This window comes from Balaenoptera physalus (assembly GCF_965194825.1).
Source record: "Balaenoptera physalus genome assembly, chromosome: X".
Taxonomy (NCBI): Eukaryota; Metazoa; Chordata; class Mammalia; order Artiodactyla; family Balaenopteridae; genus Balaenoptera; species Balaenoptera physalus.
The window spans coordinates 8,708,202-9,284,917 of NC_138903.1; the positions used below are offsets into that span (position 1 = coordinate 8,708,202).

Sequence of the window (576,716 nt, forward strand, 5' to 3'; positions counted from 1 at the left end):
GAAAAAAAATTTTTTTTTGGCTTTGCTTGAAGGTGGGGTGATGGATTGGGGGACCTTTATGCTTGTTGTTTTATTCTAATTCTGTTTCTCCTTTATGGCTCCAAAGCAGAAACGTTTGTTCCTTTTTCTAATATTAAGTTAATAGGAATTAACTGAGCATCTACGGACTCATCGTCATTGGTTATTTTCTCTTGCTGTCAGTTTTTATTCCGCTATATCCATTGTATCACCTTAAACCAGCACATCATTTCCTTTTGTTCTGCGTGAGATGCTGGATCCTGGAAGCACCACCAATCTCTTTGTTATATGGCAAAAAATGAGAGTGAGTTAGGCCAACCATCACTTGAATAAATTCTTTAGCACTCATAACAAATTTGAATTGTGTACTGCATGAATCTAGCATTGATGTCCTCCTTTTCTTTTTTCCTTTACTTATTTCCCTTTCTCCCTCTCTCTCTCCCCTTTTCTCCCCTGATCTCCTTCTCTCTCCCTTCTTCTCTCCCTTCCCTTCTTCCTGCTCCTTCTCTCCCTCCCTCAATCTGTCCTTTCCTTCCTCCTTCCTTCCTTCCCTTTTTTTTTTTCTTTTTTTAGTAAATATCCTTAACTGTGTTAGGTACCAGAGATATTAAAAAGTAATGATTAAGCACAACCCCTCCCTTGAGGGAGCTTACACTCCAACAGAGGAAAAAATCCTTCGGAGGAGGGGGAAAAAAAGGGAGGGGGAGGGGTGAGAAAAAAAATCCCTCAGGGGAAAGCAGAAATTTGTGGATTCTTCTGAGCTGTGGAAGGAAGGAAGGACAGAAAGAAAAGATATGATAGCTATACTTTTTTTTAAATTGAAGTACAGTTGATTTACAATGTTGTGTTAGTTTCAGGTGTACAGCAAAGCGATTGTTATATGTCTATATTTATTCTTTTTCAGATTATTTTCCTTTATAGGTTATTACAAAATATTGAGTATAGCTCCCTGTGCTATACAGTAGGTCCTTGTTGTTGATCTATTTTATATATAGTAGTGTGTATGTTAATCCCAAACTCCTAATTTATCCCTCCTCCCTCTTTTCCAAAGTATATAATAGCTATACTTTGGAGCAACCGTATCCTTTCCAAAAGCAGTCTCCCCACATTATTCTATGCAGAATATGTCTCCAGGTTTATGTCCCATTTGTTTATTTTTGCTTTTATTTCCTTTGCTTTAGGAGATGGATCCAAAAAAATATTGCTATGGTTTATGTCAAAGAGTGTTCTCCTTATGTTTTCCTCTGGGCATACTCAAAATGGATCAAAGACCCAAACGTAAGATCAGAAACGATAAAGCTTTGGGAGTTTTATCGTTTCTGGTCTTACGTTTGGGTCTTTGATCCATTTTGAGTTTATTTATTCTTTATGAATTTATTTTATTTATTTTTGGCCGCATGGGTCTTTGTTGCTGCACGTGGGCTTTCTCTAGTTGCGGCGAGCGGGGCTACTCTTCGTTGATGTGCGCGGGCTTCTCATTGCGGTGGCTTCTCTTGTTGCAGACCACAGGCTCTAGGTGCACAGGCTTCAGTAGTTGTGGCACACAGGCTCAGTAGTTGTGGCACACAGGCTCAGTAGTTGTGGCACACAGGCTCAGTAGTTGTGGCTCACGGGCTCTAGAGCACAGGCTCAGTAGTTGTGCCTCAAGGGCTTAGTTGCTCTGTGGCATGTGGGATCTTCCCAGACCAGGGCTTGAACCTGTGCCCTCTGCATTGGCAGGCGGATTCTTAACCACTGTGCTGCCAGGGAAGCCCTGAGTTTATTTTTGTATATGGCGTTAGAGAATGTTCTAGTTTCATTCTTTTACATGTAGCTGTCCAGTTTTCCCAGCACCACTTATTGAAGAGACTGTCTTTTCTCCATTGTATATCTTTGCCTCCTTTGTCATAGATTAATTGACTGTGTGTGAGTTTATTTCTGGGCTCTCTATTCTGTTCCATTGATCTATGAGTCTGTTTTTGTGCCAGTACCATGCTGTTTTGATGACTGTAGCTTTGTAGTATAGTCTGAAGACAGGGCGTGTGATTCCTCTAGCTCTATTCTTCTTTCTCAAGTTTGCTTTGACTATTTAGGGTCTTTTATGTTTCCATACAAATTTAAAAAAATGCCTGTTCTAGTTCTGTGAAAAATGCCATTGGTATTTTGATAGGGATGGCATTGAATCTGTAGATTGCCTTGGGTAGTATGGTCGTTTTAACAATATTCTTTCAATCCAAGAACACGGTATATCTTTCCATCTGTGTGTGTCGTCTTCAATTTCTTTCATCAGTGTCTCATACTTTTTGGAGTATAGGTCTTTTGCCTCATTAGGTAGGTTTATTCTTAGGTATTTTATTCTTTTTGATGTGATGGTAAGTTGGATCATTTCCTTAATTTCTCTTTCTTGATAGTTCATTGTTAGTGTATAGAAATGCAACAGATTTCTGTATATTAATCCTCTATCCTGCAACTTTACCAAATTCATTGATGAGCTCTAGTGGTTTTCTGGTGGCAACTTTAGGGTTTTCTATGTATAGTATCATGTCATTTGCAAACAGTGACAGTTTTACTTCTTCCTTTTCAATTTGTATTCTTTTTATTTCTTTTTCTTGTCTGATTGCTATGGCTAGGACTTCCAGTACTATGTTGAATAAAAGTGGTGAGAGTGGTCATCATAGTCTTGTTCCTGATCTTAGAGGAAATGCTTTCAGCTTTTCACTGTTCAGTATGATGTTAGCTGTGGGCTTGTCATTTATGGCCTTTCTTATGTTGTGGTATGTTCCCTCTATGCCCACTTTCTGGAGAGGTTTTATCATAAATGAATGTTGAATTTTGTCAAAAGCTTTTTCTGCATCTATTGAGATGATCATATTTTTTAGGTTTTATTGAAGTATAGTTAATTCACAGTGTTGTGTTAATTTCTTCTGTACAGCACAGAAATTCAGTGTTATATATATATTCTTTTTCATATACTTTTCCATTATGGTTTGCCACAGGATATTGAATGTAGTTCCCTGTGCTATACAGTAGAACCTTGTTGTTTATCCATCCTATGTATAATAGTTTGCCTCTGCTAATCCCAAGCTCCCATTCCTACCCTCCCCTCCCCCCCCAGCCCCCTTGGCAACCACAAGTTTGTTCTCCATATCTGAGTCTGTTTTTGTTTCATAGATATGTTGATTTGTATTGTATTTTAGATTCTACAAATAAGTGATACCATATGGTATTTGTCTTTCTCTTTCTGACTTCTCTTTAGTATGATAATCTCTAGGTCCATTCATGTTGCTGCAAATGGCAAAATTTCATTCTTTTTGATAGCTGAGTCATATTCCATTGTGTGTGTGTGTGTGTGTGTGTATATATATATATATATATATATACCACATCTTCTTTATCCATTCTTCTTTCGATGGACATTTAGGTTGTTTCCATGTCTTGGCTATGGTGAATAGTACTGCTGTGAACATAGGGGTGCATGTACCTTTTGAATTATAGTTGTGTCCAAATATATGCCCAGGAGTGGGATTGCTGGATCGTATGGCAATTGTATTTTTAGTTTTTTGAGAAGCCTACATACTGTTTTCCACAGTGGCTGCACCAATTTACATTCCTGCCAACAGTGTAAAAGGGTTTCCTTTTCTCCACACCCTCTCCAGCACTGTTTGTAGACTTTTTAATGATGGCCATTCTGACTGGTGTGAGGTGGTACCTCCTTGTAGTTTTGATTTGCATTTCTCTAACAATTAGCAATGTTGAGCATCTTTTCATGTGCCTATTGGCCATCTGTGTGTCTCCTTTGGAGAAATGTCTATTTAGGTCTTTTGCCCATTTTTGGGGTTGTTTGTTTTTTTGTTGTTGAGTTGTATGAGCTGTTTGTATACTTTGGAAATTAATGCCTTAAGTCGCATTATTTGCAAATATTTGGAAATTAATGCCTTAAATCGCGTTATTTGCAAATATTTGCAAATATTTGCTCCCATTCCATGGGTTGTCTTTTCATTTTGTTTATGGTTTCCTTTGCTGTGCAAAAGCTTGTAAATTTGATTAGGTCCCATTTGTTTATTTTTGTTTTTATTTCTATTGCCTTGAGAGACTGACCTAAGAAAACATTGGAACAATTTATGTCAGAGAATGTTTTGTCTATGATCTCTTCTAGGAGTTTTATGGTGTCATATCTTATGTTTAAGCCTTTAAGTCATTTTGAGTTTATTGTTGTGCATGGTGTGAGGGTGTGTTCTAACTTAATTGATTTACATGTGGCTGTCCAACTTTCCCAGCACCACTTGCTGAAGACTTTTTCCCATTGTATATTCTTGCCTCCTTTGTTGAACATTGATTGACTGTAGGTGTGTGGGTTTTTTTTTTTTTAACATCTTTATTGGAGTATAATTGCTTTACAATGGTGTGTTAGTTTCTGCTTTATAACAAAGTGAATCAGTTATACATATACATATGTTCCCATATCTCTTCCCTCTTGCGTCTCCCTCCCTCCCTCCCTATCCCACCCGTCTAGATGGTCACATAGCACCGAGCTGATCTCCCTGTGCTATGCGGCTGCTTCCCACTAGCTATCTATTTTACATTTGATAGTGTATATATGTCCATGCCACTCTCTCACCCTGTCACATCTTACCCCTCCCCCTATCCTCAAGTCCATTCTCTAGTAGGTCTGTGTCTTTATTTGCGTCTTGCCACTAGGTTCTTCATGACCTTTTTTTCCCCTTAGATTCCATATATATGTGTTAGCATACTGTATTTGTTTTTCTCTTTCTGACTTACTTCACTCTGTATGACAGACTGTAACTCCATCCACCTCACTACAAATACCTCCATTTCGTTTCTTTTTATGGCTGAGTAATATTCCATTGTATATATGTGCCACATCTTCTTTATCCATTCATCCGATGATGGACACTTAGGTTGCTTCCATGTCCTGGCTATTGTAAATAGAGCTGCAATGAACATTTTGGTACATGACTCTTTTTGAATTTTGGTTTCCTCAGGGTATATGCCCAGTAGTGGGATTGCTGGGTCGTATGGTAGTTCTATTTTTAGTTTTTTAAGGAACCTCCATACTGTTCTCCATAGTGGCTGTATCAATTTACATTCCCACCAACAGTGCAAGAGTGTTCCCTTTTCTCCACACCCTCTCCAGCATTTATTGTTTCTAGATTTTTTGATGATGGCCATTTTGACTGGTGTGAGATGATATCTCATTGTAGTTTTTTTTTTTTTTTTTTTTTTTTTTTTTGCTGTGTTGGGTCTTCGTTTCTGTGTGAGGGCTTTCTCCAGTTGCGGCGAGTGGGGGCCACTCTTCATCGCGGCGCGCGGGCCTCTCACTATCGCGGCCTCTCTTGTTGCGGAGCCGGGGCTCCAGACGCTCAGGCTCAGTAGTTGAGGCTCACAGGCCCAGCCGCTCCGCGGCATGTGGGATCCTCCCAGACCAGGGCTCAAACCCGTGTCCCCCGCATTGGCAGGCAGACCCTCAACCACTGCGCCACAAGGGAAGCCCCTCATTTTAGTTTTGATTTGCATTTCTCTAATGATTAATGATGTTGAGCATTCTTTCATGTGTCTGTTGGCAATCTGTATATCTTCTTTGAAGAAATGTCTATTTAGGTCTTCTGCCCATTTTTGGATTGGGTTGTTTGTTTTTTTATTATTGAGCTGCATGAGCTGCTTGTAAATCTTGGAGATTAATCCTTTGTCAGTTGCTTCATTTGCTAATATTTTCTCCCATTCTGAGGGTTGTCTTTTGGTCTTGTTTATGGTTTCCTTTGCTGTGCAAAAGCTTTGAAGTTTCATTAGGTCCCATTTGTTTGTGTTTTTATTTCCATTTCTCTAGGAGTTGGGTCAAAAAGGATCTTGCTGTGATTTATGTCATAGAGAGTTCTGCCTATGTTTTCCTCTAAGAGTTTGATAGTGTCTGGCCTTACATTTAGGTCTTTAATCCATTTTGAGTTTATTTTTGTGTATGGTGTTAGGGAGTGTTCTAATTTTATACTTTTACATGTACCTGTCCAGTTTTCCCAGCAACACTTATTGAAGAGGCTGTCTTTTCTCCACTGTGTATGCTTGCCTCCTTTATCAAAGATAAGGTGACCATATGTGCATGGGTTTATTTCTGGGCTTTCTATCCTGTTCCATTGATCTATGTTTCTGTTTTTGTGCCGGTACCAAACTGTCTTGATTACTGTAGCTTTGTAATATAGTCTGAAGTCAGGGAGCCTGATTCCTCCAGCTCCATTTTTCTTTCTCAAGATTGCTTTGGCTATTCGGGGTCTTTTGTGTTTCCATACAAATTGTGAAATTTTTTGTTCTAGTTCTGTGAAGACTGCCAGTGGTAGTTTGATAGGGATTGCATTGAATCTGTAGATTGCTTTGGGCAGTAGAGTCATTTTCACAGTGTTGATTCTTCCAATCCAAGAACATGGTATATCTCTCCATCTATTTGTATCATCTTTAATTTCTTTCATCAGTGTCTTATAGTTTTCTGCATACAGGTCTTTTGTCTCCTTAGGTAGGTTTATTCTTAGATATTTTATTCTTTTTGTTGCAATGGTAAATGGGAATGTTTTCTTAATTTCACTTTCAGATTTTTCATCATTAGTGTATAGGAATGCAAGAGATTTCTGTGCATTAATTTTGTATCCTGCTACTTTACCAAATTCATTGATTAGCTCTAGTAGTTTTCTGGTAGCATCTTTAGGATTCTCTATGTATAGTATCATGTCATCTGCAAACAGTGACAGCTTTACTTCTTCTTTTCCGGTTTGGATTCCTTTTATTTCTTTTTCTTCTCTGATTGCTGTGGCTAACACTTCCAAAACTATGTTGAATAATAGTGGTGAGAGTGGGCAACCTTGTCTTGTTCCTGATCTTAGTGGAAATGGTTTCAGTTTTTCACCATTGAGGACAATGTTGGCTGTGGGTTTGTCATATATGGCCTTTATTATGTTGAGGAAAGTTCCCTCTATGCCTACTTTCTGCGGGGCTTTTATCATAAATGGGTGTTGAATTTTGTCGAAAGCTTTCTCTGCATCTATTGAGATGATCATATGGTTTTTCTCCTTCAATTTGTTAATATGATGTATCACGTTGATTGATTTGCGTATATTGAAGAATCCTTGCATTCCTGGAATAAACCCCACTTGATCGTGGTGTATAATCCTTTTAATGTGCTGTTGGATTCTGTTTGCTAGTATTTTGTTGAGGATTTTTGCATTTATGTTCATCAGTGATATTGGCCTGTAGTTTTCTTTCTTTGTGACATCTTTGTCTGGTTTTGGTATCAGGGTGATGGTGGCCTCGTAGAATGAGTTGGGGAGTGTTCCTCCCTCTGCAATATTTTGGAAGAGTTTGAGAAGGATAGGTGTTAGCTCTTCTCTAAATGTTTGATAGAATTCGCCTGTGAAGCCATCTGGTCCTGGGCTTTTGTTTGTTGGAAGATTTTTAATCAGTTTCAATTTCAGTGCTTGTGATTGGTCTGTTCATATTTTCTATTTCTTCCTGGTTCAGTCTCGGCAGGTTGTGCATTTCTAAGAATTTGTCCATTTCTTCCAGGTTGTCCATTTTATTGGCATAGAGTTGCTTGTAGTAATCTCTCATGATCGTTTGTATTTCTGCAGTGTCAGTTGTTACTTCTCCTTTTTCATTTCTAATTCTATTGATTTGAGTCTTCTCCCTTTTTCTCTTGATGAGTCTGGCTAATGGTTTATCAATTTTGTTTATCTTCTCAAAGAACCATCTTTTAGTTTTATTGATCTTTGCTATTGTCTCCTTCATTTCTTTTTCATTTATTTCTGATCTGATCTTTATGATTTCTTTCCTTCTGCTAGCTTTGGGGTTTTTTTTGTTCTTCTTTCTCTAATTGCTTTAGGTGCAAGGTTAGGTTGTTTATTCGAGATGTTTCCTGTTTCTTGATGTAGGCTTGTATTGCTATAAACTTCCCTCTTAGAACTGCTTTTGCTGCATCCCATAGGTTTTGGGTCGTCGTGTCTCCATTGTCATTTGTTTCTAGGTATTTTTTGATTTCCTCTTTGATTTCTTCAGTGATCACTTCGTTATTAAGTAGTGTATTGTGTAGCCTCCATGTGTTTGTATTTTTTACAGATCTTTTCCTGTAATTGACATCTAGTCTCATAGCGTTGTGGTTGGAAAAGATACTTGATAACGATTTCAATTTTCTTAAATTTACCAAGGCTTGATTTGTGACCCAAGATATGATCTATCCTGGAGAATGTTCCATGAGCACTTGAGAAAAATGTGTATTCTGTTGTTTTTGGGTGGAATGTCCTATAAATATCAATTAAGTCCATCTTGTTTAATGTATCATTTAAAGATTGTGTTTCCTTATTTATTTTCATTTTGGATGATCTGTCCATTGGTGAAAGTGGGGTGTTAAAGTCCCCTACTATGATTGTGTTACTGTCGATTTCCCCTTTTATGGCTGTTAGTATTTGCCTTATGTATTGAGGTGCTCCTATGTTGGGTGCATAAATATTTACAGTTGTTATACCTTCTTCTTGGATCGACCCCTTGATCATTATATAGTGTCCTTCTTTGTCTCTTGTAATAGTCTTTATTTTAAAGTCTATTTTGTCTGATATGAGAATTGCTACTCCAGCTTTCTTTTGATTTCCATTTGCATGGAATATCTTTTTCCATCCCCTCACTTTCAGTCTGTATGTGTCCCTAGGTCTGAAGTGGGTCTCTTGTAGACAACATATATACGGGTCTTGTTTTCATATCCATTCAGCCAGTCTGTGTCTTTTGGTGGGAGCATTTAATCCATTTACATTTAAGGTAATTATTGATATGTATGTTCCTATTCTCATTTTCTTAAATGTTTTGGGTTTGTTATTGTAGGTGTTTTCCTTCTCTTGTGTTTCTTGCCTAGAGAAATTCCTTTAGCATTTGTTGTAAAGCTGGTTTGGTGGTGCTGAACTCTCTCAGCTTTTGCTTGTCTGTAAAGGTTTTAATTTCTCCATCAAATCTGAATGAGATCCTTGCTGGGTAGAGTAATCTTGGTTGTAGGTTTTTCTCCTTCATCACTTTAAGTATATCCTGCCACTCCCTTCTGGCTTGTAGAGTTTCTGCTGAAAGATCAGCTGTTAACCTTATGGGGATTCCCTTGTGTGTTATTTGTTGTTTTTCCCTTGCTGCTTTTAATATGTTTTCTTTATATTTAATTTTTGATAGTTTGATTAATATGTGTCTTGGTGTGTTTCTCCTTGGATTTATCCTGTATGGGACTCTCTGTGTTTCCAGGACTTGATTAACTATTTCCTTTCCCATATTAGGGAAGTTTTCAACTATGATCTCTTCAAATATTTTCTCAGTCCCTTTCTTTTTCTCTTCTTCTTCTGGGACCCCTATAATTCGAATGTTGGTGCGTTTAATGTTGTCCCATAGGTCTCTGAGACTGTCCTCAGTTCTTTTCATTCTTTTTTCTTTATTCTGCTCTGCAGTAGTTATTTCCACTATTTTATCTTCCAGGTCACTTATCCGTTCTTCTGCCTCCGTTATTCTGCTATTGATCCCTTCTAGAGTATTTTTAATTTCATTTATTGTGTTTTTCATCGTTGCTTGGTTCCTCTTTAGTTCTTCTACGTCCTTGTTAAATGTTTCTTGCATTTTGTCTATTCTATTTCCAAGATTTTGGATCATCTTTACTATCATTATTCTGAATTCTTTTTCAGGTAGACTGCCTATTTCCTCTTCATTTGTTAGGTCTGGTGTGTTTTGACCCTGCTCCTTCATCTGCTGTGTGTTTTTCTGTTTTCTCATTTTGCTTATCTTACTGTGTTTGGGGTCTCCTTTTCACAGGCTGCAGGTTCGTAATTCTCGTTGTTTTTGGTATCTGTCCCCTGTGGCTAAGGTTGGTTCAGTGGGTTGTGTAGGCTTCCTGGTGGAGGGGACTAGTGTCTGTGTTCTGGTGGATGAGGCTGGATCTTGTCTTTCTGGTGGGCACGTCCACGTCTGGTGGTGTATTTTGGGGTGTCTGTGAGCTTATTATCATTTTAGGCAGCCTCTCTGCTAATGGGTGGGGTTGTGTTCCTGTCTTGCTAGTTGTTTGGCATAGGGTGTCCAGCACTGTAGCTTGCTGGTCGTTGAGTGAAGCTGGGTCTTGATGTTGAGATGGAGATCTCTGAGAGGTTTTCACCGTTTGGTATTACGTGGAGCTGGGAGGTCTCTTGTGGACCAGTGTCCTGAAGTTGGCTCTCCCACCTCAGAGGCACAGCCCTGATGCCTGGCTGGAGCACCAAGAGCCTTTCATCCACACGGCTCAGAATAAAAGGGAGAAAAAATAGAGAGAAAGAAAGAGGATAAAATAAAATAAAGCTATTATAATAAAAAATAAGAAAAAAATTATTTAAAAATTTATTAAGAAAAATTTTTTTTTAATTTTTAAAAATAAATTTATTAATTTTTTATAATAAAAAATAAGAAAAAATTAAGAAAAATGTATTAAGAAAATTTTTTAATTTTTTAAAATAAAAATTAAGAAAAAAATTAAGAAAAAAAATTTTTTAATTTTTTAAAATAAAAAATAAGGAAAAAATTATCAAGAAAAAATTTATTAAGAAAGAAAATTTTTTAAGTAAAAAACAAAACAAAACAAAACAAAACAAAAACCGGATGGACCGAACCCTAGGACAAATGGTGAAAACAAAGCTATACAGACAAAATCTCACCCAGAAGCATACACATATACATTCACAAAAAAAGGAAAAGGGGAAAAATTAATATATCCTGCTCCCAAAGTCCACCTCCTGAATTTGGGATGATTCGTTGTCTATTCAGGTATTCAACAGATGCAGGTACATCAAGTTGTTTGTGGAGCTTTAATCTGCTGCTTCTGAGGCTGCTGGGAGAGATTTCCCTTTCTCTTCTTTGTTTGTACAGCTCCTGGGGTTCAGCTTTGGATTTGGACCTGCCTCTGCATGTAGGTCACCTGAGGGCGTCTGTTCTTCGCTCACACAGGACGGGGTTAAAGGAGCAGCCGATTCAGGGGCTCTGGCTCACTCAGGCGGGCGGGGGGAGGGATACGGATGCGGATGCGGGGCGAGCCTGCGGCGGCAGAGGCTGGCGTGATGTTGCAGCAGCCTGAGGTGCGCCGTGCGTTCTCCCGGGGAAGTTGTCCCTGGATCACGGGAGCCTGGCCGTGGCAGGCTGCACAGGCTCCCGGGAGGGGCGGTGTGGAGAGTGACCTGTGCTCGCACACAGGCCTCTTGGTGGCAGCAGCAGCAGCCTTAGCATCTCATGCCCATCTCTGGGGTCCGCTATGATAGCCGCGGCTCGTGCCCATCTCTGGAGCTCCTTTAAGCGGCGCTCTGAATCCCCTCTCCTTGCGGGCCGTGAAACAAAGAGGCAAGAAAAAGTCTCTGGCCTCCTCGGCAGCTCCAGACCTTTTCCCGGACTCCTTCCCGGCTAGCTGTGGTGCACTAGCCCCCTTCAGGCTGTGTTCACACCGCCAACCCCAGTCCTCTCCCTGCGATCCGACCGAAGCCCGAGCCTCAGCTCCCAGCCCCGCCCACCCCGGTGGGGGAGCAGACAAGCCTCTCAGGCTGATGAGTGCTGCTCGGCGCCGATCCTCTGTGCGGGAACCTCTCCGCTTTGCCCTCCGCACCCCTGTGGCTGCGCTCTCCTCCGTGGCTCCAAAGCTTCCCCCCTCTGCCACCCACAGTCTCCGCCCGCAAAGGGGCTTCCTAGTGTGTGGAAACCTTTCCTCCTTCACCGCTCCCTCCCACTGGTGCAGGTCCCGTCCCTATTCTTTTGTCTCTGTTATTTCTTTTTTCTTTTGCCCTACCCAAGTACGTGGGGAGTTTCTTGCCTTTTGGGAGGTCTGACGTCTTCTGCCAGCGTTCAGTGGGTGTTCTGTAGGAGCAGTTCCACGTGTAGATGTATTTCTAATGTATCTGTGGGAAGGAAGGTGATCTCCACGTCTTACTCTTTGGCCATCTTGCGCAGACCTCCGGTGTGTGGGTTTATTTCTGCACTGTATTCTGTTCCATTGATCCGTATGTCTGTTTTTGTGCCAATACCACACTGTTTTGATTACTGTAGCTTTGTAGTATTGTCTGAAGTCTGGGAGGGTTATGCCTCTTGCTTTGTTCTTTTTCCTTAGGATTGCTTTGGCTATTCTGGGTCTTTTATGGCTTCACATAAATTTTAGGATTATTTGTTCTAGTTCTGTTAAAAAAAAAAAAGTCATGGGTAATTTGATAGGGATTGCATTAAATCCATAGATTGCTTTGGGTAATATGGCCATTTTAACAATATTAATTCTTGCAATCCAAGAGCATGGGATATCTTTCCATTTCTTTGAATCATCTTTAATTTCCTTTATTAATGTTTTGTAGTTCTCAGCATGTAAGTCTTTTACCTCCTTGGTGAGGTTTATTCCTAAGTATTTTATTTTTTGATATGGTTTTATTTTTATTTATTTATTTATTTATTTGGCTGCACTGTGCAGCTTGCGGGATCTCAGTTCCCCCACCAGGTGTTGAACCCAGGCCACAGCACTGAAAGTGCTGAGTCCTAACCACTAGACCACCAGGGAACTCCCTTGATGTGATTTTAAAAGGAATTGTTTGTTTACATTCCCTTTCTGATATTTCATTATTATTGTAAAGAAACGCAACTGATTTCTGTACATTAATCTCATATCCTGCTACCTTGCTGAATTCGTTGATCAGTTCTAGTAGTTTTTGTGTGGAGTCTTTAGGGTTTTCCTCATATAATATTATGCCATCTTTGTATAATGACAATCTTACCGCTTCCCATCAATTTGAGTACATATTTCTGTGGTATCAGTTGTGATTTCTCCTCTTTCATTTCTTATTTTGTTTATTTGGGTCTTCTCTCTTTTCTTCTTGGTGAGCCGGTCAAAGGTTTGTCAATTTTGTTTACCCTTTCAAAGAATGAGCTCTTGGTTTTACTGATTTTTTTCTATTGGTGTTTTAATCTCTGTTTTATTTATTTCCTCTGATCTTTATTATCTCCTTCCTTCTGCTGACTTTAGGTTTTGTTTGTTTGAGGTTTTTCTTATTTCCAGAAGAAGGCCTGTATCACTATGAACTTCCCTCTAAGAATTGCTCTTGCTGCATCTCATAGATTTTGTATGGTTGTGTTTTTATTGTCATTTGCCTCTAGGTATTTTTAAATTTTTTCTTTGGTTTCATCATTGACCCATTGGTTTTTTAGGAGCATGTTGTTTAGATGTAATTGGTTTTTTTTCTCATTTCTTTTTCTGTGGTTGATTTCTAGTTTCATGCCATTGTGGTCAGAAAAGATGCCTGAAGTAATTTCTATACTCTTAAATTCGGTGAGGCTTGTTTTGGACCCTAGTATGTCGTCAATCCTAGAGAATATTCCATGTGCACTTGAAATGTGTATTCTGCTTTTTTTGGATGTAATGTCCTGAAGATAACAAGTGTAACTGTTCTATTGTATTATTTAGGATCTCTGTTGCCTTATTGATTTTCTGTCTCAAAGATATGTCCATTGATGTGAGTGGGGTGTTAAAGTCTCCTACAATTATTGTATTCCTGTCAATTTCTCCTTTTATGTCTGTTAGTATTTGTTTTATGTATGTGGGTGCTTCTATATTGGGTGCATATATGTTAATGAGTATAATATCCTCACCTTGTATTGATCCTTTTATCATTATATAGTGTCCTTCTTTATCTTTCTTTATAACCTTTGTTTTGAAGTCTATTTTGTCTGATATGAGTATTGTGACCCCTGCTTTCTTGTCATTTCCCTTTGCATGAAATATCTTTTTTCCATCTCTTATGTGTGTCCTTTGCCCTAAAGTGGGTCTCTTGTAGGCAGCATATTGTAGGCTCTTGTTTTTTTAATTCAATCTGCCACTCTGTGTCTTTTGATTGGAGCCTTTAGTCCATTGACATTTAAGGTAATTATTGATAGATATCTATTTATTGCCATTTTAAACCTTATTTTCCCATTGATCTTATTTCTCTTTGTCCCTTTCTTTTTGTTTTTCCTTTTGTGGCTTGATGATTTTTTTTGTATTATGCTTTTGTTCTCTTCTTTTTGTTTTTTGTGAATCTACTGTATGTTCTTGATTTATGGTTGCCCTATTTTTTAAGTATGTTAACCCCTCTATATCTACTTGCTTTAGACTGGTAGTCATATAGGCTCAAACACATTCTAGAAAAAAATATCTACGTTTTCTTACTCTCCCCCCTGACATTTTATGACTTTGACGTCCCCTTTTGCATCTTCATGTTTGTCCTTTTGCTATTCATTGTGGTTATCATTGCTTTCACAGAAATTTTTTGATTTTTTCAAAAAAATCTGTGTACTGGCTTATTTAAGTGATTTACTTTCCAATTGTGATCTTCCCTTTCCTCTGTATTCTTACTTCTTTTCTATTTAGAGAAGACCTTTTAATATTTCCTTTAGGATAGGTTTAGTACTGCTGTATTCTTTTAGTTTTTGCTTGTCTGAGAAATTCTTTGTCTCTCCTTTCATTCTAAATGATAATCTTTCTGGGTAGAGTATCCTAGGTTGCAGATTTTTTCCCTTTCAGGACTTTGAATATCTCTTGCCACTCCCTTCTGGCCTGCAACGTTTCTGTAGAGAAATCAGCTGAGAGCCTTATGGGGGTTCCCTTGTAATTAACTCTTTGTTTTTCTCTTGCTGCCTTTAGAATCCTCTCTTTATCTTTAACTTTTGCCATTTTTATTATAATATGTCTTGGTGTAGGTCTGTTTGGGTTTATCTTGTTCAGAACCCTCTGTGCTTCCTGTATCTGGATATGTGTTTCCTTCTTTAGGTTTGAGAAGTTTTCAGCCATAATTTCTTCAAATACATTTTCAATCCTCTTTTCTCTTTCTTTTCCTCTTGGGACCCCTATTATGCATACATTGGCACACTTTATATTATCCCATAGGTCTCTTATATTGCTTTCATTTTTTTTTTTCATTTGGGTTTCTGCTGTTGTTCTAATTGGGTGATTTCCATTATTTTATCTTCCAGATCACTTATTCATCCTGCTATTCATAGCCTTTATTTTTTATTTTAAAAATATTTATTTATTTGGCTGTGCTGGGTCTTAGTTGTGGCACATGGGATCTTCATTGCTGCGTGTGGGATCTTCATTACCACGTGCTGGATCTTTAGTTGTGGCATGCAGAATCTTTAGTTGCAGCATGTGGAATCTTTAGTTGTGGCTGTGGAATCTTTAGTGGCAGCATGTGGGATCTAGTTCCCTGACCAGGGATTGAACCCGGGCCCCCTGCATTGGGAGCGTGGAGTCTTGACTGCTGGACCACCAGGGAGGTCCCTATTCATAGCCTTTAATTCAGCTTTCTTCTCTTCAAATGAATTCACTAATTTTTCTTGGCTCTTCCTTATAGTTTCTAGTTCTTTTTACAGTAGTCTGCATTTATGTCAATAGCCCTTCTTAATTCCTTCAGTATTTTCATTATCTCCTTTTTGAACTCAGTGTCTATTAGACTGAAGAGGTCCGTTTCATTGTTTGTTCTTTGAGGGGAATTCTCTTGATCTTTTATTTGGATGTGGTTCCTCTGCTTTTTCATTTTACTTATATTTCTCTTGCTCTATGAGTTTAGAAGAAATAATTATATACTGTGGTCTTGGAGGGCTATTTTTATGTGGGAATGTTCCTGTGTAGCCTGCGCGGATTTAATATTTTTTGGTGCAAGGGCTGTTTTCAGTATGGATACCTGCCACCTCTTTCCTCAGTGTGTGCTGGCCACTAACCTCTTGATAGGAGGTGTGACTGGTGTTATGGATATTGAGTGGGGCCTCCTCTTTGCTCTGTGGTTGTCACTGCCCTGTCAGGGGCAGGGTCTGCTCCCTAGTTGTTGGAGTGGAAGCCCCCAGGTCTGTTTCTGAGCTTCATTTCTGATCTGCAGTGTGAGGCAGGCGGGATTGGAGGGCTCCCACTGGGAGAGGAGCCACTGAGTATTCGTCTGCTGGAGCTGTTCACCTGTGAGCGTGCTCTGTTGTGTCACTTTTCACCCGTTGTGCGGGCTCACAAAGTACACTGTTGTTGGCATTGCCCTCGGCCCCACCTCATTCGTGGGTGTGCTGGCAATTGGCCCTGGTGTCTCTCAGGCACTGTTTTCACCAGGCCACCAGGACAGATCCACTGAAGTCAGGTCCAAGGACTGCAGTAATCATGCACCTGGACCTGCTGTGGGAGCTATGGAGGCAGCTCAGACTCTGGCCCAGCCCAGCCCCAATGTGTACGCACCCACAAAGCCCACAGCTGCTAAGGTCAGACCTGTCCCAGCCACAGGAGCACCTGTTGTCCATTTGGATGTTCCACAGGTGCTGAATTTGCAAAGCCATCAGTGGAGGTATAAATCAGTGGTTCACACAGCCCTGGAGAGAGATTTCAGCTCTGCTTCCTAAGTTGCACAGCCCCTGGGGCTCAGCTGTAATTTCAGCCCCACCACTGCATGTGGGCAACCCACCAGCGTCTGCTCCTGGGACTGCCAAGGAGGTGGCCGGGGCATGAGAGCCTGCCCAGGCGGGAGCCTCTCCTGGAGCCTGCAGAGGCAGGGATTGGCACGTGGGGAAAGAGGCTGGTCGCCCCGCCCCTCCCTTTGCATGCCACTTAACAATGGCGCTCCGTTTCTATGGCGGCCTGGGCTGCTTCTGAGAACACTCCCCACTGTGGTGCCCCACACTCCAGCCCCTTCAGGCTGTCTCCATGCAGCCAACAGCAGTCCTCTTCCCAGGTCTGTCCTCTAAACCCCAAGTTCCAGCACTCAGCCCCCACCCATACCAGAGGACATGCGTCTCAGGCTGGGGTGCGCAGGATGGTGGCACAGACCTTCTGTGTAGGTCTCTCTCTGTCCTGCCTGCCACAAACCAGTTGTTGTGCTCCTCCTCTAAGCCTCAGAAGCTCCTTTTCTGTCCCAGCTGATCTCCCCACTGGTGAGGGGGCTTCCCAGGGTGCGGGAACCTCTCCTCTCCTTTAGCTCCCTCCCAGGGGTGCAGATTCCATCCCACTTCCTCTTTTTTTTTTTTCCTTTCTCACAGCCGGGTATGTGGAGATCTTTCTTGTCCTTTCAGGTGTTTGAAGTCTTCTGCTTTTGTTCAGTAGGTGTTCTGTGAGAATCTGTAGATACATTTGTAGATATATTCTTGATGTATTTGTGGAAAGAGGTGAGTCCCACTTCCTACTACTCTGCCATCTTGATTTCTCTGCTGATCATATGGTTTTTATTCTTCAATTTGTTAATGTGGTGTATCACATTGATTGATTTATGGATATTGAAAATTCTTGCCTCCCTGGGATAAATCCCATTTGATCATGGTGTATGATCCCTTTAACGTCTTGTATTTGGTTTGCTAATATTTTGTTGAGGATTTTTACATCTATGTTTATCAGTGATATTGGCCTGTAATTACCTTTTTTGTGATACCTTTGTCTGGTTTTGGTATCAGGGTGATGCTGGCCTCATAGAATGAGTTCAGAAGTGTTCCTTTCTCTTTACTTTTTTGGAATAGTCTGAGAAGGCTAGGTGTTAACTCTTCTCTAAATGTTTGGTGGAACTCACCTGTGAAGCCATCTGGTCCTGCACTTTTTTGTTGGGAGTTTTAAAATTACTGATTCAGTTTCATTCACGTTAGTTGGCCTGTTCATATTTTCTATTCCTTCTTGGTTCAGTCTTGGGAGGTTGTACCTTTCTAAGAATTTGTCCATTTCTTCAAGGTTGTCCATTTTATTGGCATATAGTTGTTCGTAGTAGTCTCTTAAGGTCCTTTGTATTTCAGTGGGGTCAGTTGTGACTTCTCCTTTTTCATTTCCGATATTATAGATGTGGTCCATCTCCCTTTTTTCTTGATGACTCTGGCTAAAGGTTTATCAATTTTGTTTATCTTTTCAAAGAACCAGCTCTTAGTTTTATTGATCTTTTCTATTGTTTTTTTAGTCTCTGTTCCATTTATTTCTGCTCTGATCTTTATGATTTCTTTCCTTCTAGTAACTTTGGGTTTTGTTTGTTCTTCTTTCTCTAGTTCCTTTAGATGTAAGGTTAGATTATTTGAGATTTTTCTTGTTTCCTGAGGTAGGCTTGTATCACTATAAACTTCCTTCTTAGAAGTGCTATTGCTGCGTTCCATAGGTTTTAGATCATCATGCTTTCATTTTCATTTGTCTCTAGGTATTTTTAAATGTCTTCTTTGATTTCTTCAGTGATACATTGGTTGTTTAGTAGCATATTGTTTAGCTTCGATGTGTTTGTGTTTTTTGCATTTTTTTCTTATAGTTGATTTCTAGTCTCATAGCATTGTTGGTCAGAAAAGATGGTTGATATGATTTCAGTTTTCTTAAATTTACCGCGGCTTGTTTTGTGGCCTTGCATGTGATCTATCCTGGAGCATGTTCCTTGTGCGCTTGAAAAAATGTGTGTTCTGCTACTTTTGGATGAATGGAGAAGTGGCCTTCTTTAGGAGACGTCCTATGCATCCCAGTAGTGCACTCCCCTCTCATCACCCAAGCTGTATGCTTTAGGGGTTCCCCCTATGAGGGCTGATGAGTCCTTCTGTTGTGGTGGGCTATGTGGGTGACCTGGTAGGCTTGGTTAGCTCCTAATCCAGTTGGTTGCCAGACCCTGCCTTGTGTGGAGGCTGCCGGGTCAGGAGGGAGCTGACTGTAGAAACCCAGGGGACTCCAGGGCTAGTGCTGGCTCACTGGTGGGTGAAGCCAGATCCTGGAGTTATTGCTGGAGTACTTGCAGGCAGAGCTGAGTCCTGGAGTTTGGCTGCAGGGCCCAGGTGATCCCAGAGCTGGTGTCAGATCACTGGTGGTGAGGGGGCGATTCCTGAGACAGTTGTGTACAGGCTCCAGGGTGTCCTGAAGCTTATGTTGGCCTGCTGCTAGGCAGGGACAGGTCTTAGCTGGTCCCTGGGCAGGGTCTGGCCTATGGTGGGCAGGCTGGGTCTGTAGGCTGCAGCATTGTAGTCTTGCTGCATCTGGTATGTGCACCCTGGCGGGTGAGGCTGGTCTGGAGGCTAATGCAAGCTTCCTAGAGGGCAGAGCTGGTGCCTGCCCGTTGGTGGGGGGAGCTGGGTCCTGGCCCTCTGGTGGGCAGGGCTGTGTTTAAGGGCTATGTCTAGAGGCGGCTGTGGGCTCAGAAAGTCTTTAGGCAGCATGTCTGCTGATGAGTGGGGCTGTGTCCCTACTCAGTTAGTTGCTTGGCCTGAGGTGTCGTAGCACTGGTGCCTACCAGCTGTTGGGTGGTACCAGGTCTTGGTGCTAATGAACTAGAGGGAGGATCCCACCATGGTGCCCTCCTGCACCAGTGTCCACGTGGTAGAAGCTCCCCAGAACGGCTGCCATCAGGGTCTCTGTCCCCAGGGTTATCTGCAGGCACCCCCCCACACACTCTGCCTCTCCAGGAGACTCTCTAAGACCAGCAGGTGGGTCTGGCCCAGGCTCCTATCAAAATAGTGCTTTTGCCCTGGGTCCTGGTGCATTTGAGATTTTGTGTTCCCCCTTGAAGAGTGAAGTCTCTATTTCCTCCAGTCGTTTGGGACTCCTGAAATTAAGCCCTGCTGGCCTTCAGAGCCAAATGCTCTGGGGGCTCATCTTCCTGGTGCAGGACCCCAGGCTGGGGAGCCTGACATGGGGCTCAGAACTCTCACTCCTGGGGACTTCCCTGGTGGCGCAGTGGTTAAGAATCCGCCTGCCAATGCAAGGGACACAGGTTCGAGCCCTGGTCCAGGAAGATCCCACATGCCGCGGAGCAACTAAGCCCGTGTGCCACAACTACTGAGCCTGTGCTCTAGAGTCCACGAGCCACAACTACTGAAGCCCACGTGCCTAGGGCCCGTGCTCCGTGACAAGAGAAGCCATTGCAATATGAAGCCCACGCACCACAACGAAGAGTAGCCCCCAGTTGCCGCGACTAGAGAAAGCCCGTGCGCAGCAAAGAAGACCCAACACAGCCAATAAATAAACAAACAAACAAACTCTCCTGTGGGAGAACCTCTGCACTATAATTATTCTCCAGTTTGTGGGTCACCCACCTGGGTGTATGGGACTTGATTATATCGTGAGTCTGCTCCTCCTAGCCATCTTGGTGTGGTTCCTTCTTTTTGTAGAAGTTCTTTCCTGGTAGTTTCCAGTCTTTTTTGTCGATGGTTGTTCTGCAAATCGTTCTGATTTTAGTGTGCTCATGAGAGGAGGTGAGCTCTGGATCTTTCTACTCCGCCATCTTGGCCAATTTCTGTATTTGTATTTTTTGCGGGCTCCATCCAGTTCCAGGAGGAAGAGGGCTTCTGACATTCCTGCCTCCCTCTCTGCTGACGTAACCTACAGCACACTGGGCGGGCCTGGGGTGTTGAGCCAGTGAGCTGGACAATGCCTGCGTTATCAACGCAGTCCTCACAAGTGACCCAGCGGCCTGGGAGCGGAGGAGGGAATAGGAAATTGGTAGGAAGGTGATGTGGGAAGATTCTGTGGACAGAAGGGATGTCATCATGATATAGGATGGATGTCACCACTGAAGTGTTCATTAGGTCACTGGTCCTCAAAGAGGAGTGACTGTGCCCCCATCCCCCACCCCGCAGGGGACATTTGGCAGTTGTCTGGAGACATAGTTGGTTGTCACAACTGGGTCGGGGGTGCTTTTGGTATCTCGTGGTCAGAGGCCAGGGATGTTGCTATACATCCTACAGTGCACGGGAGAGCCCCATAACAAGGAACTTTTCAACCCCAGATGTCCATGGTGCCAAGGCAGAGAACTCCTGCTTTAGAGACGGGACAGCTAGAGAAAGGACTGAACAGAGTCGAAACTGGGCATCAGAAGACTTTGTCCAAAGGGACTTCCCTGGCGGTCCAGGGGTTAAGACTTCAAGCTTCCACTGCAGGGCACGTGGGTTCAATCCCTAGTTGGGGAACTAAGATCCCACATGCTGCTCGGCCCCCCGAAAAAAGAAGACGACGACTTCATCCATGGAACAAGTGAGATGAGGAAGAAAGAGTATATCCGGAAATATACTCAAAAGATACCGGCTTTCCCATCCTGTGTGTCCATGAGGGTAGAAGAGTGTACTTGGCAATCTCATTAGACCCTCAGTACATAAGCACACAAAGTTCGTAATATCCTGCCTAAATTGAAAATGAAAACTTGACACCCAGACTGTAATTAGCGAGAATGAACAACTTCCTCATTTTTCCCCAATTCGCCAGGGCATTGTAACACTCAGTCATCTCATTTCCTTCCAGAGCTGTAAAGGTGTCATGATTTCAGTCTCCCTGCAGTGGAATTTGTCTGCAACACGGAGCCTGGTCATTGCACTTTGGGGATGTTTTGGACGGCTGGGTCTGACAGCATGAAGGGAAATTGTTCACATTTGCGTCTCGGATGCTGTCTTGAGCTGTGTTGATTTTCCTCCAGTCAGGGCTGTCCCCGAGGACTTCCTGGTTTTCAGCGCAAAAACCTCAGGAAAGAGTGAGCTGCCTTTAAAGGTCAGCTGCCCCAGCATGTGCGGTCACTCTGTGAAATCGTGCAGACGGCAGCCCAGAGCACTGCTTCTGTGCTGATCCAGGAGTATCTCTTTGGCCTGGCTCCCTGCAGGGAGTGGGAGGCCTGTGGCATTTCTCTGGGCTGTCCTCCATGCCCGGGATGTCTCCCCGTGGCCATCTGTGAGAATGATTGGACTCTCATCTCTTGCTCGATAAATGTTCGCATTGTTCAAGCACCTCCACCAAGAAAAGATGGATTGCCTTGGAAATTTTAGAGAAATACATGTATTTCAGAGCCTAGAAATGAAGCCCAGGAGGGAGCAGTTGGCCTTATGTTTTTGGCACTGAGTCCAGCGGCATTGCTTAATGAGAACTGCCTGTCTAGCAGGATCAAGGGCTCGGGCTCTGCAGGCTGGTTGGCCCCGTGAACTCTGGGGTTGAGGGTTCACGCCCTGGCACTTCTGCTTCCAGTCAATCATTTGAAAGTTGCAAACATCCTCCTACCAGCAACCTTCTCCATTTCAGGACGTCCTGAGTGCCAGGTCCGGAATGCGGGGAGAGAGCAAGAGGCAACCGATAACAGATGCTGCGATTTGGACGCCCTCCCCTCCTTTCTCTGTGTGTACCAAGTCCCCAGGGGCTGAAGGGCAGAGGCCTTGATTGCGCTCATAGGTCCATGATGAGGGCTAGACATTTATTCTTGTTTGTGTCTCTTGCTGCTTCTGAACCTGGCCTCGTCAAGAGGGATTTGCCCCAAGGCCTGACGTACGGATTTAAACCAGGAATAGTCATCTCTGTCATCGTCTACAGTAACTTATCTATTGGAGTAACAGCCTCCAAAATGCAGTAGGCCTGAGCAAAATACATAGCCAACTTCCTTTGGATAGGTTTGCCCCAAATTTTCCAATTCCAGACCCTGTATTCCTCAACTAACCCTGTCTTCACTCCCACTTTCATTCTTCTGGGCGGGGGGGGGGGGGTGGTGAAAGAAAAGGGGAAGAAGAGGGAATCATGCTTTCCTTGTTAAGTGAATTGGCTCCTAGGAAATGTTCCTTGTTTGGAAGTCTCCTTGGTCTGCTGTTAATACAGGTACCCCAGCTTTCTTTGGGTGAGTGCTTGTGTGCTGTGTCTTTTACCATCTGTACTGGAGGAACTTCAACACAGCTCAGCAGTAGCTGGGTTCTCTGTCCTTGAACTCCTTGCGACTTGACCTTCAACATGGACTCTGAACTTCCCAGGCAGTGGAAGTTCTCCACTTGGAATGCCACCCAATGGCTGTGTTGCCTGCTTGCTCACCTTGATCTTAGGTCACCAACTTGGGTGCTCCTGCTCAGAAATGAGAAAGGAGGCTGGGAGTTCCCTGGTGGGCCAGTGATTAGGACTTGGAGCTTGCACTGGACGGGGTTTGGGGGGGCCTGGGTTTGATCCCTGGTTGGGGAACTAAGATCTTGCAAGCTAAGCGGTGTGGCCAAAAAAAACAAAAAACAAAAAACAAAAAAAACTAGAAAGGAGGCTGGGACTCTGTGATACTGTCGTGAAGAATAGGGAGTCTGGTTTCTAAGAAAATGAGTAGACCTTCCGTGAAGGTGGGACACCAAGGTCAGAGGGGACCTTCTCCAAGACCAAGGTTGACTGTGATACCCTAGAGCTCATTTTATTTGCACCTGGATTGTCTTAGAGTGTGGGATGAGCTGAGCCATTAAGAATTATATAAGCACAACTTCAGACTTCGAATTCAGGGATGGGAGCCAGGCGGGAGATGATAAAAGACACTGATGGGCAGATTTACTTGCCCAATTTTGAGGGTTTCTTTTCTGTTGGATGACCTGAAGCCACTATGAAGACAGGATGGAATTTGCTAGCAGGTAGATTTTCTAGCTTTTATTTTGATATTATTTTTCATCCTGTAGGTATATGTGGTTTCTGCCAATATGAAGCACTTATTCATTTATTTAGTTTTAACACAAGTCTTTTAAAGAGAAGAGTTGAAGTCATGGGGGGGGGGTGGTTTAAGAGAAAGTTGCAAGTAGAACACATTCATGAGACGTTGGAATTCTACTCTAAATATTTCTTGAGCACATACTATGTGGCACGCGTTGAGCCAAGTCAATCCTGGTCTCAGCCTTCAGTAATATTACAGTCTAGTGGTGGCAAAGAAACAAGTAGTAAACAAAATTTACAGAAAGAAATGCTAAGCTGCAATTGTGAACAGAGGCAGAGTGCTTTGTGAATCAGTTCTAGGGGAACTTGGCTCAGGCAGATGAGAACACTTTACAGGAAATGGTGGTCGAGAAGTAATCAAAAATATTAGCAGTAGGTAAGGAGGTGAGGGAAGGGTGGTCCCAGGAGAGGTCTGTGGCAGAGCAGAGCATCGCTACAGCAGCCAGTGTAGCCGGAGCGCAGGGAATAAGGCGAGAATGATCCAAGATGATGCTTGGGAAATATTCAGGGAGAAGGCCATGGAGGATCTCATAGGAACAGTGGAGGAGTTTCACGGAAAGTATCAAGAGACGGAACACTGAAAAAGTTTAAGTCAGTGTGTGTGGGTCAGAAGCGGGGATAAGAATGGTGGGAGAAGCATGTTGGGGTATGTGTGACATGATCCCACTTAGAGATGACCTTGGCTGCTCTGGGGGATGAGTTGAAAGAGAAGATGCAGTGTGGATTACAGGTAGACCGGTTAGCAGGTTATGTCAGCTGTAGAGTGAGATGTGAAAGCTTGGAGTTTTTGTGCAGACGTAGAGAGGAGGTCAGTTAGAGCTCTTTAAGAGAGAAAATCAACAGGACTTGGTGACAGACTGGACACGGAGGGTGAGGAAGACATCAAACATGAACCTTTCATTTTTGGTTCATGAAACTGGCTGGAGACGGCAAGGTTGGGGGGAAGAGACCCCGAGTGCCTTTTTGGACACATTGCATTTGAGGTGCCCTTTAGGCATCCAGAAGCGATGATCAAGTAAGCGGGTCAATATATGGGGCTGAGCTCAGCAGGGAAATGAGAGCTGGAGATAGAGATTTGGGAGGCGTCTGCCCAGAGTGGCGAAGGAGGAGATGGTGTGGATGGCGCGTTGTCTAGGGAGGGATTAAGAAAGAACCGAAGCGGGTTAACATCTCAAAAGCTGCTGTGTGCCAAGATGAGGCCAGACATTCATGGGAATATGTATTGATGCAGATGACATTGCTGACATCACTGAACACTGTTTGGTGGAGTGAAGACACTGAATGCCTGATGCGAGTGAGGGGGGAGGTATGATGAGAAGCGAGGAAACAGAAGCAGAACATCTGAACTGCCCTTTGAGAAGCTTGACGGAAAAGAGGAGGTGAGAGAGAGGGCAGAAGCTGAAGGGAGAATAAGACTGGGGAAGGGGTGAGATAAGCTTTATTACCTGAAATATTTTACTAAACAACTTTTAATGACCATCATCAAAAATTGAGCTTTGAGGATAAATAGACCATGCTAAAGAACCAATGTTCATTAAATCATTTTTCTATGTCTCTCCTTAATTGGTAATTGGTTTTTGGCCATGACAGATTTGCTTGTTAATTGCCATACTTCCTATTTAATCATGCCTTTATAATTCTCTTAGAGAACATGGCTGAAAAAGATTCAGAGGGAGACCTGAATTCCTTTCCATAAATCACCTATATTAAGACAGGACAACTACAAGAGAGGTTTTTCCATAAGCCCTTGACCCCATTTTAATTTTACACTCTTGAAAGTACATCCCACAGTGAGAATGGTACTCCAGGGAAAGGGATCTTGCAAGTTCCACATGTCTCTTTTTATGCTCCTATTATAATCACAAGCAGCTCTCTTCTTCAACCTATTTTGCTTCTCTAATTTACAAAATAATCATTTGTAAAAGAGGGGAATGGGGGCTGCTCTCTGGAGTGTGTGACATGCCCTTCAGGTTGACTTTGAAAGGTGATTAATTACAGCAGCGTCTGTTTCAAAAGTTCAAATTAAATGTACTTCAAAACTCTTGCTAAAGGGAATATATTTTACACCTGTCACTTGTGAGAAGGGCTGATTTCAGTCAAAATTATGAAGGAGGTAAAGCTAATCACTAGGACGGGCACACCCTACTCTGTTGAACGAAAGAATCTTTTAATAGCCCTTGAGTGGCCCCGTCTTAAGCACTCGGTAACGAATTCTCCATGAGTTCTGTGATTGCAGAATTGATGTAATTCAGTGTTGGAAAGGACTTGTGAGCTCAGAGGCCCAGAGCCATGAGGGGACATGGCTGAGTCCCCAGCGAGTGAGGGATAGTTAAGACAATGCACTGGAGGTTTCAGGCCGCTGGTCCAGCACTGTATCTGCTGTGGCCAATCACAGCGTGGGACAAATGTGCCCCGTGCTTGTTGTTGTAAATAAAGTTTTATTGGAACAGAGCCACACCCATTTGTTTACACATCCTCTCTGGCTGCTTTCCCTCTCCAGCTGCAGAGCTGAGTAGGTGTCAGACAGTATGGCCTGCAAACCCTAGAAGAGTCCCTCTCTGACGCTGACAGAAAAGGGGCCGAGACCTGTGCTGCTAGATAGCATTGGCTGCCAATCCTGGCTGCACTCGAGAATCACTTCAAAGAAAAGCACAGGGTGCTGGGCCGCACTCTGGACTTCCTCATCCCATCTTTCAGGATGGGATCCAGAAATTGGCATTTGTTAAAAAAAAAAAAAAAAGATTTTCATGCTCAGCCAGGTTGAGTCACTGCATTACATCATGCTGCCTCTAAAGCACATGACCTTGAAAAGACATTTCAGGCTATAAGTGCGTGTTTATATGGGATATGAGCCTGGAGAACGCCCTCTAGAGCGGTGCTTCACGCACGTCCGCTAGTATCAGAATCCCCTGGAGGGCTGATTGGAACTCTGATCGCTGGGTCCCAGCCCCGCAGATTCTGCCCAGTAGGTCTTGGGTTACAAGTGCCAGAGAGCTGGCACGTGTAACAAGCGTGCAGGTGCCACTCATGCCGCAGACCCATGACCACAGTCTGCAGAGCGCTGACTTAGGTCAAAAAGGCTTGCATCTCTAATGAAAGTCAAGTCCCGTTAGCCAGGGGAGGGGGCTGGCGATAGATTCATGGACCAACTGCTGGGATGGTTCCGGACCACGCTGTGAAGGCCGCCACCCACCTGCTCACATCCTCCTTGCCCTCCCCTCCTCCACCCCAGCCGGAAGCCTGGAAACCAAGCCATTCTTCTTCCAATCTCCGCTCCTGTATAGGTTTTCTCTTACTGCGTCTTTACATTCTCCGGGGACTATTTTGTGTCTTGTACAGTAACTGTATTTTGATTAGAGAGAGGCCGGATGGTGGAGGCGGGAAAGTTTCAAGCATAAAAGAAAATGGATATGTTGCGAAGTAGTATACAAATTAGCAGAAGTTGAATCAGTATTTGTGGAAATCGTGGATGTGAACACACACACTGGCAAAAAAGGCAACAGAGACAGGCAGAGACAGAGGGCGTGGGAACCACAAAAATGATTTTATTTTCAACCAGAAAGCAACAGCAATGGAGAGTCTGGGCTGAGGGCCTGGCAGCGTGACTCAAGTACCAGGGATTGAATTTGTTCGGGTGCAAGGAGCAGCATACAGAGACCTTTCATTTCCAAACTAAGCAAATCACATCCAAATCTCTGTGACGCTTGTCAGTGGATTTCTATCTACACAGGCTTGGGCTTGCTTTTCAGATTTTTCAAGCAATTTTGTAAATATTTTTTTTAAAGGGAAGGAGCCACTGCAGTGAAGGTTTTGGTGCCCCCCTTTCTTTTCTTTCTGATATACCAGGCATTGAATCAATTACAGGAAAAGTTAAAAAAAAAAATTTGTGAGGGTTCTGATTTAAAAAACCGAACCAAACCAAAATAAGAGTTTCTCATCTGCGGCACGATTGATATTTTGGGCCGGATAATTCCTTGTCGTAGCATCCTACAAAGCGTAGCACAGCCTCTGAGCAGCAGCCCTGGTCTCTACCCGCTAGATGCCAGTAGCACTTCCCCCAAGTTGGGCCAACCAAAGATGACTCCAGACATTACCATATCGCCCCTTGGTTCAGAAGCGCTATTTTAGAAACATTCTCCCGCCCCCATTACCGTCTCTGTATCCTTTTTAAACCAGACCATCAGGTTCCCAACACCGAAAGCACATGTATGCTCCCAGACATGTGGGTCTCTCTGCAGGCACTGCATTTGTGCCTGGAGCCGAAATGGAATGCCGTGTCCACTGGGGGGCGCTGGTTCGGTTCCTCAGGAAGTCTCTAGATCTCAGTACCATGATAAAATGCCTCTTTGTCCTCAGGCCTTTTCCTCTTCTCCAGCAGAAACTCTCATCCATATGTGCAGTCAGTTTTTGAAGTCATTTTCTTTTAAAGCTGGAAAGAAAATCTTCACCCAAGCCCACTCTCATCTTAATCCACCTAGATTCCTACTTGAATTATATGGCCAGCCACTTGTGACATGGGATCCAGGGTTCTTCATTTGTATCCGCCAGAAAGAGAGGTACCATGTTTCTGAGTTCTGTTATGAGGACTGGCTACATAATTTGCAAGGCCCAGAGCAAAATGAAAATGCAGGCCCCCTTGTCCAAACATTATTAAGCATTTCAAGATAGTTCCAGCACTGTTCACACACCCATGACGTCGGACCTGGTAGCCTTGGTTGACGCTGTATCACTTTTGTGTATTAATGTAATTGGCATTGCCAGCTCTTTCTCCCCCATATTGCGGTGCCTCCTGTGAAGTAAGAACCTCAAAAACAAAATGCCGTGCCCCCAATCCGTTTAAAGAATTGTACTGCAGCAAATGTTTATAGCATATATTTTTCTGGCTTTCAAAGAAAATCCACATGGAAATCTTTCTACATCATTACAGTAATGAAAGTAAACACTGTGGCCTTTCATCATATACATATTTTCCTGTAAATATGACAACATGGAAATAGTAATTGCTATTATCCACAATGTTTTTAAGTTAGCAAAGAGTGAGACTTCCACAACAAAATGATACATAATCCCTCTTGTCCTTATAAAAATAGCCAAAACATAACCTAAATGGCTTTCAGTGAAAGTTGGAGTAGTAACTTCTTTATATTGAAAAGCATTATAATTCATGGAAATATTGTCCTCGTAAATGCTTTAGATTAACATCATAAGGCAAACTGGAGCATTTATTGTACCTGGAGACCATGATTTTAAGAACCTCAGAAGCTGAGTTTTAGACCCTTTTATTTAAAACCTGTTAGTGTACAAAGTGCACGAAAATATCCATTATTCAGCTACCAAAAAAGTATGTAAAAATTACTAAGCCAACCCTTTTGGTTTATTCAGGGAAGGCCAATGCACATTGTTTTTATAGTGTAAGAAGAAAAAAATCCCATTAAGTTTCCAGACAATGATTAATGTTTTTTTTTCTATTGAGGCGTCCATCTTTTAGATGTGAAATTGTCCTAAGTCGCTGTCAAAATATTCATCTGGGTATAAATAATATAGTAAATATATAGAATCTGTTAAGAAAAAGGAGCGCATCTGCCAGTGAAGAGGCAGGAGCACCGGGGAAGCCACCCATGAAGTCCAGATTCGTCGTCACGTAACACGATGCTCAAACAGTGGGTCTATGGACCAATTTCAAAGAAACACTTGGTTGATTTGCTCAAAAACAAAATCAGTAAAAACAATGTCTAAATCCCCCAGTCTGTTCAGTCAAAACGGCCAACCCAGTAGCCCAGATAAATATTTTAGCAAATGCAATGGTTGATAGATGTCACGCCCTTCGTCAAGGTAGAACCAATGCCAGATTCCTGGCCCAAGTCCAAGGACGGCTTAAAAAAGTCTTAATTCACGGACTGCTCCAACGTGTCAGGTCAGCATGCCAAGCATCCCATCTGACATGGCGTTAGCAGGTTCTACTAGCAGGTTCAGGAGTGGGAATAGTGGGTTTGATTTTTTTTTGTTTTTTCTTACAGCTCTATGGTAAACTACGCTAGAATATAGAGGGACTTCTACATCTTTCAAGATGTGTTCAATAAAAGTCTGTTTATAATAACTTGAGGCACGTATACTGGAGAACAGTACTTTATGCAATGTCCCTTGTCATTACCAACTCATATATATTAAGTGTTTTTCGGGTGACTTACAGTTGGATGTGGTAGTGGCAGTTGGGACCACGTGTTGATGTCCTGGAGAGCAAAATCGATCCAAAGTGGGGTGTTGCCATTTGTGACAGAAAATGTTTATTTCCTCAGCCCCAGAGACAAAAATTATTCGGGGGAGGGGGGACACAGGACAGCTATTAAACATAGTGAAGAAATTTCACAGGCCTAAAGAAACTATTAAAAGGAAATAGATTTCTATCATGTCACAGAATCCCACTTCCGAGAAAACGCAAATCAGCCTGAATTTTGGAATAATCAGTAGGGTTCAAGGAGACTTTTTTCAACTGCAATCTCATTCTTCATGTTCTCCCAGCATCCTTAATCCTGGGAAAAACAGGGCAATATGTGGCCAAAGGTTTCAGAACCTTTCTTTCCAGCATCATCCCACCAGCCATCGGAGGGTAATTACAGATTTCACTATGGCAGATTCCAAGCTCCCAAGTCAAGTCTTTCCATTCTCTCTCGTGCTCTCTCCATCCTACTTGAACCCAATACATTTTTCTGACATCACAGTTAGAACACTTCAAGATAAACCAGAGTAAGGAAGCCTGTTTACTTCCCTACTAGATTCAAAACTATTTTTTATTTTGAAAATAGTTGCATACTGTTATGCAGTGTTGGGGTGACAGGACCTCCCACGGGATCCGTAGGAAGTAGGATGTGAGAAGGTAGATAAGCACACAGAACGTTTTTCTCGAGCCCAGAGACTGTGCTGAAATAAAGGTGGTCAAGAGCTGGTAAACTTACGGGCCTCCTAATGTGCAAAACCAGAGAATTCCTAAGAGTTGTAATCCTGGTTATGTTCCTTTTATAAATAATCTATAAATTTTCCTGTAAATACAAAAAAAAAAAAAGGTGAAGAAATTATTAAAGCCTGTACTTGATACAAAACACAGTGAAAGGGAGGAATCGCCCATTTGGAGTCCTATCTTAGCGGATTTCTGGATACTTTCTGGTGAGATTTAATCACATTCTGGAAGCCTGTGTTTTCTGTGTCCCCGAAATGGTGGCCACCACCCTTTCTATTCCCCGGAAGACAGCTCCGCGGGGCCACGTGCTCACGGCAGCTGCTCTGTGCAATCCAGATGGTCTGGGATGGGGAGGCCGGTTATGATGGTCAGACATTTGTTCCACACAGTGAAGGTGGGGCACACAGGCTGCGAGAATGTGATGTCGAAAGTGTAGAGGTGGATGGAGTTCAAGGCATCGTAGAAAGCGATGGAGCCGTTATCGTAGTCCAGCAGGATGCCGACGCGCCGGAGGTGGGGGGCTGGCTCGATGGGGATCTCCTTGCTGTTGTGTCTCACCACCCAGGTATTGTGGCAGCGGCACAGCGCCCATGAAGCAGAGTTCTTGCCAATCCACTCATGCTTCGGGGCTGATTTGTAAGCGAGGCCAATGGCATACCTGCAGACACAAAACAGCAATGACAAAAACCATGAGCCATGTTGCACACACGCGTGAAATCCTTTCTGTGGTCCTCAGGGGTCAGGAAAACGCGATCCTCTGTCGTCCCTGTTCATTCTTCAGTGAAAGCTGGCAAGAACCCTGGACCCACGTTCCTCATCTTTTTCCCTTCCGAACATAGAGTGGGCAGAAAGGGGCCACTGTATTGACCCACATTCCCGTTTTCAGTTCAGGCGTTACAAGAGAATTGAAACTTTGTGTTCTGCTGTCTTTTTTTTTTTTTTTTTTTTTTTAACGTTCATGAAGACCCACGCGACGAATTCTCTAGACCAGTGCCGTCCAGTAGAACCTTCTGCAATGATGGACATGTTCTGCTCTGTTCAGTATGGTAGCCACGAGCCGCATGTGGCTATTGGGCACTTGAACTGTGGCTGGTGTGCGTGAGGAACTGAATTTTAAATTTATTCAATTTTAATGAAATTAAACTATTTAAAGAGCTACCAAATTGGACAGCACAACTCTAGACTTCTCCTTTTGACCTTCTTTGAATTGTTCAACTGACAACTTGTCTGTCATTTTCCATGATTTCAAAAGGCAAGCATGGAGAATGATTTTCATTTATGGGGATTAGTTCTTTGTCCTCTCCCAGCCTCAGTTTCCTCATCTGGAACACAGGGACAATGACCGTCATTGTGTCTCAGGGTTATTTTGAGGAGTTAAGGAAAGAATACGTGTACAACCCCAGGCACAAGGCCTGGCATATAATATCCACTAATTGTTATTAGTTTTGCCCAGTGACACACGACTAATAACTACCAGAATCAGAATTTGAATGTAGAATGATTCAAAAGGCCACAAACTTAAATAACACTCTCTAATGCCTTTCCTCACCAGAAGAGCCCTTTTGGTTTTATTTCCTACTATATTTTTTAAAAATCTGACTGTCTCTGAGAAGATGGATATCCTACTTATTCTAAATGTCCTCTCACTGCTCAAAAAAAAAAAAAGTTAAGAATTCTCTCTACAGTGTTCTAAGCTGCTTAATCTGTTTTCACCCTGCTGAAGTTTGCCTCCATAATATTTGTAGTATTTCATAGTTACTGAGATAAGCAAACCCCATCATTCTTAATAAATAGTGAGTGATTCAGAGTTCCATTCTTACAGTAGAAACTAGTCTAGCTGGATACTGACATATGGTACCTTACCCATTGCAGAGAGAAAGACTTCATTGGTCTTTGATAAAACAGACATTCTTTCGAAAATCATGTGCTGGATTTAAAATACAATCACTTAAAGAGTGGTGTGTTTAAAAAAGAAAATAAGATAACACACCATGACTGAATTAAAAGAGGATGGACTTCGTCATCTGTTCAGCCCAGGGTACCAGCCTGTGTGCCGTCAAACCGGCCTTTTCTCTTCCCTCTTGTCAGTCCTGCTCTGCATCTCAGGGACAATCCTGGGGCTGCATTTCCCAGAGTCCTCCTTCCAATAAGAGTCTGCGTCAGATTCAGCCACTGACACCCTTGCACAAGATCCAGAAGTTCTAACAGGAGGGGAAACACTGTTTTCAAGATAGTAGACAGCGGAGGTGAGGTCTGTGGAAGCTTCCAGGCAAACTCCTGGGTATAAGTTGTCTCTGGGCTGTGGGTAGCTTTCCAGCTTCATGGACTGGAGCCGTGGGCTCCCTGACCTGCGCTCCCAGCCCTTCCAGGGCCCCTGGAAGCCTCTGGCTCTCTTCCTCCTTGGTGTACCTAGAATGACTTCTGTTTTTCTCAGAACCCTAACAGACACTCGGGAAAGGTTTTCGTTTTGCAATTTTACGTATTCTCCCTCAAGACGTTCTCTCCGTCCTGGCAGGTGCCATTTCCCTTTTCAGATAATTTGGAACTTGCCTTTGCATCACAAAATAGCTGCATGTCTGTACTGTTTCCTTCTTGTTGCTACACACTGTTTTCATTTTTTGTTAAAGAACTTTGACGTTTCTTTTCCATATGAACCTTAACTGAACCCCCTACGAAGCAGCTGTGGCAGGTATGACTGACTTCATGTAGCAAGTGGGAAAACCAAGAGGTTAAAATAAGGAGCAAAATCCAGACTCTCGCCTCCCCTACCCCGCCCCGCCGCTTAACTCGGGGCCCAGTAATCTTCGCGTGAACCCACGTTAACACCATTTCCTAAAACACCAAGAGCACATTAACAGCCTCAGAGTAAGAAAATAACTCCGTGTATAGTCCATTAAGCAAAGGAAAACACCATTATATTATCATTAATCTGTAAAACTATGTACATCTTTCCACCGAGCTTGAAAGGTGCAGGCAGAAGGCAGTGTTCCATTAAGGTGCGCAGTGAGACTCGGAGAATTCAAAAAGTATAAAAATCATGTTTCTCAGCAGTGTTAACATGCCCCAGGGCACGGATCATAACGTACGTGTTAATTTCAAGTCAGGACTCTATGTCACGAGAAAATATCTGTGTCATTAGCTGTTGCAAATCAAGGTACTACAGGCATTTTTGATCGTAAGCGTCACCCTTTCCTCCCAGGAAATGTTCAGCTACTTTCTACATGAGAATTTTCTGCAGTGGACACAAGTTTGTAAAGATCCGAAAGTGTGGTGATTAATTTGAGAACCTTTTTCCCTCCTCGTGAGTTGGTTTTGACATCTGGTGTTTTCAAGGCAGTGCTGATCTGTGTTTGTATAACTGAAGTGGTCTGGTGGAATTCCCCACACCATTCATCAGTGGGAATGAGGTCATAATGGTCAGGTATCATTTATCATAAGTAATTATTAATGGGGTTGTAATTATTTAGACACTGGATTCCATCCCAGATTAACAGAGTCTGTTAATTAACTAGAAATGTTTGCTCTTCTGCACCTGCAAAAATTCACTGTATTTTCCTTTGGGCTTTTATCTTGCCCCAGTGCAGCTACAAACTATAAATGCCAGTCTGGCCCAGAGTGGGGGAAGGATTTGCCCTCTACCCTCCAGTGGAATGTTGGAACAGGAATGTTCTGGGCAAAGAGAACCGTGTAGGTGGCAAGAGAAAAGAAACCTACTTGCTTGGCTAATACAGGGACCGTTGTTGGGAGAAATAAGACACCCAAGTTTATGATTTGACTTCTTGGATTTTGCACGACTTGTACCAACACTGTAAAGGACTTAGACACACTGCATTGTCTGCCTAGATTTGAATTGAAAGTTTTTTTTTTTTTTTTAATAAATAAGTGTTTTAGCATTCTGATCTCAAAAGTAACACTGTTAATAATACTCATCATCTTCAAGTTAGGCAGTTGTTTTTTTTTAGGCAAAGATTAAACTATCACTCATGAAGTACACCACAGTTAGCCCTAAAGCATATTTTTTTTCATTTCCTTTATGGTTTATTACAGGATACATATTTTTAAAATTTTTCCTGGAGGATAGTTGATTTACAATGTTGTGTTAGGTTCAGGTGTACAGCAAAGTGAATCAGTTATACATATACATATATCCACTCTTTTTTAGATTCTTTTCCCATATAGGTCATGACAGAGTATTGAGTAGAGTTCCCTGTGCTATACAGTAGGTCCTTACTAGTTATCTGTTTTATACAGTAGTGTGTATCTGTCAATCCCAATCTTTTCCTCCCCCCACCCCATAACCATAAGTTTGTTTTCTACATTTGTGACTCTATTTCTGTTTTGTAAGTTCATTTGTATCATTTTTATTAGATTCCACATAGAAGTGATATTATATGGTATTTGTCTTTCTCTTTCTGACTTACTTCACTTAGTATGATCACCTCTAGGTCCATCCATGTTGCTGCAAATGGCATTATTTTGTTCTTTTTTATGACTAATTATTACAGGATAGTGAATACAGTTCCCTGTGCTATATACAGTAGGACCTTGTTGTTTATCCATTCTATATGTATTAGTTTGCATCTGCTAATCCCAAACTCCCAATCCATCCCTACCCCGCCTCCACCCCTACTTGGCAACCACAAGTCTGTTCTCTACGTGAGTCTGTTTCTGCTTCTTAGAGAATTTCATTTGTGTCATATTTTAGATTCCACATATAAGTGATATCATATGGTATTTCTTTTTCTGACTTACTTCACTTAGTATGATCATCTCGAGGTCCAGCCATGTTGCTGCAAATGGCATTATTTCGTTCTTTTTTTTATGGCTGAGTAATATTCCATTGTATATATGTACCACATCTTCTTTATCCATTCCTCTGCCCATGTACATTTAGGCTGCTTCCATGTCCTGGCTATTGTAAATAGTGCTGTTGTGAACATAGGGGTGCATGTATCTTTTCGAATTAGAGTTTTGTCTGGGTATATGCCCAGGAGTGGGATTGCAGGATGATATGGTAGCTCTATTTTTAGTTTTTGGAGGAACCTCCATACTGTTCTCCATAGTGGCTGCACCAGTTTACATTCCCACCAATGGTGTAGGAGGGTTGCCTTTTCTCCACACCCTCTCCAGGATTTGTTATTTGTAGACTTTTTGATGATGGCCAGTCTGACCGGTGAGAGGTGGTACCTCATTGTAGTTTTGATTTGCATTTCTCTAATAAGTAGCAATGTTGAACATCTTTTCATGTGCCTGTTTGGCCATCTGCATGTCTTCTTTGGAAAAAGTCTGTTTAGGTCTTTTGCCCATTTTTTGATTGGGTTGTTTGTTTTTTTTGTTGTTGAGTTGTAGGAGCTGTTTGTATATTTTGGAAATTAAGCCCTTGTCAGTTGCATCATTTGTGAATATTTTCTCCCCGTCCGTAGGTTATCTTTTTGTTTTGTACAGGTTTCCTTTGCTGTGCAAAAGCTTGTAAGTTTGATTAGGTCCCATTTGTTTATTTTTGCCTTTATTTCTATTGCTTTGGATTTCTATTGCTTCGGTAGACTGACCTAAGAAACCATTGGTACGATTTGTGTCAGAGAACGTTTTGCCTATGTTCTCTTCCAGGAGTTTTATGGTGTCATGCCTTATGTTTAAGTCCTTAAGCCATTTTGAGTTTATCTTTGTGTATGGTGAGAGGGTGTGTTCTAACTTCATTGATTTACATGTGGCTGTCCAACTTTCCCAACACCACTTGCTGAAGAGACTGGCTTTTTCCCATTGTATATTCTTGCCTCCTTTGTCGAAGATTAATTGACCGTAGGTGTGTGGGTTAATTTTGGGGTTCTCTATTCTGTTCCATTGATCCATGCTTGTTTTTGTGCCAGTACCATGCTGTTTGATTACTATAGCTTTGTAGTATTATTGTCTGAAGTCTGGGAGGATTATGCCTCCTGCCTAAATTGTAATTATAATGTTTCAAAAATACAGCATGGTGGTTAAGAGCGGGGGTTAGCAAACTACAACCCATGGGCCAAATCTGGCCCTCTGCTTGTTTTCATAAATGAAGTTGTATTGGCACCCAGCCACACCCATGCATGGATGTGTGGTCTATGGCTGCTTTCCCACCACCACAGTAGAGGTGAGCAGTTGAGACAAAATCATCATCTGGCCTGCAAACCTAGAAATACTGGCTCTCTGGCCCTTTACAGACAATGTTTGTGGACCCTTGGTTAACAGCTTGTACCCTGATTACAGACTCCCCAACTCTGTCACTATGAGCTTTGTGCCCTTGGGCCTCAGTCATCTCATCTGTAAAATGGGATATTAGCACCTACCTTTGTGGGGCTGTTAGGATGAATAAATGAGTTACCATTCGTAAAATGCTTAGATCAGTGCCTGACATAGCTGTGCTAGATAAGGGCTGGCTAAATAAAAATTATAATTGCTCACAAAGGGAGCTCGTTAAGTGGGCATTTGTGAGACAGATGGCCAGGGTGAGAGGTGCAGTTTATGGCTGTGGAATAGGCAAGGTCAGCTTTGTACGGTGAACTTGGTAGGGTTAACTAATTCCCATGTAGACTGCCCTGACCTCCACCCCTTAGGCTCAGAGAACTCAATGGGCTCAAAACACGGGGCTGGATCCAAGGGACCCTCTGAAATGAGTCCTGGCCAAGGATCACTGCTTCACCCCCAGCCTCAGCTCTCAGCTGTTTGCACTGATGGGCCCAGTCTAGAATCACAAAATGTACAAGGCGACAGAAATTAGTTTAAGTGATGACGAGTAGGAATTGGAGAACTTATTCTGTAAAGGGCCAGAGAGCTAATAATTTTGGCTTCATGGACCACAGGATTCCGTTTTACCTCCTCAACTCTGCTGTGTGGCTCAAAGGCAGCCATAGACACTGGAAAAGAGTGGGCCTGGCTGTGTTCCCATAAATAGTTTATTTACAAAAGCAGACAGTGGGCTGGGTTTGGCCCAAGGGCTGTAGTCTGCTGACCCATGCTTTAAGGCATGAAAGAGCAGTGTTAGCATACTAGCTAGCTCTCCCTGGGACCAGGACTCAATTCTTGCTGTAAATAAAAAATGGATGGAGTTAAAACGAGTAATTTTTCTTATTGGCCGAATGGTAGATTAGATGATTGCTTGGTATATTTCCACTCCCTCCTCTCAACTCCATGCGAAGAAAATATACTTCCCTGCACCACTAGCCTTGGGCTTGGCCATGTGACTGGCTTTGGCCAATAAGAAGTTAGCAGACATGATGCAAGCAGAGCTTTGAAATGTGCTTGCATAGTTGGGCTTGCGCTCTTGGGCTCCTTGAGAAGGACATGGCCTGGGTAGCCCATATGTCCAAAGAGGATGAAGAAACCCATAGAACAGACCTAGATCCAACCTACAGCTTAAAGCAAGGCCCAGTTAAGATTAGCCTTGAGCAGCTAACCCACAGATGTGGGTGTCGGTGAGCAATAGTAAATTATTGTTGGTTGAAGCCACTGAATTTTGGGGTGTTTGTTATGCAGCATTACTGTAGCAACAGCTGACTGATCAAGATTTTCTGCATATTATTATTCAAGATGGACCCTGCTATGTGTTGATGGTCTGACAAAGTCCAGAATAAGATGTGCCTTTTTATAACTGTAGGACAACATCCATCAACAGATGAATGGATAAAGAAGATGTGGTGTGTGTGTGTATACATATATATATATATATATATATATATATATATATATATATACACACACACACATATATATATGTGTACACACACACACACACACACACACACACAATGGAATACTACTCAGCCATAAAAAAGAATGAAATAATGCCACTTGCAGAAACATGGATGGACCTAGAGATGATCATACTAAGTGAAGCAAGTCAAACAAAGACAAATATCATATGATATCACTTATGTACGGAATCTAAAATATGATAGAAAAGAATTTATTGACAAAACAGAAACAGACTCACAGACATAGAAAACAAACTTTCGGTTACCAAAGGGGAAAGGGGAGAGGGATAAATTAAGAGTTTGGGATTAGCAGGCACAAACTACTATGTGTAAAAGAGATGGGGGACAAGGTCCTGCTGTGTGGCGCAGGGAGCTATGTTCAATACCTTGTAATAATCCGTGGTGGAGGAGAATGTGAAAGAATATATTTAGATAAAATTGCCTACCATGTGCTTCCGCTTATGACCACTTCCCAGTAATGCCGGCCACTGTCAATGAACACGTTTCCAGCTACGCCATAGCTGCCCTGGCTGGTGAAGCGTTCAGGCGTGTGGCTCTTTTTGGATGATGACTCGTCACGTTCTACTGTCAAGTTATCGTGGGACACCTTTAGCTTGCGATGTGCAGATTTGGGGTCCAGTTTAAATGGTTGGCCTGGAAACGGTTACAAAACAGAAAGCAGAAGATGAAAAGAACTGTTGATTTTAACATGAGCGAGAACGTATTTTCAGAATCAGCTTTAAAAAGTACAGGAAAATAGTAAGAACAAGCATGTCCCTGCCATCATGAGCTCGCAGTCAGTCAGTTCTAAGATGCGGACGCAGGGGTGCTACGCTCACAATTCGACCACGGCATGGGCGAGGATCAACCAGAACATGTGGTATAAGCTATCCTGGGGGCATCCCAGCTGTACCCCAGCGGCACAGGTACATACTGGCTGAACAGCATCCGGGAAGGGAGGAGAAAATGAAGGCTTCGTTTTCAACCATTCCCATGTTCAATCAGCTTAAAATGGGTTCATGCTCAACAGACTACAGACCAGAAACCAAACAAATCAAGACTGCAGGTTTTCATGTATAGAATATTCTAAAGGCTTATATTATTTTGAGATTGTTCCAAATTAAGCATTACTCTCATGAGCTTCGAATGACTATAAAGTTGTCTATTTTTCAGCCCACAAGATCAGGCAAGCAATGTGATGGTGACAGACACCTGGGTTTTGCCTCGTGAGTTCATCTGTCTGTATAAGAAGGTCCTCTCTCTCTCACATTTGTGTTTTGAAAATCGAACCATTATAAAATCTTGGGAGAATCGCACCTGAACATCTTGTTGTTAACTGTTACTTCTTTGAGAATTCACCACTGGTGTGGAGGCCACCCTGTCACTCAACACGACGTCGGTACAAGGCACTTAAAGGCAGGAAGTGAGTTACAACGTGATGCAAACACCATGATGTTCAAACTCCACAGCCACTGGTGCAGCTGGGAGGCTGCTTCCGTGCAGTGCACGGGTCTCAGACAATCACAGGAAAAAGTCTGGTAAATCTGACTGTGGCAATACACGATGGCTGAGAAACTGAGGCAGCGAGCCTGGAGCAGTGTGTGTGACATCACATGCAGGTAGGCCAAAGGATTTCTAGTCGCTGCTTGGATACAGACATGACACCAGCACTTCTAAAATCCTTTCTTTTAGGTCGGGGACCAGCATACTTTTTCTGCAAGAGGCCAGATAGGAAGTATTTTCAGCTATGTCGGCCCTGTGGTTTCTTCTGGGGCTATTTAACACTACTGTCCTTGCGTGGAGACAGCCAGAGACATAGGTAAACAGATGGGCGTGGCTCTGTGCCAGTAAAAGTCTATTTACAAAAACAGGCAGCTGAATCTGGCCCACGGGCTGTAGTTTGCTGACCCATTTTAGATTTCTGTTCATATCAAAGAAAAGCTTAAAGGGGAGCTGAGAAAATCCTCAAGTGCTCAGCAGGCAGTGGGTATTCTCAAAGGCTGTAAGACCGGCTGGATTCCATGTGTAGTTTAAATTTTGGCTTGGCTTGTTTAAAAAAAAAAAAAATTGTCCTCAGGAATGATCACACCAGCAACTATTAGGGATAAAGTATGAAGTAAGACAAGAAGAGTCTGAAGATAGTTTGGCTTAAAAGGTGTGATAAACCATAATGGAAAAGGACATGAAAAAGAATGTGTATATAACTGAATCACTTTGCTGTACAGCAGAAATTAACACAACATTGTAAATCAACTATACTTCAATAAAATTGGAAAAAAAGAAAAAAAAAAGGTGGAAGATAGGACGTGCGTAAAAATAACTGGACCCTAATGGGCGGATTAGGAAGGCACTCCCTAAAGGCGCACACCCATCATTGAAAATGAAGGCCGTGTTCTGCTTGCCCTTCTTCCAGGCAGGAAGATCAGAACGTTACAGCCATTGAAAAGACTGGCCTTATAACGGTGAGCTACATCGTGTTGGCTTCAGCTCCCAGCCTCACCCGCACATGCACGGAGCAGGGTCATGCCACCTGATGTCAGGCCCAACCCCCTGCCTTCTCGGAACAAATTCCACTTGCGCCTCGGATGTGTTTCTCAAGGAAACTATGACCTACTCTGTCTAGGTTCAAGGCTTTTGCTTCGATGAGGACAAATTAGCGCAGGGAACAAATTAATCATTGACTTGGCTAAAGAATTCAATGCACTGTAGGACTTGTACACCTAAGAGTTTGGCAAACTATAGCCCGCAGGCCAGATTCAGCCCACTGCACGTGTCTGTCAGTAAAGTTTAGATGAAGCGTGGCCATGCCGTGCTTTTTGCACGACAGAGTTGAATACCTGTGACCAAGACCATCTGACCTGCACAGCCCCAAACAGTTACTATTTGGCACATTACAGAAAAAGTTTACCAACCTCTTGTACGTAACTTAATAACATCTGGTCAGTGATTGCCTGTCTAGATGTAGAAGATGACATTACCTGTCTATATGAAATGAATACATTATCTTTGGTAAAACCGGTGAAGCACAAACAAGATGTCTCTTAGATCTACTCTATAGAATTAACCTCAGTGTATGTATATATTCATTTGTTTTCTTAGTTACTCTCTGAGGACGTTTTTCTTCTTTACCAGCAGGCACATGGAGAGGAGAAATTAGCTTATGTTTAAGAGTATGTATCTTAAACACACATACCTGGAATAAAGTTACTTGACTACTGAAATCAAGGATTTGGGTTAAATGAGGGTTCCTCTTAAAAAGTAGTTCCTGTTGACTGGCTGGCAACCCTAGAACGTGCTGTGATATTGACACACTCCAAGTGACTGTCTCTTGGGAGGTCTTATGCAAAGGAGTACCATATTATACAGCATAATATTTCTAGATCAAAAAGATGTAAAGAAAGATGAGCACAAAATAAAACCCAGGTGGGCAGAGAGGGGGAGATGACAGTGTTACAGGACGCACGTACCGCCTGGCTCGCCCTGTGTCGTAGGGGCCATCCTGAGGACTGGGGGGCGTTTCCCGTCATCCCTGGCCTCTAACCACTAGACACCAGTGACATCCATCCCAGCTGTGACAACCAAAAATGACCCCAGACGTGGCTCAGTGTTCCTCGGGGGACCAGAATCACCTCTGACTGAGAACCCCAGACCTGGACAGCTATCTGGGGTAAGAGAATTCCTGAAGAAAGACTTAGTAATTTGCTATTCTGCTATGGAAAAGAATACTATCTGCCAGTTCCAGCGCCCCGACTCTGTGTCTGTCAGGCTTGGAACCGAGAGGAATCTGATGCAAAACCCACGATTGCACACTGGCTCTTTGCTTGCTTTCTGAGGCTGTCAGCGACACCCGAGACAGAGAAGAGGAAAAGAAGCGGCGCTAGAGGCAGCTGAAAGGAGAGCAGATGAGAGACGACAGCTCTGCTGAGCTGGCGGCACGTACTGTTCGTCTTCAACTTCCCAGGCTCACTGCTGCGGCTGCCCGCCTGGTTGATGGCCTTGACAATGAAGATGTACTTGGTGCCGCTCTGCAGACCGTGGACGGTGTAGTGGTTCTGCTTGATGTTGGGCACGATCATCCAGCTATCGGCCGAGTTACACAGACCTGCAAAGCCAAGCAGACGTGATGGGTTCTTTGGTGCCAGCATGGGGTAGATCTGCATAATGTTAAGGTCGCAGGATTTTCGGTTATTTGAACCAGAAGTGGAGAGCTTTGTCCCTTCTCAGGGAGACCACCAATCAACTCGAGTGCCCAGTGTCCTGCCTATAACTAGGATGGCAACCTGTATTTATTATTATATATTCGGGCTGTGTGCTCTAAGTGGAAAGACCAACTAAGATGATTATATTGCAAACCCTGTTCAGTGTGGCTAGGAGCAGCGAGGATGGTTCTGTCCAGGATCTTAAGCACCGTCTACGGGCATGATGTGTTACTAGGTGCCGTGGGATGAAAAGCAAGCAAGTAACCACGGATCCCTCCCCCAGTTCTCATTATGATGAGCATTCAGTTTTTGATCTCATCAATTTTGAGACTCACAGAAGGTGAGGAGAGACCCGGGTCACGTATGAGAAATTGACTTCACTAACGTAGATGTAGTAGGTTGCATTTTTTGCCTCTCATCCCTCACCCTGCCCTGGATCCATGTCTAGGTGACTTTGCAGTTGCTCCTTCTAAAGACATGGGGTCTATTCTCTTATCTCGTAGCTTTGGATTTGGCCATGTGACCTGCTTTGGCCACTAGAATGAGGCTGAAATGATAACGTGCCAGTGGCAAGAGGAGGCATTACAAGGCCTTGAGGGTTTGCTGCCCCCTCGTGCCACTGCCATAGGGACGGCCATAGGGAGAACGTTCCCGATAGTCTCCTCCTCTCACCGACTGCCCAGCCGATTCGGGAGTGAGACCAGCAGAGGCTGGCCAGCACCAGCGCAACTTCTGACAGGGGACCTACGAGAATGCTCACTGGGGTTGTGTGTGACCCAGTACTATCCTGGTCGTACTTCAGTGATTCAGGACATGTGTCCCTAAGAGAACCCTGGAGTGGCAGCACCTGAGGGCAGCTCAGGGCCCAGGGCAGCTCTGAGAAAAGCATCCACAGGAATTGGGACCAGCTGCACCCCTAGCATGGCTGGTTCCAGAGACGAGCAGGGCTGCCCCTCTGGCGGCATGCTGCAGGATGTGGTTTGAGAAGCAGCCTGCAGATTTAGGAGGCTTTGGAAGAACATGTAGGAGAGAGGAAGCCGTCTTGTTTTTCAGCTGGCTGATGCTGAAAACATTTCTTTGGTCCTGGGCCCGACTCTCCTCTCCGCCCATCATCAATCTCCACGCTAATCGAACCTTTTCCCAGCCCCCTGGTGACTGGGCTGTCATGGCGTTTCCTGACTCTGGTGAATTTCCTTCATCGATTCTCGGTAGAGGGCTGGGCCCCTCCACTTCCTGAGGGGCGCTCAACTTGCCTCCCCTCCTTCCCTTTCAGGGGATTTGCAAGTCAAAGGTTAGTTCTTTTGATCTTGAGGCAACTTACACCTTAACCATACGCCCAAGAAGCAGTCCCTTCATCTTTCTTTGGTCTTACCTCTTTGAGACTCTAATAAAACATTGCTGTAGAAGGAAACTCACAAACGCATATCCCTACTAACCCACAAATACCTGCATAGCATTTCAAGATGTTCACAGCCCCGTGACAGCTGACTCTGAATCCTACTAAATACCGTCTCCGACTTTTTAGTTCAACATTGTTCATGGTAGTCTCACAGTTGAGACGAACGTGAAAATATTTTGTTACTTGTGAAAATTCACCTCCTACGATTTGTATCTTGGGTGCACAGTATTTGCAGGTGCACTTCAGTGAGTCTTAAAATAAGCAAACATGTATATAGTCATATACGTGAAAAATCCTGTGAATTTTCTCTCACCTCTTTTCACTTCCACCTGTAAACATTTAAACCAGGAGGACTGCAAGACTTGACAGAGCCACCATAAAGCAAGGAAATGATGTGAGGCTCACAGAAGGGGTTGAGTGTGGTGTGCTTGTTTTTGGAGACATAATAGAGCAACTAAGGCACCATCCCCCCACCCCCAATTTCCCCCTGTTTCTCCAACCAGTTCTCACTTGTATTAGACCCAGGTGAACATCCACAAATAGCTTAGTAACATGGGACTCTCCCAATTACATATCTCTTTTGATACTTTCTCACCTTCCCTTTTCCTTGAACACAGCAGTGACAAACTCAACGCGTCCAGATAGTGCCACAACCAAATAGTAGATTTTGATCCACCCAAAATTGGATCTCAGCTCTGGGCCCCAAGAAGCCTGTAACTCACTTTATTATTATTTTTTGAATTTTATTTATTTATTTTTATACTGCAGGTTCTTATTAGTTATCTATTTCATACGTATTAGTGTATCCATGTCAATCCCAATCTCCTGATTCATCCCACCACCACCCCCACCCTCCTGCGCTTTCCCCCCTTGGTGTCCATACGTTTGTTCTCTACATCTGTGTCTCTATTTCTGCCCTGCAAACGGGTTGACCTGTACCATTTTTCTAGATGCCACATGTAAGCGTTAATATGATATTTTTCTCTTTCTGACTTACTTCACTCTGTATGACAGTCTCTAGGTCCATCCATGTCTCTGTAAATGACTCAATTTCGTTTCTTTTTATGGCTGAGTAATATTCCATTGTATATATGTACCACCTCTTCTTTATCCATTCGTCTGTCGATGGGCATTTAGGTTGCTTCCATGTCCTGGCTTTTGTAAATAGTGCTGCAGTGAACACTGGGGTGCATGTGTCTTTTTGAATTATGGTTTTCTCAGGGTATATGCCCAGTAGTGGAATTGCTGGGTCATATGGTAATTCTATTTTTAGTTTTCTAAGGAACCTCCATACTGTTCTTCAAAGTGGCTGTATCAATTTACATTCCCACCAACAGTGCAAGAGGGTTCCCTTCTCTCCACACCCTCTCCAGCATTTGTTGTTTGTAGATTTTCTGATGATGCCCATTCTAACTGGTGTGAGGTGTGATACCTCATTGTAGTTTTGATTTGCACTTCTTTAATAATTAGTGATGTTGAGCTGCTTTTCATGTGCCTCCTGGCCATCTGTATGTTCTTTGGAGAATAAGGTCCGTTTAGGTCTTCTGCCCATTTTTGGATTGGGTTGTTTGTTTTTTTTGACACTGAGCTGCATGAGCTGTTTATATACTTTGGAGATTAATCCTTTGTCCGTTGATTCGTTTGCAAATATTGTCTCCCATTCTGAGGGTTGTCTTTTTGTCTTGTTTATAGTTTCCTTTGCTGTGCAAAAGCTTTTAAGTTTCAGTAGGTCCCATTTGTTTATTTTTGGTTTTATTTCCATTACTCTAGGAGGTGGGTCAAAAAAGATCTTGCTGTGATTTATGTCAGAGTGTTCTGCCTATGCTTTCCTCTAAGAGTTTTATTGTGTCTGGTCTTATATTTAGGTCTTGAATCATTTTTGAGTTTACTTATGGTGTTAGGGAGTGTTTTAATTTCATTCTTATACATGTAGCTGTCTAGTTTTCCCAGCACCACTTATTGAAGAGACTGTCTTTTCTCCATTGTATATTCTTGCCTCCTTTATCAAAGATAAGGTGACCATATGTGTGTAGGTTTATCTCTGGGCTTTCTATCCTGTTGCATTGATCTATATTTCTGTTTTTGTGCCAGTATCATACTGTCTTGATTACTATAGCTCTGTAATATAGTCTGAAGTCAGGGAGCCTGATTGTTCAAGCTCCGTTTTTTCCCCTCAAAATTGTTTTGGCTATTTGGGGTCTTTGGTGTCTCCACACAAATTTTAAGATTTTTTTGTTCTAGTTCTGTTAAAAAAAAAATGCCATTGGTAATAGGGATTTCACTGAATCTGTAGATTGCTTTGGGAAGTACAGTCATTTTCACAATATTGATTCTTCCAATCCAAGAGCAGATGGTATCTCTCTCCATCTGTTTGTGTCATCTTTGATTTCTTTCATCAGTGTTTTCTGAGTACAGGTCTTTTACCTCCTTTGGTAGGTTTCTTCCTAGGTATTTAATTTTTTTTTTTTTTTTTTGGTATTTATTTTTGTTGCAGTGGTGAATGGGATTGTTTCCTTAATTTCTTTCTGATCTTTTGTTGTTGGTGTATAGGAATGCCAGAGATTTCTGTGCATTAATTTTGTATCCTGCAACCATACAAAAGTCATTCATTAGTTCTAGTAGTTTTCTGGTGGCATCTTTAGGATTGTCTATGTATAGTAACATGTCACCTGCAAACAGTGACAGTTTTACTTCTTCTTTTCTGATTTGGATTCCTTTTATTTCTTTTTTCCCTCTGATTGCTATGGCTAAAACTTCCAAAACTATGTTGAATAATAGTGGTGAGAGTGGACAGACTTGTCTTGTTCTCTTTGATTTCTTCAGTGATCTCTTGGTTATTTAGTAATGTAGTGTTTAGCCTCCATGTGTTTGTGGTTTTTATGTTTTTTTGCCTGTAATTTATTTCTAATCTCATAGTGTTGTGGTTGGAAAAGATGCTTGATATGATTTCAATTTTCTTAAATTTACTGAGGCTTGATTTGTGACCCAAGATGTGATCTGTCCTGGAGAATGTTCCATGTGCACTTGAGAATAATGTGTATTCTGCTACTTTGGGTGAAATGTTCTAAAAATATCAATTAAATCTATCTGGTCTATTGTGTCATTTAGAGCTTGTGTTTCCTTGTTAATTTTCTGTCTCCATGATCTGTCCATTGGTGTAAATGAGGTGTTAAAGCCCCCCACTATTATTGTGTTACTGTCGATTTCCTCTTTTACAGCTGTTAGCATTTGCCTTCTGTATTGAGGTGCTCCTATGTTGGGTGCATATATATTTATAATTGTTATATCTTCTTCTTGGATTGATCCCTTGATCATTATGTAGTGTCCTTCTTTGTCTCTTGTAACATTCTTTATTTTAAAGTCTATTTTATGTGATATGAGAATTGCTGCTCCAGCTTTTTTTTGATTTCCATTTGCATGGAATATCTTTTTCCATCCCCTCACTTTCTGTATGTGTTCCTAGGTCTGAAGTGGGTCTCTTGTAGGCAGCATATATAAATGTGGGTCTTGTTTTTGTATCCATTCAGTGAGCCTCTGTGTTTTGGCTGGAGCATTTAATCCATTCACATTTAAGGTAATTACCAACATGTATGTTCCTATTACCATTTTCTTAATTGTTTTTGTGTTTGTTTTTGTAGGTCCTTTTCTTCTCTTGTGTTTCCCACTTAGAGAAGTTCCTTTAGCATTTGTTGTAGAGCTGGTTTGGTGGAGCTGAATTCTCTTAGCTTTTGCTTGTCTGTAAAGCTTTTGATTTCTCCATTGAATCTGAATGAGATCCTTGCCAGGTAGAGTAATCTTGGTTCTAAGTTCTTCCCTTTCATCACTTAAAACATGGTGTGCCACTCCTTTCTGGCTTGTAGAGTTTCTGCTGAGAAATCAGCTGTTAACCTTATGGGAGTTCCCTTGTACGTTGTTTGTTTGTCGTTTTTTCCCTTGTTGCTTTAAATAATTTTTGTCTTTAATTTTTGTCAGTTTGATTACTGTGTGTCTTGGCGTGTTTCTCCTTGGGTTTATCCTGCCTGGGACTCTCTGTGCTTCCTGGACTTGGGTGGCTATTTCCTTTCCCATGTTAGGGAAGTTTTTTGACTATAATCTCTTCAAGTATTTTCTCTGGTCCTTTCTCTCTCTCTTCTCCTTCTGGAGCCCTTATAATGCGAATGTTGTTGCGTTTAATGTTGTCCCAGAGGTCTCTTAGGCAGTCTTCATTTCTTTTCATTCCTTTTTCTTTATTCTGTTTTGTGGCAGTGATTTCCACCATTCTGTCCAGGTCACTTATCTGTTCTTCTGCCTCAGTTATTCTGCTATTGATTCCTTCTAGTATAGTTTTCATTTCAGTTATTGTTCATCTCTGTTCTTTAATTCTTCTAGGTCTTTGTTAAATATTTCTTGCATCGTCACGATCTTTGCCTCTGTTCTTTTTCTGGAAGGTTGCCTATCTCCACTTCATTTAGTTGTTTTTCTGGGGTTTTAGCTTGTTCCTTCATCTGGTACATAACCGTCTGCCTTTTCATTTTGTCTGTCTTTCTGTGAATGTGGTTTGCCTTCCACAGGCTGCAGGATTGTAGTTCTTCTTGCTTCTGCTGTCTGCCCTCTGGTGGATGAGGCTATCTAAGAGGCTTGTGCAAGCTTCCTGATGGGAGGGACTGGTGGTGGGTAGAGCTGGGTGTTGCTGCAGTGGGCAGAGAGCAGTAAAACTTTAATCCACTTGTCTGCTGATGCGTGGGGCTGAGTTCACTCCCTGTTCATTGTTTGGCCTGAGGCGACCCAGCACTGGAGGCCACAGGCTCTTTGGTGGGGCTAATGGTGGACTCCAGGAGGGCTCATGCCAAGGAGTACTTCCCAGAACTTCTGCTGCCAGGGTCCCTGTCCCTGCAGTGAGCCACAGCCACCCCCTGCCTCTGCAGGAGACCCTCCAACACCAGCAGGTAGGTCTGCTTCAGTCTCCTATGGGGTCACTGCTCCCTCCTCCTGGGTCTGGAATGTGCACACTACCCTGTGTGTGCCCTCCAAGAGTGGAGTCTCTGTTTCCCCCAGTCCTGTAGAAGTCCTGCAATCAAATCCCGCTAGCCTTCAAAGTCTGATTCTCTGGGGATTCCTCCTCCCACTGCCAGACCTCCAGGTTGGGAAGCCTGACGTGGGGCTCAGAACCTTCACTCCAGTGGGTGGACTTCTGTGGTATAAGTGTTCGCCAGTCTGTGAGCCACCCACCCAGTGGTTATGGGATTTGATTTTATTGTGATTGCGCCCCTCCTACCGTCTCATTGTGGCTTCTCCTTTGTCTTTGGATGTGGGGTATATTTTCTGGTGAGTTCCAGTGTCTTCCCGTTGATGACTGTCCAGCAGTTAGTTGTGATTCAGGTGCTCTCGCAAGAGGGAGTGAGAGCATGTCCTTCTACTCTGCCATCTTCTCACCAAATCCAAATGTTTTTAAAACAAGCTTGGTGTGTGTGTATGGATGGAGTGGGTGGGATATATGTGTTGTCAAGCAAGTCTTAACCCCAGACTTAATTTCTTTCCAATTTCTGTTTTCCCCCTTGCTTTAGCCAATATTCATTTTCCATCCCTTGATGATCCCTCAGAATTATTTCACAACTTCCCAGTTACTTTCAAACTCAACGCACATGGCACCTGTTCCCCTTTCCCCAGCACAGGCTTGACCTGTGCTTTGGGGAGCTCCAGTGGGCCAGACGGTTTTCCACTCTTAGGCTCTTTGTCCCACTCTAAGCACTCGAAATCGAGACAAGTGGCCTTGCCTGACTCTCGGACATCTTCTCCCACTTCTAAGCTATAGATTCTCCACTCGCTGCAGTGACCTTCTTCTTTGACTCAGGGTTTCTCTGCTACCTCATGCCAACTTTGGGGTCCCCTGTGGCGTTGACTTTCTCTGTGCAGTATGGTGTGCTCACGCCCGTGCCGAATCCTCTCATCTACAGCCTCATTAAAGTTGGTCTGAGCGTGGTTTTTCTTACCCTCCTTGTCACTGCCCTCCCCCAAGTGAAGCCTCTTCTTAATTGCCTGGCTGGCCAGTGGTTAAGACTCTGTGCTTCTACTGCAGGGGGGGCGCAGGTTCGATCCCTGGTCGGGGAACTTTTACTCCCAGCGGCACCTCCCTGGGCAGATCCTGAGCAAACCCAGGTCCTGTCAGCATGGACACAGCCCCAGGTTCTCCTGAAGCCCAAATCCCAGCGAGTACTATGGGGACTGAACTCTTGTTGCACAGAAGCTACCCCTCCTAGTCCCAAAGCAGAAGCCCTGGCAGTGCTTGTAACTCACTGTAGATATTTAATAAGAGCGTCACAATAGTAATATTTAATAAGAGCGTCACAATAGTAATAAAACAACAGCCACAGAAAACAAACTTACAGTTACCAAAGGGGAAGGGACAAATTAGGAGTTTGGGATTAACATATGCACACTACTCTATATAAAACAGATAATCAACAAGCTCCTACTATATAGCACAGGGAACTCTACTCAATAGTCTGTGATAACCTATAAGGGAAAAGAATCTGAAAAAATACATATATGTATAACTGAATCACTGTGCTGTGTACACCTGAAACTAACAACATTGTAAATCAACTATACTCCAATAAAAAATTAATTAAAAAACAGAACAAAACGATGAGCTTTTCCATTGCCTAGGACAATCCACTCATATTCCTAGACCTCTGTCAACAGCAGTCCGGCACAAATGCAAACAATAACAGCAGTCAGCAGAATCAAATGAGAATCCTATCAGTGTTCCTATAGGAACAGTGTTTACACTGTTCCTATTTAATTGCATATGTTACAGCGAAATGAGTATTGTGGTCAAAGAAAGCAAATGTAAAAATGTTTCAATAAACTTTACATCACTGTACAACCCCAAAGCTGGGTTGAATGTGGTGGCGGAATGCTTTCAGCAACATCATAAAGCAGATGTCTGAAATTGCTGCAAACTGCAACTTGGCTTACAATCCAAAGTCTTAACCCAACAAAAAAAGATTTAATGTTTCAGAAAACTTTTCCAAACCAAAAAAGGGACCCTGACCATCCTGATTAGCTTGTGAACAAGTCACTAATTATTTTACTTGAATATTAAAAGAACAAAATGTTTATGGAGTAGTAAAATTTGATTGGATAACTTTACCCTGGGACAATCTGCTTTGATGAATGCTAACTCTAACTATTTAGGCGTACCTTTATATTATTACTACGGCCAAGGTCATAACTGAGAGGTTGATTACAAATGCCAAGAAAGCAACATCGACTGTTCTCTTTTGGGGGCTGCAGTTAGTGGGATGCCTCGGAGTACACCATTATTGCATTGCTAGTGTTGGTCTAGTGCCAGCACCACTTAACTTCTTGCATATGGTGCCAAGCGCCAGACTTCTCTGCCTTGATACCCCACTGTGTTGAGACCGTTGACCAGGTTTTATTCATCACTTTATGAAACAAACATCCATATAACTGTCCTGACTGAAACTTCTACTTTTCTCTAAATTCGTTTCCAATCATCTTTGAGGGGATGCCAACATTCACCTTCTCCAATTCAGCTTGAAGTATTAAAGCAACAATGGAACTTGGAAGATGATTAGTTCATAATACAATAATTGAGTAGTTCTTAATACAATAATTGAGTTTTGTGATTTTTGTACTTTTTTTCTCTCATTCACAGTGGGTCAGAAGCATCTCCCTACATAATGCTGCTCCTTACAAGCTCCTAATTACATTTGGGACTTCAGAGCCTTGTACAGTAACTAACTGCCTGTCATCTTACAGTAAAACATCATTATGTATAAAACATTATGCAACACGGACACCCTTCAGAGAGGCTGCACACCAGCTTCTAACACCCTTTGTTTCTTTGAACAGATTGGACATAAGTGAACATTCTTTTCCTTCTTCTCAATACAAATAGTATATGTTTAATAACTTTCATGAATGTTTTCAAAATAATGACTAAAATAAATTAAATACAGATAACTACTACTTTGCCACGAAGGCTTGAAGACACAGATCTTTTGACTTTTGCCAATAATAAAAATAATAGGCTGCTGGGAGAAGGCTCCAATTGAAGATTTTCAATGATGCATTAAAAGTAGTTTTGGAAAAAACTGTAAAATTGAATACATATCTATTTCTCAATAAGCAATTCATTAACATCTGTAGTCATAAGCCTGTTCATAAAAATGAAAAATAAAAAATTAACTGTCATTAATTTTGCATTTGAGTGCATGAATTTGATTGATTAGAGAGAGTCTTTTTATAAGATTAAAAAGCTCCATAGATAGTATCTAAGTTCTCCTTCACTGAAGTCGCTTGAGGGCAATTAACTAGAATTTATTATGACAAGTGAAGGAACTGTGACCTAGGGACGGTAAAAGACTGCCCAGTGGCACAAGGAGCTACAGCCTGCTTTGGAGTATTCTTTCTCCTTCTTTCCAGTAGAGTTTGTACTCTTAGATCTTATCATTCAATAGAACATCTGCAAAGGATAGTCCTTTCAAATGGTAGGATAGAAGAACAAACAACATGCAAGGAAGACCTTTCACAGGAAGACTGTGTAAAATGCCAGCATGTAGATAATCCTGGCAAATTGCACGACTGACCTTTATCATATGACAAAAAATATAATGACGGGTGAGTCTAGGCTATATTTTTGTAGGAACAGTAACTTTGAATAGCTAAGTGCTAACACTGGCAAACACAGGGCTAAGACCTTTACTTTTAGTATCTCAGCCATGTGAAGTTAAAACATTACCTCTTCTTACAGATGAAGAAACAGAGGATGTTCAATAATTTGCCCCAAATTATAGAGCTAGTGACGTCCAAAGCTGGGATTCAAATCCAGAGCTCCCTCAATCACTACAACTATGCATAATAGTTAAGAAAAAAATTATCTCTGGCCAAAAAGCACATGAAAAGATGCTCAACCTCACTAATTATTAGAGTAATGCAAATCAAAACTACAAAGAGGTACCACCTCACACTGATCAGAATGGCCATCATCAAAAAATCTACAAATAACAAGTGCTGGAGAGGGTGTGGAGAAAAGGGAACCCTCCTACACTGTTGGTGGGAATGTAAATTGGTGCAGCCACTATGGAGAAAAGTATGGAGGTTCCTTAAAAAACTAAAAATAGAACTATCATATGACCCAGCAATCCCACTCCTGGGCATAGATCAGGAGAAAATCATAACTTGAAAAAAAACACGCACCCCAGTGTTCACTGCAGCACTATTTACAACAGCCTGGACATGGAAGCAACCTAAATGCCCATCAACAGAGGAATGAATAAAGAAGATGTGGTACATATATACAATGGAATATTACTCAGCCATAAAAAAAGAATGAAATAATGCCATTTGCAGCAACATGGATGGACCTAGAGATTATCATACTAAGTGAAGTAAATCAAAGAGAAAGACAAGTACCATGTGATATCACTTCTATGTGGAATCTAAAAAAAAATGATACAAATGAACTTACGTACAAAACAGAAACAGACTCACAGACTTCAAAAACAAACTTGTGGTTACCAAAGGGGAGAGGTCAGGAGAGGGATAGATTAGGAGTTTGGGATTAACATCTACACACTACTATATATACAACAGATAACCAACAAGGACCTACTGCACAGCACAGGGAACTCTAGTCACTAGTCTCTAAAAACCTATGAGAAAAGACTCTGTAAAGTAATGGATATATGAATCTGTAAAGTAATGGATATATGTATCTGTATAACTGAATCACTTTGCTGTACACCTGAAACTAACACTGCATTGTAAATCAACTATACTCCAAGATAAAATAAAGATTAAATTACAAAAGAAGAAATAATCTGAGAATGTTTACATCTCAGTTACCTTTAATCTAAATTTATTCTTGCATTGTTGCAATTTGATCCTGTAGGCATTGGGACTTCACTATACTGCTTTAATGGACATTAAAGAGACAAACAAATGCTGATACTAACAAGCTGACTAGAGTACCCCAGTTAGATGAACAACTGCAGTTTCACTGGTTTCCATCTGTCCTGGGAGAACAGGCCTTTTCAGCATCTACGTTTTAAATAAGGCAGATCTTGCACTGTATAGCACAGAGAACTCTACTCAATATTCTCTAACAACCTATATGGGAAAAGAATCTGAAAAAGAATGGATATATGTATAACTGAATCACTTTGCTGTACACCTGAAACTAACACAACATTGTAGATCAACTATACTCCAATATAAAAAAAAATTAAAAATACTAGATAAACAAGGACCTACTGTATAGCACAGGAAACTAAATTATCTTGTAAGAACCTATAATGGAAAATAATCTGAAAAAATAACTGAAACTTTGCTGTACACCTGCAACTAACACAATATTGTAAATCAACTACACTTCAATAAAAAAAATTATAAGAACAACAACAACAAAAGGCAGGTCTGTAATCTTCGTTAAGCCATGTGCATTTATTTTCTTGTGGCAACTGCTTTCTGGGAACAAATCCCCTTCTCTGGAATCACCCAACATAAAGCTCTAATTTCAGTAGTATTGTTGTTGGATTTCTACAGGTGTGGCCTTTTCTCATCTATTCCATTCATGTGTCTTATTTTGGTATTCTTTTCCATGCCAACAGCATGGAAGTCAAGTTAGTTTAGTTACCGGGGAAACCCTAAGTTTCAAGCAACAGGTATCCTGCTTTCATTTTGGGGATGGAGTGAAGCACTGGTATCGAGCTAAGGTTCTACAATAGATGGTCCTCTGGCTCCACTCCCCTCCTTCTTGCTGTATCCACGCATTTTGTTTGCTATGTAACCTTGCAGGCCTCTCATTCTGACTCCAGGCTCACTCGTGGGAATGGGTCTGGCCAATGACATGTCAGCTAACATGACAAAGACAGACAGAGGCTTGAAAAGCATGTGGGCAACTGGGCCCACCCTTCTGCCTTCACCTCTGCCATCCCCTGGAGAACATGCTTGCGCTAGACTGCAGGAGAGAGCTGTCCAGCCGTGGAGATGCCCCAGTTGTCAGCCTGACCTGCGAGGGAGCCTGACCAAGTTCAGCAGGTTAGCTGACCCCCAGCTGACTCCAGATGCACAAACAGGAAGAACTACACCTGTAAGGGTTTGAGTCCTGGTTCTATTTCTCTATCTTCATGTCTCACCGTCTCCCCTTCCTCACTCAACTCTCTAGCCAGGCTTAATTAGACGAGATCTCCCACTACACCCTGCCACCTTCTGTCTCTATAGGTTTGCTTAACATGGCTGTCTGGTATGCCTTTACTGTACTGATAGGTACCCACTCTCTTTCAAGACTTAGTGATCACTTGCCCCAAGACCTTTTGGTTGTACCACTTCTGCCCTCTCTATGCTTTCTACCTACTCAGGCAGCTTGCCAAAGCCATTCTCAACGTTTCATGATTTTCCCTTTCACTCCAAAATTATACATTCTTACAAGATTTTAATAAAAGCTAAGTAAGATTTTAAGAAAAGCTTCCAAGGCAGGCTGATTAAGGAGTGAAAGCTCAGAGGGGTCAGGAGGGGAAGCTGGGAAAAGGGGATCTAGGGAGGGGGAGCCATTTGTTGGTATGAGTCACTTCTACTTTAGCCCCTTAGAAGTGTGGGTCTTTCTACATCACTCTTTTAATTACTCCTAAATCAAATTTCTATTTTAAGCATCATGTGCCTCAGAATTACTTGTGCTAGGAAAGAACAGTGTAGTTAAAGAAAGGTTTATATAATAAAAGCAAGGTTGATATGGATTTATTCAGAACATTTCTTTGTTGAAAAGTGACTGCTATTCTATCCTATTCTACTTTGACATATTCTATTTTTATTTGCTAAAGAAGCTTTCAAACTCGCTCCCCTAAAAATACATTTCTTCTCGTCCTTTGCCATTTACTTAATTCAATTTAAATAACTGTGGGGTGAGAGGGAGTGCTTCCTCTATTATCATCTCTCTGACCAGCTACTTTGCTGCTATTCAAGATCATCAAATTGTCTCCGATACTATCTCATGGGCCCCAGTGAGAGAGGGGTTTCTCTGTGTTTCAAATAAGGTCTAAAATTCTTCCTAGGTGGGGGCCAATTGTTAATATTTCAGATGATGGCCCTGCTCGCCTCTGAATGAGACCAGGTATTTGGTATTCTTTGGCTATTCATATTATTAAATCCTTTTAAAAAAATGTGAAACAGATTCCAGAGACAAGATGGCAGAGTAGAACTTGAGCTCACCTCCTCTCATGATAACACCCAAATCAAAACTGCTGAACAACTATTGACAAAAAAGACTACGACCTACCAAAAAAGATATTCTACATCCAAAGACAGAAGAAGCCACAACAAGACAGTAGGAGGGGTGTTTCTGCGATATAATCAAATCCCATGCCTGCCAGATGGGTGACCCACAACATGGAAAATAATTATATTGCAGAGGTTCTCTTACAGAAGTAAGAGTTCTGAGCCCCACTTCAGGCTCCCCAGCCTGGGGGTCTAGCATCAGGAGGAGGAGCCCCCAGAGCATTTGGCTTTGAAGGCCAGCGGGGCTTGAGTGCAGGAGCTCCACAGGACAGGTGGAAACAGAGACTCCACTCTTGGAGGGCGCACATAAGGTTTCCTGTGAACTGGGACCCAGGGCAAAGCAGCAACTCCATAGGAGCCTGGGTCAGACCTACCTGTGGGTCTTGGAGGGTCTCCTAGGGAGTTGGGGGTTGGCTGGGGCTCACCGTAGGGGCAAGGGCCAGAGGCCCCAGGAAATATTCATCGGCGTGAGCTCTCCCGGAGATCGCCATTTTGGCACCGAGACCTTGCCCCACCCCACTGCCCGGTTCCAGTGCTGGTACACGTCAGGCCAAACAATGAACAGGGTGGGAACACAGCCCCACCCATCAGCAGACAGTCTGCCTAAAGTCTTCCTGAGCACAAAGTCTCCTCTAAATGCACCTCTTGACATGGCCCTGCCCACCAGAGGGACAAGACCCAGCTCCACCCACCAGGGGGCAGGCAACAGTCCCTCCCACCAGGAAGCCTGCACAAGCCTCTGGACCAATCTCACCCACCAGGGTGCAGACACCAGAAGAAAGAGGAACTACAAACGTGCAGCCTGAGAAACAGAGACCACAAACACAGACAGTTACACAAAATGAGACAGCAGAGAAATATATTCCAGACAAAGGAACAAGATAAAACCCCAGGAGAACTAAGTGAAGTGGAGATAGGTAATCTACCTGAAAAAGAATTCAGAGTAATGAATTAAAAAAGAAAAAGCAATGCAAACACAACACTAAAGACAGTCATCAAATCACAAGAGAAGCGAACAAAAGAGGAAGGGAAGAAAAAAGACCTACAAAAACAAATCCAAAACAATGAACAAGATGGCAATAAGAACATACATATTGATAATTACCTGAAATGTAAAAGGATGAAATACTCCAACCAAAAGACATAAACTGGCTGAATGGATACAAAAATAAATCCCGTATATATGCTGTCTACACGAGACCCACTTCAGATCTAGGGACACATACAGACTGAAAGTGAGACGACGGAAAAAGGTATTCTACGCAAGTGGAAATCAAAAGAAAGCTAGAGTAGCAATACTCATGCCAGACAAAATAGACTTTAAAATCAAGACTGTTACAAGAGACAAAGAAAGACACTATATATATACAATGATCAAAGGATCAAGTCATGAAGAGGATAAAACAATTGTAAATGTATATGCACCCAACAAAGGAGCACCTCAGTATATAAGGCAAATGCTAACAGCCATAAAAGGAGAAATCAACAGTAACACAATAATAGCGGGGGACTTTAACACCCCACTTACATCAATGGACAGATCATCCAGACAGAAAATCAATAAGGAAACACAGGCCTTAAATGACACATTAGACCAGATGAACTTAATTGATATTTATAGAATATTCCATTTGAAAGCAGCAGAATACACATTCTTCTCAAAGGCACATATAACATTCTCCAGGAGAGATCACAATGCTGAGCCACAAAGTGAGCCTCAGTAAATTTAAGAAAATTGAACTCATATCAAGCATCTTCTCCGACTACAAAGCTATTAGATTAGAAATCAACTACAAAAAAACCCCAAAAAACTGTAAAAAACACAAACACGTGGAGGTGAAACAATATGCTACTAATCAACCAATGGATCACTGAAGAAATCAAAGAAGAAATGAAAAAATACCTAGAGACAAACGAAAACAAAAGCCTGATGATCCAAGACCTACGGGACACAGCAAAAGCAATTTTAAGAGGGACGTTTATAGCAATATTATCTCACCTCAGGAAACAAGAAAAATCTCAAATAAACAACTTAACCTTATGCCTAAAGCAACTAGAGAAAGAAGAAGAGACAAAACCCAAAGTTAGTAGAAACCATAAAGATCAGAGCAGAAATAAATGAAATAGAGACAAAGAACACATCAACAAAATTGATAAACCTTTAGCCAGACTCATCAAGAAAAAAAGGGAGAAGGCTCTAATCCATAAAATTAGAAATGAAAAAGTTGAAGTTACAACAGGCACCACAGAAATACAAAGGATCATAAGAGATCCTACTATTGGCAACTCTATGCCAATAAAATGGACAATCTAGAAGAAATGGACAAATTCATAGAAAGGTACAATCTCCCAAGACTGAACCAAGCAGAAATAGAAAATGTGAACAGACCAATCACAAGTACTGAAATTGAAAATGTGATTAAAAAACTCCCAACAAACAAAAGTCCAAGAGCAGATGGCTTCACAGGCGAATTCTATCAAGCATTTAGAGAAGAGTTAACACCTATCATTCTGAAACTATTCCAAAAAAATTGCAGAGTAGGGAACACTCCCAAACTCATTCTACGAGGCCACCATCACCCTGATACCAAAACCAGGCAAAGATAGCACAAAAAAAGAAAATTACAGGCCAATATCACTGATGAATATAGATGTAAAATTCCTCAACATAATACTAGCAAACCAAACCCGACAATACAGTAAAAGGATCATATACCATGATCAAGTGGGATTCATCCCAGGGATGCAAGGATTCTTCAATATCCGCAAATCAACCAATGTGATACACCACATTAACAAATTGAAGAATAAAAACCATATGATCATCTCAATAGATGCAGAAAAAGCTTCTGACAAAATTCAACATTCATGTATGATAAAAACTCTCCAGAAAGTGGGCACAGAGCCTCAATATAATAAAGACCATATATGACAAACCCACAGCTAACACGATACTCAACAGTGAAAAGCTGAAAGCGTTTCCTCTAATATCAGAAACAAGACAAGGATGCCCACTCCCACCACTTTTATTCAACATAGCTTTGGAAGTCCTAGCCACGGCAATCAGAGAAGAAAAAGAAATAAAAGGAATACAAATTGGAAAAGAAGAAGTAAAACTGCCACTGTTTACAGATGACATGATACTATACATAGAAAATCCTAAAGATGCTACCAGAAAACTACTCGAGCTCATCAATGAATTTGGTAAAGTTGCAGCTTACAGAATTAATACACAGAAATCTCTTGCATTTCTACATGTTAACGATGACAGATCAGAAAGAGAAATTAAGGAAACGATCCCATTTACCATCATATCAAAAAGAATAAAATTCCTAAGAATAAACCTACCCAAGGAGCCAAAATACCTGTACTCGAAAACTGTAAGATGCTGATGAAAGAAACTGAAGATGACACACACAGATGGAAAGGAATTGGAAAAATCAATATTGTTCTTGAATTAGAAGAATCAATATTGTCAAAATGAGTATACTACCTAAGGCAATCTACAGATTCAATGCAATCCCTATTAAATTACCAATGGCATTTTTCACAGAACTAGAACAAAAAATTTTTTAATTTGTATGGAAACACGAAAAACCCCGAATAGCCAAAGCAATCCTGAGAAAGGAAAACAGAGCTGGAGGAATCAGGCTCCTTGACTACAAAGCTACAGTCATCAAAACAGTATGGTATTGGCAGAGAAACAGAAATATAGATCAATGGGACAGGATAGAAAGTCCAGAAATAAACCCACGCACCTATGGTCAACTAATCTATGTCAAAGGAGGCAGGAATATATAATGGAGAAAAGACAGCCTCTTCAATAAGTGTTGCTGGGAAAACTGGACAGCTACATGTTAAAGAATGAAACAAGAACATTCTCTAACACCATACACAAAAATAAACTCAAAATGGATTAAAGACCTAAATGTAAGACCAGATACTATAAAACTCTTAGAGGAAAACATAGGCAGAACAATCTTTGCATAAATTGCAGCAATATCTTTTTGGATCCACCTCCTGGAGCAATGAAAATAAAAACAAAAATAAACAAATGGGACTTAATTAAACTTAAAAGCTTTTGCACAGCAAAGGAAACCATAATAAGCAAAACAAAAGGACAACCCACAAAATGGGAGAAAATATTTGCAAACAAAGCAACTGACAAAGGATTAATCTCCAAAATATACAAGCAGCTCATGCAGATCAATATCAAAAAAACAACCCAGTGAACAAATGGGCAGAAGATCTAAAGAGCCATTTCTCCAAAGAAGACATACAGATGGCCAAAAAGCACATGAAAAGATGCTCAACATCACTAATTATTAGAGAAATGCAAATCAAAACTACCATGAGGTATCAGCTCACACGGCTCAGAATGGCCATCATTACAAAGTCTACAAACCATAAATGCTGGAGAGGGTGTGGAGAGAAGAGAACCCTCCTAGGCTGTTGGTGGGAATGTAAATTGGTACAACCATTATGGAGAACAGTATGGAGGTTCCTGAAAAGAACTAAGAATAGAACTATACCATATGATCCAGCAATCCCACTCCTGGGCATATATCCAGAGAAAACAATAATTTGAAAAGATACATGCACCCCAGTGTTCACAGCAGCACTATTTACAATAGCCAAGGCGTGGAAGCAACCTAAATGTCCATCGACAGAGGAGTGAATAATGAAGATTTGGTACATATACACAATGGAATAGTACTCAGCCATAAAAAAGAATGAAATAATGCCATTTGCAGCAACATGGATGGACCTCGAGATGATCATACTAAGCAAAGTAAGTCAGAAAGAGAAAGACAAATACCATGTGATATCACTTATATGTGGAATCTAAAATATGACACAAATGAACTTCTCTAAGAATCAGAAACAGACTCACATAGAGAACAGACTTGTGGTTGCCAAGTGGGGGTGGGGGTGGGGGCAGGGTAGGGATGGAGTGGGAGTTTGGGATTAGCAGATGCAAACTAGTACATACAGAATGGATAAACAACAAGGTCCTATTGTATAGCACAGGGGACTGTATTCACGATCCTGTAATAATCAGTCATAAAAAAGAACGAAATAATGCCATTTGCAGCAACATGGATGGACCTAGAGATTATCATACTAAGTAAAGTAAGAAAGAGAAAGACAAGTACCATGTGATATCACCTCCATGTGGAATCTTAAAAAAAATGATACAAATGAACTTGTGTACAAAACAGAAACAGACTCACAGACTTCAAAAACAAACTTAGGGTTACCAAAGGGGAGAGGTCGGGGGAGGGATAGATTAGGAGTTTGGGATTAACATCTACACACTACTATATATACAACAGATAACCAACAAGGACCTACTGCACAGCACAGGGAACTCTACTCACTATTCTCTAATAACCTATATGAGAAAAGAATCTGTAAAGTAATGGATATATGTATCTGTATAACTGAATCACTTTGCTGTACACCTGACACTAACACAACACTGTAAATCAACTGTAATATAAAATAAAAATTAAAATAAAAAATAAAGTGACATAGACCCAAAGTCAGTAACAAAAAAGATTCTGAAATAACCCTCAGAAAAGAAAACTAAATGTATGATATAATGACTAAACCATATAACTCCCACCCAGAAAGTGCTGTTAACCCCATGATCTCCCCATGTTTTTCCAATGGTGCTACTCCCCTCCCATCCAAGAGGTAACCATCATCCTGACTTTTATTTATAGTTTTTACACCTATGTATACATCTCTAAACACAAGAGCTTTTTATCTTTAACTTATGTATGTACAAATAGACTCACAGTGCATTCATCCTTTGGTTTCCTGATTCCTTTAACAATATGTTTGTAAGATTCATCCATGTGGTTTGCTAGAGATCAATAATTTTCAATGCTATTTGGCCTGTTATTTTTCCTAGCACAGTACGAGTGAGTGCTACCATCTTCTTGGTTAGGAAAGACAAGCCAATAAATATTGTGTACTCTTTCCGTCCTTGTCTTCCCTTGATATTTAAATTCAGAAATGCAATTGATCTGAAAACAGTCACCAAACAGAGAAGTCAATAGGGTGTGCGATACTCACTCACAACATTGGCTTGTCCGGTGAATATGGTGTACTGGAGCTCGTAGGAAACCACACTGAACTCGTCATCGGAGGTCCAGTGAACGGTGATGGTGTCATAGGAAGCCGTGCAGAGCTCTTCTCTAATTGTGGGAGGGTTGGGAGCTGTGGGGAGCAAGATGGTCATCAGCAGAGAAGCAGACACCTCTGGGATACATTTCAAAGGAGATGTTTGACAGTCAAAGCAGGCCTTTTAAAATATATCCATCAGAACTACTAAACTAGAGATGGTGATCCCAATCCAAAGAACATTTGGTTGGCTGGTTATCACTGTGATTTTTCCCAGGTAGTGTGACTTCAGCCAGCCAGTATCTTATCTCTATTTATCATGAAAGCACGTTTAGAAGGGTAAGCAAACAAGACTCTCTTATTCATGAAAGAAAACATGTTAAACAAAAAGTAAACAAGATGAACTCTTGTCATTTCATCCCCATTGTGGGGATGGCAAACTTTTTCGGTAAAGAGCTAGATGGTAAATATTTTAGGCTTTGTGGGTCATCTGGTCTCGGTTGCAACTACTCAACTCTGCCTTTGTACCATGAAAGTGGCCAGAGACAAACTGTACTCAAATAGACCTGGCCAGGTTCCAGTAGAACTTTATTTACAAAAACAAGTGAGGACCAGATTTGGCACGTGAGCCAAAGTTAGTCAACCTCTGAGCTACAAGATGCCACGTATTTTTATATTCAGGCACCCAACTGAAAAAATACTGATGTTTGTTATCCCATAACATATCAGTCAGATAATTGTTTGAAAATTTTCTTTCATTACATGTTTTGATGCCTTATAAAAATGTATTAGTGTGATTCTGTTTTCTTCTCATTTTTTCAGCTGATAGGTGAGATTTCAAATTAAGAACATGATTGCCAATCAATCATATCTAAGAAGTACACTTTCCTTCCTCAAGAAAAACAGGATTCCTTGGCATTTGATTAACTTATCGTTGGGGAAGGCTGCTGTTTTATGTCTTGAACACATTCTGGAGCAGAGAAGTCTAAATCCTACCCAAATGATGATTTTAAGTTGACTTCTACTGGATTGATTTCAATAACTGGTTTTATGAGACGAGTTTGTGAGCAAGAAAAAGCCTAGGCAGTGAGTGCTTTGCACTGGCAATAATATTTTAGAGCAGGAGCTGGCAAGCTATGGCTATGGGCCAAATCTGGCCCACTGCCTGTTTTTGTAAATAAAGTTTTATTGGAACACAGCCAGGCTCATTCATTTATATACTGTCTCTGGCTGCCTTTGTGCAATAGCAGAATTGAGTAGTTGCAACCATATGTCCTGCAAAGACTAAAATATTTACCATCTGGCCCTTTACAGTCAGAGTTTGCCGAGCCCTGGTTTAAAGCGTCGATCCAGGCCTTTTTTCCCATTCTTCTGTACACCAGAACCTAACTTCAAAAGGAGAAATATATCTGCATCCGACAGATGAGGAGCAATGTTTGCTTACACTATTAGAGAACTCTTTCCTGCTTGAAACTTTGATTAGGATGGATGAGTCCTAAAGAAACCCGAAGGAGGAGGAAAGTTTATGAAAATGGTAAAATTTAAAACTTTAATTGTTTTAGTACTCTGCACTTTGCCACTTGACGATATATGCAGGACAAACATCGTACGAAGCAAGTAACTTTTATATCTGTGGCATAAAGTCAGTTAGCCCAGCTTAGTCTATTGATTATTGAATTCCACAAACATTATTGCGGCAGGCACTGCATTACGGTATGCATTAAGGGATACTACTCAGCCATAAAATGAAATAATGCCATGTGCCATGGACTTAGAGATGATCATATTAAGTGAAGTAAGTCAGGCAGAGAAAGACATATACCATATGATATCACTTACATGTAGAATCTAAAGTATGACACAAATGAACTTATCTCTGAAACAGAAAGAGACTCAAAGACATAGAGAACAGACTTGTGGTTGTCAAGGGGGAGGAGAGGTGGGGGAGGGATGGATTGGGAGTTTGGGATTAGCAGATGCAAACTATTATATATAGAATGGATAAACAGCAAGGTGCTACTGTACAGCACAGGGAACATATTCAATATCCTGTGATAAACCATAATGGAAAAGAATATGAGAAAGAATATATTGGGCTGGCCAAAAAGTTCGTTCGGGTTTTGCCGTAAGCTTGTGTATACTATCTCTATATGTATAACTGAATCACTTTGCTGTACACCTGAAACTAACACAACATTGTAAATCTACTATACTTCAACAAAGTAAATTAAAAAAAAGCGATAACTTGAAAAAAGAAAGATGTGCATTAAGATAGAAGGGCTCTACAGAGCCCTTAAAACATTCTTTCTGGAATATGACTTTATACATCTGTCTCCTGAAGTATCCACATGCAAGATTTAGTGTCATCAAAAACAGAAATATAGATCAATGGAACAGGATAGAAAGCCCAGAGATAAACCCATGCATATATGGTCACCATATCTTTGATGAAGGAGACAAGAATATATAATGGAGAAAAGACAGCCTCTTCAGTAAGTGGTGCTGGGAAAACTGGACAGCTACACGTAAAAGAATGAAATTAGAACACTCCCTAACACCATACACAAAAATAAACTCAAAGTGGATAAAAGACCTAAATGTAAGGCCAGACACTATCAAACTCTTAGAGAAAAACACAGGCAGAACACTCTATGACATAAATCACAGCAAGATCCTTTTTGACCCACCTCCTAGAGAAATGGAAATTAAAAACAAAAATAAACAAATGGGACCTAATGAAATTTAAAAGCTTTTGCACAGCAAAGGAAACCATAAACAAGACGAAAAGACAACCCTCAGAATGGGAGAAAATATTTGCAAATGAAGCAAAGAATTAATCTCCAAAATATACAAGCAGCTCATGCAGCTCAATATCAAAAGAACCACCCAATCCAAAAGTAGGCAGAAGACCTAAATAGACATTTCTCCAAAGAAGATATACAGCTTGCCAACAAACACATGAAAGAATGCTCAGCATTGCTAATCATTAGAGAAATGCAAATCAAAACTACAATGAGGTATCACCTCACACCAGTCAGAATGGCCATCATCAAAAAATCTAGAAACGATAAATGCTGGAGAGGGTGTGGAGAAAAGGGAACCCTCTTGCACTGTTGGTGGGAATGTAAATTGATACAGCCACTATGGAGAAACGGTATGGAGGTTCCTTAAAGAACTAAAAATAGAATTACCATACGACCCAGCAATCCCACTACTGGGCATATGCCCAGAGAAAACCATAATTCAAAAAGAGTCATGTACCACAATGTTCACTGCAGCTCTATTTACAACAGCCAGGACATGGAAGCAACCTAAAGTGTCCATCGACAGATGAATGGATAAAGAAGATGTGGCACATATATACAATGGAATATTACTCAGCCATAAAAAGAAATGAAATTGAGTTATTTGTAGTGAGGTGGATGGACCTAGAGTCTGTCATTCAGAGTGAAGTAAGTCAGAAGGAGAAAAACAAATACCATATGCTAACACATATATATGGAATCCAAAAAAAAAAAAGTTCTGAAGAACCTAGGGGCAGGACAGGAATAAAGATGCAGGCATAGAGAATGGACTTGAGGACACAGGGAGGGGGAAGGGTAAGCTGGGGCAAAGTGAGAGAGTGGCATGGACATATATACACTACCAGATGTAAAATAGGTAGCTAGTGGGAAGCAGCCGCATAGCACAGTGAGATCACCTTGGTGCTTTGTGACCACCTAGAGGGGTGGGATAGGGAGGGTGGGAGGGAGCCGCAAGAGGGAGGGGATATGGGGACATATGTATACCTATAACTGATTCACTTTGTTATACAGCAGAAGCTAACACAACATTGTAAAGCAATTATACTCCAATAAAGATGTTAAAAAAAAAAAGAACAGATAGAAAGCTTGGAAATAGACCCATGATACATAGAACTTGACGTACAAAAAAGGCAGCACCACCAAGGTGGCAAAGCCATCTTCATGAGGAAAGAATAGATTGCTTAGAAATTATGTTGATAAAACTGGTTTACAATATGAAGAAAAATTCAGTTAAATCCCTACCTTACACTAAATACAAAGGTAAACTTCAGATAGCTCAAAGATATAAATGGAAAAGTAAAACAATGAGGCTAATGGAAGAAGCAGAATATCTTTGTGACTTAGGATGGGGAAAGGTTTCTTAAACAAGATCCAAAAATACAAAACTTAAATCACTAAGATGTATACTTTAAATATCTTGCAATTTTATTTGTCAATTATACCTCAATAAAGCTGAAATTTTTTAAAAAATAAAAAAAATGGTAGAATTTATTAGTGGAAAAAAAAAAAGATTTAGTGCCATGTGCTGTGACTTGGATGAATAAGTGATACCGATCGAGAGATGCCTTCCATGGAGGAGGCCCAGCTGCATCGTAAAACATGCTTATTACTGTCTGTGTGGTCCCTGTTAGTGTGGGGTCACCCTGCATGGATCAGTGGAGAAATATTTATTCTCCCATCATCTAAATAGTTCATTGAATTATTTCTCCATCAACCATCGTAGAAAGATTTGGTTCTTTCTGCACTGCAATATATGATTAAATATAAAGAACACTGTGTTTGAAATAGGCAGGTAGCTGGGAGATACATGGCAGGGGCTGTAATCAGGGAGGGAATGTCACCTCTCTGGGTTATTCACTTGACATACCATTTAGAGGCATGTCAGAGGCGAAAAAAAAAAAATCTTGTTTTCACAGCCAGGCAGACTAACCCTGTTTTGATTATAAACCCAATGGGTCTGTCCTGAAAAGTCAATATCCAATTTACAGTAAACGAGAACAGCAGCATGCTGCCAATTTCAATATTCATGCAATTGGTATACCAGAACTGTTATTTTCTTGCCTCTGTCATAAACAGGACACAAGAAATGGTGGGCTAATACTCCACAAACACTTCATTTCCTGCTTACGAATGTCTGATAAACTATTTGGACTTGGCAATATCAGCCAAGCATTGTATGTTATGGCCAGGATCGATGTTATGTCTAGAAACGGTCCAAATTTGTATTGGAGGGTGACAGCTAAGAAGGCATAATAGCAGGTACCCCATATGGTCTTTAGTTTGGCATAAACAGCCATCGGGATGATATATGGTGTACACTCTACAAGTCAGTGCAAACTACTTTCACAATTTCCCCTGCAGTCAGTACTCTGGCATTCACGTAGAGATTAGAATGGGCATACGTTATTGAAATGCTGCTATTCAACAATTTTGGGGAAATGGGGAGGGCATTCTTGACAATAAGACACTGATTTTGTGCAGAATGGCCACGTGCCCGGCCAAACATTTTTCAGTCTTCTCTGCCCTTGGGCGTGACCTTATGACATGGATCTAGCCCACAAGACACAAGTGGAAGTCTGCTAGATGGATCTTCTGAGCAAGCTTTTGGTTTTCCTCATAAACAGACTTGGCTGACAGAGCTTTTGGTCATCATTTCCCATCTGTCCCTCTCTTTTTGTCTGTAACTTGGGCATAACGCTTGGAGGTGGAATAGTTAGGCAGTCACGTGGCAAGACAGTGAAGATGGCAGAGCACAAAAAGAGGAAGAGCCTGGGGTCCGAAGTCATCACTGAACCGCTGCCCAGCCCTGGACGGCAACAGAAGCCTCTGTCCTCCTGTTTCTCTGATAGGAACACTGTCTGATGGGTTTAGTCACTGCTAACTGGATTTTCTGTTGCTGTGACCACACTCATTCCCAAATGATATAAGAAAACAGGAGATTTTTAATAGGATGCCATCATAAAAAGCAGCTCAGCCCGAGAAAGGCTCACCTGCAGGGTCCAACACAGTAGCCACGAGCTCCGTGTGGCTCTTTACATTTCACTTTAATTAAAGTGAGACAAAAGTAAAAACTCACTAACCACATTTCAGATTTTCAACACAGCCCCACGTGGCTAGCAGGTACCCTACTGGACAGTGCAGTGTGTTTCTATCATCCTAGAAAGTTCTGTGGCATAGTGTTAGTTGAGGTAAATCTCAGAGTGAAAAGCTACATTCATAAATAGTTGAAATCGAGTTTGGTTTCTTACTGGACGTGCTTTTTGAGTCAACTTCTTTCTTCCTTCATAGGCATGGTATGGTGTGAAAGAATTACCTAAGATAAGAAGATGTTTCCGGGGTGACTCGCTTCCCTTGCAAATGCACAAAGGCTAAAACCGGCACCTCGGGTCCAGGCAAAGAAAAAAAAACTGATCTGGGTACAGTGCTCCTTGAACATAGAAATCCTTTGCTTTCTAGCCACAGACTGTAAAAATAAACATCACCCAATGCTCCGTCTCTCCTGCTTCCCCTTTCCCAACTGCTCTCCCACAAACACACATACACAATGAGAGTGGAGACACTGGTGCCGCGCTAAGTTAGGGATGTGGTCTCTTGAAGGTGGCACATCCTAAATTCAGGGCACAGCTGGCTTCACTGTATACGCGGAGCTTCTCTGAAGTCCCCGCGGCACCCGCGGCTTTGGATAACACAAATAAAAGTCATCTAAACAGTCCACATTCTATGAGCGAATGTGGTCAGTTCTTGCCTTAGCGGTCGACGGCTAAGAAAAATTTGGAAGCATGGTTAGGAATAGGAGTAGCCAGAGATTCCTTTTATTATGGCTGCTTTTGTTTTTTCAGCTTGACCTCACCCCCCGCCACAAAAAAAAATGCCTATCAGAAAGCACAGAACTGAAACATGGCACCAGGAATACAAGTGTGATTTTTGGGACATCTGCCATGGTGACCTTTGCCAAGATGAAATTCAGTCTTTTACTAGAAAGTATGGAGGTCTTTGGAGTCTGTACAGACCTGAGCTAAATCCTAATTCTGCCTCTCCCTAGCTATCTGACCTCCAGCAAGATGGATGACCTCTGTCGTCTGCAAAATGAGGATTATAATACTTTACCTCAATTCGATGTTGGGAAGATTAAACAAAAACAAAGAGCCAGAGCAGGGTAGATACCCCATTAGAGTTAGCCGCTAAGTTTTTCTCTGCCAAGGCACTGTGAGAGTCATCTGCCTTGCTGACATGAAATGGAAAACAGCCACGCGGGCTCATGCACCTCTCTGATGGCCAACAGACGTATCATGTGTGGTACCCACACGCCGAGAGTGCAGGAAATGGTGGTAAGTATGCTTTCAATGACCGAGATTCTCTTTTTGCCTCTGTCCCCAGTTTAGTTTTGGACTGTATTATTTTGCTTGAAAAAAAAAAACAAAAACCAAAGGAATACCACAAATGTTTTACGGGAATATTAGACTTCATTCCTAAATCAGAAGCCCACACCTCTGGTTTTAGGACACTGATCAAGTGTCAAAGTTTGTATCACTGAACATACCCAGTATTAAAGAAAACACAAAAGACAATACCTGTAAGGTAATCCAGACATTCTAGCAATTTCTTCTCTCGTGAAAAATCTAAGGCAAAGGTGTCAAATGTGTCGTTGAGGTTGATTTCAGGAATTAGCACCTGGGATGATGCCGTTGCCATGGAGACTCTATAATTGAAACAAAACAACTTTTTAGAAATGTCAAGCTGGCTTTTACCATCACTGCATCAGAGTGAAAAAATAAAACAAAAAGAAATATCATTGGGCTTCCCTGGTGGCGCAGTGGTTGAGAATCTGCCTGCCAATGCAGGGGACACGGGTTCGAGCCCTGGTCTGGGAAGTTCCCACATGCCGCGGAGCGGCTGGGCCCGTGAGCCAAAACTACTGAGCCTGCGCGTCTGGAGCCTGTGCTCCGCAACAAGAGAGGCCGCGATAGTGAGAGGCCCGCGCACCGCGATGAAGAGTGGCCCCCACTTGCCGCAACTAGAGAAAGCCCTCACGCAGAAACGAAGACCCAACACAGCCATAAATAATTAAATAAATAAATAAATAAAAATTAAAAAAAAAAAGAAATATCATTAAAAAATCGTGCTGTTTTTTTTAAATTAATTAATTTTTGGCTGTGTTGGGTCTTCATCGCTGCGTGCAGGTTTTCTCTAGTTGCGGCAAGTGGGGGCTACTCTTTGTTGCAGTGCGCGGGCTTCTCATTGTGATGGCTTCTCTTGCTGCAGAGCACAGGCTCAGTAGTTGTGGCGCATGGGCTTAGTTGCTCCGCGGCATGTGGGATCTTCCCGGACCAGGGCTCGAATCCGTGTCCCCTGCCTTGGCAGGTGGATTCTTAACCACTGCGCCACCAGGGGAGTCCAAAATAGTGCTGTTTTTGATGTAAGCTATTATATATAGGATGGATAAACAACAAGGTCCTACCGTATAGCACAGGGAACTATATTCAATATCCTGTGATAAACCATAATGGAAAAGAATATTTAAAAAATAATGTATATATAACTGAATCACTTTGCTGTACAGCAAAAATTAACACATTGTAAATCAACTACAGTTCAATTAAAAAAAATAAATTTAAAAAATGTCAAAAAATAAAACCAGTGCTCTTTTTACACGTGAGCCTTAAGAAAAATCTCAGAATGGCACAACAGGCAACACAATGCAAATGAGTATAAGCTACGAGAGAAGGCAGAGGAAGTGGGAAAACAGCGGAACGGCTTCCTCCCTTCCTTTTTACTATCGGAAAAAAATTCCCCATGGAGGCGAAAGAATATTCATACTTCACATTGCTGTATATTTAACTCTCTGGCCCCCGCACATCTAACCCCAGCGAGAAGCACATAGCTCCAGGCATTTCTTCACACATCTGTCTGGGAAACTGTTTGTTCCTTTCAGACTCGACCCTGCTCCACTTCAAAGAAGAGTCTCCCAAATTTCAAGCTGCATAAAAGGCAAAGTGAAGATTAAAAAAGAATGTTTCCAGATATTGGATTAGTTTAATCAATGACTAGCCTCTCCCTAAAATAAACATTAAAAAAGGAGTTTTTGTCAGGCTCGTTTTCATTCTCCTTGTCTTCATGTTCTTGCACCATATTCCCAGCAGATGCCATGGAAAATATACATGAGCTTTCTCACAAATTCCCCCGATGGGTCCACCGTTTCTCCTCTTCATTAAGGTTGTTAGTTAGACTTCTCGTTTATAATCTATAAAGCAAGCTATTGGTATGTACAGTCTCCTGCAACGGACTCTCACGTTGATTGGGAAAGTTATTATTAATAGCAGAACATTTTGACTAATTAACAATGCAAGTGATTCTTCTAAGAACAAGATAATTATGGGATGATGTAAACCACTTCTGAGCACATCAAACTATGCTAGACTCATAATCTTGATTTTGGTATTTCAGGAAGTTCAATAAACACCACCAAGGACCTACTATGTGTAGGATACTGTGTAGGGTACTGGGAATTTTTGAGCAAAGAAACAACCTCTAAATGATTTAGCCATAACCTAGTTACTTATTTTCTAATGAGAAGGGCATTGATGCTCATTTATACAAGACCATAGAGCTAGCTGGCAGCAGCCAGGAAGAGAATTCTAGGTCTGTACTCTTCCATTTAATCTAGAAACATTTCAACCTGGTTACACTAAAAGATAGATCTCCTCTTGCATCTCTTAATGGCTCTTAAAGTTTTGGATTTTATAAAGAAATATATCTTGGCTATAAAAATTACATCTGTGGGCACATCTATACAATGGAATATTTTTCAGCCATAAAAAGGAATGAAATACTGATATATGCTATGACATGGATGAACCCTGAAAGTATTATGATAAGTGAAAGAAGCCAGACACAAAAGGCCACATATTGTATGAGGCACTTGTATGAAATGTCCAGAATAGGCAAATGCATAGAGACAGAAGGTAAATCAGTGCTTGCCAGGGGCTGGGGGCAGGGGACAATGGAGAGTGATTACATAATGGGTGTGGGGTTTTCTTTTGGGGTGATGAAAATAATTCGGAACTTGATAGAGGCAGGAATTGTACAACACTGTGAATGTACTAAATACCAATGAATTGGTCACTTTAAAATGGTTAATTTTATGTTATGCAAATTTCACCTCAATAAAAAAGTTACACCTATGAAATGTTCGAAATCCTTAGAGATAAAGTTTCTATAATTGTACTTCTGGTGCATATTCAGTGCTATATAGGGAGGGAAGTAGAGAAGATAATCAACAAAGTAATAATTGGAATGATACTGAGATCCATACATTGAAAGTTTGAAGAGGAATAAACTCTGGAAAGAAAAGTTTCAAGTGTTTGAATGAGGGTAGAGAATCTAAATTCACCACCTGATCCTTTCACCAAGAAACAGTGACGAGCAGAGTTGTGTGATTTTATTAGCTAATTATTGCACCCAAGAGAATTGGACTAATTATTATGACAAACAACTGCTAATTCAGACTGATGGATAAAGGGATGGTTGCTAGGCAATTTTCACAGATGGTCAAACTGGACTTAAAAAACGCTTTCCTTATGACCGATAATCACAAAAACTCCTTCAAACTCAGAGATCTTAGGATTAGTCACCAAATACTCAACGAATACTGACTAAGCCCTTCAAATATGTCATTTACTGACGAGCCCAAAATATTTGCATCAATGCAGAAAGGTTCAAAGAAATGCTACAGTGCCATTTGAACTCCTCGAATAAAAATTTCAAAGTGAAACCCCAGTTATTTCTGTTTCATGATGTCCAACAGGGAGAACTGCACCAAGCTATCATGAAACAAGCACCGAACTTTCTATTGTGTTTCTCTGCTGTTTCCGCGTGGCATAGATCTTGTGCTCACCAGGTTAGGAGATCTCAAATGCTCTGAACAGATAATCTCAAGCTGGTACTTCCCCTGTCCAGTGGCACAAGCTTCTGTTCAGGTTCATCCAAAATAGATTTCATTCCCAAGTTTCTCCTGGTTCTATGGTCCACAAACAATTAACTAAACCATGCTTTAGTCAAGGGACACTGTTGACAATGCCTGACATCTTGATGGTGGGAACTTTGTAGAGTGGGAACAGAAAGGCTGAAAGTTCCTAAGCCTGGGAGGCAAAGACTGACAGCAAGACTCTTTGGAGACGACTGCAGCTTTTAACACCTACACATTTTTTCTGATAGAAGGAAAGACATTTATCTTTGGCTACAATTTCAAATTCTTAATTGGACTGACAGGCGAGCGGAGATCTGCCAAATTCAACATTTTAGGCTATGTTTTTCTTCCCCAAATCCTTGTTGCCCATCTCTTGGCCTTTCAGATAAATTGCCAAAATCCACCAGGGCCATCAGCACATGCCACTTTCTCAATTCTGTGCTTTTAGAGTCATGAGTGTGTGTGTGTGTGTGTGTGTGTGTGTGTACGGGAATATGTGTGCACATGCTTGTGGGTGTGTGTGTGTCAAGCTCGTAACACACTGGAGCAAATAAGGGCATTGTGTCCTACCTTGACACTTAATGGGGTGGGCTGCACGTTACTTCCCCTTTCTATTTTGACTTCGATGCCCCTAATCTCCATGACACTCAGTTGCTAGCAGCCACATGGGGCCAGTTTTCTGGAAGGAAGACATGTCTAGAGCTAGAGTGCTTCCAAGATTTCTGCCAAACAGTCAACACCAGGGGAAGATGCTCTACCCTTCCCCCTTATTATTCCCCCATGCCCGACCGCCTGACAATGGCACTTAAATGGGTCTCTCTCGGGCAGGTGGGCTACGACGCACATCACCATGGTTAAAACCCGGTGAGTTCTCACAGTAACAAAATGTGGTTTACTTTAGTCAGCTCAGGAATTCCCAAACGCGTTTGACCCTGGAACCTTGTTGTTTTAACACCAATTAACACCCTGTAGAACACATTTCAAAAATCACTCATCAGATGCACTCCAGTTGGTAACTGGAGTTCTCGGTTTTGTATTCTGGGGAAGTCTGTTGGATCCTTGAATTGCCTGTGGCCGTGAGGGACAGAGGAGCCATCCAGTGGAGTCCGAGTCCCTCCTAGGAACTCTGAAAAACGGTACTGTTCAGAGGGAATTTTCTTTTTATCATCCTCTTGATACAGATAATTTGCTGCTAAAAATGATTTCAATTTTAGATGTCTCATAAGTAGTAGACCAACTTTCTTATGCTTGGATTGAGTGAAGAGTTTTGCTTATTTAACATCATCTTAGAAAAGCGCACATTGAATCACACCAAGAACTATATATGTTAGCGAGGCTTGAGCATATAGTACGTTATACAACCCATTTGCATCTATTTAGTGAGTGCGAAGGAAGGAAATTAGCATTTGTTGGAAGTTCACCTTGAGACAGGAACTCAGCTAATATCTTTACTACATTATTTCATTTTATCCCTACAGCAACCATATTAGGTAGGAATAATCGGCCCTGTTTTATAGATTTGTTCACACATTCATTCAGATCAGGCAGTTTGCTATGTGCTGGGGCCATAATGGTGAAAACAAGATGGCTAGGGGTCCTGCCCGCTGGGAGCACATGAGCAAAATGAGACTCACAAGTATTAGGGAGCAGCCCCAGTGCTACCCGTAATTACTCCCGAGCAATTAGCACAGAGCCAAGCGCTTGATTCCAAAGCATATGCATCTCCTACAATGTAAAACTTGAGGCTCTCTCTCTGCTTGGGGTTTTCTGATGTTTCTGAATTGAAAAACTTGTTGTGGTCTGATTCAGCTTGTGGGCGAACATATCCACTTTAAGTGGTTTAACGATGCAGAAAAATCACATCCAACTCTCACTTTAGGAAGGCCTGCAGGATTAAAAGCTTGTTCTGGGCATTCCACCCTTGAATAGAAGAATAAAGATGGTTTAGAAATACACAGGCGCCAAAGCCCAAGGCAGACACAACAGGAAACACAACTATGAAGTCACGTTCTAGAGAAGAATGTTAAGTAATATGAAAACATACATCCAACAAACATTATGGACTGTCTACAACACTTAAGGCCTGTTTATAGGAGTCGCCAGCAATGTTATCGCAACTACTGATAGAGGTAGCTAGTATGAGTCCAGTTTTCTAAGTCAAAAATAGCTCTTGGGGACCTCCCTGGTGGTCCAGTGGTTAAGAATCCATCTTGCAATGCAGGGGACGCCGGTTCAATCCCTAGTCGGGGAACTAAGATCCCACGTGCTGCGGGGCAACTAAGCCTGCATGCCACAACTACAGAGCCCGCACTCTGGAGCCCATGCGCCACAACTAGAGAGAAGCCTGCATGCTGCAATGAAGAGCCCATGCGCCACAACGAAAGATCCTGCGTGGGACTTCCCTGGTGGCATGGTGGTTAAGAATGCGCCTGCCAATGCAGGGGACAGGGGTTCAAGCCCTGGTCAGGGAAGATCGCACATGCTGCGGAGCAACTAAGCCCGTGTGCCACAACTACTGAGCCTGTGAGCCACAACTACTGAGCCTGCGTGCCACAACTACTGAAGCCCGCATGCCTAGAGCCCATGCTCCACAACAAGAGAAGCCACCGCAATGAGAAGCCCGCGCACCGCAACGAAGACTAGCCCCCGCTCGCAGCAACAAAAGACCCAACGCAGCCAAAGATAAATAATATATAAATAAATAAATTTATAAAAAAAAAAAAAGATCCCGCGTGCTGCAAACTAAGACCCAACGCAGCCAAAAAATAAATTTAAAAAAAAAACGTTTTTTTTTTTTTTTAAATAGCTCTTGGAGAAACCCAAAGAACCACAGTCAAAAAGTGACAGTTCTAGGATTTGAACCCAGGATTCCAAATTCCAAGTCCAAGCCCAGTGCCTTTTTACTATATTCTAATTGTTGGAAAGGGAAAAGGGCTCGGGAATTGACCAAGAGGATTGACAAATAGAGACAGAAAGAGATAGGATGCAGAAACAGAGGGACAAGGGCTCCTAGCAAAATTTTACAGGCACTACGTATTCAAACTTGATGGAAGGTTAGACTTCTCATAAGCAGTGGGCCAACTTACTTATGCCTGGATTTAGTGAAGAGTTTTGCTAATTTAACATCATTTTAGAAAAGTGTACATACAATCACACGAAGAACTGTATATTGGTGAGGCTTGAGAATACAGTATATGATACAACTCATTTGTAGAAAGAGCAATCAGTCATGTTTCTGTTCTTGATGAGATGGGCTTGTGAGAGGTAGAGCTGAATGGATCCAGGTATGACCTGCTGGGTCTGAGGGAGATCACATGTGGGCATCCATGCGCTTGTGTTAGACTTCAAATGCAGGTCTTAACTTCCAGTTAAGTTCTCTCTTGACTGTTATGGGGCCACATTCTCCCCCCGTCTAGGTGAGAATTTATTCGTGTGAGACTGGATCGGATTTTTAGGGATTGCTGAGACATGCAGCTCACACTAGCCATTTCATCTGGACATCTCACAATTTATAGCTGGAGAAAAGTACTATTGGATCCCAGTTGGAAACAATGACGTAAGTGTAAACGCTGTCTAGTAGAGTGTCCTGGGTACACTGGAGTATTAGCGCTGTTTGCAGTTTTTAACTTTAGCATGAATATTTCAGGCAACTGGAGGCAGTTGAGAGCAGCGTAGACAATTAAATACTTGGAACCTACGAGTCATGAGGAAAGAAGCTGGCCGCTCTTGGAGAAGGGAGGAGATCATTTTAAGGATATAAAAGGTATGATAACCAGCTGTTATCCACGTGCTTTGGAAGAGATAAGTATCTAACCAGTCTCAGAGGAAATTCTCTCAAATAGAAGAAGTAACACAAAGAAGCCGGTTGGATCCTCGACCAGAGTTGTAAAGATACTCTACCCTCCTCCCATTGAAGGAACAGTGAAAATGGAAATACCACTGCCTACCTCTATGCGGTATTTTGAGAATTAGCAAGTGTGCAACACAAGCAAGCCCTCCATAAGCATTAGTTTTCTTTCTCCTTCCTCGAAGAAATTCAAGTCAGAAGATGGTATTTTTTGCCCTAGGCCAAAGGTTGGCAAAGTACCACCCGAGGGCCAAATCTGGCCTGCCGCCTGTTTTTTGTCAATGGTCTTATTGGAACACACCCTCGCCCATTCATTTCCATCTACGCTAGGCTGCTGGAGACCTACCCAGAGTTGAGTAGTTGTGATGGGGACCTGATAACCTGCAAAGCTGAACATATTTACTCTCTGGTCCTTTACAGGCAAAGTTTGCAGACTCCTGCTCTAGGATAATAGACCAGCATGAAGGAGCTGTCCGGCGGTCTTCTAGGGATAGTCTTCTATTATGGCTTTGGAAAAGGATCAGTTGACTCTGAAACTTTGAACGAATGAAGAGTCAAGGCCACTGGCATTGGTTGGAGATGTCATTTAGGTGGCGTTAGGTGCTTTTCCTGGGCTCCACAAGAATTGCTATAGGTGTTTGCATCCGTGAAGGTGAGTAATTTTATGCCCATCAAGTACGAGTACTGAAGGCACACTGACCCCTGTCGGTTTCACTGCTGACCTGCCCATTCAAATCATGTCATTTTTATGTCCCCCTACCACAGAATAAAGAATATTTTAAAAGAAGGAGGTATGAAGCTGACAGTTTTGTCCTTTCTTTCTCTCCCACATGAGTCGGCCTTGACCTTTCAGGAGAGGCAAAGCTTCTCAACCAAATAAAAACAGGCCTAACAGAGAATAACACCTGGGCGATTTTTAAAACTAGATAAGCCCTGAGATGGAAGAAAAGACTCCCTTTTATGTTTTGGTCTTCATTTTGATGCTTTGTTATCAAGTATACGATAAGATCAGGTCTGAGAGTCACAGTAAATGCTGTTTTGTGCCATCATAAGCTTTCTTCCTCCACTAAAAGCAGGCTGATTTTATTCTTTCTAACTGGCGGACTCTTGTTTCAAAGGCCTTGAACTCTAGGTTGATACTGAAAAGGCTTTGACATGTCAAAGGGAAGCATCTTTAGCTGGAACAAAGCACCTCAAAGCCTCTATTCTCTGTGGTACTCAGCCTTGAAAATGCAAACAAAGGCAAGGCAGGGCAAGGCCAACCAATCACACCCCAGACACGGGAGCCCAGGCGCCGAGAATTTCCCAGCAGCCCCCGCACTCACCTCTCAGTGATATTCTTCGCGGTCTGGAGGAAACGCGCGTGATCGTTCTCCTTCAGAGAGTGTTCCGCTTGGGAGATGAGTGACGCCGACCGCTCAATGCACTGTTTGCACTTTGCAATCTGCTGAGCCAGTTTGCGAAGCCTCATCACCTTGAACAAAAGAGGCACGGAGATGGTTACACGGGTGGGCTCGCTTAGTGAAAATGTGTCGGGCTGGACCCTCCCGGTGTGTGCGTTTTATTGTATGCGAGCCATCCTTCAGTAAACGTTCAAAAAGGAGGCAGAGAAAGACGGAAATCCCAGCTATGGCGCTCTTGTCTTAGCTATTCTTTATCTCCTTGGAGAAGTGTTGCTAATTTGTTTTAAGAGGAAACTCTGAATTGCGAATTGCTTCCCTGTTGATGGGGGGGAAAAGGTGTTGCCCAGTGTGCGTTACAGAGGGTCACCAGACCCCTTCCCTCACACAATTACCGTAAGATCATAGGGAACCCTGAAACTTTCCCTAGTTCAATTTTTCAGCTGGGCCATTGAGAAAATAAAACACCTCCATAGGTACAAATGTGTGCCTTAAGTCAAAACCATTTTCTAAAAAGTTCTTTGCCATCCATGTAATAAAATCGCGATGTAAAAACATTAGGTATCACTATTTCCCACACTATCTCAAACTCATGTGTTAAATTAACAGAAAGGGAGCATTTTTTTCCATTGATTAATATTTTTCCTGTTGAACAGATGAGAGAAAGCCAAAAAAAGCACAGCTGGGCCATTTCCCCTCACCGGGAACGTCATTTCCAGGCACTTTGTGCTTACTTGATAACTAAAACTATTTTGATAAGCATTTCCCAGTCGGGATAAAAACGCACGTTTGGTTCCAACCTCCATTCCAACTCCTGATTCCGTCTTGCTTGCAAACGACCCTCAAACGTAATTGACCATAACCTCTGGGGCAGGCCAAGATAAGTCCACGGTAACCCACTTGACCATTCGCTCTGGTGTTTGAAATGTGCTCAGAGATGAAGCCCTCTGGCCAGAAGCCAAGTTCAAATGAGACGGCTAATTGGAATTGCCGTGCGCCTGGTGCCCCGGTGCACACAGCCTGGGACAGGTCTTGGCCGGCTTTATGATCATTCCGGAACGGAAAACAGCCCTGGGTGAAAGGGTAGGGAGGAGGCCAGTTCATCTGTTTTACAGACAAGGCTGGCTCAGGCTCCCTCCAGAATTCCTGCTAACTCCAAGAAATTCCTCCTTTCTCCAAGTCATCATTATCGTCCCCGTGCAAGTCTAATCGAAGAAAAGGAAGGAAGGAGATGTCAGGACTTGAGGCCTCTGAGGGCTGTCCAATTTCAGCTCTGTCCTACTACAGCAAACAAAGGAAATGAACGCTGAATCGTGAGGTATCAGCCACAAGACTGCAGGCAAGGGTGAGAAAGATTCTTGAAAGTAAAGGCTTAGAGAAATGAAGTGTCAAAACTCTGGGGCAAAGAGTATGTTATCTTAAGCCCGGTAAAAGATTTACCTCATTGTATATAATTATAGTGACCATCACCGCAGATTAACTGTGTTCATTAGTTGAATAAAATAACACTTATTTTACACCAAATAGAATTCAGCTGCTAACATCATTATATCCAGAGGTAAAGCTAAGAAAGGCACAGAGTCCAATTCAAGATATCAGAACGCATCCATAAGAAATTGTCAGAGGAAGAAATATTTAATCACATAACATAAAGAATGCTTTCAATTACATAGCAGAATTGAAGATATTTAATACAGTTCTAACAGCAACAACAAAATAAGGACCAAATATTCCTTTTGAATAACTTCATGTCCTTTTGGTATACCTAATAATAGTGACCACACAGACGACAAATGGAAAAATGCTTGAACTCCATTTTCTTCTTTTTAAAAAAATTTCTATCATGATACTGGAAATTAAAAGCGACATAAGAGGAAAAGGAAGAAGCAAAAAAAAAAAAAAAAAAAAAGCCCTAAATCATGCATAAGTTGAAGCAAGCCAAAATGAGAGCCTCCTTTGAAAATATAGGAATTTTTTACAGAAAACTGTTGGCGTAATTTTAATTTTAGTTCAGTGTACAATTCCATCTGATATACCAGATTGGAGCTTTTCAAACCTGGTGTGCACAAGAATCAGCTAGGGACCTTTGTTAAAGAAAAACTGTAGATGTTTGGGCCGGCCCTCACATATCCTAGGTGAGGAGTTGTAATTGGCAGGGTGGCAGGAATCTGCATTTTAACAAGCAATGAATGTTTTTTGATCTGCAGGTGATGAATCGTCCGTATGGACAGGATTAGCATTGAAAAAACTAAATGAAAGAGGAGAGGAGAAAAGAAGGTAGCAGAAAGCATTCCTGGTAGAAAGGGCAAGATAAGTTTTGTAAAACTTATTTCTCTGTGTGTGTGTGTGTGTTGTTTATGTGTGTGTGTGTGTGTGTGTGTGTGTGTGTGTGTGTGTGTGTGTGTGTCAGTGCTGGGTTTGATGTTATATGTATTTTTTACTGTGGGTTTCAGTAAAAAGAAAAAAGAAAAGAAAAACTTTTCTAAGTTAGTTCACAAACTATGGTCTGTGGGCCATATCCAGCACACTACCTGTTTGTGCAAATAAAGTTTTAATGGCACACTGCCACGTGCATCTGTTTCTGAATCATCTGTGGCTGCTTTCACACTACACCGTCGGGCAGCAGCGACCTGTTACGATAGAGACCGAAGGGCAAAACCTAAAATATTCATTATCTGGCCCTTTACAGAAAAAGTTTGCTGACTTAAACGATTCTGGTCAGATGGCCCTGCATTTGAACACACTCTGTGAAACACTGTCCTATGTGGTACCACACTTCAGAATCAGACACTGAGTGTTTAGCAATATACGGATTTCTTCATTAGAAAACACTTTTTTAATATATTACTCAAAAGTTTTTCCACGTTGGCACTGTTCTTTTTTTCCTTTGGGAAGTGCGACGGCACGTTATAATTTGTGGAATTCACTCCACACTCATCATGGAAATACTCTGCCTCCTTTTGGGGACATAGGCCTATTTAAATCAATCTATTTGCTGTTTATTTTACCCTACAAATGCTTTTTAAAAGTGGCCCTTTATTTTTCTTTAAATGTATTTTAAATGCTTTTATATATACGTAGGGTTCCCATGCCAAAGTTGTTAGGTCCAAACCATTGGTCCTCAATTAAAACAAGTATCTGAATCAACAAGGACTGTCCTCAGTGTTTCTATCAGGCTATACAAAAGCCCTGACATGTAGTCCAGGGTAATTATCTTACATTTTGGAGATCCAGAGTACATAAAAGCAGTGACGAGAAGGGACCCTTTTTCTCTTTAGCTGCAGCCTTCTACCAAAGGTATGTGTCTGAACAAAGACACATAATTGGCTTAATCTGGAGTTTGCTGTCAGCTTTTCCTGTGTTGGCGTGAAATTTATCCCCTATTACTGAAGAAATAAGCCAGTTCTTTCCCGGGGAGTCTCAGAGCTTCAGACTCTTCAATCAGTCTAAGTATAAAGGCTGTTGAGCTATTTATTTCAAAGAAGGTGCAATGGTCTGAGAGCAGGAATTACCAGCATGTGCTCATGTGTAACATCGTCTGATTGGCAACCTCCCCAGTTGGAGGATTTGCGGTGCGCTTGTTTCCTCCAGATCGAATGGCATTGCGATTGGCGCCAGACACAGATGAGGGCAAAGTCACTAGCCCTTCTCTGGACTGAGTGTCTTCAGACTTCCCAACCACCAGCCTGGGCACCCAGACTGGGCACCAAGTCCATACTTGCCCTCCCTGCCCAGCCTCTCTGATTTCCAGGGTGTCGGCACCCATGCTCTTTTCTTTAAAACGTATCTCTGACACCCAATGCCCTGGCCAGGGACTTAGTCACTCTGAATTCCCAGGTCTGGGATGAATCAGTCCTCGGTCGTGTACCAAAGTAGTAACTCAATGGAAAGCTGAACGGGGCCTTCGTCTCTTCATCTTTCCCAAGTAACACTGCCTTCTGAGGTTATATCCCTGAGCAAACGTGCACTTTAAAAAAGTGACACATCTCAAACATACGGACCGTTTTTAAAGTCATATGATCAACTTTCCCATACACAGTACTGGCTTTAGCAAATCTCAGTGTTTTCATCATACTAGCGTCTGATTTTTCAAAAGGAAGTAAAATATTATCGATGGCATTGAAGCCTTTGTGCGTCCCTCCCTAATTTAATTCATGTCCCTCTCCAGAGAACAGCCTCTTGATGACTGCCAAGCATGTTGATGTATATGTGCCTAAACATTATATGGGATTTTTTTGTAGTTCATCAAACTTTATATAATATTTCTCATTCCCTAAGAATCATCATAAAACTTGCTTCTATTTTTGTGATTTGTCCATATGAATACGTATCACCCTAGTTTGTTACTTTTAATTTCTGAAGACTGTTCCATTGTATAAATGTACAATTTACTTGTCTTACAAACAGCTTTCCTGAGATATAATTAATATGTAAGAAACTGCACATATTTCAAGTACAAATCTGATTAGTTTTCAAATATGTGTAAACCCATTAAACAGTCCTCACATTCAAGATAATGAACATATATATCACCCCCCCATTCTCCTCCTGTCCCTTTGTAATTCATCCCGCCCACCCCTCTGTCACTCATCGCTAAGCGTCCACTGATTTGTTTTCTGTCACTGTAGATGATTAGAAAGTGTTATTTCTAGAATTTTGTATGAATATACTCATGCAGTATATACTATTTTCTGTCTGGCTTCTTTCACTCACAATAATTATATTGAGATTCATGTTGTTGCATGTGTGAAGAGTTCACTCCTTGCTGGATAGTACTGCACTGTATGGAAATGCCACAAACCGTTCATCTATTCATCTGTTGATAGACTTCGGGTCATTTCCAGTCAGGAAATTACCCTTAATATTACCCTTAATATTAACGTGAAGATTCACATACCAGTTTTATATAAACATCCGCTTTCATTTTTCTTGGTAAACACCTAGAATGGCTGGATCGAATGGTAAGTGTATGTTTAACTACTTAAGAACCTGCCAAACAGTTTTCTAAAATATACCGTCTCCATTCTTAGAAACAGTGTGTGAGCTATAGTTCCTCCACATTCTCACCAACACTTGGCATGGTCCATCTTTTTAATTTAACTATCCTAGTAGGTAAGTAGTGGTATCTCATTGAGGTTTTAATTTGCATTTCCTTAATTATTAATGACTTTGAACATCTTTTCATGTGCTTACTTGCCAGCCTTATACCTTCTTTGGTAAAGTATCTATTCAAATCTTTTATCCATTTTGGTGAAGGGGTCATCTATTTCCTTATTAATGAGTTTTGAGAACTTGTTATATATTCTGGATACGATTACTTTATTAAATAAATAATTTATAAGTATTTTCTCCTAATATGTGGCTTGTCTTTACATTCTCTTAAGAGTGCCTTTTGAGGAGAAGTTTTTACTTTTGGTGAAATACAATATATAATTATCTCTATAGTTTGTAAATATTTCTTTTATGTTTCTGCCAGTGTATATAATCTTTGGCCAACCAAAGCTCACCAAGATTTCCTCCCACGTTTTCTTTCTTCTAGAATTTTCAGAGTTTTTACCTTTTACATTGAGGTATATGATCCATTGACATTTAATTTTTGTATGTGGTGTGAAGTATGCATCAAGTTTCCTATCCTTATATGTAGACAGCCTCCCCTATGTGGAGGCTAAAACTCAGCTTCCAAAATTCCCTTCCCACTGAGTTTTCTTTGCCATTTCAGTGCATACGTTTTTCCCTCCGAAACTTCTAATTTGTTATTTTTATATCTATTTTTTTTCTTATTTCACATCCTTCTTTTGTGGTTTCACAATTTTTTGCTCTTTGAAGATAGAAGTCATTCCTTCATGTATCTCTTTGAACATCTTCTTAACATTTTCACATAAAATTAATTTCAACTGAGTTGAGAAAATGTCTTTGATTTTGTTGGCTGTATTTTTAGAAATTCAAGATCTCTTTATTTGCTTTGGAATTGTGGTCTGAGTTTCTGTTTTCAAGGGCTGAAGTCATTCATAATGTTTTTTCTCCCTCCCCCACCTTGCTTAGCCTATCCTGTCTGTTTTACAGTCTCCTTCACCTCATCCTTGGGGGTCCTCATTCCAGAATCTTGTATTATCTCTGCATTTCTGAGGCTCCCATTTTGTGGAGGTATCAGAAACAGCGCAGAGCCAGGCTCCAACCCAGCTGACTTACTCTAGACTCCCAGGCCTGAAGTTTGCTAACAGCTATGACCCTAGGTGAAGGCTGGCGATAATCTGTTTTCGGTCCCTTTGAATGAGCTGAGAAGCCTTACACAGCCCATGGCATTAACCAATGAGCCTGAGTTCACTTTCCCATACCATCTGGAGCATTTCTAGCCCTTTTACCCCAACATTTCCAAAACTATTTAGCCATAGGAGTTGAAGGTGTAGCTGCTTTAGTCTCTTCCAGACCAAGTCCCAGGAGCCTGTGTCTTAAAGAGCCACCATCATGGCTTTGTAGTTTTCCTCTATTTCTGGCCCATGGAGATGTTTATCTGGTTTTGGGCCCAGCTATGTGTCTCTTTGCTCTTCTATTTTACTATGTTCTCTATCACGGACATGTGTCCAGGGTAGAGTGGGTGCACCAGAGCATGAAGCCCATGCATCACCATGGCTGGAACTGGGGACACACACCCCTTCGCTACTTTGCTCTAGCTCATGAGAGGAACCCTCATGCTGGGAAGTTACGTAAGGGGAAGGAAGACCTGCTGGCCAGGAAGTTGTGGCGGAGAGTCACTGCAGGCTGAATAAGGGCCCCCAAAGATGCCCACATCCTAATCCCAGGAGTTTTAAAAATATGTTACCTTACATGACAAAAGGGACTTTGCAGGTGTGATTAAAGCAGGATCTGGAGATGGGGGATATCCTAGATTATCTGGTTGACCCCAATGTAATTATAAGGGTCCCTATGAGAGAGAACCAGGAGAGTCTGTGCCAGACAAAGAGATTTCAGGATGGGTGCAATGCTCAGAGTGATATGATGAAGAAACCACAAGCCAAGGACTGTGGGTGGCTTCTAAAAGCCAGAAAAGAAATGGATTCTGCCCTAGAGCCTCCAGAAAGAAACAGCACTGCTGAAATCTTGACTTTAGCCCAGTTGTGACTGATTTTAGACTTCTGACCTCCAAAAGGTCAGGTATCAATAAATCTGTGTTGTTTGAAGCCACCAAGTTTGGGGTAATCTGTTCCAGCAGCGATAAGGAAGTAATCTTCATACTGAGAGCTGATCCCTGCACACGACCACGTAAGGGCAACAAATTACCTTCCACATGTACGTTAATAATTAATTACAGCTGTTTTCAGGCTCTCATGTGCCTGAGAACCTGAAAGACGTCAGGTATTAAGAGAAATACACATGGTGCGTGATGACAGAAGAGGAAGTAGATCCTGTACAGATTCCAGGCTGACATTCAGGATAATTTGTATGTGGGGGAAAGTAGCTGTTCAACACATCTGAGTCCGTCCCTGGCCAGGGAATAATTGTGTATTAATTTGATAATCTACTGGAACAGCTTCCAGAACTATTTGATTTGACTTCAACTTTTCTGATCACCATCACAATGTACATGTATACATATTTTTCAATCTATACAGACAAAGCAGTCTAAAACATTCTTCAATATTAGAAGCACCTTTCAAAGTTTGAAGAAAACAGGGCTTCCCTGGTGGCGCAGTGGTTGAGAATCTGCCTGCCAATGCAGGGGACACGGGTTCGAGCCCTGGTCTGGGAAGATCCCACATGCCGCGGAGCAACTGGGCCCGTGAGCCACAACTACTGAGCCTGCGCGCCTGGAGCCTGTGCTCCGCAACAAGAGAGGCCGCGATAGTGAGAGGCCCGCGCACCGCGATGAAGAGTGGCCCCCACTCGCCGCAACTAGAGAAAGCCCTCGCACAGAAACGAAGACGCAACACAGTCAAAAATTTTTTAAAATAAATAAATAAATTAATTAATTAATTAAAAAATAAAAATAAAATAATTAATTTAAAAAAAGTTTGAAGAAAACAGAGAAGAGCACGTACATTAGCTGTTGTAATCTCTGTGTACTACTTAATTAATACTTGCCAACTGGATTTAATTATACATGTCATTATAGTTATGAGCAGTAATAATAGAAATTCATGAATTGACTGGATCTGGAAGGAATGTTTCTATTTTTAGATATTTACAAAATTGTCTTGTGAGGGTGGCAGAGAAATGGGGAAAATAAAGTAGATCGTAAGTATTTCAATAAAAATATGACTAATTTAAAAATAGAATAAAGTGATGGATTCTTAAGTTATCAACATTTCTGAATGAATTTTGAATAAATAAGAAGATGGCCATAAAGAATATAACCTAAATTTGTGAATTGCTTTTTGAATACAGTTTACTATAAAACCATAGGAATTTTAAACATACAAACATTAGCCAAGAAGTACTATTAATACTGTATATCCACAAAGGGGTATAAGATATAGTGAAACTACAGGAGTTTTGCCACGATGAAATGACACCTGTCTAAATTCCCTCAAGAGCATGAGAAAGCACTTCATAATTTCTGTATATAAAGTCTGATTCATTTAAACATTTAATTAATACTGTTTTGATTGCTAGGATATAGCAATAAATATGAAATGAACTTTTCCTCTATGGAACCCACCTTCTCATAGAGAAGAGAGATGGAAAACAGTGGCTATAATAGACCAGAGCTCCATGCTGTGCCCTGGAATTGGGTAATGGAGCAGCCTTTGTATTACAGGTGTGCATAGGAGACCATAACACAAAGAAAGGGTGGAGGAAAAAATGGCCAACCAAGAGGCTTTGAACTACGTCTTAAAGACTTAGGACGAGATGACAGACAATATAGAAAAAGGGGTCATTCAATATTTCCTAAGCTATTGAAGTGCATGGGAGTATATTTTCTCTAGGTAGAGAATACAAGACCTTCAGCCCTAGAAATCGTACCTTCCCTTCTTTGATCTTGGTTCCAATAATTTGTCGTCTTTGCTGAATGATCTCAATAAGAAGATCACACTCCTCCATCAATTTGGCTTCCTGACGTGATGCATTGACCTATGGGATAGATAAAATGGTGAGCATTAATTTGGTGTTTGTTTTAGTTAAATGCTCTTTTTTAAATGTAGACTAGTATATTTCTGGTAATTGCTGAAAAAATATTTTATTAAAGAATTTATTGAGATATAGTTGCTATACAATATTATATAAGTTTCAGGTGTACAACATAGTGATTCACAATTTTTAAAGGTTATATTCCATTTATAGTTGTTATTAAATATTGGCTATATTCCCTGTGTTGTACAATATATCCTTGTAGCTTATCTATTTTATACATAGTAGTTTGTACCTCTTATTCCCCTACCCCATCTTGCCCCTCCCCTCTTCCCTCTCCCCACTGGTAACCACTAGTTTGTTCTCTATATCTGTCATGAAAAGATATTTTATTTTTTTATTTGTCTACTGTTTTCTTTTTTTTAACATCTTTATTGGAGTATAATTGCTTTACAATGTTCTGTTAGTTTCTGCTGTACAACAAAGTGAATCAGCTGTACATATACATATATCCCAATGTCCCCTCCCTCTTGCGTCTCCCTCCCACCCTCCCTATCCCACCCCTGTAGGTGGTCACAAAGCACTGAGCTGACCTCCCTGTGCTATGCGGCTGCTTCCCACCAGCTATCTGTTTTACATCTGGTAGTGTATATATGTCAATGCCGCTCTCTCACTTTGTCCCAGCTTACCCTTCCCCCTCCCCGTATCCTCAAGTCCATTCTCTACGTCTGCATCTTTATTCCTTTCCTGCCCCTAGGTTCTTCAGAACCTTTTTTTTTTTTTAGATTCCATATATATGTGTTAGCATACCATATTTATTTTTCTTTCTGACTTACTTCACTCTGTATGACAGACTCTAGGTCCATCCACCTCACTACACATAGTTCAGTTTCGTTTCTTTTTATGGCTGAGTAATATTCCATTGTATATATGTGCCACATCTTCTTTATCCATTCATCTGTCGATGGACACTTAGGTTGCTTCCATGTCCTGGCTATTGTAAACAGTGCTGCAATGAACATTGTGGTACATGTCTCTTTTTGAATAATGGTTTTCTCGGGGTATATGCCCAGTAGTGGGATTGCTGGGTCATACAGTAGTTCTATTTTTAGTTTTTTAAGGAACCTCCATACTGTTCTCCATAGTGGCTGTATCAATTTTCATTCCTACCAACAGTGCAAGAGTGTTCCCTATGAAAAGATATTTTAAATGTTAACTCTTCTTCCAAATATGCAGGGATGGCAAATATAGGACTTACATGTCCACTCCCTATCTTCTTGCACCTCTGGAAAACATTTATTATCCAATGATAGCAGTCTTTTTTGCTAAGCCATACTGAACCTCAGGATCTTTCTTTTTTTAAAAAAATATTTATTTATTTGGCCGTGCTGGGTCTTAGTTGCAGCATGTGGGATCTTCGTTGCCATGTGCGGGATCTTTAGTTGTGGCATGCAGGATCTAGCTCCCTGACCAGGGGTCGAACCCAGGCCCCCTGCACTGGGAGCACAGAGTCTTAACCACTGGACCACCAGGGAAGTCCCTCAGGATCTTTCTTAACACACCATGTACATAGCTATTACCAATTGATTGAAAATTGACACTTGAAATATATTTGCAATTCCTGCTTTTATATTTTGAAGGAAAGTGCAATTTTAGCCTGTTAAACATAAAAAGTTAGAAAAAACTAATCTTATTCTTTTATCGAGGATAGATTATGATCAGTATCTTTGGACAAATTTTCCAAAAGCAAGACAGCAAGGTTACATTACATTTAACTTTTCTTTTATATACAGACATGAACTTTGTATTTAATCACTATAAAAACATCAAAAAGGAAAAGGATGGTTGAATATCTTATTAATCTTATGACATAATTTTAAATCTTACTTCTGGTATATTTCAGGAAGACCGGGGTTCTACAGTGAAAGCCTGCCATTCTCCTGGAAAGGTAGATCATTGTAGAATGGCTTGTATTTGAAGTTTTTAAGGCTCACTGTATGCAAGGGAGGGTTAAAATTAGCTCATTCTTGGCAACTGGGCTTGGGAAATACTCTGCACGTGCTATTTCCTCCATCTCATGACAATTCTGAAATGCTTATTCACAGACAGAGACCCAGAAATCACAGCTGTGGGAAATGGAGATAGCATGCATGAGTTTTATGATTTTAACACAGTGCAGGAGAAGCTGCAGTGTTACAAAGAACGACAATAGCATTGATTACTCCAGTATAACTCAGGGAGGAGACATGGCCCAGTCATTAAGCCCTTTTGATTAGGGATACTTTCTTTAACTGGAGTAATTTCAATCTCTATGAATGACACAAACCGGAAGTGGGGTCAGGAGTTCAGAATAAAAATTCACTGATGGCTGTTCAGAGGAATCATGTCCTGTTTCCAGAGACCAGGATTCCTTGAGTTTTATTCCTGATCACTGTAAGACAGGGCAGAGAGACAACTCAAGATACCATCTTATTGAGAAGATGATGGTCACTGGCCGTTTGCAGCGAACTATGAGATCATGTCCTATGTCAGATTAGCACACAGACATATTTGCTAAATGTTTAATAAACAAAAGAAAGAATTAAGAATGCATTGACGGACAAGCACAGAACGTGGAACTCAGGCTAATATTTCAAGGAAGTTAATCACTGGGCTCAATTTCTCTTACCATTACTTTTCTGTCATCATTTCTAGTTCCCTTGAGGCTTCTCAAATAAGTTGAGCTATCTATGGAAATATTTACTTGAAACCCCACTACTCTCAAGAAATTTCTTGTCATTTCTTTTGACTTCAAACTGAATTTAATAACTGACTACAACCGAGCTGTGAAAAGGATGGGATCATATTGAAACCATGGGCCCATTATAATGGAGAAAGTGAAATTTCTGGAAAATAGCACCTTACACTTGAAAAGTATCTCCTAGAATGAGCCCTCAGAGCTAAGTTGTACTTGAACATACAATCAAGGTAAATCCAATTGGATGCAAGCTCCATAAAGGGAGGGATCTCTGGCTGTTGTATGAAATGAGACATCTATCCCAAGCATCTGGCACCATATTTGGCACAAAACAGGCATTCAAAAACTATTTGTTGAATGAAGAGATAGTGAAAATGATCTTCCAACAAGAGACAAGGTAAAATGTAATGAAGCAAGTAGCTCTCATGATATATTACAAGCACTCAATATGCAGGTATTGGATTTATTGGTTTTCTAGGACTGTATAGACACAAAAATATGTCTTAAGTTGTTTTTTTAGGGGGAAGGGTGTTGTTTTTTTTTTACAGCCTTACTGAAATATACTTCACATATCATAAAATTCACCCATTTAAAGTGTACGGTTTGTGGGTTTGAGTGTATTCAGAGTTCTATAATCATCATCACAATCTAATTTTAGAAAACTTTCAATACCCCCTAAAGAATTCCCATACCCATTTGCAGTAACTCCACATTCTTGCTACCCACCCCATTTCGAGGCTTAGGTAACCACTAATCTATGTTCTGTCTCTTTATGGATTTGCCTGTTCTGGACATTTCATAAAAATGGAATCAAACAATATGCGATCCTTTTTGTCTGGCTTATTTCACTTAGCATAATGTTTTCAAGATTTCTCCAAGTCATAGCATGTGTCAGTACTTCATTCCTTTTTATGCCAAATATTATTCCATTTAAGCAATATACCACATTTTGTTTATCCATTCTCTAGTAGATGGACATGTGGAGTGCTTCTACTTTTTAGTTACTATAAACAATATTGCTATGAACATTCATGTATAAATTTTTGTGTGCACATATGTATTCATTCTTCTTGAGTATAGGAGTAGAATTGCCGGGTCACATGTTAATTCTGTGTTTAACTTTTTGAGGAACTGCCAAACTGTTTTCCAAAGGGGCCGCATCATTTTATATTCCAACAAGAAGTATGTGAGGCTTCCAATTTCTCCACATCCTTGTCAACACTTGATACTGTCTGTCTTTTTTGTTTTATTCATCCTAGTGGGTGTGGAGTGGCATCTCATTGTGGTTTTGATTTGCATTTCCCTGATGGCTAATGATGTTGAGCATCTTTTCATGTGCTTCTTGGCCATATGTGTACCTAATTTAGAGATAAGACTATTCAGATCCTTTGCTCATTATGTAATTGGGCCATTTGTCTTATATAGTTGAATTGTATGATTTCTTTATATATTCTGGATACAAGTCCCTTATTAGCTATGTGATTTGCAAATCTTTTCTCCCATTCTGTGGGTTGTCTTTTCATTTTCGTGATGGTGACTTTTGAAGCACAAAAGTTCTTAATTTTGATGGAGTCTAATTTATCTATTGTTCTGCTGTCACTTGTGCTTTTGGTGTTGTAGCTAAGAAACCTAATCCAAGGTCATGAAGATTTATACCTCAGTTTTCCTCTAGAAGTTTTATCTCTTACACTTATGTCTACAAACCATTTTAAATTAAGTTTTGTGTATTATTATGAGAAGTAGGGGTCCAACCTCATCCTTATATTTATGGATATCCAGTTGCCTAAGCACTATTTATTGAAAAGACTATTCTTTCTTCCATTGAAGTGTCTTAGCACTTGGTCAAAACTCAATTGACCATATTGTGAGGTCCTTAGGTTTTGATGTGGCTGCTAACATATTCTCTGCTTAAAGATATTCTGGTTTTCGTAACTCAAAAAGACACATGCACCCCAATGTTCATCGCAGCACTATTTACAATAGCCAGGTCATGGAAGCAACCTAAATGCCCATCGACAGACGAATGGATAAAGAAGATGTGGTACATATATACAATGGAATATTACTCAGCCATAAAAAGGAACGAAATTGGGTCATTTGTTGAGACATGGATGGATCTAGAGACTGTCATACAGAGTGAAGTAAGTCAGAAAGAGAAAAACAAATATTGTATATTAATTCATGTATGTGGAACCTAGAAAAATGGTACAGATGAACCAGTTTTCAGGGCAGAAGTTGAGACACAGATGTAGAGAACAAACGTATGGACACCAAGGGGGGGGGAAAGGGGAGGTGGGATAAATTGGGAGATTGGGATTGACATATATATACTAACTAATATGTATAAAATAGATAACTAACAAAACCTGCTGTATAGCACAGGGAACTCCACTTCGCTGTACAGTAGAAACTAACACAACATTGTAAAACAACTATACCCCCCCCTCAAAAAAAGATATTCTGGTTTTGACTGAACCTAGTGAGACCCTGCTAGTAACTCTAAAGTAGGTGCCATGAAATGTGGTATGGAGTACGAGCTCTGCTCGTAGGATGATACTGAGAAAGGCAAGGAGTATGTCCATTTCTAAGTTGTCCTATTTTGTAAAATGAGGTGAATATTATCTGCTCTCTCAGTCAAGTGGGATTTTTGTGGTAAATACAATACCACAATATATGAGGAATAATATATGGGGAAATGACTTACATTATGAAGCCATAGACAAATCTGCATTGGGAAGTAGTTTTGTTAAGAGACTATGATTTAGTTTGGGATCTATTTCACTCTCAAACTCATTGCAATTTGGGTTACTCTATGGTAGGAAAAGTGTCTCAGTCGCCATCATAACGTGGGGTTCAATTTAATCCAAATTCTGACTAATCGATATTTACAATGAATAGGTTTGTTTTACCAACAAAGTGGACTGAAGTCTACTTTGCTGAGCCAAATATGTTTTGAGAAAGCTGATACTGCAACCACCATCGTCCCAAAATATAAATTCCCAGAAATTGGGGAATATCATCTGATCATTTTAGGCCAAGTATTATCCTGAGATCTTTCAAAGAATACAGATGTGACTCCTTTGAAACTGGGAAAGTTGAATCTCTTTTTCCACTTTGATGAAGCTTCCAAATATTTGTAACCCTACCATTCTTATATTCCAAAAGGTACAATAAAATGAGTTGAATGCTATCCTATATTTCTAAAATCCTTCCAGTACAAAGAAGTTTTCCACAGTTGTGCTGTTTCATTTGTCACTTAAAAAAAAAAAGTTAATGATTTCATTGGACTTCATTTCTTATACGGGCTATTAATTAAAATATGGCAGGGTTTACTGGTTACTTGCAGTGTGTTCAGGTGTTTCCAGTTCCCAGTTTTGGTTTGGAAGCTGGCAGCTCCTGGTTATGATTTTAGCTTTTATTTCTGATTCACATCTTTTGATTCAGAAACCACGAACGCTGATGGAAGTGCTCTGAGTAGGGCCAATCTAAGGATTCAAGAAACAACCCCCAAACCTTCTTTTACAGACCTACACTTCTACCTTTGTGTCATAAGTCTCCTTCTTGGTCCTTAACCTAAAGACAAGGGGGATGGAGAGAATTAGGAATGATGGCCAGTGGTAGCAACTGCTGTATACCACCTCTGGACCACATGGAAATGGGGTGCTTATCCTATAGAGCCCTTCACATCGCAGGACAAAATATAGCTTAAAACTGAGCCCTCTTCCCATTTCAGGCTCCTCACTGCTACTTTTTTCTCACCTTCATTGCACTCATGAGTAAATATCACATCAGCCCCTCATGAGGAGAAATTCGGTCACTCCCACCTCATCTCTGTGTTGGCCTCAGCCATGTGCTACCACGTATCTTCTCTACATCTGGAGTTACAGCTTCCTTTCTTTTCTTTTTTGGCCGCGCCATACGGCTTGTGGGATCTTAGCTCCCCGACCAGGGATCGAACCCGGGCCCTCGGCAGTGACAGCACGGAGTCCTAACCACTGGACCACCAGGGAAGTCCCCACAGCTTCCTTTCTTGCCGTGAAATGCGCCATCCTCCCCACCGTTGTCTCCTAGTCTTTAGTACTAACTTTGTCTCTTTGCAAAATACTCTAAGTTAAATTCTTCTAAAGTGAGATCTAATCCCAATTCTTTCAGAACTTATTTCTTCTTTCCCGAGTTATCACCCTATCTTTTTTAAGGCCCTAATGAACACCTTTTTCGGAGACTGGAAGTACCATAGCCGATGTCACACAAACTCAAGCCATGACTGCTCTCAGAATACACTTGCAGCCTTCACTTTGAAAGAGCTACATACCACCGTTGATCCATTCACCTTTCCATTCACTTATTCATTCAAATAACAGCAACTGGGTTCCCACAGTGTATCAGCCAGCATTCCAAGTGCTGGGCATACATTGGGACCCAAGAGAGACAAAGTTCCCATTATCACAGAGTTTACACGTAAGCGAAGGGCAACAGGCTGAACAAGCCAAGAAATAAATAAAACTTTCAGATCGTGACGTGTGTAAAGGAAATCACAGAGGGTAATGTGATCGAACACGGCTGAGAGGAGGGTCTTTCTTAATAGTGGTCATGATCAGACAAGAATTCTCTGACAAGTCTCTCGAGGGATGAAAAGGAACCAGCCAAAAGATGTGGAAAGGGTGTCTGCAGGCACTCCTGGTGCTGCTTTTTTGTTTGTTTTTGTATTTAGCAATGTCTTTTTATTTATTTTTTTAAACATCTTTATTGGAGTATGATGGATTTAACAGACCTCCTTGCAAACATTTAAAAATTCGTTTGTGACCTCCACATCAATACTTGGGGCCTTTTCACATCCATTTGCAGACAGGCTCAGAGCGTGAAAAAAAATGAGCCAGCACCCAGCTGCGGTTGAACAAGACACGTTCCGCCTTCTTGTGGCAGCTCTCATAGAACCACAGGATGGGGACAACAGAAGAGGCAGAGCATTGAGCAAGCAGCGCCGGCTCTGCAGCGAGTTAGACTGGGTCTGAGTCCCCGCTCTAGCATCTGTTAGTGGGGCCACCTCAGCCAAGTCACTTAACACTTCGAAACCTCCTTTTCTTGTTTATAAAATAAAGAAAATACAATCAACCAGGATGACTTGTTTTTAGGATTTAAGATTATAATCTGGGCTTCCCTGGTGGTGCAGTGGCTGCGAGTCCGCCTGCCAATGCAGGGGACACGGGTTCGAGCCCTGGTCCCAGAAGATCCCACATGCCGCAGAGCGACTAGGCCCATGAGCCACAATTACTGAGCCTGCGCGTCTGGAGCCTGTGCTCCGCAACAAGAGAGGCCGCGATAGTGAGAGGCCCACGCACCGCGATGAAGAGTGGCCCCCGCTCGCCGCAACTGGAGAAAGCCCTCGCACAGAAACGAAGACCCAACACAGCCATAAATAAATAAATAAATAAAATTAAAAAAAAAAAAAGATTATAATCTATGTGTGGGGTGTGTGTGTGTGTATTTCCTTGAAGAGCAATGGTTCATTATTAGCCAGTGTTCCTGGTGACTTTATGGAATTTAAGTACTGTGAATAACGAGAATGCATTGTATTTATCTTCGATCTAGTGTGTTCGCAATTGTCCTAAACTAACTTTTTTGGGGGCAGGAAGGGTAAAATGGGAAGGGAAATTTGTAAGCTACAGAAGAAGAGAGTCTTGCTTGTAGGGAGTTGCTAACCCACTGTCTCCTATTCCTAGGGTAATTCTGCAGCTTCTCTTTGACAGACTCTGACTTTCTGATCCATTAGAGCCCAGTGAAAGAGAAACTGGCAAGTTGAATAATGAAGTGAGGCCATTGCTCCTGTCTTACCCTAGCAGTAGCCCTGAGAGCTAATTCAGCACAGGGCCACCGGCCGCATTCATGCTTGGATCAGCTACCAAGAATCAGCCACAGTCCCGTGTAAGTTGCCACTGGGTGCACAGTTTATCTGCCTTTTTTAGAAATGCAGTTACATGTACACATTCCCCAGATTAGTTAATGATCACATAAATGGGTTGGCTATTTTCTCCAGAGCACTTGGTTAGCCAGGCCCAGTAAAAAGTACCCCCGCTAAATTTTATGGTGTAATAGTGTTACAGTATTTCACAGAAGGGGTGGGGTGAAATGGACAATTTATTATTTTGTTCTTGTCATATGTATATAAACATTAAAGGGATTTAATTACATCCACACACTAAAAATTGCACTACGTGTCTGTGAAATGTTCCTTAGAAGTCTGTAAAGTTTCTAAGTATTTCTAAAAACTTGCTCTTTTAATTTTTTTAAAAAAATATATTTATTTATTTTTGGCTGCGTTGGGTCTTTGTTGCTGTGCATGGGCTTTCTCTCATTGCGGTGCCCGGGCTTCTCATTGTGGTGGCTTCTCTTGTTGCGGAGCACGGGCTCTAGGCGCGCAGGCTTCAGTAGTTGTGCCACACGGGCTCAGTAGTTGTGGCTCGCGGGCTTAGTTGCTCCACGGCATGTGGGATCTTCCCGGACCAGGGCTTGAACCCGTGTCGCCTGCATTGGCAGGCGGATTCTTAACCACTGCGCCACCAGAGAAGTCCCTGCTCTTTTCATTTGACTTGTATTCCACCGAGATGTTCAGTGCAGGGTATAACGTCATCAGATTTCAGATATGTGTGGCCTTCACATCTTTAGAAATATTTTATGGAACTCTTATAAGGAAACGTCAATGGGGAAAAATATCTGGCCACTTTGCACAGGTGGAATTGGACTAATATGCATGTTAAAAACCTCTAGATTTTCAGAGTAAAACCTTTCAATTCCTCTTGTGAAAAGGATATGCTGACTTGATAGATCACTTCCTATTCATACCCACTGCAAACAATGAAGTAAGCTTAGGAGAGGATGACCCCGATGTGCTAGGGAAAGGAAACTTTATTCCAGGGTGTTGAGGAAAGAAGGGTGCTGGCATCGCACAGTTCTACAGGCCACCATTCACTTTTTTTTTTTTTGATGTGGACCATTTTTAAAGTCTTTATTGAACTTGTTACAATATTGCTTCGGTTTTATGTTTTGCTTTTTTGGCCATGAGGCATGTGGGATCTTAGCTCCCTGACCAGGTATCGAACCCGCACCCCCTGCATCGGAGGGCAAAGTCTTAACCACTGGACCTCCAGGGAAGTCCCCACCATTCACTTTGAAAGCACGAGAATGGTGCCCCCGCCAACCTGTGCGGCCCAGGAGAGCCCCCTACCACGCTGGCCCACCATTAGTGTACTCTTGATATTGTACCCCTTTGGTTTAAGACTCTAAACCTTGATCCCCTGAAATCACTACCAACGAGATTGGGGGTTTAGAAGACAAATGTCTACTTTACAAATTTGCCTAGAATTGGTCCTCCTGGCAAAAGCAAAGCTGCACCGTGATTCAAATGACGGTGACCTTGAGAAAGGTCAAAACTCTTTTTTGGATGCTCAACATTGCTAATTATTAGAGAAATGCAAATCAAAACTACAATGAGGTATCACCTCACACCAGTCAGAATGGCCATCATTAAAAAAATCAACAAATAAGAAATGCTGGAGAGGATGTGGAGAAAAGGGAACCCTCCTACACTGTTGGTGGGAATGTAACTTGGTGCAGCCACTGTGGAGAACAGTATGCAGGTTCCTTAAAAAACTAAAAATAGAGTTGCCATATTATCCAGCAATCCCACTCCTGGGCATATATCCAGACAGAACTATAATTCAAAAAGGTACATGCACCCCTGTGTTCACAGCAGCAGTATTTATAATAGCCAATACATGGAAACAACCTAAATGTCCATCAACAGATGAATGGATAAAGAAGATGTGGTATAGGGACTTCCCTGGTGGTCCAGTGGTAAAGAATCCACCTTGCAATGCAGGGGACGTGGGTTCGATCCCTGGTCGGCGAACTAAGATCCCACATGCCGCAGGGCAACTAAGCCTGCGTGCCACAACTACAGAGCCCACATGCCCTGGAGCCTGCGCGCCACAACTAGAGAAGAGAAAACCCACACGCCACAATGAAGATCCTGCATGCCACAACTAAGACCCGAGGCAGCCAAAATTAAATAAAATAAATCTTTTAAAAAAAGAAGATGTGGTATATACCTATAATGGAATATTACTCAGCCATAAAAAAGAATGAAATAATGCCGTTTGCAGCAACATGGACCTAGAGATTATCATATTAAGTTAAATGAGAAAGAGAAAGACAAATACCATATGATGTCACTTATATGTGGAATCTAAAATATGACACAAATGAACTTACCTACAAAACAGAAACAGACTCACAGACCTAGAGAACAGGCCTGTGGTCACCAAGGGGGAGGAATGGATTGGGAGTTTGCGGTCAGCAGATGCAAACTAGTATACATAGAATGGATAAACAACAAGGTCCTACTGTAGAGCACAGGGGACTATATTCAATATCCTGTGATAAACCATAATGGAAAAGAATATGAACAAGAATGTATATATATGTATAACTGAATTACTTTGCTGTGCAGCAGAAATTAACACAACATTGTAAGTCAACTATACTTCAATAAAATAAATTAAAAAAAAAACCCTTTATGGTTTGCTGCTATGTTGATATTGTTGCTATTGTTTAAACTCAATAGCACTTTTCTCTATTACGAAGAATACGGAATTTTGAGTCTGCATCCAAACTTAAAGGGATTAGTGTTATTGTATCTTAATAACACTACTATTTCACACTGTTATATGTCACAATGTCCCCAACAATCCTGTCTCGTTCAAAAAGAAAAACACCGGAGGAGTGAATTCCAATACGCCCAGGGCTGGAGCAACTAAAGCACCACTGAGCAGCAGAGGAGCTAATGATGTGGCCGGGAAGACGAGGGTACCGGGAAATCTGTGTGCAAGTAGGCTCTACGTCCCACTGCAGACTGCTGACCAGGTGCAAAGAAAAATGTGAGGATCTGAGGGTGCTTTGGGTTTTATTGTCCAAGGCAGCTGTAATGAACATTCCAGATCCTGGGGCAGAAGTTAGACAGAGCTGCCAGAAGGAACAATGAAAGGGATTCTAATATTTGAGTTTGTATATAAAACTGAGCCAAGGAGAGCTGAGAAAAGAGCAGACTGTATTACTGTAATTCATCTATCAATAATATGTTTATATGTAATCTCCATCCTGAAATTCTCTCACACTGAAGTCAAATATTTGTGGACCGAGCTGAAGGAGATGAGAGAGAGGAAAAACTGGCCACGTTCCCAGGGTCCCTGTTTTTGGAGGAGAAACTAGAGTACAGGATAACCTTTTTAAATATAATATTTAGCATGTTAACTTAATATTGAACACTTTTCACTAAGACTTTTAAAAGTCCAAGAAAGGCTTTTCAAAAAAAAAATGGAATTCCTTCATCAAGTGCTTTTGGTGAGAAGTAAAAGTAGTGATGGCATGGATAGAAGGTCACATGTAATCCAACCTTTACTGTAGAGTGACGTGGTGGAAAACGATTTGGCCCAGAGGAGACCAATTATACATATTGATTAACTATCCAGATGGGATTTTGTTTTATTTCCACTATGGGATCAAAAAAAAAGCTCCCAGGAACCTCATGATAAATCCTCTTTTCTTGAGGTTTCTAAAATTATGATGCTTGAATGTTGGATAACGAATCGAGATGCCATTAAAAACAGCAACACACTGTGGTGAGCTAAGCAATAAAAGCCTTCCTATAAATGAAACATAATGGTAACGATACATTAAAACTGTCCGGCAAGAACGCCACTGCTAATGCCTAAAACTTGGAAACGTCACCACAAAAGAATTTTTCTCCCAAGAGTAGCACACGCAACATGACCATCCAAGATGTTGTTGATGTTGGTCATTCTGCAGTAAAGCAAAATCGTCAAACGAGGTGAAATTATTTATTTATTTGTTTGTTTAAATTTATTTATTTTATTTATCTATTTTTGGCTGCGTTGGGTCTTCGTTGCGCACGGGCTTTCTCTAGTTGTGGCGAGTGAGGGCTCCTCTTCGTCGCAGTGTGCGGACTTCTCATTGCGGTGGCTTCTCTTGTTGCAGAGCATGGGCTCTAGGCACACGGGCTTCAGTAGTTGTGGCACGAGGGCTCAGTAGTTGTGGCGCACGGGCTTAGTTGCTCCGCCACATGTGCGATCTTCCCGGACCAGGGCTCGAATCCGTGTCCCCCTCATTGGCAGCAGATGCTTAACCACTGCGCCACCAGGGAAGTCCTGAGGTGAAATGATTTAGAGTGAACAAGGGCTAGAGGAGGCAGGAGTTCAGAACTCAGGGTCCTGAGGAAGTCTTCCCGGGATTGAACACCAGGTCTTGCTTCCTTACTAGTTGTATGTTCTCGGCCACTTGCTTCAACTATCCATTTCTCAAGTTCCTCATCTGCATAATGAAGAAAATACCAACTTCTACCTGGTTGACCAGATGTTCCCCCGGGGGACAATGGCAATGTCTGGAGACATTTTCCGTTGTCAAAACTGGGGGCAGGGGAGAGGGTGTGTGAGTGCTACTGGCATCTAGAGGGTAGAGGTCAGAGTTGCTGCTAATTACACATCCTACGATGCTCAGGACAGCCCCCACTAGAAAAGAGAATTATCCAAGCCTCAAATGTCACCAGTGTCGTGGTAGAAACCCCAGGGTTGGACTGTGGTGAGAGCTAAATGAATTAGTACATGAAAAGCCACTGAGAAGTGCTTGGCACATTATAATTACTCAATAAATGTTAACTACCACTACGGTTAAGAAGCTCTGTTTATCTGGAATGTCCATATAGAATCAACACTTGATGTTCTAGGACCATTTGGCCTGTGCCAATTACCTGGGGACTTTCTAGCATGAATCAAAACTTGTATCCTTCATCATCTTTCACCAAAACAATAGCTTTGGAAGCTATAACAGGAGGACTAATTCCGGAATTTTCGAGTTACTTTCAAATCCCGAATGTATTTCGTATCCTTCTTGATGCAACGGGAGGTGAGGGTTGGAGATGAGTCTTCCATGATGTGGCGCAAGAGTTGGGAAACTTTGCTGTAAAGGGCTAGACGGTAAATATTTTAGCTCTGTGGACCAGGTCTCTGTTGTAACTCCTCGATGCCCTCGTTGTCATATGCAAGCAGCCGCTGATGATATGTAACCAAATGGGTGTGGCCGCGTCCCAATAAAACTTTACTTACAAACACAGGTGACAAATCAGATTTGGCCCTGGGGGCATAGTTTGCCAACCTCTAGCACAGAGGAAAAGAGTCTATGGGGTTTGGAGCCTTTGGGCTTTGGAGTGAAAGAGTTGCAGGTGTGAAAAATGTGTTGAGTTTCTGTGAGAATGTTTTCTCATTTGCATACTTCCAGTGAAAATATCTGTAAACTCTCTGGCACTTAATAGGTGCTTGATAAATAATAGTTTTCTTCCTTCAGGGCATGAACGGATCCAAAGACTGAATTCATAGGATTTCAATTTGAAAATGAAAACATAACTTGCAGTACGATTTTTACTTTGCCCACCATGTCCTGCCAACTTCTGTCCCAGTTATACCAAATGCCGCTCTTCCCCTGAGGTGTTTCTCGGACTACACTCAAGTAACTTCAATCTTAACATTCTTGGCATGAATGCCACTGACTTCTCTTTTTGTGTTTCATGGTAACTCTGTTCAAAGCTGTTCCAAAATGAAGAAGCAGAATGGAAGGTGTTGCTCGTAATTCATTCAAAAACAATAAACTCCTCCCTTCCTTTCTCTTATTAATTACACACTTTATAACACAAGGGCTCTACACCCTTCCGTTTGGGTTGGGCACACAGAATGGAAAAAAAAAAACTGTTAATCTGTCATGGGCACTTGTCTCTATCGAGTCTTTTCATCAAATTTCTGGAAAGTGCTACTTTCTATGAAGTGATTCTGAACCAATGTATTTGGCAAAAATCAGCTTTTAGACGTTGTGGTCAGAGCTAAAAAGTAACTTCTGGAAGAGGACGGTTGAATGCCGGGGAGGATGGAGGTGATATGTTTCAGGGAAGGGAAGTCATTTCTGATGGAAAGAGGAAGCTTCTATCCCATGACCTTCCATTACTCATTTTCAATCTTACATGTCATTTCTCATTAAGTGGCATTCTTTTTAGTTGTTGTGCCATGATTCCTGAATAGCAATGGACTGGAAAAATACAAAGTTGGACTCGTATTCAGGCTTGAGTTACTCAAGGGTGGGTGATCTCTGCTCTCCTGCAGAGTTATGGAGAACAAGGGTTGGATGCCGGCTCTTTGGTCTTCCTGACCGTGAGTGAAACAGACTTGATTATGTCACTGATTAGACTTGCACTTGGAAGTATAACTGGAAAATGTCAAGCTTCGTTCTGGCTTTCTGATGTATCCACAAGCACTATCTACGAACCATCTTGCCTGGCTGTTGTCACTCTAGAATAAGCAGCAGAAGCTGGGAGGTTGATTTCTAAATATTTTTTTGATGCCCAGTGTTTAATATTCATATTTATTCAAATACAGTGAAAGGGAGAGTTTAGAGAAAACGAACAACTGAGCTACGGTCACAATGGGGAAAATGGATTTGGTGCTATCATTCCGTTTGAAGGGAGGTCTGTGGCTCTGTTCCCCTTGGAGCGGAGCATGAGACCGGGCTGAAGTACTAGTTGTCACCAGGAAATACCAGTAGGGGTGTGGGGAAGTGAGATAGGAGGAAACGTATGAAGCCAGTCAAGTGTGCTTTTACCAAGGCCACTGTGGTCAAATGGAGATGAATCCCAATGGGTAACTTTGGGAAACGGTGCAGAACACCGTTTCCAGCTGATGGGGAAGAAGAGGGGTATTTATCTACTATCTCCCATCAGTGGCTGGTTGAAGCCTGTTGGGGGTGGGTGGGCATGAACTCCTCTCCGGAATTAACTGGGGTGGGGTGGGAAAAGCCCCCAGGCAGAGTCTTAGCCCCTTGCAGCTGGAAGCTCTCAGGCCGGCGGACACGGGACTGGTGAGCGCGTTAACGGGACTGGCACTGACAGTTAGAAAGGGGTGCTAGAGCGTTACGGGGGACTGCCATCTGGATGTTTCTTCAAGAAGAGCTGTCACGGAGGTCAGAGGACACTTGGTGTCACAGTCGTCCAGTCTGTCCTATATGTAGCTCCAGTGACTTAGGACTAATTGCAGAGCTACACAGAGTTTGCATCCGACAGCACTTTCTATCTTAACCTTGATCAGTCCTAACCTTGGGGCCACAATCCACCTACAAACTTCCATTTGCAACTGACCGTGAATGGGTCTAAATCTGAGCAATGGGTCTAAATTCCAGCAACAAAGTTGCCTGGAAAAGAAATCGCATGAAATCTAATGAGTCAGACTAAAATACATATATTTCTTTATCTAGAGACCCGTCACTTTTCCATCATTTCAACTCACTGTGAAATTATTACTGGCTTTACAGCTTTAAGGCTCAATATGTAATCTTCTGCAGTAAAACTGAATTGTAAACACTTGAGTTAGGGATCACACGAAGAAGTGCTTCTCTCTCTCTCCCTCTTCCCCCCCCACCCCATTATCTGAAAGGTCAGCTGTATTTCTATACACAAACCTGACAGATGTTGCCTTCTCACCTTCCTACCTGGGCAACAGAAGGCTCTGTTTATGTTTGTCAGGATCAGGGGGTGGCAAGGAGGTGGCATCCTGCCAGGTAATGGAAACACTGCTTGCTTTAATTTTATTACCAAGAACAAAGCCCTCTTATTGTTTAATAGAACACTTAAAGGCAGGCCTCATGAGCATAGTTGTCATTTTTTTGAGACCACAAATATGAGGAATTCTTTAAGGCCATGTCATGAAAAACAGAAGGAAAAAAGTACTTTATTCTGCCAAAATTAAAGCAACCCTTTGTTGAAGTAGTCAGGGCCCGACTCCAGGTTAGCACGTGTGTGCACTCACTGTCTACGGGCATTTGTTTCCATTGTTCACTGAGGCAGCCATGCTTTCGTTAAGGTTAGATAGAGGCTATGTCAGAGATACAAAAGAAACCACCTTCCTCTAGGAGATCATCTCTTTGCCGTCATCATTTCCAGATAACACACTACAAGAAGGAACATTTTGCACCAAAAATAAACAAGCCGACACTCTCCCCTTGCAAACTCTATTTATAAAACTGGGAACCACACAAATCTTAATGCAGTGATTATTCTGATTCTGCCAGCAAACTCCACTTTTGATGCAGTCCCTGCTTCTCAGTTCTGAGTTTTAGAGTACACGTGGCGAAAGCTACTGGTCTCCAGAGATCTTTGCAATAGTCTTAGTAGCTAAGGAACCAAAGTAAGAGGAAACGCGCGTGCCCTTATCCCTCCCTGAATGAGAAGGATGTCACCGTTGTACAAGTGATAATACACGAAGCAATCCTATGGACTTGTTGAGCGCCTGCCACGCTAGAAAGGGAACTTTGCCTTTTCGAGAAAATGACTGCACTAGAAAACAATTAGCAAACATGCCACGTGCACACATAATTAACCATGGCTAAACCGTGGGCTACAGAAGTTCTAGCACCGTGGGGTCCAGTATGACAGCCACTAGCCACTTGCGGTTTCTGAGCACTTGACATGTGGCTAGTGTGAGCTGAGATGGGCCGTGAGGATGAAACACGTACATTAATCACTCTTGTACTGATCACATGCTGAAATGATGTTTTGAATATATCAGGTCCAATACACTGTCTAGTAAAATTAATTTTAACTATTTGGTTTTACTTATTAAAAACTGTGTTTACTTGGAAATTTAAAATTACATATGTGGCTCCCATTATATCTCGACTGAACAGTGAATTGGGAGGCTTAACTCTGGCGGGGTTGGGGGTGTGGTCTTTCCTAGACCTCATGTTCTTCTAACTGACTTCCTTTGCGTCTTTCACCTAGTGGGTCTGCACCATCTCTCTTTGAAGCTAGCCAGGCTTACTTACTTTCCCAGGGTTCTCTTCTGAAACTGTGGTGGCAGTCAAAGTTATGAAGTGAGGAGGAGGGGAGATGGGAGGGAAACTGGAGAGCACTGTTGCTGTTCAAGATGGGCTTTGCCAAAAGGACAGTGAAAAGTGAATCTAATCTGGTTTGAAAGAGAAGAGGAAAGACCGTAGAATTCAGATGTCTGTCAGTTTCTGATTCTGAGGCTGCAGTGTGTGTGTGTGTGTGAGTGTGTGTGTGTGTGTCATGAGAGTCTGATATCGAAAATGTCACCATCTTCAGACCTAGGTTGATTATCCATACTACATCTGTGGAGGTGTTTAAAAGTGTTTCCCTCCACTTAATTCCAAGTGGCTATCTGGTCATTTTCTAAGGAAGAGAAAGATACTGTCCTGCTTCCCAACGAGTCCAACCAACTAGGAGAGGGAAGAGACATGCACTTAAAAATCATGAGGATTCTTGCCCAAGGACTGTACCTATATCAACAAATTACTATGCAGTTCTCCTTAAGCTTTTAAGTTGAAATTATGGATCTCATTATTCTATTCATAAATTCAAGAAATTTTATGAAACCAAGGATAATCACTCTCAGGGGTCCCTGAATCAATGTTTGATTAACTCAAGTTGAACAGACTCAACTCCATTAAACAGTCACTTCCATCTATATATTAGTTGATTAAGTTCCAGTACACGTTTTAAGAATTGAGGTCAAACTTACATACAGGGAAATGCGTAAATAAATCTTAAGGGACAATTCAACGGGTTTTGATAACCAACCTAACCAACAGCTTAATCAAGATATGTTTCCATCGCCCCAGAAAGTATCCTCAAGCCCCTCTTCCAGTCAATTTTCACCCCCTCAGGTAATCATTGTTCAGATTTTTATCACCAAATTCCTGTAACATTTTAAGTTGTGTTTATAAATGTAACATATGCAATTTATTTTATAACCACTTTAAATGCTTAACGGGACAAAATTAAAACCCTAACAAGGTAAACCTTCTCAAGTCCTTATGTAGCTCTTAGAAATCTAATAAAAACTTACAAATGTAGTGAAACTCAAGTTCTAGCGAACATTCTAACATTGGCTTGAAACAAACGATTTTACGCTTTCACCTTAAAATCAGAAGTCTAAAATAAATTACATGTTTCAGATTAGAATCTCAAAGCTAACCTGTCGGATTTCTGGAGTATGGCCTATTCTCTTTAATGCTACAAACCCTTAAAATACAAACGTATGTTTTAGTCCTAAACCGTAACCCAAAATATTGATTCTATGGCTATTATTTAGGTTTTCATTTTTTTTGTTTTTTGTTTTAACATCATTCTCAAACTTCCAGGGGAGGAGGGAAAAAAGAACTTTATTTACTTAAGGAAGTAAGCTGGTCATCTCAAAGAAGTTGAGGTTACCAGGTCAAGGATTAACAGTCAAAGATTTGAGGATAATTCACAAGACCCGAAAGGCTCACTGGTTCTACTGGTACCACTGATGTATACCCATTGGGCCCTCGTTATCACGGGTTGGACAAGGTTTCCAATTCCCCAGCAGATGGGAATGTTTCTGGTCATGAGAATTCCCCCTAGGAATTTTTAATCATGTCTTTCAACTCTACCACCTGGTTTGGGTAGCTGAGGCCGGGTAACCACTCCAGTTGCTTTACTACTTGATTGGATTCAACCCATTTCTTTACTGGCTGATTCTTGTTCTGTCTGGCTTCAAGTCACATTTCTGTGGTGCCATTTACCTCAAAGGGCCATTAGGATGTTGAAGTCAGGAAGTTACAGTAGGAGTTTGTCAAGTGGTCGTTATCGTTTTTCATATACATTTGCATAAGTCCTACCATTTCTGCTTTCCCTACACCACAGTCTACACCTTGCTGTGGAACTGTACCCACTTGATACAGTAATCATCTCTAACACCTGCAAGAACGGACAAGGCACCATCTTCCTAACCTGGGTAAATAGATGGAAGGTATCCTTGAACTTAGCACAGCCTAATGCCAAGCTTGCCAAGTCAGAGAATTAGGCTACTATGATAGTTTTCATCACCTCATATATATGAACCTGCTGTTATATCTAGTGAAAATACTTTTAAAAGCATAGTAAAAGCTCTATCATAAATTCCTAGGCCAGGAAGTTACCCCACTTGGTTGTAAAAATCTTTGTGTTGGTCCTCACTGAAAGCCTTGTACATTCAGGGGTAGCCTCAGGCTCTTTAAATAGCTGAATTTAAATTTTCATATTTCTGTTTCAAACAAAAATAGCCAGTGCTACAATTGCGCTCTTGTTAACAAACATTTGATATGCATGACTCATCTATTTTGCTGGGGAGTTTCAAAATTAGAACAAAGCTTTTCAGTTTTCCCTACAACATTTAGCAATTAAAAACAGAAGTCAATTGAATAAAGGTAAAAGATGATGTGTCCTGTTTTTCTCATGATCTTATATACAGAGATAATTTCAGCTTGATTATCACAAAAAGCAATTTTATATTGAGAAAAATAATTTCAACTAGATATTTTTTTAAAACTTTTATTGATGTATAGTTGATTTACAATGTTGTGTTAGTTTCTGGTGTACAGCAAAGTAATTCAGTTTTATCTATCTATATTCTTTTTCATATTCTTTTCCATTATGGTTTATTACAAGATATTGAATATAGTTCCCTGTGCTATACAGTAGGACCTTGTTGGGTTTTTTTCTTCTTTTTAAAAAAAATTTATTGGAGTATAGCTGATTTATAAACTAGATATTAAGACCCAGAAACAAAAGAGGCTGGTTCAGTAACAAAATGATGGACTGATGGGTGGGATCACACTTGTCTCTGGATGGCAGGCACAGGAGCAATAATGGGACTCAGTCTTCTACCATACAGTCACCTTCTCATCTGGGATCATTCCTTTCACACCTCTGACTCTCTCACCTGGATCCATCCAACTACCACCATCTCAAGTGAAAGCTGAGTTAGAACTATGATGGCAATTTAAAAAATTTTCATGGCCTGTTCTTATTATTCTTTATATCACACCAGAAACAACTCTGCTGCTCTAATCAAGCATCTAAATATTTCAAGGCAAGAAGGTTGTGTGTGGAATAGGGTAGAGGAGACATGATAAAGAATTCCTGTGTTATGGGGAGAAACTACATTAAGATATGTCAGTAAAACCATGTCTTCGCTCTTCATTCCTACTGCTCAACCATTTGGCCTCCCCAATTAAGGCAGATTATTTCATATCTAAGTATTAGCCTTGGAAATCTGCATTGCTAAATTCAAATATGTTAAGAGGGATTGTCTTCAGAGGCACGTACACGTGATCATGCTCCAATACAAACCACCTGGTAGGATTCTGAATCTGACACAATAGTTCATTCCATCCAATTGGAAAGACTATAGATGATAAAAGGTTTGGATCATGTTTTAGAAAAAGTTTCAAAGCTGAAATTTGGGAACATAATACCAAACTAATTAAGCCTTATATTCATTCATTCATAAGATTCATCTCTTATTCCAAAATATTGGAAGCCGTTCTACTGATGTCTTCTCATTATTCTTCATGAATATAACTAAGAAGGAAACAGGATCCAATGCCCTTTATGAATCAATTTTTTTTTAAGGCAAGAGCACTGAATCTAAGGGGAGACATTCAAGTATGTGTTACATACTACCTTAATAAACAGTTAAATTTAATCTCCACTGAGAAAAGCTAAATTTGCTTCATGAGTTGTCAATTTTAGCAACCTTGGTTGAGTAAACTGGATACAAAGCCATTAAACACATGCAGTAGTCAAAAATGAATCTTCTCATGATTCAAAGAAATGGAAAGATATCCCATGCTCTTGGATTGGAGGAATATTGTTAAAATGGCCATACTACCCAAAGCAATCTACAGATTTAATATGATCCCTATCAAATTACCCATGACATTTTTTCACAGGACTAGAAAAAATAATCCTAAAATTCATATGGAACTATAGAAGACCCAGAATCGCCAAAGCAATGCTGAAGAAAAAGAACAAAGTAGGAGGCATAACCCTCCCAGACTTCAGACAATAATACTACAAAGCTACAGTAATCAAAACAGAATGGTATTGGCACAAAAACAGACATATGGATCAATGGAACAGAATAGAGAACCCAGAAATAAACCCACACACCTACGGTCAATTAATCTTCGACAAAGGAGGCAAGAATATACAACGGGAAAAAGGCAGTCTCTTCAGCAAGTGGTGTTGGGAAAGTTGGACAGCCACATGTAAATCAATGAAGTTAGAACACACCCTCTTACCATACACAAAAGTAAGCTCAAAATGCCTTAAAGACTTAAACGTAAGACATGACACCATAAAACTCCTAGAAAACATAGGCAAAACATTCTCTGAAATAAACTGTACCAATGTTTTCTTAGGTCAGTTTCCCAAGGCAATAGAAATAAAAACAAAAATAAACAAATGGGACCTAATCAAACTTACAAGCTTTTGCACAGCAAAGGAAACCACAAACAAAACGAGAAAACCTACAGAATAGGAGAAAATATTTGCAAATGATGTGACCAACAAGGGCTTAATTTCCAAAATATACAACAGTTCATATAACTCAACAACAAAAAAACAAACAACACTATCCAAAAGTTGGCAGAAGACTTAAATAGACATTTCTCCAAAGAGGACATACAGATGGCCAATAGGCACATGAAAAGATGTTCAACATTGCTAATTATTAGAGAAACGCAAATCAAAACTACAATGAGGTACCACCTCACGCCAGTCAGAACGGCCATCATTAAAAAGTCTACAAAGAACAAATGCTGGACAGGATGTGGAGAAAAGTGAACCCTCCTACACTGTTGGTGGGAATGTAAGTTGTTGCAAGTATGGAGGTTCCTCAGAAAACTGAAAATAGAATTACCAGATGATCCAGCAATCCCACTCCTGGGCATATATTCCGACAAAACTGTAATTCAAAAAGATACGTGCACCCCTATGTCCATAGCAGCACTATTCACAATAGCCAAGACTTGAAACAACCTAAATGTCCATCAAAAGATGAATGGATAAAGAAGATGTGGTAGATATATACAAGGGAACACTACTTAGCCATAAAAAAGAATGAAATCATGCCATTTGCAGCAACATGGATGCAACTAGAGATAATCCTACTAAGTGAAGTAAGTCAGAAAGAGAAAGACAAATACCATACGATATCACTTACATGTGGAATCTAAAATACGACACAAATGAACCTATCTATGAAACAGAATCACGGACATAAAGAACAGACTGGTGCTTGCCAAGGGGGAGGGGGTTGGGGGAGGGGTGGAGTGGGAGGTTGGGGTTAGCAGATGTGAGCTTTTATATATAGGATGGATAAACAACAAGGTCCTACTGTATAGCACAGAGAACTATATTCAGTATCCTGTGATAAACCATAATGGCAAAGAATATGTTTAAAAAAAGAATGTATATATATACATAACCGAATCACTTTGCTGTACAGCAGCAATTAACACAACATTGTCAATCAACAATACTTGAATTTAAAAAAAAAAAGAATCCTCTCCAGAGTAGATGAAGTTCTGTGTAGTCCAAGAGTTCCTTTTCTCCTTTGTCCTGAGAATCGTAAGACTTAAACTTAAGAGACCAATCTTTACCACAGTGGCTTCTCATAATCCAGTTCCTGAATGCCACCATATTTGCAGTATCACATTGTCCTTATTCCAGAGCTGTTTAACGAAGAGCCATGAATGACTGTGGGTTGTCTGATGTGGTTCCAGAATCTGACTCTAAATATACCTTGAGAACATTCTCACAACGGCTCATATGTGGGGTGGGAATCTAACCCTCATCTGCAAGTGACAGTGGATCACGACTTTGGACATTCAAGTTGGTCCCTAGCAGGATACACGTCATCCAAGATCAGACATCTGTCCACAAGATACAAACAGCAGCACCTTTGGTGTTCGGATGGTGGTCTTAATCCAGTGGCTCTAGATGGAGCAACTGCCAAGGTTTCCATAGACAGAGAATGCTTTGACATAAAACTACACAACAAAATGAATTTAAACATAAAGGTTCATCTTTCTTTTAACCCAGCAATTTTTTCCTGATTTCAAAGTTTACATATGAATGCTTTTTAGAGCTTGGTGAATGGCTGAAAAATTCTTTTACAGACCCTCATCTGTTTTCCCAAATCAGTTTTTACCATTTCTTAAGCTATTTTATTAAAAGAAAAGAAAAAAAATAACTTAAAGACTTGGTGTGAAAATCAACGGCAAAAGGACACAAAAAAAGTGATTATAAACAAGGCAAGATAAGCCAAAGGAGCTAAAAGGCCAGGACTTTGACAGGATGCTGGCTTAGAGAATGGCCTGCTAGGATGAGCTTGGGCAAGGACGGTGAAGTCAGCTGAGCCTTTATCTCCTCCAAAATGCTATGGCAATTAGACATCCTTTCATAGTTTTTCTCTACCATCTCACTGTGGATTTAGTCACTGGTTACCTGTAATTCCCAAAATGAGTATCTATTGCATATCCGGGTACTGTATTCCCTGTGAAAGAATTTGATTCTCAGAATGTGTGGAGAATATGATATCCGTCATTGATCCTAAGTATTTGCTTAGCTAATAAACTAGGTCCTCTGATTTTTAAAAGAAAATGGGGAGGAAGACGAGATGATGAAGAGAAATAGTACATATATGATCTAAAAATGTGAAGTGCTGCAGCTGATCCAAATTTTGACCACTTTTCATGGACTCGTTCTACACCCCACAACTAACTCCAAACTCAACCCAAGGCAATTTTCTATTGCATTCTTCTCTTGCAGAAAACAAAACTCTGCCTAAAACCCACTAATTTTTAGAATCCCACCAAATTACACAAACATTGCGTGGGAGTTGACCTGATGTTGCCTTTTGTTGCCTTTTCAATGCTTCTATCTCTGAGTCCTAGACTGCCTTGGCCTCATACCCTCTGTCCTCTAGTTTTAAAAAAATTTGGTACTTACTATCAAAAAGCTATTTCACTTGCTTGTTTAAAAACAAGCTATGAAAACAATGGGGATGGGGGTGGGAGACCTTCAGACTCTTTTCATTCTAAAGAAAAGCAGAAGTGAATCCCAGGAAGGAGGTGTGGACTTATAAGGATGTGGCATTTCCTCAGGATTTGGTGGGAATTCATTGATTTCATTTACAACAATTGAGAGTTGCCTCTGGGCTTTGAGTGTTTTTAGCTCCAGCTGGCACAGGGATTATTTTCCCCTGGAATGCTCATACCCGAACACAAGGACACCTTCAGGAAGAGGAAAAGGAAGAAATAAGGTCTAGGAACCTAGGATGTGAACCAGGAAATTCTTTTCCACTGCACTGATTTAAAAGACTGTCATGCTGGTGCCGAACAAATCCCACCACCTTTTTTGGAGTTTACTAGTGCTGGGACATTTTCCCTTGGATGTGTGATCGTTTTGCATCAAGATGTCCATACTATTTTCCCAATAACCAAAAATATCATTTCCTGAAAAGAGTTAGGGATGCTAATTGTAACTGTGAAATTTACACAGCGTTCCTCAAGCCCTCACTAAAACCTTCAAAACCAAATAAAGTTCAAACTCAGATGCAATGTTAAAGTCCACTGAACCCTCATCTCTCCAAAGCCAGTTCCTACTTATCCACCCTCAAACACTTTCTATTCCTATAGAATGAACTCCTGGCTTTGTGTACATACATTTTTCCATCCCCATGCCTTGGTTTGCCCTGCAAGCAGAGCCTCTCCCGTGTCTCCACAGGCCCGAATGTTACATACCCTTGAAGGCAGCCTCAGATCGTGTACTACCTCCCCCAGCTGGAAGAAATTTCTCACTTCTCTGAAATTCCAAAGTATATAATCCCCACCTCTCTCATGGCAATTCGTTTTTCTATTTGGTCTTGCTCTTTCATCTTAGTTGAGATAGTAAGCTCCGTGTGGGCAGGGTCCTTTCTACCTAGCACAGGGCAACACACACACGGAGGCCACTCCCCACGCATTAATGGAATGAACTAGTGCGACCACTTACCAAACCAAAGTAACTGACCTCAGGCAAAAGTTGACACCCTCACCCAGAAATATGTGTTTAGTGGACACAGCTCAGAGATCAACAGTGTCCAGAACAGGAAGAGCAGAAAGTCAGCTTAAGCTAAATTATCCACATCTTGGAAATAAGGCAAAAAGAAGACTGAGTCCTTCTGGTGTCATACTAGGGCAGACTCCATGAAGCCAGCCTAAGGAAGGGTCATCTGACTCTCCAGGCTGGGGTGTAACGGAGTTTGACTTTCTATTTACTATTGATGAGGGCTTAGTCTCTGCAAAGTTAAATGTTAACTTAGAGAAAACTGATGGTATGCAACTTATTTTGCTCAAATGTAATGATTTTATTGCCCCTTAGGTCACCAACCAGTTTTGCATTGAATTTAGCTATCTTACTCCAGCATTCTTTTCTCCCTACTACCTCCCAACCCCCATGTTTGTACGTATCAGTTTCTGATACGAATCCTCCTTTAAGCCAGCTTTATCATCTTGCTTATTCCTTCATCAAAGATTAAATCAATTTCGAGGCAGACTCATTCGATTATTATATGAGATTTAGATGCTCAATTTTAAAAAATTATACTTTGAGAATATGAATAACTATGAATAAGGGAACACGTAAAAATAGGTACTGCTGGTATCATTATTTTTCTACTTATAATTTTCTTTGACTTTTACCTAGAATCAATTTCCTAAATACCAAGTTTATTCACCCACACACATTTCTTTCCATTCCAAAGGATTTATACAGAAATAATAACACTGAATGGAATGAATATTCTTTACTCTTTGTCTAGAATAACTTCTAATGGCATGTACGTGTCTATTTGAAAGTCTGCTGCAATCAATTCAGTAATAGCTTTATTTTAAAAGCCTGTATGTCAACTAAATACCTAATCTTTTGAAATAAAAATAGAATCTGCTTGTAAATTTTGTGAATGACACATCTATCTACCATTTGAAATTATTGAACATTACAGAATGTAATTTTACATGTTAGGATGAACAGCATTTTTGTAAGCTCAAGCCATACTAATATTGCATTAGGAGCAAGACAGTTGTTCTGAAATCACTAAAGGCCATAATAGAAACCAGACACTAATGCTTTAAGAACTAACTGGCTGAAACTGAATGAAATAATCACCTAATCCATAATGCATTTGTAAGATTTTGCCATACAACACAGGTAATTTTTTCTTTTCTTTCTTTCTTTTTTTTTTTAACTGAAGAGAAGTAATTCTTTCTTATGGTCCTAAACATCAAATGCTATCACATCATAAAAATGAAATATAGCACATGGATCATTTTTTTTGTTCATCCGTTTAATTCTATAATACATATTCACTTCGCCCTATAATGAAAACATTATGCTTGTTCACTATTATTTACAATGTTGTTAAATCAGCAAGGCTCCAAATGCTCCCTCGAAGGATCACTGCCAAAAGCGAATCTGTTCTAAGCGGAGGGTTAGAAAGATCTGGGTTCTGCAACTCGCCCTTGCTGTCAGTGCTGCCTGCACGCTCTTGACTTAATCCCAACATGCTGCAGTTGTGGTCAGTTTCATGGCAACGTATCTGACAGCCAAGATGTATTTAATACACACCTGTAGTGGGATGAATTGTATCCCCCCCCCCAAGAAAAGGCATGTCCAAGTCCTAACCCCTGGTATCTGTAAATATGACCTTATTTGGAAATGGGGTCTTTGCAGATGGAATCAAGTTAAAGTGAGTTCATACCAGAGTAGGGTGGAGCGTAATCCAATGGCAGGCGTCCTTGTAAGAAGGAGATTTGGACACAGACACAGAGACACACAGGGAGGAGGCCACGTGACGACAGAGGCCGAGATTAGAGTGATGCAGCCACAAGCCAAGGAACACCAAGGATTGCCTGCATCCACTAGGAGGTGGGAAGAGGCATGAGAGGACACGCCCAAGAGCCTTCAGAACGAGCAAGGCCTTGCCAACACCTTGATTTTGGACTTCCGGCCTTCAGAATGGCGAGAGAATCAATGTCTGTGTTTTATGCCATCCAAGTTTGTGGTGATTGGTTACAGCAGCCCTCAGAAACTAATACAACACCTTTTAAACAGTGCTTTTTTGGGCTGTTCTTTGTAAGAGTGATTCAAATCTACAAGATTAGGAATGCTAAGGAAAGCTGGATTAGGGAGAGCTGTGACAGGAGCAGGGGCAGAGCAAAGCAGTGGATGGGGAGAGATTCTCGAAGGTTCTAGTTCCTTCTAATTTCATCCATGTTAGATATCTGGCTTCTGCAAAAACTCTGACTTTAAGAAGATTCCCATTGGAGAAATATAAAGGGTGAGGGTATAAAAACCGTGATCAAGCAGTTTTCATATGAAAAATAGCACGCAGAGATACTCACCTCCACATGTTGACATGTTTGGATGAGTTTAGCCAAGAGCGTCTCCAGTTCCGTGTTCCTCTTAATAAGGTTGGTGAGGTTACTCTCTAAGTTTTGCTGGTGAAAAAAAAGAGAGGAAAGTATTATTCTGCATACTTTTAATACTTTAGTATATACAAAATTACTCATACTCAGGAAAATGGATACATTTTTAAAGAAATCTCAATGAAATTTATGCAGTTTCAAGTACTTATAGATTTAAACTGGATTTTGAAAAGTTACAGTGTAAAAGATTATTTTCAAAATGTTCAGATCTCACTTTTTGTTCCTGCTTCCTGTACGAACTCAGGCATATTTCACTGAATAATTAGTCATAGGTTATTTCCAGGTTGTGAACGAGGGAGAAAAGAGGTAATTGGATTTCTCATTCCTTTACCTGAATCAGAAATGGCAATAATAGAAGGAATATATTCCCACATCAAATCAACTACTGTTGGATTTTTAGAATTTACCATCTTATGGGCAGGCTGAGGTCAATCCGTTGGAAGAAGGTCTGAACTGTCCAGCTATTGATGACACTATGGTCATTTATAGGCATTGATAAGAAGTCCTCATCATACACGTTTACTCATAGTACGTTTCACTGTACCTGCTTCTATTCTTTGCCTATCAACCTATCAATGCCAGATCAAATTTCCTCGAATGCTACATTTTTCATATCACGGTCCTCCTTAAGAATCTAGAACTATTCCCTGTTCCTTTAGAACATCAAAATTTTTTGAAATTTCGTTTATTGAAGTCTAGTTGATTTACAATGTTGTGTTAATTTCTGCTGCCACATGCGGGATATATTCCACCATGTTTCCCCTCAGGTCCCCACTGCCCCCTCGCTCTTCACCCCTCTCATGTCTGCATTTCCTTTCATTTCTGATCCTCGGAGACTTTCCACTTATGTTTAAGCTTGGTTATTATTCTTTAAAATCCATTTAAAAATATTTTATCTGTAATTCTCATGTGTTCAGAATTCAGAGGGAGGTTTGGGGCGTTATTTCATCTGAACCGGAAGATCAACAGGAAATCTTCCATTTCGACTTCGAGACACTCAAAGGGTCTCAAATATAAATATTTTAAGGGAGAAAAAGAATCGTTTCTCCCTTGAAGGGTGGGATACCACAAAAAGTCAGAGAATGAACCAGACAGAGTGATTTAGGTGCAACTTAATGACCTCATGTTTGCATCAACGAAAAACTTGCTTTCAAAGCTCTTTACCACCTGCACAAAAGCCAAATGTTTTTCTACTGTTTGAATTAAACAAAGTGCAACCACTTTATGGTCCGAAACTAGAGAATAATTTCGACGCCTTCCATTATTCAGTGTCTTTGACTTAGATATGACCACTTTACGGTATATGTGTCAACTTCTTTTTGTATGTTCGTCTTAGGGAATCCTTTTACTTTTCTTTTTGGCTGACCCTTCAGAGCAGGAAATTACCAGGGAAATACATCATGAAAACTGTTTAAAGTTCAATTGTCATAGGTATGACTTAAGCTAGTCAGCAAGAGATCCAAATAAATATAATCTACCACATTTAGACTTTACAAACATCTGCTTGCTTTTCTCTCCTTTTATTAAGGATACATCATGTATAAAATCTGTTTTTAATCAACTAATATGCAGACTAAAGCCTGTGGTTTAAACACATTGACCTATCTAGATCCTTTGGGGTTATTCAAATTTAAATAGTACAAGTGTTACCGAAGTCCGCAAAGAATTACCAAGTCACTTAGAAGTATAATAAAGGGAAATGAAGCTGAGAGAGAGACTTGTTTCCAAGAGGTACCAAAGGGACTAACAACACTTTTCAAGAGAGCCCGGGTAACGGGCAGGTAACCAAATCCAGTCCTCAATGAACCACGCACCCATAAGCTGCCACTACGGGGACTTCTGTGGAGTTTTCTCGAATTTAACTGTATCACTAACATCCTGTGTGGTGATCGGCAGGTCCTATAACCCCTTGATTTTGACTGTGCCTTGTGCAAACGAGAGATAACATTTTTTGGCATCAGAGTCTTGGGACTAAAGTGGATATAAGTATCTACTTCCCTATGGATATCTAAGGAATTCTACAGAGTACCCCCCCAAAAAGTTCTAGTTTCCTGTTCTCACCTCAAAAACATCAATACATTTCCATCTCCTTATGGAGCTGAACTTTGTAGAAGTCCAAGGAGTCAGGCATGAGTGGCCACACATGTAGAGTGAGGAGCCCGGGGCCACGACCCCAGCTGAATTCTCCTGGACAAATGACGCTTGGGCTCAGTTTTCCCATCCATGATGTGTAGCAACAACAAATGTACCCATTTATGCTATTGTTCAGTTCAGAGGAGAAAAGGAACACACACCAGGAACTATACAAATGCTTGTGGAAGAAATCATGAATTCTAGGGTGAAACATTGTTTGGTGTCAGTACCAGACACTATGGGGGCCAACCCCATGCCTCAGGCAGTCACCATTCTCAAGCTTGCTGGTGGCTTTTTGCTGCAAGCACCTGTTCCTTCAGGCTCCAGGGCTTTTTCTGGCCCCAGGCAGGGCAGGCGGGGGTGCTGGGGAGGAGAAGGGAGGTTGATGCCCCTAGGAGCAGCCCTCAGCCAGCAACTATTGGCAGTCGGTGGATGAACTGCCCAGCTTCCTCACCTCCAGGTGGGACCACTCTGAGTCGTGTTTCAGAAAATCTCCCGAGCGCCCGCACTTGTAGGAGCCCGATGCCCACAGCAATCACCTGCCCCTGACCATGCCCTCTTTCCGCTTCCTCTCCTTCTCGGTTCCACCTCTCCTCTCCCTTCCAGATGCTTCCGGGATCACCTCCCAATTCGAATTCTGAGTTAGGGTCTTCTGGGAGAATTCAACTAAAACTTTTCCCATAGACATCCTAATCTGTTAGTTTTGAGTATTCCTTCTTATGAGGAATAGCCAAAGTAACAGAAGATTGTATTGCTTTTGAAAGATATTTGCTAATACAAAGGTTTGTTTTCTCTTCCCTCTTTCTAACCTTTTGTACAGATCACATAGCCTCCAAATTCCAGGCTCTAAACCAGCAGTGTCATTAGAAATACAATGTGAGCCACAAATGGGAGTCACATTTAAAATTTTCTAATAGTCATATTTTTTTAAAAAAAATTAAAAAGAAACAGGTAAAATTAATTTTAACAATATATTTGACTTAACTCAATTTCCAAAATAGTATTATTTCAACACGTAATCAATATTTTAAAACTGATGAGCTCTTTTACATTCTTTTTCTTTCTTTTTACTAAGTCTTTGGCATCTGGTGTGTGTTTTACACATATAACATATCTTGATTCACAACGGCCACATTTCAAACACTCAGCTGCCACATGTGGCTTGTGGCTACATTACTGGACAGCACAGCGTCAGAGTCTAGAACAGGGGTCAGCAAAGCTTTTCTGCAAAGGGCCAGGTAGTAGTTTAGGCTTTGTTGGCCATATGTTCTCTGTCGCAGCTACTCGATTCTCCTGTTTTAGTAAGAAAGTGGCCATAGACAATATGTCAGCAAGTGGGCAGGGCTGTGTGCCAATAAAACTTTATTTACAAAAACAGGTGGTGAGGGAGATTTGGCCCTTAGGCCAAGCTCCTTCCTGGGCCCGGGCACATGCTCTTGCCTCTGGAATGCATCTGCATGGCAGGAAATAATTCTACTACCAAGGAGAGAGCGTAACAAAACCACAGTATGTATTGAGTACCTGCTGTATACCCATCATGGCTTAGTCCCTTCCCATTATAAATCCTCAAATATTCACTGTGGGAACAATTAGCATGGAAAACTGAATATTCATCGGAGAACACTTCTGAAATTGAATGTAGTAAATCAACTAACTAGTAAGTTCATTTAGCAACTACTATATATTGTTAAAACAACGACTTCTACCCTTTAAGGCTTTTCTCATTGGTAGTGTTGAGTCTGAACCCAAGAAGAGGGACTTGACAGTTTAGAAGCATTCTGAAGGGATGCTATACGACTCCATTAGATCACAAGATCTCAGGGAAGGCAAATACTACATTGTTGAATAAACAAGCGTTTACGTGACTAGACAGTCTAGCAATTATCACTGACACATCTATTTCAAATTCTACCTAAAATCAAGTTGTTCCTAGCCTTAATTCATTATCTCTCTCCCGGGTTTTTTTTTTTTTTTTTTTTTTTTACAGCACTCCTCTTACTCTATGAAGGGAAAGGAAGTCTTTGTTGAGAAAGATGAGGCTTTTTTAAGTGTGCGACTATTTGTTGCAATTCAACACGCCCCCCTCCTGCCATGCCATCGCCACCAAAGAAGAGGAATATAAATAATTCAAAATGGTCCTTCTAAAGGTAAAGATGCAACGAGTCAGATTTCGTTTCCTCATATTAAGCAAAAGATTGGGTACAAGTCAAACTTGTGAAAGACAACCTTGTAAAACATGTGTTGCTTCAAGAATGAGGCTCCCCTGCATACTTTCTCCGGAAAGGATGACTAATTTTTCCTGTAATGTTTGTTTTAACACATACAATTCTAATGCATTTTCATGGAGCCAGACTCAACCTCCTGAGTTGATCATTGAACAATCATGGCAGGATAGCTGATTTTACAACCCATCTCAATACAAGCCTTTAGGCACGGATATGGACACCAGCTGAGAATAGTAAATCCAACTTAACAGATGAGCTTTGTACTTCTACATACACTGAGACCCAATCAAATAGCAAGGTAAGCAGACAAAAATACCCCTCATTTTAGCCTTTGGAGACCTGCACCTAAGAGTCAGATTACAGGGAATGAATGACTTGTCATTGAGCACTACTATGAAAATGTATGCCTGAAACAGGAGATTTCAGTAATTCCTTTCGGGTTTGTCCAGGCCTAAAGAATGTTTGCTCTTATTCTGAAGTCAACGCTTCAGAATGTCTTTAAAGTATAATATTAAGTCTGGATACCTTTCAAGGCAAACACAGATCTGGCTTGTTCCATTCCATAATATTCAGAGTGACACTCAGGAACTGTGTTCATAGCCCTGACACCCAACACCGCCCCTCCAGCACAACCAGGATATGAACACGTCGAGTGCCACCATCCGTATATTTTTTCCTAACAAACTTTAATCACAATCCTTAATACAAAAACACACCCGTAATAACACATGCCACCTGCATAAAAGCATAAATTCTTAACATGTAACTAAACTCTTAAGATGTTTTAATTACGTTGCAGGAATTTAAGGCTATCTTCAGGTTCAACTCATGACAGACCGCAAATCTGTGTGATTTATGCTGGTTTCATTTTTTAATGCCTTTTTTTCATTGGTTATGATAGTTAACATTTCCAAATGCCCTGGCAAGACAGGTCGCCAGGGAGCTTCAAAAACATAATAAAACCCAATCTGCATACAAATTTAAGTCTAGTGTTCCATGGACGACAATTTAAGCCATTTTGACATGCAATACTGTATTTACCTTGTCAGGTTTTATTTGATATTTCTATATTAACACCACAGAATCTGCACCATATATTTATAAATTCCATCGTCAGGAGTTCAGTGTTCATTACTGTAATCTGGTAGTCAATAATATACAGAGAACAATTTTTAAATACCGTTTACGGCCTAGAAGAACTTTCAGATGTTAACGGAGATAAATAAATCTCTTAGTATAATTATATTCATTTAGTTGTAATTTTAGCAGATCCAACGATGACTACTTATTTCCAGGTATTAGAGATGTGAGTGGCCTTTCTTGTTCATTCCTCATCCCTCGGCCCTATTTCTGCCTGTAGTAAGAGAGCTGAGCAACTGACCAATAACACATCTGTCAGTTTTGAGAATCAATATTGAGTGAAGGGAGCTGGACTCCTAGGAAGCTTTGAAAGTCTCTGAACTTAAAAATAATGATCTCCTACAAACTAGTGGTTACCAGAGGAGAGAGGGAAGGGGAGAAGAACAATATAGGGGTAGCGGGGGAAAAGGGTTATTATGGGATTATGTGAAATCATGTGTGTGAAACTTTTGAAAACTGTAAAGCACTCTAGATTTAAAGAATCTTTCATTCAATAAAAAAGGAAAATCTCGATTATTAAAAAAAAAAAATTGATCTCCTAAGAGAAATGTTTTAGAGAAAATGACTATGACTTTTATCATTGGAACATACGGGAAGCATTTTGTAAGATGACAGCATAGGGGTAAGAGCCATGAAGGTCCAATATGGCAGCCGTCCTGCTGTCTTCTCTGGCACTCTGGGCTACCATAGCGGATGCATGGGGTCGTCTCAAGAGAGGTGACCAATTTGTCAGTCAAGAGTTAGATGGTGAAAAGATTATGGGACTGTTGGAAAACAGACTAATAGTAGTTAGTTATTTTGATCAAGTGAGAGCTTTCAAGTTGGGGAGATATTTAATCTCCTAAACCAGGGGTCGGCAAACTACAGCCCACAGGCCAAATCCTGCCCGCTGTCTGTTTTTCTATGGCTTGCCAGGTAGAAATGGTTTTTACGTTTTTGAATGATTTTTTTAAATCAGAAGAAGGATAAAATTTTGTGACACATGAGAAGTATATGAAATTCAAATTTCTTTGTCCATAAAGTTTCGTGGGAGCACAGGTACTCCCATTTGTTGATGGTTTCTCTCTGCTTTTGTGCTACAATGACAAAAACTGAGTACTGGCCCTTTACAGAAAATTGCTGTCTCCTTGAAAAAAAAATCTTAAAAAAATAATCCACGGCCCTCCTATTAATTAATACAGAGTATTTTCTCTGTTGGTCCAAACCACATAAAAATTTCAATGTAACTCAATTTGCTTAACATGAGAGTGTAGGAGTACGGCTAAAATTTCAATCATTCAGGTACTCAAAATTCTAAAGGAGAAGATCTTTCTGTTGGATACCCAAATAATTTTTAACTCACAAAAGAAAAAAAATAGCATTAAATCACCGGTAAAATGCAATGTCTGAATAAATTCCTCTGCAACCTTTGTTCAGAGAAGCAGAAGATTCAGACCAGGAAAGAGTAAGAAAGGATCTTCAGTTGGATCAAGGTTGCTATAGCAAGAACATGGTCAAAAGTGAGTAAAGAAGACAATGGGCATACATCTGGAGAAAACTCTAATTTGAAAAGATACATGCACCCCAATGTTCATGGCAGTGCTACTCACAATAGCCAAGAAGTGGAAACAACTTAGATGTCCATCGACAGATGAATGGATAAAGAAGATGCGGTACATATATACAATGGAATACTACTCAGTCATAAAAAAAGAATGGAATAATGCCATTTGCAGCAACATGGATAGACCTAGAGGTTAGCATACTAAGTGAAGTAAGCCAGACAGAGAAAGACAAATATCATATGATATCACTTATATGTGGAATCTAAAATATGATACAAATGAACTTATTTACAAAACAGACACAGATTCACAGACACAGAAAACAAACTTATGATTACCAAAGGGAAACATGGTTGGGGGGATTAATTAGGAGTTTGGGATTGGCAGATGTATAAAACAGATAAACAACAAGGACCTACTCTATAGCACAGGGAACTATATTCAATATCTTGTAATAAACTATAATGGAAAAGAATACACACACACACACACACACACACATATATAACAATCGCTCTGCTGTACACCAGAAACTAACACAACATTGTAAACTGACTATACTTCAATTTAAAAAAAAGGAACCGCACAAGGATTAGTCAGTTCTTTCCATTCTGCAAATAAGTGTAAAGTGTTGGGTTGTGAGTACACCTCCAATGCGGAATTACTCATCGATTGCTGTTCCCATCAGTTTTCTTTTCCTCAGTATCTTTTTTCTTAATCATAAAATACACCTCAAAGGAGAGCTTAGAGCACTGGATAATTAATGTCTTTAAAATCTCCTGACGTTGATGGATGTCATACACGTTGTTTGTATATGTCACTTCAAGCTTTACTTCCTCCATCACTCAGAGGTTGAATAATTTTGATTTTATCCCCTTTTCTCTGTCTTAAGTAGATGATGACATTGCTAGATACTCATTAACAAACATGTTCTGGCCTTTCTACTTAAGTAGGGTTTTAACTGATACCATCAAACATTTTTACCAGACCAGAATGTCTCACGGTGGATGCTTAGCCTTCGATGAATGGAAACATTTTTTTTTACATTTTTATTCTTAAGATACTGTGGGAAGACCAAACCTTTTTCTAAGCCAGTACCTATACTTCATGCTGACTGAAGTGAATATATCGAATGTATTTCAAACTAAAACAGTTGAGTCTTTGATCTAATAATTTTGCATAGGTAACTATGATTTGCTTTGTTTCTACAGCAATTTTTATTTCCTCAAATTTTTAGGTTTTTCCATAATTCAAAAAGATACAGGTACCACAATGTTCATTGCAGCACTATTTACAATAGCCAGGACATGAAAGCAACCTAAATGTCCATCGACAGATGAATGGATAAAGAAGATGTGGCACATATATACAATGGAACATTACACAGCCATAAAAAGGAATGAAATTGAATTATCTGTAGTGAGGTGGATGGACCTAGAGTCTGTCATACAGAGTGAAGTAAGTCAGAAAGAGAAAAACAAATACCGTATGCTAACGCACATATATGGAATCTAAAAAAATGGTACTGATGAACCTAGTGGCAGGGCAGGAATAAAGACGCAGATGTAGAGAACAGACTTGAAGACCCGGTGGGGGGTGCGGGGGGGAGCTGGGACGAAGTGAGAGAGTAGCACTGACATATATACACTACCGAATGTAAACTGGATGGCTAGTGGGAAGCAGCCGCATAGCACAGGGAGATCAGCTCGGTGCTTTGTGACGACCTAGAGGGGTGGGATAGGGAGGGTGGGACAGAGGCTCAAGAGGGAGGGGACATGGGGATATATGTATACATATAGCTGATTCACTTTGTTATGCAGCAGAAACTAATACAACATTGTAAAGCAATTATACTCCAATAAAGATATAAAAAATAATTTTAAGTTTTAGAGGAATATGCCTTTTCTGGACCAGCTGCTGAAAATGAATTAAAATTCAATACATGGTCAGCTTTGCTCTTGAATTTGTGGCATTCCCAAAAAGGGTTCATGATGTTCACAACAGTCATATCCCCATCTGGGTAGTGGGAAAAGTATTAAAGTCAAGGGAGGTTACAATCTTCGACTGAAAAAATATATAGATTAAAATTCCATTCCATCCAAAGTGGGTCTGGTCTGTTAAGAACTGACAAAATCAGTGTTGTGTAAGACAATTCCCCATTTGGGACAGCCTAGAGAATCAAAGAAGAATATGAAAGCATGGCATTGTTTCTCAGCCCTGAGTAACCTTCAAAGACAGAACCTTCCTTGGGTTTCAGGCGTTTGAATCTCAAATTCCTTGAATTCATTGCATCCTTCATCCCTGACTTCACCACCTTTACTTAGCCATTTCCTCTGCTTTTAGTAGGACTGAGGCTGTCTTTGTCCAATCAAAGTGAGTTGACTGAGTCCAAATTAAAGCAACATGAAAGTTATGGAAGGAAGGAAGCAAGATGACAACCATGCACTGGGTGAGTGGCTCCCACCCTGGCCTGCACTCTGCCCTCGCTTGGGGGGCTACACAAATACCATGCTTGGTCTACACCCCCTTCCCAACCGGAGAGCATGAATTACTTAGATTGGGGTGAGGTCCAGGGATTGGGATCTTTAAAACTCCTCAGGAGATTCTAACGTGCAACCAAGTGTGAGAACTCTTGCTCAAAACCAGGTTGCCAAGTCGCTGGATTGTGATATAGTGTACAAAAATTAATCATGTCCTCAATTTACTAGTTTTACACTTTAAGAGTTATTCAAAATAAAAGGAATATTTTTGTAATGTAGCATATGTACATAATAAGTGCAGGAATAAAATTATATATAGCTACACTAGAACTGTGAATTTATGTGACTGTATCATAGGAAATCCCAGGAACTTTACTGAAACAGTGCTCTGCAGGGAACACTAACTATTACTGTTAAGAAATTTAGAGGGGGACTTCCCTGGTGGCGCAGTGGTTAAGAATCCGCCTGTCAATGCAGGGTACATGGGTTCGAGCCCTGGTCCGGGAAGATCCCACATGCCGAGGAGCAACTAAGCCCGTGCGCCACAACTACTGAGCCTGCACTCTAGAGCCCGTGAGCCACAACTACTGAGCCCACGTGCCACAACTACTGAAGCCCGCGCGCCTAGAGCCCATGCTCTGCAACAAGAGAAGCCACCGCAATGAGAAGCCCGCGCACTGCAACGAGGAGTAGCCCCCGCTCACCACAACTAGAGAAAGTCCGCACACAGCAACAAAGACCCACGCAGCCAAAAATAAATTAAATAAATAAATAAATAAATAAAAGTAAAACAAGAAACTTAGAGGGCTTTTTTGACTTGAAAATATAGGGGAATGCTTTGTTGAATCATTCAAGTATTCCTAATGTCTAAAAATAATTCCTGAGTGGTTACCTCCGTTTATACTTTGAACAGTATTAGTAGCATACAAATTTGGTTTGTTGATTTTAACAGTCATTACTTCCCCAGAAATATAAGAGAAGCAGACTGTAGATGTTTATAATTAAACAAGATTTTTTATATGGTAAATTAAACATTTAGCGAAAAAAATTTAAGGACTCTGATGACAAAAGAATAGATTCATTCGCCTACCCAGATTCTTTTAAAGGTCAACAGAGGCAATACAACTGCTCTGAGGACTAGAAACTCCTCTGTGGTTTAAAAGGTAAAATGCAAATGTCTGAAACGATGGAAACCACAGGGCTAACATTTAATTCCTTCCATCTTTGCTTTAGTATTGTTTCTTTGATGGATGGCCACCTGTCTGCTAGTTAAAACAACAACAAAAACAATCTGGAGAGTTAATTATTTAATTTGCAGTGCTTTACAACAAATTATTAAGCCATTTTCCCAGAGTTGGTTTGTATACATATGACTAAAGACAATTTAAGGGTCATTGTATTTAAAAAATGAACTAACTCTCATTTCCCTGGAATATATTTTAATTTACATTTACAGTGTTTTGCTAAGAGGAAAGACAAAGAATGAATGTCACTTAAAAAATGTTTTTAAAGTCAGTTGCTTTTAACCCAGTGGGAGAAAACGGTCCAATATTCAGAGAACTTGGAGGAGACTTACCGGTTATAAGAATCGTGAATTACAAAGTCTCATCTTGTCCTATCTGTAGAGTCTAGAACAGAGACCAGGAATTCCTGGGTCAACAGCAACAGCTTCCCCAGGGAGCTGGTTGGAAAGGCAAATTCTTAGCCCTGCTGAATTAGAAACTCTAGAGGTGGGGTTCCAGCAACCTGTGGTTTAATAAACCCTTCAGGGGATTCTGTGATTGCTAATGTTTGAGAACCACTTACACGAATGTTGTAACATCCTTCAGTGTGTGCGGCTGGGCGGGGAGGTGGTTAAACATTTTAAAGACAGGAAAAGCTACAGGTAAGTGACTCCCATACTGCTCTTTCCACCTTGCCTTTCTCATGGACACCTTTGGATCTTAGTACTCAGTCTCTGTCATCAGGCCCTATTCTTGGACTTTCCCCGGGTTCCTTGGTCTCCACTGGAAGAGGGTGCCAGCCAAAACATAGGGACAAAGGAGGGCTGGAGAATTTGGGAGGTGGGGCAAGATGACCCAACGTCATGGCAGGGGGAAGGTTTGGGAATGGATGTGCACCTCACTCATTCATGCTTTTTACCCCTTCACCATTGGCCATTCCAAACTGCTTTTTCTAATAAAAACATACACAGAACTCAGATGTTCAGAATGTGCCAGGAAAAAAAAAAAAAACAGTCTTGGTGAAGTTGCCCTAGTGTATTCTCGATTACTTATAAATGCTGTTTAAAAAAAAATTTTTTTTGAGTGGTGTTGAAAGGGGGAGAGGGCACTCAGCCAGCTGAGGACCCAAACTCATTTGTTTTTGACGAAAATACAATGTCCCCCCCCCCCCCCCCACTGGCTGGAGTAAGTGCACCTCCTGAAGATTTCGTTTGACACTAAATGTATAAAGCTGAAAGCCAACATGTTAAACTTTGCCCTCAGGATTTTTTAGTGTGACCTTTGTCATTTGATTTTCAAATGTCTGTGACTTGGTCAACCACTGTGATAGGACATACGACATCAGAGACTGCTCAATAATTAAGTGGCGGTAGTAAATCACATGTAGTGGCCTTCCCCTAACCACTGTCTTCCTCCAACGTCTTTTATTGGAATGACGTGTCACTTAATATGGCTAATGAATACATTTTCGAATCAAAGGTATTTACTATAAAGGCAGGCTTTCACACCATGTATTTTTGACTGCAAGCAAGTTTTTCAGCAGAACGTGTTCTTTCCATCTCCAAACAATTATGACACACAGCAGTGACTTCAAATATACACATTCCCTCAGTAAATGCATTCTCTTTTACAGCTTTGATTCTCTCCTCTGTCCTGATAATATTCAAATTTTGATCTCAGATCTCAAATCTGACCGACTCTTAGCTATGATGATCCCTTGTTATTTTAAACTCACCATTCTTAACTGCATCATGTGCCCCTTTGAAATTTCTTCCTACTTTCTACTTTCTAGTCTTTACAGAGGATATAAAGGATATTACCATTCCCCAGGTGAGCACCGGAACATCACCTGAGACTCGGACCTCTCATTCGTGCCTTCTCTTAATCACTCTCTAAGGCTGTTTGGTTGCTCATTAAAAGACCCTTTGGCTTCAGCCTTCCCTTTTCTTCCAAGCTTACTACTCTAACCATCTTCCTCCATGAATTGCTGGTTTTCATTCCTCTAATTTTTGCCCAGCCAGTCGGGTCCATGCATGGCCACCAAAGTCATCATCCCAGTAAGCTTGTATTTTACTGCACCATCACATTCTCAAAAGTTCAAAAAGCTGTCCATTCTTAAAGGATTAAGCTCAAACTCCCGAGCTGGGATGCAAAGTCCTCAAAACTAGAGCAGGTTTAATAATTCTAAACGATACATGCACCCCAGTGTTCACTGCAGCACTATTCACAATAGCCAAGACATGGAAGCAAACCTAAATGTCCACGGACAGATGAATGGATAAAGAAGATGTGGTATATTTATACAGTGGAATATTACTCAGCCATAAAAAAGAATGAAATAATGCCATTTGCAGCAACATGAATGGACCTAGAGATTATCATACTAAAGAGAAGTCAGACAGAGAAAGACAAATACCATATGATACCACTTACATGTGGAATCTAAAAAAAAAACAAAAAAAACCACAAAGATACAAATGAACTTATCTACAAAACAGAAACAGACTCACAGACTTCGAAAACAAACTTATGGTTACTAAAGGGGAAACGTGGTGGGGAGGGATAAATTAGAAGTTTCGGATTAACAGATACACACTACTATATATAACATAGATAATCAACAAGGACCTACTGTATAGCGCAGGGAACTCTACTCAATATTCTGTAATAGCCTACATGGGAAAAGAATCTGAAAAAGAACGGATATATGTATATGTATAACAATCATTTTGCTGTACACCTAAAACTAATACAACATTGTAAACCAACTATACTCCAATATAAAATAAAAAATTAAAAGAAAAACTGTAGTAGGTTTAGAATTTCCCCAGGAGAAGCCAGCTATAACTACCACCGCCCTGCACAAGGAACATTCAACTTCAGTTACAATGGATTCCTTATTGGTCAAGAACTGCAACATCCGTTGCTCCTTCTGAGCCCCTGGCTGCATCTTTCCACCAATCTAGAATCTTTTCATTCCCCCCATGGCAGCTCAGAATCTAGCAGAGGGCTAGAGGCACCAATAAATGCTTATTCAATAAAGGAGGACGTGAGTAATATCCATGCAACTAAAGATTTTCTATCTGTAACAGACATCACATCAAGCCAAATCTTCATTCTATTTCAAAATTGGATAGGATTAAATCATACCTTTCCGAAGACATCAATACATATTTGAGACATCAAGCCAGAGTTCACTAAATCATAAAAACACTTTGATTAAATTAGTTTCAGAAATTGCTCTCCGGCCAAGGAACTATCTACTACGCAATGGATCAGGCAATAAATCTTAGACTCTATGTGCTGACAGGTGTAAGATGATTTATTGAATTGTAAGACAAGGAATTGTGAAGCATTACTAAGAAAATACACACTCTCTTCCAACACAACATGATTTTACTTAACAAAAGCAATTTAGGAGGAAACTGTACTATTAAAATAATAGCAAACGTTTCCCATACAGCTCTAATTCTATGCATTAAAAATAATCCAGGAATGAAATCATTAGATCGTGCTGCTGGCTGGAGATCAGACGGATGACTTAATAATGATCCACCTCCGTCAAATAAAGCTCATCTCTGTCTGGTAATAATCAGAGAATTTACACTACCAGTAACCTCCAATACTTCTTCACCCACATGTTAGCACTGTGATTTTTCTCTTGTATCCAATTTTTCTTTGCAGTATTATTCTATTTTATATAATGACAACTAAAGAAACTTAGCTGCATATTTAACTTTCTCTTCCTGATTAAAGTTGATTACAGTGGTTTCCTGAATTTTAACATTTCATCAGTTTTCTTGAAAATTAATACTATTTACAGCTATAGTTTCCCCAACAACCAACCAATCAGACATTTTAAATTTTTTTAAAAATGAAGGGCGGGGGAGGGATAAATTAGGAGTTTGGGATTAATAGATACAGACTATTATATATAAAATAAACAACAAGGTCCTACTGTATAGCACAGGGAACTATACTCAATATTTTGTAATAATCTGTAAGGGAACAGAATGTGAAAAAAATAGATATTTATGTATGTATAATGGAATCACTTTGCTGTACACCTGAAACTAACACAACACTGTAGATCAACTATACTTCAATAAAAATAAATTTTAAAAAATAAATAAAAGTAAGCTGGTACAAAACTAGAAAAAAAATTGTTTTGATGTATCTAAGGGGAACTGCATGTAGGTTTAATGAAACGTGGCATCTTTGGTGCTCAGGATACAAAGGTAAACCGGAGTGTCATGGGAGGGATTGATATGATTATGCCACAGCATATATGCAGAACAGCTTGGAGGTGGACCAATCAGAAAGGCATGTTTTGTGTTGTCAGGATGGAATGATATTGCTAGAGCATTTGATAGTCCTGCTATTGGTCTCTAGCTCCCCAAGTGTATTCCACACCAAAATCCTAGATCCAGAAAACAGGGCCCCTTAGGAGCCCACTCTAGGATGGTATGCCAAAGAGATTTGATTCTGGCTACAGCCAGCCCTTGCGATCAGAGGGAGGCTAAAAGATAGCAGGTAAGTGGGTTCCTGGCTCCTTGTGGAATCTAGATTTGTTGGCATGAATCTTAATGACAATTTAGTTCCTGAGACTTCACAGAGGAAATCAGGGCCAGCGGTTGGTTATTGGACATGCAACACCACAAGGGGGTCTATTACACTCCTGATATATGGACAACAGAGTGATTGGGCCTATGTTCACCACCACTGTACAAGTGCTTTATGAGATGGGAATGGAAGCTCGGATAGAGGCAGACCCCTGCATGCTGCCTGCAGAACTTTAGAAAGTAGACCCCTTTAGAGGGCCTTTGCAAGGTTCCAAGATCTGGGAAGTTCCCAGATCCTTCAGAGCACCAAGTACTTATGAAATCAATCCAGAGAGTTCTGCCTGTGATCTTAGTCTGTCTCCTGCGCTGTCAGTATTCCACGCCAATGGTTCTAGCTGTTGCCTGCAGAATGCTCAGTGGGTCATAGAAAGAGGTTCAGAAAGAAACTAGCTCAATGATAGAATCTGATGCATTGCTTCAAGGTATGAGAGTCAGTTTGTCCTTGATCATCTGAGACAGAGTATCTCACCCTTGGAGTCATGGGCCGTGAAGTTGAATATATGGTGCGGGTAATGAGAATTCCACCCAAATAGTCGATTTGGTGCACATTAAATCTACCAGTGCCAACGTCCTCTAGTAACACATACTGACACTCTCCCTGCCTCTTCTCATAGTTAGAGGACTTCAGGTGGAAAAGATGTAAACTCCCTTGAAGGAAAGCCTCATTAGAACAGGACTCCTGTCTCTCTTTTTCCCCACTGGATTCAAAGTACCTAACGCCATGTTTGTTGCACAGTAGATTCTCAACAAATATTTGCTTTAAAAAATGGGTGGATGGGTGGGTGAGTGGGCAGATAGATGGCAGGGTAGGTGGAGGAGGGTTCCTACAGAGTTTGGGAAAATAATTCGACACATTAGTCCCAAATCCTGAGAATGAATTTAGGGGGTACAGAAAGTTCTCCGATCACAGAGCTACGCTGGTGCTGCCTGGGAGTTGGAAGTTTTTCCAGTTCCCTCAAATGGGCACTTCTGATTCTATTGAGAGCTTTCTGGAAGGATCCATTCTGACACTCTATGGAAGATACCAAAGGCAGTAGGCCTGTCTCCTTCTCTGTCAAAAACCTTAATTCCTTCCTGTACTTGTGCTGAAAAGAAAGGCCTCGCTCCCAGGGCTCCATCTCCTCCTCTTTGCCTAAAAGTTGCTGTTGCAACTTAGCAGATGAAAACCAGCAGACACTAGTTTGGGGATTACAGACAAACAGAAAACATGGAGTTCAGGTGCTAGTAACACGTTTTCCCTCCAGTCATTCACAGCTGGTTATTCCAACTTCTCAATATCTAAAATCACTAACTTTAAAACTTGAATCTGAAGAAAACATTCTTCAAGGTACTCTGAAGTGGGCTACGTGCAGGCCATCCCTTTTGATAACCAATTACATGCATCGAGATGGAAAAACAGGAAGAAGTTGTCACTTGACAAGCATTTTCCTTCCTTTAGTCCTAAAGTACAACGAGGGTTTAAAAACGAGGACACGAAAGTCATTTTACATGATTTGCATTTTGTAGTATAGCTAAGTATCTCCTCAACACATCAGCCTGAAATTGTAGTTTAGTGTCTGTTACAAGAAGTTTCTAAGAAGTGTAAGAGGAAATTGCAGAAATGAGTTCAAATCACAAAATAAAAACCCTAAGGGTGAATTTTCTGAGCACAGGTAGGCAAATCAAGGGATGGATAGAGGAATGTGGGAGGGTAGGGGCTGTAAGGGAGAAAACCTTACTTCAAAGACTTCTGGAACCTTCCAGAGCTAGGTATTTCCACTGGATTTTTCAGGCCTAATCAGACTCCCTAGGACTCTGGTTTGTTTATTTCCAGGCAGCCATTTTACCATTTGACTTAAGAATCAAATCTATCTGGGGAGTTTTTTCACCACTAATGGAACCTAGTGTGGATTATGTTCTTATGGCATAAGATGGAATTTGGCAAAATCATTGGCCATTTGACATGGTTAACACACTTCTGGATCATATCAATTAAAGCCTTCATAGAATTTTCACCTAAATTAAACATTACAAATGTACAGCTGGAAGGCAGGTTCAAAAAAATCTCAACTGTATACATTACAACCATTAATGTGTTTTGCAGATTTTTTTTTTTAAGTTGGGATGAATCCAAATTGACCATGTGCATGCTGTCTTTGGCAATCATATGGTTTTTCCAAAACAATTATAAAAATAAAAGAAACATTTGCTCCTTGCTACTAGTGTATACAATGTCTCCATAGGGTACTTTGTGCTCTTAGAATAAGTGCTCAAGACCTTAAAAAAAAGTTGTAGCCCATTATTTACCAACGTCTGCCAGTTTTAAGAAATGAAAGGGCTACAATGAGGGCTTCTGGGGTGGGAAATTTAAGACTTAATGTGGTGATTAACATCAGAAATAGTATCTAGGACTTCCCTGGTGGCACAGTGGTTAAGAATCTGCCTGCCAATGCAAGGGGCACGGGTTTGAGCCCTGGTCTGGGAAGATCCCACATGCTGTGGAGCAACTGAGCCCATGCGCCACAACTACTGAGCCCGCGTGCTGCAACTACTGAGCCCATGCTCCGCAACAAGAGAAGCCACCGCAATGAGAAGCCTGTGCACCGCAACGAAGAGTAGCCCCCGTTCGCCGCAACTAGAGAAAGCCTGCACGCAACAACAAAGACCCAACCCAGCCAAAAATAAATAAATAAATAAAATATTTTTTTAAAAAAAGAAAGTGTCTAAACCAAACACTGAAGAATAAAAGGGTTGAATCGAACCCTTGCTGCTCTAAATACATTCTTTCCTTCAACGAATATGACTTTATAATGAAAATGAAAAAAATTTTAAATGATCATAGATTAAACAGAGCAGCCAGGTTTACTAGACAGTAACATCCTTAATGACAAAAGTACCTTTGTGCTAATCTTAGTGTCCTCCCCTCTGAACACTGAGTAGGATCAATAAATATCTAAATTGCAATGGAACATAAATGGACCTTGGTGCTGGGAGTAACTGAAGTACTCCATTCCATTCTATTTCAAATGCAACAGATTTCAAAGATACTCCAACCATGCCACATTGGTAGGAGCCACCATAATTACAGTTGAGTTTACTTTTCTTAAACAGTTTTTAGGGCAACTCAATTCCAGTTCATTAAGTCGAAGTCTTAGTTCAACTAACATGTACCAAACATATAATAATCCTCCCTCTATGACACACTCACTGGTCTAGAAATGCTCATGATAAAACCCACACAACAAAGTCTACAAACTTCTAATCCAGTTCGAAGTATGTTACGTACTGATGAGCTTTGAAAGATCAAATACTGACCACGAGATAAATCTCAACACCTCTGACAATATGTGATTTCAGATAAACAATGTTCACAGCCATGCAAACAGCATTAGGAACGTACTCAAGTTCTCACAGCCTCTATGGTCCTATCATTCTTCGTAAGTTACTCTTGACTTTATCTGATTCCAAAGCACTTGATCATTCTCCTATTGCAGTAGAAAGGTGGGCTAGGATGAGGTAATGACTGATTTGTTTAGAGCTAGAGGAGGTAATTCCTCTTTCCACACAGCTCTCCTCATGCAATAGGAGTCATAATAGCAATAATAATAGTAGTAGTAGATTAGTAGTAGCAGCAGCCCTAATAGCAGCAATAGGAGTAGTAGTAGTACTAGTAGTAGCAATGATAATAGCAGCTACCATTTATTGAACATATACTATGAGCCAAGTATTTTGCATATTTTATCCCTAGTCCCCTTACTAATGCTATAAGGAATGTATTATTACCCTGATCTTTATTGATGGAGAAACATACTCAGATAGACTTACTTTCCCAAGTTCACACAGCTAATGAACGCTGGAGCTGGACCTCCGAGCCCAGTTCCATTTGATTCCAAAGCCTGTTCTCCTCCTACACCATCCAACTTCTGGAGTAGATTTATGTCTTGATCCTTATGGCATCATTCTCTAAAAAAGTCAACTTATTTCATTCTTTTTTGTTGTTGTTCTTGCTCCCCTGTAACATCTTGTAACATTGGCCTCCTTGTAACAGGAAAATGCCTGTTATGAGCACGTGTTGCACTGGCTTTACAAATTGAGATGCCAAAGGGAAAGTCAGTACTTCAAAGGGAAGGTAGGGATTTCCAAGGTTACACTTAAGGGGGAAGAGCCAATAAGCAAGGTTCCTCATCTAAGTGACACTGGTTAGAACCAAGAGGATTTGAAATCTCATCAACATTAGCTGCACCATGTGGAAAGACCTCTTCTGGGAAAAGGCATGCTTAGAACTGCTTACCAGGACTTAATGAAAAGACCTTAGTTTGGGAAAAGCTTTTCTACCATGAACTGAAATCTTTATCAGAAGACTTTTCAGAAGAAGGGAAATATTGTTTCATTTTCATATCCAACTCACTCTAAATAAAACAAACTCTGGGTCATTGACCCAATTTAGCATTTCATAAACAATAACAGGACTGAATCCAACTTAAGAGTAGAAATATATATAGTATTCTATGTCATCATTCCTTCTTTAACACCACAGGTGTCTCCCAAACTTTTTTTTTTGATTTATTTATTATTTATTTATTTTTGGCTGCGTTGGGTCTTCGCTGCTGCACGTGGGCTTTCTCTAGTTGCGGCGAGCGGGGGCTACTCTTCGTTGCGGTGCGCGGGCTTCTCATTGTGGCGGCTTCTCTTGTTGCGGAACGTGAGCTTCAGTAGTTGCGGCGTGTGGGCTCAGCAGTGGCGGCGCATGGGCTTAGTTGCTCCACGGCACGTGGGATCTTCCCAGACCAGGGATCGAAACTGTGTCCCCTGCATTGGCAGGCGGATTCTTAACTACTGTGCCACCAGGGAAGTCCCTCTCCCAAACTTTTATTAGGATTTCATTCTTATTTAGATCTGTATCAATTATAGGGAGATCTATCAATATTCATCCTGATGAAAGTTTGGGTTCAAAGTTGTAAGGAAAGGCTAATAGACGAATTCAGACTAGGTAAAAAATGGTGCTGTCCCATAGAGTAAAAATGCAACATAATTATAAACTCTAATTTGTGAAAATATAGGCTATCTCCTTTCAAAGATAAATTTTAGATCATTACGTATGTACACCTTGACTTACTTCAGGATTTTCATAAGAAAAAATATCTGGCTGTAAGCGTGTTTGTGAAACCTAAGGTAGAGAACGTTACGGAAAGTTTCAGCCCTTCTTTCTTGAAAAATGTGGAATCTTGAGCCCAGATGAATGAAGTTTTCAGCACCTAGTAGGCTATCATGATACCGTTTGACAAACTCAGAAGGTAATTTTGGGAGCCTGGGTCTGTTGTGAAATAAGAAATAAAATATTGTTCTCCACCCTTTGCTCAGTCTACAATCACGGAAAGGCTCTTATCTTCCTTCAGTACATCTAGTAATCCCTTTGCTTGCCAAAAGGATGAAAGTCACACCAATATTCAGGTCACAAAATTAAAAGAGAGGAAAAGGCCCCAGGTAAATGTCTTCAAAATGGGATGTATCCCCGTAGTGATAAGATGATTATTTCTGAATGACGGAGGAGGCGGGGCGGGGATTGGGAGAAAGAAACCCATCCTAGATAACGCTACTTTAAAGCCCCCAAACAAGACTGTGCTCGATCTGTTGCTCTTTAAAAACTTTTGTTTATCAGTTTATAGTAGTCATGATTCTCATATTTATATTATCTTTATTTTTTCCTTCTTTAGTTCTGTTTGGCAGCGCTGGCTGCTGGAAGAAACAAATAACACGTCTGAATAAGCTTATAGTGTAGATTTCCAGAACTTTAGAAAAATATGGAATATTGCTAATGTATTTTAAATGGAACTGCCAAACAACAGCATGTCCTCTAGGGGCTTCCCATGGTAGTTTGAGACTTTTACAAGATAAATGGCCAGGCTCCATGAGGCTGCTTCCTGGATCCATCCTGCTGTGGAGTTTCAGGCACGCCTGGAATGTTCTGGCATGACGCTCTCTGCTTATTGTCTTATTGCATGGAATTTATGACTTAGGAAAAAAAATTTTTTAATACTTTAAGGTAATAATTATTCTTTAAGCAGTAACAGCAAAACCCCCAAAACAAACCAATATTTAGAAAGAGTGAAAGGAAGAACAATTTTGTCTCAATTTGGGGAAAAAAAAAAAAGTTCTGAAATGTTTTGGTTTTGCTTCACGAAAATTATTTGTCAAGGGTTCAGTGGCATTTAATGACCACGCTCTGTCTCCTTTAGAGCTGTTTTCGCAATGATAGTGTGAAACAAACAGAACTTATTTCTTCGAACATTTTCCATCCTACAAAGACAACCTCAAGTGCAGAGCTTACCTGGGAAGGATCAGTGGAACCTTCACCTGGTGTCTTAGCACCTAACACTTTCTTGTCCGAAGACACGCTTGGTATTAACTCCTATCACTGATCTTCTAGAACACTCCTTTGGAACACTTTATTTCATAAAATCACCTAGGGCTATATAACTCTCAACTGCAGGGGGAAAATGACTCTCCTTCAGCCTCCAGAATCAAAGATTAAGGCAGCAGTGAAACTTCACTATGAGGGAGTGAGCAGAGTGAAGAAAGCAAACTTAGAGCCATCCTCACATCTGTGGGGCATCAAAGAGGGGGACATGGGGGGAGGAGGGCATCCAAAACAGGGGGATCAGAGAGATGGATGAGGGATACTTCCTGTGGGAAACAAATTTGGTTTTGTTTCACCATCTCTAGTGTTTATCCATTCAGAGAAATCTTTGCCAGAAAGTCACTTTCTCATTGTAAATATGATGTTGATTTTTTTCAGGACAGGAGCACTTTTACTGAGCATATTGTTTAGACAGAAAATGGAAGAGATCGAGTCACTTTCGCTGAAAAATACAGGTATGTAGTAGGTAACTACCAAATAGAGGTAAATCAATTTCCAAGGAAAAAGACCAGATTCAATGGCTTTTGAACCTTCCAAGAAACCTGTTTTATGAGTGCATTTTGGAGGAAGGGCTACACAAACAGTGAAAAAGACCAAAATTGTCATTAAGAACCAAACACGTGGGCTTCCCTGGTGGCGCAGTGGTTGAGAATCTGCCTGCCAATGCAGGGGACATGGGTTCGAGCCCTGGTCTGGGAAGATCCCACATGCCGCGGAGCAACTGGGCCCGTGAGCCACAACTACTGAGCCTGAGCGTCGTCTGGAGCCTCTGCTCCGCAACAAGAGAGGCCGCGATAGTGAGAGGCCCGCGCACTGCGATGAAGAGTGGCCCCCACTCGCCGCAACTGGAGAAAGCCCTCACACAGAAACGAAGACCCAACACAGCCAAAAATAAACATAATAAATAAATAATAAATAAAAATTAAAAAAAAAAAAAAAAAAAAAAAAAAAGAACCAAACACGTAACTCTCCGGATTAATTGTGATGGCTTCATTCCCACCCCCGTGGCCTTATTCCATGGTCACTCCTGAGGACTCCTGGGAGGCATCTGTAGCTCTCAGATATAATATTCAAGTTTGCTCAGATTTATTCAAAAGAAATCTGAATAAAATATCCCCTCACAGATCATCAGAACAGTGATAAAGAATTAGAGATTTACAACTGATTTCTTCACTGGTTGAAAAGAAAAATCACAACCCGTTTTCCTTAGCAGAATTTTTTTTTCTTCTTGCATTGATGGTCTGATCATATTGTCTTATTTTCTGCCTTTCCAGTTGAAAAAAATCCCTTGGACAGAAATACTACTGACTGGCTTATTACTTCAGTAGAACTGAGACATTGTGATTATTATTATTATCATCTTAAATTTGATAGGTATCTTCAAAATGAAGACCTCTCATAAGAACACAGATAATGAAAATTTCTGTGCTCTAGACTAAAAGCATCTACATTAAGATACTTGTTGTAACTTACATAAAGGTGTTTATTCAACTTCTACAGAAATTGGGTATGTTGTAGACACTGCCTCAAACAGAAAGACGACATCAAGTGGAACAACATTTATTGAAGGTTGGTATATTTGTGGTCTGGTGTATGGGTTTCCACTAACCAGTTGTGAGGCCTAAACCAGGGGTTGGCAAGCTATAGCCCTCGGGTCAAATTGGCCAGCCACCTGTGTTTATACAGTTTCATTGGCACACAGCCACGCCCATTTTACATCCTGTCTACTACTGTCTAGGGCTGCTTTCAGAGCGGTCCCGACTGAAACCATATGACAATATTTAGTAGCTGGCTCCTCCAGTGTTTGCTGACTCCTGCCTTTAGAAACTCATCTGGGCCTCAGTCTCCCCATAAGTAATTGAGAGGTTGGGCAAGACTGACGTTTTTCAACCAAGTTTGCACCTTAGAATAACTGAATCACTTTGCTGTACACCTGAAACTAACACAACATTGTACATCAACTATACTTCAATATAAATGAATGAATGAATGAATGATTCACTTGGGGGAGTTTGGGGAAAATCTCAGTGCCTGAGCTGCACCCCAGAGGGTCTTGTTCCATCCGGCTGGGCCCCTGTTCAAGGTGACCTCTGTGCAGCCAGGGCGAGAACCACTGGACTAGACGACAGCAAAGGCCCTTCCAGCTTGGGGCTTGCAAGACGTGTACTTCTTGTGAAATAAATAGTATCTGCCGGCAGGAACAAACACTTGGAAACGATGCCTAAATAACTTCAGCCTCAGCACTGAAGACTCACATCTGATTTATGCCATTCCAAGTCTCCGACTTGAGTTGCTGAGAATCTACGGCTCTGCACAGATACACATGCAGAGCTATATACATATAAACAGTTCCTTTGGAAGTCAGCTACCCCTGGAAGGTAGTCCTGAACGTGAACTGCCACAGCTAGGAAACTGGGGGGGATAGGAGATAATATCAAGTGCGCCTAAATCACATTTGGGGAAGGGATTAAAGAATATTTAAGAAGGCTTTGGAGGTTGAGATATTGCTGAAACAGCCTGGAGGACGGCATGGGCGGGCCCAGACTGCTCAAGACAGGGCGGGGCCTGGGGTGCAGGAAGCCTGCCGTGCACAGCCTTGGGGCGGCCGCCAGCCTGCCGCTCAGGGCGTCCGCAGATGGTGGGAGGGGATTCTGCAAGGGCTGAGCTTTCTAGTCTCAAAACAGATTTGGTTTTGGAGGTCACACAAACAAGTCAACGCCTCTGAGAGTGAAACTGAGCTTTCCCCCTTTGCACTGCCGGCAAAGATGCTTTGGTTAATTACAGGTATCCCAGCCTTGGCACCACTGACATCTGGAGCCGCATGATTCTCTGCCACGGGGGCTGTCTTGTGCATTCAGGATGTTGAGCAGCATTACGGCCTTGATCCACTAGATACCCCTCGCCCTTCAGGTTGTCATAATAAGGCAATTGTGTGCTGCTAAGTTTACCCCCTAAGGTCTTCATGATTTCTTACCATCCTGCCTCAAAGGGGAATTAAAGATAACTGTTCTGAGGCAGCAGGGAACAAACTAATATACATAAAAAAATATGCATACTATATATACACACACATATATATATATGTGTGTGTGTATATATAGTATTATTTTATCCTGCCCCTTGTGAATGACAAATATTTCATCACCTCTGTCTGAACTAAAGTCTTTAAAAATCGAACGGTCTCTCTATAATACTTTCTCAAAAGAACTCACTGGGGAGCAATTTGTCGATTCAGAAATGAATGCAGAGACCTGAAAGGCAATATTTTGCTTGCTTATGTATTCAGAGTTCAAAAGAATGGCTGGGGCCTACGATTTTCCTTTTTTACCTGATGGGCAAATTGTACTGTATCATCTGATTAAATTATTACGGGCTGTTCCATTTGTTTCTACAAGTATTTACTACTGATAAAACACCTTGTAGCTTTTAGAAATGCTCTAGTCACCGAAAAATGCATAATCAGATACCAAAGAACTATGAGATACAGGCGCTGAGCTTGAGAAATGAACACATGGTTGGGGCTGGAAGGCTTGAACCCAGAAATGTTTATAAAATAACACGGAATGCAGTGTAAATCTGAAGGGGTAGTAAAGACAACATGGCATGTCTGAGATTAGAGAACTTTATGAAAAGCAAACCTAGAGTAGTCCTCGGTTAGCCTAGAGTTAGTCCTTTAAGAATCAACTGCAGTTAGTAGAGGAAGAGGTAGAAGGCTTGACGAGGAAGACTACCCGCTTTGATTTATATCAACTTTACATTGTCTTAACTTCTTAGAAGAATCTAGAATGTTTTTATAACTACAGAGAAGGCTTAAAATTTGCAAATAAGTTGGGGGGTGGGGTGAAAGCCTTCAGGGGAGAATAGCAATGGAGAGAGGAACCTTGGGCTTCCTAAGGGTCAAGCATTACCGGGTTTAATCCTCAATTATACCTCTGTTGCACCGATGAACACCTAAGTCTTGGAGAAGTTAGTTGTGGTTTTTTTTCCTTAACCTAAGTTCACACAAATTTAAAATGGCAAGGCCAGGGCACAAGTTGAAATCAGACTCCAAGCCTGTCTCAGACCGGCTGAATCAGAACCTGCATTTTAATAAGACCCCCAAGTACTTCCTGTGTACATTTATATTTGAGACGTTCTGGTCTAAGAAACTAATGTAAACCTACAATTCTGACTGATAAGCAATCCTAGAGAGGGGAATGGATAACAGACCCCAAACCTTTTTATTGACTAACACGTGGTGACCATTTTCACTTGTGTACATGCTTTGCCAAAAATAACTAAATATGAATAAGAATTCATTTAGGTCTCTTAAGAGATTTGAAATGTCAAACTCATAGACCAAGATGCTAAATTTACATTTTTAACCACGGCAAATAAATCATCACATTTCAAGTGATGGCATGAATTTAGGGATCATCAGATATTCATTCATTCCTTCATTTAACACTAACGTATAGAGTAGCCAGTGAATATTGAATAATTCAACATTACTGTAAGTAAATAAAAATTATTCCACATGGATTTCCGTATTTCATTTTTGTATTTTTACTCCATTATTTATATTAGAATGGAAAATAGATCAGCTTCAAACTTTAAAGGAAATTTCTTTGCTTAGTCCAGGGAGCCCTTGTGTCAGAAGTTAAGGCAAAAGCACTTTGTCTCTCCATCACCCAAGCTCTTTTTCCTTCTCATTACTTTTTTGAAGTGTGGCATGTTTGGGCCATAGTTCTTTCTGCCTTAATCATAGGTGATGATTAGTTCGGGGCAGGATGGGGTCCCTGGGTCTGAACCCCCAAACTCGGATTTCTCTAACCATAGTTAATGCTATTTAATTTCCATGACCTCACGTTCCAAGTGATTAAGGAGGTTCCTATTTACCCAGCTTCCCCCACCCACTAGACACTGAGCTAGACACTTAGACCTATATTATCTCATTTAATCCTCCCAAGATCCCTAATGAGCAGGTATTATCATTCCTATATTTTTGCAGGGGATACATGGTTGTTCCAAGGATCAAATAATACTTGAAAGTGCTTTGCAAACTGTCAATCTGGAGATTTACAAATGCTAGTTATTCCTCTCGGTAATAGCTGGTTCTCAGTGTTGAATAAGCAAATACCCTTGAACCACATCTGAAAACAACTTCAAGCAGCATCTTGAAAGAGAAATCTCCCTCCCTTACCACCCCACAGCCCTGACCTACAGGACTGTTTTCTAGAGGTACAAAGGCAGCGTGATGGCCTTGCCTAATACGTTTCGAGATGAATTTCTAGAATAAAAGAGAAACTGGAACCACTTTATTTGACGAGCTGAACACTATAAATGGGTGAGATCCTGGTCGGCCGGGACTCTCCAGTGCTTTATTCAGCAATCCAGGGGCAAGAAAAGCACTTCCCTCCTGGGTGGAGTTTGTACGGGGACCTTGGGTCTCCTCGATCTTCCAGAAGCGATAGGCCACACTGAGCATGAGCCGGAAAGCCTGCCCGTTTCACTCCTCTCGGCCTTAAATCTGACGCCACCAACGAAGAGCAGCTGAGCTCTGGACAGCCACAGAAAGGGTCAGAGGACCGAGAAATAAACCTCTCTACCAGGCCAGGATGTTCATCCTAACACCTAAGTTCGTAAAAATTCCCTAACAGATAAAGCCAGCTCCCCAGCTGGCTTGGTCACACAGCAGCTTTTCCTCCAGTGGCCTCTCACGGCGTCTTCCTAGAGATGGGTCCTTCCACAGTGGAAATGACATAAACTGCTCCCTTGCCTGGATATGGACCCGACCTATGAGCCCCGGTCAGGAAGGAAACGGAGACCTCTGAGGAAAGCACGTGAGAACCGCTGGCAGTTCAGCCCGTGATCAGAGGACCTTTAATAAGAAAGGGTCTGGCCCAGATTTTTTCACGGACTGGAGTCCTCCTATGTTGCCCTGACCGCCACTCCAAAGGGATGCGTGGTGCAAATGTCACTGTTGTCAAGGAAAAGTAGTGTTCAGAGAGGACATGTGTTTTCCCTTCAGCTTTTGGAATTAGGCAATTTCCAGAGAGCAACACCTCAGTCAGCAATTTTGGACTATAAGTCATATTAAAAACTATCTCATGGATTGAGTTTCATGGACTCTTTTCATAGCCCTTTTCTATACTCTTATCACATGTTATAATTATGTGTAGACCATGAAAGCAACGACATGTCTTTGTGACTCATTTCTGCATTCCCAGAGTTTATCCAGGGCTTATCTCATTACCTAAACACAAATATCCTTCAGGTGAATAAATATGGGTCCTTTTCTTTTCTTTTTATAAATTTATTTATTTATTTATATTTATTTTTGGCTGCGTTGGGTCTTCGTTGCTGCGTGCGGGGTTTTCTCTAGTTGTGGCGAGCGGGGGGTCACGCTTCATTGCCGTGCGCCGGCTTCTCATTGCGGTGGCTTCTCTTGTTGCGGAGCACGGGCTCTAGGCACGTGGGCTTCAGTAGTTGTGGCATGCGGGCTCAGTAGCTGTGGCTCACGGGCTCTAGCGCGCAGGCTCAGTAGTTGTGGCGCACGGGCTTAGTTGCTCCACCGCATGTGGGATCTTCCCGGACCAGGGCTCGAACCCGTGTCCCCTGCATTGGCAGGCGGATTCTTAACCACTGCGCCATCAGGGAAGCCCCTCTTTTCTTTTCTTTTTTCTTTTCTTCTCTCCTCTCCTCTCTCTCTCTCTCTCTTTCTTTCAAAGCAGGATTTGACAAAGCAGATGGGGAAGAAGATCATTTATAAAGACACAAAGGGGGTAGAAGATTTTCAGGCTTTCCATATCGTTTCAGTAATAAGAAGCCAATCTACCCCCATGAATAAAACCTGTTATTTGCCTGACTGTTCTCCCCAACAAGCAGTAAAGGAGATACAAGGGAGGAGGGAGATGATGGCCACGTTGCTCTATCCATTCTGCGGCAATGGCACAGGACACCCAGGGCCGCTACAGTGGAGGGGCTGAAGGCCTCCCCCTCCGTCTGCAAGCTCCGTCGCTTCAGAGCTTTCCTCCTCCCCCAGCCCCATCCAATACTGAAACCCCTCCTTCTTCCTATTCTAAGGGAGACAGCTGCTAATGCAGAGCCCAGGGCCGCCTTGCTCCATCCTTCGTTCACACACCCAAGGCAATCTACAACAAAAAGGAAAGCTGGCCAACTGAGCTTGTGATTGGTCCAGGCTGCCCGCCTGTCATGTCACCTATATTTGTCTCATCTGTCTTATCCGTGTCGAAATGTGACAGTCATGGCATAAACCCGAATGCCAGCTTCTTTTTCCTCGGAAACAGCTGGAGGTCCTCTGTCAACACCTGGGGTGCTGATTCCATCCGATAAACCAGGAACATGAAAGACTAGCTCGTCCCCCTGGACTTCAAAATGGTGCTTGTTTTTAAAGCCATTTCTTTCAGTCCACCGCTCACTGCTTCTTAAAAGTCCATTTTACTACTTAGCTTGGTTTAAAAAGAAGGACAAATCAAAGTTTCCACCCAATTATAATTCCCCAGAGGGTTGTTCAAAATTTCCCATGTCAGCCAGAAACACAAATAGACCCTATAACCACTGAGTAATTTATGATACTGTCAGGAAATCCACAATTGGATTACACCAATGAAGCCTTTATTGTAACAGTAAATGCCCAGATATAATAATACCTCATGTTCATGGAACGCTTACTATGTGCCAATCACAAGGCTAGGCACTTTACAAGCATTTTCTTTTTTGATGAGAAATGCAAAATGTATTCTCCTCTGTCAGCTTAAAAGCTATCCTCATGGGTAGGCAAAGTCCTTAAGTATCCTGCCCAAAAGTCTAAAACATAAAGTGAATTAAGTTTTAAGTGGATTTTGTAAGTGTATTGATAGTTTTATCAGATTTTTCCAGAATGTCACATACTGAGAATATATCCAATCTTTAGCTACATTCACTTCCTCAGGCCACTTGTGTCCTCTTTATTATTTTACCTATCCAGTGTCAAAAAATTTGCCAGCCTTTCTAAAAAGAACCTAATTTATGATTTGTCAATGATAGGGAATGAAAGAGAATTCTGAATATCACAGCCTTAAAAAATGAAATATTAAAAAAAAAAGAAATATTTAATGTAATTTCAGCAAATCCTGCTAGCTTTAACTTTGTAACTGATCAAGACGAATCGTGTTCTTTCAAAACTTTTCAACTTAAATTCAAACACCATGCACAAATAGATGCTCCTCACTTAACATTTACCCACTTTATATATTTAAATAAAATTAAGCAGTTAACTATATATTAAGACATTCAGGAAAAAATTACCCTATGAGGGAAATCGGTGAGCCCATGGAAGCTGCAAGGACAATTCATTAGTTTCCACACGAGTATCTCCTTTCCTCTGAGATGTCCCCAAGGTCATCTGGGGGCCATCTGTGTGAACTCAGCTCCTGGCATGAGATCTGGCCCTTCAAGACAACCCAGTCTACGCTGGCTCAACTGGAGAAAATGTTGGCATGGAGATATCTTAAGGCAGCTTTTTTGGTGACCCTAGAGGCATCAACCACCATCCATGATGGTGGCCTACAGCCCGGCCAGCTGTGTGTGTAAAATCACTGAGTTAAGTCTCCAAACCTCAAAGGAACCACTTGAAAGGCAATGCACTGTTAGCTGGAGAAGAAGTAGCCGAAGAGACACAGAACAACTGGGCAGCAGGGGAACTGTGTTCTAGTCCTAGTTCAAAGTCCTCTCCCCAGGTGATGTGGGGTCACCCCTCTTACCACTGTCAGCCCCAATTTCCTCATCTGCACAATGGAGATGAAAGAATATGACCTTCAAGGTTGCATCTGGCTCTAAAACATTCCTGAAGTCTGTGGTAGGCATTCAGAGGCTTGAACAGCAAACTCCTTATAAGTGGATCAAAAAGCCAGAAGAAATAAGCACACGTGGTCACCAGTATGTCGCTGCACTAGGGAAGCAGGAAAAGAATCACATTTATGTCTGGACCCAAGAGCCACTCATCGATGACCACTCCTATTTATCCTTGGTCTTCAAGGACAAGATACTGACTCACCTATTTGCATGTTTCTGTTGAGTGTGGGAGGTTTTGACCTATGACACTACTTGACTTTGCATATTAAAAAAGAGACCACAAAATCTAAAGTAATGTGAACATCTTTTCCCCCTTCTGTTTCTTCTGTGGACACAATGACCCTAATCTTTCTGATATCCTCATTTGACCTTGCCTTCAGAAAATCTACATGACATCAGCCTCTCTCACAAAAACAAAACTCCTTCAGTGTTATGCTATAAAGAAGAGGAAAAATGCCCCAAACCCTTAACCTGGCACTCAAAGACTCAAACTCCTCCCCCAACAAGACTCTTCCGACATCCTCCCTCCTGGCCGCTCCATCGGCACCCTGGGCTCTAGCCAGCATTGTCTAGAATCCCTAAGCTGTCTTGCGGATTCCTGCCAACAGGTCTCTGCTGGCCTCACTCCTGAGGAACGCCTTGCTCTTCTTCTTTGATGCATAATCCACCCATCTGTCAAGGTGGCTTAAAGCCCACCACCCTGAAGCACAGTTTCTTGTCTACTCAAACCCAGAGTTGGCTTTTCCTCCTCCGAATCCCAAAACACGCCTCTAACCCATCAATCCCGCACCTGTCCATCAACAAGCATTTACTCACTGTCATGCCCCCGCCCTTCGCCAGGTGCTTGAGACACAGAACTACAAAGCCCATGAAAGCAACAACATGGACTCTTACCTCACACGCAAGTAAGACAAGCACTGGTTAAAAAATAATTGGCAGGGCTTCCCTGGTGGCACAGTGGTTAAGAATCCACCTGCCAATGCAGGGGACACGGGTTCGAGCCCTGGTCCGGGAAGATCCCGCATGCCGCGGAGCAACTAAGTCCGTGCGCCACAACTACTGAGCCCGTGTGCCACAACTACTGAGCCCGTGCCACAACTACTGAGCCCGTATGCCACAACTACTGAAGCCCGCACACCTAGAGCCTGTGCTCCACAACAAGAGAAGCCACCGCAATGAGAAGCCCGCTCAGCGCAACGAAGAGTAGCTCCCACTCGCCACCACTAGAGAAAGCCCACGCACAGCAACAAAGACCCAACACAGCCAAAAGTAAATAAATAAAAATTTAAAAAGAAAAAAGAAAAAATAATAATTGGCAGGTGGTCTGCCTCCAAATTCCACACCTTAACCATCATGCCATTCTAACCCCCTGGTTTCTTACAGTATTTTTACGTTATAATATATCGCCAGGCGCAAGGCTGAGGGTTTACGTGAAACATTTTATCTTGTTTTTCCATGATTCTACGCAAGTAAGTACATTATTAGCCCTGTTTTACAGAGGAACTTAAGCTAAGCAACACGTTCAAAAACTACATTTGTTTCCACAGCCATGTGACTAAAAGGTACCTTGCGTACTTGTCTGTGCATATCCCAGAACTCTCTGAGCTTCTCAAAAATGATTCCAATAACAATAAATCATCAGGCAATAAGACATTCCTATCCGCAGTTGAAGGAGGGAGAGGGGACTCCTCAGGGGGAATAGGCAGATGAGAAGGAGAGAGGAGAAAGATGGAGCCTTAAACTTACTGTTAAGAACATATCCTTAGAGATGTTTTCTTTTGCTCCATATATCATAAATAGTTTTTGTACCCAACTAAGAAAATTAAAATATAGGTTTAACATATTTGACAAATATTTGGAAACTGTATTTCGTCACATGGGAAGTTTTAAAAAATATATTGCAGACTAAAGAAATGTTCCCATGAAATAAATACAAGCAGAATCACAATTTGAAGGGGCCAGTTGGAACTGGTGAGACCTCATATAACCAAAACATTTTGGAAGACATGTGTCTGACGTTCACATATCCCCAGTGGCATCGTGTGACAAAATGTCATAAGGTATATCTACATGTTAGATTAAAATCTAGCCTAGAATTACTGTGAACTAGTCTGAAAAAAGATACAGGGGTTGCACAAGGGATGTGGTAAGTGGGAAAAATAAAAAAGAATGACTGATACCAAACAATCTATGGTAAGTGGGAAAAATAAAAAAAGAATGATACCAAACAATCTACGGACATCTAGTAAATTCAACATTGTTTTCTAATAAACAGCTTGGCGATGGTAGGTGTAATGGCCCTTATTCCAGGAAGCCTTTCTCCATCTCTCAGGTCTGGGGTTGGTGTCGTCCCTGCTTTGGGCAGCGTGCCTCCTTCCACCACCACCAGAGAAAATGTTTACCCACCGGCACTCTCTGCTAAACTTTAAGCTCTGTGAAGGAGAGAGACTGTTTCTGTTCATATTGCCTTCATTTATGCAGCATACATTAACTTACTTCTGCGTGACCTCTCAAAAAACCCCATATGTCAGGGCTTCCCTGGTGGTGCAGTGGTTAAGAATCCGCCTGCCAATGCAGGGGACATGGGTTCAAGCCCTGGTCCGGGAAGATCCCACATGCCGCGGAGCAACTAAGCCCATGCGCCACAACTACTGAGCCTGCGCTCTAGAGCCCACAAGCCACAGCTACTGAGCCCGCGTGCCACAACTACTGAAGCCCGCGTGCCACAATTACTGAAGCCCGCGTGCCTAGAGCCCATGCTCTACAACAAGAGAAGCCACCGCAATGAGAAGCCCGCACACCACAACGAAGAGTAGACCCCGCTCGCCGCAACTAGAGAAAGCCCGCGTGCAGCAACGAACACCCAACGCAGCCATAAGTAAGTAAGTAAGTAAGTAAGTAAGTAAGTAAATAAATAAATAAATAAAAACCCATATGTCAGATACGGTTAATGGGAGGATAAAGGAAATGGTAGGTATAATGGGTCTATCAAGTGTCCATCACATAGGAGCATAAAACAAAGGTGAGCTTTCTACAAGTATTTGAGATCTAGTTTATCAAAATTCACACCATTAAATTTAAACCAATGAAATGCAATACAGACCAAAATAATCATTCACATCCAGCTGGATAAAACATAATGTAATATCTGGCTGTGCTCTTATTTAGAGATTATCTTATAGAATTCTTTATCGGGTTTACGGATGAATATCTGCAATATTATTAGGAATGGAATTTAAGATTTCATGTAGTGTTAACAGTTGATCATCAGTGAAGCAGCTGACAAGTACTTATTGGGAATTCATTACCCGCAAGACCCTGTGGTCAGTCTTAGGTGGGTGATGGGGCAGTGGGAGCCAAAGGTCTCTGCCTAACTTAGGGTGATGAAATCCTTGAGGGGGACCTACCGTGTGTTCACCTGACTGGATAACTAGGTATACACTGGAGTGATTGTTACGGGTTGGATCGTGGCCCCTAAAATTTCATATGTTGAAGTCCTAATCCCGAATACTTCAGAATGGGACCTTATTTAGGAATAAGGTCATCATTGCAGCTCTAATTGGCTGTGATGAGGTCATACTGTAGTAAAGTGGGCCCTTAATCCAATATGACTGGTGTCCTTTTAAGAAGGGGAAATTTGGGACTTCCCTGGCGGTCCAGCGGTTAAGACTCTGTGCTTCCACTTCAGGGGGCCTGGGTTCCATCCCTGGTCGGGGAACTAAGATCCCGCATGCCTCGTGGCACGTCCAGAAAAAAAAAAAATTACGCCAAGAAGGGGAAATCTGAACACAAAGACAAGCACGCCGGGAGAATGCCATGTGAAGAGACACAGGGAGAAGATAGCCACCTACAACCCAAGGAGAGACGCCTGGAATCCATTCTTCCCTCACAGCCCTCAAAAGGAATCAACTCTGCTGACACCTTGATTTAGCACCTCTGGACCCCAGAACTGTAAGACAATACATTTCTTTCCTTTAGGCCACCTAGTTTGTGGTCCCTTGTTGTGGCAGTCGTGGCAAATTCATACGGTGACAAACACTAAATTCTCACAGATGAAGGTTTCTCAACCTGGGCACTATTGAGATTTGGGACCAGACAACTCTATGTGGGAGCGCCCATCCTGCACCCTGTAGGATGTAGCAACCCTGGCCTCTATCCACATATGTACGCAACACACACACACACACACACACACACACACACACACACACACACACACACACACCCTTTCACTGGAACCTGCACTAAACTGGCTACTATCTTCAGAGAAGAAACAAGCTATAGAAGCTCTAAGGAGAAAGGAAAAAGTCTAGCTCAGTTTCTACTTACAACTTCCCCAATGGCAAATAAAGTACAAGACTTTAAAAAATATAGACCCTTATGATCTATAAATGAAGCTGAAGAGTGAAATCCCATGTCTTCACCTCCAGATGAGAAGGGCTACAGAGGAAGGCTGAGATTTAATTGGAAGCTTTATCAAACTATTATAAAATTATAACGGGATGGATCCATTGAAAGGGGTATTTTACAAATAAACTCCCTCGGCCAACAGAAGGCCAGTTAGAGTCAGAAAAGCAAAACAATGATTTGGAACTTCAGCTTCAGCTGACTTGAAGTCGGACTATGCTGAAATTGAAGGGCAAGGAAAGGTCAATTTTTCTTGGTTTGTGTATTTTTATAGGTGTAACTAGAGGAAAGAAACAAGAGCTGCAACACTGTATGCTGGAACAGAGGAAAAGAAATTACTGCATCGTAATTCCTTGAAAACTCCGGAATGCGTTCTATTAAATTCTCTTACATGTTATGTGGTTCGCAAATCAAACTTTTGATCCAAGTTTGGAGGACTGAGAGGCTTCTTAAAATTCAATCAAAACGATGTGAAAAGGTGCACATTATGATATGCTCCATTTAGAGACTTATGCATTTGTCAGGAAGACTTTTCTCTTTTTATCTTAAAACAGAGTTCAGGAAGTGCTGGTTTAATTTTCTCTTTGCTTCAATATTTTAAGAGTACTTCCCAATGCATAGTCTCTGAAAGCATTAGATTCCTGATGCTATTTCAAATGATGTGAAAGATTTTGCTTGCATGAATTCTACATGCTGGAATTTTAAAATGTTTTTTTCCTTTTGTGTCTAGAAAAAAAGGTGTAATGTACAAAAGTATATTCCAATCCTCTATATCAACACACGTATACTGAGAGCTCATGTGAGTAAAAAATGTCCCTCAAAGTTGAGTGTTATTGCAAGAAATAATTATTCTTCATAATCACTGCAGAATTCCCCCTCTTCAAATAATGGACTTTTTACTAACAGAAGTAAAAAAAAAACATTTTCAAACAGCAGACACCTGAATCCTTACATATTCAAATAAGTGAAACAAATCTATCATTTTATCAATGAAAGCATCCTCAAATTCCTACATGCTTTGTGTTTCCACATCATCACAAATCCATTTCTGTACGAGATGCTAAAGCCTCAGGAAAATACACTAAAAGAACACATTTACCTGATGAACCTAGGGGCAGGACAGGAATAAAGAGGCAGACGTAGAGAATGGACTTGAGGACACGGGGAGGGGGAAGGGTAAGCTGGGACGAAGTGAGAGAGTGGCATGGACATATAAACACTACCAGCTGTAAAATAGATAGCTAGTGGGAAGCAGCCGCATAGCACAGGGAGGTCAGCTCGGTGCTCTGTGACCACCTAGAGGGGTGGGATAGGGAGGGTGGGAGGGAGACGCAAGAGGGAGGAGATATGAGGACATATGTATACATATAACTGATTCACTCTGTTATACAGCAGAAACTAACACAACATTGTAAAGCAATTATACTCCAATAAAGACATTAAAAAAATGGTTAATAAACCAAAAGGGAAAAAAAAACACATTTACTTTTTTCAGATCAAAGTAATTAACAAAAATACCCTTTCTTGGTTTTGGTCCTTTCAGTATGCTATTACTTTCTTCAAAAATTCAATGTTTATATTGTACTTAGGGTTTGAAGTGCCAGACACCCAAATGTCATCTATTCTATGATTTTTTAAAAATTCTAACCTAAGTGGCATGTTTTAGAACAAACAGGCTATGCTAGCATGTTATTTGTTTAAATGTTCATAAGCACATTTTGTGAAATGGCTGTAAATAAATGCTTATAAGCATATTTTGTTGAGCGGCTATAAATGTGTTTTGGTGCACTGGGTGCTGTTTATATGCTTATATTTCTGGAATTAGAAGATAAAATCCACTAGATCATTAATTCTCAGGCCCTCCCGGTGACAGTATAAATGACCGCTAACCCACTGGCTTGATTAGACAAGTGTGCAGGGCTCATAATTGAAGAGTTTCATTTTCATCACAAAAAGGGCTAGGGCATGTAAGTGTCACCTCTTAAATCTGGAGATGTAAATAACTAAGAACTCCTCTGTGACGGTACACAAGTCATGAGAAGAACTCAAGGATCAGGTTTAAATATCAAGTCTGGGAGCTGCTGAATATGGAACCTCATTGTGGTGCTTTGACAAATGGTCATTACACGCAGTGTCAAGCCAGTTAAAGGAACATTTTTTGAAAAAAATACCGATCTGGCAGCTTTACGTTTCGGCAAGCAAAAACACCTAGGTCCTTGAAAACCAACTTATGGTTACCAAAGGGGAAAGGTGGTCATGGGGGGGTGATAAATGAGGAGTTCAGGATTAACATATACACACTACAATATATAAAATAGGTAACCAACAAGGGCGTACTGTATAGCACCAGGAACTCTACTCAATATTCTGTATTAACCTAAAAGGGAAAAGTATCTGAAAAAGAATATATATCACTGAATCACTCTGCTGTGCATCTGAAACTAACCCAACATTGTAAATCAACTATACTTCAATTTTTTAAAAAAGGAAAAAAAACACCTATGTTCAATCATCCTAAACATTCTGTCCCCCCACCAAAAAAGGATGGAGGGATCACCTTGGTTTCTAAACTTTGATAGCCACAGCAATTTCTGAAGAATTTGTTTTAGCAGCACAATTCACACACGCACTGCCTTTGCTATTAAGAACTCTGGAGGTGTGTTTTTGGCTACCTTCGTGCACGACACTAGAAAACCAGTCAGCGTCTGTCTTCCCTTGTCTGTATCACCTCGATCCTCTGGCTCAGCTCCCTAAAGATGGTTTTATACTAGTCACCTCACTTTGAGTGAGGCATGCTGCCCAGGTGATGCTTTTGTTCCCCAAGTGACGTTTGGAAGCAAGGATTCACTTCGGCATGCCCAACTCCCTCAGCGTACCAAGAAGTAGCCAAACCAAATCACAGATGTGGTCCGTTCATCCCAGCATCCCCCAAATAAACGACGCGGTCCTGGTAAACACAAGCCCCCATCAGCGCCGAGGAGAAGTGATAGGAACCATTTGTGAGACGTGATGATGAGCTCTGAGCGGTAATACCTTTGATCATGTGATTCATTTTGTTTGCTCAACAACACAGTGTGTGTTTGTCCTGAGAGGAAGGACTTCAATATATATTTACGCAAAGCTCTTAATTTATACTTCCTTTCCTTTTAATTGGCATCTTGTTATCTAAAATTAGCTGGTGAACAGAGTAGACAGAGCGTCTCATGATCAGAGCAAACTCTCTCGGCTGAGTTTGCAATAATTAGACCCACCGTCACCCGCAGATGAACAGACACCTGGAGGCCTGGCTTATTTCTTCCCTGGTGCCTTCTCTCCATATTTAGAGAGTGATTTTTAAAATCTGATGTATAGTCATATTAATTATCATTCCCTGAGGTGGAGTTTGGTTCCTAATTCATGTTAAAAGTGAAGTTCAAACATTCTTGCCTGTAACCTTATGGCATAAAAAGCCTCCACGAAAAGGAATTCTTTCGTGAAACCCGAGACGATCGGGACACTCTAGCTCACCAATACGCTGGATATCATTTACGCAAGGAATAAAAGGTCACATGTCCTCTAAAGTCCCACGTTTGCTATAGGCATTCCTCCTTCTATTCTTCTGTTTGGGCAGTAACTAGATACAGGTACGATGCAAGTGAAATGAGTTTTCCCTGATGAGTAAGGAAAATAAATGCCCCCAAAATGCCCAAACCCAGATTTCATCTGCCATTCCTTCTCACGCGCGCACGCTCTCTCTCTCTCTCCCTCTCTCTCTCTCTCTCTCACTCTCTCTCAACTGCAAGGATTGAAAATGATCCAGATTTTTCCGAATTCGCCCTCACCTTGACAACGCTAACATTACAAGCAGCAGTCAACTTTTCCAAGATACCCTTATTGTGTAACATGGCTAGGCTGCCAAAAGGACGTGCTATAACGAATCAGATAACAAAGGCGAAGAGAAAACCTTCACCTGCCACGTAGCTAGCAGTGAATACACTTTTTCTTTCCATGACATTTGCTGGCAGAAAGGGGTTTGGCTTAAGGCGGATCGGACTAACCTTCAATTTGTCATAGCGCTCACTCAAAGCTGCCACCTGATGGTCTCGGTGCCGCCCGACCAGTTTACACAAGGCACAGATTAACTGGTCATCGGTCACGCAGTACATATTCACCTTCTCGACCTCGTGCTCCAGGCACATCAGCCCCCGGATGTGCGAGTCCGGGATGGGCTCAATCAGACGGTGGCCTGTGAAGGGCTTCTTGTTCGGATGAGTGGCTTTCAGGCACTCGTCACAGTAGGACACTTCACAAGTGACACAGGTCTTCACGGCGTCTTGGGCAGGATCCTGGTCACAGAACTGGCAGAGGACTTTCTCGGCCGAAGTCATGCTGTTGGCGTCGAACGGCCGCTCCCGGCGGGTCTCGCTGGGGGAATTGGGCCCGCTCACCGAAGCTTTCTGGAACCTGTCGATGATGTTCTGCAGGGTGACGTTGCGCTTGAGCCCGTCTAGACCTCGCTGGCTGAGTGTGATGACATGTCGGCAGGTGGGGCACTGGAAGGCAGTGACGGACTCCACGGACTCGTTGGTGGCGCAGTGTGACACCAGGATGCGGTGGGCGCAGCTGAAGCAGAGGCTGTGTGCGCAGGGGAGCAGGAGAGGGTCCTCAAAGAGCTCCAGACAAATAGGGCAGGTCAGCTCCGACTCCAGTGTTTCCATCTTCAGGCAAAGCTCTCCTGGGTCATCAGCAAAATCCAAGGAAGCTGATCAGCTATCTGGAAACAGAACGTAAGATTTGATTAGGCGCGAGGGGGTCAGCCATGGGGGGCTGTCAGCTTTGAACACATCTCAGAATAATTCCCAACACAGGTCACGGAAGGGTAAATGTGTATACATTCCAAATAATTCTCTCTCTATTCACTGGGGAAATGCGGGGTGTGGGGAAACACCCTAAGCCAGCAGACCAGCTAACATTTCCTCAAGGTTCCCGTCACTGAAAGCAGCATTTTTTTTTTTTTTTTTTTTTTGCAATTTTGTTCTTTAAAGGATCTCACTCCAAACTGGCAAGTTCTTGAAACTGTAATTTCCATATCTAATCACAATAATCCTACTGTGTCACGGCCAAGTTTTCCTTGCGTTGAAAATGAAAATGTAGAAACATTAATTAATGAACTATGGAGTCTTTCATAACTTTGAATTTATGAACTTACAGGTTAAGTATATGTGTTTTAAGGGCCTCTACTCTGCGATACCGAACCAGGCTTCAGAGAAGGAGAAAGGCACTTACTGTAGAAATGGGCATGAAATGTGTATGAAATCAAACACGTGATTTCAGGGGTAATGATAAGGCTTCAGCAGGGGATGTCAGTTTCCAAAATACATTCCCGAGAAAAAACAGTGACTTTCACAAAGATGACTCTGATAGAGGCAACGTTTCTGGCAGGCGTTTGTTACTCTTCTGAATAATTCTATTGTTTAATCCAGCGGTGGGACGTGGGTGGGCAGAGGGAAGCAAAGAAAAATATCTGGGGACCTTTTCAGCGGCTGCGGTGAGCTTGGGAACCAATGACTAATAACGACATAGTTCATTAGAACAAGGATTTTCGTGGCTACAATATTCATTTGCTAAGCTGTAACAGTGGGGACGATTACAGTTGAGAAAGCAGTTGAAGGTAGCCGCACTCGTCCGAGGAGATTTACAAGGGCTGCCGACGGACCCTGCACAGCCCTCCCGGCCTGAAATCTCCCATCAAGGGCTTGTCACTGTCGCCAGCGACAGGCCAGGCTAGCAGGAGGTCCAGCCTCACACTCAGAGCCACGTTGGCCCGGGCACGACCTCCGGCAGCTTTGTTGCTCCAGGCGGCCTTCGGGTGGCCCAGCTGCACGCTCCCCTTGCCGGGAAGACTTGCTGCTTTTGTGAACTCTCGCCTGCCTCCCCTTCCAAAACGGGAGGGCGAAGAATCCCACATAAACCCCTGCTCATTAAGAGGGAAGAGGCCTTATGCTCATTAGCAGGCCTGGGAACCAAGCCTCTTTGAACCTTCTCCCTTTCAAGGCCATTAGCAGAGGTCTGCGCAACGGTGACGGGCATATTAGATGCAGCCCACTGCGGGCTGTGGGAGAATCGTGCAGTTCACCCAGTAGATGCAAGGTTCAAATCACACTCCGGGGGGCGGTTTCTCAGCCTGATTCATAGGAAGGCTTCACATCCAAAACTATGCTTAGTGATTCTGACAATCAGCCTTTCTGTATTCACACCTCCATTTATTTACAAAATTCGCAATTTCTAGAATGCCCTGACCCTCTCTGAAATAGCATCCCTCAGAAATACCATGGGGTGCTTTGGTTAAACTAATGCTCATCTTGCTATCAACTGAACGGTAACTGATCATTAAAGTGTAAAGTATGTGCTAAGCTTGTTAAAAATTAAAGAGCTGCTGGCTTCATAGAAGCCTGGCATCTTAAAGACCTCTCCAGCCATCCGCTAATGTTAACTACATAAGAAAGGATAAATGGGCAGCTGAGATTTGAAATATTAAAGCTTTCTCATCTTTCCACAACCTACAATGGAAACCCCAGGGCTGCTGTTGTGAGAAACTTACCATCCCCGCTTGTTCCCGGCCAACCCTTCCTACAGATAGCTTGGAAGAAATGGAAAGGTTTTACCCATTAATCATCATTTTGGTTCATCATGGAAAAACAGAATTCTCTCTACATCAAATTTCTTCTCACTTCCCATCAGAAGCATGTAAAGGAAAAAGGTAGCCCCTGTGGTCTGCTTCGTTCTCAGGTGAAACAAAAACACCTACCGATGGATCTCAACAGGGGGCTGAGCCTCAACTATGTCTGGAGAGTTTTGACGATTGTATTTTTCGGCAGGTGCCAGAATTCCATCCCGGAGCGGTGCAATCAGAATTTCTAGAGGCGATTACACTGCCGACCCCGATGGAGATGCTGACATTTTCTTCAAGAGACATTTACCGAATGCCAGGCACTGAGCTGGCTCAAGAAGCCAGATTCTGGCCTCCTCCTCATCCCCTTTCTATGATCATGGACCAAGCCAACAAACGTCCTCTCCTACCTGGATGATCGCAGTATTTTTTTCTAAATGGTCTCCTGGCTTCTGCTCACTCTTGCCACCCCCCACCCCCCCGCCCATAGCCTATCCTCCATTCAGAAGCCAGAGCCTGTTAAAACACGACAGAGCCTGCCTCGCCTCTGCCCTACCCTCCAGGGGTTTCCCATCTCACTCAGGGAGAAATTCACCAGAATAAAACCAGCCCCAGAAAACACAGACTCAGACAGTGACCTCATTTCCTCCCATGCTACCCCTTGTTCTGCTCTGGGCACACGGTCTCCTTGTGATTCCTCAAGCACGCCACGCACGTCCTGTCTCCCCTTGGCAAGGTCGTTGGAGTGACTCTCCGCTCCGATGTCACCTTCTCTGTGAACCCACATGAAAGCAATTCCCCTAAGACCACCACGACCACCCACCCACCCACCCATCGCGGCAACCCTTCTTCCCCCATCTCGGTTTGTTTTCTTCTATGACGTTCATCGCCAACATAGTCTATTAGTTTGTTCACTGCTCCGTCTCTCCCCATGGCCCCAGCATTAGAATATCAGCTCTACGAGAGCAGAGACTTGACTTTGCTCTTTGAAGAATGTACAGCCAGCCCCGGGAACACCGCCTCGCACACAGTAAGACTCGGACATTTGTTGGTTGAGTTAATACAAAGTACTGATGTTGGGGACGAAACCAAAAAGAATAAAACATAACCCTTGCTTTCAAGAATCTCTCAAAAATATGAGAACAGAGGTCGGCAAAGTTTTTCTACCAAGGCCAAGACAGTAAATATTTTTGGCGTTGCAGGCCAGACAGTCTCTGTTGCAACTACCCAATTTTGCCACTGCAGCACGCAAAAGCAGTCATACACACTACAGAAATGAAAGATAGTGGCTGTCCGATGGAACTGTATTTACAAAAGCAGGTAGCAAGCTGGATTTGGCGTGCGGATCTTATTCTGCTGACCCATGTTTCAGAAGAGAGGAACATGTCCAGCCAGCCAAAAAGAGAAATGAAAAGCACTCTCAAAGAAGTATGAATAAAATGCTGCGCAGGCAACAATGGCCACACTGGGAGAGTAAGACTTCGACAAGCATGTACAAGTTTCGAGTGCTAACGGGAAATGCCATGCGATGGGATTTCACCCTGACATCAATGGACACGATGTGAGTCAAGTGCTCAGGGGCAATTTACGTAAGAATGATTTAATAGCAGCTGCTCAGAACTGGACCTTTTTTCTTTTATTGCCCTAGCACTTGGCGTGGCGCTTTATGCAAGTGTCTATGCTGTAAATGTTGGTTAATTATATTAAGTGATGACAAAATATCGAGATGCAAAGTGAGGTTCAGCCAATTTTCTGAACCTTTGGCCTCTGTGCTGCCAGAAAGGAAGGGATTTTGATGTGATATCTACAGCGGATCTCATTTTTACTACTTTTATCCAGATTTTGCCATGGTAGCGATATTCTTGTTAAACTACTCAACGATAAATTACTACCAAGCGTGCATGCCATTCTCCCACCTTAAAAAAAAAATAGCATGGTTTATTTTCTAGCTTTAAAATCTTTTTTTGAGAAATGAAAATGGCATTCATTCTTTCACCAAATACTGAAGTCCCTCTAGGTGCTGAGTCCTGGGACAAGCAATGGTAACACCTGCCCCGCCTCCTCACAGCGACCTTATGGTCTATCAGGGGAGAGAACATACAAACAAATGGTTTTCCAACATGACAAAAGACCCGCGCCAAAGACTGGGGGAGAAGAGAATGGGGAAGCTTCCTGAAGGAGGGCAACATGCAAGTGGGTTTTAAAGATGAACAGGGGTTTCACCAAGCACATAGAGGTGTGAGAGTAGGGGCAGATTGTGTGCCAAATGTTATCTTTTTCTTTTCTGAACTCCTGTAATTTAATTTCCAGGCCTCCGATTAAGAGACAGAGAGAGAGAGAGAGAGAGGGAGAGAGAGAGAGATTCTTAGCTTTCACTACAGTGGAAGGAAATCACACGTGCATATCATTGTCAGGAAATGCTATAGCTCAACATTTTTCTGAATGGGCTGATTGGTTCTCATTCAGAGGAGGATGTCGGTCATCATGGGAAGCCTTGCAACAAACTGGGGACGGAAACAATTCGCAGCTCACACCTCTACTCATCCACCGTTTGAGGTTCAGAACAGGGCACAGAACAGTGAATGAAAGGAGAGAGTTGCGTGGGGGGCCAGATAATGCAGGATGATCTGCAGCTCTGCTATTAGCTGTGTGTCCCTGGGTGAGTGTCCGCAGATGTTCCCTCCAATTCACTCCAATCGCATCCCTCAGCAGCAAAGTCTTTGGGCACAGGATGCAGTTAAGCTCTGGATCCTGGAAAGCACTGGGCACCAGACACCTTTTCAAGAAACTTTCTTATAGATTCAAGACTTCGAAGGAAAGCACTTCTTTAAAATGGGAACTGGGGCTTCCCTGGTGGCGCAGTGGTTGAGAATCTGCCTGCCAATGCAGGGGACACGGGTTCGAGCCCTGGTCCGGGAAGATCCCACATGCCGCGGAGCGGCTGGGCCCGTGAGCCACAACTGCTGAGCCTGCGCGTCTGGAGCCTGTGCTCCGCAACGGGAGAGGCCGCGAAGGTGAGAGGCCCGCGCACCGCGATGAAGAGTGGCCCCCGCTCGCCGCAACTAGAGAAAGCCCTCGCACAGAAACGAAGACCCAACACGGCTAAAAATAAACATAATAAATAAATAATAAATTTTAAAAAAAGGGAACTGAGTAAATGGATATTTATTTTCCACACCTCTCCCTTGCTCCTTTACCTCCACTCCCACCCCTCATTCTGTGTAGCACTGAGATCGGGCTTTTCTGATTTTCCTCTCTCTCCTCCAGCTAAGCAAAGCCTAGGTGTTTTCGAAAGGGCCAGCCAGCCTTCCATCAAATAGCCATCCAGGCTGATCCACGTACTGCCTTCTCTGACACCTAGGCTCATGTCTTGCAGCGCCATCTCTTTTCAGAATCCCAGTTCAGCACTGACCGTACTTTGCTTCGTTCACCGTAAGCCCTTCAACTCAGAGCGTGCATCTCATGGGACTCATCCGCTTCCCTCCCAAACCCATCTGCCTTCCAGGCCTCCTGGTGCTTCCATTCTCCTGATCGGCACAAGTCAGAGACCCGCCTCATTTTCTACTCCTCCCTTTCTGGGGCAGGCAGAATAACGCCCCGCCCCCCCCCCCCCCCCCCCGCAAGGCCGGCCACATCCTAATACCTGACACCTGTGGATGTTTTACGTTCCAAGGCAAAGGGGAGTTCAGGTTGCAGATGGATTTAAGGTTGTCAAGCAGCTGACCTTGAGACAAGGGGATTAGCCTTGATCTTCCAGGTGGACTCAATGTAATCACGAGGGTCTTTAAATATGGAAATGGGAGGCGAAAGAGTAGTCAGATGATGCCATGTGAAAAAGACTTGACAAGCTACTGCTGGCTTTGAATATAGAAGGAGGCCACAAGCCAAGGAATGTGAGAAGCCTCCAGAAGCTAGAGAAGGTAGACAAACAGATTATCCTCTAGAGTCTCCAAAAGGAATACAGCCCTGCAGATACCTTGATGATAGCCCAGTGAGACCAGTGTCAGACTGATGACCCCCAGTGCTGTTTAAAGCCATCAAGTTTGTGGTAATTTGTTACAGAATCAATTGGAAACGGTACACTCTCCTTCCCCCAAATCCAAACCATTAGCCAAGACACGTAAATGTCAAACCTTAGTAGCTCTTTGACTGGTTTCTCTGTTCTCACCGCCTCTGTGTTGATCTAGATCTTTACTGCATTCCAAGACTACTGCCAAAAACAAATGAACAAACAAAAACCAAAAAAAAACCCACACAAAAATATCCCCTAATTTGATTTATTACCTCCAATCTTTCGTCTTTCAGTTTCATCTTTGCAACATGCTTCCGGCATCATAACTTTTTCTGGTCACTTCTCTTAAAGGCTCAAAACACTGAGCAGCTCCCTGCTGCCCAAAGTATGAGTCCTGACATCTGATCTCCTTTTTCAAAGCCTTGCCCAACTTTCTCCCAAACTGCTTCTTTAACCTTACTCCCTATCACTCACCTCCTGTACCAGAGACCCAGTAAATGGGACCATTTTCTGCTCTTAGCAATTGCCCTTGCTTTTCTTCCTAGCACAAATCATTTTCACCCTTGTGAGTTTTTTTTTTTTTTTTTGGTTTCATGTTCATTTTCTTGTTTTTTTAAAATGACAGCCGAACCGCCTAGAAGCCCAAAGAGCCCTGGCCACTATTGTATTTGGGGATTTCATACTAAACAAAGAAGAAATGTTTTAAAAGATGGCTCTAAATAGTGTGACATGTCTGACATGTTTACCATTAGCCAAGTAAAGCTTTTAGCTGAAAAACACAAAACAAAATAACTACCCTATTCACAAAATAACTAAAATATTTATTTGAAAATAGTATTTCTTAGTACACAACAGAGTGATCAGTAATGAGACTCAGGTTTAAAGTTATATGAGTCATTTTCTTTCATCATTCACTCAATAGAATCAGATTAGCTCTGGGACCGATACAGGCAGGCATGTGTGAGCACAAACACGAAATCTCATATGGAGGTAACATTCATAGTCAAAACTTGAGACCAACAGAAAGACTGCGGGAGAGCTAGCGGTGAGGGCTGGAGGGGTGACAGCACCTTGGCACCCAGGTGATGGTGAAGGAGATCTGGCTGATCCAGCTGCCTGGGCAGATGCCCCCTTGCTCCCTCTGGGCTCTAGGTACCATCATCCTGAGCTAGCACTCATCCCAGGAGGAGGACTTTCCCGGAGGGAGAAGGGCTTTCTTTTGTCCAAGGTACAGGATACGGAAGGAAACAAATTGGAGGAGAAAGTTCCCAGTGGAAAAGGAAGGACACTGGGACTTAAAGAGTTCAGATGTAGGGTTTAGGCTAGAGAAGGGAGATGGCTGAACTCAGGATGGGTGCCGTTATGGATCACTGTGATAGGCCAGGGAGATGGCAGTTAAGAGGGTTCATATCTGTGTTCATATCTCTTGGATTCATCTTTTTTGCCCCCTCCTTTGAAGTAAAAGGCAAAACTATTCACCTGACAAGTCAATGCAGAGAAAACATTTAACCCCCTGCCTATGCTGTCACAACCCTTGCCATCATCCTGCTCGGTAGCTCATTTTAGAATTGCACAACTTTATTGCTTGGAGTCTCTCCTGACTTCTGCTATGACTTAATGAAGATAACCTGCATCTTGAAGAAACACCTAGGACCCCTGTGAGGATGGCATGCATTGCAAGGTTTAATCCATGGTCAAAGTCAGTGAGCAGACTTTCCAGTTCAAAACCCCAGTAGCATGGAAATTTTACCCATATAATCAAGAAGTGACCAAGGATTACAAATCTCCAGACCAAGTGCATTCTATGAATTCAATCACCCAACTAGGATAAGGAGATATTCAATTGTCAGCAGGTCATCCCTGCGTTTTTTTATTCCAAATTTCTCTTAATGGAGACGTTGACGTTTTAATCATAAGGTAAATCCATCTCTCACTGCTTCCCTACAATGTATTCTATGTCATGTCTGCATACTCCATCAACAATATTAATTTTTCTAATTGGGAGTATATGAAAAAGAACATGCATTCTAGCCACCTATAATTTTACTTTCAGTCCCTCACTTTGTAAGCTCTGGAAACCATCGTTATGAGGGAAATTAATGTCACTGGACCAAGGAATAAACTTGGATACCGACACTGGGTGGCCTGTGGTCAACTGTCGATATCAGGTGGCTCTCAGCCGCTGCCCGGGTGATTCCCAAGGACTTCCTCCCTTCCCCCCCCCCACCCACATCCTCTGGAGTATGGAAACTAAGCTGGATGTTAACCAAAACATACGTTTTACCAAAACATAACTGAGATTGCAAACACCGTCAAAACTGCACGTTACACCAAGCCCCATAAAAATGGTTTGGTAAAAGCAATTCCTAAAAGTGTTGTGAAAATGAGACAGCGTCAGAAATGCTATGCATACATTTAATTCTTTAAGAATTCTTTTAAATTTCAGAAACAGGATCAAGTCAATTTCCTACCCTCTCTCCTCACATGAGTAATTAAGGTTGAGTGGACTTAACTGCCGTCTGGATTTTTGCTATGAGATTATCTCTATTACAGAGCCACAGGTGGAGTATTTTTTTTTAAGGACTGTGGAACAATGTTTTTGTCTTGGATCGGCAGAAATACAGACTGTCAGAGGACTAAATACTTGGGAACTGGGAAACACTGGAATTGAACCTCAGTTGGTGAGGCAGGGTTTGCAACAGAGACTAAACTCAGAAAGGACGTGGTCTCATCTCAGAAAAATATAATCTCCAAACCCCAAACATGACCTAACAGAAACTCAGTAAAAACTGGGTGCTACACCCCAGATGAATTCACCAGAAATCGAGTATTTTAAAAAACAGAATAGGGCTTCCCTGGTGGCACAGTGGCTAAGAATCCACCTGCCAATACAGGGGACACGGGTTCAAGCCCTGGCCGGGGAAGATCCCACATGCCGCGGAGCAACTAAGCCCGTGCGCCACAACTACTGAGCCTGCGCTCTAGAGCCCACGAGCCACAACTACTGAGCCCACGTGCCACAACTACTGAAGCCCGCGCGCCTAGAACCCGTGCTCCGCAACAAGAGAAGCCACCACAATGAGAAGTCCGCGCACTACAACGAAGAGTAGCTCCCCGCTCGCCGCAACTATAGAAAGCCCGCGCGCAGCAACGAAGACCCAACACAGCCCAAAACAAAAAGAAATAAATAAATAAATTTATTTTTAAAAAAACAACATAATACAAGCACTCAATGTCTGCACATTCAACCCTGGTTTAGTATTTAACTTTGAGTTATAAAAACCACACAATAAAAATACTACCAGAATGCTAACTTTACTGATTAGTATCCTGGCTGATTTGAGAAGCAGGTGAGTCAGTAAATGCACAATAAAACAGAGCCATGGGATGATGGAAAGAGGGGCAAGGGAGATTCAATTAAATTTAATGGCATTCTGAAAGACTAGAAATTGAAACCACCACATAGGCTATATCCCACCCCAAATTACGGCAGAGAACAGTCAAAATGCAAAAGGGCTCTTAAAGCAACAGTATAAATAACACATGGAATAGGAACAGGTGAAAAAAGAAGTGATCCCGTAACATTCTATAGGTAATGCCTCTGAAATATCACTGTTGTTGACCTCCGACCATCAGCACACTCAAATTCATTCACTTCATTATGAGAGACGAGTAATAAATTTCTGCCAACCAAGTTGTAAGAGACCAGAGGGACTGATGGGGAAAAAAAGGGACAAGCATATAAGCACGGAGGCACTAGCCTCAAGTTTGAAAATAACTAATGAGTACAAGAGATATTTTTAATCGCTTGTCATTTCATCTGTATTCTAAGGAGTGCTGAAGTTCAAATGTTTTACCTGATACCTGAACTGAGAACCAGGAAAGACTTTTAATTTCACCCAACACCCACCTGGTGGAATTCATGCAAATTGAATTAAACTGTTCACAAACCCTTTCCTGTCCTTCCACATCTGTCTGGAACATGCTCATTTTTTAATAATTGGATCTCTAGGACATTCTTTAAAATAATCACATACTCTCTTGCCCATGCAACCTGATTAATAATGAATGAACATTCCTGAAAAGAATCACTTGGAAGCCTGGCAGATGTCTTTAGGGATATGAAACCTTTAATGATAAGAATTAAGGAGAAATGGGAGCTAGGTCACACTGTCTGGTTATTTTAATTGAAACCCCCAGTCTTCCAAATTTACTTAACAGAATGCTTAAATACACCTTCTGGAGTTCATTTATACCAGCAGACAAGCAAAAAGACACAAATGACGACGGAAAAAAGCAATCCTGATTTCTGGAGGAACAGCTGCCCGATTCTGCCCTGTCTTAACAGTGAAGAAACCCCTTCAACAGTCTCAGAGACGCAATTTGTTCTACTGAAAGACGGATAAACAGGTTAAAAACAGGAAACAGAACATTTGTCCTTAAGACTTCTTTTAGCATCTCTCCAGATTCTTACAAAAAGATTGCCTTGAATACCCACCAATGGACTGCACCCTAGTTCTTTTTGAAGAAACATCGCCGTAGGCAGAGGATGGGGACCCACGAAAGGACAGACAGGCCACCGAGACCAGATGGTGGGTGGCAGGCAGTGCTGGAGCGGTCCTGTGTGTCTGTGAGAGCGTCAACAGTGAAACACAACAGGAAAATCGACGCGACAATTCCAGGAAGGCCAGCTCCACCTCATCCACCCTGCCAGGGTTGCTGAGTTGAAGAATCAAAACTCCCTCTTGCTTTCTAACTGCCTTTTCCTCGGACCCTGCCGTGGCTTCCCTGGGCCCCGGCCCACTCAGTGCTCATGTGAACCAAATGAAAAGGCAGCTCGGGTCAGGTCAACACCCACTGCCTCGTCTCCCCCTCCCCGAAATCATGACTTGGCACCAGGACCTCTACCCTCACTGCTCACAGGGACCAGCAGCGGGTCAGTGTCCTACAGCTGAGCGCCGGATGCCAGCTTTCCACACTGCCAACGGGAGCCGTCCCACCCCAGCTCCCGGGGTCACCAACGGGCACTGGCTTCCCTTGCGTTTTGATCCTTTCGGCCTCCTCCTGAGCACATGATCACATTATGCTCTGGAGGCTGCTTTGTTTTTTTTTTAAATACTATACTTATTATTTTGCATCTATCTTCGGAATTAAAATATACCATCTAGGAGAAGTTTTTTTTAACGCTACGTCAGGAAGCATGATCTCTTGTAGAGACACAATAAAGCAGAGTCATTGTTTCTTTGAGAAAGAGAGATCTAAATTGCAATCTATCTTCCTGAGAAACAACTGAAAATATACATATGAAATATACATGCATGTCTATACACCCACAAGCAAGCTTTACATATATACACTACATATATAGACATATCATATGTATATATATACATATAATACAAGCATAAACACACACAAACACACAAAGCAAATCTGTGATGGGTGTCCCAAATTTGTCTCCAGAATGGCAAAGAAAGAGTGAATCGAGAATGGAAAGTAATCTTTTAAGAACTGATTGTCTGAAGGAAGAAAGGGAAGTAGTCTTCCTCAAAGCAAAAAAAAAAAAAAAACCTGCCCTGCGCTGCAGTTCTTTCAAGGATGTTGCTTATCACACTGCACAAGGCAAAAAATTGCAACTAAAGTAAATCATCAGAAAAGTGTAAAAAAAACAAAAAACCAAAAACATTTAAAAACCCACACTGCTTGCGAACCTGCACAATTCGATTTGTAAACCAGACATTTGGACTCCACCAAAGGTGTTTAAAGAACATTTTTTTTTTTTAACTTTAAAGAACATTCTTGATACAGGGCCAGCAGGAGGCAAGAACAGCTTCCCCGTGTCACCTGGTTCGCATGTTGTGACACCTACTTTCATGCCACTGCAACCCCTCATGGTAAGCCAAAGCACGCCTCTCGTGTTTGGACATAAAAATGCAAACATACATTTTCTTGACTTGTGTCTCTACTAATCATAATTTCATTTGTCTTTTAACAATAAAAAACGGGGTTACTCAATTTCACCGACAGATGACCTCCCTAAGAAGTTCTTACTGTCCATGGAAGGGACACACGTACATCATCCAATAGAACAAAAGAACTGTTCATCAAGAGATCTGAAAGCACCGCTTTTGTTAAAACAACGTTAAAATTGTCAAGACTTCTCCAAGACATTTTGGCGTTGTTGTGGGAAAATTAGCCCGAAACATCAGGAAACATTTACTCTGCCCCTCAAAAGCCAAAGAAAATGATAAACAACAACAAACTCTATCATCTTCTAGAGAGCATAATCTGACCACCTCAACAGGAAATTTCCCACTGTCAGGGGGTCTCCGACATTTCATAGCTTTTAGAATTTATGTTAAGAAAGAAAGCATCCGGTTTTGAAGACAAATGGAACCTATTTTACACTAAATTGAAAATGACTGATGTTTTCCAGGTCTATGCTGTACCAGGTGTCAGGCAAGAATTTGGTTCTGAAGGCCGTGAGAGCAGACTTGAAAGAGAAGGAAGGGAGTGAGAATGTGTCACATCTAGTCTCCTGACAAAAATCTACATCGAACCTTCTGGAAGAGCAGGCCCAACAGCATGGTGGTGGCAGAAATGGAAGCCACTGAGTCCTGTGAAACCACCCACAGAGGAAAAGTGCTCCAACACTGCCTTCCCTGAATGCTTTTCCAAGTGTATATTCATAGTTCAGTAGGCACTTCCACATACATTAACAGAACTATTTCTATGTCTATATAAAATCCTATGTATGTCTACAGTGTAATTAGTTCTTGGAGCCATATATAAACATGCATGTGGATACATCTGCACACACCCACACACATACATGTACAAAAGCACCTTTGCAAAATTCCTTGGGACTTGCTAGTATTCACTCTTCACAAACCTCTGGGTTATAGCATCCCTCCTGCATGAGAAAAACTTTCCTTCCTCTGTGCAAAAACAGAAACCTGTAAATAATTTATACATATTTATATAAATTTATATATGAAAAACCAAAACAAACAAATGACCAAAAAAATCTGCCACTCATATCTGAAAAGGGTGACCTGGAAATCAGCAAAACCACACAAGAGGTCTAGTCTCTGAAGGACAAGACCAGTGGAGCTGGATTTTGACAGGAAGAAAATCCCACCTGGAAAACTGCTTGCCTCTTGGGGAAATGTTTTCTTACTTCATTCCTCCAACACTCCTCTGGAAGGCAGAGAAAATGCACATTCTCCCCTTCCCATTTCTTATCACCAGGAGGACAACGTATCAGTAAATAGGTGCTGATGATGGCCAATGTGGCACTGCACAATTTTTCTCTTAAGTTCAATGACACGACACGCACAAACTATGCACTCAGGTAATGACAATGTTACATACGAACTACTTCTTATTGTAAGAAGAAGTAGTTCTTCTTGGGAAGAACTACAAGATTGGGAAATTCTCTCAAATATGAGAGCTCCTTTTCTCAAAGGAAATCGCTTTTCCTCTCCGTTTCAAAGTTAGCCACACACAAAACCCTAGCGCTCACAAGACCCTGAAGCTACTTTGCGATCTTAAAAAATAAAGTAACCCTGCTTCACAACTCCTGGTTAACTTTTATGAAGAACACGTTTTAAACATTTCCCGTGATCACTCAAGCCCTACAGTCAGGGGATGCAGTCTTTTTTTTTTTTTTTTTAAGGCAACAGAAAGAGGAGGGACTCTTTTGTTCTGAGTTGTTATTGTAAAGCACCACACGAGGGATGGGGAACACGGGAACAGGGCAATGAAAAGGACAAGAGTGCTGACAAACGAAAACAGGATATTAAGAACAGTGTCGGAACTGGGTGTCCCCACAGAACAAAGGCAGGAGGCTTCTTGGGAGAAATTTGAGCAAAAATACCTTGAACTGATTTCAATGCTAATGGATGAACTCGTTTTCCTGGCAGCAAGAGATCTTTAAAGTCTGGGGCAGTAAAATTAGGTTATCATTAACACACACACACACACACACACACACACACACAAAGTATCATAAAATTAAAACTGCTTTCAAATCACACTAAATCACCCACTTTTCAACTTGTGATCCACTTCTTGAAAATTCTACATCTATGTTTTGCCCCATCTAAAATAAAATACTCTTTTTTGTTAGATAACTGAGCTAACTTAGTATGTATTCCTAAGGAAATCAATTTTTTTGATTAGCATACTCTAACATACATTTTAAAGATAACCTTTAAATAGAGCTTTCCAGAACTCCCAGAGAAGCTAAGGAACGGGTTCTACATTGAGAAACAATCGCTGCAACTAACTTGCTAACATTAACATAACAGCCAGGTTTTGTCAAGTCATGCTTTTATCATCTTATACTTTTCTTCTGACGCAAATTCTGCCAAAGCTGCTAGTAGGACGATGCACTTAAGATCATCGGAGTTTATCTAGTTTGTTGGATTTATCACACAACAAGAATTATTATTATTATTTGCAGTCTCTAAGCTAAAGGGGTTTAGAACAGTAAATAATATACCCTATCTTGCATTGCATCTAAAATTGCAAGCTTTTTCCCTCTTCTCTATGTTCTACTATTCTTTTTACCTTTCCCCATCCTTTCCTTCTATTGTGAGATGAGAGATGAACCGATAGGCTTTCGTCTTTCAGATCATGCATTTCATCCGCCTTTCTCTTTGACGTGTTGTCAGAAAACTCAGGGTTAAGCCCTGAGCTCAGTTGGCCCAACCGTTCTCGGTCTAGTTTTGGGGTGAGGCCATCGGTGCGGTGTCGTGCAAAGAAACGTGTACCTCAAAACCAGATAAACCTGAGTTCAAACCCTGGCTGTGCCATTTCCTAGCAAAGGCGGGCAGGAGCCAGCTATGTAATGTATCTTACACTCACAGATCCGCTTCCTATCTTCTACAGCTTCCTTATCTGTAAACTGTGACAATGAGAGCCATCTCGAAGGGTCCTTTGAGGATTAAGTTGTGAAGCAAAGTCTTAAAATTGCCTGGCAAAACTGTAGCTCTCACATCCTTCTTCGCCTCTTGTCCTGAATCACCTCTTCCCACTCTTCTTTCACTAAGTTCATTATCTGTAATTTTTTTAATTGGAAATCTCTTCAAACCACGTTCGGAAGCAGAAGGGTTACAAATCCATTTATTCATTCAATAACGTTCATTGAGTGTCTTATGTGAAGGAAGAGTATGAGTAATAATTCCTATTATTAATGTTAATGACTCTTTAATAATGGTCTTCACAAAGGCAATCTCATCGATTTCCTAGACTTGGATGTACCTCTATTCATTACCACTGGATCGCCTATCGTGATCTTGAGGCTTCAGTTCTCTGCTCCCCAGTGAAGGTCTCCCTTTCCCATATGCATCCTTTGCTAGAATTTGTGATTTTGCAGGAATTAAGGGACCCTGGCATGGGGTGGGGCATGTGAGACCATCAAGAACAGTGAAGGGTTTCAGATTTCTCCTACTTGCAAGCTAATCAGTTAGCCTCCTGGTTTCAGGGGTGCTGGCAGGAGACACGAGACTCCTGAATCAGAGACAAAGAATGTTTTGAGTCAGGGCACGGCAAGCAGCGCGTGTTTCCTGTTCATGTCGGTTCCCCTTGTCCCCAGGTCCCATGGAGCAAATGTCCCGGGTGCATGCCGCACACACAGGGGTTTGTATCACAGCTGAGCAACCCCAAGCTTAGGAAACCTGAATCTTTGATGATGGATTGCAAGCAAACAAGCCCAACATTTGCCCTGGAGAGAGTCGTGATCTTTATTATAACGGACAATAAACCTGCTTTCTACCCTGGAGGGAGATGCCCTGTCTCTATCTTCCAAGGCTGTTCGCTGTACAAACATCCTTGAAAAGATAAGTCTGGAACAAAGGCAGTCAGTACCTCAGCTGACCAGGGGTACAGAAACGTGAGAGATCCATGGAGAATCATTCCCCAAGACACAGCCCCCGTCCCCTCCTGGAGAGCTGGCCAGTAGTGGTCCCTAGCATTCAGATCACCACCGGGCTTTCTAGCATTGATGGCAGAGGCAGCTAACTTGACATGAATGACCTCTGCACCATGGAAGACCACAGGTAAGAGGAGCTCATAAGAAAGTGTTCCGGGGAATTCCCTGGCAGTCCAGTGGTTAGGACTCGGCGCTCTTACTGCCGAGGGCCCGGGTTCAATCCCTGGTTGGGGAACTAAGATCCTCTAAGGTCAGCTGACGATGCACCAGGAAAACTGGCAGAGAGCAGGTACGCCCTACCCATAGGTTTTGCCCAAATACACAGAGCCCTTAATAACTTCCTTATTCGTCCCAAATCAGCCTGTATCTGGTCTGGAACTTCAACTCTTCGCTACTCTTAACCTAAACTCATTTTAAGAGTTTGGAAGAGTAAGCCAGTTTTGTTACTTTTATGACATTAGAAATCCTATACGTACATTATTTTTGGCTTTCTTTAAGCATTAAAAAATTCTTTTAGAATTACTTTTGGAGTATAACCAGAGAGAAAGTCACTTCTCTGATTATTTTTTCATTCAGCGGGTATTTCTGAGGTTTTGCTGTGTGCCAGGCACTGATGGAGGCCTCAGGGATGCACTGGTGAATATGACAGCAAAGGTCTGCCCTGAGAGAGCTTACATTTTAACGAGAGAAACATAAAATGGACCAGAAAATGGATGAGAAAATATGGTAATTTCAAAGAACCATACATAAAATGAAAGAAACAAAAAGGATGACTTGATAGAGGGCAGAGGGGTGAGTGCAGGTCTGCTTTAGCTAGGAAGATATTTCTGCTCTGACCTGTGTAGGCTTTGCTGATATTTTGGCTTTTTCCTCTGCCCATAAACAAGCAAAGAGCATCTTAATTTCAGGATAAAACTTTCCAGCATTTGAGCAGAGACTTGTGATTTAATTTCCCAAGTTGTTAAATATTTAGTTTCAGATTTCCTTAAGGAATGATTTCTTTTTCAAGGACATTAAAATCCAACTTTGACTATTTCTAACATGAAAAACACAAAGTGATGAATCATTGGAAATCAGTGACCTCTTTGTTTACTTGATCCATGCAGTTTGAGAGAGAAAAGCCACAATCACACTGTGGACCCAAAAAAATAGGAATTATGTAGGGTAATTAGAATTCCCTGAATGTCTGAGTGTTTGGCGGCAGGAAGTTAAACCAAAGTTGAAAGGAACCATGGACCTGCAGTTAAGGTTACAGGGAAGGGTGTGAAGGAAATTAATTGGGGCACTTCAAGAGTCATTGCTTTTCTCTGGACTTACCTGTTTTTGGTCTCTCTAGGAGAAGAAATTTCAGAAGGGAAAGGGAAAGAAGTGAGGAAACAGCACAGAGGAAATGAAGAACCAGGGCTTCACAACTGCAGGATCAAAGATGAGCTAATACTAGAACGGTCCCAATGCCTAAGAGCCCTGTTGGGGTCTCACTGACAATAACAGCATTAACAAAAGGTATCTCAGCAGAAAGAAATCCACTGGCTAGGTAGAGCTGGAATAGTCATGATCGTTAGAGCCCATCTCTTCAAGAAGAGGCTAGAAGGCTAGAGACACCACAGAGGGAACTGTCATGGAAGAATAAAGAGTTGCTACTGTAGCTACAGCAGAGGCCAAGGCAAGGGTTTGGGGAAGTCTCAGTGGAGACTGTCAACCACTCCACACGGAAACACACAAGAAGGTTTAGGAGAGGATGGAGTGGCGAGTTATAAAGCAAACAATTCTCAGAGAGTGACGTATCCCCAAGCCAAAGGCTTTCTGGCCTAAAAGCCAAGATTTAAACTGTTTCTCTGAAGTCTTGATAATTCTGCAAAAAGGAATATGTAAAACATATACATATTTCTGATCCATATGAAAACAAATCCCATAAATGTTATAAGCCTTCTAATGACTTTAAAAAAAAATTCTCTCAAGGCAGGCTAAACTCTGAGATTCTTCTTGCATTATCAAAATATGTTTCCTTGTTATATTCTTGAGGTATTATAAATGTAATTATAAACGTAATTTATAAAACAGGAAGTCACAATATTACCTTGGAATTAATGTCCAATGGTATGATCTTAGGGTCTTGTTTGTTTGTGGTTTAGGATTATGTGAATCTTAAAGAAAAAAAGGTTCATTGTAAGCTAATAAGTGTGCATTTCATCTTGTACATTTCATCCTTTCATTGGATCAAATTCTGTAAGAAGCTGGCTTTTTGAATATAAGAAAAGGCGACATTCAAAGGACTCAGTACTTGAGATAGCAATCTAGGGCTTAAAAATTCACTTATGAAAAAAATGTCTAGCTTTGAGAACAGTGACCTTCCCAGGTAGCTAAGCTATCTTCAAGTGGAAATATATTTATTTTGATAATAAATCAAAAACAAGTTTTAACGTCTGATTTATCATCTTTACGGTAAGGATTGCTGGGTCATCCCTTGTTACGTAGTTTCTTTAGCTTGTCCTTATTTAAATCAACATCCTCTAGATTCAGGGCTTGACTCCAAACAATTCTGCCCGTTGTCTACATCTATTCTTTCCACTACAGATTCCTCCAAGTGACTCTCCCTCATAAATGGATGCAAATATTCCGTCTCACAACTCTATTCATTTTCTTCCTTAGAATACAGATTGGGAAATCGCTCACTCCTGGGGTGCTGGGCAAAAGGTGTAAGACAAGGGTAGTGTGACTTCCCAGAAGGGAGCTTTGTTGTGTCTGAGCCACTGCCAGGCAACCTCTGCCCAACATCAACGGCCCAAACACCAGGGCCCAGAGGGGTGTTCTGCTCCCCGTGCCCGCCCCAGCCTATCAGCATCCAGAAGCAATTCTTTGCATGGGTGCTTCTTCATCAAGATCCTGACTGGCAGCTCCGAGGATTAAACTCGGGTCCTTTATGCACATTAGCCCCCTGGAGTGTTGAACTCCAAAACCTCTATTTTCTCCCCTGAGTCTACCCTGTAGCTCACAAAACCCTACTTAGCCACTGTGTTACACAGCTTTTCTCATTCTGGGTTAGTAAAAGAACACAAAACAAAACACCAGACCCTACAACAATCTGATGGACATGGTAATGATGGAGCGTTTGGGGCGGAGTGGGCAGATTCCAAGTTCTTTCAGAGCTGAGGCTTGGGAACCCATTTCCCTTCTTTATCATTAAGACTTCGCATTCTCATCAGCAGAATCTTGTCGACAATGGCACAAACGATCAACTGGCTGAATGAAAACCGTGTGTTTTGTATGTGTATACGTATACCCATTAAAAAAAAAAAAAAAAGACCTCAAAACTAGTGAATGAAAAATCAAGACCAGCGTCCTCTTAATCAAGCAGAATTTCCTGCTTAGTGACTGCATTAAAAAAAAAAAAAAAAAAAAAAAAAAGACCATCTGGCCTCTCTGCTACTTGAGGGTTTTTGCTCCTCACTTCCTGGTTATCTTTAGCAGAACATTATAATTTCACTTCTAAATTCTTTTTACCACGATGCCGTTTCCTTCTGTGCACTACTTTAAGAAACAGAGAAGAAAACATTGTTCTGTCTCTAGGAAAATAACTCTTCAGTTCTAAATGGCAGGTTTGAACGGGGAAAAGTATACTTGAGAGAGAAAGATGGAAGTCAAATCATAGTGAAAGCATTATCTACTCATATTTCTTTAAACCTAAACGGCACTGCCAGGGAGCTCTATTTCTCTATATATGTATAGATGTATAGATATGTATCAATGTAGATGGATATATAGTAATAATTAAAGTCCAAAACCAAAAAGCCACCACTGCCCTGCTCATTTGAGGTATTCACTGCCCTTAAGCACTCCTCAAGAAATAAGTCAGAAAATGGAAGATGCAGACTATTATATATAGAATGGATAAACAACAAGGTCCTACCGTATAGCACTGGGAACTATATTCAATATTCTGTGATAAACCATAGCGGAAAAAAATACGAAAAAGAATGTATATATACATGTATAACAATTGTTGTACAGCAGAAATTAACACAACACTGTAAATCAACTATACTTCAATAAGATAAATTAAAAGAAAAAGAAAATGGAATTCACTTCTGCGTGGGAACTAAGACTACAATAAAAGTACAGTCAAACTTCAATTAATTGAAATTCTCTGGAAATAGAAGAGTTCTGGTTAATTTAATTTTCTGGTTAACTGAACTCCAAATAGAAACCTTTTTTTAAAATAAATCCCTGTTGAAGCATTCCTAAAATGCTTGAGTCCACTTTAGTTGCATAACTACCAACCATATACTAGATCTAATTGAAAGATTCTTAGGCAATTCCACATTTTATTGTTCCTTGAGATCATCATTATAAAAAGATCTTTTTTTCCCTTTAATCATAAATAGAGAAGATTTAAGAGATCGAGTTGAATGTATATTTTGTATCCATGAAAATCGATTTTCACATTAATCCAAAATATCACCTTTTTTCCTTGGATCTCTTGGAAAAGTATAACATAGAAAACTGTGGTTAATAGACAGGTTTAATTATTTTGGCAAAATTCAGGTAAGCTGAGGTTTCTGCGTGCTTTCGTGCTAAAGGAAACTGACAAAAACTCCTTCTCTACCTGATGTCCAATAAGTATAAAAAATAATTTTTTTTTAATTTTTAAAAAAATTTTATTGGAATATAGTTGATTGACAATGTTGTGTTAAAGTGTACAGCAAAGTGAATCAGTTATACATATACACATATCCACTCTTCTTTAAAAAAATAATTTTAGGGACCTCCCTGGTGGTCCAGTGGTTAAGACTCCACACTCCCAATGCAGGGGGCCCAGGTTTGATCCCTGGTCAGGGAACTAGATCCCGCATGTCACAACTAAAGATCCCACATGCTGCAACTAAAAGATCCTGCATGCCGCAACTAAGACCCAGAGTGGCCAAATAGATAAATAAATATTTTTAAAAATAATTTTAATATAGTACTTCCAAACAATTTTATTAACACAAATTAAAGACCATGTAAATTCCTTTGATGTATATATTTAACCTCACTGAGAAAGCTCTAGGATTTAGGTTTCATAATGGAACATAACGGCGGCTCAAAACTGGTCCCAAATGGCCTTCCACAATGTGGTCACCACCAGCCCAGGCCTCACTTGGGCTCCACGGTCCAATTTCCCTCAGAACTTTACACCGTGCCACCTCAAGCTACAAATAATGACACCATATTGAACCAAATCACTGCCCAACAGAAAGAGACCTCTACTCTTACAGCAGGCTTGCTGCCCTTTGGTGAAGATTATCGTAGAAGGAACTCCTGCATTGGGTAGGAGACTGGAAAATGTCAGCTAAGATCATTTCCAATTGCAAATACCTTACACTGTGTGTGGGTGGATAAGACTGGGGCTCCAGCTCCTCCCTCCCTTCCTCCCCCTCCCCTCTCCTTCTCTCTCGCCCCCCTCACACCGCTTTTTTGGGGGGAAGGGAGGGGTGTTACCATGCGCTCATCCTCCAAGCAGCACTATCTAAAGGCAAAATCTAAAGTGTACTGACATCCTATTATTTGTCAGGAACTCTGTTAGCTACTGGGCACACAGAAGGATTTTTATAAAGATTTCCATAAAGGACCGAATGAAGCTGAAGGGTTCAGCCATATCTCACTTATGGACCTACAAAACATCTCCTTATAGGTATTGATAGATCAATGATGCCAAAATTTAGCGGCAGTATTTCGAAAATGGTACAGTCGTTATACGCTAAAAATAGGAATTTATTGTAAGGCACAAATATACCCATTTATGTATTAATTTTACCAACTAATACATCTTTGGCACAAATATATTGAGTATACACTGAGGATATGTGTATTGAGTATATATATTTTATCAATAGATCTTAATCTAAAACTCAGTGGGGACCTTGCCCATGATCAATGGAGTTCTCTTCTTGCTCATTTTGCCTTCTATGTATACTGTCTTCTCTCAGTATCTTTTCACAAAGTCTTGCCTTGAAGAAGGGTAACAACGCCCAAAACATAGGCACTTTTTTTTTCCTAAGGGCCCCTCAAGGAATACAATAGACCTAAAACCTTGGAGAGTTCTGCAGAGACTTTCTAAACTGGGAGACTCAAAAGCAGTGTTAAGGGACCCGAGGGCAATTCGGCTCTAACATCAGTCACCACAGAGATTTCCAGGTTGACTGGGTTGATATGACGTCCAAGGGTCTGGGCACGTAGCCCCATCGCACTGAGAACCAACAAACACTCTTCCAGGTCATTTTTAGAAGCAGCATCAGGAAGTCCTGTAGACTGTTACCAACTAACTCGATGCGAAGTTGCTCTTTCATTAAATACTTAAATGGCTTCCTTAGAAAGGGGCAAAAAGGTCTCATGCTGCATTACTTAGTTAACTATTATACCCTAAGAGACAGGGTCCTTGTATTTGATTCTTCACTGCACAAAACAAAGAATATCTGTAAAAGGAATTAACTTAATGGAAATAATATTTATTTGGGGGAGCTGGAGACTTCCAGACAATAATAAAGAATGCATTAATATACCTAACACCCAAATGGTTGACAGGTAATGCAATTTACGTAAGGTTTCCTTTGAGTTTCCTCTTTTCAACCATTCCTTCATATACCCATTGCTGACATTTTTTTTTTAAATACCAGCAATTTGTGGAATACTTTATATAAATTGTCTCTAATCCCTACCCGATCCCTAAATAGTCGGTATCATTTCCCCCATTCTGCAGATGGTGAAACTGAGGCTCAGAATTAAGGCATCTTGCCCCGGGCCACACGGCTGGCACAGGGCAGAGTCCGGTTTAGAATCTGCGTTTTTCTGACTCTTAAAGATCACTTTCCTCAGGAACATGTTGCTGCTATGTCCGCAAGGAGTCCGAAGTTTCTGATGTACAAATGTAAAGAAAATTTGGATGCTGTAAATTCGGGTAGGGCTTCAACTACTTCTGAACTTTAATAAAAGACGACTAATACTTAAGCACTGGTCGTGCGTCTTCACCAGGAGCCAGTCAGGAATTTCACAAGCTCAGCACTCCCCAGTCGCCCTTAGAAGGACTGACATCTGGATCGTATTGGCAAGTCGGTGCTTTAAACATGAGAGAAAATTAGGACAAAAACCTAACACTGAATTACTTCCACGAGTTCACGCACCAGTATCTCCCCAAGTACTTTCTTTTTTAATATATAACCAGCTTGTCATCCATCCTTCCTACGCAGTGAACAATGGCTGTGACCTCCCAGTTAGCAAGTTCACAGGAGAAATATATCAGTTATAATTAATGTTTACTAGAATCAATGTAAATATTTAAAAACACACAACTGTTCTAAGCACATGTGATTTCCATTTTATTTTATGAAACACTAAAAATCCACTTGTCCGTCCCATTAATTATAACCTGCTCTCAGCCCTGACCTGTACATAACTCCCTCTGACGTAAACTGGGACCAGGCGCTCAGGATGGAAGCAGCCTATACCCCAACTGGGCTACAAAATGTCAAGTTCCCAAAGCTCTCGAAAGTGGAACCTGACGTTTTTCTAAGATTAGAGGCAGTTGATGAATTTAAGAAGAGGGCTTAAAAACTCACCACAGTTAAATCCTACAGTAAGTCCTGAAATATCCAAAATAAACAGGACTAAGGGGGCTCCGGGGACACCAAAACCTCACGAAAAGAGAAGAAACACTCTCTAGTAGGTGGTATTTCTTTGCAGAAAATAATGTACATGCGTTCAAGCAGCATTAAGAAGAATGCAACAGTAAACTTGGAGGCATGAGGCCCTCTTGAGATCTAAAGGAGTCATGAATGGACCATGCAAAAAATTTCTCCTTCTGCTACATGTGAATGATTGCGTTTACACTGCCTATTCATCCTAAATGTTGAAGGCAAAAAAAAGAGAATGGGGCTTCCCTGGTGGCGCAGTGGTTGAGAATCTGCCTGCCAATGCAGGGGACACGGGTTCGAGCCCTGGTCTGGGAAGATCCCACATGCCGTGGAGCAGCTGGGCCCGTGAGCCACAATTACTGAGCCTGCGCGTCTGGAGCCTGTGCTCCGCAACAAGAGAGGCCGCGATAGTGAGAGGCCCGCGCACCGCGATGAAGAGTGACCCCCGCTTGCCGCAACTGGAGAAAGACCTCGCACAGAAACGAAGACCCAACACAGTCATAAATAAACAAAAATAAATAAATAAATTAAAAAAAAAAAAAAAGAGAATGGATTACCCTTCTAATAGTACCTTTCTTGACACAATTATAACATGGATTCATTTATAAAATTCCCCCAAAGCAAAATGCCTGGAAGAGAATCTAACCCCTAAGAAGCAACATTTGGTAGATCGATCTTCCCAGCCATCTTTCTATACATCTTATCCGCAAAAATGGGATCAGACTTCACATTTGATTTTGCAAGTTGGTACATTAAATATAAAAGATTGGGTGATTTTTCATGTTCAGAGACCCTTCTGATTCCTCAACACTAATCTTAAGTACCTTTTAGTACAACTGAAGTATTACTGCCACTTGCCAAATCAAACAGACCGTGTAAACTGAAGATTTAACAATATTAAAATGTGAGCAATTTCTTTCTTCCCATTACAACATGCATTGCAAGCGAGGGAGATACTGCCCCTGGGGAAAGAAAATTAGTTCTTGGTGGCAAAAAATCTTCCTCTTTTGATGGACAAAGCACAGATATACGCAAATAGATATATGATATAGTTGTACTATTAAAATTTCATGGAGGGGGCAATTAGGACAAAAATGTTTTAAAAGGCTCCATGGCGGATCAGTAACGAAAAGAGGTTGTGAAAACACTGCACTACAGCATCAGACTTGTAAATAGGGGCCTTTACACTGCTGGAATTCAAAAGATGAATTTTTCCATTTTAAATGTCTCACCCTTGAATGAATTCCAGCCCATTTCCGAGTTGGAGAAACCAAGGTCCCAAGAAGCAGATCTTTACAGAGTTGACTTTCTGCGATACGCCTACGGTCAGCTCATGTTATATCTGCCATGTTCTGACTAAAGACTCAGTGGGGTCTGGGTTAGGAGGCACATGTTGGGTGAGAAGATGCTTTGAAGACAGATGAACAGATCATCTCTGAAAGGCCTAGGACGGGGGGAGTCTGCGTTTCAACGCTTATGAGCTCTTGCTCTGTGCTGCCCTCTTGTGCTGTCTGGGCCTCCAACACGTCTTTTCCCAGTAACCTTAAGATGCCCCAGATCGATGGACCATCTGTCCTCCAGTGTTTCACGGCACCCGCACCCAGGAGGAGGTCACAGAGAGAACGCCCAAAGACATAGATTTCCTTGCAGGAAGAAGCAAGTGTGTCGGGGAGGAAGGAAAAGCCATAGCGTTTCCAAGCTGAAAATCTTCATCACTTTCTGTGGGAGACAGAACGCCGAAAACGGTGGCATTCTTGCCTTAATCCCCAGAACCTATGAACATGAGATATCACTGCCCTGATTGTGCTGTGTTATACACAGCACAGTTGACGTTAGGGGAAGATGATCTAGATGGGCCTGACCTGACCACACGGGCCCTTAAAAGCTGAAAGCTTTTTCCACTTGACGGCAGAAGAATTTAGAGAGATCCTACATGTGCGAAAGACTCAATGTGCCATTGCTGCTTTGAGAATGGATGGCCACGTGAGAAGGAACGTAGGTGGCCCCTAGGAATGAAGAGTGGACCCCAGTTGACAGCTGTCAAGTAAATGGAGAGTTCATTTCTCCAACTGCAAGAAAATGAATTTTGCCAACAACTGGAGTGAGCTCGGCAGGAGATTCTCCCCCAGGGCCTCCAGATCAGAGCCTAGCACGCCCAACACCTTGATTTCAGCTTCATGAGACCCTGAGCAGAGAACACAGCGGGCCACCCAGACTTGTGACCTACAGAACCATGAGCTAACAAATGGGTGTGGCAATTTGTTACGCAGCCATAGTAAGCTAATACACCTTCCCTTCGTCTACTCTACAATCATACCAATGGGTGGCATCCTGGCAATATCTGTCTCCTAGGTCACAGACCCCGGTCAGTGACATCAGTTCAAATAAAGTTTCCAATCTTGGGACTCTCAGACTGTCTCGACCCTCTGAGAATCTACAGTCAATCTGCCTAAGGGATCAACTGTCCCTTAGGCAAGGGACAATTGATCCCTGCCCTGATCAACTGTCCCTTAGGAAGATTTTCATCACCTTCCACTTAATGATCACGTATCAAGTTCTCGGTGCTCACCCGCCTTCCCACCCTCCACCACCTGGTTTACTGAGTGTTTGGCATCTTCTCCAGCTCATGCATCCATCTGATGTACTTCACTTGAACTGTCTTTTAACTGCTTAGAACTATTTTCCTACACCTAGAATGTTTCATCCACTTCACTAAGTCCCCAATGACTTCATTTTCCTATAATGGGTTGCTCAAAGGATTAAGTCAGAATACTCTGCCACGCCTTCATTTTCCGTAGGAAAACTAGAAGCAGTGATTGTTAAGTCATATGCCAAGGTACAAAGAGTAAGAAGGGGATTAGGCAACAGACGTGGCTGAACTTGAAGTTTTCTCAGTACAATCATCCCTCAGTATCCAAGGGGGGTTGATTCCAGGACCCTGTAGCAAAATCCACAAATGCTCAAGTTCCTTATTTAAAATGGCCCATTTTTTGCATATAACTTACTGCACAACTTCCGTATACTTTCAGTCATCTCTAGATTACATATAATACTGAATACAATACAAATGCTATGTAAATAGTGGCAAATACAATGTAAATGCTACATAAATAGTTGCCTGCGAGGCAAGTTCAAGTTTTGCTTCTTGGAACCTTCCGGAATTTTCTTTTTTCAGAATATTTTCAATCTGCAGTTGGCTGAACCCACCACAGATGATGGACGACGAGTGGATGCCGACAGTATTTCATCACCTCTTGTACCTGCTGCATGTTTTAAATCTTTCTAGGCCTCATCTTCCTCGTTTGTAAAAGAGTAATAGTAATATTTAACTCATAAAGCTGCAAGGAGGAAAAAAACGGTGACGGCCCATATAACAGAAACTGGATTATGCAAAAAGTTAAATATCACCGTGAAATGAACTCGGGTAATAGCTTGCATAAAATACTTCCAATTTTTCAGGAGGCAGCTTTGTAAATGATCTCTTTATCTCTTCTATTATCACAAGAACAAAGTCACAGTTAACCTTCTTTAAGGCAGACTTTAGCCTTGACAAGAGACTATGGTATGATGTGGAAATCATTACATTTGCCCTTAGGATGCCACATTCATTACTCTGACCAATAACAACAAAAGAGTTTTAGGATCAGGAAGAAAGTTCTGCAGTTGTTATATTTGTTAGGATATTTCTGTTGGTTCTCCTGTAAAGTTCAGTAAACCACAAGCCCCCTGAGGACAGTACCCACGTTCAATTCATCTTGCACATCTACAAGGTCTGCTGAGAACTATGGCCTCAGCAGGCACTTGACTTATTTATGCACCAAAAGAAATCAGTTAAAAGAGTGAAATTTAAGCAGAAAACTGTGGTGAGCTCAAAAATTGATTTTTTTCCTGAATTTTCTTATTTACGATCTTAGTCAATATGGGTTTCACTTTCCTTCAAATTAACAAATCTCAATACTTCTATGACAGAACCAAGGAGGGTTATTTGGGGGCGGGGGGTGCAGGAAGTGGGCCAGACTTCCCCCAAGTCTCCATGGTCTTCAGCTTCTGACTTGTGCTCAAATCAGAAAATAAACTGTTTTCTTCCTTTTGCATATCCAGCCCATCACCCAGGAAGTATCTCCAGTGTATTTCTAATGGCCACATCCTGTAGGAGCCATCTAATACCAACTGCTCCTTCGCGGATTGGAGCACTGGGGACTTCCACGTCCAGATTTAAGGACACTTGCAGAAGAGCTATTCTTTCTGTAAATCACTTGTTATTAAAGTAACAATGGATGCACTCATTAGTCAAAGATCATCCTTCTGGAAGTGTATCAAATGCAGATAAACTATAAAGAAGCACTGTTGATAGTTTCTTTTTAAAAATGTGAACTTAATGAATAACTTTGCTGTTAAAATTCAGCAGCCAGGGGCAATGAAAAACTCCCAGGACTTTAAATTCACGGCCTTGGCAGACTTCTCAATGGCCTATGTTCAAGATATCCATAGCTTCCCTGACTTAAAAAATCTCAAAACCACACAAGGTAGCATTATTATAGCCTAAACACACTTTAGAAAAGATACTATTTGCTGATTTTTCTTTATTTGCTAACAAGGCAATGAAGTCTCTCAATAGCTCGGCCTTCAAACAGGTGGCATTATTTGCTGCTTTAAGGTGTGTACACTGGCTTAAGGAATGTAACATGCTTCACAACAAAGTGCTGATTAATCCTAGTACCTTTCTAAGCCATTACCCTGGAGTCTGCCAACTTCGGCCGAGGCCAAATTTAGTCTTCTGCTTGTTTTCTGTGGCCTACGAGCTACAAGTGGTCTTTACGTTCTTAGGTGGTTAAAAAAAAAAATCAAAAGAATAATATTTTGTGACCCAGGAAAATGATCTGAAATTCCAATTTCAGAGTCGACAAAAAGCTTTTTTGGAGCACAGTCACCTCCAATTGCTTACCGATTGTTTATGGCTGAGTTGAGGAGCTCTGACAGAGACTGCGTGACCCTCAAAGCCCAGAATATTTATTATCTGGCCTTTACGAATAAGTGTGCTGAACCCTGGCCTAGATTTATGTGGTATGAGAATGGTGCAAACAGCCCAAAACTTTGCCTCCCTAGGAGTTCGGGTCTGTCCATAGATCCTGGAAGTCTCATGACCTAGCTCTGAGCACTACCGCCCTTGTTACACTTAAACACACACACACACACACTTTTTCCTAATTTGGGGGGAATGAGGAAGGAAGAAAGTAACCAATATCAGGGTCAACCTCCAGTCTCTATGGTTGTGGGAATATTCTGCTTATACCCTTCAGAGAGACAGAATAGGAGTATTTTAAAATCCGGGAGAAAATCTACCAAACAATCAGCAAGTGGTTCCTGACCTTTTAACCACTACTATCCCCCTTCCCTTGTTTAAGGGGAGGAGGGGTAGTGGTTATCTTTGTTAAAAACAGCTTCATTGAAATATAATTCACATATCACAGACTCAACCACGTAACGTGTACAATTCAGTGGGTTTTAGTGTCTTCGCAGAGATATGCAACCATCACCACTAATTCCAGAACACCGGCATCACCCCAAAAAGAAACGTCCCCACCCAGTAGCAGTCACGCCCCATTCTCCCTCCTCCCAGCTCCTGACAACCGCTAACCTACTTTCTGTTTCTATAAAATTGGCTTATTCTGCACATCTCATATAAATACGTCATTCAATATGTGGTCCTTTATGGCTGGCTTCTCTCACTTAGCATAATATATTTAAAAGCCTCTTCACTTTTAACTTCACACATCCCCCGGTTTAGAAGTGTCTGATGAAAATAATCACTTTTAAGTAATGACTATCCAATTTCCTTTGAGTTTTTTGAAATGAGTTAAGTAGCCCACAAACTTTTCTTACAGGCCAAAGGGACGCCCGTGAGTCTCAGCAATGCCATTCAGGGCATCAGTCGGCCTCTATACGCTCATCCTACCATTTACCCAATAAATATTTGTAGAGCATCTGGTATATGCCGCGTACTGTGCTAGATGGGGAACAAAGACATGCCCCCCGAGTTTCAGATCTGCGTCTTCACAACCTTACTTTTCATTAGATACTGGCTTGATCTGTCAACCCTTACATATCGTATTGCCAACACACTGTGTGTATTTTCCAGAGTGTGAGTCTTTTATATAAAAATGATGTAATTTCTTAAGGGGCTCTAAATAAAATTTGGCCTTCAACTTGCCAAATAGCTGAAGAAAGCTCCTGATACCTCACGCACTCTTCTTTTCCTACACATCAGCCCCCTATTTTCTTCTCTTCCATCTTAGGACTCCTTCATTTGATTAATATTTTCACTCCTGTAATACACATCAACACGATACTGCAAATGTCCATGGAGTATCAGACAAGCAAAGGAATAAAATTCAAACCTTGCCCATTACTGATTTTTTTCTTAGTACCTAAATGCCGGCCATCATGTTATTGCTCGCTCACTAGTAAAGACTCAGAATTTCCATTCCACAAGTAAGCTAGGCAAAGTCCCTATAATCCAGACAGCGAGAAGTGAAAATACTGGTCTTAAGGTCACTGGGTATTGGAAGCCAAATGGTACCTCTTTCCTCCAATCAGGTGAGTCTTTCCCATGGACAGATCATTTAACTGTTGGGCATTTGTACTTATGAACATTGCTTGCTCCTAAAGGATACAGTCCAAATCAAACACATCTGGGCATATTTAACCTAGAAAAATGCCCCCAGAAGGTCTTGTTAGCTTTGTCTTTGAAGTGCTGTCAGAGAACAGAGTAACTGCAGGTGTTCTGTGCTGTGTAGAAGGGCAATCAGGAGACACACACAGATTTCACCTATGGACAAACTGTACCCGCAAATGCTGTCCCAAATTGGAATGGACCTCGGCAGAACCCCCTGCCGTGTAAGCATTCCTGGGGCCCTTAGATGCTGGTGATATTATAGGAATTCAAATTGCATCAGGTTTGAAGAGGTGGACCAGACCTTTCACTCGCAGGGATGTAGATTCTCTGGCGAGCCTGTGATAGGAACCCATGCGGAGAGATTTTTAGCTTAAAGCAGCTATGATGGTTCAACCCCAAAGATCGGGGTATGTTTTCGAAAGTGATAATGATGAGGTCTCAATGTCAATGGTAACACAATCTTTACACGATTTATGCAGCAATTTAGCAAATGAAAAGGAGAGCATTAGTTAACATTTATAGGTAAGTGTTGGAGATTTTTAACCTGTCCAGATAGTATTATATTCTTTCTTAAACAAATATCATATGATATCACTTATATGTGGAATCTAAAAACATGATACAAATGAACTTATTTACAAAACATGAAACAGACTCACAGACTTAGAAAACAGACTTATGATTACCAAAGGGGAAAGGTGAGGTTACCACCTATGGTTACCAAAGGGGAAAGGTGAGGGAGGGGATAAATTAGGAGTTTGGGATGAACATACACAAACACTCCTATATATAAAATAGAATATCAACAAGGACCTACTGTATAGCACAGGGAACTCTACTAAATACTCTGAAATAACCTATATGGGCAAAGAATCTGGAAAGGAATAGGTATATGTATAACTAAATCACTTTGCTGTACACCTGAAATTAACACAACATTGGCAAATCAACTATACTCCAACATAAAATAAAAAATTTAAAACAAAACAGAACAAAAAACAAACAAACAAAAAAGATATCTGGGCAAAGGCCAAAAGTAGTCTTTGGGAATTAAAAAGAAAAAATATATTCATATATATAAATATGAATGATAAATGCTTACTCTTTATACAGAGATTCTTAAAATGATCATTAGACAAGAGCTCCATGAGAAAACTTGAAATTTAAAAACATAAGGCAGTATGTATTTTTAACAAGAAAATTAGGAACCATAGGGAAGACTCTACCTTGACATTAATTATGAAGAACACAATAATTTAAAATCTAGTGGCACGCCATTGCCTTAGGCTGGAACTAATCCGAAGTATTCTTCATTTCTTGATATTACATTTTCTACCCTTGGTTCAAAATTTAAAACCTCGAAACTCTTGTACACTAGTACAATAAAATGCTTTTAGAAGGCTTTGTTATCAGGGAAAAAAAATGAATTACTTCTGCTATATACATGTTTAAGACTGACAATTTTTTTCTTATATTAAATATTACTTTCTTATCCTGTTATAACTTGAGGGGCTCCAATGAGATTTAGTACCAGCTAGAGTATTTGAAAATCCCCACAGCTTCCGTGATGATGTTCCATTACATGGGTCATTTTATCCCAAATAACCAGTAAGTTCCATTTAAAAAATTCACTTTCCATTCATTAATTCAGTAATCCATCCATTCAACAGGTAGATAAATAAGCTTTGTGCTACGCATTGGGGAAAATTCCACTGTACAGGTTTCAAGGACTCAGTTCAAAGAGGTGTTTAAGGGCCTCCCTGGTGGCGCAGTAGTTAAGAATCCGCCTGCCAATGTAGGGGACACGGGTTCGAGCCCTGGTCCGGGAAGGTCCCACATGACACAGAGCAACTAAGCCCGTGCGCCACAACTACTGAGCCCGTGCGCCACAACTACTGAAGCCCACGCGCCTAGAGCCTGCGCTCCGCAACAAGAGAAGCCACCGCAATGAGAAGCCTGCACACCGCAACGAAGAGTAGCCCCCGCTCGCCGCAACTAGAGAAAGCCCACATGCAGCAACGAAGACCCATCGCAGCCAAAAATAAATGAAATAAAATAAATAAATTTTTTTAAAAAGGGGCGTTTAAAAGAAATGCCAAAAATTAAAGGCTTTTTTTTTCTTTACCGACATTTTATGGATTTGAGTGAATGTTCAGCTGCTGTGATAACCTCAGCAAATCGATCACGATTTGTAAGAAGATACTGTACCCCTAAAAGGTCACCTTATATATAAAGGAAGAAGGGAAGGCAAATATGAGCATGATTGCGGACCAAGGTCACATTATTAGGTTTATCCCATGATACTGTACCTTTAAAATAGAGCTTGTCAGGCAATAATGGAAATTAGAAAGATGTTATTTTGGATCCAGCAACCCTTTGCTACATAACTCCAAAAATAAATGAACCTCTTGCTCTGCTCATAAGGACTGTGTAGGAAACGGAAGTGTGCATAAAGTCACCATAACATAGATCTTAAATGAAGTTAAATGAAGGATGCCTGAAGTTATAATGTTATAACTTCATTGAGGCTTTCTGAAAGAATACTACATGAAGAAAACTGGTATCATTTCCTACAAGAAGGGCGATTTTAGCCTATATAGTAATTTGTATTCTCACTTTAGAAGTAAAAATTCCTCTATATAATCCTATAAACAAAGGAGGATCATTTTCTTAGCTCATATGGATATAATATTTCTTCCTCTAAAGCCTTCTCTCAACATAATCTACAAAGCCCTTTGGACACTTTTTAAATAGAGTCAAGCATTTTTGAGTATTATTTGTCATACTATGAAACAAATACATTTGCAAATGTATTCTATTATTTGGGGAGTCAATCTGCTTTCCAGTGTATTTTTCTTGGTAAATTTTCTTATTAAAACTCATACACTCCCAAGAGCCTTTGCTGTATTTAAGCATCACTTGAGTTTAGTCTGCGGGGAACATAAGTGCACAGAAAAGAACAAGAACACTTCAGGACACACCTTCATCTAGAAATAGCGATATCTCCAGGCAGTTTATAAATCTCTACTCCTGAGAAAGGAAGGCTTCAGCATTCCTGGGGGATTTGTATTATAATACAGCTCAATGGCATAATTTACAGGCACGGCCATAATAGCTGTGAATTAATGGTAACTATTGTCCAAATCCTTGAGCACACTGTAACAACTTACATTCTGTCACTAACAAAATGAGGGAAGGGTGAAAAATAAAGTGCAATTTAAATTGTATAACTGATACAGGAATATTTAATTTTCACATGACGGTACAGTTTATCCTTTTCTCAGGCACTTTGTAATTCATATGTACATATAAAATATATATTTTAATTCTAATACTGATAAGAATCTACCACTAATAGTATTTCATACAGTGATTATTTTTTACTATCTTTTAATTCTAAAATAGAAAAATATATTTATGTAATATATTAAGATATAATAAATATAAAGTATACTTTTACCCTGTAGATATAATTTAAAGGAAAAAATGTAGTATTATAAATAATAAATTGTTTTCACCATATAATTTAAATTTTAAAAACAGACTGCATTTTCTCTTGCCTGTTTTAAAGTTTTTAAATGCCTTAAAACCTCTACCAATGGAGAATTAAAGAGAAACAAGTCAGAGGAAGATCCAGTATTGTGCCAATTTCTCAATAAAATTTTCTATGCACATACAGATATAACTCATTTTATAAAGGTATTTTATTACCAATCCAATTTTATATCTGTTAAGATAATCATGATATCCAGTGTAAGTGATAAAACATCAATACAAAGTAAAACAAAACCACACTTGCATGAAGTCTTATTTTAATTTTGTGTGTTCAATTCATATTTTAAGGTATTGAGTATAAGCTATTTAAGAAACAAGGGCTGTTATCTTCCTCCATTAACCACTAAGCTTCAGCCATAATGTGGAAAAACAAATTTGAAGAGATTAGTGTTATCACCAGTGCCCAGATGGGCACCCAAACCTGGGATATAGGCCCATTTGGGTGTGAGAATTTTACCTGGGAGATACGAACACACCTACATTGGATTATGAAGCATTTCTTCACCTTTTAAAAACCAATACAAATGAGATACCACTATACGCCTACTAGAATGGCTAAAATAAAAATAGGGTCAACAACTAAAACTGGGGAGGATGCAGAAAACCTGGATCACTGATACTGTGCTGGTGGGTATGTACAATGATTCGGCCACTCTGGAAAACTGTTCGGCAGTTTATTACAAAACGAAATATGTATTTACCACGTGACCCAGCAATTACACTCCATGGTCACTTATTCCAAAGAAACGGAAATTCATGGTAACACAAAATTCTGTACACAAATGCTCATAGCAGTTTTATCTGTAATAGCCCCAAACTAGAAACAACCCAAATATCCTTCAACAGGGTGAATGGTTCAACTGTGGTACATCCATACCATGGAATACTACTCAGTAATGAAAAGGATCAAACTACTGATAGATACAACTTGCATGAACCTCCAGAGAATTATGCTGAGTGGGGAAAAAAAAGCCAATCTTATATGTGATTACATTTATATAATATTCTTGAAGGGTCAAAATTATAGAGATGGAGATCAGATTATTGGTTGCCAGGGGTTAAAGATGGGGGATGGGGTGGGTGAAGAGTGCATAGCACCTCCCTGTACATTGTTTTGCAATTTCCTATAGCTCTAGATTTTAAAATAGAAAAAAAAAATTTAAACCATATTCCTTTATCAGCAGAGCCCTGGGAAACAAGAGCATCCAAATAGCCACGTTCACAGTTGTAGGGTTGGTCAGTTTTATGGTCTCAGCTCTCAGTCGTGCCAATTCTAGGCACCATGCCCTGTAAAATACATTCTTTTCCATTTCTACTTTTTGTAGTATTTACTGTTCTGCTTAGTATCTCATTTTTGCTTCAAGGATATAAATACATAAACATGAGTATAAATGTAATTTCATTTCTGAGATAGTTTTAAATATAAGGTATGTAATATGTACAAGATTTTTAACCATTCTAAAGAATAAAATAGATGAAGAGGAAAAGCTTTCTTGGATGATGCTATGTGACAAAGACTTTCCTTGACCAAACTTTAGTCAGGCTCCTCCTCTGAGCTCTCCTCTTCACTAGGCCTCAACCTTGGCCTCTGTCCTGGCTGTGCCTGCACAGCCCACTGTTAGCAAGAATCCTGTGCTAAGTCAGTGTAGAGGTAATCCTCCACCCTTGATATCTGATCACTGCGGCCTGTCTTCAGTAAGAATCCTGTTAGGTTGGTTTAGCAAGAATCCCCCTAACCCTTGACGTCTCCTCTTAGTTATTTTCCATCCCCTGATCCCCTCGCTCTGCTCCTTGGCTATAAATTCCCAGCTGTCTCTGTTGTATTCAGAGTTGAGTCCAACCTCCCTCCCCTACAGCTGCTGCAATAGTCCTGAATAAAGTCTTCCTTACTGTTTTAACAAGTGTCAGAATAATTTTCTTGGGCTTCCCTGGTGATGCAGTGGTTAAGAATCCGCCTGCCAATGCAGGGGACACGGGTTCGAGCCCTGGTTCAGGAAGATGCCACATGCGGTGGAGCAACTAAGCCTGTGAGCCACAACTACTGAGCCTGCGCTCTAGAGCCCACAAGCCACAACTACTGAGCCCACGTGCCACAGCTGCTGAAACCCACGCACCTAGAGTCCGTGCTCCACAACGAGAAGCCACTGCAATGAGAAGCCCGTGCACCGCAACCAAGAGTAGCCCCCGCTCGCCGCAACTAGAGAAAGCCCGCGCACAGCAACGAAGACCCAACGCGGCCAAAAATAAAATAAATTAAACAAATTAAAAAAAAAAAATGAAAGAGAGTACATGAAAATATTTTAAAGAAAAAAGAATAATTTTAACATATGAAAACTAATGATGATTGATCATGTTCATCAATGAGATTTGGTACTATTTTAGCATATTAGAAGAATTTGTCCTACAAAGGTATATTTTTCAGCAACAAATTAGTTTCCTCACACATTACAGGGATATTTTTATATATACATGCACACACAGATATCTGCCTGAAGAGATAGATGCCTTTAGAGCATTACATCCATATAATACGTTACTCCACTGTGTGTACATGTGTCCACACATGCATGCCTCTGGGTGGGTAGGTACGTATTCATTCCAAGGCTGACAGGTGTAAATATCCATAAAACCAAGACTTCTCTGAAACCTTTAGTTTGTTTCCACCAAAAGAGAAGGTAATCTAACATTTCTTAAATGCCTGATATGTAACCAATACTCTAAGTGCTTTATACTTCATTTCTTATATATCATTCTTCCTTTAGTTATTACATAAACCCTACGAGTTGGTAATAGCATTTCCATTTTATAGGTAAGGAAAGTTGGGAGGCTTAAGGAATCAACCCAAGGTCACAGCGCTAGGAAGTGGCACATTAGGGGCCTCACTGGAGGATCTCTGATACTGTGCTTCCAAATCTACTGCCTGGAGTGATTCTCTCAACAATTTTATCACTGTCAAAATGTCAACCACCACTGTACTAGACCTGGCATTTTCTTTTTTTCTTTTCTTTTAAAGAAAGATCCCTTTATTCCAAGGAAAGCTTAACCAGAAGCCCAACATTTTGGAAGAGCAGAAAAGCAGAACACATCCAAGGTCTTCTTGCTGGAAAGGCAGGGGAACTAGAGGATGGTTCTTACTTTTGCACGTCTTCCCTCTTGCTGTGTCTGGGCAACATGGTTCTCCTCCTGCCCTGGGCAGCTCTGCAGAAGTCTTAGGGCTCTGAGAAGCAAAGGTCAAGATACTTCATTGGACTACCACTGGGGGGAAATTCTCCATGGATGCCTTGCATTTTGCACATCTTAGGAGCACAGGCACCGGTGGCCCTTGTCCCTGATGATCTTTTCAAGGCCTTTTGTCTAGCAAACAACCTTGGGAGGTAGAGATGTCTCCCTCCAGAGCAATGGGCAGGTATGTGCTTACTATCAATGACAAGAGATTCAGAGTCTCTCAGCTCAGGATTCACACCTGGGAGGCAATTCTCCCGCCCGCACAACATCTACCTGGGGTCCTCTGTGTTGTCCTGGGGGAACCTGGGAGGCAAGGAGAACGAATGTGAACCCGAAGCTCATGCCACTTGCAGTGCCATGAGTAATACAGTCCTTTGTCTCTGACCCAGGAGTCTCATGTCTTCTGCCAGCATCCAAGAAACAGTGGCAGGCTAAGTTGCTGGTGTGCAAGTGGGATAAAGTCTCAGACACTTCACAGTTCTTGACAACCACCATTTTATAACTTAGTCAACACACACTTATAGAGTACTTACTCTGTATCAGGTGCTATTCTAAGTGGTAGACGAACAGTAACTCACTTAATCTTTATAACAACCTTAGAGCATAGGTACTATGATTATTATTTGCATTTTATTTCCATTTTACAGGGGAGGTAAGTGTAATCACACACGATTGAGTAGTTGGATCATTTCCATAAAATGATAAGGACTTGCTGTGCATATTTATAAGCACTAAATGATCTTCCTCATTAAATGAAAAAACATACATTGAAACCTCAGACCAGTGCAACCGTTCTCCTCTTGTTGGTCTTGAACATAAAGCCCCAGTCTTCAATAAGGGTGATAGAGAACCACCACACTGTGCACAAATATTAAAATCATTTTATCAATGATGCATCTTGACATTTGGCAATCTGAGAGGAAAAGTGGAAACTATTTCCTTAAAGACTTTCCAGGATCTTGAGTATTTCAAGTGGAAGCTCTTACTTCCTTGGAAAATGGTCACAATTCCAACAAACTGAGTACTAACGACGTAAGCATTCTCCCCAAATTAGACCCTCGATAGCAAGCTTTCAACACTCTGGAGGTTATCTTTACTTTATAAAGCTCAGCCTCTCGACATTCACTGGCTAGAGAGTAGAAGAGAAAGTGATCAACAGGCCTAGAAATCCAGACTCTCACATGAATGTATGCTGTGAACCAGCCGCACTTCCATTCATATAAAATCTTTAGAATTAGCTACATTACTACAGGAGCCCCTTTTGGATTATTTCGAACCTACTTGGGGAAAGGCAACAGGCTGTATCTCTTTAGTGAATGATTAGAAAGGTAGGTAGACTGGAAAATGAATGTCAAGAACAATCTGAAATGGAAGATGTAAACAGACATTGCACAAGAAATGCAAATGGCCCTTAATATACACAAAGTTGCACAACATCACTCACAAGAGAAATGTACACAGTGATACCTCTTTTCATGTATCAAGTAGACAAAGATGTACACGGTGGACGATGCCCTGTCTTGGGGAGGCTCTGAGGAAGCACTCACACACCCTGGGTAGGCAAATTTAGTTATTCATCAAAATGAGAAACCGCAATACACCCTTTGACCCAGCAATCTCGCTCCTGGGGATTTACAATTCAGACACACATCCTCCACACAAACTGGCGAATGCACAAGGCTTTTCTATGTTCATTGTTTTAATGGCAAAAGACTGGACCCAACCAATGTGACCAGTAGGGAAAGGATCAAGTAAATTACGGTATATTGTCACTACGGAATGCTATGCAGTTGTTAAAAAAAAAAAAAAAAAAAAAAAAAAAGACGTAGGGAAGCTCTTTGTGCACTGTTATGAAAAGATCTCCAGGAAAAATTGTAATGTGAAAAAAAAAACAGGTTGCAAATAGGGTATACGGAACGCCACTATTTATGTAAGATGAGGGAAATATATTTGTATCTGCCTATGACAATCTGAAAAATTGCTGGGAGTCTGCCATCAACACCTAGAAATAAATATCATCATAGGAGCCACAGAGTATATTTCACCACTTCGGGTAGCTTAGAAGTGACAGTGTTTGTATACCAATTAGGGATTCCAGAAATCTTCTGAAGAAGTTTTTCTTCAAGATGCTAGTATTCAAATTAGCATAAGGATCAGACACGGAAAACAATCCTCTGAGTTGACTGTTTCAATCAACTTTTGAAGCCCCCTGGGATCACAGTTAGGGCTTGTGTCTATCCCAATTACTTTCATACTGTTTCTTTAAATGATCCACAGCTAATCAGCAATTTACCTGGTTAAAATTCAGTTTGGGAGTGCTTTGAAGGGGACGCTCCCTTCTTAGGTTTTCTGCCTGCAGACATAGGATTTGCAAAGGAGCTAACAACAAAGGGACTTAATCAGAAAACAAGAGCAAACGGTCGATTTTTGAAGAGGAAACACGAATACATATTCTTGTGGGCTCTTGCCTGATTACATTTATTACTAAGGAATGCCAAAACGTGTGCACCAAAAACCGTTCAAGGTCTTTTGGTAGCAAATTATACTTGTAAATTTGATGTCAGATGATCGCTGGAAGAACTCACACTCTTTGAAGATTTGAATTCATAAACGTATGAAAGAATTAAACGTTTTTTTCCTCTAGTGATAGAAAGTATTAAACGGCAGGAAAAAAATGTGCTTGAAATCAACTGAGGAAATAATTCATTTTGAAAATTATTCAATAAAAATGTTAAATAGGAAAAATATGTTGGGCCCGTTTTGACTGGATGAATAAACCAGAAATATGCAATGGACAAACTTCAGGATGATGGGCTGAGAAGTATCCCATCAACCTCCCCGTCTTATTTAATTTTTTTGTTATTCAACTATGCCACAGTAATCTGTTCCATCCCCATTAAGACAAAGAAAGGAACACTACTTCAGATCAGCAGAAAACTGGCCAGCCTCTTGGGGCCTTCAAGAGGGCAGTGGCTCCCAATCAAGGAGAAATGAATGTCTTTGAAGACTGCATCTTAGATTGTTTTGTTAATACATAAAATCCTCTCTCTTTAGCATGCAGAAGACTCATTTCAAAAGGAAAAGGCAAGTCCATGAGGATTAGTTTGGCTTCCTGGAGGTCAGAACTAAATACACAAAATGAATAAAATGACGCTGAAATAAACAAGAATGTGAAATTGCTCATCCACAGGAATGATGTAACGAATCCTGACATAATTTCCAAGCAGAAAAGCAAAACTAGGTCAAAGCACGTTGGCCTAACATAATAAGCATTTTTGCTCCCAGAATTTTACCATGTAGGTTGTGTCTGCAGACATTAATGTCTTCTGTTATCAATGTTCGGGGCTGTCACAAACTATTCATATCTTATCACTCTTTGTTAGCTAAACCAAAACAATGTAGTTTACATGTGAACTATTCAATTCTGACAGCTGAAATGTTAGAAAGGGGAAATGTTAAAAATATTCAGAAAGTGTCTCCTCCAGGCTAAGAAGCATTAAGCAATAAATATTCATTATTTAATAGTCTCCTATCATGTTTTTCTCTATGCAGAAAGCCATACCTCTCTCAATCAATTATTACGACTTTGTTTCCTTCTTTCACTCACAGCCATATGAAAAGGGCAGCCGCATCAATATCTCCTTAGAAATCCACTTTGAACACTGACCAAGGAAAAAAACCGTGTCACTCACTGGATAGCCAATTTTTCTATTCTGCTTTCCCCACAGGTTGACTGAAATAACTCGCACTTTCTTCTCCCTTCTATTTGTTCCATTTCACTTTTCTGCACTATCTCCACCAAGCCCAGCTGATTAATTCGTAGAAAAAAGGGCTCATCTCACTCCTTAAACTTTCTTCTGTGTAAACATAATCCTCCTAGTTTTTACTCGACAAAGTAGCACAAAATCAAGTATAAGACTATTTGGTTGTTTTGGATAGTATTTTCTCCTAAAAGTGATACAGTCTTTCCTGATTCTTGATTCATTCTAAACCATCAACCTATTTGAAAAATTGTGCTGGGATTTATTAGCACATTAAATTAGTATGTGACCCCAAAACATCCAAATTATACCTTACTAGAAGGCATGCAGTACAGTCGAAAGAGAATAAGATAAGGAATCTAGAAGATGACCCAGGTTCTAAATGTAAACTTTGCTCCCTGACAGAAGGTAAAGCATTCCCCTTGTGCTAACATTTTCAACCCACGAACGCTAAACTTTTAACCAGAACTTTCTGTCTGAATTCCTAATGCACCTCCTATAGGAGACTTGATCCTGTGTAGATTTCTAATATTTGGTGATGCCTTCCATTTATATTTCGCTTTATCTGGCCATCCATCTAGTTACTGGTAACTCAGCAGGGCACTCAACGAATTCCAGTTGTCCACAAACAGCTCCTTTGCTCTCAATTGCTTAGGGAAGATCACTTCAAAATACATGCAGCTGAAGCCACACTTCACAACTGGACATATAACAAATAACAGAGTCTACCTCATGGACCCTTTGAAAATGTGTTAGTCCTGTTGTCTCCATAAACCACTCAGTGTCTCAGAAATTTCTATTTCATCATTTTAACCGTAACTCTCAGAGGGTCTGTCACATCCAGAAGCAGTGAAAATGCTTTGTCCGGCATATGACTTGATTTTCACTGCAGAAAATGTGGCCGCCATCTGCATGGGGCAGAGCGTAAGACTTCAGTGTCCTTCCAGAAACAGACTCTCAGCTGCTGAGTGACCTTGGGCACGCCACTCACCTGGCAAAATAAACCCACTGCACACGGACCAAAGGCTAAAACATCAGGTTGGGCTCAGGAAGAACAGGCAGCAGATTCCATCTTTGTTTTTAGGCTTTGAGTTGTTGGACAGCGTGCCCCATTTCTTAACCACTTCTGTAGTCCCATCAAGGAGCATATAAGACAAGCTGCCTACCGAGCTCTGGGTTGTGGCCTCACCCCGAACACAACCAAGGGGATGAGATAGCTAAGCAACCGCAATCTAATTTTTCTCTAATGTCAATCTACTCGGTCCTTGCTCTTTCCCCAACCTTTCTAATGCCCTTTCTTCCTCATACCCCTCTGATCTTAAAGAGCATTTTCCATTCTCTTTCCTGCCAAAATTCATCCAGCATGCACCTGAAAAATATTTGATTCTCCTTTAATTTTATTTTTTATTTATTTTTCATCGCAGTACAGTTGATTTACAATGTTGTTAGTTTCAGCTGTACAGCAAAGCGATTCAGTTATACGTATACATATATCTATTTTTTTTCAGATTTTCCCTTATAGGTTATTACAAAATATTGAGTATAGTTTCCTGTGCTATACAGTAGAATCTTGTTGGTTATCTATTTTATATATACTAGTGTGTATATGTTAATCCCAAACTCCTAATTTATTCCTCTCCCCTGCTTCCCCTTTGGTAACTGTAAGTTTGTTTTCTATGTCTGTGGGTCTGTTTTATATATAATTTCATTTGTATCATTTTTTTTAGATTCCACACATAAGTGGTATCACATGATATTTGTCTTTGTCTGGCTGACTTCACTTAGTATGATAATCTCTAGGTCCATCAATGTTGCTGCAAATGGCAAAAAATATTTATTGATTCTTATTGGGTGTCAAGGCACTGTGCTTGGACTTGAGGTTTTCAAGGTAACTAAGACGTAACTCTTGTTCTTGAGTAACTCAGTCCCGAGACAGGCAGACAAACGAGTAACTGGAAATATATACACCATTTAGGATACTTCTGTGGATAACAGGAAGTTCCAGCTATATCCCTTCCATTTATTGTGATCCAAACAGACAGTGCTCAGCGCACAAAGACTGTACTTACAAACAACCCAAACCCACCAATGCCATCAACTCCCCTCACTTGGTCCCCTGTGGTTCCCTGGCTGTCATTCACAAAGACCCCAGGGAGTCCAGAAGTTCGGTCAGGATGCTGAGAAAAGAACAAGTGAAGAAGTTCGACCCACTGACAGACACACCAGCAAGTCCTGTCTGCCAAAGGCACAACCCTGCCCACAAATGTTGTCCCTGAAAGGGCATTCGTGATTTCTGCGGCTCCAGGCTCTACTGGCTGCTATTTCTCCAATTAAAGGTTCATCCTGAGGGTTAAAGGGCTGAGTCATGAGTTTTAGCGCATTCATATTGCTTCTCTCCCAACGGGTTGAGACTATTGTCTAGAAGAAACAGGAGTGTGGTTTGGAGGTGGGAGAGGGGAGGGTGGGAAGATGGGAAATTATGGGAACTCAATTCACTGTGTATTAGGATAGGCCTGGGAGAGACATCCCAGTGGGACCCAGAAGATACTAGAAGGGTGGAGAAAGGTGAAAACTAGTGCAAACTTTTCCTATTTCAAATATTTGCAAGACTGGCCTGTTACCAAGAGTCTGGCAACCCCTTCTCCTTCTATGTTCCGTCCTGTATAACATGGAAGCATGTCCTCAAAATGCAGAACTTAATCTGACATTAATCAGATTGGTTATTTTTTAAAATAGTGCTTTAGTCTCCATCATTGCACCATTTCTCCCTGGAAAATGTTCTGGGTTTCAAACAACAAACTCTTAGTGCATAAGCATTCCTAGATTGGGGACTGCCTATGAGTTATTTTTTTCTATTGAGAAAAATTAATTGACTATTTACTAATTATGGTAAATTTATTTAAACTAGGAATTCATAAATTCCTACAAATGGATATGTGGGTAAAAATTAACTAAATTTCACAATTACAAATCATTTCTCAAGTCTCAGTTCAGGAAAGTTTTGGCTACCATCAATTTATTAAGCAGATTCTTATCCATATAAATATAACTGCAGGGACTGTATCAAAATCATGTTTGCAGCCCCAAAGTGGCCTGCTGTATAATAATCATTTAGAGTAGTTTTATTGAATTAAATAAGGAATATACTCATTCTGTAAGCAGTCAGTAAATGTCCTTGAATTATATAAGAAATGAAGGAGAGCCTTTGTATTATTTCTCCTTTTTGACTATTTCATCATAAATATTTGACTGTATATAAAAATCTACTACTAATGATCAGCACCTCCTTTTTTTTTTTCGTTGCCCGTTTTACTTAGAATTCTCTTTTATAGCACAAAGCACGTAAGCTCTTAGAGTTTTGTTTTGCTTTAAAGGAAAGTCCCTTCTAAGCATTTTTTTTCCAGTGCCTCAATTTTCTCACCTCCTTAACACCACGTGACCTCCTGTAGGCCATTAACTATCCTGCTCTGTGTCAAAGGACTATCTTCCTCTGGCAGGAAAAAAGATCTTGTGGACCTGGAAGAGTCCCTAATATTTTGTCCTTTCATTTAAAGGAATTTCTAGAACCTGCCAGTTCATAAAACCAGGCAAACAATCTTCTACAACAGAACCCCTGAGATGAGTTTCATGTGAAATAAAAGGAGTTAATAATGAGCCAGAAAGCATCGTGTTGATAAACTGTCCCATATCTTAATGGAGATTAGATTCCTGTTTGACCTGGCTTTGGAGCCCTTTCTTTAATCTCAGTGTATTTGATATTCTCTTCCTTGAATGAACTCCGTTTCACTGTGGCTTTGGTCACAAGATTAAAGAATCACTAACTAATTGTTCCAAACAAGCAGAGCAATTCTCTCTGATTCTGATCTCGGCTCCCAGCAGAGGCGTCCACCGCCTGGCCTTCCATCATAGACACTTCAAGCCTGACCTCTGCAGGTGGATAATTGAAATGCACACTGCCCAATCAGAGCTGGGTATTTCTTTTTAAAATCCCACCAAGTTCTGAAAACACAAACATTCATATGTGCAACAGGGAAACTGATATAATATGTGGGACTTCCCTTTTGTTTTATAAGTTGCTACTTTTTGAAAGTAGCAACCTCTTGATTGAAAAGGATTTAAATTACATCTGCAACATACCCTGGTCCTGGTTAGCCATTAATTCTTTTTGCCTATTGAGAAAAATCCAAATGATTTGGATGAACTATGATCCTCAAATCATGCAGGCTTAAAAGTGCCCTGATCAGCCCCACCTTTTTCTAATCAAACAAATTACTCTTTGTCCAGTGACCAAATCCCCCTCTTTCACCAATGCACAGCCCAGGTTGCCATAGCTACCTTGGATGTCTATTTACTACACGGGATCAAAGCCAGGAGACATAAACATACACACGTAGCCTTAAAACTTGCTGGAATGTCTGAGGATAACATGCAACTACCAATTAAAGGATTTGCTCGCAGCCTACGCGGTCCCTAGCCAAGCAAACTATGAGTACAGGTCATAAGGAATGGCAAGGAAAAGCCAACTCGAAAAAACTATTTCAACACGACCAATAAAGATCTTTAATCTGACAGTAAGTCACGATTATAACATTCCCTGCCAAGGAGAGATAGTAGGGAAGAAATGAAAATTCTAATGTGTGTTGAAGATACTGGACCTCCAAACCATGTGCAAAAACTTAAACCCTGTGCTATATGCAGCAGCTTCCCAGAAGCCATCCATTTTACATTTGGTAGTGTATGTATGTCAGTGCTACTCTCACGTCGTCCCGGCTTCCCCTTCCCCCGCTGTGTCCTCAAGTCTTCCCCTTCCCCCGCTGTGGCCTCAAGTCCGTTCTCTACATCTGCGTCTTTATTCCTGCCCTGCCACGAGGTTCATCAGTACCGGTTTTTTTAGATTCCATATATGTGCTTTAGCACACGGTATTTGTTTTTCTCTTTCTGACATCAGCTCGATGCTTTGCGATGACCTAGAGGGGTGGGATAGGGAGGGTGGGAGGGAGGCTCAAGAGGGAGGGGATATGGGGATATATGTATACACATAACTGATTCACTTTGTTGTACAGCAGAAACTAACACTATATTGTACAGCAATTATACTCCAATAAAGATATAAAAAAATAAAACAAAACCAAACCAAAAAAACTTAAAACCCTACAAGGTCTGCTGAAAGGAACATGTCTCAGATACAGACTTTAAATTCCGGTTAGTTTCAGTATCTTTCTAGTTGGTGTCATAAAAGCTGCCTCATCTCAGTGTTGGGACAAATGAGAACAGAAATGCCTTTTACATTTTTACACGCTTGACTTTCAAATGAAGGAAAACATAGAACATACTTGGGACACCATATGCTGGTTACAGAATAAGAAAAGGGAAGCTGTAAGAGAGTTCCCTTTTAATCCCTAGACTCACTGTCGATTCTGAGCCCGTACAAGTAGCCTGTCTTTCTGGGTGGGTAGTATTCATCTCAGACTTGTACCTAATTTGCTGTGTATCTCTATACTTCAACTTTCTCTGTCTTCACCTCACCAGTTGTTCAATGAGGATCAAAATGCCACCTCATTCTCTCCTGGGGATGTGGCAGAGAATAAATAGATCGTGTTCGTAAAGGACTTTCTAATCCTCAAAGGAAAGATGAATACAAAGACGTTCATTATTAAACCAGATGTCCTTGGGCATTTTAATTCCAATCTGAAGAATGCAAAACGGGCTAAATCCAACTGAGTCACAGCTTCCTCGTAACAGCAACATCCTAGCCTTGTAAGAATTTAGCAGCTGCTTAAAGCGTTGGCTAACCGCCTTATTCTTTCCCTTCATGCTATAAGGCGACTGCAAGGATTTGTTTCAGTCCATCAGAAATTGAGTGAGTACCCTCTTCTCTTGGAGTGTTTTTTTAAATCATCAGGGTATTAAAAACACAAACTGTATCTGGGAGGCAATTTTGTCTGAAGAACCTGATTTTTTTTTTTTCCGGTGTGAGAAAGAATGATTTGTTCTTATTTGTAGGGACAATGGGTGGCGTGCTATTTGAGGATATTTGCAGTTGTGGGAATGCCACAGGCAAACCTGTTGTTTTTGGCTGGGCTGCTAGAACAGGTGGCCATGCCTTTCCTTTTGCCTGGGAACACAGCAAATTCCTTCTCAAGGAAGTTTCAGAAGTTTCCCATTTATGATCAGAGGGCAGAGAAAGGTTGGCACACGCTTTAAAATTACTTCCTGATAAAGGCAAATAGGGTTCACCCTTTTCTTTTGGCCTAACTCAGCGTGACCTTAGGAACCCTCAAAGAATACTATCCCTCTGCACCATTCTTTTGCCTCAACCTAGCAGAAGGCAAAACCTCTCTGAATCTCATCGCCAGTCAGGCAGCTTTCTAATTCTGCTGGCCATTTCTGGCTACCCGCTGTGGCTAGTCAGGGGCGGGGGTCTCTCGGCTGCCACGCCATTGTTCAGCATTTGTGCAGCCCTAGGGACGGATCAGTCCTCAGCGAAGAGATTGGATTTCACTGCTGAGCTGAAGACACATGGACCTGTTTGATAGTTAACCCTGCAAATCCAGCTGGGGCTGCCGGGCTGAGATGACAAATTGGCTGGTGGGTGCAATTCACCCCACCTGGACGCAAGTTTTCCCCCAAGAGAAACTCAAATCAAGTTAGGATTAATCCAAGTCAATAACTCCACCATCTCCTCCCCCTCCACATTCTTGTTCTGGCTGTTGCGGAACAACGTGTCAGATTCCTGAAACGCTGGACTGCCCAGATTCTTTGGATGGGCCATGACTCTTCCCCCCCCTCCTTTTTTTCCCCCGTCTCCCATCCCACCCCTAGCCCACCCTCTTTTCAAGGACTGCACAGGCCAAAAACTTATTGGACATACAGAGTTGTGGGATGAAAAGCTGCTGGGAGTTCCTTGGTGGCGCAGGGGTTAAGAATCCGCCTGCTACTCCAAGCAACACGGGTTCGAGCCCTGGTCCAGGAAGATCCCACAAGCCGTGGAGCAACTAAGCCTGTGCGCCACAACTACTGAGCCCGCGCTCTAGAGCCCACGAGCCACAACTACTGAGCCCACGTGCCACAACTACTGAAGCCCGCGCGCCTAGAGCCCGTGCTCCGCAACGAGAAGCCACCGCAGTGAGAAGCCCGTGCACCGCAACGAAAAGTAGCCCCCGCTCGCTGCAACTAGAGAAAGCCTGCACGCAGCAACGAAGACCCAACGCAGCCAAAAATAAATAAGTAAATAAATAAATTTATATTAAAAAAAAAAAGAAAAGCTGCCCATTCATTAAATGACTAAGGAGTTACTCCATGTGTACCCTTAAAACTTCACTACCGGGCTGAATTCCAATTCACATGAATGCCAGAAGGAGCCAGGCATGGGAAAAATCATGCCAAGCTCGGGACAGCACGCCTCTGGCATCAGGCACAGGGAGTGCCTCCATTCCAGAGGAATCGTGTGGGAACAGAGATTCTGAAAAGTGAGCTCAGACACCACCGAGAGGACAGGTGGCTCCGCGCTGGATCAAATGACTTCTTTGTTCCAGCCAAGGACCTTTGTCAAAAATGTTTTGCGTTCCTCTTTCTCCTTTTGCTAAATCCTTTCCATTTAGGCTTCTCGCTTCTCTTCCCCATCCCATCGGATTGCTCGTAAAAAGAATGGGGTCAGACCGTGAGTTTGCAGAACTTGAAACTGATCAGCGGCCCAGCCTCCATCCAGCAAGGCAAGAGCAATTCACTGGAAACACACACAGCACTTGCCGGTCTAAGCGTGCTTTTCTGCGCTCACTACCACTTGCCAAGCACACTTGCTTAGCGAGCAGGTGAGGGGGCAAGAAGGTGAGCGTACGGTGAGGGCTCTGCTTCACCTCCCCAGGCTGCAGAAAACGGACAGAAAGTTCTAACCCCCTGGCCCCAGCCCCTAAACGGAAAGTTTGCTTCCTATGCAAATCACTTCCCCCAAATCGCACAGGGTGGCCAGCACCCAACCCACTTAGAAGAAAAAAGTGCAGAGCTTGTCTGGTGGTAATACGGATGCTAACTTTCCCCACCCACATTTACTAAGAGCTGGCAAGAGCAATATCGCTCCTCTTGGGATTCTCTGCCCTTGCCAGCCTACTAGCATGTTTTTCCAGTCTTTCAGCCCTTTATATGAGTACTGATCTTGATACTGAAATATTGACATAAGATTCTTCTATAACTTTGGTTGAGTTATAAATCACACCCTTTTCTTGGCTTGGTACACTCACTTCTTTCTTTTCTTACTGGCAAAGCTATAAACCTCTGCCTGGGCTGATAAGGAATTTTATCACCATGCCCCGCAGCCACAGAAGAAGCTGCTGGTTTAGAAGTCTTTTCAGAGACTCATGGAAGTCATCTCCGAGCCGTTTCTCAGCTCACTACTTTCAGGGCTGTCTTCTCGCGTCCAGAAGCAATAACAGTTTCAAAACTGCTAGAACATAAAAACAAATCTGCATTCTTCTGGAAGGACTGTCTGTGCTCATTTCGGGCTGGTTCCGCCTTCTCAGCCATAAACACAGTAAGTGCTCAGGATGGGAAACCAAAATGAGATATGAGGCCCCGTGTAATTCTTTTTCAGGATATTCAGTTGTCTTTATTCTCACCCAAAGCATAGGAGAGAGGCTCAGAGCTCGAGATAGATCCTGAACAATAACTTCCAGCCGCTGCAAACTGGAATTGATTTACATATTCTAAGAACCGCTCTTAAGCCCTTTACAATGACTGCCTGACATCACCAATTCCCATGGAGAGAGGTGGGGGGAACCTCAGGAAATCTGCTTCTTGGGTTCCTTTAGGAAAATGCAGCCCCGTCTTTCCGCCAAATGGAAGGAACTGGCCAGGAATCTGCTCATCCGGAGTCACATCCCAGGGGTCCCAAGCGGCGCCCTCCCTCTCCACCCGCCCGTGCAGCCCCCGGAGCTCACCTGCCTCATGTTTAGACTTCCATCACCCATCCGGCAGGGAGCGAGCCGCCTCGAAGCCCACGCAGCGGTCTTCCAGGGGGAAACACCAAAGCCAACAGAAGCCCGCAAGACAAAAGCAACTCAGCGAGATCCCCCGGCAGCTGAGAGCACGTTTTCTTCCTCTTTTTCTTTGATCTGTTGCTACACGCACTCAGCCCAAGACAACGTCAAGTTTCTCAAGCTTTGCTTCCTAGCCTATGAAAAGTCGGGCGCAGGGAAGCGAGGACCGCCTGGCTCTTATTTCAAATCGGGTCTCAGAGACGTCGTAGGTGGCTGGCTGGGGCCCCGGAGGAGTCTCGCCAATCAGGAGGAGGGGGTGGGCCCTGGGAGCCGGAGGGGCTGTCTCCGCGAGGATTCGAGAGCTTTCAGGATTGCAAGGGCTGGAAGCAGCTGGAAACAGCCTCCGAGCTGAGCTCCCGAAGTAAAAGATGCGTTCTATTCTTATCTCACAGCTCTGGGTCTGCTCAAAGCTTAACTAGCTTAAGGCCTGGCCTTTTAAGAGCTCCCTAAAAGCACGCAAGCATTTGGAAGGGGCAGAATGATTTCAGCCAGAAAAGGGCACACTCAGGGATCAGACGGATTTTGAAAAGGGTTATCTTGCACCAAACACTGGGGAGGAAACCAAATTGTTACTCAGAACACCTGAACTTAAACCAGCACTCGGGGAGGAGGGTGCCACCCACCTCATTTCCACACAGATGAACTGTATAGCCATCCAAGAAACACAAATCTTAACGGGAACGTGCACACAAATCTGCTGAAGCACGGCAAATGAACAAGAATCTTTATCTAGTGAGGGCCCGAGGCACAATTTTAAATAAAATTGTTATTAGAAAAACAGGCACTGATGTTTGGCTAAGAAGAAAAACATTTTAAAGAAGTGTGTCTACCTTTCACTAAGGTTCACCTGACCTACAAGGTTGATCTGGTGAACTTATTAAAAGGGACGATCTGGACATCCTCTACAGCTGGATGGGAGGAGAGCTAGCTGGCTTCTTAGCAAACTTAAACCCACATTTAAAAAGCATTTCCAGGGCTTCCCTGGTGGCGCAGTGGTTAAGAATCCGCCTGCCAATGCAGGGGACACGGGTTCGAGCCCTGGTCCGGGAAGATCCCACAAGCCGTAGAGCAATTAAGCCCCTGAGCCACAACTACTGAGCCTGCGCTCTAGAGCCCATGCACCACAACTACTAAAGCCCACCCGCCTAGAGCCCGTGCTCTGCAACAAGCGAAGCCACTGCAATGAGAAGCCCACGCACTGCAACGAAGAGTAGCCCCCGCTCACCCCAACTAGAGAAAACCCGCGTGCAGCAACGAAGACCCAACGCAGCCAAAAAAAAACAAAAAAGCATTTCCAAAGTTTGCTTTCTTAGTTTCCTATAAACAGTAACTCTTTTCAACTCTTAACCAATATGATCTCAGTGGGAACCTGCCTTTTGGATGGCAAAAAAGTGCAAGCCGAGCAAAGACTACTTTGGGTAGCACCAGTGATATAGTTTTTTCCCAAAGAAGTGGCCAATATTTTGTGAGAATAATTCAAGAAAGAAAAAATTTTGGTATCAGAGAGGTGGAAAAAAACCAACTTAGCAAATAATGAACGGGCAGCTTCAGGTGTGTCATCTGTATGGGTTCAATAGATGTCAGCTGTGCCCAGTTCTGTGAAAACTTGGCAGCCCAGTATCTGGACCTGGAGGTCTGTAACCCCGTTCCAGCCGCCCCCCCGCCCCCGCTACCTTAGTAAGTTAAGGGACCACCTAGTGACACAAGCTGACTTCAGTCCTCCTGTTGTATTTACTACAGAGCCCTTGATTATGACCTAGACCAGGCTTTCTCAACCTCAGCACCACTGACATTTGGAGTGAGATCATTCTCTGTGGTGGGCACTGTACTGTGGGGTGTTCAACAGCATGCCTGGCCTCAGCCCACCAGATGCCAGGAGCCCTTCCACAGTCATGACAGTCCATAATGTCTCCAGACATCACCAAGGGCAAAATCATACCCAATTGAGAACCACTGATGTACCCGCCTTGGAAATATTCGTTCTCAAACTTAACTGTGCAAAGAAACCTCTGAGGACATTGTGAAAAATACCAATCCCTGGACCTCTTACTCCAAGGGAATCTGATAAGTAGGTCTGAGGAGGAGCCTGGGAATCTGCATTTTATCCCAGTGCCAAAGGACACTGATTCACTTCAAGAAACACTGTTACCTATTCCTGCCCTAGGTATGCCCTCAGCTCCAGGACACAGGAAACTACCCAGGGCTGCTGCCATTAAATATCACTGGAGTTAAATCCCAAGGCATATCTATTTATCACCTTCAACAGAAGCTTCTCACGACTGCATTTGCCTTAAGCTGTCATCACCTCCAAGGCAAATATGAGCTGGGATTTCCTCCTGCAATCTCTGTGCCCTGTCAAAGTTTCATCCATCTTTCTTCTCCTTTGGCCCGTTGCCACCCCATCCTACAAGGTCAAAATGTCACCACTCTTTTGTGGCTTCCCCAAACGCCCCAAGACAAAGTAATCCCTTCTCTCCTCTCTACATTTTATAGACACTGAGCGATGTGCTGGTAAATGTTTCACAACCAGCTCTCAAAAAAAAAAAAAAAAGCCAAGATTTGTTGTAGCCTTTGCCAATTTCCATAGTGTTAACAGTCCCTTGTTTCCCGCAGTAAGGACCCTAAACACAGAGGTGGGAAGAGTTGTGTTGAGCCAGGGGATGGTAAGTACCAGCTTGAGTAAACCGTGATACATCTCTGCTGTTTCACATCTAAGTTGCACCGTAACCTTCTATTCTTCAATTTGTCTCTCCTAGCAAACTATAAAACTCTCGAGAGCAAGAATGGTATCCTATTCATCTCTGTAACCCAGCCACCTTCATCGTACCCACGCGCCCACAGCGCAGGAGGTAGTCAACAAACGTGTGTGGAAAGAGAACGAAATGCTTCCCTGAGAAAGGGACACCAATGTGACTGCGGCCAATGCCACGTTACGGAAGAGAAAAGAATCTCTTGGGAAACTAAACTATTAAAGTTACATTTTTACCATAATTTAATATCTATTCTGTACTTATGACAACAATAAGCATAATGCCATCTTTATCCTAACACTCCCACATCCAAGGTCAGAGTGCAAGAGAAGAGACCAGCCTCCTAAAACAGAACCTCACCTTCATGGACGTATTTGTGAGACAGTCTATCTTCTACGTTTTCATATGAAGGCATCACACACTTCTGCATCTACATAATAGACATCTTATCAGCTATAGATGACAAGATCTCTAGGAGGAATACATATATGATAATCTCTGGGAGGTGCATGAAAGGGCAGTTCCACTGGTAAGAGATACAGTGATGGATTGATGGTTCTCTCTCCCATCTTCTCATTATGCATAAGGACAGGAATACCTACGGTGGGGTTATTAACAAACACTACTTATGAGTATCTACTCATATCTACTACATATGACTATGAGCCAAGCATTTTGCCAGGCACTTTACAAATATGCACCATTTCATCTGCACCAAAATACCAAAACATAGACGTCACCACTATCAGGCTAAGAATGAACACACAGGATGGTTGAGGCAAAGAACCCAAGGTCTGATAGTTATCAATTGCTGTACTAGGAATTAAACTTATGTGTTTGGGATGAGAATTACTCTCCTTTTTGCTGTAAAATATGCTGTCTCCAGAAATGATTCCTAAAACTCTTAAGAAGGGGCTTCCCTGGTGGCACAGTGGTTAAGAATCCGCCTGCCAATGCAGGGGACACGGGTTCGAGCCCTGGTCTGGGAAGATCCCACATGCCACGGAGCAACTAAGCCCGTGCACCACAACTACTGAGCCTGTGCTCTAGAGCCCGTGAGCCACAACTACTGAAGCCCGTGTGCCTAGAGCCCGTGCTCCGCAAAAAGACAAGCCAGCGCGATAAGAAGCCCGCGCACCGCAACAAAAGAGTAGCCCCCGCTTGCCGCAACTGGAGAAAGCCCATGCACAGCAACGAAGACCCAAAACAGCCAAAAATAAACAAATAAATAAATTTATTAAAAAAAAACTCTTAAGAAAAGGAAACAATGTAAATAAATGAAGTCTACTTTTTCATTTACAAATAACCATAGTTTTTCAACATTTCTAATTCAGTAAACGGCCCTTTAGGGGGTTGTCCATTAAGTGAGGATTAGATCCACTTATTGGAAACAGCGTAAGCAAGTAAACTGAAGCAAGTAAAGAAACGTGCTTCACCAAAGGTTTGGATGTTCTGTTCCCTGGTCTGTGATTAACAGCATTTGCAAATGTCAGCTGAAGGGATGTGGTAGTCTTGGCAAATCTTTCTTAAGACAGCAGCCGGGGTGATAATCCTGTGTAGTTAAGTGCAGGTTTGGTTATAAAAAGACCTCCACAGCAAACATAACATGGGTTCCTGGGCCAGTGGTCTTGGACAGGCCCTACTGGACATGGATGGACACTGGGACGACACCTGAGAGGGCAATTAGCAGTACCTGTGCTACCTCTTTCAGTGTTCTGTTAGGTCAAAGCATATGGGATTATGTGTACATAAAAAATTGTTGACTATTAGTAACTTCCTATAGTTTACTGAAATATGTATCAGGATACATCATCAAAAGTCAATGAAAACCAAGCTGAAGTTGCCTACTCAGCCACCTGGAAAATGCCTGCTGCAAGGGCACAGTCTTGAGGGGCTATGAAAAGACTTTTTATTCTCCCTCGGAAGTTCCAGAAATCCAGTTGTTTTATACTTATGGCAGCCATGGAAAATTTGAGGTGATTAGTGAAGGTGATTTAAGTGGACAATGACATGAGTCCCTACTTAGGAAAAAAAAAAAAAGAAAAGAAAGAAAATCCCACCTATAGTTCTTATAGGATGTCATAAAAAAGAAACAAGTTTCTACTCACTGAGTATGAGTACTCATTCAGTTAGTTTCTTTCAGTTGGTTAACCAAAGCAATGTGGCATACTACAAGCATGGGTTGCAAATACGATTTGGAGTCCATTTTTGATGTTAATGTGGCCACAAAACTGGCTGATAGATGTCAGGTAAACCAAATGACATCTCTAAGCCCAAGGTTTTTCAGGGGACAGTTGGGCAAATTAGGGACTGAATATTCGTGTCCCTCCCCAAATTCGTATGTTGAAATCCTAACCCCCAATATGATGGTATTAGAAGGTGGTATTTTTGGGAGGTGATCAGGTCATGAGGGTGGAGCCCCCATGCATGGGATTAGTGCCCTTGTAAAAGAGACCCCCAGAGAGCTCTCCTGCCCCTTCTGCTACCTGAGGACACAGAAAGAGGATGGCCGTCTGCAGCAGGAAGTAGGCTTTCACCACACCCAGAATCTTTCAGAACCCTGATCTTGGAACCCCTGGCCTCTAGAACTGTGAGAAGTATATTTCTGTTGTTTATAAGCCACCCAGTCTATGGTACTTTGTTACAGCAGCTCAAATGGACTAAGACAAATGAAATCATATATGGGGAAGTTTTTTGCAACTATTGCTTACTGTATGAATTTGGATGACAGACTCTGGAAAGAAGGGAAGAAATCTGTGGATACAGAAACAGAACAAATAGACACACCATGAAGAAACTTTTAGGAGAATATATCCTAAAGGGTAGACTTTCAGACAGGACAGGGCTGACTAGTCATCAGGGCTCAATTTTAAATAAATTGAGCTTGACATTTCATTACATGAAAGTTAAGGAGTTAAAACAATCATGTTATCTTAAATTTTAACTATAACTTACCATTTAATAATTCTATGCTTTTAGAGGTAAAATATTTTGACATTGTTTAGTTTTTGTTGATTAACTGTGGCAATCCTTCGTTATTTTCCTCTTAATGATCTGATAAAGGTTTATGCGTGAATTTAGCAATGGCTTTTGTGTAATCTCCCCACTGTCAAAAATCCTCTACACTCCCAATTGAACCTTGTGCTTCATGTCAACTTAATAATATCTTACTTCTCAAGAGTAATTCTTCAATTTCTGAATCATCTACTTTTTTTTACTATAATCTTACATTTAAATTTATAAGAGAAAAATTATTATAATAATTTATCTTTTACTTGTCTTATTAACCCCTTTTCTAGATTCTGAGGTCATTGAGGCCTTTATCAGTCTGGGTTCTCTAGAGAATCAGAACCAATGGCATATTTAACATATATATTGAAATGTATTACAAGGACTTGACTTATGTGATTATGAGTACTGGTACGTCTGACATCCATAGGGCAGGTGGATAGGAGCTCATTCTATAGTTATCAGGCAAATTTTCTTCTTCCTCAGGGAAACCTCAGTTTTGCTCTTCAGCTGAATGGACGAACCCACCAATACTATCAAAGATAATCTCCTTTACTTAAAGTCAACCGATTATAGATGTTAACCACATCTACAGAATACCTTCACAGCAACACCTAGATTAGAGTTTGATTGAATAACTGTACTATAGCCTAGCCAAGGGACTGTTGTATGTCCCTTCTAACAACTAGCACAGAGGATATGATCAATCAGTCAATAAAAAATGTTCACTGAATTGTTGTGAATAAGAGTAATAATAATAACTTAAAAACCTCCACTAGTAGAAGGTTCTCTTCTTTCTAAATAATGAAACTTTGCTAATAGATTTATTATACACTTATCAACTGCAACACTAGAAGGTAGGAGCTAGAAAGTTTTGAGATAAAATATGATCTCTAACTGATAATTGTATACCAAGTCATACGATTTATCGAATACCAGGATAAAATGCAATTATTTTCATACAAAGACTCAACATTTTTGCATCCCATGTATTCTTTCATTGGAATCCACTCAAAGATGTGTTTTAGCAAAAGGAGGGAATTAACCAAGAAAGATAAGACAATGGGACTCAGAAAACAGAGAAGCCAACACAAAGACAATAAAGTCCAAGAGGATAGATGCAGCAGTCTTAGAAAGGCCCGAGGCTAAACTGTACCAGGAGGATGGAGCATTCCTGGAGGTAGGTCACCAGGGAACAAAATGATACTGATAGATCACATTTGAGAATGAACAGATATACATAAATATAAGCAAAAGGTGAGGCCATTATTAACTCCAGGAAAAACAAAAGAATGCACAAAAAAGGAAGCATAGCATAGCACACTACTGTGGCAGAGACTACGGGTGTTTATTTGGGGGCAGAAATGTGTTCAGCTGAAGAACATTTCCCAGCCTCCCTTGCAGGTATGGGTGGTCATGTGAAACTATTATGACCTATGGAATTTTAATAGAAGCTGCTGTGTAAGGCTTCTGGGAAAGCCCTTTAAAGGAGACACAGACTGTATGCCCTTTGCCCTTCCCAGACTTCCTCACCAGGAATACGATTGCAATGCCTGATGTAGTGGGACAATTCTGTCGCCATGAGGATGCAATACATGGTAAACCGGGAAAACAGGAAAGGTAGAAGGATTTCTTAGATTGCTGATGACATCTTGTAGTCTCCTAATGAGCCCTTAACTTCATGTTTTGTGAGAAAAATAAACTGCTAATTTGTTTGCGCTAATGTTTTGGAATTTGTGTTACTAGATGAACACAATTCCTAACCGAAATGTTTATATTAAGAGGAAGTGGGGTGGGGATGTGTAAGAGAGGTAATTCCTTTTTGATATATGTAGGATATTAAAGATAATGTCTAAAGTTCATAAACCAAGGAATAGTAGTAAAAGCACATTATGGAAAATCTGAAAGTATATACCAGAGGAAATTTTACAAGTTGAAAGTGATTACTCCTAGAATGGAGTGGGATGGGGTAGGAATAGCTATTTTTCATTACATGTCTTTAGTATATCTGTACTTTGAATATGTATTACTTTGATAAAAATTAAACTAATTAAAAAGAAACAAAAAGATATTCTCTGGTTATTAACTCAACCAGGAAGTGAACTCAAATTCACTTCCTGTAAACTAGCAATATTTTATAATTATCTAGCCCATAGTTGACCAAAGAGTCAGAGTGAAGCTTTAGAGAAGTTAGACGCCTGATGGCCCATTCTGAACCCCAAGCGCAATGTCACCACCTCATGCGCATATGATCTGATTGGCATTTCTTCTCTCTCCCACCACAGATTTAACGTACTCGGAGTTTATGACTGATTTGCCATGTGTAGCGAGTAACACATATATGAGTCCTGATCCAAACTGTTTTCAACAAACCTTCTTCTAGATCTCCAGGAATGAAGATTCTACAACCCAGATGTCTCAATAATTCATTAGACTAATCAAAAACCCCATTTTCTTCTTACTCCTAATTGGCATCATTCTTGATTTAAATCCTTTTTTTTTGGGGGGGGTGGGCTTAAGTATGGCTAGGAATAGCTGGTTACTGTTCTTCATATTATTACCATTTTACTCTTTATCCTTATTCTTTTATCGCTCTGACTTTCCTTATATATGAAAATGATTTCTTACTTTTATCATATACGAAAAGGATTAGTCTCTCAAACCTTTAACATTTTAATGCCCGAAGCTGATTTTTAAATTAGACCTAAAGATTAAAAAGAATTAACTTTTGTGAATCAGATCTCAGTTTGTATATGTTAGAAACAAGCAAATCAGGCTGGTTCATTGATAATTACATGGACAGAAGGTGAACAGAAATTTTAATCAAAAGAAGCTTTGAACAGGACTTGAGCTCCTTGCTTGTAAAAAGACAATTCTTTATCCTTTAGATTCGCACTTCTCAGACGCACAGAATGATCGCTGAAATTGCTGTATTTTTTGCTGATTGATGAAAACCCTCTCCCACTTCACATGTAATATCAATACTTGCTTTAAGATGGCTTTAAGATGGTAAAGATAAAAACTACCTAAGGATCATGGTTTACATGTCTCTTTCCTTTGCTAGACACAGATCAGGGGTATGTTTTACTCTTTTTTTAAGAGCCAAGGAAATAATATTTGCCCTTATTTCCTTATGACTAGACAGCTCACCATGAGCTTTTCCTCTGCTGGAAACCACTTATGAAAAGTCACACGTACTGAGGTAGGCTTTCCTATACTAGTCCCCTGATGCAAGCTAAATATATTGAGTTGTGGTAAGGAAACAAAAGCAGACGGTGAACACCAGTGCCTTAGCTTTCTCCATATTTATTAAAGAGTTCTAAATGTCTGAGAAACTGCATTCAAACGAGGCTTCATTGTACTTCTCCTTTAACTTACTAACTTACAAAAGGAAGGACTTAATATTGCCTATTTTATAAATAGTGTCGCTATTTGAAATCATCTTAATGGGAGTGATTCAGATAACATCATACAATGAACAAGATAACTATACTCTTATTCGTAGCATTATCTATGTTGTATCAAAAAGACCTACTGAGGGGCTTCCCTGGTGGCGCCGTGGTGAAGAATCCGCCTGCCGATGCAGGGGACACGGGTTCGAGCCCTGGTCCGAGAAGATCCCACATGCCGCGGAGCCACTAAGCCCGTGCGCCACAACTGCTGAGCCTGCACTCTAGAGCCCGCGAGCCACAACTACTGAGCCGGCGAGCCACAACTACTGAAGCCCACACGCCTAGAGCCCGTGCTCCGCAACAAGAGAAGCCACTGCAATGAGAGGCCCGCGCACCGCAACGAAGAGTGGCCCCCGCTCGCCGCAACTAGAGAAAGCCCGTGCGCAGCAATGAACACCCGACGCAGCCAAAAATAAATAAAATAAAAATAAGTAAATTAAAAAAAAAAGAAAGACCTACTGATATTTCTCCGAAACTATATCTATGTGGGGAAAAGATCATTCTGTTACGGTCATCTTTAGAAACCAACCAACTGGTGATACTTATCTTCGACTGGGCAAACTAATCTAACCCAATTAAAGGAACTTAAAACGAGCTGATACACCACACACTAAGAGGTCTTAGTTAAACCTTAAATTAAAAAGTAGATACCTGCACTAGACAGACATGCTATTTCATACAATAAAACCCACCAGGAGGTATTTATGCTGAGTAAAAAGGGAGGAAACGAAAGGATCCCGCATCTTTCATGGACCAGTGAGGCATCAGGTCCTCTTGAAGATACAGCCAGTTTATGGTTTGTATATGGGAAATTGGAACACATCTCTCTGACGCCAAAACCGGTGCTCTTTCCAGCACGATGCTGACACCTAGTCCAGATTCACCTCCCAAAGCATCTCACACTGCGCCTTCGAGATAAGCTAGGAGTTTACCATCACATTTGAAAACAAACTGAAGCACTTTCATGATTTGTATTTACCTTGGTTCTCTAAATTTAGACTGTGTTCGCCTGATCATTTGTAGTTAGGGGGGATAAAATATATACGTCTATTGATAGGAGATTCCTCATGGAAAAACATGTCGCTGTTTGTGCCATGAAGGGCAGCATGTGGATTTTAGGGCTATTTCTTTAGGACTGTGAATGAGGTTTCCCTTCTCCATTCAAAATTCTCCAATGGATTTCCCGATGGAATACATTCCTGTGATTCATTTCCACAGTTAGGAATGCAGTCCATGAAGTGTTTTTTTTTTTTTCCCCTCACTCAAAGCTAATTTGTACATTAATGCTTTAACCATTGATTTCATTAGCAACGCATAGTATCTGTAGATCTCTGTGAGTTGACTTTCATCACCCTCAGGGCATCCAAAGATCTCAAGTGTAAAGACAAGCGCCTCCTATAAGAAAAAGTTAAAGCAGAAACTAACACACCATTGTAAAGCAATTATACTCCAATAAAGATGTTAAAAAAAAAAAAAAAAAAGAAAAAGAGGCTGAGGGCTTGCACGCATTAACCTCGTGCTAACAAAACATGCACTGGTACGCCTTCCTTATGCTCGAACGGCCAATCACTCATCCAACAAGCATTGACTGAGTGCCTACTATGTGCCAGGCGGTGTGCCAGGCGGTGGAGGGGCAGGCAGACAGGTGCAGACAGGCTGAAGGCTGCCCTCGTAAGCACGCCTGTCGGCGAAGGGAGACAGAGATCAGTCAACAAATAAATGTAAAGTGGGTCTGATGGTGATAGAGGTAAGGGGGCAGGGAGAACTGGTGGGGTTGGGAAGTTGATATTTTATAGGGTGATATTTGAGCAAAGTTCTAAGGAAGTGAGAGGAAGCAAGACTTTCAGCTTTGACGACGGATGCGACAGTCATCCAGGCAGAGGGAACAGCGACTGCAGGAGCTCTGAGGTCAGGGCAAAGTCAAGGCAAGGAGCCTATGGTGGTTGCAGTGAGTAAGGGTGACAGCAGTAGGAGCTGGGGTCTCAGGAATGTGTCTGAATGTGTGTGTGTGTGTGTGTGTGTGTGTGTGTGTGTGTGTGTGTGTGTGTGTGTGTGTGTGTGCGTGCGTGCTGGGGGGCAGTGTCTGTAGGTCACGTCGGGTCTAGCAGATCACGGGAAGAGCTCTGGGTTTCCCGTGGAGCAAGACGGGGAGGCGTGGAGGATTTGGAGAGGAGGAGTGACAATAGCTAATTGACATTTTAGAGTTCAGTGTGACTGCTGGGAGGACAGCAGCCTGTTAGGCAGAAGGAAAGTCGCTGACGAGGCTCTTGTGGTCACCCAGGTAAGAGATGGCGGTGGAAGGTACGACAGTGGAGGTGGGGAGACCTGGCTAGATTTTGGATGGTGATTGTGAAGACTGAGCCAGTGTGACTTGCAGACAGAGTGAATGTATCAGACAAACAGAGGAGACTAGGATGACTTCCAAGTTCTCTGCTGGAACTGCTGGAAAAATGAAGTCCCCATCGACTGAGATGGGAACGCAGTCAGGGGAGCTGTTGGAAGGAGGGGCCGCCTCCCTGCCTCAGTCTCCTGTGGGAGGGGGAGTCTGGAGGCAGTGGAAGATGGCCCAGAAAGAAAGCAGGTCCAGGGATACATGAACCAGGCCAAAATGTTTATGCTACACGTGGAAGAAACCACTGCCCGTAAGTACTTGGTTTATTAATCCCAATCAATACAGTATAGCACACTGGCTAGGAGCACTGATTCTGAAAACAGCCTCAGTCCAAAGATCAACTCTGACACTTAATAACTGTGAATAGGGCCCATCTGCTTATTCTCCCTCAAAGTTATTGTGATTTGAATGAGGCGATTTGTTTACAGTTAATGTTATTTAACTCTTACTGAGTGCTTACTAGATGCCAAGTGCTTGTGAGCACGCTGGATTCTCCTTTGCCCCGCGGAGAATAGGCACTCGCATTACTATCCCCACTTTCTGAGAGAAAACTGAGGCACAGAGAGGCAAAGTGTCTCACCAAGGTCACAAAGCTAAGAGGCCACAGATCCCGGTTTATGTGCTCGGGCTGACCAGCCCCTGAAAACACGCTCTTAATCACAGAACTATGAGAATGCAGCACATAGTAATCGCCCACAGATCGTGGCTTGCATTACGATGAGGTGACTACCGAAACAATGAAAACACCCAATGGTCAGTTTGTACGACTCCACTTGTAATCATCATGCGGCTCGGTTTCTACCGGGCCTCACTGTCTCCAGCTGTATTTTGGGTACACAGCCTGTGTTCTTCTGTCCATGGAATGCACAGATATGCTGAAAGCTTTGCTGAGAAAATCAGAACAAAGCATTCATCATCTGAAAGTTCCCTTTAAAACCCTCCTGCACTGTTGGTGGGAATGTAAATTGGTACAGCCACTATGGAAAACAATATGGAGGTTCCTCAAAAACCTAAAAATAGAGCTACCATATGATCCAGCAATCCCACCCCTGGTCATATATCCAGAAAAGACAAAAACTCTAATTCAGAAAGATACATGCACCCCCATGTTCACAGCAGCACTACTTACAATAGCGAAGACATGGAAGCAACCTTAGCGCCCTTCAACAGGTGAATGGATAAAGATGATGTGGTACATATATATAATGGATACTACTCGGCCATAAAAGAGAATGAAACAATCCCATTTGCAGCAATATGGACGGACCTAGAGATGATCATCCTAAGTGATGTAAGGCAGACAGAGAGAAACAAATATGATATGATATTACTTATATGTGGAATCTAAAAAATAATACAAATGAACCCGTACACAAAACAGAAATAGACTCACAGACATAGAAAACAAACTTATGGTTACCTAACGGGAAAGGGAGGGGAGGGATAAATTAGGAGTATGGGATTAACAGATACACACTACTATATATGAACTAGATAAGCAACAAGGATTTAGTGTATAACACAGGGAACAGTATTCAATACCTTGTAATTATCTACAATGGAAAATAATCTGGAAAAATATATATATCTGAATTACTTTGCTGTATAACTGAAACTAACACAACACTGTAAAGCAACTATACTTCAATTAAAAAAAAGTTCCCTTTAAAAACACCCAAGGCACAGGAGTCCTTAAGAGTCAGAAAACCCATCACAAGTGTGCAAATGTTGGTTTCTCACTGTCATTAATGACATTCAAGACTGTAACTTACTTGTGTGCTCCAGATATGGACTAGGAAACAATTGCTCAGATACACTGGCAAGTAGCTCCAGGGTAGGCAAAGACCTTCAGACGCTCTCAGAGTTTTGTCCTCTCTCCGAATCTTGGAGGTCTGGCTTCAGCCCCAAAGTGCTTGCAGATGGGCCTGTCCTGCACCTCTGCACCTTATTTCTTCCAATTATAGTTTCTAAAACCAGTTTTCATTTTATTGAGGGCATGTTTCCAGATGTGTTTTTAAATTAATCAGTGCTACTAATAAAAGACAACATGACCCCTGAAGCTGCTGGCAAATATATTCCATCACCAAACGTACTATTTTAAGGCTCATGTGTCTAAAAAAGCCTAAGGGGACTATGCCATACCTATTTTTTCTTGTTGTGTATCTCGGGCAAGTCAAACCCTCTGAGCTTCAGTGTCCTTACTTGTACAATGAAAGCATGAGTTGTCTTGTCTGCCCACTGAAATCACCTGGAGGAGATTTAAAAGATACTGGTACTTGTCTTTCTCTTTCTGACTTACTTCACCTAGTATGATAATCTCTATTTGCAATCATGTTGCTGCAAATGGCATTATTTCATTCTTTTTTACGGCTGAGTAGTATTCCACTGTATTTATATGTACCACCTCTTCTTCATCCACTCATCTGTCGATGGACACTTAGGTTGTTGCCTTGTCTTGGCTATTGTGAATAGTGCTGCTATGAACATACAAGTACCATATGATACCACTTATATGTAGAATCTAAAATACAACACAAATGAACCTATCTAAGAAACAGAAACAGAATCAGGGACATAGAGAACAGACTGGTGGTTGCCAAGTGGGAGGGGGGTGGAGGAGGGACGCGTGGGAGGTTGGGATTAGCAGATGTAAGCTTTTATATAGAGAATGGATAAACAACAAGGTCCTACTGTATAGCACAGAGAACTATATTCAGTATCCTATGATAAACCATAATGGAAAAGAATATAAAGAAAAGAATGTATATATATGCATATATATGTTTAACTGAGTCACTTTGCTGTACAGCAGTAATGAACACAACATTGTAAATCAACTATACTTCAATTAAAAAAAAAAAACGATATTGGTGACTGGGTCCTACCCCCAGAGACCCTGATTTAATGGATCTGGGCTGGGCTTGGGCGGAGAGATTGTTAAAGAGCTCCCCTAGGTAATTAGAATGAGCAGTGGGGGACCAGAGGTCTGTCTAGATCAGTGGCTCTCAAATTCAAACAGGCATCAGAATCCCCTCGAGGGATTGTTAAAACACAATTACGGGACCCCGCCTCGCCTCAGAGTTTCTGATTCAGCAAGTCTGGGGTGGGCCTGGAAATCTGCATTTCTGCCTAGTTCCCAGGTGGGGCCGATGCTTCTGCTTTGGGAACCACTTCTCTAGATCAGCCCCCTTCTCCAAATCCCCGCCCTCAGGCCAAATCCTACCCACCACCTGTTACTGGATGGTCTACCAGCTGAGGATGGTTTTTAACATTTTCAAATGGTTGAAAAGAAAATCAAAAGAATTCTATTTCCTGTCATGTGAAAAGTATATGAAATCCATATTCAGTGTCCATATATAAAGTTTTATTGGAAGGCAGCCACAAATCATTAAGCCAAGCTCGGGGCCTTGCGTGACTGCATTGCTACGTACGAAGCCAGCCCTGAATGACATTGGCTACTGCAAGCTCCAAGCTTGATGTGTTTACCGTCTGAAGCAGATCAGAATATGCCACCCCCAAATATATCACGTTGGCATCAGGATTATTTTGGGCTGAAGGCAACTGAGAACCAACAGATGTAGGCAGAGTTCTCTGCCCACCTCTTATCTGTCTAAAATCAGGGCATAAATTTCCCTTTGAGTAAGGTCTCTCCCACCCCCTCACCCCCCACCCCCCACACGCCCCCCACACCCCCCACACCCCCCACACCCCCCGCCCCCAAGGAGAGAAGAGTGACTCTTATCATGGAAGACAGAGTGTTAACACCAAGATGAGTTTGCAGAAACAGACTGCACTAAAATAGCCCTTATCTTCTACGAGTCCCTCCACACCTCTCTCCTAGTCACTTCCTCACATTTTATTGTTCCTTGAAGCCCAAACCCTCTTTTCTTTGTGAAAAGGGTACATAAGCCCTCGAGTCTAACTGCTTCTTTGAGTTTTATTCCTTTTCTGTAAACTCCAGTGCACGTAAATGTTGTTAACACTGTGTGTGCCATTTATCCTGTTAATCTGGCTTTTGTTAGTTTAATTCGCAGGCCCCAATGAATAAACCTAAGAGGGTACACAGGAAAAGTTTTTCCTTCCTGACACTCCTTACCCAAGAGATGGGAAAAGGTGAAGTTTGCAGGCTCTCAGTTCTACAGCACCCCTTTACCATACCTCAGTTTGTCATCAGAGATGATCAAAAGGTCCACTCCTGACTTTTCCTCGCAGCCTACGTCATACAACACGACCGAATAAAGGCCACTCCATCAGAGAGAGCATCTTGGAAACAGGATGACTTAAGTCAGGTCACCTCACAATAGAAAGATTGTGGACTTTTACGTGATCTTGTGTCCTTTCTGGTAACAAATACCCGTGAAATGACCACCAAAGATCCAGATGCAGCAGAAACCTCAGGCTAATACCCATCGTGTAGGCTAAACGAAGGCTCTTTCTAAAAAATGGTAGGCATGCTATGGCCAGGAAGAAGAGGGGGTCTGCTATTTCTTCTTAAATATCTGAAACCCGAAGTTATTTCATGGCATTTTAATAAAAAAAAAATCCCATATGTAAGAACCCTTTGGTGATAAAGAAGGCATGAAAACACATTCTACTGGAAATAAGCACATACGTTGTAAAACTTTCTTAAAAGCCCCTTCTCCTCCTGAATCATGCCCCTAATTAAATTTAAACCCAAGTAATATCATCCACAGTTAACTAATATGGTTTTATTTCTCCCTGTTTCTTTGAAAAGATGTGTATCTTTTCAGGTAACTATTCCCTTGACAAAGAGGTTGCTATGGATACATTTTTTTTTTTTTAATTGAGCGCTGGTATTTTAAAGCCTGTGCAATTTAGTGAAGTCTACCTGGCCTGAGGGTTATACTAATTTAAGTGCCTGTCTTTAATGTTCACAATTTTATCTTAATACAGCTGCTCTGTGCCTTTGACATGTGGTGTTCAGGAGGGGCTGGAGATGGCGTGGGAGTTCCTTAAGGAAAAGCCAGTAAGACAAATATCACACGACCCACCTAACTGCAGTTGAATAAGTGGATGTTTCACTTGCCTGGAATTTGTCTGTTCTCGGCACGTTTAATAATGAGTCACGCTATGCATTTGCAAAGCGCCCAGGGCCCAGGGCCACGTGATGACTTTCTGGGCCTAAATCCCTCGTCTTTGTTCAGACAGGCCCCTAATGCATCCCACAAAGCTGACCTAATGCTACTTCAGTGGGTCTCTTTTTCTTCCGCGGCTCAGCTTAAACGTGATATTTAGGAAGTCGATTGTCAGGCACGCAAATCGAGAGAAAAATATGCCACATTAAATCATGATGGTTTAATAAGGCTTTACTCATCGGCGAAAGACTTCTGGTTCTCTCCTTAGTTGAGGCAAGACAAAAAGCGGAACCTGCCACAGAGAAGGAATCTAGCACTTTCGCTGGCGTTCCACCTTTGTGGAAGCATTTAGTGAAATACGCCCCAATTTGCAGACTGTGGCTGTCATTATTCTACCTGAAAATATAAGCAACTAGGTATCCTACTTTAGTCATGAACTTATTAGGTAAGGATCTCTACCATTATGATTACACTTGAGGGGAAATAGCAAACGTTTCTATGAATAGAATGGCACCAAACATTCAGGAATGCTTCCTGGTACCTCAAGAATTTCTTTTCAGAGCAAAAGAAATCTTGAAACTTTCATCTGTTACTAAAAATAGAAATTAATAAAATACGTATTCATTTTCCTTCAAGTTCAATTGGTTTTCTTCTGTAATCTATAGAAAAGGAAGCACATGTAAGAAGACATATACTTTTCAATCAGACATGGAATCTTGCCCCCAAAAAAGTCTAGAATTAAAGAATTGCAGTGTTGAAATTCTCCAGATCATCTATACACTGATGACTTTGCCTGCCACAGAACTATTAATTTGGTATTTGTCAGGGCTGTAAAACTTTACATCTTTATGTAGTAACTTATTCTCATGGAAGTATCCTAATTAGGGTGACATGCAACGATAACATAAAACCAGTTGCTTTCCATGGGCTGATGGGTGTCTACCACAATCGTGCCTTTGCTCAAGAAGACTGAAAGCAATTTCACATGAAGAAACTAGTTTCATTCTTCAATTAACAATTGAAATCAGTGCTTAGTTGTCCAAGATTAAATACAAAATACATTACAGGCACCGAAAGCATTTTTAATCCTTTGTCCTGAACTACAGATGCTCCTTTGTTTAATTTTTGGTTTGTTTTGTTAGATAAAGAAAAAGACTTAAAGGAGAAAGACAGAGATTTAAAAAATAAAACAGAGGGAACAGCATGAAAGCAACTCTACAATGCTGGTAAAACGTGGGAGAATAGAAACCATGTGGAAGTCTGTATTGTGGAATAAAGTTTAAAAAAAAATCTTCAGAAATCTTCTTTGAAAAGACAGTAACAGAGGAAAAAACTGATGAAAAATTAGCCAGTGCCAGTAGGAAAGCCTTGCCCAGTTCTCTTTTACTTAAAAGAAAGAGAACAAGATGAAGAGTTTACAAATAGAGAGAAAGGCAAAACAGTAGAGCTCCTCCTCTATACCGTCATTCATCAACTACTCCAGCAGCTGACCACCAGGGAGCTGCGCTGACTGAGGACAATTCAAAGCAATGAAGCCAAATCTGTCCTTACAGGTTGCCCCGTTGGGATTTGGACCCAGAGTGAAAGGAGGATAATGATCTCAGAGCAGCCTCTGGTGGCTGAATGTCAAAAGCTCAAGAAGTCAGAGGCCACCTTACTGGTGTGCTTGAGATTTTGTGCAAATGTAAGCTACTCACTAAACCACTTCAAGGCAGTAACCCAGAATTGACTTGGTGGAAATTGAAATTAATTCACTAGTCTCAAAGACTCTCACAGATGATGGGGAGACTAGATGCCGACAAATTGGGCTATTCTGACAAGAGGTAGAGTTTTCCTTATGTTTGCTCATCAACTAAATTAGGAGCGTGGGATTAACATACACACACGACTATATGCAAAACAGATAACCAACAAGGACCTACTGTATAGCACAGGGAAATCTACTCACTATTCTGTAATAACCTATATGGTTAAGGAATGTGAAAAAGAATGGATACACGTGTATGTATAACTGACTCACTTTGCTGTACACCTGAAAACTAACACAACATTGTAAATCAACTCTACTCCAATAAAATTAAAAAAAAATAAAGTGTTAAATACAAAATTACCTCCAACTTTCCTAGTATTTCAAATAAAGGATGGACCAGCGGTGACTGACACTCGAAATTTTAATTTTAATTTTAAGCAATGGATGTTTTTAAGCAATCCAAATATTTTCAATTCTTAAAAAGCTCTGTGTCTGTAGGAGGGAGGGAGGGAGTGAGTGTGTGCGCGCAGAGATCTGTCCATTAGAAGCATTTGGGTGCATTTTCTTGTCACAGCTGGAAAACATCTGTTTGGGACAGAGGCTCATAAATTCCATCTGGTAGGTTCCCATTGAGCTATCTCATCTGGGATGTTTCCAAGGGCCCCTTTTCAAAATCTTGAACCTTACAATGTCACCTGTGTCAACTGTCATGTCCCAAAGAGTGCTGCCATCTGTAGCATCCTGTTTCTGAGCACATCACATTTACACAGCAGGTTAGAAGGTTTTGTTCAAAAAGAGATGTTTTATGTTCTCAAAAAAGGCTTGAAGGTTTCCAACAGAGCTAAGGTGAATATTCAAACACATATTTTAAAACCGGTTTCAACAGGGGTCAGCTTTACTTACTGTTAGCAATAAACCAGCAGTTTCCCAGGGCAGCTAGAAGCCATGGAATTCTCGTAAGACTACGTCAACCTGACCAAAAACCCATGGCAAATTCTGTGCCTACAGTGTTGAAATTATAAAGCCCACTTATAGCTCATTCCCAAATAAGTATCCTAGTTCAATCAAATATCACCATTTGAATGACCTGGGCTTGCCAAACCCAGGTAAGATGGTTCTTTGGACACAAGTTCACCATCTTTTTAAGTCTGCTGGCTTTCCAAATAAAGTCTCTATTCCTGGCCCCCCACCCCCCAAAGAATGATCTGGGCTCCTAATTAGTGTCCCCAAATTAGACAACATCTGTTTAAAAGTACACGGAATTAATAGTAATGTACCAATGTTAATTTCTTAGTCCCGATGAATGTACCATGGCAATGTAAGATGTTAACATTAGGGGAAGCTAAAGACTTCCCTGGTGGTCCAGTGGTTAAGACTCCGTGTTCCCAAAGCAGGGGGCCTGGGTTCAATCCCTGGTCAGGGAACTAGATCCCGCATGTATGCCGCAACTAAGAGCCTGCATGCCGCAATTAAGAGTCTGCATGCTGCGACCTAAAAAAAAAAAAGATCCTGCATGCCCCAGTGCACGCGGCAACAAAGATCCCATGTGCCGCAACTAAGACCCAGCACAGCCTAATAAATACATAAATATTTTTTTAAAAATTAGAGGAATCTGGGTGAAGGGTATGTAGGAACTCTCTATGCTATCTTTGCAACTTTTCTGTAAATTTAAAAATGTTCTGAAATCAAAAGTTTATTCTTTAGAAAGTACAGAAATTAATATGGGTGAATACACTGAGGGGAATTGGTAAAGGATGGCCAAAATTCTCTCACAGGAAACAGGATTACTAATAGGCAATCATTTATTGTTGTTTGTTATGTACCGGGCACTAAACTATATACCTTAACACTAAGTCATTAAAATGGTGCCCTTTAAGCACACTGATAAAGGAATACTGTTGCCTACTCTGATTAACAAGAGAACCAGTTCTTAAGGAAAAAATTCCAGACATGCGATGTTTAGATTTCAGGAGGAGAACCTTCCTTTATCCTTCCTCTCTGTTATCTCCCTGTTTTCTCCTTCCCTGGGGTTTTAGGCCCACTTCAAACCCTATCTTTATTCCTTCCCTCCATGACATTTCTTTGTGATTACTCATATGCTATTACTCAATTGTACGGAATAATTGAACGTCCAATTATTTCAATACTCAAATATTTGAATTTAGAGACAATAAAAACCAATACTCAAATATTTAAACTTGGAGATCTCTAATACATATTATTTTCCATACGAGAAAGCAAGGATGTTGTCAACGTGCTAACCCTAGTTAGAGCCAACCTCGGTCTGGTCACGAGGCCCCATTGTGAATTCTCTGGACTTGATGAGTTCCTCTTCAGCATTTGTCGAGTAACCTAATTAGTATCTCAGCTATTCTTAGCTCAGAACAGGGTCCGAAGTTCCCATGACAGTCACACAGCACAATTTTCAAGCGTGACACAAAAACATTATTCCCTTCCATACTCAGAAAGCGAAAGATGCACAGATTACAAGCGTCAGCAGTAGGTCTCCAAAGCCCAGTTTCCTTTTAGACCTCTCTTGCCTTCCTTGTAATTCCACTGAGACTCACTGTCTGTATCACTCATTTAACTATTGATTCTATTCTAGCTTCCATTACCTTCTCTGTTGTTATTATCATTATTGAAGGCACACATCTCTTTTAAACTTCTTCCCAGACTTTACGGGTACGATTACATGGCATCTTGCTCTCAGGCTTTTTAACCACAGCAAGTATGGAGGTGAGGCAGTGCCATGTGGCTGAAAGCCCCAGGGAACAGGTAGTCAGGAGCGCTGCCTCCAATTCTTTCTGCCACCAGCAAGCTCTGTGCATCCCAGAGCAACCCAGTTCACTTCTCAGAGTCTCAAAGTCCTCAGGGGAGCAGCAAGGGGTTGGACTTCACTCAGATAAACCACTAGGGTTTACTGAGCACCGTACTGGACGCCTCTTGGGCACCATGTCATTCCTCTCATTGCCACCTCTTCCTCCAGCCCCCCTGCCATGGTGACCATTTCTACGTGGGCTTCAACCAGTTTCCCTTGGGTGTAACAGACGGTGTCTTGCCTCTGCGTGTACCAAGGGCCTCTCGATTCCTGCCTAAGGGCTTTGCTGACTGGGCGTGGGACTCCTGTATCTCAGATCTTCTGGATGCACAACCGGAAATACAGGGGCCACACAAGACTGCTGGGGCACAGGAGCCTCTTGTCCCACAGATGAGTTCTGAGACGCACTTGATAAGCTCCTCAAAACACTCCCTGGGATAAATCTCCTTTGCCCATGGGAGAAGCGAACTTGACAATGCCCTTGGCCCAGCCTTCCCACTATCTCTGTGACTCCCCTGTCGCACAGTGCTGCCCCCTGAGACCACTTCCCAGACTTCCCACAAGGAGGCTGTGCTTCAGGATCCGCTCTGGGGGCGGTATCTAGGCTAAGACAACAGCCGACTCTATATCAGACACTGTCATCCTTTTCTGCTCTAAATTTGGATGGTTCTGCAATTACTTGCTGGAAGACTTCAGTTCTGCCCAGTGGTTCTTATAATAAGAACAGGCTGGGAAGAGGCTGAGTGGCCAGGATAACTGAAAATTACTTCCAGCTTTTTGCCTGACTTCGAGAGGCCACCGGGCATAAGGTTCTGGTACAGTCCCAGGGTATATTTGGCTACATCACGTGGTGACCTAATATAAGTGGAAAGGAAATATAACAGAGAGTAATTTAAACAGAAATAGGCTAATGAGAAAGACCCAGAAACAGCTCTTCTTTCTTCCACTCCCTGATGTCAAGCAAAATGTTAAAGGAAGGACATTTCCACCTGCATTTCTGCTCAAAACGGAAGTTTTTAAGTTCAGGAGAAAATTTTCTAAAAAAACACATTTTTGCAAGTTGCCAGAAAATGAGAGAAGTATGTCATCTCTCCCTTTAGAACAGAACGAAGGGATATTAACCCTTGTTGCAAGGGGAGGGAGAGTAGTTTTGGTAAAGCAAGTTTGGAAAATAAGTTAAGCAGGATCTCTCTTTTCTAGATGGCAAGTTTTCTCTGGACCTTGAAAATAATATATATTGTGATTCTTTGAGAGGGAGACTCAGAAAGCAGCATTTCCCTAATTTATTTCTCCACAGGTCATTTTCCAGGACAACAAGGTGTGGAATAGGCTTAGAGAAATGAAAAGAAGCCTGTCTTTTTTGGCATGATTTGAACGTCTTCATTGGACAATGTAATAGGTAAATACTTGAGGCTTCTTCTCTATGATCTTGATATAATACTACTGGATAAGATGTACAAATGACCTGGGCTTTCTCTGGTGAATTAGGGTTTATACGGCATTGCCTCACCTTACCTGCACCCTTCAATCTAAACAACAATCTGGGAGGTAGGCAGAATAGGGATCCTTACTATTTAGTAGAGGAAATCAATGTTCAGCATTTGCCTACGTTTATTTTTTTTATTATTATTTTTTAAATTTTTGGCTGTGATGGGTCTTCGTTGCTGCGTGTGGGCTTTCTCTAGTTGCAGCGAGTGGGGGCTGCTCTTCATTGCAGTGCGTGGGCTTCTCATTGCGGTGGCTTCTCTTGTTGTGGAGCACGGGCTCTAGGTGCATGGGCTTCAGTAGATGCAGCACGTGGGCTCAGTAGTTGCAGCACATGGGCCCCTAGAGCACGTGGGCTTCAGCAGTTGTGGCGCGTGGGCTCAATAGTTGTGGCTCGTGGGCTCAGGAGTTGTGGCTCGCAGGCTCAGTAGTTGTGGCGCACAGGCTTAGATGCTCCGCAGCATGTGGGATCTTCCCGGATCAGGGCTGGAACCCGTGTCCCCTGCATTGGCAGGCGGATTCTTAACCACTGCGCCACCAGGGAAGCCCCTGCCTACATTTAAATGATAGAGGAGGCAGAACCAGGATATAAGGTCTACGTCTTCTCCTTCCTGATCCAGGATGCTAACCACCACCACACCTATATTGAGACATTTTTATTAGTTTGTTTGTTGAGCTTATCATTCTATAAAAGAGAAATCACTTTGTATTTTTACTAGTTATTTGGTCTTTTCCCAATAGTACTGCCAGAAAATGAAATATATGAGGTTGGGAAGGGTCAAAATCATCTCTGGAAAACTGTTAAGAGTATTATGTGTTCTCTTAGTTCAACTTCAAATGGCGAATTAAACTCTAGAAGTGTTGGTGTAAAAAAGTGCTACTGATTGGAACCAAGATGGCAGAGTAGAAGGACATGCTCTCACTCCCTCTTGCAAGAACACCAGAATCACAACTAACTGCTGGCCAATCATCGACAGGAAGACACTGGAACTCACCAAAAAAGATACCCCACATCCAAAGACAAAGGAGAAGCTACAATGAGACGGTAGGAGGGGTGCAATCACAGTAAAATCAAATCCCATAACTGCTGGGTGGGTGACTCACAGACTGGAGAACACTTATACCACAGAAGTTCACCCACTGCAGTGAAGGTTCTGAGACCCACGTCAGGCTTCCCAACCTGGGGGTCCGGCAGCGGGAGGAGGAATTCCTAGAGAATCAGACTTTGAAGCCTAGTGGGATTTGATTGCAGGACTTGACAGGACTGGGGGAAACAGAGACTCCACTCTTGGAGGGCACACACAAAGTAGTGTGTGCATTGGGACCCAGGGGAAGGAGCAGTGACCCCAGGGGAGACTGAACCAGACCTCCCTGCTAGTGTTGGAGGGTCTCCTGCAGAGGCGGAGGTGGCTGTGGTTCACCGTGGGGACAAGGACACTGGCAGCAGAAGTTCTGGGAAGTACTCCTTGGCATGAGCCCTCCCAGAGTCTGTCATTAGCCCCACCAAAGAGCCCAGGTAGGCTCCAGTGTTGGGTCGCCTCAGGCCAAACAACCAACAGGGAGGGAACCCAGCCCCACCCATCAGCAGTCAAGTGGGTTAAAGTTTTACTGAGCTCTGCCCAACAGAGCAACACCCAGCTCTACCCACCACCAGTCCCTCCCATCAGGAAGCTTGCACAAGCCTCTTAGATAGCCTCATCCAACAGAGAGCAGACAGCAGAAGCAAGAAGAACTACAATCCTGCAGCCTGTGGAACAAAGACCACATTCACATAAAGACAGACAAGATGAAAAGGGAGAGGGCTATGTGCCAGATGAAGGAACAAGATAAAACCCCAGAAAAACAACTAAATGAAGTGCACAGAGGCAACCGTCCAGAAAAAGAATTCAGAATAATGACAGTGAAGATGATCCAGGACCTCGGAAAAAGAATGGAGGCAAAGATCAAGAAGATGCAAGAAATGTTTAACAAAGACCTAGAAGAATTAAAGAACAAACAAACAGAGATGAACAATACAATAACTGAAATGAAAACTACACTAGAAGGAATCAATAGGAACTAGAACGAAAAATCTTAAAATTTGTATGGAGACACAAAAGACCCCGAATAGCCAAAGCGGTCTTGAGGGAAAAAAACGGAGCTGGAGGAATCAGACTCCCTGACTTCAGACTATACTACAAAGCTACAGTAATCAAGACAATATGGTACTGGCACAAAAACAGAAACATAGATCAATGGAACAAGTTAGAAAGCCCAGAGATAAACCCACACACCTATGGTCAACTAATCTATGACAAAGGAGGCAAAGATATAAAACGGAGAAAAGACAGTCTCTTCAATAAGTGGTGCTGGGAAAACTGGACAGCTACATGTAAAAGAATGAAATTAGAACACTCCCTAACACCATACACAAAAATAAACTCAAAATGGATTCGAGACCTAAATGTAAGACCGGACACTATAAAACTCTTAGAGGAAGACATAGGAAGAACACTCTTTGACATAAATCACAGCAAGATCTTTTTTGATCCACCTCCTAGAGTAATGGAAATAAAAACAAAAATAAACAAATGGGACCTAATGAAACTTCAGAGCTTTTGCACAGCAAAGGAAACCATAAACAAGACGAAAAGACAACCCTCAGAATGGGAGAAAATATTTGTAAATGAATCAATGGACAAAGGATTCATCTCCAAAATATATAAACAGCTCCTGCAGCCTAATATTAAAAAAACAAACAACCCAATCCAAAAATGGGCAGAAGACCTAAATAGACATTTCTCCAAAGAAGACATACAGATGGCCAAGAAGCACATGAAAAGCTGCTCAACATCACTAATTATTAGAGAAATGCAAATCAAAACTACAATGAGTTATCACCTCATACCAGTTAGAATGGGCATCATCAGAAAATCTACAAACAACAAATGCTGGAGAGGGTGTGGAGAAAAGGGAACCCTCTTGCACTGTTGGTGGGAATGTAAATTGATACAGCCACTATGGAGAACAGTATGGAGGTTCCTTAAAAAACTAAAAATAGAAGTACCATATGATCCAGCAATCCCACTACTGGGCATATACCCAGAGAAAACCATAATTCAAAAAGACACATGCACCCCAATGTTCACTGCAGCACTATTTACAATAGCCAGGTCATGGAAGCAACCTAAATGCCCATCGACAGACGAATGGATAAAGAAGATGTGGTACACATATACAATGGAATATTACTCAGCCATAAAAAGGAACGAAATTGGGTCATTTGTTGAGACGTGGATGGATCTAGAGACTGTCATACAGAGTGAAGTAAGTCAGAAAGAGAAAAACAAATATCGTATATTAACGCATATATGTGGAACCTAGAAAAATGGTACAGATGAACCGGTTTGCAGGGCAGAAATTGGGACACAGATGTAGAGAACAAACATACGGACACCAAGGGGGGAAAGCGGCAGGGGGACGGGGATGGTGGTGTGATGAATTGGGCGATTGGGATTGACATGGATACACTGATGTGTATAAAATGGATGACAAATAAGAACCTGCTGTTTAAATAAATAAATAAATAAATAAAAAAGATAAGTAAGTACTAGGGAGGTAATATACAACACGAGTAATATAATTAACACTGTTGTATGTTATATATGAAAGGTGTTAACAGAGTAAATCCTAAGAGTTCTCATTACAAGGAAAACATTTTTTCTTTTCTTTTTTTTTTACTTTAGATGATGGGATGTTCACTAAAATTACTTTGGCAATAATTCCATGATGTATGTAAGTCAAATAATTATGCTGCGTAACTTAAACTTAAAACTTGTATGTCAATTATATCTCAATAAAACTGGAAGGAAAAAAATTAAGTGATAACAAAAATTAAAAAAAAAAAGTGCTACTTTTTTTTTAGAAAACCCTAAACCCGAAAGGTAACAGATGATAAATTGGAAATGGATGAATCAAAGGCATTTAGTACCCATGTTACCAAAAAGAAACAGGTTATAATTTGGGGGGGGGGGTTATAATTTCCATGTGTCCAAAGCATGTAGTAAACCTCAGCAGAACAATCCTGTCCCTTTGTGTAGGTAACTATGGAAACTACAGCCAGTGCCATTCAAATGTGGTCCTGGATGAAATCACTGAGCAGCAGAATGGTCTTATGTGCAGGTAAAAGAGAAGCAAAATTATCACAAATGACTCAGCCATGTTCTTCATTCCTCATTTTAGGGATCTCCTCCAGTTGTCAAAAGTTACTTTTCCTTTCATCTTGTACACATCACTGTGTGCCTCTCATCTTTATGAAAAAGTATTGAACAAAATTCCTCAGTAATCTCCAGCCACAGGTTCTAACTATTCCAGTTATGTTTTATTTTTACCTTCACCTCTGGCAGAAAAATATGAGACTCCACTGCCATTAGCATTTCTAAGATTTCATACATGTACTTATGAGCAGCAGAAAAAAAGATTTCTCTGAGGCTTTCCCTCTATTGTATACTTGAGCATATGCTTTTGTAGCTATGCTTTTGTGACAATGCCTCAATGACCATGTAACTTTGGGTAAGTCCCCAAACTGCTTCAGTTTTTTCACGTACTTCTAGGGTTAAGGTAAGAATTAAATACAACCAATCATTAAGTAGGGTACAAACATGAACTCTACTATTCTTTTCTTTTTTACGTAAGTGTAGTTGATTTAAAATATTGTGTTAGTTTCAGGTATGCAGCAAAGTGATTCAGATCAATCTATCTATCTATCTATCTATCTCTATATCTATTTTTCAGATTCTTTTCCCATATAGGTTATTACAAAATATTGAGTAGAGTTCCCTGTGCTATACAGTAGGTCCTTATTGTTTACGTATTTTATATATAGTAGTGTGTATATGTTAATCCCAAATTCCTAATTTATCCCTCCCCCCTACTATTCTTGAATATAGGACATTGTGCTACCCACTGGAGATTCAGAGCTCAATAAGAGGCTCTTTTCCCTTGACAAGTTGAAAACCAAAACCCAAAAACCAAGTAAGCAAGTACAATGTATCATAATACTGTGATCAATAGTCTATTGACTATTAAGCAATGATATGCATAGATATACACTAAACTGGCCATCAGAAAATTCACTTTCAGTCCTACCTCTACCCTTATCTAGCTGTGTAAGCTGGAAAAACCAGTTAACCTGTTTGGGACTCAGTTTATCCATCTGTAAAGTAAGGGTTGAATTAAATAATTTCCTAAGTCCTTTGATTCAAACCCATGCGCTAGCATTTCTCATTTTATCTCTCATTACTAATACTTATTAGAGGCAAGATTGTATCTGGAAGACACTTGTGGTTGACCGTCCTATAGCCATTGCCCCTTAATCTTGGCTAACAGCACCCTCCCCCAAGTTTTGTCAGGTCTGGGGCAGCAATATCTTCAGGGAGGCGTGCTCTCCTCAACTCCAAGTGATGAGGTGGAACTCTCAAAGCCACAAAAAGGGGGGATGTGTGAAGAGTAACTCCACTTTCTGCCTTTGGATACGGGGGAGTGAGGAGGTGATGCCTGGAGCTAGGGCAACCATCTTCCAACCGCTTGCTGATGTAAGCCTACTCACTGAGGATGCAGAATGGAAAACTGAGACGCATCAGGATTCTTGATGACACTGTCATGCCAAGAAATTAATCAATCCTTGAACTGTGCTTGAATTTGTGTGTGAGAGATTTTTTAAAAAAAGAAGAAGAAAAATAGAAAATCTCTGCTGTTCAAGCCACCCAAAGTGCCCAACTAAAGACATGCAATCTGAAAAGCTGAGTTATGGTACTTTGAAATGTTCACTAACCACAAGCCAAATTTAATACTGTAAGAAAGAGAATTCATTTCAGACCAATAAGAGGATATGATGAGTGATCCAGAGAAAGAAAAACTCCTTAACAAATCTGATCTTCAATTTCCTCACCTGTAAAATAGAATCCAACGTATGTCTACGTCATTGAGATGGTAAGGGCATAGTAAGAATCCACTAATTATTGTTAACTGTTGTATTATACATGAGAAATCTGGCCTGGCAGAGATTGCTATACGGCCACCAAATCGTGTTATATTTTGTTTTTCTTCCTGGACACGCAGGAAGGCAATTTTTCCCCAGTTTCCCACATGAATAGGTCTCGATCACATGACTGAATTCTGCGTTGTGGGAAAAAGTGATGCAATCCGCCTGTGGCCTGGCTCCTGTTAATATCCCACGTGATCTTCTGGCTGGCTCTCCCAGTGTCATATTACTGTTGAATTTCAAGGCATGAGACCAAGTCTTCATATTGGCCACTAGATGGACATTGAGTAGTTTTATTTTATGAAAATATCTAACAAGATTTACTTCAATTTATGATGATCTCCTTTCACTCATGTTTTCTATTTTCCATTTAAAAATGAAAGGCAAGTTAATCATTAAAAAAGCTAGCTCAAAATCTATATACAATTAAATATGGGGAAGTGGCTTTAAAAATATCAGATAAAGTTTGCAAAATCCATGGACAAATTCTTCCCAGGGAAGCAAAGCAGCTACCGCTCTAAGGAGGTGCATATAAGTGGTATTATTTATACCTAAACATCGACTAGGAAGAATGCCCGGAAAGGAAATGATGTCCTTAGGCACATACATTTTTTTTTTCCTTTTCTCAAGCACAGCCTAGACATCTTATCTTCTCCTGCAGCTTGTAACACACACTCTGCATTTCCACTCTGTCTGGCAGGGCTGGTTTTAAAGGAAGATGTGGGCTTGTGAGAAAATGCCGAAGGAGAAATCCACCTCTCCTTGCAGTTGAATCACATTTACCACGAGATATGAGCAAGTAAGTGTGTGTGCCTGCTAATGGCAACATAGTTTTCGTTTTATGAGTTGTATCATGTTTATAGCAACTTCTTCTTTTTGTAAGCAGGCACAATAACAGAATTACAATTTTTATCCATCTAAGTAAAAAAATGCCATGGAGATAATTTCTATATATGTTACCTAGATGATAAAGAAGTCTCCAGCATTTCCCAAAGAACTCTAGCTGGCATTACAATTTTTTAATGTGAACCATGTAATGTGGAATACTATTAACATAGGAAATGATTTAAAATTTTTAGCTTAATGAAATGTAATGTACATTCTCATTTGAATTTGGTTTTGCATTTCACTTGAAACAAGGCTTAAATATGAATTTACTGATTTCGATATAGCTTGACTTTGAAAATAGTAATTTTTGAACACTTAATCCTAAAGGGTCTACCTCACTGGAAGATTGAAAAGGAACAGTCCTCTTCAGTAATAGTATGCACTTCATAACTTTTAAAAATATATATTAAAACTGATATATATTAAAATAAATATATATTAAAAGAAACAGAAAAATACAGAGACTGCATACATGTTTAAGATAAGATTATGAAAACAAAAGATGTCAAAGAAAGTTCACTGGAAACTAAACCCACGGTCACTAGGGAGTGAAACCTCTGTGTTGATAGGGATACTTTAGCAGAAAATTTTCAGAAGCACTACACTAGTTATTTGGTCAAATCACTTATCTCCAGCTTGATTTTTGCCTCAAGAGTTTCACGTCTAAGTGAGTGTGCTTGAACACATCCAGGGACAGGAAACTCATCCCCTTTCTTGCAATCCCTTCTACAGTTGGGCAGCTCTATAAGTTAGAAGATATACTGTCAGGGTAAGTAAATCTAGCTGCTACAACAAAAGACCCCCAGTTCTCCGTGGCTGGACACAGTAAGGATTTATTTCATGTTCATATCACGATCTAACATGGAGTTGCTGACCCGATTCCTCTCACGCACCCAGGCTGCTTCCAACCACCATCTTCTAGGGTCTCAGAATTTTCCCCTGGGTCTTCTGCGCCTGGCTGGCTGGCAGGCAGGCAGGCAGGGAGGCAAGGGAACAGAGAGCATGTGGAAGGTCTCGAAGGCGGCTCTAGAGGTCAGGCCTAGAAGTAGCGTACATCAATCTCACCCACGTTTTATTGGCCTGACATAGGCCAGCGATCCCACCTGACTTACAAGGGGGGCTAGGACATATAGCGTATCAGGGTCCCAAGGCTGGAGATGAGCTCACAGATCATTGAGAGCACTAGCTGTGTCTGTTAAGGAAAGCTATCCTTCCATTGAGCTAAAGTGCTTCTTGCAGTAGCTTCTCCCTATAGGACCCAGCTTAACCTTGAGTCATATTGACTAAGTTTAATTCTGCTTTTGTACAACAGCCCTACAGATATTCAAAGATAGTTGTCATGCTTCTTGGTTCACTTTTGGTTTTGGGGCTACTCCTACAATTAGCCAACTTGTTCTCATATGGTCTGTTTTTATGTCCCCACATGATCTTTTGTTTTTCTTAGCTCCAGTTGTTCTACAGCTTGAGTAAAAACTAAATGATACTGCAGTGCTTACTTTGGCAGCACATATACTAAAAACTGGAATGATACAGAGAAGATTAGCATGGCCCCTGTGCAAGGATGACAGGCAGATTTGTGAAGTGTTCTATATTTTTTACGTGGATGGACCTAGAGACTGTCATACAGAGTGAAGTACGTCAGAAAGGGAAAAACAAATATCGTATAATATTGCTTATATGTGGAAACTAGAAAAATGATACAAATATTTGCAAAGCAGAAATAGAGAAACAGATGTAGAGAACGGACGTATGGATACCAGGGGGAGAAGGGGGGAGTGGGATGGATTGGGAGATTGGGACTGACATATATACACTACTATGTATAAAATAGACAACTAATGAGAACCAACTGTATAGCACAGGGAACTCTACTCAGTGCTCTGTGGTGATCTAAATGGGAAGGAAATCTAAAAAAGAGGGGCTATATGTACACGTACAGCTGATTCACTTTGCTGTACAGCAGAAACTAACACAACACTGTAAAGCAACTATACGCCAATAAAAATTAATAAAAAAATACTGCAATAGTGATCCCATGGCTGCCAAGCTACATTTCTTCCTTTTTGCACTTAGTTTAATGATAGAAGGACTAATATTCTATTCATTTCACGTTGTTGGATTTGAATACTGTGACTAGCCTAATCCGAACACATTTGCTCCTATCTGTTCCATCTCTGGCTCTTTAAACATGTGACCATCCCTAAAAGCAAGTGAGCATTTTAGAGCCAGCCACGAACACAGCCAGATGCTCAGACCAAAATCTTTGTAGTTATCCATGGTTTGTTTCTTTCTCTCAAATCTGACATCCAATTCATCGGGAAATTCTGTCAGTCTCACCTACAATCTGATGACCTCTCACCATATCCCACTGCTCTGGTCCAAGCCACCACCATCTTTTGATTGCATTCCTGCTGTAGCCTCCTAAGGCGTGCCTGCTTCTACCCTGCATTCGGCCCGCACCCCCTCCCCAGCCTATTTAAGGCTGTCATTCTTTTTTTTTTTTAATTAATTAATTAATTTATTATTTATTTATGGCTGTGTTGGGTCTTCGTTTCTGTGCGAGGGCTTTCTCTAGTTGCGGCGAGCGGGGTCCACTCTTCATCGCGGTGCGCGGGGCTCTCACTGTCGCGGCCTCTCTTGTTGCGGAGCACAAGCTCCAGACGCGCAGGCTCAGTAGTTGTGGCTCACGGGCCCAGTCGCTCCGCGGCACGTGGGATCCTCCCAGACCAGGGCTCGAACCCGTGTCCCCTGCATTGGCAGGCAGATTCCCAACCACTGCATCACGAGGGAAGCCCCACGGCTGTCATTCTTTTGAACTCCTCTGCTCAAAACTCTTCAATGGCTCCCATTTGCACACGAGTAAAAGCCAAAGTTCACGCAACACCTACAAGCCTCTAGAAGGTCATTGCCTGGCAATCCATGACACACACCTCATGCTCTCGTGTCAGGGCCTTTGCACTTGCTCTTCTCTCTGCCTGGGGTTCTCTCCCCCAGGAGAACAGCATGATTTGCACTTCTTTCGGGTCTCTGCTCAACTATTATCTTTTCCAACAGGCCTTCCAAGACACTTCATATGACAGGACAACCTTCTCACTCCTCTCTCTTTCTGGAGCTTTCTTTGTCTTCACAGCATCTCTCACTACCTGACATATTAGACACTCGTTGGTTTATTGTCTGTCTCTCTACATTAGAATATAAGCCGAATGAGGACAGGGACTTGTTTAATTGACTTCTGTAGCCTCAGCATTTAGAATAGAGCTGGATATATTGCTGGTGCTCAGTAAGATTTGCCGAGGGAGGCATGAACGCTTTACTGCCCTCAACTTCCTGCTTCGCCCCTGGCCTGCCAGGTCCCTTGGCTTCATGTGTTCTTTTCACAGTGAGGTTACCTCCTGTCCCTTGAATTTGTACTTCAAAGTATGAGCTGTTTTCCCAGCCTTATATATTACCCTTCAAATGTATAAATTAATGAATAAAATGTAAGCTTAATTAAGGCACTAACTAGTTTCAACTCTAAGTTAACTTAGGCAAGACCAGTTCAGTAATTCTTGTGTTTTATTCCTGCCTTCTGACTTAGAAATCAACTCCTGTGCAATAACCAAAATTCTCTCTAAAACATATTTTCAGCACTAGGAATTGGTTTTTGTTTGTTTGTTTATAAATTTATTTATTTTTTATTTTATTTTATTTATTTTTGGCTGCGTTGGGTCTTCATTGCCGCGTGTGGGTTTTCTCTAGTTGCAGCGAGCCGGGGCTACTCTTCGTTGCGGTGCGTGGGTTTCTCATTGTGGTGGCTTCTCTTGTTGCAGAGCACGGGCTGTAGGCGCACGGGCTTCAGTAGTTGTGGATCACGGGCTCTAGAGCGCAGGCTCAGTAGTTATGGCGCACGGGCTTAGTTGCTCCGCGGCATGTGGGATCTTCCCGGACCAGGGCTCGAACTCGTGTCCCCTGCACTGGCAGGCGGATTCTTAACCACTGCACCACCAAGGAAGCCCGGCACTAGGCATTGCTAATGCAAAAATCAGCACAGCACATTTCTCGGAAAATATTTGCTCTTAACAATGGAAGATAAGGTCTATACCTGCCTTAACCGTTCTTTTATATCATTGACCAAAAAGGTAGAAATAGAAACCTACATTTCTTTAAAGAAAAAAAGGAAAACAGGGCTTCCCTGGTGGCGCAGTGGTTAAGAATCCGCCTGCCAATGCAGGGGACACGGGTTCCAACCCTGGTCGGGAAGATCCCACATGCCGCGGAGCAACTAAGCCCGTGCGCCACAACTACTGAGCCTGCGCCCTAGAGCCCACGAGCCACAACTACTGAGCCCGCGTGCCACAACTACTGAAGCCCACGTGCCTGGAGCCCGTGCTCCACAACAAGAGAAGCCACCACAATGAGAAGCCCACGCACCACAACAAAGAGTAGCCCCGGCTCGCCACAACTAGAGAAAGCCCGCGCGCAGCAATGAAGACCCAACACAGCCCAAAATAAATAAATTTAGAAAAAAAAAGGGAAACATTGTTTTTCTAATGAAAAATCCAAGAACTGAAACATGAAAAAGGAAATTATCAGAAAATTCCCCCCAATGTGAAAACATAACAAAATTTAATTATTTTGTTGATGGAGGTTAAAAAAGACAATGATAAGTTTTAAGGCCTTTTGCCAAAATCTACTGTCATTCCTAGCCATACCTTTTAAGGTTTTCCTCCATGGGAATGCAAAAGAAGATTATCAAAAAATGTCTGTTGTGTAAGTCGTCCCTGCCAAGCATTCTCCTTGAATAACAGAAAATTCTACCAATATTTTAAGAGAACTGTCCTTTAGCTTCAATTAACCACACTCCTTAGTGAAGCATTATAAAGATCTGTGTATCATTTCTACGGTCATTCAGACAATGAATATTTATGGAGAGCATGTTTTATATACATAGTTTGAGAAGAGAAAAAGATTATTCTCGGGGAGGGTGAGAGGGAGGCCCGAGAAGGAGGGGGTATAGGTACACATATAGCTGAGTCACTTTGTTGTACAGCAGAAACTAACACAACATTGTAAAGCAATTATAATCTAATGAAGATGAAAAAAAAAAGATTATTCTCAGCAGATATAGTTCTAGCAAAGATGGAATTTCTGCTGGGGCAACTGAACCTTTAGTGCACCTAGATATAGACATTAATATAGTTATAGTTACATGTAGATATAAATACAGCAGCAACCAAAAGGAATTTGGTCTTATTCCACCTAATAAATTTATTCATGTACTTCCTCTACCTTGAAAACATTACCTAAATAGGGAAAACACTTTTGTCATGAGAAGAATTTTCCCTTCCAATAACATTAGCTACTTTTCCTTTCTTGGGTAAGTCAGTTATTTATTTAAGAACAATTTATGGGGCTCCTACACATGCCTGAGTGGGTAGGGCACTGGAGATATAAAAATGTATAAAAGCCCCAAAACCCACAGTAGACATGGGGGTAGAGTCGAAGGGCAACAATAGGAGCATGTGCTACAGAAGACTCACTCTGATACATTCATTCATTCAACAAACCTTTATTAAGCGCCTTCTATGTGCCCGGCACTGTTCTAGATGCTTAGGATACATCAGTGAAATAAACTGACAAAATCTCTGTCTTTGATGTGCTGCCATAGCAGGATAGAAAGATAATAAACAAGAAACAAAATAACCAAATAAATTATATAGTATCTTAGAAAATAAGCCCTATGGGGAAACAGAATATGGTAAGAGGCAGTGGGAGTATTGTCGGCAAGATGTGAGGTTTGTAATTTACATGAGAAGTCAGAGAAGACCTCTTAGGAAGGTAATATATGATCCTCTCAACTTAAGTAATGTACATTTGTGGGGTGACACCAGTATGTAGTGGAAAACCTTGACTTTAGAGTCCAGTTGGCTTGGATCAAAATGTGTTCCATGTTATTTAACAATCTGAGCCTGAATTTCCTCCTCAACAAAATGGGAACAATAACACTTCCATCACAAATTGTTGGGAAGATTGAAACAATATTTGCCAAACCTCTTTTTTAAAACATACACCTGAAGTATAGTAAGTACTCAATCACTTTAGACCCTGGACTTGCCCTACGGGCCATGAGACAGCCTGCTCTGTATGGCTTCCATCTGTGGAAAGAGCCACCCATCTTCATCCCCCAACACGCAGGCCAGGCCAGTCACCTTTAGTCTCAGAATTTTAATTGGGCCTAAGAGAAAAGAACACTTTTCTCTCAGGTTATGATGTAGTGAGGATGTGAGCCCAAGAGCTGAAAGTGACCCGAGAGCCCCTGTCCTGTCAAGACAGCTGGCCCAAGAGATTGAAGTGGGTAGAGAACGAATAGAAAAGATAATAAGCAGAGGCTGTATTCTTTCATTGTTCTATTCCTAATTCTGTGGGTCCTCAGCTGCCCTTCTCTAGTAGATTGCAAAATTTGGCCACAAATTCCATCAAAAAGTAGAATCTATCCACTCCTTGAATCTGGGCATGGTTATACAGTTCTTGTAGGTCAACAGGACACTAGCGAACGTGAAGCAAGTAGAGGCTTAAAAAGTGTTTGTGCTTTGGGAGCTGCCCTCTCTTGCTGCTGGGTACCTTTCCATTAACCTATGCAATGGTCCAGGCCAGCCATCTAGAAGATGAGAGACATGGAGAGCTTCCTAGACCAACCAATTCCCAGACGACCTGCCAGCTGACTGCAGACACATGAGTGACCCCAGGGGAGACCAGCGGAAGAATCACCCGGCTGAGTCCAGGTAATTGCTGGCCCACAGAATCATGACCTAATGATTGTTGTCTTAAGCCACTAAGTTTACAGATAGCTTGTTATGCAGCACTGGATAGCTGATACACTCCTCTCCCACACACACCCAACACAAACAAACTTTCCATTTCTTTCCCTAAAATAAAAGATTTTTTCTTTTGCCATTTACAACCAAAAGACATCCTGACTAAAATGAAAGGGCTTCTTGTGTTCGTGTCAGCGCCTCGATGCTCTGTCCATTCATTTAGTTTATTCTGTGACTCGAACTATGCCCCTAAATCCCAAGCTTCTCCTCCCAACCCCCATGTTGCCATTACCCACTTATGCTCTGTCCTCACAAGTTGCCAAAGAACCATCTCCTCCCTTCTCTCCATGCCCAGCACCTGCAGGTTGGACCCCTTCCCGTGGCCTTTGCCAAGGGTCTGTACCTGCCACTTCCTGTTGGCTCCTCCCAATGCCAACGGCTTGATGATGCGACTCTCCATCTGTTACTGATCATCGGACCTACTGCCACCACTCCTCACTTGTCTGTGCAGACCTCCTCCTGCAAAGAGGAGAGCTATCCACCTGCCAAATACGGACAGCCAGCTTCCTCCTTGGATGTTCTGTTCCATTAGGCCCAGATTCCCATGCTCTTATTCTTCTGGTTTATCCTCTGTCTGAGATACAGCTGGGCCTGGGAAGTTAGGTGACTCTCCAGGAGCTCTCATATCCAGATGATAAGTTGTAAACAACAGAAGTAGATGGTGATTTTTAAAAACAAGTCATAAGGAAATACTCTTTCTTTCTGGTGGAAGAATACTGACAAGGCTGTTGCAGGGACCGGTGGAGTCTGTGCGCTGCCTTTGAGGTGCATAGACAGTGAAGATGGTTCCGAATAATATGAACTGGATAGGTCAACGCTCAACTCGTATTCCCTTAAGCCTTTCCATTTCTGTGCCTGGTGGCCTGACAACTGCCAGCCCCTACATCTCTTTGCTAGAGAGCTTTCTCCGGTGCTAGAGCCAATTTTTGCTTGCTTGCTCTGGCAAGGCCAGAGGTACTGGAGAATTAAAGTCTCCCACGTCTGGCCCTGTGCAGTCCTTACCTAGTCAATGACCAGAGTTGGTATATAAATACCCCAACTCCCTTGTCACTTGGCTGGGATACCTCTGAGAAGTCTGTCTGACACTGGCTCCCAGAGTTCCCCAGTAGGATTAAGCTTCAGGTGCCCACAGTGATAACTTACTTGAAACACATCCTTTATTGGTTTCCTTCCCTCCTTTGTCTCTCTCCTCCAAATAAATCACTTGCGCTTGAAATTTTGCTTCAAGATCTACATCCAGGAGAACCCAAACGAAGACAATAACCCACCTATTGGATGCCTTGAAGGACAGGCGTTGGATCTATGAAGGTGATGGCAACAGTTTAGGGGGAAAAGAGCCTAACGATGTAAGGATTAACAGAACCAGCCACTTGGATGGTAACGAGGCTAAGAGCTGCCGCTGGGCCCCATTTGCCCTCTGTCCAAGAGTCTGGGTGAGTTTCCTGATAGTGGAGTAACTGAAACAGGCTGAATATAAGGGAAAGTTTTGGTTATAACCTGCTTCATCTATAACATGGGCATCAGTCACTTTGCCCAATATCCACAGGGCAATAAACTTGTGGAATTTAATTTCTTTTCATGTGGAGCTATTCAAGCATTACTCTGCAGATCTTTATGGGAGAATGATACTCTGATATGATTCTGTGTCTAAGAGCAAAGTACAACTTAAACAGATAACCAGGGGTGTTCCAAAAACTACGTTCAAATATTTATGCAACATTGACTTTTTGAGCACAGAGTTAAATCGGTTAGTTCTTTTGCCAAATGCCTTCAGACTTCATTGACTTTTTTTGGAATTAGTACAAAAGCAGAGATTATATCCAAAACTTGTACAAGGATTCTGTGTGGTCCAGAAAATGATGAGTCTTTACTGGTACATATGACTTAAATATTGAACATGTTTACTTTTCATCTTTTGGGATAGTGAGCAACCAAAGTGTCTGAACTGACTGAGGAAAGACTGCTGTATACATCTCGGACCTATTCTTCTAACAAAGAGCAGAAAAATGCTTAATAGTTCTGAATGATGGAGCGTGAAAGAAAAAAAGTGATTTCGGCATCTGGGAGACAATGTATACAGCCAGTATTGTTGTCATTGCTTCGTCAAGAATTCTGAGATCCTTCGAGCGTGAAAGGGAGGGTAGGAAATCAAATCTCTCTACTTAATAGAAAACGTATTAGAACCGCTTCAAAATTTTGCCCTTGGCTCGGCTTAATGAAATTGCCCTATTGTTCAGCAGTGGCCCACCAGATCCACAGCGTTCAAGCGGTAGCCCTTTGCCTGTAAAAAGCCTCGCAAATCAGAGAACCTACAAAATGAAGATTATTATTCCTCTTCCCCAGGTTCACGCAAAGACTCAAACCTGCTCAGCCTTTGGAGTAGGCTAAATATTAGAGGCATCCCGACTCAGGAGGACACGCTTTATTCACCAATGCACAATTTAACGTGTAAAATGCCTGTGATATCGAGCCAGAAATTTCTGCTATGAAACTCACCAGCCCTGCTGTGCTCGAGAAATCATTTTCGAGAATGGCATAGTAGCCAAGAGACGTGAACTGGAGTCACTCCTCTCCGGTGTCGCTGAAGCGTCTCCAGTGGGATTTTACTTGGAAGGCCTTCTCCCTGAGGACTTCTCCCCGGGTCTGGTTAAATTAACTTGCCTTCACTGGCCTGAGATAAGAGAATTATAATTGCTTCTCCCCTCCTCATCCCTTCCACTCTGCGCCCACACACAATCTTTGTGTTTCCAACCCTCCTGAACGTATCACTGCAGTATCCACATTACTTTCTAGTTGACACCAACATGTGCATAAAATCCGACCCTCACAGCTCACCTTTTATCACTCACTCTCTGTGTACTCATCTCCCTTTGGCCTGAACAACAGTGTGCCCAAACTTACAGCCTTCAGGGCACCAGTCAGTGACGCAATGTAGCAAACAAAGGATCTCTTGATTCAGATTACACCAATGTCAAATGCTGATGTGTGTAAATCATTAACTGTGTTTTCACTGGTGAGTCCAGTTTGATCTTTATTGCCTGGTGACCCCTGGAGTCTGCGGCTCCCCAAGAAGCAGGGACGTTTAGGATTTTTTATTACCAGCTCATAACTAAGTTATAGATTACTATGAAGTCAGGTGCACAGCTTCAATGCCTCATCTATCACTATAAGTAGCTCCAGTGTTAAGGGCTGGCTACTTCCCAGCAATCAACGAAGAGAACAGAGATGAGAACAAGGGACAAGACCCATATGCCACAGAAGGGATATCTTTCCGAAGAAGCACCAATGTCTCAAGGTAAAGAGTTTACTACTTACAAACGACCAAGCTCTCTATCTCCTAAAGGTAAAACCCACTGTACGTGGCATAGTAAAAAAAAAAAAAAAAAAAAAAGAAAGAAAAGATCATTAAAATTATGTTCTTCCCCTCTGATTTGCCTTCTTCAGTGAAGTTTTCACCAGAACAGCTGCATTAGACTCAAACTTGTAGGAAGTACTATTGCTTTTTTAAAAAAGAGAGGGCTCTTTCTTAACTGGAAAATTTTATCATGCCAGGAAATGACCTTGAAAGAAAAGGAAAACATTGAAGCCTAATTACAGCTTTGATAACACATGTGCTACGTCTTTTGCACAACAGCATTGAGCGTAGAGTTTATTTCCTTATGATTTTCTAAAGAGTGTGGTATTATGTGCACATGTTGATATGTGATAGAAAGAAGTGAAAAGTGCAAATGCTAAAAGGGCTGTTTATTACATATCTTCAAAGAAACCAGCGACTTAGGGATGTATAGTACATTCCTGAGTTTTACGTGGTTTCCTCGATAGCGTTACGAGGTTTCCGCGAAGATACTCTGGAATTCCATCTCCATCACAGCCGAGTATATGTTCCCACCCTCTGACCCCTCAGTCACGTCCACAAGTTTGACACACAAAGCTCGTTCTCCCAGAGCAAAGGAAAGATGGGCTGCGTAAATAAAACCTAAACCCAGTGGCATCTGAAACAAGTACTAGTGGAATAAAGAAATCTCTGAACATATTCATAAGGAGTGTTCCTTTATGGTACTTTTCTCTGTCTCAGGGACAGCACCGAAGCTGTGCCACATTCTGAAACTGTTGCTATGGCAAAGCGTCTTGTTTTATTGACTATGGAGCACACTGTTGTGTTTAAGTCATGTAAATGATCAGGATACAAAGGAAAGGGCCTCGGCCGCCCCTGCTCAATCACGACAGCGCTGGGGTCTCTCCCCCTTGACACATGCATTTACACAGCCTGGGAAGGCATTTCTTTCAGAAAGCCTCACTTGCTGGGTGTTGTGAACTGGTCTTTGGAGACATTTATGAGATCTCCATATCTTTGAGAATTGATTCTGCAGGGGAAAAAGAATTCACAATGATGAAGCCCTTGCTTTTGTTTTAAGGCCAGGATCTTTCTATAGAAAATTTGCATTCTCTACCTATTAACATATTTTTGTTTCCAGGCTGCTGGTCTTGTCTAATACTTCAACTTTCTATCAATTTCTGTCACTTAGAAGCAAAGTAGGAGAGTTTCTCTTTTGTTCCCCACTTATCTCTCAAATGTGTGTTTTTAATTAAGTATTTTACTACAGCATCAATTCACACTGATTAGACATAATTACAGAAACAAAATATGCAGAATACATTTTAATAATGCCTGCCACCTCTGAGGAAACAATGAGGATCTAATTTAATGATCTAAGTGTTGTTTGAAAGCAATGCAGAGTTAAAAAATAGTAATATATTTTGAAAAGGAGCTTAATAGTATTTTTGGATACAAATGTAATCTAAAATGCACCACTATCTGGGGTTTCAATACATGTAATTTAAAAAAAAACACTGAGGGTAACATTTGTTTACATGAAGAATCAAATGACACTCTTTAATAATTAAAAGCTTGATCCAATGAAAACAGTTTCAATTGTGACACTTGAGACAAGCTGTGATAATTTGCAGCCCAATTTCTCAGGGAAATTTTACCACTATGAAAATCGATTTTTGACAGTATTCTGTCAGTGTCGATTTCCAGGGTTTGACACTATATGCACTTATGAAGAATGTTATCATTGGGGTAAGCTGCATGAAGTGTACATATGAATTCTCAGTACTAGTTTTGCAACCTTTTGTGTCTTAAACTATTTCACACTACAAAAAAGTTAGAGCAAAAATCCATTTTTGATGCCGAATAAAAATGTATTTTTCCGACTTGTAGAAAAATGTGCTGTCTTAGTAGAGCTTAGATAATTACAATTACAGAGCCATATGACATATTACTCCCAGCACTTGGGTAGGGGTCTGGAGTCAAAGGAGTTTTGGACAATAAGTTAACTTTCTCAACAAAAATTCTATTTACTCCACATTTTCAATTCACTCAGAAAAGAATTCTGTAAACAATTATAATTGAGAGCTCTATTTACTTTTACTGCTTCAGATGTCCTTCCAGTAGTTATTAAAACAGTATTTACAATTCCCATAAACCTAGTTGTGTCATTGGATCTCTCACTTTAACTTTCTTGTTCTCTTTTTAAAAACTTGGTAGTTAAAATCCTAGTTTTTGCATTCCTCCTGTTCATGAGTGAAGTTCAGAGATTGAAAAAAAAAGAATATAAAACATAGCACAGGGCTTCCCTGGTGGCGCAGTGGTTGAGAATCTGCCTGCTAATGCAGGGGACACGGGTTCGAGCCCTGGTCTGGGAAGATCCCACATGCCGCGGAGCAACTGGGCCCGTGAGCCACAACTACTGAGCCTGCGCGTCTGGAGCCTGTGCTCCGTAACAAAAGAGGCCACAATAGTGAGAGGCCCGCGCACCGCGATGAAGAGTGGCCCCCGCTTGCCACAACTAGAGAAAGCCCTTGTACAGAAATGAAGACCCAACACAGCCAAAAATAAATAAATAAGTTAATTAATTAAAAAAACAAAAAACAAAACATAGCACAAACCAAGATTATACCTAACGTAAATGTCTGTTCATATTTCACTTGGGTGTAACCGTGTGTGTCTGCGTATGTGTGCGGAGGTGTGTAATCATACAACGTCAGGATCAAGAGGATCATAGGAATCACCTAATTCAACCTAACTATTAACATATTAAACATACATATATTTGATATTTATAATACATACTGCTGGTTATATAATAAGTCTTTGCCTTTCCATGGCATTCTTTAAGGGGCCATGATAGCACACACCTAATTTTATCCTAATATCATTCTGTGAACTTACTAGAGGCCGTTACCATTATTCTCACTGGGAAAATGGGCAGCTAACTTCTAAAGAGGTCCAACCGCTAGCTTACTCTTGTAAGGCATGCTAAGGTGAGGTGGGGGATTAAAACCCAGACTCCATACTACTCAGCCACCAACAAGAATGAAATAATGCCGTTTGCAGCAACAAGGATGGACCTAGTGATTATCATACTAAGCGAAGTAAGTCGGACAGAGAAATACCATACGATATCATTTATACGTGGAATCTAAAATATGACACAAATGAACTTATCTACAAAACAGAAACAGACTCACAGACGTAGAGAACAGACTTGTGGTTGCCAAGGGGGAGGGAGGGAGGGGGAGGGATGGAGTGGGAGCTTGGGATTAGCAGATGCAAATTATTACATATAGAATGGATAGACAACAAGGTCCTACTGTATAGCACAGGGAACTATATTCAATATCCTGTAATAAACCATAATGGAAAAAGAATATGAAAAGGAATGTATATATATGTATAACTAAATCACTTTGCTGTACAGTAGAAATTAACACAACAACTATACTTCAATAAAATAAATGAAAAAAAAAAACAAAACCAGATTCCACATCCTTGCTCAAGGTACTTCATTCTGAGCCACAGTCTCTAAAGCCACGGTCATGATTAAATTATCTTGTTTGGCATCTCCAATAGTGCCACTTGGCGAAAATATTTAATTATAACGATAACAGGAGTTAGTTATCTTTTTTTTTTTAATTTAATTAATTAATTTATTTTTGGCTGCTTTGGGTCTTCGTTGCTGCATGCAGGCTTTCTCTAGTTGCGGCGAGCTGGGTTACTCTTTGTTGGGGTGCACGGGCTTCTCATTGTGGTGGCTTCTCTTGTTGCGGAGCACAGGCTCTAGGCGCACAGGCTTCAGTAGCTGTGGCTCGCAGGCTTAGTTGCTCCGCGGCATGTGGGATCTTCCCGGACCAGGACTCGAACCCGTGTCCCCTGCATTGGCAGGCAGATTCTTAATCACTGCGCCACCAGGGCAGTCCCTCTCTTTTTAACTTATAACAAATAAAAGCATTTTGGAACACTGGGCTCTGTATCATAACTCCTTTTCTTTCCCTAACAGCTTCACTGACATACAATTCACATACCATATAGTTTATTCATTTAACGTGCGCAAGTCAAGGTTTTATTTGAACATCCACAGAGTTGTAGAACTAGCAGCACAATCTAATTTACAGAACAGGCTGAGCTCCCATAAAAGAAACCTTGTATCCATTAACAATCACTCCCCACTCCCCCCACCTTCCACTCCCAGCCCCTACCAACCACTAATCTACTTTCTGTTTATATGGAGATTTACTTAATCGGGACGTTTCATACAAATGGAATCACAGAACATGTGATCCTGTGTAACTGGCTTCTTTTACTCAGTGTAATGTAGCATGTACCAGTACTTCATTCCTTTTTATTGCTGAGTAATATTCCATTCTATGGATTTGCTACATATTATTTATTCCTTCATCAGTTGATGGACATTTGGGTTCTTTCCACTTTTTGGCTATTACGAATGATGCTGTTATGAGCATTTATGTACAAGTTTTTGCGTGGACATATGTTTTCATTTCTCTTGGGTCTATACCTAGAAGTGAATTGCTGGGTCATATGTTAACTTTAACTTTTTGAGGAACCGCCAGAATATTTCCAAAATGGCTGCACCATTTTACATCCCACCAATAATTCCTTTTTTTAACCTGAGCTAACAAAGTCACTCTGAGGGCTTCTGTTTTGACTGTTATTAGTAAACTCCAAAGTCCCTTCTTTCACTGGCCAGTTGAAAGATGGGAGAGTGTATTTGCCTCACCATGATTTCAGAAAAGTGATCAGGAATTAGAATGGGAAGCAAGGAAATTAAGGATGTGTTTATCAATTCTACATCTAGAGTGTGAATTACCTTTTGGCAGGGAAAATTAAAATTTTAGATGACAAAAAATACACATCCACACAAAATTCAATTACCCTACAAAAATAAAAACAAACCAAATCAATCAACCAGTCAAACAGAAACTCCCAATGTGCAGGCATTTGCTTCTTCATCTCCTGAAGAATTAGGAGATATTTGAACTGTTTTTATAATTTTGTAGTTTTCAATAGCAAGAGATATTTTGGGCTATAAAGACATCCATGCAAAAGCCCTCACACCTGCTTCCTGCCCACAGACACACAACTATGAAAAAAAATCTCCAAAGATGCATGAATAAACCTTTTATAATCTCAAGGATTCTTAAGTTTCTAGACAGGGATCAATACAGACTTTGGCTTTTCAGACAAGCTGGGACACCTTCTGGAATTTAAAACACATGCTTGGCCCCTGACAAATCAAGTAAGAGTCTGGAGGTGAAGGAGGTTGCTTCTTTTGTGCACAAACCTATCAATGCTCTGACTAGCTCTTTTTGTGTGGTCAGAAAGGTGTGTGCCAGAGAGGGATGCAGAAGTCTCCTGGTTGGCACTGCTAGGCAGCTGGGGCTGAAGCGGCCATTTTTTCTCCTTCTTCTTGATTCTTATAAGATCCATCAGTTGGTGCTTTCGACTTGTTCCTATCTGTGAGCTATGTGACTGGATTTCAGGGAAGCCAGTGTGGCACTCCCAACCATGATAAGTAAACAAACGTTCTGGCTGGGGAACCATCTCCAGCAGGGAGAGCTGGAAGGTGTTGAGTGAAAATGGAAGAGAAGCAGAGGAAGAAGGAATGAGTAAACAGAAAAAAAGAGAGGAAAAAGAGAGCGTGAAATAGGGAAAGAGTACGTCCTGGGACAAAGGTCAGAAGGGGGGAAGGGTGGCAGAGAGCAAAAAACCAAGAGCTAGGAGGCACCCTTGGCTGAGGGTGTTAGCAAGTACTATCCTCCTGGGATCATCCCGGTTCCCACTGAGGTCTTCATGCCCTTGGTTGGTACAATGATTCATTGGTAATGCCCAACTTGAGTTTGCCAATGACTTCAAGCCTCAGCAGGAGTTACCAGTGGTTTATAGCTTTGCAAACTGAAATTGAAACTCAAAATGCCTTTGATAAACTGCAATAAAATATTACAAAGAACAGAGAAGAAATCCCCTCTAGGTTATAGAATAACACAAAAAGAGAAAAATCAATTCTTTTTCAATGGGAAAGGAATAAACAAAGCTATCCAGCTACCTAATAGGAAGCACTGATTGTAGAAGTAAGTTGAATATGGAGATACACTAAAGTATTAGCTACCCAGCCTGCAGAAATCTGGCCATTCAAACTATGTCAAAGGTACTCTGCCTTGTTCCGAGCGCCACAGTTAAAGAGGGGTGTGGAAAACTTGGCAAGAGTTCGGAGGAAAGCCACAAAGAAGATCAAAGAGTTGAAGAAAAGGGACCTGAGAGGAAAGAGTCAGGGAGCTGGAAAAATTCAATCTGGAGGAGAGAAGATTAAGGACATAATTGACTTCTGGTCCTCAGCTACATGAGGAGCTTTTCATAGGCAAGGTGGCCACCTGCCCTCCATCGCCACTATGCACGGACAGAGAGGCAAGAGGCTTAGACAGGCAACATGGGGGATCTCAGTTAAGTTTAAGGAATTCCCTGACATGAGAAATGGCAAATAATGAAATGGGCTCTTGATCAGGGATGGGAATAAGGAATATCCTCTAGTGTCTTAGAAAAGAAGTAAGACTCTCCTAGGTGTGGGATGGCTTACACACCTTGCTACCTAGAGTTGGGGGTGGGATGATAGAGTGGGTCTATTCTAACATTCTAGAACACAATCTGGTTTGACTTCAGACTCGTGTATTCATCATTTGCCTGACCAAATTTCTCACATTTCTAGGGCTTGACACAAAATACCTTGCCTGGCATACTACTTTGAGATATAACCATTTCATGTGTGAAAAAGGACACCGGAAAAAAATCTTTGAAGAGTGGGAATTTGTTGACGGAAACAAGTCAGCTAAACAAGACTCACCAAGGTGGGGGTGGGGTAAGGCAGCTCGGAGTGCATGCTGGGATTAGGGCTAATTAAGATGTTGACTGAATCTATGCTAATCATGTCCCACCAGACTCTGCTGGATTAGTATGTAAATTGGTAAACTCTGTTCTGAAATTGCCCTACCAGCTGAGGTCTAATTACTGACTAGACATAACAAATAATAATGGGATTTGTATTTTAGGATGTTTAATTATGGAAATACACGTCTGGAAAAAATACCAGTTGTATTGCACAGAAAGAGAATTCATAATGCTTTACCCAAAGTTTATGAAATTTTACACCTTTAATAAGAGCACCGCGAACTAGGATGGGTGGGGGACTCCTTTCAGAGATCTAGCATCTGTGAAGGGAGACCAGAATCACAATGATTAATTCGCTGCTTGAGTAATTTCCCCAAAGCTTCTCAAAGACTAATTGTTTCATTGCTGATACACAGCATCTTGTGAGCTTTTAGTTCTATCACCAAAAGAACTGGAACTCATCCATGAATAACCAAGATGCTACGGACTCAACTACTCCGCAGCATGCATTCGGATGGAATTAAAAGCAACAGGCCAACAGTATTTGTAGGAAATGAAACCCCTAACATAGTTTTTCTTCCCAGAAATTATTCTATGATATTGCAATCATTAAATTTATAAATCAGAAAATCATTAGTCCAATTCTGAAGGAAGAGTGCATATTTCATGGTTTTAGAGAAAAGCAGCTTAGGTCTAGAATTCACTGGATGGGTACCTCGGGACACAAACTTCTTTGCAACTATTTATTGCCTCATTCTGTGACCCACCCTTTCCAGAAAATAACTCACATAGGAACAGTTATAAACAGAGTTTTAGACACAGTTGTGATAGCTCTGTGTGCCCACTGTATTGCTATTTCTCCCATAATTTTAAAGGCACATGGGTGATCATTAAATCTTTATTAGGCTTTACATCATAAAATAAATTATTCATGCTGTGCTAATACATTCTGACATCTTTACAGCCCTTCTGTCCACATTTAGCTAAACAAATCTCATTTGCATAACATTTTTATTTTAATTTAGGACAGTTTTGTTATGAAAATATAAGGCTTAAATGCCTATTATGTCCCAATTATGTGCCAATTTCCCACACTTTTCTTGGGTCCATACGGTGCATGACTAATGAGGGAAAGTTCACATAATTAACAAAGACGGATGATTTCCTTTCACTTACAAGAACTTTTAGAATGTTTGCTCTTGCTGTTACGTGGCAAGAGGATGGGTATTATGAAACAAATTCGGTGAGTAAGCTTGTGTTTACAGTAGCTTCAGGCCTCTATATATTTGAAGTTACACAGGTATATGGAAATTAAATTCGTTGATCACCTTAATCTGAACTAGTGAATATAAAGCGTTAACTTATCTTTGTGGTGCAGAACTACAGCGAAGAATAATACAGTATTACTGTGACCTGAGGATCTCTGAACTCTGAATGGAAATTCACTGAACACAATAATTTTTCATTGAGGGGTCAGGCTTTGCAGATCTTACTGGCATGTTGATAACTGTATTTATTTAGGTTGCAATTATGGATTTTAGCTTCTTTGTTCATTAGTTTTAAAAATATAAGACACGCTAGTTCTTATTTTGAGATGTTTGATTACCTAATGGTGGATGAAAAAAATCTGAGCAAACTTTCCCTTTCGATAAGATACTGAGTTCTCACCGTCAAGCAGTGCTATTAAGTTTGCATGATGACATCTTCCTGTAGGCAATGTATCACTGAAACATTATTTTAAGTGCTATTTCCCAATGCCCAAAGGCACCTGTCAGCGATTATGTATTATTTACTATTAAAACTAATCGTGACCTACTGTAAGCATTGATCCCAGGGTCAGGTACTCTGGGATGGTCATTCTAACTTGGTCCCCTTCTTGTCAGGAGTTTTGGGAGAAGTGAACATGGGGTTAGAACATTTGGAAGGTTTACAGAGAGTGTTTTGCCAACACGTATGTAAGCAGAGTGTAAGCCTGAACAGATGTCATGTTGAATGTAAATCTCTCAGCCACTGGCTAGCAAGCTGTTGGGTAAATCTCCTATTTTTTGGAATTCTCACTTTGAAGCAAATTATACAATTGTAGAGCATTATCCTTTCAGCAAATGGGCTTTGAAATCCTCTTTCGTTAAAGCAAGCTGCAGATTATTTTGATAAATAGGAATATTGATCCCAAAATGTGCCTAACATGGGAATATGACCAAACTCTCCTAGTCTGCTCTTCCAAATGGAGAAACATCATGGGGTCCTTCTCCGGCAGCTCTGAGCGCCCATCTTACCTCAGTAGCTTGAGAGGCATGAGAGCCAGTCTTCCGGGCTAAAGGGCAGAAACCAGGAGTTCAAGTCCGGCTGTGCCATTCTCCAAGACTCTCTTTCCTCCCCTAGAAAGAGGAGCCTTCTGAACAAGAGTTGCAGGGAATAAATGAAAGCAAATGTGTGCCCAACACACAGTAGATACCAAATCATTGTTTGTGAAATAAACATCCAGTAGAAAAGGTTAAACACATCTAAAGGGCTTCCCTGGAGGCACAGTGGTTAATAATCCGCCTGCCAATGCAGGGGACACGGGTTCGAGCCCTGGTCTGAGAAGATCCCACATGCCGCGGAGCAACTAAGCCCGTGCGCCATAACTACTGAGCCTGCGCTCTAGAGCCCATGAGTCACAACTACTGAGCCCACGCGCCGCATCTACTGAAGCCCGCGCACTCTAGAGCCCATGCTCCGCAACAAGAGAAGCCACTGCAATGAGACGCCCGCGCACCACAACGAAGAGTAGCCCCCACTCACTGCAACTAGAGAAAGCCCGCGCGCAGCAACGAAGATCCAACACAGCCAAAAATAATAAATAAAAATAAATAAATAAATAAACACATCTAAACTTTTCTGTTACATAAATTAAGAAGCCAACTTAAGGGGCAAGGTCTCATATCTTCCTGGTGAGCTAGCTGTAAAAGAAAAAAAGCTCACCCTATTCCTCTCAATGATATCTCTTGGTATTTGTTCCCTAGTGATTACTGTATTATTTTTTTAGAGCCCATAGGCACCTGTTCTACCACTTCACGTTGTAACTTCTGCAAAGATTACAGAATAGTTTAAAGAAGATAACAAGAGAATGTAAAAAAGAAGTTTACACCTATCTTTCTTGGCAAGGATGCTTTTCCTTTTAAAGACCACCTACAGTGAGCGATACTCAAATCTTCACACACACACAAGGCAGCTCTACCCAACAGACTCGTCAATGATAACGATACGGAAGAAGAACCAACATACGGACCAGGGCTTTTCCAAAGATGTCAACATTATTTTAGAATTCCTGAGGCATTTAAAAATTTTATTTCAAGGTCTGGTATACTGAACCCAAAGCCTTTAGACACACACTAGCAGAGTGAGAAATGAGACCTTGGGGTCCAAATGTTACTCTGGTACCTCTCTCTGCCTAAATTTCCCCATCTATAAGGCCAGTAATTTTATAGCATTGTTGTAAGGATTAAATGGAAGAATGTACGGAAAGTGCATAGCACGTGGAGGCATTGGCTCAACACCCCTGCATCTGACCATCTTAATCTTCTCATCGCCTTGCTCTTTCCCACTTCCTTTTAGAAGAAGACTATATCCTCGTGGCAGAGTTCTCCAGAGGGCCTTGGAAGCACTTCGTTTTTGATCATGTATTTTTTTATGATTGCAATATGGTTTTCTCCATGTGGACATAAATTCTTAAAGAGCAGGGAAATAGGATCTTTCTCTAAGGTTGCCCTTATGCCTAGTTCAGTGCTCCATACCAATATTTTATTTTATCACGCATCACATCCTATCCCCGTGGCCCTCCCATGGAAATGTACAGATAGCTCTCATACTAAACAGCCCATAAAATTAAAATTAGTTATGAAGTGAGGCAGTAGAGTGTTATAATTAAAACCGTGGGCCCTGGAGCCAGACTACTTGGCTTCAACTCCCTTCTCTCCCCGTGCGAATTGCTCAAACTTGGGCAAATTATATAATCTTTCTTTCCCTCAGTTTCTTCATCTGAAAAATGGGATGATAATGATACTAATATCTACCTAAGAGGGTTGGTATAAAGAGTAAATGTAAGGTGCTTGGAGTGAGATAAAGCACTCAATAAATATGAGTTCTTGTTATTACTATCACTGGTATCTTCATAACTGGGCTTTGAGCTACCCGAGCAAAGAGGTATTTCTGGCCACCACTGTATTCCCAGCACCCAGCCCAGGGTACACGCATCTTCTCAGAGTCACCCATCCTCTGTAGCTCCCCGTCACCCACCCAAGTTATCCGAGTCACAGACCCTTTCCTCTCAGCTGTCCTGCAGACACGCTCTTTTTATCTCTCAAACTCTTGCCCGTCCCCTCTTCTACAACTCTTCTGTCCTGCATTCCAGTTGTCATCTTAGTTGGGCCTCCATCTCCATAGGACTCTCTCTGTAAGCTTCCTAACATGGAAACCTGATAATTTCACCTCTCCACTTGAAATGCTTCCGTGGCTCCTCCTTACCTACGAGATCACGGAATAAATAAATATCATGTAGCTATAAAGAAATATTCAAAAGGGTGGGAAAATCAGACTAATGTCTCCCCAGTGATGTCCGTGTTCTGATTCCCCAAACCTGTAAATATGTCACATGGCAAAGGAGACTTTGCAGATGTGATTGAGGATGTTGGGATGGGAAGATTTCCTTGGATTAGCCTGGTGGGTCCAATGTAATCACAAAGGTCTTTTTAAGGGAAACAAGGAGACAAGAGAATCAGTGTCAGAGAAGGAGACATGACGATAAAAGCAGAGAGGTCGGAGGGATGTGAGGCCACGAGCCAAGGAATGCCGGTGGCCTCTAGAAGCTGGGAAAAGCACGACACAGATTCTCCCCTAGAGCCTCCAGAAGGAATGCAGCCCTGCTGCCATCTTGGCTTTAGACCACTTCAGGCTTCAGACCTCCAGGACTGTAAGAAAATAAATGTGTGTTGTTTTAAGACACTAGATTTGTGGTAATTTGTTACAGCAGTGACAGGAAACAAATACACAAGGCAGTTGGATAGATAGTGCTGACTAAATAAATGTGTTGAGGTCAATCAATGACTATACTATGGGTGCACCAGACTAATGCACCAGTACATCTAGAAGTCTTTTTTATTCATGACATGCCACTGTTTCCTCTCTCTCAACTCACTGCTTTAGAAGGGGGCTGGGATGCATTTCCCAGGTTTCTACAGCTCTGTCCTTTCCTCAGCTTCCCTGCAGGAGGCAGGAAGTGAGGCCTAGCGGGGTGGGAAACCCACGTGTCTATACGAATAGAGGAGGAGACCCACTTGCATCCCAGCTTGCCTGCAGACTGGGACCCCTACTAGATATATGGTGAAAACCAGGGCGGGCGTGGCCAAAAAGCAAACCAAATTTACTCCTCATTTCCCCTAACCAAGCAAACCTAATATGCTGCCTTCTACATTTTAATATGCTGTTTCTACTTTGACGTTTCAAAAGCAGTTTTTACACGTAAATACATACAGCACCTGTCGAATCCCTACATACATATGTTGGCTGTCAGCTCATAAAGGAAGCAGGGAACAGGGTGAAACTGTCAAGGGAGATTCTCTGGAAGCATTAAGATAAGCTGTAGGGAATGATCAAGTGATCTGGGATCTGGGAAGAAAGACATAGGTGTTAAGAGAGTGACACAGAAGTGGCTAAAAAGTGCCTTTGTGGAGCAAGGGACAGATCTGGGTTTGCGACCTCAGTAGTCACATGACATGATTTCATTCTTAGTTCTCTGGGTCTCAGCGTCCTCGTCTTTAAAATGGGCATAATAATACCTATTTTGCAGCACTGTTGAGAAGATTAAATGATAATATGCTTGTGAAGATGCCAGGGCAGTGTCTGCTACATGGTGGACTCAAGAAAGGTTCCTTTCTTTCCCATGGTGCCCTTTTCCGATTGATATTATTGTAAACTATGTACTTTATTGTAATACATCATTTAACGAGACAAAAACATTTCACAAAAACCATCTAACAGAAAAAAAGCTAATAAGTCAAGATAAAAAATGAGAAGGAACAGTCATTTATAAGCTGTAAAGATTAAGCTCGTGAAAACGTTTTGGTCCATATTTTCCCAACCTGCACCATGACCATGACCAGATTAATTCACGAGAAACCTGACTTTTGAATTCTTGAAACGCCCAGCCGTGAGAATAACACACAGTGGATCTTGTGCAGTGTGAGAGGATTATTGATTAACTCAGCTCCCGGATTCTGAGTAGCCAGTAATATATTTTAAGGTATCAATAATTCAGAAGAAGGAGCATTTTCTGTGGCTGCTGAAACCACATTTGCACTTGAACCATGTGAACAAGCAAACAATTGTCAGAGCAGCAAGTTGGTCTCTTCCCTTCTAGCCGTGGCCACCTCTGCAGGGAGCCCCAGCAAAATACAGTTTTTACCTCTAGGAGCAAATGTGGGCCACACGGGTGACACCTAGACACTCAATAAATAGAGGCCAGATGAATGACAACTGCGTAAGGTGGTAGTGAAAAATGACCAGCAAAAGTATTTTAAAAGATCAACCTGGAAAGAAAATCAATTCTAATAAACTCGATGCTCTCGGGCTCAAATATCATGAACCTAAATAGTCTTTGAAACTGCAATGAGCAAGCAGCAGAGAACAGTAAATAACATGGATCAAACCTGAAAACCTCCCAGGCATCCTCTGAGTTCACAGATAAATTGATTAACTGTTATCTCACACCCAGGACCCCCAAATTAACTGCCTGCATTCCGTAAATAATTCCTAGGCAAAGATAAAACTGTTCGGTTGAATTAGCATTTTCAGCTGAAGAAGGATGAAAACCGAAGAAGAATGAAAACCAAAACTGAAAGGGAATTGGTTTTCATTTTTTTAAAGAAAGAGCATATATTTTTCAGGCATTCATATTAATAAGCATGCAAAGAAACTTTACTTAAATAGTTATATACTTAGAAAACCTGATTGCTCTTAATGAAATAAATGCCACACATTTTCAATTTTTGAATACTCTAATAATCGGGTCATTTTAAGACTGCAGAATTAAGGAGGCAAAACTCCAGGGGCCTAATCTCAATTGAGGTTAAAGTTGCAGACCTGCGTAATTACTTGCTGCTGAATCATTTTACTTGAGTATCGTTTGCATGATGTACAGATTCAACTGGCATGATCATAAGTGTCCTATTTGGTATATGTTAAGTTTAGAAACTAAACATCTACTTTGCAGAACTTTGCACAGCTTCAAAATTTTTAGTTTTATTTTAATGAGGAGGGGAAAAAATGCCGTCAGCTACATTAGGCAGCACCCAAACTTTGTCAGGGAAAAACCACCACAGCAAAGATTACCACCCCTCCTGTGCTGTGGATAGGAGGGGCGGCAGGGTTTGCAGGAATTTGGTTCTCAGCTCTGGGGACAGGCTTCCGGACTTGTCCGTCACAGAAACAACAGCTGTCTGTCACTTATATCTTCCCCATGCGTACACCAGCTTGGAGGACTTTAGTAGTTTGTTTGAGGGATAAATGGCCTCCAACTGAATTCATATATTTCTAAACTATTCAGGCTCAAGTTTACCACGATATACTAAAAGGATATATATATATATATATATATATATATATATATATATATATATATATATATATCTCCACACAAATACCAAAATCAATTCTAAAAATAACAGAATGGAATTAGGGAGTAAGACATAACGTTTGCCAAATAAGGCCGTGTGAGCGAGCTGATTCCTTGAAAACGCTGAAGGAGCCTTGGTACCTATTTCTTCTGATGCTGGGGCAGCTTTCTCACTGCTTTCCGATTAGAACACTGGCTGAGTAATGAATAGAGAATGTAAGTTCTTTGTGACTGACTCAAAATTCCATTTTCCTCATTTAGGTGGGACCACTCTCCCCTTATCTCACACTGTCTAGAACTTACTCTTGGGATTGTTTGGTTGATCAGCAGTGGTTTGGGTCCACACGGCCCTAGTTACAAAACAGGTGAAATGGGCGTCCTCAGAAATGGGCATCCTTCCTTTCCAGAAAGGCCTGATTTTTCTCCCACCTCCATGCAGTTATATCCTCAAACTAATCAAATTTAGATATAACTGCTTTAAAAATATGATTATCCTATAAATAGTTGCATTCGGATACGGAGTATAGGGTCTGCGTGTGTTTTGTTGAAATCAGCTGCTCAAAAGTGGTGCTAATCAAATTTGGGAAAAGTCAAATTATGCTCTGGCTACCAGCCCTTTGTGCAGGAAACAGCGCCTTTCCCATACGTTAGCCAGAGACAATGCAGGATATCCCCCAGAATCGCTAACCAATTTCCCTTCCTTCCAACACCAGCACTTTAATAAAGCAGTTAGAGTAGCATCCCAGGAGCAGTAGGGGAAAAAAAAAAAGGAGCCTTACCAGTTTCTCCTACGGTAGACGAGAGAAAACCGCCCCCAGCTGCTCTAGGCCGGGCAACTGGGTTTCTTAGAGTCACTTGACTTGAGGGGACCAAGAAGGCTGAAGTCTTCCTTCGCTCTGTTTGGTTTCTCCCCAGCAAGCCCTCCCAGGGCCTTTCTCACAAAGCGCTCTGCTATTCTCTAATCCCCTCACAAGGAAAACCGGCACACACACCAAATGACTTCTGCAGAAGCGCCTCTCCTGGGGAGTGGGAGGGGAGGGGGTGAAAGGGGGTGTTCGCTGGCAGGGATTCCTGCGAGGCGGATCCTCAGAGAGGCGTGGGACCCGCACAGCATGTACGGAGCCCGGGACCGGGATGGGTCCCTGGCAAGCGTGGGGATTTGCGTTTGCTCTTTCTCGGTACCCTCCAAACGCTCAGGGATGGGCAAGGCGGCTCGGCCTAAAACTTCATCTGACTTCTACACTCCTTTCTACTCCCTCCCAGGACAGAAGAACTTCAAACAAGGTAGGTAGAAATCAGCTAGAAGCTGCCCAAATCTAGCTAGCACTTTCAAAGCCCTTGACAATTTACAGCAGCTGCTTGTTTCTCATGTATCCCCAAACTGAAAATAAATCGAAAACATCGAGAAAAGGCAAATAGCAGATAGGAAAACGTGGATGGACATGCGCTAGCGAAGATTCTGAAAATGACTGTTCTGACCAAACTTCATTTTTTAAAAATCATGTTTTAAAAATAGTAAGGAAAAGTCAGTTGCTAAGTTGTAAGGCATGACCTTTTTTAAGATCTAAAGTTTACCTTGTCTTCCCCAGGACAGGGTTCACCCTGGTATTTCACAAAAATTTTCGCACCTTACAAATCCAAATCCCCTTCCAACCGAAGACAAATAGCTTACATATATCTCAGAGATACTATAATCAATCTGGAATTCCTCCCTTTCCCCTCAAGTTTTGAAAAAGAAGACTTACCTTTCTAGTGTGTCATTTGAAACCCCGAAACGAATAAATCAAGGAGGAGACGAACAGATGGCACCCTTCTACGTTTTGCAGTGAGGGCTGTCTGCCTTGGGGTCATTATTTCTAAGGAGGCGCTGCTGCGCGGGTGCCTCGGCTCGGCAGCATGCCATTTGGGCCTTTGAAACACAATGAATCGGCTTCACACCACCAGCTTTACTACATACTAACACTCCAGAATGCCCCAACTGGGGCGGGCCGCCTCTTTCCCTAGTGACCCTGCACGGAATCAGAAGTGACGGTTTGATGGATGAGTTTCCCAAGAGACAATGCAATCTGTGACATCACGGTTCTGTCTGCACCCCCTACCCCAGGCCCCGTCCAGCCTCTCCTCTCTCGATAGAAAACTGCCCCTGCTTGGTGACAATGCCATCTCAAAAGCAAAACTGAGCCTGGGGTGCAAAGCAAATGCTATAACTTATCTGTCCTTCTTCACTTCAATTTTCTGATTCCCCTTGGCTGGGGTAATGAAAGGAGGACCGAGATATGAATGGTCTGGGGAGAAAATTCAGACAAAACCAAACAAAAGCGCAGAATTCAATATTCTAAAAGTTTATCACCTGACAGCAAAAGAGTAACCTTCAAAAGGAACATTTTATTTTTCCTATCACTATTGAACACTTCCACAGAGACACTGATGTCCTTCTGTTACACGTGATTTAAGAGATTTTACAATGAAATTATATACAAACAACTGCAAAGATATTTCAAGTGTCCATATGAAGACTTTCAGACTTAACCGCAACTCACTTAATACCACATTTGTCTTGATTATAAAAGATTTTCCTCTTCCTCACTCTCAAGTAATATATAACTCTTGAATTAACCTTGGCTATTCGCTCTATTCTCTGTTTTAGTTGTTCTCTGAACCAGTACACGTCACCAGTCTTAACGTTTAAAGTAATGCTTAGTGGCTGTATCAATTTACACTCCCACCAACAGTGCAAGAGGGTTCCCTTTTCTCCACACCCTCTCCAGCATTTGTTGTTTGTAGATTTTTTGATGATGGCCATTGACACAGCCACTATGGAGAACAGTATGGAGGTTTCTTAAAAAACTAAAAATAGAACTACCATACGACCCAGCAATCCCACTACTGGGCATATACCCTGAGAAAACCATAATTCAAAAAGAGTCATGTACCACAGTGTTCACTGCAGCTCTATTTACAATAGCCAGGACATGGAAGCAACCTAAGTGTCCATCGACAGATGAATGGATAAAGAAGATGTGGCACATATATACAATGGAATATTACTCAGCCATAAAAAGAAACGAAATTGAGTTATTTGTAGTGAGGTGGATGGACCTAGAGACTGTCATACAGAGTGAAGTAAGTCAGAAAGAGAAAAATAAATACTGTATGCTAACACATATATATGGAATAAAAAAAAAGGTTCTGAAGAATCTAGGGACAGGACAGGAATAAAGATGCAGACGTAGAGAATGGACTTGAGGACACGGGGAGGGGGAAGGGTAAGCTGGGATGAAGTGAGAGAGTGGCATGGACATATCTACACTACCAAATGTAAAACAGACAGCTAGTGGGAAGCAGCCGCATAGCACAGGGAGATCAGCTCGGTGCTTTGTGACCACCTAGAGGGGTGGGATAGGGAGGATGGGGGGAGATGCAAGATAGAGGGGATTTGGGGATATATGTATACATATAGTTGATTCACTTTGTTATAAAGCAGAAACTAACATACCATTGTAAAGCAATTATACTTCAATAAAGATGTTTAAAAAATAAAATAAAAAAAATAAAAGCAAAAAAACATAATTAAAAAAAAGTAATGCTTAGTAAGTCCATTTGAACTTCTAATACAAACGTACTTGCAAATAAAAGCTCTAATATCTTTGCCACTCTCATCATTACCTCCATCCTTTTCACCCATTTAAATTTCAGATGTGTGGCACAAAGACAATAAAAAACCCAGAAGATATCTATATCTATATTATGTCTGTCTCATCTATCTATCTCATCTATTTATCTATCAGTCTATCTCATCTATATCTCTCTCTGTGTCATCTATATCTATATTCTTTTTCTAGCTTATCTATCTATCTACAAATGATCAGTAGATCTAACTATATAAAAATCAAAATCTTTGGCATGGCATAAAACAGCATAAGCCAAGTCAAAAGAAATGAAGAACTGGGACAGAGGGCCTCTCTCCTTTATGTTTAACAAGTGGTTAAACTTTGAAAAGAGAAAAACCTACCACCCAAAAGAAAAATGGGCAAAGGTTATGAAACAGAGGTGACATATAATTAGTCCTTAAATGTATGGAAAGATGTTCTTTCTCACTTTCAGTAAGAAATGCAAATGAAAACTACACCAAGATATAATTTCTCACCTAACAGAGTAGACTAAATCCAAAGGTTTGGCCTCATACACCATTGGAGAAACAGGTACTCTCATAGGTTGCTGGTGGCAGTACAAAACACTACTACAAATATGGAGGGGATTTGGCAATAAGTAACAAATTTAGAGATGCATGTGCCCTTCCGTCCAGCCATACCACTTCTAGGCATCTCTTCCACAGAATCACCAGTACAAGCATAGAATGTCATACGTTCAAGCAAAATAATGGAAAGCCCAGCAGTAGATTGATTATTCCATAGTACAGCTACATAGCAAAGTTCTGAACAACAGCAAAAGGAAGGTCAGATCTCTAATGTACTAGTATGACGAATGCCCAGGTCACTGAAACAAAGTGTAGAAGAGGGCATGGGGCTGTGAGAAATAAGGAAGGGGTAGTGGGAGGACTAAAAGTCCTAATGTAGCGTAGGCTAAACTCTGATGTTTGGTAGATTAGGTATATTAAATGCATTTTCTACTAACAATATTTTCAACTTACATTGGGTTTATCAGGATGTAACCCCATCACAGGTCGAGGAGGAGCTGTAGTGTGCCAACCCCAGACAGAAAAGGATAATTAAACACAGAGGAATCATGTCCGTTTCTGCCCTTCTCCCCTCCTCACTTCCTTTCCCTATAAAGACTTATTTTTATTAGATTTTTATTTATCCTTCCGGAGTTACCTTTTTTTGCAAATACAGGCACAGGCATATAGAGACTTTTAGTCCTACAGTTGGGCAAAATCATCTAACACCAAGTCTATATTATAATAAAGTACTGAATATCTCATGTAATTTATTGAATACTGTCCTGAAAGTGAAAACCAGAATGGTTGTCTGGGTCCAGAATGGTCGTAAGTATGGGTTGTATAGGTTGTATGGGGTGTTTCCACTCATGATCATGGGGCTGAGTGCGGCCTGCCGCTGGCCAGCATCACGAGAGAGAATCGGACTGCATATCGCTTGCCAGGGAAACGATCAAAGTTCAAAATTCGAAGTACGGTTTCTACTGAATGTGTATCGCTTCCATACTACCATAAAGTCAAAAAACCATGGGACTTCCCTGGCAGTCAAGTGGTTAGGCCTCCGAGTTTCCACTGCAGGGGGCGCCGGTTCGATAGTCAGGGACTATCTGTATAGCCTAAGGACCCCAAAGGCCCTCTGCCTGGTTTTGAAAATAAAGGGTTATTAGAACACAGCCATGCCCATTCATGGCACGTTGTCCACGGCTGCTTTCCTGCTACAGTGACAGAGCTGAGTAGTCACAGTAGCGGACTGAATGGCCCACAAAGCCTAAAATGTTTACTATCTGGCCCTTTACAGAAAAAATTTGCTGATCCCCACTCTGTGTGATGAGATGACTTTTAGCATACTGCAAGAGACAGTCTTAAGAAGATGAGGTAGATATCCCTGGTTTCTTCTTTAAAAGATGTTAAATTGAGATCAGAATACTTGTGTTCAAGTCCTGGATGTCTCTGTCCAGTTACTTAACTTCCTTGGACTTGTTTTCATCATGTGCAAAGTGATGACCCCTGGCTTTGTTGTGAAGATTAAATAAAACAATGAAACAGGGCTTCCCTGGTGGCGCATTGGTTAAGAATCCACCTGCCAATGCAGGGAACATGGGTTCGAGCCCTGGTCCGGGAAGATCCCACATGCCGCAGAGCAACTAAGCTCGTGCGCCACAACTACTGAGCTCATGTGCCACAACTAGTGAGCCTGCGCTCTAGAGCCCATGCTCTGCAACAAGAGGAGCCACCGCAATGAGAAGCCGGCACACCACAACGAAGAGTAGCCCCCGCTCGCCGCAACTAGAGAAAGCCCGCACACAGCAACGAAGACTCAACGCAGCCAAAAATAAATAAATAAAATAAATAAATTTTTTAAAAACCCGATGAAACAAATATGAAAGCACCTTGTAAACTCTCAGCTACTATACTGACCTAAGATTTATTTTTAATATTATTATATTAGAAGGTGATAGGTAATACACATATACACACATAATCAGTATAGACAATTGATATTAGAATAGCCGTGACATTTAAAAAATTTGCAGCACTTAACAAGAAAACACTGCCTTTAAACTTTTCTCCACTTCACATTTCTAGGTAATATTATACTTATATCAGCCATGGTTACAGGATAACTCTCAGCTCCCATCTGTTTTCCACAACTAGTCAAGTCATTGCATCTGATCATCTGACAATAGTGACTCACAGGTAAAAGCCTACTCAGGACAAGGTCTTCAGGCTGCAGTAGAATTATTTGGTTTTCAGAAAGCTCTTGAAATTTTGAGACTTGAAGGTATCTTTAAGTCCTAGTAGTTAAAATTCATCTAACAGAGGTTATCTTACTATGAAGTATGGCATACTACATGTATTTGGGGACTATATGTGACAAATATGTACTCAGATTTGAAGAAGAGACTCCCACCCTCAAAATTCATGTTTGCATAATCACTTTTTCTTCTTTGAATGTATTATTTAAAGAAATTTTTTTAAAATTTTATTTATTTATTTCTGGCTGCATTGGGTCTTCATTGCTGCGCGAGGGCTTTCTCTAGTTGCGGTGAGAGGGGGCTACTCTTCGTTGCAGTGCGGGGGCTTCTCATTGCGGTGGCTTCTCTTGTTGCGAAGCACGGGCTCTAGGCACGTGGGCTTCAGTAGTTGTGGCTCGCGGGCTTCAGTAGTTGTGGCTTGCAGGCTCTAGAGCACAGGCTCAGTAGTTGTGGCACACGGGCTTAGTTGCTCTGCGGCACGTGGGATCTTCCCAGACCAGGGCTCGAACCCATGTCCCCTGCATCGGCAGGCAGATTCTTAACCACTGTGCCACCAGGAAAGCCCCTGAATGTATTATTTTTAACATAAAAACCAGAACTTCTTTTTGTTAGAACTATCAGTGGTTTTTCCTATACTCAATGATCTTTCCTTTTCAGTTAACGAATTTCTACTAACTGATTTTGTCAAAGTATTTTAACTATTTCTAAACCATACATATCTGTAAGCCTCTAAAAAGTGAACTGCCCCCAAATTGCATCAAAAGCCCTTAAAATATGCACATCGTTTGACCTGCACCTCTACTTTTGGGAAATAATATTGAGGAAATAAGGCTACACATACCACTGTGTTCAGAGATATACATACAAGTGATGTATAAATCAGCAAAGCAACAACATCAAAATACTAGTAACAAAAGAAACGTCCCAAAAGAAGAAATCAGCTACAAAAGTTGTGGTATGGTCATTCAAAGGAATATTGCTATTCCTGCTATCTACTCCTATATAACAAACCACCTGGAAACCTAGTGGCTTAAAACAAGCCACATGCACCGTGCTCACAAATCTGTGATTTTGGAAGGGCCCAGCGTGGACAACCGCCTGTCCTCTACTTGGCATCAGCTGCTGTGGCTTGAAGGATGGAGGCTGGAGTCATTTAAAGACTCGCTTACCACATGGATAGCAGTTGAGAGTGGGTGTTGCCTGAGAGCTTAGTGGGGGCTGGCGGCTAGAACACCTACATACAGCCTTTCCTATGTGGCATGGGCTTCCTCAAAATATGATGGCTGAGTTCCAAGGGTGAGTGTCCGAAGGGAGGACTAGGCAGAAGTCATATCCTCTTTTATGATCTCTCTTGGAAATCATATGTTGTCACATCTGGCGGATTGAGGCAGTCATAAAATTTCACCCAAGTTCAGGGTAAGGGGACGTAGACTCTACCTCTTTTTTTTTTCCTTCCACTTTTTAATTAATTAATTAATTAATTAATTAATTTTTGGCTGTGTTGGGTCTTCGTTTCTGCGCGAGGGCTCTCTCTAGTTGCGGCAAGCGGGGCCACTCTTCATCGCGGTGTAGACTCTACCTCTTGCTGGGGCATGACAGGTCCAGAAAGTGAAGGGGGTGATGGAAAGGCTGTCATCATTTTGGAAAGTATAATCTGTCATAATTATGCAGTCATTAAAATGATACAGCAGATCCAAATTTATTGACATGGAAAGACATTCAAATGATAGTGAATGCTGAGTTGCTAGAATAGCCAATATGGTGCCATCCACTAGAAAGAACACTGGCACATAACTGACACTCAACAAACATTGGTGGAATAAATTGTTGTATAGAAATGAATTATGTTTTATGCTTGCGTCTATATTGAAAACATTCTAAGAGAAGCTACATCAAAATGTGAACATTGGTTATATTTCTGTGATGGGATTACAGTTTCACTTTTTTAAGATAGTGAGTTTATAATATTCTTTTAATGAATGTTCATAGAAAATTAAAAGGTATTTCAAAATGAACCTCAGAGGACAATAATCTGAGCTGATTGTCAGAAAGGTTGCCCTATTTTTTTAAAGATAATTGAAAGCTAATTAGAATGTTCCCTGCCAAGCACTTTTTCCTTTTTCTGCTTGTTGGAAGAACTGATTCTTTAGCCATCTGTAAGCATTTAATGGACGTAAAGTATAATATTTAAAGAATTTAAGGGACATAAAAATAAGAACTTTCTCTTTCCTTTGTAATAACAAAAGAGCACCAGCAACATAAAATACAATTATTTTAAAATATAAGATACCTCATTACAGTAATTTGTCTCCAAATTAGTCATTGGTGAGAATAACAGTAATCAATTCACATTTTCATCACTGAAATAGTAGGCTATAGTTCAATGGGGACCAGGATATCAGAAAAGAAAAACTGTGGTGTGCACGTAAGGCACCATGTTACACTATCACTACCTTTTTCTTGAACATTAATATTTTTTAAATATATGAAAATAGAACTTATTTTTGGAAGCAAAATTGCTAACTTCTCATATAGCAAATCCTTTGAAAGCGCTGTTTAACCAAGATGTTAGAAATGATACATGAACCAATGTGAATGTACAATTTCCTCTTGCGGTAGGAGAGTGATAGTGTCAAATTTGGGCATTGGATGAAGCTGGATTAAACAAACAATCCTGATAGAATGAGAGTCATTTGTGTGACACCAGAAGAATATAGTTTTAGCTGAACTCATAAACTGGTTTAATAGTCATCAGCTTTTAGTAAGCCTTGTCATGTTTGTATCCAATAGTAGTCATTTCCTGTTACTTGACTCCAATTGAAATCTCTAATATTTTACGCTAGAGCTCTAACTTCATCCCTTGAAAGGTCACTCCTCTGAAAGAATGCATGGGTGAACTCAGCTCTGATTCTCTAGAAGCAAAAAAAGTTCCACGGTCAACTCTTAATGACAAAATCATTAACATCCTGAATAAACACAGTTCATCTTGTTTCTGGAAGCCAGGATCTCTGATCCTCCTTTTCGGAATCGTATCATTAATCACTTGAATCACAGGCGCGCACACACCCACACTCACACCCACACTCACACCCACCCCCTCCCACCTCCAACTCCCACAGGCAAGACATTATTCATCCAAAGAGTCAATCATTTCGTCTTTCCAAAGAGTTTTTGATTTTTGTTTTTGTTTTTTCAGTTTGTAAGTTAATTGCTTCAATTAATAAATGCTCAATGTGGAACTGTGGATATTTAAAAAAATCTAAGAAAAAAAATCACCTATAATTCAAAACCGAAGTGATAACCACTATTAATAGTTTGCTACACATATTTATAAATAGATGGATGATATAAATGATAGAGATAACATTCAACAAATTGAGTTCATACTGGATATATATATATATATATATATATACATTTTTACATTGTGTTTTTCAAAAAGTATCATTATTTTTGAATCTTTAACAGCTTTACTGAGGTATACTTTATGTATCACAGAGTTCAACCATTTTAAATAACTTTTAGAAAAGTTACCAAGTTCTGCAACCATCACCAAAAGTCATTTTTAGAGTATTTCCATCACTCCAACAAGACCCCTGTGCTTCTTTATAGTTTATCCCCATTCCTACCCCCAGCCCTAGGCAACTACTTCCTATTTCTATAGATTTGTCTGTTCTGGATACGTCCTATAAATGGGGTCATACAATACGTAGGTCTTCTGTGTATGGCTTCTTTTACTAAAAAAAATTGTTTTCAAGCGTCATTCATGTTGTAACATGTACTATGACTCCATTGGTTTTTATCCCTAAATAGCATTTGTAGCTCTTCATCAAACCTAGCATAAAAACACTCAGGTTTAACCACTCTTTGGGTCTTCATTTCTTTATAAAGGCTCTTTTGTCACGTAAAACTTTTGTTAAATAAATATGTATGCTTTTCTCTTGTTAATATGTCTTCTGTTACAGAGGCCCCAGTCAAGAACTTAGAAGCGTAGAAGAAAAAGATATTTTTCCTTTCCTCCAAGAGTTTGTTGATTCATTCAACAAATATTGATCAAGGGTCTACTATGTGCCAGTCCACTGTCCTAGATGATGAGTTCACACTAACATACAGGAAACGCAGTTGATCCTGCTTTCCCAGGGGTTAGAGTCTATTTGGGAAGAAAAACACTCAACTTGAGGGGATAATACAATGAATGAGAACTATGAAATGAGAGGTACAGGTAGATTAGAGCATGGAATAGCAAACACCTAACCTCTTCTATGGTTCTGTGAGCCCGCACTTGGAACTCCAAAGTTGGTATAAAAATTATTTTAAGATGTTGACATTTGAGATTCAACAGATACAGAAGAAGTCTTCTTGGAGTTTCCCTTATTTGACTAAAAGCAGAAACTTAGGAGAAATGAAGACTACCATAAATTCCCTCTTGAGTGTGGCTTCTACTCCCAGGAGACAGACCAAGAGTAAACCCACCATAAATCCCCTCTTGGGGGGAGTTTCCTAGTCATGCATAAGCAAACATTATCATAAACTTTAAAAATCTCCCATTTGTTCTTCTAAAAACCCATTTGACTTTCCAAAAAAGACCTATTTGTTCTTCCCCATAGATGTCTTTACTCCCCACTCCATTTCGCCTACTAAATTAGGTATATAAGCCCCAGATTTTAACCACTCCTTTGAAATACTCATCACCAAGCCCTCCCATGTATGTGCACAGCACATGTACATGAAGTCCGTCTGTTCTCCTGCTAATCTGTATTTTGTTAGTTTAAATTCTCAGGTCCCTCCCAATCACAAACCTAAGGGGGCAGAGGAAAAGTTTTTCCTCCCCAACGGTTTTTTTTCTCCCCATAAGAATCAACGTTGGTGACGAATAAGTAGGAATTAGCCAGGTAGGGTAGGAGAGATGATGGAGTGTGCTCCAGGGAGAGACTTGTACAAAGACCAAGAAATAAGAGAGAACAACGCGTGGGCCGACAGAAGGAAATTCACCAACACTGGAATGTGAATTTCACAAGGGAGAGTGAAAAAATAGATGGAGTCCAATAGATAGACAGGGGCTAGACTGCGCTGGCCAATATGACAGCCATCGGCTCCACGTGGCTCACTGATCAACTGAAATGCAGTGAGTCTGGTTGAGATATGCTGAAGATGTAAAAATACACACCGGCGTTCAGAAATTTAGCATGAAAAAAGAATGTAAGGGCTTCCCTGGTGGCGCAGTGGTTGAGAATCTGCCTGCCAATGCAGGGGACACAGGTTCGAGCCCTGGTCTGGGAAGATCCCACATGCGGCAGAGCAACTAGGCCCGTGAGTCACAACTCCTGAGCCTGCGCGTCTGGAGCCTGTGCTCCGCAACAAGAGAGGCCGCGATAGTGAGAGGCCCGCGCACCGCGATGAAGAGTGGTCCCCGCTCGCCGCAACTAGAGAAAGCCCTCGCGCAGAAACGAAGACCCAACACACCCCAAAATTAATTAATTAATTAATTAATTTAAAAAAAAGAATGTAAAAATATCTCGTTAATAATTTTAAAAACACAGATCATATGTTGAAATTATAATACCTTGGCTATATTGGGTTAAATAAAAAATATTATTACATTGAGTTTTATCTGTGTTTTATTTGTAATTTTGCTACCGGAAATGTTTTAATTACACATGCAGCTCACATGGTATTTCTACTGGACAGTGCTGTTCTAGACCAGGGAGGGCCTGAAAAGCCAGATTAGGATTTGTCGGTGTATTGAAAAATAACATGGGCTCTAAGAGGTCGCTAGCAACAATTTTGCCCAGCTACATCCTGGCTAATAATTGTGTTGCCTGGAACAAACAGGAGGCTGACCTTTGCCCATAATCAATCCAAGTGTTTTTTTTAAAAACAGTTTTTTGAGAAGTCATTACTAGAACGATTCTCATCGACCTTTACTTTCTTATACATTTGCTACTAACTCCCTCTGTTTCAAGAAGCATAGGGCCTGGGGATACCCCCCAGGTTCCCAGTACCATTTATCCCATTTATAAAAGAACTGGGAGATTGGAGACGCCATTTATTTCAGAAATCTACCAGGTGGTTTTGCTTTTCAGTTAACAAAAATCTGCTACTTCCTCTAAGAAATAGAAACAATGGATTAACAGGGCTACTCTCAGCGGGTGAAAATGCTGACTTTATTCTACAAAGGGACACCACAGCCAGCTCTTAATGGCTCTTTAATGATCCATCCAAGGATCAACATCCAAAGGACTGGATCCCAGAATGCCTCAGGGGACGTTTCCTAAACTCAAATTACAAGTCCAAACAAAACCCAAAGAAACACTGAAAGAAACCTACAGAAGCTTGGAGCAGGGGAATTTGGGGATGAGAATTGTCTCTCAGTATGCAGAAGCTTTCAAAATAAGGCAAGAGAGATGATTTATACAGGACTGCCTGTGATCACTCATCACTGATGAGGGGTTTTTTTCCATGAAAAATTCACTTTGAGTCTATCAAAAAAGAGAAGCTCAAATATCTTTCCTGATGATTCAGTATGCTTGTTTAAAAACACATAAGACTCTTAAGAATTGATTGAAGGCTTTGGTCTCTTTCTGCATATCTGGCGTGGTGTCTGCGGGTGTCCTGTGGCGGTGGTTTGTTTTTGGAGCCATGGCTGGGAGGCAGGGGGTGGGTGTGCCCTGACTTGTGCCGCAGGGTGATGGAAAGCAGGTTTTCTCCATCACGACACTATTGACGTTTGCGGCTGGATTATTCTCTGTCGTGGGGGCCGTCCTGTGCGTTATAGGACGTTTAGCAGCGTCCTTGGACTCGACTCACCAGATGCCAGTAGCTTTCACCACATCCCGCTGGTAACAACCAAAAATGTCTCCAGACTTTGCCACATGTCCCCTGGAGGTCAGAATCGCCTTCCCCCGCCTCCTCTTGAGAACCACTGATGTAATCCCTTAAAATACAGTATTTATAGAGACATAGACTTCAAAGCATTGATGTGCATTTTCCCGGTTGTTTTTCACCCCTTAAGTGCTATGATGCAGACCTAGACATGTGTGTTTCTAAAATCTCTCTAACAAGTTGGACAGTGTTGGAGAGAACACGTTTTCCACTGAACCCTGACCCTGTCAGGCAAGCTGAGACTCCAGCCTCAGTCTGGAGGGATCTTTTACTGGGGAGGCTCCGGTCACACATCGACATTCTGTTGTGGCGAGTCCCGCCCCCATCCTCTGCAACCATCCCAAAGAAACAAGATAGTCTCATAACCCCAATTTGTGTTCACCCTTAAATGAAATAAAATGGCCCATTTTAGTGCAACAGGGAAGGACCAAATCTGACTACAAGTTGGATCTGTTTCTTTTACTTTAACCTTTGCTTCCCATTGCTTTTGTTCACTAAAAGGATACTGTCTACACATAATGGCCTGCCTCGGGGAACCCTGCCCCTCTGCCTGAATGTTAAACCAAAGTGCCTTTGTTCAGGGAAACATCCGGACGCTGTCCACCTGTGGATGGCTACAGGCAAGAAGAAATTAACACATCCCCTCCCCGAGGCTGGCCATTCAGGGGATATTTGCAAAACTTATGACGTTTTTACTTTACTTCCTCGTCTCCTCCCCCTCTCTGCTCTATAAAAGAAACTGGCATCCAAACCCCGATAAGATGGTTATTTTGAGACTCTAGTCTGCCATCTTCTCGGTCTGCCGGCTTTCCGGATAAAGTCGTCTTCCTTGTCGCAACACCTCACCTCCGATTTATTGGCCTGTCTGTGAGCTTGGACTCGGTAACATTAGTTTTTCAAAAATGGATCTCATTTAAATGGACAACCGACATCTTGACAAATGCAAAATTCTGGTTGAGAGCACACATTTAATAGTAAGGTAGACTGAATTTATATGGGTGTGCTCTTGTGAATGTTGTCCTAAAAGTGATTCAGAAAGGGTAAGAGGGGGTATAGCTCAGTGGTAGATCATTTGACTGCAGAAAGGGTAAGGGGTGCCATTTTATAATAAGGGGATCAACATCCCGAGTGTCCCCCACTATTCACTTCTACAATCATACACCCATTGAAGAGGAGCCGAATATGCTATCCCAAAATATGCCACTTTGGCATGATGATGACTTTGAGCCAAAGGCAATTGAGAAACAGCAGATAGAAAAAAAGCTCTCTACCCTCCCCTATTTGCCTAAAGGCAGGGCATACATTTCCCTCTGTGAAGATGTCTCCCCTCCACTCTCCTGTATCAAGAAGAGGAGACGACTTATCACTGGAGATGGCAGTGAAATCTGCATAAACAAATCTTACGGAAATAATCCTTATCTTCCATTAGTCTCCTCCATGTGTTCCTCACAATTTACTGCCCCTAGAGTCCTGAAACCCTTCTCCATTGTCTTGGCACATCTCCACCAATTTATAGCACTTTGTTAAAATAGTAATATAAGCCTCTAGGTCTGATAGCCTCTTTGAGGTTTTCACTTCATTTCTGTGAGCCCCCCCCATATGCATATTTAATGAACCTTTTTCTCTTGTTAATCTGTCTTTTGTCAGTTTATTTTGCAGGGTCCCAGTCACTGAACCTAAGAGGGTAGAGGAATAAGCTTTTTTCCCTCCCTGACTCCATGCTGGCACCTGGAAGAGGCCTCCCATGTGGACATAGAACAGATCATGCTGCAACTGTGCAAGTATGGGGGACTGATACCTCCTATCTAGAACAAGTGTTACTAACACTTTTATTCCACCAGTGGGCCTTGCCAGTTTTAACCATCACTAAGTAACTAAATCCCTGGACAATCCTCCCCCACCCTCCTACAAAGAGTTGCCCTTTTGAGAAGCAGCTCCGTTGCAAACTGGAGTCTGCAGCTTGGTGCTCTACCCCTGTGACTTATGCTCAGAGGCTCCCATTAGACCCATCACTTGTTTCTGTAGTCCTGTTTTGATAGGTGTGGCTGGTCTTTCCCCAGAGCAGAGTCCTGCATTTGCCCCTGCCCTCTGAGGAACTGTACTTCCTAGTGGTGCCACACTCAGTCTCTGTGAGGCAAAATAAATTTCTGGACATCACAGTCTATAATTTAACTCAAACGACCACAGATATACTCTTTGAATATGTTAACGAATTGCCTAGATCTTTTCACTTAACAGCATGCAGTTTTTAGATAGACTCTTGGATGCAGATTAGGTAAAGTGGCTAGCTCGGTACTTTAGTCAAGTTCTATTGTAATGCAGTTGAAAGGTAAATTTATCCTACGATGTAGCAAAACACCGTTATACTTTTCCTCCTTTTCAATGTATTGTACATCTCATGGACTGTGTGAAATATGAGTAATAGAAATTGGGGTAAAAAGACATTTTTAGAAAGTTCTTTACATTTAGGAAAGTGGGATTGCAGGTAATGGATTACAGGGCAAAATCTTACATAGTAGCAGAGCAAAGAAAGAGGGAGGTAGCTTTAAGATATCTTAGGGAAAGATTTAGATTTGCCTTGGATAGATAGAATTAAAGGAGAATCAATATTTTTGACTAAATAATTAAAAAAAAAACCAGGTCACTGTTACTCTATGATGATGTGAAGCCTACCCATGCAATGGAAATGTTCTTTTCCAACATTGATGGGAAAGTAAATTTGTAGACTTTAGCAGTTTTTTAATGTCATCTACAAAAAACTTTTTTGAAACTATGGAGACAAAAAAATCATTTTTTTAGACAACTAAAGAGAGGCTTGCAAGCCTGAACACAAACCATTAAGAATGCAGTGCTGGAAACTCTGGTTTTTTTTGGTTTTTGCTTTTTTTAATGTAAAATCCAGAACAGGCAGACTATCGAGCTGGAAAAAGAAATTAATATAACCTCACAGGCAAGAAGAAAAGCAAATACTCACTCTAAAGCAGCTGCTGTTCATGCAAGCAAAGGTTACAGCAACAAGGCTATTTTCTAACAAAGTGTGAATCCCATTAGCGCCGAAGTGTTATCCACTCCTTAATCCTTACATCTTAGCCTGAACAGATTTAGGATTTTACTTCCATCATGATCTCAAGACTGGTAAATAGGACCCACAGAGATGTGCAAAAATGGTGAAACCATTCAAAAGGCATTTTCGCCTTAGTGTAAGATTTTGACATACACACAATAGGCAGTGGCCAAAGTCTGCGCAAATACCTCTTTAGCATGCTTAGGTGGACAAAGTAGGGAGCTGCCCCCCCCCCGTTTCCCAGATTCCCTTGCGGCCCCCATTGTTTCTTCCCAAATACACAATGATGCCATTTCATGATTGGTACATTAGATGTGGAGCACTTGGAAAAGTTTCTCTGGGGAGCTCAGAATTTAAACTTGTTTCATTTAAAGAAGAAGAAGAAGGAAAGTAGAGGAGTTGCGGCAGCAGCTAAAAAAGTAAAACATCTGGAAATTATCAGTGACTTACTTATTTGTGTGCCCAATACCAAGGTGATATACTAACTTTAATATTGCAGTCCAGTGGACATTGATTGTTTATTACAGCAGTTCATCTGCAAGGATCTGAAATCAAAATGCTTGCATATGATTTTTTTTTTCTGTATCAAGATCTGTCAAGTATGTCTCCTAAGCTAGATTGTGTCACTGAGCAGAACCAAATAAAATCACAAAATGAAGTTACCTATTCTCGTAAAGAAAAATCCAATGTAAGAAAAGCTCATACCTTGGCAAAGATTTTCAACATGGTTGCAATCAAGTCATTTTCCAATTTTATAAGTAAATAACATTGACCACATGAAATATTCTGCCAGAAGTATACATAGTCGTGATGACTTTTCTTTATTAAAGGTGTAAAGCTAAGTGTTCAAATTTAAAATTATTGGACTTGGGTTTCAGCACTTAAATGTATGCGGTGAATGGGTAGGATAATTATACCATGATGTGTTTAACACAAAGAACATTTCTATCTTGAGGAAAAACTTTCTGATTCCCAACTGCACAAAGCTGTATCAACTTGCCAAGAATGAAGAAACAAAAAAAGCTTACTGGAAATAACATTTGGTTGTTCACATTAGCACTGAAGACAACTGTGGTTTAGAAATTTCCCGTTTTTTAATTATAGCAAGTAAACTATTTTGCCAACTCTCTTTGGGCAGCTCAATTTTCATCCTAGCTGACTAGCCTGAAAATGAAGCTGTCAAGAGCCCTAGGTTAAAATTGTTTTTCTGAAAAGAATGTGTATTATAGCATGTCTCCAAAAATTGTGGAGAATCTGTTCAGAAAGATATGTCGTCTTCAAACTGAGTCTGATGCATAGTTTTATTACTTAAGGTGAAGAAGATCCATATGAAAAGTTCTTTTAAATAATTTAAATCATATATACATCAGGACTTATTTTAGGTATCTTACTTATTTGCCTTTAAGTACACACCATTTTCAGAATCCATGACTAAGTTGAATACATACCATTGTGTTGTTTTGAAAGCAAACTAGGTTTGCACCAATACAAGTTCTTTCCCGACATTCACTTCATCACCAGGAAAGTTCTTTGGTAGTTATGAAAAATTCTATAGGACAGTTTACTCTTTCCTGCAATTAATGAATGTTATGAACTGAATGCCTGTGTCTCCCCAAAATTCATATATTGAAGCCTTAACTTCTAACGTGACTGTATTTAGAGATGGGATCCTTCTGGAAGTAATTAAGGCTAAATGAGGTCATAAGGGTGGGGCCCTGACCCAATAGGATTAGTGTCCTTATAAGAAGAGACACCAGAAAGCTTGCTCTGTTTCCACGTGCATGCACTAAGGAAAGGCCATGTGAGGACACAATGAGTAGGCAGCAGTCTGAAAGCCAGCAAGACAGCCTTTACCAGAAACCTAATCAGCTGGTACCTTGATCTTGGACTTCCCAGCTTCTAGAACTGTGAGAAATAAATGTCCGTTATTTAAGTCACCCAGTCTGTAGGATTCTGTTATGGCAGCCTGAACTAATACAATGAACAACACAATTTAGTAGCACAAATATATTTTAGTTAGAATCTTGTCATTACAGTAGGATTCCTGGAGCAAGCACAAAGGATACTGGGATTTAAGAAGGAAAAGTAATCGAAAATCACACCATAAGCATCTTTAGCCTCTAAGTATTTTTACTGCTTCACACTCAAACGGTACAGTTTGCAATATCCACACAATTAAAAGTGATATTTAGCTACCAGCTTATACGGTCTCACTAAGTAACAGCAAAACATAAGGAGATAGTCATAAGTTCATTATATCCAGAGTCAGGATTTTTAGCCATTGAAGGCAATGTTTAATACATTCTTTTTGCAACACAAAATAAACGTGATGGATAATTCACAAAATAAAATAAGACGTGGCCTAAGAATTTTAGAGGTGTTTTGAATCTTCTCTTCCAATATAATTTTCTCATTTTAAAAATGAGAAAGACCAAAAAGTAGAAACAACCTAAATGTCCATCAACTTGTGAATGGATAAATAAAATGTGATCTATCCATGCAATGGAATATAATTCAGTAATAATAAGGAATGAACTATTGATATATACAACAATATGGATGAACGTTGAAACATTATGGTAAGTAAAAGAAGTCAGTTACAAAGGACCACATATTGCATGAGTCCACTGATAGGAAATGCCCACAAAAGGCAAATCTATATAAACACAAAATCGATTAGTGGTTGCCTGGGGTTGGAGATGGAAACAAGGAGTGACTGTCAGTGGGCAAATGGAATCTTTGTGGGTGATGGAAAATTTCTAAAGCTGGATTGTGATGAGGGTTGCACAACTCTGTAAATTTCTTAAACTTATTGAATTGTACACCTAAAATAAGTGAATTTTATGGTCAGCAAATGATATCTCAATAATGCTGTTTTATAAAAAACGAAGAGAGGGGGCTATGAAATGCTGAGAAACACACCCACGGTCCCCCATCTAAATGAAAACCCAGGCCAAAGCCTCAGAAGATTCAGATCTTCATTCAGAACTGTCAAACCTTTAGATGTATTTCGACCTAGTCTATTAACATACATTCTTGATCTCTCTAGTCTTCAACTGGAAACTGAGTTAAGGGAAAACAATTACAGTGGGTGGTTCTTCTGAGTTTTCATTCAGTAACTCTAGCATATATAACATCAATTTTTTTTCCAAATTAGAGTAAATATTATTTTAGATGGTAAAATTGAGATCAGAGTGTTCTAGTAAGAAATTACTAATAAAGGTAGGTTACCATTTTTTTAAAACAAATAACCAAGTATACATTCTTTTAAGATTCCAAAACTCGGAACAAAATTTGTGGAGGCTTTTCAAACATCCATTAGTACTAGCATGAAAACGGATGCCACTTTTCTTTCTTTATATTGATATGACACCAAGTTGCTTATACTGCACTCTCACCCCCTTCCAGTGCATGTACACACACACACACACACACACACACAAACACACACACCCCAGGCTGACTTTTACCTTCAAACCTTAGCTGGCCCCTCTTCCTTGAAAGCTATAACCATTCCCTTCCCACCTCACTTTCCTCCTCCTGTCTGGGGAAATCCGCCTTTCAGATTCAGGTCTGATCTTGCCTTCTCCGGAATTCTGCTCCTGTTTCCCAACCACAACCTCACTTTTCTTCCTCGTAGCACGTTAAACACCTCTCCTTGAGGTATCACTCACATTAGACTGTGCTTAGATATGGAACTGTCTCTGCCTCTAGACGGGAAAGCGCAGGGATAATAAGGTCTTAGTCATATATAGATGTTTAGGGTCGAGGATAGAATTTAACACACCGTAGGTATTCAGTAAGTGTCACAAAAGGGTAGGAAGGAGAAGGAGAAGGAAGGGAAGGAAGGGAAGGAAGGGAAGGAAGGGAAGGAAGGGAAGGAAGGGAAGGAAGGGAAGGAAGGGAAGGAAGGGAAGGAAGGGAAGGAAAGAAAGAAGGATGTGAGGGAGTAAATCGTGCATGGCTGCCTCAAGGATTCTCTCCATTAATGCGCTTATTTGTTTTGTGCACTTATAGTTCAACCCTTTGTCCACAGCCCTGATGAGCCCCAAATCATTTCCTGTCCTGCACCTCAGGACCACTTCTCCTGCCACTGAAGGGAAGAGGCTAATGACTGAGGGAGAGAGCGCCCTCTTGGGAATCCCCATCAAATCAGAGGGGATCTGGGGCCCCAACGACTCTGAAAATACTTTAGAATCTTCTCAACTTAGGCAGCTCGGAGGTTTACAACTGGGAGCCAGATGCTTGGGTATGTGAGGGTGTGGGCGCAGCAGGGAAAGTGAACTTCGGACGCTGTAGGCACGTCCCGAGTTTAGCCCAATTTCCCGAGATCCTAAGGGACAACCTCAGTGGAAAGGGGGTCCTGATCAGCATCACAATGGTGGTAGTGACCGTGACAGGAATATACAGTACGGGCTATGGATTACGTAAAGGTTTTACACAGCTTACCTCACGGGACCACCCAGAATAAATACAATTTGGGGTACAATTTGTTCCCATTTTATTGTATTTATTTTCTGTTCCCATTTTCAAGATGAAGACACAGATTCGGGTAGGAGACGTAACCTGCCCAAAGTAACAGACTCAGCAAGCGATACTTGGAACGCTCTTCTCCCAGATGGCTGTTCCCTCTCCCACGTTTCTTTACCTCTTCTCCACTGTCTCCCTTCCACGAGGCCTCCCATGATCGCCTTATTTAAAACTGCAGCCTCCCCCAGATCCCTTCCTTGTTTATTTTTCTTCATTGCACTGACCACCTTCTAATCCTTACGGAGCTTACACATGTATTTTTATAGCGTCTATTCACAAACATTCCCCTCCACAAGATGTAAATCCTTCAAGGACAGTCGTCTTTCTCTCTCTGTGTTGAGGGCTCTATCCCTGGCGCCTAGATCAGAACATCCTCATCAGTATCTGTTGAATAAACGAATAATCCAACAAGGATTCTGATGCCTTGTTGTGCCTTCTCAATGATTGTTCCAAAAGATATTACACCATTTCACATTCAACTTGTTAATTACAGTCCGCTTTCGGGCTTTCACCATTTCCAATTGGTAAATTTAAGTGTCCTACAGAGAAGTTCACTAAAGACAATACTGGTGCCTTCAGAAGGTTAAATTTGCAGACAACTTAATAGTGTTAAAATAACTGTTAAGGGGGCTTCCCTGGTGGCGCAGTGGTTGAGAATCTGCCTGCCAATGCAGGGGACACGGGTTCGAGCCCTGGTCTGGGAAGATCCCACATGCCGCGGAGCAACTGGGCCCGTGAGCCACAGCTACTGAGCCTGCGCGTCTGGAGCCTGTGCTCCGCAACGAGAGGCCGCGATAGTGAGAGGCCCGCGCACCGCGATGAAGAGTGGCCCCCGCTTGCCGCAACTAGAGAAAGCCCTCGCACAGAAACGAAGACCCAACACAGCTAAAAATAAATAAATAAATTAATTAATTTTTTAAAAAAATAAATAAAATAAAATAAAAATTGTGTTAAAAAAAATAACTGTTAAAGCTTGACAGAATATAAAATGTTACATATGCAGGTACACTATCAAATCTGGATTTTCCTTTTTCTGAGAGTTAAAAATGTGATATACTTAATCTAACTAAAATGAATACTCCTCTATATATGTATTATATATTTTAGGGGCTATCTCCATTGAAAACTGATGTATTTGTTTATCTCTAATTCTATCTCTCTGTTAGGCACAACGATGAGGCACCCTCAGTGTCTGAACTGAATATAAGTTAAGTTCTGTGGGGGTAGAAATAGTTGCCCCACCACTTTGCCAAATGCAGCGGCTTCTAAAGTATGCTTCCTTGAGATGCTTCCCATTAAGGATGTCACGAGACCAAGAAAGTTTGCCATCATAAAGCCTCTGGGAGGTCTGTACAAAGACACCTGTATAACTTTGTTCAAGTGTTTCCTCAATTTATGTGACCATGGTACCTACTGTGTGTGGACGTCTGGAATAACTCACTTTGAGAAAGCTGGTTAAAAGCAATTACTTAAAATTCCTTTATTATATCCTATACCAAATACCCCAACCATTCTCATCTTTGAGGGAGGAAGGGAGAGAGGGGGGGGGAGGAGCGAGAAGAAAGAGGAGAAGAGGATGGCTTAAAATCAGATATTTTGTTCATAATGATTTTTTCTTTCCCTTTGGTGGGTTCAGAATTGTTTCTTTTTCTTTTAAAATCAATACATAAAGACTCAATGCCAGTTTTATTTCATCTCCAAGTTCTGATGAATGGAAATGAGATTTATTCTAATATAAATCACTAAAACAAATCTATTGCCAAAACATCTCTTAAGTATATGTTGGAGAGCTTTTATAATACAATTTGTATTGTGAGACCAGTTATTGCCTGTTGTACCAAAACCATATGGTGTTAGTTTCACAGGAAAAGAAGATGTAAAAGAATGCTTTCAAACCAGTGCCTAGTCAAACACTCGGCCCATCCCCTTTCTTTCCCCAGTGCCTTGTCCAATAGACACAGTAAGCTTTCTATCAGTCATCTCACTTTTTGAAGTGGTCACAAAATCTTTCCTAACTGTTTATACTTTAGTTCTTCTACATAATTATGACATTTTAAAGACGCATTTAGCTCTAAGCTTCACTTACTATGTCTTTAGCAGGTCAAAGTTTTCCTATGAATTTTATTCTTAAAAAAACGCAGTTCAATGAAAGCCCAGGGACCACTGCATCCCACCATTCCCATCATCAGTAGCTTTGTCTCCAGAACCTTCTAACGGTTGTTGTGATTTGCTTTTGTGAAGGCAGCAAAGCTCTGTCAAGCTGATATAGCATGTGAATATCAGTAAAAGTAACAGAGAATCCAAATGCTATTGTACTGACAAATATTACTGAAAAAGAAGATGAGTTGAGAAATATTAAACTCAAAGAATGAGAGAAAGAAAGGAAGAAAAAAGAAAGGTCATAATCACCTAGCTTCCTTTCCTTTATGATTTTATTTTGTTTTGATTCTCAAAACATTGTTCAATTTAATTTGCTAAATCTTGTTAAGTATTAGATGAATGTTGGATAAGCTTTAGTAAGAAATTTGAGGCTTTATTAAATCCCTTTGTTAGCATAAACCCAATGGAAGTTTTATAGCACTCTAGGGTGACTTTCTTGCATCTTAAAAATTGAGACAACTATGAAAACTGTATCTAGGCGAGTAAACGTGATTTCTCCCAGGCAGTACGGCAGTAAGATTGCTCTGAGAAATTCATACTGAATCCTTGCCAGGAGCATTGGATGAGGTATCACCACAGAAGAAGTAGAATACAGTGCATGATTTTAAGAAGCTTAGAATCCAGTTGATAAAACAGGGAAGGCACAAAGTTACAATATTTGCAACTTTGATTTACAAGAAATGGTACAATATGGGATCAACGATTTTATAACCTGCTAAATGTGTTGGCCAGAGTCCATTATATGTTAGATGAAAGCTCTGGAAAGTGGGATATTGCCACCTAGCTCAATAAACATTGTCAATACCACATGAGAGGAACTTTGTAAAGCCCAAAGGGATCACTTTCACACCCTTTGATTTTTTTGGGGGGGCTGCTTTTTGAGTCTTCGTTGCTGCGCGTGGGCTTTCTCTAGTTGCGGCAAGCAGGGGCTACTCTTTGTTGCGATGCTCGGGCTTCTCATTGCGGTGGCTTCTCTTGTTGCGGAGCATGGGCTCTAGGCACACGTGCTTCAGTAGTTGTGACTCGCGGGCTCTAGGGCGCAGGCTCAGTAGTTGTGGCCCATGGGCTTAGTTGCCCCATGGCATGTGGGATCTTCCGGGACTAGGGCTCGAACCCGTGTCCCCTGCATTGGCAGGCGGATTCTTAACCACTGCGCCACCAGGGAAGTCCTGAGCAAACATTACTAAGTACTCACTTTGTTTCAAGCACTTTATGAATGGCTGAAGATGCAATGATGAAGAAAACAGACATGGCCCTTGCCCTCATGGAGCTCACAACCTAGCCTAGGGTTTCTCAACTTCAGTGCTGTTGACATTTAGGGCTGGACAATTCTTTGCTACGGAGAGCTGTCCTGTGCACCAGAGGATACTGAGCAGCGTCTTTAGCCTCCACGCATTAGACAGCAGGTTGTGACAATCAGAAAAGTCTCCAGACATTGCCGTATGTCATCTGGGGAGGAAATTGCCCTGAATAAGAACCACTGCTCTTGTGAATACAATATTAAGAGTCTTGTGCTTAAGGAACTAGGGAACTCCTACTGAGCCTGAGGCTCTTTTAAGATACACAGTTTGTCTTTAAAAAACAAACAAAAAACCCCCAGATAGAGAGGGTGTGGAGAAAAAGGAACCCTCCTATGCGGTTGGTGGGAATGTAAATTGGTGCAGCCACTATAGAGAACAGTGTGGAGGTTCCTTAAAAAACTAAAAAGAGAGCTACCATATGATCCAGCAATCTCACTCCTGGGCATATATCCAGAGAAAACCCTCATGCAGAAAGATACATGCACCCCTATGTTCACAGCAGCACTATTCACAGTAGCCAAGACATGGAAACAACCTAAATGTCCGTCGACAGATGAACGGATATAAGAAGATGTGGTACATGGATACAAGGGAATATTACTCAGTCATAAAAAAGAATGCAATAATGCCATTTGCAGCAACATAGATGGACCTAGAGATGATCATACTAAGTGAAGTAAGCCAGACAGAGAAAGACAAATATCATATGATATCTCTTATATGTAGAACCTAAGAAAAAAAGATACAAATGAACTTATTTACAAAACGGAAATAGACTTGCAGATATAGAAAACAAACTGATGGTTATCAAAGGGGGAAGGAGGGGAAGAGAAATTAGGAGTTGGGGATTCGCATATACACACTGCTATATATAAAATAAACAACAAGGACCTACTGTACAGCACAGGAAACAATACTCAATATTTTGTAGTAAACTATAAGGGAAAAGAGTCTGAAAAAGAGTGGGTATCTATAACTGAATCACTGAGCTGTACACCTGAAACTAACACAACACTGTAAATCAACTATACTTCGATTAAAAAAAAAACAAAACTCAGTCATCTGCCATAATGTAGAGCCTGACATGTAACTACCACCTCACAAAAAGGTTTCACATTCCTCTATTGAAGGCTTTCGTAGTGGAACTATCTCTAGTTTGGAAAAAGAAGTCAATAAGATTTGCTCCATAGGGAATTCCCTGGCAGTCCAGTTGTTAGGACTCTGCGCTCTCACTGCCGAGGGCCTGGTTTCAATCCCATATCTGGTTGGGGAACTAAGATGCCACAGGCCACAGGGCACAACCAAAAAAAAAAAAAAATTTGCTCCATAGAAATATGTTTCATAGTCAACTTCCCTGAAACAGAGTATACCATAAATTAATTACTATGTTTCCAAAAAAATTGAAAGGGACATACAGACATAGTGACTCATACTATAGTTGGGGCTAATTGTAGTTTTATAATTGGGCAGGTGAGCAAAGCATTGAATTGGGGGTTGCTAGGTTCAACACTGTCAGGTTGATCACAGAACTTTCAGGTTGCTGGTGGTATTAGCCCTGGCAGGTTAACTGTTGCAATCCAAAAATGACACAGTGAAAACTTAGTTCTCTACACCAGCGGTCCCCAACCTTTTTGACACCAGGGACCAGTTTCCTGCAAGACAATTTTTCACAGACCGGGGTGGCGGAGGTGGGGAGGTAGGGGCGGGTGGGGGGATGCTTCAGGTGGTAATGCAGGCGATGGGGAGCGGGAGATGAAGCTTCACTGGCCCGCCGCTCACCTCCTGCTGTGCGGCCTGTTAGGAAGCGGCCGGCCCCCTGCTCCACACTGAGACTCAGGAACCCAGGCTTCGATAGTGTGTGGATGGTGATGGTGGTTTCTACAGACTCTGACTAGAATTCTGATACCGTAAATCCCTTACCTATGAATGAGTTCCATTCTGAGAGCGCGTTCGTAAGTCCAATTTGTTCATAAGTCCAACAAAGTTAGCCTAGGTACCCAACTAACACAATCAGCTATATAGTACTGTACTGTAATAGGTGTATAATACTTTTCACACAAATAATACTCTTGCTTCTGGACATCCTGGGCTTGAAATAAAGATACCGTACTACTGTACTCTATACAGTACTGAACAAGAAAGTACACAAAAGCACAACCACTTGTAGAGGATGCACGCACGTGACAATGTACACCAGACACGTGAATTAACTTACGTGACTGGACGTGTGAACGCACGTTCCCATCTTTGAAAATTCGCAACTTGAAGTGCCATATGTAGGGGACTTAGTGCATTCCATTGGCAGGAATTCAGGTACATGTCTACTGCTAGATACAAGGGAGGCTGGGATATGGAGTCCCACTGCGTGTCCAGGGCGGAAAGGAGAATTGTTTGGTGAACATCTAGCCATACTTGGCCCATATGGTCAAAATCATTTTCATTGCCCGAGAGCCATACATTGTCTCATTTTCTGATTTATAAAATCAGAATATGATATACTTTATAAAGATTCTGTGAGGACTAATGAAAGATGTGCAAGCTACATTCTTCCCAAAGATTTTGTGCTATGTATATATCTGATATCTAGAGAATAATACGCTATGCTAATTTATAGCCCCATTATGAATAGACACATTCTTAATCCCTGGCAGACATCCTGATGTGGTCAATCCGTTATCATTCATTACAGAAAGGAGAATGTGCTATGCAGTACAAGTTCATGTCCCTAAACGATGCTGTAATATTTTCTTTTGCTCTCAATGTGTGAATTATTAAAAATAAGCTAGCTACAATGTCATCATTTTTGATTATATCAAAAACAAAGGCAGAGACAGGACTGCTTCCAATCTGTGAAGTTATTTAGCATTTAATATTCCCTTTGGGAAATCAATATGGTTTGGAGGAGATTATTTATATACCACTAGTCAAGTGTGGTTTAAATAAATGCAGCATATTGCTAGTGTTCTGTGAATGAATCTTTCGATGTCAAGACCTTACTATTGAATAAAGAGATATATCATAAATCAGCTAATGGGAAAATGGTTAGCAGAAATTATCTGGTCATTTTACTGATATAGATGAATATCTTAGGTTCTATTTTTCTCGGATTTAGTCAAATCATAAAATAATGAATGTCTGGGCATTGCATGCCAAGCTATTAACATGTATTCATTATTTAAAATGTATGTTCTATGAAACTAATTTTATTTTAGGGGCGTGAAATGTAGGCTGGTGGTTCACACATGAATAAATAATCATGCTTTTCTTTTTATCCCACGAGGTAAAAAAAAAAAAAAAAAGAATTAATTGAATGACAACAAAATAATTCCTAACCTTAAGTAGTCAGGGTGCACTCTGCATGATTCAGGATACAAATCAGCATCCTGACTTCAAGCTTCATGGAAATTTGGGGCAGAGGAGGATGGTTAGCAGGGCAGAGAGAAAAAGCGCGATGAAGAGAAGTCTCCGGTCTCTGAGCTAAAGCACATGTTGGTTAATTTCTCCTTAGGCTGCTTGACTCATATTAGAAAACAAAAATTCCTGGGAGAAATTGCAACTAAAAAGAAAGTGCAACTAAAGAGATCGACTTTTCCAAAGCAATCCTGGGGGGTATTTTTGGAGTGAGAACCCACAAACCTCAGTGTGAACAGAGAACCAACACTGGCTTTCCCTTTCCCCATTTACCTGCTCTCCAGACAATGAGTATGCCCTGCTTTAAGCACATAGAACATAGAACCGGAGGGATAAATTCATTTGTCGTTATTAAATTTACAAAGGGATACCACTCTTTACTGCAACAGTCACTATAAAATGTATTTAACTAGTGACTTTTCCTCGCAGCCCATAAAAAACATTGTGGTTTATAAAAGTTATTTTCACATATTTACGTTGAACAATATGAAATGGTCACTACCCAACCATTCTAACTGGCAAAAACGACAGTTCCTTGAGGTCCAGCAACCTCAAGATTTAGCTTTCTGAGAACATATCCTTTATAAAAAGTAAGCGGTGTCCTGCTGAGAAACCCTACAACAAATTGGATGGGGAAATACTTAATGGAGTAAAATAATTCAAAGGGCATTATTTTGAGGTAATTAAAAATCCCCAATATTCTGACCTCCAACACTCTCAAAGTATTAGACCACGACACTTTAAGTGTGGACCAAAACACTCAAGAAGTTCTGAACCTAAAAACTGACACTGTCAAAAAGCAACATTGTCCAACAATTGACTGATTGCACCAGTTTGCAAGAGCAATAACCAAAAAGATAGATCAGTCATTGGAGTCACAGAAGAAAAAGAAGTTGTTGGCTGATGGTATCTTTCCTTTTCCACTGTTATAAGTATTGTGTGTGCAACGTACTGCATGGTTTTGATATCACAGATCTGAGTCTTTTAATATCTGGGAGAGACAGAAGAGCAGGCTGCAGGCGGGTTAGGCGAGTTTTGCCCTTTCTGGCTCATTTGTCTAAGAAAGAATTTGGTGAGTTGACAAGTTTCTGAAAGTAGAGGAAAATGATTTGAGTGAAGGCAGCCAGAGGCAGTTAGCAAATTCTGACCACCATCATAGTTGTCACCCACCGAAATTTAAACTCCAGTCCAAATTTATACAAGTGGATTCACTTACGTGGTACAGAATTCACGTGCTATTTATTAACCATCACTGGGTCCTTTCTTCTGAACCCTGTACATTTTTGGATGGCAGGCCATTTTGGAAGCTGTAATCCCCTTGTGACAGGTTATAAGAGCCAGGTAAAACTTTCGTATTTTGTTCTAACTTCGTAGACTCATCTTTAAGCAATGATGATTGTGATTCCAAAGACGAACTTCAGGAAAGGAAGTGAAAAAGTCAGAAAGTCTGGAGAAGGTGGGAGGAGGGAGTGTGTGTGGGATGTGTGGGGAGAGAGGAAGACAGGAGATTCTTCCTTTTAAAAAAGTGATTTTTCACTTCTAAATGAGACAGCTCAATTTAACTGCCCCGAATTTATGGGTCTAACCATTGGGAAAGATTATGTGTCTGGAGTCCTCTGGGGAAAGAAGCTACCTGGCGGTCCAACATTCATGGTCAATTGTTATTACAGGTGTGGGAACTCATTGCTGGCAAAGAGAGAATTTCTAGGGCAGGAAATTTAGGTGGGGTTCCTTGATGGGGCGGTGGGAGGCAGCCAAAGCTGTGTGCCAGTAAAGGGTATAGGTAGCTACTGCAGCTAGGATTTTCTGCTCTGTACTTCAGAATTTAGGGGCAATCCATGATTTCTTTATAGAAATGCACGACCAATTTTATGTGTCCACTGACTTAATTTTGCCCAGAAGTTACACTAAAATAAGAAGCAGCCAAGTTTTTCTCTTTTTAGAGTGATAAGATTATCTTTTATAGTTTTAATTAGTAAGTTACATAAATTAACAAGTACGTTATTGGGCAATAATCATGTCTTTGCAATCAAAACCTCTGTATAGTGAAATGACCTATCTAACAAATGCATGAGTCCCTTAGAATAACTCTGGAGAAAAGCTGTCACTATATTAACCAATTAACCAGTGAGTGATCAGGATAAATTGATGAGGTGGACACACACTGAATTATTTTTTAAATACTTTTTTTTCTTTTAAAATTACTCAAGTAATTCATGGTCACTGTATAACTATTGGGTTGGCCAAAAAATTCATTTGGAAAATCCGAACGAACTTTCTGGCCAACCCAATACTAGAAAATCCAGGGGAGTACATCAAAACCACTTATGAGCTAGCCCACCTTCCAAAGTCAACCACTGGTAGCAATTTATTTTGTAAACTTCCAGAGTTTTTCCCATGTAAATATAATATAATATAAATATTTTTAAGTGGGATTATTCTACATATACCACTCTGTAATCTGCCCTTTTAATAGTATCATTATCATTTTTAACCGCTATGTAATATTCCACTGTATGGATATGTATATACCATACATTGTTTCAACTAATCCACTTTTATTGGTCCTTTAAATTGTTTACAGTCTTTTGGCTCGAATACGGATTATTGTTATCAACATCATTTTATATTCATATTAGCAATTTGTCCAATTACTTCCTTAGGATAAATTCCTGGAAGTAGGATTGACTGGTAATAGGATATATTTTTTGGTGGACGTTTTAACAGAGGTGATGAAGTGCTTTCCTTAAAACTTGTATTCACTTGCAATCTCACCAACCATATGAGAGTTATTAGTATGTTTTAAGAGTTTCCAGCCAGGCCATTCCCGACTTTGGAGGAGAACAGGGCATATTTCCTAATTTCCTCCCTTCTCTCCTTCTCTCCTTCTATTCCTCCCCCTGACACTGATCCATCACCTACCACTTTCAGGCAGGGGACACCAAGTCTCCGATCACATTAGCCAGCATGTGTGGGAGGGTAATGATTTTCTATGATCTCATCTTTTGCCCTCTTATGGAATCCACATAAATATCATTGAAAATTCCAACATGTCGACCTCCAATCTCCCTTTCCCAGATGCTTTTCACATCTGGAAGTAACACACATCCTTGATTTTACTCTGGAAATACTGTCCCTGGAACTGTGGGGGACAGAAAGCCGCCATGTCCCATCTTCCGGCTGACGGCTCAACACATGAAGTAGCTCTTCCTCCCTTCTCCTCCTCAGTGATGCTTCTATGGTGTCTCTTCACCACATCCCCACTCCCCAGGCCCAGCTCCAAAGCAGTGCGGAGACAAGAGTGCATGGGTTACGCAGAGGCATCTTTCAGTGCCCTTCCTCCCTTATGGCAGACTATTACATTAATGAGCTACTTTCATGATGCTCTAAGAAGCCAGGATGAACAACAGTCTTTTTGTCAAAGAAAGTGACAGTTAATGGGAGTTTTCTGTACCGTTGTAAGTAGAAAGCCCCTAAGTAACTTTTAAATTAGTGAGAGGAACTTCAGAGCTCCCTCTATGCCCAGAATGGTCTGACAAGTTTCAAATCATTAATGGACCGCTTTCAAGCCCCTGTGATGTTTGGCCTTTTACAATGACTACTAAAGGTCAACAAACCACTCCAATAATTATAAATTAATAAAACACATTGAGCTGTACGTGACGTGAAACATGATTAAAACACTCCCAACCATACTGATCCCACAGACCATACTAGGAGCTTAGGAATTCTGGCCAGGCCTCTTTCAAGTGGTCCAAAGTAAAATTACACTGTTTTTTAATGGGGGTTTTCTTCTCTTTTCAACTATTTCCCTTCACGTAGAGAAAAAGAGAGAGCAGGGAATTCCCTGGCGGTCCAGTGGTTAGGACTCAGCGCTTCCACTGCAGGGGGCACTGGTTTGATCCCTGGCCAGGGAACTAAGATCTCACATGCCGTGTGGCATGGCCAGAAAATTAAAAAAATTTAAAAAAAAGAAAGAACAAATGTTAGGATCATTGAGTTGATGAGGCAAAGGGTTAAGATGCAATAGACAGCATATGAAGGTTTGCACTGGCCAAATGTTGAAAGTGAGGCTCAAGTGAGTTACGGTGGCACGTTCTTACGAGAGTACCTTCTAATCCTTTTCAACACTTCAGTGATTTTGTGAATGATTTAACTTAGTGGTTCTCAACCAGGGGTGATTTTACCATGAAGGGGACATTTGACAATATCTGGAACATTTTTGGTTGTCACAACTGGGATGGAGGTCTACTGGCATCTAATGAGTAGACACCAGGGATGCTGTTAAACAATCTTACAAAGCTTAGGACAACCTCTCACACCAGAGAGTTACCAGCCCTAAATGTCAATGGTGCCAAGGCTGAGAAACTACGATTTAATGTACTTCAAATTCAGTTTGTTTGATTCAAAGTTGATATGTGAATAATTATTTCAAGCCTTATCAGCTGTGACAACATATGATCTTAAAATTCAACTCTAGCCAAGATTATAGGTAGAAGCCTTCATTTTCTTTTCTTTTTTTTAAAAATCTTTTTTTGTCCATACCCCATGGCATGTGGGATCTTTGTTCCCCAACCAGGTATTGAACCCACACCCCCTGCATTGGAAGCACGGAGTCTTAACCACTGGACCGCTAGGGAAGTCCCAAGCCTTCATTTTCATATCAGGAAACTTCTGTAGAGGGGTAGCTAGTGCCTCAGTAACATTTGAGTTCTTCTGAAAGACCATTGTCGGGGAAAGAAAACCATGAAGAGGAACAATGAGAAATGTGCCTTTTCTCTTCAAGAAACTACTGGATACATTTTTAGGTTCTAGAAAAAATCACGTAAAGTTTGGCTGCTCTCCTTTGTAAACTCGTTCTAATTGTAAGGTGAGGGGTTAAGGAGGATTCCTATTGAAAGTTAAGTCCTTCAGATCAGCTGAAATCTTCTGCAAGTCCTGGAAGAACAAGAGACCACTATACGATGAGACTGTAGCTTGTTACAGATGTAAATTCTGAGGCCTCACCCGGACCTACAGAACCTGAAACTGATGGTGTCTCACTGTGATTGACCACGTCTTCCAAGTGATGCTGATAACATGCCCAAGTTCAAAACAACTTCAGCTAAAAAAAAAATGTTGGCAAGATAGAGAAGACAGAGAAACAGAGAGAAAACTTCTTAAGGAAGATCTAGGTTTGTGTTACTCAGGAACAAATCAAGATATTCTCTTAACCTCAACAACTTTTTTTTTTTTTTTCTGGCCGTGTGCACGGCTTGCAGGATCCTAGTTCCCTGACCAAGGATCGAACCCTGGGCCCACAGCAGTGAAAGCTCATAGTCCTAACCAATGGACCGCCAGGGAAATCCCTTAACCTCAACAACTTAATTTAAAAGTACAAAATCTGGGCTTCCGTGGTGGCGCAGTGGTTGAGAATCTGCCTGCCAATGCAGGGGACACGGGTTCGAGCCCTGGTCTGGGAGGATCCCACATGCCGCGGAGCAACTGGGCCCGTGAGCCACAACTACTGAGCCTGCGCGTCTGGAGCCTGTGCTCCGCAACAAGACAGGCCGCGATGATGAGAGGCCCGCACACCGCGATGAAGAGTGGCCCCTGCTCGCTGCAACCAGAGAAAGCCCTCGCACAGAAACGAAGACCCAACACAGCCATAAATAAATAAAAATAAATAAATTTTTTTAAAAAAGTACCAATTTAAAAAAAAAAAAAAAAGTACAAAATCTGAGTTGGGGCTTTCACTTAGAATCTCGTTTCCAGGGCAGCCTGTGATGTCATGGATATGTAGACTTAAAGCTCATGAGCTGAAATCTGATAGGTGAAAAATGATCTCTTTATTGTATTAATTTGTATTTCCTTGATTACTAATGAAATTGAACATCTTTTATGTGTAGGTTATTTATATTTTTTATTTTGTGAATTGTCTTTCATATCTTGTATGTACTCTTTTATTGATTTATCTTATTTATATTAATTGTGTCATATATACATTGTGAATATTTTCTCATTTGATGTTTGTCAGTGTTTACCGATTACAGTCATAGAAATTTAAAATTTTTATTTCATCAAAAAAAAAAAAAAAAAAAGCTCACGAGCTGAGAGAGTCCACAGATCTTTAGAGCTGAAGTCTTGCCATTTAGTAAGTTTTAGGCCAGGAGGCAATAGGGGACCCTCTCCTGATGACATTCCTGGGCATATTCAGGCTTTTCATGATCAAAGAGGGGGAAGAGTTAATACTTCCTATCACATCTGCACTCATCTCAATTTCAAGTTTTGAAAAAAATGTCATCATTCATGTTGGCATTTTTGTGCCCTGTGACAACGGGATTCAGAATGCAGAGAGAAGAAAATGCCCAGTTACTATTCTAGCACTGCCCTGGTTTAATCATTCTTTCTTCCCAGGTGCACCACTGTACTTAGAACACTTGGAATTTTATGCTCTGGCAGAATTCCCTCTTACAGACTCCACAGCAAGATGCTTTCTCTTTACATTTTGAAAAGATTACCTTTAGAAGAAAATGAAAATACAATGAAAGGGTGAGGGGAAAGCCTTCTTTTGTGCCAGTCCTTGGGCACCCAAACAACCAGAAACACTCAAGATCATGCCAGCATCCCAGCCTAGGGTGAAAGTTGAGCAGGAGAGGGCACAGAAGACCCTCAATTCCAAGGGAGCCCTAAGTGAGGTGACTGTGCAACCTGGAAATCTATACAGATCATGGGGCCTTCATGCCCAAATGAAGAATTCCTCTTCTAAAAGAAGTAGCACAGATTCATCTTTGACAGTTGCTGATCTTGTATAGAACTAGCACAGTCTGTTTATAATTCATGAGCAATCTATCTTTGTTAATCGAATCTGGAACATTCTAACACGGTTTGTGTTTCAATTGTCTTAGCGGCATTGCTGATTTAACTGTAGCTCGTGCTTCCAGATAATCAGGGATAAAAGTCAGTCACAGGTAACACACCAAATAGCCTCATTTATAATACTCCAAACATTATGAAAAGAGAATGAAAATGAAACCATGTCTGGTAGGGCTTGAAAAGATTTTATATCCAAGAAGCCTGCCAAGATGTGAACATGAGGGAACAATATCATCAGACCTAAGGGGGAAAAAAGCTACTAAAGCAATTAGTGATAATACGTAGAATGCCAAGCTTTCATTAAATAAAATTCTATCGTTAAAATATGACAATTTCCAAAAGTGTTTATTGTTCTAATTTTATGTAATCAAGGCATGATATTCTCTTTTGTATACTGTACGTATTGCAATTTTTAAAGAAATAATTTAATCGGCATGCATTAGAAAGTCAGTTTTTTTCTCAAAAATGAAGTTAGATGTTGAGGTTTTCTTGTGTTAAATAGGATATTTTCTCTCTCTCTCTCTCTGTGTATATATATATATATATATATATATATATATATATATATATATACACACACACACATATATGTATATGTATATATATATACACACACACACGTGAATAGATAGACTTCTCTATAATCAGAACTAAAGGACAGCTTTCTACGGTGTGAATTAAAGAGTAATTAATCCAATGCCATATACACAGGACTGAGTAATAACAGATGTACAAGGTCTGTATGTTTCAAACTCGGAGACAAATTCATATAAAGTATATTTTTGTGAGTTTCTGGCTTATCAGATCTAAAGATAACAGCCCTCTTTGCTAATGTTTCAGTGACATCAATCAATCAACAAATATTTTCCATGGTCATTCTGTGCCCAAAACACAGGATCAAATTTCCCATCACCCAAAGTTCAACTTGGAACATAAGGATTATGGGGGCAAAAAAACTTCCTTAACAAATGATGCTAGCAAAAACCAAGAACTGCTTTCTTGGGCAAAGGAGATTAAATCTAAAAACATTTCCTTCTGAAAATTAAGGCCAAATCAATAGTTCTGCACTTCAAACAGAATACTTTCTTTTATAGGGTACAGGCTTGCTATTTTGGGGATTATGCAAAGAAATATTTTCAAATTGCCACACACACAGTTCTTTGGCCATATCTTTACACCGCTGAGTAAATGTACGGTTAGGAAAAACATTTTATCCTACGCCAGGTACAATTTTAAAAGTAAGCACGTGGCTGCATAAAAATCATATCATAGATGATGATTCTTGCCCAGAGTTGGGAGAAAGGGGACACAAATTTCTCAAAAGCCCCTTCTCGTTATCGTATTTTCTTTTGCCATGTAAAAGGATACACTCCGCTGGCTTATCCCATGGAAGTGCATACTGCTATTATAAATATATAGCAAATTATATAAGCAAATGTGAATTTGGAGTCTCAAAAATTCCTTTAGGAATATATGATATGATCTGGATTTTTAGTAATGCTGGCCACTTATTTATTATTAACCAACTGGAGATGATAAATCTTTAAATAGCCCCCGAGGACACAAATGACCATTCCAACAGGGGGGGAAAAATATGAGACAAACAGGAATTAGTCAATTGTTCTCTCCCACCAAACGAACCATGAAAGCAGCAAAAACACCTTCCCTGGTTGAGAAACATCCTGTAATTTAAGTTGCAGGGTTAATGAATATCAACCCTCAAGGGGAAAACTGAAATTTATCTTATCATGCTAGTTTTCTTTTTATTATTTATTTACTTATTTAAGCAGAAAAGGAATTTCTGAGATGACTGGAAATCTAGCTCAGAAAAGGCACAGGAACAAAGGGAGCCTAGGCAGTCAGAAACCCAGCCCAAATCACGTCTTAGAATTTAGTTTTCTGAGGAGGAAATCCCTGTAGCAACCTCTGACACTGTGAGCCCCCATTAGAAACGCAGAAGCTGCTGTTTCTGGAAAGTGTAACTGTCCCTTCCTTGCTGGTCACCCCCTCCCGCCAACCTTATCAGAAAGACTGTGTGTCGGGATTGGGGATCTAAAGAACCTCTTCTTCTAGGGGGTCGCTGAAGTTGAGGTGGTAAAGAATGGATGGAGGTGTAATGGTGCCCTCTGCTGGAGAGACTCAGTAATGCTGCCCAGTAAGTTTCCTACTGGGGCTGAAGTAATTTTGGGGGCGGGGGGTGAAGGGCACAAGGGTGTTTCTGGAACAAAAAGTCCTGAGAAGTACTCTGCAAAAAAGTAGTTGCAAAACCCCAAACCACATGAAATTAGCTTGATTCTGAGTTGACAGTGGAATTTGAAACCAGCTGTATTTCATCCTAAAATGTTAGCACTATAAACCCTTCATCAAACCTGGAGACAATTATTTTCTCACTATCTGGACAAGACCACATTTGTAGCGGCTGAATTTTTCCAGGGCAGACTTTGCTTTCCCATTTTCCTTTTGCAGAGCTCCCCTCTCACAGACTTGCATAAACAAGCCTCACTCGAGAATGAAGGATGCGCTGAGGTTCAGCCTTGCTCGACCCTTCATGATTCCCCTACTAAAAATCATCAAAGGAATTCGTTATGAAAGCACACATCACAATGGCCTTCCCAGGCTTCTTAGAAATACAGAGGAAGGCCACAAACTGATTTTAAAAAGTCATTTGAGAAAGTTTAGGAAAACAGTGGTATTTCATTCAAGGAGTAGTTTCTTTACCTCATTTACCAGTTCTGGATGCACAGTTTACATATTTAAACTACCTATCATTTAAAATAGCTAAAAGTAAATAAGGGACAGTAAAAGGAGACTGTCAAAATGCACTGCATGCTGATTGAACTTTTGGTAATAGGCATACTGTCGGCTTGACTATCTTCAATGATGTCTGCTAACCTCTGAGATATTAAGGAAACACCCTTTAAATAGAAGTGATGAGTAAAAGAGACAAAATAGAATTGCTTCAAGGAATCAAAACACTTTGTCTCCTGGCTAGTGTGGCTTTTTTTTTTTTCTTGTTGTTGCTGTTTGTTTTAAAACTGAAGCCATGACTAGACACCCGAAAACCACGGCTTTGGTTGGGTAAGTGAATGACTGATGGATTCATTCACTCAGTTACACACCCTGTGAGGTTGGCTTCACGGGTGTGCAACCTGTGTAGTTGCACAGGGCCCCGTGCTTTGAAGAACCGTGAGCGTGGTTTAATGCTCTACTGTCGCCATCTTGAAATTCTTACAGTTTTTAAACCAAGGGCCCCGCGTCCTCATTTTGCACCGGGCTCTGTGAATTGGGTAGCCTGTCCTGTACATGAGCTTATTCAGCACGTAGTTTTGAGCACCGTCTGAGGCTGACCTCCCTGGGGGACACAGTGCTGTCCAAAGTATCATGTTCTTGTTGAAGGAGCTTAGAGTCTAAGAAAGGAGATAAGACATGTCCAAGGACCATGAGAGCATGCGGCCGAATATAATAATTCAATAAAAGAGGCCTGGGCGCTCTGTAGTTCAGAGGATGATGGCAAGATCATTTCCAGCTGGGAAAACCCGAAATGCCTCATGAATGGGGTGTCATTTGAGCTGGGCCTTTCAAACTGATTCTTTAGTACTTATTTCTCTGCAGGAAAATAGAAAAACAAATAAAATAAATAGAGGAGCTTTTCCTTTTTGCCATCTGGTCCACTTTGTGGTTTTACTGTTTTCCTTAGTCACCTTAGTTGACTTTGGACTTTTAATCACAGGCTTTCAGTGTTTTTGTACTCATAAAGTGTGGTCTTCCGTAGAGAAAAGAGTTTTAATTTTTAAAAATCGGGGGACGGGTTCAATTTGTGTGCCTCTCAGCAAGCTTCGTTGGAGATGTCAGATGGAACCAGTGGGGGGCCTTCATTTTCCATGGAGGTTGCTCCCTTGTTATAGCCTCATGGCTATGAGGCAATGGCTGTGAACTCAAAATGTGTAGTATTGTGTAAGCGATTCAGGGAACACTTCCCCACAGGGGGATAAATCTTATCATCTCACTACAAAAAAAAAGGAGCCCTCTTTTTCCTTCCAGGGATGATGTCACTGACACTGATGGTGCCAAACCTCTATCTAGAAAGCCAACTACGTCCACTTTAGGGCCCTAAAGAAGCTCAATAAATAAAATCAGGCACCAAAGCTATAATTCGTTGTACCCAAACGTCCAGATCGTGTCTCTCTCAACTTCCACAAGCGCCGTCCCAGCAAACCCTCTGCTTAAGAGAGATTTGGTTTTGAGGAGAGCAAAAAGAATACAAGAGTATTCTCTGAGATCTGAGGTAAAAATTATACATGTAGGGATAAAGCTAAATGTAACCAATTTTCAAAAAAAATTATTTTTAGGATATACTGGCCGTGTTAAATATTAAAAGTGAATTTTAAAAATCTTCGTACATTAGTGGACGGAACCACATGCCATGCTTAGGGTCAACATCCTTAGAAAAAGAAGAATGAAGTGCATAAAAGAAATAATACCGTCAATGAAATTTGCAGAGTATGCAAATATTTTTTCTTTCCTGCACTGTTTCATAGTTACTCTTAATATGTTCTATAATATATTCCTAGAATTTAGCCTCTTTAGTTCTTAATGGAACAAGGTAGAAGTTTAAAAAAAATCCACTACATGTTTTTAAGCCTCTGATTGTGGATAAAGCTATGTAAGCAAGGTACGATCCAATACATTATATGTTCTGACATTTTTCTTTTAGCCTTGCCTTATCTACGCTTCACTTCTCACTAGATATTTACACCAGAGCCAGAAGCAGATAGTCTCTGTATATTGACAAAGCAGCATTTGTCATTTCTTACAAAACTGATCATTTTGGCTTGCCCCATATAATACAATTAAGAGAGAGCTCTTAATATTTTAAGAAGCTAATAATCTAATTCTCTAGGAGGGAAAAACAGTAAACATTTAAATCAAATTATTTACTTGTACTTTGTGACAAAATCAAGACAGAAAAGTAGGCATTTTTAACACTGTAGGTTTTATCACTCAGGTTAAGATCGAAGGTCAGGGATTTTACGTATTCAGTCTGTAATATAGAATTTAGTTGAGTGTTTCTTTCTCTGAGAAAAGAATACTAAAGATACATTTGACTCAAATTCAACAGCCAAGCCTGCTTGAATGAAACCACTGTGGCAGAAATTATGAGAGCAAAAGAAAACCGTGTAAGCAGCAGTTGGCTTTAGAAAGGGGTGGCATAACAGAAGCAAATCCAAGAACAGCAAGGTTTACCTTTGCCCTCATTTCCCATTTTAAGAACTGTGGCAGCATCACATGTTTCCAACTTGAGTCTTCTGGTCCTTATAACCGCTACGCTTTGGCATTCTGGCAACTCGCTGACCCACATTTTTGGTGGCCACACTGTGGTTCGTGTGGGTCAGGGAGCCAGGAATTGCTGACTAAACTCTTTCTGAAGCTTGTGGCTACACAGGAACCAGTGGGCAACGGTTGGATTCCTCTTCTGTGCCCGGAGCACATGACATAGTGGGACTGGGAAGGGGTACAATTAGCAGATGTCGCAAGACTGCTTTCTGGATCCCCATGGAATGCTCAGAAGAGCTGGAGCAAAGAAGTAGGTCTGCAGTCAAACCTCCATTTATGTAGTGTCTCTGTTATGTGGCAGAATGAAGATTCATGCTGTGTCTATTTCATTGCTATTTCTTTTTCAACTCTGCCTTTTGACTTATGAAGAATGGGCTCATCAGAGCCATGGGTAGATCCAAATGAAATGAAAATTGGTCTTCATTCTGCTCAAGGAGAGGGGATTTTGCGACTTTTTGTTAAAGTTTTTTTTTTAAGACTTGAGAGCATCGTTGTTCTGTCTAAAGCAGTGGTTCTCAAAGTGTGGTCCCCCGCCAGCAGCAGCTGATCTAAGGAATCAGTGCGGAGGTGACTTCTATGACAGTAAACAGTGCTGGCTTCCCCCTGGGAAATGGGCTGCCTGCTGATGTGTTATCAGGGCCACTTCAACTTTGTATTTTGTCCATGACATCAGACCACTCTAGTTTAGCTGAAGAAAATAAGCCACCTGCCCCCTCAAATACTGTCATTTGGCTGGTTCAAATTCAAATTGCCCAAGGTTTTCCTGAAAGCCCAAAGCACAGAATATCATTTGTATGATTGAATAGTAATTCTTTGGACCATTCTCCATATATTGTTGGTGGTTTCTGTGCAATTAAAACGCTTATTTTCTCTCTGAAATAAATTTTTCAGAATTTATGGGCTCAAAGACTTTTAGAATTGGAACGGATCTTTAAAATTCGTCAGCATATATATATATATATTTTAACCCAGGGAGAAACTCAGGCCACAAGATGAGGACTGTGAGAGGTGAAGCAGAGGAATCTTCACGGGTTAAGTGGGTGTAGGTGGCCAGCAGCTAAGCTATAAATTCCTCTACTGGAATCTGAAATCAAGGACCACATCGTATTCATTTCTTCTCTCCCTTCCATATCGCACTTCTTGGAACAGCGTTGGCATGGTTCGATCAATGTTTGTTGAAAAATGATATGAAATAAAACGTGTGTTCCTTTTTTCCCTGCTCCTACAGGGATGAGGGAAGATGAAAATTACTTCCGTTTCTATTAAATAATAGGTTACTTCTTTGAAGTTACCAACCTAGGAGGCTGTGATCATATAAACTGGATTCTATTAACAAGAGGCCCAGGACAACGAGCGAGAATTATCAGGACTGAGATCTGTCGGAAAGGCTATTTGGAGACGATTGCACAGCACAGGCTCATTACTATGTCTGGCTCAGGTCAATTTTATTTAGCACCATGAAAACAGACTTAGCTTATGATATTTTAAGCATTTTAAACAAAGCGAGACTTATGCTATGGGGTGTGACTTTGGACCTTCCACTGTACCAGGTTTTCCCCAGATCTGGAGAGGCAAGAAACTGTTTCTTTATGCATCGCGAGTGCAAAGTGGGAAGCCCCCTCCTTCTCCCTTCTAACATCACCAGGAATGAATAGGCAGCGTGTTTCCCATAATTCAGCAATAACTAGGCTATTATTCTTTAATGCCTCAGTTTATTAATGTAACCAGTAGCATTCCTACCATGCCCATGTAATTAAATTACCCAACAGACATTCGATATGAAGCTCTCCATCCCCACAGAAGCCCAGAATTTCTATGCCCCTTTGTGAGTCCCTAATGAATGAGTGGCACAGACACTTCTGTCATCCACGTTCACTCACCGTCCTCTCTGACTGCTCTCCTGTGTCGCAGGGCCTGGCTCCTGCAGACAAACTGGGAACCGTTCAAAAGTAGAGGAGGGTCACGTTTCCAACAGCAACAAGCACTAGGTATGCTATCACCTTCCTTTCTGTTTGTCCGGCTAAACCAGAGGCTGACCAAATTAAATTCTGAAACCACTGCCTGGGTGGATCAATGGTACATTCTTTAACCTTGGCTCCTCAGTGCTAATCCTTCCTTGGGTCATGAGTATAAAGGGAAAATCAACTGAAAAAAAATTTTAAAGCAATCATTGTGTCCATCCAAAGATACGTCACCTTGTGACTTTGTGTAAAGGAAAACAAATAATTTTACTTAATAATTAACTCTTTGACTTTAAAATTTTGCAAATGGAGCTCTAATAATGAAGCTTCCTCAATCCAGATGCTATCCCAATCCAGCTTGTGAAAAGGTACCTGTGATTATTAATAAAATAATGGATTTTTCCTACATCAACTGTTTATTTCAAGCTATTAATTACAAAACACAAATCACGCAAAATGTTGTAGAACTTGGACATGAACTCTTTAAAATAATCAAAAGAGACTGTACAGTAGGAATTCCTTTATTCCTAGAAATGGCACTTTAGAGACTCTAGATGTTCCTAAAGACTTTTTAAAAACTTGTATTTTGCACTTAACAAAATGTAACACGATTATCTTAGTATATATTTGTTATGAGGAGAGAGTCAGATTTGAATGCACACCTTGACACCTGATTTTTGAATATTTACTTACATGCTTTATATATGGCAGGAAGAGTATAAGGAAATGTAAATGTAGAGGAATAAAAATTGAGATCTAATCTCAAAAACAATTACTTTGCTTTTACATGAAAGAAGCATCAAATCAAAGTATACGATGCCCACATTAAGGAGATTAGAAATGTTTCCAACCAACCAACCAACCAACCTTTTAGATCGGCGATTTGAAAGAAGAAATCACATCTTATTGGAATCTAGAAAATTTAAATGTGGCTAAAATCTGAGTAAAAATTACTCTCTTACTTTGACTGCTCTTTTACGTTAAAGTTTGTTTATATATGGTCAACATAATTTTAATTTATGTGATGTCTCAACTGCACAGATACACAGAAAAAATATTAAATTTAAATCCTGAAAATATTTGAGGTGAAAAGAATACTTATAGTTATTAGTAACTATTCTGTTAGTCTGAAAAGAATGCAATAAAGGTACAAGAAAACATCTAGAACATACACCTGAAACTAACACAACATTGTAAACCAACTATATTCCAATAAAAAAAAAAAAAAAAGAAAACATCTAAAACAGAGGGGACAAATAGAAAACAAACGACAAGGTAGTAAACCTAATCTTAACAATACCAATAATTATATTAAGCATGAAGGGACCAAGCACTCCAATTAAAAGGCAGAAAGTGTCAGACTGCACTTAAAAAAATATATATATAATTAATTATATGCTGTGTAGAAGAGACACACTTTAAAGATAAAAACACAAAAAGATTAAATGTAAGAAGACAGAAAAAGATATACTATGAAAATACTCAGCATAAAAAATTAGCCGAGCTATAATAATGTCAGATAGGATAGTCAATGAACATTTGTCAGAGACAAATAGGAACATTTCATAATGACAAAAGGGCAAATCGTCAGGATGACATAATGACAATAAATATGTATATATTTAATAACAGCTTCAAATTAAATGAAGAAAAAGTGCCAGAACTAGAGAAGAAAAAGACAAATCCATGCTCCTAGTTGCAGATTTTATACCTCTATTTATTTTTTATTTATTTATTTTTAACCATTTTTTTAAACCATTTTTAATTCAAGTATAGTTAATTTACAATTGTGTTAGTTTCAGGCATACAGCAAAGTGATTCAGTTATACATCTATCTATCTATCTATCTATCTATCTATCTATCTATCTATCTATCTATTTTCAGATTCTTTTCCATTATAGGTTATTGCAAGATACTGAATATAGTTCCCTGTGCTATACAGTAGGTACTTGTTGTTTATCTATTTTATATATAGTAGTGTGTATATGTTAATTCCAAACTCCTAATTTATCTCTCTCCCTACCTGCCCCTCTGCTAACCCTTTCCTAACCATATTTGCTTTCTATGTCTGTGAGTCAATTTCTGTTTTGTAAATAAGTTCATTTGTATCATTTTTTTAAGATTCCACATATAAGTGATATCATATAATATTTGTCTTTCTCTGACTTAATTCACTTAATATGATAATCTCTAGGTCCATCCATGTTGCCACAAATGGCATTATTTCATTCTTTTTTTTTAAACTTTTAATTTTATATTGGAGTATAGTTGATTAACAATGTTGTGTTAGTTTCAGGTGTAAGGCAAAGTGATTCAGTTATACATATACATGTATCTATTCTTTTTCAAATTCTTTTCCCATTTAGGTTGTTATATAACATTGAGCAGGGTTTCCTGTGCTACACAGTAGGTCCCTGTTGGTTATCCATTTTAAATATAGCAGTGTGGACATGTCAATCCCAAACTCCCTAACTATCTCTTCCCCCCACCCTTCCCCCTGGTAACCATAAGTTCATTCTCTAAGTCTGTGAGTCTGTTTCTGTTTTGTAAATAAGTTCATTTGTATCGTTTCTTTTCAGATTCTGCCTATAAGTAATGTCATACAATATTTCTCTTTCTCTGTCTGACTTACTTCACTCAGTATGATGATCTCTAGGTCCATCCATGTTGCTACAAATGGCATTATTTTATTCTTTTTAATGGTTGAATAATATTCCATTGTGTGTGTGTGTATACACACTGTATCTTCTTTATCCATTCATCTGTTGATGGACATTTAGGTTGCTTCCATGTCTTGGCTATTGTAAATAGTGCTGCAAAGAACACTGGGGTGCATGTATCTTTTCGAATTAGAGTTTTCTCTGGATATATGCCTAGGAGTGGGATTGCAGGATCATACGGTAACTCTGTTTTTAGTTTTTTAAGGAACCTCCATACTGTTCTCCATAGTGGCTGCACCAATTTACATTCCCACTAACAGTGTAGGAGGGCTCCTTTTTCTCCACACCCTCTCCAGCATCTATTATTTGTAGACTTTTTAAAAAAAAATTGGAAAATAGTTGTATTTGTAGAGTTTTTAATGATGGCCATTCTGACCAGTGTGAGGTGACACCTCATTGTAGTTTTGATTTGCATTTCTCTAAAATTAGCAATGTAGATCAACTTTTCACGTGTCTGTTGGCCATCTGTATGTCTTTTTTTTTTAATTTATTTATTTTATTTATTTATTTTTGGCTTCATTGGGTCTTCGTTGCAGTGTGCGGGCTTCTCATTGCGGTGGCTTCCCCCGCTGTGGAGCACAGGCTCTGGAGTGCAGGCTCAGTAGTTGTGGCACATGGGCTCAGTAGTTGTGGCTCATGGGCTCTAGAGCCCAGGCTCAGTAGTTGTGGCGCACGGGCTTAGTTGCTCCGTGGCATGTGGGATCTTCCCGGACCAGGGCTTGAACCCATGTCCCCTGCATTGGCAGGCGGATTCCCAACCACTGCGCCACCAGAGAAGCTCCATCTGTATGTCTTCTTTGGAGAAATGTCTATTTAGGGCTTCTGCCCATTTTTTGATTGGGTTGTTTCTTTGATATTAAGCTGTATGTGCTGCTTGTATATTTTGGAAATTAATCCCTTGTTGGTAGCATTGTTTGCAAATATTTTCTCCCAGTCCATAGGTTGTCTTTTCATTTTGTTTATGGTTTCCTTTGCTGTGCAAAAGCTTTTGAGTTTAACTAGGTCCCATTTGTTTATTTTTGTTTTTATTTCCATTACTCTAGGAGATGGATCCAAAAAAATATTGCTGTGATTTATGTCAAAGAGTGTTCTGCCTGTGTTTTCCTCTAGGAGTTTTATAGTTCTACAGTATATATGCCTCTATTTAAGTAACAGATACAACAACTAGACAAAAAAAGTCAGGTCTTTAAGAAAAACCCAAATATTTAAAAAGTAAATAACACACTTCTAAATAATCCATGAGTAAAGGAAAAAATCACAAGGAAAATTAGAAAGTACTTTGAACTGAATGAAAAAGAAAGCTCAGTACATCAAAATTTGTGAGATGCAGCTAAAACATTGCTTAGAGGGAAATTTGTAGAGTTAAATGTCTATAAAAGAAGGAAAGTTTAAAATCAGTGATCTAAGTTTACACCTTAGGTAGCTAAAAAAAGAGCAGCAAATTAAATCCAAAGTAGTGGAAGGAAGGAAAAGTAATACATCACAACCAGGAATATAAGGTTAATTTAACATTCAGAATCAATCAACCAATAAAATTCACCACATTAAGAGGAAAAAGGAGAAAAATCACATGATAATTTCAATAAAGGCAAATAAGGAGTTTTATAAAATTCAACATCCATTCAATGATATAAAACTCTGTAAACTAGGAATTGAAGGCAATTTTATCAACCAAATGAAGAGCACCTATGGAAAAACCTACAGTTCACATGTATGATGTGAAAGATTGAACACTTTCTCCCAAGATCAGGAACAAGACAAAAATGTCTGCTCTAACCACTAATATTCAACAATGTACTGGATACTATAGCCAGGGCAGTAAAACAACAAAAGTAAATAAAAAGACATAAAAATTTAAAAGGAAGTAAATCTGTTCTTTGGAAAAAAACTGCATGATTGCTTATATAAAAAATTCTGAGGAACCTACAAAAAATTGCTCAAAATAATAAGTACATTTAACAATGTCACAGAATGCAAGATTAATATAGAAATCAGTCATATTTTGCATAATTACAGCAGGATAAAATACAGGGAATTGATTTAAAGATGTGCAAGACCTAGACTGAAAACTATAAACTACTGCTGAGAGAAATTTTAAAAGATAGAAATAAATGGAGAGATATACCATGATTATTGCTTGGAAGATTCAATATTGTTAAGATGTCAATTCTGCTCTAATTGATCTATAGATTTAATGCAACTCCTGTTAAAAGCCTCAAGGCTGTTTTGTAGAAACAGACAAGTTGATTCCAACATTTACATGAAAATGCAAAGGAACAAGAATGGCCAATCTTTAAAAAAATAACAAAGTTGGAGAACCTACCCTACTTTATTTAAAAACTAATTATAAAGCTACAGTAGTCAACACAGTTTGTTTCTGGCTTAAGGACAGACTGAGACCAATGAAACAAAATAGAATCCAGAAATATATTACATATACATGGTCAGTTGATTTTCAACAAAGGGGCCAACATAATTTAGTGGGGAAAGGAACAGTCTTTTCATAAAATGGTGATGGAATAACTGGAAAATCATGTTATAAAAAACGAACTTTGACCTCTACCTCACATTACACAGTCATTAAATCGAGATGTAGCACAGACCTAAACTTGAAAGCTAAAAATGTAAAGATTCTAGAAAAAAAATCAAAGGCAAACACCTCATAACCACAAAGTAGAAATACATTTTTTACAGAAGAAACAAAAAATAATAAACATAAGAAATTGAAAATTGTGCTTCATCTAAATTTAAAAGTTCTGTTGGACTTCCCTGGTGGCGCAGTGGTTGGGAATCCGCCTGCCAATGCAGGGGACATGGGTTTGAGCCCTGGTCCGGGAGGATCCCACATGCCACGGAGCAACTAAGCCCGTGCTCCACAACTACTGAGCCTGCGCTCTACAGCCTGTGCGCCACACCTACTGAGCCCTCGTGCCACAACTACTGAAGCCCACACATCTAGAGCCCATTCTCCACAACAAGAGAAGCAGCCACCTCAATGAGAAGCCCACGCACCACAATGAAGAGTAGCCCCCGCTTGCCGCAACTAGAGAAAGTCCGCGCGCAGCAACAAAGACCGAACGCAGCCAAAATTAAATAAATAAATAAAATTTAAAAAAAAAAGGGCTGTAAAAAAAAAAAAAGGTCTATTCATCAAAGACACTGTTAAGGAAATGAAAAGGCAATATATAGACCAGGAAAAATATTTTATCTATCCATCTAGCCATCCATACACACACACACACCTGACACAGTAATTGTATCCAGGATATATACTGAGTTGGCCAAAAAGTTTGTTCACTTAATGAATATGTTGTTCAATAACGTTCTTGGTGAAAATGAAATATGTGTCTTTTATTTTTACTTAAAACTGAAGGAACCTTTTGGCCAACCCAATATAATACCCCTCCAATTCAATAATAAAAAGATAATCAACACAATAAAAATGGGTAAAAAATGTGAAGAGAAATTTTACAGTGGAAAGTATATGAACAGAATAAGTACAGAAAAAAGGTTTTTAATATCGCTGTTTATCATCAGGGAAATGTAAATTAAAAACTCAACAAGATGGACTTCCCTGGTGGTGCAGTGGTTAAGAACCCGCCTGCCAATGCAGGGGACACGGGTTCGAGCCCTGGTCTGGGAAGATCCCACATGCTGCAGAGCAACTAAGCCCGTGTGCCACAACAGCTGAGCCTGGGCTCTAGAGCCTGTGAGCCACAACTACTGAGCCCGTGTGCCACAACTACTGAAGCTCGCGCACCTAGAGCCCGTGCTCCGCAACAAGAGAAGCCACCGCAATGAGAAGCCCGTGCACCGCAATGAAGAGTAGCCCCCGCTTGCCGCAACTAGAGAAAGCCTGAGCGCAGCAACGAAGACCCAACGCAGCCAAATAAGAAAAAAAAAAAAAAACTCAACAAGATATCATTTCATACCCATGGGAACGGTAAAGATTATAAAGACATCACCAAATGTTGGTGAGGATGTGAAGCAACCAGAAGGATCTTCATACATTACTGGGGTGAGTGTAAAATGGTACAAGCACTTTGGAAAACTGTTCTGCAGTTTCTAGTACATACACCTATGCTGTTCCCAGCAATTCTGCTGTCAGGTATTTACCTAAGGGAAATGAAACACATGTCCTCACAAAGACTTACACACAAATGTTTAGAGTAACTTTATTCATAACAGCTCCAAACTGTATATAACCCAAATGTCCATCAGAGGTGAATGGATAAATAAATTGCGGTATGTTCGTGCAGCAAAATACTACTCGGCTATAAAAAGGAACAAAAAAATTGATGTAGGCAACAACATGGGTGAATCTCAAAGCATTATGCCAAATAAAAGAAGTCAGACACAGAGAGTTCACAAGGCATGATTCCATTTACACGGTGGTGAAAGTGAGAACAGCCAATGCCTATGGGAAAGGGCCTGAAGGAACTTTCTTGGGGGTGCTAACAGCGTTCGAGTGGTTGGACTTGCGCTTCCTTGGCGTATAATAAAACTCATTAAATTGTGCCCTTCTGATCTGTGTGCTTCACCTTATGTCAGTTTTTACCCCAATTAACGAGTTTTGGTGATTCCTATCTTTTTCATAGCAGTGGTTTGTCAGTCACTGCTAGCTTATTTGAAATACAACATAGGAATCTCGGGGGTCAATTGCTTATCAAGGTCACTTCCATTTGGTATCTCTTCCCTTCTCTTTTCCACCAAGAGTCCATCAGACATAGTAGGGACTAAGAAACACAAGCATTAACATCATAGTAGTGGCCTCCAATTACATCCAAGTTTCTCTCTGTCCTTACTGCTCTTGCTGTTTACACTGTATGCCCTTTTTCCCCTACCCTAAAAGAAAATCTATGATCTGTTCTCTAACAAGGTTAGGGAATTTTTGTTGAATTTTAAGTGTAAGTGAGTCTCAAGCTGAAGTTCTGTTTAAATTTCTTATCCTTCAAACTTCAAAGTATACTGCCTTTAAAGGCAAGGGATTCCTGCATATAATTTTATATACTTATTTATGATTCTCGAGGTACACCGTCAGGGTGTGCTACCATCGAATATTTTTCTAACCTCTACCATGGAGTACATATTACACGTGAATTAAAATCAGTTGTCAAGGGTTAGCTATGATATCCTTAATCTAAAATTGTTGATTTTACCCTAATTATGATTCTCACACTGAGTCTGAAATCACAGGGTTTTTCTGAGTTGGGTGGGAGGGGTTGTTTTTAAAGCAGCGCTTCCTAATGGCTCTATTATTGAGTTTTTCTTTGGAAAGAGCAGAGAATCATTTTGTCCTCGATATTCATAAGCCATGTTTGCTGTTGTTGTTGTTCAAGACTCCAACTCCCTCCCTTCCCCAAAGAGAGCCAAGGATAAGGCTGTTCACAAGTGTTAGGGTTTGATGACGGAGGTGGAGTGTTTCTCAAGGTCACCAGGCTGTCCTCAGGCCCTGAACATGTGGTGGAAAGCAGAAGACATGTTGGCGTGTGAACTTCGTCCATTTGTGACCAGAACATCAGACTTCTGAATTCCAAGGTGTTTTGATTTTGCCAGGGCGACCTCCTTTTCCCTGCTACCAAAGAATTCTTTGAGCTAAGGCTCATTTCCTCTTACGCTTATTTGTGAGAGCTACTTAAGATATTTTGTTAAAATGAAAGTGCTTAAACCTAATTTAAACTTAAACCGAGAAGTGGCATAATATCGCTAAATAAAATCAGAAACCCCCAAATTCCTCATTCTTTCATCCCTAACCATGGTTCGTGATAACATCCTAAACAGTCTTTTTGTATAATCAAGTATTTACATACAACCACAGGCTTTAGAGGATTTGTACATATATGTGCATAGTATAGATTCCCATTCAGATATAGTTTATATATATAAAATATATTTTGAAGAAATACATGTATAGAGTTATTGTATTTACATTGTATATATATGTGTGTGTATATATATATATCCTCTCACACAAATATGTAAGCACACTCTTATTTCAAAATAGTCTCTGCATTTCCCCTCCACATTTGGGAAATAAAGAGTCTAAGAATATTGCTTTTCATTCTCAACAAGGAAGTGGGAAAGAGCTTATGAAAACCTTATTTTGATCCCTTCAAAAATATGCTTAGGAACAAACGTAAGCTCCAAGGATAAGAGCGATTTGACAGAATCGCGATTCTCAGAGCTCTCCGAGAGCAATTTTCTCAGAATTCTCGAAAAACTGGTTTCTACAAAACCAAGCAAACACATCAAACACACACACACACTGGGGGCCTTGTAAATGAGGCCCTCCCTATCGATGCTCAAGGGGTGCTAGAAACTGCTCTGTCCCTGGTTTCAGTAAATCTGCTCTCTGGATGGATCCTGCAGCCCCAAATTAAGTAGGTTTGGTGTGTAGATTTGGGCCAGCCCTTCACAGAAAATGTCGTTGTTCCCAGTGGCAGAGCCTGGAAGGAGAAATATCACAGAAGGTCCCTGCCACAGTCTCAGAAATTCCTCCTCTGTAGAGTGACGCCGATGGCAATGCGTGAGACAGACAGGGGGAAAGAGGGAGAAAGGAAGAAAGGGGGAGAGGGTGGGAGGGAGGGACAAAGGCAGAAGAAGGGCAGGAGGCCAGGAGTAATGGAGTGAGGGGGAGACGCAGAGTGGAGGGAGGAACTGGAGCGCTGGAGAAGACAATGTAGGGAAGGGGCTGACAGGACCGGAGGGGAGGGATGTAGTACAGCAGAAGTAGAAAGGGGCCTAGAGAGACTAAAGCGAGACCAAAATAGAACAAAGGGAGGGATGCAGGGACAAAGACACACTTAAAGGAGAAGAAGATAGAAAGATAAAGGGGAGAAGAGGTGCAGATTTGCAGAGACAGAGGGAGGGATAGAAAAGGGTCTGAGGGAGGCTGTGCAAGAGGGGATGTTGGTCCGTACCCTGCAGGTCTGCAAGCCCTGTACTTGCCCAGCCTTGAGACCAAAGAAAGAGCCCGGAGACAGCAACAGAGACATCAGTGGTTTATTGGATAGGGATCTTAAACACCTGAAGCAAGGTCCTGGCGCCTGTGTGCAGCACACGGCGGGCAGGACATGGCAGCAGCCTTCACTACTCAGGAGAGAAGGAGGCTACCCTTTATAGGGGGAACTGACGTCAGGTGGGCTCATCAGCTACCAGGGACTAATTAAGCCCTATAATGAAGAGGGTTGGACAGTCACATGAGTGAAGCAGGGACTGGTTAGGCAGGGGATGTACAGAGATCAGGAGAACAGCCACCTGGAATGACCTCACCATACAGGAGACCATGCTGGCAGCTAAGCCACCAGAAAGGGCTGCAGCTGGGAGCAGTATGGGCATGGCCCAGCCGTACGGCTGGACACCTCTGTGATCCATCCCTCGGGCTGCTTCTCTCATGAACTGCAAAACCTCAGAGGGCCGAGTCCAGGGAGCTTCGGGTCACCTCTCCAACCACCAGGCTGTCCTGATCTCATTGCAAACGTAGATATCACCACTCCGGCCTTCTCACTGTCTTGATGAGTTACAAGAGGCATTCTCTTTTCCCTCCCCAGTTATGGCTCAGATGAAGGGCACACACATAACACGAAACGCTAGAGTAAAGCCAGGGGGTGCCGGAGGGGGAAGCAGAAGCTCTAGCCCTAGGTATAATCACCCGCAGCAGGTCTCACTGCCTTTCACAAGGTCGTGGGCAGATTTTACCAGTCATACCATCTCCAGTTGGTCAACAGAGGGAGGGGCCCTGCCCAGGAAGGATTAAGACCCAGACCCGAAAAGCAAATGAGAAAGTCTCTGGTATCAGGATACTTTGTCTGGAACCTTCTTTCTCCAAGAAGTCAGTGGGCATTTCAGCCAGAATTACCAGGTTTAGCAAATACACAGACGGATGCCCAGTTCAATTTGAATTTCACATAAACTATAAATAACACTTTAGTAGAAGTAATACTTTTTGAAGATAAATATATCACACATAGAGAGGGAGAGAGAGACATGACACACTGAAAACGGGGGTGAAATGGGAAGGGGGAGGAGAGAGAGTGGCAGAGACAAATGCAACATTTGGGACACACTGATACTAAAAAGTTATTTGTTGTTTGTCTGAAATACAAATTGAACTGGGCATCCTGTAGTTTATCTGACAACCTTGGTTTCAGGTCTGTTTTTCTCCCCCTGTTATTTTCTTAACCTATTTTCACTAATTCTACTGTCTCATCCATCCTTTTTATATCTACGGTTAATGACATCTATTACGATTTACCCTCACAGTGTAGCAACTTTCTGCTAAATACAAAAACTTTCCTAAACTTTTGTCCCATGTGCCAGGGTTTTCTTTTGTTTTGTTTTGCTTTTCATTCTAGCATCTCTTTTGATTCAAGCAACATTTTGTCAGGAGAAAAGACAATGTGTTTACTTCTTCCAATAGCAGAAAACCTGGTATGGGATGGGAAGGACGTCAATAGGTTGGATAAATTGTTGAGTGAAGATCCAGTGAACGGAAATAAGATTGAGGAGGGGCGGTTGAGGAGATGAAATTGCACAATTAGACATCCTGTTCCTGTGTGTGGGTAGCATGGATTCCCTGTCCCGGAGCTATATTACTGCCTTCCTGTACGAGTGGTGGGTGGGAAATGAGAATAAATGACCTCTAAGATTCCGTCTAACTGGGATTTTTCTGGCATTGATTTTAAAAATGGGCCCATGTGTACTCTTAAGAGTCTTCAATCCATTGAAAAACTCTATCAAGAGTCTTCAATCCATTGAAAAACTCTATCATCTTAAGAGTCTTCGATCCATTGAAAAACTCTATCATCTTAAGAGTCTTCGATCCATTGAAAAACTCTATCATCTTAAGAGTCTTCAATCCATTGAAAAACTCTATCATCAAGCCTCATCATTCTGTGAAACACCTCCTATTTGCCTTTAGAAGAAACGAGCATAGAAAACTTGGGAACCCCCCCAAAATGATTAAGCTAAAGTTTTAGCCTTCCCATCAAATATTCTCAGAGAATATCAGGGCCCTACACGGACTTTGGGATGACCCCAGCATGTCTCGGGGAAGTGCCAGTGGGTGGAGTGGAATATGGATATTGCAAGCGAAGGATAAACGTATGAAAACGTGGCAGCAGAAGAGTGAAGAATGCAAAACGAAGATTAGAAACAGTAACTGGGGCAAAGAGGAGTCTGACCGTGGAGAAACAAAAGCCCTATTCAACTTGTTACTTGAACATGGAGCGCAGCGTACGCCGCGGCAATACTCTCCCTATCCCCCCGTGTCCTAAAATGTAGATTCTCTTTTCTGAGCGTATATAGCCACAGCATTGGCGAACTCAGGAGAGAATTAGCCAGAGGCTAGGTCTTGGAGGATAGGTTGCATCTGTTCTGAACATGTTCATGGCCCACGTGTGGGCACTGACCTCCTGTCAGCGAGGCCTCTGAAGTGCAACCCAAGAAGATGTGTTGACCCAGAAAATGTTTATACAAAGCTTACATACTTGAAATCTTCTGTGCCTTTGGCACAGCAGTTAAAGATATTCTAGAACTGTACCGCTATCACCTTTTTTTTCTTTCTTAGTTTTAGAACTGGGAGGCCGTAAGGCATAAGGGGGAAAGGTAAATGGAGAAAATCCAATATATGAACAGATGTTAACTTACATTTATGGGGCACTTCAGACTTTACACAGGGCTTGGGGTTGGCTATATGCTCACATGGGACCCTCCCAACATTGCAATGAGGTAGGAATTATTGATGGCATTTTCGAGATAAGGAAACAGTAACTCAAGAAGTGAAGGTCCAGCCAGGGACCAATATCAGGGCTTTTAATTTTCAAGTTCCATGCTATTCTCGCTAAACCAGAGGTGCCTTCCCCAATGCCATATGATTGATAAGAGGTAAATTGACCTTTATGATCTTTCTTTGTGTCCAGGCAACTTACAGAGGTTAATGAAAAGAGAAAGAAGGGCAGTATAGTGATTAATTACTGAGTCCTGGAATCAAATCTCTGTTCCATCATTTATTAGCTGTACATCCAAGAGCAAGTTTCTTTCCTTTCCCAGCCTTAGTTTTTCTAACAGTAGAATAGGTTGAAAAATAATATTTTCTCCACTGAGTCATTGCGAGGATTAAATAAGTTCATATGTGTAAAGTCTTAGCACAGAAAATGCCCTCACCTGGATGGACTTCCCTGGCGGTCCAGTGGTTAAGACTCCGTGCTTCCGTTGCAGAGAGTGCGGGTTCGATTCCTCGCCGGGGAACTAAGACCCAGTGCGGCCGAACAAAAGAAAATGCCCCCACCTGCACGTGCTGTTGTTAGTATGATGATCATCTCAAGGTGTGGATTATACTCTTTCCTTCAGTGTTGACTTGCCCATCAATCTAGGATGTTGCTTGTGGAGTCTCGTTTTGTGGGCTTGCTCTAAGAGCATCAGGCATTTTGAAAGAAGGGATTAAGAGCATCACCAAAAAGTCACTTATCTTAAAGTTCGGTCAGAGCAATCCATAGAAATATTTTCTAATGATTTTTGAGAAATGTGCAAAATTATCAGAAATCAAATGTGAGATGTGGAACCAAGCCTATTAGCAACTGAAGCTGGACTTAGAGGAAATGCACACAAAAGGGGGAAAAGTTCATTGTGCTCCTGCCAAGGGTATCTGTGTCTTGTCAACATCATTTTTGCTTAAATGCCTCTAAGTTTCTAAAGCCCGGAAGATAACCTTGGACTTTTAAAGCTAGGATTTTGCTGATAGGATATTAGATGGTGAAGCATTTCATGACACTGTTATTTAATTTGGAGAGAAAAGATAAACTTCGGAAATAAATTAAGACTACCAATTTCAACACTAAGAGCCTTAAAGTATGGAGTTATTCTGAAAATGTTTTGAGATGGTGAGAGACCTGCATGCTAGGGACCTGTGTGCAGACAGGATGTGTGGATCAAGACAGCAGCCTTGGGCTCTCGGCTGCACCCTGAATCACTGTACGTGGTAACAAGGTGGGACAAAGACATGCTTTCTTTTCTTTTCTTATTTCTTCCCAATACACTCTTTTTTTCTTAGGTGATTAAGAAGGTTTCAGTCTTTGAAAATAATCTTTGTTCTTTTTACAGCTGTTAAGAATCTAGAGGAAGGTAGTTGTTCCAAGCCTGTCCACTGGGGGAAGGAGACAATTGTTCATAATCTGCTGAGCTTGCAGTAGGAACACCATAAAATACAGCCCAATGGAAGACTGATTCCACTGTTGGGAGTGGGGAGACATTCTACTAAAGGAGCAACTTGTAAAATGAATTGTGTAAAATCATGTCTCAGGAAGAAGGGGGATTTAAGAAGAAAAATAATACCGAGTGACATTTAATTGAGATGTTTTGTCTTTCCAGGAAAATTAGTTGATGAATAAATATACTCAAGGTTACAATTGAGTGGAATGTCTGGAGGAATAAGTGGCTAAAACTAGCTATATTCAAGGGAATGAAAAAAGCATGTTATATTTCTATAAAGCTCTTGGTAAAAAAAAAAAACTGGAGGAATAAGCAAACCTAGGAAACATTTTGAAATAAGATGAATTTGATATTGAGGCCTCAGTCTTCCAACTTAGTTCCCTTTTCCCCTTTTTGGCTCCTGTTGCTACTAAGAGACCTCGCCCCATCTCTCTCTGTGGCCCAGTGCCTTCATTTCTCCCTCCCTCCTGTATTTGTTATCAATTCCTGATCTCAGATGAGAGTCTGAAACCCTGGCATTTAAAGTTATAAAAACTGATATGAGATGACCATATTTTACCTCCCCTTTTCCAGAACTGCATTTTAATAGGGATCAAAGATTAATGTTAAAGTAATGATTTTACGTGGCATTCAAGACTGTGGCCAGAAAGTGGGAAGAAGGAATAAGGGAGTTTGAGGCGGAAAGGACCAAAAGAAGGGTTTTCATGAAAACACACTATGTTAAAAATAAGAATCCCCTCTACACATGTGGAGCACGGACCTGCGAAAGGCATTATGTGCTTACCGTAGAAGGTCGAATTTAGCCCTTCCAACAACCAACCGAACTAAATCTACTTTTCTCAGAAAGCAAAGAAAGGGAATGTTCTGCAATACCTTATTATGACTTTTCTTTGGTAGTAACTTAAAAACACTTTAAATGGTAAAGACAAATTGCTTGTGGTTTAAACATCCAGAGGGCAAGACACTTTATCCCTGACTTCTTGATTTCTTCAAATAATTACAAATTATTCTCAGTAGAAAAATTAGACTCATTTTCTTCACAAGTCTATGAAATTTTCACGTCCCCATTCTAACATAAGTGGCCCTGTGGCATTTCAAATCTCCAGTCATTGGAACAATTGGTTGACTTTGGCAGTCTCTATGACTAGTGCGTTAACTCCAACCCATCAAATGAACTAAAACCGAGTGTGTTTGAATATTTGGTCTACAGATAAGCCTGTTGGGGACATTCAAACAAATGAAATGAACTTGACTTTTCTGGTCCTTTCAAGATTATGTTCAGGGGAAAGGTTACCCAACAGTTTAGTAGAGCCAAGCCAAAAACATCCACTTCCAAAGCCTTGCTTTCAACAATAGACTGTCTTTGCATTTTGCTAAATTTTGTTACTTGGAATTAAAAGCTTATTAGAAGCAAGTCTTCCCTGCAAGCTGACATATTCAATTACAGTCATCTGTTCTAGAGAACAGACTGTGTCTAGACAGAAGAATACCACTGTGGCTTAGAAGGAACCCGATGCGTTACAGAGGCTGAATTCTAGGGCTGGGTGACCGTTTTTACCATCTGCGCTGGGAACACCGTTTGATAAACTGTTTCACAGCTTCCCAAATGCACTTCGGTACAAAACGACCTGAATGGCTACAGCTGAGAGCAAAAAAACCCAATGAGATTAAATGACGAAGATTTGGTGGTGACGGGAGAAGAACGCGTAAGCCGAAGAGAAATAGGAAACAGAGCATTAAAAATGCAAAATAAAAGCAAGCAAACAGCACCAGATCAATAGAAATGAAAGCCAAGATTCCAAGCTTTGCAAGAGAAACAAATTCTAGTCTTTGTTGCATGTTCCAGGATCTTCACAACTATGTTTAGGGCGGGGGTGTGGGATGAGTTATTTATTCCCACGTATGTGGAATAAGAACAAGCAGTTGGCTGGCTATAAGAAATTAAACATCTGTCCCAGGAAGCTTCCTCCCAAACAGAACCATACTGAGTGCATACCACAGGCAAAGGAATAGGCTAGGGGAACCGGCTGGTCCTGATAGAAACTTGTAAGAAAGCAGTCTTCATGTTTTGAAATGTTTAGGCTTAAATGCATGTCTAGCACTTCAGCGACTTAAAACGCAGTAGACATGTTTGATCTTAGGAAGAATCTCAGTTTAAATCAATTTTCCTAGGATGAGTTTACACGTGCTATAAATCATGCGTGCTTTGCAAACCATTGCCAATAGGTAAGAATAGGATTCTGCTCCCCGATGCACCACCCCCCACCCGGCCCATGAAATTGGTCATCATTTTGAGAGACTGAAAATGCAATCATTGTCAGCTTTCTGGTTTCCATGGCTTAGAAATCTGAGAAGGCAGGGGTTCATTTCTTACTACACTTGCCCCCTAGGTTGGAGAAGGAAGACGCAAATAAAAGGAAGGACATGACATACGGGTGGTTGCTAAGAAACATGCAACTGAACACAGGCTGCCACTTAATAATGGCCAGAGGGGGTGTGAGCTGTGATAACATCAGCCCTGATAGCGCTGCCTCTCAGCCCAGCAGGGGCCAGTGCGGTGGGGAAAATGAAAAGGAAAGCAGTCTTGTTAGGGAAAATGTAAGAAGATCTGCAAAGGGAAATGAAAGTCTGAGGCCCTTCTCATACTGAGATGGTGCTACGGGTGCCTTGTGGGTAAAGGTTAAGCTTTGTGCTATTTTCTACTAGTAATGAAGGTGGACGGGATTAGGACTGATTCCCACTCTGCTACTTGCTCACCTGGTAGCCTAGAGCTCTTCTTTGAAAGACCCGGGGCCCTGTGAGTTCATTGCTCAGGACTCCAAGAGCCCACGCATATTCCAGACTTGATTAGCCCCATCAAAAGGAAAAAGGGACTTTAGCCCTGAGCTAACTAGCTACCTAGCTCCAAATAGCCGTAGGACAGACATACTGTATTATGCAACTGCCATGATCAGCACAGCCCAGTGGTCCAGAGTATAGCCTCTGGGGTCTGGCTAACCTGGGTTCAAATTCTGATCCTTCCGCCTGGTGACCTGGGGCAAGTTACACAAACTCAAGTCTCAGACAGTTCACTGTGCTTAGAGGTGCATAATAATATGCACGGGCGAGTTTTCAGCCCAGCACCACGTGCCCCTTTTCTTCCAGTAACGGATCTCCCCTGCTCTTATTGTGGAGAAATCCCCGGCCAACGTAGGCTCTAGTGGGGTTACAAGTCAGAACACGAGCACCTGCCAAACCCACCCCTGTCTCAGCTACAGTAATTGGCACAAGGATTTGGGCAATGACTCAAACCAGGTTGACCAGAATCCTGCCACTGGGATTTTAACTAGATCAGGGGATGGGGTTCACATATGTCCAGGGCAAGATCCTTTCTGTCCAGTGGTGAAGCTGGCAGGGCTACTGGCAATCGCTTTTCCCATCACATGGATAAAGCTGGTCTACGGAGGAAGAGAATGACATTTACAAGCACAGACATGCACAGATGGGAGAAAGAAGTGCCCCAGATCATTTGAATACCTGGCTCTAGTTCCTGAGTTCCCTGAGACCATCTTGGTTCCCACCTACCACGGATCTAGGTGACAGTTAGATGAGAAAAAAATCTTTAGCACAGTGCCTGACACAATGTATTTCATAAATGTTTATATTAATACTCTCTCACGCCCGGGTGAAGAAGTTCATTGAACGGCTGCTTCTCCCCCCATCTGTTAACTGAATCCTATGGAAAGTGGCCTGTCCAGGATGGAGGAAAGAGGACACGATGTGACTGATGTGACTGCAGAGTGATGATCAGCTGTGGAGTGGCCCCGCTGACAGCAATCACCCCCACTGTACCCCCCGACTCACTGAACCAAGTTGCTGCAACTGTCCAGATGTTCCAGCTTCCAGATGGACTTATTCTCAGTGGCCAAGAGTTCCTGGTTTTCACTAAGTTAAATGCAAACAGCTAAATGAAAAAGGCTGGACAAAAACATTACAAAGACTAGATCCTGGCCCCGATTCTGCCACGTGTAAGTTTAAGACTAAGCATCGCTTTGGGAAGCGGTGGAAATTGAGTTCACAACACTATTGAGAAGATCCCATCCTTAACAAGTATAAGCTCTAGAGAGTCTGAGAACATGTGGGAGAGTTATTAATATTTTCCTAGAGGGCAAGAGAACTGGTATTGTGACTAAGGCCATTTCTACACATGCAAAGGAGAGAGAAGAAGCAAAGATGCAGTCCAGCAATTAATGTACTGAGCACCTTCTGTGTGTCGGCACTGAGGTTAGAGAAATTAACCACAGCTGCTATTCTTATGGTGTTCACAGTCGGACCCCTGAAACAGACCCAGAGACAAGGACTAAGAGAGCTGTGAAATCCCAGAGGAAGACGCAATGATTTACATCTGGAAGAAGGCCAGGGAAGGAGACACAAAAGAGATAATGTTTGATCTGAGCTTTGACGTTCAACAGGCAGAGAAGAGATGGGAGGTCTTGGTGAGCAGAGACGATGTGGAGTCAGGGTGGCGGGACAGCGCAAGGCTAGAACACAAGGTACGTCGGCCCTGATATCCAGCTGCGCAGATGCGGGAGCCATTGCAGGCTTCAGAGCTTGGGAGGGAGGTGCTCAGTCTGTTAGTGGGCTCAGCGTGGGAACAGGGGAAGGCTGGAAGGGATAGGGGACACTAGAGGAGAGAAGAGCCATCATAATCGTTGAGAACAGAGTTGACGAGGATTAGCACGACAGTGAGAGTTAATGTAGTGGCAGCTGGGATATGAAGGTTTTTTCCTTGTCTTTTGGCTGCGTTGGGTCTTAGTTGAGGCGTGCAGGATCTTTCATTGTGGCGGGCGGGCTTCTCTCTAGTTGTGGCGCGTGGGCTCCAGGGCGCGTGGGCTCAGGAATTGTGGTGCGTGGGCTTAGTTGCCCCGAGGCATGTGGGATCTTAGTTTTCCGATCAGGGATCCAACCCGCGTCCCCTGCATTGGAGGGCGGATTCTTTACCACTGGACCACCAGGGAAGTCCCTGTTTTTTTTTTTTTTTTTTAAAGCAATCTATGAGTCAGAGGATTCCAAAACATTCACAGTCTGTTTTAAAACTCAAATATTTGTGAATTTCAAGTGAAAGCAAATCTTCAAAAATCACAACTTCAAAACCTCACTGACCCGCTATGTAAATTTTCCTAATTAAGGCAAGGGCTGCGGATGATAAGACAATAAAATGATCATTTGTGTGTGTATATTAAAAATGTTTTCTCTAGGCTTTAAACTCATTTCTTCATGGAAAGCTTTAAACTCATTTCTTCATGGAAAGCTTTTTCTCATTACCTTCCCTCTTCTGTGTATTTGGAAGCTACCCATTAAGTAGTCCTTCCTTCGAACCCCAAATTTGTGGGATTTATTTTATGAGGAGACGTTTATGCATTTAAGATCTGCTCACACCTTTTAAAAGTTCCTCACACTATACCTTTCAAAACCAAAAGCTTCAGACATTGGCCTGATCTTGCAGGAAAAAAAGGAGAAATTTTTTTTTTTAGGTGTACCAATTCTTTAAGCTTCTGGGGTCCATTTAGTGAGCTGGAGATGACAATGGTTCATGAGATTCTAGTGGCCCAAATCACGAGGAACTTATACAGTCTTGTTGCCCCCGGGAATGATATTCCTATATTTCCGCTCGCAACTGGCTCCAGCTTCTCCCACCTGGCTGGCCTCTCCCCTGCTTGCTGTTCACAGGGCCCCTCTTCAAGCAGTCCCATTGTTCTCCGGCCCCCGTCCATCGAGTCGGCTGTCATGATGCTAAGACACAGAGCCAGCAACGGCAGGGCCAGGGCTTCACGGTCCCAGGCCCAGGTTTAATTTATAGCCCTTTCCCATGGGACAGAAAACAACTAAATGTGAAAACTCACCTTTGATTTATGAGGTGCACTTTGTGAAGTCTGAAATTAAACAGCAAGCAAGTTGAGATCATGCTGGTCAATGTTGCTAGCCTTAAAGATTTATATACTAGCCCGAACAGCTCAGAAGGAGGTCTGAGTTACAGATGAGTGTGTATTTATAGGTTATTGATGCCTTTACATCGAGAAAAAACTTCTCTTAATTTATAGGAATTGACTATAATGTTGGGTAGTTATCACCTGAGTAATTTATTGTTATGAATTAACCCATCCCCGAAAGCTAGTGGGAACTATAATAATTACAATGAAGTGAATGAATGGAAAACAAAGTAGGGTTTAGGGAGACGTAAAACCAATTTCAGGGTTATCAATACACACGCTGGTGGTCGCGTAGCACGTATGCCATGTCACCCAGAAGAAAAATGGCTTCATCCACAGTGTACAGTAGATGGTGGGTTATAAGATAAGCAGGGGTCTGACCGCTGGTACTTTCAGCCTCATTAATTCAATGTGCCAGAGAAACGTGTGACAGGGCATGTCGGTAGCACGGGGATGGGGGTGGGAGGTACGCTCTGGTGCTGTCATAAGGCAAGAGAGTCTTTGCTGCTGCTACTGCAAGAGCACCTCCTTTCTACTGCTCCTCTGCAGTCAGCTCTGGGGTCACGCATATTTTTCATTTCTGCAGAGCAGATTATTTCTGGAAGGTTCTGACCCTGTCCTCACGCACAGCCACACTATGAACGTGGAGTGTTTCGTGTATCTTCACCGCCAGAAATGCCTCTAATAATCCACCACTTCCCCATCCTCTCTTCCAGCTTTATCTCAAATTCCCATCATAGGGGCTCTTCCTCAGTGTTCCATGAGGCCTGAAGGAGCTCTGTCTCCGCAGGGCACTGATAAATTGCAGACAGTATGTGAAGAGGAAGGCACAAAGGGGCCGAGCCGAGACGTCATCGCCAGAAAGGGCAGACCAGGACCTCACTACTCCCAGTGCGGTCCATGGGCCGGCAGCATTGACGTCTCCTGGGAACTTGGGAGAAACGACGAATCCTGGGTCCCGCCTCAGCCCTGCTGAGTCAGAGTCTGCGCTTTAACAGGATGATTTGACTGCACGTTACGGTTTGCACTGACCTTGAAGAAAGAAGAGCAGTGTTGTTTGGAACAAGGATGGCCAAACCAAGACGACTAAAGAGATGGTTGAAGATAAAGTCACTATTGTGCCAGGGAGCAATATTCTACCCACTGATTACCGAAGCAGGGTGAGCATTTGACTATTTACAAATGTACATTTCCAGATCACATTTCAGAGATTCAGGTTCTATTGATCTGAGGAGGTGCCTAGGAACCTCCATTTTTAGCAAGCACCTGCGTGCTTCTCCTGGAGCTGGTTGTTTTTGGATCTCCTGTAGATCACTCTGTGTCCCAACTAGCTACTACCTACCACTGCTTCTAAGCCAACATCATAACTTCATGGGCATCAACGTCCAGATCTGGTTGCTGAGTAACCCGCGCCCATTCTCAAATCCACAGCCATCTTCAGACTTACTGACCATGAAAACTTGAAATTATAGACCTGCATTTGCTGTTGGCCTGACTAGAGTTATCCAAGACAGCTGATGAAGTGTGAGTCTATATTTAGAAGCATACTAGTGAGTATACTTTTGTTGAGGGGAAATGCCAATGATTCCAAATGGGCAGTGGACATAGGGTTGTGTCCTCAGGATCACAGTCACGCCTGCTGGTGATGCTGTCACTTCATCAGAAAACGATACAAAGTCAACGCAGGGTTTCTCTCAGTAATTTTCTCATTTAAAACAAAGGTCTCTACTGCCTGAAATAAGAAGGGAATTGCAGGCCTGATGCCTGATCGACGGTCAGCATTTGCCCTCCCTGTCCCCTCCTGAGGCTTCAGAAGAAACACCCAGCTCTCCACATGGGGCCCACTTCTCTCCTGGAGTCATAGGAAGCGCTGGCTTCTCTCGCAAAGGATTTTGCCTCACGGGGCAGCAGTTTGGAAAGAGTCTTCTTTTCCCTAAAAATGCCAACGTAGGGACTTGCCTGGTGGTCCAGTGGTAAAGAATCCGCCTTGAAATGCAGGGGACGCGGGTTCGAGCCCTGGTCAGGGAACTAAGATCCACATGTCGCGGGGCAAGTAAGCTCGCGTGCCGCAACTACTGAGCTCGTGCGCCTCAACTAGAGCCTGCATGCTGCAAACTACAGAGCCCACGTGCTCTGGAACCCGTGAGCCACAACTACAGAGCCCACGCGCCCTGGAGCCTGCATGCCACAACTAGAGAAGAGAAAACCCGCACGCCACAACTAGAGAGAAGCCTGTGTGCCGCAATGAAAGATCCTGCGTGCCTCAATGAAGATCCCGTGTGCCGCAACTAAGACCCAACGTAGCTAAAAAAAATAATAAAATAAAATATAAATAAATCTTAAAAAAAAAAAAAAGCCAACGTAAGGAGTATGGTGCAGGGACCAGGAGTGTGAATTCTCTGGCCAGTCTGCCTACTTCAAGTCCTACTAGTCTCTTACAAACGATGAGACCTCGGGCAAGTTCCCCTGTGCCTCAGGTGGGCCCTAGAAAACGGGATCCTCATAATACCTCTGTCACAGAGCCGCTGAGAGGATTAAATGGGAAAATGTAAGGCGATGGACCTAGTAGATAGCATCGTCTACCCGCCCCCCAAAGTCCCTCCACCTAGAAACTTGCAAGAGCAGATGGGGGCCAATTGCCCAGACCCCTTCCTCCATGGCCTCCTGGGTACCCAGATTTCTCTATCCTCTGCAGGGAAACTGGCACCCAAATGGGGACATTGTTCTGTAGGGCAGCCCATCAGATGAGGACATGTTTTTCTGCCTTTCTCTTGTTCACCTCACCTTTCAGAGTCTAGAGTCCACTACTTCATTCTTCATTTCTTTCAAAAGAAAAGTCTGCAAGAACTTCACTCTAACAGGCCCAGTGAAAATGCATCTGAACTTCCAAAGGCCCTGCCCCACCCTCTCACGGCACCCCCCCCCACCGCCGCCCCCGCCAAGGCCTCTTTCATCTGGCAGTCTCTAATCTAGAACCAGTTAGAATGAACAGACCCTCCTCCTCTGTAAGTCCTGCCCTTTTCGGCAGATGCCTGCCGAATCTGGCCCTTGTTGCCTCTGTCTGCTCAAATGGCTTTTGTCGTATTGAGGGGAAATGGGAATAGGACATGTGATGGGAAGGGGTGGGTGGAAACAGAAATCTTCAAAGACAAAACAAATGAGCGCTGAGCCCCCAGCTTCCACGTGTAACATCCTCGGGAGTCACGAGGTTGCAGAAACGGTGGCAGTCGCCGGCTAACTACGAGGGTGAACGGTATGCTGTGCTGGTTTGGCTGAAAAGACTGTCTTCCCCAGTAAGCAAATTATTGATTATAAACTGTTATGATTCCATCGGAGCCGTTGTGGCCAACTGCATTATTCCATCTGCCTTAAATGTCTGCTGTGTTCCCATGCCAAAACCCTTATGAAATTTCCACTGGAAAAAAAAAAATGAGTAGCAAATTCGGGTCTCAGTGCTCATATATAATTTCAGATTTCATTAATGGTTATTAAATATATGCCCTGAGGAAGGATAAAGTTCCTCATATGAATGGAAAGAGAATTGAATTTATAAATAAGGTGACTCTGTTTTCAAGGACTATTCATTAGACATATCCAGGACATACTTTTTTAAAAAAAACTTTCAAATGAAAGGTGTTTAACATCTCACAGGATAAAAATGTTGGGAAAATGCAGTCTTGCTCAAAAAATTCAAAAAACCCCTAAGTCTGAAATATTGTTCTTTGCCTGGAATTTGAAAATGAATTTGGGGGAAATTTTTTTAAAAGTTGTAAAAATATTTTCATATCGGGGCCAAAAGATATCCACATTTAGGAAATATGGATGTATCTATTGGTAGGTGGAAAACTGGATGTTAAATAGAATGTTGAAATTTTTTAAAAAAACTCCTTTTAAGAACCACAATTATAAAAAGACGAAAAGAGGCTATAAGTAATTTTGACTAAGTGAAGCCCTTTGAAGCTTTAGGCTACTAAAGCCACGTAACCTGGACAATATATTCTTAGGAGGAGTTGTCAAATGCCCAAGTAAGAAATTCAAATCCTTTTCAGACCTGTTGCAAATCTCCCTGAAAGCTGTACAAATGGCACAGTTTTAGATTACAGTGAATAAGTAGATGGAGAATATTTGAAAGAGATAGTGAAGCTGTCGAAAGTTTGGAAGAACCGAGCAGAGCAGTTTGGTGTTTTTTTTTTTTTTTAATCTTATGAGTGCAAGTGAAGTATTTGCCTGAGTGCTAAACTCCTAAGGAGAGATATTGTTGAACTCAAGACATTTTTGTACCAGGTGAGTTTTCTGACATCTATTTACACTGAATTGTCTTATTAGCCAAGAAGAGATAAGATCATTTTTTTGTCATCAGCTGGCCTGCTGCTGCTGCGTGAAGTATCATCAGAGATAAAATATACAGAAGGTCTTCAAGAGTAGTGAGTTCAAATTTCAGCTCTTCTCACTAAAAAATGAACTTGGTGATATTTTCTAGCCAAAAAAAGAGCTTTTATAAATAACCTTAACACAAATCAACTGTTGATGCAATGAAGACAATTTTTCTATTTGAATTTTATGTCATGAGACCCCCTGAAATGGAATTTTATCTTTGAAAACAAATAATTCCCAGAGAGGGGCTGAGATGAATAAAACCTCCCTCCTGCCCTATCTTGTATTCATTTCTTGAGTGAGGTGCGCTGTGTGACGGAACAGATGTGATTAGCCCGACCTGTGGGACCAGAAGGCCATTTTCTATTGACCCTGTAATCTCTACGATCAGTCTCAGATCTAGGGAACATTTCCCAAGGAAAATTCACATCATCGCAAATGAAAAGTCTCATTATTCAAAAACAATAATTATTCAGTTGTAGAATACATCAAACATAATTCTTATTTTTACTGTTTTCTAGGTATCCAAATTCAAAGAAGTTGGCCCCAAACATATGAAAATGTTGAGCTTTACATTATCCTAAAATTTTTTTTCTTATAAGTTTGATTCTAAGATACAAGTTCTTTTTGTTTTTTGTTTTTTTTTTTAAAAACCAGGTTGTTTCTCATACCAGAAGTGCAATGCCAGAGAACTTGTAGGAAAAGTTTGAAAAAGCCATCTTAAAGTGACACTTATATAAGGGGATAAGCATGAAAATGCTAGTGTAAATCCTATCCAGCTGGTTATAAGGTGGACTGTAGTGGACGTTGGTTTGTAGACTGAAGATTTAAACAGAAATGCTTTGGAAAAATAAGCGAAAAGCAACATGAATCCAAATATGCCCTCTATTAGGCTACAGAGCAGTAAAAGGAATTCCTAGAGAAGATTGTAGAAAACAAAAATCAACTTCCCTCCCTGAAACAGTAACAGAAAGTAGAAAGTAGAAAACAACGAGGACTATTCAGTCATTTCCACTGTCCAGTGTACAGATTATTTTCAAGAGTTGCTGATAGGAGATGGGGAGATGGTAGCTAATCTGGCAACGAGCACAGAAAAAAGAATTTTTAAAACAGACAAACTAAATGTCAAATGATGCTTTCATGGAGCAAGGGGAGTTACCTGTCATTTCATAGGGAGCATGAGAAAAAGAACAGATTTATCTGTTTCTTAGCAAAGACATTTGGTACAAGGCAGACTAGGGCCTGGCTAAACCAGAATCTCAGCAACCCCCAAGCCAGGGGCGCTTATCGCCCGCATAAAAGCTCAGGTGGCAGCTGTGGAATCTCAGATGAACTAATAAATATGGAGCGAGCGAGCTGAGTTTAGCGGGAAAGAATGTCAGCAATTCACCAGTGGACGCCTAGGAGCGTGTCGTGACTACATCTTGTTACGGTTTTCAGAGAAACGAAGTTCCAGAAATTTCAGAACGGCAGAGAGGGCCCACTGGAGTCAAGAAATTCAAGGACAAAATTGGGGTGGGACAACTGGTGAAAAGGGGACATGGCTTGTTTTCATTCTGTTGCTAAATGCTTTCCCATGCTTGCACACCCAAACTTACTATGAGGAAGCAGAAAAAGGTGTACTTTGTAAAAAGTTTCTAATGAATTGAATGCCACGCTATGGTGTGAATCTGTCACTAATTTTCTTGGTGACGTGACACCACCTTAAGAAATGAACAAGATATCCAGGAGATAACCCTGTTTCTCTATTTATGCACACACGCAAACATACAGTCTCATAGAGGGAATCAAAATTAAAAGCATACAGCAGGGCTTCCCTGGTGGCGCAGTGGTTGAGAATCCGCCTGCCAATGCAGGGGACACGGGTTCGAGCCCTGGTCTGGGAAGATCCCACATGCCGCGGAGCAACTGGGCCCGTGAGCCACAACTACTGAGCCTGCGCGTCTGGAGCCTGTGCTCCGCAACAAGAGAGGCCGCGATAGTGAGAGGCCCGCGCACCGCGATGAGGAGTGGCCCCCGCTCGCCACAACTAGAGAAAGCCCTCGCACAGAAACGAAGACCCAACACAGCCATAAATAGAAATAAATAAATTAAAAAAAAAAAAAAAGCATACAGCAAACAGCCATTTACAACATAGAAGATTTCTGTAGTCCGTATAAATTAAGCTCCTTTGGAAGGAAAAAAAAAACCCACGCTATGTATTTATGCAGGTGTTTTCAAACAAGTTTCTCAGATTACTTGATAATTATAATGTTATCATCTACGAACGAGCAGTGAAATTAAAAATCAGGACATTGCATGTGTGGAGCAAAGCAGAGAAATTTCATGAGGAGCTTTTAATTCTGGGAGGAACATTTTGAATAGAGTATTAAGATTGATTGTATCTAATTAAGATGCTAAATCATATAGTGAACAAAGACAAGGGAAAACACTAGGGTCTGCGGACTTGCAGCGAAGGCCTTCGGGAGCCCCAGCTCCCTCCCTTCACAGACGAGGAGCCTGAGATCCCGGACATTCCTACCGTGTGAAATCACACACACAAGCTCGGGTCAAGACTATGTGTGTCCAGTCGTTTATTCATGTATCAAAAGGGGGAGATATGCACACATTCAAACACATAGAGAAAGAAAGGATGTGAAAACAATACGGTGTGCGGTTGTGGGAATGTATCATTCCCCCAGGAAGAAAACACACACGCTTTGCAGAGAAAAGGAATTCATCAAAGTCGAGCCTTCCTGTTGTGTGCTGAAAGGTTGGGTGGCAGATAGTGACTCTCAGATGAAGTGAAAATGACAAGGGGGTTCTTAAACTTGAGCGTGCATCAGCTTCACCTGGAGGGCTTGTCAAGGCAGTTTGCTGGGTTCTACCTCCAGCGTTCCTGACTCAGTCTGCGGGTGGCCTGAGAACCTGCATTTCTAACAGTTGTCTCTGTGGTGAAGCTGCTGGTACACAGATCACACTTGGATTTAGTGCCCTGCACTAGCACAACTGAGGGTGGTTGAAACTGGATTACTGAACTGAGGGATGAAAATGATGCTCTTTTACTGGATCCCATAAAATATGGTGTGTGCATCTATCACCTGCAAATGAAAGCAGTGACAAAGCCTGAGGTTTCTAGCAGTGCCATCAGGAAAATATTGACAAGCAACCATTGAAACATTTTTCCAAGGAGGGGTTTAAATGATCTCCGTATGCAAGATCAATGGGATGGAACTTAAAAACACAGCTGTCTCAGTAATAAAAGCTAAACAAGTAATTACTGTAATTGCTGAGGTGGATGCACGCAGTTCTAAGAAGTGTGGGGAATTTTTATGTCATTTGGGGGTTAAATTAAGTATTTCTGAAACTACTTCATTAGAAAAGAGCTTTTTAATTACCGCAACTTTACATCCAAACTCTTCCTTTCTAAAGAAAAGTATTACGGAGTTTAAGCTGGATAGTCTTATTATTGGATTTTTACTTTTCAGCAGAAAATGGAACTCTATCAAAATGAAGAAATTAATGTTCTGTTCAAGCCTGCTATTCAGAACAATGTAGTTATTTATAAATCAGGTTTTCTATTTTGGTTAACTTAATATGTACAAGAAAGAAAATTAATAATCATTTAAATACAGATTTGGGGGCAACTCAAAAATGTATTAATCATGGTAATGGTGTTAAACCGTATTAATGTACATCAACTGCTCTCATAACTCACTTTAGATTTTGCATTAAAGACCAGTTTATCTATCAAGACAAGATAGAAAGTTTCTTTGTTCTAAGTTGGTTTATTTCTTCTCTTGATTAACCCTCATCTGAATCTGCAGGCCGTCAACAAAGAGTTTTGTTAGGTCTCCAAATGGCTGTATGTCTTCTTGAAGACAATCTTTTTTTTTTTGTTTTTTTGAGGGGGATTGAACCCGTGCCCCCTGCAGTGGAAGCACGGAGTCTTAACCACTGGAATGCCAGGGAAGTCCCTGAAAACAATCTTTAATAGTACTTTTTACCATGCCACGCTCCTCCACATGTAATTCAAATAGAAAAGCTGCAAAAATTTAAAGAATGCAAATCACAAATTATATCTGTATAACAAGCAGATGAAGTGAACTATTGAAAATCTGTACACAGTTAATTAATTTTGCACCGGCCGGCAAATGATTACAGATGTTCCCCACACGTAACCTTTCCCATTTTGCATTCTTCATCCTGTAAAACGCTCATTTCTTTCTCAGAAGCTCCCAGATAGTAAATACTCCATTTTCAAGGGACGCGGACGACATATACATACATCATTCTAGTTGGGCAGTGAAGAAGGTGGCTGAAATCATGTAATTTCTCGAGTCGTTTTACCTTTGCAGATGGGTGACAAGACGTTCCCATAGAGCGAAACTCTGCAGCACTTCCTCCTAAGCGCTGCTGCCCGGCTTTGGGCCTCAGCTGAATGCTAGAGGGAGAGCAAGGGGGTAGGCTCCACTCGCATGTGGTGCCTCTAGGCTGTGGGGCAAGTGGCCTTAATGATCTGCAGAACTTTCTCCTGCAGTGTGAAGGGTTGGAAACACAGATACATCAAATCTGATTTCCCAGGTGATGTGAGATAAGGAAGACTTCTGGTGAACGATGCCCATGGGCAAGATCACCTGAGTCACTTTCTGCTCATCTGCAAAGCCACCCTCCTTTACCTGCTGCCTTGGGAGCACCTGTGCAGTCTCCATGCTCCAGAGAGTACCTTTACCTCGCTTTCCATCGCCCCCTCCTTCCCCCCCCACCCCCCACCCCGGTTTCTCCTTAGTCACTTTTGTCACTGACATCACTGTGTCGCCCACTTGATACGTGATTCTCTGAACCCATTCCATCTGCCCAACTTTCCAGTTTTAACTCCTCTCTTCTGGGCCACCTCCGCACTCAGTCCTCTAATAAAAGGAGTATCCGTGCGGTTGGTAAAGCGCAACTTAAAAACTGATATAAAAAGTATTCCAGGGACTTCCCTGGCAGTCCAGTGGTTAAGACTTCACCTTCCAATGCAGGAGGTGTGGGTTCGATCCCTGGTCGGGGAGCTAAGATCCCACATGCCTCGTGGCCAAAAAACCAAAACTTAAAACAGAAGCAATATTGTAACAAATTCAATAAAGACTTTAAAAAAGCAGTATTGTAACAAATTCAATAAAGACATCAAAAAAAAATCTTTAAAAAAAAAAAAGTATTCCAGGCAAGTGAATTCAGCTGCCGGATATATTAGGCAAGAGTAAGCCTAATGGCACTGTTGGTGGGAATGTAAATTGGTGTAGCCACTATGGAAAATAGTACGGAGGTTCCTTAAAAAACTAAAAATAGAGCTACTATATGATCCAGCAATCCCGCTCCTGGGCATGTATCTGGAAAAGAGGAAAACTCTAATTCGAAAAGATACATGTACCCCCATGTTCATCGCAGCACTATTCACAACAGCCAAGACACAACCTAAGTGTCCATCGACAGATGAATGGATAAATATGTGGTACATATATATAATGGAATACTATATATACTGAGTAGTACGAATACTACTCAGCCATAAAAAAGAATGAAATAATGCCATTTGCAGCAACATGGATGGACCTAGAGATTATCACACTAAGTGAAGTAAGCCAGACAAAGACAAATCTCAAATGATATTGCTTATATGTGGAATCTAAAAAAATGATACAAATGAACCTATTTACCAAACAGAAATAGACTCACTGACATAGAAAACCAACTTATGGTTACCAAAGGGGAAAGAGGGGAGGAGGGATAAATTAGAAGTTTGGGATTAACAGATACACACTACTATATATAAAACAGATAAACAACAAGGACCTACTTATAGCACAGGAAACTGTATTCAATATGTTGTAATAACCTATAACGGAAAAGAATCTGAAAAAGAATATATGTGTATGTATAAATGAATCACTGTGCTGTACATCTGAAACACTGTAAATCAACTACATTCCAATTAAAGAAAAAGAGAAGGCTCAAGGGGAATCTGGGCTGGACCCTCAGCTGACCCGCGCGGACACCTCTCCTCTCCAATGTGCTCGCTCGCGGTGCTATTGTGCCTGTTTCCCACAGGATTCCCCTTCCAGGACGCCCAGCCTCAAGGGTGCAGTCCGCACACCATCCTGGGAAGCGCTTTTCCAAACCAATCCACTTTTCTTGTCTTTTTTTTTTTTTAACATTTATTTATTTAGGCTGCACCGGGTCTTAGTTGCAGCATGCGAGATCTCTAATGGCGGCATGCGGGGTCTTTAGTTGCGGCATGTGGGATCTAGTTCCCCAACCAGGGATCCAACCCGGGCACCTTCACTGGGAGCGGGGAGTTCCCTCCACTGGACCACCAGGGAAGTCCCTGAAACCAACCTATTCTTCGAATTGAACACTTTGCATTAAGTCATCCACCAACCACAGCCCTGAAAGATGAAGGCTCAGTGCATGACAGTGATGTGAGCCCTGGATAGTCAAGGGCAGGTGAAGGCTCTCGTTCAGGGGCAATAAAAGCGCACGCTGCCTTTCATTAATCTACAACTGCACCATCTCCACAATGGACGCGGTAAATCCTGCCCACTCTCCTCTTCATTCTGCTGACTTACCTAGTTAAGTCCCCCTCCCCCTAAAGATACGAGAAGAATGGAATATCACTATATACTTCATTCCAAAACTGTAAAGTGACTTTTATTTTCTTGGGTATGCCTCAGATAAGAAAGAAAATTTTAAAATTTACATTTCCTTTTTATGCTGTCCGCATAAACATCTCATGTGCTTTTGTGACTGTATTATGCGCCGGGGGGGCGGGGAGGGGGAGAATGTTAATATGAAGTTGTCTTTGTCTTGTCAAAAAATAAAACAAAAACAAAAAAGAAAACTGGACCCATCTTGAAAAAACTGGGTTGCCCTAAGCTTTGGGTAATCATTGGGGAAAGTCCAGAATTGTCTTGTCTGCTCTTCCGGCAGGAGAATCTATAGAATATTCACACCAATCAATAATTCCTGCCTGGAAACTAATTGTCTAAGCTTCACGATCACTTTTATTTTCTGTTAATGACTGTGTAAGTACCTGAGAACGAACGGCAGGAAGTTATCACACGGCTGGCATCAACCATCATCTCTTACTCAGAGCAACTAACAGTAAGGAAATCATTCCTTTTACTAAAATACAGACTAGGACTTTCAAGTAAATGGTTACACAAGTCTAATTATGTAGAACCTGCATTCCGTTCTTTCATTCCCCACCCCCTTTTTTCCCCCCCTCTAGTGTGTGCACACGTGCACACACACACACACACACACACACACATACTACACTTGTAAATCTTCTATAGATGGAGAAGATGCTGCTTTCCTTAACTGGTAAAGATCTATTTTATTTATTTATTTATTTTTTACAAATTTATTTATTTTTGGCTGTGTTGGGTCTTCATGGCTGCGCGCCGGCTTTCTCTAGTTGCAGTGAGCGGGGGCTACTCTTCGTTGTGGTGTGCGGGCTTCACATTGCAGTGGCTTCTCTTGTTGCAGAACACGGGCTCTAGGCACATGGGCTCAGTAGTTGTGGCTCGTGGGCTCTAGAGCGCAGGCTCAGTAGTTGCGGTGCACGGGCTTAGTTGCTACACGGCATGTGGGATCTTCCTGGACCAGGGCTCGAACCCGTGTTCCTTGCATTAGCAGGTGGATTCTTAACCACTGCGCCACCAGGGAAGTCCCAAGACCTATTTATTTAATCAATGGTAACGTGCTCCACCAAGCATGTCAGGGGCTTGTTCTCTAACCAAGTACAATGAAGTGCTGGCTACTCTCGGGGCAGAGTTTTGTATAAAATAGGACTCAGGTGGTTGAAAAGGGTCCAAGGAACTCTGTGAGGCTGTGTGTCCAGAATCCGACAATGTGCATCTCAGATGTTCCTGTCATGAGGTCTTGGTAGAGAACAGTAGTTGGCTGCCTCTTTGGTTACAGGGTAATTACAATTGAAAATAAGCATAATTCTGGGCCTGGCTTTCAGATAATCGAAACTTGTAACATTTGGAATAAAGTCCTTTTACTTTTAATCAACCTATGAGTGGAAGATTGGCTCTGATCCTTCACTTCTCCCTGTGTCCCAGCCCTTTGCCATGGTACACCGTGAGCAGGCTGTACTTCTCTGCCTCTTGACTTGGCCACGTGACTTGTTTTAGCCCAAGGAACAAGGTCGAAGTGGCACTGTGCCAGTCCTAAGCCCAGGATTCAAGAGGCCTTGTGTGTGTTTCCACTTGCTCTCGCAACTCTGCCATTGCCAGGAGAATGAGATGCCTGAGCTTGCCTACTGGTCCCAAGAGAAGAATGGGAGGCACTTGCAGCAGAGCCCTCCTCAAGCCAAGACCAGATAAGCCAACCCTCAGCTGATCAGCAGACTTGGGAAACATCATAAATCATACCTGTTCTAAGCCACTACATGTGGGGATGGTTTGTTATGCGGTATTAACTGACATGTCATTAAATCAGTATCAGGCAGGTTTGGTTTACAGCACTAATTGGTAGTGGTCCATGTGATTAGTTTATTTTTAAATGTGATATAACAATACAATCATGTTACTCAGTATAATCTTGAGAGAGTCCTAATAGAAACAGATTAGCTTTTGAGTCGAATGGCCCTATATTCATTCAAAGGGAATGTTCCCTCATCTTTGAGAGCCTGTTTGGGCATTTGTAAAGCCAGGATTATCATACTTACCTTGAAGAGTAGGAGTTAATGGGTAAAGTATGTAGTTTACCCAGCATATGGTAGAACAGTAAATGTTAGCTTTTTTTTTTTTTTAGCCATGCTGTGTGGCCTGAGGGATCTTAGTTCCCCGACCAGGGATGGAACCTGTGCCCCCTGCAGTGGAAGCGTGGAGTCCTAACCACTGGACCGCTAGGGAAGTCCCTTAGCTATTATTTTTATTCAGTAAAATATACAAGAGAAAGTCTATTTTATACTTGAGTCAGTATTTGTATTCCATGATTTTTTTCATCGTTTAATTTTTTGCTCATTTTCTTCTGGTTTCACTTACATAACTCCTCTCTTTTCCTTGCCTTAGGTCTTTTGAAAAATTCAAGTACAAAATCTGCCATTCTTTTTGCCCAGTGCCCAAAAGGGATGATTTATCAAAAGCGGTAAGTCCCGCTGAGCTATTTATATTGCTCTGGACACAAGTTTCATGTTATGGACAAATTTTCAAACATTAAGTTCTTTTGAAAGAAAATCAAGCATAGAAGATCATTAAATGTCCTCCTTAAAAAGTGAACATTTTTTTCTCTCCCCTCTCTTCCATAAACTCCTTCAAATAAATATTTGATATAATTGAGATGTTTTCTAATTAAACCCATCATCCGCTCTGTGTAAAGCAATGGCAACAAGAAAATGCTTGCCTTCCTTTCTGTTGTAGCTACAGAAGTTATTTCACTTTGCAAAGGATCGTAAAATGATTTTGCCAGGAGCAAGCAACCTTTTTCTGGAAAGGGCCAGATAGTACATATTTTCAGCTTTGTGAGCCATATGGTCTCTGTTGCAACTATTCAACTCTTCGGTTGTAGCACAAAAGCAGCCATAGACAATATGTAAACGAATATGTATGGCTGTGTGCTAATAAAAGTTTGTATACAAAAGCAGGTGGGCCATAGTTTGCAGGCAACTACTATAAACAATAAACTATAAGACAAAAGTCATGCTGATATTAATGCAAAATGAGCCACACTAAAGTTCAGATATTTTCTTTACTATAATATCCATACTATATGTAAATATCTCTTGGGCTGGCTTTTAAATATCAGAACTTTTGAAAGGTTTTGTGTAGGACAATCATAAGGTTGGGTTTTATTCATGGTATCTATCCTTATGGTCCAAAGTTCCCCAACATTTGCAGGACAGAATATTTTAGTTTCAATCCTGCCGGCAGGCTGATTTAATTCAATTTCATTCTAATTATTCTGTTTAGGACATTCATTCTGCTATTTCCACAAAGATCAACATTGGGTCTATGTAGCACCAATGTAATAGTATTTCCGTCTATTTGCATGTTGCTCAGTCCTGTTTTAAATGGTGACCATATTAGACAATACATTTTTTGTTTTCCAAATAAGAGCCAACAGGAATATCAAAGGAAATACATGCCCCTCCCAGCCCAATTTCATGTGGAATCTCCCCCTGGCTTCCCAAAGCTCATCATTAAGGTGTACTCTGACACCACTTTTATTTAGCTCTTCCTCATGTTAACAGGATCTCACACCAACCCAATGATCATTCTGGTTCACCCCCGTGAAGACTGGCTAACTAACACGCTCAGCCCATAAGAAACAAGTTAAAGAAAGGCACGCACGTCCACAGAGTTCACACGAACCCAGCTGCCCTGACACGCTATGGAAGTATTCATGTGCAAGCTGAGTTTGGTGTGCAGATGTTGGTGAACGGTTCATGAAGACCTCCACGAGAACATCAAGCCTGCCGCCGAGTGAACTAGCTAAAGGTGAATTTCTTCCAGGTTTCCATTGTTAAAAACGTTTCATTCACTAAGATGGGTTTCAGCAATCTCACAGTGCGACCTTTATTTTATTGGGTAATTTAATCTGCCCTTAATTTCAAAGGGTGGTATTCTGAGATAAAGCTAGACTGCGCCGTGTATCCCTTTTGTGAGGCAAGATGCAGGTTCCTCTCGTCTTCAAGAAGAAATGATTTATCACGTAGCATGTGATAGATCAAGCCATAAGATTCCCTTTCATCTCTGAGCCTGTCTATATTCCCAGTTTTTAAGACTCTGGATTTTCTTTGACTGCCTAGATTTTGATTATTTTTGGTTTCAAACCATTCTAACCAAAAACGTTGCCAAGGTGGGCTTTGAAAAAAAATTCCAGTTCATCACTGTTAATGTTAAGAAAGATAGAGTCAAGAAATTCATGTGAAACTAGAGTCCTGGTTTGGACAATGATTATGTGTAGAAACATCAGTGTTTCTAAAAGCTCACTTCCTGATACCGTATGAAAATACACGGATGTTTTTAATAGCAGAATTTGTGTAACGATTGTTAATACAAAGCTAAAAGCTGACACGGAACCCTTTCATCTAGGAAGCATGCTGCCTAATGTTGCGCAGGCTGCAAGACAAAGAAAAAAAAATCAAAAACCAAAAAAAAAAACGGTGCTCAATTTCCCAACGCAGAGCTTCCTGCCTTAGGGTCCGAGCAGGGTGCAGACACTCAAAAACCCAAGGGGAGGCAGGCAGGGAGCAGACCCGAGGGCACTGATAGGTTATGAGAAAAAGAACGACACAGTCATGGCACAAATGGTCCTATCGCTGTGTGACTGTGTTCGGTGGACAGTCTATTGCCCTGAGCCAGTGGTTCACAACGTGTGTGTGTGGGGGGAGGGGGAGGTGATTTTGCTCACCAGAGGACATCTGGTAACATCTAGAGACACTTCCGGTTGTCACCACTAGAAGGGGGTGCTACTGGCATCTAGCGGATACACAGGATGCTTAGGAGGCTAGTACACATCCTACAGGACACAGGGCAGCCCCACACCAAAGAATGATCAGGTCCTAAATGCAGGAGTGCTGAGACTGAGAAACCCTGTCTGGCCTTGGAGGGCATTTGGGGGGCCTGCAGTGAACTGGAGAGCACCAGCTCTCTCTAGGGGCAGCAGCTCGAAGGTTCCAGCTGATGTGGGCATGTGGGAACCTTCCATGCAGGAAGAGAACCAAACAAAGGACTGAGATTTATTCAGGATATGATGGAATGACTTCAAATTATCTTTAGAGCCAGATGAGAAGAATTAAAATATCTTAAGACTTGTTGCCAGAAAGACAACACAAAGAAAGCCAACTTCTTTCAACCTAAATCAGATGAAAGAAATGGGTAATGAAAAGGGGAGAGGGGAGGGAGAGGGATGGACTGGGAGTTTGGGGTTGGTAGATGCAAACTATTACCTTTAGAATGGATAAACAACAAGGTCCTACTGCAGAGCACAGGGAACTGTACTCAATACCCTGTGATAAACCATAATGGAAAAGAATACAAAAAAAGAATGTCTAGTCACTTTGCTGCACAGCAGAGATTGGCACACATTGTAAATCAACTATACTTCAATTAAAAAAAGAGTGATAAAAAAAGAAATGGGTAATGAAATGGATTCAGGGTCACAGGCTGACACGGTGATTCTAAAAAAAAGGATATCCATGGAGGCGCAGTGCATACGCCCTGGCTGACAGCAGCCCCCCTGTCCTATACCCTGGGTCAAATCTCTAATCCAGAAGCTACCATGTTAACACCCTCAGTCAACCCATGATGGAAACTCAGTTGAGTTAATAAATGAATTTCATAGCGTTCTTTTGTTTTAAATTTAGGAACACATTTAGTAACTGTAGTGACAATCTGGGTATATGATTGAAAGCATTTTTAATTTTTAAGAGCACTCTGGCATTTTAGAAAATGGACATATTTGCTTAGTAAATATTTGTCAAATGATTAAATGTATTAGCCTTTTTTTAAAAAAAAATGATTTATTTATTTATGGCTGTGTTGGGTCTTCGATGCTGCACACCGGCTCTCCCTAGCTGTGGCGAGCACGGGCTTCTCATTGTGGTGGCTTCTCTTGTTGTGGAGCACAGACTCTAGGTGCCGCGGGCTTCAGTAATTGTGGCACGTGAGCTCAGGAGTTGTGGCTCACGGGCTCTAGAGCGCAGGCTCAGTAGTTGTGGTGCACGGGCTTAGTTGCTCCGCGGCATGTGGGATCTTCCCGGACCAGGGTTCGAACCCGTGTCCCTTGCATTGGCAGGCGGATTCTTAACCACTGTGCCACCAGGGAAGTCCCCGTATTAGCCTTTTGATTCAAATTTTAAACGTGAAATTGACTTTAGACTTGTGATTGTAAATTGAAAAGTATAACAGAATTTAACTGTTTGGTAAATAGCATTGGACTCTTAAGGTGAACTTTCAATTCTCTAAATAAGTATGGATACTCCAGATATTTAACAAACTCAACCACTGAAATGTTTAAATGGTAAAAGTCTAAATATTTTAAAGTTTTAATGGTAATAAGTTGAAACATTTAAAGTTTAAGTGGTAATGAACTTGTTGAATAAATTAATCCATGTATTAGATTTACAAAAGTTGTTTAAGTTTTTTAAAAAGATTTTGCCTATTAGGGTTGTAAGTTTGCCCAGTTAGATAGATACTTGAATGGTTAAACAGAAAACAGAATATATTAACTTTATAAATGTAGATTACAATGTATAAAGAATTTTAGCTAATTAAATTTAGAAATGAGAGCAATTGTTTGAGTTTAGACTGTTTAACTTAAATTAATTCAACACTAATCAAAACCCTCTGTAAAATTATTTGTTCTTATTATATACAAAAATGTTACTTGAATTATAAGCAGAAAAAGAATATTTGTAAGTTGAACTTAAAGCTTGAGGGATATTTTGATTTTTGTCACTTAAATAAGTTAATTATCAATTTAAAGCCTACAGAACTGTATATAGCCCTTTAGGGTGGGAGGGAGGGAGATGCAAGAGGGAAGAGATATGGAGATATATGTATAGGTATAGCTGATTCACTTTGTTATAAAGCAGAAACTAACACACCATTGTAAAGCAATTATACTCCAATAAAGATGTGAAAAAAAAAAACAAAAGAAAAATGCCAGCCTTAGACATTTAAAAAATCATTAATAACAACCCAACTTGTCTTTTAGCAATCAAGAAATAATGTTAACTATTGAGCAAAGGTGATATGTCAGAAAGGTGCACAACTTTCCAGGTTCCACAGGTACAGGATTTCTGGAGCCAATCCTATGTACCCCATTTGCCTGAAGGAAACTGCAAAGCAGAGTTTGTAGCCCCTGGACAGATAAGGCAATGGTGCTGACTAGAATCCTTTCTGGAAGCTCAGTTACCATTAAACAGACTATAAGAATGTTAGTTCTGAAGGACCCTTAGAGTTCCCAGGCCTCACCCCCCTCCTCACTTCTCCCCAGGGCTGTAATGGCCAGGACTAGTCCCAGGGCACCCACTGTAGAGGACGTTTCCAACAGGGTTACTCATACACCCTCCCCCGTCTGTTAATTTGTTAGGGTTCATTCTACAGTACTTTCCAATTTTTATATAGCAGTTTCTACAGACCTCAGTGAGTTCCTTTTCTGCATGAGTAGATGAGCAATGAGCTGCCATGAAGCAAGGTATACGGCGACAACACACTTACGAGAACTGTCTGACAGCGCTGGGTAGGGGGAGCGCGTTTTTGAGTACAGGAGGGCAAAGTGAAGGCTGGCATCTACTTTTTCCTCTAATTTCCTATCATTTGAAAATGATACCAAGACTATGCTCTGCAATTCCATGATGTGCAGTTGTTAAAAGGGGCATATGATTTTCTTTTCTTTTCTTTCCTGCTCTGAATTCAGACAATGTATCCAGATGACCTATGAGGACACCTCATGACAGCTAGAATCCGTATTTAGACAGACCTGATGACAGGATAGTAAGCTGAAAATAAAAGCGAAACCCTTTTTATCTTATTAGCTAAAAAAATCAAACCAAACCAAACCCAGGAAGCTCTCAATTTAGCGCTAAGCCAAACAGCGCCATCTGCTGGCTGCTTGCTAATAAGTGTTATCTAATCAGGGCCGCCGAACAATGGTGATGGATAGGAGAAAAGGGCGAAACGGGCTCCCTCCCCACTCCTTCCTCGGTGTCCTGGGACTCCCTGTCACAGGTCCTCCGCAACACAAAGATGACAAGGCTTGCTTCTAAGAGCAAGCATCCCCATTTCCGCTGGGACCCATTTTCTCCCCTTTCTTTAAATGAAGGACACAAGAACCAAAAATACCTTGGATTCGGCTTGGCCATCAACAAATACATTTCTAAGCAAACAAAGATTACGCTTAACTTCCTCATTTTCTTTTTCCACTCCTGTTCTTTTCAGGAAAGAGATTAACTACAAGCTCGCCAACCAATCAACGCAAATACACTGAGACTTTGAATCTTTCACTGAAGCTCCAAAAGGAAGGCCTGGGTAGAAGGAGGTGAAGGTAACTGAGGTGCAGCTAATCTAGCACCAAGCAGGCTGTTTCTACCCACAGGCTTCATGTTTCAATTCCTACGGCAACAGGACTAACTCTCAGCTGAGATGATACTGCTGGGCTTTTTGACTGTCTTGCCATTTCCATAGATGAGCTGGCCTGAACAATATTTATATTTTAATCAAATACAAATCCACATGAAACCGTCTTTTTTGGAGTATCTTTTCCTGTGTAACGAAGTGAAATGAGGGAAAACACTGACCTGACGAATCAGATTCACCACTCCAAAGCTCAAATGTCATCACCATGGCAACAGAACAGTCAGGGTCCACCCTGTCTCTTCCCTCAGACTGGAAACTGCATAGCGCCCTCACTAATGAAGGAACGTGGTGAACACACTAAAAACAGTGAGTTTGGGGCTATGAGGAAGGGTCTTAAGACTGATCCTCTTCATGAAACATTCTATCCTGTTTTTAGTTTTCTCTCTCCAAATTAAATTAGCCTCTGAGGACCTGCTTTGCATAAAGGATTTGCTCACTTGCTGGCTTACTCTGTGCTTTCAGAAGGATCCCATGTTACTGAGCCCTTTGTTCTGGGAAATGACAGGGATCATTTCTACTTTGGAACCCAAACTGGGCAAATCTCAGGTGAAGTAATGCAGAAGGTCAGTCCAGTGTACATATCGGGGGGTAATTTTAACATATTAAGAAGGTATGCTAAAGATCCTCTATTCGTTAGAAGATCATTTATTGAAAATTCTGAATGAGTTTCTGACTAAACTCTTCCAAGGCTGGTGTTTATGTAGGCAGTCAATTAGCTTTAGAACTCAGGAGAAATGTCCCTTTCATCAATTATGTGCCTGATATTTGAGTTCCTTTTAAGGGAAAATTAACCTACACAGCTAGTCTAAACCACTTCATTTTATCATAATTAACCATTTCTTTTTATCCATTCTTAAAATTGTACAAAATGGCTCAAAACTATCTTCCTTAAGATTCTTTTTACGTCTTAAAAACCTAGTTTTCACACAAGGAGGCCAATTTGCCAAAAGCTAATTTTCCAAGAAGCCAAATACACCAAATCTACCCATTGTAGGTTTAATCACTTTAATAGTTTTGAGTGGAATGTTGGATTTTAGTGACTGATATATATTTTCTGAAATGTAAGTAAATTAAGGGCAGCATAAGAATTCTAAAAATGCTAAAAGTCTGGCAAAAGAGAAATACTGTAAACTTCCCATATGGAAAACTATTTTTAATTTAAAAATTGGCATTTTTTATATATGCCAATATATATAAAGACTGTTTCAGCTACTTCTGATTTCAGTCTGGACGTTTTTAAAAGACACTCCCTGTTTTTTTCTAATTTAAACCATTTATCTAGTTTTTAATGGACTATCAGTCTTTCCCTACTACATCTAGCAATTAAAAAAATTTTTTAATTGTAAATTAAATTAAATAGAAATTAAATTAAACTTTAATTAAATAAGTACAAGTAAAATTCAAAATACAAATTAAAAGGCAGATAAGTCAGCATTTAAAATTAAAAATGAAGTTGAAATTTAATTCAAAGTATTGACATTTAAATCCAAAAGCAAATATTCATAAATTGCCAAACAATTCTATCACAGGGTTTGATTATACACACACACACACACACACACACACACACACACACACACACACACATATATAATTTTCTTTAAACAGTTGAGATTTGACATGGAGCTAAAATCATGTAAAGAAGTGGAAAGGGGGTATGGTAACCCAGGAAGGACATATGAAGAGTTGAGTGAATGGTAGCTCAATTTTGAAATACATTAACTATAAATATGTAATTGGACATGAAGGATTACAAAAATAAACTGGTTAAAGCAACTAAAAATGCTGAAAGATGACTGCAAAACCAAAGTATTTAATTTAATTTAAACTGAAAAATGACCAATTCTGATATTTTGATTATTGATAATGAAATAATACATTTCTGAACATATTATATTTTATTAATTATTAAATTGACTGTATAGAAAATATACATGTAACCCATCATCAGATGCTACGGTTGACTAGTTGTGTTAAAGCTGTTTAGATACTCCTTGGAATGCTCTAATGCCATCTTTTAATAAATCAGGACATGTCTATATTAGCTTTAGGTGAATGGACTGAGAATCACTGTGTGTGCGTGCATACACAAGTATGTGTGTATTTATGTGTGCAGGTTTTAAATTTAGCTATTTCTTACCTCTCCTCCTTTAATCACTGTGTTCTGACCAGTGCAGAGAATAGCAACTCTACTGATTTTTCCATTTTAGATGCTATGATTCTACTAATGCAGCCTCAGAGTACATTGTTTAGTCCCAAAGTCACACTGTGTCTCGTATCAGAGCTTTTAGTCAACTGATACCGCCAATTATTTTTTGCTAGAACTGATGTAAATTCAAATCGCCCTGATTCTACTGTTGTGCGGTTGAACTTTCTTGAACTTAAGCACTCGATTTTTTTCCTGGTTACATTTTATCTTGTTTTACACACTACGTTGCATTGTTTGTTGTGTATTAGTTAACTCTGTGATTTCTACCTCCCCCTCAGTCCTTTGCTCCATTTTGGCCTAAGGTAGCCTATGTAACAAATCCGTCACTGAGGAGTGATACATACTTGCTGAACACACTTATCCTGTCCCCAGAGCAAATACCTCTAATACCTTCCAAGATTCCATTTATCCAACCCTTTGAAATGAATATTTTCATCTCTCCTGCCCTCATTTACTTGAAGTTCAATTATTGAAACATAAGAAAAATGCACTTACAAATGGCATTTTAGTAAAAACTTAATTAATGAACAAATTATGCCAAGTTAATTAAAAACTGAGATGAAAACAATCTGATAAAATCATTAATCTTCCTGAAAGTGTTTAATTAAAGCATAGAGTATATCTTCATTAATATGAATGTCACAAATATATGTTACAGTGATAGCTACATAATCAACTCTAAGTTTTAGGCAGCTATCTAAAATAACAAAAAGAAAGTTTAAATTACTTATATTTTCTTGGGGATTTGGGTATATTTCAAAGGTGCATATATCCAGCATTCTGAGAACTCACCCTCACTCTAAACAAGATAATAATAAAGAATCAAACCATAAAGAGAAGAAAACTTCAAAACCTCAACAATAAAGAAGAGACAACTTCTCTTCTTAAATTCTTGAAGAAGAGAAGAAACGAAAAGTTTTAAGTGACCTTCCCCATCCCAAACTCAGAATTCTAAAGGACGCTAAGAAATTACGGATTTACTGAGGAAATTCTTCTGAAGTCTCTTGAGTAGCTATTCCTCATGTTAGCAAAATCTTTCTTGGAAATAATTATGGCTTCAATTCTAAAACCTGATAAACTTAAGAAAAAGTTTTAGTGGCCAGTGTCACTCATAAACTTCAAAATGAAACATTAAAATAAAGTAATAAATAGAATCTTGTAATGCTTTGAAATAAAAATAATCCCAAATCCTGGATGATCTCTTTCAGAAATATTAGGAAAGCTCAGTCAATGGAAATCCATTGACGTAGCATTGTATATTCTAATGAGAAAGAGATCATGTGAACATTTCAAGAGATAACAAAAGATATTTGACAAAAATGAATGCGTACTTCCTTAAAGAATTAAAGAAGAATAGAAATAGTGCCCATTAAGATGTCACTGAAGACCCGTCTTACACTGAAAGCCAACAGCCACGCCCTAGCGCATCACTGTCTAGAGCTTTCTGTGATGACGGAAATGTTCTCTACCTGCGCTGTCCCATATAGTAGCCACTAACCACTTATGGCTACTGAGTACTTGACATGGACATTGTGACTGCAGAACTGAATTTTAATTTCATTTTTATCCATTTAAAATTAAAAAGCCACATGTGCTAACGGCCATTATAAAGCACAGTACAGCCCTAGGGGGTGTTTCTTTGTTCAAGGTGGGAGGGAGGGCAAGAATGTATAGTGTAACCGTTATTTTTGATAGTTTAGCAGTTGCTGTTATCAATTATTAAGACATTTTTTAAAAACAAAGAAAAAATTTTTTAAAAGCTATAATTTTATGTAGATAGTATAATTTTCTATCTAAGCAATTAAAAGGAGTTACCTTTAAAAATATAGTCTTAATTAGGATTGTGTAAAAGGGAGAGAGAAAAGGTAAATTTACAGAACTCTGTAGCACTGATCTCCAACAGCAATATTGACACACTGAAAATGGTGGAAAGGTAATGCCATTCACGACAGCAACCAGAAAAAAGGAAAACCATCCCTATCTATTAGAGAACATGAGAAGAATATAATATGGCTTATTCAGAAAACAAGAGCATAAATCTATCACAGCATATCCTACACATATTTTGGGGGGCGCTTTTCTTCCAGATTTTCAGACTAGCACTAACCTTTCAGGCCACAGAAGAAGAGAGCTGACACTGAGTTATGCTAGATGTTTTCTCTATCGCTGCTCATTGTAGCAGAACAACTGGATTCATTACTTACTTTGCACCCCATTTTTATGGATAAAGAAACTGAGGCACAAGACACAGAGCTAATAAATAGCCAACCTGGGGCTTAACTCTTTCTCCAAAGCCAGTCTCCATGGCATGAAAACATGTCTATTCGCTTTCTCACCTTTTCCCCACAATATCTGTCCTATTTCTTTCAGATATCTGCACATCTGATTTTTTAAATTTTTATTTTATTTTGGAGCATAGTTGATTAACAATGTTGTATTAGTTTCAGGTGTACAGCATAGTGACTCAGTTATACATATACATGTATCTATTCTTTTTCAAATTCTTTTCCCATTTAGGTTATTACAGAATACTGAGCAGAGTTCCCTGTGCTATACAGTAGGTCCTTGTTGATTTTCTATTTTATGTATAGTAGTGTGAATATGTTAATCCCAAACTCCCAATTTATCCCTCCCCTGCCACCTTTCCCCTTTGGTAACCATAAGTTTGTTTTCTAAGTCTATAAGTCTGTTTCCATTTTGTAAATAAGTTCATTTGTATCTTTTTTTTAGATTCTGCATATAAGCAATATCATATGATATTTGTCTTTCTCACCTTTTCCCCCCAATATCTGTCCTATTTATTTCAGATATCTGCGCATCTGATTTAGAATGCCTCATTTGGGATCACAGAGGGCATGAAGGCATAAAAGCAGAAGAAACTCCTGATAACTGTTGCAAACATTAATTGAAAAAAGGAGTTTAGTGTTGATGCAGGGTATAAGCAGGCCCAGTTCACATATAGGCCAATAGCCGACGCTGAAGCTGGTTGTTTGGAGCAGGGAATCCATGTTCCGTGAAACACCAATTATACTGAAGACACAGAACTCTGAGCGTGATTATTAATGCACGTGCTGGAACCTACATGTCTAAGTGAGTGCTGGTCCTTGGGAAAGCCATCTTGGAAATGCAGGTGTAAATTCTAATTAAGCTAAACTCGTTCAAGAATTTCTGAATTACTCTTTTAAAAGTTCCTCCAGAGCCAGTGTACAAGTAACAATAAAATTAGCCTTATAGATTTTCTATGAGAAAATAACAAAACCAGTATTGTGAAGAAAACAAATAAAATTTATGAGGAATACCTTTAAAAATGACTTTAACTTGAATTCTGGTACTCCCAGAAAAGCAGCTTTGATTAGAACAGAATATGGAGGCAGTCAAAGGCTTTCCTCAAATTCTGAAGGGGCCTTCTAGGAGCTTTCATGGGCTTTAGAGATTGGTGGCTTTGGCTCTTGATTACATCTAAGTCCACTTCAAGTCTCAACAACTTTTATTTTCTTTGCTAAAGTGGTATAATTCTAACTACTCCTCTGTTTGGCGTGGATGGTCTTGAAACTCTTCCAGCTCTAGAATGCTTTGAATCTTAGGAAGAAGCAAACTGCAATGGGATTTTTTGGCGGTCCTGAACGGCAGTGAACAGTGGGGCAGGGGATGGGGATGGAGCAAGGAGAAAATGAAAGAGAGAGGGAAGTGGGGGGGGGAGGGAGGGAGGGAGGGAGAGAGGAGGGGTGAGAGAGAGAGAGATGGGGGGAAAGATGACCAGGCAGGAGTTGGGTGCGAGGAAGGATAGAGAATGGGGATTATAGAGCATGCGTATGAGAAGAGGTGATCTATAATTAACTGAGCTGTAGGAAGGGCTAGTTGGGTGGGGAAAGAAGAGCAAGGCAGATTGGAAAGAAAGGAGGAAGAGGGAGAATGTGGGTCAAGAAACCACACATTAGACATTTCCCAGCATTGGACACCAAAGAGTACTCGACTCAGATGTGCTTGACTGCTACGTAGTGTGGGGGAGGGGAGGGGAAGCAAGGAGGCAGGGAGTATCCCTGCATTTTTATATACAGGTCAGGTCCAGTACTCATTAAACTGAGTCATGAATGAATGATTTGTTTTGACATATCACACTGAGATCCTCAGGATGGAAGCACAGCATTAAGTGTTATAAAAGAGAATATTTCTGGCATTAATGAAGGCCCTGCATCAGACAGAGACACTATAAATTTCCTTCTGCCTGTCAGGGGAGTGTACCGTATGAGACCCTGCAAGGTAGCCTTGGCCTCCCTGAAGACCAGCAATCCTCTCGATTCCTTACTGTGGATAATGGGACCCAATAATGCCAGCCTGTATATTCAGGTTGATTCAAAAACAAGTGACCCCAGGGAAAGAGAGATGTCTTCTGCTAATTTAATCAGCAATAGCTTCAAGGGTTCTTCAACCTCAGGTTCCTACACAAACAACTCCTGACAGGTAGACAATGGAGGAAGCCTATTCTCTTTTGAACAGTTGTGAGTTAGAAGGGCCAGATGGAAGGAAGAGATTCAATTCCCACAGTAACTGTCCAGATTATCTAAAGGCATTAAGGCTTGCCCTCTATTCCTTCTCCATCAGCATGAAGAAGGATTTCCAAGAGCCTTAACCCCCAAGACAAAGCAAAACACCAGTTTTTTCCCAAAGCAGAATGCCAACAATAAATTGCACTCATAGAGCGATTCTGCCATTTTTCAAGATGCCTTTCTACTATCCTGTTTGATCTTGGTAATATTATGAGGTAGGCGCAGGCAAGTTTTCAAAATGAGGACACAGATGTTCTAAAAGGTGAAGTGATTAACCTCAGGCCACACCAAACAAGTTAGTTACAGAATCCAGACAGAGCTCAGAAGGCTTGAGGTCTATTCCAATATTCATGACAGCCAGAATATCCAATTTCAGGCTTCTCACCAGAATTAAACTTTAACTTTATTTGAATTAAGTTCTTGCAAAAGTGATGAAAAAAGAGCATCCAATTTAACCCCATACAATTACTGAGCACCTAGAATGTTCTAGATGCTATTTCTGTGGTTAGGTTACAATAAGCTAGATGTAGTCCCTATCTTTAAAACATACTGTTTAGCCTGGGAGACAAGAAAACAGGGAAATAAACAAGTAAATGAGTTAGATTTTTCCAGGTGGAGAAGGTGGCAATGGGAATAACAGTCCCTTCACTTATTTTCAATTATGTATTCAATAAATTTACATTAAGCAGTCACTATGTGCTGTGCACTGGGCTGCCATGTGCTGAGGACACAGAGGTGGAAAGGTACATGATTCCTTCTCTCCAGAATCTAGGAAATACATATGTAACGGCCAAATGCCGTGCAATGAGGTCATGTCTAGGGCAGAGATGCACATACGAGAAGCAATGGAATCACAGAGAAAGGAACTGAAAATCTACCTGGGTTGTGTGAGACACTTCCGCTGAGCGTGTGTATGAGTAGAGGTTATCTATACTTAACTGAGCTGCAAGAAGGGCAAGTTGGGTGGGGGAAGAGCAAGGGAGATTGATTGGAAAGGATGGGAGAAGAGGGAGAATTTGGAATCTGACTCCGAAACTTCTAACACCCCGTCTTGCCCTTATGAAACTTATCACATAGCCAGAACAGGCCATATAAACAGAGAACTACAGTAAACCGTGGTAAGTGCCGCTGTGTTTGTGAAGTGCTGTGCTAACACATCCTCTAGCAACTCCTTCTGCGTGAGCACGTGAGGAAGCACCGCAGTTCTGAGGACTGAGCTGGCCCTTGGAGCACGACCAAGTCTATCAGGGAGAGAAGGCAGGAAGCCATTTCAGGCAGATGAGAACATAGAAACAAAGTCTCCAAAGCATGAACATACTTGGTAATAGGGATTGGGAAGTTTGGAAACAGGATCTGAGATTCGATTGAATAGAAGAATAGGACAGGAGGCAGGAAAGCGAATTTGGATGGTGTTTTATGAGTCCAGGGTAGAAAAGCAGAGGGCCTGAATAGAGGCAGTGATGATTAAGATGGCGAGATTGTATATTTATGAGGAGGTTCAGCTGTAGAACATATGGGACCTGGGAAACTTGCAATGTAAGTGAAGAGAGAGGGGCGGAAGATGGCTCGGAAGTTTCTAGCTTCACTGGCTGAGCGGCTGCAGAAGCATTCACGGAGGTAAGAGACACAATGGTTCGGGGGTGTGGTCGGCAGAATAATGGCCCCCAAAGGTGTCCATGCCCTCATCCCTAGAAACTATGAGTATGTTAGCTTGTATGGCAGAGGGGGTTTGGCAGATGTGATTAAATTATGAATCTTGAGATAAAGAGATTCTTTCGGATTCTGGAGATTATTCAGATGGACCCACTGTAATTACAAAGGTCTTTGAGGAGAGAGGTAGGAGAGTCAGAGGCGGGGAAAGAGATATGATGATAGAAGCAGAAGTGAGTGAGAGAGAGTGAGAGAGAGAGAGAGAGAGAGAAAGAGAGGGAGAGAGGGAGAGAGGGAGGGAGAGAGGGAGAGAGGGAGGGGGAGGGGGAGAGGGGGAGGGAGAGGGAGAGAGAGAGAGAGAGAGAGAGAGAGATTGATTTGAAGATGCTTTGCTGCTGGCATTGAAGATGGAGGAAGGTGTCATGAGCTAAGGGACACAGGTGACCACTAGAAGCTAGAAAAGGCAAGGCAACAGATTCTCCCCCAGATCCTCCAGAAGGAAGGCAGGAATGATGAACCATTTTGGACTTCTTCCATTGTTTTAAGCCACTAAGTCTGTGGGAATCTGGTACAGCCTCAGCAGGAAACTAATACGGGAACAAATAGGAAGATTAAGAATTCAATTTTACGACTGCTGAATTTGAGTACCTGGGGTGCACCTACTTGGAATTCACATGAAAGCTAGAGTAAAACGTGTTGAATTGGGAGTCTGCAGTATATAGGTCATGGTGACACCAAGGGGCTGAAAGGGGTTATCACTAGGAGCAAGAACCAGAAAGTGGCTGGAGTTACACCCTGGCAAAGAGCAACCTTGAAGGGTTTCACAAAGGAAAAGGGATCAGCTACAGAAATGAGGAGGTGGTGGGAGGGAAACTTCGAGAGCGCTGTGTCACAAAAGCCTGGGTGAGATGGCTAGCAAGGCAACTGTCAGTGAAGTTAAAGTCTACCTGAGGCCAAGTGGGAAGAGCTCAGAGAAGAGGGCGCTGGACTTGACAATATGGCAGGTCTTTGGTGACGTTGGCAAAAGTAGCTGCAGTAAAGCTGTGGGATGGAAGCCAGATCAGGTGGAAGAGTGAATGGGAGGTGGGGAAGTAGAGACAATGGCAGTCCATGATTTCTAGGAGGTTCTCCTGAAAGTTGGGTGAGCAGCAGGGTGAGAACTGGGTGAGTTGAGGCAGAAGTATTTGAGTACTTGTTTGGTTGCTACTTTTTGAAGTTGGGGGTTATCTGAGCATGTTGTAGACTGAGGGGGAAGATATTAAAGTGGAAGAAAGAAGAGGGAATGATGGATAAAGGCTGAATTCTCTGGAAGCCTCCATTTTAAGAGTAACAATTTCAAGAGAGCCCATCTTTATTCATGTGTTTACTGTGAACACACAACATGAGACCAACTCCCAACAGCCTTTCAAATGTCCATTAGCTGAGAAAGTGAGATGACTTCACAATCCTGTGGTTTTCACAATTTATCTCATGAATTTCTACCCATCACCAGGGCTCTGATGGTGGGAGGGGTGTGGAGGGGTGGAGAACTGAAAGTAGAGTTTTTATTTGTATACGTTGCAGGGAGCATCAGAAAGAAGTAAAAAAAACTTAATCCAGGCACTTGGTCCTAAATAGAGAGAGAAATCTTCTACTTTGTTTTGGGAGTTATACTAAACGAATTGTTGAAACATTAATTTCAGCCAGGAGCATATTGTTAAATACAGTTTGGGAGGAGAGAAGCAATGAATCCAATCAGTCTCAAAGAAACATAGATGAAGGAAGTAACAATAAGTTCCTGAGTTCCTTTATACCAGGTTGAGTGTTTACAGTTTAAGCTGAGAACTGAATATTGAAACGGCCTAGATAAGTCAAAAAAGAAGTAGTTTTTAAAAATATCAAATCTCCTTTAGTCTGTGAACACAGGAGTTTTCAGTGATGTAAAATATAAACAGTACATTCTTCACTTTTTGAAAAATGTAAGGAGTAAGAATTATATTTGAAAATGAAATTTCCTTGCCTGTCATCACAGAAATTTGCCCCAAACACCCAGGACAGTGATACCCTAAGTGATACCCTGTGATGTACAGGCCCATTAAAAATAATACTCTCAAGATGGCTGCACTGCTGTTTGTAGGTTTAAATCTGATAGATGTGTTATGCATGTTGAACAAGAAAGGAAACCATCAAATTCCTTTTAGTGACCTGAGGAGATTTCCCAGAGCCTTTCTAGTGCGTTATATGACATTCATTTGTTGTTGCTAAAATTCCCCAAGATTCCATAACTCCTGTTAAATTCAAAGGTAAAGCCACCATTTGCTTTTGTGGGTTTAAAACAGTTCCTATCTACACCTCCATATGTACATGGTACTGAGGATGATCTTTTGGATAATTAGTAATACATTCCATTAAGATTAATCAGTGTTATCCACTGTTCCTGGAAATCTGATTTTGTATATATAAAACAACAGTACAGAGGGAGGAACCAAGATGGCGGAGTAGAAGGACGTGTTCTCACTCCCTCTTGCGAGAACACCAGAATCACAACTAGCTGTTGGACAATCATCGACAGGAAGACACTGGAACTCACCAAAAAAGATACCCCACATCCAAAGACAAAGGAGAAGCCACAATGAGATGGTAGGAGGGGCGCAATCACAGTAAAATCAAATCCCATAACTGCTGGGTGGGTGACTCACAGACTGGAGAACACTTATACCACAGAAGTTCACCCACTGGAGTGAAGGTTCTGAGCCCCACGTCAGGCTTCCCAACCTCGGGGTCCGGCAACGGGAGGAGGAATTCCTAAAGAATCAGACTTTGAAGGCTACTGGGATTTGATTGCAGGACTTAAACAGAACTGGGGGAAACAGAGACTCCACTCTTGGAGGGCACACACAAAGTAGTGTGCGCATCGGGACCCAGGGGAAGGAGCAGTGACCCCAGGGGAGACTGAACCAGACCTACCTGCTAGTGTTGGAGGGTCTCTTGCAGAGGCGGGAGCTGGCTGTGGCTCACCGTGGGGACAAGGACACTGGCAGCAGAAGTTCTGGGAAGTATTCCTTGGCGTGAGCCCTCCCAGAGTCTGTCATTAGCCCCACCAAAGAGCCCGGGTAGGCTCCAGTGTTGAGTCGCCTCAGGCCAAACAACCAACAGGGAGGGAACCCAGCCCCACCCATCAACAGTCAAGCGGATTAAAGTTTTACTGAGCTCTGACCACCAGAGCAACAGTGAGCTCTACCCACCACCAGTACCTCCCATCAGGAAACTTACACAAGCATCTTAGATAGCCTCATCCACCAGAGGGCAGACAGCAGAAGCAAGAAGAACTACAATCCTGCAGCCTGTGGAACAAAAACCACATTCTCAGAAAGACAGACAAGATGAAAAGGCAGAGGGCTATGTACCAGATGACGGAACAAGAGAAAACGCCAAAAAAACAACTAAATGAAGTGGAGATAGGCAACCTTCCAGAAAAAGAATTCAGAATAATGATAGAGAAGATGATCCAGGACCTCGGAAAAAGAATGGAGGCAAAGATCAAGAAGATGCAAGAAGTGTTTAACAAAGACCTAGAAGAATTAAAGCACAAACAAACAGAGATGAACAATACAATAACTGAAATGAAAACTACACTAGAAGGAATCAATAGCAGAATAACTGAGGCAGAAGAACGGATAAGTGACCTGGAAGACAGAATGGTGGAATTCACTGCTGCAGAACAGAATAAAGAAAAAAGAATGAAAAGAAATGAAGACAGCCTAAGAGACCTCTGGGACAACATTAAATGCAACAACATTCACATTAGAGGGGTCCCAGAAGGAGAAGAGAGAGAGAAAGGACCAGAGAAAATATTTGAAGAGATTAGAGTCGAAAACTTCCCTAAGATGGGAAAGGAAAGAGCCACCCAAGTCCAGGAAGCACAGCAAGTCCCATACAGATAAACCCAAGGAGAAACACGCCGAGACACATAGTAATCAAAGTGGCAAAAATTAAAGACAAAGAAAAATTATTGAAAGCAGCAAGGGAAAAACGACAAATAACATACAAGGGAACTCCCATAAGGTTATCAGCTGATTTCTCAGCAGAAACTCTACAAGCCAGAAGGGAGTGGCATGATATACTTAAAGTGATGAAAGGGAAGAACCTACAACCAAGATTACTCTACCTGGCAAGGATCTCATTCAGATTCGAAGGAGAAATCAAAAGCTTTACAGACAAGCAAAAGCTAAGAGAATTCAGCACCACCAAACCAGCTCTACAACAAATGCTAAAGGAACTTCTCTAAGTGGGAAACACAAGAGAAGAAAAGGACCTACAAAAACAAACCCAAAAGAATTAAGAAGATGGTCACAGTAACATACATATCGATAATTAGCTTAAATGTGAATGGATTAAATGCTCCAACCAAAAGACACAGGCTTGTTGAATGGATACAAAAACAAGACCCATATATATGCTGTCTACAAGGGACCCACTTCAGACCTAGGGACACATACAGACTGAAAGTGAGGGGGTAGAAAAAGATATTCCATGCAAATGAAAATCAAAAGAAAGCTGGAGTAGCAATACTCATATCAGATAAAATAGACTTTAAAATAAAGAATGTTACAAGAGACAAGGAAGGACACTACATAATGATCAAGGGATCAATCCAAGAAGAAGACATAACAATTATAAATATATATGCACCCAACACAGGAGCACCTCAATACATAAGGCAACTGCTAACAGCTATAAAAGAGGAAATTGACAGTAACACAGTAAAAGTGGGGGACTTTAACACCTCACTTACACCAATGGACAAATCATCCAAAATGAAAGTAAATAAGGAAACAGAAGCTTTAAATGACACAATAGACCAGATAGATTTAATATTTATAGGACATTCCATCCAAAAACAGCAGATTACACTTTCTTCTCAAGTGTGCACGGAACATTCTCCAGGATAGATCACATCTTCGGTCACAAATGAAGCCTCAGTAAATTTAAGAAAACTGAAATCATATCAAGCATCTTTTCTGACCACAACACTATGAGATTAGAAATGAATTACCGGGAAAAAAATGTAAAAAGCACAAACACATGGAGGCTAAACAATACGTTACTAAATAACCAAGAGATCACTAAGAAATCAAAGAGGAAATCAAAAAATACCTAGAGACAAATGACAATGAAAACACGACGATCCAAAACCTATGGGATGCAGCAAAAGCAGTTCTAAGAGGGAAGTTTATAGCTATACAAGCCTACCTCAAGAAACAAGAAAAATCTCAAATATACAATCTAACCTTACACCTAAAGGAACTAGAGAAAGAAGAACAAACAAAACCCAAAGTTAGTAGAAGGAAAGAAATCATAAAGATCAGAGCAGAAATAAATGAAATAGAAACAAAGAAAACAATAGCAAAGATCAATAAAACTAAAAACTGGTTCTTTGAGAAGATAAACAAAATTGATAAACCTTTAGCCAGACTCATCAAGAAAAAGAGGGAGAGGACTCAAATCAATAAAATTAGAAATGAAAAAGGAGAAGTTACAACAGACACCACAGAAATACAAAGCATCCTAAGAGACTACTACAAGCAACTCTATGCCAATAAATTGGACAACCTGGAAGAAATGGACAAATTCTTAGAAAGGTATAACCTTCCAAGACTGAACCAGGAAGAAACAGAAAAGATGAACAGACCAATCACAAGTAATGAAATTGAAACTGTGATTAAAAATCTTCCAACAAACAAAAGTCCAGGACCAGATGGCTTCACAGGTGAATTCTATCAAACATTTAGAGAAGAGCTAACACCCATCCTTTTCAAACTCTTCCAAAAAATTGCAGAGGAAGGAACACTCCCAAACTCATTCTATGAGGCCACCATCACCCTGATACCAAAACCAGACAAAGATACTACAAAAAAAGAAAATTACAGACCAATATCACTCATGAATATAGATGCAAAAATCCTCATCAAAATACTAGCAAACAGAATCCAACAACACATTTAAAGGATCATACACCATGATCAAGTGGGATTTATCCCAGGGATGCAAGGATTCTTCAATATATGCAAATCAATCAATGTGATACACCATATTAACAAATTGAAGAATAAAAACCATATGATCATCTCAATAGATGCAGAAAAAGCTTTTGACAAAATTCAACACCCATTTATGATAAAAACTCTCCAAAAAGTGGGCATAGAGGGAACCTCCCTCAACATAATAAAGGCCATGTATGACAAACCCACATCAAACATCATTCTCAATGGTGAAAAACTGAAAGCATTTCCTCTAAGATCAGGAATGAGACAAGGATGTCCACTCTCACCACTATTATTCAACATAGTTTTGGAAGGCCTAGCCATGGCAATCAGAGAAGAAAAAGAAATAAAAGGAATACAAATTGGAAAAGAAGAAGTAAAGCTGTCACTGTCTGCAGATGACATGATACTATATATAGAGAATCCTAAAAATGCCACCAGAAAACTACTAGAGCTAATCAATGAATTTGGTAAAGTTGCAGGATACAAAATTAATGCACAGAAATCTCCTGCATTCCTATACACTGATGATGAAAAATCTGAAAGAGAAATTAAGGAAACACTCCCATTAACCATTGCAACAGAAAGAATAAAATGCCTAGGAATAAACCTACCTAGGGAGATAAAACACCTGTATGCAGAAAACTATAAGACACTGATGAAAAAAATTAAAGATGATACCAACAGATGGAGAGATATACCATGTCCTTGGTTTGGAAGAATCAACATTGTGAAAATGACTATACTACCCAAAGCAATCTACAGATTCAATGCAATCCCTATCAAATTACCAATGGCATTTTTTACGGAAGTAGAATGAAAAATCTTAAAATTTGTATGGAGACACAAAAGACCCCGAATAGCCAAAGCGGTCTTGAGGGAAAAAAACGGAGCTGGAGGAATCAGACTCCCTGACTTCAGACTATACTACAAAGCTACAGTAATCAAGACAATATGGTACTGGCACAAAAACAGAAACATAGATCAATGGAAGAAGATGGAAAGCCCAGAGATAAACCCATGCACCTATGGTTGACTAATCAATGACAAAGGAGGCAAGGATATACAATGGAGAAAAGACCGTCTCTTCAATAAGTGGTGCTGGGAAAACTGGACAGCTACATGTAAAAGAATGAAATGAGAACACTCCCTAACACCATACACAAAAATAAACTCAAAATGGGTTTGAGACCTATATGTAAGACCGGACACTATAAAACTCTTAGAGGAAAACATAGGAAGAACACTCTTTGACATAAATCACAGCAAGATCTTTTTTGATCCACCTCCTAGAGGAATGGAAATAAAAACAAAAATAAACAAATGGGACCTAATGAAACTTCAAAGCTTTTGCAAAGCAAAGGAAACCATAAACAAGACGACAAGACAACCCTCAGAATGGGAGAAAATATTTGCAAACGAATCAACGGACAAAGGATTAATCTCCAAAATATATAAACAGCTCATGAGCTCAATATTAAAGAAACAAACAACCCAATCCAAAAACGGGCAGAAGACCTAAATAGACATTTCTCCAAAGAAGACATACAGATGGCCAAGAAGCACATGAAAAGCTGCTCAACATCACTATTAGAGGAATGCAAATCAAAACTACAATGAGGTATCACCTCATACCAGTTAGAATGGGCATCATCAGAAAATCTACAAACAACAAATGCTGGAGAGGGTGTGGAGAAAAGGAAACCCTCTTGCACTGTTGGTGGGAATGTAAGTTGATACAGCCACTATGGAGAACAGTATGGAGGTTCCTTAAAAAACTAAAAATAGAATTACCATATGATCCAGCAATCCCACTACTGGGCATATACCCAGAGAAAACCATAATTCAAAAAGACACATGCACCCCAATGTTCATTGCAGCACTATTTACAATAGCCAGGTCCTGGAAGCAACCTAAACGCCCATCGACAGACGAATGGATAAAGAAGATGTGGTACATATATACAATGGAATATTACTCAGCCATAAAAAGGAACAAAATTGAGTCATTTGTTGAGACGTGGATGGATCTAGAGACTGTCATACAGAGTGAAGTAAGTCGGAAAGAGAGAAACAAATATCGTATATTAACGCATGTATGTGGAACCTAGAAAAATGGTACAGATGAACCGGTTCACAGGGCAGAAGTTGAGACACAGATGCAGAGAACAAACATATGGAAACCAAGGAGGGAAAGCTGCGGGGTGGTGGGGATGGTGGTGTGCTGAATTGGGCAATTGGGATTGACAGGTATACATTGATGTGTATAAAATTGATGACTAATAAGAACCTGCTGTATAAAAAAATGAATAAAATAAAATTCAAAAATTTAAAAAAATAAAAATAAAAAACATAGTAAGATCTCAAAACTTTAAAAACAACAACAACAACAACAACAGTACGTTTTTCTACAACTGGTTATAACTTGACTTCTTGGATTCAGAAAGTACTTTGGTATCTTTCACCGCTTCAACGTTGTTGTTATGAGCAATTGTCATTTTTATATATAGTACTTTAGACATACTAGGGTTGTATGGCATTCTCTAGATGTTGCTTTTCTACAAAATAAATTCCCCGTGTCAGCTTGAAAAAAAAAAAAAGAGATGAAGATGTTTTATAAAGTCCTCAAGGTGTTTCAAGAACTCTGAACCGTTTAGAATGAACATATACACGCTACTATATATAAAATAGATAATCAACAAGGACCTACTGTACAGCACAGGGAACTCTACTCAGTATTCTGTAATAACCTATATGGGAAAAGAATTTGAAAAAGAATGCATATATGTATATGTATAATTGAATCACTTTGCTGTACACCTGAAACTAACATAACATTGTAAATCAACTATACTCCACTATGAAATAATAATGAAAAAAAAAAGAACTCTGAACCACTCCTAAATCTGTGAGCTGCACAGTACTTTTCCTAGGTGCTTTGGATTGCTAGAACACTGTTTATCTGTGCCATTTTAAATGTCCGTTTCACACACACACACAGATAATTATCCTATGAGTCGCTCACCCAACAGGATGCTTTTCTGATGTGTGTGTAATAATGACTTATAAAGTACACCTCTGAGACAAGAGTCCACTAATACCCTAAAGAAAAAGCACAGAGATGAACGCAGCTTCAATCTGATCCGAGGGATAACAAAAAGGGTTTATATCGGCTTCTCGGTGGTAAATGATGGGGGCGCCTTTTGTGTTTCCTGCTTTGGTGAGTGCCATTGCCGCTGTTCCAGTTCCTCAGGATCGAAACCACAAAGTCATCATTACATCTCTCCTCTTCCTCACACCCTGCAGCCAAGTAGCTGCCCAATCCGGTTGATTCTATGACCTCAACGTGTCTGGCATCTGACCCCTCCTGTCTGCCGCCCATAGTTCCTTCTGCCTGGATTTTGTCATGGCCTTGGTATTGGCAGCATCCTTTCCCCATCACTCCTCTCTACCGCCACCACATTTCTCTTCCTATGATTTGGATGATATAATTTCCTGGCTCACAAGTCAGGAGGAATCACTATTACAAACAGCATGAAGTGCAGGATCCTCAAGCTGATATTCAAACTATAACATATGGTCCAGGGACCAGTGTGGTTCACCATGGGGAGACAGAGACAAATAGGGAGTAATCATTGAGAAACCTCTCTAGACATTCTTTCCTTTTTTCCTATATTTGTTCTGATTCTATTCATTGAAATGTAATTATATATCTGTTGAATCTGCTAATGTAGCTTTCAAGTTTGTAAATTTAAAAAATATTTTAATACCTTTTTTCTAGTAACTCAGTTTTACTCTTGAAAAACATACGTATCAACAGACCACACACTGACAATTTAAAACTGATTGTGAAGCACTGCTCTACAACGGTGTTACACCAAGTGTGGTCCCTGAAGCGGCAGCGTCCCCATCATCTGGGAGCTGGTTAGAAAAGCAGAATTTCAGGTCCCGCCCCAGACTTACCAACTCAGAATCTCTGGGAGTGGATACCGGAAGCCTGTGTTTTAACAAGCCCTCCAGGTGCTGGCTAACATTTGAGAGGCACTGATTAACAATCTTTCCACTGCTCCTTCAACCCCCTGTAGCCCCTGGTGGCTATGAAACACTTCAAATGTGGCTACTACAATTGAGAAACTGAATCTTTAACTTTACTTAGTTTGATTGAAATCTACATAGCCACATGCAGCCAGTGACTGCCATATCGGACAGCACTAGTCTATTCCCTATACTCTATCCTTAAATGGACAGCTGCAGTGCCACCTCTGTGCCGTAGTTTTAAGCTTTTCAGTCCACCGAGGAAGAATGGTTTTCCAACCCCAGCACTCTCATAGTAATCTATTAAACTTCACCCATCTTTCAATATTTTCAACTCTTCCAAGAAGACCTCCAGGATCTTCCTTACTTAACTTAACTTCCCTCCTTGTTTTCTTTTTACGGTGTTTTTCTTTTTAATTCTCTTATAGAACTTATTACTCTCTGTTTTGTGCCCAAGTTACTTAGGGATGGGTTTGTCCTCCCCCAGATGGAGAGGTGCTGGTTTCATCATCCTTTATCCCACAACAACACCTACACGGTACTTTGCAAATGGGAGACATTCATCAACCATGTAATTGAATTAAACCTCCATGAAACCAGAAAGAAAAGTCTTCAACACCAACAATGCATCCTAGTGTCCTTAGAAGAACACTAGGGATTGACATATATACACTAATATGTGTAAAATAGATAACTAATAAAAACCTGCTGTATAAAAAATAAATAAAATAAAATTCAAAAATTTAAAAAAACCAACAAAACAAACAAAATGTTAACATATACAATTTAGTTTAGAATAGGAAAAATGTTAAAGTCATGGTGAAGCATTTGTCACAGGATCAAAATCCACTGTTATAAAAATAAACACAGTGCCTGCCTCATCATTCCTTTAGCAGCAGGAAAGCATTTTCCCTTGGCCTCCATCCTCTACCTCCATCAGAATTGTTCCTTAACTAAATTTGAGATTAGAAACAGACTCGTAGCTTTTTTAAAAAAAATGCCACTGCCATATTCTTGGTGAAATAAAAGCAGTTTTCCTATCAATTTCACGAAAGATATTAGACTTCTGAATGCACCAACATTTTGCTACAAATAAAAAAGGTAATCTTTATCTTTACAGAAAAGATGAGGAGAAACTACAATTCATTCTGCTTTATTTCAGAGTTCTATACTTGATCCTGTTCTTACAAAGCTATAAAATTAAAATACAAGAAATTAACCACACCAAACCAAACATTAGGGTGGTTAATAATTAAGCATATTCTGCCATCAACGTAATGAAGCTCATTAGACTTTTACAGGGATTACATACCCACTATGACTCACAAATACAGCACCGCAGAGAACTTACACTTCACAATGCCCTCACACAAAAGTGAATGGGAAACGCATGTTACTTTCCAGCAATGGGAATTGGCAGCATTCATATTAGATTTGAAAACCTGAATGTCAAATACAATTGACACATTTTGGTGTGACTTTCATCATGGGAACTCACCAACTAACATCAACGCCAACCCCCCTTACAAGTTGTATTTTCAAAGTTTTTACATTGTCAGATTGTGCCATGGTAGAAAAGCGCACGAATCAACAAGCTCCAAGTGTCCACATGTGACACATTTGATGCCCTTCTCAATCTGTTCTGAGAAGCCTGGAAGAATGCATGTTTCTAGGCAATACTTTCTAATTTATTGTGGGCACTAATTTAGATGAAGAATAGGCTGGTAGTCCAAGATAAGATAAGATATCTCAATAACCCACCATTTATTAGAACATAATGGCAAAAAATATTTTAAGACGTGAATTAATGAAAAAAAAGATATCACGGTACAAAAAATATAGTCCTAGCTATGTAAAAATAAAGTAAATATATGTGAAAATACAGAAAAATAACTCCAAACTGTTAAAACTGGTTTCCCTTGAGTAAGTAATGGTGGTGGGGCAATGAGGAATATATTTTTCATCAATCTACTTTATGTATTTTTGCTAGTTCGAATATTTTGTAACAAGAATGTTTCCATATACTACATGTATAACCAAAAGTAAGATTTTAAGAAAATAACAAAAACATTCTATTTAAAGAAAAGCAAAAGAAATATTTTTTTTCCTGACATTAGATTTTTTTCCTAAAATGTAGTATAACCCAAAGCAAGTTTTTAAAAAATGTTTTGTTAGGAAAACATAATAAAAAATTAAACAGGGCTCCCTAATGAACTGTGATTAACTCTTATTAATGATAATGAATATTTATATAGTGCTTTATAGTTTAGAAATTACACTTTACATTCATTATCATATTTATTAACTTAATGGTGAGACAGATTTCACCATCATCATTTTACAGATGAGGAAACTGAAACTCAGGGATGTTAAACTATTTGGCTGTTACCACCCAGGTCATAAGTGGCAGGGCCAGAATTTGATCCAAATTCTGACTCCAAAGCTCAGGAGTCAGCCACCATACTCCCTCAACTCAAGGAGATACAGCTCAGAGAAACTGACTAACTGAACCTGATTAGAGAAGTTAAACAACCGAATCTAGACAATTAATGACTTTGTAAAGTTTAATGGATTTATTTGAAGCAATTCTGTATGAAATAGTAATATTTTATACAGCCTAAACAGTCTCTAATAACTTCCCTCCATACTCTTTCTAGTGATCCTTTCTTTAATTAGAAGAACCAGCAGTGGGAGAGAATGACTTAAGTTTCCCTGGATCCCAATCCCATGCTCATGGTTGTATCACATTTTAGGTCCATTCATTGTTCATTCACTTGTTCCACAAATATGTATTGATCTCCCAATGTGTTGCTTATTATGTGTGCAGGAAACGGTGTCAGGGAGAAGAATGAGGCATCATCCCTGCTTTTGGGGAACCCCACATTCCTGGAAAAATAGGTAGAAAATAATAACCCCACGTAAAAGAGAGAAGGGCAATACCAGTGTATGTGCTGATCTGAAGTGGTTCTCAAGAGGGGTGACTGTGCCACCCGGGAGATGTTCAACAATATCTGGACACAGGTTGGTGGTGACACTTGGGGAAGTAGCATGTAGTAGGCAGAAGCCTGAGATGCTGCTAAACATCCTATAAAGCACAGGACAGCCTCCACGGCAAAGAACTATCTGGTCCAAAATGCTAACAGTGCCAAGGTTTAGAAATATTTTGCTATAGCATATTACTCGTTCCAGATTTTAAGTGAGGAAATTTATACCAGCTAAACAGAGGAATTTATAATTCCACAATAATGAGTGGATTAAAAATGTAAGTCATCTATTCTTGAATAAATGCCCTAATCCTGTCTTTATCTGTCTGTGGGATTAAGACAAAGGATAACTTTTCTAGAAGTGGGCTAATAATACATAAGAGGATTCTCCATTTTTAAGGGAATGAATTCCTATTCTTCTGCCCCACCCTTGGCCAAGCTCCCATCATCTCTCCCTTCTGAGACTGCTGTGCACCAGGATCAGATTGTCTTCTGTTCAGCCCTCTTAACAGATCCCCACTGCACTGGGGATAACATTCAACCTGGCTTCAACACCAACAAGGTGCCTGTGACCTGGACCCTGACGACCTCGCACCGCCACCTTGTTCCCTCTGCTTTAGCCACAATGATCCCAACTCAGAGGCTTCGCATATTCTGTTTCCTCTAAAGCTCCTCCCCCACCAGGAAATCCTCAAGGGCTTCCCTGGTGGCGCAGTGGTTGAGAATCTGCCTGCCAATGCAGGGGACACGGGTTCGAGCCCTGGTCTGGGAAGATCCCACATGCCGCGGAGCGACTAAGCCCGTGAGCCACAATTGCTGAGCCTGCGCGTCTGGAGCCTGTGCTCCGCAACGGGAGAGGCCACGATAGTGAGAGGCCCGCGCACCGCGATGAAGAGTGGCCCCCGCTTGCCACAACTAGAGAAAGCCCTCACACAGAAACGAAGACCCAACACAGCCATAAATAAATGAATAAATAAATAAAATTAAAAAAAAAAAAAAGAAATCCTCAAGTTTCACATCATGACTTAAACAGCATGCCCTCAAAAAGGCTCTTCCTAACTTCCCATTTCCTTTCATCCTCCCCTTCCTTATCCATTCTGCCTGCTTCTCCGCCCTACTCTGTGCTCCTTGCCCCTGTGGCTCTGTATAACTCAAGCACCGTTGCTAGCGGGCTCCGGGTTGGATTCAGCCAATGGGAAGCATCAGTAAGAGATCTGAGGGCTGGAGGAGATGGACATCCAGGTATTTCAACCTCCTTTCCTACTTAGGTGCCATTCTGGGAGAGTTCCTCCTGCTAGCACCTCGGGCTCCTGCTCTCATTAAGCCCTGGTGCCACATTCTGTCCCCTTATCCCCTTTAGCTGATATGAGTTTCTGGTTAAGGTGGCATTGCTCCTGTGTCCCCTTCACCGCCCTCACCTCTGCAAGTGGGCCCTTCATTAACAAACTTTCACCTGAACCATCTAAAGTGAATTTTGTTACCGGCCAGCACTTGGACATTCATACACCTCAATCTAAATCAGTACAGATTCTTTGGATTATTTTTCATACAGCTACTTCCACAACCCCCGGGCATTTCTCCTCTGAGTTTGTATCATATTTTATCAACGTGCACATGGGTGGTTGTATTTTGATCCTTTGTGTACTATCTGCCGCCTGACCCCACACAATTACGTCTGTTCTACATGGATCATGGCTTTTTGGTTAATGACAGTTGAATGGATGAATTAAAGGGCAGGCCATGTCATCATTGAAGACAGACACCTGAAATTGTCAGGAAATAAGTCACTATTAAAAAACAAGGTTAATATAAGGAATTTATGGGGGCTTCCCTGGTGGCGCAGTGGTTGAGAATCTGCCTGCCAATGCAGGAGACACGGGTTCGAGCCCTGGTCTGGGAAGATCCCACATGCCGCGGAGCGACTAAGCCCGTGAGCCACAATTGCTGAGCCTGCGCGTCTGGAGCCTGTGCTCCGCAACGGGAGAGGCCGCGATAGTGAGAGGCCCGCGCACCGCGATGAAGAGTGGCCCCCACTTGCCGCAACTAGAGAAAGCCCTCACACAGAAACGAAGACCCAACACAGCCATAAATAAATAAATAAATAAATAAAATTAAAAAATATATATATAAGGAATTTATGGATGAATAAAACAACATATGTGAAGGAAAATGCTTGAAGCTTTAAGTACATTCATGCACGCAGTCAACTGACATTTGTCCAGCACCGTGCAGTGCCACGTTCTTCATTAGGCATTGGGAAGAGAGGCATGGAAAGGAAACAGTCTATTTTCTCAAAGGCTTATAGGCCAATGGGGAAGACAGAAATGTAAAGGTAATGGGGCACCTGAGACACTTGAGCCAGGGGCACAGTAGGGTCAAGAAAGAGACTGCTATCAAAGGGGGACGATTTACAAGGGAGGCATCTGGAAATAAAAAAAGAAAAAATTAAGAGCATGTTTCAATTTTGTTCAGAAAATACGAGGGCTCATATGACTGTAAACTCTTTGTTCCTCAAATTCAGGAAGGAAGAGAAGGAAGTAACATCCATGCCAAAAGGTTGCTTTGGGGTAAAGTCTCAGCCCAGGTAAAAGGGTCCAGTTCACATTGGCAGGCGAAGATGCAGTGACATGAAAATTGCCTGCGTTTTACTACAAGACTCCAAACATGTGGGTTCTGATCATAATGGAAACCCAAATGGTGCAATCGTGGAAGCCTCCAGCTAGAGTTCCTGCATTTTCTGAGCTGAGAAAGGTTTAAGTAATTTACCCGCTGTCAAGTTTGATACACATGTGTGTGCCACTGGGTGGTATGTATGGGCGTGTGTGATTACAATATGACATTTATAATCCTCAAGGTAACAGTTATGTTCACTAACATTCTTTCTGTCTTGAAATATTAAGAAAGAGTCTAACATCTTTTTTCATTGAAGGAATACTTTTTTTACCGTCCTGTCTAGAGGAAAACAATTATATCAACAAATGATTTTCTCATCTTCATGATTTTTGTCGATGAGTTGCCCCAGTCCAGAGAGGTCACGATGAGTCACAAATCATTCTGATTAGAACAAAATAAACACTTAGGTCCTGTCGTCCGTCAGACGTTAGAACAGGGGTTGGTAAACTTTTGTTATAAAGGTCAGCTAGTAAATATTTTAGGCTTTGTGAGCCATATGGTCTCTTTCAACAATTCAACATGGTCATCATAACATGAAAACAGCCACAGACAAGATGTACATGAATGGGCATGGCTGTGTTCCAATCAAACTTCAGTTACAAAAAGAGGGAAGAGATATGGGAACATATGTATATGTATAACTGATTCACTGTGTTATACAGCAGAAACTAACACACCATTGTAAAGCAATTATACTCCAATAAAGATGTTAAAAAAAAAAAAAAAAAAGAGATGGCAAGCCAGATTTGGCCTCTGGGCTACAGTTTGCCAGCCCTGCACCAAACTATACAGAAGGAAAGGAAAAAAACAAACTGGGAACAAGGGAGACAGCTCCAAAACAAGTGGGAAAAATAGAATCATTGATGGAAACACTGCAGTGGTACCAAGGAGAGAATGCTCTAGTTGTAAGATATACTAAGAGAATGATAATAAATCAATAAACTCTGACTTGACATGTGAGAAAATAAAACTAATCGGTAGAATTTCCTACCAACTATAACTACTGTGCAAAAAAATCCTATTTTGACAAATATAAATAAATACATAGCTCAGACATAGGAGCTAACTATAACATAGATAAGCCTTGAAAACATGATGCTTGGTGAAAGAAGCCAGACACAGAAGGCCACATATTGTACGATTCCACTTAGATGAAACGTCCAGAAGAGGCAAATCCGTAGAGACAGAAAGCAGATAAGTGGTTGCCAGGGGCTGGGGAGGAGGGAACGGGGAGTGGCTGCTAGGGGGTACAGGGTTTCTTCTGGGGCTGATGGAAATGTTCTGAATTAGAGAGTTGTAATGGTGGCACAACTCTGTGAATGTACCAAAAACCCCACTGAACTGGACACTTTAAAGGGTGAACTTTATGGCACATGAATTATATCTCAGTTTTTAAAAAGGGAGCAGGACATTCTCACTGAATGCCTCCATCTTTCCAGAAGGCAATACGAGGCAATATATTGGGTTGGCCAAAAAGTTTGCTCGGGTTTTTCCGTAAGATGTTACGGAAAAACCCGAGCGACCCTTTTGGCCAACCCAATATATTAAAAGTCCTACAAATGTGAGAAGCGAAAGAGAAAGAGGAGCTAAGAAGATGTGGAAACGGAAAAGCAGCAAATCAATCAATCAATCATGTCAGCAACTGGGATGGTCCTCTGTATATCAAGTCGAACACAAAAGGGCCTCTACCACGTCCTGAGAGCACTTAAAAGGTAATACTTTACCCTTCCACCTCCCTGGAAAGTGGCCATGGATGTGTGATCTGTTTACCTGAGTTAACAACAGATTTGCTGGGACGTAAGATGATTATCGCTGGGCACTGGACTGGGAGCTTTTCAGGCTCTGCTGACCTTTCCCACGGTTCCGCAGGGTACACGTTCTAAATTCCATTTCGCAGATGAGCAAACGAATTGCCGAAGGCCGTGCTCTTTCCCCCATCCCTCCTGATCTCGCAGATCTCACGTGGATGGTGCCTCTAGCAGGAGGTGGGTGTCAGCCTGCCCCTCACTTCCTGAATGTTCCTCAGCTGTGTTCTTTCCCTGAAGGGGGGGGGTGCAGACGAGGCCCTGCAAACCAGTTCACAATATCGCCATCTAGTGTTCAGCAGCTGGCTCTCACCTGGTCTTCCTGCTCCTTCTCCTGCCCAACTGCCAGAGGGATCTATTTAAACCTTCAGTCATCTCATGCCCCTGTCCCCCCACTAACTCCAGCTTAAAAAGTCAAGCTCTTCACCCCGACTTAGAAGGGTCCAGACTCCCTGGTTCCTTGGCTAGCACCCTTGCCCTTTGTGCATCAGCCTATGGGCCTTCCTTCACATCAAGCCTCAGAGGCTCGCCCCGGCTGGTCCCTCTGCCTGGAATGCCCTTCCCACGCTGCGTCCTCCTTCAGGTCACCTCCCACAGAGACTGTCTTTGTCTACTGTTCCCAAGTAGCAACAACTCTTCAATTCCTTTCTTCTTTCCTGTTTCCTCTTTCCTTCCTCCTTCCATAGAATGTAAGCTCTTTGAGAACATGAACCCTGTGCTGTTCACTGAAGGATCACCTGTCCCAGCCCACTGAAGGCACTCAATTATTTGTTGAAAGAATTAATGGATGAGGGTGAAACCTGGCAAAGGTCCTAGGTTTAGCTAATGATTAAAGATGGAAATCCCACAGCACATAGTCTTGCCTCTGCGGAGCGCTAACCAATAAATGGGAGTTCTAATGACCACAAACTTCAGAAGGTCCTAATCAACACCGACCATTTACAACTGCCCTCACCCCCAAAGTTCCATGTCTGAGACAAGTTTCTGCCTGGAGAGAGTTTTTATTACAGACTCATAAAGCCCTGAATCATGTGGTTTACAGGGCAAGTGCTAATGCAGTCATAATTATATTGGTGTGAACACATTGTCATAGAAATGTAGCAAACATAGACATAGGCGTTTAAGAGAAATCAGCTGCTCCCAACACAAGATCAACCGTCACATAGAAACCCGTCAGCAGGCACGCAGCTAAGGAACTTGAACTGAGTGACTGAAGGTGACACACCCTATAAATCAACGAGTAAAATGACAGTTTGCACCGACACCTCAGAGTAACCAACTCACTACCCAGAGAGCTATGCACTTGGGGGAAATCTATAAGTCATGGATACCACGTTCCCCAAAACGGTGACTGCCATTCCTTTTTTGTTTAATTAACCCAAACACAAAAGAAGCATAAACATCAGTCTGTGGGTGATTTCTTTCTTTTCTCTTTGGAAGCAGATCAAGAAACAAGAAGGGACATGACTTCATTATACATTCAGCACTTACCTATGGGTTTTTTTTTTTCCTTTCTAATCTTTGAAATAACAGTTGATCCATTAAGAGACTTGAAGGTGAAAAATGTCAAGCCTTTGACCTTTTCTTAATTCACACACATACTGAGCCAATGAAAACATACCCACCCACCCACCCACCCAGCCCATCTGCCCACAATTAGTACTTTCCATGGACTCCGTGACCGTTCTTGAGCAAGGTTTCTCACCCTAGGCACTGCGGACATCTTGGATCAGATAATTCTCTGTTGGTGGCAAGGGGATGGGGGAAGGGGAGATGTCTTGTGCACTGTTCAATATTCAGCAGCTTCCCTGGCCTCCACCCACTAAATGCCAGTAGCACCCACCCATCAGCTGAGACAACCAAAGATGCCTCCGGACATTGCCAAATGTTTCCTGTAGGGCAAAACCAACCCAGGTTGAAAACCGCTGTTCAACCAACAAGGACCTACGGTATAATAGCACAGGGAACTCTACTCAATATTATGGAACAACCTAAATGGGAACAGAATTTGAAAAAGAATAGATACACGTATATGTATAGCTGAATCACTTTGCTCTACACATGAAACTATCACAACATTGTTCATCAACTATACTCCAATATAAAAGAAAAAGTTAAAAAAAAGTGACTGTACGTAAAAAACCAGAAGAAAAAGATCAGCAAATGTCCTCGAATTATTTTCCTCTTTCAACATATGCTGACACATTTTATCTCTTGGACACTATAAACTTATCAATCCAGAATGTGTACGCGCATTGCCCTGTATCATCTGTTGCTGAGTCGTGGACGTTGCTCAGCATTTTTCTGAAATGCCAGCAGGCCACGACTGCTCTTGGAGGAAGACTCCCTGAAATTCAATGCAGAATTTTATGCCTTCCATCAAGAACTGTATGCCAAGATTACACTTTTTTAAAACAACCAGGGCCTGTAAATGCCTCTAAGACTCGGCAATATTTGCAATTGGTGGACGGATCTCAAAACTAGTTTCAAACCAGACATTTAAAGATCATAATATTTGTACGAAGAGCTCTTTAAAGGGAAAGAAGAAAGCTGGTTTTAGTTTGAAACCAATGAAGAAATAAGTCATTTGTCTCTGCCTTTTGCTAAAGTAACTAACCTCTCTTAATGACGATGTATTTGGATTAACAACAGAAAGAGCGGAACTAGCCCTGGTATCGGCCTTACAAGATTTTACATTCTGAAAAGGCCATTAATCAGCAAACAATCTCTAAAGACAACCTAAAGAAAATGTGTTCCAACTGCCTCATTCCCTTGTCTTGGTTATAATCCAAGAGTAAATCCTCCAAGTCTAAATCTTGCTACCCATAAAACTTCTTATCTGCCTTTACTCAGTAAAGGCCATCAACCAAATCTCTATACACTGCTTTTCCCATGGAGGAATGAGGCTGTAAGTTTGTTCACTAAAAGGCACTAGGTGGGAAGAAAGACTAAGCAAGAAATCTACCATAAATCTTCATCAGCCTTCTTGTGTAAAGCTGACATGGATTTAGACAAAGCTTTTCTTCAGGGTTTTTATAAACTTTATTATTTGCCCAGGAATAATTTATCCTAATTGGAAAAATGCATTTTAAAAGCTGTTGACAATCGTACATGGGTTATTTCACATTACACAGGAAGCTGACCAATGTAACACTTCTGTGGCATCGTCACACTATCGAGGGATTTTTGTTTGCTTTCACAATTTTCTTGTATGATATTTTATGGGTTTTGATTTAGCACCAGATGCACATTTGGTATGAATGGTATAATTTCTTTAAGAGGGTGTTTACAGAGAGATGAAAAGTAGATTAGTAGCATTTTTTAATCTTTATTTCCTGATGGGTTAATGACATGCACGGTGCAAACCCCACATTTTTATTGGGGCTGAAGAGAAATATATTTGACATAGTCCATCTCAATCTAACTTGTGGTTTTGCTTTAAGCCCTCGACGAAGAGCTTGCATCTTGTGATCTATTTAATACCTTGCCTTTCTTATTAACAAAACCAAAACTAGGCCATGTTCAGGGTGGTCAGCTGGAAAGAACGTGGCTCATCACAGAGGGCGGGTGTGTACCCAGCATTCTTCTCGAGGAACAGCAAGGCTCCCCACAAATGTGGAGCGTGGGAGGTCTGGGCCCCGAGTCTAACTCTTGACTAGGGGCCGTTTGAGCTTTTATTAATGACAATTTAAACACCCTTCCTTTCTATAGGTCTCCCATCAACTAATTCAACAGCTGCTTGGGGATCATACTGGCATCATAGATTCAGTTTAAGAGGAGTCTAAATGCTTCCAAGTCAGTTTCATGTAATTTCTAGAATAACCAATCATGAATAATGAGCATCTTGTAGTTATAAATCAAGGAAATTAATGATTTGAATACTACTTGAATAAAGTGTGCTATTGTTTTCCCTCTCATCCCCCCATTCAATGGAGATACATCTATCAATATACCTTCTCTGCAAAAATGTGGTTGCTAATTTTCAGGTGACCTAACAGAAATTCATCCATGTGAACTACTGCACAGTGAAATGTCTTCCGGGCCAGGCATTCACTGTATTCTTTCTATTTTCAGATTTTCAATACTACTTAAAAGCTAACTATTTAAGAAGTCTGAGGACAACTGGAGTTATATTTAGAGTGGGACCCAATAAATCCGGGCAGAGCACTTCTCTTCAGCTTGCCTAACTGTTCGCAGAGCGATTCATGGGGGTTTCACGATCCATTTGTGGTCTTCAGTGCCAATATCAGCTCCCTTTATGAAGAAAGCCAAATTGACCATCACCACCAGAATAGGAACCCTACAAGGAGCACTCCTGTTGCATTATTTTATTCAGTTCTCCACTCACTTTACAAGGAAGGTGCAGTTTCTCCCATTTTACTGAGAGGTAAAGTGATTCGCCAGAGTCGTGTAGCCAGCAAGGAGCTGAGACAGGCCTTGAAGGTAGCTCCACCCAAGCATATAGTCAGTGCTTTCCCCTCCACGGGGAAGAGGAAGTCATCGCCCTGAGGTCGGGAGCTGTTGGCTCCCATGGCGAGGACGTGGGCATCACCAGTCAATATTAGTACCTGTGACTAAGTATCCTTCCTGTATGCTACTCTCCCTCTGAGACAGACCAATATGCAAAGCCCCATGCTTGATGCATTGTTTAGTCCTTAAAAATCTCACCCGTGCTGTCCAGCCAATCTGTTTTCTTCTCTAGCCTTTACCCATCAGCTGTTCTTTATTCTGCCAGCACTTTAAATGGCCAGAAAGCAGGCACTGAGCAGGGGCCTGGCCTTTGGAAGTGCCTTCGAGTACAGTAACAGAGCTGCACATTGGAGCGGTGGGTTCTGAAACAGCAGTTTTGTTTTGTTTTGTTTTAAATTTTATACCTTATTTATTTATTTTTAAAAGAATTTTTTTGATGTGGACCATTTTTGAAAGTTTTTATTGAATTTGTTACAATATTGCTTCTGTTTTATGTTTTGGGTTTTTGGCCGCGAGGCATGTGGGATCTTAGCTCCCCGACCAGGATCGAACCTCCACCCCCTGCATTGGAAGGCGAAGTCTTAACCACTGGACCGCCAGGGAAGTCCCAACAGCAGTTGTTTTATGGTTATCAGTGCCCGGGCTCCAGAGAGCACGGCAGGTGCTGCATTTGCGGTGGGCTTTGCAGATGGGGCCTTGCCAGCTGTGGCTGTGACCTAGAGAATTAATTCCTTATATTCTCCTATTAGAGCAATTATTCTCTACAGCTCCCCTTCCCGTAGTGTGTCCCCTAGAGGGTCCCCCTCGATTTGCTTCGTCACCTTACATTAAAACGTCCTGAATCATCTGTCGTGTCCCCAGGACTTGGAGCCCCTCGAAAGCAGATAACGCTGCTCACTGCTGTGGATTGCCTTAGGGTCTAACAACCGTGCCCGGCTCACCTTGATGCTCCCCCCTCTCCCCTCCCCTCTCCTATTTTGGTTTCTATCTTCTGAAAGTTCTCATCTGAATTCTTTAAACTTCACTCACTCAAGCTTTACAACAGCACTTGACCACTTTGATTCCTCACTGCATTTTGCTTCTATTACTGATTTATTTTCCCTTAGATTCCTAGTGCAAGTCAGAAAGGTGAAGAAGACACACTGCAGACTCTGGAGTCTCTGGCGAGCTATGTGGTGAGGAGTATCTTTAATCACTCTGAGTTTACCATGATCCTCATTCCTACTTCTAAGGAGAGAGTGGAGTCGGGAGAAGGGAGGGAAGGGAGGAAAGGGAAGGAAGGAAAAGAAGTAAAGGGAAGGAAGAAAAAAAACAGCAAGAAGGTCCATCTGTATGGTCATTGTAGGAACTTGAGAGACTGTGTTTTGTAAGCACCTGACATTTAACAACCATTTCTTAGTTGGCAGCCATTTTTGTGTTCCTGAGTCTAACCATGAATACTCCAGGGCCAAACAGAAGACACACCACATATTGGAGTAAGAGAAGATGTGTCTTGGATTGATTTTTTGTCACCATGATGGTAACTGTGGGTGAATTTTCTTCTTATTGGTGAATATCATTGGAATTTTTATTTATAAGGTGAATTCATATTACGTTTAGTTCTTACTGGTGTTGGGATCAGCCTTCTAAAATATCTAATATTAGCAAGCAGCACTGAGATGAGGTCATCGGATCAACATTCACATCAGAGACAACCCCTCTCCAAACCCCTCTCACCCGCCAGGCCACCATTACTAAAATTACTGTGATGTGGCCACCTCCCTCTACCTTGGTTTCTGCAGACAGTTCTTTAACACAAATTTTGTCCTCCCTCCTTTTTCCCCCTCTCAAGCAAATGTCAGTGAGGAATAATGGACAAGTAGACAAGCACTCAAAAAACTGTTTTAAAGAGAAATGTATTGAATTTGGGCAAAATGATCAATTATTGACCACCATGCAGAGTATGATGAGGGGCAACAGATACTGTAATTTGTAGGAAACTTAGATTTCTAACCATGCATGTAGGCCAGAGCATGAGGGTAGCAGGGAAAATCTTATGAGAGTAAAAAGTCAGAATCAAATCCTTTGGGTTATTTTATAAAAATATCATAATTGAAAACCATCATTACCAAAAAGCATTCATTTACTGAGTTAATCAGTATATGGTTTGGGTGAGATATAACAAAAATCATGACAACTCAACAGACTTCCAGAACTTCCAGGAAGTTTAGGGTGCGGTTGAGATACCAAACAGACTGATTAAAGTCTCATTTCGAGCCATGAGGGAGGTGAAGAGATAGTAGCATGCCATGAACACTTTCACCCACCAGATGGGAGACCAGCAGACACTCTTCCTACATCTTCACAGCTGTTAGGCAAAGCCAGTGTGTTTATCTCCATATTTCTCCAAGGAGAAATTGAGACCTAAAGAAGGCAAGAAACTACCAAAGTCCAGACTTATTGGAAGTAGCTGAGCTGGAATCTAAACTCTTTTCTGGAGCTAGAAGTCTTTTTGATCAGGCACAATAGGTACCTAATTATACTGTCCTTCAAACCACCAAAAGTACTACGGTAGGCACCTCTAAGATGGTCTCCGATGGTCTGTACCTGCTGATATTCATGGCTTGGTATCTACCTTCCCTTAAGTAACTTGCCTCTAACTAATAGAATAGGGCAACATCGAGGGAAGTCACTTCCATGACTGGTCAAAAAAAGATTGTGATCTCCATCTCGTTAGCAGACTCTCTCCCTAGCTGGCTTTGATGAAGCAAGCTGGCATGTTGGAGAGGCCCACATGGCAAGAAATGGAGCATGGCCTCTGGCCAACAGCCAGAAAGGAAATAAAGCCCTCAGTCCAACAGCCCTCAATGAACTGAATCCTGCCAACAACTACACGAGTGAGCTTGGAAGCATATTCTTCCCCAGTCGAGCCTCCAGATGAGACTTCAGCCTCAGTGGACACCTTGATCACAGCCTTGTGAGGCCCTGAGCAGAGGACTCAGCTAAGGTATGCCTGGACTCCTGACCAGGAAAACCTGTGTGATAATGAATGTGCATTGTTTTAAGCCTCTAAGTTCTGGGGTAATTTGTTAGGCAGCAATACATTCCTAATACAAGAGCCTCACAGAAAGGCCAAATAAAACCAACTGGCTTGACACATGTAGCTACCAGTTTGAGACACACAGAATACAGTGATGCTATTTTTTCAAAGTGACAGATAGCTGAACTCCTCCACTAGATCATACCCCCAAAATAGGCTAAAAACAATGCAGTGAACACATTGCCTCCTGGGCCTAATACCTTTGCTTAACTCCTGTGTCAAAAGTATAAAACAGAAAGGGTGCAACCATTAGGCAGAAAAACAATCAACGAATACATAGATGTAATGAATTAATATAAATGAACAAAGAACAAGTACATACTGAATGATGGAAATTTTAGAAATCACTTTATTTAACCAGGCTGGAGTTACAGAGAATTCCAACCTACACTGAGATTTAAAACTAGGGGATGGCTGAGTCATCACCTAAGGAATCATTTTGGTAACCTGGCTGGTTAGGCTAGCTCTGTTTGGTTTAGCTTCATCAGCAGGGAGCAGTCCTTTGGATTAGAAAGTTTTCATCTTTTCTAGAGCTTTTATTTTTTAATAAATGAATAATCAAGACTCAAATTCAAAAAATTTCTGGCCTGATTACATTTAGTAATATGAGAAATTAAGTAATTTCCCTTGGCTTTAAAAATTAGTCAAAGCTCATTTGGAATTGTTAAAATTCCAATTTATTTGATTTTGTTATTCTCTTCATCTATAGATCAGCCTTTATGTTCAATATCAGTTCCTTTGTATAACTATTAGAAGTGACAATTTATGTTTGACAATTTCCATACTAATGGGAAACCACAGCTCTAAACTTTATTATCAGAATGCAGAAATTTATAACTTTCCATTCTGAGGTCAATACGTATTCATCATACTAAGTTATGCTCCATCAGCACTATTTCTTAGTACTTAGAACACAGTCTGAGTTTGAATTCTTGTCAATTCACTTTCTAAACAAGTAGTCTTAACCTCCTAACTCTCAGTTTTATAATCTGTAAATGCGGATGAATATAAAGTCCTTGAGATGGAGATTTCCATATAAATTAAGTGACATAAGTAAAATGCTTATATTATGCTTGGCACATAATAAGCAGCTGTTACTATATTTTAAAGATTTTGGGCTTCCCTGGTGGTGCAGTGGTTGAGAATCTGCCTGCCAATGCAGGGGACACAAGTTCGAGCCCTGGTCTGGGAAGATCCCACATGCCACGGAGCAACTGGGCCCGTGAGCCACAACTACTGAACCTGCGCGTCTGGAGCTTGTGCTCCGCAACAAGACAGGCCGCGACAGTGAGAGGCCCGCGCACCGCGATGAAGAGTGGCCCCCACTTGCCGCAACTAGAGAAAGCCCTTGCACAGAAACAAAGACCCAACACAGCCAAAAATAAATAAATAAATAAAATTAAAAAAAAAAAAGATTTTCTCCTTGTCTTTGGTTTTCTGTGGTTTGAATACGATATGGCTAGGTACAGACTCTTTGGTACTTATCCTAGTTGTGTTTCATGAACTGCCTGGATTTATGGTTTGGTTTCTGTCATTAATTGTGGAAAATTCTCAGTCACTGTTACTTCAACTATTTTTTCTGCCCCTTTCTCTCTTTCTTCTTCTGATATTCCCATTATGTGGATGTTATACCTTCTGCAATTGTCTCACAACCCTTGGATACTATGTTCCTTTTTTTTTTTTTCTATTCTTTTTTTCTCTTTGCATTTCAGTTTTGGGAAGTTTCTATTGGCATATCTTTCAGCTGACTGATTCTTTCCTTGGCCATGTACAGTTTACTATAAGCTCATCAAAGGCATTCTTCATTTCTGTTACAGTACTTTTGATTTCCAGCATTTCCTTTTGATTCCTTCTTAGAGCTTCCATTTCTCTGCTTATGATACCCATCTATTCCTGCATGTTGTCCACTTTTTCCATTAGAGCCATTAGCATATTAATCACAATTACTTTAAGTTCCTGGTCTGATAATTCCAAAGTCTGTACCATACTTGAGTCTAGTTCTGATGCTTGCTTTGTCTCTTCAGATTGTGGTTTTTCTTGCCTTTTAGAATGGCTTGTAATTTTCTGTTGAAAGTTGGACATGATGTGTTGAGTAATAGGAACTGAGATAGGCTTTATGTTGATCTGCCTAGGAATTAGGCTGTGTTTGTTGTAGCTGTAGGTATCAGAGGCTTCAAATTCCTTGAGTATCCTTGTTCTGTTTTGTGTTGTTTCCCCTCCTGTGGTCTTTGTGTTTCCTTAAAAACTCCTGCTTCGAGTCTGAGCATCATAGTTATTTCGCTTGTAATCTACTGTCATTAGACAGGAGCCCTATTAATGCAGTGATAGAGTGGGGGGGGCATTCTATAATCCTATGATTAGTTCTTAATTTTTGAGTGTGCCTGTGCCCATGGGATGTGGTCCTCACAAGTACTTCTTAGCTTTTGCTGTTCCCCTCAAGGTAGGAAGCAAGGTAGGAAGGCTAAAGAGGGCTGAAATTGGGTAATTTCCCTTCTCTCAAGTCACATAAAGCTCTGGTAAATTCTTTTCTCTTGCTGGTGAGGTTTTTGTTGTAAAGAATGCTCTGGGCTTGTTTCAAAATAGTTACTTTTCCCGAGCTTATTTCAAAATTGTATTTCAAAATGGTTTCTTTCCCCCTCACTCTGCCCAAGCACTAGAGGATTTTTCTCTGATTTTCACCATGAGAATTTGGTGGGAATCCTAGAGGTGAAACACGCAAAAGTATGGGGTCCCCACTTAGACCGAGCCTCCAGTAGTTTTTAACTCTCAAGCTAGTCGATACTCGGCCACCAGCAATTCACTGAAGTTCTGGTTTAAGTGTTGCTACCAGCTACTGGGTCCAGTGGCTTCTGCTTTAGGTAAACTGATTATAGTCTCTGTATTTGCCTGTCTCTCCAGTTTTGAGGATGGCACTTTGCCTTGTGAGTTCATTCTCTGATGGAGCTCAGTTACTGATTTTCAGTTTGTTCAGCCTTTTTCTTGTTAAGAGGGCAGAAGTGATGGTTTCCAAGCTCTTTACATGCTGGAGTGGAAACCAGATGGTTCTGCTGTTAAAATATTTTAAATTTATGAACAAGTTACACTCTTCTCAACTAGAGAGATCTATAAATCTAAAGATCTAGAAATCCAATTGTCCAAATGTGTTTATATCACAGCACTCAAGTTCCTCACATTATCAACCATATCTTATTACATGAAACAAATCAGAAATAGGAAAACAATTGCTCCTTTTTCATAAGTACAAACATTACCGCAGTTCATTTTGAAAATATATTTTAAGTAATCTAACTGGCAATTAATGATCTGAAATAGGAAAGAAAAAAATTCTCTCAAATCAAAGGGGGAGGGATGGGGAAGGAATTCTTTTCCTACTTAGAACTGAAAGAAAAATATTTAGTTAGAATGCTCATTAAAAGAATCAATTCCAGGAACTTATAAAGAAAGACTGTGACAAATGACATATTAGTTTTCTAGTGCTGCATAACAAATTACAACAAATTTAGTGAATTAAAACAACACTTTTTATTATTTCACAATTCTGGAGGTTTGAAATCTGGACAGGCTGTCTTGGGTTCTATGCTCAGGGTCTCACAAGGCTGAAATTAAAGTGTTTGACAGCTAGGACTCTTATCTGAAGGCTCTGGGAAACAATTCACTTCCAAGATCATTCAGATTGTTGACCAAATTTAGTTCCTTGTTGTTGTAGGACTGAGGTCTCCATTTCCTTGTTGGCTGGCAGTGAAGGGTTGCTCAGCTCCTACTGGCTGCTCTTCCATCTGTACACATGGCTCCTTCCATCTTCAAAGCCAGAAATGTTGCATCAAATCTTTCTCATGCTTTGAATCTCTCTGTCTTCCTCTTCTGCCACCAGCCAGAAAGTGTTCTCTGCTTTTAAGGGCTCGTGGGACCACATCATGCCCACCAGATAATTTCCCTATTTTAATAGGGAATAACATACGTAGTCATGGGAGTAATATCTCATAACATCACAGGTTCCAGGGATTAGGGCAGGACATCTTTGGGGGGGCATCTTAAAAATTCTGCCTACCACAAATGGGTATGCAGAGGGCTCTTAGGATGGGAAAAGTCAGAAATATTCAGCACATTGGAAATTTTTCTAAGAACTAGGCCAATTCAGTCTGCAGAAGAGAAGAAATGGGTAACAGGTTCTACATTTTTCAAAGGCCATGTGTAGAAGGTATGGTATACATATAGTCACCCCACAAACAAGATTGGGTAGCTATTGTATGCCGAAGTATGTGTCAGATGTTGGAAAAGTAAAGATGAATAAGATCCATCTCTGGTCTCATGGAGCTCACAACCTGATGTCCAGAGAGGAGAAGCTGACACGAAAGCTTCTAAGGCGTTCCTGTCTGACAGACTTCTCTAGGATGATCCTATGTTCCTTCTCTCTATGATGAACTTACATATGATAACCATCAAAACTCCTTCCTATGAGATCCATCTCTGTAATGACCTACCATGATGCCCCTTTTTATGATGCCATTATCTGTGATGGACCTCTCTATGATGCAGTCAATCTACGATGCCCTTGTCTATAGTGCCCCTTCTGTGGTATTCCTCTTCATTATGCCTATCTCCAGGAAGTCATCATCTAAGATGCCTGTTTTTAAGAAGCCCCTCTCTGAGAAGCCATTCTCTTTTTTAAACTATTTTTTTACAGTGGTAGAATATCCATAACACAAAATTTACCATTTAAACCATTTTAAAGTGTACAACTCAATGGCATTAAGTACATTTACAACACTGTATTACCATCACCACTATTGATTTCCATAAGTTTTTCATCCTCCCAAACTGAAACTCTGTACACATTAAATAACTACTCCTTATTCCGCCCTCCTCCAGGCCCTAGTAACCTCTATTCTCCTTTTTTTCATTTTATTTTAAAAATTTATTATGCTTCTTTTTGACTTCCCTCCCTCAGCTTTAATGAGGTACACCTGACAAATAAAACTGTATATATTTAAAGTGTACAATATGATGATTTAACATATGTATACGTTGTGAAATGATTAGTGTAATTAATTAACACATCCATCACCTCACATGGTGACCTTTTGTGCCTGTGTGTGTGTGTGTGTGTGCGTGCTGATAATGCTTAAGAGCTACTCTCTTAGCAAATTTCAGATATATAATACAGTATTGTTAACTATAGTCACCATGTTGTACATTATATCCTCAGAACTTATTCATCTTAGAACTGAAAGTTTGTACCCTTTGACCAACATCTCCCCACCCCCCAACCCACCCCCTCTCCCCAACAACCACCATTCCACTCTGTTTCTATGAGTTTGACTTTTTTTTTTTTTAAGTTTCCACATACAAGTAATACCATCCAGTATTTGCCTTTGTCTGGCTTATTTGACTTAGAATAATGTCCTCCAGATTCATCCATGTTGTTACAAATAGCAGGATTTCCTTCTTTCTATGGTTGAATAATATTTCATTGTATATGTATATATATACACTATATATATGTATATATATACACTATACACACACACACACACACACACACTACATCTTCGTTATCTATTCATCTGTAGATGGACACTTAAGTTTTCTGTGTCTTGGTTGTTGTGAATAATGCAGCAATGAACATGGGAATGCAGATATCTCTTTGAGATGCTGATTTTACTTCCTTTGGATGCATATCCAGAAGTGGAATTACTGGATGATATGGTAGTTCTAGTTTTAATTTTTGAGGACTCTCCATATTGTTTTCCATAACGTCTGTACCAATTTACATTCCCACCAACACTGTACAGAGATTCCCCTTTCTACACATCATCACTAACATTTGTCATCTTGTGTAACATAAGGATACAGTTTCATTCTTTTGCACATGAATGTCCAGTTTTCCCAACACCATTAATTGAAGAGAATATGCCAATTGTGTGTTCTTGGTGCTTTTGTCAAAGATCAGTTGATCATATATGTGTGGGTTTATTTCTGGGCTCTTGACTCTGTCCCATTGGTCTATGTGTCTGTTTTTATGCCAGTATCATACTATTTTGATTAGTATAGCTTTGTAGTATAGTTTGAAACCAGGAAGTGTGATGCCTTCAGCTTTGTTCTTTCTCAAGGTTGCTTTGGCTATTCAGAGTCTTCTGTGGCTCCATACAAATTTTAGGATTGTTTTTTTCTATTTCTGTAAAAAATGCCACTGAAATTTTATATAGGAACTGCATTGAATCTGTAGACCACTTTGTGTAGTAGGGATGTTTTAACAATATTAATTCTTCCAGTCCAAGAACATGGGATATCTTTCCATTTGTGCCTTCGTCAATTCATTTAATCACTGTCTAACAGTTTTTAGAGCACATGTCTTTCACCTCCTTGGTTAAATTTACTCCTAAGTATTCTATTGTTTTTGATGCTATTGTAAATGGGATTGTTTTCTTAATTTCTCTTTCAGATAGCTTGCTGCTAGTGTATAGAATCACAACTGAATTTTGTGTGTGGATTTGGTATCCTGCAACTTTAGTGAATTTATTAGTTCAAACAGTTTTTTGATGGAATCTTTAGGATTTTCTTTATATACTTTTCCTCTCTCTAGTGTCCTTCTCTATGGCACCCTTATCAGTGGGATAAAATGTCCTTTAGGGGATGATATCCTTTTCCTAGAGGCATTTGAGTAGAGGAAAGATGGCCAGCAGCCATGGATACCATAGAGGAGAATTCTGAGGTCACTTCTGACTAGGATAGGACAGCAAAGTCCATGTTTGCATAGTGGCTTTGAGCTGTTATTTCAGCATCTGTGATATATTTTCACTGACTTATCCAGACACCCTCCATATTGGTCCTTTCCTAGGGCCAGTGGCACACTCCATGAAAAAAGGACAGGGCACAGTTTGGTGTGCTGTTTTTGGTGAGGTAAATTTTTTTCTTCTTTTTTTAAACCTGTTTTTGCTTCTATTTAACCATAGCTTTTATAGTGGTTACTCTGAGCCAGGGACTGTTGTAAGCACTTTATAAACATGAACATATTAAATCCGGTTAATTCTGATTTTACAGATGAGGAATTGAGAACAGAGAAGTTGAGAAACATGTCCAAGTTAATACAGCTGGTAAGTGGAGATGCTGGGATTCAAACCCAGGCAGTCTGGCTAAGAATCTATACTCTCAAGCATTGAGTTGAAAGGTTAATAAATTTATTTTTGAAGACTGACCAGGTACAAAACAAAGATACAGTTCTTGTGCTTATTAAGGAGTCAAATCAAGTCCAGAAAGGGAGAGAGGCTTCCATTGATGGTGATTTTGACACAGAGAGTACATGAATGTGAGTGAGGAAAATTTTAGGTGGGAAGGTAGGCAAGGGGCTAGATCATGAAGAAGAGATTTGTCAGGGCTACTGAAATTTGAAACCATGAAGGATCAGACTAGGACTGATCCACGACGAAGTTTCATATGAAGAGCAGTGGAATGAAGAAAATGTTGATAATTTAATAATTTGTTCATAAAGCTAAATTTATTTAATATAAATGACTCCTCTTTAAGATTACATCCTGCTTATGTTTTTTGATGGTAAAATGTCCATTTTTTGAATATTTTGTGTGTAAGAAGGTTTTTTTGTTATTGTTATGTCATTAGTGGCAAAATTTAAAGTCAACAACTCATATTAGTCCCCTGCCATTAAAAAAAAAACAAGAATAAAATACCTAGGAATAAACCTACCTGAGGAGGCAAAAGACCTACTCAGAAAACTATAAGACACTGATGAAAGAAATCAAAGATGACACAAACAGTTGGAAAGATATACCATGTTCTTGGATTGGAAGAACCAATATTGTCAAAATGACTATATTATCCAAGGCAATCTACAGATTCAATGCAATTCCTATCAAATTATCAGTGGCATTTTTCACAGAACTAGAACAAAAAAAAATTTAAATTCGTACGGAAACACAGAAGACCCCAAAGAGCCAAAGCAATCTTGAGAAAGAAAAACAGAGCTGGAGGGATCAGGATCCATGACTTCAGACTACATTACAAGTCTATGGTAATCAAAACAGCATGTTACTGGCACAAAAACAGAAATATAGATCAATGGAACAGGATAGAAAGCCCAGAAATAAACCCACACACCTATGGTCAATTAATCTATGACAAAGGAGGCAAGAATATACAATGGAGAAAAGATAGTCTCTTCAATAAGTGGTGCTGGGAAAACTGGACAGCTACATGTAAAAGAATGAAATTAGAACATTCTCTAACACCACACACAAAAATAAACTCAAAATGGATTAAAGTTATAAATGTAAGACTGGATACTATAAATCTCCTAGAGGAAAACATAGGCAGAACACTCTTTGACATGAATAGCAGCAATATCTTTTTGGATCCATCTCCTAGAGTAATGAAGATAAAAACAAAAATAAACAAATGGAACCTAATGAAACTTCAAAGCTTTTGCACAGCAAAGGAAACCATAAACAAAACAAAAAGACAACCTACAGAATGGGAGAAAATATTTGCAAATGATGTGACAGACAAGGGATTAATATCCAAAATATACAAACAGCTCATGAAGCTTAATATCAAAAAAAACCAAACAACCCAATCAAAAAATGGGCAGAAGAACTAAACAGACATTTCCCCAAAGAAGACATACAGATGGCCAAAAGGCACATGAATAGATGCTCAACATCAATAATTATTAGGGAAATGCAAATCAAAAGTACAATGAGGTATCACCTCACACCAGTCAGAATGGCCATCATTAAAAAGTCTACAAATAATAAATGCTGGAGAGGGTGTGGAGAAAAAGGAACCCTCCTATACTGTTGGTGGGAATGTAAATTGGTGCAGCCACTATGGAGAACAGTATGGAGGCTCCTTAAAAAAACTAAAAACAGAGCTACCATATCATCCTGCAATTCCACTCCTGGGCACATATATGGAGAAGACCATAATTCGAAAAGATACATACACTCCAATGTTCATTGCAGCACTATTTACAATAGAGATTTATACATTATAAATATTTATAATTTTTTATAAATTTTTACATTTATAAAATGTATAAATTTATTCATTAATAGGCAAGACATGGAAGCAACCTAAATGTCCATCGACAGATGAATGGATAAAGGAGATGTGGTATATTTATACAATGGAATATTACTCAGCCATAAAAAAGAATGAAATAATGCCATTTGCAGCAACATGGATGGACCTCGAGATTATCACACTAAGTGAAGTAAGTGAGATAGAGAAAGACAGAGACAGTTTTGACAGAGGAAAGGGGGGTGAGGGGCAGGTTACAGTGGGGATAGATAATTCTCATTTATCTTTAGGCAACTAAACTTGAGTGACCACACAGAAAAAATATATTTTGGCTCCTTACATGCATGTAGTTGCATTCTGCTGGTTGTTAGGTTGCCATATCTTTTAAGACACATGGGGAAGAGGAGTGACATAAAGAAATTAAGTAATTTAAGCCATAGCTCTGAAGCAAAAATATTGGCAACTCCAAAATTACTCATTTGTCGCAGTGAAAAAATCAGCCATCAGCTTTTTCACCACCCCCTCTCTTTCAGTTATGCCAAACTAGATAAACATCAGCATCCTAAAAATCTCCTCCCTGAGCATCTCTATGAGGGATCAAAGTAATGACCAGGGATGTATGTCTCCATCAGCAAGTCAAGTCACTCCAGTCCTGCTCTGCCTGTTCCAGAGTTGGGAGGACACCTGAGACTGGATGTCATGTCCTTTCCAGAGTGTGTGTGGCAAAGAACACAGGCCTCCCAGCCGCCAGCCTGATCTGCTCCAGGAGAAGTCGTGTGGGAAGCACGCCCAAGTCCCCCTTGAACCAATGTGGAGAGTTAATCAGAAGCCAGGGCACTGTGAATTGAACGTTCACCTGTGATGAACTGGCAAAGCCAGTCTCCCTGCATGCCTCCCTTCAGACTACACGATTTCAGTGGGAAGGTTGTCTTTACAGTCTGAAGGCCTGGAAGCATTAAAAAATAAAAACCTGAATTGGCCTATTCCTGGAGACTCGTGCTGAGCCTACTAGGATAACATCAATCTGCAGGTTTCCCCCAGCACTGAAGACATATTTCATCCTATAACTGTAAAACAGACTTGATTTAGATTCCACTGTGGCAGAGCTTACACTTGGGTCTCTTAGTGGAGAGGTCTGGGCAACAGGGAGACGGTCTCGTTCTGAAAAAAAGACACTCCATAGACACTTGTGGAGAACGCTGCAAAAATGGAGCCAGGGTGATGTTTGAAAAAGGATTCTGAGAACTCTTGGTAGATTCTGGGGTTAGACTGAGGGATGTGAGGCATGGAGAGCCCAGACACGAAACAGAGCAAGTAGTGGCCTCCCATCCCGGAGCTAGCATTTGCGGCGTCCCACTGCAGGCTAGGCACCTGACGTATGAGTTCACTAGATCCTCTCAACGTCCCTGAGACTGGTTATCATTACCTCTATTTGAAAGAAGTGTAAAGAAAGTTCCAGAGAGAAGGGTAACAGAGCTGGCAAATGGCTCAATGATGATTTGAATTGGAACCCAAGTCTGTCTTGCTCTGAGATCATATTGTTTCCCGTGCTCCACAAGAAACCTCGTTCCTTCCCTCTGAGCGGATGCCTGTTGTCCTATGGGCTGAGTTTGGAAAGTTGTGATGTTTTTGCCAGAAGGACAAAGCAACATAACCCAAGATCACACGCTATCAACTCAGGCATTTTCCTATGGAGTTTATGTTGTGACCTGGTAGCATCCTTTTCCTCGTTGTCTCAGGGAATGCCTGGAAATCACATGTCTCTGCTCAGGGCTACTTTAGGAAACCCAAATGACAATGGGAAGCCCTCAGAGCCTAGCAAATTCTGGGCAATTATCCCTCTCATGCAGAGGTGGACCTACTTTTCCTGAAAAGGGTTGGTGAGTTGACGTTTTAGGCTTTATGAGTCAGTCTCTGTCGCAACTGCTCAACTGTACCGTTGTAGCCCCAAAGCTGCCATGGACAATACACCAATGAACAAGTGTGGCTATGTGCCAATCAAACTATTCATGAATTTCATATAGTTTTCACTTGTCCCAAAATATTCTTCTTCTTTTGAATGTTTTTTGAATTAAAAAAATGTAAAAACCATTCTTAGCTCGTGGGCCGCACAAAAACAGGTGTGGAGACCTGGATTTGGCCTGTGGGCCACAGTTTGCCAATACCTGCTGTAAAGGATCATACTTTATTGTTTCATGTATGTTCCATAGTTTACTTCTAGAAAATTTACAAAAGTAGAACAGAAGATCTGTTTACAACTAATTAACGAAAACTACTAAGTGTAACTAGGCATTTTAAATCATAGTAACACTATATATGTATAACAGATTCACTTTGCTGTACACCTGAAACTAACACAACACTGCAAATCAACTATACTCCAATAAAAATTAAAAAAAAATCCTAGTAACACCAATTTTGGGTTTCTAGAGTGGCTCACAGGAAATGAGGTTCTGCATGACTTTTTAAAAAAATTATTTCCTTAGGTTTTTTTTAATCCAAAATTGGGGCTTATTATTTTTTTTTTTTTATTGGAGTATAGTTGGTTTACAATGTTGTGTTAGTTTCAGGTGTACAGCAAAGTAATTCAGTTATACATACATCCATTCTTTTTTAGATTCTTTTCCTATATAGGTTATTACAGAATATTGAGTAGAGTTCCCTGTGTGTATGACTTTTTTAAAAGCTATTTTTTACTTGAAATTTTCATTGAGGTAAATATAGATTCACATGCAGTTGTAAGAAACAACACAAAGAAACTCCTTGGGGCTTCCCTGGTGGCGCAGTGGTTGAGAATCTGCCTGCCAATGCAGGGGACACGGGTTCGAGCCCTGGTCTGGGAAGATCCCACATGCCACGGAGCAACTGGGCCCGTGAGCCACAATTACTGAGCCTGCGCGTCTGGAGCCTGTGCTCCGCAACAAGAGAGGCCACGATAGTGAGAGGCCCGCGCACCGCGATGAAGAGTGGTCCCCACTTGCCGCAACTAGAGAAAGCCCTTGCACAGAAACGAAGACCCAACACGGCCATAAATAAATAAATAAATAAATAAAAGAACGTTAATTTCTTTAAAAAAAAAAAAGAGAAACTCCTTGTACCATTTGCCTAATTTCCTCTTATGGTAATAGTTTGTAAAACGATAGTATAATATCACAAGGAGGATACTGACATTGATATAATCTACTGATCTTATTCAGATTTCCCCTGTTTTACTTGTATTGGGGTGTGTGTGTGTGTATTTAGTTCTATACAATTTTATCACATGTACAGATTTGTATATCTGCCACCAGGATCAGGATGCAGAATAGTACCATCACCACAAGGATTCCTCGTGTTACCCTTTTGTAACTACATACACCTCCCTCCCTCCCTTCCATCCCTAACCCCTGGCAACCACTAACCGGCTCTTCATTTCTGAAATTTTGTCTTTTTAAAGAACGTTATATAAATAGAATCATACAGTATATAACCTTTGGGGACTGGCTTTTTTTGACTCAGAATAATTCCCTAGAGATTCATCCAGGTTGTTGAATGTATCAGTAGTTCATTCCTTTTTACTGTTGTGTAGTGTCCCATGGTGTAGATGTACCATAGCTTCTTTAATGCTCTACCTGTTGAAGGACACTTGGGTTCTCTCCAGGTTCAGGCTAACATGAATAAAGTTTCTATGAATGTTTGTGTACAGGTTTTTAAGTGAACATTTCATTTCTCTGGAATAAATGTCCAAGAGTGCAATTTCTGGGCTATATGGTAATTTCATACTATTACTTTTTAAAAATTCCCTTTGAGCATGTTTCAAAATAAGCTTTTTTAACATCATTTCAAAAATACTCAATAACAAATGACGGCATGGTAAAGGCCCTTTAAAAATTTCCTGCTGCCTTGCATTCCCATCTTATAGACCCAGGAACTCCAGACTAGAGGACTGAACTGACCCCAAAAAGTCACAAGTTACAGAATGGTCACTGCAGGGTAAGCCAGGACAAGAAATCGCTTCTGTCTTGCCATTTAATGCTCTCTTCCTATCACACTGCACCAGTGAAATTACAAATGGAAACGGACAAAGATGGGGTGTCTCTCATCACAGGAGAAAGGACATGATTTTCTTGGCCCTTGGGGATGCTGTGAGCTCACATCCAACCATCCGTCCTTGACACGGCCCCACTCAATGGGGTCTTGTGTGGCTTCTGCACTCAAAACGCGAAACTGCCTCACGGTGTGGGCGAGTGATCAGGGACAGCAAAGTGTGAACATGACAACAATGTTTAATAATTCCCCCGGGTGTGTGTGGAAAGTGGAAACTCGAATGCTCTGTGACCACAGCAAACAAACCCTTTGCATCAGGCCCCCAGGGGTTATGCAGCTGCACAGTTAACAAGTTGATTCTACTGATTAGAGAGGGTTGAACTAGTTTGGATAAGTTAACAATTCCTCCGACCTAAAGCCTTACCGGACAACTTCCGAGGTCCTGAACGGTCCAAAGAAGAATTTATTTCATTTCTACATGAGTTGGGACAATTGGTTTTTTCACTCCAATGGCCATGACCAGAACTGCAGATTCCCTACATTTTCCACTCTCTCCTCAGAATCTAGGAGGCATTGCAACAGTGTGTCCATATCTTAAACTGGTTCTCCTCAAAACAGGGTCTTTGGACCAGCAGCATCACCTGCAAACTTGTTAGGAATGCAGACTCTCAGGCCCCGCCCCCAGACCGGTCGAATCAGAATTGCTGCAGGTAAAGCCCAGCCATCTGCTTCTTTACTAGCGCTTGCCTGGAGGTGCTGAAGCTCACTAAAGCTTGAGCAGTGGTAAAACTACTTCAAAACTATATTTCAAGTAGACAACGGAAACGGAAGCCATAGCTTGCAAATAAGTTTAAAAAAAAAACAGCCAACAAAACAGTTTCAGTCCTTTTCTGTCAATTACAGAGTCTTTACGAGGTCAATATTGATACAAGCATAAGCCAGAGTTGTTATTTCTAACACTCAACAGATCATAGCTCTCTTCACACGTGCTATATGTACGTTATGTTTCTAATGAAAATGTTCAGTTTGTGCTTCTATTTAGCACCTATTTAAAATTCCTTATCAAACTGTAATTTCCTTGAGGGCAGGAAACGTGTGTCTCCATAGCCTAATAAAGTGGTGCCTAATAAATGGCTGTTGAACAAATGAATGGTTTGTGCTTTATATTATAGTGGTTTTGTCCTCCACTGAACAGTGCACTTGAAGGTTGTAGAAGATTCTGGAATCGCGAAAACATTCTGACTATCCTTAAGTATCCAGCAGATTTCCCTGAACACAAAGGACTTGCAGATTGTTGAATAAACAACAACAACAACCAATGAAATCACATCTTTGGTGTTACTGCATTGACTCCAAATAATTTTACTGGGGACATTATTTCCATGTGCCTGTGGGAAAAACTAATTTCATAGGTGCCATCTGGAATATTGTTTAAAAAATATTATTGCCTACAAAATGGAACTTGAGAGAGTGTCTGGGGAGGCTTGTGAGTAAACAAAGGTGCCCTGTGACAGAGGTACCTTCTTTCAGAAGGGTCACTCATGGAACAATAAAGCCGGCAGGCCCCAGCTTCTGCTTCTACAATTTTTCTAGTTAAGAAACCAAATTACACAGTCTTACCAGATGATCCAAATTCTGGCATTAAGGTAGGGATGTCTCAAGCTCTTTGTTTGAAGTTGAACTTTTAGACTGTTCTGCCTGTTGGTTACTCTGTAAGAGCGAGAGTAACTGACACGACCACAGAAAGGTATTATGACAAATAAGCACTCTTGAAGGATCAGATATGTGTAAAGGAAAACACATCTCTACTTAAGGATCTGAGATCACTTAAGCAAGGAAGATTTGGGCTCTTGAATTTTCATACAGCTCATTTGAAGGACGGGAAATTCTAAGTGTTTTCCTCAGTGTTCTTTGTTGTAAAACACTACAGAGGAATACAAATTTTGTAAACTACCTTTCAGTAAAACAAGCAAATAAATCATTCATCTGTGCCTCGGCATTTAACAGGAGGAAAAAGTGAAATTAAGCGTTTATGATAAGAAGACTTCAGCAATGAAGTACTTTGGAAATCTACAATTATTAATAATCTTAGGATGACTTCTACATGGTTTTCTTTCCCATCCAAAGAACATTTCCTTGAGAGTGACAGGAAGAGGAAATGGCTACAGATATTCATTTCCTTCATTCAATATTGCTGCCATCTTTGCATATTTATAGGAACAGGATTTTGTTGTTGATTAGGGTTTTTGCCCTGTTGAAATGGGTCTTCAGGACATGTAGATTTCTAAAAGGATGAACATGTTGTTGATCCAGGAGGAAATACAAAACCAGTCTGGGTAAAATATCACCTTCCAATGAACTCATAAAAGTGCTAACAAAAGATCAAGATGAAAAAAAACAATTAATTACATGGGACTGAGTGAACTGATGAGGATGAGTATAATTTTTGTGACTTTCTGTCTGAATTAAAAAAAAAAAAAAATCCCACAAGGACTCAGAGGCAAAGAATATACAAATCAATTTTCACTGCAAAGTAAAGGAGCTGTTACAGTGGAGGATTACTGGACTGAATGTCAATATTATGACATAGTATAAGTGTGTTTCATGTTTGGTAATTGCAATCATTGTTGCTTTTGTTGTGGTCATCCATGTACAATGCTTGGTGTCAGTCTATTTATCTCTTGTAAAAATAAAATACAGTGTGTGTGTGTGAAAAAAAAAAAAAAAAAAAAAAAAAAAAAAAACTAATGAAGGAGAGCTGGCTTTACCAGATGTTAAAACGTAAAAAAAAAAAAAAAAAAAAAAAAAGAAAAATGAAAAAGTCAATGTGGTATAATCATAAAACATAACTATAAAAAAGTAAAAGAGAAGGAACTAAAAAAAAAAAAAAAAAATATCACCTTCCAAACAAATTTTAACTTTGTACTTAATTTGTTCAAGTATTTCACAGAGAATTTGTCACCAGGCAAAACTCTTAAAAACTAGTTTTGAGCCAACATGTGTTACAACAGTTGTTAGCAATCCCTGAATATTTTCGTAGCATTAATTCAAATATACTGGGTAACGTTTGATATACAAAGCTCCAGGCTGATCTAGTCTCAGAAAGATTCTTTAAAGTTATAAAGCTGTCCATTGTGAACTGAATAGACAGGGTGGTAGAAAATGAATGTCCACCTTCAACTCTGGCAGGTCACTGTCTCAACATGCTATCAAGCCTTTTCATTAGTTATGTTAACAAAGAGATCCCAAGTCCCGCCTAAGTCCATGGACCTCTGAAGGAAGTCTAAACAATTCTGAGTGATTTGGAGTAAAAGCAGTATTAACCAACAAAGTCAAAAGCTTGTTAGCGGGCACCCTCTCCCCCAGAGAAATTTGTTCTCCTAACCTCTACGCCATTCTGCACTTCCTAACAGGGCATTAACAGCTAGTGATGGTTCTTCAATGTGCATTCTTCTTTTCTGTATCTTTCCTTAGCTGGGATGGGAAGCAACATATATGTATTAGTTTTATTTTGGTTTATTTATAGGGGAATAATTTGCATCATGTGCACATCTGTGTGTGTGTGTGTGTGTGTGTGTGAGAGAGAGAGAGAGAGAGAGAGAGAGAGGGAGGGAGGGAGGGAGGAAAGGAATACTCAGAAATATTGAAAAAGTTTGAAGACCACTCATCTAGTCTTTTCAACTAATTAAATGAAATTAATTTGAACTCTAATTTATCTCCCTTCTCACACCCCTCTATTTGCGACTTACAGAACACTATATTCTTTTTCTTAAACACTCCATTATAGTTGTTACATTTACTCCATGCAAGGGCCTCAAATTTCTCCATCTCATTCTTCTTGTCTCCCCAGTCATGAGGCAGTGGGCGTGTTTTTTCCCACCCCTAACTGCTTCCCTTTGGTACACACTCATTTCCTCCCTTCCATTTTCACAAATTCAATATTTGGAACCCAGAAAGAATAAGAAACAAATAGAAATTATTACAACCTAATATTTCCACATTTGTTCTGTCTGGTCTCTCAGAGCTCCTAATTAGTCTTGTCTTAATTCTTTGGCAAATTTCAGGAACTTTCACAGTCTTCAAATTATCATCTTCCAATATTCTCACTTGGGAATTCCATGGAAACCTCCTGCCTCCATGCAATCCTAGGATTTGATTAAGAGCCATATTTTATGGAATGCCATGAGAGGTCTCACCTATCTGGCCTATTTTGTAACATTCTACAAGGTACAGGACCCAGTATGTACAGATATGTCCTCCCAAGCCTTTCCAATCAGTGGGCTAGGGAGAGCCATTATAGTAATCATTATACCTTTTGCCAGTCTTTTTTCAAATCTGGGATCATAATTGATGGGTTTTATTTATCCCATCGGTAGAGCCTTTCTTTGTTTCATGGATCTCATTTTCTTGAGCAGTCCCACTGGCTTCAAACCCTTACTTGCCATAAAAGTAAGATAAAATTGCCCACCAAGAGGCCCTGGAATACAGCCAGTCTGTTGGAATTTAAGTGACGGTCCTTGCTGCCCTGAAGCTTATCTGTGCTGGACACGAGCGTAGCCCGGAGGGCAAATAGATTGCCTGGCACACGTCAGGGTAACATAAGTATGCAGGGGAGGAAATAGCGAACCCTTGCGGGGCAAACTGAACTAGGCAAATCCACAAAGCCATGGTCGGTGAGCACAAACCAGTAGGTCGGCTGTCCCATATTCAGTAAATGAAAATGTGAGGTTTCTTTTGACCTCATGTGCTGGTGTAAACCTATGGCGCACACAACCCCCAAAGACAACGCATTCCACAGCAGGCCAGGTTCCTTGAGTCATAATGTCATCCTTGAAAAAGATCAGGAAGGTAGAAAATACGATCTTTACAATTTTTGTGTACCTAAAGGGTCCATGATCTATTAAACAAATGTAAAGAGTGATGGTTTCAGGGAAACACTAAAACAGTCTTTAAAAATAGTCAGTTGATTCCAGTGATTTACGTCATCAAGAAACAGACCATCTTAAGTAACACATGGGCAATAAAAGCGAGCAGATGTTTGCATTCTAACCAGGGCACTAATGGAGGTGCTATGGCACGGTATCAAAGTAAAGTTTGCCATCTTCAGAACTGCCCACTGGAGTTTTAAATACAGCTGCGTAACTTTGACTCAACAACCGGTAAGCTTTCCCGGGCCACTCTGAACATCATGCCCTGCTGCAGGTAAGAATGAATAATTCACCGTTAACATGCTATGTCAAACTCATTTCCTGAAATGGACCTTGAAGCGTGTGATTGACTGTAAGATCCGAACGTGCCATAAAGACAATTCCTCGGGTTGCTGAATTACAAACATAAGTTATTATGAGCGAAGCACAGTAAAAATAAACGAGCGAGTCCAAACCCACAAGAGACTGGATTTGGAATTTCACGCACAGGCTCTCTAAGCCTCGCAGTTAGGGAGTCAAGCATCGGGTACTTGGGTAAAGCTTGATAGTGGAAATGGATTCAGAAAAGACACCCTCTCCCTCCCACTCCCCTTCAGAAATTGACAGCGTTCAATAAATATTGAGCCAGGTTCTTCTGGCTCAGTAAATGACTCCTGGGAGTATGGAAGGCATTTGGAGGATTAACTCTTTAGGCCACCAGGCTAGAATAATTCTAGGGCCACTGCCCTAGAATAATCATTTATTAAATCAGGAATAGCCAACCAGCTCTGGAGCACCTCAGAGCTAAGGAGCCGGGATTCCTGCTACACTGGCGTTTTTGAGTAGGGACATTTAAAAAGCAAATTGCGGGGACTTCTCTGGTGGTCCAGTGGTTAAGAATCCATCTTGCAATGCAGGGGACGCCGGTTCAATCCCTGGTCAGGGAACTAAGATCCCACATGCCGTGGGGCAACTAAGCCCGCATGCCACAACTAGAGAGCCCGCCTGCCGCAACTACAGAGCCCACGTGCTCTGGACCCTGCGTGCCACAACTAAGAGTCTGCATGCCGCAATGAAAGATCCCTCATGCTGCAACTAAGACTCGACACAGCCAACAAATAAATAAATAAAGCAAACTGCGTTCACACTACTATTACAGAATACGACTAATTACAAAAACCAGACAAGCCCTGCCATTTCTAGGGGTCAGTTTCACCGGGATGAACCCCGCCAGGACATTATTCCGCAGCCAGTCTCTGGCACCTACCCCTTGGCTGGCTGTCTTGTCATGTGGAAGAACAGTGCCCCTTTCACCTGATTCCTGCTGTCTTCCATCACTTGCCCGCTTTCATTTCTGTGCCATCTAATCCTCTTTTTTATCAAGACACCTAGAGAACAATGTCTTCTCAGCCCCACCGACTCAAGCACAATGACCATTTTTGTCTCGTGTCATATTTCTTGATTTTTTAATGTTACCTCCTCATTTCTTACTTACTTCTGTAGTTGGCTTTTCCTGCCCATTTGCTTTAACTTTGCAAGCACTTCCCGTGAAGTTTCATTCTGACCCTTTCTTTTGTGTTTTGTTTTCTCTTTCTCTCTCTCTCTCTCTCTCTTTGGTCCCCAGTATTTTCTAGCAATTTGTGGCTTGCCCCTTCTTTTCTTGATCCCTTTGTCTTCCACCTGCTTGTTTGCTAGGCTTTTGTTTATAGATGGAGGGTGGACTTGGCTGGGTAGGGGAGAGTAGATTTTTGTTGCTTTGAGACCTCCTTTCCTCTATCATCTCCTGCTACTCTTTTCTTTCTTATACTCTTTTTTCTTTTCCTTTCTTTGTTTTACCCCTGACCTCTTTGGACTTCCACATGACTTCTAAATCATCATATTTGGTCTTAAAAAAAAAAGTGACCTTTTCTTATGTTTCATTCGACCTAAAAATAATCAGTCAACAATGGCTACAACTTTCAAAGGGAAACATACATTTGTATACATGTAACATACATAGATACATACATAGATACGTAGAGTGTCGCTATATCATCCATAGTGACTCTAATAGATAAAACAAGAACTGGGTGTACTAACAGTAGTATGTGGAAATATTCTACAGGAACCATATAAGCCCTGAAAAGGTCTTGGAAGCAGCAATAAAAATAAATTTTACGATAAATATATTTTGGCATATAACAATATTCACGTTTCATTGGAATTACTAGTGTTATATATTGACATCTAAAGTTAACTGTGAAACTCCTGATCAACAGCAGTAAGTTATATACGACACACACACACACACACACACACACACACACACACACAACTGTTCTTTTCCCCACAGAAGGCAGGTCATTTAAAAATAAACTTTTGTATAATCTAAAACTCACATATTGACTTATGCTACCAAAATACAGCCTGGAGTAAGCAGAGAAACAAATAAATCAAATGGACAAGTATATATAAAATAGACTGCTTCAGAGATAACACGGGACAGGTTTTATTAACTAATTTATGACCTACAATCTGTTGGCGGAGACCTTCCTCCTCCCCAGTTTCAGTCTTCCTGAGCAGGATAAACAGATCAGAAGGCCTGATGGTGTGCAAAGCTCACATCTTTATCTTTGCAAGAGCTTTATTTGGGGGCCTGGAAACAGAAGTTCTCACCATTTTTCATTCACTGTAATGTCTGATGTGCTTTCTCTTTGCTGCAACCTTCACTTGGGATCATTCTACCAGGTTCCTTCTTTATCTTTGAACTATTGGCAAATGATTTACTATTGGCAGGTCACTACATTCACAGACAAAGGGAACTCTCTCTGGTTTGACACTGGCTAGCTCCTGCTACTGCATTGTGACTCCTCAAGCATCCAGACTTGGACCAACTACTATTGCACATGCTAATTAGAAGTTTCTACTGAGTGCTCCTGCTTTGAACTCAGCAAAACTGAAGCCAAGTGGGTCTTTATGAAGTGAAAAGGCAGCTCCTCTGGGAGATACAATTCGGATTTAGAATCGCCTTTTTAAATTGCTCTTATACCTTGAAATGCATTTGCATCAAAATGGACCACACAGAGAAAAAATGATAAAGGCAGGGAAGGTAGTGGAAAGAGGAAGGTCTTAAAAGCATGCTTGGGGCTTCCCTGGTGGCGCAGTGGTTGAGAATCTGCCTGTCAACGCAGGGGACACGGGTTCGAGCCCTGGTCTGGGAAGATCCCACATGCCGCGCAGCAACTGGGCCCGTGAGCCACAACTACTGAGCCTGCGCGTCTGGAGCCTGTGCTCCGCAACAAGAGAGGCCGCGACAGTGAGAGGCCCACAGACCGCGATGAAGAGTGACCCCCACTTGCCTCAACTAGAGAAAGCCCTTGCACAGAAACGAAGACCCAACACAGCCAAAAATGAATAAAAATAAACAAACAAACAAACAAACAAACAAATAAATAAAGGAATTCCTTTTTTTAAAAAAAAGCATGCCTAAGACTTCTAATTCAGATTAAGAACTTCCACTCCACTTCCTTCTCCACTCCTCCCACACACCCAAATCCCTGCCTGGGTGTATACAGTAAACTCTCAACTATCCAGATGGAGAACCAAGCACAACTTGGTTATCCGAAAAGTCATACAAATGTGTCACATTCTTCCACCCAAACAAGAGAAATAATGAAATAAAATGCCTCCCACTCTCTCCCACCCATTTTTCTGTATGAAAATAAGTGTTTCTTGCGTGGAAAAATAACTGAATGGGGTCTGGATGGGACACTTAATCTTTCTGATAATTCAGTGAGAGATAAATGTGGCTATAAAGAGACAATAGTGGGTCAAGAACAGAGGGAAAGAAGTGGAACCAGGCGACAGGGGGAGACTTTTGGTAGCGACTAGGATCCTACAACGCCAGAGCACCTGCAGAGAGGGACGCTAATACCTGGTTTCCACGGGGGGCTTAACCCCTTCTGCCCTTTCACCTGCTCATTGCAGCGTTTTCCTAAGCCGATGGCTGCAGCTTTCACTGTCTAATGGCTCCCTTTAATGAGGGAATATTTGGAAGCCAGAATGGAATTCGCTGAGGTCACTCAAGGGCAGCGGAATTACATATGTCGTATAAAATGCTCCCGCTAAACTGATGCTAGAAAAACAGAATGGGAAAGCCTTCACCCAAACCCTACAGGGAGTATGTAGTTAATCGACTGTGCTCATCTGTTAGTGCAAACTCTCGGGTTACATTTTCCTAAATCCCATAGTCCTCTTACAAGTGATAAGGGATCTCAGCTGAGAAAAGCAATGTAGCTTATTCCTATATGGGATCCCTTAATCCAGGCTGAGAGAGAGGAGGAGAGGGGGTTGGAATGAAATAGAAGGAATTCACTGCACAGCTGAAGCCAATAGCTGCCCTGTACATTATCAACAAGGTGAAACTTCACTAAGGTAAACTTACAGAGTGTTGAGATCTCAGCTGTCAAAACTGTCACACACCACCCCACCCCCTCGGAAGTTCTTGAAGATAGCCACTCTTCCTCTAGGCTTCATTGCTGGTCGATTTTGGAATAATAATAGTAACTCATGTAGGTAGGACCTTCGACCATATCTGAAGTTATGTTGATTGTCCCAACAACCCTGTGAGGTGGGTGTTTACGGCCTCATTTTCTTTTTTTCTTTTTTGGCCGCGCTGCACGGCTTGCGGGATCTTAGTTCCCCGACCAGGGATTGAACCTGTGCCCCCTGAAGTGGAAGTGGGAAGTCCTAACCACTGGACCTCCAGGGAATTCCCCTCATTTTAAAGATGGGAGAACTGAGGTTCAGAGAAACTTAGCATCACAAAGCTAGTAAATCGATGAGCGAGGACTTGAACCCACACCAGGACTTCCGGCCCCAAAGCTCGTGCATCTTCCACTGCATCAGGCTACAAATGATTCCTTTCTCTACTGTCAAACCAGGTCAACTTTCATTGCTCCCTACATCATTAATGACACCACTATTCCTCTAGTTAGGTGGACCAAATTCCTGGGAGTCTGCCTTGACGCTTCCTGGTCCCTCATCATCGCTCATGTCCCATTCATTACCCATTGCTGTCTATTTCACCTGTGAAATATAACTGAAAGCCACCCACTTCTCTTCCTGTCTACCTCCACGATATTAGTACAAGTAGACATCGTCTTTCCCTGGACTCCTCTTTTAGGCTCACCCACATTCACTCTGATGCCCTCCGATCTAGTCTCCAGGATGCTGCCAATGTGGTCTTTCTGAAAGACAAATGTCATCCCTTGTTGAAAACCCCCTGATGCAGTCTGGCCATTTCCTACCCCTCCAAACACTGACTCACATCCCTTCCTACCACCTCTCAGTTGAAGCACCCCTTTCTTGGGGAAGCTTTCCCTGACTTCCCTTGATCATCTAAATCCTCCCAGTACAATCTCATGGCAACATATAACTATATAGCTTTTATTCTAGGCAGACTTTTACTCTTGTTTGCATGATATGTCATCAACGGTTGTCTCCTACACTGGACTGTTATGTACTTGAGTGCAGGCACCACTACGGTCTTAGCACGTAGGGTGATGCCTGGTTCAAAGCAGGAATTTGATAAATATTGTTGAATGAATGTTGAGCTTCTTTTTTTCTCTTTTCCTGCTTTCTTTCCATTCCCATATCCTCATCGCTATCCCATCCCTTGTCCCATCTTCACAGGCTCTTGCTGTCTTACTTCATCTTAATGGGAAAGAAACCCACGCCAAAGCAGTAAATACAGCAACTACAATTGTTGCTCTCTCTAGAGCCATTAAGTTCTACTAAAACACTCTTGACACCTTAAAAGACAATTAAATCATTCTATAATGCTGAGATTTTAGGCATCCCTGTGGGATGGGGGAGATACACTCTATTTCCCGAGTTCTCAGGGGAAATGCTTTCCAGTTTAACAAGGCTGACATTGGGATGTATCTTACACTTGTTGCTGCCCAGGGGGCAGTCATGATATAATTGTCATTGCCCACCCATGAACCTTCTTGGTCATAGAAGTTCATATTTTTCTCACTTCTATTGAGTTCTAGGCATTATTTGAAACAAGCCCCCCACATTAGGAGAAGAGAAGTCACATGCTTGGCAAAGCCTCTCAAAGAAATGAAAAGGAGGAAAGGTTTCCTCCAGGCCAGAAAGAGATCCTCTTAGGGCTCAGGTGGGACTAGAGGAAAGTCGTCTGGACAGATACCTAGGAGATCAATGGAAGCCACCAAGAGTGCTGGTTCTTAACACATTTGTGGAAATGTGTCGGAAGGGCTAAAGAATGAGCACACTGACAAGTGTAGTCACTTGGTGGATATTCCTGGGGGTATGAAGGGATAACTGCATTCCCAGGTAGGACCATTTGAGGAAGGAACATAGTTCTGGTTGTTACCTCTTGGTAGAGACTCGGAGACAGTAGAGAAGCTCTTTAAAAAAAATGCTGTATTTTGGCACAGAACATGATGGCATCGTGCAGAAAAGCACACACATGCCAACTCCAAATGAAAAGTGATTTAGCAAAGTTGGAATCTTAAAAAGTTTATCCTGACTATATTTTCCATTTTATGTATGCACAGGAGGAATACATGATTTTTGTAAAACATTGCTCTGAACAAGCCTAGAAGAATCCTTTCAATAAAAGTAGCATAAAATGCTTCAATGTTAAGAAAACACTGTTAGGGTCTAAATGGAAGAATATTTTTTCTTTCTTAATGCTGTATCTTACAATAGAGGTTATCTCAAGTTCAGTGAAAATAAGTCAGAAATAGAGAGTCACTTGATCTACGTTTTGATAAAGCCACTTCTGTGGACTGAATTGTGCCCCCCCCCACCAAGTTCATATGTTGAAGCCCGAACCCCCAGTGCGGTGATATTGGAGATGGGGCCTTTGGGGGGTAACTAGGGTCAGATGAGGTCATGAAGGCTGGATCGCCATGGTGGGATTAGTGCCTGTGTAAGAAGAGGAAGAGAGACTGCTCTCTCTCCACCATGTGAGGACACAGTGAGAAGACGGCTATCTACAAGGCTCCAGAACTCTGCGAAATGAATGTCTGGGATTTGACCACCCAGTCTGTGCTGTTTTGTTATAGCAGCCTGAGCTGACTCATACAGCTGCCCTGTTTCCTCATCAAACCAACACCGTACGGTCCCCACTTGCCTTAGCCAGGAGTGAACTTTTGGCAGGGCACATCAGCCCACAGGACACATCCCGTCCACATCCTAGCAGCGATATCAGATTAAATGTTATATTCCACTGGGGTGGGATGTGATGGGTGGGGAGTGGGAGAAAGAGAATGGGATCTGAGGATAACCTTGGGGGCATAACACCTTAGAGAAGTCCATCCTCAAGACCCCTGGAAAACCACTGTTATGAACTGAAGCCAGGGAGATTTCTACTTATTGTTAATAAAACAAGTGGATTTTATCAATGAACTTACTAGCCCAGTCTCTCCCACCACTCCTGTTGGAAAGCTTTCAAGCTGTCAAATTAATGCGTACCAAATGAGTATTTTTTTGTTTTGCTTATAAAATGTGTTACTTTGGGGAAAACACCTTAAAAGGGGGAAACTTATGTTTGAGATAACATAGATTGCTACCGAAGCCTTTAGAACAAGAGTCTCAAACACAAAACCTACAGCGGACAAACAGGTAACACAAATTAGAAAAGAGGACCTGATACAAGACATTAGAAAGTATATCATGCTTCACTGAAAAGCATATTTTAAATCACCAAGTGGGACATATGGGACACCAGTGTTCGTCTTCTACTTCTTCAACCCCTTAATTGCCTTTTTTTTTTTTTTTTTTTTTTTGCCGCATGTGGGATCTAGTCCCCTGACCAGGGATCGAACCGGGGCCCCCTGCATTGGGAGCTCGGAGTCTTAACCACCGGACCACCAGGGAAGTCCCCACCCCTTAACTGTTTACTCGAGGATGCCTCATCCACCCCGACACATTTCACATCCAACTAATACTTATTGATTGGCCTCCTGCCCAGCATTGTGCTAGGTGCTTTCAATACTCATAACTGTCCAGTGAATTGTGTATTTATGTCTCCAGTGATAGATGAGGAAATTGAATCCCAGAGAAGTTTAAGATGACTTAGCCAAAGCCACCATCCACTACTTTGGAAGAAACTTAGGAAACACTGCTATTCTTTTGTTTCTTAGCTTTACGCCAAGTATATCAGTTCGAATAAACTTGTTATCTGTTCTCTAGTAGTTTATGTACTGTTTTGTTCCCCAAGGCAATACATGATGACTCTGTCAGTACAGATCGAAATAGCTGCACAATTAGATACTCATGGGGGAGGGGGGAATAATTCTGGTTTAAATAACCAAGGCCTCTGTTGCAGAACAATAGCTATAAATAATGCAGGATTTCCTGGCTCGAGCTCTTTGACCAAAATTCCAATTCTGTCACGTGTTAAAACTCAAACTGTCAAATTGAGGGGGTTCTGCTTAATTTCATCTCTGTCTCAAGTTTAGACAAGTGAAGAGCAACTCACAAGACAGTGTGTGCAGTTGGAGCCAATCTTTATGCAGATCCAGCTATCAAGCAGCCAGCATAGCTGAGAATGCTACATTCCACAAAGCACTGCTAGCCATTTTCATTTTCCTTTTAAATAAAAATCAAAATTAACTGAACCCTGGGCAGCTATACATAAAGTAACTCAATTTCTCCGAAAGCTTCACTCACAGAAGATTCCCTTCCATGTGATTGCAAGCAATTAATTAAAAAATGGAAATGTACTTTTACATTTAACTAGAAGTCCTAGTCTAGTCGTGTCTATCACCTCGCCAGCCAAGCTTTCTTCAAATATAAATAGATTTTAAATTGGTTTTGCCAATGTCCTAGATACTTGGAAAATCCTACTGGCGCAAACCAGTTATTGATTCGCGGTCCCTGACTCTGAGCCTCACATCTACAACCCTACAAGTAACAGCATGGTGCTCCTGCCAGCCTCATAAGAATTGTCCCTGGACAATTAGTAATTTCCAGTGGTTAAAAGCCAGTATAAAAGCTCTCGAGTCACCTAGTACTCTGGAAACCTCTCTTCTTAATGTGGTGCCCTAGGAACCCCTGACAATCCAAGAAAATGTGGCCTTGAAGAATACATCAGCAAAATATAAATAGGTATCATCCAGCTCCCTGTCACTAAGAGACGCTCTGCAGGGCATCTACCGGACACGTTCTGACCTGGAAATCATCTGGTCACTGAAAGCATGAACATCTTGACCTGTGTGTTACCTGTTTTCTGCCCACCAGCTGGAAAGCTCTGACTTCAAGAGTGTCCCTCAGGACGATCAGCCAAAAAAGTGAGTGGTCAAGTAAGTTTGTAGCAAATCATACTTCAAATGCTGCTCACCGTGCAGGCAATGAGACTCCTCTTTGCGGAAATGCTATCAGTTGCATGAAGATTTGGTTTAAATTCATCTGTCTCTTGTATGCCCGCTTTTCCTCCCGAGTACTTAGCATAGGACTTCAAAAGGCACTCAATAAATATTTGCTGAATGAATGTAACAGGAATTAATAACACAAAATGTTTTTGAAAAGGTAATTGATGTCAAATGGTAGGCAGAGAAAGCCAGAGAAAGTTCACCAGGGATAGGAATGCTGTGTACAAATTTGGTACAGGGTCTAAGGAAAGAATTTACAATTGATAAATAACTTTTGAAACCAGGTTCTTTTATGTCATTGCCTCTGGACTAGGCCACACTGGTGGCAGGAGAATCTCAGCCAAACACACTGTGATAGCAGTTTGAGAAAGGGAAGTATAAATGATAACAAAACGTTAGAAAGGATCCCAGGAGGAAACACTTTGCCATCAGCTTTCCAGGAGATCTTTAAGAATAGAACAACAATGACGACGACAGCAACACACGCACAAATACTTATTTAAATTCTTTATAGAATAAAGGGGGAAAACTGGATAACATACAGAGGACCTTGACATCCCCACCGTAGCATGAAAGATGATAAAAATTAGGGTATTTTCCATCACATTGAGCCCCAAGGCTCGGGTTAACACCGTGTAGTTGAATTTTGACTGGCTCTATCTGTATTCTGGGCCTGGATTGCCAAAGACGGTTTCCTAGCTTTTACACATCATGACAGATATAGCAATTGACCCTATCTGTACAACATACTGGGGCAAATTGAGGAAGCTATGTGGTCCACGGATAGCCTTCAGGGGGATACGCCCAGCCCAGGCACAGCTAGATGACCCAGATGCCAAGAGGGATCAAGTCCTGGGCATGTCTGCAACCCACTGATCATCTACCAGTACTCTGTGGCCCATCTGTTGGGAAGCTTTGCCTTAGAGAATGTTCCTCGGGATGATCAGGAAAAAATGGAGCCATCAGGTAAATTGGCAGCAAACCATACTCCATATGCTGCACTTTTTCGGGGAGTCACAACACACATTAGCAAAGGACCGTATTAATGCTCCGTTACTCTCTTTTTCCGCCCCCAGGATTTTTCATCCTCCTTCACCAGGACACTTACTAACATCTCACAGACCTAAGGAGGCTGCCGAATGGTTCCAACGTCCACACAAGCACGCAGCACCAGTGACTTGAAAAGAGCTAATGCAACACCACCACATCCTACCTGCCTTTCATTGCAGGATTAGTTCTGACACTGAAATAACTTTAATCTTCAAGAAGGAATCTTCCTGGAACTCTATTAATGGCCAGGTGTTAAATACAATAATCACTATTACTGCCCCCAAATGAGCTGTCTGAGGAGCCAAAAGTAAGTAGATTCAGGAGTCAGGGCTCCCAGTCATTGACAGTAATTCACAAGACACTGGCAAGGAGAACTGGAAACAGGAGATTCCCCAAACCCCAAGCTTACCCCCAGCGCTCCTCACCCTAGGAGACTTATCTATCTTTCTGGTTATATATTCCTTTGGCTGTTGATGTAATTAGTGTATAATAACTGCGTACATATCAACTCTCAGAAAAAATGGCAGACGTGCTAGTTGATTTGGCTTGGGGCCATCTCTTCGGCAGGGTGAGACAAGCCGGTGTAAACATCTGTTATTAACCGTGTATTTTAAAATAGTGTTTTGTGTCTCCTGGGTTGCTAATTCCCATCAAAAGCAATACAATATCAAGACTCCTGTTTTTCTGAGCAGCACCTAGGAGATAACAAGCTTTAAAACATTTGCATTAGTCTTCTCAGTTCTGCTGCTTGTGTTATTAATTTTATTTACTAAGACATCTACTGTATTACACACACACTGCTTTTCTCGGTTTCATTCCCATCGAGGTGAGCAGGTTTCATTTAAACTGTGTTACCGCGAACAGTAAGGCTTTTTCAAGTCGAGAGCGCTAAATAAAACTGGCCATAGCTTTTGTTTTTATGAATAAGCAGTTGCCAATTCCTGTATTGAACCAATAGCCTCACTAGGGAACGGGCCATGACTTGCAATTTTTAAAAAAGTGGCCATTCTCTCAAATCTGCTTGCTTGCGCTGATTACTTCTCTTGAAATTAATTAAAAAATAATAATTTCTTAATATGAGAAATTGGAAATTGGGTCTTTGTGCCACTTGCCTGCTCCCCAAACCCTTAGGATTAAGTCGCTGCGACAGAAAACGACAATATTTCTCTGCGAGATGAACAGTCAAATCGTTCAAAACAATTATCCAAGCTCACTCAATTAACAAAACCACCTTGCCATAAAAAAATAAAAATTTGTACCCAATTCCAAAACCACTTTGGATGGCTATACTATTAAAAAAAAAAAATCGACTTTCTTTTCAAAAGTTTTACCTACGCCCCAGAACTCAGCTGGAATAGCTTTTTCTTCTTTCTCACTCAGTTGCCTCTGATAATTGACCATTCCCGAGTATTACTAAAATTCCCCTGCAAGTCTGTTAAACACTTTCACATTTCCATGTTTAATTACATTCAGATTTCAATTTTTGTCTACATATAGAATAGAGCCAAAATTTAACTCAATCGACTGCAATGCCTTTGACATAAAGCCTTTATTCATCGTTCTTGCCTTATGTATAAATAGACATACGCTACTTGTCAAAATACAAGAGTGGGCTTCTTTACATTGTCTAGAACAAAGAGCCCCGCTCGGCTTCTTTCTTTCCTCAGTGTCTCAGAAGGTGTCCTTTATTACATGTGCAGGATGCAAGGATTTTGCTGCCGCATGAATGAAAAATGATACCTTCAGACTGCCTTTTTAGTGACAAATTGCACTTCTGCAGACTATCACACTGCCTGTGGTTTTTAAGAACCCCACTTAGATTTACTATTACTTCCTTGGGGGACTCAGCCTTCTCGCAAAGCACCCCAGGGCTCATTTCCACTCTTTCAGAGTGCAACAAAGATGAGAAAGTTTGCTCATCGCGGTGGGAGAGAAACTCTTGGCTAGTAAAAAAACACTCTCTGGAATGTCTAAGGAGCGAAAATCACTGCCTCTGTGGATTCTTGGGGTACAAAACAGGCAGGAAAAGTTGTCTGGAGGTATTTGCGAAGCATTGTGTTTGTTCAGGAAGGAGCTGTGGAGTGAGAGGCTGAGCGACGCCTCTCCCTTTGCTTCCTGGGTGAGAGCAATGAGGCGTGCCCCTTAGCAGAAGCAAGCAGAGAGAGATCGGTAAGACTCACCGGCTTCCCCATTTTTCCTAGGACGGGGTTTTTGTTCCTCAACTGTGATCTGGAAGAGGCAAACCTGTAGGTCCTCCAAGCAGGCTGCCTCGGGTCAGCTGAATGACTGGGGCGTTCAGGGAGCTTGCTCTGTCCAGCTCGGAATCACTCCCCCTCTCCGGGCTGTGTGCTTCCACGCCTCCCAGTCAGCGCAAAAATCCGCCAAACTCAGGTCAGCCTAACAGGTTTCCTTATATAGGTAAACACGAATTGCATTCCTGGTGAAAGAAGTTAACTAGGAAGCCCGGTAACCCGGTTAACTCTCCACACGCCAGAATGGCTCAGAGTCAGCCAGTCCGCGTACGGTTTGGTTCCAGTACAAAGGGATTTGTGCGATTTAATTAAAATCATCTTTATCCCGGCAGTCTGTAAAATTGGCTCTTCTAGTGTGAGTCAACAGCTAGTATTTTATATCATGAGCTATGACCGACCTTATATTATATAAAGACACTGTAGAGAGGAAAACCGAAGCATAGGATATAACTTGTCTTGAAATGATTTTCAAAGAAGCAAATAGAACATGTGATGGGAAAAGAACACGAACAGACCTCTGTCAAGTAAGACTCCAATGCCTTATTTGAGCAGAGTAACTAATAGTTATTCAACTTTCCCAGGCCTTTAGTAGATTATGCAATAAGATCATTTTGAGTTTACTCCTTTTACAATGCAGTAATTGCTACTGTTTTTTTTTTTTTTGATGGGCGAAATGACACATAATGACATCTATTTATTCCCCGAAATAACCCTCCTGAGCCCACATATTGAAGTGTTATTTGATGGTTTCAGGAAAGAAATCTAAGACTTGTGAATCTGCATAATTACATGGAAAAAATTTTAAACAACCTCCTAGACTTCAGAAGATAAGAAAATGTATCTTTAAAAGTACTCTGTGGAAGGTCTAACTCTAGGCTCAAAACAGTCTTTAAATGTAAGTGTGTAACACATCAATTGTCTAATAATTGGCTCTTCCGCCCTACATTTATCTACCATGGAGGAAAGTAACAATTCTTTTAAAGTCTAACCAATTCCACTGAAGTCTCAATATGAAGTACAGACTCAAGACTTAGTACCTGAGTGTTGGAGGTGAAGATTGCCTGCTAAATAAAACTTATCTTAAAACGAATCATTTGTTCCTATTTCATCCACTGGTTGACCGCTCCTTGAGTAATGCCAATCTTAGCAAAAATAGCTCAGTGTTGCGTTTTAGGTCTCTGCTTGGGAAAGAGGAGAGAATGAATGTTTACACACTACGGAAGCCAGCACCAACACAAGCCAATGACGAAGGGTTTCTGCTAAGAGCGGGAGAGTGCAAAAAACACGGGGCAGGAAGAGTAACTACTCTTTGATTGCATTTTCCACTGGGTAAAGACTTTTCCATACAATTTCTCTTCATATCTCCATAGGAAGTGTGTGTTATTACTTCCTTTTCACGATAACAAAATTGACTCACAGAGACAAAGTGACGGGTCCAAAATCTCGGGATCCACTTGTGGCAGATCCAAAATCCCAGATCTTCTAGAATTTACTTCCAAGAGAATTTTCAAAAACCAAGTCAACTTGAAGAGACAGAAGAACATTAAAATGGCAGTTTTCCATGTTCAGGTATAATTTTTAGGAATCACATGTCCAGAGAGTTTAAAGGCAATATACACAAACTGATTAAAATACTCTTTATAAAGTCATAAATTACTGCTAAAATGACTGCCTTTACATGACTCCAGAATGATCCTAAAATGAGATATTAAGCGTATTTCTATTGAATACAAATTTGGGTTAAAAAATATTACGAAAATATAACTTTGCAAATATTGCACACGTTCTTCTGTTCACAATACACACATTTCTATTATATCAAGTTAAGACTCATCTTGACTGCCCCACTGGAAGGAATATTAGTGTTTCCTACTTATTGGGTTTTCATTAATCTTAAATAAAACTCTGTGTGCCATGCTAGGTAAATGGCTTTCACTAATATAGTCCATTTATGATCCCGCACCCTTTAGGTTCTCATAATTCCCGCGGAAGCAAGTTCTGTTTGTGCAGGAACTTTAGACTTTATTAACATGTCGATGCAAGACAAAGAATGCATTTTTTTCCAGGGCAGGCTAAACGTTTAAGTGCCTTAAGCTGGCCTCCAAATTTGTTCTTACAATTCTAAGCAAACAATCAGTTAGGCTTTAAACATAAAATGTCTTAGGCTATAATTACTGAATTGGAAGGTCAAAACGAAATTTGGATCTGAAAGTAGCCTGTTTCAAAGAGGGGATATAACACTCTGCTAAATCCATTTTGGATGCCTCAAGAAATGGTTTGGGAAAGACTGGGTCACGGAAGCAGCATGAATTCAACCTAACCATAGAGGACCCCAATGAGAGAGTACTTACAGCTGAATAATTACACCATGCCAAAAAAATAGCACTTATGGGAAACTAAATAAAATACAAGACCGATTTGAAGGGGAGAAAATATCATTGTGGTTTAAAGAAAACATCAGGGGACAGATTTGAGCAATTCCCAATGACATATAACTAATGAGTAGTTGAGCTATAATTCAAATCTCGGTCCATCAGACTACAGAACGTTTGCTCTTTCTACTGAACCCTGAGTGTACCACACTACCCAAGAAAGAGCAAATTCCTTAGAGGCAGAAGATGCTTCCATTCTGGTTCCGTCCCTTGGTTGTGTGACCTTGCATAAGTTGCTTATAATGTTTCTGAGCCTCACCTCCAAAATGGAAATAAAAATGGGTGCGTGTCTCACAGACGACGGAAAGTACCGAACGCGATTTTTAAAAATCCTTCCACATATTTATTGATGCTTCTATGGTCCGGGCATTCTGCTAGGTTCTAGGAATACAACCATGAGCAAGTGAGGCATGTCCCCCCTTCATGAAGCTAACAACCTTGAAGAAAAGCCTGTGCACATCTGTATTATGGAATGTGAAACTCTAATGTTTCCCTAAGTTTCTTATAACACAAACATGTTTAATTGAAGTTCCACCTCAGTATAGAAATACTAATAGGCAAATGTCCAAGCTAGTGCTCTCACTATAGTTAGTGCAAGTTACTCTTACTGGCCAGAGGCTGGCCTTACCATGATTACACTTGTTAGACCTGGGCTGAGCCAAATGAAGCAAATATCAGGGAAAGGTAAAACTGGATGCCTCCATCATAATGACAATGTCCTTTTATCTCACAGTTGAGGGGGGCCAGCATGTTCAACTGAAAAACATCTTGAAGATACTCAGGAAGCTGGATGTACATGGAGTTATTTTATCATTAGTTCTGTATATATGAATGGGATGGAAAAGCATAAAAAAGATTCCCTAAATATGTTAGCCAGCTATCTATCTATTAATCTATTATTAATTCACTTCTACGCACTAAACATTTAATTGGTGTGCCCAATGGATAAGATTCTCTGAGGGATACACACAGAAAAGGATACATAGAAAAAGAATGGTCCCTAGCTTTAACGGAGATTTCTAGAAAAATGTTATGGTGCTCAAGAGCTGTATCAGGCACAATGGATGAGGTTATGCTCTGGTAACAAGCAACCTCCAGATCTCAGTAGCTTACAACAACAAAGGTGTGTCTCCCACTCACGCTGCACACTTATGCAGATCACTAGGGCCGGTTCTCCTATTCATAGTCACTCAGGAACCCAAGCTGATGAAGGTTCCTTTCAACACGTACTTCCACGGCTGCTGAGACAGGAAACAGGGACTTGGTGAATCATGAAGTGCCTTTCAAAACTTCACTCCATAAAGGACACAAACTTCCGCTCACCTTTCATTGGCCAGAGCAAGTCCTCTGGCCCTGCTTAACTTCAGAGAAAGACAGGAGAACTAGAATACGTGACGAATGAAGACATGACAGCTATGGCAAATCATCAGGCTGGAGGGACGGAGCCATTCAGTGGACATATTCACGACCCCTACGGCATAATGCCTGGCATTTGAAGTTTGGAAATCACTGACCGGATCCAATTTCTAGAAGAGTGGGAGCTTAAAGGTGAACTCACAGATTATCAGTGGGTCTGGCTGAACCTTGAGGGAAACAGTGACATTTTAAAAGGATGTCCTGAGGCAGGCTCTTCTGAATATTTCTATCAGTTACTTGAGTGGTGAAATAAAAGGCAAGTTGATTTAATTTGCACATGGTGCCAAATTGGATAGCTAACACCTCAGAGGATTGTATTATAATTCAAAGTGACCTTGAAGAGTTAGGGGAAAATGACGTTAAGAAAGAAGCTTGTGTTCAACAGTGATAAATAGAAGATTGGAATGAAAGGTCTACAAAATGGATGGTAGAAAAACTATATTGAGCTAATACTAGCCTATAAGTTGAATATATTCTGGCAGCTTAGCACTTTTACTTGTAAAGCCTTTGGTATGGTGGTATTAGCCATGTAAGCACAGGAAAATAAGTGTTCTCAGAATACTACTTTACTGGGGATCCACATTTTCAGAAATAAGAAATCAGAGCAAATTCAGAAGCAAAAGCAGAAATTTCCAAAAGACTAAGTGCCCTAGGTCAGGAGTGAGCAAACTGTTTCTGTGAGGAGCGAGATAGTAAATATTTTCAAATTTGCCAGCCATAAGCTTCTCTGTTGCAACTACTCGATTCTGCTACTGTGGTCCAAAACAGCCATAGATAATATGTAAATGAATGGGCGTGACTGTGTTCCAATAAAACTTTCTTTACAAACCGGGGCAGCCAACCTTGGGCTATACTTTGCAGACCCCTACTCTCTACATTATGAGAACTGTCCCAGAATGGCAAGGTACTCACATTTACTGCAAGTGCCCAGAAGGTAAGAGGGACCCTATTTTGGCCTAGTTCGTTTAATACTGCTTTCCACACAGGTGCTAGTGAATAAATTGGTGAAATAAATAAAATTAAATTAGCCAAAAATGTTACTATACTGGTCTCCTTATTAAATATTCAAAAAGAATTGGACTATGTAATTCTTGAAAATGTCATGGAAATAAAATCCAAAATATAATTTACCTTCTCAATTTGTTAAATATTTATCAATTATATTGTCTTTTAGGTATAAAAATATTACTGGTGAAAAATATAATAAACCTTGAAAAGAAGGATTACAATAATGAAATTAAAGGGAACAAAAATTTGCAAAGCAGAATATACACATATAGCCCCTTTAATTTTTTTCCCAAGTTCTTTGTAACTAGCTGAGGTTGATAAAGCAGATCTTGTCTTAATTAGACACAGGTGAAAGTGGAGACAAGGAGAGGTTAACTCAGTTGTCTAATGTCACCAAGCTAGTGATGATGGAGAAGAAAATAGGACCCAGGTTCCCCGGGTTTACAATTCTAGACCATGATAAACACCAAATGCATAGGAACTCGGAAAAGAGAGCCAATACGGAATGCAATGAAAATCCTGCGGCGTGTCTTTCTGGGTGCCTGGAGGAAAGCCCAGCACTCTAAATATCACCTCTCCTTCCCTCCCCCAAGTGCCCCGCACCCCCTCACTCTCCAATCTAGTCTGTTTTGCAGTCAACCCCACGGCCTCTCCCTCCTTTGATAAAGCCCTGAAATCTAAAGCCTAGTTATGGGTGATTGTGTGTCCAAACGCCCCTGAATCCCGATTCTGACTACTTCTTTCTATCGCTTCTGACCCTTCCAGCTTCTCAGCCTCTGCACTATACGGCGGGATCATTCTTAGTGCTGGGGGCTGCCCTGGGCATTGCAGGATGCCCGGCAGCATCTCTGGCATCTTCCCAACGGATGCCAGTGGCACTCTCTCCCCTTAACCCCAAGTCGCGACAACCCAAAGTGTCTCCAGACATTGCCAAATGTTCCCTGGGTGCTGGGTTGGGGTGCAAAACTGCCCCTGGTTGAGAACGTCTGAACTAGATCACTGTAGTTGCTTTTTCTTCTAGTGGGATCTTAGTTCCCCGACCAGGGATTGAACCCGGGCCCAAGGCAGTGAAAGCATCGAGTCCTAACCACTGGACCGCCGGGGTATTCCCCGTAATTGCTTCTTAATTGCTCTCCCTGCTTCTGCCCTTGCCTCTCCACAGTCTATTCTTCACAGAGCATCCCAAACCATCTTTTAAAAATATACATCAGATCATGCCATCCTCTGCTTAAAACCTCTAGCAGGGGGCTTCCCTGGTGGCGCAGTGGTCAAGAGTCTGCCTGCCAATGCAGGGAACACGGGTTCGAGCCCTGGTCAGGGAAGATCCCACATGCCGCGGAGCAACTAAGCCCGTGCGCCACAACTACTGAGCCTGAGCTCTAGAAGCTGAGCACAGATTCTCCCCTAGAGTATCCAGAAGGGACGCAGCCCTGGAGACACCTTAATTTTAGCCCAGTGAGACCTGTGTTGGACTCCTGACCTAAAGACCTGTACAAAAATAATTTGGGCTGTTTCAAACCACTAAGCTTATGATAATTTGTTACAGCAGCAATAGGAAACGCATACACCTGGCATCTTCACAGCTAACCCCTAAAGCCTCAGAATTTATGCAAAAGTTTTCTCCAGGAAGAGGCCATCCGTGATAAATGACAACCCAAAAGGACATCACCACCCATCCCACCTCCAGTGGTTCCATCTCAATTGTCCTATTTTATCACCTTCATAGCTCTGATCACTATGTGACATTACCAAAAGGCAAAAACGATGACAAACTAAAAAAAAAAAACAATAATAAATGGGGTGGTCTTTTTATCTGCCTTGGAACAGGAATGTTGGAGAAAGAACCAGGTTTGGATTAAGTAAAGAACGTTTATGTTGGATGAAAAGACATTCTTGACGGTAGTTGGAGTAATTGCACAATGAAACAGGCTGCCAAGAAGGGCCACGGAGGACTAGATCGTGGCAACACTTACAGAAGAGATGAGATAACTCAAGTCAGGAGAGTAGGTGGAGCTCAGCCGAGAGCATTTACTTGATGACCTGCTTGTTCTTCCTCCAGCTTGAAAATGTGTGTAGCACAAAGCAATGAATCACAGGACAACATCTGCATGTAATTGCATTTCTGTTCCAATAATAAATGTTTCAACTGCTCTGCTATTTATGAAAGCTGTTATCATAAAGAGCCAAGTGGGGGAAATTTGAAACACAAACGCTTATCTTAAGAAACCTTTCCTTTGCAATTCAGCGTCCAAGTACCCAAACACCCAATTTGCTGTGGTATATGAATTGTCCTGGGGAGTTTCTGTTTTGAAATTCTATTTGAAAGTGATTTTTAGGTGTCTAAGTCCCTGTAAAAGCCCTTTCTGTCACCCGTGGTTTCCGTAATATTTTTTTGAACCCGAAGAGGAACAAAGGCTAGAAAATTGTTCATTATTTCCCTCACGGACTCATCGTCTGAATTTTGGGCCCATGGTCGATGGGGGAGAGAAGGTGTTTTGCACCTTTTTAGTCAAGAATGTTTACTCTCAAAACAGAAAACGAGAATGACAGATTCTCCCACCCACCTCACTCCCACAAACCACCCCACCCTCCAGGATTTGGGGCCTTTGAATAACTCGCGAAATGCCAAGACAGTTTAAAATTATTAACCACCAATATAGAAAAGAACAGGAAATAAGAGAAACTCTTATTTCCTCGGATCAGCCTGCCCCCTCACCTCCCCACGGTGGCAGATCATTTGCCCACAGGCCCTGGTACAGGAGAAGCCGGCTCCTTCATTCAACAACCCCCACGCCACCAGTGCCCCCAGTGCCACCAGCAAAGGCTAGCGATCATTCTGGCCTTTTAAACTTAGCTTGGAGGGAATGCATGGTCCGCAAAATCAAGCAAGCTGAATTTTTAAACAGTTCACTTTACTTGCAGTTGCGTCTGTCAATTTGGGTAAAGCACGAAAACTCGGTCAAGCCACAGAGAAAATAAAGCCAGAGCTCTTAAAAGCCTGCCTCTTTCCATTTCGCTAGGCAGGTGTTTCAGGATGATGTCTTTGAGAGTTGCTCTTTTAATGAGATGGCAAAACACCACGCAGGAGGGAAAATCCTCAAAGAGCAATGAAAATAAGCAACTGTACAATAATAATTCTAAACAGCCCCCCCCCATTTCCCAAGGTCTGTATCTCTTAACTCCTACCTGCTTAGCTCTCACTACATTAGCACTGTTGACAACACCACAGTTGAATATCAAAATCAAAAGAACACTTCGAACATCCTTTTAGGAGGACGAAAATGTATCACAGCTTTCCGAAGTTATTTTTAAGTAACGCTTTAAAACCCAAATCGATAAGAGTGGTTGCACTATGGAGTGGTTAGTATCTAGGCTGCCTAAGATATCTCTTTTTCCCACCCAGGGACCCTGACCTATGGTATAGATGAGGTTGGAGACAGATATAGAGATTTTCATTCACTTAGCAAGTAACATGGATTAAATACTATGTGTCAGACACATTCATATTTGGGGGTAGATAACAGCAACCTAACTAAAGGTTGGAAGAGTTTCAAAAGTTATGTTATAGTGAAACATATAAAATATTGCATTTTCTTGTTTTTACATTAAGAGCAATGTGCATTTAGTGGCATTAGAAATCAACAAGAACACATTACCAGTGATAAGTGAGGTTGATAGCATGTTACGATGTGATGAAAAGGGCACTTCACCTCCTTGGTATCCTTCCCCAAACCATGACCCCAGTCTAATCATGAGAAAACAGGAGATAAACCTAAGGTCTTAGTCCATTTGGGCTGCTATAACAGGATACCACAGAGTGGGTGGCTTATGAACAACAGAAATTTATTTCTCACAGTTCTGTGGGCTTGAAGTCCAAGATTAGGCTGCCAGCATGGTCAGGTGAGCACCTGCTTCTGAGCTGCAGACTTCTTGTATCCTTACCTGGTGGAAGGGGCTAGGGAACTCTGTGGGGCCTCTTTTATAAGGGCACAAATTCCAATCATGAGAATTATACCATCACATTGGAGATGAGGATTTCAACATATGCATTTTGGGGAGACACAAACATTCAGACTGTGGCAGCTAAAATGAGGGACATTCTATAAAATACCTGACCAGTACTCCTCAAAACTGGGAAGGTTTTGAAAAGGAAAGACAGAGAAACTCACAGCCCAGGGGAGCCTAAAGAGACATGATGACTAAATACAATGTAGTGCTTTGGATGGGATCCTGGAACAGAAAGAAGACATTTGTGAAAAAACTAGAGAAATCCAAATAAAGCCTGTAGTTTAGTTAATAGTAATATACTGGTGCTGGTTTCTTAGTTTTGACAGAAGTGCCATGGTAATGTGAGATATTAACATTAGGGGAAACCAGGTAAAGAGTATAAAGGATCTCTCTGTACTTATTTTGAAACTTTTTTGTTAACCTAAAATTATTCCCCCCAAAGTTATTTAAAAACAAAACAAAACAAAACAAGAAAAGGATCATTCTTTAAAAGAACTGAGAGGTTTGACATAGTTTGGAAACATATTAGCATACAGAGAATCTTCGCTGCCTTTTTCCATTTTTAAACGTTAGGTATTTTTTTCTACGTGGTTCTGAAGGTTTTGCAGGTGTGTCGATGAACAGCTTTGGTTTACCAAGTTTTTCAGGAACCTCGGAGAGACTGATCACCAAACTTTCAACACTGAAAGCTGTCATTTGCCAAAGAGTTGCTCTTTGAGAATGCCACTCTCTCTAGTGTCCCAATGCCACCAGGGATACATTTAGAATTGGTATTTGACTTAGTCCTAATAAGCACTTCTATTTAGAAATCAATCTAGTTCTTGGTCTACTTGGGAATATATATGACGGGAAGCAAAAAAAGAAAAAAAGATAGTAAAAAAAAAAATCCCTAAAGTTAGGTTCTGTTTTTATGGTTGCACATATGAAGTCTTCGGGGTTCTCTTCTTAGAAGAGTTGTCCCAGTATTTCACAGGGGTTTCCCCGATCATTTAACCCCACAGTTAATCTGAATTAATGCAGGATAAGAATTTGTGCAGACCAGTGTGCACTCATTTACACTTTCTATGGTATTTTCTAAAAAGGACTTGAAACAGTATTAACAATAAGTGAGGATAGTCTTGACCAGGTTAAGTGTGAGAAATTAACAGCCAGTCAAAAGTATTTCATTAGTGTGCGCCCTATATCAGTCCAACCATGTGTTTCGTGGATGGGATACTCACACCTAGGTCTCCAAATCTTTTATTGAGCTTGATCGGAGAATCCACATACATATTACATGGAAGAAATCTCTATCTACAAACTGATTGAGATTTTGGTAATGGTTGCCATGTTGAAAATGGGAGAATAGGGAGATAGACCTGGGAAGACATCTCAGGGGACTGCATATTTCATCTTGAATTAATTTTATATCATAAATGTGAAGTTCTTGTGAGCTTGGATTTAAACATGTATTCGGCAAATTACATAAACTCTTCAGCAAGAGCCAAAGTTCTAAAGTGCCCGCTTATATTTGTTTTCTTTTTCCCCTTAAACAGCATACCAAATCTGAATCTGATTAAGTCTGCTGAATTTGTTATCAGTGCTAGGAACTATGTATTCTGTACAGAAAATTAACTTCACTTAGAAATGCATGTTTTGGTGGTTTTACTCCTAAAAAAATGCTGATTAGAAAAGCAATAAATCCTGGGAGAGGCCAAACTTCATTTTTCCCAATAATGAAAACAAGGCTGGATTTTGAGGGATGAAGAGATATAATGACTTTACATTAAATTTGCTGTCAGTAAGGGACGTCCTGGTTACTCTCTGCTGAGCACAGTACACGGCACTTAGTATATATCTAGCTTTCTTCCTATGTATCTATGTATCTACCTATCTAGCTAGCTATCTTTGTATCTATCTACTTGTCTGTCTGTCTATCTACCTGTCTACCTATCTATCTATCTATCTCAAAGTTTCTCAACCTCAGCACTACTGACATTTTGGATCAGACAATTCTTTGTGTGTGTGTGTGTGTATGTATGTGCATGTATGTGTATGGGGAGGGAGCTGTCCTATGCACTGTGACAGCCAAATATGTGTCCAGATATCGCCAGCTATTCTGGGGTGAAGGTGGGACAGAATCTCTCCTAGGTAAGAACCACTAATTATTTCTATCTCTATGTACCTACATACCTATAAAAAAAAAAATGAACGAACGGATTTTATAGTAAAACATCCAGGCTTCAACCTGGCATGACCAACTAAGAAGGTGAGGAAGATTAGTGGGATTTAGCTCATATGAGAAAATGCATAATATATATCTATTATAATAATAAACTATAATACTATTGGGTTGGCCAAAAAGTTCACTCGGGTTTTCCCGTAAGATGGTGTGGAAAAACCCGAACAAACTTTTTGGCCAACCCAATATGTAATAAATGCAAGACAATATTTTGGGATTCCCGTATGTTTCCCTCCCCTATGCCTTCTACCTACTACTCTTCTGCATACCAGGTGGCAACACACTTTTTCTGTGCACACTGCTTTCAGATATAGCTTAGAACACATAAGTCAATTGTTTTGCAAAATCAAGTTAGTAAAGTCATAGCAGATCATAATAATATGAAAAGCAAGGCTCATTTGATATATAAAAAGGTAGGCTTTTGAGGGGAAAAAAATGGGATTTTTTTTAATTTAAAAAGTTTTTCTTTAAATATTAAGAGCCAGGGCCCCAGCTGATTCAGACCACAGAAATTAAAAAAAAAAAAAAAAAAAAACAACCCGACCAAAGAGATTTGGTTTCTGAAAGCAAAGACAGTACTATCCTATTTCCCATCTAAAAGATGAGGAAAAGACAACTTTACGGGGTACCCTGCCCACTAACCCAGTGGCTTGCACACAGTAGGTACTCAATCATTATCATCTAAAATAAATTATGGTACATTTTTAAGAATATATAACTGGTATATCAATACTTCATTCTAAACTTTAATCATAAACAAGCCCATAATTAGAATAACTTGGATCACTTTCTTTGAATCAAAAGCCCAGAGTTTGCATTTTCATAATGCACCAGACTCCTCCCTACCACAGCTGAGTAGAACACAGACATTCAACTAGGAAGTAGACAGATGACCTTGGGTATGCCATTAAAACTCTTTGAGGCTCTTTGATCCCATCATCTGTAAAAAGGGAGAGAGAACAATTTCTACCTTTTAGGGTTTCTCTGAAGACGAAATGAGATCAATAAGACCAAGTGCCTTATTATAAACATTTAGTCATTTGCTTAACGCCCCTGGAGACTGGCTTCCATGGTCAACAGCTTTGAATGCAGTACTAAAATTAATGTTCCTCCTGTGCTTGAATCAAGAACATATATGTGAAGCCTGCTGAGAAAATACATTTATACATGATATAAATGTAGATACAGTGGCAGCAGTGTAGGCCTTACTCTTTCAAGGTAACTCTTCCATCCTATCCCTCCTTAAACAGAAAGAGGATGCATTTAAAAATATATGACTCCCTTTTATCCCTGACCATTGTTTAAGGGCCCCCAGGACACATAATCCCAGGAGGTGGACAGAGAGGAGATCAGCTTCAGCTTAAAGGCAAGACTGAACTGTTTGTCCAGAGCTGCCCTGGCTGACCCAGCTTACTGACCCTTGTCTAATTTCCAAAACATGGTGGATTTGACTATTCTATTCTGGGTTGGGTGACCACCGTTAACTCGACCCCTGGTGTAAGTGACCTCCATGGCCTCATTCTCTCACTGCCTCATTAATTCACTCGTTCCTTCTCTGATGAACTATATTCAAGTTATAGTTAAACAGTGACACTCAGTGTTGCGGAAGATCAAAGGATGATTCAGGAATTTACTGTGTGAACAATCTGTGCTCACGCATACACATATACACATAATACAGATGTATGTGACTTAAGAAGAATCCAACTAATATGTTTCTAAAATTCAATGAGAAAAAGATTACAAATAGAGGCTTATGCAAGTCTTTGTTGAAGGGCATCTAATCTGGTCTTTGAGGCATGGACAGAATTTGGTCTTAAGGAGAGAGTGACTATATAGGTGTTCATTTTCTAAAACTTTGTTAAGCTGAACATATATGCTTAACTTTAAAACATTTTGGCAGACTCTTTAATCATCATGTTTCTAAAGTTTGCACTACATTCTCTGCTCTTTTGACCATTCCAAAATATGGTATCTGAAATCTATATTTTAATTAGGCTAACAAAATTATTTTGTCAAACCACTTCTAACAATAATTGGGGTGTACTGATGAAATGGAAAACCGGGATTGGGATTCATCCATCTAAGTCATCTAAAACCCTGAAACCAAGATAATTTTCCCAAAGAAATAGAATCTATAGTTCTCTTCGCTTTCCTTGACTGAATATTTCCTCTTGTAACATATGGATAAGATTATTGGTCTCCCTGAGGTGTGTGGCTATTAATGGGAGTTACTAGGGCAATTTGTTCAAGTACTTTAATGAGCCCAGTGTATTTGAGATCAGTTCAGGATATCTTTCTTCCATGGGCAGACTGACCAAGGGTTCAGGAACTAGTTCATCCATCACAGCATAAAGGGCCTTAGCAGAATCTACGTAATGGGTGGAGGGTGAACTACTTACCCACAGTCCCCTGAGGGAAATTGACAATTAGATTGGTAAGTGGCTTGGAGAGCCAGGGATGGCTGTGGGAAGGACAAAGAAGAAGAGGTGGAGTAAGATATAGGAGAAAGTCCAACTACCGAGAAAATGTTTCAGTGGCTGGTGGCCTTGGAGGGTAAGAGATTACGAATCAGGGGATCCAGGGGTTAAGCTTAAATATGGGGATCTGTATATTCCAGTTATGTTTCAAAATCAACTTATAATAAATGACACAGACAAAATAGAACTGTTAAGGATAAAAGAGTAAGAACAAAATAATGAACAAAAGGAAGCAGTTGGATTAGAAAGCAAGTCAGCACAGTTATTACAACTGAACACAATTATTAGCTCTAAGACCCTGGTAGCCAAGGAAGAAAGGGAAACGAGACAAATTACACAGTTCACGTGACATACAGAAAGAGACAACCATTTCACCAGCATCAAGACATAGATATTTTATTCAATGGATCTTGTGGTAGACAGAATAATGGCCTCCCAAAGATGTTCATGTCCTAATCCCTAGACCTGTGAATGTTACCTTACACGGTAAAAGGGACTTTGCAGACATTATCAAGTTAAGGGTCTTGAGATGGAGAGGTTCTCTCACATTATTGTTGTGGACCCAATGTAATCACAAGGGTCCTTATATGGGAAAGAAAGAAGTAGGAGGGGCATAGTCAGAGAAGGAGATGTGATGATAGCAGAAGAGGTCTCAGGGGTGCCATTGCTGGGAAGAACCCAGGACCCAAAGAATGCAGGCGGCCTCTAAAAGCTGGAAAAGGCAAGGAAACAGATTCTCCTCAGAAAACTTCAGAAAGAACTAGCCCTGCTGAAACCTTGATTTTAGCCTAGTGAGATCTATTTTCAGACTTCTAACCACAAAATTGTAAGATAATAAATTTGTTTTTTTTCAAACCACTAAACTTATGGTAATTTGTTACAGCAGCAATAGAAAATGAATACAGATTGTTTTTATAATGGATCAAGAGAAAAATCATTAAAATATAACTTTTAGCTCGCTTCTGTTGGAAGTAAAAATAATATGGCCGAGTTATATAACTTTCTGATGAGGCTGACTAGGTATAAGAATCAAGACTAGAGAATTTGGAGTGATTTCTAAACCAGGTACATCAGAATCTGAGATGATGATGAAAAATTCAGATTCCCAAGTCCTCCAGTCTTGCTAAACAGACTTTGTGGCTAGGACCTGGGACTCTGTATTTTTAACAAGCATCTATAGTAGTTGTCATTATTGCAAGCAAATTACTACACATTCAGCAGATCAAAACAACAGACATTTATATTTCCCAGTTTCCGTGGGTTAGAAATCTAGGCATGCCTTAGCTGGTTCCACTACTTCAGGGTCTCCTAAGGCTGCAGTCGATTCACCAGCTGGGGATGGGGCCTCATCTGAAAGTTTGACTGGGAAAGGATCCACTTCCAAGCTCACCCAGGGTGTTGGCAAAATTCAGTTATTTAAGGGCTGCTGGACTGGGGGTCTAGGTTCCTTGCTGGCTGTTGGTTGGAGGCTGCCCTCAGTTCCTTTTCAGACAGACCTCTCCAACATGGCAATTTGCCTTATCAAAGCCAGCAAAAGAGAGAGTCCACTACAAAGGCAGGGATTACAATCTTAGTAATGTTATCATTGAGGTGACATCCCATTACCTTTGCCGTTATTCTGTTGGTTAGAAGCAAGTCACAGGTCCCACACACACTCAAGGGAGGGGATTACACAATGGTGAGAAAACCAGGAGAAGGGATCACTGTGGGGGTGGGTCTTCTTAGAGTCTTTCCACCGCAGCATTCTGGATAATGCTTGTGTACAACCAAGTTAGGAAAAGGACTAACCAAGGAGAATAAATGATTAGAAGGAAACAACCATTTCATTTGGGCTTTTGACAGGAAGTGGACATGAAACAATTCAAGACTGTGGGCTCTGGTGATATCTCAGCTGTGTCCTTTACGTAAAAAAAATGTTATGGGTTAGCTCAGTGTCTGGACCTTGGAGACAGTCATTATCATTACCCCCAGGCCCCTCTCTGCTGCCAGCTCAGTTGCTCACTGTCTCTGAGCTGACCTCAACATCTCAGGGTAGCAGCTTAAGTGGGAGGGAGAGAGATGAAGGAATGAAGGGGGATTAATTGACATGGTAAGAGTGGGTCTCTGAAATTCATGAGTTTTGATTATTTTTACTTTCTTGTCAAAAAAATGTAAATTTTGTCCTGTTACAATATAAAGAGAATCCCTTTCACAATTTATGCAGTTGATTTTAAATACTAATCCTATTTCAAGCTCCATCACATTTTCCTCAAATATTGAAATGATAGTCTGGCAGAAACACTGGCATGTGCTTGCCAAGCCCTCCTGGGCACAAAACTAAACAATATTTCCCAGCCCCTTGCAGTGAAGTGAGGCCAAGGAATGGAGTTGGCCTGTGGCAAATGGCCTGCCTCCTCAAGCCTCCTGCTTGGTCCGTGAAACTCTCCCTTCACTCACCCCTTGGCCAGATACTGAGAACACAGCCAATGCCTCTGAGGCCCTAGTAGTGACGGAGCCACTAGAATGAAGGAAAATGGATCCCCAGACAACTACTCCCTTTCTACTGTCATTGGCCAACTGCTCTGGAGTCAAATGTGAGTAATCAACAGTTGTGGAAAGTCACTGTTCATTTCAGCAGCTGACATTGCTTACCCTGACTAAAGCCGTTGTATTATTTTCTTTGTAGGACAAATGTCACACGCTGGGTATAGAGGGACAATGTAACAGAATAGGTCATGAGGGTGGCGATGGGGGCATACACCCTTTGTGTTCTTCCCTTCTAAACTACACATTACCCTGGATCATGCTACACAGACAGTTCTCTGTCTGTGGAAAATGAGGTCTTTTCTCAGTGAGTCTGACAGAGTGGGGCCTCCTATTCTGACTCAGACACTGATTCTAAGGGGGTTGACTGCCTGGAATTTACATACTCCCACCCAGCTGACTTGAAATCATGATACTACTAGAAGCCCCTGCTTCCAACCTGTGCCCCCAGACCAGAGAGCTTTTGTATTAATGCTAGTCTGGCCCAAGTAGAGGTTGGCTACAGCCTTTGCACACCCGTTGTGTAGTGGAAAGTTGGCTTCCACTTGAGGGTCCAGTGATGGCTCAGGCCCAAATGAGATGGCTCTCATTTCTACATTAACACACTAGCCTGTGCCATTAAGGTACCAGCCTGTCTTGTGTCAAGATCCAAGACTTACTTTTTTTTTTTTTTTTTAATTTTTTGGCTGCGTTGGGTCTTCGTTGCTGCACGCGGGCTTTCTCTAGTTGCCGCGAGCGGGGGCTACTCTTCGTTGTGGTGCTTGGGCTTCTCATTGCGGTGGCTTCTCTTGCTGCGGAGCACGGGCTCTAGGCGCGTGGGCTTCAGTAATTGTGTCACACGGGCTCAGTAGCTGTGGCTCGCGGGCTCTAGAGTGCAGGCTCCGTAGTTGTGGTGCACGGGCTTAGCTGCTCTGCAGCATGTGGGATCTTCCTGGACCAGGGCTCGAACCCGTGTCCCCTGCACTGGCCGGCAGACTCTTAACCACTGCGCCACCAGGGAAGCCCAAGACTTACATTTTTAAAAAGAAGAAAAAGACCATTGAAGCCAACTAGTAGCAAAGTTCTCGCTTTGCAATCACGAAGTTCTCAGAGGAAGCAACTGTTGGAAAATACACTGCTTCCCACTGAGCTTTTTAGAACAGTGATAATCATGATCATGGGCATAGCAACTACCAGGATAATAATGCCATTTAATATGTGTGAGGCCTTTGTGCTCAGTATATCATGTTTTGTACGGTTTTATTTAAACTTCTGAGATAAAGTATCAATATTAGTATTATATTGCCGTCTGCTGATAAGAAAAGTGACTTGCAGAGAAGTTGCCACACAGCTAATAGGTAGGAGGACCTGGGATTAGGAGGCAAATCTAATTCCAAAGGTGACATTATTAACTCTGTGTGTCTGTGTATGTGTATAATGAATAGATTTTATAATGATTAGACTTTATATATATATACACACACACACATACATATATATGTGTGTGTACTGAATAATATTTAAACCATATAGATGTATGTGTATATATGTAATGAATAGACTTTAAACCATATTTATATGTATGTATGTACATATATACGTATTTAATAGAATTTAAACCATATATGTATATACATTTGTGCATCAAATAGACTTTAAACTATGTATTGGGTTGGCAAAAAAGTCCGTTCGGGTTTTTGTAACATCTTACAGAAAAACCCGAATGAACTTTTTGGCCAGCCCACTATTTATATGTATGTGAGTGTGTGAGTGTGTATGTGAGTGTGTGACTGTGTATGTGTGTGTGTAATGAAACAGAGTCCCCAAGGAGGGAATGCTTACTTTGCCAATGCCCCAAAGCTAGTGACAGAGGTAGAAGTCTATCCTGAGCTCCCCCCATCTATAAAAGGGACCTTCCTGAAGTCTAAGTGTTAACCTTAAAGAGTAACTTCTAATAATTTCAGCATATGCTTGAAATGCTTTGCAAAGGGCCAGAAATATGCATCTCCTGCAGCATGCCAATAGAAAAGGCCATGAGATAGTCTAAAACTGGAGTGTCCTATGGATTATAATATTAAAGATTATTTCTAGAATTTATTATAATGCTGTATTTAAAATGCCTGGATTAAAAAATGAACACATGATATCTCATACAACTAATTCAGAACTTGTGGAATTTGTGAATTAATATGTATGCTAATTTTTAAAAGTATAATTCTTAAGGTTTTTTGATATAGAGGGTTTAAAAATATATAACATCTTTAACTTTAGCCTGCACATATACAGAGCTTTGGAATATCATCTCCCATATCAGTTATGAACAATTATTTGGTAAAAATACTTAGGGCTTAGGCAGAAAATTCTCTTAGTTGATATTCAACTAATGCTTGCTTACTTATTTACTGAAGGAATAAATGAACAGATGACTGATATGAGAATCACACTACTGAACCTGAATGATAATTAAAGGTTATAAAGTATATGCCACAGATTTTCCTGAGTAAAACAAATCAGACAACACTATTTGTCACACATACAAGACAAATGTCAAGTTACTAAAGGGAATCCTCCTACACTGTTGGTGGGAATGTAAATTGGTACAACCACTATGGAGAACAGTATGGAGGTTCCTTAAAAAACAAAATATAGAACTACCATATGATCCAGCAATCCCACTCCTGGGCATATATCTGGAGAAGACCATAATTCAAAAAGATACATGCACCCCAATGTTCACTGCAGCACTATTTACAACAGCCAAGACATGGAAGCAACCTAAATGTCCATTGACAGAGGAATGGATAAAGAAGATGTAGTACATATATACAATGGAATATTACTCAGCCACGAAAAAGAATGAAATAATGCCATTTGCAGCCACACGGATGGACCTAGAGATTGTCATACTGAGTGAAGTTAAGTCAGACAGAGAAAGACAAATATCATATGATATCATTTATATGTGGAATCGTAAAAAATGGTACAAATGAACTTATTTACAAAACAGAAACTAACACACCACTGTAAAGCAATTATACTCCAATAAAGATGTTAAAAAAAAACAAAACAGAAATAGAGTCACAAATGTAGAAAACAAACTTATGCTTACGGAGTGGGGGGGAGTGGGGGAAGGGATAAATTGGGAGATTGGGATTGACATATACACACTACTATATATAAAATAGATAACTAATAAGGACCTACTATATAGCACAGGGAATTCTACTCAGTACTCTGTAACGACCTTTATGGGAAAAGAATCTAAAAAAGAGTGGATAAATGTATATGTATAACTGAATCACTTTGCCATACAGCAGAAACTAACACAACATTGTAAATCAACTATACTCCAATAAAAATTTTTTTAAAATGTTAACTGATGATAAACTTGGCAGTTTGGTTGAAAGTATGAATTAAATTCTGATATGGGTCCCTGCTGCATATTCCTCAATTTGAGGACTGTCTTATGCCAACTCAGGATGCCATAACAAAACACCATAGACTGGGTGACTTAACACAAATTTATTTCCTCACAGTTCTGGAGGCTGGAAGTCCAAGATCAGGGTACCAGCATAGTTGGGTTCTGGTGAGGGCTCTCTTCCTGGTTTGCAGATGGCTGCCTTCTCACTGTGTGCTTACATGGTGGAGAGAGACCAAGTTCTCTGGTGTCTTCTTATTAGGGCACTAACCCCATCAATTGGGCCCCACCCACATGACCTCATCGAAATCTAATTACCTCCCAAAGGCTCCATCTTCAAACATCATCACATTGGGGGTTAGAGCTTCAACATATGAATTTTGAGGGGACACAATTCAGTGCATAGCATGGAGTAATGAGGTCGTGATTTAATTTTTAATTTTCTAACCAACAGTTGGTTACATTCTAGAATTCTGTTACACTGACCTCATATCACAAGCCCCTCACAATCATGGTTGTGTAACAGGGTTTCTCAACTTCATCACTATTGACAGTAGGGGCTGCTGTCCTAGGCCTTGGAGGATGTTTGACAGCATGCTTGGTCTCTACCCACTGGATACCAGTAGCCTTTCCTCTAGTTGTGACAACCAAGATTGTCTCCATTCATTACCACATGTCACCTGGGGCGGTTGGGGGGGGGGCCTCAACTGTCCCGCTTGAGAACCACTAGTGTAGAAGAATGATGAGCACGTGTGGGACGCCTTCAGCAGGGAGCTGTAACCCCATGACCTGGATTCACTTGCAGGTATCAACATTTATCTGGGTGGGACTCAGGGCATTGACCTTCCTTTTGACCTTAGCTGGCTCCAAGCCTCTTTACAGGTATCCTGAAGTTAACTGGTGACCTAGTCCGATCTCTCTACCCAGTTTATTTTTTATTTTTTTTATTGAGATATAATTGACTTATAACATTGTGTAAGTTAGGGTGTACAATGTGTTGATTTGGTTCATTTATATATTACAATACAATTACCACTGCAGCATTAGGTAACACCTCTATCACGTCACACAACTATCCTTCCTTTTTTTTGTGGTGAGAACAATTAAGATCTACTCTTCTAGCAACTTTGAAGTTTATAATCCAGTATTGTTGACTATAATCTCTATGCTGTGCATTAGATTTCCAGGACTTATTTATCTACTAGTTGCATGTTTGTGCCCCTAAACTACATCTCCCCCATTCCCCCACCTCCATCCCCTGGTAATTACCACTCTACTCTCTGTTTTCATGAGTTTGGCTTTTTAAGATTCTACATATAAGTGACATCATACAATACTTGCCTTTCTCTGTCTGGCTTATCTCACTAAGCATAACGCCCTCAAAGTCCATCTATTTTGTTGAAATTGGTAGGATTTTCTTCTTTCTCATGGCTGAATAGTATTCCATTGTGTGTGTGTGTCTACACACACACATACATAACACCGTTTTTATCCATTCATTTGTTGCCAGGCAGTTAGGTTGCTTTCATATCTTGGTTATTGTGAATAATACTGCAAGAAACATGGGAGTACAGATATCTTTTCAAAATCCTGTTTTCATTTCCTTTAGATATATAGCCAGAAGTGGGGTTGCTGGATCGTATGGTAGTTCTATTTTTAATTTTTTGAGGAATCTCCAAATTGTTTTCCATAGTGACTGTACCAATTTACATTCCCATCCATCCAGTTTACATTCTGGCCATATGGACAGAACTTTTTTTTTTTCTCGTCAAAATACCTAAAGTTTAAACTTTAATTCTCACCTAACTCTCCTGGGACCTGGCAGAGTTACTTCAAAAGAAATGTACTACTATACAGGCTACTTTTAAAATTACTCAGACCAGAACAGATATTAGATATGATGCATTTCACTCTCTTGACATCGACAGCTATTAAAAAAAATTTGATGAGCATAAGTGTTTACATGTATCTTCTTTTTTAACAGAATCTCCAAAGCAAACAATCTCTTTTGCGGACACTTAGATGAGGTTTTAATAATGTTTCATTAAGATCTCCATAAGACTTGCAGCGACATTTACATTTTGTTTCAGTGCTAGAGGAATGAATTGTTTTTCCTCAGGGGAACAAGGCCTCCAAAAATACCTTAAGGGAATGCTTAAGGGAAACAGATACAAATGCTAAAGTTTCCTATTGCAGCCCAGAGATAAACTGAAGAACCTCTCTCATCCAAAGAAGCAAATGGAGTTAACTCCTGAATTTGCTACCAAAAATATATTTTCACTGATGCTCCCCGTGAGTTAAGTCAATCTCAAGTCCCCCCACCACCACCAAAAGCATTATGTAGTAAGTGGGCAGGTGTAGTTTAAACAAAGAAATACAAACAATTATGCCTCTACACGAAAAGAAAAGTTCTCCAAGTCATCCTTGGAGAACACTCAAGTGTTTCCTCACTGTGACTCAAGTTTCTTTCAAGTTTCTGTGTCAGATTTGCCAATGCTACTGTTGACAGAGTCCACTCAAAACCAGAACATAACATTCTATGCTTATTCTCTCTTGGTCATTCTCTAATAAATTTATTTAGAACCAAGACATGTTATTCCAAGCTGCAAGGTCCTCAACACAGCATGAGAAATCTGCGTTTTCTTCCATCTGCCCCTTGTATCTTTTCTCTTAATAACAGTCCAGTAATCCGATTTGAGCTTGCATTTTACTCGCGACTCTATCAGGCAGCAGAGAATTCAGTTTGCTCACTTGCTTCCCAAGAACCCAGGCTGAAAAGAAGTCTTGTTATTGTCAAAGCAGACAATTTGAAGACTTACAAGGCATTAAAAGGATAAGAAAGAAAATGAGGTCCTAGTCCTTCAACACGTGATTTTTCAGTTTTTACTCTTCAGTGGGAAGCAGAAGGTGACTTTGTTTTCAATACAAAGTAGAACTTAAAAAGAAAAACTTCTGTAAATACGGAATTTTCTCGGTTGCCCCAGGGATGATTTTCAAGGGTACAGGAAAAGCACGTGTTACTACCGAGAGGATGTATTCCTGATCAATAGTTGATGCAAAAGCTTCTTTCTTGTCACCCCAACTTGCCCACGTTAAGCCTCACAGCTAAAACCACATGAGAGTGCCAGGATATATTTATCCCCCTCTATGCACAATTCTTAGCTTATACTATTGGTTCAGATCATCTCCCTCAAGATACTTTAACCAGAAGAAATATTTTGATTTAAACCAAGAGTCCCAGGTCTCAGCTTAAAATCAGTAATGTGCTGAGAACATTCTGTGGAGCAGCACTTTGCTACATCTGCCTACCAGCTGCCAGAAACGTAAATACAGAGAGCAAATCTCCTATCAGGGATGCAGGTAGTTTTGATATCTTAGAGGAGAAAAGGTAACACAGAGAAAAGCTGTCGAAACAGAGCGGGAAATTCCCCTTCTTACCTTGCCCTAGACATCCCTCACCCCTATCCCATGTTTTTAAAAGTCATCCTACAATTCAGAACTCGAAGCTCAGACTTCTCATGTTCTTGTTGTGGCTTCTGACCTTTCAGCTGACCCACTGATAACCCAGCATAAGAGAGATTAACTAACCATATGCTGAAAGGTTGGACCATCCCTTAGGGGGTATCAAACTACACGGAGAACTCTATGTCCTGGCAAGGGAAACACAGTCTAACCCAATTTTTTTTTTCACCACTACATGCATTTCACGGGCCTGGGAAAAATGGATCTTCTTACTTGTTTAACCAAACTCCATCAAAACAAGACTGGGTGTCGCCCAAACAACTAATCAGAGCCTGGATTTTATTGTGGCTCGAGGGGAAAGCAGAAAGATCATTGACATTTTCTTGGCTCTCAAGCTACATTAGGGGACCTCACAACCCAAACATTTCTCAAGGGATACCAAATGTCACTATAATTGATATGGAAAGGGGTATTAACTCAAGAACCCAGATATCCTCATTCTTGTTTTGGCAAATTGATTGACATAGATGAGGGTAGTCATGTACAAAGACATCGTGCTACACTTGTTCTTAGTGCCTTCTTAGAGTTCAGTCCAAAATATTGAGCTAATTCTCGAAACCTCGCCTCTGATGTCAGAATGCTTGCAAGAACTCTATGCATTATTATCAGCAGAGAGCTACCGCTCAATCAAAAGGCAAGGCCTGCTATGTAACCTCCCTTCCAGAGTTAGAGATCACTGTCTTCCAACAAAGTAAACCTCCAACACGAGGAAGGCAAAGAGCCATAGTTCCTTTCTTAAAACCTCTAGGTCAAGGTGCCAAATTTTCCAGCCATCTCTCCCAATCATAGGTGGCATTCCCAGTTTCAAGCGCTTATCTAACTTTTATCCCCACCGCCCCTACTTTGGTTCAAGCCATCTTGTCTTCCTTGCATAATTACATCAGACTGTTTTGTTTTGGCATTATTTTGGCAATTATTGAGGTATAATTTACATATTACAAAACTCACCCCCTTTATGTGTACATTTCAATGATTTTTAGTAAGTTCACCAAGTTGTACAACTATCACTGTAACCCAGTTTTAGAACATTGCCATCACCCCCAAAGAGATCCCTCTCTACTATTTACGGTTAATCCTTGTTCCCACCCAGAGGCCTTGGAAGGATTAAATGTATTACAATGTGTGAAGCCCTTAGGACAGTCCTCACTGAAAGTTAGTGACGACCAACGAATTCTTCATGTTTCGCCTTAGATTTCACTCCCTTTTAGAAGCTGTCTCTGATCCCATATGTGTGAGCTTGCTCCTTTAAATCAATGTTTCCATAATACTTTGTTCTTGTATCATGTTATCAATGCCATCATATTGCCATTTACTGGCCTGTCCCCTGGCAGTCTCTGAGTTTTGTAAAGCAAATTAAACCGCTTCGATCACTTCTACCACATCTATCTCCCAGAGCATAACTCACAGTAAGTGCTCATTAAAATATTTGCTGAATTGAAAAACTGTGCTAGATGTTCTCTATATTCCATCCATTCTCACACCTTTCTTTGTCCAGTTTTCTCTGCCAGAGAGACTTCCATAGACTGTAGTATCCAGACTCCTGACCAGCTGCAATTTGGTTGGGTTTGGCCAAAAGGAGGATCTGGCAAGATTGAGCGTGTCATCTGATTCCTGTTGGGACCCTAACTGGTACAGTGACTGACCATAGCCATTATTATACAATTCACATTCCTGCTGGGGGGTTCGGGTGGCAGAGGTTGGGGGGGCCTCTTTGCTGTATTTTGTTGGAGAGGTGGTGGTGCGGGAGAAAATTATTTCATTATTAAAATAGCCTGCAGTGTTTATAGTTTTTATTTTTACATGTATACATGTCATTTGCCATATGCCAGCATGTGTTATTGCCAATGGTTTCCATATGGATTGTTCTTAAAGCATTTTACTGGTGGATCTTGCTACGGTGCACTCTGCAGTGAAGACTGGGTAGTAGCATGTGATTAATGGAAAATAGTAGTCCACCTAGAGTGCTAAGACTCTTCAAGTATCATGATTCTTTCTGGTTCCAGCTAACAGTACATTTCCCACGCAATTACTTCTAGTTCCATTTGAAAAACAATGCTGATATGTGACGCCATAAGTTCCATTACAGCAATAGGCTGTAGACAGCCATGTATCAGACTCTGAAACCAGGGAAGATCTGTAGGTCCAAAGACCACCACCCACACACCTGTGTGTCTTATGTTGATCTGTTAACATCTGTTGAGCACACACTCCTTACAGAGCATGGTCTTATTTGCTCAGTTCCATAGAAATAAGAGGCTTGGACTGAACATTCAAATAGTTTATCATCTAACTATGGCTTTGTGTCAAGGAGCTGTCTTTTATACGCATGCATATGAACGTAGAGTTATAAACAATCACCCACAAGGACCTGGCATTATTATCCCATTTGCATGATTTAAAATGTTTCTCTAATACGATCAAAGCTGATTTCAAAAGCCCTAACTAAACTCTTTTGTTGAAGCCATCAAAATGTGTCACGCACTCAATGTGAGAGGCTACACAGAGGAATTGGTGAATTTATAAAACTGTGTACTCTAAAAAAATAGCTGTGCTACTTTCCTATGGCTGCTGTAAAAAATTACCACAAATTTAGTGACCTAAATCAAAGCCAACTTATTATTTTACAGTTTTGGAGGTCAGAAGTCCAAAATGGGTCTCGCTGGACTAAATTCAAGGTGTCAGTGGGGCTGTGTTCTTTCCTCAGGCTCTGGGGGGGAGTCCGTTTCCTTGCCTCTTCCAGCTTCTAGAGGCTGCCTGTGTTCCTTGGCTCGTGGCCCCCTTTTCCATCTTCAAAGCCAGCGATGGCTGGCGAGCCTTTCTCACATCAATCATATCACTCTGATGTTGCTTCATCCTCACGTCTCCTTCTCTGCCTCTCCTGTCTCCCTCTTTCACGTATAGGACCCTTCTAATTACATTGAACTCACCTGGATAATCCAGGATCATCTCCCCATTTCAAGATTTTAACTAAATCACATCTGCAAAGTCCCTTTTGCCATGTAAGGTAACATACTCATAGGTTCCAGAAGTTAGGATGTGGACATCTTTGGGGGCCGTTACTCTGCCTACTACAGCACCTATTAAATAATTATTTAACATTTTAGAGACCTTTGCCTTTGCAGTTATAAATAATGAAACGTGGTGGAAATTAAAACTATTTTATGAGTGTTTTAAATTTTGCCCTATAGACACACAAAAAATCCCTAGACACATTCTGTTGCTTTGATGTCGTTACATATTAAATGAGTATAAAAATAACCACTTCAAAGGGTTTAGATTTTTGAATTTTAAATTAATAATGCAGGTAAAGTTACTGTTATAGAGAAAGTGCTTGAAATAGTCCCCAGTTATTACACACCATTTTAATACATATCATTTTCCCTGAGTTAGGAAACACAAATATTTCAGTAGTAATAATGATAACCGTTTAGGTTTCAGATGTCATTTTGTGATTTGGAAAGCCCCATGAAACGATTTCAGTTTGTATCCTCTCATCTTCAAAATTAATACAGGAGAAACACAATTTTTGAGCCTACATATAATTTTTACTTATATGTAGTTTGGGGTTTGGCTTTCTACAAGATAGGAACTAGAAAAATTTTTTGGCTTCTGTGGTCGAAGCTAGGAATTCTTCCCCCAAATAAAAAGCCAACGATCATATGTGATTATCCATTTGAGCAACTGAGAAGGTAACTGCAAGATTTGAAGAAGGCCAGGTTGGACTTAGCACCGTGAAGGTTATCATAGCAGTGTATTGTACTGAAAACAGTGAAGTAAATGGCTACCCAACAAAACTTATATTGATCAAAAGGTTAACTGATTGCCTGGTTAAGGACAAGGGTGGTGTAAACAGAAAGGGCGCCTGCTTTTGTGGTGCCTACATTCTAATGGAGGATAAGAGGGAAATAATATACCAACAGATAAGTGAGCCAATATAGGAACAATATAATTCCAAGAAAGGTAAATGCTATGGTGACGGTGACAGGACGGGCTGTGTTTGCGGGAGAGGGGAGACAACGCTAAGGGAAGATGTCTCTGGAGAGGGGACATTTGAGCCGTCATTTGATGATAAGCAATTCACGCTGTATGTTCTTAAGAGCCTGGATCCCTACGGCCCCTCTCTTCGTCTCCAAAGTGAGGCGTGTGTACTACTGAGAGTGAGCAAGTTAATCAGTTGGAGAACAGGGGGAAAGATGAAAACATCTACTTGTATTTATTTTAAAATAGAAAACAAGATAGAAATTAAAAATTGGTATTATTTAAATTTTTACTTTGGCACCCTACACTTGGCCCCTATGACAGAGAGCCACTCTCCCTCTGGAGTACTTCAATGTATTGCATTTTATAAGACCCTATTAAGTGAACTTAAAATGTTATTGTCGGGCTTCCCTGGTGGCGCAGTGGTTGAGAATCTGCCTGCTAATGCAGGGGACACGGGTTCAAGCCCTGGTCTGGGAAGATCCCACATGCCACGGAGCAACTAGGCCCGTGCGCCACAACTACTGAGCCTGTGCGTCTGGAGCCTGTGCTGAGGCCGCGATAGTGAGAGGCCCGCGCACCGCGATGAAGAGTGGCCCCCGCTTGCCACGACTAGAGAAGGCCCTCGCACAGAAACGAAGACACAACACAGCCAAAAATAAATAAATAGATAAATAAATTAAAAAAAAATAATAAAAATAAAGTGGAAAAGAACAACCTTCCAAAAAAATGTTATTGTCTAATTTTAACTAGAATAAACCTCACCTAATGGACCAATGGTCTTCAGAGTTTTCTGGAAGGAAACCATGGGTAGAGGTAATACTATTAATGCAATTTCAAGCTAATAAGAAGAAAATGCCAGAAGCAACTCTTTCTCTCCTCCAAGTAGGCCATCGTCAGCCACATTATGACTCTTCATTCAGAGCCAAAAAGAACTCAGCCACAAATATTTAACATTATCAAGAAATCCATATAAAACATGTACTGACAACCACTTCCATTGTAGACAAACCGTACCCAGCCTTTCCGTAGGATGAAGCCATCACAGTGAGCAACACATCTCAAAACATACCGGTTCCTGATTCATGTGTATAACGTAAATTAATATACATATATTTAGGTTTTGTGTGCATTTATTTTTACTTCTAGACTCGCATAGTCAAACATGCTTTGCGATCACCGTCCTAAACTATTTGATAGTTTACGGCCCTTGTCAGCGACTGTCAGCAACCATATATGGGACAACCCAGCTTTGAACTCTGAAACGAATTTTCAAGATGGTGTGAAGTTTTGAGCATAATCAAAGTGCCAAGAATCACATAATCCAGCAGAATCTGGGTGGAGCAGCAATTCCCTAGTGCTTTGGAAGGAACATTCCAGTTCCAGCTAGAAGCTGCAGGGAATCTGAGCCAATCCCTGAGGCAGCGCTCTAATTCCTATGCCTTCAGTTCATACAGGATATTGGCCAAGATTCCTCTGCAGCTCCATTCCTCAAAAATAGAGTTCCGTGAGTCTACACAGGGTCTGATCAGTGACAAGTTTTATGTGAGTGAGTGTGCGTTTGTGTGCATGCATGCACACACGTGTACCAAAGTGAGACCAACCAGGGTTTCCTTTGACTCTTTGTGATTTTGTCAAACACCATTGAGATACTTTGATGCTTGGATAAAGTATTTCATAAAAGACATTGTTACTTTCTTTGGTCAGTAGCCAAGAAAATCCAAACTGTAACTATAGGCATGTCGACCTAAAACAAATAGAATGCCAGATATTTCTCTAGCAAAGATGGGTTTATTTGGGATCAGCAGAGAATTGCGATTCAGGGTCTGCAACCATGGTGAGCCACGTGCAAGTCCCCACATGGCAAAGGAAGAAGGATGCTTTCATAGAGGGAAAAAGGAAGTTGGGAGGGCTAGAATAAATGAAGAGTCCGTGGCTTTTCATTGGCTCAACCCTCGCCATGAAAGAAGAGGAGTCTTTCTTCTTCCTGCTGGGCTCTACTATAGTCACAGGGCATGAGAGCGCCCCCTTCTTGTCTCCCAGCTCTATTTAACTGAGGTTTCTGTTTATTACTTTTACAGACACCAGAGAAAACCATACTTCGAAAAGATACATGCACCCCGATGTTCACTGCAGCACTATTCACAATAGCCAAGACATGGAAGCAACCTAAATGTCCCACGACAGAGGAATGGATAAAGAAGATGTGGTACATATATACAATGGAATATTACTCAGCCATAAAAAGGATGAAATAATGCCATTTGCAGCAACATGGATGGACCTAGAGATGATCATACTAGTGAAATAAGCCAGAGAAAGACAAATATCATATGATATTGCTTACATGTGGAATCTAAAAAATGATACAAATAAACTTATTTACAAAATGGAAAATAAATGGTTACCAAAGGGGAAAGGTGTCGGGGGAGGAATAAATTAGGAGTTTGGAATTAACATATACACACCACTATATATAAAATAGATAATCAACAAGGACCTACTGTAGAGCACAGGGAACGCTACTCAATATTCTGTAATAACCTATATGAGAAAAGAATCTGACAAAGAATAGATATATGTATACGTCTAACTAAATCACTTTGCTATACACCTGAAACTAACACAATATTGTAAATCAAATATACTCCAATATAAAAAATTAAAAAACTGCATTAAAAGGATGTATGGACAATGAAAAAAAGTTAAATGTATTTTTTTTGCCAGTTTTTATCTTGTTCATTTTTTTTAACATCTTTATTGGAGTATAATTGCTTTACAATGTTGTTAGTTCCTGCTGTATAACAAAGTGAATCAGCTATATGTATACGCATATCCCCATATCCCCTCCCTCTTGCGTCTCCCTCCCACCCTCCCTATCCCACCCCTCTAGGTGGTCACAAAGCACCGAGCTGATCTCCCTGTGCTATGTGGCTGCTTCCCACTAGCTATCTATTTCACATTGGGTAGTGTATATATGTCAGTGCTACTCTCTCACTTCGTCTCAGCTAACCCTTCCTCCTCCCCGTGTCCTCAAGTCCATTCTCTACGTCTGCAACTTTATTCTTGTCCTGCCCCTAGGTCTGTCAGAACCAGAGTTAAATGAATTTTTAAGTTATGTTTCCATTTTACTCTAATGGTATTGATGAAATAATTTGCAATTTTGTTTGTCCTTAAGTATAGGAACTAAATACATCATGTAGCTGAGTCCTTTTTCGCCATGAATAAAGAAGCAATGTAGCTGACGATGGCCTATGATAAAAGGCAACTGCTAATCTTTAAGGATTTCTTCATGATTAGATTGTGGATGCTTCAACATGTACAACAGAATGCATTCGCGGGAGAAAAAGGACAGTAGAAATTCAAAGGTGCCCCAGACCTACCATGTCCTATATTTCACATTTATCAAATTACTAACTGTCCTGTCAAAGGATTTTTCTCTCACTCCCTTTGCCTGTCCCCTTTGTCCCCTCTTCAGTAAGGCAGGTACACCCACTTTTGGAATACAGACTAACTCATCCCAGAAATACGAGCAGGGTAGAGTTACCTAAGACTCAGCTGGTCATGGTGCATTTCATTCTCATTTTTCATCTATATCTCTACCATCCCATGCTCTGAAGTGTAATACTACAGAAAGAACATTAATAAAAGCATCTTGGGCATGTAAATCTATGTGTGAGTGTGTATGTTTTGGTCATGGTGACCACTATCTCTGAGGAGGTGGATAACTTCATTTGAGCTTTGATGGTGCTGGTGCTGGTGCTAGTGGTGGGTGAGCATGTATGCGTGCACAAACATTGGCAGAGGGGGAGGGAACAGGCTTTCATAGAAGACCCTTTCCCGTACTGTGGGAAAGAAGACAGAGTCGAAGCCTCTTGAATTACTAAACAAATACTACTTGAGGGCCCATCCCAGGCAAAGGAAACTTAGGAAACTGGCTTGAATGATTCATGAAAACTCTATATTCGGACCTGATTATTTGTTCCTTGAAAAATCTCTTCTGTCCCTTTCTTATTTTTACCACATCTACCCTGAAGGTCGATTCTGGACTTTAGGTTCAGGGAATCTATGAGTTCCAGATCGATTTTAATAAAAATATTTCTAGTTCTAAGCAATTTGGGGGTCAGTGACAAACTAGCCCCCATCTGGGTGAAGTGGCCAGCTCAGAGGGGACCTCACAGATTTGATCAGCTTTGAGAAGGAAAGGGGTGGGCCTGGAGTCTCTCAATCACCTTGGCCTCCACTTTCTTCTCCACAGAGACCTACTTAGACGCATCCAACTTTGAATACTGAGGTTGTAGTGGATTTCCTCTATAGAGGTCAACGTCCCAGGGGGCTTCAAAAGCCCAATGTCCTATACCAAAAATACAGAAAGCCAAACACCCCCCTGCTCTTGTCATCACAATAAACATGTGCCACAATAGGATGGTTTAATTTTTTTTCCATGTGGAAGATTTTATTAAGTTTAAAGTAGACTGGGTACACAGTTCTTTCCTGCAGCTGCAGTTTATGATGAGGGTAACCCAAAACACATGACCACATGATAAAACAATGTAATGCAGCGCTTCAAGAATTCCGAGTGGACAGAAGGTTGGAAAGCGATCCTTTGTGTAAATAAGAGCTGGCCTCACATAACGGTAGATGCTTGTAGATTTAAAAATCCAAAGAAACACGTACTTTCCCCAGGATGTCATTCTCAGGATAATAAACACGATTCCAAATGCTTTTACACAAATACTGTCATGTGAAGTGCTTGGATGTCCATCATTCTCCAGTACTATCTATTTGAACAGAATGTCAACCTGGAACTCTCTGGAAGGGCTTTTTATTTTTATGAGAGTAAATTCAAAAAAGATTCCAGCATTTCTCTTTCTTCTTGATCTTGCTGTCAGGTCACCAACCAATTGCTTCTTTCTGATGTTAGCCCAAGTGAAAGAAACTTCTTAGATGACTTTTGCAGGTTCCTCATTTCCCTGCAACCCATTGCCTCTTTTCCTGGCCAGTCCAGATACATGTCTTCAGACCCTCCACGGAGGTACAACTTGTAGCACTGCCCCTTCCACTATCACCAGCGACCTGCTCCAGCACTTAGGAAACTTTTGCAGAATGTTCTTTCTCGCTCACAAGTATAATCCTCTCATAATGCATGAAATATTAAGAGACAAAAATAGCATTTTGGAAAACATTTTGGATGACATATGCAGGAACTGGACTAAGCATGAAATGGTGTGATTTACTGGAGAGAAGACATGCTCTTCAGTTAGTAGCCTTGATTCACGGCACTCACTCTGCCATTCACCAGCTGGGGGAACTTGGCCAAGTCATTTGGCCTCTCGAAGCCTCATGATCCTCCTCATCTTAAAAGGGACCAAGAGGGCTTCCCTGGTGGCGCAGTGGCTGAGAGTCTGCCTGCCAGTGCAGGGGACACGGGTTCGAGTCCTGGTCTGGGAAGATCACACATGCCGCGGAGCAGCTGGGCCCGTGAGCCACAATTGCTGAGCCTGCGCGTCTGGAGCCTGTGCTCCGCAACAAGAGAGGCCGGGATAGTGAGAGGCTTGCTCACCGCGATGAAGAGTGGCCCCCGCTCGCCACAACTAGAGAAAGCCCTTGCACAGAAACCAAGACCCAACACAGCCATAAATAAATAAATAAATAAATAAAGTGTAAAATTTATTAAAAAAAAAAAAAGGGACCAAGAATATCTCTCTTACCAACCTGCAGGGTGCTTGTAAGTATTGGATTATTTGTAAAGTGGGTTATATTGGATTATTTGTAAAGTGCTACAAATAAGTGGGTTACTTACTGGTATCCAATGACTGGTTTCTGTGCTAAAGAAAGTTAGAGGTACTTCTAGAGATTATTTGGTAAAACCAGTTCATTTTCTAGATGAGTGATCTGAGGCACAAAGAAGAGAAGAAACTCAAAGTTTGTCATGGTTACCTAGTAGATGTGTTTTCAAGATACACAAGAATGACACCAACAATTGTGTCGCCCTGTGTACTCACTCACTGTGATAATCTCCACGATATCTATTCAGAACCAGTTTAGAGAACATGACAAGAACCTTTCTTTTCCAGCTACTCCTTTCAAACATTCTCTGTTCCAGCTCCCTTCTCCTTCCTCCAAGATATCCCGGGCAGATCCTTTAGTTGCCTGCCTATTCTGATATTTGAAAATGCCCGGGCCAGTCCAGTTTAAACTTCAATCTCATATTCAATTTATCATGAACTCTTTCTCTGGGTGCCCAGTACGGGGCCTTGGCCTGAAGGGTTTTGAATAGGGGGAGAGATTTTTGACTTCTTTCATACTGCCCTCTTCTGGGTTCTTTCCTCCTGTTCTGTATCAGAGCCTAGGGAGAAAGAACAGGGGTGGTGGTACCTGGGGCAGACATCCCCGATAGAAGAGGGCTTTGCAGTCTTCTCCGTTGACTGTTCCTGCTCCTCCTCAGGGGCCTCGTGCATGCATGAAACCAAACACTCCCTCTGACCTGAGGCTCATGGATATATTTTTCTAGAAGCACCCTGGGATGGATCTTCCCACCACACAGTTCTCATGCATGAAGCATATACTTCAGCTTGAACCCACTGCAAATATTGCCCCTGGCCAAATAGGCAGCCATCATGAGGTGATGACTCAAGCCCAAGTACATTTCTCTGTGTCTGTTTGACTCGTGGGAAAGCCAAATGTCCAGGTTCACCCAGAGTGAGTGCTCCTTGGTCTCTGTTTTGCTGTCTCTCTACGTTGATTGCCATGCTCCTCAGTCCCAGAGAAGAAATCAGCAAGTCCGTTACACAGGCAAACAGCCAACTATGGAATTAAATGACATACTTCATCTCTAATAATGATGCTCTAGAACCTTCTCCAGCACTTGATTTAAAATTTAGAGATGTTCTCTGATGATTCGCCAGTGTATTCGCAGTCTTCTACCCATACAGGTTGAGGGAAGTGGTGAGGAAATTGCAGCTATTTGGGGCCCCCCAACTCTCATTGAGTTCTATGGACTTTGTGAATTGAAAGTGGGAATATTTGGTGCCTGCTGTTTTCATTCTGGTGTCTTTATCTGCTCAAATCTGTTAAGCCCCTCTAGTAAATTTTTCATTTCAGTTATTATACTTTGCAACTCCAGATTTTCTATTTGGCTCCTAAAAAATAATTTCCAGCTCTTCATTAATATTCCCTATTTGGTGAGATATTCTCATACTCTTCTTTAGTTCTTTAGACATGGTTTCCTTCAGTTCTTTGAACATATTTAAAATAGCTGATTTAAAGTCATTGTCTAATATATACACTACCAAATGTAAAATAGATAGCTAGTGGGAAGCAGCCGCATAGCACAGGGAGATCAGCTCGGTGCTTTGTGACCACCTAGAGGGGTGGGATAGGGAGGGTGGGAGGGAGGGAGATGCAAGAGGGAAGAGATATGGGAACATATGTATATGTATAACTGATTCATTTTGTTATAAAGCAGAAACTAACACACCATTGTAAAGCAATTATACTCCAATAAAGATGTTTAAAAACAATAAATAAATAAAGTCATTGTCTAGAGACTTCCCTAGCGGCACAGTGGTTAAGAATCCACCTGCCAATGCAGGGGACACGGGTTCGAGCCCTGGTCCGGGAAGATCCCACATGCCGCAGAGCAAGTAAGCCCATGCGCCACAACGACTGAACCTGTGCTCTACAGCCTGCAAGCCACAACTACTGAGCCCGCGTGCTGCAACTACTGAAGCCCGCATGCCTGGATTCCATGCTCTGCAACAAGAGAAGCCACCGCAGTTAGAAGCCCGTGCACCACAAGGAAGAGTAGCCCCTGTGCACCGCAACTAGAGAAAGTCTGCGCAGCAACAAAGTCCCAATGCAGTCAAAAAAAACCAAACAACAATAACAAAAAAAACCCAAAACCAAAACCAAAACAAAAAAAGCCCTCATTGTCTAGTAAGGCCAAAATCTGGCTTTCTCAGGGACAGTTTCTACTGACTGTTTTCTTCCCCTAGTGGATGGCCCATACTTTATTATTCCTTTCCATATCTCATAATTTTTTGTTAAAAATGAGACTTTTAAAATAATACAAGGTAGCCACCCTGGAAATCAGATTCTCCCCTTTTCCTAGAGTTTGTTGTTATTTTTTTGTTGCTATATTTGGGTTTTGGTTTCTTGTTTTTTTTTTTGTTTTTTTTTGGTGACTTTCCTGAACTAATTAAGTCTGTATTCTTTGTCATTCAAAGCCACTAAACTCTCTGCTCAGTTAGCCAAATAGAGCTCTATCCACTTTTCTCATACTCTGTCAAACTACAAGAGAGATGAGTCATCCAGGGAAAGAAAGATTAGTAAGGGAATTAGACCCAATGATATATCTACATATGCCTATATATCTATATCTATATCCTTTAGGCTGAAAGCTGAGAATGTTCAAGGAGTGAGTGACAGCAGTAATTTTAGAGATGCCATACCAGGACCTTGACTCCATTACTGATCATTAGGAGCCAGGGACGACTTTGGGCAGATCCAGAAGAAAACTTTGACTAAGTCTAGACCTATACTGGAAATGCAAGATGATGCCATTTCCAAGAGTGACAAATTTAATATAGTGAAAAAAAGTACATTTCAAAACTATTACAGTGGGTGGATGAAGTATAAATATGACACTAATTAATGTATTTGCCTCCTATGTCAACCTGTGGGTCTGGTATGAACATTCTAGGGATCTATAAGGATTCACCAATAAGGATTATTCTCTTAATCAAAAACTTAGTCCAAGATGCAATTTTTTTCTTAGGTCCTGAAGGATGACTCCAAGGTAGAGAAATCACAAGGGCTGTCGTTCCATCAGATTCCAGCTCACTATTCTTCTAGCCTGCCTTTGCTTTCGTTCTGGTGGTAGAGATTTCTCCTGTTCACACATATCTGCATCTCCTCTCCCCTAGAGCTATGTCCAGTTGTTCAGAGTCATCTGACTAGTAATAGCCAATATGCTGTGGGAAGAAGTGACTTGTGTCATTTCCCAGCTGGGGAATTTTATTGTCATTGCGAGACCCTGCAGCACTCTCTTGCCACTGCTGTCATGACTGGTGATGCTCCACATGTTGGTAAGTCTATTAGCCTGGGTTCCAGAGGTAGAATGACATAGAGAAGCACCCTTTACAGACATCTGCTATTTATCAGATGTGATTTAAAAAATAAACCTCAGACCAAGCACAAGTACTGAAATTGAAACTGTGATTTAAAAACTCCCAACAAACAAAAGCCCAGGACCAGATGGCTTCACAGGCAAATTCTATCAAACATTTAGAGAAGAGTTAATACCTATCCTTCTCAAACTATTGCAAAAAACTGCAGAGGAAGGAATACTTCCAAATTCATTCTATGAGGCCACCATCACCCTGATACCAAAACCAGACAGATACCACAAAAAAAAAAAAAGAAAATTACAGGCCAGTATCACTGATGAACATAGACGCGAAAATCCTCAACAGAATACTAGCAAAGCAGATCCAACAATATTTTAAAAGGATCATACACCATGATCAAGTGGGATTTATCCCAGGGATGCAAGGATTTTTCAATATTGACAAATCAATCAGTGTGATACACCATATTAACAAATTGAAGAATACAAACCATATGATCATCTGAACAGATGCAGAAAAACCTTTTGACAAAATTCAACACACACTTATAAAAACTCTCCAGAAAGTGGGCATAGAGGGAACCTACCTCAACATAATAAAGGCCATATATGACAGACCTACAGCTAACATCATACTCAACAGTGAAAAGCTGAAAGCATTTCCTCTAAGATCAGGAACAAGACAAGGATGTCCACTCTTGCCACTTTTATTCAACATAGTTTTGGAAGTCCTAGCCACGGCATTTGCATTTCTCTGATGATTAGTGATGTTGAGCTTCTTTTCATGTGCCTGTTGGCCATCCGTATGTCTTCTTTGGAAAAAATGTCTATTTATGTCTTCTTCTGCCCATTTTTAATCAGGTTGTTTGTTTTTTTGATATTGAGTTATATGAGCTGTTTGTATATTTTGGATATTAACCCCTTATCATGAAATCCTGCCATTTGAAATAACATGGATGGACCTAGAAGGTGTTATGCTTAGTGAAATAAGTCAGACAGAGAAAGACAAACATTGTACGTTAACACTTACATGTGGAATCTAAAAAATAAAACAAACAAATGAATATAACAAAACACAGACTCACAGATACAGAGATCAAACTGGTGTTTACCAGTGGGGAGAGGGGCAAGATAGGGGTAGGGGACTCAGAAGCACAAACTACTATGTATAAAATAAGTAAGCTACAAGGACATATTGTACAGTACAGGGAAATATAGCCAATATTTTATAATAACTTTAAATGGAATATAATCTATAAAAATATTGAATCACTATGCTGTACACCTGAAACTAATATTGTAAATCAACTATACTTCAATGAGAAAATGATAAATAAGTACTAGGGATGTAATGTACAACATGATAAATATAATTAACACCGCTGTATGTTATATATGTAAGTTATTAAGAGAGTAAATCCTAAGAGTTCTCATAAGAAAAAATTTTTTTTCTAGTTTTTAAATTTTGTATCCATAAGAGAAGATGGATGTTCACTAAACTTATTGTGGTCATCATTTTATGATGCATGTAAGTCAGACCATGAGGCTGTACACCTTACACTTATACAGTGTTGTACGGCAATTGTATCTCAATAAAACTGGAAGGAAAAAATAAAATGTATTTTTGTAAAAACAAAATAAACCTCATTGTGCTACCTGACTAGGATTTTGGAGGGTTTTTTTAGTGCAGCATAATCTGTGCTATCCCAACTGGTATCTTACTTCATTTCGCGATTTTAAGCTTGACCCACCTACAGTCCTCTGGTTTGGCCCTCTGCACTATTTTTATCACATATGTCATATTCATCAGCTTCCTCATGCTTATTTGAGACAGTGAAGGGAGGAAAAGGGTTCATATTTTTTTTTCTTTTCCTCTGAGCCTCCCACTAACATATGAAGTTATGACACAAAGCATAACAAACCAGTCTGTTCTATATTTAACTAACGTTCTCATTCTCATTCTCTCTCTCTCTCTCTCTCTCTCCCCGCCTCCTTCCCTCTCCCGCTCTCTCTCTCTGAAAGACAGATTTGACATGGAAGTCAACTGTCTACAATTAACTGATGAGACTACACACATACTCAGAGTTCCAATGCCTCATTATAACTTCAGCAAACCACCATCGTCTTGGGTTTCCTCTTGCTGCTCTGTAAAGCAAGGACAAGAGTGGTATTTCCCAAGGTGGTTATGAGAATGAGTGTGTGTGGGTGCGGGGGGAGTGTTAGGGGAAATGTGGTGTATTTTGCATAACGTGAGCTATAATTGAAACAGGCACTCCATTCTAAGGGAGTGGTCAAGAGAACTAGTATGGACCTCCACAGCATGCTGGAATCTGTTTTATATTTTCCCACATTTGTTTCATGCTAAACTGTTTGGGTCCCCATACCCCATTGAGATATTTGGCCCCCAACGAAACATGGAATTGCTACACTATTTACTAATTTAAGAACAGTAGCCGATCCAATAGGAAGAAGAATCATTCTTGTATCAGTCTGTGTTTCTGCAAATTCTAAATGCTTTCATTTTTAACTTTTTCTCATTTTGATTATAAAATAACCGGCCACTTTTCATTAAAAGATTAGTATGCTTATATAATGCTGAAATAATAATTAAGCCTTATCAAAGGATATGCAGGGTGAACTACATTTCATTTTCACCCCAGGCATCCAGGTTCGTCCTCCCCAGAAGCAACTCTTGTTACTGTTACATATTCTGTGCACACACAAACATAATATATGATGTATACAATATATAAAACCTACCCCCTCCCCATATTATCAACAAAAATGGGAGCAGACTGTGTACACTGTTCTTAACCTTGTTTTTTTTTTTTTAACTTAACAAGGTTATCTTGGCCATTGTTCCTCTTCCATCCACATAGAATGACCCACTTTTTCTAATGGCTAAATAATATTTCATTGTACATTTAGGACTTGACTTGGTGCAGTTGGCCAAATGGGAGGTCTGTAGGTGGGTCTAATTAAAAAATCGTGAGATGCAGTAGAATATGCGCTGTGATAGCCCAGGTTATGTTGCATTAACAATCCCCAGATGGTGGACGTTTATCTTGTTTTCAGACTGACTATTACAGACAATGCCATGAAGATCTTGTTCGACCACTGCATACATGTGCAAATATATATGAAGGATATACTCCTAGAAGTAGGGTTGCTGACATAAGGGGTGTGTACATTTTCTTTTGTTTTAAATAAACTTTATATACAATCAAATGCATCCTTTTTAAATGTGCAGTTACCAACAACACAATTAAGATATTGAACATTTCTGTTTTAATAAGCTTTATTATTACTGAGGAATGGTAAGGCCAACAGATCAAGAGATGACTGCTTCCTCCCATCTTTTCGCCTTTGCCTCTCATCATTAAGCTAAGACTTTCCCAGTCTTCCTTTCAGTTCTGTGTGTTCAGTGTATCACAGTTCTAGCCAGTAGGGTATAAATCAAAGTCTGTTGGGACCTATCGAGGTACGATTTTATTTACCTAATAAAGGGATGGATGTGCCAGCACTGCTCCCTCCCTCCCTCCCTCCCTCCTCGCTCCTTACTGACTTGATCGCAGACATGGTTCCTAATGCTATGGTTCGGGGGCTCTGGGTTACCAGCAGCCACTTACCTCCAAACTTCAAATTATGTGAGAAAAGTAAACCTGGACTTATTTAAGCCACTGTGCCCCACATATTTTCTTATTTGCAGGAGATCAGACTAACATTCCTCACGTTCTTTATTATTCATCTAAGCAATAACAAAGGGGATCGCCAGTTGACATACCTAGTGAATGAGAGTGTCTATTTCCTCACATTTCTCCTAACACATGGCATGGTTTTCATCTTTACTCTTATGTTGTTTTAACAGACACTCACTTAATCATGGCTGAAGTTGGAGCCTCATTTGTTTAAAAGCTATTCATTGTTTTTTTCTGTGACTGGCCTGTACATGCCTTTTGGGTATTGATTTGTAAAAACTCTTTATATCTTAATAGCATCGGCTCTTCATCTGTCATATTCGTCTTTTGTCTTTCAATTTTGTGTACGGTAGGTTTTACACTGGTCAGAAATTTTTACTTTTAATATAATGTTTTTTTTGAAGTGAGATGTCCTGCATTCAGCATTAGGTCATCATTCTAAGGGAAATGACACCTGAAGTTGCAGAGAAGCCTGACCTTCCTAAGTGTGTATCTTTCCAATCTTTGTGAAAATGTCACTCCCTGAGGCCTTCCTGTGTAGGTTATATACAGATAAGTGGATCATCTGTCTAAGAGAAGTCCTACTTAAAGCACTGAAAACAATTGGCTTTCTCTGGTTTATGGAAAGGCGTACTCATACTTCCAATCTTTTCTAAAAAACATGGCTCCTCTATGACTTCAGCTGTATGATATGGATAGCTACGTGGTAGGTCCAAGTTGGTCTCCCAAGATCAAATTTTATCTCCCTTTTGATGATCTCTACTAAAATAATTTGTTTTAGTTCATGAAATCTTCCAATGTCATTATCAATCGAGTGCCAAAATATTATCAACAATTTAGATTATTATTATTAACATAAAAAATTTAAGAACCATGGACAATCAGCTTAGTGTGGGCTTTTCTTTCCCTCTATGGCTATATAAGGGTGGGCGTTCGTTTTTTTTAACCTACATGAAATTAGAATTTTACAGTACATGCCAAACAAAATCAGCCTTTTCCTCAATCCCATTTCAGTTTTAGACTGTGATTTTGCTTTGGCTTACATTTTAATAAAGTTGGCATTTTTACCTCTGCTGCATCTGGAAATTCCCAATTGGCTTTGTCACGATGCAAACTGAAATAGTAATTCAGTTGGACTGAATTTGCTTTGAGGAATGAACCACCACTTTTTACATTTTTCTCCCCTATGATTTATTGATTTGCAAGATGTGCTATGAAATATACATATATGTGTGTGTGTATATATATATATATATATATATATATATATATACACACATATACACACACACACACACACACAGAGACTGAAGTTAAAAAAGAGAAGCAATGCGTGCATGGTTCAGCTTACTGCTAATTTGATTTCTTTGTTTAGGGCAGCTCCAAGGAGTTAGAAGCTGAAAAAAAGTGAACTCGAGAGAGAGGACAAACAATAAAATATATATGTAGATTGCTGAAAATACAATTGTTTCCATCCCTTCACTGCTTTTGGAAAATAAGCAGTATTGTTTTATGTGTTCAGTATTTAAGAAGAATATATTCTGATAAATCAGTAACTACAGGCAAATCCACTAGATACCCTAAACCAGTGTAAGTCTTAAATGTTTGAAATATTGTGACAGCAATCAAAGATGTCTATAGGGTCCTGCTTTTTCACCATCTTTGAAAGTAAACAGGAGTGTAATTTGCCAGCCAAGAATGGCCACCTGATAATGGCACTTTCTTTTTTTGTTTGAGGTTAAAAGCAGGTGACTAATTATACCATTTACCCAGAATTGGGGCGGTTCCCAAGATATAGGACTTTCAGTGCCTGGGAAAGTCCTGGGAAACTCTGACGAGTTGGTCAGCCAAGAGCAGGGAAACCTGTCACGGGTGTTAAAACTGTACCCATCTGGGTTTGATATTGGAATATATGACTGTCCTTCATGTGCCCAGAACTGACATCATCCCTAGGACATGCTCATAGTGTCAAAATGGAAGAAAAAATTCTGAAACCACAATATTAAATGTTTTATAAGTTTAAAATGAATGCTTTTTGTAGTTTAACGTCTCCAGAGTAATCAGGATATTGATATAAACGCAGTATATTCTAAAACAAATTCAATTAGAGAAAAACAACCTTCCCTAAGATAAATGTCAAGTCTAAGATGTACATCAACTTAGTGTTTTGCTATGAGGGGAAGAGGGACGTTTACGGTATGGGTGGAAAGGCAATATTATGTTCAGAAAGCCATTTAGAAAGCAGCTTCTTTTATCGTTATTAGCATTGGACTCTCCAAGATAACGCAATGCCCATTTTATGGGAAAAAGTCACCAGTGGCTGACATTTTGGTGGCAACTTTAAAGAAAGCTATACCTGAATCAGCCACTGTCGTCCACATTCAGCTAGGCACAGAATTGGGGACCGTATCTAAATGCATCGGATGTGAAGCAAAGACCTCTGAAAAGGAGCTATTAACACTCCCAGATTATATATTAAGTAGTTTACAAACAACTAGACACCTCTTATCTGTCCTTCACAATCGGCCATTTTGTAGGAGGTGTTGTGGTTGAGAACTTTTCCATCTACTTTTGAGTTGATGGCTAGACAAAATGCACAGATGAGGGATGAGAACTGGCTGAACTTTTTTATTCTTTAAGAAGACTCAGGGTGTAACCCAGATGTCAGCCCAGCCATGCTTTCCCTTTTGTTTCTCACTAAATCAGTTGGGATGGCGCCTCCATCCCAACAGCAGTACGGACCCTCCAGGGATTCATGGGGGCAGGTGGGGCTTGGACTTCTCCTAGTTGTTTTTGACTCTAATTCCTTCTTCTGATGAATTAGTGGTGCTTGGACTGCGTCACCCTTTTGAGCTTATCTTTTTTGGTGGTCATGGGGTTCTACCAGTCAGATCTCCCTTCAAGACAATTTGCTGCCAGGAATGTGGTTAGCAGACAGCCGCCAGTGGCTGTACCTACAGATCTTCGATGACATTTATGCCATGGCTACACTGCCTCAGGGCCACTCCCAGCCAAAGAATTAGCAGGAAAGGAGACTAGATCCAAGTCCCTATCTGACGTGGATTCCCTAATGGGAGAGCTTTGCTCAGGGACTCCCCATCGTCTAGGCCACGATGGTCTCAGAGCTGCACTGTTGGCCAGGAGGCTCCTGACCCAGTCTTGCTTCCTTCCTTCTTTCGTGCATCATGGATTAAAGGCTCTCCCTGCCTCCTCCTGTTCTACCTCCTCCTTATCTTTCATTGGTATTTTCTCCATCTGTGTATCTGCTTCTCAGACGACCTGAATTGACACATAGTTATTCTTATTGCCTTATGCCAGATGCCACTCAAAGTACCAAGGACACAAGGCTCTGTGTTTAGCAGTTTTTTACTGAAGGTTGGAGGCAAAGGATGGCCTGTAACACACAAAATGATGTAAGACTGCATCTTTAGCATCCAGAATCTTTTGTTGACACCCCATCTTAGAATTTCCCATCAACTCTTTTTCCATAGGCTCCAACCTCTTGCCCCATCTTTCACATTCCCAGCCTTGCCTCATTTCTTTGATCTCCACTCCGCACTCAATATTTGCTATGCCCCCTAGATCTTTGTTAACTTCCCCCTTTACAAATTATGTAATTGGGATATCACCTGCCACAGTTCAAGCAGTTTATTATTTCTCTTCCTAAAAGTAACTGTGAGGCCAGGGCAAAAAAATAACATTTTTTTCAAACTCCACTATGCATACCATGAATGACTAAGGATAAAGGACCACAATTCTCATGTTTACAGATGAAAAGAGAGATAACTCTACCCAACCGGAAAGAGGATTTCTTTACCCCTATGATGTCATGAGAAATAAATGAAGGGAAAAAAAGAGTTAAATTGGGTCAAACCCATGGTATTGTAATAATGTTTTACACATTTGGGATTTACTGTAGAATATTCTTATTTGCCATAAAACCACCTTAATTTCAGCAGCCACTGATAGTCACTAATTCTAATGACACAGAATGTGGAAGAGATGAACTAGCTGTTTGCTAAGCCCATTTTCCTCTTTTGTTGGGAAGTTCGGTGTGGTCACATGACAGAGTGTGGCCAGTGAAACATGGGCAGGAGTGATGTACACCACACACCACCAGGCCTGGCTCGTAAAACCCCTCATTTGTAGATCCTCCCTGCTCTTTCCCCCTTTTCAACAAGTGTGGAAGACAGCAAACCCACATGATGGAAAGATCCTGGGTCTCTGAAATTAGGTATGGAGAAGAGCATCCTATCTATCAAGAATTTTGCCAATTTTTATTGGGTGGCTGTTTTCTTTATTATTAAATTTTGAGAGTTGTCTTTATGTTCTGGATACAAATCCTTTATCAGATATATGATTTGGAAACATTTTATCCCAGTCTGTGCTTGTCTTACGATTCTCTTAACAGTGACTTTAAAGAGCAGATTTTTAAAAATTTGATCAAGTTCATATTATCAATGTGTTTTTATAGATCATATTTTGGTGTTGTATCTAAGCAGTCTTTGCCTAATCCAAGACAAAATGTTTCCCTTCTATTTTCTTACAGAAGTTTTATAGTTTTAGGCATCACATTTTGATCACAGATCAAATATGTTGTGTATGTCATAGGAGACAGAGATCAAAGTTTCATTTTTTTTTTTTTGTTTATGGATATCCAGTTGTTCCATCACCATTTTTTTTTTGCAAAGATTATCCTTTCTCTACTGAATTGCTTTTGCACCTACGTTAAAATTCAGTTGTCCATATATACGTGCATGTACTAATAGGTTCTCTGTTCTATTCCATTGATATATTTGTCTATCTTTATATCAATATCACACTGTCTTGATAGGAGCTTAATAATAATTCTTGAAACTGGGTAGTGTTATCCCACCTTTTTTCTACTTTTTCAAGTTGTTTTGGTTATTCTAGCTTCTTTGCATTTCCATATGAATTTTAGAATCAGTTCGCCAATATCTATTAAAAAATCCTACTGGGATTTTGACTAGGATTGCATTACATCTATTGATCAATTTTGGGGGAAGTGACATTTTAACAATATTGAGTCTTTTGGCCTTTGAACAAGGCATATCTGACTTTTTATGTAGGTAATTATTTAATTCCTCTCAAGAATGTTTTATAGCTTTACCCGTACATGTCTTTTACATATTTTGTCCAATTTATCCCTAAGCATTTCACTTTTTATGCTATTGTACATGGTATTTTAATGTAATTTCCTACTGCTCCATGCCAGTATATAGGAGTAGTTATTTTTGTATATTGATCTTGTATCTTGCAACTTTTCCCAACTCGCTTACTAGCTGCAGCAGCTTTTTAATAGATCCATCGTATTTTCTACATAGGCTATCATGTCATCTGTGAATTTAGACAGTTTTACTTTTTCCTTTCTACTCTTTAGTTCTTTGCCTTAACTAATTTCTCTGGCTAGACTATCCAGTAGAATTTTAAATAGAGGTGATGAAAATAGACAGCCTGATCTTGTTTCTTATTTTAGAGAGAATGCTTTCAGTCTTTCACCATAAGTATGACGTTAGCTGTGGGTTTTTCATAGATGCCTTTTATCAGACTGATGAAGGTCTCTTCTATTCCTGTTTGCTGAGAGGTTTTGTCAGGAAGGGATGTTGGATTTTGACAAATGCTATTTTCTGTGTATATTATCACATAGGTTTTTTTCTTCTTTTTTTTAGTTTGTAAATATAGTGAATTAATTGGTTGATTTTCACATTTTATGCCAACCTGCATTCCTGGGGTTAACCACACATGGTCATGATGTATTATAATTTTTTTTTAATAATTTTTATATATTGTTGGATTTGATTTGCTAAATTTTTATTTAGAAGTTTTCTGAGAAGCATTGGTCTAGCACATATTAAATATTCAAAAAAGGTTAATGACCCAACTGCTCCAATGTACATACCCCTTCCACAGTTGCTGTTTTTCTGGAGTGAGATAAACAAAACTACAAAAAATATGTCCAGTAGTACATTTAAGCACCTGGGCAAATTTAATTAACTTGTTAGGAGTTGTCATAGGAATTTAGGTTAAATTACATCTAAACCTAAGTTGAACTTCTATTTCTTAGCTACATGAAAATAATGAGCACATGTCCCTTCCTGTCTGTAACAAAAGGTCTCTGGAGCTGAGGGTTTGCTTGCAATCTCAAATTTCTCTCTGGCTTTCTATGTTCAGTTTCAGACTTATACAAGCAGCAGAAAAGCCCACCGTTCAAAATCATGGCTAACAGGGTGTCTTTACACCCACATAGGACAGCAGGGTCAGGCTTCCAGTAGAGAGAACTGGGGAAGCCATCCAAATACATTACGTTCTGTTAAATCTCACACTTCAGATCCATTCACCCCTGAGCACACATTATGTCCAATTCACATTCTATATCCACAAGGCTGTTATGCACACTGACTGAATTCCAATGCTTGTAATCTTCTACGCCATTCTTACACGTCAAGCAAAACCAAGGACAACCTGATGCAAGAGCAGACAACTCGTCTTCAGATCTAGTCCTCTGTGTCATCAGCTTCCAACATTTCCTGGGTTGGTGTCATGGGTTGCGTAACACAGCCATTCAAACTGCCCAGACAAAGGAAAAGTAGCCTGTTCTGTTATCACCTATAGACTGTTTACACAACAGCTAGATGTAGACCCCTGTCCCTCAACCCCGGGTAAGCGGCTGAGTGTTAGGAGGCCTTGGAGAGGGGAGATAGCAAAAGAATCAGCAAATGTTTGTGGGTAGAGGTGGGGCTGTCTGTTGGGCCATAACATATAATGTAATACAATCTAAAATCTCCACATAGCAAACAATGTTTAAGCTTAGCACATTCGTGTCTAAGAACCTTGAACGTTTACAGTCACATTCCATACTAGGCTGAAGCATTCAGGGTGTGGGAGCAATTTAATCCCAGTGGCCTCAAATACCTGTAAGGCAGGCTTGGTGGGTCTCCCAATTTGTCTTCTGACTATCTTCTGAGTGATCCCATTTGGGGTTCGAAAGTGACTACTATCATTTAACCTAGTATTTTGTAATCAACTTCAGGTATGGTTGAGTGGAAGTATATTTTTAAAATGAATCATAGCCCTACTATTTACCTAATTTCTTCACCTTCTCTTGTTCTCTATTTGCTATTATTATATTCTAGGCAAAGATAGGATGGTAAATTAGTAGAAGTCTTGTTTACTGGGAGATACTGCTAAGAAAGCTCTGAGCTATTTCTCATGAGCACATATTTCTAAATTTTAAGCACTAAATGAAAATGAAGCACTTTCCCCTCAATTTCTTCTGACCAGCTTATTTGGAATGCATACTCTTTCATTCACCTTTTTTGGGAATGCCGTCTGGGTGCCCAATGCAAAGTTTCTGATTTTAAAATAGTAAAGCCTTTGTGTGCAAAGATAATCTCTTATATTTATTTGTTAGATACCAGCATATCTAACACAATTCAAGTCACATTATAAAACTTCCATAAATACTTACAAAGAATTTGAAAAACTGTGTATTTAGGGTAACACTTTCTGTTGTTTGGACATTTGGTCCAGTGGTTTCCTTAACTCTTTCTTGTTTTTCATGATTTTTATCACAGACAAATCCTTCTTTCACTCTAGCAGGATGTAGATTTTCTTTTTAAAAAACACATACATGTAAAAATTTATATATTCTATATTTTCATATTTTTGTATTTATTTATGTATTGATGTATTTATTTCCTTCTGAAAACATAACTGGCCATAAGTATGAAAGAAGGATATTGCCAGAGACCACACTCTGTGTGTTGAACAATACTTTGGCAGGACTTTGTGAGCTATGACCTCCCTGGAAGGAGGAAGCACAGAGTGGCAGATATGCTGAGCTGACACTCCTAATGATGGACATCTTCTTCAGATGGACACCACCAGCAGTACCCCCTCCTCGCATCATCACCACCAAGCTGCCATCTCTGTCCTAGCTCTACATTTAGGTTTAAACTCTAGGATTTTCCATGTCTACTGTGTGTTTTGCTAGTCTTTAGGGTAGAATCCCCTCAGGGAATGGTGGTCTATCATGTTCTAAAGACCCAATCTGCTACGCATTCCGTCCTACTGGTCTACCTAAAATTGTGTAGCCTGTGTTTGTTCTTTCAGTCTCTTGTCTTAATTGGATGTGGGGAGGAGGGAAGCAACAACTCTTCCTTATGGAAGAATTCCAATTAATAAAAGTAGAAAAAATGATGGAAATCAAAAATACAATTTCTAAATAAAACAGTTGTAAATGAATTTGAAAACCACAGTGATAACTGAAGATCCACCAATGGATGCTTCAATGAGTGGGTAATAGTCTAAGAAGAAACAGGATATTTGCTTCAATAGTATCTCTCCCAACATATTTAGTAATTACAAAGGGAAAAAATAGTAAGTTATAGTGGAGAATCCTGGCAGACACCACCTTAGCCAGCTGATCAAATTTAACATCACCAGTAATACCTGTGGACACCATGCACCCCCAGATATGGTACCCTGAGAAGTGCTCCTCGCTTCAATAGTATTCTTGCCCCTAATGCATAACCTCAGTCTGATCCTGAGAAAACATCAGACAAACCCAAACTGAGGGGCATTCTAACAAAACAAGCAACCACTATTCTTCAAAAGTGTCAAGATCTGGAAAGAAAGAGAAATTCTCACAGATCAGAAGAGACTAAGGAGAAGTGACAGTTGAATGCAATGTGGAATCCTGGATAGGATCCTGGAACAAAAAAATGATGTTAGTGGGAAAACTGGTGAAATCTGAATAAATTCTGTACTTTTGCTGGTAGTTTTATGCTGAAGTTAATTTCTTAGGTGTTAAGAATAGGGGGAGCTGGGTGAAGGGTATATGGGAACTCTCGGTACTGTCTTTGAAACTTTTCTGTAAGTCTACAATTATCTCCAAAAGAAAAGATTAAGTGTTAAAAAGAAATTATATCTTAGGTTCTAAGGGGTATCTTGTAGCAATCATGTTTAAAAAAATTAGCTCCAGAAGTTCCCTTTTAATCCTTTTTTACTTCCCAATACCTCTACCCTTTTTGCTACTTCTCCAAATAAAAGATTCTCAAGGTTGACAGAATGATTAATTAGTTCCATAACCTGCATTGAGATGGCTTCTTCTCTCTAGTGTGAAGTGTCCAGTGCCCAGTAGTCAGTCATGAGTCTTCTCCTTTTTAGCAAGATTCTCACATTTTCCACTCAGAAAGATGGCCCTTGTAGACAGTTCATTCTAAACAGACTCAGGCTCCAGGGGGTGGGGGACCAAACAGAAATAGAAATATATTGGGCAACCACATCACCAGTCAGAAAACTACTTGGTGAAGTTTGGGAAGATACTTCATGTCTTGGACAGAAAACCTAAGGAGCTATTTTACACTGCAGAAAATACTAGAAGGTGAAGTAGAATGATCGCATCTTCTAGAGAAGAGCCTCTTGATTTAAACCCTGTTGGGGCTTTTAGGACAAATTTCCTGCTCTCACCTCTGACTATTTTCAAAGAAAATTATTTGTTTAGTTTTAGATATTACTGTTAATGTTCTTTCCGTCCTCATTCAGTGGGTATTTGGGCTTCTCCCATGTATAGGGTGGATGCTGGTCAGAACCCTGTGGCCAGTATTAAGTGATCCCAGGGAAGAAGCCTGGGACTTCATGTTGGAGGAGCTTCCTTGCAGTTCCATCTCTGGCTCTGTTAGTAGATGAACCTGAGGTGTAGAGCTGCAGTTTCCCTTACAGAGCTGGCTCTCCAAATTTCTTAGATGTTTAAAAAATACAGTTACCCAGCCCACCTTTGGAAATTCAGATTCAGTAGGGTTTTTGTTAGGATTCTGGTGTTTTCCAAAAAACAAGAAGATTTGTAATGTGCAGCCAAGTTTGAATTTCCCAAAGATGCTTGATCATAAGCCTCACCAGGGAAACATTTCAAAACACATGGGCTGGTAGAACCCAAGAATCACCATTTATCCCAAGTTCCATGGGTGATTATTATCCTAAAGTTTGTGAAATACTGATCAAGAGGCAGAATTGGAATGTAGGCTTAAATAGCTGGAAAGTATGATACACATGTAGATTTTGTTATCTTTCATTGTATCCACGGATGATGTGTTTAGCGTGACACAATTCCAGAACAAGTGATGACCTTGACTGAAAACAGTATTATATTCATTTGGATCTTCTGAGCTTATAGAGGCAGGAGGAGCCTTCCCAACCAGCAAAATTATCACGATCAACCCTAGGGATTAGAGCACTGACATGTGACAGCTACCATTGCTTTCTATGCAGACCATCTGAGTAGAAAAGTAATTGTGTTCTCATGAGATTATGACCCCACTTTACAGGGTAAAATCAGCAGATTTCAGGTATTCCCTCTAAGATAGGGTGTCCCAAAGTAGCTGTCGTAGAGCATTAGTTCTGTCTAGGGATCATAGTTCTGTGCAAGAGGTAATTCCGTGAAAAAGGAGTTGTGTGGACAAGTGGTTGGGGGAAATGTGGTATTTTAGATTCATCTCTTAGAGATTCATAGCACACATTAGCATATTTAAGGCTCTGATAAATCCTACATGCCTGATTAACATTGTTTAATCCAACATTTTAAATGAATTTTAATATAGAATTCTTTTTTTTTTTTTTAATAGGGGTACCTAGTCACATCTGGCAAATCTGCTCCTTGAAGAAACCTTGAGGAACATTGTTCTAATATTGTGCCGACACCTAGGAGAATTATTTATGGGATTTAATACTGATGACAAGGAACAGACATCTTCTCTGCTCTCAGAAGATGCAATTAAACAAAAAAATTAGGTACAAATGAAAAAATGCATTTGTTTAATAATGATGGAAATAACCACATAGAAAAAAGACAACCCTCAGAATGGGAGAAAATATTTGCAAATGAATCAACGGACAAAGGATTAATCTCCAAAATATATAAACAGCTCATTCAGCTCAATATTAAAGAAACAAACACCCCAATCCAAAAATGGGCATAAGACCTAAATAGACATTTCTCCAAAGAAGACATACAGACGGCCACGAAGCACATGAAAAGATGCTCAGCATCACTAATTATTAGAGAAATGCAAATCAAAACTACAATGAGGTATCACCTCACACCAGTTAGAATGGGCATCATCAGAAAATCTACAAACAACAAATGCTGGAGAGGATGTGGAGAAAAGGGAACCCTCTTGCACTGTTGGTGGGAATGTAAATTGATACAGCCACTATGGAGAACAATATGGAGGTTCCTTAAAAAACTAAAAATAGAATTACCATATGACCCAGCAATTCCACTACTGGGCATATACCCAGAGAAAACCGTAATTCAAAAAGACACATGCACCCGAATGTTCATTGTAGCATTATTTACAATAGCCAGGTCATGGAAGCAACCTAAATGCCCATCAACAGACGAATGGATAAAGAAGTTTTGGTACATATATACAATGGAATATTACTCAGCCATAAAAAGGAACAAAATTGAGTCATTTGTTGAGACGTGGGTGGATCTAGAGACTGTCATACAGAGTGAAGTAAGTCAGAAAGAGAAAAACAAATATCGTATATTAATGCATGTATGTGGAACCTAGAAAAATGGTACAGATGAGCCGGTTTGCAGGGCAGAAGTTGAGACACAGATGTAGAGAACAGACATATGGACACCAAGGGGGGAAAACTGCGGTGGGGTGGGGATGGTGGTGTGCTGAATTGGGCGATTGGGATTGACATGTATACACTGATGTGTATAAAATTGATGACTAATAAGAACCTGCAGTATAAAACAAACAAACAAACAAAACAACTAATACTAAACTTTCATTGGGTTATTTGTATGGAAATATGTTAATATAAATGTTTCAGACATTACATGAAATTCCTAAAAATCTTATATGTTCTGGTATAATGTTGTAAGTCATAATCCTAGTTATTACTTTAAAATATATATCTCAGAAATAACTAATTTTCTTGTCAACTGCATTATTATGAACTTTCATCAAATCTTTAACCGTAGTCATTTTTAAGTCTTTTGTCATTTACAGACAGTTCTGGGTGTATTCTGATGCTTTTGCAAATACGTTCCTATAAAAGGGTTTCATCTTCAAGAAATTCATGGAAAAGACTCTGACAAGTACAGGTTTCTGGTATCTGACTGTACTGCTGAACTGAATGAATAAGCATTTTCAGAACTCTAATGAAAAACTGATGAACTCATTTAAGTGCTAACAGGGCTTCCCTGGTGGCGCAGTGGTTGAGAATTTGCCTGCCAATGCAGGGGACACGGGTTCGAGCCCTGGTCTGGGAAGATCCCACATGCCGTGGAGCAACTAGACCCGTGAGCCACAACTACTGAGCCTGCGCGTCTGGAGCCTGTGCTCCGCAACAAGGGAGGCCACGATAGTGAGAGGCCCGCGCACCGCGATGAAGAGTGGCCCCCGCTTGCCACAACTAGAGAAAGCCCTAGCACAGAAACGAAGACCCAACATAGCAATCAAGCAATCAATCAATCAATCAATAAAAAAAAAACTTTAAAAAAAAAAAAACCTTCAGTTCCCAACCTTTCATATAAAAAAAAAAAGTGCTAACAAAAGATCAAGATGAAAAAATAAATTAATTACATGGGACTGAGTGAACTGATGAGGATGAGTATAATTTTTGTGACTTTCTGTTTGAATAAAAAAAAAAAATCCCACAAGGACTCAGAGGCAAAGAATATACAAATCAATTTTCACTGCAAAGTAAAGGAGCTGTTACAGTGGAGGATTACCGGACTGAATGTCAATATTATGACATAGTATGAGTGTGTTTCGTGTTTGGTAATTGCAATCATTGTTGCTTTTGTCATGGTCATCCATGTACAATGCTTGGTGTCAGTCTATTTATCTCTTGTAAAAATAAAATACAGTGTGTGTGTGTGTGTGTGTGTGAAAAAAATAAATAAAGGGTTGTTGGTGGTTAAAAAAAAAAAGAAAAAAGAAATGTTCTGTTTTATATGTCTGTTTATATTGTGATATTTAGGGAATCAAACAAATTATGGGTTACCTAAGTTCAAAATCAAATAACAGGCATGTATTAAATACTACTGGTTACTCTTTGCTCTGTTAGTTGCTGTGGACACTACAAAGTGATATGGGACACAGATTTATAATCTCTATTTATAGATTTATAATAGATTTGTCATATTAATAGTAAATGTTTATTGAGTCTCTAATATGTGCTGGGGTCCAGTCTAGTGCTTTACATATATTATCTCACTTAGTCCCCACGACTGCCATATAAGGTAAGTACTGATATTATGCCCATGTTTTTTGAGGTCTGGATCTTTTCTAAGTCATACTGATATTTAGTAGTGAACCTGGTGCCTAAGGCTTGAAGGTTTCACTCTAGAAACTCCAAGCTTGACCAGTACACGGCCTCCAAACCATGTGCGTGGGTCCTTGCTAGCTAAGCATGTGGAAGAAAGGATTCCTGGGCTTGGAGGCTCATCTTAAAATTCCCCACTTGCTGTGGCCTTACTTTAAAATCTTAGCTTTGTTTGATTTAAGATATGTTTTATAATTTACATTTATCTTTTAATTTATTTTAAAACATATAAGTATATTATATATATATAAATATAAATATATATATATAAATAAATATATATATATATATATGTATGCAGTGTGTATTATCAGGTTGAATCAACATACAGTACACACAATCAATATACATCCGGTGTATCCCAAACATTTGCTTTAATGTTCAAGAAAACTCCTATCCCTTGCTTTTGTAGGAACTAGTGTTTTGAAAAAAAGCTTGACCAAGTTCATTTTTACCATCCTACTTCAGTGGCAGGCCACATGTGAAATTTCAGCCTTGTTTGGGCTCTGAGCAGGGGCAGATTTCATAGTCTGTCATTATTTCCCAGCGACATGGAATTAAAGGCCTTTCCTTGTGTCTGTTGGCAACTTTTGGTTCTTCGATCATACTGAGGTACTATAAGCATGAACAACCCTGCTGGGTTACCAGGAGTTTTAGTCTAGCGTACCAGATATGATTTCAGGTCAGCCCTACTTGTTCGTTTTCTCTTGGTTGAATTTGGTCTTCTCCTATCCCTTTGGGCTTCTATCTTTGGATATTTATTTACGCTTCTGTTGTCTTAGAATGCGGCTTTCTTGTTCCATGGGATCCTTTCAAAATATTAAGTCGACCACGAAGGTGACAAAACACTCTCATTGCATTATCTTTTCTGTGTCGCCTTATTCCCTGCAGTTTCTTGGTGGGAGGCTAGGGCAAGACTTGCTACTGATGGGGTGCCAAGCTGTTCACCGTGTCACGTCTTTTGAACGTGCACATGGCGACAGCTCATGCGCAGGGCCAGAGGCGTCCTTGGATGAGCCCCTTCCCTTCCAAATCCCTTCTAGGATGATTTTCCCATTTCCTGTCCTGCTGATTGCACCCTTGGAAGGGATTTGAAGTCTGGAGTGTCTTTGATGTTTTCTTCTGTCCATGCCAAAGCCTCCCCAGGAGACGACAGGCACTCTCAAGCCTGTGTAAATGGGTTTTTAAGTCAGTGTGTCTGCCAAGCTGTTGTGTTTCTTTGCTGTCTCTTTGATGTCTATCTAGCATGGTGCCGCGTACGCCTCACCCAGTGCCTGGCATGTAACAAGTCCTCATTACCATTGGCTTGGTGTGGAAACTTGCACGGAAAATATTTCTGGAACTCCCCCTTACCCATCCCAAGTGTATTTCCTTCTTCCCGTTCCATCTCCTTCCCCTCTCTTCTCTACCATACAGACGTTTGCCAGATGTGAAGAATTTTCAATACATTAAAGTAAAAAAACCAAAACAAACAAATAAGAAAACCCAAGAAGAGATAAGAATGTGTTCCTTTAAATAACAGACTGCAGGACTGGAATAAATTTGTGTCACTTGACTCGTACACTGAGAATCTACGGTTTCAAGGCTTCAGATCTTCTGACAAGGCTTTGGATTCATCCAGTTAGCCCAGTTTAAATATATTCCTTTCTTGGTCTTTCTGAGGTGTGAGAAGGGTATTTATGGAGGGGCTGATCCAAAAATGAGGTGTTAACAAATCAGACAATCACTTTCACCACCTATTGACACGTACATGAAAGTCTACTGACAACTTTCACCATGTTCTTTTTATTTTATGCTTACTAGTTGCTTTCCAAATGAAATTTTTTACCCTGAAGAAACTAGTGAAATAAAACACAAGGGGGTACAACTTTAAAGCATGCTATGTTAAATTTAGAAGTTGGATAAGCCACTGACATCATTAAAAAATATATATATGAGTATATTTCAGTTCCTAGACTTTCAGTCATCAGAATGTTCCAGTGTAACTCCCTGGGAGGGAGTACGAAGGAGGACATTGAGACATGGCGAGGTTAAGGGACTTGAGTCCAAGGTCATTCACTGAGTCATGTTTTCTCTCAAGACTTTCTTGAAGCATTCTCTTCTCTTTCCTCCTGACTGATTATTCCAGCTCTGCTCCTTCTGGGAATGTCCGACATTTTACTTCCTTTTCCACTTGAATTGTTCTACCTGGTACATATCATTCTTTTGTATTTGGTGTTTCCGTCCAACAATTCCAGCAGATGCTGCCCCTCTTTCCTTTCCACTTCTTTGAGCTTCTGACAAGCATGCATGTCTCTCCTTCAGTCTCTGCTGCTTTGCTCATCTTGGTTAATATCTGAAATGAATGACTTGCCGATTGTAGATTATTAAGACTAGTCTAGTGTTGGCAGACTTCAGCCCTGGGAGTATTTCCCAGGGGACTGGTCAGGCCAGATAGAGCCATAAGCTTGGCAGCATTGTGTTGCTTCGAATGATAATAAATAATGCAAGGAAAGGGGCAGTGTTTAGGTGAATAAGGGCAGAAATATTACTTCTGTTGGCTCTTTATTAACTATGGAATGCAGAGGAACAGAGGCACAGATAATCCAGATACCTAAACATGATATTTGTATGTGGCTTCACAGCGCTCCTTTTGCAGTGAAACTTGAATATGAGCTTTTTGACCTTCCAAATATTCACAGTTTAAACACCAGGGGTGTTTAACCACTGGACTGAGGCACTGGGCAATTGGTCCAGATTACTTCTCCCGAAATCCTCCCTCCAAACCTCATTTGCTGAAGATGGGCTGCTTCCCATTCTCTGTTGCTTCTTGCAGACCAAACTGTTCTGGTTGAAGATACGTGTTTGCACAGTTCAATTTGCCTTCCAAATGCAGGAACAAAAGACTTTCTGGGGTTCAGAGAGTATAGGCAGAAAAGGTTAAACAGTTTGACGGCAATTGGATGCTTGGTCAAAAAACAAGCCATTACCAAGAGAGTTCAGACCAAAGGTGGCAGGGCCAGTGAAGAAATTCTAGAAAGAACATAGGCCAAGATCTCATGAAGATTAGGACTGGGAACTGTGGAATCTGGGTGAAAGCAAGGAAGCCAGGCAAATGTGATATAATGGGAAAATAGAAAAGATGAGCTGGTATCGTCAGAATTGTTCTCTGCAAAGGGCCAGAGAATAAATATTTTGGGCTTGTAGGCTACAGGCTCTGTCCCACAACTCAATTCTGCAGCAGCTGCAGCCACAGACAGTATGTAAAGGAATGGGAATGGCAGGATTTGTCTTGCTGTGAGTCAGTTTGGCCTGTGGATCATAGTTTGCCAATCATGAGGCAAATAGAGCCAATAGCACACTTGGAGCCAAAATGTCCTCTGGGTTCTATACACAGTACCTCCTGGTTGGTCCTGTCTGCACTTAAAAACCTCCCCAAGGGGCAGAGGACGAAACTAATGACTACAGTCACTTCAAACAAGGCAGAATAATTTGGAGGATTCTTGATAACGAGGGGTCGGAGTTCCTCTAGTTATTGCTCTACACATCTAGATAGAGGGGTGAGCATTACCTTGGAATTTAACCAAATTACTTATGTTTATAATACAGTCCCCCCAATTACATACATTATATACCTTTTTTTTTTTTTACATTATATACTTTTATTTGGAAGTTAAATTTTAGAAGTGCTTTATGTTGAGGTTTCTTGAGATATTTTGAACCAAAATTGAATATAAGCCACTATTATTATTATTAAATGGCCTCTTAACTTGAAATTTTAGGATATGAGTAATTTGAACCAAGTTCTTGCCTTAAATTATTTCAGTAAGTTGAAATAAAGGAAGCACTAACGTTCTCTCCGTCCTTTGATTCCTCTCTGGCCTAGTATTTTGTTTAATGTTCTCCTTAAACATTATACCTTTGAAATACAAGCTTTTAGAACATAATGGTGGCTAAACAGAGGAGGATGAACCAGAGGAGAATTTCAAATCATCTTGTTCTAGGAGAGTTAGAATTTACAGAAAACATTAAACTAACCCTTTTAGGAGTAAGATATCAATTCTATTTTCCTTGTACCCTCTGGGCTTTTCTTGAATCTTTGAAATCCCTTCTCTATAACTGGAATCCCTGTGAAGATATTTCTGTATATTTATTCTCAAGTAGCCTTAAAAACACTTTAGAATTCTTTGCTAACTTAATTTTATGATATTTTATAATTGTATCAGCCTTGTAAGTTATCTGGATACAAACATAATGCAAGATAGGCAAAATGCATAGCTGCTCATCTGCGGGAATGAATAAAGAGAGAAAAATACCTTTCAATATTTTCAGTTTCCATAATGTCTTATTAGTTCTCTGGAAATTTAATTTCGAGCCTGTATCATACTTTGCAGATTTGATTTGAAGTAAAAGAGCCACTTTCAATAAAATATCAGGAAGATGTTTTCCCGTTTTAAATTTCATTAGACTGAATACTGGTGTAAGACACACTTGGATCCATGTCTCAATCTACTACTTTGTAACATGGGAGTTGAAATATTAAGCAAATTGTTTTTCATGTAAGAAACTTGTCAGCAATTTGCTTTTACCTTGTGAAAAAAAATAATAGTCTCACATCCAAAACCAGTAAACAGACTATAGAATCATTTGAGTCTTAGGGCTGTGAATATTCTGATTATTAAATCCATGCATTCCTTTGGGCATAAATTAAGTAGGCCACAGGGCAGTTGGAGGGTGACCACAGCTTGACAAACCTTATGGTTCAGCAGATGTGGTTGTAAGATATGGCTTCACTGAAAAATATTCACCACTAAGCAATTTTAGAACTACACTCTGAGGTTTTGATTTAAAAACCTGGAATCTCCAATAGAAAAGGAGTGGGTTTATATCATATTGGTCGTGGGATACAAAAATACTTAGTTGCCTCAAGTAAGCAGTAATGTGAACCAACAGAGTATTTCAAACTGCAATATTTCTACAAATCTGTAAGTCACGAGCTGAGAAAGGCTTTCAGCACAAGCAATGACCCTATTTCAGTTTCTTTTTGTTGACTTCCAGATACCCAGGGGCTTTTCGTGGTATATATATTAGAAGCCTTCATGTGGATCATTTGCTTTAAAAGATCAGCTCAGTATTTGAGTAAATTATTTGAACAGTGTATTCTCTGATTTGGAAAATAATATGTGTATTCTCACGTAGGTGTAGAATTATTGAAATGTTCCAAGATTTTAGAGGAAATATCACAGCCACAACCATTTCCTTGGCTGTGGAGCTGAACACTATCATTTATAATATACATTGAGAAATTCCATAAAATCATGAAATGCACAGGAATCGAGTAAGTACCTAGACATGCGGGAGGATAGGAACGAAGGAACTTCAGAAACAACCTAATGTCAACCTCATGCTTCCAAGGTTTGGGTTAATAAGAATTGAGTCAGACCAGCAGTACTACTTTGATCTAGATCAAAACTTCCCACTCTAATTCCCTGGCTATGAGAGGAAAGTGGATTTCCAGATTTCTCTTTGTAAAGGAAAAAAATAAACGTGAAAGATGCTGACATACTTCTTCAATGGTTTTAAAACTTGTGGTTAAATTTATGAAACTCAGTAAGTTACAATCCAACATTTACATAAAACAGGAGGGGGGGGCTGATGAAATTAACATGTCCAAAAGTTACAAAGGAAACCTCTAAGATAAGGCGGGATTGCTGTAAAATTTCCTTAACGGGTGCTGGTTCCCCACCTGGGGGATAATTCCTACTAGGTGAAATACTTAGTGCGCAGAACCTCTTGATTTGTTCCAGTTCCTCGCTTACCTTCCCATGGAATATTCAGAGTATTTACTGGTTTTATTAGTCAGGACTCTTTGCTTTCCCGATCCTAACAATATTTATTTTAAAATATTCCTGTTTATTTCTAGTGTCCTTGAAAATAACCATATAAAACTTCACTGCACTAACTCATACAGATGAATGAAGACCAAGAAAAAGAAAAGTCATGTTCTCATTGCCTAAGAAGTTGACAGTGCTTTCTCACTAGACTGTAAGTTCTGTGAGGGTAGGGATATTAAGTAGTTGTCTTTCATGTGCTATTTATGTGGTTTGTGCGTAATATAGCAATTCAATCACTATTTCAGTTTGATTGATTACACCTGGTGTTATCAGCCCCTGTGCAAAGTGTTTCCTCTACTTATTACCAATTACACTTCACAACGACTTTTCTAGTTAGGCAATATTATCCTCATTTTATAAAGTCCCAAGATCACATAGCAGGAAAGCAAAAAGAATTGGGATTAGATCCTAAATTTCTTATTCCAAGTTTATTACTTCCACATCAGCTGCCTAAAACAGTATTCGGTGGACAGAAGCAGTTGCAAAATCTTTCCTCATCCCAGCAAATAAAGGATAATATTTGATTCTTCTCATTTTTATCTGAATATCTGATATAGGTATCCTTAACCACAGAAAAGGAAGCGTTTTGAAGTTCATTATTTCTTTCAATTGTGAAGGAACCAAAAAGTCATCAGTTAACTAACTATTCAGAGAAAAACCTTCCCCGTTCCAATATTTTCCTAATCACATTCCTGGTTGGAACACAGGCACTGAATTTGGAACCTGAAGCCCATTTCCTGTCTAAAATGGTTTTCGTTCATTGAATGTGAACGCTTGTTTTTTATTGCAAAGTTGTTTACAAAGCTGAGTTGCTGGAATTCATTTCTTTAATGAACAAAAGAGTGATGGAATATGGAGCTGGAAGGAATTCACAGAGGGCTGCATGCAACTGGCAGCGTTTTAAGGAAAAGTTTTCAGTTCTAATGGAGGCGCCTCAGTCCAAATTGGAGGAACATTCAGGTAAAATTCTTTTAATGAAAGAAATGAATAACTGAGAAAAAGGAAGTTGGTAACCTCTTCAAACTAAACAGAGCTTGTTCTCATCCAAAAGAATCATTCATTCAGTAAATATTAATGAACATAAAATCCTTGCTACATGCCAGGCATCAGGATACAAAGTTCACTAAGACTGATCTGTACTCATAAAATGTAACCAGTAATTTTATGGTTTTATGAAAAGTGGCAAATGACTGCTATTCTTAAAGGCAATTTGTTGAACTGAGAGCAAATTATATTCAGAACCCTAACAGGTAGAACAATAAAATCAACACATAAGGCTGAGATCAGCTGGAAATACAAGTCCCCCTCACTACCAAAACTCGATAGATAGTTGACTTATAGAATATATGCATCAAAAGAAAGCATTCTTTTGTTTTTTAATTTTTTTTAAAAAAATGTAATCAAAACAAAATTAACAATTCCTTAATGTTCTCTAATTTAAATTGAGATACAATTCACATACCATAAAATTCACCATTTCAAAGTGAACAATTCAGTAATTTTTAGTATAGTCACAGAGTTGTGCAATCATCACCATTACCTAATTCCAGAACATTTTCATCACCGCAATGAGAAAACTCTGTACCCTTTAAGCAGTCACTCAGTCTTCCCTCCTTTTCCTAGCCCTGACAACCACTAATTTACTTTCTGTATCTATGGATTTGCCTATTCTGGACATTTCATGTAAATGGAATCATACAATATGTGGTCTTTTGTGATTGACTCCTTTCACTTAGCATTATGTTTTTGAGATTCATCCACATTGTAGCATGAATCACTTCATTCTTCTTTATAGTTGAATAATATCCCATGGTATGGATAGACCACATTTTGTCCATCTATTCATCAGTTGATGGGCATTTGGGTTGTTCTCACCTTTAGGCTATTATGAATAATTCTGTGATGAACATTCATGTACATGTTTTTGTGTGACCATGTTCCTTTCATGGTCAACTTAGAAACAAAGAAAAGCAAGAATCAGAAAGGTACCCAGCACTGTGCCAATGACAGAAAATGTATCAGTAGTCTGTTCCTTTTGTTGCTGAATAGTATTCCACTGTATGAAGATATGACTATTTATTCATTTACCAGGTGTTAGGATGCTTGGGTTGTTTCTAGTTTTGGGTAATTATGAATAAAGCCAGTATAACACAGGTTTTTATGTGAATATAAATTTTAATTTCTCTTGGGTAAGGATCTAGGAGTGGATTACTGCATCATATAATTCTACACTTAACTTTATAAGAAACTGCTAAAATCTTTTCAAGGGAACCCAACCATTTTTCATTTCTACCAACAATGTATGAGTTCCAGTTGCTCCATATCCTTGCCAACATTTGATATTGTCAGATTTTTGTTTGTTTCATTTGTTTTTAACCATTCTAATAAGTGTACAGTAGTATCTCATCAATAGTTTTGATGCTCTAAATCATCCTAGGTGGGGTTTTTAATACTGTTTTTTATTTGGCAAGAATTGGGTTGGCCACAAAGTTCGTTTGGGTTTTTCTGTAAGATATTATGGAAAAACCCGAACAAACTTTTTGGCTGACCCAATAACTTGTTTTGTTGTTACTGTTGTTGTTGTTTTTCTCCCTAGCGTTTAAAAACACTTGCACAGATGTAGAGAGAATAGTATAATAAATCTGCATAAACTGATTACCCAAGTGTCAATGATTATCAACATTTTGCCCATTAGTTTCATCAAGCACTACTACCATTTTCTGTTTTTTTCTGTAGTTCTTTAAAGCAAATCTCATACTTTATTTCATGTCACTATTAAATATTTCAATATGAATCCCTTGAATGACTTTAAAAATAAAACAAAATGTAATCAAAACAAAATTAACAATTCCTTAATGTTCTCTAATATATAGTCTATGTTCAAATATCCCCAATTGCCTCAGAAGTGTCTTTTTAAAGATTATTTTGTTTAAATTTAATTTCCTTATGACATTAAGTGGAAGCTAAAAAATCCAAGGTCCTACTCTCTCCAAATGATTGAGGTTCCACTGAATTTTCAGAAATAGTTTGAAGTTAGTTCAGATTTTACCAAAGTTATAGTTTAGCTATTCCAAATTATATTTTTATTGCACAGAAGTAGTTGGTGATTATAAGGCAGATATTAAGAATACAGAATTGGTGTATCATTTAACTCACAGATCAAAATACTTAAAAAATGACTGCTACTATCAAACAGTGCAGCCAATTGATTCTGTTGGCAGTGAAAACATGGGTTGGCATTACCAGCCCAGGGTAGGGCAGAAAGGACAAATACAGAGGTGGGGACACAGGAAGGGGTTCTTTATTTGGCCACCAGACAGGAAGACTTGCTTCTCTCACCTGGCATTGTTCCATACAAGGCTTGTTCATAGTAGGCCCTCAAAACAACTGGAGAATTAATTAAACATCCTATCAAGAGGTGTATCAGGGGCTTCAGCCAAATAAAATTTTGGTTTTGTTTTGGAATAAAACCCAAATAAGAAAATTTTAAGTCATGTCAGTTTTAACTTTCACTTCATTTAATAAGCAGAAAATATTTTATTTTGAATTAGTTCCACTTTAGTTCACAGTTGAGTCATAAAAAAATCCAGAAATCACTATGTAGATTTGAAGATAAGCAACTTGTTCTGTTCTAATTTTTAAATTAATATCTCAGTTTAAATTCCTGGTGGTAACAAGACTTTTCTTCAATGCAAACTGTCGTGCTGTGTTATATGGCTCCCTATATCCCCTCAGCTCTTTTTCAGAGTTTGCACAAATGTATTTGCTAGCTCTATTACCGTTTGGTCCAGATAACAAGGCTCAAGTAAATGTAGCCTGCACAATAAGAATATAATCGCTGTTTAAAATCAAACTTCAGAGCGGGTCAACATGGCATAATCTGTCTAAGTGATCTGTAATTCGCCTCTCTAGATAGTCATCACGGCCCTGGAGCAGTTTAAAAGGTAGTAGCTGCCAAAAATTGTTAACCATTAAACAAAGGTTTGCTTTTCTTTTATGTGGCAGGAACAAAGGTGCACTTCTAAATCTGTGTCTGAAAAATGTGGTTTCAAAGACTCCTATCCACTCTATAACTCTTGATTTTGGTATCCAAAACAAACCTTTTAAAGTGTTCTGGGGGTTTGGGTTTGTTTTTTGTTTTTTGTTTTGCCTTGGTTGGGTGATCTGAGCCAAGGTATGTGGGTTTTACTTCTGGGGGCAAAGTTGACATAAAGAAAACTTGGAAAACCCAAAAGAGTCTTGAAAGGAGGGTGTATTACACTGAAATGTATTCCAACAATTGCCAGAATATTTAGTAACACTGAGTCATCATGATGGGGAATGTCCCCTTCATGAGGACAAAGATGAGTTTTCATCATGGAGAATATACACCTCTCTTATTGAACCATGGTGCAATTTAGCAGTCCATATACTTGCCTTTCATGGTAGCTAAAAAGTAAACATTAGCATTTTTGTTCACTGTTCAGTTTCATAAAGTTAGCCCACTGCATTGCTTCCAGCTTCAAAAAAGTCTAGTTTCATTTTCAAGGCAACTCTAGAAGACATGACATTTTAAGCACTACGGGACTCGACACTCATACATACATGGCCTCTCATGGATTCAATTAGTCACCATTAGAACCTGAAGATCTAAGTTTCTAAGTTTCTGCTTAAGGCAGGTCTCCCCCAGGGCATTGTGCTCTGTCACAATTACATTTGGTTTCTGCCAAGTTCTCTTTTTGGAACTTAGATTGTCTTTTTAGACCCTCACCAGTGGAAGGACAATGCCAGGCTTTTCATTAGTGGAATGGACCCATTCGCCAAAGCTAATGGAATATGATGTTACTGATCAAATTCCTTAGAGTAAACATGTTGGCAAAGTCATTGCTTGATTCTATCTATTAGAATTATGGTTTTCTTCCTTTCTTTCTTTCTTACGTTTGGTTTTTTTTTTTTTTACTACCAGATGAAAGAGAAAAAGATAGTAATGTTTTATAACCAGAGTTTTTCAACCTCCTTGGCACTATGAAGATTTGGGGCTGGATCATTCTTTGTTGTGGGAGCCGTCCTGTGCATCGTAGGATGTTTAGCAGCAGCCCTGGCCTCTACCCGCTAGATGTCAGTACCCACCCCCACCCCAGTCGTGACAATCACAGATATCTCCAGAAACTGCAAAATGTCCCTTGGGGGACAAAATCATCCCCTGTTGAGAACCACCATCTTATAACCAGCAAGACAAGTATCTATCTTCTGCCTTTTGAATTACTTATTCATTGATACATTCCACAGTCAACTACTCTATAAAGAGTGGTGCTAGACACTAGGTGGTACTAGACATGATCTTTGCATGATGCTTATCTTCACAGAGTTTATGGATTAGCCTAGGAAGCCCACAGTCTAACCTTGTTCCTAACATCCCCCTAGCAAGAGCCCTGAACCACAGTCAACATAGGCTAGGACCCATTCTGTGAACTCACATCTAGCCTCGGCTCATGACCTCCCTATTTGCCCCCAAATCCCCAAACCAGAGCACCTGTGTGGCCTCAGTGACCATTCCAAAGGATGATCCACTCTCTTTTGAGCTGTTCACGGTACTGGGTTTGTACCATTCATTACCTACTGCCTGGTTTATAGGTGCTATGTACAACTCATCATTTTCTTATAGCACCCCCCGTTAGATGGCTGGTTGGTTGCCTGGATGGATGGTTGGGTCAATTACTGTGGAGCACCTTGGTAGCCAAACTAAAGAGTTTGGAGACAAATTTTTTTTTGAGTATGAGAATGACATGACCAAAACAATTACTTAGAAATATCATCATGTGACACTGTGCTATAAAGATTGGAGAAGGGAAAACCTGAAGGCATGGAGATAGTAACAAAATTATTTTATATTCTTCCTATGGATCAATAAAGTACATCAGCAGAATAATGGCAACGTGAATGAGGAACAAAGGAACAAAAAGGAGAACTATTTTAAATAAAAAATAAATAAGATTTTGAAAGAAGAAGTGATCATTACAAAGGAAATGGAAGCCAAAGGACTCTGAAGTTTGGAGCGTGGGGATCTAAAAATATGGCTTCTTCATAAAATACAGATAGAAGTATTGAGATGAGCCAGGGATGTTCTGATAGACTGAGGTCATCATTCTTCATGTAACTTCCCTCCTTTGAAAGTAATATTCTTATGAATGTCCTACTCTTAAAGTCAGCAGTAATGTAAGAGCAACCAAATTAGGGAGTCAGATGATTCACTCTGTGAACATCACATGGAAAACATTGATGAGTAAAGCAACACAATGTGGATAAAAGAGGACTTACAGGATCCCTCCACTGCTATGAAGATAACAGACTATGGTGGGTCTAGGGTAGAAGCAGGGATATCAGTTAGAAATCTATTACATTAGACTCCGGTGGCAGGGATGGGGACTGAGAAGCGGTCAGATTAGAGATACATTGTGAAGACTGAGCCAACAGAACTGTAGATGAATTCAGTGTAAGAAGTAACTCAGGGACTTCCCTGGTGGTGCAGTGGTTAAGAATCTGCCTGCCAATGCAGGGGACACGAGTTCGAGCCCTGGTCCGGGAAGATCCCACATGCCGCGGAGCAACTAAGGCCGTGAGCCACAACTACTAAGCCTGCGCTCTAGAGCCCGTGAGCCACAACTACTGAAGCCCGCACGCCTAGAGCCCGTGCTCCGCTACAAGAGAAGCCACCGCAATGAGAAGCTCGCGCACTGCAATGAAGAGTAGACCCCGCTCGCCACAACTAGAGAAAGCCTGCGTGCAGCAATGAAGACCCAACGCAGCCAAAAATAAAATTAAAAAAAAAAAGAAGTAACTTAAAAAAAAAAAACAACCCAAGTTTTATGGCATGAATTACTGAGTTGAGGAATTTAGGGAAGTAGCCAGTTTGGGGGGATATCAAAAATTCATTTTTTGACATGGTAACATTAAGGAACTTGTTAGATATCCAAGCACAGATGTCAAGTAGCCATTTGGAAATATGAATCTAAAGTTAGGTGCTTGGCTGGAAGTAAAAACACGGGAGTGGTATTGCACAGAGTTCTTAATTGCAGACAACAGAATCCACTCTTGCCAGTTTAAATAGAAAAGGGATGTTACATAGCTCCACGAATTTTGGGGTGAGATAAAACAACACTTGGATGTTATGCAGCCAGAAACAATGCAGCCAGGGCAAATGTCTAACCACACCAGAGGAAAGTTCTAATGGAAACACCACTGTTGCTACTACCCACTGTGATGTTAGGAACTGGACACTGGAAATCTATCTGACTTGCCTCAGACAAAGCAGACACCTCAGCCATCATGAAAGGTGACCCTGTCTCTCCTAGGCATGACTGCACCCGAATATTGCACTTCTGTGCATTTGAGTCACAGAAATTTGGTCACACGTCTCCATTCTAGCTACAAGAAAAACGTACAATTTTAGCTTTACAAGCTCTCCATTACTGGAAGGCAAGCTAGAGGAGTTTGGAATGAGTGTTGAATAAGTCAATTTGCTATATCTGCTTTAGGGAGTCATTGGTGTATAGGCGGTATTTACAGTTTTGGAATTGGGCGAGGCCACCAGGGGAGAGAAGAGGAACAATGCCTGGGATGAGTCCTTCGGCACCCCAATACTTAGATGTCCAGGAAGGAGATTGAGAAGGGTCAGGTAGTGAGGAAAAGAAGAACTAGGAAAGTGTGGTATCCTAGAAGCTCAAGGAATAAGTGATCAACTGAAGTGAATGGTGCTTTGAGATAAATTAAGGACAGAGAGCTGCCTACTGGATTTGAAAACACTGACACCATTTGTGACTTTAACAAGAGGAATTTAAATAAATTGATTAGAATGGGTGCAGAAGAGCTCTGGAGAGGCTGAAGTGAAGACAATGTGTATAAAGGGGCAAAGACGTGTTGCTAGGAGTTAGAGGTGAATATGGGACCAAGTGAAGGTCTTCTTCAAGTGGGAGATGTTTAAAAATTTAAAATGAGAGTGGACAACCTTGTCTTGTTCCTGATCTTAGAGGAAATGGTTTTAGTTTTTCACCATTGAGAACGATGTTGGCTGTGGCTTTGTCATATATGGCCTTTATTATGTTGAGGTAAGTTCCCTCTATGCCCACTTTCTGGAGGGTTTTTTATCATAAATGGGTGTTGAACTTTGTCGAAAGCTTTTTCTGCATCTATTGAGATGATCATATGGTTTTTCTCCTTCAATTTGTTAATATGGTGTATCACACTGATTGATTTGCGTATATTGAAGAATCCTTGCATTCCTGGGATAAATCCCACTTGATCATGGTGTATGATCCTTTTAATATGCTGTTGGATTCTGTTTGCTAGTATTTTGTTGAGGATTTTTGCATCTATGTTCATCAGTGATATTGGCCTGTAGTTTTCTTTCTTTGTGACATCCTTGTCTGGTTTTGGTATCAGGGTGATGGTGGTCTCGTAGAATGAGTTTGGGAGTGTTGTGATGAGTATCAATAGTTTGTTCCTTTTTATTGCTGAGCAGTATTCTATTTTATGGATGTACTACCACTTCTTTATCCATTCACCAATGATGAACATTTGAGTTGTTTCCAATTGTAAGTGATTATGAATAGAAATGCTAAATACTTTCAGTTTTTTTGTGTCGACAGATCAAGAGATGTCTTCATTTTTACTGGGTAAGTATGGAGTGGGGCTGCTGAATTATAAAATAAGTGTATGGTTATCTTTTATCTACACTGGTGTGGTAACCATTTTATATTCCAACCAGCAATTTATCTCATATCCTGAGAACTACCTAAACTCACTTATTAGTTCTAATAGATTTTTTGTAGATTCTTTGAGATTTTCTACAATCATGTTGCTGAAAAAGACGGTTTTACTTATTCCTTTCTAATATGTCCCTTTTTAAAAAACTGCCTTATTTCACTGGCTAGGAATTGATATTGACTAGTAGTGAGAATAAACATCTTTGCCTTATTCCTAAATCTTGGGGAGAAAATATTCAGTCTTTAACAGTAAAGTATGATGGATGTTTTTGTTGATGCCCTTTATCAGAATGAGGAAGTACTTTTTTTTTCCCATGATGAATAGACGCTGAATTTTGTCGAATGATTTTTCTGCATTTATTGAGATGAGCATGATGAATTTCACTGACGTTTGAATGTTGAACCAATCTTGCATTCCTAAGGTAAGTCCTACTTGGTCATAACTTATTTTTTTTTCACGCATTTTATTTGCTAATATTTTGTTAAGAATTTTTATGTTTATGCTCATGAGGGATATTGGTCTGTTATTTTCTCTCCTTTAAATGTCTTTGTCTGGTCTTGGTTTCAGGGTAATACTCGCCTCATAATTTGAGTAGGAATGTGTTTCATCTTCCTCTATTTTCAGGATGAGTTTATATAAAATTGTGCTATTTCTTCTTTCGATGTTCATAAATTTTGCTGGTGAAGTCATCAGAGCCCAGAGTTTTCTTTGTTGGAAGGTGTTTAAATACAAATTTAATTTCATTATTTAGTATAGGATTATTCACATTACCCATTTCTTCATGGGTGAGCTTGAGTGTTATGTTTATGACCTTTGAGCAGTATTTTTCATTGCATTTACGTTATCAAATTTATTAGTATAAAGTTGTTCATAATAGTCCCTTTATTTCCCTTTTGGTGTCCTTAGGATCTTTAATGATGCCGCCTCTTTTATCTGGGATACTGTTAATTTGTGAGTTCTCCCTCTTTTCTTGAACAGTTTGGCTAAAATTTTATCAATTTGATTGGTATTTTTCAAAGAAACATTCTGGGGCAGAATGGAGGTTTCGTGAAGTCAAAGGTAGGAATGCATAACATGCTTTGAAGAGAGACAAAGGCCAAGCCAGTGCTGCAGGCATTCATGACTAGAATTCTTAAGCCCTGTGAGAAATCAAGCTGTGCATAATTCTGTTCTATCACTGGCTTCTCTTGGTTGCATTAAGTGACCACTTAGAGTGAAAGCAAAGTTCAGCTCCCCATGCTGAGCTGTACACCTGAATGCTCTGGAAACCTGTCCTTATTTTATTCTCCTTCAAAACCCTACAGCCTGCTGACCAGGTGAAAGAATAGAACATATGGTCTCTATTTAATTCCTTCGTGCTTAGCGCCAAGACAAGAGGAGGTTGAAGAGTGAAGATCTCTTGGCTGTCTCCAATGCTTTCCTTTAATCTTACTTTATTTACTAAGAGCTAATAAAAAATCTGAAGTGCTTAACTCTCCAGTGTTGTTTTTCTTCTGGGCATTGGTATTTGATTTGTTGCTTGGCCTGAACCCCCCTACTCTTTTTACTGCTGAATGTGCCATTGTGAACCTCCTTTTTAAGGCTCTTTTCATTCTCCTTTCTTTGATATATTTTTCAGCTTCTCAAAGTTTGTCTTTTCCCACTCATTCAAATTATTCTAAGTTATTTTAAAATATAATAATATTGGGCTTATAAAAGTAACAATTTAATTATAAAAGTAATAGTTACATGAACAATTTTGGTAGAGAGGAGAAAATCATTTATAATCTTACTGTCCAATTGCAGTAGCTCTTTATTCTTTTAATATACGTATTGCATTCTGCAAACTGACAGTCAGAGAGTGTACAGAATTCTTCCCCAAATGTCTTTCATTCCATATTATCCTATCAACACGGTTCTCTGTTTGCTAACTCTCCTTTGTAATTGCTAGGTTGGATATTCAAGTGACATTGCCTCAATTTACTTAGCCATCCTGCTATCAATGGGACATTTAGAATGATAATATCTGTTTTTAAGGCCACGTTAACACTGACAGGAGCTTTGTAAAGCAATCAAGCCTGCACAAAATTAACATGTAAGGGCCAATAATGTGTGAGATTTTAGATATGAAAATGACAAGTTATAAAAACTTTGTGACAAATAATTCAACAAGAACAATAATTCTTGTTGAATAATAATAATTATTATTATTGTGACAAATAATTCTTCGGTTATTTTCAAGACATATAGCTGTAGATGGGGGATGTGAGCATAGACATGACTGGAGTATCAGCATCCTTTTTAGAAAAGGGGAGGATGGTTATTAATGTAATCTTCCATCCCCACAGAGTCAATTTCCTGCCATATCATTTCTGAAATTTATCCTTGAAAATGTGATCCTTGATACTATATCCAACTCCCAGGTCAAACTAATTTTTACCTTTAATATTTGTACAAGATAAATATTTCTTTCTTTATCAATTATGTAGTAAGTAGCTTTTTAATTATCTTCCCGATTCTAAGAGTCACACCTTCTAATATTTTATTTGGAGCCTTTAAAAAACTGACTTGTTCTCCTCAGGGGTTCATATTTCTCTATAGACAATAAAAACTGAGAATAAGAGCTTAAGAAACCTAAATGCATTGTTACTATTAAGCCTGATCACCTTGTTTTTTGAAAAACAGGAAATTGTAAAATAGACAGAAACATGCTCTTACCCTTTGTAAATTACTCACTGTACTACCTCTTTTTAAATATTGTGCTTCTTAGTATATAAATTTCTTTTCTTTTAAAAATTATTTTAACTTGTTAATAAAATACTTAGGATAGGGTATTAACAGGTATAAACTATTATGTATAAAATAAGCTACAAGGACATATTGTACAACACAGGGAATATAGCCAATATTTTATAAAAACTATAAGTGGAGTATAACCTTTAAAAATTGGGAATCACTCTGTTGTACACCTGTAAAAAATTTAAAAAATAAAATACTTAAAATGTACAGAAATCCTTGAGATACTTGATATGATTAACTCCTAGTCAAATACATTTTACCAATACTAAAACCCTTTAATACTCTTACTAGATTACTTTTTCCTTACTCATTCCATTTTTAATACCTTTTCCCATTTTTCTTTAATTCTATTTTATAATACATTAGTATGCCTGTTTTTGTGTTTGTGTGCACATGTATGTGAGATTTGATATTTCCCTGAATATCCTTTTTTTAATCCCTTTATTTTAAAATATTTTGTATCACTTTGTTTTATGATTCTCTTGTGAGCAGCATATATTTTATTATTTATCCAATCTGATAATCTTCATGTTTAATAAATATATTAACCTTTTTGCATTTATTCTTACTGACAAGTTAAAATTTATGTAACCTTTTACTTTTTTCTTTATTCTCTGCTACTATTTTTGTTTTCCTTTTTTGACTTCTGTTGGATTAATAACTTTTTCTGTTCTTTTAAAAAGATATCGTTTGCATTTATATTACTTCAGTGGCTCTTCATGTTAATATACATTGCAATTCTACAATTTTCTAACAACTTTAAGGTTATTTGATGGTCCTACTCTTTTCCAGGACAAAGCAAGTACTTTAATGCCTTAAATTCCATAGAAAATTCTACACCCTCTCTTTTTATTATTGTTCATAATTTTACTTTGCTCTCTTTCAAAAAATAACCTTATTTCTTATCAGAGTTATGTCCATTTACATATTTTATTAATTTTATGCACCCCTTTTTATCTTGTATCCCACATTTCCTCCTGGGTTTACATTTCTTCGTGCAGAAGCCCCTCACTCCTTGGTACTTCAGTGAGGGTCTCTTGGGGGTAAATTCACTTAGTCTTTGTGAAACTGAAAACGTCTTTATTTTGCTTTTGTTCTTGAATGACAGTTAACTGAGTATAAAACCCTAGGTTGACATTTACCATCAGCACTTTGAGGCTATTAATCTTATATTATCTTCTGGCATCTATTTCCAATTATGAAGAAATGTCCTGGGAGTCTACCTAACAACAGTCCATTCTCTGTCTTTCTCTCTCTGGCAGCTCTTAAGACCTTTTGTATACTACCCTTCATGTTCTGTAGTTTCATTACTATGTGTCTAGGTGTAGATTTATTTTCATTTAACCTCCTTAGTATGGGGGCATTCTTTTAAATTGAGGACTCGTCTTTCTCCAATTTAGATATATTTAAGCTATTGTAACAGTCATTTCCTCTAATCTGACACCACTTCGACCAGTTAGGGGGTTGAGGTACCTCGTCCCAGTCTCGAGAGGGTGGAAGTCTAAGCTCTGCACCTGGTGTTTGCTGGCAAGGGTGGTCATGCGCCTCCAGTCTTCTCTGTGGTGTTTGACTAGAGTGGTTAGTACCTGAAAGTTCTTTATGTTGCTAGTCTGTCCTTTTCCTGGTCCTTTAGCTAGAGAGAGATAGCTTTTCTCAGGTGTTTGGGTTTTTTTGTTTGTTTGTTTGTTTTTTGTCTGTGCCTGTTAGCATTTCCAGGTATCCAGTCTGGGGCATATGATATACAAAGGAAACCTCAGGTTCCAAGATCCCTAGTGGGTCTGCCTTCTTTTCTACACCTTTCTAAGCATTATGTTTGTTTTATGTATTGTGTTCAGAGTTTTTAGCTCTACCTACTTGGAGAAATAGGGAAAAGTATGTCTACTGCATCTTCTTGGAAACAAAACCTATGTATTTTAAAGTCTTTGTCAGTCTCCTCTATAAATTAATTTTAAGTGGGAAGAACAAATAATTATTTAATTATCAATATTTCCGGCTATGTTTCTTGCATTAGATTTCTTCACTTGTCTTTGCATTTTGGTTTGTAAGCTCATTTGAAGAGGAAAGTCTTGATTTATTTCTCTTTCTCTCTTTCAATTATCACCCATCTCTTTCTAGTAATTTTGTTGTTTCTTTCTCCAGACCCTAGACACCAATTCTAGAACCAGGTTTAAAATGTAATTCAGGGTCTCTGCTCTTTGCACTAAGCAAGAGTTATCACAGACCTGGGTCCCAAGCCATTTGGTGATTCGGGTAAGCTCCTAGTTAACCAACTACGCCTGAGATTTCCCACAGGCTTGGCCCATAGGTAACTAACTGTGAGCATGGTCCCGGGCAGTGAGTGGCAGCAGGTTTCTCAGCCTCCTTTCATTCGTGAGGTAAAAGGAAGTCCCATCTCAGCCCCAGCTTTAAGTAATGAGCCTATCCTAGTGCATCTCGAGTGGAGATGGAGAATCAGAGAGTACTTTAGTTGCTCTTACTTTGCAGAAGTCCAACTACCTGCTATCAGACTCAGATTCCAAGAGGTCGCTTGCTTCACCTCTGCCTGCCATTTTGCTCTTCTGTTATATTTCTGGACCACAGAACTGTTTAATTACATGCTCTCTAAAAAAATCTTTTTGATATCTCATTGTCATGTGCTGGGAGCAGAAACTGTACACCAAAGCGTGAACTTACTGGGTCATCTAGATGGAAAATCTAAACTTCTCTTAAATATGTTTTGGAAACACTTGGAGGAGATAGTTTATATAAGATAACAAGCTCCGAAATCCAAAAATATCTTTAAGTTTGTTTCATAACAGAACCAGTTTTTTTAAAGAGTGACATCGTCTATTTATTAGCCATTTTGATATGTAATTATGCAGTTCTCTTACATCCCCTTCACCTCAACCTACTATCCAAATATGGGGAGATGGTAACTTTCTGCTACATTGTTATTGAACATTATTGGGTAAATATAAGCCAATTGTTTACCATGATTAAATTAACTTTCTTGTAAACTTTATTTTCTGGTGCTAATAATTGTCTCATTTTCTTTTGCTTCATTGTCTTTTTACTTATGGTTAATTCTTCCAAAACTGTAAAATATTACGGCAATGCAGATTTCTATGTGATCAAATCTCTCAGTCCCTATATCCTTTTCTCCTTTCTGACTTTCTTCTTATACTCTTCATCTTCTTGTTCCATTAGGACCAGTTACTTTCTTGGACTTCTGACAGTTGTCTTCTTGAAACTTCTCTTTCCCATCAACCTTCTCTTCTTTCCTGTGCTGCATCTCTCGTTTTCAGGACTTGAGTTCTTCTTTCTTGGTTTACTATAGTATGGCCCATGCTCCAGGAACTTCCTAAGATGCACTAGAAAAACCTTTAAATATGTCTGTTTTACTCTCATAAATGATGAGTTTACTCTCATAAAATGATGTTTAGCTAGTACAGCATTCTCGGTTGGAAATTGTCTTCCCCCAGAAGTTTTGGAAGTCACTGCTCCATTTTCTTCCAGTTAACAGAGTTACTAAGTCCAAAATAGTTTTCATTCCTGATCTTTCATATAGGACCTGATTTTTTTCCATGGAATATTTTAGGATCTTATTTACATTCTGCAATTTCATAACTGATGTACCGTGATGTGGGGTTTTTAAATTCTTTGAATTATGCTCTTGGTGGGTCTTTTCAATATGGTTATTTATGTACTTGAGTCCCAGAAATTTTTCTTGAGTTATGTGGCAGAGACACCTAAACTCCCATTGGAACGTTGTTTTTCCCCTTTGCTATGGTCTGAATGTTTGCGTCCCCTCAAAATTCATGGGTTGAAATCCTAACCCCAAGGTGATCATATGAGGAGGTAGGTGCTTCGGGACGTGATTAGGTCATGAGGGTGGAGTCTTCGTGAATGGGATTAGTGCCTGTATATAAAAGAGGCTCCGGAGCACTTGCTAGCCCCTTCCACCATGGAAGGACATAGCAAAAAGTTGGTAGTCTGCAACCCGGAAGAGGGCCTTCAACAGAACTTGACCATACTGGTAACCCTGACTTTGGACTTCTAGCCTCCAGAACTGTGAGCAATGTATTTCTGCTGTTGATAAATCACCCAGTCTATGGTATTTTTGTTATAGCAACCTGAATGGACTAAGATAGAAAACAGAGTTTTGTTTTTCCCTCTCCAGAGTCCAGCCCCCTCCTTGCATCCAGGTAGGCCAGATGATAAGTTCTCCCCAGTGAAGTGGGAGAAGAAGTGACATGTGTTACTCTGGGCCAGTGTAATGAGGAAGTTGGCAGATTGCTCTATTCTCTTTTCCTCCACTTGCCAGTGAATATGAAGGCGCAGATATCAAGGTGCTGGGATGGCAGAGCACAGGATAGAAGGATCATGGGTCCCTTAGTCATCACGGGGAAGAAGCAGTTGGTAACCAGTAACCAGGAATGTTTACCTGTTGTGTGAGCGAGAAATGTCACTTTAGTTTTATTAAGCCACTGATGTTTAGAGCTTATTTGTCATAACACTCAGTGCTCCCTGACTGATACATTTCTCTGAAATATTCTCCCAACTGCTTTCTCTGCTCTCAATTTCTGGAATGTTGATCAGTAAGATATTAGACTTCCCAGATTAATCTTATAATTTTTAATCTTTTTTTCACTTAGTATCTCTGACTTTTTTCTTTTCCACTTCTAGCGGTATTTGAAAATTTCTTCCAACCGTTCTATTAAAAACATTGGAGGGGAGAGGGAGAGGGAGGGAGCTATCATATTTTTAATTTCCAAGAGTACTTTCCTTTGATTCTTCTTCTTTTATAGTATATAGTTCGTGTTTGATTCAATATTTTCCTTATCTCTGAGGATAAGAATTATAGCTTTTAAAATTATTTTCCTGCTTTTTATATCATTTATTTCCTTTTCGTATGTGTGTATTGAAAGCTATTCCTCAATGTCTGATGATCCAGGGTTGCCCTGTTTCTTTAGATTGAAGCACTAGAAATCTGATTGAAAGTTCTATGTGTGGCAGGGGGGAACGGTGATGGTCTTGGCAACTAGTGGGCTTCCTGTAGGGCAACTGGATGGCCAATAGCTTCTTCATTGGACCTCCAGTTCTGTGCCTTGGGTTCTAAACTTGGCCCTGATATTCTGAGAGCCATACAGGGGCAGGAGGCCAGGTGGGGGCGTGGAGTGAAGTTTCCATAACTTTTTATGCACACTTGCATTTCACCCTCACCTCCACCTTAAGATGTGCCACGTGTTCCCCCCACCCCACCCCACCCCCCCGCCCATCCTCCCGCAGTCTGAAGCCTCTCTAGTTCAATGTCTCCATGGACTAAGACTCCTGGTCTTATTACAAGGATTAAGGAGAAATAATTACCAGATAAGAAAGCTAAGGCTGGATTGTGGAAGCAGAGCAGGATTGCCCAATTGGGATAGTCCAGAGTTTCAGGTCAAGTAATGTATTAATGATTATTTTGGCCAGGATATGGGCAACACAGGAGAGACAGTAAGTGGTGTATGGTTTGGGGTCCTATCTGATTGGCCTTCCTGTAGGCTAGAAGGATCCCAGAAATGATAACCTGCATCATCAGGATATCTCACTGTGGAGTCTGCCTAAGAACAGAGCCTGAGATGATGACTTGAGTGAATTTGGCACGTCATATTTGAAATAGAACTGAGGGAACAAGGAGAGTGAGACAGGAAGAGAGAAAAAGCCACAAAAGACTGAGTTACTGATTTAATAGAGTGTGGGAAACTGGGGCTCAAGCCCAATCAAAACCATCTGAAGAGCCAGTAAAAGAGACCTCAGAAATGTCACATCAAATGAAATGGAAATAAAGTTATTTGTCTATTGACTCTCACTGCCCCTCTTATCAGGGTCACCCCTGGGAGCATTAACATCCCCCTCACACTTCAGAGCAGTGGTTGTTTAACACCTAAAGAGTCTCCCCCTGCTTTGGAGAGAGCTCCTAGCAGCCAAACAAAGAGATGTTGAGATGGAGATGCTGCAAGCTGGCAGAATGCATCGAATGTTCGTCCCAGCTGCACGGAGATCAGTTAGACTAAGAGCACATAGTGAAAGACACCATGAGGGTCTGCTACACGTGGGTGGCGGAGGATGATGCAAGTGACCAAACAAAAGAGAGAAGCACCTGCCTAGCTCAAGGGAATCAAGGTCCGAGGGGTCAAGTAGAGATCCTCCAAGGAGCCCTCAAAAAGGCCCACATGAAAAACAAACAAAAAAAAACAGCTTGAAACAACTGTCAATCACGGCAAAAGCAAAGCCAGCTCAGAAGGGACCAACGCCATTCATTCCCTCTTCCCTTTCCGACTCCTCCCTATGTGCAGACGCTTGAGCCAGCCGGTCAACGGGCTGGAGGACTGGAGAAGAGGAGAAATCCAAGTCCATGCCTCCTTTCTCCACTGGAGGCTTCAAGCCTGGGGAAGTGATGAAGTGCTGCCTTTAAATCAAGTTCAGAGTTTTCATTACTATCCTGGATTGGACACTGATTTGTGAACCAAGACTGTCTGCAACTCTCTATAACCGTGAGAGCTACATGTTACCTAAGAGAGAGCAGAAAAGTTTCCATCCTGGGGCAGGGGACATTCAACCCTTCCAAACAAAGTTCTACAGGGGATGTGGGAGATCAATAAGATTGCATTGTGATTGCAGCATCGGTTGTCCTTATATGATCTAAATGTATCAGACCATTTTTATAAAATAAAATTCATCTTTGCTTTTCTTTTATTTCTGAGTGACCATATTTCCTGAAATGAAAAGGGTGATGAAGGATGTGACAGACAGGAAGTTTGGCTTGAGGCTGGAAGGATCCAAATCCCTTCCCATTGCTGATAAGGCCTGGTGTGGCCCTGAGCCTGCTTATCCCTCCCACTCCTGGAATACCCTGTTGCTCAAATTCTGTGCTCCAGCCACACTGAAACTCTTTCACTTCCTACAGAACATCACCATGTAGCTCTTCCCCAGTCCTCCATATTGTCATTCTCTCTCCTTTCCTCCCACCTCATCTTTTACACCCACCTAATTACTTATCATTCACTAGATCTCAACTTAAATCCTGCCTCCCCCAGGAAGACCCCCACCAATCGTCCAAGTTTACATCATGTATCCTTCAGGTGGCGAAATAACTCATGGTGCCCCATCCCTCCCGGCACCTTATCACTACTGTATCTACCTGTTTACAGGGCACTCTCTGCCCTCACTCACTACCACAGTCTCTGTAGGAGGTCGTCTGTCTGGTTCACATCTGTAGCCCCAGAAATTTGCATAGTGTCTGGCATATAGTGGAAACGCTTGTCAAATGAATTAATTTCTATGTGCATGTTCATAAAACATCTGACAAATGTACACAAATTAAGCCACAGGTTTTAAAAAAATCAGCTTTGCAGGAAAGAAGAAAATGACAATATATTGGAACCATCCTGGAAAATTCAGGATTTAGGGTGGCTGTGTATTATATATCCCTTAAGAGAGAGTTTCTCAAAGTGTGGTCCCTGAACCAGCAGCATCCCTGGGGAACTTGTTAGAAATGCAAATTCTCAGCACCTCCCCCTAATCAGAAACTCTGGGGGAGGGGTCCAACATGTGTATCTAACAAGCCCTCCAGGGTACACTCAAGTTTGAGAACCACTGCCCTAAATGCCCCTCCCCCAAAAAGCGCTTAAGTCATATTTGGAAGGAGGAGATGGTGTCTATTAAACATCCCTGAAAATCGAGACCCATGTGATCTCCTCCTTCTTGATGCCATTCAAGTTACCCATCTAAACTAAAGACCTCCCCACACAGTCCATTAGCAGAGGACTCAGCTGGAAAGGATTACACGTGAGCAGCACTGCCCACAGCTACAAACGGGGTCCAGGTGCGCGCATCTGGTACTCCTGGCTAGGAAACCACTGGATTACTTGCTTCATTTAGTTCTACATTTTAACGGTCTGACATTTTAAACTGCATGGCTGGGTTTTTAATCAGATGGGCCCATATCTGTACCCATCTTGGCACGATGACTCACTTTGTGGGAGAGTTGAATTAGCAAGGGCGTTAAGCCTCAGGTTTGGCCAAAGGGAGAGGAAGTGACACTTGAAATGTTTGGCTGATCCATATGTGACCTCGAGACGTGAGATCAAAGCCTCCAGGTGGAGAACAGTGAAGAGCCACATAGAAACCATCCAGACCCTGCGGTGAGTATAATATGCTGATTCCTTTACCCCAGGAGGTTGTATATTCTTAAAATCCTATCAAGTTCAGGGAGGGGGGAATTCTTGTACCTTGGATCACATTCTGTTTTATCCATGAGGGCCACCAACAAGACCAATGGGACAGACCTAAGACACAGGAAGGAAAGTAAGTTTTTAAATGGGGTAAAAAAAAATACATTTTTAAAAACCAAAACACAAACAAAAAACAAAACTAGGAGAGTGAAGGGAAGGAAGGAAAAAGAGTGAAAAATTTTCAGTTCAGGTTAACAGAAAACAAAGAAGAAATAAATAATGTGCCAGACACTATGTAGAGGAGGAAAAAAAGAGAGAAGAATAAAAATGCTCATCATCTTAGTGCCAAAGGCTATCTACTTATCCTCTAGAGCGTCTCTGTCCATAAGGAAACTGGTAGCCACATGAAGCTATTTAAATTAAAATCAATTAAAATGAAAGAAAATTTAAAATTCAGTGCCTTAGCCACACAAGCCACATTTCCACTGCTAGTTAGTCATATGTGGCTATCATACTGAACAGTACAGATTAGAACACTCCCATCACCCTAGACGGTTCTATTGGACAATGCTGCTCTAGAACTTACTCTAAGGTCCAACTTCCAAGGATACCCAAATTCATAGAATATGTAAAATCAAAGGTAAATGGCCAAGGATGTAAGTAATTTTGCTTTGTTGATGAGTTAGAATTCTCCCTGAAATTCAGTGCAAACATGGCCTGATTTGTTTAGCTACACATCTCTCAAGCATATACACATCTCTCAAGCATATACACATCTCTCAAGCATATACACAATTTAACACAACGAACGTTAACTTGAATGCCTGCTCTGGGCAAGGCACTGCCTTGGGTACCACCTGAAGAGTCAAGATGCACAGAATGTAGTTCATGTTCTCCGGGGTCATATTTGACAGAAAATGTAAGACCAGGACACAGTTATAAGAAAAATAGGTACATTGGGAGAGGTATAAATTAAGGTGTGGGTCTCCAGCGTTGCTATGCATATAATAATAGCCTTGTTAAAAATACAAATGCTCCAGCCCCATCTGAAGAGAGAGGCTTCCAGCATCAGGAATATACCTCCTTCACAGAAGCAGACACCTGCAGGATGGCTGTTGGGTATAAAGAGAGAGGGCAGTGTAGGAGAATGGGCATTCTCCTATAGGCCAAGAGAAGGAGGATTTATAAGCTAGCTTTGGCAAAGACATTTGTGTGTTTTTGGCCAAACCTCTTTAGCAACTTAACGAGTGACTATTGTCAAAACATCCCATCATGATTTGTTTTTGAATCTTCAAAGCCAAAAGGACAATTTGAATCCTTGAGTAGGAAAATGATCTCAGGAGTTAGTGAGATCTGAATAGAATTAACAGGGAAACAAAGTCCTGAAGTCACCAGAGCTATTCAAAGGCCTTAAGCCAACCTAGAAGACAATATAGCCTATCCTTTGGGGACAGATGAGTCATCTGTTATACTTAACAAGCTATTAATTAATCTAGGGGGATCAGCAATCCTTAAGGGAAGCAAACCTTTTTTAAAGATAGAATAACTTTGGATTATAGGAAAGCATCCCTGGGGATTGCAATATGTAAAGCTGAAAGCAGCTGGCAAATATTATGCCCCAAGATGCTGGGCTTATCAGATGACAAAAACTCTGAGGTTCTTAGCCAAGGAGTAACTTTGTGAGCCTACGTTATCAATAGCTATCTTCTGGCCCATCCCTTGGCAGTAATGGCTTTAACGTCAATGGCTGACTGACTCGGGTCAGTGAGATGTACAGCTGCCCTGTGTTTGAGCGAAACCAGAGAAATCAGCATTATGTTTGTAGTTGACTTTGATAGCATCACAGCCTAAAATCATGTATTAAAATTTTAACTTTTCCATTCTCATCCTGGTTTCATTTTTGTTCTTCTATTCTGGGATATTGCAAAAACTCATCCTTTCTTTTTTCTCTTTCTTTTCCTTCCTTCCTTCTTGCTCCTTCCCATCTTTCTTTCTTCCCTTTTTATTTCTTAAAGATTGGAGATGAAGGGGATTGCTCTTTCTTAACAGGATAAAGCAGGTAAAGAGCAAGAATGTTGATTCACTCAAGGCTGTCTTAACTTTCTTTGCCTGAACATATCCTGTCACCACCACCAGAATGCCTTCTTTAATGACAATTTCCTGTTGTACCAGATTCCAAGACTTTAATCCTTGTGAAGGGCCATGCAAATGTTAGATTTGTAAGTCATGTGCAGTTGTTCCAAGGAATTTTTATTGAGTTACATTGGACATGCAGGTTAAAAATGCAATTTCTGGCTTTTATTAAACACTAAAAGTCTATGTTTCAACTAACTCAACAAAGAAAACTTTGGGAGCGATACATAGCACATGGGAAGACCATCATGTAAGGCTGTACTGGTTGTACACTGCTCAACTCCAGGGAGAGCCATTCACAGTCTTTGAAGTGAACAGTGTCCCTGGGAGTTGTACAGTGTACAACCTGCTCAACTGTTCATAACAGCCTTAACAGGAAGCTTTCTAAATAATTATCATAGATTATTTGTTCACTCAATGAAGTATTTATTGGGTGTTTATCATATGTAGGCTCTGCACTAGATCCTGGTGAGCAAGACTGATTAAGTCTCTCTCTTCATGGAGCTAACACTATACAGGCAGACCTCATTTTATTACGCTTTGCTTTCCTGCGCTTCACAGAAACCGCGTTTTTTATAAATTGAAGGTCTGTGACAACCCTGCACCACGCAAGTCTATAGGCACCATTTTTTCAACCATATTTGCTCGCTTCATGTCTCTGTCACATGTGGTAATTCTTGCAATATTTCAAGTTTTTAAATTATTATATTTGTTATGGTGATCTGTGAGTAGTGATGATCTTTCATGTTACTACTACAGAAAGATTTACTGCTTACTGAAGGCTCAGATGATGGTTAGCATTTTTTAAGCAATAAGGTATTTTTAAATTAAGGTATGTACATTGTTTTTTAGACATAATGCTATTACACACTTAATAGATTATAGTTTAGTGTAGGCACAACTTTCATATGCACAGGGAAAACAAAAAATTCATGATTTGTTTTACTACAATATTCACTTTATTGTGGTGATCTGAAACTGAACCTCCAATATCTCCAAGATACACCTGTATTAGGAGAGTCAAATAATCAAGCAAGCACTCACGATTAAAGCTGGGATACAAGACGAAATACATGGTGCTATGGGGCACGGAGGATGGAGTCCCTTTGGGAAGGGGCCAAGAGACGTTCTTAAAGGAACTGATGGTGATTTCAAAATACTAGGAATGAATAGAAATTAGGCCAAGTGAGTGGATATGGTTGGCTTGGGGAGGTAGTAGGGGATGCTGAGAAGAGAATGTTCTAGGAAGAACATTATGCATGAAAAGGACAGAACGATGTGTGGCACACTGAGTCATCAGCTACTTCCTGCTGCCACTTTTGTTGGAGCCAAGTGTACTTGTACTCTCAGTGCCCAGGGCAGAACCGAGCCATGGGTCCTGCTTGGGGAAGTCGTCATCTCTACGCAGTCACCTGGACAGCTGTATTTTGACCCTACTTAATGACACTTGGCTCTAATCTTATGCTTTGTTTCAAAGTAATCAGAGTATTTTACTCCCCACTTGACTGCGGGAGCCCACTGAGAACAGGGTGTATTAGCTCTCAATGTCCTGTTATTCTGTCTTTGCATGTGGTAAGTATCCAATAAATACTGGGAGAAAATAATTGAACCATCATCTAACGTATGGTAAATCAATGTGAGATAAGGACTTGGAAACTTTATTTTTCCTTTTCCCAAATTTTCAATTAAGTTAAACCAACACAGACATCTACCTCAGGCAGTCTCTGAGCCTGGTTTTTCTGATTTCAACTGTGCCATTAGTCAACACATAAAGTGCAGTTTCCTGATATTGTAATATGACAGAAAAGGACATTTAAACAAGTAATGATATTTGCAGCAAAAGACTCATGATCTCATGTTTTGATTCCAATCTTATAAACACTTGAAAGTAGCTTTATAGGTGTCTTGGGCTAATTCTGAGAGAGCGTATAGTTCTTGTGCAGTCATTGGAAAGAAAACACAGTATCCTGTTCCAATAAAAGTTTCAGACATGGCAGTAAATCAGGCTCTCCTTTCAGAATACAACATTAGGCCATTGGTTTGGGCATAACATTTGGTAATATCATTGAGACACTGAAGGCAGTCGTCACAGCCCACATATATCCCCAGTTCCAAGGGCAGCTTTATACTGAAGCCAGAACATGACGTTGGCATGTGGTTTTTACCTGGTATGGAGAAGACCATAGAGACAGCCTGAAATCCATTAACAAGATTAATCTTTGCCTTGACACCAGGGGAGTAGCTTTTCTGAAAGCTCATCAAATATTTTTGTGTCTTCACTAATAAGTGTGCAATAACAGTGGGAGAAAGTCTAATTCATTTCATTCAGCTTAGCACTTTTTAAAACATATTAGATTGCAAATATGTGCACTGACCTAACTCAATTGAACCTTTCCTTTCTCTTGCTAGTGACAATGTACAGTCACAGTGAAGATAAGTGATCTAAAAAAGTGGGTTTTCATAATGTAGCTTATATTTTCAGCTTGCATTTAAATTAGGAGATTTTACATCTAATTTTCTCCTGGTTTTCGGACTACTTTAATTTCTCACAAGATCTGATCCCAGAAGAGCTATGCCAAATTTGATCAGCCATGACAGTGGTAAAACTTAGAGAAATATTGACCTCCGGATTTCTTTGGAGAATAAATTCAGATTTAATGATGCCAATACCCCACATTTCTTGGGAGAAATATGCTAGAATCTTTGATTTCACCTACAGGGATAATCAATAAAAATGAATAAAGTTACTCATTTAAAAGCCTCCCATTGGGCTTCCCTGGTGGAGCAGTTGTTGAGAATCTGCCTGCCCATGCAGGGGACACGGGTTCGAGCCCTGGTCTGGGAAGATCCCACATGCCGCGGAGCAACTAGGCCCGTGAGCCACAACTACTGAGCCTGCGCGTCTGGGAGCCTGTGCTCCACAACAAGAGAGGCCGCGATAGTGAGAGGCCCGCGCACCGTGATGAAGAGTGGCCCCCCCCTTGCCCCAACTAGAGAAAGCCCTCGCACAGAAACGAAGACCCAACACAGCCAAAAAAAAAATTAAAAATAAATAAATAAATAAATAGAATAGAATAAAATGTTAGCACAATACCTGACTCCATGTTTAAAAAAAAAAAAAAAGCCTTCCATCTACTATATGTTCTCATTACTTTAAATTCTGATGATCTTGCATTACACTGGGCTATTTCAGCACTTAAATTTTCATGGTTTCTTGAGACTTTCAAGCAAAGCAAATACACTCTTCAGGTGCAAATAATTGATATGTTACAGCATAGATATAAACAGCTTTACAACTGAGCATCTTTCCATATTTGCTTTGCACATAGTTGTCCGGTGATTTTTTAAATAAAAGAATGAATAATTCTCTCAATATTTCTCCTTATCAATCAGCCAAAATATGTTAAGGCCAGACTGTGACTTGGATAATTTTCGAACAATATACTTCCAACTGCAAAATACAGTGCAAACCGCTCAGCATATTCAGTGCACTATTGCTCTGGTCCCTAGGTCTATGTTCTCTCACAGGCCAGCCCAGCTCCCAGGAATAGCCAGTAAAGTGACGGTGCCAGAGTCACCTCAGTGGGCGGCCCCATTCTCTAGGCCACATGAATGTTTACCTTGCTCTGTGGGACCCTCAGTAGCTCCATTCTCTCCCAGAGCTGAGCCCTCAGGCTTCCTACAAAAATCCTTCTCATAACTGAAGGTTCAATCCTGTGCTAGTTTCTGGAACCAATCTTTAACTTCGTTGGAAGGATTTCAGGAGCTCTTTTTAATATCTAGAACACCCTTTCATACTCTCTTGGTGTTCTTGTAACTGGATGTCTTCTTCGTCCCCAGGATAGCTGCCTCACCTGTGGCCTCCCAGCTCACCTCTTGGGTTCGATCTGTATCTCAGTAATTGGAATGAGCTCAGCGTCCTTAGGCATGTACTGTCTTCATCCCTTCTAGGTACCTTGCAGTGGTGGAGGACTGCTTTCTCTTGCTCCGCATCAGCTCAGGGAAGAACACTCCTGCAGTCTCCTGCCTGCCTGCTGCTGAGATTGCTCAACAGCCCCTCTGGCTCCTGAATTTCCTGCCAACGTGTTACTCCCACTTGTCAGACACTCCACAAGATCTTCTAACCCCTGTTTACTGTAGGCATGATGGCTGGGTACCGTGATCCACTGGTGTGTTAGGCCACACCCTCTGAGAAGCAAGTGCTGAGACAGGACGAAGTGCTCAAGGATTTCATTAGGGGGCAAGTCTGTGTGAAAGGAACTAGGCTGGGGAATGGAGAAGGACGGAAAAGCAATCAGACTGTGACACACAGTGACTTCCAGCGAAGGAGAGAAGGGGAGAAGGTAGAAGCTCCTAGTCGGCCCATCAGCCTGAGGAAGGTTCGGAAGAGCTGTCAGGGCATCTCAAGCAAAGTCACCCATCAGAGGGGTACTGTGTCTTCCGGGGACGGGCTTGCCTTGAAGCCATTGGCAGAGAGCAGACTGTGGGAGGGGGGGCTTTGGCACACACACCTCACGACGGATTGCACGGGGCAGCAGCTGGGGCCCTTGGTCGGTTCCCTGTCCCATGGTCACAGGCCTGCCAGATGCACGCTCAGGGCCTTCACAACCTGCCAGGCTGGACTTTCTTCCAGCACCTGAAGCTGGGTCTGTACCCTAGGAGCTAGCCCCACCCTGGCAAGCATGCTGTTTTATCTCCAGGACCCAGCCTCTCCCAGCCTGCTCACGGCTTATCACAGGTAGCACTTTCATGTGTGAATTCCCTCCTGGCATTTCTCAGGGAATTTATGTGTGTTTCTAAAATCCAAATTCAAAAAAAAAAAAATTAGTTGAGACATCGAGGAAATAAGAAAAGGTGTTATAATCATTCTCCTCCGAGAATTAAGACTGAACAATCAACATAGAGACATAACTGGTTTGACGAAAGTCATTGACACCAAGTCAAAAGAGCAGGAAACTCTTGATGCACACAGTCAAAGAACAACGTCGGCATTTCCGGAACTGGGACAGGAGCCCAGAAAAGAGGTCATGAGCTAGTCAGTCAGCCTTGCTTGCCCCTGTTGCTATGTTATACATGTGTGTTCATGCAAATAAGATAAATATTAATAAGTTTATATGCATAGTATACTTTATACAAATCATATCATTGGTGTTCAAAAAAAGGCAAGTTTTTGAAGCAAGATAAGTTCTTCAATTGGCAATTTCCATGTGTAACTCTGGGTAGCTTTGTTAATCTCATAAGGACACCTGAATGTAAGATTATTCGGATACCACCCAGTAACACTTGCCAGCATTTTCCAGTCTTTGAATATTTGTTATAGGTCACAATTCTTTGTAGATAAGGCTAAACCGAAAATTCCTTATTCAACAATTTTTGATATCCATAATTCCTAAAGAGCATGAAGAATGTTGGAAGTATTTTAACAATAATGCATAATAGCGAATAACTTATGAAATTCCCCAGAATTCTCATTTCTTGTTCTGAGTCCTGAAGATTGGAAACACTGAGAGAGAAGACTTGGGAGTTCTCCAGGAACGAGGAGAGAAACGACGATGACTAAAATGAGCCTTTGCCAATGAGAATTCAACGCTCTTAGCCAAGCAGAACTTTACCCTCACTGCTCTGTGAACCTAATTTAACCGCTCCTTCACAATAAGGGAAATAATCATATCATACAGGCTTCAATTGTGAATCTTCCCATTTTAGAAAAAGATAAGAGTTTTCTTGTAAGTTATTCGTCCTCTACAGGGCTTGGCAACCACATAGCGAAAAAGGAAAGAGATACTCCAAACTGAGAAAAAGAAAAGCACAGCCTTTCATTTATGCTATTGCTGCAGAAGGTTGCATACACTGGAGCCTTGGTGCACAGCTCTAAAGAGCTATTCCTGATTCTACTCCAGCGCCCTGGTTTGCTTGGAATGCCATGACAAAATATCATAGACTGGGGGTAGGGGTGGGGTTCAACAACAGACATCTATTTCTCACAATTTTGGAGGCTGGCAATTCCAACATCCAGGCGTTGGCCAGTTTGGTTCCTGGGGAAGGCTCTCTTTCTGGATTGCATTTTCCCGGGTCCTCACATGGCGGAGAGACACAGAGAGACAGCAAGCTCTCTGGTGTCTCTTGTTTCGAGAGCACTTGTCCCATCATGAGGACTCACCCCCATGACCTCATCTAACCCTAAATTACCTCCCATCTCCAATACCATGACACTGGGGCTTAGGACTGGAACATATAAATTTGCCCAGGGGTGGGGGGGAAAAACATTCAATCCATAACATCCAACATGGCTTCCTGACACCAGCACCAGATAATACACAAAGGGGTCCAATCCTGGAGGGGTGACTGGGCAGTTCTCAGCCCGCTTCCTTGGTGCTCCTTACTCCCCTGCAGGAACCAGTCCCTTAGCGTCCTCCGCGGGTCCCTCTCTGGGATCTAGGCAGAGAGTGAAGGGGGCACTGCGCTCCCATATATTGAGGGCAGACCATGCGCAGGGGCTCCACAGACATCATCAACTCCCGTCCTTCCAACATCCCTAGTGGGAGCCCTCCTCCGTTTTACAGACGAGACACATTTGGGGTTCAAACAGTCTCAGTAATTCACATGTCCATGCCACACAAACAGTAAGGACTAGACCTAGTTTTTTAAAGATATACCATACACCAGAAAATTCACCCTCTTAAACTGTACAGTTCAATGTTTTCTAGTACATTCACAAGGTAGTACCACCATCGCTACTATGAAATTCCAGAACATTTCGTCATCCCCTCATTCCTCCCTTCCCCCAGCCCGTAGAAACTGCTAATCTGCTTTGTCTGTATGCAATTGCCTACTTTGGACATTTCATATAAATGGAATCATATATGATGTGGTCTTTTGTGCCTGGCTTCTTTCACCCAGCATAATATTTTCAAGGTTCATCCATGTTGAAGCATGAATCATTACCTCACTCTTCTTTATGGCTGAATAATATTCCATTGTATGGACTGCACACATTCTGCTTATCCATTCATCAGTTGATGGACATTTGGGTTGTTTCTACTTTTTTGGCTATTATGAATAATGTTGCTAATAACATTCATGTACAAGTTTTTGTGTCAACATATGTTTTCACTTGTCTTGGGTATATACCTAGGAGTTGAACTGCTGGGTCATATGGTAATGCTATCTTTAACTGTTTGAGGAACTGCCAATAGACCTAGTTTGGAACTGTCTAGTTTTGATCTGTCTGGGTTCCTCCCACCACATCAAGCAATTATCACAGTTCCTCTTAATCTTTGCTACACATTCCAAGCACCTGGGGACCTTTAAAATATACTGAAGCCCAGGTATCTTCCTGCAAGAGAGCCTGACTTAATTGGTCTAGGGTGGGGCTTGGACACTGGCGTTTGTTTAAAGCTCTGAGTGGATTCTACTGGGAAGCCAGGGTTGGGAACAATCACATTATGCTTTACATATTCAGGTCTGTAGACCTTTCAGCTGAGGTTGGCCTCCCTACCGTTGATAAAGAGAAATAACTGGCTAAAGCAGTCTGTGGAATTGTTGCTTGTCTCTTGACCACATCATGCTTTAAGAGAGTAAAGATGCACAGGTCCCTGACAGAGGATCAGACGTGTCTTGGAAGCATGGTGAGACCAAAGCGGCCAGCAGGCCTGTTGGGGCCCAATGTACATCCATGGAAGTCAGGGCACATCCCCTTTCTTGAGCTCTGGGATGACATGGTTGTCTATTAACCTCACAACAGCCCTCTGAGGTGGTAATGGCCGTGATGCCCATTTTATAGATCAAAACTCTGAAGCTTGGAGAGTCAGCAAACATCACCCAAGGTCCCCAGGGGGTAGAGCTGAGATTTGAACTGAGGGCATCCGGCTCCAGAGCCCTCGGTCTTAACTGCTTTGCGATATTGACTCTGACTCTGTTCTAATAAACAACTTCATCGGTGATGAGAAATATTTCTGTACCTTAATTACTGCAAAAATATCACCAAACACAGTACACTCTATGACCAAAACCAAAACACTCTGGTGAGAAATGAACCAAAGGGTTTGACGTTTGGCCAAAGGCCCTAAGAAAATTAATACTGATATCAGAAAACTTCAGATACTCTGGCTTCCAAACTTGTGCACCTGACCCTAGGGCACAAGACATTTTTTCTCTGTACCCATGATGGAAATATTTAACGTTTCTCTTCTGCTCTGAGGATGCTCTGATAATGCACCATGCCTGATAACATTGCCCTGAATCTGGGAGGAGTTTTGAAATGTTGAAAAGTTTGCTAAGCATCTATCAGCACAGTGCAGCCTGGGCTGCTCTCTCCTTCTACCAACCAAACCATATCAATTTCCAAACTGTCTCTCTCAGTAGCCTCTGGTTTTATTTAATTTACTGCACTTGGAATTTGATAAGTTCCTGGCTAGCTTTCGCATTCTTTCGCATCCTCGTAATTCGCATATTATCTTTCAGTTTTCAGTTTTTCGAATCTTCTAGTTACTCCTGGAGAGAAGCTGCTGTACCGTTTTATCTGGTTAATGCCTCAAAAACATAGTCAAACACAGGGATATACCGTTACCCAGAAATGTCGCTGTTGTCCAGACACTCCTCAGCGTCTGACATTTTGGGAGGTCCAATTTTGTTCACGGGCCCCATTAGGGTTCTACCGATGAAAAAGGATGTCCCCATTCTACAGGAGCTCACACTTTTGTGGGAAGGACAGACAACAGCCAGTTATAAAATAATATAAGCATTCTGACCGGTATGTCCGTGGTGGTGCCCATGCCCGTGATTGCAGCAGCCTGCACAGACTGTGGAAGCCAAGGAAGTTTTAAAACTGCAGGCTGTAGTACATGATAAGTAAAGAAGTTCCAGGAGGCTGTGAGAGTGCATGTGATTCAAGCACAGATTTGGGGGCAGGGAGCGAAAAGACATAAAAATGGTTAATCCTCATACAGTTTTAATACACACCATGCGTAGTTCTTCCAGCTTAATAACTCCTAGTAACCCTCACAGCACTGAGAGGTAGCTATTACTATTTGCCCATTTTTGAGATGAGGATACTAAGGCAGAGAGCGGTCACAGTGCCCAGTAAGGGATGAAACTATGATTCGAACCCAGGTAGCCTGGCGTCAGAGTCCGCAGTTTAATTCTAACAGGCTGGTGTGGAGAGCGTGCGTCAAATCCCGAATGACTTGGCCAGTTCGTCCCATTCATTTGTTCATTTGTTCATTCATTCGCTCAACACATATTCCCAGAATGCTGCTATATGCCAGGCATGACAATAGGCTTGAGGACAAAAGAGACAAGGTCCTCGAATTCTACCCTTAAGGCAGTAGTGTAGGCAGGGCAATGGGCAGGCTGCCATTTAATTAAGATGGAATAGAATAATAATACGACACGGCCTCTCTGGGTGCCAGAGTCCAACAGGAGGAAATGCTATAAAACAGGAAATACTCCAGCAAATAACCTCAGTCAAAATCATGAAAAGAAAATTTAGGCTCAGCAGTAGACCTAATAAAGGTAAATCTTCTCATGTATAAGTGGGAAAAGACTAGTAAAGAAAATACTGTTTCACGCAGAAGAGAAGGAATACTGTCCAGAGACAGCTGATGCCAATGGAAAGGGAAGACAATTTGGTATAAGGGGGTGACATGGAACAGAGGGCAGGGCAGGCTTGCTGGGCTGGTAAGTGGCACCTGAGGCACCATGAACAATGCGTGGGTCTCTAACCAGATCCATAATGGCTTCTCCCGGAACATCCAAGGATGTTGCCAGCACATATTAGCATCTGGAGGCGAGCCTTAATCATCTCTCTGGCTGGCCAAGAGGAACACTCACCTAAAGGAATAGAGTTCTGAATTCTTCCGGAAACACACTCAATTAGAAGACTCTGCTCTCAAGTGATAACGACTTCAGCAGACGGGGCACAAAACATAGGATCTCGCCAACTCCCCACTGCCTGACTTGCTCCAGAGTGGGCCTCCCTCACCTCCCCTGCCTCCTCCAGAACTTGAAAGTGACAAGAGGGGGCAAACTACTGGGCTTAGAAAGTTTTCCTCTAAAACTCCTTCCTGAACTGAAGCAGGGACAACACTTTGGGAAGCTCTTTCCAAAGCAGATTTTTCTGCTTGACCAAAGATATAATTTTTCCTACAGGAAGTTAAGGCACCTCATGCTGGTGTAATTGAGTTTCCCTGGGAAGAAGCTGCTGCCCCCTGGGTGGTCACTGCAGCTGAAAAATTAAACGCAGATGTTTGGCGGGTCGCCTCCCCATGCATCCTGCTCTTGTGTTTTTCCTCTTACAGAGATGGGAGTGGGTTCAGGATGTCCCTAATGCTGGCCCTATGTACTCATCAACAATATGTCCATGCAGTTGGCTGTTACACAAACCTCTGAAATTAATCAATCATCCAGTGACTCCAGTCACCTCCCATATTGTTTATCCCTTCTCCCAGCCACTGTCCTAGCAATGGACACAGCAGTTGTATCCCTTTTATTTGAGGAATGATTGTGGGAGAACTCACAAATTTGCGAACTGTGGATTTTTAAAGCTGTGTTCTTATTTTAGAAACAACTGTCGATTTTAACCTTTCCAATGAAGGTTAAAAGGGTAATGGTTGCTTTCCTAACATGGCGCTATTAGGCAAGGGTGATGGATATTGATTTGCTAGTGCATTCACCTATTAATAGTAATTTTTGAGAAATTATGAGTTGGGGAAAAGAAGAGGTTAAACTTTTAAAACTTGCCTTTACAAATATCCTACTATTTCTTCTATTACAAAAAACATATTTACTCCAATCCCCCTCCAGTTACTCCGCTCTTTATTTCCTATCATTTATAACACAACTCCTATAAAGAATTGTCTGTACTCCAAGCCTGATGTCTCTTTTCCTACATGTTCCATGTTACTTCAATTTCTTCATCTCACAACAAAACCCATTCACTTGAAAACCTTCCAGGTACAAAACAAGTCAGCTCTGCTTTGAGGCTGGAACTCATTTTCTTTCCAATCCTCTACTCTCTCATTTTAGGACCATGTTCTAATTAGGCTTGTGCATCAGTTCAAGGAGGGCTTCTTTTTAGCTCACGGCTCTGCTCTCCTGTGGTGGGTCCTTAAACAGGTCAATAAAATCATAGTGAAAACTCTCTCTAGGACTTCATTCTACAGCACAAATATTAATCTATTGTCAGCTATATTTGCAGGCAGCAGTGTTTTCTAGTATCAACAAGCCTGTCCAAATCTGATACAATGCCCCAAAAAGCATTATGATATACAGTGAAAATACTGTGTTTCCACTCTTTTTAGTCAGGGTCATTAAATAGTGTGTGTGTTCACGTGTGTGCTATGTACCCTAGAAGTACACAAATGCCACTCAGTCATCTTGCACTTCTATAACTGTGCTCATCGAATGTGTTTCTTCCCAAAGTGATAATAGTAGACTAGAGTAATGGATTGGTTTGCAAGTACATTCACCCTCTAATGGTAAACCCTGCCAGCAACTTTTGAGTAATTATCGGGTGGAAAAAGGAGTAAGTCAAAGTTTTCAAAGCATGCCGTCATTTCTTCCATCACTCAATCCTTCTCCAGATACTGCCCATTTCCCGATTTCCTTTTACAACAGATAGTCCTTCAAAGTGTTGTCTCTACTTCCGGTTTCCAATTTCCTGGTCGCATGAATTTCCATCTTGTGAACTTCCTCTGATCAAACTTTTGCAGTCACCACTCACCAACGCTGTTCTACTGAAAGATCGCGAGTTACTTCCACATTACTAACCCAACCTCAATTCTCAGTCCTTCTCACGTGGGGCTCATTAGCAGCATTTTCCAAACTCACCATGTTTGGACATACAACATGTCCAAATCGGAACTTTTAATATTCTCCCTCACCTGCCATTTGCTGCCAATCCTGCTCCTGGTTTTTCAGTCTCAGTTAATAACAACTCTATCTATCTTTATGCTTTGGCCAAAGAGCTTAGAGACACCCTTGACTCCCCCCATACGCACATTTGATTCTCCAGCAAATCCTATCACCTGCACTCATCACCTCTACTCTGACCACCTAGGTCCAAATTGCCTGGTCTAATCTCTTCTAGATTATTAAAATGGTCCCCTGGCTGCTGGTCTCTCAGCTTCTGGCAAGACTGGGTTTTATATATATATATATTTATATATATATGTATATATTTCTATTTATATATATATGTACATACATACATACACACACATATATGTGTATATATATAAAATACATTTATAAATGTATATATATATTTTTTTTTTAATAAAGAGATTTACTTTTTTTTTTTTTTTTTAAATTTTATTTATTTATTTATTTATTTTTGGCTGTGTTGGGTCTTCGGTTCGTGCGAGGGCTTTCTCTAGTTACGGCAAGTGGAGGCCACTCTTCATCGCGGTGCGGGGACCGCTCTTCATCGCGGTGCGCGGGCCTTTCACTATCGCGGCCCCTCCCGTTGCGGGGCACAGGCTCCAGACGCGCAGGCTCAGTAGTTGTGGCTCACGGGCCCAGCTGCTCCATGGCATGTGGGATCTTCCCAGACCAGGGCTCGAACCCGTGTCCCCTGCATTAGCAGGCAGATTCTCAACCACTGCGCCACCAGGGAAGCCCTAAATGTATATTTTATATATATATTATATATAAGAACATCAACTCCTCAGGACTCTCTCTTTTTCGATGTTTTCACAAACTGTTAGTCTGAATCTGATTATAAAAAACTTTTGAAAAAACAAAAAGAACGAATACAGCAGTCTATATACAATAGTCACTCAAAAAACAAGTTTTGTGGTGGGGGACAAAAGCATTATGACCTTCCAGGAGAAGTTTAAGTCTATCCATTATCATCTGGTGAGAACATTCTCGACTGAAATGAGGACGGAAGAAATGACTTTGATTTATTCATTTTTAAAAGTTCTTGTATTCTGGTTTTATTTTCCTTGCTTCCAACTCTTAAGGAAAAAAAACATCCACATAAATTAAGTTTTTAGATCTACTCCAAGGGAAAGGAACAAGTTCTTCTTTGTGCAATTTTGAGAGTAATCTCCCTCCATCTATTTTAATATATGGACTAACTCCCGATTCCCGGCCCAGCTCCTATTCCATGTATGTGAATTAGCTCCATGTTGCCTAAGAATTTAAAAGGGCAGTAAATTAACTCTACTGAATCCCATTCACAAATAGAGGACAGCAAAGTAGCACTGAAAGCTTAAAGCAGGGTTCAGTTAGCATCAAACTATTTCACTTGTCCAATGGATAATCATGCCACTATTATTTAAGAAAATAAAATCTGTGATGTAATATCACTGTCAATTTACCTCGCTATAAAGCTGTGGTTTTCAGCTGGGGGCAATTCCTGCCCCCCTCCCTGGGACATTTGGCAATGCGTGGAAACACTGTTGGTTGTCTCAACAAGGAAAGGGGGGTAGCTACTGGAGTCTAGTGTGTAGAGCCCAGGGATGCTTCTAAACACCCTGCAATGCACAAGACAGTGCCCCCCACCCCCAACGAAGAATTACCCGGCCCAAATGTCAAGAGTGCCAACTCTGAAACACTCTCATTTAAAGTTAAAACATTTGTCACTCTGTCTGACCATGGGGTATAAATCCAATTAAAATAGATTTAAATTTTATGAGCAGATTTTTGGTTTCCAGACTTTTGGTGCCTTTCATTGAAGGCACAGCATTTACAGTTTTATGTAAGTCACCCAGGTGGCACCAAAGCAACTTCTGGAAATACTCTGAGAAGAACTCAGTGGCAACTAATTTCCTGAAGCACTGACCTGGCACCAAACTGACACTCCAGAGATGAATACAAAAGCATGAAGCAAAGTGCATTGCACATAGTAGGTGTTGACAGTGTCTAGTGATTTACTGACTCTCATTCAGAATGTGTTTGCAATTCAAGCTTCTGGATGGTTTGTTAGTATCTATATTTATCAACCTGATATGGTATTCAAATATTTTGGGGCCCAGTAGGGTCCCGCAATTTTTATCAACGAAGGTGATGTGAGATGATTTAGGAATATTTTATTCTAAAATGCTCAAATCAACCTCTATTTCAAGTATAGGCATATGTGTAGGTTTTGATATACCTCTGTAACCACAGGGGACATCTTAAATTGGAAATCCCGCATGTACCGTATTCTCTACTTTTAGAGACTAACTGAAACATTATTAGCTTCCAGAATGTGGATACCTGAAGGACTAATAAATATCTAGCGCAACCACACCTCTCTCATTACAAATGAAGAAAGAGAAGCTCCCAGAGGTTAGAAGACTTTTCCAAGGCCACAGAGCTGGTTAGTGGCCAGTTGTGGACAAAAGTTCTGCTCTTCTGTTGGAGTATTCTGGGATTTTCCCAATAGACTAATCTTTCTTTGCTTGACTGGTTTGGAATCAAACTTTCTAAAATGGCTGTGTAAATTTGCACTGTCTAGTTTATTTTGAGTCTATAAACTTGATATAAGTCCCTGAATAAGTTATTTATCATTTTATCTAAAGTTAAAATCTTTCCACTAAGTACACAGCACAGTTCTTCTTTAAAGTGAGCTGAAAATTATTATTATACAGACCCAATAAATGCAATATATAATACATAATACTTAATACACAGTAACTGTCATTAATAATTGTTTTGCCATAACGGCTTTTGAAGAGTTGTATCACTTTGGGGACAATTCCTTTTTTCCCAGAACATCAACTTTTTAACCCCAAAACACACTAAATAAACTATAAGAAGTGATATGTCAACGTATTAATGTAGGCAATGACATACCAATTTACCTGACACAACCATTTTTAGTCAGAAAATTCAATAGTATGGAACAAATCTCAGGTATACCATGTCTGAATAAACCCAAAGAATTTTGTTTGGTCCTTACACCAAGCAAGCGAGATGAACAGGTTGATGGCTGTTGGCCACATGTGCCATTTCTATATTTTTAAGCACAATCATATTTGACCTTAATGTTTCTCCAAAAGTAACTTTCTGTGCTACAACTTCATTTGTAAGTTTGAGTATAATGCAACCATAAGCCTTAAAAGGTTAAAAAACTGGTAAGGAAAATGGGTCAGAAAAAGAAATGACAACAAACCTTCAAAACATTATATTTTACATATAAAATCTATTTATGTATTTACCTATTTAATTTATGTAGTATCTAATTAACAAAAGCTTTTTTTTTCCATTTAATCGTTTTCAGGAATAAATTAAAGTTAAGCAAAGATAGAGTTGAAAGTGATTTGGGATTTTTATCATAAATCCGAGTAGTCAAGCACCACCCACACTTAAAATTCTACAGGTCACCTTTCCCTGTTCCCCAGTAGAACAAATTATTAGAATATTTCATTCTAGATCTTCTCTTTACCTATCTTCTCTTTACATCTTTTCCTGCCAGCTAAATACTGAAGTGTTGTAACAGACACTTCAAAAATGCCTGGAGTCAGGCATATGACTTTAATAGGAGGCTCTGGCTGGAGTTTTTGCAATGAAAACCAATTAATTCTGCATTCAAATGGAAATGGAAATATTTCATCCCGAATTATCTTTACAAGGTGATTCCAGCTTTATACATATGAGAATAACAGTTCAGATTTTTATCTGTGAATTTCTCAGGAGCTCCATTTTCAAACTATGTGGTCTATTTTAAACACACCATATGGATTATGTAGTCTAAGAACTAGTCTGGGCTAAAAAAAAAAACAACAAAAAACTGTGCAAACACAAACCGCCCAGTTCTAAAGTCCCAGCTGGCACTTCTGTTACCCATAAGTGCTCTTTTCTGTTTATGTCTCTTACACCCACATGTATATATGTTTACAGTTGGAATCCTTCACCCTTGTCTCTTGAAAATGCCTTGAGCAAAAATGCAGCTCAGAATGGGACTTCACTCCATTTCTGCAGGTCACTATTCCCCCCAGCAGTGCAGACAAGGCTCAGACTGCAGGCGGAAGGCTGCCGGGAGAATGCAGGGTCCAGAATCTCCTCCTCCCCCTCTTCCATTCTAATTTGCTTGTCTGCTGTTCCATTCACTTGAGGCTTAAATATCTGCTTTTGCAGATGCCACCCAATCTGATGAACCAGCACTTCCCAAAGTATGAGCCTTACCGGCTGTTGACAAGAGCCCCATGGAAAGAAGCGTCCCACAGCAAAAGTGTGGGGAGTGAAAACTTCTCAAAACCTTTTATGCCCAGAGCTTTCCATGTTAACGTTCATTGTAAATATTCATTGCAATGGGTCAGCGGGGTACAGGCTATCTTATAGTCTGTTTAAATATGGAACTCTTCCTTTTCTCCTGAGTGTCCTACAGGAAGAATATTCCACAGAACTCATTTTGGGAACTACTACCAACGTTACCAGCTAAAGGGAACTTCTCAAGCTCTAATACTATATCCCAGGGCATGAGTCTCAAATAGGACATGCAGGCCTCCTAGATGGCTGCTGGGAAGCTATTTTTAAATAAGTGGCACTATTGGCACATGTCAGGACCCACCACACAAGTGGTTGACTATTTCAGCCCTGATAATGTACTCCCCTGTGACACAGTCACGTTGTCACACATCTAGGAGTGACAGCAATGATTTCAGGGATGATGAGACACGTGAGGCAAAGCAGAAAATAGAGAGAAATTGAACTGTGTCATTTAGGGTTTATGAATTACAAGTAGCAGCAATCCCTTTCGTCCTTTTGTCCCCCACTACATGATGATTACCTCGAGAGCAGGGCCAGGCTGTCCTCAGCTGTTGTCCTGGCACATTTGTGCACTCAGTGAATATCTGCAGCGTGACTCAGTGATCACCAAATTTGGGCATTCTTCTTGGCTTTCACGTTTCTCCCCTCCTCTCTGCAATTTCAATACCCGTTTTCACAGATGATCACGGGGACCAGTAGACAGAGGGATCAGAGAGGACCTCCAGGCAGTTGTTTGTCCCCAGTCCAAAGTGACCTACATTGGGTGAACGATCAGCTCTCTCGTGTTTAAAAACTCCAGTAAAAGAGGCTTCAAGGCATCCTTATACTCTGCTCCAGAGTTGCATGACACTCACGGCTAAGAAAATCATCCTCAGTCACACCTTCTGTCTTGTGCAACTGTCTAAAAGGCACTTGAGGGATGGTGGCCATTTCCCTGGAGGTGTCAAGTTCAACCACACTGTTTCCCTCAACACTTTCGCAAAACTACCAAAGAACAAGATTTGTCTTGCTGCATGATTAGATGAACAGTCTCTGGAATCTTTTCCATTCTCACCTTAAAATATTCACACACACACACACACACACACACACACACACACACACACAGACAGACACAAATATATCTGTATGTATGTGTGCATTCACAGATGTGTGTTTGCATGTACTAATATCATCTGCCTAATCATATATGTTCAAACTTTAGCCGTTTTCATGTCCTCCTCCTCCTGTGAACTTTGTTCATTTAATTAGCCACTGAATTTCATCCATACTGTTCCTGAAAGGACACTCACATTCATTGGATCTTCTCCAAATTTCTACCATTAGTTCTGGACTTCCTTCCCTTTCACTTACACTGTGCAGTAGGTTCCAAACTTGTAGAGAGATATTTTCAAACTCCCATCCAGTATTGCATTTTTATGGCCCTTTATAACTGCTAAAATGTCTTCCAATATATTATTTAATGCTTGTGACAGCCTATGTGTGGAGATGAGGTCACTGTGGATGGTAAACAATTAGCTCAGCGTCCCACAGCTAGTAATTTATTTGTCAACAAATCACACTTCCCCCAACCTTGCTTTCTCCTCATGGACCTTTGACAGTTTTAAAAACACAATTAAACAAATTTTTTTAAAGACTGCTAAATAGGAACTTATTAAGCAGGAAAAGACAGAATTTGTCTTTATGTATCATTAATAAAGTTATTAGCCCTTAAAATCATAAAATAAATAACTACGGATCAAAATTAAATATATTCTACTTAAAACTAGTTAATTTACACTATGAAAAAAGGACGAGATACTTTTTTTGGTTAATACCTAAGGGCATGTGAAAAGTGGTATGTTACCATGAAAGGGCTCTGATATTCCCTAATTAATTGTTGGGATTTGTGGATCTTGCCAAGTAGAACGTACAGCGTATGGTGGGTGCATACACTGTGTTTGTCTATGCTTTTCTCCCAGCATAGGCTGCCTCTTCCCAGTATCCCCAAGCTGCCAAACCCTGCCCAGCCTTCGAGCTCCCGCTCACAGGCCACCCTTCCCTCCACTCTGCAAGTCTTCTCTGCTACCCTAGGTTGATGCTTTTAACTCCCGTAAGGTAGTCATCAGATCCTAACCTATACCCTGGTTATCTAGGTACATATCCTCCACCCTTAGAGAATAATTCATTCACTTACTGATTCAACAAATAACCCTTCAGCGCTGCTACCATGCCAAGCACTATTCTGGGCTCTGAAAACAGAGAGTCTTAAGAAATAAATTCTGCCTCAGAGTGCAATCTTGTGCAAGCACCTGCCATCTTTGTTATGTCACATATATTGATGAATAGCGCTGCTGTGGCTGGTTCAGCGTGTCTGATCGCAGACTCCAGTTTACAGAGAACTGTTTACTCTTCCCCTCTCTGGTGTAGCCTGAGACTGTAAATCCAACAGAAAGACATCTTGCATTTCAGCCTTGCATTTAGCATCTAACAGCTGACCGCACTTCAAACAGAACGGTGCTTCTATTGAGAAAGAAGTATCCCTTACATGAGCCCGGCATTCCATTAACCAATCAAAGAAAGTGTTGTTTAAACATGCCATTTCCCACTGAATTCTTCTCTTAATTATGTAGCTCAGAGCAGTAACAGTAGTGCAGAAATCTGTCCCAGCCAGGGTTCTTTTCCACTAAGGAACTAATTAGAACTTCTTTTTTATATTTATATTTATATATAAGAGGGAGTTAATTTTGCAAAGTGTACTGAGTTCAACAGTGATGAGAAGGGTCCATGGCCTCCCTGAATAATTAGGAACAATTGTTTCAGTGCTTTGGTGCTAATTATAACTGTCAGTTCATCACCTATATAATAAACTCTTCTAAGGGCCTCTTTCCACAGCCAGTGTAAATGAATACACTAAGGAAAACAAAGAGAAACTAAGGGAACAAAGGGAAAACAACTTTCAGAAGTTTCTGTAGACCCTAGAAATTACAGACTCCATCATTACTTTATATCTTGGTGAATTCTTTCAAAGCAGAATTTGAGACAGTTCTTAAGTAAGTACATAAATTCCGAATAAAAATAGGAAGCTGAGGTCATGAAAGGATGTAGAAAGATGTACACTCATACATTTGATGAAAATAACAGGTGTAACTCTGAGCTTCCTGTTGGCCAAGGCAAAGAGAGAATAATGACCAGTAACTAGGTTCTCCTTAGCAGAATGGACCACATATATGTGTTTTCTCTTTGGCTGAACACTGCAATTGAGATTGGATGGTAGCTTATTCATCTTTGCCTCCCAGTTTGTTAAACTGGATCTCCCATCCCAAGTGGAGGTCTGGGCTCCATTAAATTTGACTAAGTTTCCTCTGTAATTGAAGATAGTATTGTATTAAGAGCTTATAACTAGGAGGCCTGCCTTCCCTCCTGACTCCCTGTAATCCATTCTTCAGAGAAAAGTTAGAGTGATCCCTCAGGAACGTAAATCAAAGCATGTCTCTCGCATGCTTGCCATCCTCCCAAGGGTTTCCGTTGCATTTAGCATAAAGTCTAGACTCCTGTACTCTGACACCTATGGCTCTATAAGATCTCAGCTCGTACCTCCCTTCCTTTCCCTCAACTCAGCTTGAAGCACTGGGGAGGGGGGGGTGTCTAAGCTCCTGCTGTTCCCTCTGCCTGGAAACCTCTTTCCCCTGATTTTCACATACTTGCCTCTTCATTCATTCAGCTTTCATGCTAAATTCTCAGGAAGCACTCTCCTGACCACTGCAGAACCAGTCTGCACATGACTTTTGAACACATTACTAGGTCTTACTTCCTTCACCCTGCTTACCGTCTGAAGGGATCTTAGTGCCTATCTTTGCTTTCTTGTTTGTCAGTGTCCTCCCACCAGCACATAAACTCTTAAGAGAAGAGGCCTGTGTATCTTGCTTCCCTCTCCATCCCAGGAGCTCAGAGCCACGCATGACACATGGTGGTGATAAACCAAGCAATGCGTGAAAGACAATATACTCTAAACTGATTTTATTATAAAATGTACAAAATGAAAGAGGTATGTAACTATATCATGGTTAACTCCCTTCCCAAACTATGGGGTAAAAGTCCAAATCAGTGTATTCATTTAATGCAGGGATCAGCAAACTTTTCTGTAAAGGGCAAATATTTTAGGCTTTGTAGGATATACCGCCTCTGCCTCAACTACTCAACTCTGTCATTGCAGCACGAAAGCCACCACACACAACACGTAAACAAACAGGTGTGGCTGTGCATCAATAAAACTTTATATGCAAAAGTAGGCAGCTGTTGGATTTGGCCTGTAGTTTACTAACTACTGATATAATGTGTAGATCACAATTAGTATCAGGAAAATAATAGTTAAAAGTAGAAAACAAACAGAAAAAAAAATCAATGTTAAAAAACATCCAGAAACAGTAGAGTGAAAATTTGTATGTCTAGAAAAATAATGAAACCAAGTAATAATAAATGAATCCATAATAAGAATAATAAAAGAAAGACCAAATAGTAGCAATGCCAATGGCCACATCATTGTTTAGGCCACACTCACAGGCTTCACTCTGTGATTGTGAAGAGATAACCCTCCCTCTCGAGAAGATGCTGATGAGATCACACTTGGAAAAATGGAGACAGGTCCAGGCACTTCATTAAAGAGAAAATGGAAAAAAATGTCCACAAAATTGGAAAGCTTTAACAGTCACTGGCATGCATTCAGAGGCACACAGCCAGAAAGAAGGCTCAGGAAGCTAATGGTTGGAGAATGATTAAAAAGACCCCAAGATCTGTAACAAGGTGGGATAAATGAAGACGACAGAGGACACACCGAAGTGCTCACGTAAGAACACTGCAAATACTGTAGAAAGAAGAGGTATATGCTGTTCATCTATCTGAAGACTTGAAAACATGAGCTAGAATGAAATTCGGATAATACATATTTAAGCCAAATTTTCCTACCAGAGCTCAGAATAAAAAATCTTAATATCCAGATTTTTAAAGTCTCTTCCAGTGATCCCAGAAAATGGTTCCAAGAATATGAGTATTTACATTTATTTAACACTTCACAGTTGTCCAGATACATTTGGATACTCCATTCCAATTTGATCATTAAGGCAGGCTGGAAAAAATTTATTATCCCCATTTTGTAGATGAAGAGACAGAGGCTCAGAGAAGTTACTCATTAGCTAGTAAGTCGTGGTAAAAAGCCCAAGTTCTGAAGATCTGAATTCAAATTATTCAAAGTCTGATTTGCCCATTTACCAGTTTAAGAAAGAACTCACTCTAAACATGTACGTCTTCATGGACTCAAAGAATGTTACACTTGGAGAATTTCTGGCTATACATTAGATTTAATGGAATGATTACTTTTAAGTGTAGCAATGACTGGGACCCATCCCAGAGCAATTAAATAAAAATTTCTGGGAGTGGGATTCAGGCATGAGTTATTTTTAAATGTTCTAAGGCATCGCTGATGTTGAGGATCACTGATCAAGTACAGAGGTCGGCAAACGTTTTGTGTCAAGGGCCAGACAGGAAATATTTGAGGCTTTGCTGGCCATATGGTATCTGTCACAACTACTCTGCTGTTGCATGGTGAAAGCAGCCATAGATAATATGTAAACAAGTGGGCATGGCTGTGTTCCAATAAAACTTTATTTACAAAAACAAGTGATAGGCCAGATTTGGACCAAGGGCCATGGTTTGCTAACCCTTGATCTAGTAGAACCTTTCTGTGAAAGAGAGGCCTAGAGATGTTAACTATTTTACCCAAGGTCTCATCATTCATCAATAACAAACGCAGGGCTGGGATTCTGCTCTTCTCTCACTGGCCTACTACGGTTCCACTACTAGCTTGCTCTTGGTCTCTCAAACCACAACTTTGGATATGCTATGCTTCATTTTCCACAAGCTTAAAACATCTCTCTCAGAATAACATATCATTTATTGGGAAGAGAGCTGCCTTTGGACATAGAGAGCTGTGGTTTTGAGTCGCAGCTCTTCCACTTACTATCAGGGGAACCTCTGGCAGTTCCCTCAAATCATCTGGAGTGTCTGCGTTATAACCCAGGGACGAGATTCCCAAAGGAAAATGTCTGTATGGATTAAATGATTACTGAATGACCTGGTACCATGTGTGGCACATAGTAAGTGTTCAATAAATATTTATTACACAACCTGAGGACTTTTACTATTTTAAGATTTATTTTTTTGTTACTTCATGTGGAAAAAAATTGGAAAAACCTAGAATATTAGGAAAATAGAAACATTTCACCAAAATTTACTCTCACCATCAGAGAGAGGAACAGGGACGTATGAAAAAAGGGATGGGAAGAAAGGTAAAGGAGATATGCAAAAAAGCTCCCCCAAGAGATTCTGATGGCCATAGTCCTGGCCAACCTCACGACCAACTGAGAATCAGTACCCTAAATTTTGACTAATTTTCAATCATCCTAGAAGTTGAGAGGAGATGAAGAGAGTGTGAAGATTCCATGTTTTCATTCACAGATATAAGATTTGGGGTGGGGGTTTGTTCATTCCATCCTCCTAAACTTGGCTAGTTGAATATGAACGTAAATCTCCCAATCCATTATTTGCCACTGAATATGAGAGACATGGTTAGTCAAATTATGAATTCAGGATTTACTTGACATGATATGATTGATTTAAACTTGATACTATTAGTGCATTTACTTTTCAAAATATCCTGGGGTGACCATCAAGCTACCTATTTTTCCACTGAGATTTATAACATTTCTATGTCATATATTCTAAAATATTAGGATGGTCTATAAGCAGGAACTGTTGGTTGACTGTACAACATACACTTCCTTACCTCCTTGCTAACGGATTCCTATTTCATTCAAACATACCTTATTCGAGTGCAATTGTATGTTTCATGCTAGGGAGTCTGATCCTATTTTCAGCTCCACTCGTGGATCTGATTGATCTAGGGGTAATAAAGGAGGCTTCCCACCAGTGATTGGACAGAGAATGGGTATGTCACCTTATTCTGGCCAATGAGACATGAGAAGTCAGGGATGGGCTTCTGAGAAAGGTTTACCTAATTCTCCTGAGAGGGCAAGAGGAGAGACTCTCTCTCCTCTTTCCCTAGAAAGTACTGTGTCCATAGGCAATGCCTGGAACCTGAGCTGTCATCTCATCTGTAGTTAAACTAATCATAAGGATGACCCAGGCAAGTGGTGCCCAGAACCTGGATCCTTGTTGATATCATTAAGTCACAGAATCAACCACCCTGAACATGCTCCATCTATGGATGTTTGTTTATGTGAGCTAATACCTCTCCTTATGGTTTAAGTCAGCTTGATTAAGAATATCTTGATTCTGAACGCATGCTACTGAAACCTTTTATTTGATGCTATTTTGTGGATGTGTTTCTCTCCCATCTCTTCTAAAACCGCTTTTCAACTTACATTTTCAAAATACAAAAAAGCAGACAGTGAGGATTGGTTCAAGATGGTGGAGTAGAAGGACATGCGTTCACTCCCTCTTGTGAGAACACCGGAATCACAACTAACTGCTGAACAATTGTTGACAGGAAGACACTGGAACTCACCAAAAAAGGTACCCCCACATGCAAAGACAAAGGAGAAGCCACAGTGAGACGGTAGGAGGGGCGCAATCACAATAAAATCAAATCCCATAACTGCTGGGTGGGTGACTCACAAACTGGAGAACAATTATACTACAGAAGTCCACCCACTGGAATGAAGGTTCTGAGCCGCATGTCAGGCTTCCCAACCTGGGGGTCTAGCAATGGGAAGAGGAATTTCCAGAGAATCAGACGTTGAAGGCTAGTGGGATTTGATTGCAGGACTTCAACAGGACTGGGGGAAACAGAGACCCCACTCTTGGAGGGCACACACAAAGTAGTGTGTGCATCAGGACTCAGCGGGAGGGAGCAGTGACCCTGTAGGAGACTGAACCAGACCTACCTGCTAGTCTTGGAGGGTCTCCTGCAGAGGTGGGGTGTGGATGCGTCTCACCACGGGGACAAGGACATGGGCAGCAGAAGTTCTGGGAAGTACTCCTTGGCATGAGCCCTCCCAGAGTCCGCCATTAGCCCCGTCAAAGAGCCTGCAGGCTCCAGTGCTGGGTTGCCTCAGGCCAAAGAACCAACAGGGAGGGAGCTCAGCCCCACCCATCAGCAGACAAGCAGATTAAAGTTTTACTGAGCTCTGCCCACCACAGCAACACCCTGCTCTACCCACCACCAGTCCCTCCCATCAGGAAGCTTGCACAAGCCTCTTAAATAGCCTCATCCACCAGAAGACAGATAGCAGAAGCAAGAAGAACTACAATCCTGCAGCCTGTGGAACGAAACCCACATTCACAGAAAGATAGACAAGATGAAAAGGCAGAGGATTATATGCCAGATGAAGGAACAAGATAAAACCACAGAAAAACAACCAAACGAAGTGGAGATAGGCAACCTTCCAGAAAAAGAATTCAGATTAATGATAGTGAAGATGATCCAGGACCTTGGAAAAAGAATGGAGGCAAAGATCAAGAAGATGCAAAAAATGTTTAACAAAGACCTAGAAGAAATGAAGAACAAACACCTAGAAGAATTAAAGAACAAACAAACAGAGATGAACAATACAATAACTGAAATGAAAAATACACTAGAAGGAATCAATAGCAGAATAACTGAGGCAGAAAAAAGGATAAGTGACCTGGAAGACAGAATGGTGGAGTTCACTGCCACGGAACAGAATAAAGAAAAAAGAATGAAAAGAAATGAAGGCAGCCTAAGAGACCTCTGGGACAACATTAAATGCACCAACATTCACATTATAGGGGTTCCAGAAGGAGAAGAGAGAGAGAAAGGACCTGAGAAAACATTGAAGAGATTATAGTCGAAAACTTCCCTAACATGAGAAAGGAAATAGCCACCCAAGTCCAGGAAGCGCAGAGAGTCCCAGGCAGGAAAAACCCAAGGAGAAACACGCTGAGACACACAGTAATCAAATTGACATGAATTAAAGACAAAGAAAAATTATTAAAAGCAACAAGGGAAGAACGACAAATAACATACAAGGGAACTCCCATAAGGTTAACAGATGATTTCTCAGCAGAAACTCTACGAGCCAGAAGGGAGAGGCACAATATGTTTAAAGTAAAAAGGGAAGAACCTACAACCAAGATTACTCTACCCGGCAAGGATCTCATTCAGATTCAATGGAGAAATCAAAAGCTTTACAGACAAGCAAAAGCTAAGAGAATTCAGCTCCACCAAACCAGCTCTATAACAAACGCTAAAGGAACTTCTCTAAGCGGGAAACACAAGAGAAGAAAAGGACCTCCAAACACAAAGCCAAAACAATTAAGAAAATGGTAATAGGAACATACATATTGATAATTAACTTAAATGTGAATGGATTAAATGCTCCAACCAAAAGATACAGGATCACTGAATGGATAAAAAAACAAGACCCATATATATGCTGTCTACAAGAGACCCACTTCAGACCTAGGGACAAATACAGACTGAAAGTGAGGGGATGGAAAAAGATATTCCATGCAAATGGAAATCACAAGAAAGCTGGAGTAGCAATTCTCATATCAGATAAAGTAGACTTTAAAATAAAGAATGTTACAAGAGACAAGGAAAGACACTACATAATGACCAAGGGATCAATCCAAGAAGAAGATATAACAATTATAAATATATATGCACCCAACATAGGAGCACCTCAATACATAAGGCAAATGCTAACAGCTATAGAAGAGGAAATCGACAGTAACACAGTAATAGTGGGGGACCTTAACACCTCACACCAATGGACAGATCATCCAGACAGAAAATTAATAAGGAAACACAAACTTTAAATTACACAATAGACCAGACAGATATGATATTTATAGGTCATTCCATCCGAAAACAGCAGATTACACTTTATTCTCAAGTGCACATGGAACATTCTCCAGGATAGATCACATCTTGGGTCACAAATCAAGCCTCAGTAAATTTAAGAAAACTGAAATCATACCAAGCATCTTTTCCAACCACAACGCTATGAGATCAGAATTACAGGGAAAAAACATAAAAAACACAAACACATGGAAGCTAAACAATACATTACTAAATAACCAAGAGATCACTGAAGAAATCAAAGAGGAAATCAAAAAATACCTAGAGGCAAATGACAACGAAAACATGATGATCCAAAACCTATGGGATGCAGCAAAAGCAGTTCTAAGAGGGAAGTTTATAGCAATACAATCCTACCTCAAGAAACAAGAAACACCTCAAATAAACAATCTAAACTTACACCTAACGGAACTAGAGAAAGAAGGACAAAACCCAAAGTTAGTAGAAGGAAAGAAATCAAAGATCAGAGCAGAAATAAATGAAATAGAAACAAAGAAAACAATAGCAAAGATCAATAAATCTAAAAGCTGGTTCTTTGAGGAGATAAACAAAATTGATAAACCTTTAGCCAGATCCATCAAGAAAAAGAGGGAGAGGACTCAAATCAATAAAATTAGTAACAAAAAAGGAGAAGTTACAATGGACACCACAGAAATACAAAGCATCATAAGGGACTACTACAAGCAAGTCTATGCCAATAAAATGGACAACCTGGAAGAAATGGACAAATTCTTAGAAAGGTATAACCTTCTAAGACTGAACCAGGAAGAAATAGAAAATATGAACAGACTGATCACAAGCACTGAAATTGAAACTGTGATTAAAAATCTTCCAACAAACAAAAGTCCAGGACCAGATGGCTTCACAGGTGAATTCTATCAAACTTCTAGAGAAGAGCTAAAACCATCCTTCTCAAACTGTTCCAAAAATTGCAGAGGAAGAAACACTCCCAAACACATTCTACGAGGCCACCATCACCGTGATACCAAAACCAGACAAAGATACTACAAAAAAAGAATATTACAGACCAATCTCACTGATGAACACAGATGCAAAAATCCTCAACAAATTACTAGCAAACAGAATCCAACAACACATTAAAAGGATCATACACCATGATCAAGTGGGATTTATCCCAGGGATGCAAGGCTTCTTCAATATACGCAAATCAATCAATGTGATACACCATATTAACAAATTGAAGGACCAAAACCATATGATCGGGCTTCCCTGGTGGCGCAGTGGTTGAGAATCTGCCTGCTAATGCAGGGGACGCGGGTTTGAGCCCTGGTCTGGGAAGATCCCACATGCCGCGGAGCAACTAGGCCCATGAGCCACAACTACTGAGCCTGCGCGTCTGGAGCCTGTGCTCCACAACAAAAGAGGCCGCGACAGTGAGAGGCCTGCACATCGCGATGAAGAGTGGCCCCCACTCGCCGCAACTGGAGAAAGCCCTCGCACAGAAACGAAGACCCAACACAGCCAAAAATAAAAATTAATTAATTAATTAATTTTAAAAAAACAAAAAACAAGACCATATGATCATCTCAATAGATGCAGAAAAAGCTTTTGAAAAAATTCAACACCCATTTATGATAAAAACTCTCCAGAAAGTAGGCATAGAGGGAACTTACCTCAACATAATAAAGGCCATATATGACAAACCCACAGCCAACATCGTTCTCAATGGTGAAAAACTGAAACCATTTCCACTAAGATCAGGAACAAGACAAGGGTGCCCACTCTCACCACTATTATTCAACATAGTTATGGAAGTTTTAGCCACAGCAATCAGAGACGAAAAAGAAATAAAAGGAATCCAAATTGGGACAGAAGAAGTAAAACTGTCACTGTTTGCAGATGATATGAATTTGGTAAAGTAGCAGGATACACAATTAATGCACAGAAATCTCTTGCATTCCAATACACTAATTATGCAAAATCTGAAAGAGAAATTAGGAAACACTCCCATTTACCATGGCAAAAAAAGAATAAAATACCTAGGAATAAACCTGCCTAAGGAGACAAAAGACCTGTATGCAGAAAACTATACGACACTGATGAAAGAAATTAAAGATGATACAAACAGATAGAGAGATATACCATGTTCTTGGCTTGGAAGACTCAACATTGTGAAAATGATTATACTACCCAAAGCAATCTACAGATTCAACTCAATCCCTATCAAACTACCAATGGCATTTTTCACAGAACTAGAACAAAAAATTTCAGAATTTGTATGGAAACACAAAAGACCCTGAATAGCCAAAGCAATCTTGAGAAAGAAAAACGGAGCTGGAGGAATCAGGCTCCCTGACTTCAGACTATACTACAAAGCTACCATAATCAAGACAGTATGGTACTGGCACTAAAACAGAAACAGAGATCAATGGAACAGGATAGAAAGCCCAGAGATAAACCCATGCACATATGGTCACCTTATCTTTGATAAAGGAGGCAAGAATATACAATGGAGGTGCTTACTTACAGGTGCTTACTGCATTTGGTCTCCTTTGGAGGTACATCCTCTAAGTCTGACACAGGAAAAAGTTAAAACTGTTCTGAAGGAGTAATCCCCCTACCCCACCATCCTTCAACTCTGATTTATTCCTAAGCTGAAAGTATTTGGCACTAGTTGAGCTAAAATAAACTAACTCTTACGACATATCAGTAAATTACTGGCCGAAATAAAATCTAAAATTCCTCCAGAGTACTTCACATAAACATCAGCAGAACAATTGAGTTGAGGTAAAATATTTTGTTGAAAGGCCCCCCAAAAAAAAATTCAGCTGAAGGAATTTGTTTCCCTAATCTCTGACAATGTTTAATTTTCTTTTCACGATAATTACAGGAAAAAAATCTCACTTGTATGTAAAATCCCCTCTTCTCTCAATTCTTCTTTGACTCCCTTCCTTTTCCATATCTTTCCCAGAAAATGGAAATAAAAACATTAGGAAAATGTTTAAACTCTTAGCTAAATGATAGCCTCTCAAGATCTGGCTAAAAGAAATCATGCATTTACTCAGTATTCACAGCTTCTAGGTTAAAATTCTAGAAAGACAGAGTGTTATATTTCTAGTCTATCTATCTGATTTTCCTTTTAGTTGGCCGAAGAACAGGCTCAATTACTCCAAAGACTTCGTAACCAGGGCACATTTGGGAGAATAGTGATTTCTCATCCTCCAATTAAATAGCCTTGAGGAACACACACACACACACACACACACACACACACACACACACACACACACACAAACAAACACACTCCACTCAGTCACTGCACTTCTGCCCATTCAAGAACTTGTAAGAATGACTTCAGCTCCATTTTGCTTGGGAGTTTGTCCTGCCTTTCTGTCACTTGAAATTCCAAAATGATACAGTCATTTTAGAAGCCAGAACTACAGTGTCCACACCACATGGAAAATCTTTAGGCCAACTTTTTCTGGGTTCACCACGAAATGAACAAGTCAACAAAATGTTGGGTGGCTCACAAGGCAATAAATTTTTCCTCTAAGATGTTGTGCTATCATTTTCATATTTACTTCTTTTTTTAAAAATAGATATTCATTGGAGTATAATTGCTTCACAATACTGTGTTAGTTTCTGCTGTACAACAAAGTGAATCAGCCATATGCATACACATGTCCCCATATCCCCTCCCTCTCGAGCCTCCCTCCTATCCTCCCTATCTCACCTCTCTAGGTCATCGTAAAGCACCAAGCCGATCTCCCTGTGCTATGCTGCTGAATTTTTTTAAGGGAAAAATATCTCTTAACTGCCTCTTCCTTTTGTTGAGAAGCAATTTTGAAATTATCTGGTGGTTTGATAAATTTCCCTTATTTTTCTCAACCTTCCTTCAATTGTGCCAGTATTTTTCAGGCCACTCTCCTTTCTAGATGCAGGAGAAAAAGAAAGATTGCACTTGGATTAGGAAAATGGGGATCAATCCCAACTCTGCATTTATTAGCCACGTGGACCGTGGCTGGTCCTGGAGTCCCTCTGAGCCCAGTGGGCTTATCTGTAAAACAATGACATAAATAACTATAGCATGAGTAGAGGATTCAAAGAAATGGGGGTTTGTGAAGAAGCTTTCTAAGTGCCAAGATGCTGCACATAGGTATTTTTTTATTCAGGCACATCTGTGTGATGAGGAATATTTGGCAAAAGAATGCACTGGCCTTCTTCCTCTAGGAAGAAAGGGTGCTGTCTCATTTATCAGCACTCCGTGCTATAAGGACAAATGTCTTCCCACTCTGATCTCCAGAAAACTCTCCTTCTCAACATTCAGAACCATCCTAGTCCAGTTCCCAGAAGGTAACGCCACTCTTACCATTTTTGGAGCTCCGTCTACTGGTAACATCTCCCTACCACTTTATTTTCTTTCATCTCTCTGCCCCTTGTCTTGTTCTCCTCTGCTTCTTATCATTAAGGCTCCATCTCCTTTCCTGATCAAAGGAGGATAGGCTGCTCCTTGTCACACCTCCCATGATTTGGGGGTAGGGGTAGAATGACTAGGAGGTGATGAAATACTCTCTACTCTACTCTGCAGCTTCTAGGTTCCTGCCCCACCAATATGCAATTATACTCTTAGTTTTTAAGTCTTTTTTCATATGCTTATGCATCTCTCCTTTGCCATTCATTGTTGTTACATCTTGGGACACTTTCCCAGGACCTTTAAGATACTGAGCATCCAACCCAATCTTCCCTTTCAGTGGCTATCACCCTTTAAGGCTCTAACAACCCTATCGAAACCCTTTCTGACACCACACCTCCCAGATCCTTGTCCTTTAGGGCACTAAGAACTCATTTCTTTGGTACTTCCCCTCTAAGGAAGCATCACAATACACTTAACCATTGATTGCTACCAAAATCTCAAACTGTGAGAGTCCTCGAAGAGGTAACAACCTCCTGACCTTTCAACTCTTCCAAATCGTAACTCCTCCTACAGCTCTTTCCTCATCATGACACCCATTTCTTGACCCCTCCCTGCTTTCCCAGTGGATCACCATCTGTGGTCAAACAATAGGCCCTGAAAGGTGTCCATGGCCTAATCCCTGGAATCTGTGAATATGCTACATTATATGGCAAAAGGGATTTGCAGATGCAATTAAATTAAGGATATTGGGATAGAGAGAGAATCCTGGATTATCCTGGAAGGCCCAATGTAATCATGAAGGTCCTTATAAGAAGTAGATAGGAGGAGCAAGGCCAGACAAGGTGATATGAGGGTGGAAGCAGAGACTGGAGTGATGCAGCCACAAGCCAAGTAATGTCAGCGCCCTCTAGAAGCTAGAAGAGGCAAGAAACAGATTCTCCCTTGGAGCCGCCAAAGGAACCAGCCCTGACACCATAATTTCAGCCCAGTGAAACTCATTTTGAACTTCTCACCTCCAGAACTGTAAGATAATACATTTTCAATTTAATCCCCTAAACTTATGGTAATTTGCTACAGCAGTGATAGGAAACTAATACACCACTCATGCAGCTGAATGTCCTCTTAACCCAGTTCTGAGAGTGCCAATAGTCAATAACTTCACTTTTGCCCTTATCTTCACCCTAGAATTCCTCTTGTTTGGGGTCTTCCTGGATTCCTGCCTTGCCATTCTCCAACTCTGATTGACTTCTATCCTAATGATGGACTTTTTCATTCCTGCTCATCAGTTTCTAAATGATGTTGGAACAGATCCCAAATTAGTTAATTGGAGCCATTTATAAATCACTGGATTTTAGATTTTTTTTTTTTCCTTTAAGATTTCTCACTAGTGGCTTAGTAGCAGAAGGTACAAGTATTTCTCCTCTGCCTGGGATCCCAAATCCATCTCCTCCCACTTCACTGTTAGATGAACTCACCTTTTCTGAGGTTAAGATCGTCTACAGCCTTTCAACTTTGCTTCTATCTTTACTCCTTTTTCTTCCCTCTTGTCTCAAAATCAGTACCTTTTCTCCTTCCCCAATCCACATCCTCTCCATGCCACCTGGATCTCATGCCATCCCACATATTCCTCAACTTCACTCCACCCATTAGCTTCTGTCATTGGAACACATACAGAGGGGTCATTAGCTCCACTCCTGTGTGCAGGGAAGCAACATCTAAGCCATGCAGGATAAATCATTCTCTAGCTTTTTCCTAAAGATCTCCAGAGCTAAAAATCCATATCTTCTTTTACTTCCCCTTCTACTGTTTGCTTGCCTTAAAAATCAAGAAGTTCTCAAGTGGGAAAGAATATTCAGTTGTTCAGCCTTTCAGAGACACACAGGAAGAATGGTAAACATAATGACATTAATAGGAATTCTCTGAGATCATGCAGATTGAAAATTTCTATACCAATGTCTTCATAAACATAAAATGATTCTTTGTTTTGTTTTGGAAAATAGAGGCCCTCTTCCCATGAGTCCTAAAGAACTTTGTGTTTTATGTAATAAGCACTAGCTGTTTATTGAATTAAATGGTCAAAGCAGCTCATTGAAATGGAAATTTTCCATGAGCTGATCATCTCGGGCCATAGAACTCTTAGCCCAAATAGCTGGATCTGCCTTCAGGTAAGAATTTCTCCATCTCTGTCTCGGTAAGTTGGTTACAGAATATCATTTCCATCAATGTATAACCTTTATCATATGGCTTCCCATTGTTGAAAACAGAATTATGTGCTTTCTACTGCTGACACTATTATATTCTTGTTATAGGTTTCAAAAACCTCACGTAATAGTTCAAACAATTTTTTGCTGGCAATTGAAGCCCATGGATGAAGAGAAAGAAGCATACAAGGGAAAAGTTATTTTAGAAAAACAACTGACTTTATGTAGACATTAAAGATGTCAACATTTTTGGGGAAAAAAATCTTGCTTATTTTAAAATGTCTAACATTATTCTAGCCAAATAAATACAGAACTAAGCTCTTGTAGAAATATAATCCTTGTGGAAAAGATATAGATTTTTTTCATATAGCTATTTACTTTTTCCTTAAATTAATTGCATGTGTATGTAAAGTCCATAGACCTATATTTTAAAAACATATTAAATATATTAACCTTCTCAAAAATTATATTTTCAATGAATTTACGTTTATGTGAAATATGTAAGCCATTTCAATGACAGTGTAAGAATACGTTAAAAACCCAATTTATGAAAATATCTTTAAAAAATTATGAAGTGTAAAAAAGAGAAGCAGTATGGAGTAGCAAAAAGAAAGTACATGTATAAGTCAAGCTGATCTGGATTTGAATCTTTATCACTCACTATATAACATTTAACAAGCTCAATCCCATTAATACCCAAAATTGGGTATAATAAATTCATAAAATATGAATGATAGACATCATTCAGTACGGTTAATATACATAATAGGTTGATATTAAGAAACCTTCCAAATGTATCTCACCCTGGTTATAAATCAAAAAGATAATTGTTCAGATGTACAATTGTCTGGAAAGTAAAGCCCTAATAAAACCCTAACATAACAGGAAAAGGAATTGACATGGATAGGTCAATAGTGCTATAGATATAAAATACAGATTATTGATGTATTTGCCTTAAAATATAATTTGGGCTAAAAACAAAGCTGTTTTCATAAAGTGAAGCTTAGGTATATTTTAACATTTTACTCTGTCATCATTATCATATGGTATTTGAAGAGAGAAAAATAGGTATATAATTTTGAAATAAGGAAATGAAAAATTTTTTTAAATGGGGTAAATAATAATGTACTTCTCATCTTCCAAGGCTATTATGGCGCTTACATGAGTCATAGCTTCTCCGAAAACCTGGGTTTCCCCTCTTCCTTCTGTTAGACAGGAATAATTCTTTCTTCCTCAAGAGTGCCCAACACAATGCTTTGAACAAAGCAGACATTCAATAAATGTTTGCTAAGTAAATCAATGCCTTGAAAATCATTTGACAATATATAATATCTGCTTTCCTCCACACTGAGAAAGAAACCCCTCGAAATCAATCAAGTTAATAATTTCCCTTCACATAAGAACTGCATCTCAATTTATTTTGGAGAACCTTACATTTTGGGTTTCTAAGGTTTTCATTCAAATTATTTATCTTATATGGGACTTGGGAACCATGTGACGAAAAAAAAAGAGATATCAAACTTTAAGGAAAAGAAAAGCACATCATCTTATCCATGCTGCTTCTGTAGAAGATTTCATACACTTGGCCTTTGATAAACATGTCTCTCCAAAGAGCTATTCCTGATTCTACTCTAGCATGGCTTTCCCAAGACCAGAACCAGCTCATGAAACAGTCCAATCAGGGAAGGGTGACTGGGCAGTTCTCAGCCCTTCTCCTTGGTGCTCCTTACTCCCCTGCAGGAACCAGTCCCTTAGCGTCCTCCTCGGGCCCCTCTCTGGGATCTGGGCAGGGACTGAAGGGGGCATTTCCCTCCCATGTACTGAGGGAAGACCATGTGCAGGGGCTCCACAAATATCATCAACTTCCATCCTTCCAACATCCTTAGTGGGAGCCCTCCTCCGTTTTACAGATGAGACACATTTGGGGTTCAAACAGTTTCAGTAATTCACGTGTCCATGCCACACAAACAGTAAGGATGACAACTGCTTTTTTCCCCCCAAAGATATAGTTTATATACCATAAAATTCACCCTTTTAAAGTACAGTTCAGTGGTTTTCAGTGTATTTACAGTGATGTGCAACCATCACCACTATCTAATTAGAGAACATTTTCATCCCTCTAAAGAGAAACCCCATACCCAATAGTAGTCACTTCTCACCTCTCCCTCCAGCCCTAGGCAACCACTATTGTACTGTTTGTAGCTTTTCTGTACCTTTCATATAAATGGAAACATACAACATATGGTCTTTTGTGACTGGCTTCCTTCACTTAGGATAACGTTTTCAAGATTCATCCATGTGGTAGCATGCATTTGAACTTTGTTCCTTTTTCTGGCTGAATAATATTCCATGACAGAAAAAAAATATTTTTAAGCATTACACTGTTAGACAAAAACTGCTTGTGGTCATAAAGTTCAAACACCATGAGGCAGAAAGATATAAAAAAGGAAACACCATTTTTCAACTATCAGATTGGCCAAAAGCTAAAAGTTTTATAATACTCTGTGCTGCCGAGGCTGTAGGAAACCAGCATTCAAGTGTTTCTAGGGCAAGGATGATAAACTGGTTCATTCTTTATGGAGGGCAATTTGGTAATATCTATTAGAATTACAAATTCCCCTTCTGGAAATTCATTCTATAGATACATCAGCACATATTTGATACAATGCATTTGTTTCAACATCATTTGTTGTAGCAAAAGACAGGAAGCCACCTTACAGTACACTACTACTAAACTGGTTAAATAAATGATGGTACGTCCATACAGTGCAATACTCTAAAGAATGAGAAAGTTCCTTACATACCAATATGGAAAGTTCTCTAAGATACTGTCATACCTGAAAGAAGAAGGTGAAGAACACTACATATAGAAGGTTATTTTTTTTTAATAAAGAAAGGGAGTAAAGTAGAATGCATATATTTATACTTTATATGCATGAAGAAACTCTGGAAGGATAACAAGAAGCTACTCATTGTGCTTACCTGTTTCGTGGAAGAGGTTAGAACATTATGACTGGGGAATAAGTTGGGAAAGACTTTGGGCTGCGCATATGCATGCCATGGTAGGCAAAATTCTAAAAATGCCCCAAAGCTCCCTGTCTCCTGACTACTTACTCAAACACTCACCTAGGTACTGCTGTGAAAGGACTGTGCAGATGGAATTAAGGTTGTGAGTCAGTTGATCCTAAAGTAGGAAGATTTTCCTGGAATATCTGAGTGGACCCAATGGAATCACATGAGCCCTTAAAGGCAGAGAGGAAAGCAGAGGAGTCAGTTAGAGAGATGAGGAAAGGGGGTAAGAGAGACTTGACCCACTGTTTCTGGAGGAGGCCACTGAGAAAGCAAGAGGAAGGATGCAAGCAACTGCTAGTAGCAGAGAGTACTCCAACTGACAGCCAGCAAGGAAACAGGGACCTCAGTACTACAACCACAAGGAATCAAACTGGCCAACAACCTGAATGAGCTTGGAAGCAGATTTTTCCTCACAGCCTCTTTAGGAGAGCCCAGGTAGCTGACAGCTTGCTTTCAATCTTGTGAGCCCCTGAGCAGAGAAACCAGCCAAGCCAACTTGGACTTCTAACCCACAGAGCTCTGAGATTTTGTGGTGTTTTAGGTTGCAGTGTTTGTGGTAATACGTTACAGCAGCAATAGGAAACTAATACATATATGGCTGTACTGCTTATCTTTTTATGATAAATAAAGATTTAAAGTTAAAGAAAATCCAAATAGACTTCACTAAGATAGCTGAAAATAAGGTTATCTTTCCAGAAGCATAACTATCAAGTCAAAAGTTCATGGTACTTTTCTTTGTTTTGTGTGCCTACACTTAAATAATTTCAGTCTGAAATCACAATTTTGATAAAAATCCCCTGGGCAGCAAGTCTGTCTTATAAAACCTGAATGGTAGGCTTGTTTTCCCAAGGCCCTCTGTCTCCTAAATCTAATGTCTTCTCTAAAAACTAAAATGCCAGGATATAAACACAGTTTATTTAATTCTTAGTTAGTTAGAACTGATAAAATTAAATTAATAGACTCTAAAGAGACAGACACTTGGCTTAAAGGAGAATGTTTGCCTTCTCTAATTGAAATGTCTAAAGGTTAAGCCTGCACTTTGTCTAACATTTAACTACACGTTTCTTCCCTTTGGTACTGGGTATGTTCCAGAGTTTTGTTAAAGGAGTTTATTGTTCCTCCATGGAAAAAAAAAAGGTCAAATAAGTGATCTTTAATACAGAATTAAGATGAAAGCGCCAAGGACACCAGTTCTCTTTATTATCATTTAGCTCTTTACAGCTAAAAACTTTGTATGAAAACAAAAACCTTCCAAAATTAACTACCTTCTGTGAGAAAAAGCAAAAATCGATTTCCTTTCTAATTTGTTAGAAGTTAAATTAATCTCACTGTTGAGAAAAACCTACCAATTAATGTCATTGTTAGGGAAAATCTACTTATTTTCAGAACTGTCTCTCCTCTTCTAAGACCTGCGTCTACTTCTTGCTACCCACTGTTGGTCAACATCTATCACAGTGGTTCTCAACGAGGGGCAGTTCTGCTCCATGGGGCACCTTTGGCAATGTCTGGAGATAGTTTTGGTTGTCACAACTGGGGGGTGCTACTGGAATCCAGTGGGTAGAGGCCAGGGGTGCTCTTCAACATCCTATAGTACACAAGACAGCCCCACAACAGAGAATTGTTTGGCTTCCAAATGTCAATAGTGCTGACGTTGAGAAATCCTGGTCTAGATGAATCTAGAAGGATGGGTTGGTAATGAATAAAGATGTGAGGTTCTCCATTCAGGAGAAACAGGGAAAGCCATGTTAGTACAGGATGGTCATAAAAGGGAGAAAGAAAGAAAGAAAGAAAGAAGGGAAGGAAGGAAGTTCTTTCCTTCTAAGTTTCCCAAAAACTGAATTGAGTATCGTTATTAAATTGAAATTTATTAAAAAGAAAGTAAAATTTAAAGTTCAGTGCCTCAATCACACGAGCCACACTGCAAGCCACATATGACAAGTGACTACCAGGTTGGGAGCATGAATTCAGACAATATTCCTGGGACATAGATAACATTTAATACATAGGAAGAGAGGAGGGAGGGAAGGGAGGAAGGAAGAGGGGAAGAGAGAGAGGTGGCGAATGATCACGATAAGGAAAGGGAAAGATGAGGCAAAAACCAAGTGATCAGAGAGATGAGAAGATAAGGAGGACAGAGGTCACAAAGACGAGGAGACAGTTCTGAGGAAGGCTTAATCAGCAAGCTTGACTGCTATGAAACAAGACTGCTGAGTGATCACTACGGAAAAGGACATGACTTTCTTACTAGTGTATCATGGGTGACCTCTGAGATACAAGCTTTCAGTGAACAGATGAACTTTAAGGAAGATTTCAAGGAAGATTGTTTTGAAGGAGTAGGAACAAACGTTCATTTTTATTTACTTATGTTTATTTCATTTGTTTGTTTTCTTGCCTTTTTAGGACAAGGAAAAATGGATGGTTATACCAATAAAATGTGGTTATACTAATAAAATGACGACCAAGCAGTCTCAAGTCTCATTGTGCAAAAACTTCTCCTCTGAAATAATCAGAACTTCAAATAATTTCAGAAAATTTTCACAACTCAAGCAATCACATAGGAAGGGGCATTTATCATGTATAACCTTTAAAGTGAGGTATAAACTGTTCCGTGAAAAAAGAAATGATCTAGCACAAAAAAGATATGCTTCTCTCCTTGTTCCTCCTATACCCAGTTGTAAAGTCCAGTTCATGAAATATATAAAAAACAAAAGGTGATTAAATCTAAATAATCAGCCAACTGGGGTGAGGGGAATGCAGAAAGGACAGTGTTTTGGTTACACTGGTGTCTGGCATGAAGAGAATCAATTGGTAAACTGATTTGCTTTTGTTTTTTTCACTTTTCAGCAGCTTTTTCTGAATGGTATAGAGAGCTTAAGTCTGATTTCCCCATTTGAAACCCAAACCAATTGGCATCACAACTATTTCTTTGAGTAAACCATAAAAAAATAATCTATTCAACTGCTTGCTTCCTCCATCCTGGACAGTTGGTTGCCATCCTGAACTGTGAACTGTCATTCTGGACCTGAGAAGCCCTTCCTTCATGTGGAACCCGGGCTGCTCCTGTGACGCCACACGGCCCTTGAGGGACATGCTCTGCGGCTCCTTGGAAGGGATATGAGAGCTGGAAGGTCGCTACGGAGCAGCAGACATGAGTCACTCCCTTTTGGAAAGCTCAACTTCTGTAAACAACCATAGACTGCAGATTTCTGGGAGGGAGTCTGCTCGTCCAGTCTCTAAAAAGGGAACACTTTTGCCCAGACCCTTGAGAGCATTTGGTTCTAGCATTCTCTTGGCTTTGGGTTAGAGAATCTAGCTGAGTAAGATCTAATCAATATCATCATGCATTCCCTCTCTTTAAAGTCACTGACATGCCAGCCTGGGGGCGAGAATTGAAGCCCAAAATGCCACATGCGCTTCCGCCTCTGTAGGTTGGTTAGCTTTGCCTTATGTCACACTGTCGCATCCTAAACAGGTCTACAAAGTCATGTGGATATATCCGCATGTTCTATGTAACTACTGGAAAATAAATAAAACACCATCTTCCCGATGTGAGACCTACAGCATCTGCCATGTAAAGGGAGAGCATTCTATTATTCTTGGTGATAAAAGTAGATATTACATAGGAGATATTCACATAAACAATTCTGCTTCCAATTCATTAGTAGCTGAATTCTCCCACCATGCTATGCTCTCCCGCTGATTTTGCAAGTCAACAGCCCTCAGTCTGTCTCTCCAGTGCCCGCCTGCCCGCCCCCCTTCAAGACTTTGACTCGACACAGACTTCTGTCTCTCTAATCCCTGCCCATCCACCACCTCGTCCAACATTTCAGAAGGACACCACAGGATCTTGGCATTGAGCTTGTGAAAAGTTGCCAGGCCTAACTGTATCAATGCCCCTACTGAATGCTCATACAATGAAATTACAGTTTAGTATGAAAAACCCCATCGCTTTCATAAATGCTGCGATAACACTCATTACACCAGTACAGAGCAAGAGAAAGGTGCTCAGACTTAATCCGTTTTAATCTTAGTTATTTCCTAATATAAAAGACTGTGGGACTTTTCACATTCTTTTGGAAGGATTAGTGAAGGCAAACATGAATAACAAATTGACATTTCTGAGTTCTGGAAGAGCCAAAAGCAATACAAAAGGAAGGCAGACAGATCAAATTTCTGAGCAGAATTATTTTTCTAAGCAGAGTTTAACAGTTAACATTAGGAACAAATGTTAAACAGCTCTGCACAGTTATTTTTCTGTACCTGGAACACATTTTGCCAAACAGTTAAAATGACAAGTTTGAAAGACACATCTTGATGTCATAGAGACAAAGGAAATTCGTCTATGTGACAGGCATGAGAGAATTTTTTTAAAAGAAGAGCTTCTTGGATAACAATTTTTATATTCCTTCAGTCACTTAGTTGTCTGAGATATTCCAAAGCTAATGGTGTCTATTATTTTTCTAGTGAAGAATATGTTGATTCCTTTCAAATCACTGAATAACTGGCATTAAGAGATTTTGAAATAATCTACTTTGGCCTCTTCATCTCATCGATGAGGAAAGCAAGATCTACAAAGAGTCTCCAAGCCATCCAATGTCACAAAATCAGAGATCCATGACAGTTTAGGACTAGTACGCTGTTTTTTGATGATGCATTCCATGATCTTCTCTCATTGTCCCTTTCCTCGAGAACATTCTTTATCGTTGTATAGTATTAACGTCCTCCTCCATTATAACCCCATTCCAATTTGCTTCAATGTATCTTGAATCAAAATAGCAAGAACAAACTGGTTCTTGTGGCTGTGCTTGTCTTAATGCCCCCACTGAGGGCACTGAGAAATGCTGGGAGGATGGGTTCCACCCAAGCCCTTTGAAAGCAATTCATGTCTAACTAATAGAATTGGAAAATGAAAAGATCCCTAAGGGACTAGTTCCAAGATGGGATTCTGGGTCTTAACACACTCCACCGTCACTCTTAATCCTAGACGTGGGGTTCAGTCTAAAGCCGGGTTTCTCAACGCTAGCCCTACTGACTTGGGGGCTGGATGAGTCACTGATCTTGAGTGCTGTCCTGTGCGTTGCTTAGGAGGCTTAGCAGCAACCCTGGCTTCTACCCATTGGATGCTAGTAGCGCCCTACCATTGAGCAGTGATAACCAAAAATGTCTTCAGACATTCCAGATGTCCCCTTGGGGTCGGGGGTAAAATCACCCCAGATTGAGAAACACTGGTCTAAATCCTTCAGCCCCTATATAAACCTTGACACAAAATAGGAACAAAAGCCGAGATGAAAAGTGGGATAAAAAGGAACTCACTGGCACCTTTGGCTATGAACCTTCTTTAGCTCTAAAGCCACTTAAATGTTTTGGTGGGGAAAAAAGGAAACTTGTCTTAATCAACCCTATGCCTTTCCTCACTCCCCCTACACTTCTGCCTTCAAAGTGTATTTTTGTTGCCATGAAAACAGAGCCTGCCTGTTTGTAATTATAATATTACTCTGTAGCAAATTTCAGAAAGAGCCAATTGGTGCACTTCCAACCTTAAATTCACTCTCTCCTCTTCTCCATTCCTTAGCGGGGAGTTTGGAGAGAGGGGAGGAATGAGAGAAGAACGCTCCGTATGCTCAGCTCTGGCCTCGTTCTGATACTGAGGTACTGAGGTTGGTACACACAGTACCAACCTCTCAGGTCTCCAGGACCTGCCCACCAAACTTCAAGCATCACCTTGGCTCTGCCCCAACTTCATGCCACGACAAGGTTCTCATCTGCTCAGAGTTTTCACCCAAGACCACAGAACTTTGGTGAGAGATGGTCAGGACTCAACCACAGTGATGTGATGAAGGAAGGGAGGGAAGAGGTAGATAACCCATTCTTAATCAAAATGAGTTGGGATATTTTATTCATAGCTTGGGTTACTTCTTAGACTATACCAATGATAGCCATGCTGCAGAAATTTAATAGACATGTTTAATAGATGTGGTGCTTACATAATTTCTTCTCTGGCTTTTCATAGATTGAGATATAAATAATAAAATGCTCAAATCTGAAGTGTAAAGCTCCATGACTTTTTACATATGTATACATTCATGTCACCGCCTCCCAGATCAAGACCGCGTTACCCTAGGTTTCCCTGCCTCCAGTTAAAACCCACCCGCCACCTCCCAAGGCAAGCAATATTCTGATTTCTATCAATGAAAGTTAGCTCTGCTTTTTTTTAGAATTAAGTTGCACAACATGTACTCTTTGTAGCTTTTTTCCCACAAAACGTTTCTAAAGTTCATGCATATAGTTTTATGTGTCAGTGGTTTGTTCTTTTTTGTTGCTATGTAGTATTCCATCATGGAAATATACCACAGACCCTGTTAATGGATATCTGTGGGGTTTAAAAAATATTTTGGGACCATTCGTAAAGAAAATGTATGCAAGGCTTCGTTTGGATATATGCATGTTGTTCCCTTGGGTGTATAACTAGGAGTGAAACTCTAATATTAACGAATAAAAAATATCAATCATTAAACTGAAGTTTTTATATCAGTATAAAGACTTAAAGGACACAACGATCATCACTCATTTGTTTTGCATAAAGGAAAAATAGATGAACTTTTAAATTATGTATCAAGAAAAATATATACTAACATAGCTAACAGTAGGGTGAACACAGAATGTGTCTTGAAACTGGGAAACTTTTCAGAGCACAAAGGGCACTGTTAATATTTGCACTGGGGCCACTTAACCTGGAGCTGCCTGAGAAAACTAAATCTTATGGTCATTCAAGCTAATTCTGACTGAGAAGATGAAAGCTAGGGCCAGGTATCTAATGCCAACTTCATAATCAAGTTCCTTTTTTGACCCTGGCCAACTTGTTTAAACCCTTGTCCTACTTGTTTAAACCCTTGTCCTTTAATCATGACATTGGTCAGAATCTTTTCCACTGAAATTTTATAAATACTTCATTAAGTGGCAAGTCATAAATCATAAATCTCAAAGCCAATAGAGCTGTCTAGGAAGGACTGAGGGCTGGAATGCAGACTTCCAGGGTTGAGGTATACGCTTTCAAGAGCTTGGCTATACCCGCATCTAAAGTGCCACTCAATTAATTTATGAGGTTCTCGCTTCTCTTTCATTTTCTCTTTCACTTCTGAAGACATTCTGACTTAAAAATAAGTTTAGTCTAGCCACATATGCTCTATGTTATTTCACTGAAAAGAAGTGAACTGCAAATTACATCAGTGGTTGCTACGCGTTTGGCAATATCTTTCTTCTTCATGCTTCAGTCACTAGACTTACTGTGTGATGAGAATCCCAGAAGCCCAGTGCGACAGTGCCTGAAATCTTGACTAAATCAAATACCATGAAATTGTTTCATCAAGCTGATTCTCAACATTGGATGGGAGGGGGTGAGAGTCACCCCACTGAAGCTGATGTTTTAGGCTCACATGACAAAACAATGCTTTATTTCTATAGTGTTTAAAAGTGTGAAAGCTACACAAGACAATAACCATAAATTAGCAACGCCTTTTGAATGTGAAGGACTGCCAGGTTTTACAGGCATTTAAAACTACATTTGTTGAAAGACGGAGAAAGAAAACTGAAAACTAAAATGGCACCCCTTGAAAGGAAAACAATGTATACTGGCCACATTTAGAATGTCCTCAGATTTGCTGTACCAAAATGATTAGTTGCATAGAAAGAGTAAATTTAAGTGGAATAATGATGATCTGATACTAAGGAAACTGTGCTTCCTACTGCAGAAAAGCAGCCACTCCAAGTGAATTCACGGGGAGTTGGAGCCTGTTACAAATTTACAGGTTAGAACAAGGAATAGAAACACAGTACAAGATTAGAAAACTGAAATAATACTTGTAACATGAATTCCTTGTGGAACAAATCTTATTTTATAAAATCATCGTTATCTTAATGTTAAGTTCATCTTTTCTAACATTTTTGGCTGAGTCTGTACCTTCTAAAAATTAACCAATGTGGTCACATTTTTGCATTTAAAAAAATCCCTATCTACACTAATATACAACCCAGTAATCATACTCCTGGGCCTCTATCTCAGAGAAATGAAAATTTATGTCCACATAGAAACCTATACACAAATATTCACAGCAGCTTTTCTGGTATTAGTCAAAAAGGGGAAGCAACCCAAACATCCATCAACTGATGAACAGATAAACAAACTGGTATGTCCATACCATGGAATACCACTTAGCAGTAAAAAGGAACAAAATCGGGCTTCCCTGGTGGCGCAGTGGTTGAGAGTCTGCCTGCCAGTGCAGGGGACACGGGTTCGAGCCCTGGTCTGGGAAGATCCCACATGCCGCGGAGCAACTGGGCCCGTGAGCCACAACTACTGAGCCTGCGCATCTGGAGCCTGTGCTCCGCAACAAGAGAGGCCGCGATAGTGAGAGGCCCGCGCACCGCGATGATGAGTGGCCCCCGCTTGCCGCAACTAGAGAAAGCCCTCGCACAGAAACGAAGACCCAACACAGCCATAAATAAATAAATAAAATAAAATAAAATAAAAAAAATTAAAAAAAATTTAATTCTAAAAAAAAAAAAGGAACAAAATCTTGATACATGCAACAATTTGGATGGGTCTCCAGATAATTATTCTAAGTGGGGGGAGAAAGCTAATCTCAAAAGGCCACGGACTGTGTAATTCCATTTATATAAAATTATCAAAATAGAAAAATTATAGAGCTGGAGAAGAATTTAGTGGTTGCCAAAGGTTCGAGATGGTAAGCAGGAGTGGGTGTGACTATAAGGGGGTAGAGCATGAAGGAGCCTTGTGGTCATGGAACAGTTGTGTATCTTGACAGTGGTAGTGGCTACACGAATTTACATTATGTGATAGAATGGAATAGGATGATACCCACACATTGCACCAATGTCAATTTCATGACTTTGACACTGTAGTATATAGTGTCAAATATCTACATACATAAGATATAACCACTGGAGGAAACGGCGTATATGGTACATTGGATCTCTGTATTATTTTTGCAGCTGCCTGTAAATCGAATTATTTCAAAGTAAAAACTTTTGAAAAAGGTACAGCCACATTTATGTCTGAACACACACACACAGGTCTTGCCCCCTACCTTTTGAGTCATTACCTCCTAGAAAAAAATCCTTCCTAAGGTCAATTTTCATAAGTAAGAAATAAAATCACCATTAATAGCAAAGAGGAAAGTTTTCACGCATTTCTGACACCCAAAAATCAACCGATTTATGCTAAGGCAACACCAAGTCATATTAAATGAACCCAATCATGTCAGTATTGTACGCAAGTTGTTATAACATAACAAGGAAACGGTCTTTTAATTCCTCACTGACAGAGTTGTCTATCTGTATGTGTTTCACTCTTTCCCAGCAGTTATGTACTGCGCATGGAAGTCTGTAATCATAATGCCTGCACTTGACACTGACTGTTAAGCAATTGTGCATTTAGTCAAAAAAATAAAAAGAAGAGCAATGACAAAACCATCGGTGATAACAATACAGATGGTGCCTGAGATCATCATCATTTGAAACAAGAAAGCCAGGCATTTTCTTGGAGGAAGAGATGCAAGATGCCATGTGCCTGTTCCCTTTCTACAGCACACAGCTGCCCGGAAGGCAGGGTGAATCCAGCCCATAAATATAAGTAGGAATATTAGACCAAACTCCCCTGAAAAGTCCAATTCTTATAACCTGAATGGCATAAATTGAAAAGAAGAAAGGCTGAAGTGGTATATGACTAAATCTTCAAGGCAACTTGCAACTGGATGTTAAAATTATGAGGAAGTTTGTTTCTCATATTTTTTTTACACTTTCCACATTCATATTTTACTTATAAAATCAATTTTTGAAATATATGTAACTACTGTATAGCACAGGGAACTATATTCAATATCTTGTAATAAGCTATAATGGAAAAGAATCTGAAAAATAATATTTTCTCTATATATACACATATATATGTGTAACGGAACCACTTTGCTGACACCTGAAACTAACACAACACTGTAAATTAACTATACTTCAATTTAAAAATGGTTAAAAAATGTACATATCCACATACACATTTGTATGTATATGTGTACACACATCTGTGCGTACACACCTATAAATGGCAGTGCTCACCAAGGGTCCTTGATCTGAGATGGAATGGTGGTAGACACTTGCTCCCTCCAGATCCCCTGAAGTCCTTTTCACTCCTTCTGGGCCACCTCCCCTGGTTTTGCTACATTTTGGCCTCCAGCCACTGCACGTGGCACTGCCCTTGGACTAGGGGAGCAACTTCGGCTACACCACATCCTGACATACCCGGTAGTTGACCCTTAGCTCATGACTAACAAGAGGGGAGCATGTAAACAAACACAGCTCCAGGCACCAGAGGAGGCGGCAGCCTCTGAGGTGTAAGTTGCTCTTGGAGCTACCCTGTGGCCCAGCAGGAGGAAGATGAGACTTTGCTTGCCATTGCATCCCTGCTTGGCTTCAGCCCTTGCTGCCTGCTTACCCAATCCCGTCAGCTGCATCACCTGCAAGCGTTTTCTTTATCACTTACATATAAATCCTCATTTCAGAGTTTCTGGGGACCAAACTGAAAACAAGACTACTTTTCACATTAAAAATTTTCTGAAGCCAAGGCGTATCTTACAACTGAAATGAACATTTAATGCAGCGTTTGTTCTTGAAAAATCTATTATTAAATTGATGTTGCATCCTATAATTGATGACATCTAAGATTATAAGCTGTCTGAGGGCAAGGTGGGTCGATTTTATTCTCCACTGTGCATCCAATGCCCCAAACATTGCCTCAAACATATTTTACTCATTAAATTTTTGTTGAATTAATGGATCAAAAAATACAGTTTTATAATCTGTCTTGTATTATTATTCAAGTGATGAATTTCCTTGATGGTAGGGCATGAATCATGTCCGTATTTATGCTTTCCATAATACTTAATGCAAAGTCTTGTCCAAATTCAGCACCAACAAATGTTGACTACAATTGGAACGCAGATGCAAAAAAATTTTACAGAGGGAAAAATACGTATAAACTAGGAAAAAGCAGGAGAGAGAAAAAAAGGAAAGGGAAAGAAGAGTTGGGGACAATAGGAATAAAGAAAGACCAGAGGGGTGAAATCACAAGAAATGACAAGTGGCAGGTCAACTTTCAAGTGACAACAAAGAAGAGATTACAAAAACCATAATGGCTGGGAATAAGATGTGAACAGGAGGCATCTGATCTACATCGAATTTAAGCAGGAAGAGTCCACGCTTTTTTTTTTTCAAGACCAGAAAATTAAAATCTGGAATAGATCTCCCAGAGTATGCAAAATTCCCCATCCAGCAACTATGGACAGGAAGTAAGAAGACGCCCTAACACAGCAGCATAACACAATGGTTTGTAGAGCTCACCACAGTGCCAGGGATTTCTAGACACAACCATAATATGAGAAGACTCTGAAAGCCAAGCTGGCAACACTGGGCGTCTATATTCTCTGGGCCAACCAATGAGCACTCAAATGCCCTTTCCTCTGTCCTTCACCAAGGCCAATCTTCAGGACTGAGTCATCCTTCTCTAGTATTCTTTAAAGACAGCCAAGCAGACATGGGGGTGCTATTTGCAGTTTGGTGAGGACCTGATCAAAGGTAAGGTGACTTTTGAAGCTGTCCTGCATTAAGAGGTGTCTAGATAAGACAATAGTGTAGAGGAACAAAAATACACTATTTCAGTGGGAGCAAAAGTACCGTTATCTGTGTTTGTGTTAAAGCACACATGTGTCCATGTGTGCTGTGATGTGTCTAATCACAGTTGGCAAGTACTGCTGTGGAATTTGCTGAGTTAAGGGAGTTGGTATCATTGGGAGGGAATGAAGTCAACGTAAAGGATGTAATGCTTCCTTTGATACACAAAATTCATCTCGTTCTGATGAGTCTCCCCTTTGACCTGGCACGCCCAAACTCTCCAAGAAGGGGCGGAAAGCAGCGTAAAGGTGAAAGAGGCAGGAAACACAGGGCAGGGGAGACCCAGCAATCTGAGGCAAAAATTCAAAATCTGTTCAGGATGGGAATGGGAGAGGTGCAGGTGTGGGCAAGGCCTCAGCTGCACCTCCACTCCCACTTTCTTGACCCCTCACGGAGGGAGGAAACAAGAAGAAGAGCACTGGAGCATCAGCCTGTCCTCCCCAGAGGCTCCCCCATCCATCCCCACCTGGCTCATCTCTCATCTCTCAGGGCCATCGCTTTCACCCAGTATCCTCGTCTGAACAGGGCCACCCATTGGCACGGCAAATGTGGCTAGAGCGAGTAATGAGGAAGTGTTAAGAGAGGTGAGCAGAGAAGTGGAGTCACCTAATAAGAGATGCCTTCCAACCGGAACCCCTAAAAATTCGTGCTTCTCAACCAAGGGCAATTTTGCCCCTCCCCCCGACCAGAGAGCACTGGGCAATGTCCGGAGATACTTTCTGTTGTCGTAACTTGGGGTCGGGATGCTGCTGGTTTCTAGCGAGTAGCAGCCAGGGATGTTGCCAAACATTCTATAATGCACAGGACAGCCTCCAACAGCCAAGAATTATGTGATCCCCAAATGTCACTAATGCCATGGTTGAGAAACCCTGGCCTAAAAGAAGCCAATCCCAAAGGTCAGCTTGGTGATGGAGAAGCAGCCGGGTTACACGGCCAAGGACAGAGTTGGACAGAGCCAGGCAGGGGCTCCACAGTCACAATCCAGAGCCCGCCTCTTCACAGCTGCATGAGCTCAGGCAATTACTACACGTCTCTGTCTCAGTTTCTTCATCTACAAGACCTGGGTCCTCACAACGGCACAGGTATTTGCAAGGGTTAAAGAACATGTTGGCCATAAAGCACTTCTCGGCAGGCACTCAACAAAGAGCAGTTCCCTTCCCTTTTCTGGCTCCAGATAATTTCTGGAATGAATACCACAGAGGTAGAGGGAGGAAGGGGACAGTCCGATCCTCTTCCCACAGCCCGACATTTTCAGGGTTCCTGGATCCTCCTTCACTTCTCTTCTGTTTTCTTTCTCTTCTACCTCCTTTTGAGAATTGAGATTTCCCATCCATCAGTAATCACAGACTCAGGCAGGGGCTTGAGCTACCACTGTTTTCACCTCGTGACTCAGGAAGATCCAGCCGAGTGAACTTGCCAGGGATCTAGACACAAAAGAAACCAAGAGGCCTCTCGGAAAACTCCTCATCCTAAGAGAGCAAAGGGTCAGCAGCAAAAGTGTGTTTCAAAGACAACAGGTGAGCTTTGAAAGAAAGGGGTCATCCTGAGCACAGCATAGGTCCTATAACAGAACTGTTTCCTCGTTCAGTCACTGTGGAGTCACCCTGAGTCTCTGGACAAAGAAACTCTAATAAATATCTACTAGAAACCAAAATTGTTTCTGCAAAATTTCCGAGGGCTACTGAAAGTGCAAAGGAACAGGAAATCTGTGATTGTGGAGGAGGAGTTGGCACTGGAGGAGGCACTGATGGCAGTGGCTGCTTCATTCTGATAATCATACTGGTGACATGGTGGCCACCAGGCACACTCTTGACAGAGGGCGTCGGTTGCAACTGCAGCAGCAATGCCCTCGAGAGACATCGGCAGTGGAAGTAGTTTCTTTGGGGTCATTAAAAGCAATCAAATCCCTCCCCAGTGGACTTCCCTGGTGGCTCAGTGGTTAAGAATCCACCCGCCAATGCAGGGGACACGGGTTCGAGCCCTGGTCCGGGAAGATCCCACATGCCGCGGAGCAACTAAGCCCGTGCACCACAACTACTGAGCCCGCGCGCCTAGAGCCTGTGCTCTGCAACAAGAGAAGCCACCGCAATGAGAAGCCCGCGCACCGCAACGAAGAGTAGCCCCCGCTCGCGGCAACTAGAGAAAGCCCGCGCGCAGCAACGAAGACCCACCGCAGCCAATAAATGAACAGATAGATAGATAAATAAATTTATTTTTAAAAAATCCCTCCCCACAGAGACCCAGAGGAGGGGAGGGGAGAGATGGCAGGCACTTCCCACAGCATCGGGAAGGAAGTCACCTTGTGAGTATGGGGGCGCATCCCCTGGAAAGCCCCAGCACTCCGGAGGGACCACTCAAGCAGTGGAGGCAGACCAGCCAGATAAACACCGGTGGTTGTCACTGGCATCTTCTTCTCTTCTTTGTGTCAGAGGAATAAATATACTTTAATAATTTACTGATTACAAAAAGTAACACTCATTTTAGAATGGCTGGAAACTTTAACAACAAAAAAGAAACATGGCAATTGTCAATCATGCCACTGCTCAGAGATGACCTCTTGCTGAGGTTGCAGTGCATTTGCTTTGGTCCTTTTCTTTGCTGCGGGTATTTTTACATAGTTGGGAACATGCTGGATGTCCATTTCCATGGCCATCTTTTTTTTTCCAGCTCACATGGAGATGGTCTAAGAGGTCGAAGCTGTGGGAAGACTTACCACGGCCCCTACCCACCCAGCTCCATGAGGGGTGAGGAAAGTGGAGTTACTATTCTTATCACTTACCTGATCTCCCAGCAATGCTTAGAGGTCACTGTACCCTCACTTCCCCATTTCAATTAAGAAAATATATTAAGTTCAAATCTTTCCCCTTAGGGTGAGGGAAAGGGAAGTCAAGGTAGCTTGACCTGCCTGGCATCGCATTAGGAGACAAAGGAATACCCAGGAGCCCTCCCTCACCCAGACAATCATGGCACAGTCTCCCCTGGAATCAGGCAGCCTGGAACACATACAGTGTAAATAAAGACCTAAGGAGGAAATAAAAGCCTGGCTCTCTATGATATATTAGAGGAATGCAAAATATTAGACCTAAGTTATTCATATTCAATCTCTTACATATCCGAAGCTCCTTTTCTTGTTCTTTATGTCATTTTTTTGACAGGATGTTAATCCTCAATCAAGACTGTAAAACTAAACCATTTAAAATATATGCATGCTTAGCAAAAGGATCCCAGGGTTTAAGAATCATTTTTAAAATTAGATTTTTCAATTCCATTCAATAAACATGTATTGAATGTAAGCCCCAGAGTCTCCAACTCCATTCATTTGTAGGCACTAAAGGCACCCAAGAGGCGAGCCCACTCTAGCCCAACCCCAAGTAATCTGTCCTCCAACCAGTAATACTTTCATTGAGAGCTTCCTATGTGCTGAGGTACTGGGCAAAAAGGTGTTTGAGTTCTGTATCTAATATGTCTACAATCAACACACATTTCTGTCTTTACTGTAGATAAGAAATATTTCACTTTCCTCTTAACTCTCCTATATGTATATATGTATAAATGTATATAACTCTCCTATACAGTAAGTCCCCTACATACGAACCTTCAAGTTGCAAACTTTCAAAGATGCGAATGTGCCCCTGTACACCAGCTGGCCAGCTGTTGTACTGTACTACTGTACTTTTCAAGGTACTGTACTGTAAGATTTAAAGTGTTTTCTTTATTTTTTATGTTTGTTTTTTATGTATTATTTGTGTGAAAAGTATAAACCTATTACAGTACAGTACTATATAGCCGATTGTGTTGGTTGGGTACCTAGGCTAACTTTGTTGGATTTAGGAACAAACTGGACTTAAGAATACACTCTCAGAACGGAACTCGTTCGTACGTAGGGGACTTACTGTATATACATTTTACATATACATGATAATAAATGGCACCAACGTATGGCTTCAATGTTGGGAGGCGACCGATCCTAGCTGATTGATGCCTGTGGGTTCGTGGGGTCAATGTCAAGTTTTTCAAGAAAACCCCAATATCTCAGTTTTAAAATTAAATCTCCCTTTTCTAAAAATTCAGGTTTTTTATATACTGTGTAGGCCCAACAGAAAATGACTAAGATGAGGAATGTACTCTCATACATTATGAGAGTGTGCATAAATTGGTTCAACCTCTACGGAAGGCCGTTTGGAAATATCTGACAAAATTAAAGTGCACATTCTTTCTGCATCAGATATCCAGTCCTAAGTATTTATCCTGCAGAGATACTCTCACATTTGTGAATCACATACATGCCCACCAATGTAAAGCTAATTAAGTAGATACAGGACACCCATACAATAGAATTCTATGTCGCTATTTAAAAATTGAAGTAGCTTTGTATAGAATGATTTCACAGATAGAATGTCAAGTTAAAAAAAAAACCCACAAAGTGCAGAACACTATATACATATGCTAACATTTATATAAAAAAAAGATGCGTACATATAAAACTACCTATGCTTCAAGATGGCCAAGGGCCATTGAATCTCCCTCACACTTGCGTGAGAGAAAAAATAAAAATCTGTATGACTCTGGATTCACAGCTTTTGGCCACTCTTCCACGGCTTTGAGGCAGTTGTTAGGAGCACCACACTTATCCTCTTCCATAATCCCCAGTCCCTGTTTCCAGATGGGCACTCCAATTTCTCAGTGCAGCTGGAGCCCTACCCTGAACAGCTAACAGAAGCTGTGATCATCAGACTTTACCATTTCTCTTTCCCTGGGTGGGACACTGCCTCTGGCCTTCCCTGGCCACTCCTTCCCTTGCTGCTAAACAGTACCTGGGATATGGGCAGCCCCCCCCCAGAATGAGCCGTCCCTTTGCCATGCCTCTATGGGCATCAAGGAGTGGACTACTGTCTCTCTCTTCTGAACCAAGTCCTTCTATGGCCTGGGTAGAGCACCAAGTCCAGGTGTATTGCATGGAGCACAAGAATCTCATTACTTATATGGTCAAATAAACCTTACAAATGCTGCATACACTTGCATATTCATAAGCACACTAACATGATAATGACTCTGAAGACTGCAGTGCAGAAAAACAGTTGCCCGTTGCCACCCGACAGTTACCCAAGATTATGTGATTAATGACTCTTCCCTCTTTTTGTTGAATGCCTGCGAACAACATGCAAAACTAGTGTTTCCCAAGCATAACACACTTGGGAAAATCTATTCTAATCCAAGTCCAGCTTCCATTCTTTTCTCCAGCTTGTCCTTTATAAAAGAGACTCCAGTGACCTTCCCAAACAAAGCCACAAGGGTTATGGTCAACTACAAAGAAAGGAGACAAAACAGGAGAGGGAAAGAAACCCAATAAGGGGAAAATTTCAAAATTAAATGTCTAATTCTATGATTTCATGGTTACGTTCATTTCAGACAGAAAATGAACCAGATCATGGAAAGTAAATAAATCAGAAACCAGAAGGCAAGCAGGCAGGAGAACAGACAGGAATGTTGAAGGTCACAGCAGGCAATGGGTCATAAATCAGGAGCTAAGAGAACACAAATGCCTAAGAGGAGGTCAAGGTCAGTGGTTCCACTCTGGGCAGCCCATCAGAAACCATTAAAAAGCCACCAGAGTGAAATGGGTTATGGACTCTTCCCCAACAGAAGGTTCAAAGATGACTACTTTAGGTTTGATTGATCTGAATAGTTAGAGGACAACATGATTCCTCACGTTGTATACCTAAAGGAAACCATTAAGATGGCAAACACAGTAGATTTGTATATTTATTGCCATAATTTTATGGCAGACTCCTTCTAGCAAAATTTTTATATTGTGACAATCTAGAAATAGATTACATTTCTCCTTCATGCGAAGGTGCCATATGAGCTGCAGCAGCCCTTCCCCAGAGGTCTACTCAGTCCAAAGAAGGCCATGGGGCACATGGCAGGATGCCAACTCTTCAAGTCAAGTGACTTGCATCCTACACCTGGCTCCACTGGACAGTTTTCTTCACCCCTCTAGGTCTGAATGTCCTCATCAGCTAAATGAAATTTGGTACTAGATGATCTTTCAGTTATTTGAATACACTACGCACTTTCCCACCTCTGATTTTTCACACATCCTGTTGCTTCTACTTGAAATGCTTGTCCTTCACTCATTACCAGGCTGACCCTCCAAATCCTTCAGGTGTCACAGCATAAATACCAAATATTCTGGAAGACCTTCACTTCTACCATGGTTAGGTCCCCTACTGAAAGCTTCTTCTATCATCCACCAACATAATTCACATCAGATTTTACCATAATTATTCATTTTGGTGCTCGTCTTTCCCACTAGACTTTAAACACTGCCAGGAAGGAAAACACCTCTTTTGTTCAGGGTTATCTCTTCACTACCAAGCACACAGTGAGACGAAGACATGAATGATCTCAAAATGGAAACCACCAAGTCTCATTTTTAAGGATTTTTTTCTAGATCTAGTATAATCTCTTCATTTACATTTAGCAAAATAAGTCAAATTCACTAGTCTCCTGCTTTAGAAAGTCAATTCTTGAATCCTGATTTCTTATCTAGACGTTTTCTTCTAAAAATAAAAGTGCTATACAGGTTCAAATACATTCCTGCAAACTTGTATATGTTTTGAGTATGTGAAAATTGGCTTCTATTTTAATTATACTCAGCAGCTTAGAAAAGGCTTAGAAAAATGCCTACCCTGCAATAGCTGTTGGATGTGACGTTTATTATCTTCAGCTCTCTATTCACGGGCGGAGACGGGGAGGAAGCTGCTGCTGTAAGGCACAGAGTACATCCGGGTTCTCCAGCGCGGTCCGAGGCAATTGACAAAAATGGAAATGGCAACATTTCTTTGGGTCGGGGAGCCCAAAAGAGCCGAGGTCATTTCGAAGTCCCACGGGAACCGCTTGGGATCCTCCAAAGTCTCTCACTTCGGTGTGGGCGGTGGCAGCACGGGAGAAGACAGAAGGCAGGGTGGAAACACCGGTTAACACAGGGAGGGTGACAGGATGAGAGAACACCAGTACTCAAGAAGCAGAGATTGGAAATGCCAGGAGACAAAGACCATTAACGTCCCTGGTCAAATGTCTGCCAGGCTTTCCTTTATAGGCGTCTTCGGAAGGACAGGAGAGCAAGTGCCTCGTGGCAGGAGGCACCCGAGCCTAAAACCTTTACAACTGTCCTCCAGTTCGTTAACTTCACATGGAAAATCTCATTGGACAACACAGAAGCGCTGAGCTGAGAGAAAAAAAAATCAAGTTTCTCCATCAATAAATAATTTGTTAGCCTATTGTTCTCATGTTATAGTTTTGTACCATTTCCTGCCATGAAATACCAGAAACTAATTTTCACCTAAAACTGTATCAAGCTTTACATCTGGGCATTTAGAGACTACTGATTCATCACTAAGTTGTCACAAGCGATGTATATACATTAGCCTCTCTCAAGAGGTCATTTACGAGAGGAAGACACTATCATTAACTTCACTTCCAACAGTTGGCCTATTATAATCTGGTTGTTCCTTTCACAAAGCATCTGTGACACTGCTGGAACTTGTCATTAAGTCCCTTGGCAGCGGGCTCTACCTCTCGTCTTTGCCGGGCACTGGCTTCTTACTGCCCTGTTTTCTCACCCAGCTCCACATGCTGCAACTGAGGACTGTGGCTGGGCTTGCATGTGTAATTAGAGTCGGGCCTCTTTGCCAGGTGGTTTCTCCCTGCTCTACTAATTAGTCCAGTTTTCCCTTTAAGGCATGTAGGAACTATCGGTTGAGTCAAATGAAAACAATAGGCTGGGTGATGTCAGTTTTTAAAACTGTGGATTATTTTCCATATTATATCATATGGTCATGAGGATTACTCTGCACTTATGGGTAAACTATTCAGCCACTCATTAGCTCAGTCCAGACACATCGAGGCTTGTCCTGGGTAACTAACCTTTTCAGCCATGTGACACGGGAAAAACAAAACCTTCCCCAACAGGTGTTAAACTGAATATCGTACTAAGACCTTCCTTTCCTGGTGGCTTTTCTAGTAATTTTTCTCACAACACGACAATTCCAAAGACAAGGATTTGGAACAAAAAGCAATAAAAGAATGGTATCTTGAATATCTCTTAAGAATCCAGAGTCGTATATTTTGCAAACGTATCATTGGTCCATTTTTCCAACAGGGTGACAACAGAATGAGAAACTTCCTGGCAGTAGCATAGGTTGTTCCAACACTTCCAACACATCGATTCCGCAGGTTACCCTAGCACGAGGACTAGCTTCCAGATGTTAACTATGGGGCACGTGTTGTACACTCTTACTTCCCTCTCCAGGAGTTCTCAAAACCTGGTCCAGGACTGGCAACATCAGCATTACCCTGGGAATTTCTTAGATGGGCAACTTCTTGGGACTCACCCAAGACACAGTGAGTCAGAAACTCCGGGGGTAGAAGACAGCAATCCAAGTCCTAAGGAACTCTCTGGGTGATTCTGGCGCATCTCCCTCAGATGGAGCTCCACTGCCAATCATATGGCCAAGCAGATACGGGCAAAGCCAGTCCGTACAGATTTTGGTGGAATCCTTAAAGCTCATCCTGTTACTATGCATCTTAGATCACAGAAAACAGAGTGTTAGGATCACTGTTAGCCCTACGAAGAAAAGGAAGAAGGAAAAAATGCACCAATTTCCTGGTAAATTTCCCCAATGGTTTTAACAATCTTTACCATATGCAAAGCATAATGTTCTCAAAGATTAAATACCACTCTTGGGACTTAAAGAAAAGAGGAATAGAAGACCATACTTGGGAAAAGAAATTTCTCTCTTTCCTGCTATGAAGAAATATAACACTTATTAGGTCATTCCACAATCTACTGCACTGGTTTCTAAGACAAAGAAAACTTTTAAGACAGAATGGCCAAGACGAATCAGAATACCTTCTGTAGTCGCTTTTCCAATGCTGCTGACACACAACTTCTCCGAAGAACTTTTTCCTAAAGAGAGTAACCTAATTACTCAAGTTCTCTTTACTGCAGTGACAAAGGAAGGGGGAGGGGAGTTCAGGTGAAACTGCCTTGAAATCAGAGCCCCAGACTTACACACATTCTTCACATTTGTGGCATTCTTGAGGCCACTGGACCACCCCTAATGACAGAGAAAAGACGACTAACTGGAGGCAGCACAAACAGCAATTACTAAAGCCATTTCCAAGTGGGTAACTCATGAAAACACATTTCTTTATAGCCATTAAGTGGCAGTAAGGATAAGGGAGGGCGTGCCAGCTAATGTAAGAGTGTGAACTGAGCAAGAGCCTTCCTGAACTTATCAGCAGGAGAAGGCTTTGAGGGGATGGAGATGCCTGGGCGCTGAGGTCATCTCAGCTCTAGCAGCTACCCCAGCACTTCCCAGTGCTGTCAAAATCCAATTGTTTATTTGGATTAGCTTTGCCAATTTACAATAGATGCTTCAAGGAAATCAAAATAATTTATTGTGCTAAGTGAAATTTTAGGACCAGGACTAGCCAGGTAATTTAACCTGGAGGCGGAGCCACTTTGTTCATTAGCACTGACCTTGGTCAATTTATTAAATCCCTCATTGTTCCAGCGACCCCATGAGTCTAGTGGGAATATTATTGTCATCTCGTTACTGGATGACTCCTGAGAGAAACAGATGATGAAAAGAGCTGGGTATTCTACAATTTTCTAGGTATTCTGATTTTTATTTTGAAGAACCAATTAGAAGTGGTCCATATTCCAAGTCTCTGTCACTGAAATTGAATGGGAAATTACTGAGCCAGTGGCAGTCATCCTATTGTGCATGACGTTGACCATTAAAAGGAGATCAAATGTTTCTTTTAACAGCAGAGCTTTTCTTCATTCAGAGTGAGTGTGTGCGTGTCTGTGTGTACACGTGCACGCATGTATATTCTTTTGGAATAAATATTCTAGAAGTATCTGGCAATCCAAGCCTTCAAATGAGGAAGTCGCTACACCAGCAGGGGAGATGCCATAGTTTCGGCCTTCAAGGTGGCCCTACATTCACTATCTGCCTACTAATGGCATTTCTTTGAGCTACCTCTGAACCCCTCCCTAGGTAGCACCAGTCCTTCAGGCTCAGCCAGCTGGGGTTGCTGTGCCATGGCCCAAGGGCAGGACAATTAAAATTCATTATGTCAGATCAAGGGAAGAATTCCAAACTCTGGGCCCTCCACCAAGAATGCAGCATCCTGACCCTCCTACTTCAAGCCCTGAGAAGTTTTCAGTAAAAATAACCCTAGCTAATCATAACTCCTGGGGAAGATAAAGATAATCTCGGTGAGGTCACAAGGAGCCAAAAAAAAAAAAAGTCTTTAGAGATCAAAGAGTTATACTAAGAAAGGGTCAGAAAATTCAGGATATAATGATTCATCTTATATCCTCCTGCTCTTTCTGAGCCTCAGATGGGGCTGGGATGCTGGCATACTGGGATGAGGCTATCTGTGCCACAGGTAAAGCCTTATGTTGAATCAACTCCTATTACTTCCACGCTGAAAAGAAACCTCATTTTACCTTTTCACATAAATGAGTAGTATGCAGCTAAATAACGTTCAAAACAGAGAAAGTCATCATTGTGACAGACTTGTAAAAGGCACTTGCAGGAAATTGCACAAAATAAGCAGAATAAATATTACTGAAGTGAACTGGATGCTTCGTGTAACAACCGCCTGAAACGCCAACTTTCTTTCAAATTTCACTTTTCCTCCTTTCTCTTTTTTGCCAGATGAATGTACTTCCAGCTGGACCAAGGAGAAGCAACGGTGTCAAACAACGACTTGTTAAGAAATACACACCTGTCATAAATGCAAGATTCTCTCAGGGGATATATTGAATTGCGTTCCCTGCTTCCTATGAAAAGGTGCAATGAAAAAATGAATTAACTATCAACTACCAGATGTTTCTAGCATCTCTATTAGTTTGAGAAAGATGAAACAATTGCTGCATTGTACAGATGTATAACTCACATAAACATAAGTATTTAGGATGTGGGAAGAAGGCTCAACTAAATGCGTCTTGAGAGTAACTGATCTTTTCTTTTTGGCAATGCTTCATAATAACAGGAAGAACTCTCTTCTCCTTGAGTTGACACATCTTCTACCAACACAAAGAATAAATGGGCATTTTTCTAAGGGCACAATCATACAGATATGCATTTTTAGTTTGACTTTGCTTCACTGCATCAATTATAATTAACTTGAATTTGCTGGTGATTCTCATACATGTACATTTCATGATTTGAAAGCTGTCTAGTTACAGAAAGTTCTAAGTGCTGTAAATCCCATTCTAAATAACAAGAATGGATTCTAGTGAGGAGAGACATTGTGATCAATGGTGTGGGAAGCACAGAGCTGCCTGCTCTGTAAAAATATTAAAGGAGAATATATACAAAATGTTTGAGTTCCTTTCGACTTCACCACCATCAGTTCAATGTTCAAGTATGTGGCACAGTCAATGTGTCATTCAAGGGAAGGGGCAGAAGAAGTATATCATGACAACAGCCTCGATGTTTGCCTCTGGCTCCACATTACTGGGTCTCCCAAGTGACTGGGCTTTGAATTCAGTCCTCTGCCATCTCAGTTCCAAAGGAGAACCACAAAATGGAAAGCAGAAGGGGAACACCATTTTGTGTCACATAGTACATGACTCACAAACAGGAGTCACTCACATTTGGCTCACATCCCAAAGCTGATGGATTTTCCCTAGTGGCTGCATAGGCCCTTTCTGAAGGATTCTGAGATCATATCTGGGCAGAAAGAGGGTTGGAGTCTCTTAGCAACATCTGACAGTACTCCAGAAAGACAGGGTGTCAGCTCTCGGGCAGGAATTTTCCAGCTTGGAGCCTGGTAGCAGTTAAGGCAGTGGGCTTTCTGATCAACCAGACCTTGGTTCAAAACCACAGCTCCACTACTTACAAGCTCAGACAGTCTAGGAAATTTACTTCACCTCCCTTAGATTATTATCCCTACTTGAGAAAACAGGAAACAATGAAAATTACCCAAAAAGGCCACTGTAAAGATTAAATGAGATAATGTATGTAAAGCTTCACCCATTTCATGCCATAGAGTAAGAGCTACAAGAATGACAACTGTGGCTATGACAGTAATGGCTGCCCTAACAGCAGTAATAGCAGCAGTTAACAGTCTAGTAGTAATGGTAAGAGTAGGAGCAGCAGTAACATTACTTAGTAGTTTAAAGACTCAAATGTGAAACATTTCCGGTATGGATCAGAGATGAAAACTAATATCAAAGGGGAGAGAGGGAATGGGAGGGAAGGAGGGAGGGAGGGGGAAGGGGAGAGAAAGAGCGAGAAAGATTGAGAGAGAGAGACTGAGAGACTGAGATTGAAAAAGAGGTGTTCTGACTAGCCAAGTAAACTGGAACCTGAAATCATCTCTGGAGATCATACCGACGGTGATCATCCTTCTATTGAAGTGACCCCCTCAGCCCCAGTGAGGTTTACCCTTCTCTCTTGGGTGTTCTCATAGTGTGACATGTGCCATATCTATTGGACTAAAACTGTGTCAGTACCTCTGAGGTGAAGGTTATGGTTTGAACTCTCTGAGTAAAGTGAGTAGCAACCAAGAAAGAAGTGAGGCAATGACTGGTGGTCAGGTGCTACTGAAAATCTTGAAAACATAGAGAAAACAGAAATGGAGGGAAAAGCCACCATCCCTTGAACTAATCCTTCATCCCACTGGTGCCAGTTCTTAGGACTCTGCTTTCTGAGTGGCACCCAAAGGTGAGTTATCAGGTGGCTTGGAGAGTTGAGAGCATCTGTGGATGAGTAAGAAAGAAGGAAACTGGTGAGTAGTTGAATGCTGAGAACACAGGTGGTGAGTATGTTCCCTCTGGATACTGGAGCTACTAACTGTAGCAGGGTGGGTTTGAGAGGATCAAAGACTATCGGTGTTTTACAAAGGCAGCATGTTCCAGTAAATTTGTTAGAGAAATAATGGCCACCCTCCAGACAAATAGTGAAAAAAGGAAAATTCAGAGAGAAGAGTTTAAAAGAATTTTAAAGAGCAGTGTTGGTAGAATAATAAAGAAATAGTAGCTATAGATCATAGACTTTTATTCCTGGAATAAGCCTTTGAGATCATTTAATCTAATCCCATTACTTATAAATGAAGAAATATACACCTTATGAATAACAGACCTGTGGAAATACCCTATTAAAACCATGAGTTAGGGACCTGGTGGGGATCCCTGACACCCAAGGAGACGGGAAGAATCCCCAAATGAACCTGATCTTGGTTCATGAGCCGGGGGTCGGGCCAAAGCTCCTGCGGTGGGAGCTCTGAGTCCAAACCACTGGACTAACAGAGAACCTCAGACCCCAGGGAATATTCATCGCAGTGAGGTCTCCCAGAGGTCCTCATCTCAGCACCAAGACCCAGCTCTACCCAATAGCCTACAAACTCCAGTGTTGGAAGCCTCAGGCCAAACAACCAGTAAAACAGGAAAACAATCCCACTCGTAAAAAAAGGAAAAAAAAATGAGATGGTAAAAAAATATGTCACAGATGAAGGAGCAAGGTAAAAACCTACAAGACCAAATAAATGAAGAGGAAATAGGCAATCTACCTGAAAAAGAATTCAGAGTAATAATAGTAAAGATGATGCCGAACCTTGGGAATAGAATGGAGGCACGGATTGAGAAAATACAAGAAATGTTTAACAAAGATCTAGAAGAACTAAAAAACAAACAAACAGAGATGAACAACACAATAACTGAAATGAAAAATACACTAGAAGGAATCAATAACAGAATAACTGAGGCAGAAGAACGAATAAGTGAGGTGGAAGACAAAATGGTGGAAATAACTACTGAGGAGCAGAATAAAGAAAAAAGAATGAAAAGAATTGAAGACAATCTCAGAGACCTCTGGGACAACACTAAATGCACCAACATTCGAATTATAGGGGTCCCAGAAGAAGAAGAGAAAAAGAAAGGGTCTGAGAAAATATTTGAAGAGATTATAGTGGAAAACTTCCCTAACATGGGAAAGGAAATAGTCACCCAAGTCCAGGAAGCACAGAGAGTCCCATAAAGGATGAACCCTAGGAGAAGCACACCAAGACACATATTAATCAAACTAACAAAAATTAAATTCAAAGAAAAAATATTAGAAGCTCCAAGGGAAAAATAAAAAATAACATACAAAGGAATCCCCATAAGGTTATCAGCTGATTTTTCAGCAGAAACTCTACAGGCCAGAGGGAGTGGCAGGATATACTTAAAGTGATGAAAGAGAAAAACCTACAACCAAGATTACTCTACCCAACAAGGATCTCATTCAGATTCGAAGGAGAAATCAAAAGTTTTTCAGACAAGCCAAAGCTAAGAGAATTCAGCACCACCAAAGAAACTTCTCTAGGTGGGAAACACAAGAGAAGAAAAAGACCCACAAAAACAAACCCAAAACAATTAAGAAAATGGTAATAGGGACATACATATCGATAATAACCTTGAATGTAAATGGATTAAATGCCCCAACCAAAAGACACAGACTGGCTGAATGGATACAAAAACAAGACCCATATATATGCTGTCTACAAGAGACCCACTTCAGACCTAGGGACACATACAGACTGAAAGTGAGGGGATGGAAAAAGACATTCCATGCAAATGGAAATCACAAGAAAGCTGGAGTAGCAATTCTCATATCAGATAAAGTAGACTCTAAAATAAAGAATGTTACAAGAGACAAGGAAAGACACTACATAATGATCAAGGGATCAATCCAAGAAGAAGATATAACAATTATAAATGTTTATGCACCCCAAGTAAGAGTACCTCAATACATAGGGCAAATGCTAACAACCATGAAAGGGGAAATCGACAGTAACACAATAATAGTAGGGGACTTTAACACCCCACCTACATCAATGGACAGATCATCATCATCCAAACAGGAAATAAGGAAACACAAGCTTTAAATGACACAATAGACCAGATAGATTTAATTGATATTTACAGAACATTCCACCCGAAAGTGGCAGAATACAGTTTCTTCTCAAGTGCACATGGAACATTCTCCAGGATAGATCACATCTTGGGTCACAAATCAAGCCTCAGAAGATCTAAGAAAACTGAAAATGTATCAAGCATCTTTTCTGCCCACAATGCTATGAGACTGGAAATCAATTACAGGAAAAAAAAAAACAGTAAAAAGCACAAATACATAGAGGCTAAACAGTGCACTACTAAATAACCAAGAGATCACTGAAGAAATCAAAGAAGAAAATGAAAAATGCATGGAAACAAATGACAACAAAAACACAATGACCCAAAACCTATGGGACGCAGCAAAAGCAGTTCTAAGAGGGAAGTTTATAGCAATTCAATCTGAGCTCAAGAAACAAGAAAAATCTCCAATAAACAATCTAACCCTACACCTAAAGCAACTAGAGAAAGAACAAAGAAAACCCAAAGTCAGTAGAGGAAAGAAATCATAAAGATCAGATCAGAAATAAATGAAATAGAAATGAAGAAAACAATAGCAAAGATCAATAAAACCAAAAGCTGGTTCTTTGAGAAGATGAACAAAATTGATAAACCTTTAGCCAGACTCATCAAGAAAAAGAGGGAGAGGACTCAAATCAATAAAATTAGAAATGAAAAAGAAGAAGTTACAACAGACACCACAGAAATACAAAGGATTATAAGAGACTACTACAAACAACTCTATGGCAGTAAAATGGACAACCACGAAGAAATGGACGAATTCTTGGAAAGGTACAATTTTCCAAGACTGAACCAGGAAGAATTAGAAAATATAAAGAGACCAATCACAAGTAATGAAATTGAAACTGTGATTAAAAATCTTCCAACAAACAAAAGTCCAGGATCAGATGGCTTCACAGGCGAATTCTATCAAATATTTAGAGAAGAGCTAACACTGATCCTTCTCAAACTCTCCCAAAAAATTGCAGAGGAAGGAACACTCCCAAATTCATTCTACAAAGCCACCATCACCCTGATACCAAAACCAGAAAAAGATACTACAAAAAGAAAATTATAGACCAATATCACTGATGAACATAGATGCAAAAATCCTCAACAAAATACTAAGAAAACAGAATCCAACGACATATTAAAAGGATCATATACCATGATCAAGTGGGATTTATCCCAGGGATGCAAGGATTCTTCAATTACGCAAATCAATCAATGTGATACACCATATTAACAAATTAAGGAATAAAAACCATATGATCATCTCAGTAGATGCAGAAAAAGCTTTTGACAAAATTCAACACCAATTTATGATGAAAACTCTCCAGAAAATGGTCATAGAGGGAAGCTACCTCAACATAATAAAGGCCATATATGACAAATCCACAGCAAACATCGTTCTCAGTGGAGAAAATTGAAAGCACTTCCACTAAGATCAGGAACAAGACAAGGATGTCCATTCTCGCCACTATTATTCAACATAGCTTTGGAAGTCCTAGCCACGGCAATCAGAGAAGAAAAATAAAAGGACTATAAATTAGAAAAGAAGAAGTAAAACTGTCACTGTTTGCAGATGACATGACACTATACATAGAAAATACTAAAGGTGCCACCAAAAACTACTAGAACTAATCAATGAATTTGGTAAGGTTGCAGGATATAAAATTAATGCACAGAAATCTCTGGCATTCCTATACAACAACAATGAAAAATCAGAAAGAGAATTTAAGGAAACAATCCCACTTACCATTGCAACAAAAAGAATAAAATACCTAGGAATAAACCTGCCTAAGGAGGCAAAAGACTTGTACTTCGAAAACTATAAAACACTGATGAAAGAAATCAAAGATGACATAAACAGATGGAGAAATATACCATGTTCTTGGATTGGAAGAATCAATATTGTGAAAATGACTATACTACCCAAAGCAATCTACAGATTCAACACAATCCCTACCAAACTACCAATGGCATTCTTCACAGAATTAGAACAAAAAATTTTACAATTCGTATGGAAACACAAAAGACCCCGAATAGCCAAAGCAATCTTGAGAAAGAAAAACAGAGCTGGAGGAATCAGGATCCCTGACTTCAAACTATACTACAAAGCTACAGTAATCAAGACAGTGTGGTACTGGCACAAAAACAGAAATATAGAACAATGGTACAAGATAGAATGCCCAGAGATAAACCCATGCACATATGGTCACCTTATTTTTGATTCAGGAGGCAAGAACATACAATGGAGAAAAGACAGCCTCTTCAATAAATGCTGCTGGGAAAACTGGACAGCTACATGTAAAAGAATGAAATTAGAACATTCCCTAACACCATACACAAAAATAAACTCCAAATGGATTAAAGACCTAAATCTAAGACCAGAAACTATAAAACTCTTAGAGGAAAACATAGGAAAAACACTCTTTGACATAAACCACAGCAAGATCTTTTTTGACCCACCTCCTAGAGTAATGGGAATAAAAACAAAAATAAACAAATGGGACTTAATTAAACTTCAAAGCTTTTGCACAGCAAAGGAAACCATAAATAAGACGAAAAGACAACCCTCAGGATAGGAGAAAATATTTGCAAATGAAACAACGGACAAAGGATTAATCGCCAAAATATATGAACAGCTCATGGAGCTCAGCATCAAAAAAACAAACAATTCAATTAAAAAATGGGTGGAAGACCTAAATAGACATTTCACCAAAGAAGACATACAGATGGCCAAGAGGCACATGAAAAGCTGCTCAACATCACTAATCATTAGAGAAATGCAAATCAAAACTACAATGAGGTATCACCTCACACTGGTCAGAATGGCCATTATCAAAAAATCTGGAAACAATAAATGCTGGAAAGGGTGTGGTGAAAAAGGAACCCTCCTGCATTGTTGGTGGGAATGTAAATTGATACAGCCACTATGGAGAACAGTATCGATATTCCTTAAAAAACTAAAAATAGAACTACCATACGACCCAGCAATACCACTACTGGGCATATACCCTGAGAAAACCATCATTCAAAAAGAGACATGTAACACAATGTTCACTGCAGCTCTATTTACAAAAGCCAGGACATGGAAGCAACCTAAGTGGCCACTGACAGATGAATGGATAAAGAAGATGTGGCACATCTATACAATGGAGTATTACTCAGCCAAAAAAGAAATGAAATTGAGTTATTTGTAGTGAGGTGGATGGACCCAGAGTCTGTCAGAGTGAAGAAAGTCAGAAAGAGAAAAGTGAATACCGTATGCTAACACATATATATGGAATCTAAAAAAAAAAAAAAAAATGGTACTGATGAACCTAGTGGCAAGACAGGAATAAAGACGTAGACATAGAGAGTGGACCTGAGGACATGCGGTGGGGAGGGGGAAGCTGGGGCAAAGTGAGAGTAGCATCGACATATATACAGTACTGAATGTAAAACAAATAGCTAGTGGGAAGCAGCATCATAGCACAGGGAGATCAGCTCGGTGCTTTGCTATGACCTAGAGAGGTGGGATGGGGAGGGTGGGAGGGACACTCAGTGGGGAGGGGATGTGGAGATGTGTGCACATGGCTGATTCACTTTGTTGTACAACAGAGACTAACACAGTACTGTGAAGCAATTATACTCCAATAAAGATCTATTAAGAAAAAAACAAGAGTTATTGTACTAGAAAGAGGAAGAGAGTACAGAAATGGAGATGCAGACTTAGGAGTCATCTAGGTACATGCAGTAATTGAAATCATGTATGATGATACAGTTCACCCTAGCAGAGGGAAGAGATGCATTTCAGCTTCCAAGCAAAGCACGTAGAGAGTGGCACACCCATACTGAAATAGCCAAATGGGAAACACCCAAACAAAGAAAACTCTATGGTCCAAACCATGTGACTCAGAGGGAGCTGGAGAGTTACAGTTCATATTTTTTTGGCATATCAGTTGAACTTTATTTTTTACTCTTGGGATGATTCTGCTTCTCAAAGATTGTTAAGGAAATAAAGGCAGATTCAAACTTTACACAGTGTGATACTGTTTGGCTAACAACTGTAAATATGTAAAGGAAAAAGAATATAAGAGAGACCTTCTGTCTGTTGGTAAGCACTGAAAATATTTAGATCCAAAGTGAGTCAAATACATATGATTATAGTACAGAATGCAAAATAATTCATCATTCTTGAAAGCAAATGTATGAGTTAAAATAGTTTCAATATTAAATAATATGGCTCTACAATCTCAGACAATTCCAACAAAAATCATGAACTGCAATATACACAGGGGAGGGGAAAATAAAAGCAACTAATAACCTCATCTTACATGGGATACAAATAATTATATTTCCTTTGTGAAACCGACAAATAGAGATATACAGCCTGTATTTTTTTAATTTAATGGTAACCATTATAATGAAAATACATTGTGTTTCCAGAGGAAAACAGCCCAGGAGTTAACTAATAATAGTTATATACTCTTTACTATATACCAGGTACGTTCAAGGTATTTATTTATATGGCCCTCAGAATAACCCTGTGAAATGGGTACTATTTTTATCCCCACTTTACAAATTTTACAAATGAAGACATTTAGGTACAAAGAATTTAAGAGCTACTGATTCTTAAAAAGTTGAAATGAGATCCATGCTCAGGAAGGCATATGCTTGAGCTAATGGTCTTAACTCATATGCTACACATGCATCAAAAGATGGAAACCAATAGGGACAACAGAAAAATATTTTTAAATGTAAACCAAGATGTTAGAAGATCAAATACATTAGCATAAATATAAACACAAACTTGTTAGACTAATTTTTTAAATGTTTAAGTAATAGAACTATATATTATGTACAAAAGATTTAATACATAGAACAAAATGAGGTAGAAACATTACACATGAAAGGATGGGAAAATATGTATCAAGCAACTAAAAGACAAAAATAGAAAGCATTACACAGATTGTAATAAATAATAAATACAGCAACACTACACTGATCAAAAGTATAATCCACAATAAAATATAATAGTCTAGATCAGTGTTGTATAATAGAACTTTCAATGACAATGGAAATGGTCTATACTTGTGCTGTCCAGTATGGTAGCTAGTAGCCGTATGTGGCTACTGACTATGTGAAATACAGCTAGAGTGATACATGAACTGCACTTTTAATTATAATTCAAATTAAAATTTAAGAAGCCACATGTGATGAGTGACTACAATATTGGACCGTGCACATGTAGGTCTTAGTAAATATGTAGTAAATGTTGCTGTAATTAAAAGTAGAGTTTAAAGGAGCACGTTTTAGCCATAAAAAGAATGAAATAATGCCATTTGCAGCAACATGGATGGACCTAGAGATTATCATAAGTCAAGTAAGTCAGGCAGAAAAAGAGAAACATCATATGATATTGCTTATATGTGGAATCTAAAAAAAAAATGACACAAACGAACTTATTTACAAAACGGAAATAGAGTCACAGATGTAGAAAACACACTTATGGTTACCAGGGGGGAAGGGGAGGATAAATTGGGAGACTGGGATCAACATATACACACTACTATATATAAAACAGATAACTAAGTAAGGACCTACTGTGTAGCACAGGGAACTCTACTCAGTACTCTGTAATGGCCTATATGGGAAAAAAAATCTAAGAAAAGAGTGGATATATGTATATGTATAACTGATTCACTTTGCTGTACAGCAGAAACTAACAACATTGTAAATCAACTATACTCCAATAAAAATTAAAAAAAAATAAAGGAGCATGTTTTAGTGTTAGATTATAAAACAATATTGAAATATTAAATAGACCCGAAACAAATAATAAAATCTGAATAAGTACTAAAATTACTTAATATTTACATATAGAACTGTGCCCTCTACAAAGAATGTGTACCCACATTCATAAATGTTTACAAATGGCAATACACAGACACACAGACACACACAAACCTATTTTTCGATTTCCCCAAAGTAAAAATTTTACTGGCTTCAACGCAACAAACTAGAAATTCATAACAAAATTTTAGTTAAATACACATAAAAATCAACAAGTTGGAAATTTTAAAGCATAAATCTAAATTTGTATCAGTTTATAATGGAAATAAGCTCTACAAATAAAGCTAATTATAACATATCAAGATATAAGGCTGGGTCAAAATTATACTAAAGGTAACTTCACCACCTTAAAGTTTATTGATATTGATAAGAAAAAGAGAAACGGAAATAAATGAGCTAATGCAATCAAGAAGAGAACAAGAAATAACATAAGAAAATTCAGAGAACAGAAACTATAAAGGTAAAAGGTGAAATTAATGAATTAGAAAATAGAATAAAGTAGTAATTACAAAATCAAATATCTGAGAATTGAAAAATAAAATAATACAGGGAAAAGCCTCAGTCAAGTTTTAGTGAAAAATCTTGAAAAGTATCAAACACAAAATGTGGAAATGAGAAAGGGAATACACAACAGTCACAGACATGATTTTTTAAATATTAAAATATTATAATTATATGCTAACACTTTTATTTTTTTAATATCTTTATTGGAGTATAATTGCTTTACAATGTTGTGTTAGTTTCTGCTGTACAACAAAGTGAATCACCTATATGCATATGTAGATCCCCATATCCCCTCCCTCTTGCGTCTCCCTCCCACCCTCCTTATTCCACCCCTCTAGGTGGTCACAAAGCACCAAGCTGATCTCCCTGTGCTATGGCAGCTGCTTCCCACTAGCTATCTATTTTATATTTGGTAGTGTATATATGTTTGTTTTTCTCTTTCTGACTTACTTCACTCTGTATGACAGACTCTAGGTCCATCCATCTCACTACAAATAACTCAATTTTGCTAACACATTTTAAAATCTTAATAAATGGGTTATTTCTAGCAAAGTGTAAATCACCAAGCTGACATGAGAAAAAATAGAAAACTTCTGGTTGTAACAATAATTTGTAAAATGTCTTCTATGGTTCTCAAAAATTATCTCCCAAAAAAATCCACCATGTCTAAATAGTTCTACAGATGAGTTCTGTCAAATCTTCAAGAGACAGAATACTAGATGCCCCAGAAACATTTCAGACCATGAATATGTAAACATAAGGCTGATTAAAAACCTGACAAAGAAAGATTAAAGAGAAAATTATAGCCTAAATCATTCTTAAATCCATAAGCAAAAATCAACATTGAATAGAAGCAAATCAAGACAGTGAATTAAAACAACTGCTGTGTATTATTAGAATGACACACCTTAGAAACATGAGACTTATTTAAGATTTACTGCTAGGAATTTTATTATTTTGATTGAACACACTTAAATATGTCAGAGGAGAAAAATGTTATTTCAGGTACATCTCAGAGGGGTATTTTGTTAAATACAATACTTGTTGCCAACTTCTTAAAATTCTAGAATCCAGAAATATGACTATTTCCATATCATAATAATTAACATCTCTGTTAGGAAAACAGTATCACAGTTGAATGTCAGCACAAATGCATTCTCACGGAAATCAAGAGCAACTCAGGATGCCCAATATCACCACATTTCCTGAAATTGTCCTAGAAGTTGTAGCCAACGTACTAAGACATGAAAGAAAACATTTATAGCTAATTCCCATAGAAAGGGAAAACTCTTACTTTGTGACTGATTTTATCTATGTAGAAAATTTAAATAACAAAACAAAGCTAGTATTGGTACAAATAACAGTAAAGTACCTCAAGATAAAAATATAGAAATGTAAAATATTCTTCTATATACCTCTAGTAATAATATAATGACATAAATATTATAGTCACAATATGAGGAAAAAACCCTAGATTTAATCTAGGATTAATAGGGAATGTAAAGAAATTGTTAAATCTATTGTGAGACTTAAGATTCAAAAACTTGAAAAGGCATTCCATTTTCCTGCATGGAAAGACTAATGAGTAAGACGTCAACAATTCTCCGCAAACAGTAAGATTAACCTAATTCCAACTACAATTCCACCAGCACATTTGAAGAGTCTTTAAAAAGTTATTCAAAATTATATCAAGATTAAAGGGATATCATGTAAAAATAAAATTTTGAAAGAGAAAAAGAAAGTGCGAGAAAGTATGATCTACCAAATATTAAATTATATGCATGCAAAGTTGATACATATGAGAATTTATTATATATTATATAATTACATTTATTGTATATTATAGCTTATTAATGATAAAAGGAAGGCAAATTCATTAAACAGTACTGTGACAAAAGCACTGATTTTATCTTCATGACTATATATATTTCAAAGTAAATTTCAGAAGAATTAAAGATTTAAATATAGGAAACTTCCAGCTACAGTAGCATTGACGTGGTGCTACTACAAATGCATATAAATGCTGGATACAATAAAAAATTTTAGTATACAGCCGACCTTGAAAGAAGGAAAGGAAAGAAGGCAGAGAGGGAGGGAGGAAAGCAGAGAGGGAGGAAGGAAGGAAGGAAGGGGAAAAGAGAATAGAGAGAAGAAAATCCTCTCAAAAAAATAAATAAATAAAAAGGGAAAAAGAAGGACTCTCAAGCCAGAGTAGTAAATGAGTAAACTGGCACCAAAGTATCCCAAGAGGACATGGACCTTATTAAGACTGGGGTCTGTTCTGCTTTTGCATGGGGGTGGTCTGGGAATGAATTTATAGGAGCCTGTATTATGGAAATACCAGTCCAACAAATTATATGAGCCCCGCCCCCTATTGAAAGTCACACAGTAAGTCCTAAGGAGGAGAAAAATAAATCCATAGACATAGGGAAAGCACACAACACGAAAGACTACTAGAAAATTTTTAAAGCAGCCAGGGAGAAAAGACAGATTCCATATAAAAACAAACAAACAAACACAATTAGACTTCTAGCAGACTTCTGAACAGAAGTGGAAGATAATGGCTTAATATCATCAATGTGCTGAGGATAACTGTCAACCTAAAATTCCATACGCAGAAAAAATATCATTCAAAGTGGTGGGAAAATAAAGGTATTTTTCAAACAAGATTGAGAGACTTTCCCATTCTCAGACCTTTAATAAAAGGATTGCCAAAGCTTAGTTATAACTCAGGAAAGAAAACTGACATGAGAGGCAAGAGTGAACAAATGGAAAAACGAGATAATAAATGTAAACAATCACTGCTTGTAACTGAGAACAATGAACATTACAATAATGCTGACTAATGGGTATAGTAACAGTAAGTTGGAACTAAAAATCCAGACCACAATAACATCGATAGGGCAAAGAGAATAATCAAAGTTAAAGAGTTCTAAGGTCTCATATTGCTTGGAAAGAGGCTGACTGTAGAAAGTGACTGAGACCTTTTGTAGAGTCACAGAGGCACAGTCATGAGCATTATTTGAATGAGAACACAGAAACCCATCTGGGCTGCAGACAGGCAGCAGGCTGGGACTGGGCTCCACATGAAGCACTAAACAGCTGGAACCCGAGAATTCCTATAATCAACTGGCACCCCAAATCTAGATAGAAAACTCAAAGCAGCCTGTGTGTTCACCCTGATTGTTGAGGATGCTTTCCATGCTGCCCTGTAGCAAGGGAGAGGTTCCATGCTGCCTTGTAGGAAGGGGCACATTCCCACTACCAAACACAGGCACATACTGCAGGCTCAGCAGCACCATGGGCCCAAGACAGCTCTCTGTAGGATGGTGGATTGAAGGGAGACCTGCATCTTCCAGTCTCTTGCTTCAATTTCCCCTATAAAAGCCCCTTCTTTAAAGAGCCCCATATGCCAGAGTGGACTTTGCTCCAAATCCAGAGGCATAACATGTGGTGACCCAGAAGAAATCCACCTGGCATAAAAGTCATATATGCTTTTTTAATTTTAAGGCTAACATTAAATTAACAGAATGCAATAATTCCAACCAGCAGAGAAATATGGGGAGATAAAAACAACTCAAACAGAAAAGTGAGAAAAAATTGGAAAAAAGAAAATGAAAAATAAAAGGGCAGAAATAAATTTATATATCACAATAATCACAAAAATATAAACAAATTAAATATACTTGTAAAAGGATATTCTCCAATTGAGTAATATAACAAAACTAGTTTTGTGGTGTTTATAAGAGACATAACTCAAAGACAATCCACGGACTTGGAGAAAATCATTGCACATCATTTATCTGATAAAGGGCTTGTATCCAGAACACACCAAGAACTTTCAAAACTCAGTAATAAGAAACCAAACAGTCCAACAGATAAAATTGTGCAGAAGATTTGAATAGACACTTCAAAAGTAAGATATACATATAGGAGAAAAAGAAAAACCACACGCACACGAAAAGATACTCAACATTAGTCATTAAGGAAACACAAGTTAAAATCATGAGATACAATCACATGCCTACTAAAACTTTAAAAATGAACCAAACTAGGTGTTGGAAAGAATTCAGAGGAACTGGAACTCTGAGACTGCAGGTGGGAGTATTAATTGGCACAACCACTTTGGAAAACATTTTGGCAATTCCTTAAAAACTTAATTATATACCTCCCATATACTCCAGACATTCCAATAGAATACATACTCATAACAAATAATTGCACATAAATTATCATACCAATTTGTAATAGTCCAAAAGTGGAATCAGCCTAAATGTCCATCAACAGGTGACTAGATTAAGAAAACTGTGGTATATCCATACAATGGAATACTATTGAGCAATCAAAAAGGAATGAGCTACTTATACATGCAACAATGTGGATCAACCTAAAATAATTACACTGAAAAAAGCCAGACTAATAAAAGTATAATTCAAACTATAATTCAATTTACATAAAACTCTACAAAATGCAAACTAACCTATAATGACAGAAAGGAGATTCGTGGTTGTCTGGGGATTGGAGATGGGGAGGGCCCGGAAGGAAAGGTTAAAAAGGGACACAAAGTAACCTGGGGGGGGGGGTGATGGATATGTTCATTATCTTGATTTTAATGATGGATTCACATGTGTATACATTTGCCAAAAGTTATGAGACTGTACATTTAAATATGTACAGTTCATTATATGTCAATTATACTTCAATAAAGCTGTTATTATAGAATGACATACAAAAGGTTAAAGTAAAAGAATGAAAAAAAATTTAAGAGGCACATTCCAAAAGAAAGCTGGTACACATTAAACAGAATAGATTTGAGAGCAAAAAAAAAAATTTAAAAAAAAGGTTAAGGTGAAGAGGATCTTCATAAAATGGTAATTGAAAAAATTCACCAGGAATATGTGAAGATCCTGAACATGTGTGCATCCGACAGTGTAGGCTCAAAATATATAAAGCAAAAAGTGAAAGTAATATAAGGAGAAATGGTGAAAATGATACTCATAAGAGTAAACTAAAATAACTCTTTCAGAAATCAAGTATAGGACTTCCCTTGTGGCACAGTGGTTAAGAATCCGCCTGCCAATGTAGGGGACAAGGGTTCGAGCCCTGATCCGGGAAGATCCCACATGCCGTGGAGCTACTAAGCCCACGAGCCACAACTACTGAAGCCTGCGTGCCTAGAGCCCGTGTTCTGCAACAAGAGAAGCCACTGAAATGAGAAGCCTGTGCACTGCAAGGAAGAGTAGCCCCCGCTCGCCACAACTAGAGAAAGCCTGCATACGCAATGAAGACCCAATGCAGCCAAAAATAAAAGAAATTTATAAAAAAAAAAAAAAGAAACCAAGTATATAGCAAGGACAAAGAAGATTTGAATGACACAATTAACAACCCTGAACTAAACGAATTAGAAAATTCCCTGCACTCCACAATACCAGAGAACTGATTTTCACGTATTCATGGGACATTTATAAAAATGACCATGTAATAGTTCACAAAGAAAATTTCAACACCAAGGAGTATCATACAGCCCATGTTTTCCAATCGTAATTACGATACAGCTATAAATTAATCTTTAAATGTTAAAAAAAAATACAAAATGAACTAAAAATCACACATCTAATTTCCAATATCACACATCAACCTGGATATACACGTTTACCTCTACACCCTCCCCAGACTCCACTAAAATTACAGAGTTATAAAAGGGCCAAAACTCACAAGAATAAAGAAGTGGGGAAAAAGCCTGTACCCAAACATTTGGAATCTGAAACACAGATGGAATTTAAAATGGCAATGAGAAACCCCTAAAGCAAGCCAATTCATACCACAGGACCCTGGGATCATTCAGGAATTGGAGTCACTGCGTACCTTTAAAATTGGGTTACAGGCAATGCAGAAAATAGTATGATTAGTTGCATTTTAAAAAGCAGTTAAAGTCATGTATCTTTTCCCTAACCCAGGTGATCTGGAACTACTCTCATTTTGGTAAAAGTTTGCAGGTATATTTCTGGGAGGTGATGGGTTGCAGGTGCTTTGGGTTTAGGGATGGCCAGGGGGAAAGATGCAGTAGTGTATACAGGGCAATTAAGTGAAATTCCACTGTCTAATAAGTGATAACCTACTGAGTAGCTTCCAGCCAGCATTAAATCTCCTAGGAAGGAGATGGAGCACTTCTCCCTGGGGAAACTCGTCTCAAAGAAAAGACTCACAGATCCTGAGATTTGTGGAGCCTTCACAAAATAACTCATCCCAATGATTCCACATTGAAGCCCACTGGTCTAAAAGGCCCTCCTTCCCCAATACCCACACAGGAATCCAGAGCGACCAATTAGCTCCTTTTTATAAGCTGGAAGCCAAGGACCCCTAGACCTTCCAGAAAGCTTCCAGCAGGAATGACAGATCAATACCAAAGAGGACCTGAAGAAAAGATAGGTAGTCAGGGAGGACACTTTAAAAAATTATATCATCCAAGAGATAAGAAACGATACGGCATTCAGAAAGGAAAGACAGGGTGGTATTTTTAAAAAGAAAGAAAGAAATATCAGACTTTAGAAAGTAAAATCATGATAATAGGCATTAAAATGTATGAGAAGGATTAAAAGTTGAAGTTGATAATGTTGCCAAAGAGGTAAAACAAAAAATTAGGGAAACTAGAGAGAAAGATAAAAATACTAGAGGGTAAGTTTAGGAGGTCTAAAATCCAACTTATTAGAAATTTCAGAGAGAGCAGAGAATATTGTAGGGAGAAAAGTATGTAAGAAATAATACATAAATTTCCCAGAATTTAAGAAGTTTCCAGATTGAAAATTCCTGTCAAGTGTGTAACACAATGGAGTCCTTCATCAGGTTGAGCTCCACTCTGCTTTATTATATGACTATGAAATAGCATACCATGAACTAATTATATTCCCAGGAAAAGTACAAATGCAGTACTGTTGTCACAGAACCACTAACAGTCTAGCATCATGATACATAGCAAAAGCAGCCCAGGGCATCTCTGTATCATTTATAAGATCAGCTTTCCTATATCACCATGGAGAATATTGCTAGAAACGTTCTACTATGAAGAAATATATTCACAAGGGCTTTCCTGGTGGTGCAGTGGTTAAGAATCTGCCTGCCAATGCAAGGGACACGGGTTCAAGACCTGGTCCGGGAAGATCCCACACGCCATGGAGCAACTAAGTCCGTGCACCACAACTACTGAGCCTGAGCTCTAGAGCCCGCGAGCCACAACTACTGAAGCCCATGCGCCTAGAGCCCATGCTCCACAACGAGAAGCCACCACAAGGAGAAGCCCGCGCACTGCAAAGAAGAGTAGCCCCCGCTCACCGCAACTAGAGAAAGCCCATGCACAGCAACGAAGACCCAATGCAGCAAAAAAATAATAAAAATAAATTAATTTAAAAAAAAGAAATATGTTCCCAAGAGTGAAAAGGTGAAAGCAACCAAGTGACCATCAACAGATGAATGGATAGACAAAATGTTGTCTACCCATACAGTGGAATATTACTTAGCCTTAAAAAGGAAGGAAATTCTGACCTATGCTCCAGCAGGATGAATCTTGAAGACTTTATGCTAAGTGAAGTAAGCCAGACACAAAGGGACAAATTCTGTATGCTTTCACTCATATGAAGTACGTAAGAGTTGTCAGAGTCATAGAGACAGAAAGTAGAATGGTGGCTGCCAGGGCCTGGAGAAAAAGGGGGAATACAGAGTTATTCTGTAGTGGATACATGGCTTCAGTTTTACAAGATGAAAACAGTTCTGGAGGTGGATGGAGTGATGGTTGCACAACAATAAGGATGTACTTAATGCTACTGAACTGTATATTTAAAATGATTTAAATGGTGTATTTTGTTACGTATATTTTACCACAATTAAAATTTTTAAAAAATAAGGTATTAAGGAGTTGTGGGAAGTTAAACATTTAAAATTTTACCTTTTCTTTAAAAAGTAAAAAACCTTTGATTCAACAGTCCCAGCCACACATGTATGGATGTATACATACATACAAACATGTATGTGTGTATAGCATTTTCATTTAACTTTTTTAAATTAATTTTTTTATTGGAGTATAGTTGATTTACTATGTTCTGTTAGTTTCTGCGGTACAGCAAAGTGAGTCAGTTATACATACACATATATCGACTCTTTTTTAGACTCTATTCCCTTATAGGTCATTACAAAGTACTGAATAGAGTTCCCTGTGTAATTCAGTAGGTTCTTATTAGTTATCTATTCTATATATAATAGTGTGTATATGTCAATCCTAATCTCCCAATTTATCCCCCCCTTCCCCCTCCCCTTTCCCTCCCGGTAACCACAAGTTCGTTTTCTACATCTGTGACAACTTCTGTTTTGTAAATAGGTTCATTTGTACCATTTCTTTAGATTCCACATATAAGCGATATCATATAATATTTGTCTTTCTCTGTCTGACTTACTTCACTCACTATGACAATCTCTAGGTCCATCCATGCTTATACAAATGGCATTATTTTGTTCCCTTTTTATGGCTGAGTAATATTCCATTGTATATATGTGCCACATCTTCTTTATCCATTCCTCTGTCAGTGGACATTTAGCATATTTAACTTTATGTCTATACTTCATAACTGATCTAAAGTGCACAGATCTTCATGTAGATAATCACATGACTACAGTTAATCAAACTGTAATTTTACTAAAAATCGTTTTGAGTTCATGGTGGTCATAATTATGCTCAACTTAGCATTACTTGCCTTACAATTAAATGGCCTAAGAAAGAACTAATGTGCAGAAATATTTTTTTAAAAGGAAAGACACAGAGTGGGTGATCATAGGAGCTTTGCATTCTTTAAATAGAATGTTCCAGAACATTAAATTTATAATAGTGTACATTCAAATACAGAGGAATGAAAAAGTGTGCTTCCTTCAGTTTTCTGCTGAGAGATATCTCTTCTTATCTTTCTCCTGCCCTCCCATTATCCTCTTATCAGGTTAGACACAAACTTTAAAATGCTACCTTCTGTATATTAATTTTGTATCCAGCAACTTTACTGAATTCATTGATGAGCTATCTGTTGTTTTTCTATACACTAACAGTGCAATATCAGAAAGAAATTAACCATTTACCATCGCATCAAAAAGAATAAAACACCTAGGAATAAACCTACCTAAGGAGGCAAAAGACCTGTACTCCAAAAACTGTAAGATGCTGATGAAAGAAACTGAAGATGACACAAACAGATGGAAAGATATACCATGTTCTTGGGTTGGAAGAATCAATATTGTTAAAATGTCCATACTACTCAAGGCAATCTACAGATTCAATGCAATCCCTATCAAATTACCAATGGCATTTTTCACAGAACTACAACAAAAATTTTTTTAATTTGTATGGAAACACAAAAGACCCCGAATAGCCAAAACAATCTTGAGAAAGAAGAACAGAGCTGGAGGAATCACACTCCCTGATTTCAGACTATACTACAAAGCTACAGTAATCAAAACAATATGATACTGGCATGAAAACAGACACATGGGTCAACAGAACAGGATAGAAAGCCCAGAAATAAACCCATGCACGTACAGTCAATTAATCTTCGACAAAGGAGGCAAGAATGCACAATGGAGAAAAGACAGTCTCTTCAGTAAGTGTTGCTGGGAAAACTGGACAGCTACATGTAAAAGAATGAAATTAGAACATTCTCTAACACCACACACAAAAGTAAACTCAAAATGGATTAAAGACCTAAATGTAAGACTGGATACTATAAAACTCCTAGAGGAAAACCTAAGCAGAACACACTTTGACATAAATCACAGCAGTATTTTTTTGTATCTGTCTCCTAGAGTAATGGAAATGAAAACAAAAATAAACAAATGGGACCTAATTAAACTTCAAAGCTTCTGCACAGTAAAAGAAACCACAAACAAAACGAAAAGACAACCTATGGACTGGGAGAAAACATTTGCAAACGATGTTACCAACAAGGGATTAACTTCCAAAATAAACAAACAGCTCATACAGCTTAATATCAAAGAAAGAGCACAATTAAAAAATGGGCAGAAAGGGGCTTCCCTAGTGGTGCAGTGGTTAAGAATCCACCTGCCAATGCAGGGAATACATGTTCAAGCCCTGGTCTAGGAAGATCCCACATGCCGTGGAGCAACTGAGTCCACGTGCCACAACTACTGAAGCCTGCGCGCCTACAGCCCGCGCTCTCCAACAAGAGAAGCCACCGCAATGAGAAGCCCGCGCACTGCAACGAAGAGTAGTCCCTGCTCATGGCAACTAGAGAAAGCCCGCGTGCAGCAACGAAGACCCAACACAGCCAAAAGTAAATAAATAAAAATAAATTTATTTAAAAAAAATGGGCAGAAGACCTAAACAGACATTTCTCCAAAGAAGACATACAGATGGCCAACAGGCACATGAAAAGATACTCAACATTGCTAATTATTAGAGAAATGCAAATCAAAGCTACAATGAAGTACCACCTCTCACACCAGTCAGAATGACCATCATTAAAAACTCTACAAATAATAAATGCTGGAGAGGGTGTGGAGAAAAAGGAACTCTCTTACACTGTTGGTGGAAATGTAAATTGGTGCAGCCACTAGGGAGGTTCCTCAAAAAACTAAAAATAGAGTTACCATATGATCCAGCAATCCCACTCCTGGGCATATATCCAGAAAAAACTATAATTCAAAAAGATACATGCACCCCAATGTTTGTAGCAGCACTGTTTACAATAATCAAGACATGGAAGCAATCTAAATGTGCGTTGACAGATGAATGGATAAAGAAGATGTGGTACGTATATACAATGGAATATTACTCAGCCTTAAAAAGAATGAAACAGTGCTAATTGCAGCAACATGGAAGGACCTAGAAATTATCATACTATGTGAAGTCAGTCAGACAAAGACAAATATGGTGTGATATCACTTATATGTGGAATCTAAAAAAATGATATAAATGAACTCATTTACAAAACAGAAACAGACTCACAGACATAGAAAACAAACTTATGGTTACCAAAGGGGATAGCGGGGAAGGGGGATAAATTAGGAGTTGGGGATTAAGATATACACACTACTATATATAAAATAAATGACAAGGACCTACTATATAGCACAGGGAACTATACTCAATATCTTGTAATAACCTACAATGGAAAAGAATCTGAAAAAGAATCAGTTTATATATATATATATATATATATATATATATATATAAATATATATAATTATACATATATATAAAATCACTTTGCTATATACCTGAAGCTAACACAACATTGTAAATTAACTATACTTCAATTAAAAGGAATGATAAAAAAAAAAAAAGTTATCTTCTACTCCATCTCAGTCAGCCTTGAAGGAAAGTCAGTGTTCCACCAGCACTTGGTGAGTATGCATCTATTTATGGTCTCTAAGTCAGAGATTTTACGAGCTCCCTGATAACTCAGATCTGTTCTAACCATCTCTTCTCTTAAGTAATCAAAGTTCTTCATTTCTTTCCTGCTTTGCCTTTATTAGAAAAAGACAGTTGAAATCTGTATGTTTTAGATTCAAATCATGTTTTAATGTGGTCACTGAAGAAACATTTTAAAAGTAGATTAAAGCTTTATAACTATAGTCTTATATACTATATGACGCCATTTATGTGAAATTCAAGAAATGGCAAAATTTTAGTGACAGAAAGACCAGTTGTCTGGGGCTAGGGGTGGGGAGAGGGGATTCACGGAGAAAGTTGGGATGGTGATAATCGACTGAATACCACAATTCACTATACTATATACTAAAAAATGGGTGAATTTTATCGTGTATAAATAATACCTTAATTTTTTTAAAGTGCTTTTTTAAAAAGGAAAAACAAATCCAGCCTGTAGTCTCACTACTCAAACACAACCACTATTAATTGATGTGTTCCCTAATGTTTATCATACATTTTTTCTTCATTTATAAACATAAGTGGGCTCATATAGCCTTTTTGCAGCCTGTTATTATAACAATTTAATGTATTTTCTATATTACATGGTCTTTGAAATCACCATTTTCACTACCTAATATTCAATCAAGTGACAAGAATTACTTAACTGTGAAAACTATTTAATCACGTGTCTACTGTTACTCATATTGGTTCTTGCCCATTACTTATTTATGCAAACACTACTGACAAAAAGTTTTTGTACGTAAAGTTCTTTTTTCCTTCAAAATCTAGAAATATTTTTTAGACTATATTCCCAGAAGTATAATATTGAGCCAAACAGTATAAGCATGTTTAAGGCTCTTGCCAAACTCTAGATTCTTGCCAAAAGAGCCATACACATTTTTACTGCCTCCAGCAATGCTTAATGCCCTTTTCACCCGTCCAGAATTGGTTATTATCATTTTTTACATCTTAAAGACTTCCTAAGGACCTCTCCCCACAGTCTTTCAGCCATAATGAACTCGTGTAACCTTTTTTGTGTCAAGCTTCTCAAAATATCTTTTTCAGACCCCGAATAGCCAAAGCAATCTTGAGAAAGAAAAACAGAGCTGGAGGAATCAGGCTCCCTGACTTCAGACTATACTACAAGGCTACAGTAATCAAGACAGTATGGTACTGGCACAAAAACAGAAATATAGATCATTGAAACAGGACAGAAAGCCCAGAGATAAACTCATGCATGTATGGTCACCTTACCTTTGATAAAGGAGGCAAGAATATACAATGGAGAAAAGACAGCCTCTTCAATAAGTGGTGCTGGGAAAACTGGACAGCTACATGTAAAAGATTGAAATTAGAACATTCTCTAACACCACACACAAAAGTAAACTCAAAATGGATTAAAGACCTAAATGTAAGGCCAGACACTATCAAACTCTTAGAGGAAAACATAGGCAGAACCCTCTATGACATAAATCACAGCAAGATCCTTTTTGACCCACCTCCTAGAGAAATGGAAATAAAAACAAAAACAAGCAAATGGGACCTAATAAAACTTAAAAGCTTTTGCACAGCAAAGGAAACCATAAACAAGATGAAAAGACAACCCTCAGAACGGGAGAAAATACTAGCAAATGAAGCAACTGACAAAGGATTAATCTCCAAAATATACAAGAAGCTCATGCAGCTCAATATCAAAATAACAAACAACCCAATCCAAAAATGGGCAGAAGACCTAAATAGGCATTTCTGCAAAGAAGATATACAGATTGCCAACAAACACATGAAAGGATGCTCAACATCAGTAATCATTAGAGAAATGCAAAAATGCAAAACTACAATGAGGTATCACCTCACACCGGTCAAAATGGCCATCATCAAAAAATCTACAAACAATAAATGCTGGAGAGGGTGTGGAGAAAAGGGAACCCTCTTGCACTGCTGGTGGGAATGTAAGTTGATACAGCCACTATGGAGAACAGTATGGAGGTTCCTTAAAAAGCTAAAAATAGAACTACCATATGACATAGCAATCCCACTACTGGGCATATACCCTGAGAAAACCATAACTCAAAAAGAGTCATGTACCACAATGTTCATTGCAGCATTATCTACTATAGCCAGGACATGGAAGCAACCTAAGTGTCCAGCGACAGATGAATGGATAAAGAAGATGTGGCACATATATACAATGAAATATTATTCAGCCATAAAAAGAAACGAAATTGAGTTATTTGTAGTGAGGTGGATGGGCCTGGAGTCTGTCATACAGAGTGAAGTAAGTCAGAAAGAGAAAAACAAATACCGTATGCTAACACATACATATGGAATCTAAAAAAAAAAAAAAAAAAAAAAAAAAACGGTCCTGATGGACCTAGGGGCAGAACAGGAATAAAGATGCAGACGTAGAGAATGGACTTGAGGACACGGGGAGGGGGAAAGGTAAGCTGGGACGAAGTGAGAGAGTGGCATGGACATATAAACACTACCAGCTGTAAAATAGATAGCTAGTGGGAAGCAGCCGCATAGCACAGGGAGATCAGCTCGGCACTTTGTGACCACCTAGAGGGGTGGGATAGGGAGGGTGAGAGGGAGACGCAAGAGGGAGGGGATATGGGGATATATGTATATGTATAGCTGATTCACTTTGTTATACAGCAGAAACTAACACAACATTAAGGCAATTATACTCCAATAAAGATGTTTTAAAAAGTATCTTTTTCTTTTTGTTCCTGTCTTCATTCCCCATTTTCTCTTCCTTCTTCCCTTCTCTCATCCACTGCATCTCCCCCCATTCCCAACACAACTGTAATTGATATTTTGCTTCTTTATCAAACAGAACACCCGTTATAATATAAATCTGAGGTTTCGTCTCGGCCAGAACAGAATCTAAGGCATGGGAATAACAACAGCTCTTCGTGTAACACAGTGCAGAAGATACTCAGAAAAATCAAACGCATTTCAGAGACTGGAGTGTCAGAGGCCAGAGACTGCAGACCTTCTTAGTGATAGGGAGTCTAGGAAAGCAGAGAGTCAAGGAGTCGGGCTTGAAGCCTGTCATCTCCTTTCTTAAATCCTTCCTTAACAAAGCAGAAATCTGGGGATAGAAGGGTCGCTGGGACCTGGTGAGAATCAGGCACATAGTAATCAGCTAATGGTTGAACAATAAACCATTGTTATTGATCAGAATCAATAAACTCATAAACTGCCCTTCCCAATTTGGACTCCAGGGTCAGTCATTCCCTTGGATCTCCTGGGAACCTTCAGTTTGCCCACTGTGCCTCCCTGTCTCTCTCACACACACACACGCACATGGTCCTTTTCTTGTAAAGTCTCAGTCTTACTCTGTATTTCTATTCCCTTCTCTTGCCACTCATTGACCAGTGGTGTACCAAAAGGGCGGGGAGGGGAGGTAGTGGTATTTTATCACTGACAGTGTTTACAATCACAGGTGCATGGTAATAATGAAAATAAGACAACCTTTCAGCCAGTTTTATTAGTCTTTTAAAATTATCTGTATACGATGTACCTCCTTCTCTCTGGACCCAGGGTGAACTGGCCCCCTGCATACACTGTGGCTGGTATATTCTTTTCCCCCACTTCATTTATCTTTTCATTACCTCATAGCTTCAGCTAACTCATGACTTGTGAATCCTCATAACCACAGCTTCTCTGTTTCATTGCCAAGGTTGCCATATATGGCCACCCAGGTTCTGTACTGCACAACTGTGGGAGTCCTGCTCATGGCCCTCCTTCTACCTTGCTACTTTTTACCTTAGGCTTCTGATCTTTCCTAAAGAAGAGCTGGAAGGAAAATCCAACCCTTCGCTTTGCACGTCCTAATTTAAATTTCCAAGGGGCAGGAATCTGACTGGCTTGACTCGCCTTTCCATGCGAGGCCACGCGGGAGGATCAACTCCACTGAGTCATGGACACATCTGGGATCCAGTAGATGATCACCCTGCTGCATCCTAGACCAATTCCTGTGGGGCGGAAAGTTGCACTTCGGAAAGGGAAGAATTAGACACGCAGGCCTACCTGACAGGCATACCTCATGGAAAAAAATCTTGTCTTACTTACAGGATATCAGTAGCTCACACAACGTACTGAGTGGTATTAAGAAATGTACAGAATCTCCACAAAAACCAAGGACCAGTTTGTTTACTCGGAAGCCAAGAACAATACCCAACCACTCTAGTCTCTTCCAAATGAGGCCAACGTCACAGCTTTCCCACCCTTGTACAGCTCACACCAAAACTCTACTTCTGTCTTCAGAAGGCAAATCCCATACACTTACATTGCTCACTTCTATATCAATGTTTCCTACGGGTGCCTTTGACTGCTGAAATCTAGGTCATGGGCAAGTGTCTGGCTCCAAATGAGGCTGGGGGAGAGTTTTTTGCCTTCTACTTTGGGAGGCAAGAAGCTTCCCACTTATTACAAGAGTGTTTAAAAGAATCTAGACAACAATCATCCACTATATCCTTCCTTCTTTATGACCAAATTCATATCCTCCTCCTAAGACACATCATCAGATTCCCTCAGGCATCGGGCTCTCAATCTCACGGAGCACACCTACATAGTGGCACGCTGTACTGGAATTATGCATTTGTGTTTCCCTGACTCATAACCTCCATAAAACCCGTGAGTGTCATGGGTGTGCCTTCTTTGCATTATTCTTCCCCCTATTTAACATGTAACCAATGTCTGGCATATGGTAAGCACTTAATAAATGTTCCTTTTGGAAGACTGAGTAAAAACTGAAGAAATCCTAATTCAAATGTTCTTTATCTGCAAATAGTCCAATGATACACCATTAGCTGAATTCTTTTGACTCAATACCCCCAATTCAAGGGAAGATTTTAAATTCCGATGCAATAATATAGCATTGTAATGTACAAAATGCCTAACCAACACTAAAAACCTTTTATATAGTTTGTGGTTTTCTAATGTGCCCAAGGGAAATTAGAACACTAGCGTGAGTCTTCCCAAAATTAGCAATACACAAGCAATTTGAATTCAGGACCCCATGATATTATTAACAAAGATGTGACTTTGAAAAAAAAAAAAAAAAAAGATGTGACTTTGAAATGGAGACACAGTAGTGAGGAAGAGTCCAGAGAGGGGACCTCAACTGGAAAAGTCATTTAAAATGAGTTCCGTTTGTTTTGTTAATAACCATGGGATCTGCATCAATGTTACTCTGCCTTTACTTTGACATCATAAGGTGGTCTCCATGGACCTGCTGACAGCTTCATGAGCTGATTGTGACAACAGTCTATGTCCAGTGAGAGGAATAGGCAAGTAGGGAGTACATATTTTTATAAATGAACATAAAGGGAATAGTGAATAAGCAAGTTCCCTTTCTATGTTTGAAATGTACATGTTTAAATTTTTGAAAAAGAATTGGTCATTTGGAGTCAATTCAAGGAATTTAACGTCGAACTTTGATAGCCATTTAGTTGAAATTGTTATGAATCAGTTCTGCAAGTGGGACAATTCACAGAGTATCTGAATGGTAGATCCTCACCCCACACCCCCAAATTGTACAATTCCATGGCCCTGTAGCCTTGTAGAGTAGACAGTGTATGCAGGGGATGAGAGTGAGGTAGGCAAAGGGGAGAATTAATGCAACATATACCAAATGTATTAGAAAACACTCAAAAAAGATACATCCTAGAGCTACTCTGATCACTGAGAATAAAGGTAGAAAAACAAAGTCAATTTTAATACTCATTTCCACTCTTCCCTCCACATTTTTAAAGGTAAAAAAATAAAAAGAAAACTTGATCCTGAGCCTAAGTCATCCATTCCCTCTTGCATAATGAAATTTCTTTGATAGGAAAATCACACGAACGTCCCTGTGCTAAATACATTCACTGTTTTCCTCAATTTTTTGTTAAAGAGGAGAAAGAATCCAGTTACAATTCCTACAGTAGTATGTTTATTATCGCAGGTAGTATACAGGGCTACTTTAAACATATTGAAAGCATTTCAGTACAATATAGATAATTTACTTTCCAATTATGACAGGCCAGGTTCAATTTCACGGTAGACTTGGCTAGCAAGGAAGGATGGGCTAGCATTCGTCTGTGGTCTCCACATAGTTCTTGGCTTAATTTCAGCAACATACAGTATGAACTAGGAGGGACCATTAATTAAAGTCCAAAAGACCAAGTGGAAGATGGATGTTTATTCGACAAAACTACTATTTTCTCGGTCTGTTTCTACATTGTGCAAATAAGGATTTTCTCCATCAAATGAAGAAAAGAAAACATTTCAGAAATGTCTGTATTTCCAAATATTAGGCTGAAATTCAAACGCTTCTAATAAATTTTGACAGTGTTTATACATGTTTTTAATCTAATCATTTATATATTCTTTTTTCTTCTAAAATGATTAATCTGTAAATGCATGTGACTTTGGCAAATAGCAGAATTGTGTTTTTCACTATGGTCTCAGCAGTTATGACTTCTTTTTCCTGCAATACTTCACTACTAGATTTCTCTTCCTCACCCTTTCATCCGCCATCCCTTCTTTGCTCTATTTTTCTTCCTGAAAATATCTTGCACTTTAAATAAAATGGAAATGACGCTAACACTAACTTCATTGGGTTCTTGTGATGATTAAATAAGTTAATGTAAGACTGGGATTAACATATACACACTACTATATATAAAACAGACAACTAATAAGGACCTACTGTATAGCACAGGGAACTCTACTCAATACTCTGTCATGGCCTATATGGGAAAAGAATCTATAAGGAGTGGATATATGTATATGTATAACTGACTCACTTTGCTGTACACCTGAAACTAATACAACATAGTAAATCAACTATGCTCCAATAAAAATTTAAAAAAATAAAAATACAAAATAAAAGAACAACTGGAAAAAATAAATAAGTTAAAGTATGCAATATGCTTAGAACATTGCTGGGTACATATAAGTTAGCAAATGTCATCTTTATTTTTGGTAGCTACTGAATTTTATAATCCTTGTTCTTAATTTCAAAGCAGATGAGTGAAACGTCTAGCATTTCTCTTAAAAAAGCAATCTGAATAACTTACTCTTTATTTGTTCTTCAGTCTCCTCTCCTGCTTTGAGGAATTCCCAGCATCCCCAACTTTTTACAACAGTGGTTCTTCAGCTTTTGGGGATGGCAAGAGAAGCTCTAGCCTTCACCCCCAGAAAACTGCCCATACACTAACCCAACACTTTGCACACTACTCGGGGTTTCATTGACATCTTTAGTTCATCTACTGGTTGCTTAGTGGTCCATTAACCTTATTTGAGAAACTCTGCTCCACAGAGAAGTTTTCCTACCCCGACTAGTACCATGTTACATAAATGAAAAACAAAAAGCATGTGCTTATGACAATACCAAAGCGGGGCTTGGGGGGAGAAAGAGGGGTTGGGGTGCTCTTTGAAAATATTTGGTTACTGCTATTTCCATAGTAACTAAACATAATATTAGCCTTGGGAAAAATGTAAAACCTCACGGGACCTCTTTGCGCTTATCTAGGCTTTGGCATTATTTTATTTTGCATCACGTTGGAGGGATTCATCTTTGTAGGTGTCGGCATCGCGATCCACACATGTCTTGCCTCAGGACTAAAAACAGTGTGGTCAAGGGAAGAGAGCAGGGATTTGGAAGTTTATGTCCTGGAGTTTGTGTTCTGGCTCTCTTCTTTCACTTCCTTGCTTTGGATGAGATATTACATTTCTCAGAAGCCTCGTCTCTTAAGGTTTTAAGAAGGTAATACCACCTACTGCATAGGCTGTTGGAGAGAATATGAGATTGGTGTGTTAAGATTCATAATGCTTGTAGACCCCCTTTCCTTGGATTTTTAATAGTTAAAGTTTGCTGAATGAACAAATGATAGTGAAGCCTGTTGCCCTTATTGTTTTAAGAGCAATTTTAGGGCTGTCACACCATGATCTCCATGCCTTACTGATCTTATCTGAGTGACAGATTTTGCTTTTGTTGGTTTTACTGTAAAATTTGAATTTAGAAACATAACTGTGGCATAGTGTTGCTGTTTTGAGGATGGGACATCCTTAAACAACACAGAGAAACTGTCCATGTGTCTATTTTCTTTGACTTTATAAGGGAAGGTATAGAGAAAAAAATGAGGAGATAAGAATGAAATGGTAAAAATGGGTGTGAAGTATCTGTATTCCTTTACATATTTTATAATAGAGAACAGTACAATTGGTATTAATCCTCTGATGCTTTAAACTTTCCATTTTAAAGACAAATTCTTATTCTTTTACCCTTATTCCTGTTTTTCTACTTGCTTCATAGTCTAAAAGGTGAAGAAATAAAATATCACACCTGGCAATGGTTTTTCACAGCAATATTCTGTTTGGAGTATAAACTTCTTCATACTATTTGACAAATTAAGAATTGCACACAAATTCCATCTGCTTATGCCATGTGCAGTAATTAATCTATTGTAAGCAAAGCAATTTTTCTTAACTTATAAAAGAATTTCCACTGAGAGGAAAAATTAATATTTCCTTAATTCTTTCCCATCCACATCTTATGCCAAAAGTACACTTTTTTCTGTACTCTTAAATATTGCTACAGGGACTTCCCTGGTGGCACAGTGGTTAAGAATCCGCCTGCCAATGCAGGGAACCCGGGTTGAAGCCCTGGTCCAGGAAGATCCCACATGCCGTGGAGCAACTAAGCCCGTGCACCGTAGCTACTGAGCCTGTGCTCTAGAGCCCGCGAACCACAACTACTGAGCCTGCGAACCACAACTACTGAGCCTGCGTGCCACAACTACTGAAGCCTGCATGCCTAGAGCCCGTGCTCCACAAGAGAAGCTACCACAATGAGAAGCACGTGCACTGCAACGAAGAGTAGCCCCTGCTTGCTGCAACTACAAAAAGCCCGTGCGCAGCAACGAAGACCCAATGCAGCCATAAAAAATATATATATATATTGCTACAAAATTCAGCGATCGAATATCCACTCACCTAAACGTTGAGATGGATACCTCTGAGAACAATTGTCCAAATAACTTTTGAATTTCCATTCTACCAGGCATTGAGTAAATGTAAAATGTTAGAGGCAGATATTTGGGTAGCACGTGATGTTCCTTTGGGGGACAGAGGCATACATGCAGAGACTGAATGACGCAAATAGACTAGCATTTGGAAAATCATCCCTTTAAATCTATGTATCAGGACTTTTTCTTCCTTTTTCCCTCCCTAACCTTGATGGTTACTGTACTTCTCTTTTTGTATTTCCCCATCCTTCCTTTGATAAAAGCAAAGACGATACTTGCTTTTTAAAATTTCCATATCAGAAGCACCCTAAAAGAGACAAGTAAGTTCTGCTTTTTTTTTTTTTTGGTTTTCCTTCTTTATTTTTTCTTCCTGTGGTGGGAGAATAGCTATTAAATGATTTTTGAGATGCTGAATTTATAAAGACATGAAATTTACATGAAATACCAACCATTTCCACCAATAAACACTTACTGAGCACCTACTATATGCATCAACATTAGGCACTGAGGACACAAACATGGGTTAGGTATAATCGGGGCCCTTTACACAGGAATTGTCTATTGGGAGAAACAGATGCTTAAATAAGTAATTATAAAATAGACATACTCTCTAATCAAGTATGTGCCCATGAGTTTGCTGGCACAGAGGATGACATGATGACTTGTGCCTAGAAGGAACGGGTATCAGAGATATAACATCACAAAGGAATGATGTAGAAATGAATTTAAAAGGTGAAGGGTTCCAATAATGGCAGAGTAGATCACTGGAAGCACCCCTCCCCAGAAGGAAAACTGGACAAGATATTTAAAACAGCTCATTTATGGCATTAAACAACAAGGAAGTAAGCCACTTTATTTTATTTTTATTTATTTTTTATACATCTTTACTGGCGTATTGAAGTCAAGGAACTGGAAACAGAACCACAAAGAGGTAATCCTGCCATTTGGGTGCTCCTTCTCCCTGAGGGAGATTTGTCGAGTCCAAGAGAAGGGAATGAGAAGCGGAGAAGTTGAGTAGAACTTCTGACAGTCTCCTAAGTCTAGGGGGACAAAATTGGGAATCCGGGATCACCCAAGTAAGCGGGAGCCTGCTAGCCACGCGAGGCTGTGGAACGGGACCGTGAGGGGCTGGCGTGCAGGAGTCAGGCTGCTGGAAAAACATCACCCCTCACAAGCAACTGTTGACTGACTAAATGATCAGCTCTGTCCATCAAGGGGGTGGTGGCCCCTCTCTTTGCCAGCTGCCCCGTCAGAGAGCGTACAGTGGCTTGATGGCTACGTGGCAGAGGCAAGGTGGGGCGGTGTGGCCCAAGCACCAAAAGAATGTGAATCCACAGAATTGGGGTTCTGAAGTAGGAGGATTTAGGCAAGAAAAAAAAAGAGCGGAAGAGACGTGCATCTGGGACCACCATCTCCAGCCAATTCTGTCCCATTTGGAACATTAAAATAGAGAGAGGGGGAGAGAGGGACAGGGATGGGGATGAGGAGGTGGGAAAATAACCCAGTTAAAAAAAAGGAAAAACAACCCCATTCTATTATATAGTGATCATAGTTTCCTACAGTTGCACAGAAGACATATTCCTTAAATCCACCATGATATTAACTAATTATGTTAACATCAATTTCACTTTGCACCATATTGGACAGCTCTGATCTCTCTTCATTCCCAATCCCCTTCTAGATCCCCAGTATTTAATAGTTTGAATCTCCAAATAAAAATTTCTTACCTTGTTGAAATTTTTTTCTAAGGTCTAAAACCTTCGGGTTTCATGTTGACCACTCAGAAGAAGTGGGAGTTGTTCAAATTTGTGCACATTTCTTGAAACCTTAGAGTTGTGAGTGAACAAAGGCAAAGTT

The 576,716-nt window shown here is 40.6% G+C and overlaps 1 protein-coding gene and 1 long non-coding RNA gene across 8 annotated transcripts; one reads left to right on the forward strand and one right to left on the reverse strand.

Annotated features, from left to right (window-relative positions):
* Positions 1-11,677: 11,677 nt before the first annotated feature.
* MID1 (midline 1) lies at positions 11,678-410,359 on the reverse strand. 6 transcript variants are annotated; one of them, XM_082447129.1, is made up of 10 exons: positions 204,789-205,216; positions 154,411-155,126; positions 115,284-115,379; positions 87,083-87,190; positions 78,047-78,195; positions 69,480-69,607; positions 62,057-62,200; positions 42,036-42,197; positions 38,542-38,749; positions 11,678-12,192 (listed from the first exon to the last, which is right to left on the reverse strand). In XM_082447129.1, coding segments are annotated over exons 2-10 (1,656 nt in total). In that variant the 5' UTR covers positions 155,071-155,126; positions 204,789-205,216; the 3' UTR covers positions 11,678-12,191. The 6 variants fall into 6 exon arrangements, with proteins under 6 accessions (XP_082303255.1, XP_082303251.1, XP_082303254.1 ...); XM_082447125.1 differs by lacking the exons at positions 11,678-12,192; positions 204,789-205,216 and adding exons at positions 26,934-31,032; positions 404,673-410,359; XM_082447128.1 differs by lacking the exon at positions 11,678-12,192 and adding an exon at positions 26,934-31,032 and having other exon boundaries at positions 154,525-155,126.
* On the forward strand, positions 330,723-345,997 carry LOC309652991. 2 transcript variants are annotated; one of them, XR_014258954.1, is made up of 2 exons: positions 330,723-341,178; positions 345,632-345,997. It is a non-coding gene; the product is annotated as an uncharacterized lncRNA (long non-coding RNA). The 2 variants fall into 2 exon arrangements; XR_014258955.1 differs by having other exon boundaries at positions 330,723-340,921.
* Positions 410,360-576,716: the final 166,357 nt, after the last annotated feature.

What these genes read in the sequence shown, in the direction of transcription:
- MID1 (XM_082447125.1), bottom strand. Translation starts at nt 155,070, where the DNA reads ATGGAAACACTGGAGTCGGAGCTGACCTGCCCTATTTGTCTGGAGCTC. An exon ending in AGCGCTATGACAAATTGAAG is followed by an intron (nt 115,380 to 154,410) that starts GTTAGTCCGATC and finishes TTTTTTCACCAG; the next exon opens with CAAAACTTAGAGAGTAACCT. An exon ending in AAACATGTCAACATGTGGAG is followed by an intron (nt 87,191 to 115,283) that starts GTGAGTATCTCT and finishes TCTATCCCATAG; the next exon opens with GTCAATGCATCACGTCAGGA.